The 576,716-nt window shown below is 46.8% G+C and overlaps 6 protein-coding genes across 11 annotated transcripts; 2 read left to right on the top strand and 4 right to left on the bottom strand.

Moving 5' to 3' along the window:
• Positions 1-198,377: 198,377 nt before the first annotated feature.
• On the bottom strand, positions 198,378-367,392 carry LOC126544016 (uncharacterized). 3 transcript variants are annotated; one of them, XM_050191192.3, is made up of 12 exons: positions 367,145-367,392; positions 352,511-352,679; positions 309,666-309,911; positions 299,011-299,256; positions 288,360-288,605; positions 277,715-277,960; positions 267,068-267,313; positions 256,574-256,819; positions 240,632-240,758; positions 211,003-211,147; positions 201,182-201,434; positions 198,497-198,593 (listed from the first exon to the last, which is right to left on the bottom strand). In XM_050191192.3, the coding sequence occupies exons 2-12, from the start codon at positions 352,672-352,674 to the stop codon at positions 198,581-198,583; spliced, it is 2,178 nt and encodes a 725-aa protein (XP_050047149.2). In that variant the 5' UTR covers positions 352,675-352,679; positions 367,145-367,392; the 3' UTR covers positions 198,497-198,580. The 3 variants fall into 3 exon arrangements, with proteins under 3 accessions (XP_054918422.1, XP_050047149.2, XP_054918423.1); XM_055062447.2 differs by lacking the exons at positions 201,182-201,434; positions 240,632-240,758 and having other exon boundaries at positions 198,378-198,593; positions 367,145-367,389; XM_055062448.2 differs by lacking the exons at positions 198,497-198,593; positions 240,632-240,758 and having other exon boundaries at positions 201,285-201,434; positions 367,145-367,389.
• Positions 367,393-388,932: 21,540 nt separating this feature from the next.
• On the bottom strand, positions 388,933-457,527 carry Aplip1 (JNK-interacting protein Aplip1). Of its 4 annotated transcripts, XM_055062445.2 has the most exons (13): positions 457,427-457,516; positions 456,583-456,624; positions 454,689-454,839; positions 449,730-449,808; positions 444,062-444,248; positions 434,335-434,492; positions 432,444-432,626; positions 425,452-425,532; positions 413,683-413,786; positions 413,359-413,463; positions 412,865-412,944; positions 402,683-402,781; positions 401,239-401,458 (listed from the first exon to the last, which is right to left on the bottom strand). In XM_055062445.2, exons 3-13 carry the CDS (start codon positions 454,800-454,802, stop codon positions 401,269-401,271), a joined length of 1,380 nt encoding a protein of 459 aa, XP_054918420.1. In that variant the 5' UTR covers positions 454,803-454,839; positions 456,583-456,624; positions 457,427-457,516; the 3' UTR covers positions 401,239-401,268. The 4 variants fall into 4 exon arrangements, with proteins under 4 accessions (XP_054918419.1, XP_054918420.1, XP_054918417.1 ...); XM_055062444.1 differs by lacking the exons at positions 401,239-401,458; positions 456,583-456,624 and adding an exon at positions 388,933-396,170 and having other exon boundaries at positions 457,427-457,527; XM_055062442.2 differs by lacking the exon at positions 456,583-456,624 and having other exon boundaries at positions 457,427-457,527.
• LOC140213676 (uncharacterized) lies at positions 429,268-431,322 on the top strand. The gene has a single exon (XM_072284927.1). It carries the CDS (start codon positions 429,268-429,270, stop codon positions 431,320-431,322), a length of 2,055 nt encoding a protein of 684 aa, XP_072141028.1.
• Positions 457,528-484,206: 26,679 nt separating the features above from the next.
• On the top strand, positions 484,207-492,406 carry LOC126544013 (uncharacterized). Its single transcript, XM_050191190.2, has 2 exons — positions 484,207-485,271; positions 492,068-492,406. The coding sequence occupies exons 1-2, from the start codon at positions 484,355-484,357 to the stop codon at positions 492,333-492,335; spliced, it is 1,185 nt and encodes a 394-aa protein (XP_050047147.2). The 5' UTR covers positions 484,207-484,354; the 3' UTR covers positions 492,336-492,406.
• A 216-nt stretch (positions 492,407-492,622) lies between these two features.
• LOC140213462 (uncharacterized) lies at positions 492,623-499,789 on the bottom strand. The gene is made up of 3 exons (XM_072284699.1): positions 499,112-499,789; positions 498,668-498,931; positions 492,623-492,640 (listed from the first exon to the last, which is right to left on the bottom strand). Exons 1-3 carry the CDS (start codon positions 499,787-499,789, stop codon positions 492,623-492,625), a joined length of 960 nt encoding a protein of 319 aa, XP_072140800.1.
• A 19,570-nt stretch (positions 499,790-519,359) lies between these two features.
• Positions 519,360-561,311, bottom strand: LOC126543482 (neprilysin-11-like). The gene is made up of 2 exons (XM_050190596.2): positions 559,520-561,311; positions 519,360-519,618 (listed from the first exon to the last, which is right to left on the bottom strand). The coding sequence occupies exons 1-2, from the start codon at positions 561,259-561,261 to the stop codon at positions 519,360-519,362; spliced, it is 2,001 nt and encodes a 666-aa protein (XP_050046553.2). The 5' UTR covers positions 561,262-561,311.
• Between the last annotated feature and the right edge of the window lie 15,405 nt (positions 561,312-576,716).

Here is a 576,716-nt window from a genome sequence, read left to right as displayed (position 1 = left end):
CCGTCAGCACCTACAGAGGTCCGAACTGTTGCAAGTGGTTATGGGATCGGCGCCGTCTTATCGCCACGCCAACATGGACACGGCCGCGTTATAGCCTACGCTAGCCGGCTCCTGACAATTGCAGAGCGAAACTATTCGATTACCGGGCGCGCATGTCTTTCTGTCGTTTGGGCTTCTTCAAGGTTCGGCCCATATTTATATGACAAGCCCTTCTCAGTAATCACAGACCGTCATGGGCTCTTGGCTTTCGTCGCTCAAGGATCATACTGGCCGACTCGGTCGTTGGGCAAGACGACAACACCAGGACGCAGATTGCCTCTCTCGCTACCCAGTCGAAGACGCGACATCTACGTCTGATACTGACACCGACGTCTGTGTTCTCTTTGTTTTTCCACTGCCCCATGTCGCCGACGAGAAGCGCCGTGACCCGTCTTTGCGTTTCATCATTGACCGCCTGGAATCGTCACTTGCTGACAGTTCCCTTCGCTTATTCACGCTTCAAGATGGCGTACTGTACCGCCAGAACTTTCATCCCGACCGCCTTGCATTACTCGTTGTGATCCCTAAATACCTTCAATCGGCTGTTCTCCACGAACTTCACGACGTCGCCACTGCCGGTCACCTCGGTGTGTCACCTACATACGACCGGATCCACTGACGCTTCTTTTGGCCAGGGCTTGCTCAGGTCGTTCGAAGATACGCTGCTGGCGTGAGAAATGCCAGCGACGCAAGACACCATCGCTGCTCCCTGCGGGCTACCTTCAACCAGTCGGCATCCCTGCGGAACCATACTTTCGGGTTGGTCTGGATTTACTTGGCCCTTTTCTCTATCTACCTCTGGGAGCAGGTGGATCGCTCGGGGAACGGATTACGACAAACGCTACGCCATCTACCGAGTACTTTCTACAAGCTGCGCCACAGATGTCATAAATTTTTCTTTTACGCGACGTGATTTTATTACACGGAGCTCCGCGACAACATCTCACACACCGTGGCCGGATATTCCTATCATAAGTTATCGCCGACATCCTGCAGTCCTCTGCCACGAGGCACAAGCTATTCGCGTCATACCATCTGCAAACAAATGGCCTCACCGAGGGCCTCAATCGCGCTTTCACAGACATGCTCACGAAATGTGTCTCTTCAGACCACACTAACTGGAACCTCGCTCTGCTATTTGTAAAATTTGCCTTGTCAAGAGGCGTTATAGTTCAATTGAAAAAATGCTCAGATAACATACCACCGAAGCGGGAGGACTAAGAGCTTCTACAACACAGGCGCAAGGCTTCCAGCCACTCGTTGTCGTCGTCTTTCTCGAAGCAGTGCCTGCTTCTCCTTCTTCTCCAGTATAATTGCCTCCCCGGGGAACGGGAGCCGTCTCGGCGACCTACGGGCAAGATAGCACATGTGGATCACAGTACGGCTTGAGCCGCTTAACGTGCACAATTTCGCGCCCTCGGCGGCGCTTATCGGTAGACGGCTCAAGGGATTCTACCAAATAGTTAACAGAAAACGTTTGACTGACGATACGGTAGAGACCCTGGTACTTGGACACACGCTTGGGTGAAAATTCAGGGCTGGTAGTGGGAACCCGAAGCCAGACTAGTGAGTCAGGTGTACAGGGTGCCGGAAAGAGGGAATATCCCGAAGGTGCTTTTGCCGCTGTTGATCTTCCGAAGTAAATGTGCGGGTGAGCTTTCGGCACTATTCTGCATGTGCAGCAGCCTCGCAGAGGGTAGTAGCCTCCGTTGTGTCAAGGTGATACGGAAGCGTGGTGTCCATTGTGCTGGAAGGCTCGCGTCGGTAAAGAAGAAAGAACGGGCGAAATCCTGCAGTGGTCTGTGTGGTGGTATTGCAAGGGCATGTCACGAAGGGTAGAATTTGGTCCCGATTGGTTTGGTCAGATGCGACGTACATGGCTATGATATCGCTAATAGTGCGGTTAAAGCGCTCAGTCATGCCATTAGTTTGCGGGTCGCATGCAGCAGTGGTACGGTGAGTTACGTTGCATTCCTTGGACATGGCTTTTATTATATCAGACAGAAGCACGCGGCCTCTGTCGCTCAGCAACTCTCTAGGGACTCCATGGCGAAGTATGATGTTACGCAGAAGGAACCAGGTAGCACCCAGCGGAGATGCGTTGGGCAGAGGCAATGTTTCGGCGTAGCGTGTAAGATGTCTTTCGCCACTATCATCCAGCGGTTGCCATCTGAAGTACTCGGAAGGGGCCCATAAAGATCAACTCCGACCCGATCAAAAGCCCATCCTGGACAAGGTAATGGTTGCAGTGGAGCAGCTAAGGCATGAGGGGTATTCTTGCGGCGTTGGCAACCGAGGCAGGAGTGGCCATAGTGGCGGACGAATCGGTACATCCCGCGCCACTAATAACAAGTTCCCAGGCGCGCGTGCATTTTTAGTACTCCTGCATGTGCGCATTTCGGGTCATCGTGAAACGCTGCACATATATCCGAACGAAGATACCCAGGAACCACAAGTAACCACTTGCGCCCCTCCTAGAGGTAGTTACGGCGGTATAGGAGCCCGTCACGAACACCAAAGTGGCGTGCTTGGCGACGCAATGTACGGCCAGTAGACGGCGCTGAAGGGTCTTACAGAAATGCCAGCATAGCAACAATGAATGGATCCTTCTGCTGCTCCCAAAACATATCCGTGGCGGTGAGGGAGGACTCGCATATTCGCACTCTCTGATGATTAGATTGACCTGACACTGGGTAGCGTGACAAGGCATCCGCGTCCGAATGATTACGGCCAAAGCGGTACTGAATTTGAATATCACACTCGTGGAGGAAAAGTGCCCATCCAGCGAGGCGACCTGAAGGATCTTTCAAGAATGACAGCCAGCAGAGTCCGTGGTGGTCCGCGATGACGTCGAACAGGTGGCCTTACAGGTAAGGACGAAATAAGTTATGGCGCGAATGATAGCCAGGCATTCTTTTTCTGTAACGGAATAGTATCTTTCGCTTTCGTGAGTGCGTGACTAGCGAAGGCCACAACGTATTGATCTAAGCCAGTCTTTCGTTGCGCAAGAACAGCGCCAATGCTAACGCCATTGGCATCAGTGTGTATATCTGTCGGTGCGCTTGGGTCAAAATGTCGGAGTATGGGGGGTCCATTGCAAACTGGCGGCCAGGCCAAAAAGTCGTGCTTACTCGCGAGAAGCTCCGTCAAAGGCCCTATCATGGTGGCGAAGTTGCGGACGAAACGACGAAAATAGGGGCATGATCCGATGAAGCTGCGGAGTTATTTTGTGGTCTTTGGTCGTGGGAATTCCGCAACGGCTTGAAGTTTGGTTGGATCTTGGAGCCCACCATATTTCGAAACAACGTGGCCAAAGATGACTAGCTCCCGGGCGGCGAAGCGAAACTTCTTTAAGTTGAGGTGAAGTCCAGCATCGGCAAGGTAAGTGAGCACGCGTTTGAGTCGGAACAGGTTCGACGAAAAGTCCGGGGAGGAGACAACGGCATCGAGATAACAAAGACATGTCTGCCATTTGAGGCCTCGGAGGATGTCATCCATCATTCTTTCAAACGTTGCAGGCGCATTATAGAGGTCAAAGTACATCACGGTAAATTCATATAAGCCGTCAGGCGTAAGAAATGCTGTTTTCGGGAGGTCTGCGTTATCCACCGGGACCTGCCAATAACCGGATCGTAAGTCTAAGGACGAAACGAATTCAGTTCCTTGAAGGCAGTCCAGTGCGTCGTGGATACGGGAAGATGAGAGGCATCTTTCTGGATTTTCGTGCTTAGTCGTCAATAGTCCACGCAAAAACAAATAGTATCATGCTTCTTTTTGACCAGCACTACCAGAGAAGCCCAGGGGCTGTGTGATGGCTCTATCACGCCACGTCGGAGCATGTCTCCTACGTGCTTATCGATGACATGGCGCTATGTCGCGGACACACAGTATGGACGTTGGCATAGAGGCGCGTGGCTGCCGGTGTCGATGTGATGAACGACTGTGGAGGTACGTCCTAAACCTTATTTTTGGATGTCGAAAGAAGTTCGAAATCGGTTAAGGAGGTCGACGATCTGCGTGCGCTGGCTAGGAGTGAGGATAGGATCAAGGAATGGAGCAAACGTTCGGTCACATGCAGGCGCAGGCGCAGAGACAGGGAAAGCAATGGCGTCAACGTTAAAAGGAGTCGAGTCCTCAGGCACATCGTACACAGAGCTCGAGTCGAATTCATCAGCAAAACCGAGGCACTCGCCATGATGTAAGTTGATGGACACGAAAACGTATTCGAAACGTAAAGTGCGCTGGAGCTCTCGTGAAAGTGTAGGAGGGCAAAGGGAAGCAAGAAGGGGTGACGGCGTGCAGCAAGTTGAGATGGCGTGAAAAGTGTGGAATAGGAGAAAGCAGCCAAGGAAACGGGTACAAGGGTGGAAGAGAAAGAAGGGATATCAGTGTCGGTGGCGACGAACACTCGAGGAGAAGGTGGAGGCAAATCTTCAGAAGGACTGCCGCAGAATGGAGTCAGCGCTCCTTCTGCACGGACACAATCAATAACACCGTGATGAGATGAGAGGACGTCCCATCCTAGAATGATGACATGAGAGCAGGCGGGAACAACAATAAACTCAATGTGGTGTAAACTGTATCGTATGGCGACACGGATGGTACATGCTCCTAAGGGCTCAATTGGCTCAGCGCTTGCTGTGCGAAGCGAAATGACAGAAAACGGCGTCGCTACTTTTCGGAGCGTACGGCGAAAATGGTCGGCAGTCACGGACACTGCGGCACCCGTGTCGACGCGCGCGCGAGTGGCGACACCGTCTGCAAAGACTTCATTGACGTCCGTAGGGAATAAACGAGGGCTTCAGCAGTTCGAACAGATCGCAGTTCTTGCCTCTGGAACTGTGCCTTTTAGTTTTCCTCCACAGCTGGAGAGCGGCGGCCGATGGGGGAGAGGGACCATCGACTGGGAGATGGAGATCGACGAGTATTGAAACTTCGGGGAATAGCAGATGAAGGAGCAAAGTGCGGAACTGGTGGCGAATAGCGGGACTGGGAGTCAGGAGCATTACCTTGAAATTTTGCCGTATCGAGAGGATACCAACCCCGCCGGCAGAACCGTGCCACGTGGCCATCAAAGGCACACGCGAAACAGATCGGCCGGTTGTCTTGGGTACGCCACGGATTATTAACTGGGGGCCTTGGTAGCGGTGCGCAGCTCTGAGCTGGCCGTAGGGGATGCGGAGGCGCGCAGAAGCCGCTTCTGGGCAAATAGTTCGCAGCTGCCCAAGGCGAGGCGTAGAAGCCGCTTGTGGGGGTGTAGTGCGCCACTTCAGGCGGTGGTGTTGGCCTGGCGAGGACGGCAGTGTACGTGAGCGGAACCGGCGCTGTAGGTGGCTGATTAGCGAGAGGTAGTGTGTCCCTGACTTGTTCGTGTATGACGCGTCGGAGTTCCGTGGACAAAGAGGACTCAGACAACTGGATAGCAGGCAGCAGTGACAGTTGGCGCGTGACTTCTTCGCGAACGAATTGCTTGATTTGGTCGCGGAAGGAACAGTGGGCGGGAGCAGCACTGGAAATGTCGGTTAAAGCCGAAATCGCGTCGTCGGGCGTGGCAGTTCGGCGCGTTGTAAGGCGTTGATTGCGGAGATCATTCTAACTCTGCCACAGCGTAATGATCTCGTCAATCGATTGAGGATTTTTCGCCAAGAGCATTTCGAAGGTGTCATCCTCTATACCCTTCGTGACATTCTAGATTTTTTCGGTGTAGGGCATGGGGGGATTATAGCGCCGGCAAAGGTCAACTACGTCCTCAATGTAGCTAGTGAAGGTTTCACCCCTTCGGTGAGCGCGACCACGCAAGCGTTGTTCTGCGCGAAGCTTGCGCACAGCAGGGCGACCGAAGACTTCTTTGAAACAATGGGTAAATACTGTCCAGGTGGAAAGGCAGGATTCATAGTTCCGGAACCAGACATTAGCGACTCCAGAATGATAGAAGATGGCGTTAGTCTAGCTTTGTCTTCCCATTTGTTATGCGCACTCACGCGATCGTATGACGAGAGCCAATCCTCCACGTCATGATCGTTGTTGCCGCTGGAGACCGGAGAGTCTCGTCGACGTGGAGCACCGGAGCAGACGACAGGCGATGCCAGGGAAGGATCGGGCTGCGCGGCGTTTTGAGGAATGGGAGAAACGGCAGGGAGCGTATGGCTGCGGAGTTCCAGGTTTGGGAACGGCCCAGCACGTCCACCAAATGTCAAGAGGCGTAATAGTTCAATTGACAAAACGCTCAGATAGTAGAGCGCCGCTGCGAGTGGACAGAGAGCTTCGGCAACACAGGCGCAAGGCTTCCAGCCACTCTTGAAGCAGTGCCTGCTGCGCGTTCTTCTCCAGTACATCTTATAATTCCTCGCGCAAGAACACAGCTCGATATTCGGCATTTTTCTTTCTGTTCGGCCGAGAAACAGCACTGCCCCTTGACGCAACCCCTGTTCCCCCCTGTTCACGCGGCACCCACCAGTGAATATGCACTTGACGCCATCGCCCGCTGTGCCCACGCAAGGGAACTTGCCCGTGACCGCCTTCTGATATCCCAAGAGAGTCAAAGGCGTTTGTACGACCGGGGACACCGACACGTGCACTTCCCGCGTGGTTCTTTGGTGCTTCTATGATCTCCGTCGCGTCAGGGTGGCTTGTCAAAAAAAAAACTACTGTCTCATTACACAGGCCCATACCGAGTGCTTCGTGTAGTGACTCCCGTAACCTACGAAATCACCCCTGATGCCCCATCTGCTTCCCAGTATAGTGATACGTGCACGTCACACGTCTGAAGCAGTATCACTCTCTCACACATTTAGACCCTCCGGGACGTCGCTTCTGCTGCAGGGGGATTATGCTACACGCGTGTGGCATTTGATTGTTTGAACGAGGAGCGTGGGCACCATGACTCGAAAAAAAAAGAAGGAAAAACTAACTGGGCTCACGCGGTGAATCTAACCGGTCAGCGCTGCACCTTCTTATGGTAAACATATCCTGTAAATAGGTGCTCGTCTTACTGACTTGTCCTTCGCTTAACAGTATTTTTACGTAGGAAGACGGAGACGAAAAGGTATATACAAGTATATTTACGAGGAAATACGCCGCACTTGGTCAAAAGGCAACAGCCCGCACTAGCCTCTAATCGTCGTCGTCTTCACACTGCTCGCCGCTTCATCATTGCAAATACTGTTCTGTAACAATACCCTCAGCGGCAAAAGTGCCATCCCGGAGCGACTAAAGGGTGGATTCGGAAGCAGTGGATTGATGACGTGCACGACATCACTAGATGCCAGAGTACAGGACGAGGTTTAACTCACTGGAGCAATTTCGTACGCCACAGGCATCACCTGGCGCAGTACGCAGTAGGGCCCTGTGCATGGCGAAATGAGTTTCTCTGAAAGTCGGACGTGACGAGTGGGCGACCACAGGAGCTCTAGCGCATCAGGCAAAAATGTACGTCACAGTGGCGGGCATTATATTGACGCTGCTGAGTGGTTTGCGAGGCCGTATGTAGAGTACAGACAAGCTGGCGTGCCTTGTCGGCGAGCGCGATGGCCTCGCGCGCGTACTCGTTTGTTGAAATCGCGGCAGGAGGAAATACTATGTCAAGGGGCAAGGTCGGTTCTCGACCGTACAGTAGAAAAAATGGTGAAAATCCGCCGGTGTCTTGCCGGGAAGAATTATACGTAAATGTGACGTAAGGAAGGGCAATGTCCGAGTCGTGGTGGTCCTTGGAAACGTACTTGGACAGCATATCGCTAAGAGTACGGTTTAACCGCTCTGTCAGGCCATTTGTTTGAGGATGGCATGAGGTAGTCAGCTTGTGTTGAGTGGAGCTTGAATGCGCAATGACGGCGCAATCATTTTCTGTAAGTCGGCGATGGCACAAGTTGTCGCGACTGCGATAATAGAGGAGGCTCGGCTGAATTGTGGTCTACTGAAATATATGCTACTTAGTGATCCTCGAATGAGCGAATTGGGGCAGAGACATCCCGCCTGGCCGCACTTGTGCCGTCAAGCCAAACTTGTCCACTGGAAAGCAGACGCAATTCGTCGTAATAGACAAAACTGTATGAGCTACTGTGATCCCGTGTGGAAGGAGGACGTCTTGTATAAGAGCCGCGATGTGTTGACCGTCGGGCCCTTGTGTGGATGACACTAAGTCAACGTAAGTCAGTGCCGAAGGTGGCAAGCGAACGAAGTCAATGTAAGTGAGGCGACTGGGGTGTGGTTGAACGGGATCCAGAACAGGCAGGTCAAGGCCGAGTGTTCTGGCGGAACAATCTATGAGAGCAGAATGTGCAGTGAGAAAGTCTAAGCCGAGGTTGATGTCGTGGGGCCAGTGGGCGATAGTGGAGCGATTGGCGAAGGAGACACGGCCGGCACACAAACCAATTACGGGGGCTGTTCCGCCATCGGCAACACGGACAAGAAGCGTCGTGGCGGGCATAAATATTTTCTTCAGCCGGTTACGGAGGTCAGCACTCATTACCCACAAGTTCGCCCCAGTGTCTATAAGAGCAGACACAGAAACACCGTCGATTTGCACGTCAAGAAGGTTCAGATGAGCTGAGATTACATGGGCAACGTCAGTAGAGGATTTCGCGGCGTAGGGAGCAATGCAGCGTCAGCTCGAGGCGCTGCATCGTCTAGTTTTGCGGCTGGGTGCGGCGTCCAAAGGGAGTCGGCGAATAGGAGTGACCGGGCTGCGGAGAGCGAGATGGTTGTCGTTGAGGCGAAGGCGAACGAGAATGGAGGCGGTTTGGTGCAGGAGAATCAGCGGCGGTGTTATGGAGCCTGCGGCATAGGGACGAGAAGGGCCACCTGGGGGGCGAGAGTAGGCAGTATACGTAGACCGGGTCGGGGAACTCCAGCGACTGCGACAGTGGCGAGAAATGTGCCCGATTTGACGGCAGTGAAAACATATGGGCTTGTCATTAGCAACGCGCCATTCAGATGGGTTGTGGAAACGTGGTGGGTAATGACTGCGGGACGGGGCGGAATCGAAGTAGCTTGGTGGGTGTCAGGGCGGTGGGCCGAGCAGATGGTGTGAGGACCCGTGTTTGCGAACTCCTGGCGGACAACTGCCTGGATCAGGGAAACCGTGACTGATGGTGCGTTGGAGGAGCTGTAGTCGAAGGCAGCCGGATAGGCGGCCTCGATCTAATGCCGGACGATCCTGGTAAAATGGCCAGTGTTGTTGGGGCGAGAAGCGTCGGCACAGGAATATATTGCTGGGGTGTTGGGCAGACGGGCAAGCTGCTGGTCGATACGTCGGCTTTAAGCGAGTTCCAGGCGTCGGTACTCTTTTACATCTGCATCCACCGTCGCCATGTTGTCGAAGACGAGCAAGTTGAAGGTGTCATCGGCAATGCCTTTAAGGATGTGGGAAACCTTGTTTTACTCAGTAATGTGTGTGTCAGCTTTGCTGCACAGAGCCATGACGTCATGAATGTACGGGACGTAGTGCTCTGTTGACGTCGGCTAGCCCACACGCGCTTGTTGCCACGCGATACCGCGCATGTAAGAGCGCCAGAATGCCGAATTAGATCATGGCGCTTTACACACCAAGGGCGCGATTTGATTAAGAGGCAAGCCGTAGTAGGGTCTCCGGAAGTTTGCATAACCTGAGGTTTATTAACGTGCACCTAAATCTATGTACACGGGTGTTTTCGCATTTTGCCCCCCCCCCCCCGCTCCCCCCATCGAAATGCGGTTGCCATGGCCATGATTCAAACCCGCGCCTTTGTGCTTAGCAGCTCAGCACCAAAACCACTAAGCAACCGCGGCGTGTCTTTCTTCTTTTTTTTTATTTACGTGTGAGGGACAGGGGTGGGGTCTACAAATTTGTTAGAAGACATCTCTCGGTGAAGCCCAGTGTGAAGGCACATTACAAATTAAAGCAAAAATAAAGCATCGTTTCCTGTCTTTCTGTGTGCATGTTTCCAGGCATTGCTGCGTGCTTACATGCAGGGTAAGGCCATGGCAAAACACTTTTGCGCTTACCGACGCGTGCTTTGTCCTAAATTGCCAGCAGCTAGCTTTTTATTAAAAGCCCCGTGGAAAGAGCAGGCGCACATTTGTCTGTGCATACACGATACGCGCACGGCAAGAAGTACGTCAGCAATATCCAACGCCTTTTAGCGCGAGCTGCGGCTGACCTGTTAAAAGCCCAGTGCAAGAAGTAGGTGCACGCAAATCTGTGCTCAGAAATACAAGCGCAAGCACGTAGGGAGCCGCGCCAATCTAATGCCAAAGACAAAGAACGAGGTGCAGGGTGCCGACGCCAGTATATATGGGCTTTCGTTTTTTGTTTGTTTTTTGCGTGCTGCTCTCCGTTGCTTGGCTGTTTGGATGCTTGATAGCGTAGTGTGATTGCTTGTTTTTGTGCCTGCATGTAGTACATTGCGTGTGCTTTAAGGGCAAGGTGTTCATTGTCCTGTAAAAATGGCTCATTCGGGCTCCTCGTGGTCCTGGGACATTGAGCATCACTAATCTCATAAGTCTGTAGCAACGAGACCTTGAGATGGCCCTGATACAAGCTGAACGTACATTCAACTACTCAGATACTTTGGAGAAGAGAGGTTAACTAGGCTGCAGCTTGTCATCACGAGGGGAGGAGGAAGTGGTAATAAAGATAAAGCAAAGTCATGAGCAGCGATGTGCGCAGAAAAGCGGTGTAGTTTCCACCATGCTAACACCTCTCGCGCGGCGTGCACGCGGTGCTACCGATCGTTGCCTGTGGCGTTCGCTTTTAATGCGTAAGTATGCTTGCGCTACTTCCCCAGCCCACCTGTTCGTAACTGAAGGCATTTCCAGTAGGAATACTTAAGGATCGATAGGAAATACACAGTAGGCATATTGTGGTACAGAGGGAATAACTCGTGTGCACAACTTACAAATTGCGTCAAGACCCGAACTCTCGATCATCCAAGTACGTAGAGGCCTTCGAAGTATATACAGACTCCGAATCTGAACTTACCGAGCAAGCAGTTTATCGAACCCTCGATTTCCGAATTACCGAGGCACTCGTACCCTGAACCTTTCAAGCATGTTGGGTATCGACCTTTTTATGGTTCCGATGGAATATATGATGGTCCAGTAGAGTAATCCTTGATTGTGGCAGTAAACCGTAAAATATTCATCTTAAAAGAATGCCTGGAAAGCAGCTGCACCACGCAAATTTAGTCTATTGCTTCAAGTGCAAATTGGAAATGTCATGAAGTTACCTTCTCAGGGATTTCACTGATGGCATGAGATTTCAGAGAGACCCTGGTCGGAGTTCGCTTGAAAAAACTAATTGTGATGTTACGAGAGTTCTGAGCAATACATTAGAGTGGTGTCAGTAAGGTAGGAAATCCAAACTAATAATGCTCGGTCAAATTGTGTGTAACACACCTGTTTGGTATACTAGTGCTAGCATCACCAGCTCACTTTGCCCTTTGCCCTTTTTTGCCGTTGTCGCACTTGCCATTGTTTTTTATGTGGGCAAATGCGAATTTCAGGCTGTGCTCTAAACTCCATGACTAAACTATGTGAGGCGATTTTTCCTAGATTGCTCCGCCAACTCATGAGCTTCAAGTAACAGCACCTCATATTTAATTTGCTCCTGTCAAGATCTGCATTTTCCCGGCAAGCAAGCCGAACGGATCACCGTCTCCACATGTGGATTACAATGGTCACTTATTTTTTTCTTTTTGCGTATGGCATTAGGAACATAGAATATATATTTGCGTTTTAGCTAGGACTTGCTATCGTGCAAAACGTTGTGCAGCCAGGAGACAAGGTAGTAAAAGAGCGGCTTTCTGCCCTTCTTTAGCCTCTATTTGCCTCCTAAGCAAGCAAAACCAACATATGTGAATTACTTTAATGCTGTTGTTTAGCCCCAAAGCTGGGACAGGCTTAAACGCATGAGAACTGTTTTCGCACTTCCTACATTGTTCACTTCTAGTCACAAGCGGTACAATTATATGCTCTAGTCATTTGCTTCTCACACTTGAGATGAAGGATGCATAATTTTCTTTTACCTGGCGTATTCATTATATATGAGAATTTCTTAGAAACAGTTTATGCATTTCATTGACCCTCATAGATTGTTCTGTTTCTCAAACAAATTATGTGCACTATTTACCCTTCCAGGCTCAATGCTCAGCATTAACTGTCAGTGTCGCTTCTATAGACACCACAACAGTACTGCAGGAAACACAGTAGCTTGTTCGAGAAGAAGTGACACGTCCATTGTCCATTGTTCCCACCGTCCCATACTCCGCGCAGGCGCTTGCTCCCCGCTACGACAAGCCATAAGGAAGCAAATTGCTGAGGCGCTACCAGCTTCCCACCAGCATGCGCCTGTTTCTGCTCCTCTGTCCTATGATGAAGTCGCACGCAGGCAGTCACCAGCAATGCCGCTCGGCACGAATCCGTGTCGACCTGCAAATGCCTTCTACGCTGGGCGTGCGCCTGCTAAGTCAGAACCCATCACCTTTTCGCCATCAAGCACCGTCCTCCACGGATCCTTGGTGCACCCTAAACAACAGGACTATCTCCTACTTCTGTTGCCTACCTGGCCATGTCACTCGTTTCTTTCGTCGTCGTTACTTCCGTACTAGTGTGGGCGAATAACATGGAGCCTACTGAAGTCCTGAGCCACCGCACCCGATCTCTTCCCACACAGCGATGGACACCTGGTCACTGAATCGACGCGGCTATGGCGAACGTCGGTCGCCCTAACCACGTCTCCATTCACATTTCCCCTATGGTTCGTCGTTCCCTACTAGTTCAAGTGGAAAATTACCCATCGCAGCTACGGAAAAAAGAATTGCGCTGGTGTCCTGTCGGCTTCGTGTGTATAACTATTTGTGGTGCTTTTAATTTTCATGTCACCTTGAAGGTGCCTGCAGGTTTTGCACCTGGGGTGACAACATGCTTTTATTACGGGGGAATGCTGTTGGTTGACTTTTGCGCGCACTAACATGTCGGTAAAGTTCCTGTTTCGGCGATACGTAACCCTAGGTACACCCGGGGAGGCTTTTCTCAGACGCTCGTTACTCCATAATATTGTGTGGTATTTTCGTAGGATGCTGCGTATGTTTGGGAGTGCTTAGAATATTTTGTTGTAAAGGCCGGCGGTCTGTCAGATTCTGGTGTGGGCTGTTTCTTTGCCGATTACGACTGTCTCTCCAATCTTAACGCGGCATCATAAGCTCTATGTAGAGCAACTGGCGGATAGTTTCTTCCCGCTATCATTGTTTTAAGGTCATTTAGGTGGTATATATAATTATGGTCTTCGCTGCACATTCTTACTCGTTTCGCTTTTCGCTTGACTATTTCGAATTCTATTCTATTCACTACCTGCAAACTTTCGGCGCTAGCATGGGTACGCCATTCGCTCCCGCGTGTGCGAATATTTTCATGGGGCAGCGTGATAAAGACCTGTTTAAATCCTACCCTTTAAAACCCCACACCTATCTGCGTTGCATTAACGGCATATTTCTATTATGGGAACATGGCGCAAGCGCTATAACCGACTTAATTAGCCATTTCAATCGCTTTCACCCGCGTAATAAATTTGCGACTCACCACTCTCCTAGTCATATCAACTTCCTCGACACGACGGTCTACATAAAAAACGGAAAACTGAGAACGACACTTTACCGGAAGCCTACGGAAAGCCAGCAATATTTAGACAACAACAGTCATAACCCACGAGAATGCAAACAAGGAATTTTTGTCGGACAAGGGAAACGAATAAGAATCTGCAGCGAAGACCACGATGATTTCCACAACCTAAATGGCCTTAAAACAACGCTAGCAGAAAGGAACTATCCCCAAGTTGCTTTCGATAGAGCTTATGATGCCGCGTCGACTGGAGACAGTCGGAATTGGCGAAGAGACAGCCCACACTAGAATCTGACAGACCGCCGGCCTTTATGACAAAGTAATCTAATGCACTGCCAAACATAAACAACATCCTCAGAAAATACCACCCAATATTATCAAGTAAGGAGCGTCTGCGAAAAGCATTCCTGGATGTACGTAGGTTTACCTATCGCCGCAACAGAAACTTTAAAGACATGTTAGTCCGCCCAAAAGTCAGCCAACAGCGTTCCCCCGTAATAAAAGCATGTTGTCGCCTCAGGCGCAAAACCTGCAGGTACCTTCAAAGTGACATTAAAATTAAAAGCACCACAAATAGTTATACACACGAAGTCAAATCTAGCTTCACTTGTACAAGGTCGGATGTGATTTATATGCTTCAATGTTCCTTCTGTAAGAAACAATATATCGGTGAAGCAGGACAATCAATGAACGTCAGATTGAACGGACATCGCACGGACACAGCTAAAGAGCTTCCCAAAGCCGTCGCCGAGCATTTCAACCAACCAGGTCATAACTTTGATGAAATTAAACTACATCGTACAGTCAAATTTTCGTTCTGAACGAGAAATAAAATACAGAGAATCATACCTTATCCATAAGTTCAAGTCATTGTAACCAATAGGCATAAACGTTTCAAAGGGAGCTTTATAATCTATTCGCTATGCTAAATTTCAAGCTGCAGGCAACAACAAATAGTTTGGTCTCTTGGCGAATATATTTTTTTCCTTTCCTCTTTTTTTCAGCTGGTGTGTCAGACGCCGTTGACATGCCGGCTAACACGCGTGCGTTGACAGGCGAGGGGGGGGGGGGGGTCTGGCCTGGCCTTGCGCACAGCATTCTTTCACTCTCCATGCGACACGCTAACCCACCTTCCCTCGTTGCCGTACCCACCCGCCTTACTCCCTCGCGCCTTTAGAAGAACCCCACCTATATATACTGTGGCGAGGAAAGGATACATCGCCTTGAGGAAGACAAGTCCACTTGTCGCAACGTTGGTTCCTGTTTTCACCTTGTTCTCATTTTGCCCATCGTATGTGCAAAAGTGTTTGCTATGATCTGTGCAAGAATTGCTGTTGCCCGTAGATGCCCAACTTGTCGGGTGCCAAATTGTACAATACCTTGCAAAAGTGATCTGGCAAAAATACCGCTCCTGCTATATTTAGCTTTTGCAAGAAATTTAGCGGCTGCTGGCACCTACCTTTAATGGCTTTATATGGTCTTCGCATGGCCAGGGCCTTCTACCTTCGTGAGTTTGCTTATCTCGAAATTTCCCCCGGTTTTTGTAACTTCAAGTTGACGGGATTTCTAGTCTTCGTTAACCTGTACCCAATGAATCTCACATAGTGGTTTTTATATTTCTCTGCCATCGAAATGTAGCCATTGTGGCCGAGATTCGATCCCATGCCCTCTGCCTGAGCAGCGCAATACCAAAGCAAGTGCACTACAGTATTTACTTTGCTGGCCGAGGGGCTTAGTTTCTGAGTAATTTATTATCTCAACCTGTTGGTTAGAATAGCAGCTTGGGCTTGTTGGTTTTCGATCCTGCTAGTAACAGCGCGAAATGTAGTCAAGAGACGAGACAAGAAGACACCACAAGCGCTGCACCACAAACCTGTTGGTGTTGTTTTGAAAGATATTTCATGCTTGTATCCTGTTGCTTCAATACTAGTAATTATTGTTAACCAAACAATGTGTCCATCGTTTTCCTATAACACTTGTTTCAGTAGCCTGCTATTTATGACAGCTTATTCTCCCATAGTAATGCATGTTCCCTTGAAACATAGGCATTGCTGGAAATCACATATTTTTCAGTAAGAATTGTTCATTATCTCCTATGCCGGAATGCTGAACCTTTATCTGTGCGAACATCGGCAAATTTGCCTATGTGTTGACCTGTTGCATGAGTGAAGATAAATTATTCACTTTACTTTTTCAGGTGCCCTGCTCACTCTCACCCAATCAACATCTTCCAGCGGTCTTCTCTCGGCAGACTGGGTGCATGGAAGTAGCACTAGATGGTCCAATAAACAGTGCTTGTTACATGTATGGCATGCTTTTTCTTAAACCGGAAGACGTCAGGCTTACTGAAAGCCCAAGTGGGTGTACAGAAATACCTACGTAAAGTATACTTCTGTTTTTCACTTACAAGTACATGGCAATACTTTGCCTGACATTCTCTTCCCCCCCCAAAAAAAAAAATTACGCTTTACTGTGGATTTGTGAGCAAACTATTACAGCTAGAAAGCACTGCAGTAAGACCAGCATAAATAATAAAAAAAATACTAAACTTGCAAGAATTGCATTTGCATACTTGTAGTAAATGCAAAAATGAGGTACCGTCATTTTGAGGGTGCATTTTCTTGTAGGTCATATATAGAGAACGTACTAGTGGATCATACAAAACTCGTTCGTGATGTATCACATCGGTGTTGGTAGTGCTAATCAATGTATGCCGAAAGTTGTGTTCATCTTCGTATCAGACAAAGTACCAGGCAAAGCTAAATGTGAAAGTGGCATTCTTGCAGCAAACATAATGCAGACGTACTTGTCTTCAATGCTGATCGAAAATACACAAGTGTACAAAATAGGTTAAAAGAGTAAATTACAGTAAGCGACATCAATTCATTCTGAAAGAACCTGGTATAAATGTAGCGAAAAATAGGTCTGAACAGGGGAAACAAGTCTAGGTTATATAGGGTAGGTTTAAACGGGTCAGGATTAAACAAGACTATGCAGAATTAAACGGGTCAGGATTAAACAGGACTAAGCAGGATATAAAGGGTTCAGGATATCACAGGATTTAAACAGGTCAGGACAGAACAGGAAGAAACGGGGCCCCGTTTCATAACCCTATATGATGAAACGTGTTGGAGGGCATGGCACTTGGCTGACAAGCATGATGCCCAAACGCCCTTACCGCTATTGCAGGTGCTGCCGTGGTTTCTCGCCGGAATGTCGGAGAGGGACGACGGATGCTTCTTTTTCGTCGTCGATGCGCAACTTTGCAGAAATGCAAGCTTGGAGGGCGCATTTTGCGGACTTGCTGCCACGGGTCTGACGTCACTAGCAACCAGTCTACAAAAAGAACAACGCGAGAACATTGGATTCAGAGGGAATGGCCCTTGGCTGACAAGCATGATGCCCAAAACGCCGTTACTCCTACTGCAGGTTAGTTACTGCTGTACGTACGGTAGTGATAATAGATGCTTGTTAGTCATGCTATGCTCTCGTAGATGTTGTGCTATTTCGGTGTATTGCTGGTCAATACTGCTGTTGCTGCTAATGGCCGGGGATGGTGAGGAAAATCCAGGCCCCAAAAATGCTGAAATATTTCAGGAAATTCTTGGAAATCAAAATGCATTGGATCGCAAGATAGATGATATCAGGAATGAAATTGCAGAAGTGAATGCTAAAACTGATACGATGCAGTGTGCTAGTCATGTTCGACGAAATGAAAAATAGAATCGATAAATTGGAGAATACCTTACGAAAACAACCTGAAAAACTAATCGATTATGAAAATAGAAGCATACGAAATAATCCTATGGTATTTGGTCTTACTAAACGCGTGAACGAGTCTGTACAAGCGTTAAAAGAACGCCTTGTAAATGATATTTTTTTCTAAAGTTCTTGGCATAGAACTCACTACAGTGGAAATAATTCACCGGAGTGGCAAAGTAAATCCTGATAGACCAAGACCTGTGATTTTGAAATATTATGGCTACAAAGAAAAGGATACCGTCCTCAAAAGCTGCGCAAAGCTAAAGGGAACTTCAGTCAGGATAAGCAATGACTATGCGAAGGAATCAGTGCACATACGAAAGAAGCTATGGGAAAGGACTGCATAGGACAGGGACGCAGGTGCAAAAGATGCTCTAGTGCAAGATAAACTGCGGATAAACGATCAGTTATACGCATGGGACGACGTCAGAGACAAGCGCTACTTGCACTAGGGCAAACGTGATGCTGATCAAATGAACCGAAGTGAACGCATTGTATCAACTAAGTCAAATGGATCTGATAGCTCATGCAGCTCATTTGGGACACCAAAAAATAGCTAAGATTGCTCTAAATTATTGCGCGCAGTATAGTAAATAAGACTACGCATCTTGAGTATTTTTTGCATGATCCTCGCATAACCACTATAACAAACATGGTTGCATGAAAATGTACCGAATGATTGCAGAGTTCCTCCTAGCTACGACATATTCCCAAAAGACAGACTCACGTGAAGATGGGGTGTGTATAATAGGTAAAAGTTCTTTGAATCCTCCGTCGAATGATTGTGAAGTACTAGAAACTCTCTGGTGTAAAATAACTCGTGAAAGTACTGGTTTCCTTATAGGAGTTGTATATCGGCCACCCTCAAGCTCCCCTGAGTATCTCGAAAACCTGAACAATTTTTATATTCTCATGCAAATCGGAACACTAACCTCGTAATGACTGCAGATTCTAATCTACCACATACAAACTGGAAACTTTTTTCGTATAGTGGTGTGGAATCAGTAAGCTCTGAAAAAATACTAGACATTATGTTTACGTACAATTTGAAACAAATCGTGCTTGAAGATACAAGAATTACACCGACGTCAAGGTAAATACTAGACTTGGTGTTCCTGTCAAATAAATGAAGTGATTACAATGTGAGGGTAGAAGCTGGTACATCGGATCAGAGGATGATCTGTCTCGATGTGCCTATCAAAGCAACTGGGCAAATGAAAAGCTATGTGCCAGTAAAAATTAAGGACTATGCTAGGGCTGATGACACGTCGATTGTTTATTTTTTGGAGATTCAAATTGATACTTCCAAGAGTACTGCTGGTCTAAAAACAGTAGAAGAATTGGGACAGGAATAGAAATGTAATATAAGTCATTGCATAGGCAAATATGTTCCATCACGGGTTAAAAAAACAAAGCAGACAAGTCCTTGCATCACCCGAGCAATTGTTCATATGAAAAGAAAAATTAAGAGATGGCGTAAAAGGAGCAAGTAGCCAGTGGTCTTCGCCAATCTAAAAACTGAACCTAAGCATACTTTGGCTAAATCTAAACAAACATTCCTTGAAAAAAAAAAACGGTGATTTCCTTAGGCCCTCACCTCAAAAATTTTGGCGATATTTTAGCGACAGGAAAAGAAATGATTGACGAAATTCATCATGGAAGCGACATTATAAGAGAAAAGGATGAAATAGCAAATCATCTTAACAATTTTTTCCAATCTGTATTTAATGTCCCAGAAACTACTGTGAGTTTAGAAGAAGCCTCACACATTCCCCCTACTGTTCCAATGTAATCACTTGAAATCACCCAGCAATGGATATTTCAGCAACTACTGAAATTACATACCAAAAGATCGAGTGGACCTGATAATATACCTGCAGTATTCCTCAAACAATACGCAGTGTGGATGCCACATTGTCTAACTGTCATTTTGCGAAAATGTTATACAACTCACTGCCGCAAGACTGGCGCACCGCATTCGTGATACCTGTATTTAGAGGAGGTAATCGAAGACAGGCAACGAATTACCGTCCAGAGTCACAGAATTACCGTCCAGAATCTTGAGTTACTTGCAAAGTCTTGGAAAACATAACAGCAAAACACATACACAGTTTCTACATCATAACGATTTACTATATCCTTATCAACATGGTTTAGGACCGGGACATCAACTGCTACACAGCTAATAGAAACACTTCATGACTTTGCAGGTGCAGTACATGTAAAACATGTAGCTTTTGATAAAGCACCTCATGTCCAATTATTCTTCAAATTATGTTATGCAGGAATAAATCAATTTATAATAAAATGGACTGAAGCATCTTTAACAAACCGTACGCAAGTAGTTAACCTGGATGGTTATGTATCAGATTCATAAGCTGGACTCTCTGGAGTGCCCTAAGGCTCGGTATTGGGACCACTATTGTTTCTCCTTTATATCAATGACATCAGTGGTGTGGCAGAAGAGGGTGTTCAGGTTAAGCTCTCCGCAGGCAACTGCTTATTCTACACCAAAATTACTAAACTACATCACAAGCTTAAAGTTCAGAAATCTTCGCAAAATTTAGACGGTTGGTGTAGAAAATCGAAAATCGAAATAGATTATCCCAAATGTACATATACACACATCAGCGAAAAGAAAACTATCTATTCTTTTTATTACAGCAGTGGAGGACATCTATTGGAGAATGCGCACCAGTTCATGTATCTAGGAGTAACAATAACATGAAACTTGACGTGGAACCAACATATAGATAAAGTCTCCATAACTGCCTTTCAAAAGTTACATTTACTGAAAAAAAAACTCGAACATGCATCGCATAATGTAAAACTTATCGCATACATCTTTATTAGGCCGATACTAGAATATTGAGTCGTTGTTTGGGGTCCCCATCATGTGACGCTTAAGAAAAAGTTGGAAAGGATACAGAGACTGGCGGCGTGTTTTATTTGATCTACGCGCCGAAGGAAGGAATCGGTCACGCTTCTATTACAGCGTTGCGACTTGGATTTTCTTGAGGTACGTAGAAAGAAATATAGGCTGAAGGTGTTTATCAAATATTGCAGGATCAACTTAAAACTGATAAGCTCAAATATCTACACGCTCCAGGCAAAAGAAACCCGCGAACTAACCACGACTACGTCATAAAGCCGTACCGTACCAATAGTAATACATATCGATAGTCATTTTTCCCGGATGCGATAGAAATGTTGAACCAATCGCCAAACGCTATTGTTAGCGTAAAAGATGTCACCGACTTTCAATATGCTGTTGAGGCATATTTACGGGAGCTTTCAATTCAGTTTTGAAGTGCCAAGTGAAATGTGCGAATTGATGTTCATTGTACGTATTTCGATAAATGTCAGAAGTGTGCTGAACATCATTGAAGCACACATCTTATTCACTGTGAATGGACAAGTGTTAAGCTACTTTGCGTACATTGATATTATCCATATTTGATGCATGTAATTGTATTGTCCTCTCCGTTGTGATCATCTATGAGGGTTGTCAGTATTATAAAATAAATTATAAATAAAACAAATAGGATTTTCCAGTAGGGTTCTTACACCTTCGTTGCATTTCAACGCGATTTTCCACCAGCCACCGCAAGTAAAGTAACGAAAAGTGACATAAACGAAGACGCTGGCACGGGCCTCTTCATTCAGTTATCGATTGTCAGTGCACTGGCTCGGCTCTATTGAATCTTTATCCACTAGATCGCACTCTTCGCTTCTTGTAGACCAATTAGAACAAACAAGCCGCTCATTGTAAGTAATGTAATTCCTTTTTAAGGTAAACAAAATTCACTTTTAATAGACCAGGAGAGCTTATGGTTGGTCTGTTTAAACAACCTTTCGCTTCACGACCCGATGCTCGCATCCCCGGTTAACCAAATTTGATATCAGGAGATTGGAATACAAACATATTGGAATAGTTTTACGTCATAGGGCCCCTGGCTCCTTGAACTGACAGCTCACTTCTCAGGGAACGTTTCCTGTAGCGCCTTCCACCACAGGTGCGTATGATCCTGTCCGCGTTTTCATTCTTGACGTTGGAATCACTGGCTCAGTTGGCCGACAAGATTTTGAATGTCGGTTTCTGCTCCGCGGCAAGAGTTCATCACCCTCTTCACCCTCTTTACCATGGCGCCACCACTGGGAACAGCTATGCGTGTCTCCTCGAATCAAAAGAGGACCTCACACGGCTGACAGCCCGACTGACAGCTGAGGCCCCTGCCATCCCCACACGCCGGTCGCCTTCTTTATCCGTGAACCTTCAGCAGGGTCAGCCTGAAGAAAGCGTAACACTAGACTGCTGTGGAGCCCGCAGCTATACCCAAAACCTTTATTATAAGACCATTCGGCCAGTTCAAATATCTGCGCATGCTTTTCGGTCTTCGTAGTGCGGCACAAATCTTTCAGCGTTTCTTGACCAGTGATTACGTGGCTTTAGGTACTGCGTTCCCTCTCTTCACGACATACTCGTCTACATTTCTACCGCCGATGATCACAAGCTCCATCTACGTCAGGTAGCCACAAGACTCGGCATGTTGCTCATAACAGTCGGAAGAGCGTGTTGCGCGTTACCGAGTTTGATTTAGGCGGCCATCGCGTAAACGCACACGGTATTCACCCACTCTAGACCAGCGTCACAGCCATCCATGAGTTTCCTCAGGCATCCATCACCAGGCGAACGCGAGAATTTCTCGGCCTCGCCATTATCGGTGGTTGATTACTCGCTGCTTCAATAGACTACAACCTCTACATAACGTTCTCTAGGGCCTCAGGACACCGAATACACCGTGGCCTGGAAAGACACCACCGCCCGCGCGTTTAGATGCATCAAAGGAGCCATCGCCGGCGCGGTGCTCCTCATCCAACCCCAATCTGTCACGGTTCACCCATCGAACACCGCTGTTGGTGAAGCCTTGTAGCAGTTTGTTGCTGGCTTAGGCAGCCCAAGGCCTTCTTTTCGAAGATGCATGCGCCTCCAGAGCGCCGCTACAGCATGTACGGCCGAGAGCTGATCGTGGTCCATTTTTCTGTGGATCACTTGTATATTTTCTGACGGCACGGTCCTTTTTATGTGTTACCGACCGTAAATCACTCACTTCAGTTCCAGCATCAAGTAGCACCTCCTACGCTCCCCCCGTAATCAGACAACTTGCTTACATTTCTCAATTCACCAGCAACAGTGTTAAGCTATGCTGTTGTATGCTATGTTGTAAACTATACAACGCTGTTGCCGACACACATTCTCACGTTGCCAACCATACAACGGTCTACTGCCGACCTCTCAACTACTTCATGGCCATGGCTACCGCCAAGAGTGCCGACGCCGAGCTCCACCTGCTAAGCCCGAGCGGTACCTCTCTAGTGTTGGCAAGATATGCCGCACGTCACTATGACGTGCCCCTGGTTTGCGATACACCATCCGGACTACCTTGTCCTTACATGCCTCGTTCATACCACGGTGCCGTTTTTGATGCCCTCCATTATTTAGCTCATCCTGGCATTTGCGAAACGCACCGACTTGTACCTTCTCATTATGAGAGGCCCAGTATCAACGCATACGCTTGTAGCTGGTAACGCACGTGCCTCCACTGCCCACAGTATAAAGTGCATCGCCACACTGCGACTCCTCTTGGCGCCTTCTCGTCCCCGGACACCCGCTTCAGTCACCTGCACGTCAATATTCTTGGCGCCCTTCGTCCCTGCGGGAACCATCGCTACCTTTTAACCTCCATGGAGAGGTGCAGCTATTGTCCTGAAGCGATACCGCTGCCGGACATAACGGCGGAGTCGATATATCGAGCAGTCATAACACTCTGGATTAGAAGCTAAGTTGTCCTTTCCACCATTACGATTGACTCTGGTAGCCAACCCGACTTAATACTGTTTGGCAATCTATTTTGGCTTAGCTGGGTCAATCACATCAATACTTTCTCTTACCACTCGATGTCGAATTGAGATACCGAACGTTTTCATCGCCAAATGAAGGCTTAACACATGGCCTCGTCTTTTCCTCCATCATGGATCAGCGCATTCCTTTCGTCCTCCTTGACATAGGCACCGCACTTCGCAGTGACTCTTCCACATGTGCCGCCAAGCTTACGTTCGGCACGACTCCACGAGTCCCTGAGAATTCTTCGGTGACTCATTCATCATACGTGCTGACGTTTCGGATTACCTCTACTGTGTACGCACAGCTAATCCTACTGCTGTCCCTCCCCCCAAACAACGACAGTACTCACGTCGCGAATGCGCCAACCCTGGCCTTGAGAACTGTATGATCGTCTTTGTGTGCCACGACACTCTGAGTCTTGCCTTATGGCCTCCGTATGATGGTTCTTCAATGTACTCAGTCGTGCGCCTCGACGCATTCTATTGCTTATAAACGGCCGGTAAGATAAGGCATCCGTGCGCTGTCTGAAGATTGGCTCATTGGTCACTTCTGCTGTCACCTTCCCACCCTACCAGGTCGGTTGTACTCGCCGCGTGCGTTTCGCACAACTGCCACCAGCGCTGCGTCATTTGTACAGCTCATGGCTTTCTCGCTGGAAGGGGGGCCCTGTAGCCCTGTAGCCCTGTTCCACAATGGTCCTATCACAAAGGCAACGAGGCCACGCCCAGCACCCTGACCGTGTACGAGCAGTTCAATCAGCGGAGTCAGGATTCCGCCTGATTGAGTGGGCTCTCCTAAACATATAATTCGGGGTCACCAGGCACCAGCGTTAGCCCGGTTTCTCTTCAGCCACTGTTTCACGACTAAAACCGCGGAGTTTGATGCGTCCATGGCGAAGTCGGCAATTTGGGCTACTTAGGTCACGTGCAAATTGCTATTTGTCGCCATAACTAAGCGGACGGATGTAGTTATACGATGTAGGAACAATATTCCAATAAAATCTCGAACGAAGGTGCTTGCTTCGTCTCCAAGCAGCTGTAGAAAACGACGCAGGGGCTGCGAATGCTTTCTATCACCGATATCTTTAGGTTGAAGAAACTGCTGTACCGGTGCTGTTCCTGCATTGACGTACGTTTGAAGAGTTCGATCGTTAGGAGGTCTAAAGGGTCTGTATCTGGGGGTTGAAGGATCAGGTCACGAAGCTCGGTGGCAATCTGTTGAATTTTTTAGTCTGCAACGTGACTCGCGCAAAGGAGGAATATATATTAATTAATGTGACCATAATTCATACGCTTCATATTCTCACCTGTACATACTTATCATCACCATTTTGGAGCCTGGCGGCGGGGCTCTCACTCAGAAGAATAAAGAAGAGATCGGCTGATAAACCTTGTCTCACAAGTGGTGTATTGTGCTGTCCTGTTTCTTTGTCCTCTCACTCGCGGTCTCTCTCGAGCTTCACCTACGCTACATCCATGGAGCTCCGCTCGGGATGCCAACTCTACCAATTGCACTCGAGCGTACTCGAAGACCAGCAGACCAATACCGCGAATTCCACCTCGCCTGCTCCCACGGCAACCCCTTCTTGGACGGCACCACCGCTCCGAAGCAGCAACCGGTGTTTGCTGGACTTCCAGGGGACGACGTTGAAGACTGGTTGGAGCTATACGAGCGCGTGAGTGGCTTTAACCGCTGGAACGAATCTGCAAAACTACCTAACCGGCGTCCCAAAAGCTTGGGTTTACAATCATGAGCTCGTTTTTGTCAACTGTAGCACCTTTAAAACCCACCTAAGTCACATTTTCGCGAACTCGTCTGTCCGCTCCCACATCGCCAAGACGAAGCTTGCTGAGCGTGTTCAGCACACGGGCGAGTCATACATTTCGTATATAGAAGACGTCCTCGCCCTCGCCACGTGAAAACCTCGATGGCAGAGAGTGACCGTGTACGCCACCTGCTTAAGGGCATTGGGACTGTGGCATTCGTTGCTCTTCTGGTGCTGAACCCCACTACCGTCGCAGACATAATCAGTACGTGTCAGCGTCTTGGTCAGCTTTATATGCTCCGCTTGCACCCGGACAGATCTGATTTCAAGGCGTCCAACGACGGCGAGCTACGTTCCTGGATTCGTTCCATCGTCCGCAAGGAACTGCATGCCCAAGCTCCGTCAACTCCTCCTGAAGTCCATATGACGCCTCCATGTGGCGGCATACGCCATATCGTGAGAGAATAGCTGCCGTGACCTGCCCCCAAGTTCCGAGCCCGCACCCTATCATACGCCAACTATAGAGGCAACTGCTATCGCTCAGGTTGCTTCTATAGTGCCACCCTCCGAGCAGCCACCACCACCTCAGGCACCTGTAGCGCACACGGCCCTCAATCCTACCACCACAAGACCCCCACCTCTTCCGTCTTCCAACGCATGGAACCCGCCTTGACCGGTTTGCTACTATTACGGCACCCCTGGCCACATTACAATGTTTTGCCGACACCGTCACCAAGATGAAAAATGTGGCGATGGCGAGTTTGAAAGGGACGAGTTTTCTGGCCCTGTACCACAACGTCGGCGTTCTTACTACGAATATTATCAACGACGTTACCGATCTCTACAAGAGTTCAACACTGTCGGTTCATTGCGTTTCCGCGTCGTCGCTCTCCATCATCAATGCGGCGCACCTCTTTCCCTCTACGACCGGCTACTTCGTCCTCCGATAACCACCCAGAAAACTAAACGGAGTGCCTTTAGGAGGGAAAGCTGCATTTTTTGGACAACGTGAAACTCCCCCGGAGAGCCCGTAATGTGTACTTTTGGCGTGTGTTGAAGGTCTCCGAATCGAAGCCTTGGTTGATACAGGCACATCGCTTTCCGTTATCGGTACTGACTTGTGTTCTCGATTGCGAAAAGTGGACTCCATATAATAGACCTCCCCTTGGTTGTGCTAATGCAGTTCTTGTTGCGCCCTACGGTGTTCGCCCTGCGCGTGTTTTCAATGATGGCTTCCTTCACCACGTTCAGTTTATCGTGCTGTCTTCTTGTACCCACGCGATGATTTTTTTAATGGGACTTCCTCACTTCCGCCTAAGATTTGATCCTTTGCCTTCAGCGCACTGTTCATATGACGGACACTGGAGCTTCGTCCGCTGTCGATGCTCACAGCCTACGTTTCATGACATCTACCGACTGTTTCATTCCCGCGGGCAATGGGCATATTCTCACAGTGACCTCGGACACTATTCATATTGGTGACGTGTTCCTTGCGCGGAGCGGTCGCTGCATTTGTGGTTGGCTTAGCCTTACTCCTAACCTGGTGCGGTTTCAGGACGCTAGAACGTTCGCCACTGTTCGTAACCGTACGTCTTCGCCAGTTGTGCTCTCCCAGGGCACTACTGTGACTTGCTTTACTGACACCAAACCTCTTTCGCTGGTACCGCTTCACACCGAATCACCACCTTTGCCAACACAACTGAATATCATACTGCTGCCGCTGCTTTAACGGCCGCGATAAATCCCCATCTGACCGCTGCGCAGAAGGACGACCTTTCGGCACTCCTGCAAAAACAGAACGCCTTAATTGAAGTTCACTCCAAGGTTCTGGGGCGCCTTTCCGTCGAGCGCACATCTCATCGAAACCGAAGGCAGTTTGATTGTACGCTGCCGCCCATATCGCGTGCCTTCCTCAGGAGGGAAAATCATTGCGGATAACGTTGATCACATGCTCAAAAGAGACGTCATTCGGCCATGGTCCAGATATTGGTCGTTTCCTATTGTGCTGGTTCGCAAGAAAGACGGCTGTGTACGATGTTGCGTCGATTATCGAGCCCTTAAGATCACGCGCAAAGCCGTATATCCGATGCCAAAAATCGACGACGCAATTGACTCCCTCCAGGGTGAAGAACATTTCTCTGGTCTAGACCTCCAATCCGGGTGCTGGCAAACCCCCATGCATGACGCAGACAAGGACAAGACAGCCGTTGCAGCACCAGAGGGACTTTACGAGTTCAACGTCATGCCTTTCGGTTTATGTAATGCCCCTGCAACATTTGAACGCATGATGGACACAGTTTTACGTAACCTTATGTGGAAGACCTGTCTCTGCTATTTAGATGACATCGTTATTTTTCTACTTTTCGTCAGCACCTTGAGCGTTTGGACGAACTTTTCACATGCATTTCCACGCTCGGCTCCAACTCAACACAAATAAATATAATTTTGCCTGAGATAACATCAAAGTGTTGGGCCACCTTATCAGTAAAGATGTCGATCGACCAGATCCTGACAACGTAGCTTGCGTGCGTTGCTTCCCTCGCTGTGAACATCAAAAACAATTAAGAAGGTTCTTTGGCCTGGCATCCCATTTCCGCCTTTTCATCAGTCATCTTGCTGCCATGGCATCGCCGCTGCGCAAGTTGCCCAAATCGGGCACCGCTTCTACTTGGACAGACGACTGCGAACTTTCTTTACCAGCCCTCAAGCAAGCGTAAATCGCCAACCCTGTCCTCTCTAATTCGATGAGAACGGACCAACTTTGTTCGCACACCGACGCTAGTGGCCATGTGATCGGTGCGGTCCTTCTGCAGCGTGATAGCGCCCAACGAGAGAGACTTGTTGCCTATGCCAGTGGCGCATGACCGGCAGCCGAAAAGATCTACTTGACCACAGAACAGGAATGCCTCGTAGTAGTTTAGTAGTTCCAGCGATACAAAAATTTTCACATTATCTTTATGGACGCCACTTCATGGTCATAACCGACCACCACACCTTATGCTGGTTGTCGTCAATCAAAAATTTGTCTGGACGCCTTGGTCACTGGGTGGTCCGCTTACAAGTGTACGATATCGACGTTGTCTACAAGCCTGAGAAAAAGCAGCAAGATGACGATGCTGTCTCTCGCTGCCCATTACCGCTATTATTCTCGAGTACATCTCTCCATTGCTGGCCACTTGATAATGAGACTAAGTCTCCACTCCCTTTGTTAGCTCTAGCGGTTACTGGCACGTTATCTTCGAATCGCGTCACTCAGCTCGCATCGTGTTAACTTTCTGATCCCTACTGCAATAGCATTGTCGAACGCCTGTGCGGAACTACTTGTGTACCAAATGCCAGGTTACGTCGAGAACTGCGTCTATTTGAGCTCCACAACAATTTGCAGCACCGCTACATTCACAATTCCGACGGACACCGCTGGGTGCCGGTTCCAGCAGGTTTGCTGCGCACACAAGTCCTTGAAGCCTTTCACGACGACCCATGTGATGGCCATTTGAGTTTCCACAACACATACCACCATATTAGGAGCCGTATCTTTTGGCCAGGCATGTCTACCTTTGCGGCCAAGTCCCCTATTCAAGAAATCTGTGCTCACCAGTTCTGCTCCCACAGATCTGAACTGAAGGTTACCTGTGTGCTCCCTATTCATACGACCGGGCCACGGGAATTAGTCTCTAATTACCATCCTATATCCTTAATAAGCTATGCCTGTAAAGCTCTAGTGCACATCCTATATACGAACATAATTAATCATTTAATTCCTTATTAAATCCAAATCAGCACGTCTTCCGGCAGTGAACATCCTGTGTTACCCAACTAACCAAGTTTGTTCATGAGGTATGCGAAGCTTTGGATCGTTGTAGCATCGTTGAATGCATACTCATTGATTTTCAGAAGGCTTTTCACTTAGTAGATCATGGTCTCACAGGCCACAAGTTGCATTGTTTAAATGTTAATGAGCAGGTTGTTGAATAGATTAGGAAATATTTAAGTTTAGGGCGTCAGTATGTCACAAGAAACGGAGCCAAATGAAATGTAACTTGCGTCATGTCAGGCGTGCCACAATGGTCACCTTTGGGACCGTTGCTTTTTTGTGTTCCTAATGAGACATCAGAGAATATTACTTCCTACTTGTGACTCTTACTGAGGACTGTGTAGTCTACAGAGAAGTGAAAAATTTCCAGGATTCACTTGCTTTGCAGTAAGACCTAAAAACATTGCACCGGTGGTGCGAACAGTGGCACATGAATATAAATTTGCAAAAGAACAGTGCACATGTGTTTCACGAGGACGAAGAATGTACCGAATTACGTCTCTAACATAAACAACCATTTATTTAAACTGTTCTCGAATATAAGTATTCAGGTGTGTACATCATCTCAAAACAATGTTGGCATCAACATGTTGATTATTTTGCTGGGAAAGCTTGCAAAGTGTTGGGTTTTTTGCACCGTAACCCGAGAATGTTTCCGCGGGACCCTAAGGATTTACTATTTAAAGCGTATATTAGGTCCAAGCTGGAAATTGCTTGTACTGTATGGGACCCGCCGACAAAAACCGACAGACAAGAATAAGAAAGAATCCAGAACTTAGCGACCCTCTATGTTTCTGGTAATTATAGTAAATACACTAGTGTGTCTTTTATAAAACAGGAATTATGACGGGAACCCCTTGAAGTGAGAAACAGAACGTAAAATCTTAAATTTCATCATAACGTATATAACAATAGGGTTGCTATTCCTAGGGAGAAGTACATCATAACCATAAAGTGCTTGAATTCAGGTCAAGAACCGATATGTTCATGTCATTTGTCCCACACTTTTCGAGAATGGAATGCTTTATCTTCATTTCTTGTTAATCTTACCGTGAATGAACGTTGTCGTTTTGACTGCCCTTGTAATGTACAGCCAACCCCCCCCCCCCTTTAATGCCGCTGTGGCACTGTGGGTAAATAAATAAATAAATAAAAATGTATGTCGCTTCTTGCGTCCAGTGTCAATGGCGGAAACGAGGGACTTCGCTTCCTGTTCGGCTTTTACAACCCATCCTATGTCCTGAGACACCCTTTGCCATCGTTGGGTAGACCTAGTAGGCCTTCAGCCCATGACGCCGGCTGGTCATCGATGGATCGTGACAGCTGTTGACCAGCTCCACGTTAGCCAGAGAGCGCTGCTCTACGCTCTAGTTCGGCCTCAGACGTTGCTACCTTCCATTTGGATGCCATTGTGCAGCGTCGTGGTGCACCTCGTGTACTGTTAAGTGAACGCGGCAAGACATACATGTGAACAATGATCAAAGAAGTACTCAGAGATTGTGGCGCAGTTTATAAGATGACATCTGCATATCACCGTCAAACAAATGGCTTAACAGAGTGATCTCATCGCATAGTAACAGATATGATATCAATGTATATCGGGCCAAACCACGAAAACTGGGACAAACTTTTACATTTCTAACGTTTACTCACAATACCGGTATCCAACAAACTACGGGGTACTGACCTTTATACCTAGTTTACGGCCGTTCATCAACATTCACCATCGACGGTGTTTTCTTCAATGCCCCAACTAACACCTCGGCCAGTATACCTGAGCAGTTCATGCCGAGACTTCAGGAATGCCGTGAACGTGCTCGCTTCAACACAGAACTCGGTCAGCTAGATCACAAGCAACGTCACGACATCTCTCGTCGAGACGTCTCCTTTCGACCTGCGGAGGAAGTGCTCCTTTGGACGCCCATTCGTACACCCTGTCGTGTGAGAAGTTTGAATGCCGCTTCCTTGGACCCTACATTATTATTGAACAAACATCCCCCGTGAACTATCGCGTTACTTCCTTAGGCGTTTCTTTGGACCATCGTTCTTTTGGTTTCGGGCCTCAAACGCTTCCTTTGTTGTTTACCTCTAGGCAAAGTTGTGGCCTGGTTGGCCGCATGCGCGCGCGGGGAAATTAGTGTGTGTATTATTCATACGCTTCATATTCTCACCTGTACATACTTATCGTCACCGTTTTAGCGGTTGCTGAGGGCCTCTCACGCGAAAGAATAACAAGTTTGGCAGCCTAGGCCTTGTCTTACCATATATATATATATATATATATATATATATATATATATATATATATATATATACATATATATATATATATATATATATATTCGAGTGTGATCGACTCCGACCAAAGGCCGTGAGTACTATCCTAATTACCATGCCCTTCTTAACTTCACCATAATTAACACTCAAAGTAATGGACTCCACACTCGACCTGCACAACAGTTGGGACACAGCTTCGAGATATCGGCGTTCCGTCCATATATTCAAGTTGGATTGATTCCCACCACAAGTCGCGGATACTGCTACCTTAATCAATTCTACATTGATTAACTGTGCCCTAATTATCATGACCTAAATAACACCAGAGGTAGTATAAAGTTTCTAAACAGGGATAAATTGCCTCAGAAAGGCTGGCCAACGTTTGGATAGGAGGACCTATCTTCGTCGAAGGTGGCCTCGTCATTCTCAGCATGTTAGATTTAAAGGGTTAGTGCAGTGACGTCACGTGCGGTTGTTGTCGGTGGCGGTTGGTTATAAAGGGAGAGATTTTCGAGGTAATGAGTAGCCTGACGTCTGTGACTTTCGTTCCCAAGACGAAGGGACAAGAGCGGGAGAGTGGGAAGGCGGGGAGAAAAGAAAAAAAACCGGGTCACACCAAGACGAAACAAAAAAATACTGAACGAATGAAGGGGGCATGGGAGAGCGTTGATGAAGCGAGAGGTTATGAAGCATTCAGCGGTGTCATTGGCGGCATGTTTTGTGGCATTAGAAGTGCCGGTCAGGCGGTCAGTGTGTGAGCAACACAAAAGACCCCAAAAAAGAACATGAGTAGAAAGAGACTTGAGTAGCATAGCAGAAATACATCGAGTAATTTTGAAGTAGTTAAGATGGCGACAAGGAGTCTGTGGTGCAATTTATTTGGCACATGGTTTTCAAGGGGCATTAGACCCAGTCGCTCAACGTAGGTGTCGTTACGGCGGCATCCAGAAATGGCGATACCCTGGGTCGAGGCGCCGAAAAAGAAATATTGGCGGCTGGGACTTCGGAAAGTGTTGGAGAAGGTGTTTCAAAATATGTATAAAAAGGGAAAGAGAGGGGGGAACCGCAACCGGAATAGCAAATAGGAGGGTAACGCGCGCAGAAGCGGGCGGGGGCAAGATTACTTGGGGAAAGAGGGGTCGTACAATTCATATAAACGCAAAAGCCTGAAGGAGTATAGTAAATTGAGTAGTAGGCAGGGAAAAATTTTTGAAATGGAAGAGAAGGTGAGGTTAAAAATTAAGGTTAGCTGTGGCATAATGTGATTTGTGTCTTTGTTGATGATATGAGAATGTGAGATTTAATTTACCGCTTTTAAAGATTCTAAGTTACCACGTGCCAAATTAATTCCCGTCGGGTGTAGGCAAGTAAACTTGTGTGTTAGGTATGATTCCGTATATTTCCTTTCGCGAGGTGAACGAAATCGTTTGTAGCATATAGAGCCTTGCTTTGTCAATTATATGACCATGTTCATTAAAGTGGCTGGCTTCTGTTTTAGGTAACTTTTCTTTTGTGCCCACGTGGTGACCGTTCACTCTTCTATGAATTTGTTGTCGAATCTCACCTATGTATTGTTTGCTACAAGCGGCACATTCTAGACAGTATACCAGGTCGCTTGATGTGCAGGTGAAAGCCGAACTTACCTTGTGTGCGTAATTCGATGCTGCACTTTTTACTGTAGTAGTAGTTTGAATATGTTTGCATGTAGAGCACCAAGGGTGGCCACAGGGACTGGGTCCCAACTTACTCTTTGTCTTTAGTTTGGCATGCACAAGAATATCTTTAAAATTAGTTTTGCGTCTGCAGGCTACTCCGGGCGGGGTGGGCAAAGTCTTAGTAAGCTTCTGGTGTCCGGTGAGAATTGGGTAGTATTTACTTATGATGTTATTCACGTTTGGGAGTGTGTTTGACAAATTATTACTAAGAGCAGGCGTTGTTGTTCTTGTGATCCTCGGGCTGGGCTTGAGGACCTCGGCTCGATCAAGTTTGGTTGCAGCGCTGTAGGCTATTTATTGGTCACTCTTTGGGTGGTACCTGTTTGAAAGGTATTTTTTTTAAGGTGATCGAATCTATCTATGTAGTCTTGGTTTTCAACGCAAATGCGACTTAGTCGTGTGGCTTGGCCTTTAAATATGCCTTGTTTGCAATGTCTGGGATGGTGGCTTATATATTCTAGGTACTGTTTGTCGAAAGGGGCTCCTATACAGTGTTGTCTTTAGTCCCCCATTGTCAATGTATATTGCTGTGTCCGGAAACTTTATGCGCTCAGTTGAGGATTCTGATGTGAATTTTATTGTTGGGTGAAAAAACTGTCTTGATCATGTCCCCATATTATGAGTATGTCGTCTATGTATGGCAGGTATGTGTGGAGCTTGCAGTGCAGCGTGATAGGAAATCTGTTTCTAGAATCCCCATAAATATGTTCCCGTAGGTTAGTGCAAATGGCGTACCTATGCTTGTACCACGTATCTAAATTAAATTATGGGGTTTCACGTGCCAAAACCACTTTCTGATTATGAGGCACGCCGTAGTGGAGGACTCCGGAAATTTTCACCACCTGGGGTTTTCTAACGTGCACCTAAATCTAAGTACACGGGTGTTATCGCATTTCGCCCTCATTAAAATGCGGCCGCCGTGGCCGGGATTCGATCCCGCGATCTCGTGCTCAGCAGCCTAACACCATTGCCATTGAGCAACCGCGGCGGGCAACCATGTATCTGTACGAAGTAGCTCTCCTTAAACTGGAAGTACTTATATGTTACAACTAATTCAAGGAGAGACAAGTAGACTTCAGTAGAGTGTTGGACATTGTGTTAAGACAGCATCTGTTTTATCGAAGATAAACCATCAGGGATTGGAATGTTGGTATACAGGGCCGTGACATCTAGTGTTGCGAGAATTGTGTTGTGGGCTACTGTGCCTTTAGTATTAATGTCCTCTATAATTCTCAGCAGGAGGGGCGTATTTTGTACAAATGACTAAAAAGCTTTTGGCGAGTCACCAAAGTAGTGGTTAAGAATTGTGGAGATGCTCTCTGTCGGCGTGTTGTTTTTTTAATACTATCGGGCAATATGGGATAATAGCGGTGTAGAATTCAGCGGATGGAATTTTATGAACATTTGGAAGGAGGTAAAAATGCCTTGCAGTTTTGTTGCTTGGTTTAAGAAATTTGTATTCTGACGGTGTTATCAATTCATTAGCCAAAAGTTATTTCAGCCTGTTGGCAATTGTCACTGTGTAGGATAATGTCGGATTGTTATATTGCTTACGGTAATTGTCTAGGTTGTTTAGTTGTCTGTAAGCCTCGTGCTTGTATTCTTCTACTGCCCAAATAACTATACTTCCACCATTATCTGCTTCCTTAATAACAATGTCATTCCGGCAACTAAGATTTGACATATGACTCTCCGACGCAGTTATGTGTTTAGGTCGCTTAGATGTGTTGGATGGGCTTCTAATTTCTTTAGTGACAGCGTTAAGGTATATGTCAAGTTCTATGGCTTGTTCTGGTTATGGAGTCCAAGTTGATTGGGCTCTAAATGGTGTCGTCTCGGTGTCTAGTGTGTCTGCGAAAACGTGCCTGATACGCAATCGTCGGGTGAATTCCGAGAACGAGAGCTACGAGAGGTCTTTGTGAAGCTCGAATTCATTTATTGTGTTGTTAGTGGGACAAAAGCTTAGGCCCTTGCTGAGTACTCCTATTTCTTCTTTTCTTAATATTTCTTTATATGTCTACAACATTGGAATGGTTTAATTTTGTGAAAGTTTCCTTCACGTCTGGTACTTCTAAACCCAAGGTCCCTTGTGTCGGCGTGTGGTGACTGTTTGGCTGGAAGGTTGTATGTTTATTAAAGTTTGCTTTTTTCCTTTGTTCTTGAACCAATTTTTTAGACTGTTTTTCGTCGTAATGTTCTAAATCTCTCTTCTCATCTGGTGTCAGAGCTATGTTCCGAAGTCTGTGGCTAATACTTTCGATTTGTTCTTCGCAGTGTTTCTTGAGGATATTCAAAAGTAAAAGTGAGGTATTGTGCAATGTTGCTTGCCAGTTTGCACGATGGTGTGGTGGGAGTGTTCCTAGAGGCGGTACAGCCTTCAGTGTAAGACCTTTAGGGATTATATTTTTCTCTGTGCAGATTGTGTAGGTTTTCAGATGTCAGGTGTAGCTCGCATGTTTTTTGGTAAGTTTTCTAGCCTGTGAAGGCTAGAAAGGCTTCCTGTGAAGGCTTCCGCTGAAGTCTCTCCCTTTATAACCAACCGCCACCAACAGCACCCGCAGGTGGCGTCACTGCACTAACCCTTTCAAACTAACATGCCGAGGATGACGAGGCCGCCTTTGATGAAAATAGGTCCTCCTATCGAAACATTGGCCAGCCTTCCTGAGGCACCTTATCCCTGTTTACAAACTTTATAATACTGCTATTCCATCTATCAGCCCCTTTCTTGATTTTGGACTACCAAAGGTAGCAGTTCGACTTTCGTTCTCGGTGGTGTGAATTGGAATCCAACTTGGGGATATGGCTGCTTCGCCCATATCACCAAGTGGAATCCACTCCCACTAAGGATCGTGGGTAGGAGTGCCTTAAATATTTATATCTAAATAATTGTGTCGTAATGAACTTCACGCTAATTAAAACCACTAGTCGTGGGCTAAAGTGCCACAAGAAGTCGTTGGTTCGAGTGCCTTAATTGTCTGTATCTTAGTTACCTGTGGCTTAAACGAATTTTCCATATTGAACACCAATGGTCGGGGGTTCGTCCCTCAATTTTAGTACCACTGATTTTTGGCGTCATAACGCCAGACGGCCAACTTTTCATTCCTTGAGCCGTGTAAGGCTTTCGATTTAAATTACCGGCAACTCCGTCTCGTCAGTCCGTCGATTTTGAAATGCCTGAGACAAAGGGCTGAGACACTGAGACATTCGGCGTCTGCAGCGGCACCCAGACTCAGTTCGGCGGCGGCGAGACCTGCCGGAATAGCCCCTTCCGCGCCGATCACTCCCGGACCGGTTTTTGTGGCAGCGGCCGCCGGGTTCCCTTACCGCGAACCAATCGGAGTGCGTCTCAGCAATTCAAACGATGGCGGCCAAGCTCGACGCACTCATCATATCGTAGTTTTCGAACGCGTCGCGACATTGGAAATGCTCATCGAATTGGTGCGTAACCACCCCGTCCTTTTTGACAAGTACCACGCGAAGCACCAGGACTAAGCGACCTGACAAGGCGGCGTGACCAAGCTGTGCGCGCTCTTGCAAAGCAGGACGAATGCACTAACGCCGGTGGCGTCGTCTCTTCGGCGAATGTGTCTGCGCGTCACGTATCGCCAAATAGGTGTTTGCCAGCAGGCCTAGCATTGCTGCCTCTTCTTGCTGAGTGTTTATTATTGTCGTTGCAAGCAGTCATGAAGAGGCCAAAATAAAAACACATGAACTGTACCCGAGCAGAAATAACTGCGCAGTTTCTATGGGCTGTACTAGAAAGCGGCAGTGCGTCTACTGCGGGCTCTCCGCTGAGGACTTTTTTATTTAAAAATTAGTGGTGCCACCATCGCCTTCACCTGAATGAGCAGCTCCGCACGCCGGTCGGACGCAGTCGCGTTGGAGACCCTACCTCAGTTGCATGGAGCTTTGACAGGCGCTTCACTCTGCTGAATCTAGTTCTGATACTCGGTGGCAGAAACAGTGATTTTCTTCCCCGCCGATTTGCAGTCAATAAAATAGAGAAAGAGCCACGGAAACAATGCTAACGACACCACAACGATGGTGCGTCGAGCAGACCACAGCCACTCAGCCCATGAGCTCGCCTCAGACAATGGGCGCTGCTGAAACAGGCGAAGCTTCAGAAGAAGGCGATGGCAGTGCTGCCGCGATTGTTTGCAAAACCCTAGGCGCTTGTCTAACCGTCCGCTGGACCCACTCCTCCATTCCAGTACCCTCTAGTTTCATGTTGCGGGAACATCTGGGATATCCCGCGCTTGCTTGGAGGTTAGCGTTATACACGCCAGATGGCTCTGTATCGCGTTCCGGCGGCGCGGTGGGCAAGCAGTGTGCACGACGCGAATTTCGGCGGCAGGAGAATTCCGTTCGCTGTAGACGCCGGATTGCCCAGTGTGAACGCACCATTAATGAGTAATTCTTTGTCATGGGTAAAAAAGCAACGTGAACAAAAATAGCATACAGGTTCCTTAGAAATGCTCCTGCGAGTATAGACACCAGCGATTGAAGTACATGCCTTGTGTATGATGATGTGGGGTGCTTTATGGCGCTAGGCCAGGTGTGGCCAAAGAGGGCCATGACAAATGGTAATGTGTAATGAACGAATAAAGAAAGAAAGAAGAAGAAGAAAGAGCAGAAGATAAGAAGGGGACAAGAAAGGAAGAGGTGTCGGTGGAAAAAAGAGAGAAAGCAGTTAGAATATTAGACCGTTCGAGTAAAATAATACAATATATGAAAGAAAAAGTGCAAAAGTGCACGCGAAGCCAAGTGGCCAAAGGGAAAACGAGACACTTGCCGAGGAGAGCTGCGCAGCTACGCTCGGGAGCGAGGAGGGGCGGACGGAACTCGTGGCCGGATAAGGCGGGTGGAGCGGGGAGACGCCGGCGACCTAGGTGAAGCTGCTCTTCAACTGCTGTGGCGATCTGGTCACCAAATTTTTCATCATAAGATAAATGTTGCGAGGTTTCTGCACGAATAATTAAGTACACAAATTGATGCCATTTAGCATTTAGTGTCCACTCGAAAGCCTGCCACTATATTCTACAAATGCAGAAAAATAAACACAAAAAGTGTTGTAGAGAAAAAAAAAGCTTATGCCCACGTTGATCGCACAGCAATGGAGGACGTGGCTGCTTTTGCGGCCGTAATAAAAACACCCGCAAAAAAGATAAAATGTCACGCAATAAAATAAAGACATACAATGTACAGTACTCCTAAAAGTGACACCTACATGGAAATAAAGTCAATAAATCCGGAACAATTGGTTATCAATGGAAACGAAACAATAGCTGATAGAACACACATCCATAAATGCAAATCAACTCTGCATGCCTTGATGACATAACTGCGTTGCAATTGGTAGCAATATAATAATTGGATGTCCACTTTAACCAAGCAACACACGGTACCTCAAGTTTCGCGACTGGCACAAACCAAGAGAAATGCCTGAAGAAGCGCACCAACATGCACATGATAATGGTAAATCTAGTAAAGTGTACATTGGAACACAGCTGCCTAAAAAAGTAAGCTGAAACGTTTCAGTTTAAAGTTCGTGGAAGCAAAAGCTAACTGCAATTATGAATAACTGCAGTAGCAAACAAATGTGTTTTTCTGATGTGGGACGCCTAGCTCGTACTGATTGCTGTGCTGTTTCACTCAAGTGGGTTTTAGGAGACCTTCAATAGTCTGCAAGCGTCGACAGTGCAAACGAACGCTCATTTGTGACGTTACAACTGGCACGGAGACGAACTGCACTAATTAACACCAGCGAACTAAAAGCCTCTGTCCGTTTTCGAGGTCTGCCTCTGTTTCTGGAAATGCTGCCTCTAGATCAAAGTATTCGCCCCGATTGTGTAATGCTCCTCGCCAATTCTTGAGATGCGGAATAATAAATTTTCAGCTTTAAAGGGGCACTTATGCAAAATATTCAGTCGAGCTAGAATAAAAGAATGCGTTCCTGCAATAACGAATACACCATTCACATTGAGAACAGAGCTTATGTAAGCCAAAAAAATGGTGGAAATGAAAAGTAGGAGTGGCGCCAGCTATTTTCGATAGTATTACAAAATCAGGCAACGTCAGTACTGGTTGATTTAAGAAGATCGGCAAAGAGGAAGGTCACGCGGAGATCATAACTCATTCATTTTGGTATGATACCTGAAGTTGAGAAGCAGCAGGCGGACCTTGGGTGGCCATTCTTTGTGCAATCGTCATATGGTAGCATAAATCAAACAATGATAGACTTCTAGACGAATAATCCACACATTAAATTCAGCTTAGTACTTTTCTGTAGTTTGCATTCAACATCCATAGTATACAGTGGACTATGATCAATAGTATGTAATAGCGGTGGCGGGGTGGACACACTTTTGATCATCATTGTTGAAAACCAGGAAGCAGAGTCAAAGTAGAGAACGTCGTCTTTATTCGACGCTTGCAAAAACAACTAAAAAATGCAGGCGCGCGCTCGGCTCCACGCTTGTTTCTCTCTTCGTCTTCTCTTCTTTTTCAGAGCATAATATTTAACAGCTCCCGGCCGAACAATTTGTGTGTGCTGGTTTCTTTTCAAGGGAAAGTTGGTCCAGAAGATTCTAGGTGGTACAGCATCTGTACTGGTCTCCGCAACGTGTTGGCACAAGAAGTGTGTACTGTGGATGAGCGAACTTTGCTTTCGCAAACGGGAAATTATTCTGTACTTTGTCCCATCTTCCACAATTGTCTTGGCGAGTTTAATTCTAATATCAGTACTGTCTCCAAGCTTAACTGATTCTGAGTGTCAATTTTCAATAATGTGAGCTGAACGAAGTTCTTGGAGGTACTCTCGTCGCCATCGATTCCAGAAATTGTTTAACGCATGTTCTCTGTGTTTCCATCTTCTTGAAGTAATTCGCGTGACGACGGCGTCTTTTTGATGCTGTGCTCGTGGTGGAACCACTTCTGGAAGGTGTCTTCCAACAGTGCCCTTGCACCGGCCCAAACAGCAGTCCTAGCCCTTCAGGGGTTAAAGGTCATGGCTGCTGGGGTGAAGGTAATTCCTTTTCGAGGCCTGGCGCCCTGTTGCGGGCGGCCATGGCTTCAGGCTGTCTTGGAAGTGACATTCGCTCCACCCGGACAATGGGGGCCAGCGTGTGGTTGTTGCGTTTTAGCCTTTCCACCACGCTGCTGTGCCTCCCTGACAGTGAGGACCCAGATGGAGCCTTTGCTGTTGACGACGTCTGCCCGGCAGGCCCGCTCGGGTATCGCGGGGCGGAAGACGATGACGTTGAAGACGACGATGATGACGACGATGACAAGAAGCTGTGACCCGACGAGTTGCCTCCAACCGCCGGGTGGAGCACGGACGTGTCAGCAGTGTGGTCACCCCGACCAAATGTGTCAATGCTCCCATGCCGCTGCTCCAAGTGATTTCGCAGAGCATGTGGTTTTGTGACTTGGTTATATATTTCACACACATCTAAATGGAAATTATCCCACGCTAGCGAAAATCCGAAAAGTTCCATATGCTCTTTTTTTTAATTTCATGGCATTGCTTTCTCTTTTCGTTGTCTGTCTTTTCTCTGTATCGGCTTCTTCCTTTTCTGGACTCCTGAAGCAGATAGTTGCGGCCCAAGAATTCCATGACTGCCCTTCAGTAGCCGACACACTATTAGTAGCCGCCACTCTGTGAAGATCTTTCAATAGTTTGGGAGTAGAAAGTTATTTGTCTTCTACCAGTTGGAAGTGTTGTCGCAGAGTTGTAGCAGGAAGAGAGGGGCTGCTGCAGGCACCAAAAGAAACCCTCGTGATTCGCAGTTCTTCAATATTGGAAGATCCTTCTTCAAACCAGAAGTAATAAAACACGTCTTGGTTTTGTTCAGCCAGCCATATTTGAGGAAACGCTTTTTCGATGTCGGCGAAAATTCCAATCTTGAAGCTTAGAAACTTCAGCAGTAAGTCGAGGATGTTGGGGTTCAAATTCGGCCCTGTCCACAAGACGTCGTTAAGTGAAGGCGACTCAGAAGCATGAGAAGAGGCGTCGAATATCACCCGTACTTTAATCGTAGTTCTGTCGCGTCGCACTACTGCTCTGTGTAGCATATAGCACGTGATATGTTCACTCGTACTGTCCATTGTGACCTTCTCAGCGAAGACATTATAATAGCAGCTCCTAATGGCAGTGTCACATTCCTTTTGAAACTCTGGTTCCTAATGTAGCGTTCTCTGCAAAGACTCCAGCCTCTTCAACGCGACATTCCGGTTATTTTTAAGCTGGGAGCAATTGCTGCGCCACGGCAGTTCAACTTGATAGCGACCATTGTTTCTAACAGTTGTTTCCACGAAGCTCTTCAGGACGTGTTCGTCATCTTTCGAAAGTCCGTCTTCGTTAGTCAGTCCCAGATGTTCTAATTCCCAGAAAGACCTCAGTTGCTGGGAAACGTTGGCTTCCGTTAGGCATATATTGAAGTTCCTTATGATTTCTGGCTTGTAGAACGTAGGTGGACTTCTCGCATCTCCATGAAGTGTGCATCCTATGATTGTTTCGATGGTGGTCAAGGAGTCGTCCAGTCGATCAATTGTTCCCCTGACGAGCTGCCAGTAATAGTCTGGACCTATGAGGATGCTTATTCCAGGCTCAGGCGAGACTTGAACTGCGTTGACGTCCACCAAACATAAGTTCTTGTTTTCAACTTTGCAAGTACATTTGTCTCTGGTAATGCTGACAAGTCATTGCGTATTTTAGGAACTTCTATAGCCTCCACTTCAAGTAGGTTTGAATCGCACTGGCTATGCAGCATGACTCGTACTCTCCCATATTACTTCCGTGGTGCTGAAACATTTCCAAATCCCGAGATGGTGAGCAGCTCTTCAGCTAACACGGTGGCTTTCAGCTACCTAGACAATTCTTCCGTGATGAAGCTGCGTTGACTGCCACAATCAATCAACATTCTTACAAAGCATTTGCTTCCAGTGCCCAGAGCCCAAACTTGGGCGGTCTGCAGAACTGTGTACTTTAGCGAGTCTGTTGACGAACTCGAAACAGCCGTCTGCGTTTCCGTTTTCTTCTGTTTCCACTTTGGGTCACACATCGTGGCGATATGTCACTTCTTGCATTTTCCACAGCTTAGTCTCTTCCAGTTTCGGCATTCCTTAGTAATGTGAAATTGTTTAGCGCAGCGGCAACAGCATCCTAATTTGCGTAGTTTCTCTTTCTTCTCGTCTAATGTTAGTTCCGTTGGGCAGACATCCACCGAGTGATATTCGTCTCCGCATAATATACAACTCTCTGGAGTCAATTTCACGGTTAACATAGATGCAGAACCTTGGAAATGCTCATCGGATTGTCGTTTTGCGGTTGAGGCTTGTTATATCTCGTAAGAAGTCATAATTATATTCTGTTCCCGGCTTCTTACTTCAAGGCTCAAGAAGTCTAAAAGAACAGACGTTTCATTTAGCCTTTCACTAGTAACGCCTCTATTTGTCGAAGACAAGATGCGCTGAGTATAACGGAATACCATTTCCTGCGGAAGATATTGTAATATAGCAGTTCTCTGAAGCAGGCCGTTATTCTTTTTCTTCGACGCCGAGGTTATGCAGGGATCTCAAGCGCGTCTCCACTTCTTCATGCAACCTTTGAAGCCTGTCACGTGGTGGTGACGTAGAAGAACACAGTAGCAATACTGTGAACGAGAAAACTAACTTTTATTGGGCGAACTTGTGCCCACAAAACAGGCTACACTTATAGCACAACGAAAGTGGCGAACACAGTCGGCGATCGTCGGAAATCTGATCAGCGGGTCAAGCGCGTCGGCTTTTATAGAGCAGTCATCGAATGTTCCAGACTAATTGTTGGGACCCGCGTGCCTTCCACATAGTTCTACATCATTCGCGTCAGGCGATGAAATCAGATAACACAAGGTTCGTCGACAACAGACAGCGGATAGAAGCATCGATAACTTTCTAGAAACTTCGGATACATGCAGGTGCGTCCCGCGCTGTGTGATAGCATTTGTTAGGCGGCGAAGCGTGGTCGCCCGATAAAGATAAGTACACGTGTCAATACCCCCCTCTTAAAAAAAAGCATCGACCCGATGCTGCAAACAAACGAAAGTAACACACAAAAGCACTCGAAGCAAAGAAAACAACAAAAATAACGAAGTTCGTCAGCGTCCGTAAAAGGGTTTAAGGCGCACCACGTGGACCACTTCAGATCGTGCGCGGCGCCGCTGTGAATGCGAAATGCCGTCTGGCACGACCTCATAGTCCAGAGCGCCAATACGTCGGATGACCTTGTAGGGTCCGAAATAGCGTCGCAGTAGCTTCTCACTGAGTCCTAGTCGGCGTATCGGGGTCCATACCCAAACACGGTCGCCGGGCTGGTACTCGACGAAGCGTCGTCGGAGGTTGTAGTGTCGGCTGTCGGTCCTCTGTTGGTTCTTGATCCGGAGGCGGGCGAGCTGTCGGGCTTCTTCGGCGCGCTGGAGATAGCTAGCGACGTCAACATTCTCTTCGTCAATGACGTGGGGCAGCATGGCGTCGAGCGTCGTCGTCGGGTTCCTGCCGTAAACCAGCTTAAACGGCGTGATCTGTGTTGTTTCTTGCACCGCCGTGTTGTAAGCGAAGGTTACATACGGCAGGACCGCGTCCCACGTCTTGTGCTCAACGTCGACGTACATCGCTAGCATGTCGGCGAGGGTCTTATTCAGGCGCTCCGTGAGACCATTAGTTTGCGGATGGTAGGCAGTTGTCCTCCTGTGGCTTGTCTGGCTATATTGCAGAATGGCTTGGGTGAGCTCTGCTGTAAAAGCCGTTCCTCTGTCGGTGATGAGGACTTCTGGGGCGCCATGTCGCAGCAGGATGTTCTCGACGAAAAATTTCGCCACCTCGGCTGCGCTGCCTTTCGGTAGAGCTTTTGTTTCAGCGAAGCGGGTGAGATAGTCCGTCGCCACGACGATCCACTTATTCCCGGATGTTGACGTCGGAAACGGCCCCAACAAATCCATCCCAATCTGCTCGAATGGTCGACGAGGAGGTTCGATCGGCTGTAGTAACCCTGCTGGCCTTGTCGGTGGTGTCTTGCGTCGTTGACAGTCTCGGCATGTCTTGACGTAACGGGCGACGTCGGCGGTAAGACGCGGCCAGTAATACCTTTCATGTATCCTCGACAGCGTCCGGGAGAATCCGAGGTGCCCAGCAGTGGGATCGTCGTGTAAGGCGTGCAGTACTTCTGAACGCAGCGCCGACGGAACAACAAGAAGGTAGTTGGCGCGGACTGGTGAAAAGTTTTTCTTCACGAGTAGGTTGTTTTGAAGCGTGAACGAAGATAATCCACGCTTAAATGCCCTAGGGACAACGTCGGTGTGCCCTTCCAAATACTCGACAAGGGCTTTTAGCTCCGGGTCCCCTCGTTGTTGATCAGCGAAGCCTTCCGCGCTTATTATTCCAAGGAAGGCGTCGTCATCCTCGTTATCTTGCGGCGGCGGGTCAATGGGGGCGCGTGATAGGCAATCGGCATCTGAGTGTTTTCGACCGGACTTGTATGTTACAGTGATGTCGTATTCTTGTAGTCTGAGGCTCCACCGTGCCAGCCGTCCTGAAGGGTCCTTTAAGTTAGCTAGCCAGCACAACGCGTGATGGTCGCTGACCACTCTGAATGGCCTGCCATATAGGTAGGGGCGAAATTTCGCTGTAGCCCAAACGATGGCGAGGCATTCCTTTTCCGTTGTGGAATAATTGCCTTCCGCTTTTGACAACGACCGGCTAGCGTAAGCTATCACGTGTTCATGTCCATCTTTTCTCTGGACTAGGACGGCACCGAGGCCTAGGCTACTGGCGTCAGTGTGGATTTCGGTATCGGCGAGCTCGTCGAAGTGCGCAAGTACGGGCGGCGACTGCATGCGTCGTTTGAGTTCTTCAAATGCGCCGGCCTGCTGCGTTTCCCACTTGAACTCGATGTCACATTTAGTTAGCTGTGTCAGCGGCTCAGCGATGCGTGAAAAGTCCTTGACAAATCGCCTGTAGTAGGCACACATGCCAAGAAATCTACGCACTGCCTTCTTGTCGGTGGGCTGCGGAAACTTTGCGATGGCAGCTGTCTTCTGCGGGTCGGGGCGGACTCCAGACTTGCTGATGACGTGGCCTAGGAAGAGAAGCTCATCGTAGGCGAAGCGGCACTTTTCTGGCTTCAGAGTGAGCCCTGATGACTTGATGGCCTCGAGTACTGTTGCGAGCCGCCTAAGGTGATCGTCGAAATTTTCGGCGAAGACAACGACGTCATCCAAGTAAACGAGACAGGTCTGCCACTTCAATCCTGCTAAAACCGTGTCCATCACGCGCTGGAACGTTGCAGGCGCCGAGCACAGTCCAAATGGCATAACCTTGAACTCGTAGAGGCCGTCTGGGGTGATGAAGGCGGTCTTTTCGCGATCTCTTTCGTCGACTTCAATTTGCCAATAGCCAGACTTGAGGTCCATCGACGAGAAGTATTTAGCGTTGCAGAGCCGATCTAATGCGTCGTCTATCCGTGGGAGGGGGTATACATCCTTCTTCGTGATCTTGTTCAGTCGACGATAATCGACACAGAAACGTAGGGTTCCGTCCTTTTTCTTTACCAGGACAACAGGGGATGCCCACGGGCTTTTCGACGGCTGGATGATGTCGTCGCGCAGCATTTCGTCGACTTGTTCTCTTATAGCTTCACGTTCCCGCGTCGAAAGTCGGTAAGGGCTCTGGCGTAGTGGTCGAGCGCATTCTTCGGTTATTATGCGATGCTTTGCGACTGGTGTTTGTCGAATCCTCGATGACGTCGAAAAGCAGCCTTTGTATCGTCGAAGCAGACTTCTGAGCTGTTGCTGCTTAATCACGGGGAGACTTGGACTTATGTCGAAGTCTGGCTCGGGAACTACGGTTGTAGGGGTAGATGCGATAGAATCCGAGAGGACAAAGGCATCGCTGGTTTCCACAATTTCCTCAATGTATGCGATCGTCGTGCCCTTGTTGATGTGCTTGAACTCCTTGCTGAAGTTTGTCAGCAACACCTTCGCGTTTCCTCCGTGCAGTCGAGCGATCCCTCTTGCGACGCAAATTTCACGGTCGAGCAGTAGACGTTGGTCGCCTTCGATGACGCCTTCTACGTCAGCGGGTGTTTCGGTGCCGACCAAAATAATAATGCTGGAGCGAGGCGGGATGCTCACTTGATCTTCAAGCACACTCAAGGCGTGGTGACTACGAGGGCTCTCCGGCGGTATTGCTCTATCTTCCGACAGCGTTATTGACTGTGACTTCAGGTCGATGATTGCGCCGTGTTGGTTCAGGAAGTCCATACCGAGAATGATGTCTCGTGAACACTGTTGGAGGATAACGAAAGTGGCAGGGTAAGTCCGGTCGTGAATGGTTATTCTTGCCGTGCAGATTCCAGTCGGCGTGATGAGGTGTCCTCCTGCGGTGCGAATTTGAGGGCCCTCCCATGCAGTCTTAACCTTCTTCAACTGGGCGGCGATGTGTCCACTCATTACGAAGTAATCGGCCCCTGTGTCGACTAAGGCAGTGACTGCGTGGCCGTCGAGAAGCACGTCGAGGTCGGTGGTTCTTTGTCTGGCGTTGCAGTTGGGTCTTGGCGTCGGATCACGGCTGCGTCGTGTTGATCTGAAGCTGGAACGTCGCGTCGTCAAGTCGTCTTTCGTCGGTGTAGTCTTGGCTTCCCGACTTCTTCGGGACGGCGGCGTGTCGTCATTAAGTCGTCGAGATGGTTTCTTCGTCGTCTTCGTCGGCGGCGGAGGATCTTCGTCAGTTCGACGAACAGCAACCGCACCTCCATCGGTTGCTGCTTTTAGTTTTCCGGATATGGGCTGACGGACCGGCCCAGGGCTGGGCCCGTGTATGGTCGGCGCTGCGGCGACAGGTAGCGGCCTGGTGACGGCGAACGGGAAGCTCGTCGAGGGCTCCACTGAGTGGCGGCGAGGTAGTCGGCGATATCGCGAGGGCGTTCGCCTTCCCGAGGGCGTGGTGCAATCCCAGGTCGCGGTATGGGCATCGGCGGTACACATGTCCGGCTTCGCCGCAGTGGTACCAGAGTGGGCGGTAGTCGGCGGCTCGCCAAATGTCCGTCTTCCACAACGGAATTGCGGCGTTACAGGGCCCTGGCGTACACGGTCGCGGAGGGGGAACTTGACGGCGTGCGACGGCGGCGTAGGTCATCGCTTGCGGCTCAGGCTGGGGCGATACAGGGGCTACTCCGAGTTGTTGTTGGAGCTCTTCACGCACGGCGTCGGCAATCGAAGCCACTTCAGGCTGTGATGGTGGGAACAGCTTTTGTAGCTCCTCCCGCACGACCGCTCGGATAGCCTCGCGCAGGTCGTCGGTGGCCAGTGATTGAACACCGGCGTAGTTCGTCGAGTTTGTGCGGCGGTCGAATTGCCGGTTTCGGATCTCGAGTGTCTTCTCGATGCTGGTGGCCTCGCGAAGAAACTCGTCCACGGTCTTCGGTGGGCTTCGTACCATTCCGGCAAAGAGTTCCTCCTTCACACCACGCATCAGCAGGCGGACTTTCTTCTCCTCGGGCATTTCAGGGTCGGCGTGGCGGAAGAGACGGCTCATTTCTTCCGTATAGATCGCGGTCGTCTCATTAGGCAGCTGCACCCGGGTTTCTAATAGCGCTTGGGCTCGTTCTCGGCGTACGACGCTTGCGAACGTATGCAGGAAGCCGCTTCGGAAAAGTTCCCAGGTCGTTAAGGTGGCTTCTCGGTTCTCGAACCACGTCCTGGCCGCGTCTTCCAAAGCGAAGAAGACATATCGCAGTTTGTCGTCGCTGTTCCAGTTGTTAAAGGTAGCGACTCTCTCGTACGTCTCGAGCCAGCTTTCCGGGTCCTCGAAAGTTGAACCGCGGAACGTCGGAGGCTCCCTGGGCTGCTGCAGCACGACGGTGGACGCTGGGGCTGCCATTGGGGTGGACGTGGTGGCCATCTTCCTAGTCGTCTCAGGCAAAAGTCCGTGCTCCGGGGGCAGTCCTTGCAGCCTGCGGCTACCTCGCTGGTTCTTGGCGACGTTGGTGTCTTCCGAGTGAGGGCTTGGGTCACGGCTTTGTGGGGGCGTCCGGTACATGAACGCAAAGCACCTCCACCAGATGTCACGTGGTGGTGACGTAGAAGAACACAGTAGCAATACTGTGAACGAGAAAACTAACCTTTATTGGGCGAACTTGTGCCCACAAAACAGGCTACACTTATAGCACAACGAAAGCGGCGAACACAGTCGGCGATCGTCGGAAATCTGATCAGCGGGTCAAGCGCGTCGGCTTTTATAGAGCAGTCATCGAATGTTCCAGACTAATTGTTGGGACCCGCGTGCCTTCCACATAGTTCTACATCATTTGCGTCAGGCGATGAAATCAGATAACACAAGGTTCGTCGGCAACAGACAGCGGATAGAAGCATCGATAACTTTCTAGAAACTTCGGATACATGCAGGTGCGTCCCGCGCTGTGTGATAGCATTTGTTAGGCGGCGAAGCGTGGTCGCCCGATAAAGATAAGTACACGTGTCAAGCCCGTCTAAATCTTCGCAAGAACGAACTTCACGTAGGTTAAGAAGACGAGGCATGTGGTCGTTAACAATCAGTGGCTTCTGACCGAATCTTTGAGAACTTCTATAGCTGTGCTATAGCTTTCGTTAGTTGTCGACAGGCCGCTGATGACACCTACCGCTTTACCCATGAAGTAGCTTCGAAGATATTTCAATTTGTCTACATCTGTGATATATCGGTTCTGGTGAACAGTAGACTCAAATTGATCCCAATATTCTGGCCATTTAATGGGGTCACCATGAAACTTCGGCACATCGAGCTTCGGTAGCTTAACATGTGCGCGTGCTTGATGAACGTCATCGTGAAAAGCGTGCGTAGTCGTTGTTTGCTGATCGGATAAAATGCGTTCAGTGCGGGATTTCACGAGGACGATAGATTTTTGATACTGTCCGACTCTTTGAAGCTCATCCTCAAGGTTATCATCGGTAACCTGCTCTTCCACTTGGTTATCAGGGTCCGTAAGCATAGTTTACTTTATCTTCAATAGGTTAAGATGGTCGGTCAGCTCACCAGCTGGTGTTGGTTCTGTCTGCACAAGAGTTGTCATGTCGTTAATGATCCTGGTGACCGCCACTCGAACGGTAGCACGCTTGTGTCGTAGTCTTTCCATGTCGTCACGTCGGGAATCGGAGGCTTCGTGATGACGCGGATCATTCTTCGATTCTGTCGCAGCGTCGTAGCGTTGATCACGTCCATCGGTCGTCCTCTTCAGGTAGCTCGCTTCATCGTCAGGGGTCTTCAACTCTACATCTGATATCCTGATCACGGCATCATATGTTGAAAATCAGGAAGCAGCGCCAAAGTATAGAACGTCGTCTTTATTCGACGCTTGCAAAAACAACTAAAAGAATGCAGGCGCGCGCTCGGCTCCACGCTCGTTTCTCTCTTCGTCTTCTCTTCTTTTTCAGAGCATAATATTTAATCATGAAGTTGATGCAAAAAGAGTGAAAGTGCGTTTTTCTAACTCCAGTTTGCAATGCGGAGAAAAAGGCTGGCACGGACGCAATTCGATCTTGGATTCAGTAATTCTGTGTGTACAACTAGCAAGACCCATAACTACTGAGTTACTGTAACAAATTGGCAACGGGACAAAAACCTGCTTGAGAAATGACGTCGCCAATGTGGTGCCTACGAATGGACGCCGCAAGGGGCCTAATAGAATCACAGCTGGAGAATTATGAAGGAGTGTTGCTAAGTGTGTTGAGAACATCTTCTGTCACGGGTGCTCTTCCAGTGGTCGAGATAATGCACGTCAAGTATTATGAACAGGTGGATGAAAAATTTCGTAAAAACACGACAGCCAAAGTCAAGGAGGCTGAGAATATTGTGCCTCCTTTGCACCTCACTCACTCCAAATACAGAAATAAAAATGGTGCATTCCACCATGACATGCTTCAGAATACAAATAATACTGAACACAGCACAGCAACAATCCTCCCATGTTCTTCCACACTGAGCATTAAGAGCACTCCCATTCTCAATAATGCACGCCCGCTCGCTCTTTCCATGCCAAGAATTGTCAAACACTTCTCATACATGCCAGACATAAATCGCACCTTCTCATTTCAAAACAAGATCAAACTAACAGTCACCGTAAGCAATCAACACTGCCTTCAAAGTTCCCAGGTAGATTTCGATGGACAGCTTATTTGACTCTTGAGCACAGTCAACACTGACTGAACAAAACAATGTGGTCTTTTTGCAGTTTCTTTCTTTCCTCGAGGCACTATTTATTCTCAGAACACACTATGCAACATCCAACTCTATCCGTTTGTAAGGAGGAATAATACTAAACAAATTAAGAAAAGGAAAATACACATTCTTTGACAAATGTAATCATGTGAAGAAAACGAAAGAAAAGGTATACGGAGGCACTAGTTATCCCATGATGTCCGATACAATTACATCACTCTTCGACGTGGACGTGACATTCTGCCCGATGGGTGGTAACGTAAAGCAACGCTTTACGTTACCACCCAATCACTTTAAGCTTTAAGCTGATCACTTTAACCTGATGAAGTATTGTTTGAAAGCTTTACTGTCTCTAAGTTAGTGAAGAAAGCTTGGCTTTTACTGATAAGAACAATAGGTAAAATTTACGTTTTATTTATTTTACGCTAATACCTCCATGTCGCTACATTATTGTGGCAGCACAGATTTATAAAAGCTGTTTGTCACATTTAGGCCACTTTTACTAATGAAAACGTCTCCAGATTTGCTTGTAAATATGGGGCTCTTTTAGAATGCAGATTGGTTTTTCTTTACTGATAACGCATTAACCACACCAAAGATGCCATAATGCAAGACATTATTGCAGTCTGGTGCATGGACCTAAAGGGCGGCATTGCTACAAATCTTTCGTATGTGCATCTTCTCTGACCTAAGGAAGATATACCTTGTCTAAAGGTAGCAATGAATTTTGGGCTGTCGCAGAGTTCATACTTGCTCATACTGCTCTTCAATATATCCCTCGTTAGCATCCCTATTGAAAATAGACTTTTGACGCGCAGTTTCTGTGGCTGTGTTACTAACCAACCCTTGCATGGCACAAATACCAAGAGGTATTTACTTGGGTAACTATAAATAAGAAAAAAACCCAACACAAAGGTTAAAAATTAAGAAAAACGTATGGCTGGAGCACATACGTGGTATATTGACTTCGACCTTGTTCTAGTTTCAGGAACATAAGGGAACAAGTGACCACGTCAGAAAGCAGAGCACTTGAGAAACGAAAGGACATGCGAAAGGGCGCATTATTGAAACCGGAGCAACCATGGCAAAGCGATGGTGGGCTCTCTGAGCATGGGTCATTTCCTCGCTTGTGATACCCACTCATGAATGCCTACATTTCAATAAAACAAGAGGCCGTATTTGGGAAGCATTTCTTTAAAGGTAGCTGCTTTTAACTGGGGCACTAACTACTCGGCAAGCGCAAATGCAAAAAGCAATTTCGCTCAGTTCGAAACGAATTCTGAACAGCCAGATGTTGATTACAAAAGCAGATTCCTTGGTCCTTCAGATGTTATTCGGATGTATACAGTATGGTGTAACTCTTATAAGGAACACTCAGCTTCAACTCATTTACACAATGCTTGGTACAAAAGCCTGCAAACTACTTTTCGCATGTAGATGTTTCAACCGCATTGTATCAGCCACATTTCTTCCCATAAGAAGTGCTGCAGGATTTGTTCATTTATTTATATGTTATGTAACGATGCTGCAACCGAAATGAATACTCAAAGGGAATGTCGCAGATACACTTAGTGCAACATGAGACTCAAATCCTTTTGTACATAAAAATGAAGTACAGTAAATAAAGGTAAGCTCCATCAGGTACTAAAGCTAATAAAAGCAAGCTATAGACACAATAGAAGCACCATTATACTGGCTCTATTATGAGTAAGATGCTGCATTAAAAATCGGACCATACTGCACATCTACCACGCAGCCGAGGGAAAATTAGCACATTTGTTTTACTTGATGTGCCTTTCCTATCGCGTTTTATTTTGAACTTAATACAATGTGGTCTCTTCCTCTATGATTTGATATTCCTTATTTAAATGTTCAAGGCAACAGCGCGGCCATGTACAATACAGAACACCAAACCAGGCGCTGAACACACACTGAAATGTACAAACATTTCACTGCACCTGCACAACTCTGACAAAACTGTGCAGCGAGAAAGTCGGTACCTGTAACACTCTCCAAACAAAAGGGTGGAGGCAATCTTCACCCAAGAGTCATAACGGAAATTGTTTCAATATGAAGGTGCCATGTTACGTTTTGAGTGAAGGTAAGACCAATATATTTGAAGGTATTCACAGAATTTCGGTAGTGCCCATTAGAAATATAACTGAAACTTAAGGGCTGCTTTTTATTAGTCAATGTCATATGTACAGTTTATTGGCAGTTAATACATATTTGCCGCACATTGCTCCCACCACAAAAGGATGAAAATACATTGTAAAGAGCCTCTTGATCTCGTCTGTTAGTTACTCTGTTATAGAGCCCGCAGTCGTCAGTGTACAGAAGCAGTTTCACTGGAGAGTCCCTAATGACCTGTGTGACACCATTAATGTAAATTATGAACAACAGGGGCCCAAAGACCGAGCCCTGTGGACCCCCGAAGTGAATGTGGAAAGCGATGACTGCGCGTGATAAAAAGTAACATACTGAGACCTTTAATATAGCCAATCAGCTATCCATCCGAATATTTTGTCATGGTTAATAATTTTACTAAGCCTAAGAAGAAGTTTCCTGTGGCGCACCATAACAAACGCTTTGCTATAATCTATGAATATGGCATCAACCTCACCTCGATTATTTAGAGCCGAAGCGATACCATGAGTGAATTCAATGACTTGAGTAGTTGTAGAAAAACCAGAGCGGAAACCACGTCGATTCTGTGACAGTATGTTATTAGGAGTGATATACTGACGGACATGTTTGTGAATTACGTGCTCTAAGAATTTACTATAAGTACACGTTAATGAGATATGCCTGTAGCTGGAAATCAGTTGCTCATTACCCGATTTAAACACAAGAATTATATTGGAAATTTTTCAAATGGCCACTACAGTACATCTCTCTAATGATTTACAAAAAATTATGGTTACGTAATGAGCATTCCATTCTGCATAGCGCTTCAACAACGCGTTTAGTATACCATCAGGTTCGGCACCCTTAGTAATGTCGATGTTCAAGAGAAGGTTATAAATACCGCCATAGCTAATTTCAATTCTTGGAAACGGAGCCGTTTCCTGGATAATACCAATGTCATGAGTGGTACCAGTGTCATCTCCACAGATTTGAAATAGCCATTTAACGCCTCCCAGATTGTCGAAGGGTCCGAATAGGACACATCATTACTTACGGAGGATGACGGGCAGGATCTAGCAGGGTTTATAGTTTTCCAAAACTTAAGTGGAATATTTTTCATAAAAGAGGATAAGGTGGTATAAAAGTAGAACTTTCTAGCTTCACTCATCTTGGCTTTTAGTTGAGATTTAAGTAATTTATTTATGAACTAGCCGTCATTATTATGTGCATTCCGTCGTTTTCGCAGTCGCGACATGCGACGATGGAGCTGTATAATTGGTCTGCGATACGATGGTTATGTAGCATGACGTTTTATAATCTTTTGATGAACAAATTGCGATATACACTCATTATCATACTATAAAATTGGTTAGTTAACGTATGAACAATGTAGTGTTCACTACAAGACACAAAATCATCAAAACATGGTGCAAGTTTAGCAAGAATAGTGTCGTCTGCACGCTCAAAATTCAGAGCAGTTTGAAACGTTGGTAGTACTGCCCTTGTCTTTTATTAGAACCGTGTAACCAGGAGGCAATAATTCATAATCAAGGATGGATTCGTTTAGCCAAGTCTCAGTCACACAGATGCGATATGTCATTCAATACGCCAGTTAATGTTTTCAATTTTATTAATGAGGCTACATGCATTTCAATTCAAAAGCGTGAAGCATTGGGCTCGAAACCTTCAATCATTGTCTACAGCATTCGACCGATGGCTTCCTATAAAGAAAGCTTTTTTGTTTTAATCCCAAGAGCCCCGAACGTTGTCCACCAACAGATGATCATTGTGCAGCCGGGCTGTTAGCACATTTTTCCTTATCTCAGCTGAATTCTGCCAGTTCTTTGCGCACCTGCGTCACGCGAACAGAGAAGTCCTCTTTTATAAATAATTTTGTGGCCTTCAAATTTCTTGCAATATTATTATAGCGACCTTAGTTCTAAAATCCAGGTACTTAATATTTACAGGTTTTGGATTATTGCTCTTTCGCATTCCCACCCTACTGAGAGCGCTCGGTGTCGCTGCAGTTAATTTCTAGTTTCGATGTAATAAGTCGAGTTACCACTTCCAGCAACTCATCTGAAGATTCTCGGGAGCTTTCAGCAAGACCGAATATCGGCAAGTTATTTCTGCTCGACCTGTTTTCTTAATTGTCGTTTTTGCGATCCAATTTATTAACGATCACTGGCAGGTCAGTCACAGCCTTTTCAAGCTCAGATACGCGCGTTGCGACATAAGCAATTGGTGCAATTATTTGCTCTATAACAGTCAATCGCTCTTCGAAGCATCGAATTCTAGAGTAAAGACCCGCTAGATCTTGACTAATATTTGTTTGTCCTGAGAGTAATTCGAGCAACATTTTTTTCAATGCCGCGGCCAGGGTTAGTTTCCACATCACCGCACAATAGCAACAGCATCCTTAAGGAATTTGTGAGCGAAAGAAACACATTCGTGAGGACTGAAGGGGGGTACGGCAGCAGCAATGGAAAACGATTGTCACTTCAATAGCTCTTGAAATTGTACTTCAAGCTCACCTGAAAAGCAGAGCATAAGATTTTAAAGCGAGTGCATTTCATGCTGCCACCGGACCCACTGAAGGGCGGCACACGGTGCGATGCTCTTTTAAGCTCCGGTGTGCTCATAGTTGTCGTGGTACCGTGCCACGCGCAGTTCGACCACGCATTGACAGTCCAGCAGATATGGCGGAATTCAGGTTTCTTCGCAGTATCCCTGCAAGCAACTTCGCAGCACGAGGCATTGATAAAGTATCCGCTGACCAGTCCAAGAAAGTAGGCTACTGTGATGGCTTGAATAGCATGGGGCGTCCTGCACGCAGAAGATTCCGGTGCATGCAGCAATCTGCAAAGCAGAGCATAGGATTTTGCAGCGAGTACATTCCATGCTGCCGCCGGACCCACAGTGCTGCCGGAGGACCTTCGAATTATCTTACATTGTTTCTTTACTGATTTCGTTTCTTCCTCTTAACTACAAACTCATGGCAGATTTCTTTTCCTTACCGCCACCCATAAAATTATTTCCGCCTCTCTTACTTGCCGCTTGACGTCATTTGTTGCTGTGTTGTCCACCTCACGGGCCGCATACTTGCTCGTAAGAGTCCTAGTTCTTTTCGTCCACTGTGAATCAACGTTTTTCCTGTACAGATACCTCAAAGCTACCCCAGCCCATTTATTTTCTTCCATATTTCTCAGGCGTTCTTCATAATTTATTTTACCTTGAGCTTCTCTCACTTCAAAACTAGTCCAGCCCACATCACCCTGCACAGCTTCATTTGTAGTCTTCAGTGAGCGCTCAGTTCGAGGCGTCCCAATGACCTTTGGTTCGCATCCAGTCCTGCTTGTACCCCAGATTTCAAGAAAACAACCGCATTTCCAAAAGTTATTCCCGGAACCATTACACCTTTCTACACACCCAGGAGGACCTCGTTCCTATTGTATCCCAGTAGCATACTGTGCTTCGATTATGGCCGCATTTATCTTTCCTTTTACTGTTATTGCTTTTGGATGCGTTTGCATATATCTATTGCCTTCGTTTATCCATTTACCAAGGTATCTATATTATTTTACCCAAGGTATTTCCTGGCCCTCTATTGCCACTGTCTGTTCACTGTTTTCACTGAATAACTTAAATCATTATTTCCTAACACTAAATTTCAAACTTAAATTTTCGCCTTCCTGTCCACATATATTAAGCCAGACGTTGCAAATCACTTTGCTTGTTAACTAGCAACACAATGTCATCCGTATAAAATCAGCCTAGAAGCTGCTGCTCTACTACTGAACCCTCCTGTTTGTATGAGAGATTGAACCCGATATTACTTTCTTCTAGCGCCCTCTCCATCCTCAACCTGTACATCATAAGCAGCAATGGGGATAAAGGGCACCCCTCGCTCAGCCCCTTTTAGATATTGCTATATGGTGTGGCACAGCAAGGGGACTGAAGTCTAGGCATCGCGCGTCGCCGCTTACGTTTTTGTAAAGTGCAAACGCCTAGATCTTCATTCGGCGTGTATACTACGGCAGGGTTTACGCGACAATTTGGTGGAGGTGCTCGGTACACTCAACCGCACTGGGCAGCAAGAACCTCGCCCCAAAATTGGAGTTGACTCCAGTTCGCCGCACAAACCGGCAAATCCAAGGCCTCGCCCCAGAATTCGGAAACCTCCAGTAAAAAGTGATGATTCCGACCACTACGACTTCTACGAAAAGGGTGACACCGACTTACCTAAGGCTACTGAACGCCCAAGTGCCGACGGCTCTTCGTGGCGACACCTTTGAAGACCCGGAAGACTGGCTGGCGGAGTTCGAGCGCGTGGCTGCGTTTAACGAGTGGGACAACAACGCCAAACTCAGAAACGTCTACTTTAACCTCCAGCATGGTGCGCGCACGTGGTTTATTAACCACGAAAGTGCCCTGTCATCCTTGCCTGAGTTCCGCCGCAAGCTACTGGATACTTAATCCAGCCCCGACCACCGGTAAAAAGCGGGGCGAGGGCGTCAGTCCCGCGTTCGAAAGCCCAACGAGATCGTCACTATGTACGTGGAGGACATGATGTGTCTCTTTTGGCGTGCCGATCCGAGCAGGTCGGACGAGAAGGAGGTGCGTCATCTGATGAGGTGCGTAAGGGAACAGCTCTTCAGTGGTCTTGTTCAGAATACGCCCAAGACTGTTGCGGAGTTCCTCTCCGAAGCCACCGTGATGGAGAAGGCGCTTCAGCAATGGTCGAACATGTACAACTGACAAGTAAATGCCACCTGCATTCCGGGTACGCGGGTCGGCTTCGGGTGCGACGTCGCCTTGCTTCGCGGGCTGATTCGCTGTGCTGAGCGACGAGCTGCAGAAGCACCACGGTTTACGTCGCCGCCCCCAGTGAGCTCCATCGCCAGCGTCGTACGCAACGAAGTACAGCAGGCACTGCAGGCATCTCTTTACAGCAGTGAAGCACCACCTCTGCCAAGCGAATCTCGGCGCAAGGCTTATGCAGAAACATTACTGAGCCCCGCCCAAGCTTTCGCAACTACTTATGTTGCGCCGCCAGTCGTGTTGCAATCGGCGCAAGCCGCTCCGACAACTCCGCTACCGTACTTCAACGAACGTGGTGCACCCGCGAGGAAATCTGAGGTTTGACGAGCACCCGTTCGCCGACCGCCGTGCTACCAATGTGGTGAAGTTGGTCATGTGTATCGGAATGCTCCTGCCGACGACTCGGACTTAAGTGTTTTCCTATCCATTCGCCTTGCCCTAGGTTCCGCCAAAGGCCTCCCGACATCGCAGAATTCCTCGAACAGGGCAGGCCGGGCACTATGCAGCGGCAGTGAAGCTCACCCTCACGCTGGCAATATTTCCCTGCTCGCGATACCACCTCAAGGAAGACGCAAGGGAGATCACCATGTCCACACCGGGAGAACTGACGTCAGCTACGTTCCGAGGTGGGGCCGCTGATACTCGACGCGCTGGAGACCTCGTATCGTGCCGACCCCACAGCAGCGAAAACACGATGACGCTGTTACGTTTTGCGCCAGGCGTGTCGAAAGGATCAGACAAGTTCCGGGTGAACGACGTTTATTAATCCATGCTTGTGGGTTGAGGCTCGGCAAGAAAGAGAGCCGCTAGCAAGGGGCAGTCTGCTTTTAACATTTAGTAGCGCATGCGCACTTCGCAGAGTGCTCTTATCAAGATGAGCGCCAGCCGACACAACACCACCTCCCCTTTTAATGGAGCACACAGTCACTCAGAGTCCAGCTTAGAATCTATCCGGTGGGCGACGATTTCGCATGGGGTAGCGTCTTGCCTCGGCGGGTGCTGGTGTTGCCTGTTGCGCAACCGGAGTTACCATGGGCGGTTGTGGACTGAAAGGAACTGGTGCGCCGGCAGTCTCAGGATAAAACAGGAACTCGCTGGTCGTAACTTCGCCAGCTGTTCCATGCCTAGGGGTAACGTCCTCTGCAGGCCTCTGTAGCAGCTGATCCTGGTGACGACGCCAGGTGAAGGTGCCCCTCGGGGTGGTTGCACGTACTTGGAAAGAGACAGGTCCTGCTTGAGCAACAATCGCAGCGGGAGCCCACTTTGGTTTTCCAGAATAATTACGTGCTAACACGCTGTCGCCTACCAAGAAGTGACGTTCGCAACACGGACGACTTAATGCCTGAGTGCACTGTCTGTGTGCTACTCTTTTCCCAACGGAAGGCTTTACGGCATCTAGCCGACTACGTAAGCGTCGTCCTAGGAGCAATGCCGCTGGTGATTCACGAGTCGTCGCATGTGGCGTGTTGCGATACGACAGCAAAATGTATGCAGCTTTACCTGAAATGTTCCTCCTGTGCCGTCTTTGCGCAGCGCATTCTTTAAGGTCTGGATGAAACGCTCTGCCAACCCATTGGAGCTGGGGTGGTAGGGAGCCGTGAGGACGTGGCGCACTCCCATTGCCTGCAAGAAGTGCTTGAACTCCTGCGAAACAAACTGAGGTCCATTATCGGAAACAATTGTTTCAGGGTAACCAAAACGTGCGAAGAGCTCAGTCAAACAACGAATCGTGCTTTCTGTAGTTGTCGATCTCATTTCGAAAACCTGTGGCCATTTAGAATGTGCGTCGACCATCACTAAAAGCATGGTATTCTGAAAAGGTCCCGCAAAGTCTACGTGAACACGCTGCCATGGTGAAGTCAGCCATGACCACGGGTGAAGAGGTGCGTTGATTGGAGCGTTACGTTGCTCTTGACAACTAGCGCAGCTTCTGATACGAAGTTCGAGGTCCGCCTGAAGAGTTGGCCACCACACGTAGCTGCGTGCTAGTTCCTTGCTGCGCACGATGCCGGGATGGCCATCATGGAGTTCGTCCAGAACGAACCCTTGCAGCTTTGCAGGCATGACTACTCTTGCGCCCAGCATGACGCATCCCTGATGCACCGTCAGTTCGTTGCATCTGCGAAAAAAAGGCTTCAACTGTTCATCCTTGATCGACGCGGGCCATCCCACATTTGTGAATTCCTTCACTTGACAAAGAATTCGGTCTTTACATGTGGCAGCCGCGATATCTCGACTAGAAACAGGCAACGAGTTCAATCGCAACGAATGAAATGTTTCTTCTGTTTCTTTGGTTTCCGCTTCAAGATCTGGCAGCGGCAGACGCGAGCAGAAATCGGCTTCCGCGTTCTCGCTCGATTTCTTGAAGATAAGATTGTAAGAGTAGGCTGCCAACGTAACGGCCCAGCGTTGCAAACGAGCAGCTGCGATGGTGGGAATACCGGTTGTCGGGCCCAATATTGTTTGAAGAGGCTTATGGTCTGTGACCAAGGTGAATGAGCGCCCATAAAGATAGAAGTGGAACTTCCTTACACCGAAAATGATGGCTAACGCTTCTTTCTCCAGTTCACTGTATTTCTTTTCCGCTTCAGATAGCGTTCGTGAAGCGTAAGCAATGGGCCGTGCCCTTCCGTCATCGTAGACATGAAATAGGACTGCTCCTACACCATACTGAGACGCGCCGCATGACAGCCTAAGTTGTCTTTCTGGGTCATAGTGTGCGAGCGTAGGTGGTTGTGCCAATAGCGCTTTCACTTGGTTGAACGCTTTTCTAGCATGCTCGTCCCAGTGCCACGCTACCTTTTTTGCAGAAGTCTGAAAAATTGTTGAGCTATCGTTGCTAACTGGGGCACGAACTTGCTGTAATAGTTGACAACGCCCAACAAAGACTGAAGCTGCTTTTTTGATTTCGGCTCTGGAACCTGGAGAAGTGCGTCAACTTTATCTGACAATGGGCAAATGCCTTCAGCGCTGATTTTGTGCCCAAGGTAGTGAAGTTCGCTTTGAAAAAACGAGCACTTCTCTTTCTTTACCCTGACACCTCGGCTTTGACAACGCTCCAGCAGCGCATCGAGATTAGCTAAGTGGTCTTCTAGTGTTTTCCCAGTTACCAAAATATCATCTAGGCAGCAGCAAACACCCTTGAGGTCCTTCAACATCGTGTCCATTATCTTTTGGAATATCCCCGGCGCGGAAGAGATTCCAAAAGGTAATCGGTTGACGACAAACAATCCCTTGTGGGTGTTCAAGGTTAGGTATTGCTTTGAGGCATCAGACATGACCACTTGCTGATAAGCGCGATTCAGGTCGATCTTTGAAAAATGTGTGCCTCCGGACAGAGCCGCGAATAAGTCATCGACTTTGGGCAACGGGTAACGCGTGACGTCAAGGCACGGATTCACTGTCACCTTATAATCGCCACAGAGGCGTATGCCACCGTCTTTCTTGATAACGGGTACCACTGGCGTTGCGTAATCTGATGTGGCAACGGCCGTTATGATGCCCATTTTTTTCATCTTCGAAAGTTCAAGCTCAACCGCCTTTTGCAGTGCGAATGGCACATTTCTTGCTTTGAGAAACTTCGGTGCCTGATTAGGCTTGAAATACAGCTCGGCCCTTTCTTCTGTAATCATGCCCAACTCATCTTTAAATAGAGAGTCGTACTTTACCATCAAGGCGTGCAGCCTTTCCTCTAAACGACAAGAAAAAGGCAGCTCTGACCTTGGCAGATGGTGGACGTTCCAGATTTTGCTCCACTCCAGCCTAATTGCCTGAAGCCATTCCCGACCCAGCAACGGCAGCCCCTCCTGGTCGACGACGTATAGAGGAAGGCTGGCCGTGTTGCTACCGTGCTGCACCTTGACTTGCAGGACGCCTTTTGGGATCACCAGGGCTCCTGTATAGGTGCGGAGCTTCACTTCTGTCGGGTTGAGCCTGGCTGATGAAAGAAATTGGCGATATTGTTTGAAAGGCATGACTGTGACGGCGGCACCTGTATCTAGCTCCATAGGGACTGTCACATCATTTACTTTCATCGGTACCATGATGGGCTCAATACTGGGAGCAGATACGCCCCTTACGGCTACCACTTCCGAGCGGGATACCACCGATAGCGTTTTTACAGTGTCCTTGATGGTGCGTTTCCCACGCGACTGGCCGGAGGTGCTACGGCAAACTCGTTGCAGGTGTCCCCTTTTGTTGCACTTATGGCATTTGTCATTTACGTGGGGACATGCTTTGCCGGAATGTTTCGGCGACCCGGAGCGAAAACATGCGTGCGACTTGACACTGGAAGTCGCCTGTACCTTATGCATGGGGTTGGCTGTAGACACACCTGTACGGGCTTCCGCAGTGCTTTTTGTTGCCGCCTCCAAAGCCACAGCGTGCTCTACCGCTCTCTGAAACGTGAGCTTGCTATCCTCGGTGAACAGCACTCGCTGTATATCCTCTCTTAACAAGCCGCAGACGAAGCGATCCCGGAGGGATTCATCTAACGCGCTTCCAAAATCACAGGTTCGTGCTAGCTTCCGTAGCTCGGCAACGTAATCAGAAATGGACTCGCCTTCGACTTGCTGCCTCCTGTGGAACTTTGCTCGCTCGCCAATGACCGATGGTTTCGGCGACAGATGGTCCCCCAGCGTCTTCGTTAGTACCTCGAAGCTCTTGGCTGAAGGCAGCTCCGGGGCAACCAGTGATTTCAGAAGACTATAGGTACTGGGGCCTATGATGCTCAGGAATGCATGTACTCTGTCACCTTCGGGAACGCGGTTGACGATAAGAAACGACGTCAGCCGTTCTTCGTACGACGCCCAGTAATTCGTGGAAACGTCGAATGGTTCCATCTGGCCCAGTTGAGCGGCAAACTGCGTCGAACATGCACTGGCTTCTTCGTTCATGATATCAGTCAGCGAAGAAAAGAAAAAGCAGCACTCTTCAATCGTCGATACTAAACAGAGGCTGAATGCCGAGAACATTTGCCTTCCTTGACGCTGCGCAACTCCTCAAAGTGCCACCCTCGTCGCCACGTGTTACGTTTTGCGCCAGGCGTGTCGAAAGGATCAGACAAGTTCCGGGTGAACGACGTTTATTAACCCATGCTTGTGGGTTGAGGCTCGGCAAGAAAGAGAGAGCCGCTAGCAAGGGGCACTCTGCTTTTAACATTTAGTGGCGCATGCGCACTTCGAACCAGTTTCCGCGAATTTCACTGAACATACCTGTATTGATACTAGAACTGGTACAGCGACACATACGTACATAGGAAGAATCAAGCCGAGCCGGCTTGTTTCTTCCTATGTATGTTGCGCTGTACCTGTTCTAGAATGCAATACGAACTCGCCCAATCCTCAACTTTAGTGAAATGTATTGATCGACGGCAGAAAAATGAGTGCACTTGGAGACACCGGCGCAGATTACTCCATTCTTAGTGGTAAACTGGCGAGCGTTTTGAAAAAAGTGACGTTGCCCTAGAATGGGGCACCAGTTCGTAAGGCAGGTGGCCATGTCGTCACACCGCTTGGCTTATGCACGGCCACAGTAGAAATTCGTGGTGCTGCTTTTCGCGCCATTATTCTGGTTATACGTGAGCGCTCCCGCGATTTAATTCTTGGGATGTATTTTCTCCGGGAATATGTCGCCATTATTGACCTCTGCGAGCGCTGCATCACTTTCTCGACACAAAGGGCAACAACACAGACCGACGCTATTGGACACAGATCCGCACTTCGCGTTTCGGACGACAGCATCACGATACCACTGCGTGTGAGTGTTATGGTTCCTGTCAAGTCCGACGAGCTACAAGATGGTCAAGCCATTGTAGAAGGCACCATTTTAATGTTGCTGACCCAGGGTATTTGCGTAGCGCGAAGGCTTTTGGAACTTCGTGACAGCCAGACAGCGGTCCTGTATACCAACTTTACCTTTGAACATCGGCCCATTTTTCATGCCACTGCCGTCACCTACGCCGAACCGTCAACGGACATCGTCGAGTGCTTTGCTTATGAAGAGGACACAAACGAGGGTTCGCTCAGAGACATCGATGTAAACTCCGAGCCTACGGAGGACCAAAGGAGCGCACTGCAGGAACTCTTGAACGAATTCTGTGCGTTCTTCACTCGCTCTACTAAAGTGGGCCAAACACCAATCACGAAGCAGCGAATAACGACTTCAGTCGACGCACGCCCCATCAAACAACAGCCTTATCGTGTCGTGTCGAAAGAACATGAGGCAATTCAAGCCAAAGTCAAGCAGATGCTATATGATGGTGTCATTCAACCGTCACACATTTCATGGTCCTGCCCGGTCGTTCTGGTCAAGAAAAAAGACGGAACACTTCGTTTCTGTGTTGATCATCGACGCCTCAACAATATTATCAAGAAGTACGTACACCCACTACCACGTTAGGATGGATAGTTGGGCGTGTTGGTTAAGCATGATTTCTGAAGTGAAGGCGCTAAAAAGACGGAGGACAAAGAAGAAACACACACACACAGGGCGCCCTGTGTGTGTGTGTTTCTTCTTTGTCCTCTGTCTTTTTAGCGCCTTCACTTCAGAAATCCCACTACCACGTATCGATGACTCTTGAGACAAGTTGCTGCGAGCTAAGTATTTTTCGTCTCTCGACCTAAAGAGCTCTTACTGGCCAATTGTGGTAGATGAAGGAGACCGCGAAAAAACTGCTTTCGTCACTCCAGATGGCCTTTACGAATTCCGAGTACTTCCTTTCGGTGTCTGTTCGGGAACAGCAACTTTCCAGCGAATGATGGAAACCGTTCTCGCTGGTCTGAAGTGGCAAAGCTGCCTCGTCTATGTCGAAGACGTGGCTGTTTTTTTGGCTGTATTTGACGACCACCTGAAACGACCGCGGCAAGTTCTCCAAGGCATCCGATTGGCTAACCTCACCCTTAAGCCACAGAAGTGTCATTTCGACTACAAGGTGCTGACGTTTCTGGGACACGTGGTCAGCGCTGAAGGCGTTCGCCCCGTTCCCGCGGAGACTGCCGCTGTATTGTCGTTTCCAACACCGACCGACAAGAAAGATGTCCGACGCTTCCTGGGCCTTTGCGCATACTAGCGGCGTTTCATCGAAAACTTTTTGGAGATGGTGGAACCACCAACTCGCCTCACGAGGGACGATGTGTGGTTCGTCTGGGCCTCAGAACAAGAAACTGCTTTCACCGAGCTCCGAAAGCGTCTAGTCTCAGCACCAGTTTTGGCCCACTTTACGAGGAGGCGGGCACGGGTGTTTATACAGACGCCGGCAACGTTCGTCTTGGTGCGGTGCTTGTACAATGGCAGGAAGGTATTGAAAGAGTGATCGCCTGCTCAAGTCGCACATTATCGCTTACAGAGACCAACTAACTACACCACCACGGAGAAAGAGTGTCCGGCCGTCGTATGGACGCTTGCCAAATTTTGACCTTACCTCTAGGGCCACCCACTCACAGTTTTACCCAATCATCACTCGTTCTGCTGGCTTGCAACCCTGCGGGACCCTTCTGGACGACTGGCACGGTGGAGTCTACATTTGCAGGACTACGACGTAACCAACGTGTATAAGTCGGGCCGCATTCACGAAGATGCTGACGCACTCTAGTGCGCCCCTATCGAAACTACCGACCAAGACATTATCGACGATTGCGCTTTCCTTGGGTCCGTAAGTGCTACTGATTTGTCCACATGGCAGCGTGTAGACGACACACTACGGCCTATATTCGGACAAATGGAAGGACGAAACCCATCAATACCCCGGCATATCGCTCGAGGATTGCCGTCTTTGTGTTTACGACACGGTGTCTTGTATACGAAGGACTTCGCTGCCACCAACAAGACCTGCTTTTTGGTACTTCCAGCAAAACTCCGTGCCGAAGTTTTGTTTGCCTGTCATGATGAGCCCCGGTGTAGCCATTTGGGTCTTACGCGAACTCTTGATAGAGAGCCCAAATCCTACTACTGGCCGAAACTTGCCGAGTGTGTTAAGCAGCATGTCCAAGCCTGCCGCGAATGCCGGCGCCGAAAGTCGACAGCTGTGAAGCCTCCGGTAGCGCTGAATCCGATTGATCCACCTGCTAAACCATTCGACCAGGTCGGCATGGATCTCCTGGGCCCGTTTCTACTGTAATAATCTGGCAACAGGTGGATATTTGTCGCAACAGACTATTTAACACGGTATTCAGAGACAAAGGCTTTGCCTCAGTCTGTGCTGACTTGCGATGGGGCACCATGCCATAAGACGACGCTCTTTATAAAAAACTAGGCAACCTCGGAAGCTGCGTGTCGAGCGAACTCTATCACTATTTCACTCTATCCTTCCTGTCCCTGCTTCCCATCGCCCTTTTCCGCCTGATTGGGGCTTTACAAGGGGTAGTCACCACTGCACTCCTGCTTTTTTCGTATGGCAGCCTCAGGCTAGGTTCCGCTCTTTCCAGCTACCCCCTCACTAGGTTGCACGCCTTCCACATACTTTGCTGGCACTCCCTCTCCTGTCACGTCGCGGAAGTGCACTGATGCCACTGGAGCAGTGCCTTCTCGGGGCCAGCACAAAAAGCAAACATGGTTTCAGTGGACGGGTGGATGGTGAGGGCGTAGCCTGGTATTTGTGTCCTAACATCCGGTCTGTAATTCAACCCATAGTAAAACTGCTGCATTCAACTTCCGGGTTATGTAACAATTATCATATTTCAATTACATTATTTGAATGATTTATGTAACTGCCATTATCAGAGTGTGCTTGTAACAAGGAGTGGCAAAGTTCTCGAAATGTTAAAATGGCAGAACTGAACGTAATTATCAAATGTGTGATGGTTCAGAATAAACACCCTCACATGTTATCTGCGTCTCTGTGTGCGTGTTACTTTGTGGCTGAACGGTTAATCCGATTTAACTGTAAATACAAACTGTTTCATAATTAAGAACATATATATATATATATATATATATATATATATACATATATACTGGGCACGCACATTGCACATATATATATATATATATATATATATATATATATAAGCATTCATAGATTACTAAATGTTATTGGCTTAATAAACAGGGTGGCCTGATCGGAATTGCCTGAAAGGGTGTTTGCAGTTGTAAATGCTGGCAGATGACAGTCTCATCTTCTATTAGGGGCCTAACGCCCGATACGGCGACATCATTGTTGAAGTCTGTGCGATAAATGACATACTGTCAGAGAAAATGTGTCAAGGATTGAGGTGTGTTACATGAACGCACTGCAATTTTGGACATTTGTTATTTAAGAGTTCCTTGATGTCATCAAGATTGTGTTTAAACCTGTAACATTCCAATTTATTATGTGCATAGCCGTATTGGAAATGCTTTGGGCTGTCTTTCAAGAGAGATAAATCATCTCATGAGACCATCCCAGGCCCCGCTCAACGGGATTTCTCATTTTTCTAGGTGCGCTCTAGCTACATAGCCCTGGCCCACAAGTGGAGCAGAAGGGACGCGGCTAGAGTTGAAACAATCATTCGCAAGAGCATGAAAAAGGCACTCGGTCTCCCACAGAGCACCAGTACCGAAAGGCTGTTGGAGCTAGGTGTCCGCAACACCTTTGAAGAGATAGTCGAGGCGCAACAGATGGCACAAGTTGCAAGACTGGCTTCCGCTGAAGCCGGCAGACAGCTACTAGCGCATATCGGTCAAGGTTCGAGCATCACCAAACAGAGGGAGTGCGCGCTCACCGTCAAAGTGAGAGAAATGTATTCAGTATCCCAGATACCTAGAAATATGCACCCTGAGCCCAATTACGGCCGACGTAAAGCGAGGGCCAGGGCCCTTCTTAGCCTGGCGGCTGAGATTGAGGACAACGTCGCCTTTGTCGACGCTGAGCAATACGCTGCTTCCAATCATTTGTTTCGGTGGCTACCTCGCTGCGGGTGGAGCTGCTGACGTCGCTTACACATCAAAATGTGAACGCCTACAAAGCCGAAGAGGTGGCTGTAGCCATCGCCAAGGCCACTACGAACGGTACCGCTATCTTCACAGACTCGCGAGCTGCTGTTAGAGCATTCATGAAAGGCTCGGTATGCAAGGAAGCCGCTCGCGTTCTCTCTGCAGCATCTTGGACAGGCAAAAAGCACTTAATCTGGTTCCGCGGTCACATAGGCGGCGATGCTCATAAAGCCGTCCTCAACGCCAACGAACTTGCTCACTCCCACGCGCGAGATCCCACCCGCCGCGCCGGAAGTGGGCAATCGGAGGCCAGGGGATGGCAATGGCACAGGGAACCTCTTTTTACTTTTAACGAGATCTGCAAGCACTACCAACTAGGGCGTCGGAAGTTTCCACTTCCACACCCGCACCTAAACAGGCCGCAGGCAATCACCCTACGAATGCTACGTCTGCATTTATTTGCTCAAAGCTCCTAGGCGGCATCAACCCGGGCTGTCCGCGCTGTGGACATCCCAGATGCACTTTTAAGCATATGCTCTGGCAGTGCGCCGACTTGTGCGGGGGCTCAGGGTCTCCCTCTTCGGAGGAAGACTGGCTCCGACTCGTCCCCAACTCCGCCAAGGAAGAGCAACTCAGGGCTGTACAGAGAGCCCGCGATATCGCCGAGGCTCTCAACCTACCGGCTCCGCCGTGGGTGCGGCCCGCAGACGCTGCCCCCTAACGGGGACACTCATCGTCTTCTCAGGACCAAAATAAAAGTTCTTTGTCTGTCTGTCTGTCTGTGGATGTACGCCACTCAGTTAGCGTTAGAGACGCCGGAATAGTACTGGTTGCGTCCATCGCAACTTCAGAGGCGCTAGATGACGCCCGCTCGGCGGGCGCTGTCTGGGACTTTCGCGCCTGCCTAAAGGAGCGGTGCCCCGTGGACCAGCGGGACTGGAGGTCCGGTGGCCATTTGTCTCAGGTGACGGAACACCACTGGCTGCTACTGCCAGGGAGCTGATGGCGTGACCGCCCTCACACTTTGTGTGACTTGGGTGGCCGCTAAATGAGGTGGCGCTGCCCACCGGCGCGTCACATCAGAGTAGAACGCATCCGGTGTATTACGGTGGAGAGGAAAACGCTTGCGAACTTCTTGGAAGGAAATGTTTAGTTTCATGCTCAGTTCTATTATTTAGTTTTGTAATTTTCCATGACGGAAACGATCGCGAATGCGCGGGGTGGTCTCCGTCACTGCTGGCCCAGTGCGTTGTAGAAGCGCAGATGTGCGAGTACTCGTCTTTTCATGCACGCTTTGCACAAGTAGCGCGCCCTCGACAGCTGTGAGACCCATGCCCAAAGTGTTGCGCACATAGGGAGTGTACGGTCCTACACGACGCTGCAATTTCCGGTCTCGATGGAATCAGGGAGGGTGCTCATTCCGAAAAGAATTATAATGGACAGAAAGGAGACAGGATTCAGGAAGGGGCAACTAGTTAGCATGGCTGCGGAGAACACAAACTGCACCCTCATAACAGACGAAACAAAACATTTCTCTATCAGGTGATAGAGAAATGTGCGGAATATAACCAACCATTATATATAGCTTTCATTGATTATGAGAAAGCGTTTGATTCAGTCGAAACCTCAGCAGTCATGGAGGCATTGCGGAACCAGGGTGTAGACGAGCCGTGCGTAAAAATACTGAAAAATATCTATAGCGGCTCCACAGCCACTGTAGTCCTCCATAAAGACAGCAACAAAATCCCTATAGAGAAAGGCGTCAGGCAGGGAGATACGATCTCTCCAATGCTATTCACAGCATGTTTACAAGAGGTATTCAGAGACCTGAATTGGGAAGAATTGGGGATAAGAGTAAATGGAGAATACCTTAGTAACTTGCGCTTAGCTGATGATATTGCCTTGCTTAGTAACTCAGGGGACCAACTGCAATGTATGCTGACTGACCTGGAGAGGCAGAGCAGAAGGGTAGGACTAAAGATTAATCTGCAGAAAACGAAAGTAATGTTTGACAGTCTCGGAAGGGAACAGCAGTTTACGATAGGTAGCGAGGCACCGGAAGTGGTAAGGGAATACATCTACTTAGGACAGGTAGTGACTGCTGATCCGGATCATGAGAGTGAAATAATCAGAAGAATAAGAATGGGCTGGGGTGCGTTTGGCAGGCATTCTGAGATCATGAACAGCAGGTTGCCATTATCTCTCAAGAGAAAAGTCTATAACAGCTGTGTCTTACCAGTACTCACGTACGGGGCAGAAATCTGGAGGCTTCCGAAAAGGGTTCTACTTAAATTGAGGACTACGCAACGAGCTATGGAAAGAAGAATGATAGGTGTAACTTTAAGGGATAAGAAAAGAGCAGATTGGGTGAGGGAACAAACGCGCGTTAATGACATCTTAGTTGAAATCAAGAAAAAGAAATGGGCATGGGCAGGACATGTAATGAGGAGGGATGATAACCGATGGTCATTAAGGGTTACGGACTGGATTCCGAGGGAAGGGAAGCGTAGCAGGGGGCGACAGAAAGTTAGGTGGGCAGAGGAGATTAGGAAGTTTGGAGGGTCAACATGGCCACAATTAGTACATGACCGGGGCAGTTGGAGAAGTATGGGAGAGGCCTTTGCCCTGCAGTGGGCGTAACCAGGCTGATGATGATGATGATGAACAGACGAAAATCAGCCAACGCGTCTAGGAACAAACAGCGTTAGCCCAGATACCAGCCCCGACCTAACGCACGTTAGAGGAGCAAAACAGGTCGAATGGGAAAACATGCTGGAGAAGCTAGGCAGCGATCATTACGTACTGAAGATAACTATAGAAGCCGAGAACATCAAGAGGAAGATTGGCACTGCCCATAGAACGGACTGCGACGCCTTTCGGAAGAACAGTAAACACATGAAAGGCGAGATCACTTCAATAGAAGAATGGTGCCAATAGCTACAGCAACTACAAAAACAATACACGCAAGAAATAGACAGAACGGAACAAACACCGGAAGTGGACCCGCGGCTACTCAAGCTGTGGAAGGCGAGACGCGGGCTCACCAAGAGATGGAAAAAACAGAGGCTAAATAAGAAGCTAAAGAAGAAGATTGCTGAAGTCACCCAGAAGGCAGAGGAATACGCAGCGCAATCGACAAGACAAGGCTGGCAGCAGTTTAGCAGCTCACTAAACGGCACGCTCAGCACAGCCAAAACGTGGCGAATACTCAAGGCACTCATGGCCCCAATCAAAACCAAATCTGCGATCAACAAGGCACTTCAAAAGCTCGTTCAACAATATGAGGGACGAGACTAGGAATTAATAAAGGAAGTCCGGATCAAATGTTAGGGCCGGGACAAGCCGCAAGAATACGAAGGGGACTACCAGGGAACAGAGAACCCGGAACTCGACAAGCCAATTCCAAGAGAAGAGGTGCATGCCGCCATCACAGCAGTCACCAAAAACACGGCAGCAGGAGCCGATAAAATTAAGAACTCCTTGATCCGCAACCTCAGCGATGAAGTGTTAGTCCAACTCACGGAATACCTCAATACACATTGGGAAGCGGGCACGGCACCAAAAGAATGGAAGCAGGCGGAAGCCGTCATGATACCCAAACCCCGCAAGAAGCTACAGATAGAAAACTTGCGGCCCATCTCGCTAACCGCGTGTCTCGGCAAGCTTTGCGAAAAAGTGGTCACCAGAAGAATACAGCGACACCTAGAAGACAACGAACTGTACCCCCACAGCATGTTTGGCTTCCGCGCAAACCTGTCAACACAGGATGTGCTGCTACAAATAAAGGAAGAGATCCTTAACAAGATCCCCAAAGCAGGCAAAAACATCATCATGGCCCTAGACCTCAAAGGGGCTTTTGACAATGTCAGCCACGGAGCCATCATGGAAGGGCTAAACAAGACCAGCGGCGGCAAGAGGGTCCACGATTACATGCGGGCATTTTTGTCAAAGCGCACGGCGACAGTAGGACTCGGAGACCTGCGGAGTGATACCTTTGACGCGCCTAACAAGGGTACCCCGCAGGGCTCAGTTATTTTGCCAATTCTCTTTAACATCGCGATGATCGGGCTAGCCCAGAAACTGAACGAGATCGAGGGCATCCAGCACGCCATGTATGCGGATGACATCACGGTCTGGGTAAATCAGGGATCATTGGGCCAAAAAGGAGAAAAGCTTCAGAAGGCGGCAACATGCGTCGAACAATTCGTCAAGGAGAGAGGCCTCGCGTGCTCAAACGAGAAATCAGAAATTCTGAGGATTGAAAGGAACACAACCAAGGAAAAGATTGAAGTGTATCTGGAAGGTCAAGTCATACCAGAGAAGGACATAATACGCATCCTCTGCATGTGGATCCAGAGCAGCAAACGGTGCGGACACACGCTAGGCCTGCTCAAGCAATCGACGGAGCAAGTCAGCAGGATGATCACGAGAGTGTCGCAAAGACGGAGCGGCATGAAGGAAGGGGACACGATCAAGCTGGTCAGGAGCCTGGTGGTCAGCAGGGTCACGTACTCACTCCCGTACCACAACATGACGCAACAAGAGAGAGAACAAGCCGAGACTCTCATAAGGGAAGCATGCAAGACGGCGTTGCATCTGCCCAGAAACACGTCGAACCACAAGCTACTCAAGCTAGGTATCCACAACACATTTGACGAGCTCAAGAAGGCACAACTGGGTGCGCAGCTGCACAGGATCCAGCAGTCAACCACTGGCAGGGCGTTCCTTAAAAGATTAGGCTATAAAAACATAGAAGCAACGAAGGATAGGATTGCTAGCATACCAGACTCTTTTCGCCAGACACTGAAAGCTAGCCCCCTAGCGAGGAATATGGACCCGACTCTGCATGCGGCCAGAAGACAGGCGTGAGCAGAATACCTAGAAAAACATCTGGTCAATAAAAACAATGTGGTATACATGGATGCAGCCCTATACCCGTGGAACCACAACACCAAATACCATAGAGTTGGGGCAGTGACCGTGGATCACATGGGAGAGCTGGTAAGCAGCGCAACCCTAAGGAGCTGCACGGTAACAGAGGGGGAAGAAGCAGCTGTGGCTCTAGCAGCGGCGGGGGATTACCGTAGAAACAGATCCTTGATAATACGCACAGACTCTAAAGAAGCATGCCGAAATTACACAGCAGGTAGAATCAACGAAGGGGCGCTGCGAATCCTCCTCGAGGCAGGGCTTCCGAACGAAAAGATACTGCATATGATTTTCTGGGTGCCGGGTCACACCGGAATAGAGGGTAACCAGAGGGCCGACAGTCTAGCTCGCGAGCTCACATACCGAGTGGGACAGTCAATGGACCCGGATACCACTATGACGGTGGAACCAACTTACGCGGAAATACTAAACCATCAACGAGGCAAAAGGATAATATATCCACCACCCCACCCATCTTTAACACAACACTAAGCAGTCGGCTGGCGAAGGCTGCAGACAGGAACATTCTCCAATCTACACATCCTACATAAAATGTTTCCCAGTCAATACAAGAACACATGCCCATGGTGTGGGGCCAATTGAACACTCTATCACATCACATGGGAGTGCAGAAATAACTTCTCTTTCCACAAAGAAAAAAACCCAGTGCGGAACAGTGAGAGGGCCTGCTCACCAGCGGCGTGCTCACAGTCCAAAAACGATTGGTGCAACACGCTCTCAAAGTGGCCAGGCTCAGCGGTGCTCTGGAATAAGGGCGCCGACCACTCAAGACGACGGAGACTTCAGTAAAACATGAAGACCTCTGTTAGCCGCTGAAAACTGTAAATAGAGCATTAAAGTTTTTCCTTCCTTCCTTGTCAGCACGCATTATCATTATTGTTTGCACATTGACATTGTTCAGGTCTTCCCATCCTTGAAATATTATGCTTTCGCTGACTTGCAAAGGGTAATTTGCCGAGGTTACATCATGCACTATGTTTATAAAGATGTGTAGGCCAACTGAAACGGGGATGTCCTCAAACGCTGTAAATTTCGTGTTTCTCATACTGAATTACGTCGCGAACTTCGAGAAGAAGGTCACCAATTCCCATCTTCGTTTCTTTATTGCGTGGGCCGGTTGTTTCGGTGAGGCACTTTCTTACGAGAAATTGGGAAGTGATTTGCACTGTCTTGTACCGTGCTAACTTTCCATGATGTGGTATTTAAGATAATACTGTTTTGGTTGCATAAAGAAAGTGAACGCTTTATCGGTACGCCACTTCTTCCGGGAGCAGTCAGGTAATAGGGGAACAACACTTTTCATACAAGCTAACGGAAAATTCGGCGCCGATGGTAGACACCCACCGCCGAGGCTAACAAGGGGACGCTTCAAGGTTGGAAGAATACCCGCAGACGCAAGCCATGCATCACCGCCATAACCTAATATAAAATACGTGAGGTTGGATAACTACACCAAGTGAACCATTGCCGCTAAGAAGTTCAGAAGTGACTTGAGTAGAAGACAGGGAGTATGGAAAAGTGGCACAAGGAGGATAAAGATTGAATAAGTGGATAGGTAAAGGGGACTGCCGATTTGCCCCGTGTGGGTCAGCCAAGGGGTGCCGACTACGCAGAGAAATGGACTAGGAGGTGTGTTGCCTCCACCAAGGGCCCAGAAAGGTCGAAACATCCGCCTTCGGCCCAATTTCCAGGATTCAACTTTCCCCCAACGGGCATTTAAATCCGGGAGGGTCCGATCCCGATGCGCTGGGATGGATGGATGGATATATGTTATGAGCGTCCCCTTTGGGACAAGGTGGTGGTTGCGCCACCAAACTCTTGCTATTATACTACCTAATGTCCTGCCTGGGTAGTAAAAGAAAAAGAAAAAAAAACGCACGATGAGTTTCTATAACCAAATTTTCTTACCCCCTATTGTAAACTTTGTACCGGTACGTCTCAGTTTTTGTCCTTTCGCCACTTTTCTTCCACCAATCTTCCCATCGTCTCTTCCTAATTTCTATTGAAGACATGTTTACTTTCCTACTGCTCTCCCTGAACCCAAGGGGTTCAAGGAGGTCAGGAATACCTACATTGAATGCTGCGCAGATATCTTCACCTTCTAATAAAACTTGTTCGATCGATTCCCTAGCTTTGCCGCAGCAAGCACATGCTTCTTATTCCTTCCTATGCACCGTTTTATAGGTGCGTGTTCCAAGGCTCCCTGCTCTCGCTTCGAAATGTAATGAGCTTCCCTTTGAGTTATCATAAGCTCTTTCTTTCCTGACTTCGTTTTTTCCTGTTAAATAGTTACCCGTGGCAGGTTTCTTTTCCATTGCCGCCATCCACGAGATTATTTCCGCCTCCCTGACTTCTCTTTTGACGTTGCTGTGCTGCTGTGTTGCTCACGCTACAAGGCGCATATTTGCTGGTAACCTTCCTAGTTCTTTTCATCCAATGTTAGTCAATGTTTTTTTTTCTGTATAAATAAATACCTCACACTCTACCAGCCTATTTACTTATTTTTCTATATTCCTCAGTCGTTTTTCGTAATCAATTTCACTCTGACCTTCCCTCACTTCAAAACTTGTCCAGCCCATCACACCGTGCACAGCTTCATTTGCACTCTTCCCGTTGGCGCCCTATGCGAGGCGTCCCATTGGGGTCCTGATGTCACCGCACACCAAACGCCTACTGACGAAGACACCAATGCCGGAAGCTCTTGTTCCACAAAAGGAGCGAGGAAGGGAATCTAGAAAGGGATTCGGGGCTTTCGGACGCTAAGAAAACAGCGAAAATAATACCCATTACGTGTACTTTAGGAAAGAAGCTTTCAGAATTTATGTGAGGCGGCACAGCCGCACCGAATGCTTCGATAATAAAGCTAAACATAACTTAAAATTGGAGCCTTAGCCTTAGAAACAGGCCTATCTATCGATATCTAGCTTTTTTACGCTCTTTACTTCAAACAGAAAAGATCGGTAGAACCCCAGCTCACAATGAATCTGAAGTTAATCCAAACACCTTTGAATCATGTTACCACCGCCGAAACGAGTTGCGTTCGAGTCGATGCAGCCAGGCTCCTATTGTGAACTGAGCGCCAGGCTCTTACTTCACGCGCTGTCATCTATTGACGCGTACAACAATTATGGGCATCGCACGTGTGAAATTAGGGCAACATTGACTAAATAATAAATGACATGGGGAAAAGAGTAGAGCCATTGCTGACAAAGTGCTCATATCGGCTCCGTCGTTAATGCCCGCTTTCGCAGTGCTAATTAGTTGGGATCACGAAGATTGTATTGCCACTGTGATCGTGAAGGTATCCGCTATCATCCGAAACCAGTGTTTCCATCAAAGGTGCGTTTTTCATTGATTTATCGGACTTTACCTGGTTCACCGCCAATAGGCATTGCTAGGCCTAAGTGAAGCCAAGGCTTGCTAGGCCTACCCAGCCGTACTATTGCCACGACAACATGGAGGTTTTTCCCGCCGCTTTGACGCACGGTACCCAGGTTTCCCAAATATGCGTGCAAGTAGAGGGAAAAGAAATTATGCCAGAGGAATTTCATCGCACGCCCGAATGGCTGCGCAACGGCGCGCACACGAGCCGAACACGCCTGTAAGCAACGCAGGATGAGTAGAATTGTCGTACCGATACTTCGAGCTCTCAGCAGAAAACTAAATTAAACGAGAACGTTAGGACCACAGTTATTCGCGCGGCTCGCATGCCCACAATGCCTGCTGAAGAAATTAAGATCGTCTTGCGGCCCCACGTAGGGCTCGGTATTTCCAAGGCTGGAGCTGCATGCCTGACTACGGCCATCATGGCGGCAGCGGGAATTGAGAAGGCAGATCGAGCTGAGGATATGGCGTGTCCCAATACCCATCAAAACATTATGGTGCTCAGCACTCCGTGCGAAGAGCCAGCGAAGAAGTATGCTCGAATAAAAGCTATCAACGTCCAAGGCAAAATATACGAAGTGAGCGCTTACGGAACGACCGCCCACGACACAGTCAAGGGCGTGATCAGGGGCATAGCGCTCGAGCGCAGCGAAGCCGAAATAATGCAGCGGATCGTTACAAAGTACAACCCCCTCGCCGTGGGGGCGAAGCGTATCGGGAACACGACGACAACAATCGTAGTGTTCAACGGTATCAAGGTTCCCAAGTATGTGCGTTGTGGATCCACGCTCTATCCGTGCAGTCTCTACAGGAAGCAAATAGAAGTTTGCAAAGTATGCGGCAAGGTCGGCCGCAGGCGCGACGTGTGCCTCACACCGAACGTACGTGTATGTCGTTCAATCGGTGTTTCTGAGCCTAGACAGGGCCACAAGTGTGTGCCCAAGTGCAGGCTCTGTGGCGAAGAACACCCCACTGGGGACCGTCTCTGCAGACCCAAATACAATGTTCCATACGTCGTGCGGTTACGGCGATGGAAACGCCGTAACGCCGAAGAACGGCGAAAGCAAGCACTCGAAGCAAGCGCCTTTCCACGCCTATGACGCTCCCCCGCTCGCGTATTAACGCGACAGCGTTAAGGAGCTCGTGTCGCAGAAAAGCCGGTGTGGTCGGCGTCGGTGTCGGCGTCAGCGGCGTTAGCCATGAGCGATAAATCCCAAAAGCCACTTCATAAATAAAAACCATCTTGCAAGATGGGCTGGTGGGAATCGAACCAGGGACCCCGAAGTCCGAGACGGAGACGGTACCACTCAGCCATGAGCTCGTTCCTTCAAAACGGGACAAATCGCCTCCAGTGAATGCGGTGTTGCCTTAGAAACGTGCCGTAGAATGTTGTACTGCGGTGTATATCGGTAATTATGCCCATGTAACTTACAGAAGTCGCCGTTTCACGAGTAGCGAAGTACTTCCGCTACATTTCTTCTGCGCTCTGCGCAAACGCAGAGCCATCTTGCGGCAAACACAGAAGACCCCCTCCTTGCAATGTACGGCGCTGCCCCGACACGTGGCGCGCCACTCGCCCCATGATCGCGTCTGCGTTCATGGTGCGTCGTGGCCCGGCTATCTGTGCCGATCGCGACGTTTGGCTGGCGTAGCGCGTTTGAGTAGGCGGTGAGCACGGGGTGCGATAATGCTATCGCGTTCCACTCTTGCAGGCTAAACTTAAGCGTCCTCCAATTTTATTTTCAACCACTAGTATCTACAACGGGACGTGGCACTATAAGCCAAAGCAGGCCACGTGACTTGGGCTGCTTTGAAAAATGTCAGCTAAAAGCTAAGTGTACTGTGGCGTATGTATTGTTAAGCAAGATTTCGTAAATCACAAAAATACTGTACGCGACGGCCATTGCTAAAATTAACCCCTGTTGTCATGGCAATGGTTGAGACGCTGCGACCTTGCCTAGAGCAAATGGCGGCGCTTATGCGAACTGACTGAACAGCCCCGCACGCCCGTTGGCCACATTACCGTGCGTCGGACTGCACAGGACGAAATGTAAGTACAATTTTGCATTATACGTGTGCTGTCTTAGCAAGCATGTTGGCAACATGGAACCTATGCTTGGCTCTGCAACGATACACCCAGGTCCTCTTGAGCGTGGGGCTCTTTGCACCACGAAATAACTACGTGCTTCCCGCGAAGTTTAACACTTTGGGGTGCGCCTGACATTGCGCAGCAGCCCGCCTGTGCAAGCTGGTGCAAAGGTGCTTGTGCAAAATAATTTTCGCTGGATACTTCTATGGCACACAGGAGCACCAAAACAGCGCATATTTACATTCGACCTGCCCCTGTACAAGTGCCAGGAATAATTGTCCTTTGCTCTGTTCATGACCACGCGAGCTGCATCGCTGCACGAAGCATTATTGTTGTACATGTTCTTTCTTTCAAAGCTGCGCTGCCATAAGGCAAATCGTATTCATTCAGGCAATAATTTCTGTGATGGGCCGCACGGTGGTATATATATACATATATATATATAATCTTCCTTAGAGATATTTAGAATAAAACTCCTCATATTTGGATTAGTGAGATGTTTAAACTTAGTTACGAGATTGACTGCGAAATGCAGTGAATACACAGCAGCAGCAACTATGTTTCAAACTTAAGTTGCCACATTATCTTTACAAAGACCCCAACATTGTCTGAAATATTCACATTCTTGCAACTGTTTGACAATATGCACTATTTCCAACTTCTAACAATATTGCAAAAACAAGTCTACTTGCTATAGCAGTATTATGCAAAATGTGTTGGTCAGTCCAGTATAATGAACCTGCATAACTGACAATTTGTCTAATTTGTTCAAAACCACATGTGTAAAGAGAGATGTGCCACTAAGGTAGCGACTTTCTGCTGCTTGATGCTGAATTGGTGAACAACTTGAAAGCCAGGAAGACAGACCATGCCTGACCGCATTATTTAGTAGAGTAGAAGAAAACGCAATGCGCTATCTCCGTGGAGATTCATTCAATGCAACTGAGTTCGTTATCTTGACTCTCCAATGAAAAGCCCGACCAGCCAACTTTAGAATGTAAAACATACTACTACTACCGCTAAAGCCAAGAAACACAAAAAGTTTTCAAAAAATACTAGTTCTTTCATTAGTGAAGAGATACAGAGTTTATTCTTTGAGAATTACCTGTAGGGACACTTTTAAAAATGCACCAAAAATTAGCATCAGAAATTCGCATCAAAACATTACTCGCATCATTGAAAAACAGAAATGTTCATATTGCTTATTCATGGAATACTCTTATAATGATAGCGACAATTTCACCTGCCATTTTAGTGGGGCCGCTGGTAGGTCAGAATCAACGATACACGTTTTTCAATGATTCAACTGATCAGGAGCCTACAATACAAGGCCATCAAATACCCCGAGTCGCCAAATACAAATATCTCGGGGTATGGATAAACAAAGGGCAGATGTACAAGAAAAAGCACGAACAGTCTCTCATAGCAAAATGGCGAAGAGATGCCGGAATAATGAAACATAGGGCATTGTGGGGGTGCAACAGGTATGAGGTACTGAGAGGTATTTGGAAGGGAGCAATGGTGACGGGGCGTACTTTCGGGAATGTGGTCCCGTGTTTAAGGGCAGAGGTTCAGTCGAGACCAGAAGTAAATCGGAGAGCTGTAGGAAGATTAGCACTAGGTGCCCACGGGAAAACCACAAACGAAGGAGTAAAGTTGGATATGGGCAGGGCATCGTTCGAAGCACGGGAAGCTCCGAGTAAAATTCTGTACGAAAAACGTCTGAGGAAATTGGACGATAACAGGTGGGCAGCTAAGGTATTTAAATACCTATACAGAAAGAGCGTTGACTCTTAATGGCGGAAAAGAACTAGGAAGCTAACCACTAAGTATGCCAGACACGAGGCCGAAGAAACACAGATCATTAAACGACAGGTAAAAAGGCGGGAGGTAAAAATTAGATAAATTCATTGGAAAATAAGCATAGTGTGGAACTATATCGATACTAGAAACAGCAGATCAGGAAGGAAATAGTTTTATGATAACTCAAGAGACAGCGCCCTACTCTTCAAAGCCAGGTCAGGATGTCTTAGAACGCGGGGCTATAAAAAGAAATTTAACGAAGAAGAAGGCACATGAACTGTGTGTGATAAATTTGTAGAAACAATGGAGCACCTCATACTAAAATGTGATGGTATCAATCCCGATGTCGATGCGGCCATAGTCACGCTTCCTGAGGCCTTAGGGTTCCGAGATAACAATAGTCATATAAATAAATATGCGGTGGAAATTAGCAATAGGCGATTGGAGGATTGGTGGCTCAAAAGCAGAGGTGACGTAAAGTTAAAAGGGTAGGAAGACGTATTTAAACAAAATCACGAATTTTAATAACATACAACACCGGTAAACAAAAATCAAAGGCAAAATAAAAACCTGAGCATGGTGGCAACTGAGATCACCCCGTTTCAAAGGGAACGCTCCTACCTTCCATCCATTCAGAATAGTGTAGTGGGTACAAGTAGTAACTCTCTGAAAAAACATCTTGATGACTATATATTGGCATTCTGCTGAAATCAGTTCAGCCATAAATAGGAAGCAAATGAAAAGTTGTTTACGATTGTCGTATAGACGGCAATAATTTTACATGGCATATGAATCGGACATCATCCCATGATATTGTAACAGTTGGGAGATACACAAAGTCTATCAGGCGGTAATAGTACCAACCGACTTAAAGGCCCTGTGCTGCCTTCAGTTCCCAAGAGAATATATGCTGTTTACATTCTATTTTGATTAGAATTGACTAATCGGTGGTGAAAGTAATTTCCCTCCCTTCCATTTTGCGAAACGTGACAAATGTTCCATTACATGAGTGCCTTGTTCTCTCTAGTCTTAAGCTGGACTAATTCTGCGCTCGTTGCAGATGCCGCTCAAGAATACACATTGACTTCGGAGGTCTTCTTCAGAATATTGGAGTAAAGCCAGATATTTCAATGGAGTCAATCCGTCCATACGACCACTTGGTTCGAGCTTCATTTTTGTGTTACACATTCACTCATTACAATAATTGTAATAAAAGATTTGGGAAATACATTTCTCCAGTCCTCCATTGCCCAAGAAAAGAAGCATGTGACTGCAGGGAATTCAGAAAATAAAGCCTATTTGCACCCTCATAACATGAAACGCAGGTAAAAGCAGGTGTATGCAGCATCTGCAACATGAAACGTGAAATGTGAAATGTGATTAAACCTTGCCACATAATGGCAACTACAGAAATATAGAATGCCAAACAAGTCTAAAGGAAATTTATTTCAGCATAAATATGAAGTTCAAAGGCATAAAGTTTGCTTATTATGTGCTGATGGAGTTCACAAAATGTTTTTTTTTAGCCTGCTTTATATTGTTACGTGTAGAAAGACACAGACAAAAGAGGCTATTCACAAACTATTTACAGTAGACTGGAGCCAGAGCGCCAGGCCGACATTCACTCGCGCCAAGGGCACAGACCCACTTCGTCGTCGTTCTCGCGGCGGTTCGTCTCTCGGGTATCTACCGATAATATCGTAACACTACCCCCAGGCGGCAAAAGCGCCGTCACGGTGCAGTTAAATATCCAAGGCACGTGGAGAGTTGTAGGGCTTGAGTCGGGCGACATGGGCAATGTAACTCGTTGTCACAGCAGAGGACGTAGTGGGCGTGGCGAGAACGATTTCGTAGGTGACATCTATCACTTGGCGAAGCACGCGATATGGGCCCGTGTAGCAGGAAAGCAGTTTTTCACAACGGCCAGCTTTACGCGATGGTGACCAAAGCAACACGAGGGTGCCGGGGACAAAATTGACGTCACGGTGACGGAGGTCGTAGCACTGCTTTTGTTTGTCTTGAGAGACTTCTAGACGAGCGCGCGCAAGTTGGCGAGCATGGTCAGCATGGGCGATAGCATCACGGGCATAAGCGCTGGTTGATGCTGCGGTGGACGGAAGCACAGTGTCCAGTGGTAGAGTTGGTTCACGGCCATACAATAGGTAAAAAGGAGAAAAGCCAGCAGTGTCGAGACGGGAAGAGTTATACGCAAAGGTGATGTAAGGTAGAGCCTGGTCCCAGTCACGGTGGTCGTCTGAAACGTATTTGGATAGCATGTCTGTAAGGGTGCGGTTCAAACGCTCAGTGAGGCCGTTCGTTTGAGGGTGGTAGGAGGTGGTAACCTTATGCTGTATTCAGCAGGCACGCATGATGTCGTCAATGACTTTGGCTAAGAACGTACGGCCATGGTCTGTTAGCAACTGACGCGGAGCACCATGAATCAAAATGATATCATGCAGGAGGAAGTCCGCAACATCAGTTGCGCAGCTGGTAGGAAGAGCGCGGGTTACGGCATAGCGGGTCGCGTAGTCCGCCGCGACTGCAACCCACTTGTTTCCTGATGTAGATTCCGGAAATGGGCCGAGAAGGTCTAAGCCGACACGATGGAAGGGCTCGGCAGGGATGTCGAGCGGCTGCAGGTAACCAGCGGGGAGCTGGGAAGGCTTCTTGGGTCGTTGGCAAAGGTCACAGGCGGCGACGTAACGCCGTACAGAACGGGCAAGGCCCGGCCAGAAAAAACGGCGATGTACACGGTCATAGGTTCGAGATACGCCGAGGTGTCCTGCCGTTGGTGCGTCGTGAAGCTCTTCTAAAACGGTTGAGCGGAGGTGTTTAGGTATGACAAGTAGGAACTCAGAGCCGTCCGGATGAAGGTTACGACGGTACCGAGTACCGTCGCGGAGGACGAAAAGGCGTAGTGTGGCGTCGGCCGGAGAGTGTTCAAAACGGTCGATAAGGGCTCTGATGTAGGCGTCACGACGTTGCTCGTCGGCGAAATGAAGCAGCTGCGACACAGAGAATACGCAAGCAGCACTGGTAATATTGGGGGAGTCAGGGTCGTCAACAGGGTAACGCGACAAGCTCTCAGCGTCTTGGTGCAGGCGGCCAGACTTGTACACCACGGAACATGAAAATTCTTGTAGCCTCAAAGCCCATCGACCAAGGCGGCCTGTAGGATCTCTTAGCGATGAGAGCCAGCAGAGAGCATGATGGTCAGTGACTACAGAAAAAGGGCGACCGTAAAGGTAAGGACGGAACTTCGCTACCGCCCAGACTACAGCAAGGCATTCTCGTTCCGTAATGGAATAGTTGCGCTCCGGTGGTGTGAAGAGGCGGCTCGCATAAGCAATAACGCGATCCTGGCCACACTGACGCTGGGCTAAGACGGCACCTACGCCATGACCGCTGGCATCTGTACGCAATTCTGTAGGGGCATCAGGGTCGAAGTGTGCGAGAATGGGTGGTGAGGAGAGAAGAGTAACGAGACGAGAGAAGGCGGCTGCTTCTGCAGTACCCCACGAGAATTGTACGCCTTTCTTCAAAAGATTAGTGAGGGGTCTAGCAATTGCCGCAAAATCTTGAATAAAACGACGAAAGTACGAGCATAGCCCTACAAAACTTCGAACGTCGGCGGCTGTCTTCGGAACCGGAAAGTCTCGGACAGCGCGAGTTTTGTCAGGATCAGGCTGTACTCCGGAAGCGTCAACGAGGTGGCCCAGAACAGTAATCTGGCGGCGGCCGAATCGACATTTGGACGAGTTAAGTTGGAGCTTCGCCTTTCGAAATACATCAAGTATAGCTGTGAGACGCTCAAGGTGAGTGTCGAACGTGGGTGAGAAGACGATGACGTCGTCGAGGTAGCAGAGACATGTGGACCATTTGAAACCACGGAGCAAGGAGTCCATCATACGCTCAAAGGTGGCAGGGGCGTTGCATAATCAAAACGGCATAACTTTAAATTTGTATAGGCCATCAGGTGTGATGAACGCGGTTTTTTCTCTGTCCATATCGCCAACAGCAATCTGCCAGTATCCAGAACGAAGATCAATAGAAGAGAAATAGCTGGAACCGTGGAGGCAGTCAAGGGCGTCGTCTATACGTGGGAGCGGGTAGACGTCCTTCTTAGTAATGTTGTTCAGATGACGGTAGCCTACACAGAAGCGCCCCGTGCCATCCTTCTTCTTAACCAACGCTACAGGTGACGCCCAGGGACTCGAAGATGGTTCAATGATGTTTTTGTCTAGCATTTTGTTCACTTCGCTTTGAATAACTTGGCGTTCCGACGCAGAAACTCGGTACGGTCGTCGGTGAATAGGAGTAGCATCGCCAGTAAGAATCCGATGCTTGACCGCGAGCGTCTGGCCTAAAGGGCGATCGTCGAAGTCGAAAATATCTCTGTAGGCCGATAATACTCGATAAAGGTCTTCAGCCTGGGCAGAAGACAGGTCCGTCGCAACCATTTTCTGTATCTTGGGATCGGCGGCCGAGGCTGGCACGAGAGGCCTGCTAAGCTCGCAAGAAGGATCGGTTGATAAATTTGCCACGTGATGGTTGCCGAGACAATCAACGTTGGCAAGGCAAATACCTTGTGGTAGAATTTGCTTCGCCAATCCAAAGTTAAAGATAGGCATGAAAGTGCGGTTCGCAGTAATAGTAAGTATACTGTGAGGCACGGTAACGTCATACTGTAGTGGAATGTCGCGCAGAGGAGTAACGAGGTACTCGCCATCAGGGACTGGTGGGGAAGACAAGAGTTCAATATAGGCTATTGATTTTGGCGGCAGGCAAATAAAGCCAGTGGGGCGTAGGCGGCACTGGGGTACGTCAGAAGGTTCTGCGAGAATCGGTAACTCAAGGCGAAGGGTGCTGGCAGAGCGGTCAATAAGAGCAGAATGCGCGGAGAGAAAATCGAGGCCGAGAATGAGGTCGTGGGGGCAATGAGCAATCACGGTGAAGAGGACAGGAGTGTGGCGGCCGGCGATGCTAACACGTGCCGTACACATGCCGATGATAGGCACAGTACCGCCATCCGCAACGCGGACGACGCGTGCCGATGCTGGGGTGAGGAGCTTGTTCAGTCGTCGTCGGAAGGCAGCACTCATAACAGAAAGATGTGCCCCTGTGTCGATGAGTGCCATGACAGGATATCCATCAACGTCAAGGTCAAGAAGGTTTTGGTTCGTGTTTAACGTGAGCAGAGGATTTAAGGGCAGTGTCGACAACGCAGCTTCACCTCCAGAAGCTGCAGTGCCTAGTTTTCCGGCTGGGCCCGGGAGGTGATAGGCGGCGAAGAGAAGCGGCGGCGTTGGGGCGAACGGGACTGACGGCATCGAGGTGAGGGCGAGTGGCTGTAGCGAAGGTTTGGAGCAGGAGCATCAGCGGCAGTGGGTTCACGGCGGGTGGCATAGGGAACAGAAGGTCCAAAGGTGCGGGAGTGGGGTGCGGGAGTGGAGTGGAGTGCGGGTGGCGTATGTCCGAGGAGGCGGAGGCCATCGGTTGCGGCAGTGACGAGCGACGTGGCCGATGCGACAGCAGTGAAAGCAGATTGGTCTGTCATAAGGGGTACGCCAATCGGACGGGTTGCGGCAAAATGTGGCGGAAAAGGACTGTCGGGGACGAGGAGGGCCGGTGGAGAACTGGGGAACGCTGGGTTGAGATGTTCAACACACGGTGTTTAGACCCATGTTCTCAAATTCTTGTCGGAGTACGGCCTGAATCATGGCAATCGTGGTTGCTGTCGGATCGGGAGGCGTCGTGGAGAAAGCTGGCGAACAGGCGGCCTAAAGCTCGCGGCGAACATTACGGGTGACGTCGTCACAGGTAGTGGCCTGACGCGATCGACCCTCACATGTCGACGTAGCAGCGGTGTTGGGTAGCCGCGTGATGTGGTGTGTGATACGATGGCTCTTGGCTTGTTCAAGGCGACGGCATTCTTTAATGATGGCGTCGATTGTCGAGATATTGCCGAAAACAAGCAAATTGAGAGCGTCGTCGGCGATGCCTTTTAGGACATGTGACACTTTATCTGTTCCAGACATAGCATCGTCAGCTTTGCGGCATAGAGCCAAGACGTCGAAGATGTAGGAAACGTACGGCTCTGTAGATGTCTGAACGCGAGACGCAAGAGCCTTTCTCGCGGCAACCTTGCGGCCAATGGGGTCGCCGAACAGTTCCCGTAGCTTTTCTTTGAAAGAGTCCGAACTGCTGATCTCTTCGTCATGCGTCTGGTACCACATGCGTGGCGTGCCGCCAAGATAAAGATGACATTGGCGAGCATAATGGTTGGGTCCCACCTGTTAGCGCTGGCATGTTGATATAGCTTGCGCCATTGGTCAACGTCCTGTCCCTCCAGGCCAGAGAACACACCAGGCTTGCGATGTTCGGCAACCGTGACGACGGGAGCAGTCGGACCAGCCGAAGCCGTTGCAGAGGCGGGCTCGTCAACGGGAGGCATGGTGACAAGCTCGACGTACCGACCACTCCGGAGTTCCGTGGCGAGGACGGGGATCGCTTACCTCCACCAGAATGTTACGTGTAGAAAGACACAGACAAAAGAGGCTATTTACAGACTATTTACAGTAGACTGGAGCCAGAGCGCCAGGCCGACATTCACTCGCGCCAAGGGCACAGACCCACTTCGTCGTCGTTCTCGCGGCGGTTCGTCTCTCGGATATCTACCGATAATATCGTAACAATATCATCCTTGCCACAGGTAACATTTCGACACTCAACTTTCACTTCAGCATTCGTTTTATAGAGCTCGCCGCTCTCTCATACAAGTGACTCGTCAAAACACCTTCGTACCGCAGAGAAACTTCTCCCAAGTACGGTAAGATGAAGTGCTAGTGAAAAAATGCCCTGAAAACAAAAAGAAATGGCAGACATTTTTTGTTACCACAGCAATCAGTCTTCGCTGCCGAGCTTAATTCTACCATCAGATACACAAAAACCTCGCACAGTGCTGTGCTTAGTGATGATCTCAGCACTTCCTATCTCAGTAATATTTGACTTGGTTGTTTCCAGCATACTATTCAATATTACATTGCTTTCTGTCTGGGCAGGAACTACACAGGAAATTTAGGGTTTCGAAATGCACTCAAGTAAACACTGTCTTGCAAATTAAAGTGAAACTCAGAGGAAAATACTATCAGCAGCCCTCCTGATTTCTTGTCCTATGCTGGTAAAGGCAGCAGGAGAAAGAGTGAACAGGGTACGGGTGAGACTTTTGAAGTCATCGTTTAAGGTTTGTGTGGCTCCTAAGGAAATACGGTGAACTACCTAAAATATTCCACACACTTGAGACTTGGCCTACTGACCCAAGTCTAGTAACTAAACAGGACTCTTAATATACTTAACGTCTCGGCTGCATTGATTTTTCTAAATAAAAGTGCTAATGTTTGCCTCCGGGCGTGCTTCTTCTTTGGCATCGTTCTCTTTAGTGTCACTTTACGAAGTGCACCATTAAACTAAATGCTATGCAATCCTTTCCACGAGCAGTCAAGAATTTTACATGGAAACACATGTGCTGGAAAGAATGCGGTTAATTTGCACCACTTGTATCAAAATTTTCATTCTGGCATTTCTTGTGCCAGAACCGTGATTTTATTATGAGGCACATCATAGTGAGAGACTCCAGAATAATTTGGAACATCAAGGGTTCTTTAATGTGCTACCAATGAACGGTATGTGGGCGTTCTTTAATTTCATCCTTATCGAAATGCAGGAAGCGCGGCCGGGATTCAATGAGATGCTGTTTCTGTGGTGGAACGTACAAGCCATGGCTGAATACTTAAGAGTGTTTATTTATTTATTTATTTCAAAGTACCTTACAGGCTCCAAGGGGAGCATTGAGTAAGGGGGGGCGTCATTGAACAAATGACAAGAGAAAACAGATATATGAGCGCTAAAAAATGTGAGCTAGAAATGTTTGTAATGATCACATGCTTCCAAAACACTGTTAAAACGCTAAATCAATACAAAGAATTATCGGGAAAGGAATGAAAAGTACATTTCAACAAAATTGAAACCACAATAACAAGAAAAAGAAAGTCACGTATTATATGACATGACATATGTACAGATGAAGATATTTGTTATGATGAAGACTGTAGGTTCAGTAGTTGTCTAAATTTATCATTGCTCATTTGAGCGACAGTGCTATTAGGAAGCGAATTCCATAACCGAATCGCTCGTGGTAAAGCCGAGAAGTTAAATGCGTTAGTGTTGCCATAAATGCGAGTGAGACTGAAATCATTATAAAGTCGTCGTGATGTGCAAGACGCGCGTTCCAGTGGCAAGTTTGGTGGCTTGATTTGGTGAACATATCTATGGAGCAAGGACAGGAGTGCTAGGTCACGTCGGCTACTCAGTGATTGAAGGGAAAGGGCGAGTTTTATTTGAGTAATGCTTGACTGGTAGCTGTAATTTCGGGAAATAAATCGACTAGCTCGGTTTTGGATGGCTTCTATCATGTGGATTAGGTATTCACGGTAGGGAGACCATATAGGGGACACGAACTCGAGCTGAGGGCGTACAAATGATACGAATGCTAATTTACGGATGTTAGACGGGCTATTACGCAAGTTGCGGCGAATATACGCAAGAGATTTGGAAGCGTTTGCGCATATGGTTGCAATGGGAAAGGCCCAGGAAAGGCTCGGTGTAAGATTTACGCCTAGATATTTATATGCTGATACCTGAGATATTATATTTGAGTTCATATAATAGGAAAACCTGTGAGTTGATGTTTTTCGCGTGAATGTCATTAGTTGGCATTTAGATGAGTTAAGTTTCATTTGCCAGTCTTCACACCATTTGGTAACGAGATGAAGGTCCTCTTGAAGAATGTGATGGTCATCAAGGCTGCGAATTGGTCGATATAATTTACAATCATCGGCGAAAACACGCATGCAGGATGAGATGTTATTGGGCAGATCATTGATGTAAATAAGAAAAAGCAAGGGTCCTAGTACGCTACCCTGCGGTACACCGGAACTGACATATGCAAGGGGTGACGTAAAATTATTAACGACTGTAAATTGCTGACGATTTGTTAGGAAGTTACGAATCCAGGAGAGCATTAAGCAGTCTAATTTGAGAACGGATAACTTGGAAATTAAACGGCAGTGAGCCACACGGTCGAAGGCTTTGGAGAAGTCGAGAAAAAAGCAATCTGTTTGAAGATTATGGTCCATGTTAAAATGCAAGTCTGTAGAGAATTCTAGTAACTGCGTCTCACATGACAAACCTTTCCTAAACCCATGTTGGTTAATAAAGAAAAAATTATTTGATTCCAAATGATGATATATGTTAGATGCAATGATATGTTCAAGCATTTTGCAGCAAATACTTGTCAATGATATCGGCCGATAGTTTTCTGGGGATTTCTTGCTACCATTTTTGTGGACTGGTATCACTTTTGCAATTTTCCAGTCTAAGGGAAGCTGGCCTGATGACAACGACTGGCGGAAAACATTGCATAAAAATTTGCTAGATAACGTGACTGTATTCTTTAAAATTTTTGAGTTAATATTATCGACACCCGAAGAAGTAGTCAACTTAAGGTTATTTATGAGACCTGTGATACCATCCTCTGTTATATCGATGGATTGCATGTACTGGTAATCTAGATCAGTGAGTTCCGGCAGATTAGAATGGTCTTCTACTGTGAATATGGATGAAAAAAATTCATTAAAGACGACTGGGCATTCCTTGTCACTGATTGGAGCTTGATTCCCATCACTTAGCGAAATGTGATGTGAGCCACTATTGGGTGAAGTCACCTGCCAGAATTTTCGGGGGTTGTTTTTAAGTAGTGAAGGCAGATCTTGAGAGAAGTATTTTTCTTTAGCCTCTTTTAAAGATGAACAGTAAACTTTCAAAAATGAGCTATATTTATCCCATACCACGGGTGAGTTTGTACGCTTTGCAGTTGCGTATAGCCTTTTCTTCTTGTTTCTGAGCCGTCGAAGGTGCTTGGTGAACCAAGGGTTCTGTCTTTCGCCTTTTATTCTTATTTGGGGGATATACGTTTCCACTAAAGCGCAGAGCTTTTCTTTAAACAGAAGCCAGTTTTCGTTGACTGACCGAGCAGAAAACGAAGCTAAAAAGGTGCCAGAAAGAAAAGTATCAAGTTCTTTGTTAATATTGCCATAGTCTCCCCTGTTGTAATCACGGATGGTTTTGTTTGAGACGCCTGTATTTTTCACGGGAATGTTAAGAGTAAGTTGTAGTAGCTTGTGATCACTGAAACCGTCTAAGCAAACAACTTCACCAATTGTTTCAGGTGTGTTAGTGAAAACTAAACCTAAAATGTTAGTGCCACGGGTGGGCTGGGTAATTATTTGGAATAAATTGAAATCTAACATTAAAGAAATGAACTCCATTGATGTATGACAAGAGGATGATAGGTTATTCCAGTCGATCAATGGAAAATTAAAGTCGCCAAAAACATAGACAATATCAGCCTGACAGAGCTCAAGGGCTTTAGAAATACTATTGCGCAGTTCGACAAGAAAGTACTGGTTTGCATCGGGAGGACAATAACAACATCCTATCAGTAGCTTGTTTCTGTATGTTTGACATTCAGCCCATACTATCTCAATACTGGAATCTACATTAATAACTTGTGAGGTAACTGTTCTTTTGATACCAAGGAGTACGCCACCACCTCTCTTTTCGGTCCGACCACACCTTAAAATGCTATATGTGCTATCATGTGGAAATATTTCATTATCTGTTATTTCAGAGTGTAGCCATGTTTCAGTAAGAACAAGAATATCTGAACTGCAGTCATCAAGAAATGAGGCAATATCGTCGCGTTTAGGCAACAGACTTTGGATATTTGTGAAAGATATTGATAATGATGGTGCGATGACAGACAGGTGGCTTTGACTTCCTGCAGTTCACATCATGCAGTGTGGTTTGCTGCTATTTAACACAAGGAACAACTGTATTCCGAGTGCTATCAAACATATTAATGGCGTCCCCAATTCGTAGTCGATCGGTTGACAACGTAAATGGCTTTCCTTCAGTTTTCGCAAAATCAATTAGCTGCTTTCTTGCCTGCCGGGTAGCTGGCGAAAAATCCTCGCATATTGAAAAACCAGACCCTTTCAGTTAGCGTGCAGAAGACAAGAAACGGCCTTTGTCTTTGAAAAACGTCATTTTCGCAATAATTGGCCTCACCCTGCCTTCCGCAAACTTCCCTAATCGGTGCACCCTCTCAAACTGCGCAGTCGTGAATTCCGTACCCAATTTTTCGGAGCAAACTTGTATCACTTTTTTTTTCTGAAGCTGCCCAGTTTTCCTTAGCCTCATCTGCTATTCCAAAGAAGAGCAGGTTGGATCGTCGCATACGGTTTTCTGCATTTTCACATCTAGAAGATATTTTATACAGCTGATTGGAAACGTCACGCAATGTTTCCAAACACGTTCCAGAATCCCCAGCTGGTTGAGATGGCACAGATGATTCCAACGCTACTAGCTTCGTATTTAGCACTTTGATTTCGTTTACGGCGGCAGCGCGTTCCTCGTTCGCTCGTATCAAGTCACTGCGTAAAGCCTTCTCATTTTCTGCATGTTTGCGTGCAGTTTCCAAAGCAGCTGCCTGTCCCTTTTGGAAATTTTTACAATCGGCTTGCATAGCAGCCACGGCGTCTTCAAGCCTATTCATTCGTTCCAAGGCAGCAGCGAAGGCGTCTGCCTCAACCATCGACATTGGGCCGGGATTCGGCTCGACGTCACCCGTGAGGACAAGTAACAGCTCAAACAAAGTAAAGTACATTTTTGCAAACAAAGTAACCAACCGCTTAAACACGTCACTCCACTCTGTCGGGCACGACATCGCTATGATACAATAATCGCTAGATTTAACCGAAGCAGCACCCGCCAGGTAACTAACCTGCAACAATGGCATTGGTGAGGAAGGCATACTTGAAGCGATGTCGTGCCCGAAGCGGACGGTGGCTGGCTGGCTTTTAAATCGCCCGTTGGCTGTGACGACTGTAGTATCAGTTCCAGGTTGCCAGACGAGTAGTCGAGCACGATCCATATTAGGCCTTGCGTGCGCAGCCAGATCACAGGTTGGGAGCGGTCCAGTTTCGCCTTGTTGGTTGGCTCCGAAGATGATGTAGCAATAGACCCATGTCGTGGCAATCTGCAACAATGGCATTGGTGAGGAAGGCATACTTGAAGCGATTTCGTGCCCGAAGCGGACGGTGGCTGGCTGGCTTTTAAATCCCCCGTTGGCTGTGACGACTGTAGTATCAGTTCCAGGTTGCCAGACGAGTAGTCGAGCACGATCCATATTAGGCCTTGCGTGCGCAGCCAGATCACAGGTTGGGAGCGGTCCAGTTTCGCCTTGTTGGTTGGCTCCGAAGATGATGTAGCAATAGGCCCATGTCGTGGCAATCTGCAACAATGGCATTGGTGAGGAAGGCATACTTGAAGCGATGTCGTTGTTGCAATACTGGAATTGATGATATCGCTAAAGGGCATCAAAGTATAGTGCTGTTTGAGGTTAGTGATTGCCTGCTCACTTATATGCATGCATTTCTTCTTTACAGAGCAAGCATATAAGTGGGCTGCCAAAGTCTCGAGACACTTATAAGTTGCCACTTCAATTGTACCAGCAACGTTGGCTAGACACTTAGAATAGATATCAGACATCACTTAATCAAAACACTGCAGTGGCGCCTTTGCTAGCACGATAGTGGTGAGCACGCTAAAAAGCCATGTTCTTCACTATGTCACTGAGCCCCCCTACGCCCTAAATATGACATGAACTGTAACTAAAGCGGTGGCATGTCAGTAATCCATACTGAACTGATGTGGCAAACAGAGGATGAGGATGGACAAGGCTGATTTCCAAAAATATTGAAACAAGGTATGAATATATATACAAACCCTTCCAGCTTGTGCATCTGTCCTGGTCAACCATCTCAGAACACATAGCAAATGAAAACATATTCACACCTTATTTCGACAAATTTTTTTGGCGTTGGCACCTAATTTCTCGTCTCTACCACAGTCTTATCTTTGTGTTCTTCTATTCAAAAAGAAGTCCCTGAATTATTTTACTCTGAGGATTGCTTCAATTAGTACCAATGTTTCTGTCAATCACGACAAAGGTTTGTAGAGGCTGACCACAATGCACACATCAGTGTGCTTGTAGTTCGTAGGGATTTCAAATTAATACTTAGACATTAAAAAAAAGAACATTATGGGGTTTTACGTGCCAAAACTACTTTGTGATTATGAGGCACGCCATAGTGGAGGACTCCGGAAATCTCGACCACCTGGGGTTCTTTAACGTGCACTTAAATCTAACCACGCGGGTGTTTTCGCATTTCGCCCCCCACGAAATGTGGCCGCCGAGGCAGGGATACGATTCCGCGACCTCGTGCTCAGCAGTCCAACACCATAGCCACTGAGCAACCACGGCAGGCTCATTTATACATGAATCTCCTACTCAGCCAATGCAGCTCAACACATGTCAAGTTATTTCAGCGTAGCACAACGTCGCAGTGAAAGTTTTCACTGCACTATAACTGTATTTGTCATAATTTTAATTCCATTGCAACAAAGCAGATGAAGTGTGTCCTTGAAGAAAAATAGCATCATAAGTAAAATAAACATCTTGCTCAAAAGCTATTTATAGCAATATGGATAAAAAAACAGGAAGAACATTCTGTCGGCGACACTTGCAGAAGGTCATTTGCTGGCAAAACTTGATGCAGCAGCACCACATGACATGTGGCTGCAAAAAAAGCAATCCATATTCATCTGCATTTCTACCACACAAAGAAACCCACGGCTTTGCTGTTGTGCCAACACATTGTAAAACTCGGCCTATCCATGTTATGCATTACTGGTAAAAGAATAGGGATCCTAAGCATGCTAAGCAAGTATCAGCAATGGTGCAGCGAACTATTTCAAAAACAGAATTAAAGTTTGAGTTATGGAAATAAGTATGCTTTTGAAAAATGTGCTCTTTCTGTAACATAATGTAGAACTTCCTGCGACAGATTCGGAGCAGTAGCGAAACATCGCACCGCGTTGTGCAACCTCTGATGCCCTACCACTTATCTTCAAGCTTTTTATGCACTTGCCACTAAACTGATGGCACATATGGCACATACGTTCACTAAACTCAATTCCATACGTAGCAGTCAACACTGTGGAAGCCAAGCAAGAAGTTCGGTCAAGACAAGTTATAACTACGTGCGTTCCATCTATCCTTCGCTCGCACGAGCATGTACGCGAGGCAGCTCGACCGGTTGAAAATAAAAAATTCGAAAAGAACAAAACAACAACTCAAATTATCTAAAACAACGACTAGCCACGGTATACCACTGTGCGTTTGTTTGTAAGGAATAAAACTTGTTTCATTCAATACTGAGGCTATATATAAAACAGTTGTGCACAATTATGGTCAGAAAGCATCAAACTAGCTTGAAGTGCAAACGAAGCCACTGCAAGCAGTCTCTCTAGCCTCCACAACGTTGACTGCTATGCATCGAACGGAGTATATGCAGCTAAGAAAGCTAACATCATTTCAATATTCTAAAAGTTGAAGATAAAACATTCACAGAGCTGAAAAGAAGAGAAATGTGAGCATGTTCCCGCTCCACTAGGAAGCCAATCCTGGCTATGAAGGGTAGGTACTTGGTCATGTTGGTAGTTCATGTTTAAAGAAAAGAACTGCACGAGAGACAGGCACAAACAGGTTGGAAGTCAGCACTGAGTGTGTCCCTGTTTCTCACGCTGTTATTATTTCGAGCTAATCTACTGGCATCGGTGGCGGTGTATGCCCATCGACACAACTGATGTAGAAGTGTTCAAATCAAAATTTCTTTAATAAGAGTGGAGGAAACTGCTTTCAAAAATGAAATGTTTCTACAGTAGCTACATTTCATTTTTCATTTTCTTCTCCCTTCATTCATTGGCTCAGCCACTGGCACACTACCACTGTTGCTGTTATCAGCTGCCAAATTTAAAAATCATACGGCCAAGTTTAAATTATCTGCTATTGCCCTGGCAGTCAAGAATGATAGCCATGCGCCAGGATGGCACTTCACTGTCAGCAATATAATGATTTGTGACTGGCAGATAACTTCAGAAAATACAAGCTCCACAAATGCCAAAAGGTCCTGAACAAGGGTAAAAAGGCGGAATGACCGGAAATGGAAGCTCATCATTGATCATAAGTTGCAGTGCAATGGGCTGAAGGCAGGGGACTCAACAGTGCAGTTGCATCTGAACACAGGGACATTGGTGAAATCTAAGAATGCTGTGAGTTTTGTCAGTCAGCCAGCATGGTTCATGTCTTCAACATTTACGAGGCACGACTTGGCGATTCAACCTTGCACAATCATGTGCCAAAAGCTACCAGGCAACTGAGCAGCAGCTGGAGTTCTTCAAGGAATAATTTAACAACGAATTGATAATCCAAATTCTCGCCCTAGACACATTATAAAGATGGACAAAGTCCCTTTACAAGACCCTACTTCACTACCATCAATGTCTCTGATGTGGACAGAATGAAGCTGCCACTATGTATAAAAAATGACACTGAAAAGGCAATTGTCTACTGGCGCTCATAGACACCTAAGCCAACTTCACTACTCATACCCTGAACAATAAAGCAAATAATGCCCATTCTGTACCAACGGTACCCCACAACACCTCCTATCCCTCACCAATATCAATGGGATGCTGTGCTGCTCAGCTCCAGACTGAAAAACCAGCGTGAGCTGGTGGCCCGTGCCTGCTTAGTGGCCAAAAGAACCCTTGAATAAGGGCCCCTCCCCTGGTAGAATGTTGGTTCACTAAAGCTTATTCTCTCTCTCTGTCAGTTCTAGAAAATGCCTTCTATTGAGGTACTGTATAAGGGCGCATCACCGCTGCAACTCTGAAATCAAATAAGGCAACAAATTGAACATCCATGGTTATTATCAGTGGAAGTACAAAAATGCTGTAGCCACTTGATACTGCTGCTAGCACACAGCTCTATGTCTGTTTTACAGCGCCAGTGGGATTTACAAATGAAAGATGCTGAGCACAGCTATAGATTCTCTTGGCGCATGAAGCCCACTTCATTTGACAAAGTGGTCAAATTGGTCCACAAAGCCTGGGCCACAGTGCCTATGTATGCCATGACTACAGGCTTCAGGAAAGCTGGCCTAATTGCATGTCCACCTGAGTGTAACAATGAAATGGAACCCAGCCGCAATCCACAGGCCAATGTATGGGACAGTGACAGTGGAAATTTTCGACATTGTATCACAGGAGAAGAACTTTGAATGAAGTGCAATAAAGTTAAGAGTGCTGCTTCTTGGGCAAGTTGGAATTGAATACTGTGGCGAGGTACGTTTTTAACGCAGGGACAGAGTAAGGCACATAGCTAAACATTGTCTGCTCTTGTTTGTTTATCTGTGCCTTACTCTATGCCTGTCCTAAAAGCACACCTCACCACAGTTTGCAATAATGTTGCCTTCCTGTACCCAAGAGGAGCGTTTGTTGAACATTTTTAAAGTTTTCTTGTCCACCATCCTGTGTTCTGGGATTGGTTGATCAGTTTCTGGCTGGGTTCTCCCTGAGTAGACACTTCCTAAAAAAAATTGGAGGCATATCAAGGTTAAGCCCAGTGGATGCGAAGCGCCGCCGCGTCGCGCGCGACGGCGCGAACCGAAGCGTGGAGGCCTCCGCCGGGACACGTCCGACGGCGCGATATGAGGCCCCATCTGCAGCCGGTGTGACGTCATCAAGTGACGTCACATCATGTGATCTCATTTCAGGGTCAATGGTGGCCACCGCCGGGAGGCGACCGACGGCGCGATATGAGGCCCCATCTGCAGCCGGTGTGACGTCATCACGTGACGTCATGTCACGTGACCTACTTGAAGGTCACTTGAAGGTCAATGGTGGCCACCGCCGGGAGGCGACCGACGGCGCGATATGAGGCCCCATCTGCAGCCTGTGTGACGTCATCACGTGACGTCATGTCACGTGACCCCACTTTAGGGTCAATGGTGGCCACCGCCGGGCGTCGCGCGAAGGCCCGAAACCTACGTTAATATGCTTCGCATAAAAGTTAAGCACATCCAAGACACATGCTGTGAAGCTTTGGTGATACCTATCTGATGCTGTACAAGGACTGGTTTGGTTTGATGAGAGCTATATAATACCTCAGTCACACGAGCACGCCAAAGGTCCTTTGAAGTTAAGGAGCATTGAGCTTTCAAAGGCACATTAGTTCAAGGGATATGTCTGGGTGCTACACAGTCTCCAAATGGTCTCTGTTAAAGCTTTTAACAGGAACCGCAACGTATCCTTAGCGCTGCCATCGCCTCGAAAGTAATAAAAAATATGGCCCAAATGGCTCTTATACTAAATTTGTCATATTCTTTTTCAGCAATATGTTTCCTAATACATAGAAACATCAAAACAATATCCACGCGTAGTAAAGGCATTACTTTACCAAATACAGATGTATTTATTACAGTGATGGCCACCTTGTGTACAACTTCGTACACCGCATGTTGGCGTCGATTATTTAGTGTTGTCCTTGCTACAGCCGCTTTGATTCATTCCCTTTGGCTAGGCAGCGGTAGGTACACGTAAACGCGGTAAAATAAACAACTACAAACAAAAAGTGACGAGGGAAGAAGATGCGCAGAAAAAAGCCGAGGACACTTGGATGCCTAGCAACCGCTAACCAAAGAACCAAATCGCACATGGCACTATTAACTCTATGCATGGCACACATGCTGTGTCGATCTTGCTGCTGACGACATGCCGGGATGGCGCTGCTGTACCGGCGCGTTCATGATGATTGCGGGTGTCCCGAAAGCGTTTAGTACTTTAGCAATAGTATTCAGTATTTATAGGCCTGTTCTGTAGAATTAAAAATTGAACTTTGATATTTTAGAGTTTTTTTTTTTCTACTGTTGGAGGCCCTCTAGGCTCGACAGTATTCCCTTGAAGTTTCAAAGGACAAACGCGCACTCCTTTGACCCAAAGCTCCCTTCCAGTAAGGCTCCTTTGCTGTGCCTGTGTGACAGTGCGCATTCTGCCTTAATGTGAAGGATCTTTGGTTCGAAGGACTTTGAAAGTGCCCATATGACTGGGTATAAGCTATGTACAGAAAATCGTCGAAATTAAAAAATCCGTTAAACATACTTAACCATTCCATTAAGGAATCGGGGTTCTTTAGTGATGCCCGTGAGCTGACGTTGTATCTTGAAGCTTTACGCAGGAATTATTTTTGGGTATGCAGACAAATATGGGCATGCTTGGTGAGCATTCAAGCGCTATATAAGCCACTTTGCAGGCACTTCCCGATAACCGTCATACTTAAATTCACAAATATATCCAACGAAGTAACAAACAACCCAACAGCTAGGCAGGCACACCAGACCCAGGAAAGCAGGCAAGGGAAGCATCACTTAAAAAGAAATGCATCTGGCTAATAACTTCAAACAAGTCATAGCCTGATCTTCTACCCAAAAAGCACACATTGCACGCAGTGGAAGGCTCACCTGTAGAGCAATAACTGTATGTGTATGGAAGGGTGGCATCAGCTAGCAATATAATTATTAGCTTACTGATGATGATTATTGCCATCCTCTTTGAAATGCAGCGGTGACAAATAGCCACCTAGCCTGCTTTCATTTAATTAGGTACGCTGTACATATTTTTCTTTCTAGCGTTTTTGCATACATCTCCTGAAGCTTTCTTCTCTTCCTCAAACTACTCTATCTACCTTGTGTGGCTACCTATGCCTGTCACACAGCCGGTTCTATCACTCTCTTGCCTGCTTTTTTTCCACCAATACTATAAATGCCTTGCTAAATTCAAGCGCTACTGGACTATGTACATTACCTACGTGTCCCACAGGGTGAATCCCTCCACATTCCATAAGGATGCGCAAAGTTGTCTACGGATATTTCCTGCAGCGCACACATTCCTCATCCTGCTGAGTATACTTGTTTCGATATGTACAGGGTCCTGAATATTTGGCTGTGTGTTGTCAATAAAAAAAATAGATGTTGCGCTCACCGCTGCATTGTTCTTACTCAAATTTTGCAGAACGATCGCATTTTGGCATCGACTTCATTTAGTATAATACTTGGCAGGATTAGTCGCCTGTTTTTCTTTTTAAGACAAAGATTAGAAACTTCTTTCGTCTATGGGTAAAATGGTGTCTGAAAAGCAGCCCTGGCAGTGTCGCCACCTGCCTTCATCTGCAGAAAGCAGCGTTTCAGGGAAGGCTGCCGTGTGTTGCCCGCTCCTGAAGCCGGACACTGCCCTCCCTGAAACGCTGCTGTCTAGAGATGACGACAGGTGGCGACACAAGTTTATGCTTGCGTCGTCCTGGCAGCAGTTCATATGCCCATAAGCGCAAACAAATTTGCACTTTTTTTCTTGAAAACCAGGCAATTAACTGTGCGAAATAATATACTAAACAATGTCGACTCCAAAATGCAATCCTTCTGCAAAACTTGAACAACAGTGCACAGATGAGAGCGAAATCTTTTTTTGAACACACGCAACCATGTATTCAGGACCCTGTATTTGTACTTGGGCAATCAGCTCGAGCCTCAAATAGGAAGGCACTGCCCTTTGTGTTATCGCACTGACTTTCCCTTCCAATTTCTTTCTTCTCATCTTTGTAAATCTCCATGGTCTTTTTTGTTTCCATTGTTTGCATCCCATTCGCTGTTTCTGTTTCTCTCACTTTCTTTCTGAGGAGTTCTGGTTGTCTATTTACACTTTCAATCACCATGTACTTGGCTGCTTTCTTAACCTCTTCCTCTATTCTGTGTCCACGCTTTTCCGGTACAGGTACTTATGCACATTAGCCGCCCATTCATTTTGATCCATGTTCCTGAGTCTTAATAACTAATTTTGCTCTGCCCTTCTGACTCTAAAATAGGCCCAATCCATGTCACCCTGCACTGCCTCACTTTCAACCCTGACAAGAACAATTGCCTGGGTGGCGTCACCTTGTGGCAGCCGGAAAATAGAAGAATAAAAAGTGCTAGTATACGTGATGGCATCTTGACCCATTCCAAAAGCATACGAAAGGGCAGTGCAAGCTGGCAGTGGAGCTGGGTGGGTTCTGCAACCCCTGGCCTGAGTCACCTGGCACTGGACGAAAAACGATCGCATGAACGAGGTCTAAAACCAACTCAATATCCTTTGTCAAGTGAAGCTTTCAGGTTGATGTTCGGTGAAGGTGATGTGTTTTGTTTCTGCAAGGTCCGCCATTGTATCCGAAGACATGAAATGCATTTATCGCCAAAATCTACTACTCAGTCATTACCAAGATGTGCAGTTAAGCCTTAGCACCATATGCTGATTCTTGCAATGCTTGGGATTCACGTTTTTTTTTTCGCTACCATTTGCAGCTCATAAAATTTTGTTTACTTAACTACAACACACTGAAATAGGAAAATTGTGGTATTTCACGACCACACGAATTGAGTTAAAGTGGGCGTATCTTATCACAGACGAGAAGTATATACCATTTTTTTATTGTACAAATCTACATCACCCACAAAGCATTATTGTTGGAGAGATTTATACAACATTACACTAGCATATCATTAAAATAGCAGTACAAAACTAGAGAAAAGCAGGACGTGCAACTTAATACTGGAAAATCACTGTTCCCTTTCAAATTTAGCATATGTGAGAGCCTCATGTATATAAGTGAGACCGACTCCATGGATGCTAAGATTATTATAAATTACAATAAATGGCGTGCTGGACACGGCTATTATTATTTTCAGTGGAAGCTGAGTTAATTTATTATCTGCTCATGAAAACAAATGGGTTATGAATGAATTCCAGGCTGCATAGCACAGTAAGACATGTGCAGAACTTCCGCCTTTATTGTTCTAGTCTATTGCCACAGAAAGTTGTCCGCAAGCTTTATATCTCTTACTAATACATATTCTGGGACAGAAGCATGCAGATTTATAGTGTGCCAAATTTCATATAGCGCTGTTGCTATATGAAATTGCGATCATGCAAAGTTAGTACTCAGCATACTTGCCACTTTATTTTGATTTCATTTGTATTGAGCCACACATTACTGGAAGACGCGGCCAGGACATGGTTCGAGAACCGAGAAGCCACCTTAACGACCTGGGAACTGTTCCGAAGCGGCTTCCTGCAGACATTCGCAAGCATCGTGCGCCGAGAACGAGGCCAAGCGCTATTAGAAACCCAGGTGCAGCTGCGTAATGAAACCACCGTGGTTTTTACAGAAGAAATGAGCCGCCTATTCGGCCACGCCGACCCGGAAATGTCCGAGGAGAAGAAAGTCCGCCTACTGATGCGTGGTGTAAAGGAGGAACTTTTCGCCGGAATGGTACGAAGCCCACAGAAGGCCGTCGACGAGTTTCTTCGCGAGGCCACTAGCATCGAGAAGGCACTGGACATGTGGAATCGGCAATTCAACCGCTGCACGAACTCGACCAACTACGCCGCAGTTGCGTCACTGGCCACTGACGACCTGCGCGAGACTATCCGAGCGGTCGTGCGGGAGGAGCTACAGAAGCTGTTCGCGTCATCACAGCCTCAAGTGGCTTCGATTGCCGACGCCGTACGTGAGCAGCTCCAACAACAACTCGGAGTAGCCCCTGAATCGCCGAAGCCTCAGCCGCAAGCGATGACCTACGCCACCGTCGCCCGCCCTCAAGGTCCCCCTCCACGACCGCGCCAGGGCCCTGTCAGGCCGCAATTCCGTCGACCACCACCGCCTCCGCCAGCACGCCCACCCGTCGCCCAGCGCGGCTACTCGAGGAAGACAGACGTTCGACGCGCTCTTGACCACCGCCCGCTCTGCTACCACTGCGAAGAAGCGGGTCACGTCTACCGACGATGCCCATACCGGGATATGGCACTGCGAGGTTTCGCTGTCAACGCTCCGCGCCCGCAGCAAGGTGAACGCCCTCGAGATATCGCCGACTACCTCGCCGCTACTCAGTGGAGCTCTCGACGACCGTCGCGTTCGCCATCACCAGGCCGCTAGCTGTCGCCGCAGCGCCGACCATGCACTGGCCCAGCCCGGGGCCGGTCAGCGAGCCCATATCCGGAAAACTAAAAGCAGCAACCGATGGAGGTGCGGTTGCTGTTCGTCGAACTGACGAAAATCCTCCGCCGCCGACGAAGACACCGAAGAAACTACCTCGACGACATAACGACACGCCGCCGTCCCGACGAAGTCTGGAAGCAAAGAATACGACGACGAAAGACGACCTGACGACGCGACCTTCCAGCTTCGGTTCAACACGACGCAGCCGTGATCCGACGCCGAGCCCTAACTGCAACGCCAGACAAAGAACCACCGACCTCGACGTGCTTCTCGATGGCCACGCAGTTACCGCCTTAGTGGATACAGGGGCCGATTACTCCGTAATGAGTGGATACATCGCCGCCCTGTTGAAGAAAGTTAAAACAGCATCTGAAGGCCCTCAAATTCGAACCGCTGAAGGACACCTCATAAAGCCGACTGGAATCTGCACGGCAAGAATTACCGTTCATGACCAGACTTACCCTGCCACCTTCGTTATCCGCCAACAGTGTTGACGAGACGTCATTCTCGGCATGGACTTCCTGAACCAACACGGCGCAATCATAGACCTGAAGTCAAAATCAATAACGCTGTCGGAAGATCAAGCGATACCGCCGGAGAGCACTCGTAGTCCCCACGCCTTGAGTGTGCTCGAAGATCAAGTGAGCATCCCGCCTCGCTCGAGCATTGTTATTTCGGTCGCCACAGAAATACCCGCTGACGTAGATGGCGTCATCGAAGGCGACCAACGTCTACTCCTCGACCATGAAATTTGTGTCGCTAGAGGAATCGCTCGACTGCACCGAGGAAACACGAAAGTGTTGCTGACAAACTTCAGCCAGGAGTTAAAGCACATCAACAAGGGCACGACGATCGCATACATCGAGGAAATTCTGGAAACCAGCAATGCGTTTGTTCTCTCTGATTCTTTCGCATCTACCCCGACGACCGTAGTTCCTGAGCCAGACTTCGACATAAGTCCAAGTCTCCCCGTGATTAAGCAGCAACAGCTCAGATGTGTGCTTCGACGATACAAAGAGTGCTTTTCGACGTCATCAAGGATTCGACAAACGCCAGTCGCAAAGCATCTCATAATAACCGAAGAGTGTGCTCGACCACTCCGCCAGAGCCCTTCTCGAGTTTCTGCACGAGAACGTGAGGCTATAATGCACCAAATCAACAAAATGCTGCGCGACGACATCATGCAGCCGACCAAAAGCCCGTGGGCATCTCCTGTAGTCTTGGTGAAAAAAAAGGACGGAACTTTACGTTTCTGCGTCGATTATCGTCGTCTGAACAAGATCACGAAAAAGGAAGTATACACCCTCCCAAGAATAGACGACGCATTGGATCGGCTTCTGCAACGCCAAATGCTTCTCGTCGATGGACCTCAAGTCTGGCTATTGGCAAATAGAAGTCGACGAAAGAGATCGCGAAAACACGGCATTCATCACCCCAGACGGCCTCTACGAGATCAAGGTTATGCCATTCGGACTGTGCTCGGCACCTGCAACGTTCCAGCGTGTGATGGACACGGTTTTAGCAGGATTGAAGTGGCAGACCTGTCTCGTTTACTTGGATGACGTCGTCGTCTTCGCCGGAAATTTCGACGATCACCTCAGGTGGCTTGCGACAGTAGTAGAGGCCATCAAGTCATCAGGGCTTACTCTGAAGCCGCAAAAATGCCGCTTCGCTTACGATGAGCTTCTGTTCCTAGGCCACGTAATCAGCACATATGGTGTCCGTCGAGACGCGCAAAAGACAGCTGCCATCGCACAGTTCCCGCAACCAATCGACAAGAAGGCAGTGCGTAGATTCCTTGGCACGTGTCCCTACTACAGGCGCTTTGCCAAGGACTTTTCACGCATCGCTGAGCCGTTGACACGTCTAACTAAATGTGATGTTGATTTCAAGTGGGAAACGCCGCAGGACGACGCACTTGAAGAACTGAAATGACGCATGCAGTCACCGCCGGTACTTGCGCACTTCGACGAATACACCGATACAGAAATCCATACTGACGCCAGTAGCCTAGGCCTCGGTGCCGTTCTAGTCCAGAGGAGAAACGGAGTCGAACAGGTGATAGCTTACGCTAGACGGTCGCTGTCAAAAGCGGAAGGCAACTATTCTACGACCAAAAAGGAATGCCTCACCATCGTTTTGGCTACAGCTAAATTTCGCCGTTAACTTTATAGCAGGCCATTCAAAGTCTGCAGCAACAATCACGCGTTGTGTTGGCTAGCGAATATAAAGGATCCTTCAGGACGACTGGCGCGGTGGAGACTCAGACTACAAGAATACGACATCACGGCAACCTACAAGTCCGGACGAAAACACTCCGATAACGATTGCCTATCACGCGCCCCCATTGACCCGCCGCCTCAAGATGACGACAATGATGACGCCTTCCTTGGAATGATAAGCGCGTAAGACTTCGCTGAACAGCAACGGGCAGGCCCGGAGCTAAAAGGCCGCGTCAAATATTTGGAAGGGCACACCGACGTTGTCCCCAGGGCATTTAAGCGCGGATTATCTTCCTCCACGCTTCAAAACAATCTACTCGTGAAGAAGAACATCTCACCAGTCCGCGCCAACGACCTTGTTGCTCCGTCGGCGCTGCGTCCAGAAGTACTGCGCGCCCTATATGACGATCCGACCGCCGAACACCTTGGCTTCTCCCGGACGCTATCGAGGATACAAGAAAGGTATTACTGGCCGCACCCAACCGCCGACGTTGCCCGTTACGTCAAACATGCGGAGACTGTCAGCGACGCAAGACACCACCCACAAGGCCAGCCGCATTACTACAGCCAATCAAGCCTCCTTGCCAACCTTTTCATCAGATCGGGATGGACTTGTTGGGACCGTTTCCGACGTCCACGTCTGGAAATAAGTGAATCATCGTGGCGACGGACAACCTCACCCGCTTCGCTGAAACTAAAGCTCTGCCGAAAGGCAGCGCAGCCGCAGTGACAAAATTTTTCGTCGAAAGCATTCTGCTGCGACATGGCGCCCCAGAAGTCCTGATCACCGACAGAGGAACGGCCTTTATAGCGGAGCTCACGCAAGCCATTCTTCAATACAGTCAGACAAGGCACAGGAGTACAACTGCCTACCATTTGCAAACGAATGGTCTCACAGAGCGCCTGAATAAAACCCTCGCCGACATGCTAGAAATGTACGTCGACGTCGAACACAAGACCTGGGATGTCGTCCTGCCGTACGTAACCTTCGCTTATAACACGGCGGTGCAAGAAACAACACAGATCACGCCGTTTAAGCTGGTTTACGGCAGGAATCCGACGACGACGCTCGACACCATGCTGCCGCACGTCACTGAGGAGCAAAATCTTGACGTCGCTACCTATCTCCAGCGCGCCGAAGAAGCCCGACACTCGCCCGCCTACGGATCAAGAACCAGCAGCGTACCGACTGCCGACACTACAACCTCCGACGACGCTTCGTCGAGTACCAGCCCGGTGACCATGTTTGGGTTTGGACCCCACTACGTCGACGAGAACTCAGTGAGAAACTATTGCAACGTTATTTCGGACCCTACAAGATGATCCGACGTGTTAGCGAACTGGACTATGAGGTCGTGCCAGACAGCATTTCGCACTCACAGCGGCGTCGAGCACGATCTGAAGTGGTCCAAGTAGTGCGTCTGAAGCCCTTTTACGCACGCTGACGAACTTTCTTATTTTTGTTTTCTTTGCTACGAGTGCTTTTCTTTATTACTTTCGTTTGTTTACATCGGGTCGATTCTGTTTAAGAGAGGGGTATTGACACGTGTACTTGTCTTTATCGGGCGACACGTTTCACCGCCTAGCAAATGCTATCGCACAGCGCAGGACGCCCTTGCATGTGTGGCAAGTTTCTGGAATGTTATCGATGGTTCCATCCACTGTGTGACCGAAATTTGTGTAATCTGATTGCATGTGTGCGCGGCGCTAATAATGTAGAACTTTGTGGAAGGCGCGCGGGTCCAGGCGATTGGTCGGGAACATTCGACGATTGATGTATAAAAGCCGACGCGCTTGACCCGTTGATCAGATTTTTTCGACGATCGCCGACTGTGTTCGCCACTCTCGTTGTTCTTTAAGTGTAACCTGTTTTGTGGCCACAGGTTCGCCCACTAAAGGCTAGTTTTCCCTTTCACAGTATTGCTAATGTGTTGTTTGACGTCACGACCACGTGACAATATTGACGCGAAATAAGTTTGCACGTGTTGACACGGGACCCTTAAGGCAAGAACGATGAAGTTCGTGTTTGCGCGCGGGCTCTCCGAGGAGCAGCCATCGCTAAAGGCAGACGTTTTTTCCCAATCTGTCGGTGGTAAACTGTTTTAGTTGCCATAGCTGGGTGACATTTCTGGTGGACGTGCGGGGTACGGTCGATGTTAAGATCTCCGGAATATACCCCAGACCTCAGCCCGCGAGTAGTTCAACCGAGCTTACCCCTGTGCCCGTACGTGCCAGCCAACGCCTCCAGGGACTCCAGCCACAGCACGGTCTGCTACCCGAAGGAACTAGAATGACGACCCAACCACGACCTGCCACTCCTGCAGCATCGCACGTTGTTGTCAATCGCATCCGGACGCCGAATCTGTTCCACGGAAGTGCTTCAGAGGACGCCGATGACTGGCTTGACCATTTTGACCGGGTTGCAAACCTCAACGACTGGAACCACGAGCGTAAGCTACGTTACGTGTACTTCGCTCTTGAGGATTCCGCGAAAACATGGTTTGAGAACCACGAGGCGACACTGACATCATGGGAAGAATTTCGTAGGCAGTTCCTCAATGCCTTCGCCAGGGCGGACAGGAAGGAGAGGGCGGAGTTAGCGTTGGAGGCAAGAATTCAAGGCCCGAATGAGCGAGTGACGGCGTACGTAGAAGACATGAATCGGCTTTTCAGACGTGCGGACCCTTTGATGACTGAAGCAAAGAAGGTGCGCCATCTCATGCGCGGCGTCAAAGAGGAAATCTTTGCTGGCTTCATTCGAAATCCGCCGGCGACACTTGCCGAGTTCCATGACGAAGCCACTACTATGGAAAAGGCCCTTCAACAGCGGGCCAGGCAAAACAACCACGACGCCATGATTTCAAGGGAGCTCTCTGCCGTTACCCTCGGTAACGACGTTGGCGCCCTGCGAGAACTCATCAGGGCTGTCGTCAAGGAGGAACTGCAGAAGCTGCAGACGAACACTGCCCCTGTGAGACAACTTTCCATTGCGGAAATGGTGCGCGCCGAAATACGACAGGCCGTCCATATTCCTGGACAGTACGAGGCACCACAGCAGGGACCGCACGCCGCAATGAGTTACGCTGAAGCAGTACGCCGTCCGTCACCCTCAAGTGCGTGCAGCATGGTACACCCCACTCAACAAATGGACGTAAGCTTCAGGCCGCCTCGCAGCCCACCGCACATCACCGAAGCAAGGACTAGGAAGAGCGACGTCTGGCGCACCACAGACTACAAGCCCCTTTGTTTTCATTGTGGCGAAGCCGGACACATCTACAGAATGTGTCCTTATCGTCAGGTGGGGCTCCGTGGATTCTCGCCGAATGCACCTCGTGCACGACCTGGTGAGCGGCCGCCGGAAATAGAGAGTTTCGTTGCGAATCGTCGCAATGTTGATCAGCGATGGCAGGAGCCCCGTTCATCGTCTCCTGCTCGTTACAAGTCACCATCACCAAGCCAAGCTTTTACTCGCGGTACTCTCAGACGCCGCTCACCTAGCCCGGCGTTTCGGGAAAACTGAGTTCAGCGACCTTCGGAGGTGAGGCCGCTGACGACGACCGTACGCAAGATCCTCCACTACGACGACAACGACGAAAACAGAACGACTCAGACGTACAGACGGAGTCAAACACCTTACGAGAGGTAGTAACGTCGAACATTCCCGTCACCATAGACGACGAAGAAATAACGGCGTTAATCGACACTGGAGCGGACACCTCAGTTATGAGCATGGACTTTGCCTGCAAGCTGAAGAAAGTTTCTACCAAGTGGACTGGGTCGCAGATTCGAACTGCAGGAGGCCATCTGCTAACCCCGGTAGGAAGATGCACAGCGCGCGTGAGCATTCGTGGGTTTACGTACCTCGCAGATTTCGTTATCCTCCAAAGCTGTTCGAGGGACCTAATTCTGGGAATGGACTTTCTGCAGGCTAATGGAGCTGTGATTAACTTACAAAAGTCGCGCGTAACGTTTTCGACGGCGCAGGCCTTAGCAGGGAGCAGCACTGACGACACGTATGTCGACGCCTTGAGGATTGTTGACGAGAACCTCACGGTGCCGCCACGGAGCAGCGTAGTGACCCTCGTCACCTGCGACGCATTGAACGGCTATGAGGGTATTGCCGAGGCAAATATCCCGCTGCTGCTCGAAAGACACATCTGCATCGCCCGGGGCCTTGTTCGAATACAGCATAAGTGCTCGCAAGTTTTGTTGACAAACTTCAGCCATGAGTATCAGCACGTTCCTCAAGGTACAGCTGTGGCATTCCTGAATGACATTGCTGACTTCTCCGACATCGGCACGTTACAAGTGACTTCATCGGATGCAACAACTCACGCCAGCCTGAATACCCGCGTCCACATTAATGCTGACTTAGCAGATGTACAGAAGGATCAGCTGCTGGGCCTACTGACAGAATTCTCCGGCTGTTTCTCCACGGAATCCAAAGTCCAGCGCACTTCCGTTACGCAACACCGGATCGTTACAGAGGAGTCGGCGCGGCCTGTTCGTCAGCATCCGTATCGCGTGTCACCTATGGAGCGGGAGGCGATTAAGCGTCAAGTTCAAGAAATGCTAAATGATGACGTCATCCAGCCGTCGACAAGTCCGTGGGCATCGCCTGTCGTACTAGTAAAAAAGAAAGACAACACACTCCGCTTCTGCGTTGACTACAGACGGCTTAACCGAGTCACCAAACGCGACGTTTATCCCCTGCCACGGATCGATGACGCTTTGGACCGTCTGCATCATGCTCAGTTCTTTACTTCGTTAGACCTAAAGTCAGGCTACTGGCAAATCGAAGTGGACGAGCATGACCGTGAAAAAACCGCCTTCGTGACTCCCGATGGGCTGTACGAATTTAAAGTGCTGCCTTTCGGTCTCTGTTCCGCTCCTGTTACGTTCCAACGAATGATGGACACTGTACTCGTTGGACTAAAGTGGCAGACGTGTCTGGTGTACCTAGACGACGTTGTTGTGTTTTCCAGCACGTTCGATGAACATCTCGCCCGGCTACGAAGTGTTTTTACCGCAATACGCAAGGCCAACCTCACCATCAAGCCTGAAAAATGTTACTTTGGCTTCCAGGAACTCAAGTTTCTAGGCCACGTGGTCAGCTCCCAAGGAGTACGACCAGACCCAGAAAAACTCGCTGCCGTTGCCGAGTTTCCTTGTCCTAAAGACAAAAAGGCTGTTCAGCGGTTCCTGGGCCTCTGCGCTTACTACCGTCGTTTCGTTGAAGGCTTCTCAAGGATTGCTGAACCGCTCACGAGACTGACGCGACAAGATGTGCCCTTTGCGTGGACGGAAGAACAAGAGCAGGCCTTCACCGAATTGCGTAAACGCCTTCAATCCGCTCCAGTGCTGGCGCATTTTGATGACACCGCGGCAACTGAAATACACACCGACGCCAGTAACGTAGGACTCAGGGCCATTCTGGTTCAATGGCAAGATGGCGCAGAACGTGTAATTGCGTACGCGAGTCGTAGTCTGACAAAAGCTGAAGCTAATTATTCAACGACCGAAAAAGAATGCTTAGCAGTCGTGTGGGCCATCAGCAAGTTCCGACCCTACTTATACGGCCGGCCATTTCGAGCGGTCAGTGATCACCACTCGCTCTGCTGGCTTGCCAATCTACGAGACCCATCAGGTCGCCTCGCTCGTTGGAGCCTCCGCCTTCAGGAATACGACATAACGGTTGTGTACAGATCCGGCCATAAGCATAGCGACGCTGACTGCTTGTCCCGTTCTCCTATTCCCTTGACATTCTCCGACTTGGAGCTAGATTTGCCGTTTCTTGGTGTCGTCGACGTGGTGCGCATGGCTGACTATCAACGTGCCGACTCTGAGATGCTTCTAGTCATCAGATATCTCGAGGGAGCTGACGTTGTTGTCCCACGCCCACTTTCACGAGGATTGACGTCGTACTGCCTGCGAAACGATGTCCTGTACAAGAAAAATTTCGAGAATAGCCAGGAAACGTTCCTTCTCGTCGTTCCGACGGCACTGCGCGAGGAAGTTTTACAGGCGTGTCACGACGATCCCTGTGACGGCCACTTAGGCTTCGCGAGGACATTAGCACGCATACGGCAAAAATACTATTGGTCTCACCTATTTTCGTCGGTTCAGCGCTATGTGCGAACGTGCCGTGACTGTCAGAGGCGTAAAGTTCCACCCGTCAAGCCTGCCGGCCTCGTTCAGCCTTTGGATGCCCCTCCGGCGCCGTTCCAGCAAGTGGGAATGGACCTTCTTGGGCCGTTCCCCACGTCCTCCTTGCAAAATAAGTGGATAATCGTGGAAACTGACTATTTCACTCGCTATGCGGAGACGAAAGCTGTGCCGCGGGGAACTGCTGCTGAAGTCGCCAGCTTCTTCGTCCACAACATTGTGCTTCGCCACGGTGCACCCGCTGCACTCATTACTGACCGCAGTGCAGCGTTTACAGCGGAGTTATTGCAACAAGTCGTCACCCTGACGCACACCGACCACCGAAAGACGACGGCCTATCATCCCCAAACTAACGGCTTAACAGAGCGCCTAAACAGAACATTAGCCGACATGCTCTCCATGTACATTGATGTGGAACACAAAACGTGGGAAGAAATTTTGCCATACGTCACGTTTGCTTACAATACCGCTGTGCAGGAGACCACCGAGTTTACACCATTCGAGCTTGTTCACGGACGTCGCTTTACCACCCCCTTAGACGCCATGCTCCCGGTAGACCACGGAACCACAAGGAATGACACCACTGAAGATTTCGTCGAGAAAGCCGAGGAAGCTCGCCAGCTTGCTCGGAATCGCATCCGCACCCAGCGGAATACCGACGCCAACCGTTACAACCGGACCCGACGGAATGTCCAGTATTTACCAGGCGACCGCGTGTGGGTGTGGACACCTATACGACACCGTGGGCTCTCAGAGAAATTGTTGCACCGCTACTTCGGCCCCTACGAAGTTGTACGCCGCCTCAGTGATGTGAACTACGAGGTGGTGCCTCAAAGCTCTGATCCTGGTGCGAACCGATGCCGTCCCCGTGCTGAAGTCGTCCACGTAGTACGGATGAAGCCGTACTACGCACGCCAGGGCTAAGCAACCCTCACAAACCGCTCTAGCATTGTGTACATTCCTGTATGTTTTTTTTTGTCTTTTCATGTTGGCATTCTTGCCCATAGTGCGCGCCCGCTGCCCTTGAAGCGACCGGGCCGGTCGCTTTTGAGAGGGGAGCAATGACGCGAAATAAGTTTGCACGTGTTGACACGGGACCCTTAAGGCGAGACCGATGAAGTTCGTGTTTGCGCGCGGGCTTTCCGAGGACCAGCCATCGCTAAAGGCAGACGTTTTTTCCCAATCTGTCGGTGGTAAACTGTTTTAGTTGCCATAGCTGGGTGACAATATGTCTTACTAATACATAATTTGGGACAGAAGCGTGCAGATTTTTAGTGTTCCAGATTTCATATAGCACTGTTAAAGAAATTCCGAGCATGCAAAGTTAGTACTCAGCATACTTGCCACTTTATTTTGATTTCTTGTATTGAGACACACATTACTGTCCAGAAAGAAGTATGCAGCGTTTTTTCTTTTTAAATCCTGGGTATTCCTCAATGCGGCGCTGTCGGGCAGAGAGCGGTGTCTGCGACATGTAAACACGACAACGAGCGGCGCGGGTGACTGATGTCCACGCTTCTGCGTGGGAATGACCGCAACAGCGCCTCGCTCGGCCACGTGCTATCAACCAGCCGATGCAGTCACACCTGCCGTTCAAAGAACTTTTCTGCACACAGCCGACCTTGAAGGCATACGGAAACGTGTCGAGATGAGCCTGTGCACGTGCCGTGGTCGGTTCACGCCTACCTATCAGTCATGATTAGTTTCGTTTCCTGAGCAACTCCTCCTCTAGCCCAGCCGCCAATAGCGCTGGTACGAAATACGAAGGTGATCTCACCTGTTTGGCGTTTGCGGCCGTATATATGGTCGTCTTGCGTTGGAGTTTGATGTATAGTAGCTGCGCCTGGTGGCGGCGAGAGACGTTATCTGGGTACTACAAGCATGGGTAGTACTGATCACTGACTCTGGCGATTGCACGTTTCTAGCCCAAGTTTTGCGTCGATTCGCGCTTTTTTTCTGCTCTGTTGCGAGTACGAAAAGTCTCGTCACTTCTTACAAACAACGCCGACCACGATGCGAGCTGGCCGCAGCCTATGGTTTAAGGAAAACGGACTCTCCGTGCGCCGTGGGACGTAATGCTGAAAGCAGAAGGAATCGGCGACGCCGATCCGGAGAGACCTAGCTCAGCCTCGAAAAAGCGTCACCGTCATTAGTGCTGTGTCGTGGGCTGCCATGAACAAAGTCTGAATCCCAACGTCAGATTCTACCATTTTCCTTCAAGGCCTCACGAAGCCGAGCGTCGGGTACGCTGGATAACTGCAGTTCGTGGCACTGGGTAAGCGAAACTTCGCGCCATGCTGACTGCTTCGCCTGTCTTGAAGCTTCCTTGATTATCTGCGTTGCTAAAATTCGGTCTTTTACATCTACAGTTCTAATGGCAAACCGTGGGAACCAGCGCCGAACACCAGAACTGAGGAGCGCACGAGCGCACGAGCTCGCGCCGCAGCCCCATTGGCACGTACGTTACTGCGATCTCATATACATTGCATCAGGTATTTATCAGTTGCTAAAGGAACAGATGACCGCTACTACAGCGCAGACATAACTACTTGTCTAGAGGCATGCAGTCAACAAAGATTGCAGGAGGCCCGCCGTTCCGCGGCATGCCGAAAGACCGGCTGCCGTCGCGGTGGATACGATCGTGCGCTCGAGCAGTCCGTACATCGCGGCATGCTGAAAGACCACTGCCGTCGTGGCGCGTACCGTCGTGCGCTCGAGCAGTTCCATACACACGATGTCTGCTGATCGCTGCTGTGAATGCATTTATAGCAAGCATTTCTTCGCGTTTGTGCGCCTGAATCTATCAGTGTGCTAACCTTAACTGAACTTTAACTTCGTACGCGGCTCTCTTCACTTGCGATTGACACCGCGCTAAAACTTCGCCGCCTATTTCTTGAATGGTAGACACGTATTCGGCGTGCATAATTTCTTGCCTGTACGCAGGGTGCGACCCCTGAAAAAATCTTCGGCGCCCGATATTTGCTTGAAGCCGTGGTACAACACAACTGAAAACGGCGGGTCCATATTGTAAACGTGCTTTCCGAAGCAGACGACCGAGCTTGGTACTACCCAGTCCAGGACAGAAGGTGCTTTTGAGCACCGTTTTCGCAGCGCCCCCTGGGTAAACCAGGAGTCCCATCAGCCGTACCTTTGCAACCTGCGCTCGCTACCCACTCCACACGTTTTGCTTTTCATTATAGTAGACGGCACCAATGTGCCGCAATTGATGCAAGCATGGTGCTGTTATAGCTGATAATACCCAAGTTTCTTGCCATCGCAAAAATGTGCGACACCAACGTTCCTGAGTGTGTTGAAGACACTGAATTGTCCACGCTGGAAATGAAGGTGCTCCGCTGAAACTTGAATGATGCAGCAGAACCAGAACAGTGGATGCGCAACTACAGCGCCGAAACCAACACATCGTGGATTGCGGACTTCGTTGCCACAGAATGCACAAGGTAAGCAAGTTTTGTCAAAATAGTGGATATTCAAAATGCATAGTGTAACAATGTCCGCGTCCACCATCTTCTCTGGGGCATAGTTGCGAAGCGCCTGCATGAAGAGCGGATCGGCGATCGCCGCTGTGTGGCAACAGTCACCTTCATAGTCAAGCATTTGATTAGCAATTAACTTCACTGTGCCCCTAACTATCCAATCAAGCCATGGCCGCTGGTTTTTGCACCCTTTATATCCTTACTAACGGTATTCTCAAGAAGCGTACTGCTTTGAAACCGAAACCTTCGCCGAGCTAACATGTCGCGGCGATTGACCCTAGAAACAATTGCTTATACCCTCTCAAATTTTCCCCTGTAGCCTCCAAAACAATCTTGCATTGCATTGTAACCCTACAGATTCGTTGCTTTCGCAAGGAAAGACGTCTCATATGAAAAAAGCTTTGCTGCAAATCGAAGCTGCACGGTACCAGTGTTGTTCGTCGGAGCGGATAAATCTTCATAAACTGTGATTGCTCCGTTTGCGTTGGAACTGAAATTGTGCGAGTCAGATCGCACATGCACGTCCCATGAAAACGGAGGACAAACACGATCTGCGAGTTGGCAGTCGCAATTAACTTTTTCCGTGGCCTGTTTTCTGCCGTTCTCCGCTGCAAGTATCAGATTTTTGCAAGACTGAGCGCTGTGTATGTTCTCTCCGACTCGTGTTCAGCATTGCCTTTGTGCTGCAGGCGTCCGCAAATATTGTGGACTTAGCTATATACAGGAACTCCGGCTTCAAGCAGGTCACGAGCAAGCAATAAATTATACAGCCCGGCAAATGCGTGGTTGGGCGCACTAATAGCGCGGCGTCGCGCTGCCAGAGCCGAAAACGAAAGAAACGCACAGTAACTAAATGCCAAATGGAAATACGAAACTCTAACGCACGTGCCATTACACAGCGCGCTGCGTAGTGAAGCTTTAGGCATGCTGACCTTCTCTATACCATTGATGAACTTCTGCGAAAATGTGTAGGGCGATGTGCAACTCTATCTTACCCACCCTTCCGTTATTTTCTCAAATGGGGAACCTTGCTTTGATGGACTTTTCTGAGCATACCAAATGCGGCCATTACCACTCTTCAATGGCTACCACGCTTTTGATGTGTGGCAGAGCTGTTATGTACAGAAGCCATTCGAATATGATTTACATAAGTGAAACAAATTCATTATCTGTATTCACATTACTTTGTTACAGCATTGTCTTCCACAAGCTGTGGCGGTGTCAACACCACAACTGAAACAATATTACTGCACGGCGCAACGCTGACTGCCCAGCAAAACTCGATATAAAAATTAAGAAAGTGAACCCTAACACCCAAAGAAATGATAAGCATTTGTGCAGAAGTACTTCCCTCCCAGCTGTGATCAAATTGGCTGCAACACATAATGTGCTGACTCACTGAAGTTAGTGCGTGCCAGCCCAGAAAAAGGGGCCGCATTCGATGCATATTTCGAGGCTGGTTTCACGCCTGCAGCTGCCATTCGGCACCACGAGGAGGCACTGGCAATGCAAGACAGCAGCCACATTCTGCTTGCCAACAGTATGGGGAACCCACAACAAAGGAGTGTTTATTACTGGCACCGATAATGGACGCAAGCAAAGTATGCATCCATAGGGAATACTCTTCCAAAACTCCAAGAAAAGTTGGCAGACTATGCAGCACAAGGTAAGATGTCATACCAGCTGTCGAACTGAACGTGAATTGAGAACAGTACCAAACCAATAATTTTGAAGAGCATGTAAATCAAGAACAAAAGCTGAACAAGGAAAAGGAACGACTACTGGTTTGGAACTAAATGGATGAAGCGTTTTCAGTAACATAGGTTAAAGAAACGCATTATGCAAAACAAAACAGCTTTCCTTGCACGATCCATGCAAACCACACAATATCGGAAATTTTTAGTGCCTTTAAAATTGGTCAATCTTCACTGCTTTTCAAATTTCAGCATTTTTTAAAATTTTGTCACGAAATAAATACATAATGCAGTTGCACAGTTTTTGCATTAATTTGCAAGAAACTATTTGAAGATTCGTCCGAAAATCTTTCTGCTTGATCACCTTAGCTACAATGGTCCCAAAAAGCCACCTATCTTGGGGTCACTGATGCGCTTGCTCAAAAGGAAAGTTTGGCAATTTAAAAAAAATGCTCTAGGCGATATAGATCCAAATTCCCTTGGGCCAGTAGTTCTACCATCATAAGACTACCAGAAAATGTTTGGTGGTGTACAATGTTTTAGTTTTGGAGTGACAAGTATTAAAACTTCTAATATGTAAATGGTCTTTTCCACCTTTAGTGAATCAGAATGTTTTTCATGGAAACTTATGCTATGTCTAGCAAAACAAAGGTTGAGTCTTTTCTAGAGAGATGTTTGCCCACCTCATACACAATTTTCTCTGAAAAAAAATTGTTGGTACCTCCCCCCCCCCCCCCTAGTCCTTTCCTGATCATACCCTAGTCCATGATTTTTTGTGCTGAATGTACATGCCCCTCACTTTAACTTTTAATAACTTTTTGTTGCGGTATCTCTAAGAGCTTCTGTAATTTTGTACCGGATTTCAGAGTTTTGCATTTCATTGTACTTTTCTCATGAGGCATAAAAAAGCTGACTATTTAAATTGACTGGTATATGTAGAAAACAGGCAAAGATTAACAAAATGACACTGCCTTCACTGTTCAGGGAGGGCAATTTCAATTTAAGAAAGTCATGTGCTTGTAGTACACTACAACAGCCGGCACACTATAAAAATTTGGTGCAAAATGTAACAAATGTACCGAACTAAATACGTTTCACATAAAATGTGGCATTGTATTTATACAAAAAATGCGTCAACTAATGCAGCAATTATGATGTGCAAGCTGAAACTGTCTTTTTAAATATCAGCGTACTGTTTTTAAATGGTTTACAGTGGTCATCAACACTTGGCTTTGTGCTGTCTTGTTTCTCAGGCTGCTTTTAATTTTCTTGCTGCTAACACCTAAAAAGCTTCTTGGCAGTTTACACGGTGATCCTCTCTTAAAGCCAGAGTGATGTGGACGAAGCATTGACACAAATGAATGTTTCTCCTCAAAGCCAGGCTTACTTAGTCGTAGCTGGGAAGTAAGATTGCATCACTTGGCAAGTAGAATTGAAGCAGCATTGTGTCTGTTTACAAAGTGGTACATGAGTGCACTCGCACAATGTCAGCAAAGAATGCATAGTTTTCTGAGCATGTGAGACATAAGACGACAATTTATTGTGCGTGTATGTGGGTGTGTGTGAATTTCTTAGTGAATGCCTTAGGCTTTACCTATGTAATTGTGCTGCATGCTTTCTTATTTCATTATAAACATTCATATGAACAAGAAGTGAAGCATGCCTTTGTTTTTGCATAAATATTCCACACTGTTTTTCTTACCTATTAACAGCGTGTCTCGCTCAGCACTAAAATAGACGGTGCTACCTTTATGTTTAATTTATCATTTAATTAGGCCCAACACAATGATTTTACATTAGTGACCAACTACTGTGTAGCGAGATAATATGTGACCTCAGTGCATTAAGTTCACGGTGCACCTAGAATGTACCACGGAGAAAAAGACATTCTGCAAAAAAACGGCGTGATATTGACTCATATTGTCTATGTTGGATTTCATGCAATTTTGCATTCCTCTTGAGAACAATACAAACAGTCATGCCTGCATTTTTTTCTTTCTCCGAGTTAAAAAAACTGGAAAGCTGCCCTTGGATCTCCATGTGCACAGTTGTGGGGCCACTATTTTCTTGCGCGCCAAAAGCATTTGGGTCCCCAAATATGAATCGATGATTCGCAGTGGTGAACATTAGCATCTGATGGAGGCCAGTAATTACCAATTTAAATCCCACTATTAACACACTCGATGAAAACCCTAAAGGGCACGTTCCTATCACAAAATTAGTCCATCCAAAGCACAAGGCAACACGTCGTAAAAATTGAGATTAGCACTAGTATTCAGCCATTCAAAATGCATTGGTATTACGCTGTTTTAGCACCTTGTGCACGACTTCACCATTGCCTACATTTTGTTGCTGCAAAGTGTAAAGAATGAATGAAATTACTTTTATCCTCTTTTTGCATTTATATACATCTGTTGAAAACAGTTGAATTTCTTATGTATTCACTTGTGCGTTTAGTCAAGTTTCCTAATATGACGTAGAAGCTGCTCTGAATAATTTAGAGTAAAAATAACAGCTGTTAAAGAAATTTGAGTAAACAGTGCAATAATAGCAATTTAAAAGCTCTTCTGCTAACAATGTATCAAATTTATGTAACATGTCATAGGAGCTTTTCAATTCACTGATTCTTTTGCTTGACATTGTGAAATTCACTTGATGACCATACGCTCGCATTATGTAGGGACGTGCATCTACACAGCTGGCACACCAGACTGCTGGGCGGTGCTTGTGGTCATTCCTATCATGCAGCGAGCTCATATCTGGATGCCGCTCAGGAGATAACATTTGTTGATTCAACCTCCTCATGTGGTGTGACACGAAGCACAGCGACAATCATGCTTACCGCCACAAAAGCAGGTACCGTGCATATTGCTGTGTTGCTGCACAGCTCTCAAACCACGGAGGGCTACAGCCTTGCCTTCCAACTGCTCAAGGATAGCTGCCCATCATGTTTCGGCAGGAGATAGGTACAGGTTCCTGTTAATGAAACATTCAGTCTTGTAGCTATCCACATTAAGTTACAGTAGCTACTAGGAAACATAAATACCCAAGGAAGTGGATGGGGAAACGGGGCCGCTGTAGCTCGATTGGCAGAGCATCGCACGTGAAATGCGAAGGTTGGGGGATCATTCCCCACCTAAGGCAAGTTGTTTTTCATCCACTTTCATTTACATTATTCATCGTTTCTTTATTCCATTTATTTAGCACAACTAATTTCCCCTATGTAATCCTTGGTGTCAATGTTCATTGGCTTCCTAAATATGAGTAGCTATACTTATAATTTATTGAGGCATCCTGAATAAGATTTGTTATAGGTCAATCTTGGCCATGGCAAAAATCATGATCTCAGTGCTCCTTCTGAGCAACAGCGGTGTTTCAAACAGAAGGCTGCTTCTTGCACTCTAAAAGTACTATTCAGTGGGCAAGTAGTGTTTTAGGCTAGCAGGGCAACAACTAGAGACAACTAGAAGATAGGCTCATAGATGTCTCTTTTCCCTGCATAGAATAAAATTATTGACAAGTGTTGTCTACAGGCGAAATATTTGGGGGAAAAAATTTTTGCTTAGTTTCGGTATTGTGCAGAAAGCTTCTGGCTAAATGTGTTTCATCAACACTAGATGACAGGCAGCTATCGTCGTTTGTTCGTTTAGCGCTGGAACACTGGACTATGAGGAATTTTGGCAAGCGACTCGCTTTCTTTTGAAAGCACGGTCAGAGGAGACAGACTGACGCAAGATCTCCGGCTGCAGTATTGTCACGCACATGGCGTAAAGCAAATGGTTCACCCATGGTTCACATATCACAAGCGCTGTCTGTGCATATAAGTGCCTTGGGATGGAGCCCACTTCCAGTTTTCTGCCTCGTGTTTCTCCCCTGATTCTGAAAAAGCTTCTGTGAAATATTTTTCTTGTTGTTCATTACGCTTATTCTCAATGTGTACTGCACACTTAGAAAATAAATATTCTTTTCGGGTATTTATATGCGCTTTTATTAACGGTTTAACAGTGAAATAATGGGCTCTGTAGAATTGTGTGTTCCTAGTATCCATAACATATAAATATGGCAGCTCTAGTAAAAAAATACAAACAATACTACAAGGAAAGTAAGCAAGGTTGAATAGGTAGCTTAGTGGCTATGGCACAGTGCTGCTGAATGCAAGGCTGCGAGTTTGATCCCTACCATGGCAGCGACAAACAAGCCCATATACTGAGATTTAGGCGACCGTTAAAGAATCGCACATGGTCGAAATTATTCCAGCGTCCCCTGCGAAGGGTCTCATAATCACATAGTGGTTTTATCAAGCATACCACCAGAACTCATTTCACTGAAGAAAGCAATGGGTTGACTTTGAATAATTACAACACATACAAATGTTAGCCCAATAACAAAAATACAGTTGTTAATGCTCAAGTATTCACTGTGGCGATGCGTGGCCAAGTCATGGACCTTGCAGAATTTTGAATTAAACTTTTTTTTAGCTCTGGTGCTGCCGCAGACTTGAGAATTTTAGGGACTGCCAGACAATCTAACCAATCAACTGCAAATGAACATAGTTATGTTGGCCAGACTCTAGAAGAAAGCTATGTTGTGACGGCCAAATTTTTGCTTCTGCTGAAGCCTCATAGAGGACCTACTTTCTTAAAAATAATACTGGTTAGGATCACTAGTGCATGCATTACTGTTGTGTAGTATTATGTACAGGCACCTAAATCTGATATCGCACAAGCACCAACTACACTGTGAACGAGCGACTTGTGGTGGTGCGATTTAAGTAAATGAGGATAACTGCATGCATGAAAGTGCACTCTAACTGCCACATTCTCTAACGAGCCTTGAATTAAAGCTGCCCCACTGAACTAGGTTCTTCATGTGAGCTGGTTAGTGCGGTGACATGTTAAGGCAGGTGAAGAACAAATAAAACACGGACCGTGGAAAAAATGAGGACATTGAAGCTGCCCCTCGATTTCGAAGTTGAGCGCGGCGCTTTCCATAAAGCAAACAAAGCACTGCAGTCCAAATAAAGCTCTTCAGGGAGAACAGCAACTGGAAGTTGCTTGAGAAATGCATCATCACTCCATCATATTAAACTACATTCCGAGGGCTCCTGGTTACAAAATTATGCTGTCCTCTACTTTTCTTATTGCATTCCTCATTTTTGTAATGGTTTAAGCTTGTCAAGTTCTATAAATGATAGAAAAAATAAAACTCTCTGGGAATTAGAGCAAGTTTTTTGGTTCTGGGTTTCAATTGTGCGACAAGAAACGATGGGCAAGGCATGAAGCAAGTGGTAACAAGATTGTTCTAACTTTCACCTTAGTGTTGTCAGCAGTTGCTACTGCATATAAGGTTTCAAAAGATTGGTGAAGTTTCTTTTCCCAATATTTGGTTTATTCACCCTTTGAATCGGCAGTTAGCATCAGAAATAGCCACTACAATTATGTTTCGACCATAGTTTTACTGACACATGTCCACTAAGTTCGGTGCCAGCTGCATTGCAGCATTTGGTATGAACAAATCGATTCATAGTGAAGGTAATAGCCTAGCAGGTGGAGCTCTAAGTTGTTTCTACTCTAACTGCAATTGATTTTTGCCATTTGGGTGGCTAAACCATTCAGTCTATGGCAGTGAGTATTCTTGTGATGGTGTTGTATTTACCATACATTAGAGCCCAGACAGCAAACTTGAGGTGTTATAAATGCATTGAAAAAGCACGTTTTCAAAATGTTATAAATTTTGTATAAGCACAAGCACAACACATCCATTAAACATCATTCTTATACGATTCATTCAGTACTTTAGTTTAATGAAATAGAGTTATGGAGGAAAATTAGCAAAGAATAGGCAGCAGAAAGCCTACCTAGATATCTCCATCAAAATGTTAGAATATATTTGCAATCTATGCAATCCTTATTGCAGGCTCCCTTAGTACTGATGTCGGACAATTCCCGTTCCGAAAAGGATGCATTGAAAAAGACATGGCCCGCAGCAGAACAGCTCCTATGCCAGTTTCATGTGCTGCAAGCAGGACGGTGCTGGCTGACTGCAGCGGGTAACAAAGTCCCAAGGAAGACCAACGTCAACTGATGGCTGCCTTCCAAAAGGTACAGAAATGAACACTTAAAAATTACATGATGAGGTGACTGTCGTACATACCTAGAGGTGTTGAGATACGGTAAAGTGCAATGGAAATGAACATTTTCTATGACATCCTAGTGAAAAAAATTATACGCTCCACTACCAAGGGAAGAAGAAGAAGCCGACTAGTGCGGTCGTGCAAACATCGGCTCCCGCTTCGATCAATGTTTTTGCGCCGAATTTCTGTGCCACCCCTGAGAACCTGGTGGCGATCGACGCCTCGTGTCACAAGGATTACGTGGATGCCCATTTTTTGCCGGTGGGTCCATTTTTCGCCTCGTTGAAAACTGTTTTCTGCGTGCCACGTAGAAAAGGTGCCAGCCCCTGACTCGCGCTGTAGGCCTAGGCCTCACGCGCACGACGGAGTGTAGGCATGGCCTCCGGCGTAGCTGTTGAAGGCATGGAGATCACCTCGGAGGAAGATATCGGATGGATGACAGCCATCACTCGCCGAAGGAGACGCGCATTAGCCGCTGGCGGGAAATCCGTGGCTATAAAGGATACCACCAACCATGGCGGGAAAGGTAGTCGCCGCACGACCACCTCGCAGAACGTGCTTAAGCGCGTCGCTACCGCCTCTAGGATCCCGATGCTACCGAGGGATCACATCAAGATAATTGTCCGCCCCCGTGGCGGCCTCGACGTTAAAAAGTTCAGTCTGGTACATCTCTCCAGAGCGCTGGCCATGGCAGCAGCCTTAGCGCCGGAAGACACGACGGAGGACACGTACTGTCCGAACGGCTGTCAAAATATCTTGGTGGTATCGACTCCGCGGGAGGAAAACGCAAGAGCTTACGCCAAGGTACGCAAGATCCATACGAGGGATGGACCCTTCGAAGTGGCGGCCTACACCGCAGCAGGAGAAGATACATGTAAGGGTGTTGTTCGCGGTATCGACCTGGACATTAGCGACGCGGAACTGAAAACCCTTTTCGTCAATCACCGAAATCCGGGCCTCGTCGAGGTACGTCGGATCAAGCAAACTACAACGGTGGTGGTACTTTTTGAAGGACAAAGAGTGCCAAACCACGTTATTTGTGGTAACGTACTCATGCCCTGTTACCTCTACCGACGACAGATAGATGTGTGCTACGGCTGTGGTGAAATCGGACATAGATCCGACGTGTGTCCCAATCCGGCAAGTGTTCGAAAGTGTAGGGGCTGTGGAATCACTTCCCCACCTGAAGATCATCATTGCGATCCCAAGTGCGCTATTTGCGGTGGCGCACACCACACTGGGGACCGAAAATGCAGTCGAAGATTCCAGATGCCTTATATTGTGAGGCAAAGGCGTCGAAGGCGCCAACGACAGCAAGCACGCTGTACACAGGTGGCCGACGACATTGAAGACAGCAACATTCCCCAGCGCAAAGGGGTCATGCAAGAAATTGACCCCAACTTGCGCTCTCGCACGAGAGAACGCTCCAGCTCACGAGGGCGCTCCCGCTCCAGAGGGCGTTCTCGATTCAGAGGACAACCCAACTCTGGCGAATCTTCTAGTGTTGACCAGCAACCCCGAGGACCTGGGGCAAGATCGAGGTCCCGTTCACAGTCGACCCCAAGAGCAACCTGGGCCGATCGAGTCAAGAACGGAGGCCTTGGGAAACCAGGACAACCGACAAGGGCAAGGTCTAGGAGTACTAATGGCAGGGCACAGCCGGAACGTGAGTCAAATCCCCGAATATTGGCATTAGAATCAGAAAATCGGAAATTAAGGCAAGAGCTGTCTGAGCTCAGGGAGGCTTTCAAATCCTTTAAAGAAAGGTCCGAAACACCCCGTAGTCAGATGGAGACAACGGCTCCAAAACCCTTGGCCGGCAAACCTAAACGTAAAGCCCCCCACCCCGTTCCCATTAGCGAAACAGAGGAGGAAGATTTAGAAACCTCTGAGGCAGAGGAGATGGGAGAGAGTGAGGCACCCCCCAAACACAAAAAAGTCAGAATAGCCGCAAGGTTAGCCACAATAGACAGGACTCTGGCGAAAATCATGGAGCTCATCACTAATCTAGATGCTCGAGTGGGTCAACTAGAAAGGCCCAAAGTTAAGGCAAAGGTAAGCGCAGCGGCTGCATCGGCAGTCCACGGAGGCACAAACGGTAGCCCGAGCGCGGACTCTAGGGGTTCGGGTAGTCAACCAGTGGTATCATAATGGCTTCAAATGACAACAATAACATTAAAATATGGCAGTGGAATTGTGCGAGTTTCCGAAGGCGCAAGGCTCCCCTGCAGCAGCTCATTAGATCGGCCAAAGTTAAGCCGCACGTTATTCTCTTACAGGAAACACTAGCTAAGGAGGATATCTCTCTACCGGGTTACAACTCCGAAACCTTGACCATTCCAGGGGGTCGGGGAATAGCGACTTTGGTTCGAAAGGGTACCTCCTATGAAACTCACGAGCTTCCCAAGTACAAGGTTGGTCTAGAAGCACAAATGATCGAACTCATTCTGAAGAACAAAAAAGCAGCTAACGTGTATATAGCTAACGTTTATAGCTCTCCGCAAGATAGGAAAAGGGATTTTAAGACCCTCTTGGGCCGCATTTCCAGTAAGACAGATACAGCCCCACTCGTAGTGGCTGGGGACTTCAACGCTCCCAACAAAGAATGGGGCTATGGTCATCAGAGCGTCAAGGGTACTAATTTAGCAACCACGGCAAGTGAATTAAAATTTGCTCTTATTACAGATGCTAACTTCCCCACGAGAATTGGTACCTCCACTACCAGAGATACAACCCCCGATCTTACATTCCTTCGGGGAATTGAAGGCTCATGGGACAATCTGCAGGAGAATTTAGGAAGTGATCACTACATAATTGAAATCATCTTACAGACCCAACCACCACCACTAAGAAATATGAATACGTGGACTGGGATCTCTTCCGTAAGCTGCGTAAGGAAACCAGCATAGATGACGAATCTTATGAGGAGCTTTTAGATCAGCTAAAGGCAACGGTTAAGAAAGCTACTAAAATAGTCTCAACAGAAATCGAAGTCCCAAAAATGGACTCCAAGCTAGCTCACATGCTGGAAGCGAAAAATGCCCTTCTAACCAGATGGAAGAGTCACAGACTCAATAGAAGACTTAGAGCCAAGGTCGCCCAAGTTAATCGTGATATCGAAACATACGCGGCTCAACTTTCACGTCAACAATGGGACGAAACTTGCTTAGAAACAGACGGCAGATTGCGCAGAGGAGGCAAATGGAACCTATTGAAGAGCCTACTTAATGACAAGCTCTCCAGAGGTACTACAAACCTCGCCATAAACAGGCTCGTCAATAAACAGATAACTATAGGGCGGACAGCAACAGAGGTCGCAAACGACCTCGCACACATGTACCTGCCACTTAAAAATGAATATGAAAACGGAGAAGAAATAAGCGAACCTTACTCCGGAATATCGCAACCGGACTTGGACAGTGACTTCACTGCAGCTGAGATAAGGCATGTACTTTTTAATTTAAATGGGAGATCTGCCCCGGGTCCGGATGGCATCACAAATAAACTTTTGCGAAACCTGGACGATGATGCCATAGACATTATCACGGTCAAAATTAATAGTCACTGGAGATCCGGCACTGTCCCACCGGAATGGAGGGAGGCCAAGGTGACGTTTATACCGAAACCCGGCAAACCACTAACAATGGAGAACCTCAGGCCCATATCACTTACATCCTGTATTGGCAAAGTAGCCGAACATGCTATTCATAATAGGATAATAGAACACATAGAAAACCAGGAGCTTTTCAGACACAATCTCATAGGCTTTCGGAAGGCATTATCCACACAGGACGCCATGCTAATGATCAAACGGGCTATTATTGACGACCCTAGCAGGGACGTAAAGGGCCTCCTAGGTCTGGATCTTAACAAAGCATTTGATACGGTTGCACATAAACATATCCTACATGAAATCTCAACCTTGAACCTGGGAAGCAATTTTTACAATTATGTGAGGTCCTTTCTAGCTAATCGGACAGCTCGGGTCAAACTCGGGATAGTCACAGGCGGTCCATACAATTTAGGCAACAACGGCACACCACAAGGTTCAGTACTGTCTCCACTCCTCTTTAACATTGCCATGCACAGGCTCTCGGAGGAATTGTCCAAAATCCCGAGCTTGGGGCACGTCATATATGCTGACGATATCACAGTGTGGGTCCCTAGGGGGTCACTCGCAGCACTAGAGCAGACACTACAGGCAGCGATAGACACCACAGAATCCTTCCTTAAGGGCACCGGACTCAGGCTATCACCTAGTAAATCTGAGCTGCTGCTCTTCAGACAGGGGAGACAAGGTGTTAGAAACCTTGTGCCTTTAGAAACTCTGCCAATAAAAATCACAGACAACACAGGACGGGTCATACCCAGAGTAGAGCAAATAAAAATTCTGGGTCTTCTCATTGACGCAAGGAGCTGTAACGCTACGGCGCTAAACCGTCTCACAGGTCAGGCCAACAGTACTTTAAGGCTCCTGGGCAGGGTCTCAAACCGAAATACAGGCCTCAAGGAGGACAATCTCATCAGAGCATATCATGCATTTTTCATCAGTCATGTGACGTATATTGCATCATACCTGAACTGGGGGAAGGGAGAGAAGGCTACGCTAAACGCGCTTATACGCTCCGGACTCAAAAGGGCTCTGGGACTCCCGCACGGAACGAGTACCGAACTCCTCAACAAGTTAGGACTTCATAACACTATAGATGAACTCATTGAGGCACATTCGATGTCACAAATTGCAAGACTCTCCAACACTAAGCCAGGGTGTAAAATTCTAGATGAAGTCGGAATACTGCCTCGAGGAGGAGACGTCTCTAAGTTCAAAATACCCAAGGAGGTGGAGACACAATTAGTTGTAGACCCCATACCTAGAAATATTCATCCTGTGTACAACAAGGGCAGAAGGGACGCCAGGGCCAAATGCATTCTGGGTAAACTGCACCAACAACACAGCTCAGCTCTTTTTGTCGATGCAACTAGTTATGGATCGGGCAACCGCTACGCTCTTGCCGTGGTCGATGAGAGCGGTAAATTAATAAACGCGGCGTCACTAAGAACGACCTCCATTCATGCCGCCGAAGAAGCAAGCATAGCACTTGCAATTACAATGAGGAGAGGCTCCACGATTTTCTCTGATTCCCGTACAGCTATTAGGAATTACTCAGCCGGCTTCATCTCAGTGGAAGCACACAAGTTACTTTTACACAGTATTAATACTCATAATTACGACCAACTGGGTAGCTCACACCTAGTCTGGTTTCCGGCTCATCAGGGCCACGCGGTCAGCCCCAGTGGCTGCAATGCTAACGAGCAAGCTCACTCTGCTGTGCGAGATCTCACATGCCGCGCATCAGATCAGGAACTGCTCCAGGATGACTGCGGCTCCTACAAAGACCCACTTACTACTTTTCACGAGATCACCTCACACTATAGGGAAGGCAGGAGGTTTTTTCCTCCCCCCCATCAGAAGCTCAACCGAGCTCAGGCAGTCACATTAAGAATGCTTCAAACTAAATCTTATCCCACACCTTTTGTGCTTAACAAAATTGACCGGGATTTTCCTGCGGAATGTAAAAGTTGTGGACACACTTCGTGCCTATTTGATCATATGTTCTGGCTGTGCCCCAACCAGAGGGCTTCGGATCTCAACAGTGAGGAGGACTGGAGTCGGCGCATATCCAGCGAAGTCCTCCAAGATCAACTCCTGGCCGTCCGGAGAGCTCACGACATCGGGAAAGCCTTTGGCCTACCGGTGCCTACGTGGGCGGAGCCACCGACTTAGCCTGGGGGCTTGTGCCCTCGGACCCTAGTTTCTCTGGACTAAAATAAAGTTCTTGCCATGCCATGTCATGCCTCCACTACCAATAAAAATAAAGCAGTGGCTGCCCTTGAGGTATTCAGGCATACAGGCCTCAAGACTTAAATGCTATCCTGTGCTGACAGTGAGACTGCATGTGTTTTCTATAGAAAAAAAAAACGCTTACATCTTTGGGGCATATGTGTATTTGCAATGGTAGCTGCCACAAGCTTCCTTGCATTTCTGTAAGCTTGATTGTATGTTGAACATGAGAAAATTCATAATGCAACTATTATTCCCGAGCTCAAAAGGAGGGAAAAACAAACTAAAATAAGCCTGCAGCAACAGCACTCACCATGGAAACTTGGTAGAATATGTTCATCTGCTCATACTGATGACTATAATCAGCAGTGCCATTGCAAATATCTCCACTCCAATGGGAGAGTAAGATATCAAATACAAGAGGGAAAAGGAGACCTACTATTTGTGAGAAGTATTGCTTCTTTCTAGAAACAAAAGAAAAGTTGTTTATATATTACTATAAAATTTGGTTTTTGCTTGTTTTCAATGATTCAATACTTCTAAGCCCATCTGCAGACTGCAAAAAATGAAGGGCTGCTGGTTATATTTATCCATTAGTGTAACAAATGAACTCATTGGCTACCTTTGAAACATTTATGTCATTACGTCTGACAGCTTGTTAGACCACAGCTGATCATATCTTCTTTTCTAATTTACTAAGTTAGTTTTCTTGACTATCTTACCTCACAAGGCATGTTTTATTAATATTCTATCTTACCAAGAATAAAGTGATTGTTTTATTTAATATTTGGCCAATCAGATTTCCCTCTCCCTCACTACCGAAAAAGATTTCTATTTGTACTTCTACTCCCAACTGAACAAGCCTTTGGGAAACTTGGTTTCGTCTACCATTTTTGTTTTATTCTTAATTCCCTTTATTTCCTATTTTGCAGGAAGGTAAGCCCACTGTATGATCAGCCCCTGCTAGCATGTTTGAATCTGTTTTTTGTTTTCTTCAGCCCTGCTTACAAATAACAGCAGGGCCCATACATGTCGTTTTTTTATATCAGCTAAACACCATCCCCTTTTCTATTTATCCTCCCTCACCCTTTGTAAGCAATAACTTCCACTAGCTAGGTGCACCTTCTTATTCTCTTCCTCATCCCCACTCAGGTTGGGGTATAACCGTGAATGTCCTGAGTGAGATCCTACTGGACTTGTAATTTGCAGATACTGTATGCAAAGGACAAGAGCCAGCTGGAAGCAACAAAAGAGCACCTCCGCACTGTTGGCCATGAAGGCTATGTCCACCGAGTCGAGGCATTTCTTTGCTGCGAAAAAGAATGGGTACAGATATACCGAACAAATATTGCAACAAGGGGGCACAACACAAATAACTATTCGGACGCCTCAATAAGTATTCTAAAAGATGTTGTCCTTTGCCGTACAAAGGCATACAATGCAGTTGCCTTGGTCGAGATAATAGTCTCGACTTGGGAAAAGTATTTCGAGACAAGGCTTCTGCGGCATGCGCACCACCGAGAGCCTTCACATCGCCTCACGTTTGAACACCTGCTGCAAGACCTTCCAGAGCTGCCCGCAGGGAGTGTTACCAAATCTGGTAAAACGTAATGTGTGCCCAGTTCTTTCAGCAACGCCATATATCAGATACAAGTTAATGTGTGCATTTGCACCTGTTGGGTAGGCAGCCAACGTGCCTTCTGTAAGCACCAGGCTGCAGTGTAGAGGGCCTTCGGAGGGTGCTTCCCTAATAGCCCTAAGCTCACACCAGCAGACTGTAAGCAGCTTGGGCAGCTTGCATTAGGTGAGTGATGCCCCCGCTGGAGTTCTATTTACCGATGAGGCCAGTACAGCAAGGCGATGATGATGATGATGATGTATGGGGTTTTGTGGCGCAAGGGCCAGGTATGACCAAAGAGCGCCATGTCTGTGCTAATGGGTTTGCAGTGTAATTATGATTACTATGAAGTTGGTGTGACATGGCTGTAAAGAGGCCTTAAAATATACGCTCTAAAGTGCGTAAAATCTGTATAATAAAATTATGGCGATGTCGTATGACTTGTACTATGAACATTTAGATGCATATAGAAAGAATGATACGATAGGTAAAATATCTCGGATTATAAGAAATGCTAAAGCACTACTGCCTCCATAAAGCCCTTGAAACACAAGGGCCTGGAGGCATGTGCTATGCAAAACAATTTTCGCAGTGCCATCCTCTCGAGAGAGGAGGCGCTACGAATGCATAGGACTATTAACATGTAAGACTACATCTCTGAGGAAACCTAGGACTGTGTCTGTATTAAAAAGCGGTTCTGGACCAAGAAGCATCCCAGGATGAAGAGGAATGTGCTGTCGGTATGCTAATGAAAAATGTCTCTTTCTTTCAGATTCGGCTTTCCGACACTCCGGGAGGACGTGGAGTACGGTCAGCCTCTCCCCGCATCTACCACAGATTGGAGGCTCACTTCCGGTGAGTAGAAAATTATGGGTGCCAAACGTGTGTCCTATTCTGAGACGACAGAATAAGACATCTGATCGGCGCGATTTTCTTGTAGAGGGCCAGAATCCTAACTGTGGTTTTATCAGGTGGAGCTTATTATCCGTTTCCGCGTCCCACAACGTTGCCAGTGGTCTCGCAATCTCCTTCGCAAGAAAGCCCTCAGATCTGTGGCAGGCACCGCAGCGGTAGGGTTAACAGCTTTCGATGTGATTTACGTGGCCATCTCGTCCGCCAGAACGTTACCTTGGATTCCCCTATGGCCAGGGACCCAGCATATTATGATATTCTGGTTAGGTAAGTACGCTTTACACAAGACCGAATATAGTTCATTAAGTACTGGATTTTTGTGTGTATAGAGTGACATCATGGCCTTCACGACACTTAGGGAGTCTGTATATATCGCTGACTTTTGGAGTTTTGATTTTCTTATATGCTTCACAGCAGACAGCAATGCGTAGGCCTCGGCCGTAAATATACTTGTTTCCGGATGTAGTACATCGGATTCTGAGAAGGATGGGCCGACGGCAGCATACGACACCCCGGCATTAGACTTCGAAGCGTCTGTGTAAAACTCTGCGCAGGAGTGCTTGTACTGGAGTTCTATGAAATGAGTTCGTATTTCGATCTCTGGTGCGTGTTTTGTTACTTTTAAAAAGGATATGTCACATTCTATGACCTGCCACTCCCAAGGCGGTAACAACTTGGTTGGATGCATTAGGCGAAGCTAGAGGAGTGGGACACGCATTTCATCACTAAGCTTCCTCACTCGAAGCGAGAAAGGCTTTCTTACAGAGGGGCGATTATGGAAAAGTGTAGTGCAGGTCATATCGTTAACAGCGTTAAAACATGGATGTTGATGATTGGATTGTATCTTTAGGAAATATGTGAGGCTGATGTAAGTTCTCTGTATATGGAGGGACCATTCATTTGATTCCGCGTATAAGCTTTCAATCGGGCTTGTTCTGAAAGCGCCAGTGGCTAACCGGATACCTAGATGGTGAACAGGATCTAGCATTTTTAGCTCGCTCGGGGTGGCAGAGTTATATACTACAGCACCATAATCCAATCGAGACCGAATTAGGCTCTTGTATAGGTTCATTAAACACTTCCTGTCACTACCCCATGTAGTCTGGGATAGAAGTTTCATTAAGTTCATCGTTTTTAGACATTTTTCTTTCAGATATTTAATGTGTGGAATGAAAGTGAGTCTGTAGTCAAGTATAATACCCAGGAATTTGTGCTCTTTGTTGACAGGTATTTGTTGTCCACACAGTTCTAAGGAAGGATCCGGAAACAGGCCTCTCTTTCTTGTAAAAAGAACACAAGATCTTTGTGGGGGTTGATTTTAAATCCGTTTTGTCTGCCCACTTGGAAATCTTGTTCAGGCCCTGCTGCACCTGTCTCTCGTTATACTGAGAGGTTACAGGATTTGAAGCCGATTTCAATGTAGTCAACGTAGACAGAATAAAGAATGGCAGGTGGTAGCGAAGCACGAAGCGTGTTCATCTTCACGATGAAGAGCGTACAACTCAGCACGCCTCCCTGTGGTACACCTGTTCCTTCTGTGAAAGGTCGCGACAATACGTTGCTGATTTTCACTCGGACGATGCGATTCAACAAATAGCTTTCAATTATTTTCAGCATATTGCCACAGATGGCCATTTCCGACAAGTCTCGCAAGATGCCGTAGCGCCATGTTGTGTCATATGCCTTCTCCATGTCAAGGAATGCTGATAGGAAAAACTGCTTATGTACAAATGCGTCCCGAATATATCCTTCAATGCGTACAGGGTGATCTGTTGTCGACCGGCCTTCTCTGAAGCCACACTGATAGGGATCAAGTATATTGTTGAGTTCAAGGAAATGTATGAGTCTGCGATTAATAATTTTTTTCAAAAACCTTACACAGGCAGCTTGTAAGAGCTATCGGGTGATAGCTTACTGCCATGGATGGGTCTTTCCCCTGCTTCAAAACAGGGACCACAATTGCTTCTTTCCACGCAGTTGGAAAGTATCCTGCAGCCCAGATGGTGTTGAAAATTGTGAGTAGTATAACTTGGGTGTCATTCTGTAGGTTATTGATCATTTCACACATGATTCTGTCAGAACCCGGTGCGGAGCTTTTGCATGATCTCAAGGCAGCTCTGAACTCGGCAATACTAAAAGGACAGTTGTATGGTTCGTTCTGTCGACATCTTATGAGTGGCTTACATTCTTGTATTTGTTTATATTTCAGAAAGGATTGCAAGTAAGTGTTAGCACTTGACACGCTCTCGAAGTGCTCCGCAAGTGAGTCTGCCTGATCTTGCAGTGTATCGCCCTGTGTATTTACCAGAGGGAGTGAGTACGTTGGTTGACCTCTTATTCTAATTACCCGGTTCCAGACTTTGGCCTCATCAGTAAACGAGTTAATACTCGATAAAATGTTCTGCCAGCTTTCTCTTCTGGCCTGCCTGCGGGTTCTCCTGCCTTGAGATTTTACTTTCTTAAAGTTTATAAGATCCTCTGCAGTGGGGGAAGCGCGTAGCAGCCCCCACGCTTTGTTCTGTTTCTTACGAGCGATCCTACATTCGTCGTTCCACCACGGGACACGCCGTCTGCATGCCAAGCCACTTCCTTCAGATATGCATTCAGATGCGGCGTCTATTATGAACGCTGTAAAATATTCCACAGCCGCATCCATTTCCAAAGAAGACATATCAGCCCATGAGATGCTAGATAGAGTTTGAAATTTCTCCCAGTCGGCTGTATCTATCTTCCACCTAGGAGCTTGTGGGGGAAATTCATTTTCTTTAGATGTTCTTAGCAGTACGGGGAAGTGATCGCTCCCGTAAGGATTGCTCGTAACTTCCCATTTCAGTTCGGGTAGTATAGACGCGGAAACTATACTAAGATCTATTGACGAAAAGGTTCTGTTTGCAAAAGAGTAATATGTAGGTTCCTTCTTATTGAGAAGGCACGCTCCAGAAGAAAAAAGGAACTGCTCAACGAAACGACCTCGCGCATCGATGCGAGAGTCTCCCCACAAGCTGCTGTGTGCATTGAAATCGCCAAGAACAGCATAAGGTTCTGGCAATTCATCTATGAAGGACTGAAATTCAGGTTTGTTTAATTTGTAATGTGGGGGTATATAAATCGAACAAATAGTGATGAGTTTGTTTTGCAGGACAACTCGAACCGCCACTGCTTCGAGGGCCGTTCATAGCTGTAAACGTTGACACGCTATGCTTTTTTGAATTACAATGGCAACACCGCCCGATGATGCAACAGCATCATCGCGGTCATTGCGAAAAGTAACGTGCTGTCGAAGAAAGTTTGTGTGTTTTGGTTTTAAGTGTCTTTCCTGTAAACACAGCACTTTGGGATTGTGTTGGTGGATGACTTCTTGTAAATCATCAAGGTTTCTAAGGAGACCTCTGATGCTCCATTGAATGATTTGTGTATCCATATTTAAAATGAATTGGTGCTGTGTTTACGGAAACGGAAGGGATGCCTTAGATTACAGAGCCCTTTCGAGGCCCTGTAATAGGGGTTTTGTTCTTTCTGGAGCCTTCGAGGGAGCCTCGACGCTCCTTAGGCACTTGGTGCGCCTTGAGGATGGGTGTAGTGTCCATTGCCTCTTGCGAGGCGCCGGACACGTACTCTTGCGAGCGGGAAGTTACCAGCGAGGGTCCCACCATGGAGGGCAAGTCCCCTGCACCCACCAGCCCGGAGGTCGATGGGGCTCCCTGGGGGATTTGGCTGCGCCGGCCGTTGCCAGCGCTGGAAGGGACCGGGGAAGTTGAGGCAGCCTCGGCTGCGCCCACCTTCGGGGTCGATGGTCCCCTCTCCTCGGGTGACGGAGCCGCGCTAGCTGCAACCGCCGCGGGGGCAGATGGCGTAACTGCCTACTCACTGTTTGTGGGTCGGACAGCCGCCGGAGGCCGTTGTGACGCTGCCCCCTGACGCGCCACTTCTGCAAAGCTGGCCTTAGGAAGGTATGCAACCCGCCTGCGTGCCTCCTTGAATGAGATATTTTCTTTTACTTTGATCGTTACGATTTCTTTTTCTTTCTTCCAGGATGGGCACGACCGCGAGTACGCGGCGTGCTCCCCATCACAGTTTACGCAGTGGAGAGCGTTCTCACAAGTTTCAGTGGTGTATTCTTTGGCACTGCATTTAGCACAAGTTTGGCGGCCTCGGCAGCTCTGCGAGCTGTGGCCGAAGCGCTGGCATTTGAAACAACGGAGTGGGTTTGGCACGTACGGCCTAACACGGAGCTTGATGTACCTGGCCTCGATTGACTCGGGCAGGACACTTGAACCAAAGGTGATTATTAAGTGCTTCGTCTGAATCTCTTTACCATCTCGCCTCATCTTAATTCTTCTGACATTGATCACATTTTGTTCGCTGAAGCCCTCCAAGAGTTCAGCTTCAGTCAGCTCAAGCAAGTCATCATCCGACACAACACCGCGGGTGGTGTTCATTGTACGGTGCGGGGTTACTGTTATGTGGGTCTCCCCAAATGACACTAGTTTCGGTAGTTTTTGATATTGTTTCAAATCGCGGAGCTCCAAGAGTAGGTCACCGCTTGCCATCCTGGACACCTTGTAACCTGGACCAAAAACATCAGTCAAGGATTTTGACACAAGGAATGGTGAAATATTTCGCACTGCTTTGTTTGGCTTTTCAGAGTGAATAACATGGAACCGGGGAAAATTCTGGATTTGGTGTCCAAAGAACTGAAATACATCTTCGGTGCGCCCTCGTTTCTGAGGGCGATCAGCAAGCTTGGGGAAAGAAGTTTCCATGAAAGCATATAAAAATTCGGCAACAGCGCCGACCGCCCACCACGGAGCCCCACGAGGGGACGCGGCAGAGCTTGCATGCAAGTCTGCACGACGCCAGTCGTACGCCGCCACTATAACCAAATAGGGTGTACCCAAGGTTGGATAACCACACAGCGTTAACCCTTGCCGCCAAGAAGAAGGAAGTAAATAGAAGAGAGAAGGAGACAGGAAAGGTGGAATGTAAGGGAAAGACGAAGGTTGTAGGAAGAGAGAGAGAGGAAAAGGCGACTGCCGATTTCCTCCAAGTGGGTCAGTCTGGAGGTGCCTTCTATGTGAAGCCGAGGCCGAAGAGGTGTGTTGCCTCCGCCGGGGGGCCTTAAAGGTCCAAACACCCAGCATCGGCTCAACCCCCAGGATCCCCTTTTCCCCAGACACGGCTAAGCCGCGCACGGCTACACGCGGGAGGGTCTAACCCTCGTGTGCTCGGGTACGTGGTGTCGCAACACACCAAACGCCTGCTGACACAGACGCCCCTGCGGGGGCAGCAAGGCGATGCCCCCAGTGAGCCAACAGAAGATGAAGCCCTCAACATGGCGGAAAGTGCGTCAGGCGCGCCATCGCAACAACAGCCATGGCAAAGAATTGCTCCCGACTTCTGTCCACAGCCAGGGTCAAGCACCGCTCCTGACTTCTGTTCTCAGCCAGGGCCAAGCACTGCTCCCGCATTCTGTCCTTAGCCAGGGCCAAGCACAGCTCCCGACTTCAGCACAACCAGAGGTATTCTGACTCTTTCCATATGAAGTCATTTCGAGGTGTGAATGATAGTGTGCGGTGCTTTATATCCAAGATTGAGTTGTGCCCCGTGCTTAGAAGAGTAATAATAGTAGTCGAAAATGTACAACTGCAGCTGACATAATTCTGGTTGATTGTGTACAATGGCAGCTGCGAACACAAAAGTTTTCTTCACATATTGCTCCACACATATGTGAAACCGCGTGGGTACTTCAAGGCCACAAAATGTAGATATGTCATCCAAGCTCATTTGAGGGTGACTATTTCTCACAACCTATGCTACTGATCAGACAGCATATGGCTGGCAGTAATGTTCAGTATTAAAAGCACACAACTTAAACAGGCAACCAAAGCATGTGCAGGAACATTGCATAATATGACAATGCCAAATCAGTAAGAATACAGGTTCGTCTGCTCAAAGACAGAACAAGGTTTGCCCATAATGCAAATAGCCTATAGGCATGTGATGTAACTAAAGATTACAGACTTCACAATGGAACTGCTTACAATAGTTAACGTTATGTGTAGCTGCATGTCTGACTCTGCTTGATGTTTGAGCTTTTGTGCTGTTTGCCTGTGTGAACAGAATGGTGCAATATGATGTAGAATTATTGCAGGACACTGAAAAAACCTACACTACATTCGAAAGGGCACTCAGGAGAATGCACAAGCTTGCAGAAGGGAACGCCGCCTACGGAGTGTTGTTGAGGAGCTTTACTGCTGGAATAGGAAGTTTCCAGCAGCAGTGGAGCATACAGCATGCTCCTGAGGCTAAATGCTGGAACTCGAGCGCATAGACACCATGGGGAAAAAATCCGGGTCCAGCCAACAGCTTCGGCAAGGCGCCGAAGCGGAGTCACTAGAAAGTCCGGCCGAATTTCTTCTGATTGGCCAGCCAAAGCTAGCAATACAAGGAAATCAAAACGCGGACACAAATTAAGCGACTCAGTTCAAGCGAATGTGCCGGCACCTAAGAGCCGCTAGAACTGGTGACAGGTAATATGTCAGTTCTATTTTTTAGCTGCCGAAAATTTTTAAAGATTATCTGTGGCAGATTTTAATACTTGAACTTAGTTACTTGATGAGGCAGAGAATAATCCCCCAGAAACGCAAATGTGAAATCTCCTACCAAATTGTCCTAATTAGTTCTTTACCAATTATTTACACCACATGTTGCAACTTACGAATTGAAGCTAGCCAGTATGAAAAACACATCGAATTCGGAACAAATTCTGAGGATGGTATCGGTTTATAGGGCTTGCGCTGTCAAACTAGTAACTAAAATCACCATTTATTTTGTCATAGACTTTGAATATCAAAACCTCTAAAATGGCATCATGAGAATTTGTTCCCAAATGGAAACACCTAGCAAACCCACCAGCTATATCTTGTAAATTTCAATGTGTGCCATGAACTATTGGAGTAAACAATCAGCAATCTTTTAAAAAATATTTATGCATTTCACTTTTTCGCAGCAGTTATGGCCAAATCAACGAGTAATGTAGTTTAAGGGTTTGAATTGTGCTATACGCCAAAGGCGATTTTTAAAAAATAAGCCGCAGCTAAAAAACATGCCGGGTATTTAAGGACGGATGCAACGCTGAAAGGTCAAGTTTTGAACAATATAACCTATTTTAATAAAACTTTGCCTAAATTTCATCAATTTGGCACAAACAGAAAGTAAGTTATGATCATTGTATTGAGCATGAGTGTATCGGCTTACAAAAGCACCATTTAAAAAATAGTGCACATATTCATTATTCTTTGATGCCTTGTAGGTATCCTGTATTGCAGGATAAGGGCAGCCACTTCTTTTTTAGGAAGTGTAAGATCTGTAAATATGCCATCACTTGAGAACTAAATTTATTTTTTGTGTTGTCGCCATACGTACAATACCAGATATTTTCATTCTGTTAGCAGAAATGTAATTTACATAAGTACCTCATTCTGTTTCTGAAAATTTCACTCTAGAAACGACCTTGAAAGCAGAGCAGCTTTTTGCAAAGGAGAATAAATTGAAAAATAGCGGAGCATGCAATTTTTAGGAGGGTAGTGATTACTCAAATGCCCTTGCTCCATAAGTTGTGCCCCGATCAACATGACACTGCTCGGTGGCACTCACACTTCAAGTAGTCTTTTCTCTTTTTTTCAACTTTAAAATTATCAAGCACCCTTGTTTGCGCTTGTGAATTGCTCCCCTTAGTTGCTTGCTGGACGTGCTTCGTCGTATAACTCCTATATCCAGCTCCAGCTCATTGAGCACTCTCATGATGCCGCATGCTGACAGCGAAAAGAAGTGTTGGTTATTTTAAAATGATGACAAAACTGCATTACTCTAACAATTACATGCTGGAAAAACAAGTGTTGGTTTGTTTAAGATGATAACAAAACTGTATTACTTGAATAATCATTCAAGTAATACATGCTAGAATTTTACTTATATAGTTTCTTATTCGGGATGCTCGCTAGATGAGGCCTATGCTGTCTGTGCTTCAGAGCTCTTCTGTTTCTCCCGCTCCGCTCTTCGACAGGTCTGACCCTTCCATTATTGAATGTGCTGCGACCAACTGAGCGTGCGAGATCCGCGGGTTGTCTTTCAAGGATGTTTGTTGGAGGCACATAACAAAGATAGGGAACGGTGTTGGTAGACAGCTGCCTTGTCATATTTTACATGTATTTTACACGGAGTGCCTGTGCTTATACTGGCACACCCTTGTTAAGCTCTAGCACAGACCATGCTCCAATGCTGCTGCAGTGTCTACTGTTCTCAGGAATGCAAGCTCCATCTTTGGGCACCTCATCCACACTAATGCATTCAATGATTGATGTGCATTCTGCATCTGCATTCTCAAACATTGTGCATGGAGATCTAGCTTACTTTGCTGTTTGCATAGATGCACTAGCCTTGTTGCAATGCCTCTACTCAACTTGGGCCTCTGTAATAAGAAGAAATGCCTGACCAACAATGGAATCGAACCTCTGCCTTTGAGCACAGCAGCCAAATGCTCTAATCACTAGGCTATGATCGCACGGAGACTCCTAATGTGCTGAAGCCCACTAGCCCTTTGAGATGTGTGGCGAGTGTGCCATGCGGTAGTTTCTCGGGAGCTCGTGCTTTGAGGCACTGTCTTTGGGATCGGCTCACAGTCGCTTGTACTTTCCTCGTACCAGCTATCGTTATATAGAAACTGTACGACATTGTACCACCTTCCTGATCAACGTTGGTTGACCATGCTGTAACATTTATTTGCTGCAGTACTGATGCCGTCAATATTTTAACATAGACTGCTTTCACATGTCTCTTCATTTCCTTGACAGAGGCCCTTGCTTGAGGCGATCAAAATATATCCCACCTTTATTGAGCAGTCTTCTTTCTATTGTTTTGTTTGATGCACTAGGTTCAGCAGAATCGCAAAAAGAAGAGGGTGCATCTGCCTATACTGAGCTTTTAAAGGTAGCTGTTTTTTTCTGTGAAATGGAGCACTTTTTTTAATGTCAATGGCTTATCACTATTCTTCTGAGCAACATGCACCTTGGTCTCACCGAGAGCCTACCTGCACCAAAAGTTGTGCTCTGAAGAACATCAGAACACAATGCAGATTTCGTTGAGGCAGATTCATTGATTCCTTTGAATCCTTGCTGCCTGCTCGTGATGAATACTGTGTTTCATGAAATCGAAGGACTACATTCGTTTGCAGAACTTGAACACGGCACAATATCAAGCAGTATGTGCCGAGACATGTAACAATGGCTTTTAACCTTCTGATATGCCCACACAGGCGATACATATAAGCCAAAGGGTACATTGTCTGCTATTCAAGCAGGCTTCACAGCTGATGTCGCACATTTAGCTGGCTGTCAGCAAATCTTTTCCGTAGAAGCTTAATTGTGTCTTTAACATCCTTTCATATTACTTGGAACTCTAAAATAGCCAATGCAGCTGATTGAGCAGCAAGTGACCTGAAGTAATTAGATTGGTCACTTTCAGTCAAGTCTTTAATTGGTGTTATTGTGAATGGCATGATCGAAGTTAATTCAGAGTATCTTTATGCAGCAAATAAAGATTCTTGCCTCTGCAACCGACGGTTTCTCGTTTTCGTTTTGAAGTATCCACCGAAGCTGTATTAATCATGGTGCGGATAACACAGAAAGGAGGTAAGAGAAAGCGTCGCCATAATAGTTTTGTTTAAGGTTCATTCAAATAGTTCGTAATGTTCCATGCATGTGTCCCATTATCCGCGTTTTGTCCTCTTTCCACACTCGAAAAGTGCGAACAGAAAAGTGCAAAACTTGCCCAGTATCCTACTTGCACTTTCACACGGTTAAGAAAGAGCGACTATCTAAATAACCAGCTGCATACATTGACTCTGTCCAGTTATTATTGATATTATAAATACCGCATCTTCATTTCCTGGACCTCCCGCGCTCGCAGCGACCAACAATTCCAGCTCGTGTTGAAGCGTGCCTGGCGTCAACACAGCAAATGCTACGAACGCGACATAAGTAACATACCAACAAGCCCACTCATCGCGCTTTCTAGTATCACAGTCAAGCGTACCGATTGAGACAGCGCAGCTAATGATGTAAAAGTTTAGTCACACTTCGCGCTCCACCGACGCTGGGTAGCTGGATCAGCAGTGCTCATCCTAGGGCGTCGCGATTTGCCATGGAGAAATTGCGGTGCCGTAAATGTCGTAGCTTTCCAGCAGGCGTTAATTTCAGCAATGGGCGTCGCGTACAGTATTTTTGTGCTTTACGAAATTTTGTTTAACATTACATACGCCACAGTACACTTAGATTTTAACTCACTTTCTCCAGAGCAGCGGAAGTCACGTGACCTGCTTTGGCCTATAGTTCCACGCCCCCGTTGTACATGCTACCGGTTGAAAATACGCCTCCCGCTCGCGCAGTGCTTCCCGTGGTGGATCCCGCAGAGCGTCGAGCCATGCCTCACGCCACGCATCACGTTGCGCTTCCCGTCATGCCTCGCGCAGCCCATCCCGCGGCCGTGACTCGTCGGACAGGAACAGCTGTGGCGCAAAGCGATCGCGCTCCCGTGACTAAGTCAGCTGGGCCGACGTAGCCAAGGACGAAGTTAAAGGCAGCAGCGCCAGCTCCAACAGCGCCCCTAGTGGCCGAAGCAATCCGAGCAGCTGGCAAGCCCTACTACATTGCCAGCCCTTACTACAAGATACTCGAACAACTCCGCGCAACCAATGCGACGCTGGTAGACACCACGCGCCGGCTTGCCGAAGAGCTAGCCGAGGTCAAGAAAGAACTTCAAGCACTGCAAGCCCATTTAAGGACAGACCCAGCTCAGTCACCCGAGGCACCTACACCCGCCACCGACACGCCATCACACCAAGGCATAAAATCAATGGGCACAACCCAAGACGAGCCCCAGGAGGAAAAGACCACTGATCCAGCCCCCAAGAAACGAGCACGCACCGAACCTACACCCACCATTGTCGCCGAGCAGTACACCGACACGCTATCGCACCAACGCACAGAATCAATAACAAAACCCAAGACGCGCCCCAGGAAAAGAACACCACTGACCCAACCACCAAGAAACGAACACGCATTTCATCACGACATTGCAAGGACCTGACCCAATTGGAAACTCAGCTCGAAGTCAAATGGAAGCGCTCGCCAATACCTACGCCAGCACGGCCGCTGTGGCCAACCAACGACTGGCGCGGCTGGAGGAACTCATCATCATGTCCTTCCGCACCATACAAAAGCGTTTTGAATTCATTGAACACACCCTCAAGGGCATAGTGCGCAGCCCCATCTTTTCAGGTGAATTCGCCAACCACCCATACCTCCAAGAAGAGACGCAAGCCCCACCCTCGCCACAACTATGTCCCAACCCCAATCCACAATAGGATCGCTACCGGGCCTTACGGTCTGGCAGTGGAACTGCCACAGTTACAACAACAAGAAAGGAGTGTTGCAGCAACATATTAGAACAGTAAACAAGAAACCCGACATTATCCTGCTGCAAGAAACGGCGATGGTGAGCCTCACCCTTCCTGGGTATCGCGCTCACGTTCGCCAAGCGGAGGGACGGGGCGTCTGCACGTTCGTCCGCAAAGGGCTCACGTTCATCGAGCACCAACTGAAACACAGCCGCAGCAGGGTGGAGTACGCCTTCACCGAAATCATCCCAAGCAAACAAAGGAAAGGTAGCCTATTCATCGCCATCATCTGCAGTATCCCCAAGCACCAAACACAGAAATTCAAGACCCTACTACACACGGCCAGCACCCAAGCCACAGGCAACACGTTGCTGATCGGAGGGGATTTCAATCCAGCCCATCGAGCGTGGGGTTACGTGAAGGACACGGCCAAGGGACGGCGCTTATTACAGGATACCCTGAATCACAACTGTGTCCTAATCACGGACCTCATGCATCCTAGCCGCATCGGCAACTCCGTAGCACGAGACACCGCACCAGACCTTACATTCATCAAAAATGACCGCACGGGCAAAGTAGCATTGCACAACACGGGCGTCGACCTGGGTAGTGACCACTACATTCTCGAAATTACGATACCAAACCAGTTACGGAGCAGTACCATTATACACAAGTGGACGGACTGGGACGGATTCCGTAAGGAGCGCCTCACCACTGCACAAGGCATCACAGAGATCGAAACCTGGACGGCGGGGCTCCGTGATGCAGTGCGCTCAGCCACAAAGACCATAGAAACAGATGAGGACGTCATCATCATGGACAGCCGCCTGGCCCATCTGATAGAGGACAAAGGTTCGATACAGGCAAGTTGGAAGCAGCACCGGTTGAATCGCAAACTGAGGAAGAAGGTGGCTGACTTAAACAAGGCCATTGAACACCATTGCATGCTCCTGTGCCGTCAGCAGTGGAACGAAATCTGCAACCGAGCTGACAGGGAGCTGCATCGCACTGGCACATGGAATATATTTCGGCACCTCCTAGACGAAACAAAGACCAAGTCATACCAGCGCGACCGCCTGGCTCGCCTTGTGCACACCGTCACACCAGGAAAATACGCTGTTATCAGGAGCCTGGAAGCCAAGTATCTGCCAGACACGCCAACGGAAACCCACCCGTCGTACGGAGGGCTGCCCAGCGTGTGGCTCGATCGAGACCTTGCCATATCAGAGGTACGGGTAGCGCTACACGAGCTCAACACCCGCTCAGCAGCTGTCCCCGATCTCGTTACCAATAAGATGCTACGCAACCTGGACGATGCTTCGATAGAGGCCCTAACACATTACTTCAATGAACGCTGGCATTCGGGCAAGCTCCCTCGACAGTGGAAAACGGCAAGGACGATCCTGATTCCGAAACCGGGCAAACCACTGGACATCGGCAACCTGCGTCCCATCTCGCTGACGTCCTGCGTGGACAAGGTGCTGGAGCACGTGGTCGCCAACCGGTGGCAGGAATACCTAGAGAAGGAAGGCCTCTATCCTGACACGATGATCGGCTTCCGGCGCAGACTCAGTACGCAAGATGCCATGTTACAACTCAAACAAGAAATCATCGACAGCAAGACACAAGACAGCAAAGTAATTCTGGGTCTCGATTTACAAAGTGCATTGGACAAAGTCAAACACTCAGCCATATTATCACAAGTATCAAGACTCAATGGGGTAACGAGGTACAATTATATTCAAGACTTCTTGACCAACCGCATGGTGGAACTGCACGCCGGAGACCTAAAGCTTCCCGAACACAAGCTTCGCAGTACGGGTACTCTGCAGGGTTCAGTCATCTCACTTTTGCTCTTTAACTTCGTCATAACCTTCGTAACCACCAAGGCAATGGACGCCATCCGGCTCATACACCGGGTCTCTACACGACGGGCGGGCATGCATGAAGACAGTCTCGTGAGCCTTGTCCAGTCGTTCGTGATCAGTCACATCGCCTACGTTGCGGCCTACCTCAACTGGCACGTCACTGACAGGACCATGATCAACACGCTGATCAGACGGGCTTACAGGACGGCGCTGGGTTTAATGGAGACCAGGAGTATGGATCGGCTCCTGCAGCTCGGCGTCCATAACACCCTAGAAGAAAAAGCCGAGGTGCAGCTCGCCACGCAATTCGAGCGCCTCTCTACCACCAAGACAGGCCGCAGTATACAGACGTCCCTGGATTCCAACCGCCAAGCTCCCAGCCGGCAACCATGCCAGATCACAGATGAGGCGCGCGCCCACATTTACGTGGACCCCATCTCGAAGAACATGCGCCCAGAGTACAACCAAGAACGGCGGCAGGTGCGGGCCAAGGCTCTCACCGAATAACACGCCCAAGACCCGCACGCCCGGTACGTGGACACGGCGGAATACAAGCGGGAAGGCTTCGCGGCAGTGGAAGTTGCGGCGGCTACCCGCACCAGGACAATGGCAGCGAGCGTGCGGTGCAATAACGCCACAGACGCTGAGGAGGTTGTCATCGCTCTGGCGATCACCGAGGCCGAGTGTCGTACCGTGCTCAGGGACTCGAGTAATGCCGTACGCAAGTTTGCCAGGGAGCGAATATGCGCGCCGGCGGCCGCTATCATCGGCAAGCTCCACCTTCAAGACCGCGGCAGCACCGTCCGTATCAAGTGGTTCCCGGCGCACGCCGGCGAGTGTGCATCCTCACTGAACCAGAAGGAGACGGCCCATTCGGCGGCACGAGCGCTTACCTTCCGCGCCCCCGAAAGTGACCAATCCGTGTGGTGGTTCGAAACCAAGGACAGATTGGCCAGTTATGCCGAAATAACCAAGAGTTACTGCTTAGCTCGACGAACAATGCCACCTCCCCACCCTGCACTCAGTCGGGAGGAGGCCGTAATCCTAAGGCAAATGCGTCACTCCTCGCCCCCGCAATGCTGCACGTGCTTCAACCAGAGCTCTAGCCGAGTGGGCTGTGCGGTGTTTGCGCAGCGGGTCCGGTGGACCAATGGCACATCATGTTGGATTGTGCCAGGTTCCCGACGGCAGCTACCTCCAGGACTTACCCGCCCGAACTTCAAGGTCCACTGCAGTCTGCAGACAAGGACTCACAACTATGCGCCGTCCAGCAGGCCCGGAGTGCGCTCGAAAACCACAAGCCTCATGACCCACAACAAAGGGGCCCAACTGAGGTAGTGCTGAGTAGGGTATAACCCTGGGTCGACGGTTTAACTTGTCACGACGCGTTAAACGGTCGTTTGCCGGCACTTTATTAATGTTATCCCTATCCTATCCTAAATGACATGGGCTCGATTGCGCGCAGCACTACAGACATTTTATACACTTTGATGCGCATACCCTTGACACAAGTTGGCGCTAAGAAACTCCGTCTGCTGTACACGCCTGACACATCACGCCAACGCTGACATACGGCTTCTCACTAAATTGATTCAGTGCCACTCGCATTACCATTTGAAATCATGAGAAGGGTTCTGCAGAAATAGTTTCGTAAAATTTACGAATTTGGGTTTCTTGTATGAGTTTACGAATGTTCTTTGAATTTTTACAATAGCTAAGTTCTTTTCACTACAACCATTTAAATCACTTCGAAGAGAAGGATTTGCGCCAAAACAACAAAACGCATGCAAAAAAATAGTGATGCTTCTTGTACCGCCTTCCTACAGCAGGCCATGTATCTAGCTGATCAGAGTACATGCTTCGAGCACATTTATACCGAAAAGTTTGGCTAACAGGTAGAAAGACGACATTTCACTTCGTTTCATTTACTTACCTTAAAGACCCCACTAGGAGGTATTACATAAGGGGTGGGTGTACATAAAGAATAAATAAAACACTCAAATTTGCGACAACAGGTACTCAGTCACATAGAGAGAAAAAGATGATGGACAGGTGAGAACGACGATTTGCGAGGAAGGCTGTTCCAGTCTTTGGCTGCACGAGGAAAAAAAGATGCTGAAAAATTAACAGTTCTAAAACGTGTATGGGAAACTTACAGTTGGTGACCAGTGCGAGGAGATATGTATGCGAGCGGTGTGATGTAAGGAGCACTGTTAAGTGATGAATAGTAAAGCTTATGGAATAGACAAAGTGTTCCTATGCGTCGGCGGAGGGATAAAGCTTGCAGCCCAGATTCCGCTTTGAGGGCTGTAACAATGACTTCGTGAGAACAAGATGAGCGAACGAATCTGGCGGCACAATTTTGTACAGCTTCAAGGTCATCTACGAGGCATGCTTAATGCGAGGACCATATGGCTGACGCATACTCTAGTTTTGAACCGATAAGTGATTTATAGGCTAGTAATTTAACGTGTTGAGGCGCGTTACGAAAGGGACGTTTCAGAAAACCGAGAGTTCTGTTTGCCGACGATATGACATTTGCAGCATGTGCATGGCATGAGAGATCATTGGGCAAAGTAACGCCTAAGCATTTGAACTATGTTACTGCTTGTATAGGTTCCTTAGCAATTATGTACGGAAATGTAACGGGTAGCTTATGGCGAGCAATGGAAAGAAGTTTACATTTAGTCGGGTTAAGGGTCATTAGCCACCAGTCGCACCATTCCTGGACATGGTCTAGATCATGCTAAGTTTTGCTGCGTCGCAATGGTTAGAAACTGATCGGTAAACTACAAAGTCGTCAGCGAGCATTCGGATTTGGCAAGATAAGTGTTGAGGCAAGTCGTTAATATATATTAGAAATAGGAGAGGACCGAGAACAGAACCTTGGGGTACACCAGATGTTATGGGAACAGGGTCAGAGGTATGATTATTAACAAGGACGTGTTGGGATTGGTTCGACAAGAATTCCTTGACACGAATCAGAACGTTGTGGTCCAGGTCTAACTGATTCACTTTTAATAGTAATCGTTGATGCCGCACTTTCTCTAACGCTTTTGCGTAATCTAAGAAAATGGCATCAGTTTGTATGTTGGTGTCGAGGTTCACATTGCAAGTCATGAATGAAAATGGCCAGTTGGGTCTCGCATGAGAAGCCCTTTCGAAAGCCATGCTTAGATGAATGAAAAAAGTTATTTTTATCGAGAAATGACACGATATGAGAATAAATGACATGCTCCATGATTTTGCACGGGACACTTGTTAATGATATAGGGTGGCAATTTAGTCGGGAATCTTTTTTACCTGATTTGTAGACAGGAACAACCTTCCGCACTTTCCAAACATTTGACATGTGACCTACAGAGAGTGAATGAGAAAACAAAATTCATAGATACGCAGTAATGGTATGTCTGATGTTCTTTAACAGCTTGGAATTGATTTCGTCGACGCCTGTCGATGAAGAAAGTTTAATGTTATCTAACAAAGATAAAATTCCATCGTGAGTTATTGTGATAGCAGGCATAGTAGACAGAGTCCTAAACAGTTTCGTAGGCAAAGATGTGCTGGGTTCTTTTGTGAACACTGTGCTAAAAGCAATGGTAAAGGTGTTTAGCGCATTCGATGTCGCCGACGGTTTCTCCCAATTCGTTGGTCAGAGTGAAAGCGCGTGATTCGACAGGGTTGATGGCCTTCAAAAATTTTCTCTGTTTATCATTTAACAATTTTGTCAAGTCGCATTTGTCAAGTAGCATTTCGCAAAGCAATCAGGTAGGCATTCTCGGCAGCATAGTACCGCTGCCACGCATTAGACGAGGCTCCCACCTTAGCAGCGCGAAAAAAGCGTTTTCTTTTTCTGCCTTCTAATATTTTAGTGTCTTAGTGAACCATAGCTGTTGGTGTTTTTCACGGAAAGTAATTTTAGGAATGAATTTCTTGCCAAGTCCTGCGTTTTGCATTTGAATACCTCCTAGCTATCCTGGAGAGGCATGTTGTAAAACTGGGCTTCAAATAAAGGGAAAAAAGTTCTAAGCTCTTCCTTAATTGCGTCATAGTTACCTTTTTCCTGTAGAAGGATTATTTTCTTATGTTTTTGCGCCGTTCAAGCATGAACGAAAACTCGGCGTGGATAACTTTGTGATCACGAATTTCTTGAAGTTATATGTGATAAGCTCTCAGGATTCGTAATTAGTATAAGAGTCAAGCTATTAGCACTGACGCCAGCAACACGCGTTGGTTGCCTTACTGAGTTAGGCTGGTATTCAAACATACTTCTATAAAATCTTTTAATTCTCTCTGGTTCGCGCCTTACGGAGCTAGTTTCTGCCAGTCGATACCGGGATAATTAAAATCTCCGAATATAAATATATGTGAATTTATATGTGCAGTACCGAGATCACTCAGAATATTGTTCAGCTGTTCTGAAAAGCTACGTGAAGTATGCGGAGCCCTGTAGCAAACACCAAGGAAAACGGATTGCGCCGATGAGCGAAAAATTAGCCATAACATTTCTAGATCAGACAAGATGTCTAATGGTGTGCACGATAAATCAGGGCCCACAGCAATCAAGACACCGCCCCCTCGAGTGCATCTGCGATCATTTCAGAACACTTGGAAACCTGCCAAGTCAGCAAGTACTTCTGTGTCAGTGATATCAGGGGTAGGTCACGTTTCGGTTAGTATTAGGGTGCTGATGTTTGAAGAAATCATGATCATAGACACGAGTTCACGCTTAGCTAGGAAACGGCGAATGTTTGTGAATATGACAGATAATGAAAGAATATTTCTTGTCATGGTTTGGGGGCGGGTAATCACATTTTTCCGGGCGGACGATTGCTATAGCACTTCTCTTACAATTTCAGATACGCTATCAAACATGTAGCGCTTCGGTCCGATATGCGGGGTTTTGTAGCGCAGGTTAAATGGGGCAGATTGCTTTCTGGCAAATGCAACGACGTGTCTGCGAGCTATTCGAACTACACAAGAAAAATCTTCGCCAATACTATGATTGGCACCTTTTAGTTTCCCGGTGCTCGACAGGACAGTTTCTTTTGTTTTTAAAAATGTGAATTTTGTTCTTATTGGACGGAGTTTGTCATTCGAATCACGTCCGAGACGACAGGTGCGCTCTATCTCTTTTATGTCGATGTGTATATCAAAATGCTCGCGACAATGACTGATTATAAGTTGTTCTCATTGTGCGTGTGATTCAGGCGTAGTTTCAGAAAGTCTGTAGAATACGAAGTTGTTGCGTGGCGTTCGGTTTTCAGCATCATCAAAACGTGCCTCTAGTTTTGAAATTAAGCGACTAGCTTTAGTTGCGTCGTCGCGGAGAACTTCTGTATATGTTTTAAGTGTTACAAGGCTTTCGTAACGGCTCTCAAGTTCGGCGATACGTTTGCCGAGGTCAGATAGATTTCTCTCTGTCGCTAATAACAGAGATTTTAGAACCTGAACTTCAGAAGTAAGCTTGGACTGGCCAGTAGATACCTTGTTTAGCTCAGCGAGGATAGCTGCGGTATCCGGACCGGGGTTAGCTTCTATATCACCGGAAAGTAGGAGTACCAGCAAAAAAAAACGACATGAAAACAATTAGCTACAACAGCGTTAAGGCAATGTGGGCTTGGCAGCTGTACTAAGAAGTAATTATTAGACTTTTCGGCAAAGATGCTGAAACGTTCAACAACCTGCATTACGAAGACGAAAGGATTAGTGGCCTGCGCAGTGGCAAAGCTGCCGAGCCCACAAAGTGCCACTGGTGGCTGCTCCTGTTTTATAGCTGGCCTTAGTAGTGATGTCGGATGCGATGGCGCTTCCCGTTCTGCTGCGACGGGCGGGTAATCCAAGGACGAGTGTGTCGTTTCAAAGATGGGTGAAGCGTTGGTAGGGGCTCGTTAACGGGCGCCGGATACATCCTCGTTGAGATGGGTTGGCAAACATGAAGGTGCGGTCAGTGGCGTAGTCGCCAGTCCAGGAAGGAAAAGACACGCGATGAGTGGTCCGAGCACCTGCATTACGAAGACGAAAGGATTAGTGGTCTGCGCAGTGGCAAAGCCGCCATGCCCACAAAGAGCCACTGGTGGCTGCTCCTGTTTTATAGCTGGCTCTAGTAGCGATGTCGGCTGTGGTGACGCTTCCCATTCTGCTGCGAGGGGCGGGTAATCCAAGGACGAGTGTGTCGCTTCAAAAATGGCTGAAGCGTTGGCAGTGGCTCGTTGACGGCCGCCTGACACATCCACGTTGAGATGGGTTGGCAAACATGAAGGTGCGGTTGGTGGCGTAGTCGCCAGTCTAGGAAGGAAAAGAGATGCGATGAGTTATCCGAGCACCAGCATTACGAAGACGAAAGGATTAGTCGCCTGCGCAGTGCCTTTGTAGCTCAGTGGCTAAAAAAAAAAGATATCGCAGTCAATCATATTGTCACTATTATCTGAAAACACCGTCTCAGTCTCTCCTGTAGCAAGTACGCTGCTGCTTGAGTGCCGCATCTAAAGATGCGGGTTATGCTCTCCACTCTGCACTCACACAGTTTTTCTTTTAAGTTTTCATTTTCACAGATTGGAAGGTTTGCAAGCGTTAAACAATATTTCAATCATATATTGTCTGAAAGGTAAATCACAAGAGGAACAAGGAATGTTATTCTAAGGAATGTTATTCTTCTTGAATGGCCTAAAATCAGAAAAGGCTGTTCCAAATAAAAAACGGACAAAATGTACTATTGACAAGGCCAACTTTATGAGGCGCGGCATTAGGCTTGACAGGCTCTTTATACGTACGCATCATGTTCAGCCATCAAGTGTGATTCACTCGCATCAGAAACAGTCGTAGTAAAAAAGTGAAATCTCAACAGTTGCTAAGACCTATTTCAATCGCAAATATTTTTCCGCTGTATACCTACCGAAGGCACAGGCACTTCCTGTAGACTATAGACAGAACAGGCGTTAGTTTCCGGTAGCCTGTGGCACGGGTAGCTAACATGATATTGCTACGGCACCTGTTCTGGATCCTGCTGAACCACACCCCAGTCGCCTCAGTTCCGCCGACTTCGTTCGCTTGCCACCTTCGGCACTGACCTACGTTGACCTAGTGTCATCCCCACCAGTCCCCGACGGTCACTACATCGCGGCTCCTATGCAAGACGTCCTCCTTACACATGGGATCACAGTACCCCATACAGTTTTATCTATTACGGCGAATTGCGTCTGCCTGCCAGTGGTCAACTTTGGCTTGACGACACAAGTGCTGCCACGTGGGATGTCTTTGGCCCAGCTTTGTTCATTCGAGGATCACTCAGTAGCATCCATTGCAGTAGACGACACTTCATCTGATACTCCTCTACCATCGCAGTCGGCAAATTGTACCATCGCTGACTTACGGAAAATGATTGCCCCCTACTTGCCCTCCGAGCACGCTCGTGAACTCTACCGCGTTCTGTTTTCCTACCACGATATTTTTGACTTTAACGATCGTCCTTTAGCCCAAACTACAGCTGTCAAACATCGCATTAATACCGGCGATGCCCCTCCTATTCATCGCCGCCCGTATCGAGTGTCACCAGCTGAGCGTCAAGTTATTCACGCAGAAGTTCGCAAAATGCTTGCCAAGAACATTATTGAACCATCATATAGTCCATGGGCGTCACCTGTAGTACTGGTCAAAAAGAAGGATGGCTCATGGCGCTTTTGCGTGGATTATCGGCACCTTAACAGGGTTACCAAAAAGGACGTGTATCCCCTACCTCGGATTGATGACGCCCTTGACTGCCTCCACGGTGCTCGCTATTTCTCTTCTATTGACCTTCGCTCCGGCTACTGGCAGATTGCCGTGGACGATCTCGACCGCGAGAAGACTGCTTTTGTCACACCCGACGGTCTTTATCAATTCAAAGTGATGCCGTTCGGTCTATGTAACGCCCCTGCCACTTTTGAACGCATGATGGACTCCCTTCTTCACGGTTTCAAGTGGTCCACGTGCCTGTGCTACTTGGACGACGTTATCGTATTCTCCCCAACGTTCGCTACGCACCTCGAGCGCCTCTCAGCAGTCCTGGACGTTTTTCGGCGAGCCGGTCTGCAACTCAACGCATCGAAGTGCCAATTCGGCCGTCGCCAGATTACCGTCCTTGGACATCTCGTTGACGCGAACGGAGTGCAACCGGACCCAGGCAAGATCCATGCTGTTACGCACTTCCCTGTTCCGAAGTGTGTCAAGGATGTGCGCAGCTTCATCGGCCTTTGTTCGTACTTCCGCCGTTTCGTGAGAAATTTCGCCGCCATAGCACGACCACTAACCGACCTTTTGAAAAAAGACGCTCCTTTCCAGTGGGGCGATAACGAGGCCTCTGCATTCTCTCATCTAATCGACATTCTCACAACGCCTCCCGTTTTGGCCCATTTCGATCCTTCTGCGCCTACCGAAGTCCGTACTGATGCCAGCGGTCACGGAATTGGAGCAGTACTGGCACAACGCCAGCGTGGCCACGACCGTGTTATCGCTTACGCCAGCAGGCTCCTCTCACCCGCGGAGCGCAACTATTCCATCACTGAGCGTGAGTGTCTGGCCCTAGTTTGGGCGGTTGCGAAATTCCGCCCATACTTATATGGCCGATCCTTTTCCGTTGTCACAGACCATCACGCGCTTTGCTGGTTATGCTCACTGAAAGATCCTACAGGAAGACTTGGTCGCTGGGCCTTACGCCTCCAAGAATATTCGTATACTGTCACCTATAAATCTGGCCGACTACACAAGGACGCTGACTGCCTGTCTCGCTACCCGGTCGACGAGCCTGACGACGCCGACAGTAGTAGCGCCAACGGCATTTTCTCTGTCTCTGCCTTCGGTAACATCGCCGATGAGCAGTACCGAGACCTATCGCTGCGAGCACTTATCGAGCGTCTGCGCTCTACACCTACCGACGCATCCGTTCGCCGATATGTCCTCCAGGGTGGCATTCTGTATCGAAGGAACTTCCTCCCTGACGGCTCTGACCTTCTTCTTGTCGTGCCAAAACAGCTACGACAGACTGTGCTCTTTGAGATGCATGACGCACCCACTTCAGGACATCTTGGGGTAACCCGCACGTACGACCGCGTCCGCCGCCGCTTCTATTGGCCTGGTCTCGCTCGCTCCGTTCGACGCTATGTTGCTGCCTGTGATCCCTGCCAGCGTCGGAAGACACCTCAGGTGCTACCTGCCGGTCATCTCCAGCCGATCACCGTCCCTGTGGAACCGTTCTTTCGTGTTGGATTAGACCTGCTCGGTCCCTTTCCCACGTCATCTTCTGGGAACAAATGGGTAGCCGTCGCGACTGATTACGCCACCCGATACGCTATCACTCGGCCTCTCCCTACCAGCTGCGCCACTGACGTCGCGGACTTTCTCTTGCGTGACATTATCTTGCTTCATGGCGCCCCGCGACAGCTGCTTACTGACCGTGGTCGAAACTTCCTCTCGAAAGTTATCGCTGACATTGTGCGTTCCTGCTCCATTCAACACAAACTGACTACTTCATACCATCCTCAAACCAATGGCCTGACAGAGCGGTTAAACCGTACTCTTACCGATATGCTGGCCAAGTACGTTTCCAAGGACCACCACGACTGGGACATTGCCCTTCCTTACGTAACATTTGCGTACAATTCTTCCCGGCACGACACCGCCGGATTTTCTCCCTTTTATCTACTGTACGGTCGCGAACCTACCTTGCCCCTAGACACGGCACTTCCTCCTGCTGCGGTCTCAACAAGCGAGTATGCGCGCGACGCCATCGCCCTCGCTGACCATGCACGCCAGCTTGCCCGTGCTCGACTGACGGCCTCACAGACCACTCAGCAGTGTCAGTACAACGCCCGCCATCGTGACGTACAGTTTTCACCTGGTGCGCTCGTGCTCCTGTGGTCGCCCTCTCGTCACGTCGGACTTTCAGAGAAGCTCCTTTCGCGATACACAGGGCCCTACCGCGTGCTGCGCCAGGTGACGCCTGTGACTTACGAAATTGCTCCTGTGGCCTCAACCTCGTCCTCTCCTGTGGCATCTAGTGATGTCGTACACGTCAGTAGGCTCAAGGCCTACTACACTGCTTCCGAGTCCGATCTTTAGTCGCTCCGGGACGGCGCTTTTGCAGCCGGGGGTAGTGCTACGGCACAATATGCGCGATCACGAAAGGCCAGCAGTGTGAAGACGACGACGACGATGAGAAGCTAGCGCGGGCTGTTGCCTCTTGGCCAAGCGCAGCGTATTTTCCTTGTAAATATATTTGTACATAGCTTTTCGTCTGCGTCTTCCTACGTAACAATATGAAGAAATAGCGTAAGAAGCAACTTGACAAAAATGGCAGACTCCTCAACTGCCTTTAAGGGCTGCTGATTCACCTGCCGGAGAATATAAACTTACAAATCGAGCGGAAAGCGTAGATTGCTGTTAACGTTACAACCAAATCTTGCAGTCATGCGCGACGAATGTGTAAGGAAGTTACTCTTTCTTTGTGAAGACACTTTTAGTAAATATAGGCCTTCTCACAAACCGCTTGTAAGCTGCCTTCGACTGCGACATGCCGTCGTATAGCAGATTTCCATAGACGGCTGCCATATAAAGGCCCATATCTAACGTCAATCAAGGAGGTTGTTTGGATCAATGGCCTTCCTCGTGGTCTTTAGGAGCAAAATAATTTACGCAGGTAAATCAGCAGGCTCAACTAAGCGAAAATTCAGTGCCCTTCAACTCTGTGAAGAATGATGACAAGCGAAGCTGTGAGGGTGGGAGCCTTAATAGAACTGCACCTCCGTCATGGGTCGGCCCGGTATTGCATTATCTTCGGGATCGTTCCACGTATGGGGAGCGCTTAACGCCTGCTTCACCTCCATCGCGGGTTAGCCCGGCATCGCGCTATCGTCGAGATTGGCCCACTATAATAGGGCTTTGAGCTGTCGCCGGGCACGGGTGGAGCTCAAGCCTAAGCAGCTCCGCTGTTAAAATCTGCGTCTCGAGTTATGATAACAATTATGCACTCTCGCAAGAAGCAGACTATCGTCAGTTCGCACAAGCCTGCGCCCACTCGCGCAGGATTGCACCGTTGGTCAGACTGTTTATCAGTGACGTATTCGCCGGGTGTGACTAACATCTACTGCTTTTGAACAGTCAACTTGCGTCGACCGACATGAAACTGCACCCCGGCCATACGTGCACTACGCTTGCCGAGCTTTCCGAGGCATGGTGGTTAGCTCGCACTCACTGCCGCCTGATATTGTTTCCGCCTGCTCTTGGCTAGACCCCATGGCTGAAATCGCTTTGCATTAAGCTTCTGCGAATCGTTCAAAACATGCAATTTTGATTAGTTTGCTGCCCCTGCGGACGAAAGCCCATCCGCACCACGTAGCACGGCCACACTCGAGCGCAAGAGCGCGTACTCCTGTTGGGCATATTGCCGCGACAACTTGGTCGCATTCAAGTTGCGCGCCCTTCGTATTGGACACTGTACACGCAGCACCGTGGTGTTGTTCAGCAACAGGCAGCGATCTTCGTGGCAATGGTAGCCGGTTGGACCCGCCTCACATGCGCCACGCGCACGAGGTGTCACACGATGAGAAAGACGAAGATGGTTCGAGGTCAGTTTGAGAATACGACTGCCGGAGATTTCTCCACAACCGCAGTGACATTTACTTGTGCGCACAAGTTCGACCTTAATAAATATTGTTGTTTTATTAACACCGTTATATTTCTGGTGGAGGTGCGGGGTATGAGTCGAAGCCCCACGAACGGAAGTCAGCGTAGCCCCGACCACCAGCGAGTCCATCCCGTGGAACTGACACCTGTACACTAGCAGACCAACGCCGTCTTCGAGGTCACTCACCCGAATTCGGCCCTCTTCTCTTCATGCCAAAGGAAACTCAGACAACGGACGCCGCCACAATGACTAGCCAAGTAATACCGGTCAAGCTGGTCGTAAGACAACCTCGCAAGCCGCCAACATTTCATGGAGACTAGTTCGAAAACCTGAAAGACTGGTTGGAACTGTTCGAGTGTGTGACGAGCTTTAATGAATGGGATGACAGACAGAAGCTGCGTAACTCATATTTCGCTTTGGAGGACTTCTCAAAAACGTGGTATGAAAACCACCAACCTTGTTTGTCCTCTTGGGAGCAATTTCGACGCGAACTGCTAGCAACATACGCCAGCATGGATCGTAAAGAAAAGGCGGGAATTGCGCTTCCAGTTAGTAACCAGCTCACAAATGAGAACGTGGCAATGTACATTGAGGACACGTCCCACCTGTTCAGGTGTGCTGATCCAAACATGAGTGAAGATAAGGAGCTGCACCATCTCCTGCGTGGAGTAAAGCAAGATTTCTTCTCAGTTCTCGTCCGCAACCCACCGCGCACGGTCACGGAGTTCAGACACGAAGCAACAACTATTCAAAAGACTCTGGAACAGCGGGCTCGGCAATACAACCGTGAGGCAAGCTGTACAAATGTTCATGCCTTCTATGGAGGCGTGCCGAGCGACCTTGAAGCCCTGCGCTAGTTCATCCTATCAGTGATCAGAGAAGAGCTCAACAAGTTGCAGACACCTCAGACTCCAACTGTAGTATCTATCATCGACGTTGTCCGGGACGAACTGACGCAATTCATACGGGATCCAGAGCGTGAGCCACAGCCGAACCAGCGCACCCCAATGTACGCCGAGGTGCTCAGGCAACCCGCGGTATACAGTAGTGGAGCAGCTCCGACGACCGTTCCCTACCCGCCGACAGCTCGCAGTGCACCTCGTCGCTGGAACCACCGGCTGCCTATCCGCCTTCAGCACGTTGTGCACCTCGTTTTATGGAACAAAGGCCCCGGAAAAGTGATGTCTGGCGTGACCCCGAGCGCAGTCCTCTGTGTTTTCACTGCGGAGAAGCGGGTGACCTGTATAGGTTCTGCCCGCAGCGTCAAGCTGGATTAAGGGGTTTTCACTTTAGAGCACCATGCCCCCGAAACGGTGAACGGCCAGCAGAGGTCGAAGAAGACATGTCCACGATCCAAAGCCCCATTACTCATCGCCAACATCAACCACGGCCACCGTCGACCATGCGCTTCCGATCGCCTAACCCACGCGCGTCTCCAAGATTGGCTAGGCATCGTTCACCAAGTCCACACCAGGAAAACTGAAACGAGCTACCTGTGGACGTGAGGCCGCAGATAACCATAGTTTCGAAGATCCTCCAACACGGTTCCAATGTGATGGCGAGATAATTGCAGTAAACAGGTGTAGGAACGAAACGATTACATCACATTCGCAGTTGACAATAGATGGATGCGAGCTGAATGCCTTAGTCGACACCGGCGCTGATTATTCGGTAATAAGCTTCAAGATGGCGAAGCACCTGAAGAAAGTTGTGAGGCAATGGACTGCTCTACGGATACGCGCGTCAGGTGGTCATCTTATTACGCCCCTTCGCCGCTGAACTGCAAGACTCACGATAGAAGACTTCACTTACGTTTCTGACCTTATTGTACTGCCAGAATATTCACGGAATTCATTGGGAATGAATTTTCTGCAAGCTAGCGGCGCCATAATTAACGTACGTCGGTACAGTGTCTCTTTCTCGACAAAACATGCTATGGAATCGGAGAAGCGACGTCTTGCTGCAGTGCACGTCTTTGATGATGATGTAACTGTGGCCTCACGCTGCAGTATAATGGCTTTTGTGGAGAATGAAACGTTTTACGACCGCATAGGCATAGCGGATGGAAATATAGAGATCCTTTTCGAAAAAAGTATTTGCTTGACTGAAGCGATGGCTGTGAAAATGTCGCACTGACGAATTTTTTAAATGTATTCCAACACATCGCACAAGGAACAGCTCCTGCTTATTTCCGCGAGTTTTGTGTAGCGACCGAAGCCACCAAAGCCTAACGACAACGTCAACTGCCATGCCAGGAACCTACAGTGTCGACATATCAAATACCGTCTATTCGAGATTCTCGGAAGCCAAAGAGAAACAGATATATGCCCTGATAAAGGATTTTTCAGAAAGCTTTTTCACTTCCTCGAAGGTATACGCACACCTGTTGCAAGGCACAGAATCATAACAGAGGACGCCACAGGACCGGTATTCCAGCACCCGTATCAAGTTTCACCAAAAGAAAGGGAGGTCATGAAGAAGCAAGTAGGGGAGATGCTTTCAGGTGACGTTATTAAGCCTTCCAGCAGCCCATGGGTGTCTGTCGTAGGGCTCGTTAAGAAAAAAGATGCACTTCGATTCTGCGTCACCTACCATAAACTGAACAGCGTAACTAAACGTGATGTATATCCCCTTCCGCGTATCGGCAATACGTTATATCGGCTCCGATGTGCAAAGTTTTTCACCTCCCTGGATCTCAAGAGTGGATATGGCAAGTAGAGGTGGATGAGCGAGACCGTGACAAGACAGCATTCGTAATCCGTGATGACCTCTGCGAATTTAAAGCGCTTCCATTCAGCCTCTGTGCCGCGCCTGCAACGTTCCAGCGAATGATGGACACTGTGCTCGCATGACTGAACTGGCAATCGTGCTTAGTGTATTCGGATGATGTGGTCGCATTTTCCACCAATTTTGACCAACATCCACAGCGCTTGCGACTAATACTAGAAGCTATTCGCGCAGCAGGCTTGACAATTAAGCCGGAAAAAATGTAAATTCGGCTTCGATCAACTTCGTTTTCTCGGCCACGTCCTCACTGCTGAAGGCGTTCGGCCAGATACCGAAAAGATAGCAGCTGTTGCGAGGTTCTCGACACCCACAGACAAAAAGTTTTTGGGTTTATGCGCACACCACCGAAAGATTTCTAAGAGTCTCAGTAGTCTTTGAAAAGTTTTCCACAAATCAACAAGAAAAGATGAACCTTTCATGTGGAAAAGCGAACAACAAGACGCACTTGACGAGTTATGGAAACGCCTGCAAGATTCGACGATCCTTGCCCATTTCGATGAGACAGCCGACACTGAAGTTCATACCGATGCGAGTAACGTCGGCCTTGGTATCATACTAGTGCAGTGGAAGAACGGCCAGGGGAAAGTAATAGCTTATGCCAGCCGTAAGCTCTCGAAAGCAGAGGCAAACTACTCAGCAACCGAGAAACAGTGTCTTGCAGTCATTTGGGCAATATGTAAATTTCGGCCCTACCTCTATGATAGACCATTCAGAGCAGTCAGTGATCACCATTCGCTTTTCTGGCTGACGAATCTCAAGGATCCATCCGGACGACTAGCTAGATGAAGCCTTAGGCTCCAAGAGTATGATATTACTGTCGTATACCGATCCGGGAGGAAACACACCGATGCCGACTGCTTGTCATGTGCACCAATCGAGACAGCTGTGTCCGAAGAAGAGGATTTTCCGTTCCTTGCCATTGTTGACACGTCACAAATCGCTCAACAACGACGAGATGACCCGGAATTGATTTCGCTTACACAGCACCTGGAGGTACTCGACGTTCAACTCCCGCGTATTTTCTGTAGAGGGCTAACCTCATTCTGTCTGCGAGGAAGTGTCCTCTAGAAGAGAAACTTCGAGAGTAGTGAGACACAGTTTTTAGTGGTCGTATCCGCAGCTATGCGAGAAGAGATTTTGCAGGCATGTCACGATGAACCGACATCTGGACACATGGGCGTGAGCTGTACGTACACCAGGATTTTTCTGAAATACTACTGGCCTAAGTTATTAGCATCAGTGCAGCACTATGTCGAGACTTGTCGCGAGTGTCAAAGGCGCAAGAGTTCATCCGTAATACCGGCAGGCTTCCTCCAGCCAAAAGATGCACCATAAGCCCCATTTCAACAAGTCGGTATGGATCTCCTTGGACCCTTCCCAACATCATCTTTATGCAAAACGTGGATAGTTGTGCCCAAGGACTAGCTGACCCATTACGCAGAGACTGATTCCCAGTACAGTGCAACGGCTGTCGAAGTTGCGAAATGCTTTGTCAACAATATCGTGCTCAGGCATGGCGCTCCCACAGTTATTACCGATCGTGGAACAGCCTTTACTGCGGACATGATGAAATGCTTGTTGCAAAAGACACATACTGATCATAGGAGAACTACAGCGTACCACCCTCACACACATGGTTTAACTGAACGCCTCAGCAGAACTGACTGACTGACATGCATTGGATGTATGTCGACGTTGAACATAGGCTTTGGGACGAAATTCCGCCGTACATCACCTTCCCATATAATACGGCCGTTCAAGAAACAACACGAGTCGCTCCGTTGGAACTTCTATTCAGCCGAGCAGCAACCACAACTTTAGATGCTATGTTGCCATTAGATGAAGAAAACAATAACTCATCTCACCTCGATATTTCTTGTAAAGACCCGAGGAGGCACGACAGATGGCAAGGTACCGAATCCGCGGCCAACAACGCATTGATTCTTGCCGGTACAACTAGCGCCGTAGTGAAGCTCATTATCAGGCCGGTGACAAGGTGTGGTTATGGACCCAAGTGCGACGCCGTGGACTGTCTGAAAAGCTTCTGTGCCGATACTTCGGCCCTTCGAAATACTTCGTCGTATAAGCGACGTCACTTACGAAGTGAAATCCGCTGGACTCGAGAGCTCAAGAAGGCGCAACTCCACGGAAGTTGGACATGTTGTCTGCATGAAACCCTACCAGGAAAAGTCTTGCACAAAAAAGTCAGAGCTACCCCTACTTCCTCTCACGCATCGTACCGATGCGGTAAAGAGGGGGTAATACCGCGACAACTTCGTCACATTCAAGTTGCGCGCCCTTCGTATTGGACACTGTGCACGCAGTACCGTGGTGTTCAGCGACAGACAGCGATCGTCGTGGCACGGGTAGCCGGTTGGACCCGACTCGCATAGGCCACGCACACTAGGTGTCACGCGAGACGAAACAGGAAGACGGTTCGAGGCCAGTTTGAGAACGCGGCTGCCGGGGATTTCTCCTCCAGCGCAGCGACTTCTACTTCTGGGCACAAGTTCGCCCTTAATAAATGTCGTTGTTTTATTAACACCGTTACAATATAGTAAACGCACTGCATCTAATGCCTAGCATTCGTACCACGGCCGCTGCGGATGGGCGCCACTAGCCCTCTCGAATTCGAGGCATGTTCCTTTTTGGTCAACTGCGCAGACGCGCGGGAATTTTGCTGCATTTTCCTGATTGGCACGCGAGTATCTGAGTTGCCAGACAAAAAATCTGGGGTATGCGCCTAGGTACCACGGACGCGGGGCCGTTGTCGCCCTTTTGTCCATAGCCGCCATGCACTACGCGCCCGCGGATAAATACTTGAAATAAGATGTCACTGCGTTCCTTTTTCGTGCCCCTGTGGTCACAACCCGCTGTACTCGTTGCTAAGTGCATCGTTTTACATGCTTGTTTCAACGTCGTCTTCTTGTTTTTTTCTTTTTTGTATCTATATTATTACATTAGATCCCCCTTTTGCTTCTACTGTATCTGTTCTTTGTTTCCTATATTTCACCACTGCGGCTAACACGGAAGTTACCTGCCAAGGGGAGCGAGTGACCTTGCATGAAGCACGGAGTTGGGGGCTTAGATTTCCTTGGTATACTTGACTGTGGGGCGAAATACATTTCTTGAGAAAGGAAAAAACACTGGAGGCTTATCAAGGTTAAGCCCAGTGGATGCGAAGCATGTTAAGCAGCTGCCCTCGGAGGGTTGTCGTCGAGCCGCATATTGAGCGCGCCGCTTGGCTAGGCGTTCTTCGCGTTCTTCATCGGTTTCCGTAGCACGCGGCAGCCTTCGTTTTGCATTCCTATTATTAACGTCCTTAGCGTTTGGAGGCATGTTGACCGCATACAGGCCCGGCGCAAAGACGCTGGCGCGGTTGCGGGCACAGAGACTGACGCGACGGCGGGCGCGCGCCGCTTCATCCCTCGCGTGACGTCACATATCACGTGATGCAGCGATGGTGGCGCCGCCGCCGCGTCGCGCGCGACGGCGCCAACCGACGCGTGGAGGCCTCCGCCGGGCGACGTCCGACGGCGCGATATGAGGCCCCATCTGCAGCCGGTGTGACGTCATCACGTGACGTCACATATTGTGATCTTACTTCAGGGTCAATGGTGGCCACCGCCGGGAGGCGACCGACGGCGCGATATGAGGCCCCATCTGCAGCCGGTGTGACGTCATCACGTGACGTCATGTCACGTGACCCCACTTCAGGGTCAATGGTGGCCACCACCGGGCGTAGCGCGAAGGCCCGAAACCTACGTTAATATGCTTAGCATAAAAGAACGCCACTCGGGCAACATCGGTCAGCAGCCAGTTGGTCGCAATCCCTCCACTGGTGTGACAAGTTTGTTTTGCAGTGTCGAAAGTCAGACGTCGCAACTTACGAATTCTGTGCAAATTTTCTTTTTGCGAACGCAAGGGGATGGCGGAAATACGATGAGAGTTCGATTCCACAGTAAAAACAGCATGAGGACCACGTTATATAGTTATGACACTTCTATTAGCTTCCTGAACATTATTGTTTTTCGTGACATTGAAGTCCGCCTATTCCGTAAATTTACTTCAGCAGGCCGATTTGACCCTATGAGGTCGACAATCTAAGCAGTAAAAAAATAATATACTTGGTGCCTTACGACTTCATTATTTTTGTGTATCGTAAAGAAGTCTGAAATATCGCTTGTAGCAGGTAGTACGATTGTACTCCTTCAGGTACGTTACTGCAATAGTGGACATTAGTGAGTTTTGGGTTCTCCGGAAAGTTTTTACTGCTTGCGGCTTTCCAGGTTCCCAGAGCCGTGAACGACAGAGGACGGTCATGATGTTTATTGGCATCCCATCTTTAAAACGGACTGATGAAAAGTGGTCCCCTAGACGGTTTTCTTTATTCAGGTTTTATTACATTTACTGTCACCTAGCCATTGGCCTATCTTATTTCAATATCAATTTTTCGTTTTTAGAACTTCTTTTATTATGTACGTTACACCATTACCTGCGCCAATTGCCATAATTCCGGTTCTATCAATCTTTTCCCTGCTATTTCCCACCGTTACTCCAATAGTCTCTTATTTATCTCGACTTCTGACGAGTTAATCCTTCCATCTTCTTTCAATCCCAATGCTTCTGGAAGGTGGACACTCCCTGGCATTTCATTTGGCATTTTGCCATTTCATTGCGATGGGCGGATTCCATTCGTAGCTTTTGTCACGGCGCACATGCCTCTTCATGCGCCGCATATTTTCTCCCGTGTGTTTTACGCGCCAACGTAACTGACCAGGGCTGGCATAGCGTCAAGCTATAACAATCTGGTTTTTTTTATTCCAAATCGGCCATTAGCCCTCCGTCAAAGGTCAAAATGGCCAGGGCTCTCCCCATATGGGTGTGACGCCCGTCCATACGACCCGAACCATTCTGACCTATCAGGAATGGCTGATGGCCGATTTCGAATAAAAAAAGCCGGCAGATCCCACGCCCTGTGGGAATCGATGTTATATGCGAAGCAGTAGGCGGGGAACCTACGGAGTTAACGAAACGACCATGACAGAACCAAGACGTGGGTGGCTGTTTCATGACTTACATGACACGCGTGTCGTGGTATTCATGTGATGACGTGTCATTTATGTTCCTTATTCACTCTTACCATACTATGCCAATTTCGGTACATACCAAGACGTAGGCCGCTGTTTGATGTCCTAGATGACACGCATCTCATGGCATTCATGTCATGACCTGTCATTTATTTTCGTCGTACACTCTTTTCACACACTCAAAGAAAAATCCCGGGGAAAACGGGAGTAACTGGGAAGTTAGCCCTAAAAATGACCCTCTCTTCCCTCAAGGGTCTAACTGCGTAATTGTGCGTGCCGTGTGCAAATTTCGGAGAGTAAGTGTTGAGTCCCTGATCGGAAAGAGCGCAACGGGAAGACGAACGGCAACACCTACTCCCCATGCACTCTGCTGTTTTCGTCCGTGTCGTGGAGTGATGTGGCGAACACGGTATTGTCTATAAATCGTGAATAGTTCGAGGTTCGTGCACTGTATATTGAACTACATACAAAGCAGCACTTTGCCTCTTCGTGTGAAAATTGCGTGAAATTTAAAAGCTTGAATGTGAAGAGCCATGCCCTTCGTGCCCATACCATAAGTGAGCGATACACATTAAACGCGCAAGTCATTGATAGACTGTTAGAATTTCTTGGTCAATAGTACCTATGTTCCTTCCGTTCCAATGAGATTACGAACTTAACTCAAGCGATGTATAGCTCAAACAGAAGGTGCTGAGCGACAGAAAAATTGGCCTTCTCTGTCGTCTTGGGTGCCCCGTTTGAGCTCGCTACACGTATGCATTGCGTAGTGCCTCAGTTTCATCATCATCATCATCATCATCAGCCTGGTTACGCCCCCTGCAGGGCAAAGGCCTCTTCCCTACTTCTCCAACAATCCCGGTCATGTACTAATTGTGGCCATGTCGTCCCTGCAAACTTCTTAATCTGATCCGCCCAACTAACTTTCTGCCGCCCCTTACTACGCTTCCCTTCCCTTGGAATCGAGTCCGTAACCCTTAATGACCATCGGTTATCTTCCCTCCTGATTACATGTCCTGCCCATGCACATTTCTTTTTTTGATTTCAGCTATGATGTCATTAACTCGCGTTTGTTTCCTCACCCAATCTGCTCTTTTCTTATCCCTTAACGTTACACCCGTCATTCTTCTTTCCATAGCTCGATGCGTCATCCTCAATTTAAGTAGAACCCGTTTCGTAAGCCTCCAGGTTTCTGCCCCGTAGGTGAGTACTGGTAAGACACAGCTATTATACACTTTTCTCTTAAGGGAGAATGGCAACCTGCTGTTCATGATCTGCGAATGCCTGCCAAACGCACCCCAGCCCATTCTTATTCTTCTGATTATTTCAATCTCATGATCCACGGTCACTACCTGCCCTAGGTAGACTTATTCCGTTAGCACATCCAGTGCTTCGCTACCTATCGTAAACTGCTGTTCTCTTCTGAGACTGTTAAACGTTAGTTTTCTGCAGAATAGTTTTTAGACCCACTCTTCTGCTTTACCTCCAGGTCAATGAGTATGCATTGCAATTGGTCCGCTGAGTTACTAAGCAAGGCAATATCATCAGCGAATCGTAAGTTACTAAGGTATTCTCCATTAACTTTTATATCCCCAATTTTTCCCAATCCAGGTCTCTTAATACCCTAAATCACCCTAAGAATACTCGGGCGGATTTCATTTCGCAGTCGCTTATGGTTGCAAGTACGCTCAACGTTAGACTATCCCCGCATAGCATACACACAAAATGCCGAGTCGCTTTTATATTACTGCACCTGCGTCCCAATGCTTAACCGTGTCTCAATATCCTGTCATGTCAACCAACCTGCCGTGGGGAAGTGGTTTTTGTATATGCAAAGCCTCACAAAGGTGCTTAGAGTACCTGACTTGTGAGCGCGAGGACGCGATTTCGAATCCTACTTTCGGCCACTTTTTTTTCAGCTCAGTAATTTTTTATCGCGGTATAAATGCCTAACTTCATGAATTCCACCTTTGGGGAGCATCGGAAGGAATTACCGTTAGGCCCTTGAGCAGCATCGGAAAAGGGCAGCTGTTAGTCCTCGAAGGAGTAAGCGCATGGGGAGTAACTGCTCACCCCTCGCACTTACTCCCTATGGGGAGGAATCGTTGTGGCAGATCAGTTCCTCCCCTAAAGGAATAACCTCAGTACCACATTTCCTCCTTTTCTTCTTAGAGTGTACTATCCCAATTTTGGTACCTACCAAGTTGTCGAAATGGCCATGTGAGCTCCAAGACGTAGGCGGCTATTCATGACCTACATGGCCCGCATGTCATGACCAATCATTTATGTTCGTCATACACTCTTCTCATGCTATACCAGATTTGATGCCTGCCAAGTTAACGAAACAACCATAAAAGCACCAAAACGTAGGCGGCTATATATCTATATATATACATATATATATATATATATATATATATATATATATATATATATATATATATATATATATATATATATATATATATATATATATATATTGTAAGGAAGATAACGAACGTGCGCACACAGTCAGCAGCATCGGCAGCATCAAGCGCGCAGCAGAGGCTTGAGCTCACGCACTGCACGGTGCAACCTAGAACCGGCGGTCGCTACGAACCTCAATAAATCGTCTTTACAATATATATATATATATATATATATATATATATATATATACTGTCAAAATGGCAAATAAATGTTTGCCAAAGAATTATTCGCATTTAAAACAGATATCGTTTATAAAACCGTGCTCCAAAAATAACAGTGCACTTATTGGCAGCTTTTCCAATCGGCGGCCTTGGAACGGCTGTCGCTCATACTTTGTCTTATATTCTTTGCAAAGTTATTCCTCGGAATTTTGAGAAGGACAGCCCGCAAATAATTGCCATGAAACAAAACACCAACAGCGCATGCCTTTTATGTTAAATCTTCTCACAGTGAAGTCTTAACAGTGCGAAACAGGAAGAAATCGGTCCACACAGGATGCCGCGTTTCTACCAGAAAGCTCGCCTTCGTGCATAGCGCTTCGCTCAGACGCCGCGGTGCTTGCTGTGCATGTTCGCGGCGTCTCTTCTTTGCATGTGTAACAATGGCGCCTTCCCTGTGGCACGTCAGGTGTTGCACCGTCGAGATCTATGTAGGGACCGCGTTCGTGCCCTTTCCATTCGTGCTTCGACGCTGTGGTGCTTCACAATCACACACACTCTCTCTCTCGGACTGCAGGCGCTTCGCTGCCACCGTTGCCGCGTTTGGCATGGATCCACCACCCTCGACAGCTATGGCTGCATCGCAGCCCGCGCAATCCACCACGCTGTACCCGCAGGGCGTGGACTTTGGTGACGCTTCGCAGGGAGCATTTACGTGCGTGACCCCTTAAGCACCACGACAGGACCAGGCCACCACCATAGTCTTGAAGTTGACCGATGGCTTCAACCTCTCCTCAGTAAGACCAATCGAGTTGAGCCTGCAAATTCGTCGGGCGACCCACCCTGCCAAGTTCGAGAGACAGGACACAGTCGTCAAAATTCGAGACGCACAAAACTTCATCGCCGTCGGCACGTACCGCGCATAGGCCCCCACTAAATTACTCGCTTTACAGTCCATGGATGTCTGCGGAAAATCGCACCCTTTGAGTGCGTACTGCGCCAACGACCGACAAAACGCCCGCGCACGCCGCCCTCCTTTTCTGAAGATGCCATACGGAAGAACTCCTTATACCGGACCGAATAATCCTGTCTTTTCGGTGACTTGGTATGACGGCGTCTCTGATCATAATGGTGGAGGGCCCTAATATACCAAAGAGCGCTATCTTGTTTTCAGCGGTGTACCGACTGTACCCACCCAAGCCGAAATGCATTCAGTGCTAGCACTGTTACAGCCTGAAACACCGATATGATGTCTGCCCCAACGCCTCGACATATTCGTGCTGCAGATCTTGTCGGCAACATTTCCCCCCTGGAACTGATAGATCAACAACTCCTCACGAGTGCGATATGCGCTGCTGCAACTGCGGGGGTGACCACCCGGTTACGGACGCAAACTACCCACACTGCCGCGCTGCAGAGGAGGCACTTCGTCGACGCAAACCACCGACACGCATCAATCCGAATCACCAAGCAACCCACCGTCTCTCACTACCACCTACTCGAGAAGACTCCGGCGTGCCAACGAGCAACCGGTATTTGGCTCTCGACGCCGACTGCAGCCGTAGCCGTAGCTGCAGTCGCAATCGGAGCCGAAGTCGCACCCGTAAGCCCAGTCAAAATCGCCCAACACAGTAACCGAAGCCCGCCCAAAAGCAGTAGGTAGACTTCAGACACAGTCAGACAGATAAATCGCAATTTCATCAACATGATCCACGACGTTCTTCGTGGAAACAACTACCTAAACCCAAGCCTGCTGCTTACGAGCCGAACTGGCCTGCGCTAGCTAACCAGCGACAGACGCAGTCTACGCCTTTAACGGTGAGTGATACAGCTCTCCCGGAAACTGTCCACACTCCGCAGTTATCCCCATTGAGCTCAGACCTTCTGTCAGAGGAGGTAGATGCACGTATTCGTCGCATCGTGCAACAAGCGATCGAATCCACTATCGCAACTGTAATTACTGAACAGACATAGCGCGCCATTCTAACCGCTCTAACCCCCTTATCAAACCAATTTGCGCAAATTTCCCCCGCCTCCAACATATAGAGGACACTATGCACCTACACAAACGCCCCATACCCCATAGCACTTCTGAATTACAATATGGCCACTAACTCTAGGCAAACACCTCTGATCCCAACCTTACCATCCCATTTCTCACGATATGGCAATGGAACTGTCGTGGTTTCAGACGCAATAAACAAAAGATCCTGCAACATATGATATTCATGAAAACAGAACCGGATATTCTGGTGCTGCAGGAAACTCACGGTGTCTTACCCCTCGCTGGCCATGAACATTTTGTTGCCCCTAGTATTACATACAAACAACGGGGCACGTCAGGCCCACTTATTCCCACAGTGACGGTTCCTTACGTGAAGAGCTCCTTGACCACAATACAACTCGACACCATGCATGCGAATACACCGACTACAGAGCACCTGAACACGAGGTCAGACGTTCATGGTCAGAGTCTAGATATTCCAAACTGTTATTGGACGCCAAACCGAAATCTCTGGTCGTTATCAAGGTACGACCCCTCCTAGCAAAGCTTAACACCTCACCATACTGTCCTAATCCTCGGAGACTTCAACTGTCGATGCCCTTCTTGGGGATATGACAAAACATTAGCGCTCGGCCGCAAGTTGGACACCTTCATGTCAAAGTACAAAGTCCCTCTCTAAACGACGTTACCACTTTTACTAGATTGGGGAACTCACGTGAGCAGGACAAGAACCCTGGTCTCACTTGGTCAATCAGCCACTACAACATTCAATGGGAGAATACTCAAGACACTCTGGGGAGCGATCAGTCTATTATTGAGATCCGGCTTCTCTTGGGTACACAAAGGCTAAGTCGGACACCCCGCCACAAAACCATCTGTCTCGATGACTGGAACAAAGCGCGTCCACGACTCGAACCGGATGACATTGATGAGAACACTAACGCCACAGACTGGATAAACAATTTGCTGCAGGATGTGTCCCAACATACTTCTCGCATTGCCGCCACAGAAGATCAACCCCAGGTTGACACTCACCTCTTATCCCTCTGAGAACGACGCCGCAGACTGGTGAGCTGGTGGTGCTGTGCAAAGAATAATAGGACGCTCCACCAACGTATACACATCATACCTCAGCAGAGCCAGGAATACGCTGACCAGCTGGCATCTCAACGGTGGTGGCAAGCATGTGAAGACCTCAATGTCCAGCTTCACACACCTAGAGTATGGCAAATCTTTCGCACTCTCATGGGCCAAGCGAAACGTCGCTACGCGCTCCAACGATATCATATCCAGACCGGGCGCTCCACTGAAAAAATTAGCCAAGAACTGCGAGAGAAATGGTGTCCGTAGTTCAATCCACCACCTCTTGCACCTTTTGCGCAATCACCAACCAAGCAAGAAGGAATTGACTTTGCATTTACACTCCAGGCGCTGCGGTCAGCACTCATGCAGCTACGACGCAATACAACTCCGGCTCCCGATCAGATAACATATACCATGCTCCGCATGTTGCCCGAAAACCACCAGAAGCACCTTCTACATTTCATTAACAATGCGTGGGAGACGGAGAACATTCCACAGTCATGGAAGGAAGCTTTAGTTATTTTCGCATCCAACACCTTGGATGCGAAGGTCCAAGCCGATCGAGAGTCTCAGCATCTCCCTCTGAGCGCCTCGTCCCAGGGACGCACCATCCTGTGAATCTTGGGACACGACACTTCACCACGGCCACCTCTTTCCATCGACCCTCCACCATGGATAACTCCCTCGAATCGAAGTTCGACCGATACCTCGGAATATGTACCTCGAACGCAACGCAGGCAGATGACAGGCGCGGACGACCCATCTAACTGGCCCAGCGCGTGACACCTAATATGTTGACGCCACCTTCTCGCCGACCGCATCCAAGACGGCAGTCATCGGCCCTCAGGGTGACATCACTCGTTGGCATGGTGGAGTACCGTCTCCGACCGACGCCGAGATCCTTGCCATATCGGAAGCCATTACTATTCCCTCTCACTCCACACCAACCATTACCGTTCGCTTAGACAGCCAGGAAGCCCTGCGTTCTTTCACAAACAACCTACTTACCTGTCATATTAGGGCATACCTCGCGCTACACATGCAACATCATCCCTCACTTCATGTGCTCTTGGAGTGAGCCGGGCCATCAGAAGATACAGGGAAATGAGTGTGCTCACTCCCTCGCTCGACAGCCTAAAATACGCAGCGCTCCTATTCCATGGCCTCTTACCTATTGCGCCAGAATGCACCGCGCTGAACACCGCAAGCAAAGGCGCGCTAGGCTCCATGAACTGCGCTCATCTGCATGTACCCTTCCGGCCTCCGATCCCTCCTTCACCCGCCATGATGGCTCCTTATTTCGTGAGGCTCAAGCGCTAACACTGGCGAATGACGCCATGCAGCACATTATTGAACAAATCCGCGGCCACCCGGCCTGCCCGGTGTGCGGCGGCTATACCGACGTTCGCCACACATACTGGACCTGCCCCCGTGCACAGTCCTCGCCTTACTATCTCCCCTCATCTTCCCTGACCCCATCTATTCCTTCCTGTTGGGAGAGCTGGACCACTTCGCCTGAATACAGCTTTTTGCCCAGGTACCCCTACCAGAAATGTCTTTTTTTTTTCTGGAAAATAAAAACTGAAATTAAATGAAACCCCACCCAGCCGCTTTTTGGTCGCTCCTTGTGCACCACATAAGGCACGTCCAGGGCGCCACCACACCCACAGCTCCCGTTGCTATTATAAAATCACACGGCACCGAAGTGGCGGACGGCATGGACGAAGAACCGTTTCAAATAAAGTTTTATTCATACAATCATATTCTCTCTCGCTGCGCATGTTCACGGGTCTCTTTGCCATGTCTAGCATTTGCCTATTTTACTCTGCCTGCGGAATGGCTCACGTTCCCAGCCGAACGGGCCTGCCCTCAATTGTGAACAAGAGTCGCGAGGTGGCGTTCGCGACCGACACTGTCATGACCTCCTTGAAGCCCTTGAGTTCAGCGAGAGCAGTGGAAAAGTAGGCATGTCTGCAATAGGCATTAGTAAGAGGCGATCGAAAGATTGGTGGAAGAAAAGTAGGGAAACGAGAAAAAATGGAAACGTACAAAAGCACAGTTCGCAATAGGGGATCAGAAAATTTGGTTGTGGGAGTAAATAGTGTGTTCTTATCTTTTTTTATTGTTTAACCTAGGTAGTACATAAGGCAGTATATCAACAAGAGCTTGGTGGTGCAACCCACCGCTCCGTTCCAAAGGGGACGCTCATGACATCCATCCATCCATCTGTCATCACGGACGGCGAGTGGTGGCAACGGCTGGTGTTCCAGCACACGGTATTTACGTGGTCGGTACCGCGGTGTAACTATGATCGGCACAATACTTTCGGTGTGAATTTTAAAGGTTGGCTGTCTGGTACAAGTATAGCTGTCGCCTGCGAAGCCTGCAAACATACGCTGAGCGATGATGAAGGTTAATGGCCTTCGAGATCGGCGCGCACGCTTGAGGAAGATTTCGGAAGCCGCGCAAGTTAGTGTCCAGTGGTTCCGCCAGAGACATTGGAGCTCGCGACCGACACTAGTGGAGAGGATAAAAACGACCTGGTTTGGCAGCTGGTTTTCCACTCATTCGTCAGGCATCTAGTAAATGAGGCGATGGTCTAGTACTTGCGCTTTCCCTGTGGCACAGCAGGTGTGGCACCATCGAGATCAAAGTAGCGTATGCGATCACGTTCGCGCTCTTTCAGTTTGTGTTTCGACGCCATGGTGCTCGCTGTGCATGTTCTCGACGTCCATACGCTTGCGCGTTAGTCGCGTTCACGAAGTGAAACGTCACGGTAACTTCTTCTGTCTTCACGCAGTCAAATCGAACTTGAACGAAATCGTTCCCGATTTCGTTGATGCCTTTTCACGCGACGCTTGTATTTGCTGAGAAGTCGCGTTGTACTGGTCACGCAAAAAAAAAATGTTGTTCCCCGAACAAAGCAGCTGCGAGAAGCGGCGTTTTTATTAGTTGACAGACGCGCCGGCGCCGGAGCGGGAGTCATTAGCACGTATTCCGCTACCTATCAAAGCGGTCTCGCTTCCGCCGGAGAGGGAAAGGGCAGGAAAGGGTGTCGCGCGCGCTGCGCCGGCTTCGTTCCCGTTCTGTTCATTCTCGGAAAACGCATGGGACGGTCACGCGTTTTCCGCTCCCCCGAGGAACTGGCAGCGTTCGACGAGCGGCGGCGAGGACTCGCCCGTGAACCAGCCGCTCTGGCCTAAATATAGCCCAACGTAGTGTGACGCGCCCACATATTACGTAACGTTGGCGAGAACAACATCATCTATAGTTTGACTGATGGTTCGACGCACTGGCGCCGCCAACGTAAGCGGAGGCGGCCAACGCGTTACGACACGCCCGGCATCTAACGACACTCGCCAGCGCGCCGATAACGTTGGACTATAAACGCGCCTTCAGAGCCACCCGATTCCAGGCAATCAGACAGCAACGACAAGACCTCGATGCGAGGGAACGGGAGGCCGAAGCAATCCGCACCGTTTTCTGTGGGTTACGTAACCGTGAGGAAGGCCAGGGGCACGCAGGAGAAGCTCCGCTTACCGCCATTTCACGGTAGGGGAGGTTTTCGGAGGTTTTTTGTATACCTCTGAGGTCTCCTTTTTGTTTCCATCCTTTGCATCAAATTTGCCGTCTATGTTTCTCTTATTTTCCTTTTCATACCTCCTGGTTGACTATTTAAACTTTCAATTTTCCTGTACTTGGTTGCCAACATTCTCAACCTCTTTCTCGATTTCGTGCCAACGCTTTTGGAGTAGCTGTATTTGTGCACTGAAGCTGGTCATATTTTTTGTCCATATTCCTTAGTCTTTCTTCAAAACTAAGTAAGCTGCGCACTTACTTAGTTGCTTACTTACTTAAGCACCTTTGGCGCTATAACGTAAAACTATTCCAAACTTTTCTATTCCAATTCTGCAATCAGCCCATCGCGATTGGTCAAAAACTTTTTTGGACCACCCCCCCTTCACCTGTCTGTCGCACCACGTCACGAAAACCTCGATAGCTCCCCATCTGATATGACGTGCACACACTGATGATGCATAATTTGACCGAACAAAACGAAAATAGTTATTTCTGATTCGACGCCTTTTCGCCATTAGCCCTCGGCTATTGGACAAAAATTTTCGGGCTGCACCCAGTTCACCTGCCTCTCACGCGACATCACAAAACCACAAAATCTTACCGCGTCAAAATGACGTGAACGCGTTAAAGATGCATTAATATACCCAACAAAAGCGACTTTCCTTCTGAATAGCTGCAGGCTACCACGTTCCGAAAGGAATAAAAGATGGCTGCCGCCGATCGCTACGGCACTGGCTATAGCTTATCCATGCCGGAGCTAGAGCATGGGTTTATTTGCGTGTAATAAAACTTTTTGCGTGGCCGTGTAACGTTTTCGAGAACTTTCGGCAGGTTTACGACCTCGTTCTATCAACTCTTCTTTGCTGAAGATCCGTTTTAGCGTCGTTCTTAAGCTTCTGTTGCATGCTGCCGTGATTGTCGACGAGCCACCGCAAGCGAAGTAAGAGAAAGGGGAACAATCGCAGACGCCGGCACCGCTCTCTTCATCATATTATCAATCTTCAGTGCAGTGGCTCGGCCTCATCGAATCCCTCTGCCCTTGAGCATGCTCCTCACCTCTTGTAAGCCAATTAGATAAGACAAGCCGCTCAGTTCAGGCAATGTTATTTAATTGTTCTTCAAGCAAACAAAATTGACCTTCTATAAAAGGGGAGAATTTGATTGGTTTGTTCAGACAGCTTTGCGGGCTACCCTCCGATTCTTGCGTCGGCGGTTCCGCAAATTTGACGTCAGGAGATTGGAATAAAAACATATTGGAATAGTTTTACGTTATAGGACCCCTTATTTCATTTCTCTTTTGTGGGTTTACGCGTTTTTATGTCGAACGGTAGACGTTATTCGCATTTGTACTAGTAAAGTACGCCCCCCCCCCCTCATTTGCATAGAAGTTACCTTGGGTTGGCACGCCCCCCCCCCCCCCCCCCCAAAAAAAAAAAGATCCTGCGTACGTGCCTGGTCTGGGGACCTTCTCTTGCCCCATTGGTCCATTACGCATGTAAGATAAATCGAACCCTAACTGACTGTTTTCCAGTCGTCTTTGTATGCGCTCAAAGGGGGCATGACACTTAGAACCGGTGCAACACATGATCCATTGCAAACACCCGGTTTTAAGCGATTTGTTTTTAGCTCATTGTGGCAAGGCTCTTTTTGGACGGCTAGATGATCTTAGGGTTCAAAAAATATTTCGGTATGTTGATGTCTTTTACATTGTTCTATATGGACTGGTTTTTTCAAACCCTGTTGTCGCTCGTACTTTAGGCTCTTTTATCGCATTACGGTGTTCATTGCACCGAACTTCCTGTGTGAAATTGGCCGCTTCGAGGCCGTGCCGACCACTCGTCAGTATTTCACGCGGTTAAGTGAAGGAAGTTTGATTCATCCGTCACACAGCATATTTAAAGTGATGTGTACAGCGCAGACATATGGGTATAGTTGTCCTTCTTTCATTTCCATAGAGCTACAGCAGCGTCCCAAGTATCAGCGTCATTCGGCTAAAACTGTGCCTGTAGCGGCAGTCGCATTGCAGCGATGATGATATGCCGGGTAACGGTGGTCGCAACATTTGAGCTGACTCGATCATGTGCTCAAATACTCCAGAGGTAGCCAGGCCACTCGAGCGTGCTAGATGACCGTATGGGATGGCTACACCAGTACGCAAGATATCGCAGCATGTCAGGCTTCTTGAACTGCTTCCTTCTTGTTGGAGTAGTTTGCTATGATGTAATTCAGAGGGATGTAAGACTTTCCAAATATTGTAGCTCCTGCAGTGCGGCTCCCCGTCGACGACGCCGATCTGGTGCAAGTGCTGGAGCGTGCCAATATATTCCACCTATCCCGTTACGGGGAACTAATCTATGTGTTCGTAGGACCATCTTATGCGGCCATCTATGTGTTTTGTCTGCTTGTGAGAACACCGCAGCAAACTCATAGACCTGAAAGAGAGTGCGTGCTGCCCGCACACTTTCTACACCCTCCCTGCGCTCGCCCGCACGTCGATCCTTCAGGATCGTGGCGGAAACCCGATGTTAGCACAGGGTTGACGGCTATATGCAAAACATCTATAGATTTAGGCATTTTTACATGTCGTTATTTCATGCCTTGAGTAATCTGCCTTACGCAGTTGAATTGTAATTTCTACCATAGCAATTATCTTGTTGGGAATAATTCAGAAAGAGATTTCTTAGATTTAGTGTAGTTCTGACACAAAATGGCAGGAGTGCTTTTCCTTTACAACGTACTTGTGGCTGATCTCCGCCTGTAAAAGTGCACTGGCATAGTACTTTTTGAAGCTTTAGCTGTAACTGTAGCTTTGTGCGTTTTTGAAGCTGCAAGTAATCGTCTTATCCCAGACTTTTATCTGTGACTCTTCATTGACAAACACTACAATATGTGCACTTTATTATATAAATAAATAAATAAATAAATAAATAAGCACGTACATATTTTCATGTGTGAAGACAGCACGTAGTTTCACTACAACGTCATATGTTGCCAGCTCCGCTTATACATAGAAGTTGAGATGCAGCGCTTTAAACTACACAGGTGTTACCGGGAGATACTTGAGAGGCGGCTAACTACCAAGACGATCATTACGCCTTAGACGTGTTGTGTTGTTGCTGGAGCGAGTTGGACGCAGAACCAGCCTAACCGAGAGCAGAAGCGGAACTGTTTTTATTGGGCTGTACACACTCAGGATTCGTTACATAGGCTGCGGGAACTGTCGCCTAACTTGAAAGACGTCCCGTAGATGTCAGGAAAGTTTATGCTTATTTATTTAGTTCATTTATAAATACTGCAATCTCGGTTCGGGATATCGGCAGGGTGGGAAATGAGCGAACATGATTAGGGTTACAACAAAAATTGGCGCGCAAAAGAAGGAAAGAAATAATGTATGCTATGCAATACATATACTCACATAGGTTACATAAATACATACGCATACACACACACACGTATATAAACATATGCATATATACACACAGATTAACGCATCCATAATCGTACATGCACATATATGCATACGTATTTGCACCCGGATTCATAGAAAGCATTATATATACAGAGAAGGTTTGCATAGCTCTAAAACAAAATATATATAAAGAACGGGATTTATGTGCACAAACATAGAAACTTTGCCTTAGAGGGCTGCAACACTTGGTTAATAATAAATTGCAGTCAGAGATAGTTCTAGCAAAAAAAGTAGATTTAAAATAATTATTACGTGCTTAATATGCGGCGTTAATGTTCGGTCATGTCATTTATTGTCTTGCGTTATAACCAGAGGAGAAAGAACTAACTGAACATAGACCTTAATGTGGCTTAGTATTTGATACATAAATTTTTAACGTGTATGACGGATTTCTAGTGTATAAAGGTTTCAGGTTAGCTCCGCTTAACAAGTCTGTTAAAGATGTGCGATCATAATGATTGTATGTAAAGCGAACTGCTCTTTTCTTAATCATTTCCATCTTTTCAGTATTCGTTTTCGGGAATACATCCCAAATAATAGCGGCGTAATCTAACCTATGTAGAATGACAGATTTATGCGCAGCAAGATGGATTGAGGAGCGGGATAGTTTCAGAACCCTGCAAAGGAAATATAGTTTGTTTTGTGTGTCAGCTGTGACCTAGCCGTGTTTATTCCACGCAAGATCATTTGTTATGAGGAGACTTGAGCATTTATACTCTGTTACTTTGGTAAGAAAATTGTTGATGCCGAATTGATAAATGAGGGGTGTATTCTTATGAGTAATTTTCATTGCTACTGTTTTTTTAAGATTGATGGACATCTGCCAGTTTTTACACCATGACGCGACCTTTTGAAGCGCTTTATTTAAGAGCGGCTGGTCAGTGTGCTTTCAACATCAGAATACAAAACACAATAATCTGAACATAGGAAGCGATGCACACATATAACACACTATTCCATTTAATCAAAATTGTGTTTCTAGCTAATAAATGGGTTGATACATAAAACCGATTCTAATGTGATCGCCAGGTAAGAAAATTTTCCAGCGATGTCTACCCGTACAAAAAAAATTTTTGAGAAGCCATGGAAATATCGTTGGTGAATGTTGAGTTTTTTATTGATGAATTATTGATAGTTTGTTGGAGAATTGTTTGGTTGAGTGTTGAGGACACTTGAATATTGGCCACTGAAATTTAGCTGAAACATCATTCGGTACCTTAATGTTGAATAATTGTCAAGTTACCATTGAAAGTCAATTGTGCTTAGACAGCCCATTGATTTTGTTTTGTTGAATGGCTGTTGAGTTACCATTGATTCTGCGTTTAACTCACGTTATGGCAGTTCTGTTGACCTGTTGTTGAGTTATTATTCCCACAGCACTAAAAAGCACATTGTGGCGCAGTTGAAATCGCATTGAGATTTCAGAAGTCGCCATTGAAATATGATTAACGTTTTGTTGGGCTAGTGGATTTTTATTCATATATTGAAATTGCTTTGCTATTCACACTTGCATGCCCCGGTGCCTGCTCAAACTTTCCCAAACACAAACAAAATCAAAGGAGAGGCTGATCAACTTGAAGTACCTTTATTTACACTAAAGATGCGTGCACGTGAAACATTATTACAGTACATAAGGCACCACTACATCGAACCTGGAGACATAGGCTAGTACCTACAGCACTCTAGCATTGTAAATACATCTGAAAAAACCTATACATACGAATTCAATCAAAACGATCATTGCGGTCTTCGCTTTCGACTTAAGTGTATGACTAGAAGGCAAAGCAACTTAAAAGGCAGGGCTTAAGCATACCCTTGTAACAACCAACTTTGAACACATGAACACTTGAAGATGCTTGCGTGTGAATACACAAAAGACATCTGAATATGTTACATTAAACTGTTTCGCACGCTAACACATCACAGGAAGAGCTACGGCTGACTGTGAGAAGGCAAAATAACAGACTTGAAACAAATGGCTTCACGTAAATATATGAAAGCTTTAGCACACGTCTCTCACCGCGATTAAAATTTAATGAAGTACCAAAGTAGATTTGCCTGAGCACTGTCTTCGAGATATGTATATTTTTCTGTTGCCCAATTATTTTATAAAATAACATCACTCAACATCTATTAATTGACGAGACATCATTTAGAAAGTTGTCAGGCATGGTGAACACCTGAATCATGTTTCTCACGAGCCAGGTTTGCTTTCTTCAGAAACAAACTTGCAAAGCTTTTGTGTAATGAATGCAGCTTATCTCCCTGGCACAAGTCAAGAACAAACAGTACACCATTTGATTATGTTAATTTGTGGTACCGAAGAGTTTGTTGGTGGCATTTCCTCAATATAGTGAGCTCCTTTTCAGGTAATTTTTCTGGACTTGCACAAAGCTAAGTAAAGCACTTTTTGGGGCCTTTTTCCCTATACCCAGCAACTAAGTGGTACCTCAGTCAATAAAGAGATACGGCAAGGCTAATACCTTGAACCATAAGAGAGAAAAATAAATATTTAGCATAGAAAATTGGTAGTAACACACGGCTAACACAATTCCAAACAGCCAAATAAATGGTCACCTGCACTTTCAGTATCAAGTACCCCAGAAATAGTCATAAAGGATGAGAAAAGGTTCCAATGATTCGACAGCCACATTGGTGAGACAGTGAAAAACACAAATAAATGCATATACGAAACTCCAATTACCTCAATTTCGCAGGTAAAATGTTATTAAAATAGTACCAGAATTTTGCTGCATAAGATACATAAAGGTTGCATAAAAATTGGGACAAAGCAGTAACTGAAAGACGGAGGGAGCTACAGTACCCTTGTTGAGAAAAATTACAAGGAAAGTGATATATATGCATATTTAAGCTCATAATTTTCGCTCCAACATATAGAAAAAGAACTCATGCCCTTAGAGCATAAAAAAAGTTCATGTGCCTGGAGAATGCAACACTGTACAAAGAAGCGTCATGAGAACTGAAAAGTAGAACTTACTTGAATGGATGAAATTTATAAATCTTACACACAAAGGAAGTTACCATCACTCTTATTGGCTTCCTCAGGGGACCCCTTGAAGTTGAACTAGAAAAATGTACTCAGTGTTAAAAACAAACAGAAGATAAGACCCTATAGCGTTCTTCATGGAATACACAGCGCAAATAACTTCATGTATCAATTCTATGGACACTTCGCCCATTCGGCGTACATTTATATTTGACAAGCACCCAAACAGAGAGGAGATGGATGAATTAAGTAGGAACACACATGAACGCTTACTCAACTAGAAGTTTATTCGTGAAGACAATGTAGATTTTAATCACACTGGCCAACTTCACAAAGAGAAAGCCATGGATGCGCAGTAGAAACAGCCCGACACAAAAAAAAATAAAAAACAACCGAAATACGTCCTGTAGAATAAACATGTGCGTCAAAAACTAACAATAACATGAAAACTGAGAGGTTTGTCCTGTAAGTGATATTAACGAGAAGTACTGCAGCAACTCTTTCCCACTATGTGTCACAGAAATCTTGCTTATGAATATTTCTTCGTGATCAATAAATAATGCTTCCATTAGTCCTCTTGTGTTCTGGTCTTTGTGATGAAACAATCGTTCTTTCTGCTCTATACCGCAACACCAGAGGAGTTCCAGAAGCAATATTTATTGATCACAAACGAAAAAAATGCATAACCAAGTTATTTGTTGCCCTTAGTGGGAATAAGTTGCAGTTCTCAAAAGAGTATTTCTCATTGGGTAGTATCACTTATAGGACAAATCTTTCGCTTTTTCGAAGCATTTGTCCGATAGTTCACGTTTTTCACGCACGTTTATTTTACATGAGATGACTTTTTCGCATTTTTTTCTTGTCGCGCCAGGCTGTTTCTGCCACGCATGCACGGCTTTTTACCTTTGCCAAGTTGACCAGTGTCTTTAATACCTCTGTCATCAAAAGTAAACTTTTAGTTGAGCTTGCGCTCGTGTGTGCTCCTATTTCGTCGTCCGCCTCTGTTTGTGCTGCTGTTTACAGTACGCACGTATCACTTGGTTAGGCTGGTAAACATTCTCACATACAAAAGTAAATGCCTCCCCTCAAAAGGTAGCCCATCCCTGACTACTAAACGCCAGAGCAAACCGAAAGTAAGCCTTCACAGCGTCCATGTGGCAGCTAGTACACCGGAGAGCAGCACAAAAAGCTGAAAATCCCACTTGATGGAGAGTGGCCACAGAGATGCGAGCTTGCTCGTGAATCAGCCACATTCAGCCACATATCAACGGGTGTCTCTTGCACGACGCCAAGGTGCTTTTAGCGTAGAACACTTTAGCACCTGGGAATTTGCTGCACGCGTAACCTGTGAGAAGGGAATGTGGACAGAAAATGAGATTACGCGGATTAAGAATCCGCCACGCACTGCACATAACTACGCACGAAAAAGAAGTTCACACTATACTGGCAAGCAAAAATTTGCGACTCTACGAGTGCCGTCGAGAAAACGAAGAAATGGGCTGCTACGGTAAATGTTAGCTAAAACACGCACAGCGATGTTTCACAGCGGGGAAAAATATTCCCGGCTCTCTCGCAGAACCAAAGACCACGCGACAGTGCATAGCCGATACCAAGCAGATATCGAATCTTTGGGTAGAAGTCCAGCAGAAGGAATGACCTAATGGTACGCCGAGAGTGTGCCTGTACGCGTGAGAACATGTACCGCTTCTTTGAAGCTATCCGCTCCGGCGTGGCTCCGATACACGCGATTTGTGTGCAGAACGTCACGTACACACCATTGCGCGTTTTGCGCGGTAGCGTCTGCGCAGTGAGCTGGTTCATGCACGCGTCATCGCCGCACAAATGGTGCTCGAGTGCGACGCTTAGCTCGAGGCGACAACGCACCGATTGGCGCTCCTTTCGCTTCTGGAAGCAACGCACATTCGGATCGGTCCAACTCAAAGAGGCAGCAGAGAACGGTGGCATGTTTCGGTTATCGCCTATTAAAATTGTACAGTACGCCTTCAACGGCAACCCGCCGCGCTAGATGAAGATGCTTACTGCGGTAGTTTTGGCGGTGATAGGCAATAAGGCGAGCCCGTCGGCGGCTGTGTTCTTTGCCGACGTTGTCACCACATCTCTGTTCATTTGCGCTGTGTATCCGTGTACAGTCACTGCGCGGAAGCTGTGACTAATCAGTTGGCCGCTCTCCGCAAATCCCAAAGAGGCGAAATATATTTCGCGGTGCCCCGCATCATTAGCCGCAACCTAAATCGAGGCGCGCTTAACTGCTACGGCACAAACGCTGATCACACTAACCATCTGGTATACGATGAGTCACTACGCAAAAAAATAATACTGATGTTCCACGTGCCAAACCAACAATCTGATTATGAGGCACTTCGCAGTTCGGTTCTCCGTATTAATGTTGACTTCCTTAAAATTTTTATGTGCATACAATGCACAATGGACGAACGTTTTTGCATTCCACTCCTTTGGAATGTAGCCGTTGCAGGGATCGTATCCACGACCTCGAGCCCCAAATTGCCACGGCGGCCGCCAAAGTTACGAAATGCGTAAGCGTCAAGTGCAACACGGCCTTCCGGTACGAGTGTGGTAGAAGCGTAGCACAGCTGCGCACCTGCTGCACAATTATTTGTCGTGGTTCTCCTAAGCTCGTAGTGCCTGCCTAAATACCTTGAAAGACAGCGCGCCTCTCACATATCGGAACGCGATAACAAGCGCTTAGACGGCCCACGTGAGCCCCCATGAAAGATGACGTGGCCAATGTACAAAATTATCACTGCGCAGAGAAGCGGATCCTTATGTTCCAATTGTGTTGTCTCACAGAAATTAAGGAAACGTTATTAGACAGGAGCAAATGAAGCAATGCAATTTCACGCACATGGGGCGCCGCCGCCTCTTCGCCTACCATTGTTTCAAACGAAGTGACGGCGGCAGCGAGAGTTAGTACCGCGCGCATTTGCTCCGGGGTATGCGGTTTGCTTGAAGAAATTGAACGGTGTGCTTAACATCTCACGCTCGTCAATGTCAAAATAGAAAAAAAGGCTACGTGCCCAAGAAAACGAGATTATATACCTATCTTCAGAAGTGCGGCTGCGACTGTTTAGAGGTGCCTTCTCTCTAACAGTCATCATGACCTCTGCCGCGCAAATCATCAAAACAGCCTGGCTCGCACATCACTAGAAGACTAGTAGCTGGGTGAGCCAACCACTTCAACGGATAAACGTCCCACTTATCGTCGTTAAAGCATTTCACTAAAATGTGCGTCATGATATCCGAAAAGAAAAAAGAATACTTTCATCAAAAATCACGAGGTGTGAACCACCGCACAACTGCAACCGAATAACTGAGTCCGAAAGCCGTTCACAGCTTCACTATCGTATCCAGTTATAAAAACCTTTCAAACACAAAATAACGGCACTTGAAAACCGCTAATTAATTAGCAATAATTTTTCACCTACGAACCTTCATAAATAATTAAGCACAACCTAATTTGAAGCGTAAACAATAAATGCTACTACGAAACTAGCGGTAACCATGTGCACTGTTGCAAAAGTGTGCGCAAAACGAAGCTCGGTTCGCCTAGCATTTCAGAGCTTACTGGCTTTCGAATGAGAGCAGCATGCGCGCGCTGGTGGTCTATTGGTTAGAGTACCGGGCTCGACGGCCGACGTTCGATTCCACCCCATCGGTCACGCATTATTTTCTTTTGATGAAAGCGAGGCGAAAGAAGAACCTACCGGCCGCAAAGTGACAGGAATGAGGTTGGAACGCATCGCAATAAATGTTTGGAATGTCTTAATATGCGAGGCCTAATTATTGTATACTGGACTCAACTGCTACACAAAAAAATACTAGAAAAATCAAGACAAATCACCCAACAAATTGTTTATTGAGTCCGTTGTTTCAACAATTGCCCAACAATATACCAATGGTTAATCAACAGTCATTTTTGCACGGGTACAGTTACGTGAAGTCGCTTCTCAAGCTGAGGTATCATGAAGGAGGCTTGATCCGTCTTCCAGAGGGAGTAGTTTCAGGAGGAAGTTACCGAGGTTGAATATGGGAGCTCAAACTGGTCGATACCCTTGGCTGTACGCTGATGTGCTTGGCTCGGCGATGTCGTTGTCCGCTGATGAAGCTTCGGTAACAGTCCGTTCCACAGCTCTTGATCATAGATAGACGCGGTTTTTGAAGAAGATGCCTTCGGTGTCTGTCTTTACGGCGTATCCACGAAGTGCTGGACCGGCGTTGACCACTTTAGCTTTTCCCCAGTTTTGATTGCGGCGAAGCAACACAGGCGAGCATGAGAGTAGTGGCAGGTGATTTCTTTTGTGGCAGTCACCATGTTTGAGCTGTTCTTTTTGCCTTTGCTGGAGTTGCGTATAGGTGAGGTGCGGCTGGAAAGCTTGGTTTCAGGACGGTTGGCAGGGTAGGTACGAACGTACCCAGCTTTCTACTCATTAGGAGCTGAGCTTGGGACTGTCCTCCTGCAATTGGAGTTGAGCGATAGGACCGCGAGGTCCTTCATTTCACTGCTGCCTTTTTCTTCTTTGAGTCGCCTCCTTGGATGTTCCTTTCTAATTGACCATTCTCGCTCGACAGAAGTGGTGTGGTTTCAGGGGTCTTTTCTTTTCCTGTTTCTGGAGCGATCTTTATAACTGTGAGTTGCTGACCCGGGTACGTAATTGCTGTCAAACTTAGCTGGAGTTCGTTCTTCCTGAAGTTGAGGTTTCTGGCGCCTGCTACTGTGAACACCTTAAGGAGACCTGCCGCCTGTTTTTCAATGTTTTGGGATGCCACTAGAACTCGTTGAAGAACTCGTGAGTAGAGCTTGATCGTGAGTTGCCATTGATTGATTGATTGATTGATTGATTGATTGATTGATTGATTGATTGATTGATTGATTGATTGATTCTTTATTGGTTTATCACATATACATGTGATGGGAGGCGAAGGGAAAAGCCATTCAAGGATGGCTTGAGGGAGTCCTTCGCCCCCACGCTGGCAAAGACACTGGCTTTGCCCCTCACTGGCTTTGCGGGAGAGATCAAAAGACAGTCGGAAGCTGTCGTCTTATCTGTTGAGGACGACAATCGGATGGACCCAGTTGGAAGACTCTGTGATTTCCGTGATGATTTCATTCTGTTCCGTTCGTTGCAGTTTGGCTCGATTTTGTGCTCTAATGGGCTTGCCATACGGCGTGGAGCTGACATGGTGGAAGTGACTTCTTCCTTCAACTCTATTGCATATACCCCAAGCAGTTTTTCGGTGCCTTCAAATACAGAACGAAAATCTTCGAGCATGTTTTATAACAACATAACAACAAGCAGCTGTCTGGTTATCCAATGTCGAGCTTTAGAAAAATTCGTGGATGTCTTTCGGTGTATATTTGTTTTGAATGTGCGGCAACGTCAGATGGTTGAGAAGTGGTTATCATCAGCAGAAAATGTGACGTGCCTACAGAAACATCCCACTTGAGCGTTTTTGTAATGATTCCGTCACTTCATTAACAACTTCGCTCACCGCAACAAGGATCATAAAAAAATCGCAAAAAAGCACGAGAATAAGTGGAAGCATGTAAAATGTCAGAAGAAATAGGAATAATTCTGCAGGAAAACGGACACATTTGTGCGTTAATATCAGTTTTCATTTCCCTCTGAATAATATTTATAAAAAATTACTCCGCGATGCTTCTTTTAACGGTGCTTTTAGCGGCGCTAAAGAAAGCACTCGTGATATGTTTAACATGCCACTGAATTCTAGGTCATTATCAAAATGAACACCTATAACGTTAGATAGAACACTTAGAATTTTTTCATTGTCTCAGCGAAAGTTACATTTATATTATAGTGACACAATCTCTATATTAGCCGTAATGCACAAACATAAAGCCTCCTACACGGTGTGTAACATGGCAGAAACAAGAGTTTTGAACAGGCGTTTGAACACATTGATAAATTTCGGTTGATTACATTGCTGCATAACGATTTCAGTGTAGCCCCACCGAATGGAATGCTTTGAAATTTGTGTCACTAGCGTTGACTCATGTTTGCAAAGAGACGGCCGAGGAAAACTTCACCACTGCCGCTGGCAAGTAAGTCTCAATTTCTATTGTAACATCCCCATTCAATTTGCTGCAAGGTGTGGAACGGGCTCCATCGTTCTTTTTTTTTTTTCGTACGTTGTCTGTACATGACAGCATATGACAGTGCCCACTTAAAGCATACTTTGTGGGTTCCTTATGCCCAGTACTATTCAGCTATGGCTCTACCTTCTGCAGCCTTGCACTTGGCTAGGGATGTGCGAATATTTGAAACCTTCGATTAACCATTAAAATGTTCTACTCTTCGAATCGTTTCCCCGTGGGAGACTCGTGCGAGACCTAAGCCCAGGTTGCGTTAAACCTTGCCGAACGTACAATAAAGTTGTATCCATCCATTCGAATCGGTACTCGAATCCCGTAGTTAGTATTAAAAATGGAAATATTTCTTGGATACTTTCCGAATACTACATAGTGGCAGCTGTGCACGATAAAAAACAACAAACTAAAGCAAAAATATAGCAAATTTTGGCACTGCCAAAGCAGGCATAAAGAAGAAGAAGAACAACTTTATTGAAGAATAAAACGCTCAATGGGTAGAGCCCCTAGACAAGGGCCCCACTGGCTTCCGCGTGCCGTCTTGCTTGTCAGATGATGGCCCTTTGGACCTCTTCATGTGAACTGGACAGCGCTGCCTCCCATTGTGTATGCTCCATAAGTTATGTGTTTGTCTTTTGTGTATATGCCGTGCCTGCCCATGAGATCTGGTCTAAGGTTGGCGTGGATCCATACCATGGGCATGTGTCCGTATATCTTTCGAGATGAAGAACAGAAAGTTACGTAGACCACTTTTTAATGGACAGTGGACAAGGCCTTTTCAGTAAACCGCCAATCGTACGCACCCAAATTTTGCTCAGATATAAAATTTGGCAATCAGTATTTTCGGTACAATTTATCGATACTGCAACTTTGTGTTCTCTTGGTATTAACTCTGAATATGATTAGTTGCAGCAGTGTCCAACAGTCAAACCCTCTGCGACGCCTATCTCCGCTAGAAAAGAAGTTTTCCATCTCCTATATCGCTGCAGTCAACACACATTTCAACTTAATTTCGCAGATATACACCGGTTCTAACAAACCTGCAAGGCTACTTTTTAATAATCATTCTGCTAATGAATTACCCCACGTGCTCCAAAGGATCATAGTGCAATGATAAACTTCTTAACATAGTTATAGTTGGGAAGTCCTTATTCTTTGATAATGATGGAGAAAGAGGCTTATCAGTGTTCGAAAACTACTAAAAAAGTATTCTACGTTTCGTTTACCTCGATTAACTTTTACAACTATACCATTTGTATTCAATTTGGCCTGTAAAATTACTATTTGTCCCTACCTTCCATTCCTGTACATGACCCTTACGTATTAAGTAAGCATAGACTGAAACAAATGAAGTGCGACTCATTAGACATCGATAAAATGATAACAACAAAAAAGGTAGGTAGTTATCTGTAAATACTGGCGCATGTCTACAAAACGGCACCACCCTGTAGGCGCAGCATCACGGCGGAGACCGGATATGTTTTGTTAGTGCATAGTTGGCAATGAGATTTGCGACGGAGTGCTTCTCCCCACCCGCGCAATTTGTCTGGGAAGAACGACCGCCGGCAGGTGGCGTGATCGCCGCAAATCACGCCTATTTGGAGGGTGACCTCCAAACTATTGCGCTCAGGCAAAGGCGTCCCCGGCGAAGAATTTCCGATCTTCGCCGAACTGTAGCCGGAAGTCTGGAGGGTGACTCACGCGCAGGGAGCGTCGGCGGCAAGGGTATTGCAAAACGGGTCGGGAATGGGCCTCCCAGCCTCTGCACGCCCCCCTACCCTCTTCGTAGCACTGCACCTGGCATGTTTCTTTTACGCATTTGCACTGCAGTAGCACTGCTGTAGGTCTTTTTCAGAGACGGCGAACGAGTGCGCATTGCTGTTTCGAGAGGAGACCATAGCAGTTGAATCAGTCTCTCACTCTGCTGAACTGGTTGTCAAAGACATGGAGAGGCTAGAAAGGGTGTTTCAGTGCGGTATGGCTGTGGCAAGTGCTTTCTTGCATTGCTTTTGACACTATGTATTTCATGTGAAGCATCGTGACATAGGTACTACTCTTATTTATTCAGGAAAAAAGCCGTAACTATACACTAACCAATGGCTAAAGTAATCTATATTCCTATTTTTACTAAACAGCGTTTATTTGAACGAGTACGGCTGTGGTTCCATGCTACAAATATGACTGTATTCCGTTTGTACAAAAAGACAGACTTTCTCGTGATTTTAACAGAATTTGTGCGAATAGGGTATTGTAGGGTCCTTCGCTTTTTTGTTTCGTAATTTTTTAATATTCGGGGGTAGAAATTGGGCGTTACTATAAAAATGAAAAACAGGGCAGGAATCGGGGATTATGTTGTCTGGTAAGTCAAAGTTGGGGATTTTTAAGGCAACTTTTGCAAGCGTCAAACACATGTAGTGGTTCCTGTTTGGACAAAAGCGTTGTACTTAAGCGAGTGAAATCAGCAACAGCAAAACGTCATGGAAAAGAGAGCCGCTTGCAAATTGTGGGATGAAGGGATGTACACAAACCCTTGTTGTGACATATTAATACCACATTTAGAACAAACCAAGTTAACAAGAGGAACAAGTACTATAGACAAAGGTTTGACGGTCCCTTCATTACTTTGTTCTCTGCACTTTGCAAACAAAACAATAAGTAAAACCTTTATATTAGTAAAGGGGATGGCTCTCGACCGCTTTTGAGGATTAGGTGAAGAAAGCAATCTAGCTTCGCGGATTGCTCTGCCGAGGCGCATTTTCATTTGTCTTTGGTCTTCCGGTTTATGTAGCACTTTTACGGGCATATTCAGTTCCGTCGCTCCCGCATGGACTGGTCGACCTCTCCTACACCGAATTAAGGTCGCCTCGAACAAAGGAATAAAGTACCAGAAAAGTAGCGTACACCGGCGCGCTTCGCAGCAGCTGCGTGGTTTGTGATTAAATTACAGTGCCTTGCTGACATATAATATATCATGTGCATTTTGAGCATTTCTCTGCCTGTTTTAGACCTGTCGGGTCTTTTGTTCTGCTGATTTCCACTATATGATTTTGCAAAAAATTTAATGAAGTACCAACTAGACGAATCAGCACCCCTTCTTAGAAGGTAGAGTTAAACATCTCCTCAACCTCACAACTAGCGTTCGCTGTACAGAGCAACGTAAACGATGCGTTGATTCGCTTCCAAGCCCATTAGTGCAGTTTACATGCACGCGACATGAGGGAAATGCGATGCAATATGCCAGTGTCATCGCTTTCGCATTCATGTAAACGCGGGTACTGAAAAAGCAACAAGATTTCGTTCAGTAAACATCAGCAGAGCCGGAATACAGTATATTTTTTATGCATGTCGCTCTTTGCTGAAGTATTACGTGAAAAGAAAGCATTTACCAAATTCATTTAGTAATACTACTAACCATAACATTAATATACCTTGACCACTTGATCACCAAAAGTGGCCGGCTTGCATAAGTTTGTGCCAGCTGCATTTATTATTATCCTTTAAGAAAGGGCGAACTTCGGGGAGAAATCGGGTTTAATGCGAGTTTCATAAAGTTGATTCGGGGTGCAAAATTGACGATTTGTCGGGCTTTGAGGGATAACGAAGGACGCTATGTATGCCATAAATAATGCAAGCGAAATGAAATTTGTTCATTTCACGGCTATCCTCAATGAATGTCTGTATACAGCTTCCCCATGGACGTAGGTGTAGGTTACGCAGGCATATCTCATATGCAGGATCCAGTTGGTCCTAAATTCTAAAAAAAGGAGAAATTACGGCTATTCACAGCGCCAGTCAAGCCAGGCGTGCCTGTGATAGAGTTGATTGGTAGTTGCGTAGCACGTTCCCGAGTCTCGGGACGCTCTTATGGATTATGTTGTATGTTGAGTGGTTAAATGTAGTTGTATGATCTACAATCTCATCCTAAGATTTTACTTTTGTGTATTCTCTGAAAGCTACAAGTCATTGGAGGAGTAAAAGTGGCTCTCAGAATTAAGTGAATCAGGCCGAAATTTGAGTCTATAAAATGAGGCAAATAGCCGTCGACTGAAAAAATTATGAAACTACAAAACAAAAAGTAAATAGACATAAGCAGAAAAAAATGTTTACCACTAAAAATGCCTACTTTTCTTCAGATTTTCTATTTCGCAAAATATTTATGCTTTGCATTATTTCTGAACAAAAAAATTTGTGCAAGAAGATTTTGATAGTTTTCATAACACCAAATGTTGAATTCTGTGGTGTTTAACGTAACAAATTGAAAAGCTGAACACTTTAAATGAAAGCAAAGCTGACTTTTTCACCAATAACCGCGAAAAGAAAAGCACACGATCATTACTTTCAGCGAGCACCAACCGATGGTGTGGAAACACGAAGCGTAATAAAGAGGCTTGAGTACAAGCAGATACGGACTTCCTAGTGACGGAAAGAAATGTTTAGCGGCGTTTTTATCTTTTAGAGATGATTGACGGCGGTAATGCTAGTAGCAATATATCTTATGGCTGGTGGGTATTTGTTGATAACTTTTATGTATTGGTTAGTATAGAAGGTGGGACATAACCAGTGACACGTACCCAGTGACCCAAGTTGTCATCAAAGAGGTTGCTTGAAGGGCGGCAACGTAGCCAGTGGAAAACCCCCTGATATCCAAGTTGGCATAAAATAGGTTCATTGAAGGGCGCCCCACACAAGGTACCACATACTGAAGTGACCGCCGTTGCCGTCAAGGAGGTTCATTGAAGAGCACCATGCATATACCGAAAGTTATGTACCGAGCGACTGAAGTTGGTGTGATGGCTGCTATTGAACCCAGTTTCCCCAGTACCGCAATCCGGCTCGCTTCCCGTTTTACCATGCACTACCTATAGTGACTCAACGTGGCGGGAAAGAGGTTAGGCGTAGTCGAAGAGGCATATCACAAAGGTGATGAAGTTCTTAATTCTTTGAGACCGAGAGATGACAGTGTGGATTAGAGAGAAAATGGGTGGTTTATATTAAGACGAAGAAATGGAGTTGGGTAGGCGTAAGGCAAATAACCGGTGGGCTTTTTCCTAAAAGAATGGATACCTAGAGAAGGGAAGTGCATTCGAGGACTTCAGAGAACGGGATAGTGTGGAGAAATTAGGAAATTTGAAGGCATGGAACGGAGTGAGCTAATGACAGATGTGACACACAGATATCTTTGGCAGAAGGCTTCGTCCTGTGCAACAAACGGTGTGATTATGATGACTAAGATTATGAAAGTGAGATTGCCAAACTTTATTTCCTCGCGCAAATGATTTGCGTTGGAAGAAAATTTTGAAAGATAAGCAACTGCCGCAAATGAATTGGCTGAGGAAGGGCAGCCGCTTCGCTGGCTGACAGGAATGTTAAGTAGAGGTGTCACAACACTCACAGGGTTTCGTGTTCCTTAGGAAGCAGGAAGCAAGACATCCAATTAAGTTACGTTATACCAAAATTTTAGTGCAATCGCGCTACAAATTGCGTTTTATACGAGCTATTGAGCTTCACGGGGAATTGCAACCAGCGTCCACCAGGTTTGTGAGTATACTAGAAGGCCCACCAAAACACCTCCCTCGTCAACCAACCATCTGCCACCTTAAAGAGGCCGTGCAGAACTGTTTGATGCCACAAACGGAGACTCTACATCTTTACTTAGCATGTCAAATGACTGAGAGCAAAGGAAATTAGAATAATTAACGCACACAAGCCCAAGTTATCGGCCGCAGAAACTTCAAAATACAAGCAAAGTTAAATTAACATTAGACTCAAATTTTTCCATCTCTCTATGTCACATTTCCCTCTCCCATGTGTGGGTCCTATAGCCACAAAGCATCAAGGTTACGTAAACGAAGTTCGCGTACTATCGTTTCCAAACTACTACCGTCAACAAGCCACTTGGCTTGTTGACGGAGCCACCACGAGCTCTTCAGGCGGGTGACCCGCAGTATGACCTCGGAGGCAATGGCGTCTCTCCCATTATTACTACCGACTCTACGAAGCGGCCGTTGGTGCTCAAAGTGCTGAGCATGCTGAGACGTCATTGCCACGGCTGCAGCCGCTTGCTCGTACCTGTGTGTTAATTGGGCAATACTTGAAGTGGTTGTAAAACCTAAAGTCGTATTTTCTATACAGTATTCGCAATATAATGTGAACGTAGATTGAACACGACTTTTTTCACGAATCACCATAGAGCCACAAATCAACGCAATAGACAGACCTGAACGGTGCTTCAAAAGCAATGCAAGCCGGACGCAGTAAGGATTTAGGCATTATTGATTCGCTCCCTAATTCAGCATCTCGCTAAAGTACAAGCTGTGAAATTGCACAATGTTTTGCCAAATGCCAAAACTCAGTAATTGGCCTAAGTTACACAACATGCGGATCAGCTAGAACTGCTACAATAAATTAAACCCATTGTATTCGCCTTCAGTTGCAGTAATTTATCACTAGTAGAGAACGACCCAAAGCATATGAGAGCCGTTTTTAGTGAGACAATCAGAATTTTCCGTAGACCTAGCTGTGTTTCTTGTTGCATGCACCGTTGTCTTGGAGCAAATATTTGTGATGCAGCTATCAGCGAATATGACCTTTTCCAAATAAAGGAATTTTCAAATAACACTAGGTATTGTTAAAAAGTTATAACTAAATGTTAAAACCTGTCGCGATACACATGGGGTGCATAGGAGACATGGACAACATGAGCTGCTAATTGTGACATTTTTCTCACGGATTTTGACCAGGAACTCTCGAACTTTTCAACAGAGGTTCATGCATTGTTTACATATGCAGATCACTCATGTTTTATTCCGTCTGCCAACTGGTGAGCATGTGGCAGGCGCTTCTAGCCGCATCCTAGATCAGTTTCACGCATGTTCCAGTGCGGTCAGTTGATTCACTCCATAATATATTTGTGCGGCTTAAGAGGTTTCAGAAGTAGCTAAGTGCACTCTGTGAAGTAATGTGCATAACGAATTAAACAAGTAGAAACAAAATTGCGTAGATGAGTAGTATGCACACCACAGTTATTCAAACGTGCACCCGCATTCAGGATTCTGTGTTGAAATCTAGCTTAAACTATTTGGTTAATATGCGATTTGGGGTCTTCTTAATACTATCTTTAGAAAATTGTTTTTCAATGGTTTTCACACATCCGGCCATGGCGGCCGCATTTCGACGGGGGCGAAATGCGAAAGCACTGCTGTACTTAGATTTAGGTGCACATTAAAGAATCCCAGATGGTCAAAATTAATCCGCAGTGTCACACTACCTCATGCCTCATAATCAGGTCGTAGTTTTGGCATGTCAAACCCCACAATTTTTTTTATTCACACGTCTGTTGGGTAGAGTCTGAAATATTTTTGACCATGTTAGAAATAGTAAGCCAATCTTGCCACATTTTCTGAGTGGGCCTTGTGGAAAATTACTTTGCTGAAAAGATGAACTGAAGTAGCGCTTACTATATAGCAGGTGAATCATAGCGCATTAGACAAGGAATAACTGCATAAACCATACACACAGTGCACCGACTTCAAATTTATTTATTGATACGAACACACGTCTTCATAGGCACATTTGTATACTGTGGAGAACAGAATTCGCTGATAATACAAGCATAAAGACTTTATTCAAGCCTTTAAGGTTGTATTTTTTCGTGATTTCTGGTTTCCATCACCTACAGCACAAGCAAATAATTCGATTGGAAGTCAGCGCTTTGTATGTCTTGTTTCTGAAATCGTTTCTTTTATTTATTAAGGATGCTTCAAGGACCCTGTACCCACAGGTTTACACGAGGGATGGGCGCAGTAGATGTTTGCAAAGTTAGTTCATGTTTACAAAGAGAGACTCAACGGCGGCTTTCAACTGAACAGGATTGACGTGAAGGACGATGTTTGAGGGAAGATTGTTCCAGTCGATGGCTGTCTTCACAATGAACGCCTGAAGGTGCGTAACGGTGCCGCCACGCGGGGGGTATACAACTTTAACTTGGCTGTTGCGTCGAGAGATGTGCCCAGCTGGATTGGTGGGAGAACACTGAGGCAAGACATAAAAAAATTTTTTTTTGAAGCAATGATCAAAAGCCTTGCGATTTTGCGGTAAACTTCAAGACAAGGTAGACATGCTTGTTTTCTTTTTTTCTTAGGTTACTTACGCTGGTAGTGTAGGAATAATCAGAATATACACATTTAATGGCGTCGTGGTTTTGCATAGATTCGATGAGACCGGTTAGATCGCCTTCGGGAGGATCTCAACAGAGAGAGCATATTCTAATTTGGGTAGGATTAGTGTTTTGTAAGCTAGTAGTTTTACAGAAGGAGAAGCATCTGTTAGATTCCGCTTGAGGTAAGCTGAGGTGTGGTTAACATCGTTCGTAATCTTGGTTATACGCGTTGTCCAAGTTAGGGCGTTGGACAGAGTAATGCCTAGGTAATTTGCATGAGATTATGGAGAGATGTTGCCGTTGAGAAATTATTTAAATACTAGGTACTCATGACGCCTATAAAAGAAAACCAAAGACGTTTTCCTAGTATTCACATGCATTAACCAGTCACTGCACCATTTAACTAATTTTAGTAAGTCCCTTTGGAGTGCTTCGTTATCGGTCATGTCAAGGATAGGGTGATAAACGACGCAGTCATCTGCAAAGAGGCGTATATCTCAAGAAATGTTGCTGGGCAAGTCGTTAATGTATAGCAGGAAAAGTAGTGGACCCAAAACAGTGCCTTGTGCCACGCCAGATACAACACGAGACAAATTTGATGTGTTATTTGCATGCACGAATTATTGTCACTTACGAAGAAAATCTTTCGTCCAGTCTAGGACAAGGGGATGTACATTGGTTAAGTCGCGAGAGTTTTTATAGCAAAGGCCTATGTGGGACCTTGTGAAATGTCGTTTAGAAATCGATGAAGAGGGCGCCAGCGGGTGTGTTTTGATCATTGTCAATATTAATGTCGTGAAGAAAAAGTGTCAGTTGAGTTTCAGACGAAATATATTGTAATTCACGTAATACGCAAAACCTAATAGTTCAAATTTATGTTTTGGTGAATTGCTATATAGCTTGTAGCCACCTAAAGATGCCTCGTATTTATGAGAAGCCTACTTGAGGGCATCATTTTTTTCGCAGGAAAGTGTATTGCCTTGGTGTTCCAAAAAATGTTGACATCATAAATGCGGTGTGATGCCGTACAGTGATTACGTAATTTACGTAATTGATGTTCTTATCTCAGTCGTGCGGAGATATCCTTATTAAGTTTTTTTGTAACCAGCCAAGCATTATGACACAATCTATCATCATGCACTTATCTGCAGTCTGCAAGTACAAAGGAATACAGTGGCCTATGCAACACTGTGTAAGTCAAAGAGAATTTGCACAGGTGCGCTAGCCAATAATGGTCGCTAATTTTCATGACGTCAAGCGCTTTCATTTTCCTTTGTGGTTAAGGTGGCTAATTTCACCATTTAGATCTACCTTTGTGTCACTGGTTTCAAAATGAAACTTGAATGCCTTGGATAGGTGTATTATTATACGAGTACTCGGAAACAACGAGCTTCAATTCTCTTAGCAATAGCCTAGCAACAGCTCTAGAGCTGTGAGTAGATCCCAGCTGGCGGGCCTCTCTTTCAGACGCGAAGTCGGGTGTAGCGTTGGCGTCACCTCTCTTGAGCTCTATGATTCAAAGAGTCGAAGAACAGAGGGGAAATGCACTGTGGTTTTGTGGGTCAAGATTCTATTGAACTAGTAGACTGTCACTGAGTATACGGTCGCATGTAATTTCTTTGTAATCATTGTGACAATCTGTTTCTATCTTACGCAGCCGCACATATTACAGTACATTTCCCAGTAGACGAATTGGCGTTAACTTTTCTCCTTGTTCACAGACCTCACTCCCGCCCTTCTAAGTTAAAAAAAGTTCAAGTATTCGAGTGACTGTTCCGTATCAAATGGAAGTGCCTTACACAGTGAGTTTGAATTCATTCGAAGGGGGCCAATTTTACTGACTTCCATATTTTTTGTTAGTTTCATTTTGATTTCAGCGGCCAAAAATGTGCGGTGATTTCCAATTACTTCTTTTTCATTATTTTGGAATACGCAAGAACATTCCTTAGGTTAATCTTTGCAATTAGCGTTCGTGTGTGCGCTCAGAACGCACGCGTACGCGTATTAGCTGCAAGTATATGCTGCAAGTGCGTGCGGGAGAAAAAATAATCTGAGAAGTTTTTTATATCTTTCCTTTCTTAACAAGCCTGAAGTCGTTATGCTGTGCATTTAAATTAAGATTTTAGTTTCTGTCTTGATGACTATGATGTCGTTGCAAAACGCCACCAGCATTGGTGAAGAAAAAAAATGGCGGTTGTTTACGTTCATTTTAATATAAGATAAGTAGTCTCGAGCTCATGTTACGCGGCAAATTGCAGGTTCAATCTGCTTTATTTTTTTGTAAGTGGTTAAACACGCCTAATGTGCACACGCCGCGGTGAAGATTACGTATTTGACTCTCCCCTACACGTAAAAGTGTGTAAATTGAACGCTGGGTTTTTCGCTTCTTTCTTGAAAAGGTAACGCTTTGAACTAACGATACGATCTTTGAGACCGTTTTTGAGAACTGGTCGGCAAATAAATGGTATTCGAAGGCATGTGCAGTAGTTGAACTGTCCCGCTAATAAATTTTGATAGGGCCAGCTGTTTTGGCCAGTTCAATTGGTTCGCTACGAAGATTTATTTAGCCCCGGGAGCGTTGACAACGATTTAGCGAACGCGCCATCAAAAGAGATGTGCGAATGCACTTCTCTTTGTGCAAATGCCCGGCGGTACAAGTTCAAGCGTTGGAGTTTCGCAGCACAGTAGTGATTGAGGACTGCGCATTTGATTTCGCAGTCATTTGATGTTTTCTTCCGTCCTCAAACATAGATTACATATGGGTACTCTGTGCACTGGATATCTAAATCAACATAATACCCTTGCTCTATCTTGCAATAAATCTTCGTGTTCTTAAGAATGACTGTTAGCTTTCTGTGACGATTTGTGGAGCTAGTTTTAGCACTTACATATCGATGTTTATTGCTACCTCAGTCATGCCAACAAACATTAGGATATGTATAAGAATTACGAATAATATTATCATTCAGGTGCAATTCACGTGCAGCCACATATGTTGTCTAGGGAGCACGCTGTACTTGGCTAAATGAATGCATCCATTGCGTTTATAGCATGCCCACTTATTACCTACGCTAGTACCAGGTTTAATATGCCTGCCCGAAAAATACACACCAAAAAGCATTGCAGTCACGCGTGTGAGCTTACTTGTGACAAGTTGCAAGGAACTACGTGTGCATCAAATACCCGCGCACGCTCAAGCCATTCCGAAAATAGCACATTGTGTCGTCAAACAGGGTAGTGCAAGGGACAAAGGACGACACCCCAAACATTATATACCTTATGGCAAGCATAATCGAGCGAGGTTCCTTACTTTCATACATGTCAAACGTCACAGCTTTCACTTCCACTTTGAAGTTATGTCCACCCTCGTGGTGTTGCCGCAAGTCGAGAAGTGTTGCAAAAAACTTCGGGCGAAAATCCCATGCGAAAGTCCGTTTCTTACTGGGCACATATGCTTCCCCTTGTACAAAATTCTGCAAAGCTGCTTCTCCGTGAACATTTTTTATGTGCTTTTTAAAATTCATACGATTAGAAAACGCCTTTTCGCAAAATTTGGAATGATGCGTCCCGACGCGCGAAGTAGAGAAAGCGGTACTAGGCGCAGCGCTTTTACAGATTTCCATCTTACTGCGCAAGGCAAGAGTGAATCAGTGGCACACCTGGGTGACAGCATGCGAAGCTCTAGGTACATCGTTCCCTATAGGGCGACACTATTTTCCCTATTCGTTGAAGCGTAGAATTCCCTTGAAGATAGCGTTTCGAGGAAGCTTTCAACCGACCAACGAAAACAAGCATCAGTCTCCTGTATATACCACCTGCGCTTAAAAAAAAGTAATGGGTTCATCATCAGCCTGGTTACGCCCACTGCAGGGCAAAGGCCTCTCCCATACTTCTCCAACAACCCCGGTCATGTACTAATTGCGGCCATGCCGTCCCTGCAAACTTCTTAATTTCATCCGCCCACCTAACTTTCTGCCGCCCCCTGCTACGCTTCCCTTCAGTTGGGATCCAGTCCGTAACCCTTAATGACCATCGGTTATCTTCCCTCCTCATTACATGTCCTGCCCATGCCCATTTCTTTTTCTTGATTTAAACTAAGATGTCATTAACTCGATGGGTTAAGATAGGTTACGATGGGTTACTAAGATGGGTTACACGCGACAAAATTCCAACTTGATTATGAAGCACGCCGTAGTGGATGACTCCGGTAATTTGTACTACTGGGGTTCTTTAATGTGCGCCTAAATATAAGTACACGGGTGTTTTCACATTTCGCCCCCATCGAAATGTGGCACCATGGCCGGGATTCAATCCAGCGACCTCGAGCTTAGCAGCCCAACAGCATAGCCACTAATCAACCATGGCCGGGTTCGCTATCTGCATGACATGGCTGGAGTGCGCGCTCACACTCATGTTTTCCAGTATGGCCGTGCTACATGGTGCGGACGAGCTTCGTGCTGAATAATTTTGGCCGACGGATAGCATACCCATTCCGCTCCTTGTGCGCGTCCAGCCAGGAGCGGCTAGGAGTGAGGCCGTGCTATCACGCGCAAGTGTGTCCTGGCCTTCAATTTCGCCTAGTTCGATGGTGGTTGAGTATTCAAAGTCAATCGAAATTGGCGACTCTCGACGGCTAGGAGGCTCATAAGCAGGGCGGCCGAGTTTGATACCTACGCGGGCGGGCGCGGCCGAGCGTTGGCAGTACAAGCGCTGGCGATAGTACGATAGTCGTACTTCTGGAAGTACGTAATTGTTATGGAAATTCGAATCACATATTTTCTGTTCCTTTAGTGCATTTATGAAACTGCGTCCGTAAATATACGCAGTAACAGTAAGAAGAAGAGCACTGATTCAAACACCCTTTTCGATTGATGTCGGTTACTGGCTGCAACTGCATATGGGAATCTAGCGTGTGACAAACTAATGCAGTTTGGAATAGTGACGAGGAAGCTTCCGTTCACAGATAGCGTTTGAGAGAAAGGCGACCGCACTACGCCTGCGATCTCGTCGCGTCGCGCGCGACTGCGGAATTCGGCTGAGATGTTCACACGAGCGTTTGTTATACGCGGACAGTGTTTGTTCACCGAGCTCGAGGGCCGGTTCCGGACCCTTTTAAGGAGACTAAGGAAGCGCACGAGTCAAGCAGCTGTGACGCTGGCACTCATCTCCAAAGGGACGACTTCTCGACAAAGCGGAAAAGACACATCTACACTCGGTTCCATAGATAGCAGTCACCGCTGTGGAAGCTACGCAAGTAGTTCGGTCACAAAAAGAGATCACTCCGCGCGTTCCGCCCACGCTTCGCTGCACGCCAACAGGTACGGGAGGCTCCTCGCTGCGGGTTGCAAATAAAGAACACAAAAAAATCAACAAAAATAAATATTATCTAAAACAACGCATTAGCAGCCGTATACCACAGTGTGTGTGTTTCTAAGGATTAAAACCTGTTTCATTCAACATTGAGCCTACATTAAAAACAGTCGCGCACAATCGCGGTCAAGATGCATCGAACTTTATCCAAGTGAGAACGAAGCCACTTAAACAAGCCTTTATAGCCTCCACAGCGTTGAGTGCTCTGTATGAAACGCAGTATAGAGATCGATGTTTGAGGTGCAGCATTGGAAAGGGAGCCGACGTCTTGCCCGTCATATGGGGACGAACCGCCTTTATCCATCGCCAACGCAAGATTATAAGCAGTCTGCCCGGCGCCCTCCGTCCCGCAAGTTTCCAGCAATCGAAAAGGTCAAGATGGTAGCTCCCGTACAGAAAGGGCATCACGGCCCGTCGTGGAACCTTTCTGCGAAACGTGGTTGTCCGTGCAGGCTTAGCTTCTCCTGTGAAAGCTCCCATTCGCTCTCATATCTCCCCAGAGCGTCACCGCCAATAGAGGCAAGTTATACTCGTTTACTACAAATAAAACTTGTGCAACAATCCGGGATAGTGGGCCAAGAAAAGCACATATCCAAAATAGTATGTTCTTTCTGTTGCACCTGCTTATGCTTATGATATTAAAAGCCTACACCCAGCTATGAAGCACTTCTTTATTTCAGTGGTCGTATACAGGTATCTGACTAAAGATGATGGCTTGATGGCTACCAATTTTAAACGCTTAAGACTGCACAGGTAACATGTCTGCCCTACGGCAGGGCGCATCCATTCTTGTTAAAGAGGGTAGAATTTCAGATAAGAGACGTCGTTTGATCTTCCCGAACCCACTCCTTGGAATGGCGTCAATGAAGAAAATACCACCATCCATGTCAGGAGCATCAGGCAGGCATTCTGAAAGATTCAGAATTACATTAGTGTCCCGTAAAATTCTACAAAGCCAGGCAAATTTCAGTCAAGGAATCACTAGCGGTCATTTACAGCTGCATTACCTGTGCTCTGAAATAAACAAATATAAGCGTCAAATTTCAACGACTTCCTATAGTGATACCGTACCCCGTAAACGAAATAGAATTCGAAGCCCAGAGAATCGCTCTATGCCATAAATGGTGAAGGAGGTGTCCACGTTCGGTATATGGATTCGGATCATCGCATTGTTTGCTGATATTACTAAAAAACACGCTCATACAAAGCAGCGTTCTCTTCTAAATGACGCGAATATTCATTGAGCTGGCGAGGTACAGTGATAGCGGATGACATAAGCATAGCTTGGTTTCCTGCGGATGTTAGCTGTCTGCGTCACGAGGAAAGAGGTGATGTATGACACTTGTCGTGGAAAGAATGTCGGTGAGAGTGTAAGCACACAGAGTTACTCACACATACTTGAATACATTTAAGGATTCGCACCTCTTGGGTCACAGTGGCACCTCCATTCTGCAGCATTGGCGAAGAATGGGGACATTAATACTAATCTCTGCTTCTACTTCAACTGCGGTGGCTGAGCACGCTGCCCGCGTCCCATCTAGGAGCCAATCTGCGCTGGGTTCCAAGGCTAGCCGACCTCAGATAGCTGATGGCTTCGTGTGCGTTGTGTTCTCGCGAATCTAGTTCGCGTCGAAACTAGAGGCAGCACGAAGGGGGAATTCGCTCGCCGCTGCTGCACCTCTTGATCACGCCAGTGGTCCGACAGTGAGTGTCTGCGGTCATCGAGTGAGATGTGTTCGTGCTTGTCTGTTAATTAGTAAGCAAATGCTTACAGAATTTTATGACCTAATAGTTCTGCGGGAACCAGCAAGGTAATATAACCTAAGAGAAGAAATTAATAAACGGAAAATGTGACGTTCACCCAAACGTAGATAATTGCTACAAAGGAAACCCATACGGGTTCCTCGAAAGAAAAGCCTTGTAGTTGAACGAAAATTCCTCCTGGCCCGGGACAACTATCATTTTCCATTTTTTTAACAGCATTATAGGCTACCGAAACGACTAACCTTACCTCCTATAGCAGTCTAATAATTTTCCATCACAATCAATTCTTCGCCTGAAAGGCAATACTGACTTTGAAATTTTCAGAGCGTAGAGCGCATTTAATTTTTATTTTATTTAACTCAAATGAGCAGTTACTGTATTACTGAAGTTATTTTGCGATTAATAAATCAGCCAATAACTGTTGTGGATCCCACTGATTGCCATGACGCTGCATGACGCCATGCCGAAAGAGAAAGCAAGCGATTTTTCACTGCATTTGACAGCAGATAGTTAATTTTCTGCTCCATGCAGTGCAATAGTATTTGGCTCACATGCTCGCAGGAGTCTCGCTAACAGATCGGCAACGTTTTTTCACTAAGTTTAGGGCCCCAATAAGGGTTGGTCATTAGCCATGTGACGAATTGAGTACCTCTATGGGCGTAAACATTTTTACAGCGTGTTGGCGTGGCAAGTCGTAGCAATGTCACGCTACTTGAACGATGCGGCGGCAACTTTTTTTTTTGCTGCAAGCATAGTATGGCATCCTGTGGCATGGCTCGCACAGACAGCAAGTTGCAATCTTTGCGTCATCCTAGAAGCGGGGACCCTGACGCCGACGGCATGCAAACAGCCGACTATCACTTTTTGTTAGCAGATGGCTTAACGCAATTTCTTTCATTTTCTTTACACTTCCTGGAAAATATATAATCTATAAAAACAAAGTATACTAGGCACAAGCGATTGCTTTACGCAAGATGACAACACCCACACCTCTCACGGCACTACGAATAATGCCGTTCTTCGAGTGCTGTGACTTGCGCGGACAAGCCAGTCAGTGAATAAAGCGGCTTTGGCTTTCCGTGACCTTACCTCGACTGCAGGTGTGAGTAAGAAAGCATCGCTTATTCATATTGGATGCGTGCATTCAACGCTATAAGGGCTTGGACTGACTCTTGGGCAAGTGAAAACATTTAATGCTGAAGCTGATTCGGCACAAATAGCGGGAATCAATTATTATTATGTATGGTGTCGCTTGTTTGGTTTGATAACTTTGTATGATATAATAATATTTCAAGTAGGAGCTGTTACCCTGTTTCCTCAATGCACACATTGCTTTTTATCTGTAAACCACCTACAGAACAATAACGCAGAAAATCTGGTCAACCATTTTTTATACACGCACGTACGTTGCTCACTGATGGTACAAATGGTTGCCTATTTCAATTAGACCAGACTTTGATTTATTTTCCTGTTCTAGAGCTGCTGTTATGTCCGATTGCATTCAGGACAAAAAAAACGAATCCTGAGCCGACGCAAAAAAAAAAGAACATAGAGAGTTTCAGGAATAGCGTATCCATGTAGCTTAGCGCATGCGAAATTCCTCACACCATTGTAGGCTCTTTGCATTTTTTTTAACTCTCTTGGCGTTGTTTTTTTAACGCCGGTAGGCTGCGTGTTCTAATTTGGGTCCTCGGCTTCTAAAGCCCCCTAATGTCTGAAATGTCATGCCGCACCTCTGACGAAGTTCTTGATCTCCTCTGCAAGATCTCGACTTTCCTCGTCTTTCGGTGACAACGACGGCTGCAGGCAATCCTTTAGCGTAGGAGCCCGAAACCGGTACGACGGCGGCCTCGGCAACGCTGGGATCAAATGCAAGGCACTCCTCGATTTCAGGAAGTCCAGTACATATGTTGGTCGGTATTATGGTGGCCTTTAGGCGGCCTTGTATGAACAGCCTTCCGTCTTCGTTGTAGTAACCGAAGTCACCTGATAGGACGGAAGGAATTTCGCAGTGACATTGCAAAACCGAGAAAGCGTCTGTTATGCTATGTACCACGAACATCGGTGAATGCAACTGAAGCACGTGAAACCGGACTAAGAAGCAACCGATTCTTAAAGGTGGAAAAATTCAGCAAAAACACCCTGGACAACCCACAGAGGAGACGAGACAAGCACTGGCGCTAACTGCTTTATGTTATTTATGACAACGCACATATTGTCACGTGGTAGTGACGGTGAAGAAAGAAGCAGTACGGTGGAATACAAAACTAGCTTTTATTGGGCGAACTGTGCCCACAAAACAGGCTACACTTTTAGCACAACGATAGCGGCGAACACGGTCGGCGATCGTCGGAAATCTGATCAGCGGGTCAAGCGCGTCGGCTTTTATAGAGCAGTCGTCGAATGTTCCAGACTAATCGTTCGGACCCGCGTGCCTTCCACAAAGTTCTACACCATTCGCGTTACGCGATGAAATCAGATAACACACGGTTCGGCGAAACAGACAGCCGGGTAGAAGCATCGATAACTTTCCAGAAACGTCTGAACATGCAGGCGCGTCCCTCGCTGTGCGATTACATTTGTTAAGTGGCGAAACGTGGTCGCCCGATAAAGATAAGTACATGTGTCAATACCCCCCTCTTAAAAAGCATCGACCCGATGCTCCAAACAAACGAAGGTAATAAACAAAAGCACTCGTAGCAAAGAAAAGAACAAAAATGGCGAAGTTTGTCAGCGTCCGTAAATGGGTTTAAGGCGCACCACGTGGACCACTTCAGATCGAGCGCGGCGCCGCTGTGAATGCGATATGCCGTCTGGTACGACCTCATAGTCCAGAGCGCCAATACGTCGGATGACCTTGTAGGGTCCGAAATAGCGTCGGAGTAGTTTCTCACTGAGTCCTCGTCGGCGTATCGGGGTCCAGACCCAAACATGGTCACCCGGTTGGTACTCGACGAAGCGTCGTCGGAGGTTGTAGTGTCGGCTGTCGGTCCTCTGCTGGCTCTTGATTCGCAGGCGGGTGAGCTGTCGGGCTTCTTCGGCGCGCTTGAGATAGCTAGCGACGTCAACATTCTCTTCGTCAGTGACGTGGGGCAGCATGGCGTCGAGCGTCGTCGTCGGGTTCCTGCCGTAAACCAGCCTAAACGGCGTAATCTGTGTTGTTTCTTGCACCGCCGTGTTGTACGCAAAGGTTACGTACGGCAGGACCGCGTCCCACGTCTTGTGTTCGACGTCGACGTACATTGCTAGCATGTCGGCGAGGGTCTTGTTCAGGCGCTCCGTGAGACCATTCGTCTGCGGATGGTAGGCAGTTGTCCTCCTGTGGCTACTCTGGCTGTACTGCAGAATGGCTTGGGTGAGTTCTGCTGTAAAAGCCGTTCCTCTGTCGGTGATGAGGACTTCTGGGGCACCATGTCGCAGCAGGATGTTCTCCACGAAAAATTTCGCCACTTCGGCTGCGCTGCCTTTTGGTAGAGCTTTAGTTTCAGCAAAACGGGTGAGATAGTCCGTCGCCACGACGATCCACTTATTCCCGGATGTTGATATCGGAAACGGCCCCAACAAATCCATCCCAATCTGCTGGAATGGTCGGCGAGGAGGTTCGATCGGCTGTAGTAATCCTGCTGGCCTTATCGGTGGTGTCTTGCGTCGTTGACAGTCTCGGCATGTCTTGACGTAACGGGCGACGTCGGCGGTCAGACGCGGCCAGTAATACCTTTCCTGTATTCTCGACAGCGTCCGGGAGAATCCGAGGTGCCCAGCGGTTGGATCGTCGTGTAGGGCGTGCAGTATTTCTGGACGCAGCGCTGACGGTACAACAAGAAGGTAGCTGGCGCGGACTGGTGAGAAGTTCTTCTTCACGAGCAGGTTGTTTTCTAGCGTGAACGACGACAACCCGCGCTTAAATGCCCTAGGGACAACGTCGGTGTTCCCTTCCAAATACTCGACGAGGCCTTTTAGCTCCGGGTCGGCTCGTTGCTGTTTAGTGAAGTCTTCCGCGCTTATTATCCCAAGGAAGGCGTCGTCGTCCTCGTCGTCTTGCGGCGGGGAATCGATGGGGGCGCGCGATAAGCAGTCGGCGTCGGAGTGTTTTCTTCCGGACTTGTATATTACCGTGACGTCATATTCTTGTAGTCTGAGGCTCCACCGCGCCAGCCGTCCTGAAGGGTCCTTTAAGTTAGCTAGCCAACACAATGCGTGATGGTCACTGACGACTTTGAATGGCCTGCCATAGAGGTAAGGGCGGAATTTAGCTGTAGCCCAAATGATGGCGAGGCATTCCTTTTCAGTCGTAGAATAGTTGCTTTCCGCTTTTGACAGCGACCGGCTAGCATACGATATCACCCTTTCAAGTCCTTCTTTCCTCTGGACTAGGACGGCACCAAGGCCTAGGCTACTGGCGTCAGTGTGGATTTCGGTATCGGCGTCCTCGTCGAAGTGTGCAAGTACCGGCGGCGACTGCATGCGTCGGTTGAGTTCTTGAAATGCCTTGGCCTGAGGTGTTTCCCACTTGAACGCGACATCACATTTGGTTAGATGTGTTAGCGGCTCCGCGATGCGTGAAAAGTCCTTGACAAAGCGCCTATAGTAGGCACACATGCCAAGGAATCTGCGCACTGCCTTCTTGTCGGTTGGCTGCGGGAATTTTGCGATGGCAGCTGTCTTCTGTGGGTCGGGGCGTACTCCTGATTTGCTGATCACGTGGCCTAGGAACAAAAGCTCATCGTAAGCGAAACGGCACTTTTCCGGCTTCAGAGTGAGCCCTGATGACTTGATGGCTTCTAACACTGTCGCAAGCCGCCTAAGGTGATCGACGAAATTTCCGGCGAAGACCACGACGTCATCCAGGTAAACAAGGCACGTCTGCCACTTTAGTCCGGCTAACACCGCGTCCATGACGCGCTGAAACGTTGCAGGCGCCGAGCACAGTCCGAATGGCATGACCTTGAACTCGTAGAGGCCGTCTGGCGTGATGAAGGCAGTCTTTTCGCGATCTCTCTCGTCGACTTCTATTTGCCAGTAGCCAGACTTGAGGTCCATCGACGAGAAGTATTTAGCGTTGCAGAGCCGATCCAATGCGTCGTCTATCGGTGGAAGGGGGTACACATCCTTCTTCGTGATCTTGTTCAGTCGACGATAATCGACGCAGAAGCGTAGGGTTCCGTCCTTTTTCTTTACCAGGACTACTGGAGAGGCCCATGGGCTTTTCGACGGCTCGATGATGTCGTCGCGCAGCATTTCGTCGACTTGTTGCCTATTAGCTTCACGTTCTCGCGTCGAAACTCGGTAAGGGCTCTGGCGGATTGGTCGAGCGCTCTCTTCGGTTATTATGCGATGCTTTGCAACTGGTGTTTGTCGAATCCTCGATGACGTCGAAAACAGTCTTTGTATCGTCGGAGAAGACTTCTGATCTGTTGCTGCTTACTCATAAGAAGACTTGGATTCACGTCGAAGTCTGGTTCGGGGATAATGCTCATCGAGGTAGATGCGGCTGAATCCGAGAGGACAAAGGCATTGCTGGTTTCCACAATTTCCTCCATGTATGCGATTGTCGTGCCCTTTGTTGATGTGCTTGAACTCTTGGCTGAAGTTGGTTAGCATAACTTCCACTTGCCCTCCGTGGAGTCGAGCGATCCCTCTTGCGACGCAGATTTCACGGTCGAGCAGTAGATGTTGGTCGCCCTCGATGACGCCTTCTACGTCAGCGGGTGTTTCAGTGCCGACGAAAATAATAATGCTGGAACGCGGCAGGATGCTCACTTGATCTTCGAGCACACTCAAGGCGTGGTGACTACGACAACTCTCCGGCGGTATCGCTTGATCTTGTGACAGCGTTATCGATTTCGACTTCAGGCCGATGATTGCGCCATGTTGATTCAGGAAGTCCATGCCGAGAATGACGTCTCGTGAACACTGTTGGAGAATAACGAAGGTGGCAGGGTAAGTCCGGTCATGAATGGTTATTCTTGCCGTGCATATTCCAGTCGGCGTAATGAGGTGTCCTCCAGCGGTCCGAATTTGGGGGCCCTCCCGTGCAGTTTTAACCTTCTTCAACTGGGCGGCGATGTGTCCACTCATTACGGAGTAATCGGCCCCTGTGTCGACTAAGGCAGTGACTGCGTGGCCGTCGAGAAGCATGTCGAGGGCGGTGGTTCTTTGTCTGGCGTTGCAGTTAGGTCGTGGCGTCGGATCACGGCTGCGTCGTGTTGAACTGAAGTTGGAACGTCGCGTCGTCAAGTCGTCGTTCGTCGGTGTAGTCTTGCCTTCCTGACTTCGTCGGGACGGCGGCGTGTCGTTGTTATGTCGTCGAGATCGTTTATTCGTCGTCTTCGTCGGCGGCAGAGGATCTTCGTCAGTTCGACGAACAGCAACCGCACCTCCATCGGTTGCTGCTTTTAGTTTTCCGGATATGGGCTCGCTGACCGGCCCCGGGCTGGGCCAGTGTATGGCCGGCGCTGCGGCGACAGGTAGCGGCCTGGTGATGGCGAACGCGATGGTCGTCGAGGGCTCCACTGAGTAGCGGCGACGTAGTCGGTGATGTCACGAGGTCGTTCACCTTCCCTCGGGCGCTGTGCGTTTACGGCGAAGCCTCGCAATCCCAGGTCGCGGTATGGGCATCAGCGGTACACATGGCCGGCTTCGCCGCAGTGGTAGCAGAGCGGGCGGTGGTCGGGGGCGCGCCAAATGTCCGTCTTCCTCGCGTAGGTGCGCTGGGCGACGGGTGGGCGTGCTGGCGGCGGCGGCGGTGGACGACGGAATTGCGTCGTTGCAGGGCCCTGGCGTGGTCGCGGAGGGGGACCTGGAAGGCGTGCGACGGCGGCGTATGTCATCGCTTTTGGCTGGGGCTGCGGTAATTGTGGTTGCAGCTCAGGAACTCCTAGCGATCGGTGCACCTCTTCTTTCACGATGTCGGCGATCGAGGCCACTTGAGGCTACGACGATGGCAAGACCTTGCGCAGTTCTTCGCGCACAATGGCCCTGATGGTCTCGCATAGATCGTCCGTGGCCAGTGATTGAATTCCGGAGTAGCTTGTTGGCTTGGTGCGTCGGTCGAATTGGCGGTTCCGCAATTCGAGTGTCTTCTCGATGCTCGTCGCCTCACGAAGAAACTCGTCGACGGTCTTCGGTGGGCTTCTTACCATACCGGCGAAAAGTTCCTCTTTTACACCACACATCAGTAGACGTACTTTCTTCTCCTCGGACATTTCGGGGTCGGCGTGGCGGAACAGACGGCTCATTTCCTCAGTGAAGATCGCGATCGTCTCATTCGGCAGCTGCGCTCTTGTCTCCAGTAGAGCTTGGGCTCGCTCTTTTCGCACGACGCTTTGAAATGTTTGCAGGAAGCCGCTTCGGAAGAGGTCCCACGTCGTCAAGGTGGCTTCTCCATTCTCGAACCACGTCTTGGCGGCGTCCTCCAATGCGAAATAGACATGTCGTAGCTTGTCGTCGCTTGCCCAGTTGTTAAACGTAGCGACCCTCTCATACGTTTCCAGCCAGGTTTCCGGGTCCTCAAATGTGGAACCGCGGAACGTCGGTGGTTCCCTGGGCTGCTGCAGCACGATGGGGGACGCTGGGGCTGCCATCGGGGTTGCCTTGGCCACAATCTTCTTGGTCTTCTCAGGTAGAAGTCGGTGCTCCGGGGGCAGCTGTTGAAGACGGCGGCTTGCTCGATGGTCCGGGACTACGTTGGTGTTCTCTTTGCGGTCTGGGCTGGGATCACGGCTTGTCGGGGGCGTCCCGTACATGAACGAAAAGCACCTCCACCAGATGTCGCGTGGTAGTGACGGTGAAGAAAGAAGCAGTACGGTGGAATACAAAACTAGCTTTTATTGGGCGAACCTGTGCCCACAAAACAGGCTACACTTATAGCACAACGATAGCGGCGAACACGGTCGGCGATCGTCGGAAATCTGATCAGCGGGTCAAGCGCGTCGGCTTTTATAGAGCAGTCGTCGAATGTTCCAGACTAATCGTTCGGACGCGCGTGCCTTCCACAAGGTTCTACACCATTCGCGTTACGCGATGAAATCAGATAACACACGGTTCGGCGAAACAGACAGCCGGGTAGAAGCATCGATAACTTTCCAGAAACGTCTGATCATGCAGGCGCGTCCCTCGCTGTGCGATTACATTTGTTAAGCGGCGAAACGTGGTCGCCCGATAAAGATAAGTACATGTGTCAATATATATATATCCCTAACAATTTAACTACACGACTGCGCACGCAACACAAAACAGAAATAAGCATGTCACACCAGAGCCAGTTACCGAAGACGTGCGCACAAGAAATTATATTTCGCTGAATACAGTATACATATTTTTTTTCTTTTTGTGGGAAGCCCTTCAAGGCCAACCACAAGCGTTCACTTATGCTTTTGGCGAGAATCGACGTGTCACCAGTTTGATTAAGCTTCCGGACAAAGATTTTCCCGCTTGCTTGTGTCATTGGTTATTGCATGGTTATAATGAATGGCGCATCGGGCGGAAACCAGTCGTAGAACCAACTTGGATCACCGGCCATGTAGCATTGGTTATGCGCCGCTCTTCAATGAGCCTCTTTGACGCTGTGAATAAAACCGCTACAGACACAGCATGGAGGGAGACTACAACGCAGGGTGGTTGTCCCCCCTTCCTGTGTCTGTTGTGGTTTTATTCGCAACGTCTCACCAATTGGTCTACAACTTTACCTTGCTCTTTGACGCCCACTTGGGTTACTGGGTATGCGCCGCCAGATATGTGTCACTCTGCAATCAACCTATCTGACGCCAACAGCTTGCGTAAAAGGGTTTATGTCACTGCGTACGTCCAATTCATGAATAATAATAATGACAAAAAAAAATTACCGACGATTACGTTACTTCCTAATGCGAAATTTGAGCGCAGCAAATAAGCTGTTTCACCTTTTCGATAGATTGAGGCAAAGAAATCGAGCAACACATGTATGCGCTATCACAGAATTTTTTTTTTTATTTTTCACACGTATTCCTTTAACAAAGACTCCACTAACAGTTCTTGACAGTCATGAAGGAAGCTTTGTGGTCGGAGAAATAGACTGATATATGTTCGACTTGGTACACCAATGCTTGATTCTCAAAGACGAGATCTATACAAGTGCCTCGCGAGGTTGTCACAGCCGTGGGACGCGTTACGAGCGAGAGGAACGGGATGTTCTCCCGCATAAGTGTTAGGAAATTGCTGTTTGTCTTTATGTCAACATTAAAGTCCCCCACTACTAACAACGGTGTGGATCGATGGACGGTTAATGCGAGTTGCAGGAAGTGCACGACGTCTTTCGTGAGTGCGGTAGGGGCGAAGTAGGCAGCTACTACCAGCAAGATAATTTCGCAGTGGCGAACGGCAGCGGCAATTTCGGCTCGGGCGGTGCACATATACAGATCCGCCGCCACCGATCTGGCTCTCTGATTGCCACTGCACAGGGTGAACGGCAGCGGCAATTTCGGCTCGGGCGGTGCACATATACACATCCGCCGCCACCGATCTGGCTCTCTGATTGCCACCGCACAGGGGTTGCATTGGAGGAGGAGCGAAGAAAGGAATTAAGTTCGAGCCGGCGCTTTGACAACCGGAGACTCGCAGGAAGAGGGGGGAGGGGGGCGGCGTGTACACCCAGCGGCAAACGATGGGGGCAGAAGCGCGCGCAGCAAGCGGACAACACGATAAAGGGAGGAGGGAAGAGATAGCAGCGACTGACTGATGCCGCTGACGCCGATAGTGAGTCAACCCCAGCTGCGGAGTTGGTTTCAGGGACAACGCCGCCGATGCCGACACAAACAATATGATACCCTCGCTTCCGCAGCGCTAAGAACCAGGTCTAGCCGTGGGAAGGTGGTCACGTATTCGTCGACGTGCCGGGGCCTACGTGAAATAACCGGCGCGTCGGCAACTGAAGAGCACCCTATCCGCCACACAAGAACAGGGGGGGGGGGGGGGGGGGGACCCTTTCCTCCTCTTTCTGCATGGCGGCGACGGTGTTCTATGCAGTCACGTTATCTTGACTCTCTAGCGGCGTCAGCGGCATCCAGCGGTATCAGTCGGTCGCTGCTAGCGCTGGGGGGATGAAAGGGGGGCGGAGCTGGTTACGAGGCCGACGACAACGCCGACGACGACGCGAAACCCAGGAACGGACGCCAAAGAGCTGCGCTCTAAGAACTTTGAAATTCCTCTGCTGCCCGGTGGAAATTAACTCTCGTCACCCGTGGACTTCGCGGCTCTGCAGATAGATGCCGCCGCCAAGCCCTCTGGCGCTAGACGGAGCCAAATCGGCAGTGGGAAGCGTGAAATAAGAGCCCGGCGGCAGGCAGCTTGTATACCAGCCCTAGAGGAAAAGCTTGGCAAAAAAAATTGCCAACCAGGGAGGCGCCGCCATGTTGCTAGCTCTTAGTTCTTTAGTGCGAAAATGATTCAATATATGACGCAAGAACAAGTATTTACACGTCGCACTTGTGTATGGACATTGTATAAAATGAATGCCGTGTATTTTTCAGAAATCTGCGAAGGCAATTTTGTGAAATTTCGACGTAGCCCTAGATTTTACGGTGCGTGAAAGAATTGGGTTCTAGGCGCTTGAAGTATATGGAGCCACAATGGCGAGGGAGGCTACGGATCACGTTGATAGCGCGTCTCGTCTTAAACGCATCTCGTCACTTGCGCCTGCGCGCCTGCACAGACTAGCAACATAGCGGCGCCGTTGTGGCTGCCGATTGTAATGCATGGGTGCTATGGGGAGCATTTAACCCAGAGTAGGTTACTATAACGCTAGGGCTCGACACCGTGCACGTTTCGGCGTTGGCATTCCTAGTCATGTCGCTACGCGGCTGTTGGTGTCGCTACATTGCTTCATTGCTAATCTCATTAACGTCGACATTCATAATGAGATACATTCTGACGAATTTCTTTCGCCATATTATGCGGGGGCTTGCTTTGAATCTCAGGAAAAAAAATATCTCCAAGCCTTTTCGGTGCTCAGTGATTGATAGGAGACACTTGGAGTGCGTAGTTACCGAGGCACCTTTTGCGCCTCTGGAGGGCACCGAGAACACTGAGTAGATGCGTTTTTGTATCATATGAAGGCCACAGCCTTTGTGATGCACTGTGACTGTAGTTGGCTCGTCAGCGGACACCCAGCGCTCACCGGTGGAGCAAAAAGCGCCGACGGTCACGCGGTCCGGTTATGGAGTTTCAATCCACTGTACACTGTACAACCACTGTACAACCACTGTACACTGACTCAGGAAACTCGTTCGGTTGTCTACAAAGTAACGAAAGGCACTTGACCCTAAAGTGAATATCAATTTTCCAGGTTCTTGGGGAGTTTGACTACTACAAGCGCTTCGGTTAAATTGCTCTGTTTTCCTTCTAAACGCGTTTTATTACTGCCCGTGTTGTATTACTAGGCAACTAATTTTAGCAGGTACCACGTTAAATCTGAGAAACGTTCCGAGTATGTCGAGAAGAACCGATCCCTTGAAATTCACTGTCGTTCTGAAACACTGCAGTCTTATACTCACAAGGCCTATCGGGATACCTGTCTTACCTGTGCGTATCCAACCGTCATTAGTGGTGAAGCTTGCGGTTGCTTCCGGATTTTTGTCGTAGCCGACCATAACGTGAGGTGTGTGAAAGAGCACTTCCCCTTGCTGGTTTGGCCCCAGCATGGCTCCAGAGTTCGGATCCACAACCTGGCAACGTAGACAATGCCGCTCGTGTAAGCGCTATGCCGCAATGTTTTCGACATGTGGTGTTCCTCGGAGCACACTTTAATACCAGCAGCGTAGAAGCCCACTCTTCCAAATTATGCGATCGTGAAATTTGGATCAAATTGCGTGCCCAACTCATTACCTATGCTTAACGACGAGGGAATATAAAGGGCAATATTCGGGCTGGTTATTTTTAGGTTTTAAGGAATCTTTAGGAACCGCCTATAGCCGATAGCACAATTATTGTCCATGAGCTGGATTGTTGGTAGAGGCGGGCATTACTAGCAGAATAATTCGAAACAGAATGTGAACTTATTAACGAAAATGCACAAATAACCTTTTAATTAATAACTTTAGAGCACATATTGCAAATTTTAAATTGTAGCCGATGAGCTTGCAAGACACCCACTTGAAATGAATTTCCATTATAACACCAGTTTCAAAATATTGTCACGTCCGAGAAAGATAGACGACCTTTAGTTAAAGGGTGGCGAGTTAAAGCCAGTTAAAGTGGACCAAAACATGACTGGGCGAAGTAGTAAGGGTGACAGGGCGATGATGACAAAGCAAATTAACAGAAATAAAAGTAAATTAGGAGTAATCAAAGCAAATTAAGAAGACTCAAAGCGAATTAGGAAGGAGGACAAAGCGATGTAAGAGGAATCGCACTGAATTAAGATGACTCAATGGGATTGAAGAGCAGTGAAAGTGAATTAAAAGGAATCAAACTGAATTAGGAGCAATCAAAGCAAATTGAGGTGGATTACTAAGTGAATTAAGAAGATGACTAAGCAAATTAAACGGAATCAAAGTGAACTAAGGAGAACGAAGCAAATAAAGGTTAGAGGTCCAGACCAGAATCTCCTTGTTCGTATTCTACTCGTCGACGGCGTAGGTTGTTGTGCCGTTTGCCGATTCACTCTTGCTTCCTTATGTTCGCGCGAGCCAGTTGGCGTGCTTCTTCGGCGAGCTGCACGAAGAGTTCAGCGGCTTGATGAAGGTGATCTAAGTTGTCGCATGGGAGCGTCGCTTCCACTATTGTACAAACTTCACGACTGTAAACAAGCTATAATGGCGTGAAACGTGTGGTCTCTAGCGTAGCGGTGTTGTGCGCAGACGTTACGTACGGAAGCCCCTCATCCTACGTTTTGAGCTCTACGTCTGCCTGCATAGACAGCATGTCAGTCATAATTTTGTTGAGCCATTCGGTGAGGCCATTTGTCTGCGGGTGATAGACAGTGATCTTTTGATGCATTGTGTAACTCAGATGGAAAACCTTTTCAATGAGTCTTACCGTAAATGCCGTTCTTCAATGTCTAATGACGCACGATGGGGCGCCAAGATTATGTGCATGTTGTGTACGAAAAATTGCGCAACCTCGGAAGCGTGCCTCAAGGAAGAGCCTTTGCTTCAGCGTAGCGCGTTAAATAACCTGTGGCAGTAATTGCACATTGTTTGCCAAAGATGACAAGAAACGGGCCCAAGTGGTCCATGCCGATTTGGTCAAAAGGTTTTCGAGGTGTGTCAGTGGGTTTCAGTAATTGCGCAGGCTTCACAGCTGGCCACTTCGGCGCTGGCACTCCCGAAAGGCTTGGTCATATCGTTTAACAGAAGTGACGAGTTTCCCCCAATAGTACAATTTCTTCACTCTTGCAAGGGTTCTCACGTAGTCTAGGTGGCCAGACGGAGGCTCGTCGTGGCAGGCGAACAGAATTTGGTCACCAAGCCCTGCTGGCACGGCCTTATACAATATCCCCTGTCGTAAAGAAAAGGATGAGAGTCCACGAGATATTTGCCGGGATGGAGGTGTGTTGAGGCTTTGAACTTTGAACTTTATTTTGTATCTATACAACGTACAGGTGACAGGGGCACAGACAAAAAGACGTAAAGTCGGCTTGACTAGGTCTGTGTTCCTTTAAATATATATGTACGATTATTTCATTTCATTTTATTACCTTAAAGAGCCACGAGGGGTATTACATAAGGGGTGGGTACATATATTTTGGCGAGCAAGTGTTAACACAACGAAACATGACTGGTAACATTATTGGCAAAGTTGGATGAGCACGTGATGGCTGCGATGTCGTTGGGTAGGGCGTTCCAGACTGGTAGTCCCAGTCTATTATAGGTAGTAATTCCTAGTATGCGCTTATGTGAGCAAATCTTTCACGCTTACAGCTCCAATGAAAGCGCGATCGTCTTCAATGTCTCAATCAGCAGGTTCGACAGGCGCGTGCGACAACGTGTCGGCGTCTTCGTGTGTGCACTCGGGCTTGTATGCAATGATTACGTCGTATTCCTGCAGGCGTAGGGTCCACCGTACCAGTCGTCCAGAAGGTCTCCTTAAGTTTGCGAGCCAGCACAATGACTGGTGATCTGTTACGACATTGAATGGGCGGCCGTAACGATAAGGTCGAACCTTCGCAAGGACCCATACGACGTCAAGGCACTCCTTCTCCCTCGTAGTGTAGTTTGACCCTGGGTGACAAAGTGCGACTAGCGAAAGCGATGACTCTTTCAACGCCCTCCTGCCATTGCACGAGTACCGAGCCCATAAGAATTTAACTGGGGTCTGCGTGAATTTCAGTGTCGGCGTCTTCGTCAGAGTGTCCGAGGACTGGTGGAGACGCCAGGCAGTGTGGGAGCACAGTGAAAGCTGTTTCTTGTTCAGTGCTCCAGATTAACGACACATCGTCTCTTGTGAGAGCAGTAAGTCGTTAAGTGGTAGGTGGTACGCGTACACGAGAAGGAAGGGTCGAACACTTCTCTTATCGGTAGGGGTCGGAAAAGTGGCCACAGAGGCAGTTTACTCGGGATCAAGACGGACGTCATCCGCGCTCACGACATGACCGAGGAACTTCAGCATTTGGTAGTCGAAGTGTCACTTTTGTGGGTTTAGTTCAATGTTAGAGGATGGTATTACCTCAAGTACTTGCCGTAGTCGCAGCGGATGCTCGCAAAAGCTAACTGAAAAAATGGCTGCCTCACCTAGGCAGATGAGGCAGCTCTGCCAGTTCAAGTAGGCCGGTACAATGTACACCATCCTTTGGAAAGTTGCTAGAGCAGAGCAGATACCAAATTGAGGCAGCCGCAACTCGCAAAGGCCACCCGGAGTGACGAAGGCAGTTTCTTCACGGTCCCGCTCATCGGCCTCAATCTGCCAACAGGCGTGTTTTATGTCAAGGGAGGAAAAATACTTAGCTCACCATAGCTGGTTGTGAGAGTCATCAATGCGCGACAATGAGTAAACATCTTTTTTTTATGGCACAGAAGCGAAGTGTGCCATCTTCTTAACGAGTACAGCCAGTGATGACCACAGACTGCTTGAAGGCTGAATAACGCCATTGTCAATAATTTCCTTTAATTTTGTTTTAATTGCTTCGCCTTCTTTCGGCGAGGCACGATAAGGATACTGGTGGATAGGAAGTGCATCACCGTAGGTGATTATTCTGTGTGGCGTCTTACTAACTCTAAAGGAACCAGCAAAGCACACCTTGAATTGAAATTATAGTTGACGTAGGGCCTTCTTTCTTCCTCCAGCAGCTCTTTGCTTATGTCAATGCCTACAAGCGATGCTTCATTTATGGCAGATCCTTCCGACGCAAAAGACTCAATAACGTCCCCCAAGGCTTCAGCGTAGGCGATGGCAGTGCAGCGAAAAAGGTATCGATGCTCATTGGTAAATTTTTTAAACAATAGCTCAGTGTGGCCATCCCGAAGTGAAACGAAGCCTCGTGCCACACAAATTCCTAGGTTCCGCAAAAGGGAAATGTTGCCTTTTGCTAGGACTTCACCCTTGCATGTTCCTTCAAATATCACCTGAACCATAGCACTGGAACGGCTTGGTATCGTGATGCTGTCCTTGGAAACACGAAGACCGGCTCTATGGCGGCAGGTATCATCTTGTGTCGTAGCTTTTCTGGAAGAGAAAGTGACGCCACGCTTCCTGACGTTGATGATTGCCCCATATTCTCGGAGCAAATCAATTACAAGTATCAAATCACGGGAACATTCATGCACAAAAATGCAGCTAGCGAGAAACGTCGGATTTGGAATTCGTATTCTAGCCATACTCCCGCCAAGCAATGTGACAACGTGTCCTCTAGCTTAGCGAACTTGCGTGCCAGTCTAAGGCATAATGACTTTCTTGAGAACGCTCGCCAGTTTCCTGCTAATAATCGAGTAACCAGCACCAGTGTCTAATAGGGCATTGACATTTCGACCGTCGATGAGCACAGGTATCATCATACCTTGCTGGTGAAGCAGCGCACTGACACGGACATAGTGAAGACACACAAGAAAAGACGACACTCGCTGCACTCGCAGCTATTTTATTTCAGAACAAATACTTCATATTTATATACCTGCGCACCTACAGGCGTCAAAGAGAATCAAGGCAAGGTTACGACCATTTAAATGGTCGTAAGTGCACGGTCAAGCATAAAGAAAGACTTGTCGAGTGCAGGTCGTCCGTTGTCTACTGTTTGGCCATATCGTGTGGAAAAGTATACATCGGCCAAATGGGTCGGTGTGTAAACACAAGACTTTTGGAATACAAAAGATCACTGGGGAGGGGGGGGGGGACATTCATTCCCACATTAAGGGGCACTGCTCACAACATGGGTGCTGGCCGCTTTAAAATGATACCACAGTTTTATAGCAGCATAAGGATCAGTTAACCAGGGAAATAATCGAAGCCTTTCATATTCACAAGAGGGGAGAGGGTTGTATCAGTCAGCCATCCGTAAATCCAAGCCGTGGTGAGGTTGCCTTTCTGGAAGTACACTAAATAAAAAAAATTGTAATAAGATTGGTTGTCAGGGGTGCAACAAATACGATAGGATTGCACACCATGATAGATAGGTGTCATATCTGTGACGCCCGAGTAGGCGCGGGCAAATGATTTTTAAAAAAATGCCTTTAATCATGCCTTGATTCTCTTTGACGCCTGAAGGTGCGCAGGTATATAAATATGAAGTATGTGTTCTGAAATAAAATAGTTGCAAGTGCAACAAGTGTCGCCTTTTCTTGTGTGTCTTCACTGTGTTCGTGTCAGTGAGCTGCTTCACCAGCAAGGTATGATGATTACTCACCAACTAGCCCAACTTTTCACTTTACAGCACAGGTATGTGCATTGAGAACTTGTGTCCCGACTGGGGTACAAACATCGTCGAATCTCCGTCGGGCCGGGGTCGCGTTGATTGGAGGTCTTCAAGAGTCGACGACGTAACTAACGGCATGACGTCGGGACTTCTTCGCCATTCTGGAACCAGGTGCGAGCGCTATCCTCGATACTTAAATACACGTTCCTTAGTCCCGCTTTGTCGTCCCGCTTGGCGGAAGCTGCTACTTGCTCAGAGTCGTCCAGCCAGTCTTCCATGTCTTCAAAAAGACCGCCGTGGAAAGAACTTGGCCCCCGTGGGAGCTGCAGCGTGCAGTGAGTTGGTACTGTGGCCTCTGTACCTTCCACCGTGGCCATTGTCTTCTCAGATGATGATATACTTTTTCCCGAAAAGTGGAGAGCAATACATGGGCCTTCCTGTCACTTTTGTGCTTCCATGAACAAACAAGCGTTTTGCTGAAAAGACGTGCAAAGACAGTGCATCTTTACGGCAAGTGAATACGCCTTGCAAGCTCACCGGCTGCAATTCGTAAATTACTTTGTGCGCCGTAAAGTAATTAATGTAGAAGTTCTTGTTCATTATTTGGCTATGTAGTTTGATTTCATGTGCAACTCATGTCCGGCGCTCTGAATAAAACAGCTCAAGGACTAGAATTATGTTATCTGATCTGCAATAGGAGATTTTTAAAAATTCCGCCAAAATGTGAAAATGATCACCCCGTATACACTGCCCGGTTGTCAAAACCTCACTACCGCCACTTGTACGAGCGTTTCTTGCCATTAAATCACTTATATGTAATGTTTGGAATGTTTTATGACCATGTTCGGGAAAACGCTATGTATGACTAAAGGTTCCAGAATTGGGGGATGAGCTCTTTAAAAGAAAATATCAACATCGATACTAAATCATCTATTACAGCCACCTTAGAGGCCGAAGTTCATTCATGTAGCATTTTGATCGAAAATGTTTTCTTGTGTTTTGGTGCTAAGGGAAATGAATTCGGCAGACTCAAAAGGTGTTGACCTACCAAAGATATGGAGAAATACCGACGCACTATGCAGTAACGTATGCGACGCCTTGTTCCCCTTAAACTATGCCACAACGGTAACATTTGCGGAGAGAAGAACCAAGACTTCGTCACGGACCCGATAAAACGTCGATGACACTGTTTATGGGTCGCATTTGTGATTGGTGGTCGCTAGGTGCGCTTGGTGTCTGCACTTTCTGCCCATTCTACCCTCATCGACTGCTCGTCGAGCCTTTTACAGTTAGAACTCCCTTCTGTGCGCGATTTCACCACCGAGTCATTATTGCGTTTATGTGTCGCCGAGTTTGTTCGCCTCCGACCAGCTACCGCTACGCATCTTGACCTCAGATCCTCCAGTTTGTGATCCTGACTACAGGATCGCTTCTTCATTTGACGCTTTTTTGACAGGGCGCGTAGCTCTCCCTCACTCAGCTGTGACTGTTTCTATGAACCGGACATGTATCTCTATTCTGAGCTTTGGACCATAACCACAGTTGCTCCCAGAAGGTATCAAGCTGGGCAGCATAGCGCCTTTAGATTCAGACGACCCTCTGGCCCTTACTCCGCATTCTTCTGGAGGCCCTAACACCAGCACTTCATTTGACGTGCATTCTGATAGAACGATTGCCCCAGACCTTTCCGCTCCTTAGCCTGTCACTTCTTAGCCGCTTGCAGCGACCTTTTCGAGTTTCCTCCGTCCCATCTCAGCCCTACAAAAGTTGTGACTCATCGCAATGACCCCGGGAATGCCACTCCCGTCGATAGGCTTCCTTACCGAGTGTCTGCGACGGAACGTCACGTAATCCAAACGGAAGTCGAGAAAATTCCCACTGAGGACATCATGGAACCATCTACGAGTCCTTCGACATTCCCTGTGGTGCATGTCGGAAAAAAGACAACTGGGCGTTCTGCGTCGACTATTGTTCTCTAAACAAGATTACTAAGAAGTACGTCGACCCTTTGCCGCGAGCTGACGAAGCCCTCGGCTTTATGCATGCCGCATAGTACTCTTCTTCTACAGACCTTCAGTCCGGCTATTGGCAAATCACCGTTGACGAAAACGACAGAGAAAAGACCACCTTCATATAAACCCGACGTGCTCCACCAGATAAAAGTTTTGTCGTTTGGCTTGTTCAATGCTCCAGCAACTTTATATCAAACGATAGCCTCCCTTCGTCACGGTTTCATGTGGTTTACTTCCCTGTGCTATCTCGATGGCATGTCATCTTCTCACCTACGTTCTCCAGTCATGTACACAGACTCTTGGCGTCTGCGCGGCTTTCGAAGTGAAGGTCTTCACCTTAACTCGGCAAAATGCCGCTTCGGCCGCCAAGAGACCACTGTGCTTGGCCATCTTGTCAATGCTATAGGTATACGGCAAGTTAGCGCCTGCCAAAATTAGCACAGTTACAAAATTTCCGACACCTCGTTCTGCTCAGGACGCTTATTCTTTTTGGACCTTTCTTATTATTTTTAACGATTCATGAAAGAGCTTGCAAAGATAGCACGGTCCATAACCTGCCTTCTTCAGAAAGGTGTGACTTTTTCCTGGGTTCCTGAACAAGCGTCCTCCTTCTCACATCTCATTGGTCTATTGACACCACCACCAGCGTTCACTCACTTTGACGAATCTGCGGCCACGGAAATCCGTACCAACGCCAGTTTCCAAGGAATTAGCGCAGCTAAAGCCCAACGACCGCATGGTGAGAACAGCATTATTGCTTATGCAAGCCGCTTTTTTTCCTTTACTGAGCGAAACTATTAGGTCACAGAAAGCGAGAGTGTCTCGTTGTTGTTTGGGCCATCACCACATTTCGCCGTTACCTCACGGCCGACCCTTCACCATCATTACTGACCACCATGTTCTCTGCTGGCTGTCTTCCCTCAAAGATTCCACTGGTCGCCTTAGTCGTTGGGCATTGCGACTTTAAGGATGCTCATATAGAGTTGTTTACAAGTCTGGCCACTTGCACCAGGACGCAGACTACTTCTATAGCTACCCCACGGATCCACCGGACACTGCCCTGACCGACTGGAGCTCTTGTGTTCTTTCCATCTCTCAACTCTTCAAGCTCGCTGCCGAACAACGCCTATGCGCGTCTCTATGCAATATATTCGAAAATGTTTACTCCTACGCTCCTGATATTTCCCTCTGCTTTCTTGCAGTCCAAAATGACACGTCATATCGTCGCAGTTTACGGCCTGACGATCCTGACCTGTTGCTTGTCATCTCGGCTCAGCTCCGTTCCACTGTCCTGGCGCAAGTACACGAACGACCAACGGCGGCGCACCTCGTTGTGTCCCGCGCATACGACTGTACAAGCCGCTGTTCCTATTGGCCTGGGATGTCCCGCTCAGTGCACCGGGACGTGGGCTAGTGCGATCTTTATCAGCGCCGGAAAAAGTCCGCATTTCTACCTGCAGGCCCTCTTTAACCTCTGGACCAACAATACGAGCGATTTCACGGCGTCGGCCTTGATTTACTTGGTTCATTTCCTTTATCCGACTCTGGAAGCAAGTGGGTCGCCGTTGCCACAGATGATGCGACGTTGTTTGCCATTGCGCAAGCCCTCCCCACTAGCTGCGCAACTAACGTTGCAGACTTCTTGCTGCATAAAGTCATACTCCAGCATGGGGCTCCTCGGCAGCACCTAACTGACCAAGGCAGACAGTTAATGTCGAGGGTAATTCTCGACATTCTGAAATCCTGCTCGACCCAACAGAAGTACCCTACGGCCTACCACCTCCAGCCGAATGGCTTGACAGAACGTCTGAACCGGAGACAAACCGACGTGTTGGCCATGTATGTGTCTGATTACCACCAGGATTGGGACGCTGCCTAGCCATTTGTGACATTCGCGTACAACACTCCAGGCATGAAACCGCTGGTTATTCCCCGTTTTTTTCTTTTATACGGTTACAACCTTACATTACTGATGGACAACCTGGTGCCCTCTTATGGGTGTCCACACACTGACTACGCTTGAGATGCTATTGCTCTTGCCGACCATGCACGTCAAAGTGCTCGCACTCGATTTTCTTGCAACTCGATCGCAACTCAATCGCAACTCGACCGAGTGCGAGTTGCTCACACTCTATCTTTGTTGTTACTGTCCCACTTTTAGCCTCCTTGTACATAGTATAAATAAATCCCCTTTTCTGTAGATCATTCCGTAACAATATTAATAAGCAAGCTTGAGCTACATAACTTAAGATCGCATTTAAAATTGAGTTTCGTCACGGAGATTTGCCACCAATGGGACCGGAATGATTTTTTATGGCATTCGAGCACTGAGTGTGCTGGCGCAGTTGATAACATCTGCTTTTTCGCGCTTGGCTGGTGTTTTTTCTTCCACTCTTGTCCCCTTCCTCTCCCCAACCCATGCCCACCTTAATCGCATGTGTATTGTATACACATGCCAAGCCACACATGTTCTTGGTTATGTACATTACAACTTTCCTTGCCAAGATGTCAGTGGAGCCCGTGGTGTACCTCATTAAGTGAAATAATTTGAATTTCTTTAATTTTGTTATAACTTTTTCAGGTATTTAAGTAAGAGCGTGTTGTTTCATCGTTACTTGATTTAGCAAGGGTTGACATACGTTCATATCACACGCCGCACCACATGTCTTCCGCACGCGTGTGGTCTTACGGAAAAACTGCGATATCGAGGACAGATGTAAAAATTTTCATCTGTACTGCTTGTGCGGATCCATTGTAAAGTTAAATTTGTGCAGCTGTTTGCGACACGTGAAATTTTTCGCACGACCGCACGCGTACGGTGGACTTGGGGTGCCACGTGCGGCTTGAGCGCTAAGTAGGCCCTAAGCTACGAGAGATGTCATAATGGCAGCCGTCTGTTTTAAACCTATTCCAATGTTCGCTAATGAATATGTGGTAAAAACCTCACAACAGCCCCTCTAGTTCTACTGAAGAATTAAAACTGTGTCTTCACTGCCAATGCCTGCAAGCTCTCACCCAGCATCTTGGCAAGTACTGGTAAGATTCTGCTGGGGGTCGCAGCGCAAGAAACATTTAACATTTACCGAAAACTCTCCAAACGAAAAAGTGGTGTTTTCAAAAATTTCTCGTTTTGTATGCTTTATATGTTGTTAGGTGTCTTATTTTTAAGTTGCATGTTTAAGGAAATGCTGTGTTAACAAATTAACGGTCGGCATGTGAAAAATGAAAACGACCTCTGATTTCGTAAAACGGTAGCAGATCACTAAATTGGGCCTTGACTAGAAAAACAGCTTCCATTCACAAAGATTGTTCACTTATAGGGCTTTCGGTGTGTCTTTAAATGTAGCGACAAATGGAGACGCATATCTTCCTCGTTGGGAGAAATTAGGGGTGAGGGGCACATAGCGGGAGCAAAGTCAACAGCCATCAACGTCACCAATGCTCCAAAAGGGAGGAGCTATCGTGACGTCATTATACTGACTAAATTTACCGACATCGTCGCAACATTACCGACACTGATTTTGACACGTACACGCAGCGCCTTTATCGGAGGGAGCACACGAGCGCGTGGCCTGCGATCCACAGCGGGTGCCTATGGTGGCGCCGCTAGGGTTTGAGTTCTCTTCACTGCTCTTTAATTGTGGCTTGACGTTAGTATTTCTCCCGGCCGCCGAGAGGTGTCTGTAGTAGCTTTGGAGAATTTCCTGGCAGCCTAGCAGCAGACACGAAGCTCAAACCAGGCGTTCGCGCGTTGTCCTTCATTAAGGCTCTGTGCGTCGACTGCGGGGCGTAATAGTTCACTGCAACCAAACATATATATATATTCACATTTTTGGAAGAGCAGCATTTATACGCAACACAAGCAAAGGAGTGATCTTCATTACACCACCCTTCCCTTAAGCGTTGGTCTCCTAAAAATCTGTAGGAAGTTAACGCTGCACTACTTCGCTTATTTTTAAGTTAAAGAAAAATGTTTGTTGTTCGCGGTGCTCCAGCAAAAGGCGATGAAAAACGTTTTCTTGCAGGTGACCGTCGTGCACGGAACGCCAACGAAACTTCTTGAAATTGTTCAGGAAGCTAAGAGAGCTGGGCAGTCGTTTCCGCTGGTGAAGAAATTCACCAGCCTGGGAACACCTAGCAGGGAAAGAACAAAGTTGGCGATCTTGTCAGCGTGGTCAGCTTCCGAGCTGCGAAGCTGCTACGGAATGACTGAAGTGAGCGGTTACCTTGCAACGCCGCCTAGCGGAGAGATCACAGCAGGTGACGTGGGCTTCCCAGTCTCTGCAGCACGAATGAAGGTTAGCCACTTGCTGCAGCAGAGACTGGGAAGCCCACGTCACCAGCTGTGATCTCTCCGCTAGGCGGCGTTGCAAGGTAACCGCTCACTTCAGTCATTCCGTAGCAGCTTCGCAGCTCGGAAGCTGACCACGCTGACAAGATCGCCAACTTTGTTCTTTCCCTGCTAGGTGTTCCCAGGCTGGTGAATTTCTTCACCAGCGGAAACGACTGCCCAGCTCTCTTAGCTTCATGAACAATTTCAAGAAGTTTCGTTGGCGTTCCGTGCACGACGGTCACCTGCAAGAAAACGTTTTTCATCGCCTTTTGCTGGAGCACCGCGAACAACAAACATTTTTCTTTAACTTAAAAATAAGCGACGTAGTGCAGCGTTAACTTCCTACAGATTTTTAGGAGACCAACGCTTAAGGGAAGGGTGGTGTAATGAAGATCACTCCTTTGCTTGTGTTGCGTATAAATGCTGCTCTTCCAAAAATGTGAATTCTGCTCCATTAACCATCCCGAGTGTCTAGTTCACTGTACTCACTCCCTTTACGCCAACAGCTTGGGTGGTAACATAGATTACGACGCCGTTTGCAGCACGCACAAAAAAAAATTGGTTTTCTGCTTTCTACGCATCCCAGTGAGACAGTGTTGCCAAATGGAGGAAGCTCCTTAATTAGACGTGAACTGCGAAAGCTCGTGCAATGCTTCTTCTATTTCTTTGCAATAGTTTGTCGCACTGTACTTATAGTCGGCGTGAATGGATAAAACAAGCTCACAGCATATTCTACTGTATCTTTTGTTTTACTCTACCCTTAACTGCACGCTTTTCAGTGTATGCAGCCTATATTTCCTTTGCTACGTGGCAAGACGTAGTTCGTTAAAATTTCTACCGTGCCTTCTTGCGCACGTTCGTTACTCTATGTAGAGCTCGTATTTAGCTATTCTTTGATAAACATTCGTATAAAAACGGAGAAATCGCAAACGATTGAAGAAATAGCAAAGCGAAAGATAACGGCTTTAAATTACCTAGAAAACTTTAAAGTGCATTTTCAAAGCTTGGATGCATGATGAACAACTTCGTGCAGCTTTAGTTTTCGTGGACAGGATTGCTACACTATAGGAATTATGAGCAACTACACGAGACGGAAATATCGAGGACTGTTTTGCTATTAGGAAAAGGGCGAGGTGCCACATCAGAGAGAGGCATAATTCGACGTGCCTGACGACATGCCATATGATTCTACAAAATCGCATGATCGCTATGACAAGCAAGTAAGCAACTAAAGCGGATGCACCCAGAAGAGTTTCGATCTCTATTTCAACCGTCTGGTGTACAATTATATCGGGGAGAAGGAACGCAACAGCTTGCTATGGGAGAGAGAGAGAGAGTAAACGTTTATTGTAATAGAGGTTGTTTGTGTTATGGTGGGTGGAGCCCCTCCTCCAGGGCCCCACTGGTTACAGCGGCTCGCCGGGCCTGGTCAAGGGTCGCCAGTTGGCTTCGCAATTCCACTTCCGCGAGTCGCGCTTCCCACGACCAGTTATGTAGAGTGTTGTGTAGCAGCGGCGAGGTGGCAGCCGCCGGACGAAACGCACACTGGAATGTTATCGTGTTCCAATGTCGGTGTTCCTTCGCATCACGGGCATGTGTTGCTGTATTTGTCTGGGTACATTTTGTGTAGCCTGTATAAATGTGGGAAAGTGTTTGTTTGCAGGCGGCGCCAGTCCCGTGCTTGCCTCCTGTCTAGGTCTGGGTGAGGAAGAGCTTTGGTTCGCCTACTTAGTCGTTGTAATTCGAGGATTTCTCTTGGTGCACCGGGTGTCGAGGTGTTCTCTCGGGCGGTGTGGCCCGTGGCTCGGCCTGTCATGCCTCGAGCCAAGCGGTCCACCCGTTCGTTCCCCGCTATCCCTGTGTGCGCCGGGCACCAGGTCACGCAATGATCCAGGGTGAGTTCCGTTCCTAGGATGCGGAAGACGCAGCCCGGTAAAGCCCCCCCAAGGAAGAGGCGGCAGGCGTCCTGCGAGTCTGTCAGCACGTAGGCCGATTGGTCCTTAGCTTCCGCGGCGCGTATGGCCAGGGCTATGGCCCCAGCTTCGGCCGTTGCAACCGATTTCGTGTGTATGGATGCTGCTACGGTTGTTCGTCCTTGGCTAGTCACGACTGCTGCAAATGTATTGAGGGTGGCTGTATTCTTGTGATACGAACTCGCGTCTGTAAAGTGAGTATCCGGATCGCTTCGCCGCCTTAGTAAGGTGGCTGCCCGCGCGCGTCTGCGTGCCGCATGATGAACTGGGTGCATGTGACGGGGGATTGGCGCCACGTGGATTCGCTCTCGGATTTCAGATGGCAGTAGTATTGTTTCGTCGCCGCAATATTGTGGTGTCAGCGGATAGTGAAGTCTTTGTAAAACTGAGCGTCCCTGAGGTGTCGTGTTTAGCCATTCACGCTGCGCCAGTAGGGTGGCCGCTGCATATTCCTCGAAAGTGTTCATCATTCCTAATTCGTTCAGTCGGATCGTACTTGTGCTTTCAGGCAGGCTGAGTGCTGCTTTACAGGCCATTCTTATGAGCTTATCCGCAAGTTCGATGTCGTTACGCCGCGTGGTTTGGAAAGGCAGAGCGTACGTTAGACGACTAATGACGAAGGCGTTTACTAGTTGCATGGTGTCTGCTTCGGCCATGCCTTCTCGGCTGCGTGCAACTCTGCTAATAAGCCCAGTTACGCTCCGAACAGTGCGTCTGAGATTGGAGGGCGCTATGCTAACGCTGCCCGTTTCTTGAATGCACATTCCCAGTACGCGCAGGTGGGATGCCCTCTTGATGGGCTCTGCCTCCAAGGTGAGTTGCAGATCCGGAGCCCTGGTCGCTAGGGTATGTCTAGGTCTAATATGAATATTGTCACGTGGTAGTGACGGCGAAGAAAGAAGCAGTACGGTGGAATACAAAACTAGCCTTTTATTGGGCGAACCTGTGCCCACAAAACAGGCTACACTTATAGCACAACGAAAGCGGCAAACACAGTCGGCGATCGTCGAAAATCTGATCAGCGGGCCAAGCGCGTCGGCTTTTATACAGCAATCATCGAATGTTCCAGATTAAACGCTGGGACCCGCATGCCTTCCAAAATGTTCTACACCATTCGTGTCAGGCGATGAAATCAGATAACACAGCGTTCGGCGACAACAGACAGCGGCTAGAAGCATCGATAACTTTCCAGAAACTTCGGATACATAAAGGCGCGCCCCGCGCTGCGCGATAACACTTGTTCGGCGGCAAAACCTGTCGCCCGATAGAGACAAGTACACGTGTCAATACCCCCCTCTTAAAAAGCATCGACCCGATGCTGCAAACAAATCAAAGTAATAAGTAAGCACTCATAGCAAAGAATAAAGCAAAATAAGGAAAGTTCGTTAGCGTCCGTAAAATGGTTTCAGACGCACCACGTGGACCACTTCAGGTCGTGCGCGACGTCGCTGTGAATGCGAAATGCCGTCTGGCACGACCTCATAGTCCAGTGCGCCAATACGTCGGATGACCTTGTAGGGTCCGAAATAGCGTCGCAATAGTTTCTCACTCAGTCCCCGTCGGCGTATCGGGGTCCATACCCAAACACGGTCGCCGGGCTGGTACTCGACGAAGCGTCGTCGAAGATTGTAGTGTCGGCTGTCGGTCCTCTGCTGGTTCTTGATTCGCAGGCGGGCGAGCTGTCGGGCTTCTTCGGCGCGCTGGAGATAGGCAGCGACGTCAAGATTCTCTTCGTCCGTTACGTGCGGCAGCATGGCGTCGAGCGTCGTCGTCGGGTCCCTGCCGTAAACCAACTTGAACGGCGTGATCTGCGTTGTTTCTTGCACCGCCGTGTTATAAGCGAATGTTACGTACGGCAGGACGGCATCCCAGGTCTCGTGTTCGACGTCGACGTACATCGCTAGCATGTCGGCGAGGGTCTTATTCAGCCGCTCCGTAAGACCATTCGTCTGCGGGTGGTAAGCCGTTGTCCTCCTGTGCCTTGTCTGACTGTATTTCAGAATGGCTTGGGTGAGCTCCGCTGTAAAGGCCGTTCCTCGGTCGGTGATGAGGACTTCTGGGGCGCCATGTCGCAGCAGGATGTTCTCGACAAAGAATTTCGCCACTTCGGCTGCGCTACCTTTCGGCAGTGCTTTTGTTTCAGCGAAGCGGGTGAGGTAGTCCGTCGCCACGACGATCCACTTATTTCCGGTTATTGACGTCGGAAAGGGTCCCAGCAAGTCCATCCCGATCTGCTGGAATGGTCGGCAAGGAGGCTCGATTGGCTGTAGTAATCCGGCTGGCCTTGTCGGCGGTGTCTTGCGTCGCTGACAGTCTCGGCATGTTCTGACATAACGGGTGACGTCGGCGGTCAGGCGCGGCCAATAATACTTTTCTTGTATCCTCGATAGTGTCCGGGAAAATCCGAGGTGTCCAGCGGTCGGATCGTCATGTAGGGCATGCAATACTTCTGGACGAAGTCCTGACGGGACAACAAGAAGGTAATTGGCGCGGACTGGCGAGAAGTTCTTCTTCACGAGTAGACTGTCTTGAAGCGTGAAGGAAGATAATCCGCGCTTAAATGCCCTGGGGACAACGTCGGTGTGCCCTTCCAAATAATCGACGAGGCCTTTAAGTTCCGGGTCCGCTCGTTGTTGTTCAGCGAAGTCTTCCGCGCTTATTATTCCAAGGAAGGCGTCGTCATCCTCGTTATCTTGCGGCGGCGGGTAAATGGGGGCGCGTGATAGGCAATCGGCGTCTGAGTGTTTTCGTCCGGACTTGTATGTTACAGTGATGTCGTATTCTTGTAGTCTGAGGCTCCACCGTGCCAGCCGTCCTGAGGGATCCTTTAAATTCGCTAGCCAACACAAGGCGTGATGGTCGCTGACGACTTTGAATGGCCTGCCATATAGGTAAGGGCGAAATTTCGCTGTAGCCCAAACGATGGCGAGGCATTCCTTTTCGGTTGTAGAATAATTGCCTTCCGCTTTTGACAACGACCGGCTAGCGTAAGCTATCACGTGTTCATGTCCATCTTTTCTCTGGACCAGGACGGCGCCGAGGCCTAGGCTACTGGCGTCAGTGTGGATTTCGGTATCGGCGTGCTCGTCGAAGTGCGCAAGTACAGGTGGCGACTGCATGCGTCGTTTGAGTTCTTGAAATGCCTCGGCCTGCGGCGTTTCCCACTTGAACTCAACATCACATTTAGTTAGACGTGTCAACGTCTCGGCGATGCGTGAAAAGTCCTTGACAAAGCGCCTGTAGTAGGCACACATGCCAAGGAATCTACGCACTGCCTTCTTGTCGGTGGGCTGCGGGAACTTTGCGATGGCAGCTGTTTTCTGGGGGTCGGGGCGTACTCCGGATTTACTGATGACGTGGCCTAGGAACAAAAGCTCGTCGTAAGCGAAGCGGCATTTTTCTGGCTTCAGAGTGAGCCCTGATGACTTGATGGCCTCTAGTACTGTGGCAAGCCGCCTAAGGTGATCGTCGAAATTTCCGGCGAATACAACGACGTCATCCAAGTATACGAGACAGGTCTGCCACTTCAATCCTGCTAAAACCGTGTCCATCACGCGCTGGAACGTTGCAGGCGCCGAGCACAGTCCGAATGGCATAACCTTGAACTCGTAGAGGCCGTCTGGGGTGATGAAGGCGGTCTTTTCGCGATCTCTTTCGTCGACTTCTATTTGCCAATAGCCAGACTTTAGGTCCATGGACGAGAAGTATTTAGCGTTGCAGAGCCGATCCAATGCGTCGTCTATCCGTGGGAGGGGGTATACGTCCTTCTTCGTGATCTTGTTCAGGCGACGATAATCGACGCAGAAACGTAGGGTTCCGTCCTTTTTCTTTACCAGAACAACAGGGGATGCCCACGGGCTTTTCGACGGCTGGATGATGTCGTCGCGCAGCATTTCGTCGACTTGTTCTCTTATAGCTTCACGTTCTCGCGCCGAAACTCGGTAAGGGCTCTGACGGAGTGGGCGAGCGCATTCCTCGGTGATTATGCGATGCTTGGCGACTGGTGTTTGTCGAAGCCTCGATGACGTCGAAAAGCAGCTTTTGTATCGTCGGAGCAGACTTCTGAGCTGCTGTTGCTTAATCATAGGGAGATTTGGATTAATGTCGTAGTCTGGTTCGGGAACCATGGTCGTCGGGGTAGATGCGGCGGAATCCGAGAGGACAAACGCATTACTTGTTTCCGGAATTTCCTCGATGTACGCGATCGTCGTGCCCTTGTTGATGTGCTTGAACTCCTGGCTGAAGTTTGTCAGCAACACTTCAGTTTTCCCTCCATGCAGTCGAGCGATCCCTCTTGCGACGCAAATTTCATGGTCTAGCAGTAGACGTTGGTCGCCTTCGATGACGCCTTCTACGTCAGCGGGTGTTTCGGTGCTGACCGAAATAACGATGCTGCAGCGAGGCGGGACGCTCACTTGATCTTCGAGCACACTCAAGGCGTGGTGACTACGAGGGTTCTCCGGCGGCATTCCTTTATCTTCCGACAGCGTTACTGACTTCGACTTCAGGTTGATGATTGCGCCGTGTTGGTCCAGGAAGTCCATACCGAGAATGACGTCTCGTGAACACTGTTGGAGGATAACGAAGGTGGCAGGGTAAGTCCGGTCTTGAATGGTTATTCTTGCCGTGCAGATCCCAGTCGGCGTGATGAGGTGTCCTCCAGCGGTGCGAATCTGAGGGCCTTCCCATGCGGTCTTAACTTTCTTCAACTGGGCGGCGATGTGTCCACTCATTACGGAGTAATCGGCCCCTGTGTCGACTAAGGCAGTGACTGCGTGGCCGTCGAGAAGCACGTCGAGGTCGGTGGTTCTTTGTCTGGCGTTGCAGTTGGGTCTTGGCGTCGGATCACGGCTGCGTCGTGTTGAACTGAAGCGGGAACGTCGCGTCGTCAAGTCGTCTTTCGTCGGTGTAGTCTTGGCTTCCCGACTTCTTCGGGACGGCGGCGTGTCGTCTTTAGGTCGTCGAGATGGTTTCTTCGTCGTCTTCGTCGGCGGCGGAGGATCTTCGTCAGTTCGACGAACAGCAACCGCACCTCCATCGGTTGCTGCTTTTAGTTTTCCGGGTATGGGCTCGCAGAGCGGCCCCGGGCTGGGCTAGTGTATGGGCGGCGCTGTGGCGACAGGTAGCGGCCTGGTGACGGCGAACGGGACGGTCGTCGAGAGTTCCACTGAGTGGCGGCTAGGTAATCGGCAATGTCACGTGGGCGCTCCCCAAGCTGTGGACGCGGCGCGTTGACGGCGAACCCTCTCAGTCCCATGTCGCGGTATGGGCATCGGCGGTACACATGGCCGGCTTCTCCGCAGTGATAGCAGAGCGGGCGGTGGTCGGGGGCTCGCCAAATGTCCGTCTTCCTCGCATAGGTGCGCTGGGCGACGGGTGGACGCGCTGGCGGCGGCGGCGGTGGACGACGGAATTGCGGTGTTGCAGGACCTTGGCGCGGTCGCGCAGGGGGGCCTTGACGGCGGGCGACGGCGGCGGCGTAGGTCATTGCTTCCGGCTGCGGTGGTTCTGGTTGCACCTCAGGAACTCCAAGGGATCGGTGCACCTCATCCTTCACGATGTCGGCGATAGAGGCCACTTGAGGCTGCGACGAAGGCAAGACCTTGCGCAGTTCTTCGCGTACAATGGCCCTGATGGTCTCGCGCAGATCGTCCGTGGCCAGTGATTGAATTCCTGCGTAGTGGGTAGAGCTTGTGCGGCGGTTGAATTGCCGGTTCCGCATTTCGAGTGTCTTCTCAATGCTGGTGGCCTCGCGAAGGAACTCTGCTACGGTCGTCGGTGGGCTTCGTACCATTGCGCCGAAAAGTTCTTCCTTCACACCACGCATGAGTAGGCGTACTTTCTTTTCCTCGGCCATATCCGGGTCGGCGTGGCGGAACAGACGGCTCATTTCTTCCGTAAAGATGGCAACGTTCTCATTTGGTAGCTGCACTCGGGCGTCCAGCATAGCTTCGGCCCTTTCCTTGCGCACGACACTTGTAAAGGTGCGCAGGAAGCCGCTACGGAACAGGTCCCACGTTGTCAATGTCGACTCCCTGTTCTCAAACCAAGTTCTGGCGGCGTCTTCTAAGGCGAAGTAGACATGCCGCAGCTTGTCGTCGGAGTCCCAGTTGTTGAATGTCGCGATCCGTTCGTAGGTTTCCAGCCATGATTCCGGGTCTTCGAATGTTGAACCGCGGAACGTTGGAGGCTCCCTGGGCTGCTGCAGCACGATGGGGGACGCTGGGGCTGCCATTGGGGTTTCCGTGGCCACAATCTTCTTGGTCTTCTCAGGTAGAAGTCCGTGCTCCGGGGGCAGCTGTTGAATACGGCGGCTTGCTCGATGTTCCGGCACGGCGCTGGTGTTGTCTTTGCGGTCCGGGCTTGTATTACGGCTTGTCGGGGGCGTCCGGTACATGGACGTAAAGCACCTCCACCAGATGTCACGTGGTAGTGACGGCGAAGAAAGAAGCAGTACGGTGGAATACAAAACTAGCCTTTTATTGGGCGAACCTGTGCCCACAAAACAGGCTACACTTATAGCACAACGAAAGCGGCAAACACAGTCGGCGATCGTCGAAAATCTGATCAGCGGGCCAAGCGCGTCGGCTTTTATACAGCAATCATCGAATGTTCCAGATTAAACGCTGGGACCCGCATGCCTTCCAAAATGTTCTACACCATTCGTGTCAGGCGATGAAATCAGATAACACAACGTTCGGCGACAACAGACAGCGGCTAGAAGCATCGATAACTTTCCAGAAACTTCGGATACATAAAGGCGCGCCCCGCGCTGCGCGATAACACTTGTTCGGCGGCAAAACCTGTCGCCCGATAGAGACAAGTACACGTGTCAATATACTCCGATTTCTCTGGAGCGCACCTCATGCCTGCTCGCCTCATATAGCTTTCAATGGTGTTGATGGCCTGTTGAAGCGTGTCCTGTCGGTTTCCGTGGGACCCTTTGCAGGCCCAGAGTGTAATGTCATCTGCATATATGGCGCAGCCAAGGCCCCGGTTCTTCTGTAAGTCCAGGGCCATTCTACGTAAGCCGATGTTAAAAAGAAGTGGTGACAATATGGATCCTTGAGGAGTGCCCTTATCTGGTAGGCGATACAGGGCAGAACGTGCTGAACCCAGTCCTATTTTCGCGGAGCGGCTGCTCAGGAAGTCTTGAACGTAATGAAATACTCTTTCACCTCACCCGACATCTCGTAGTCCGTCTGGTATTGTAGTGTGTGAGATGTTATCAAATGCCTTATGAACGTCGAGTGCTAGCAGGATTCTGTCCATACTGCCCGGAGGAGGATCGAGCACCTCATCTCTTAATAGAAGAAAGACGTCCTGTGCACAGATTCTCCTGCGGAAACCAAACATGGATTCAGGGAAGAGTGAGTTTCCTTCGATGTGGGCTTCGAGTCGGGTTAGAATTACTCGTTCCAAGAGCTTGCCCATGCAAGACGTGAGCGATATGGGCCTGAGATGGTTCAGCTCGCGCGGCTTGCCCGGTTTTGGTATAAGCACGATGTCTGCCTCCTTCCATTCTCGCGGTAGTCTTCCGTCCGGTCGCCAGACCTGTTCATTGAAGAAGTCGACTAAGTGCTGTAGGGCTACATCACTAAGGTTGCGCAGCATTGCGTTGGTGATTTGGTCGGGTCCAGGAGCCGTATTCTTCTTGAAGGTTTGTGCCGCTGCGTAGAGCTCTGAGAAGGTGATGGGGGCGTCCAAGCTCGAGTTATCCTGTCCTTGGTATTCTCTCATAACGTGTGAAGATGTCTGGGCAGCGCCGGTGTAGGTGCGTTTTAGGTGCTCGAGTAGTTCTTGTTCTGAGCCCTTGTATTCTCCTAAGAGCCGTCGCATGACGTTAGACGTCTCGGTGCGCGTGCTAGTTTGGTCTAACATGCACAAAAAATGGCCCAGGTCTTCTTGGTGCTGAGGGTGCCTCTGAGAGAGTCGCAGAAGCTGTGCCAATTTTGATTATTCAGCTCCTTTGCATAGGTGTTAGCTTCGTTTGCCAGCAGGGCTATCCGGCGCCTAAGTTTGCGATTACACCGCTGCCGCTTCCAGCGTTTGGTGAGGCTTCTGTGGGCCTCCCAGAGGTGGGCGAGATGGCTGTCTACTGCTGGTGCTTCCGTTGTGGTCTTGATCTCTCTGGTGGTGGCAGCATGGGCCTCCTTGAGGAAAGTTATCCAACCTACGGCAGTGGCTGGAAATGAGGAAGCAGCCTGCTGTTGTTCTCTATACCTCATCCAATCAGTGAGCCTGGCCACCCCTAGGGGCTGTCGAACTTTAGCTGTGTTAACATTGACACACAATACATAGTGATCACTGCCTAGCGTTTCATCTAGGTTACACCAGGTGACCCCAGTCTCATTGTTGACAAACGTAAGGTCCGGCGTGGTGTCCCGGGCAACGCTGTTTCCTATCCTTGTAGCACCTGGCTGCGTAATCAGTACAAGTTCGTGGGACTGAGTTTCTCGTAGTAGATTGAAGCCCTTGGCGGTGTCCCGTTGATAACCCCATGCGGAGTGCCAAGCGTTAAAGTCTCCGAGAAAGATTAGTCGGTCTTTCGTTGAGAGCAAGGTAGATACGTGACTTAAAATTAATGAAAAATCGTCCCTCTTATCCCTAGGGGGGCTTATACGTTGGTTATCAGGCACTTGGGACGACCCTTCTTAACTGGCCAAATGGTGAGTATTTGGTGGTGGATTTCTACGCCAGGTGCTATGGCGACAGTGATTGTCAGGTCCTTGCGGGCCAATGCTGCCACTTCAGGGTAGTTCTAATCGCTGTAAAAACGGTAGCCCCCAATAGGTATCCGCATTTTCCCCACTTCCTGAAGACAAATAATGTCAGGTGGGACGAGCGCCGCCTTGATATATTGTGTAAGGGCAGCATGTTTCTTACGTAGTGATCGGCAGTTCCACTGCCAAATTACGAGATTCTCTTGGTGGATAGGTGTGTAGTTAGCCAGAGTATGGGCTCTCGAAATGTTCTGTGTCTGTGGTTACGGTGACCTTTGTATCTCGGTTCTCCGGGCTAGGGCTGCTACGACGTTTTCACGTTTTTTTTACTCCTTTGAGCGAGTCGTCGACGTGCCGCTTAAGATTGTGAAGCTCTGCAAGAAATAATTGCATTTGTGCGCACATATTGTCTACTTTCCCTTCGAGATGAGGGATGCGTGTAGGCATCTGTGCTATAGGCTGCGTTTGTGATAGTGGTTTGGTCTGTGTTGTGTTCGTCTGTGTGTTGGACAGTTGTGCGGGTGCGTTTGTTTTATGGTTTCCTCCGTGCGTCATCATGCTTGCCATTTGTCGCTTAAGTGTTTCGAGCTCATTTTTCATGCTGTCCAAGCTTGCCTTAAGTTGTCTGTTTTCGGAAGCTATTTTCTTGTATTCCTCGTTTTGTGTGATAGGTGTGGTTGTGGAGGACGCGACCGCTGCCCAGCTTACCTGTGGATTTGTCAGAACGGAGGCCGCCTTTGGCGCTTCTCTGGATGATCGTTGCGTCTGTCTTGCTTCTCCTCCCTGGACGCGCTCTCGTGCTGGAGAGCGGGATCTGCTCTGGTGAGGTGACGCTGATGTGGACCGAGCGTTCAGTCGGTGTGGAGATGGCGATCTCGTCCTTCTCTGTCGGTCGCGTTGGTCGCTCCTATGGCCGATTGTGTAGTCCGATTCCTCATCCTCTGAGGCGAACCAGCGAGGTTTTTCGTGCCCTTCATTGCGCTTGTCAGTGCTCTTTCTGACTTCATGTTTTTTCGGTTGCTTGAGGCGTCGTTGGCAACGGCGGTCCCCGGTGACGTGGGCCCCCTCACACGAGGCACACTTTGGCTCACACGGGTGTCCGTCCACTGGGTTTCTGAGTCCACAAATTCGGCACACTCGCAGGTCGGGCTGTGGACAGACGTCTGTCCGATGCCCTTTTCCATGGCATGTTTTGCACACCTGAACAGTAGCACGGTAAGGATGACACAGAAGTTCGCCTCCGTTGTAGTACACCACCCGAGGTAGTGACGGGCCGCAGAAAGTAAGGGCGGCACTCTTTGTTTCTCCGATCATTCTTGCTTGGATAAGTTCGACGCCTTGAGTCCGTATACGTATGTTTGCTATGATGGTCTCCGGTGGCATTCGGGGTGGAAGTCCGTGTATAACTCCTCGGATAGCTTCCTCTCCGGTGGTAGCGTATACGTTAACGTCATGTGAACGTCAGTTGATAGTGGGAGTAGACTCGGCGTGCCTGCTCTGCGACTTCCTGACTCGATATCGAAAGTATGGCGATATTGGAGCCGGGCTTTATGCGGAGCAAAAATTGCTCACCTCTTATTTGGTAGTCGCAGGCCGTGACGATCGCTTCGCCGAGGGCCGGCGTGCTGATAGTTTTCAGAGGCAGTCCCTGGTGTGGTCCGATAACTATCTTGAAGTCATCCTTAGAAAGAGGAGGAAGTTTGGGTATGCCTCTTCGTCGTTTCCTTAGTTTCGCCGGGTTAGTGCTGCTCGTTGAGTCCGTTTCTCGCTTGCGCTCTCGAGCCTGCTGCTTCTTTTGCCGTAGTGTCAGGACTGTCTGCCAGTCGTCGTCCGTCCGCTGGCGTCCCCCGGCGTTGTGGCCAACGGAGCCTGTTATTCCGTCTTCTGTTCTGTCTAAATTTGTTAGATCCATGTTCTCTACTGGTGTGGTCTCACATTGCATTGTCGTCATCGTCTGAAGGTCGCTAAGGGTTCCCGTAGCCATGCCCAGGCAGAACGGTTGCTGTCGTTCGCGTTTCTCACGCGTCGGAGCAGCACCGGCTGCTGCGCCGAGCTGGCGTCGGGGTTATCGACGCTGCCCCGTAGTCCGGGTTTGTAGGATCGCTGGGCTTCACGAGCTTCACCAAGGGCCACGTAGGTAGGACACCCGTGGGTGGAAGCACTACTCTACCAAAAAAACACATCGAAACGCAGAGCGCGATGCAAGCAGTACTGCGCTGCTCGGCGCCCCCTTGCGGCTCTTGCTATGGGAGACTCGCCGCTGTTGTGAGAGCACAGTTTCGGGGTTCTGGATGGTCGCTGATCCCAGTGGCAAATTTTGCCGGCGTTTGCAGGACAAGCGGCCACTGCCAAAAAAAAAAAACCTAGAACACTCCAGGGCCTAAAGAGAGACACAGTATTACCTCTCTTAGCGAATAATTATCCAGACTATTTAAAGAAAGCCGTGCTTTCCCTGAGACGGGACTTGGTGAGCCTGGAGAAAGGAAACTCCAGAGCAAAAGAAGGATGGCCTCGCCGCCTTAACGTTTTCGAACGAGCTAGATGTGGTGTCATAAATTTTGAAGTGATCTTTATTGATCTAATGTAATAGCGGTCCGTCAGAGATTGCTTATATTCTAATTTGAAGAAGCTAGACATTGAATTTAGAGAGCTTCAAGAACCTTCACATAGGCACAACTACCCCAGCGCTCGAGTAATACGGTGAAATTCATGACGTCATGGCTTTCAAAATAAAACGTTGCTATTCATTTTTGATCGCAAAGGCCCCAGTGTGGGGTATTACATGAGGGATGGGTGACCACTTTAGTGGAATATGGACTCAATGGCAGCCTTTAAATGATGTGGATTGGAGTGGTGCACGGCCTCGGCGGAAAGGTCATTCCAGTGCCGGGCAGTCTTCACAAAGAAGGAATGTAGGTGCGCAGTGGTCCGGGCAGGCGGAGGATACACAAATTTTTCATGACATAATCGGCAATACTGGCGGTGTGCTGGAATGATGGCTGAAGTACCAGGAGCAGAATGATAAAATTTGTGATAAAGATACAGTCTGAAAACATGACGCTTTATATCTAGATTGGAAATTCCTGCTTTAAATTTTAGCTGAGAGACACTAGTGTCGTAAGAATAATCAGAATAAATACAGCGAGCTGCACGATTCTGAACTGCTTCTAGAGTGTTAGAAAGGGTGGTTTGGTGTGGGTCCCAAACAGAGCATGCGTATTCTAGCTTAGGTCTGACAAAAGTTAGATAAGTTAGTATCTTTAAGGATGGGGGTACGAAGCGCTAGTTGCGGCGGAAGTAAGCAAGGGTGCGATTGGCTTCGTTAGTGATGTTCGTAATATGAGAGGACCAAGAAAGGTTATTTGAGAGTGTAAGGCCAAGGTACTTGCATGACTCCACTGATGATATTTCCGAGTTGCAGAGAACGTACTTAGGAGTATGGTGAAGCTTCCGACGATGAAAAGGTATTAGTGAAGTCTTTGTAGTGTTCAGTGACATTAGCCACATGCTGCACCAAAAGGTAACTTTGTCTAGATCATCTTGCAATGCCTGGTTGTCGGTATCAGCTAGGATTGGGCGATAAATGACACAATCGTCAGCAAAAAGGTGAATGTTAGATGAAAGATTAGCTGGTAAATTATTAATATATATAAGGAATAGGAGGGGCCCGAGAACTGTGCCTTGGGGTACACCGGAGAGAACAGGGCTTTTAGAGGAGGAGTGGTTGTTAGCATATACAAACTGTTGCCTGTTAGTTAAGAAATTTCGTATCCAGTTCAAAACAAGGGGATTAAGGTGCAAGCGAGAAAGTTTTAGGAGTAGTCGTTGATGCGGAACTTTGTCAAATGCCTTTTCGAAATTTAAAAAGATGGCATCAACTGGGATGTTTTGATCAAGGTTAGAGCTTATGTCATATATAAAGAGTGCTAATTGGCTATCACAAGATAAACCTTTACGGAAGCCAAACTAGTTAGGGTGGAAGAAACTCACAGATGTTAGGAATGTAGCAATGTGGGAGTAAAGCACATGTTCCATTAATTTCGAACAGACGCTAGTTAGAGAAATTGGGCGGTAGCTACTACATGATGATGAAGGACCTTTCTTTGGGACTGGAATAATCTTACCCACTTTCCAGTCATCCGGCACCACTCCTGATGATAAAGATTGCTGAAAAATGTGACATAATATCTCGCTTGTAACATATTTAGTATTTTTTAAGACTTTAGAATTAATACCATCGATGCCAGGTGAAGACGACAGCTTTAAGGAATCAATGCATTTCCTGATTCCATCAGAACTGAAGGTGATTGCGGGCATTGTATGGCAACTGAAAAGTGGGAATTCAGGAAGTTGCACCTTTAGGCTCATTCGTAAACAAAGAAGAGAATGCATGATTAAGCGCTTCGGTGATTTCGTGATCAGGAATAGGCTTATTTTTCTCGTCGCACAGAGAAAGTGGTTGCGAACGCTTTGGATTTATAATATTCCAGAATTTTTTGGAGTTATTGCGCTGGATGTTTGGTAGGGTAGTCGAAGAAAAGGAGCGTTTTGCTTGACTAGCAAGGGATAGGTGGTGTAGTGGTGTAGTTTTTCAGTGGTGTAGTATTTCTGCCATGCGCACTCAGAGTTGGAATGCCTAGCAGCGCGGAAAGCCTTTTCTTTTTATTGTTGAGACGCTTTAGTGTCGTATTGAACCAGGGTGATGAGTGCTTTTCAGTTACAGTGATAGTAGGTATGTAAGTTTTTATCAGCTCACGCATTTTATTTTTGAAAAAAGCCAGTTAATTTCAACAGAACGTTCTAAGAAACCGGTAATGAACGAGCTGGCAAATTCCGCTAGTTTAATATTCATATTAGTATAGTTGCCTTTGTCATAAAGCATAATAGTTTTTCTAGCTTTAGTGAAGGCAGGGATGTCACTTTAGAACGAGGTATGTAGCACTGAATGACCGCTAAGGCCAGGTAAGTGCGTCAGTGGTGAAACATTATCGGAATGAGAAGTGAGGATAAGGTCTAATATGTTAGAAGACTTATCATTGTGCCGCGTGGGGTTACTGACGATTTGTGTTAAGCCAAGCGTAAGGCGCGTATTAAGAAAATCACTTTCGACATTGTTTTTTGACGTTGTTTCAGCTATATTGTGTCAATTGATGGCAGGAAAGTTGAAATCGCCGAAAAACATGATGGCTGATTGGGGATAAAGTATTGTTACGGTGTGAAGTACCTCATGGAAGTCAGGTAGGAAAGAGCTGCTTGCGTCGGGTGGACGATAGCATGTACCGATAACAACGGCTGGGCGGGAAGCGTTGCTTATCGCAAGGACAATTTCTAAGGACATTGTTACAGTTCTTTCAGCACACTGAAGGCTTTCGTGTGCGCATATCAGTTCGCCGCCCCCCCCCCCTTTTGTGGGATCTGTCGCGTCGGAATATAGAAAAATTTGGAAAGTGTGAAAGAATTTCTGCATTATTAATAGACGGATTAAGCCAAGTTTCAGTAAGAAGGACTATGTTCAATGCAGTTGTACTGAGCAGGCTTTGGAGGGCATCAAGTTTGGGAAGAATACTGCGAATATTGGTGTAAAGAAATGAAAGGGAGTTATAGGGATGGTTATTGGGATGGTTGTTGCGACGGTCGGATGCTAGGAACCCCGTGATCGAGCGACTACCTTATCGGAACTATGGTCGTATGTGTAAGTTGTATTTCCCATTAGTAATTTGTCGTGGCGTAGTTTGAAGGGTCTATTTTGCGCTTTGGCAAACTGAACTAGGTGTGTAGCAGTTAGCGTGTTAGAAGAGTAGTCTTCCGAGATCCGATATTCAGCTCCATTTAGTTTTTTAGCGCATGACAGCACGCGTTCTTTTACTTTAAAATGCGCGAATTTGACAATTATAGGCCTATTTCTGTTACTGTTAAAGAGACCTAATCTGTGTGCTCTTTCTATGTCTAAATGTTCAACGGTGGTGTTAAGTTGTGTACTGCAGTGTCGAATCACTAGGGCTTCGGACGCAGCCCATCTTTCATTTTCAGTGTCTTTCAAACCAAAAAATACTAGATTTGATCTTCGCGCTCTATCTTCCGAGTCATTAAGTTTAGCCTGAATAGACGCAATTTGATTTGCACTCTGTTCGGTGAGCGTCCTGAGCTCGTCGACCTCTTTCTTCACCGCTATAAGAGTTGAGCAGTCTTCTTCTATTTTAGTCGTTTTTTTTATCTCATCAAAAGATTTGTCGCTCTGGGACAACTTTTGCTTGATCGACTTCATATCATTTAATAATTAAATTTGGCCAGTACGGATTTCGATAAGTGCTTCCAACATATCACTAGGTTCTTCATTGCCGCGGGTGGTAGGTAAGGGGTTAAGCTCAATGTCACAGGATAAAATTAGCAGTTGCCGAAGAACAAGAAAACAATCGAAAAGAATAGCAGAACAACAACTTCTGTTTGGTAGCACCAATAAAGCAGCATAGCGAGTACGTCGAGACGCGAATAAGGAATAGTGATAGTTTACCTGGGTGACAAATAAATGTCGAAGCTTAGCGTTCATCGCCATGGCTGGTGTGCTGCCAAACCCATGAAAGGCCGCGCGGGTTCCTAAAAACAGCTTTATATGGGAGAGGGTGGCATGGCCAGCCGGCAAAGAGTACTTCGGCGGTGGGGTTCCAGGATGTGGATCGCAGGTCGGCAAAGACTGAATTTGTCTGGCGCTTTTTTCGGATGTTTACAACATTCACAACGTTGTGGTGGTGGTGAAGTTTGGCATGGGTGGTCTGGTCAGGATGTTGTGGTAGGTGAGCTGATGGTCGCTCGTTAAGCGTAGTCTCAGGCTTCACAAGGTCATCGCTTCAGCCTTTTTCGCGGTCGGGAAGGCTCATGCTTGGAGCGTTGTTGCTTTGGCAGTTCTTTTTTGGCAACTTTTGTCAGTAAACTCTCATACGAAAAACAACTATTTGCAAGGTATTTAAGGCTGGCCGTTGCGTCCTTGTTATGTATTAGGACGACCTCGACCTCGTCTGCAAAGCGCACGTGGTGCACATCAGAAGAAAAATCTACATCACTGGTCATCAGGATTACTTTCGCTTGAGTGCGGCGAAAGGCCTGGCTGAATCGCCTCATACACATTCTTAGAGTCGTGTCAGCCGCATTCTTCCTTCTCCCGTCTACGTGCAGCACCAGCACTTGAGCCCCCGTTAACTCGTCTGCTACAGTTTGGCGCGTCCGGTTCACGTCTAGTCCCACAATGAACTCAAATTCGGAGTAGGATTCAAAAAAATGGGTTCTTATATGTCTTACTATGGTGGATGCGTCATAGTCTTTGCTAACCGGTAGGTTTTCGATGTCCCAGTAGCAAGACACCATATTTCGATGAACAAACATTGGCCACAATACTTCGTGTATCGCAAATTTCCTGGTGCTGTCATTGTCCTCATAATCTGCATATCTTTTGCACCTGTAATCGAAACGGAAAATGAAGCTAATTACACAGTAGACATGGGCCCTTTTTAAAGGACCACTGCAAATATTCATTTTCATATTTTTGCTTTACGAGTACACCTGTGTCTGATGATAACGAAATGAGACCGTAAATTATGCAAGGTGACGAATAAATACTGATACCATACGTAATTATGATCAATTAAACATTATTTCAAAACGCGCGCAATGCTCGCATTTGACTGGAGACAGTGTCCCTGTATATTTTCCAGAAGCGACAAGAGTTGCGCGTATTTTCGAAATTTTGTTCCAACGCTGTGCGGTTAAGCTACTCTTCACGCCTGCAAAAACGGAACATACATCCGCATGTAAACGCTGTGGCGCAATAAACAGGAGCAGCGATAAACATTTCAGGTGAACTTTAGGCACGTTGAGCATCTATCTATCTATCTATCTATCTATCTATCTATCTATCTATCTATCTATCTATCTATCTATCTATCTATCTATCTATCTATCTATCTATCTATCTATCTATCTATCTATCTATCTATCTATCTATCTATCTATCTATCTATCTATCTATCTATCTATCTATCTATCTATCTATCTATCTATCTATCTATCTATCTATCTATCTATCTATCTATCTATCTATCTATCTATCTATCTATCTATCTATCTATCTATCTATCTATCTATCTATCTATCTATCTAATAACCGTCGTAGTGCTGTAGTGGTCGGGGCTTTAAATAGACCGTCTTCATCTGGATTTAATCACGATATGCATGCCATGACTGGACTTCAAGGCATGATACTATATTCATGTCATTATTAGCGAGAATTTCATGATCTTATCTCCTACGCCGTCGTAATGCCATGGTGCTCATTTCTTTAATTGTATTATAACAGGATATGCATGACTTGCATGCAGACATGCATGCGACAACAATAAGGGCATGTATGACATGAGACGACAAGAATGACATACATTCATGACATGAATTACGTGTTATAATATGCATGCAAGAAATGCCATGTATATTGTAGGAATGGCACGGTACATTATAACAAGTATATTATCACATGAACGACAATAAGCGCGTGTATGACATGAGACAACAAGAATGACATGCATTCATGACATGAATTACGTGCTATGATATGCATGCAAGAAATGTCATGTATATTATTGTAGGAATGGCACGGTACGTTATAACAAGTGTATTATCAAATCAACAACAATGTCACAGGCAGGTCATGACATGACATGCATTTCTTTTATGTTATTTATATCTCGTCATTCATATGGTGTCATGTTTTGCAAGTTTTGGCCAGTTGGTTCATAAAAAATTAAATTATGGGGTTTTACATGCCAAAACCACTTTCTGTTTATGAGGCACGCCGTAGTGGGGGACTCAGAAATTTTGGACCACCTGCGGTTCCTTAACGTGTGCATAAATCTAAGTACACGAGTGTTTTCGCATTTCGCCCCCATCGAAATGCGGCCGCCGTGGGCGGGATTCGATCCCACGACCTCGTGCTTAGCAGCCCAACACCATAGACACTAAGCAACCACGGCGGGTACTAGGTTTGTACTAGTGGTCGTGAATGTTGCACATCTTGCGTATTTTATGACCTGCGTGCATGTCATTGGTGTCCGGCATGCCATGCCATTCATGTCCCGCATGCATAATATTCATTGTGATAAGCATGTCATAAGTAGCCAACAAACACTGACAACAAGGACAACATAGGGGAAATTACTTCTGTTTAATAAATGAAAGAAAGATACGATAAGTTAATGAAAACAAAGTGCATGAAAAAACAACTTGCCGCAGGTGGGAACCGAACCCACAACCTTTACATTTCGCATGCGATGCTCTACCAAATGAGCTAAGGCGGCGGCGTTTCCCCATCCACTTTCTTGGGTATTTATGTGTTATAGTAGAACCCTGGGAATATTAGCCCGCGCCACCACTCACAGATCTAGGCGGCGGCCGTGGAACGAGCCGCGGAACGAGCGGCGGACGTGGACGTTCCACGTCCGCCGCCAAGGTCTGTGAGTGGCGAGTGGTGGGCTAACACTGTCTGACGTCATCGTTAAGTATCGTGGCCAGTATCATTGTTAAGCGGCCGCATTGGAGTATCAAATTGTTATGCATGGTCCTCGGGCATGGAGGCGCTACTAGCGCTACTTGTGTTTGTGATAACGTTCGCCACGCCTGACTACCAGGCGCCCTGTGTCACGGTTGTGTTATATCAAATCCACGCCAGAGCGGCCACTCTTCCCAGGTCACAAACCGTTTACTAAGTAACCTTTATTTCAGAAGACACAATTAAACTGTTGTTCTTTCTGTGCGGCGCGTTCCTGGAGATGTTACAGCGCATCTATTAGGCGCTCGTTCCTGCGGCGAGCGTCGGTCTCGACGTCGGCGTAATCGAGTGGACAAGAACAGCAGCGAAAGATGAAAAGTGAACGCGGACCGGTAGATGGAAGACGCGAGCGGTGAACGGTGGAGACTCACAAGAACGGCCCCTTCAGGGACATGCGCGTGGAAAATTTGTGTCATGCGAATTCGCCCGACTGGTGGTCTCAGCCGAACCGTTCGTTTCCTACTCTTCTCTGCGGTCGACTCTCCGTCTTCTTTGTTTAGTTTACTTGGTTTCCTCACGTTCGCGCTTGTTTCGATTTTCATGGTCTCAAATTGGTTCCGCAATCATGAATCTAAACCGACACGTCCTGATGGAAAAGTTTTTGAAGACAAAGCGCCATACGACATTAATACAATTAATACAATAATACAATTAATACAATAATACAAGGACGTGGAGATGACATCCAGTACCTTATTCTCATTTACTTTGTAATGCTGTGACGGCATGCAGGTTGCGGCCGCCACAGAAGAGAGCACACTAACGTGATTAAGATCACTGGTAACGACGCCGCCACCTTGGCAAGACATGAGTCGCCTTAAGAACGAATCATGAAGAACGTAAGGACAATGCTGACCTGTCAGCAGACGATGGAAGAAGCACACGACATGTCACACCTACAAAGAGGAGGCGATATTTTCACGCTGCCACGTGACTGCCGCAGTGACTTGCCGCCAGTTGGTGTGGCCGCTCTGCTGCTTCTGTGTTTATGCCGCCGTTGGGCCGGGCGCGTTTTACCAGCAGTGTGTTTGGCGCTTCCTATGGCGACAATTGCTCCCAGATAGCGCCAGGGTTGCGCACCTCCTCTTTTCACCGATGGCGCCATCGATAAGACATGCAGCGAGTGCGTCAAAACAAAGCGCTGCGTTAGTGGAGGTCTGGCTGCGGCGACTGTTCTGAATCAGCGCACACGCGTCATCCGCGCGCTCCCTCTCGCGATCTCCCAATCTCCCAACGTTCCCCACGAGTTAGATTGTCTGCACCAGTCAACATATAGCGAAATAAAACAAGTATAGAGCTGCGCTCAAATTTCGCATAAGGAAATATCGTATTCTTCGTTGACTTTTGCAATGGCGTCTGCGTTCATTATGTTCATTTGTTTCCTTAACCAGAAGACAGAAAAAGAAAAAAGAGAACAGAAATAATAAAATTTCACTTGTTCTTGATTTCGGGACCGATTTGGGAACGTTCCATTTCAATTTCCATGTGGTTTTCTACTATGCTTGTGTCCGCGCTGCATCCGAGCCAATGACGACGGGTGAATTAACGGAAAATTAAAGATAACTAAGAATATAGTACCACAATACAATCTCAGACACGAAACAGTGGAGCTGTCGCTCCATCGCAGCGTTGTTTTGTCTTCAATATTAGTGCTCTAGTCGGGGTCGTCATCATCGCTACCATGTTCATCGGGCCAACGGCTGCAGGCCTGACGGTCCGACAATAAAATCGGTGGCAAATTAACATATTACTCAGAGTGACCCTGCATCTTTTTCTTGTTGGAAATGGTGCGTCACATAAATGTATGGGTTTCGGTATTACAATTTCTCGTTCAACTGCTCATAAGAAGCATTTACCCTTTTGTTATTAAAATGAAATTTTATGTCAAACACTCTCAATTCAACCTCGTAATTTTTTGTAACAATCTTGGAAAAACAAATTTGTAGACTGTTTCAGGAAGTTGATTTTCTCCGTAGGCAGTGCTGTGCAGCTGTACATCTGGAGGGTTCCCGTTAAGTCTTTGACAATCCCCCTGGCCCCTGTGACAAGTCATAGGTTAGATACATAATATCTCGGCAGGACTATCTTCCTTTCTGCTAATTACCCCTTTTTCTCCCTCTCAATAGCTCCAACATGTGCTGTTCATGTGACTCAAGCAGTGTCAAGTTGACCTGGCAACAATCGCTGGCCAGGCTTCCTTCAATTCTTTAATATTAACTTAAAGCATTGGGCAGCTCATACACCCGATGGCACTGGAAAAAAGCGTCGCGCAGTTTATTGGTACAAAAACTGTCATCACCAGCAATATTTCACACGTCTTTAAGCAAGCAAAAATACAATGACTCATCCCTGTCGTAAAGCAGGAGCTAGAAGCACTACGCAAATTGAAGCGAACAGTGCATACATTCACTGCAACAGCGCGTGCAACGTACAGAAACTCGGTGTCTAGTCAAGTGATGCAAAAAAAAAAAACACGTAAAGTTCTCACTGCCTAATACCCCCGTAAGCATGCAAAACGTGCAGTGGCACATAACCCCGTAATGCTGATGCTGCAAGCGCCAAGCAGTAAAGCGAACACTGCATACTTTCATGGAAATCACCCATACAACACAAAGAAAAGCATGCGTTTGAATCCCCTGTTGAGGATGCAACCTAAAGCCGAAGAGAAACTTCGTTGGCGAGAGTTTACAGACAATTACAACAGTGATCGAAAAGGCGATGGAGAAAAACATTAGAAAAAATCTACTAAATCTATCGGCTCTGTGATTAAATACCAACGCATTTCTCTCGTCTGTCTAACACAACATTACGATTCTCGCACGAGAAGAAAGAATCAGCGCTTCCATGGTGCGCATGCCTAATGGAAACACATTGAGAAAACCGTTTCAACTGTTGTACAACATGGAATACATGGACGAATGACCTGAAGCTCATTCTGGGGGGAGTACGAAGAAACTGCCAACATTAGCCTCATTCTTCTGGCCGACAGGCAACCCTGTGCTCCTCCGAACTCGCTCGGCAACAGGCATCACTACGCAAGTGGAGTTTAGCTTTTTTGTTCACTTGAAACGAACAGTCGATTCTGTTTTGACCGGCCATAATTTCCTCACTTGTTTCCAGGTCCACCCAACTTCGCGTCAGTGACCCGGCATGTGGTTCAGTGTGATGCTCGGTGACGATAACACCATCGCCACGTGCCGTACGCTGTGTGTCCGAGTGAAAGCCCGTGAAGGGGTCCGACGATAGCGGCTAAATGTGCTGCCTAAGGCAGGAAAGAAGGGTGAAGACGCGACTTTTTCAGTTGCGAGAAAAGCCCTCGTGGGAAAGGGGCGCACCGTTGTACTCCGTCAGCAACTGCTTTTGCACTACCGTGCGCAATGGGAGCCGACGATTACGGCTCAATTCTGCGCGCACAAGAAAGGAAAGCGGAGGGGCAGCGTGCGAGGAAGAGGAAGAAATGTACTCCGACGGCAAATGCGTAGTTTGCGCTGCCACGCGCGGTTACGCGCGCCCTATCTTGCCAGCTTTTTGGACGCGACTCACGTCTTTGTGCGTGCAGTTTTCTTGCTCTTCAGTTTGCGTTGAAGCGATAGACAGCATGAAAGTCATTTTGCTCGCAGGGGCTGGGGCGGCGCTTCCCTGCACCAGCGGCGAGTGTACGCTGTCATCGAGTGCGATGTGTCCGTGTTTGCCTCTGCGCTGACACCATGCTTGTTAATTCAGTTACTGAGCGAATGTTTCAAATTTCATACGGCCAATAAAACTAGTAGCCGCACTTCACATAGCTGTCTACTAGATTGGCTTTCCCACCGACGCTTCACGTTAAGGGCAGAAGTGCAAACTCTTATCGGCGTGTCTACGGTATGATAACAGGATACGCTATCTTTCTGGCTCCGATGGCACGCAAAACACCAGGCGAGTTACCGTATGGCTCACCAGCTTCTGTGCGGAGCTTGAGGCCGCTGCCTTCAGGCGTGTGCTGGTCCCCGTCGATGCGACGAGGTCCCACAGCACCGCTGCCTCAAAACTAGGAGGCAGAACCAACACAGGTGATGTCGTCAGTTATCATCAGCTACCCGCCCCTATGGCATCGCCAGGTACCATGTGTGATAATAATTTTCGTGGTCGAGTAGACAATGTTACTAGGTTGGCTTTAGTCCATAAAGGTAGTGCCTCCGTTATTAGTCTGAAGTTCGAAACCCGGCTAGGCCGAAAACTGATGCTTCGCTGCTATAGAGCTCATGCATTTTGTGTTGCGAGCGCAGAGTTGCTCCGACATAAAGGAGTGTGCACCGCGAACGTCTATTTCTCCCATGACATATATCGAGCCGAACATGCAATTCTCGCTAAATTCTCTCACAATCTATTTCTTTGCTTCGATTTCCTAAAACAGTGAGGTGTAACTGTTGACTGCGCTACCGCCGAGTGCTTCGTTTCTCCTCTTGCTGGCCGACCTCCTGCTGAATCGCACGATCATCGATCAGAAGGTCGACAACATGCAAGTGAAAGACGTCTTTCAAGATTCCTGTAGCCCTTGGGTTGCGTCAATCGTCTTCGCTAAGATGAACCTAGAGGTTCTGAGTCGACTACCGGCGTCTCCGTTGTCTGACGAAAAAGACGATGATGAATAAAGTGTATTGCGGCGCAATGGCCAACTACGACCAAAGAGCGCCAGGCCAGTGATAATGAGTACAAAGTGAAGCGATAAACTATGAGCAATGAATGTGACTGGGTTGTAAAGAGCCCTAAAATATGGTGACTGTAAAATGCGGAATAGCTACACGTAATAAAACTATGACGATGACTAGGAAGCGTGCCAAGGACACGAAATGTACACTGAGAAAAAATTACAATTCGTTAAAATAGGTCCTAGGATAAAATTTTGAAAAAGAACTAATGCCGTAACAGAGCCCTTGAAACACAAGGACCTGGAATCATGCGCTATTGCAAAACAATTATCGCAGTGGGATCCTCTGGAACGAGGATGTTCTACGAATATATGGGACTTATAATATGTAAGATATCATCACTTAAACCGAGGACCGCCTTGCTGTTAAAAAGCGGTTTCTTACCAAGAAACAACCGGGTGATGAGGGATGTAAACCAGTATGCAATAGGAAAATGTTTCTGTCTCTCAGCTTCGGCTTCCCGACAGTCTAGGAGCATATGGAGGACGCTCAGCCTTTCATCACATCAAACACAGGTTGGAGGTTCATTTCCAGTAAATAGAAAATAACGGGTTCCAAAGTGTGCCCTATTCCGAGACGACAGATTAGGACATCTGTTCGCAGTGATTTTGTTGCGGAGGTAAAAAACCTAACTGTGGCTTAATCACATGAAGTTTGTTATTTATTTCTGCGTCCCACATGCGTTTCCAGTGGTTTCGCAGTTTCTTTCGTTTGAGAGGTTTCAGATCTGAGGAAATGACAACAGAAGTAGGATTAACAGCATGTGATGCAATTGATGTGGCCATCTGGTCCGCTAGAACGTTAGCCTCGATGCACCTATGGCCAGGCACCCAGCTTATAATCACATCATAGTTATATGTATACGGAAAAAAGTTGATTCTTTACTGGATTTTTGTGCTTACAGAATGAAATCAAGGCCTTCACAACCCATAGGGTATCGGTATATATCACCAATTTTTAGAGTTTTTATTTCCTTATATGCTTCACAGCCGACAATAGTGCGTAGCCTTCAGCCGTAAAGATATTTGTTTTCGGATGCAGTACAACAGATCCCGAGAAGGATGGTCCGACAGTTACATAGGACGCCCCGTCATGTGACTTCGATGCATATGTGTAGAACTCCGTGTAGGAGTGCTTGTACAGGATTTCTAGGAAATGCATCTGGATTTTACTATCTCTCGCATGCTTTGTAACTTGCAGTAAAGATATATCACATTGTATCAGCTGCCACTCCCAAGTAGGTAGCAGCCTAGCTGGAGGCATTGGGCAATGTTTGAGGAGTGGGACATCCATTTCATCCCTGAGCTCCCTCACACGCAGTGAAAAGGGTTGTCTTACAGGGGGACCATTACGATAGAGTTTAGCATATGTCATATCGTTAACGGTATTAAAACACGCATGTTGATGATTAGAGTCAACTTTCAGAAAATATGGTTGGCTGATGCACGTTCTCTGCAGATGTAGTGATCATTCATTTAATTCTGCATATAGACTCTCAATGGGACTTGTTATGAAAGGGCCAGTGGCCAGTCGGAAGCCTAGTTGGTGGACCGGATCTAGCATTTTAGCGTACTCGGGGCGGCAGAATGGGAGATCACAGCACCACAGTCCAATCGTGATCGAATCAGGATCTTGTAAATGTTCATTGAGCACTTCCTATCGCTGCCCCATGTTGTGTGGGATAAAACTTTCAGTAAGTTCATTGTGTTTAAGCACTTCAGCTCGAGATAGCTTATGGGTGCACTAAAAGTTAGTTTAGAGTCAACTAAAATGCCTAAGAACTTGTGATCTTTGTTCACAGGTATTTGCTGACCATACATTTCTATATTGGGATCTGCAATGAGCCCTTTGTTTTTAGTGAAAAGCACACAAGGACTTTTGTTGGGGTTCACTTTAAATCCGTTTTCGTCTGCCCATTCGGACACTTTGTTCAAACCTGGTTGTACTTGCCTCACAGACTGCAAGGTTGCAGAATTTGAAACGTACTTGTATGTCATGTGCGTAAACAGAAAAAAGAAATGGCTGGCGGTAATTATGCACGTAGCGTGCGCATCACAATAAACACCGCGCTGCCAAGCACCCCTACTTGGTGTACACCAATTTCTTGTATAAAAGGTTGCGAGAATACATTGCCGATTTTCACGCGGAAAGTGTGTTTGGACAAACAGCTTTCTTGTATGTTCAACATATTTCCACGAATACCCATTCCCGACAAGTCTCGCAAGATCCGGTATTCGCAAGTCATGTCATACGCCTTCTCCATATCGAGGAATATCAATAAGATGAACTGTTTATGTGCAAACGCATCTGGGATATTTCCTTCAGCGCGCAAAAAATATTCAGTCGTGGACCACCTGTCTCTGAAGCCACATTAATGGGAATCAATCATGTTGTTCGGTTCAAGGAATTGTATTAGTCTACAATTAATCATCTTTTGAAACAACTAACACAGACAACTCGTACGAGCTAGCGAGCGATAACTGGCCGCCAAGGAATGGTATTTACCCAGCTTCAAGACGGGAATAACAATAGCGTTGTTCCACGAGGATGGCAAGTATCCGGCAACCCAAGTGTAGTTTCAAATTGCCAGCAATGTCATGTGTGTCTCCTTGCGAATGTTTTCGAATCATGTCATGCATCATTATATCAGCTGCCGGTGCAGAGCTGCTACATGTGCTCAATGCAGCTTTAAGCTCGGCAATATTAAAGTTAGGGTTGTATGGTTCATCCGGACGCCATCTATGACCCAGTGCTTTAAGTTCAGCTAATTGTTTCTACTTGAGGAATGACATTGTGTAATGCGTGCAGCTTGATACAGCTCGAAGTGTTCGCCCAGAGCGTTGTGCTATTCTTCCAAGGTAGTCCCTTGGTCGTGCACTAAGGGCAAAGGGTGGATTTGTTGCCTCTTTAGCTTTCATACGCCATTCCATGCTTTGAACTCCTGGGTGTAGGAAGTGATGCCCGAGAGAAACCTCTCCCAAATAGCCCTTCTTGCAAACCCCACGCTTTTTTTTTTGTTTCTTTCGTGCCAGTCTCCCATGTTCATTCCAACAAGGACCCGTGTTTTGCATGAGAGTCACTGTGTTTGTGGAATAAATTTTTGTGCTGCGCCGAGTACAAAATGAGTAAAATACGCTACTGCTTCATCTATGCTAAAATCGGTGATAACGTGTCGTTATAAGTAAGTCGATTCCTCAACATTACTCCATTCGGCGGAGGCTAGTTTCCACCGGAGATTATGTGGGGGGGGGGCATTCGTGTTGGTGTACGGTATTTAACCTTACAGGGAAGGGCTCACTTCCATAAGGATTGTTGATTGCATATCATTGCAAGTCCGACAAAATTGAAGCTGAGCTAATCGCCAGGCTAATCATGAATATGAATTATGATGAATATTTAATGTGTTGGCTCCTTGCTGAAGAGCCGCGCACCAGAGTTCACAAGAAAATTTTCAATGAAACGTCCTCTCGCGTCACATCGCGAGTCTGCCCACATGGTGTTGTTTGAAGCTTGAAGTTTATTTTTTTCTTCATTACAGAAAGAGGCAACAAGAACTAAAGGCCACGTGGCCTGACAAGGGGCTCTTGCTCCTCAGCACGTTCGGCTTACATGATTATTCATTGTACACTATAACATTCACTGTACAAACATTCAATGTACAAATAAGATAACATTAAATGTACAAATATAACCAGAACGAGTAATTACGATGTAGAAAAATACAAATAAAGAAGATAATTTGTAAATTATTCAATGATTATGTCAAAAGACATTTATGCTTCAATTTTTGTTTGTACATTCGCATCAATGCGCAGATTAAAGCATACGTATATAGTGCATCAGATAATTTTAGTGAAATAGCATGTTATCTATAAGTAATTTGATTATGTATGACACGGTTTTTTATACATTGCTGAAAATGAGGTGCACAAAAATCAGTTTTTTGCTAAATGATGTTTAGTAGCCTTTGTATTTGAAAGTTTATATCCTGACGTCCGTAGCTAGTATACGTAAATGGTATTTATCTGATTTGTTTACGTAATGGGTATCGAAGTGAATTGGGTGTGCGGACAACACCGAGCCTGTGTTATATTATAGGTAAGAGTAATTTATAATAAAAACTTGACTTGCTCGGATCAGCAAGGGTTTGTGAAAGATATCGTGTGTGGGTAAGTGACGCGGCCTGCCATAGTTTTCAAAAATGCGCACTCGTTTTAGCAAGCTTATAACTTCTCATGGTTTTTTGCTGTAGTTGTTCCCCAATCAAGACACAATAAGTTTGCTTCGAGTAAAAAAGGGCGTAGTATATTGCTTTGTTTAGCCTTAATGGTATTAGATCACCTATTTTATACATACAGCCCACTACTCTGCTAAGATCATTGCTCACTTATTGGCATGATTGTCCGAGGAGAAGTTCTCTTGAAACCATAGCCCCGAAAACTTTTGAGTTTTTTCTTCTTCTAGCCTCTTTGCTGCAAAGAGAACAGTTATAGTAACAGACAATGGCTAATTTATTGGTTTAAATATTATATATTTGGTTTTGTTGACATTCAATTTTAGTTTGTTGATGAACAGCCATTCAGATAATAAATTTAAATAATTATTTATTTATTTTCCTAAGCATTGCAAGAAAGACGTAACAAATAAAATATTAGTATCATCTGCGTACATGATGATATTAGGTGAGGAAGAAACGTTAGGAAGGTCATTAATATAAAGTATAAATATAACAGGACAAAGTATGGATGCCTGTGGAATGCCAGTCTGTATTTTGAGAAGAGAGGGAGTCGCCTGATTATATGAAACAAACTGGTAACCATTCGTTAAGTAACTCCTAATTAAATCTTATGCTGCACCACTTATACCGTAGTCATAAAGTTTGCACACAAGTATATCATGATTTATACTGTCCAACGCCTTACGCAGGTCCAGAAATATGCCTACTGTGTATAAACGGTTTTCCACATTTTGCAGTATTTGATGTTTTATATTTAGGAGCACATCCTCACATGATTTATTTAAAATCTATATTGTGCCGTAATAATAATACCATATTTCCTTAAGAAACCCTCTAGTCAAGCGTTTAGAACAGTTTCAAAATGTTTTGATAAAAGAGGTAGTAATGCTGTAGGTGAGAAATTGTTCACACTATGGTCAGCACCACCTTTATGAACCGGACAAACTCTGCCTATTTTCCGTTTGCTAGGAAAAATTCCGGACTCAAACATTTTACTAATAATATGAGCCAACACATTAGAGATGATGAAAGACAAATTTGATAGGGGATGCCATGATACCGTCGAAGGAAGTCCCATTACAGTGTTTGACCTGGGGACCCCCTCCTGTATATTATTGCCTTGTAATATATCTTGTCTATTAATAATAAAACCTTATTCAGACCTGCAGCACTGTTTGACTAAAGTTGTTTATCACGCTGTCTATTTCGCTTCGTGGTGCCGGAAATAGCATTAAAGAATTTTGCACTGTCAGTTTCACAACAGTTGCCCTATCTCTTCTGGATCTGCTGCAGAAATGTTGCTCCAACATTGAACAAAGTCAGTGTTTATCATAGAGACGGCTTCTTCACCGGCAAGAGTACCGCTAACCGAAACTATTCGTTGGTCTTGAGGGCTAGCCTTTCCTCCAGATATCTTCCTAATTTCCTGTCAAACTTCTCTTGGATTCGTATATATGCGCGAGAGCACGTTCTCATAATATTTTTCTTTTGCTTTTAATTCTGAATTTACTTGGTTTCGATGCTCCTTGAATTTGGTGCATTGATTCATGTCTGGTGTTTTAAGAAATGTATGGTACATTTTGTTTTGATTTTTGATTTTTGTAAGAAACACTAAATCTATCCAAAGCTTTCTAATTTTCTTGGGTCGCTTTGTAGCACTATGTTGTGGGAAGGCTACGTCGCAGCAAGCGATTATTTTATCGAAAAATGAGTTGTATGCCTTATTTGGGTCTCTTTCAATTAGTTCAGAATTTCAATTATTTTTACGAATAAGAGAGCGAAAATAGGCTAGCGTCGTTGTATCGGCGAGGTGGTAAGAATATGCAGGCGCATTTTGCTTCTATTTCTGCGAGCAAGGCAGAGAACAGAAGATTGGAAGATGATCACTTTTATCAGAGGACATGACACCAGCAGTCACAGACGAAACATCTACATTAGCGATACAGACACCTAATAAGGTTTGGCTGTGTGCTGTTGCACGTGTTGGTAAAGTTATAATATTCGAGCTTGCGTAAGAGTATAGCAGATGATTCTATTCTCGTGTTATTGTACGTTCAGCCATCATATCTATGTTCAAATCTCCTAGTATGGCAAACATTTTGCCGGTGCCACTGAGATAAGCTAGCAGCTTATCCTTAAAGGAAAAGAATTCTTTTTTGTTGCCACAGGGCGGTCTGTACATACTGAAAACGGTCCAGCTTGAAGGCGAATAGGGAAGCATTCAAAGTTGTGATTAATTCGGGAGAAATCTGCAATTTTTCCGAGTTTAGATCATTTTGTACACATGCTGCTAGGCCGCCGCCTCTTGCGTAGGTACGGTTTAGTACGTGGTGCCTGTAATTTTTTAGCCGTATGTGGTAGTCCTTATCAGATAACCATGTCTCAGTAAAAAGAAGGGCATCCGGGTTAGCGTTGGTATGTTTGAGCAATTCAATTTTATCTTGCCTAAATTTCATGCTTCGGGTGTTTAAATGAAAGATTAAAACGTTTTTTTAAACCCGCACATATCTTTGAAAATGAAACGTAATCATGATAAAGATTTATCGACCAAAGCCATATCTGGACTTAAACCCAATAAAAGTTATTCTCACGAAATAAAGCTAAATATTAGCTTATATTTCGCTGATATCACCAGTGCTGAAAATATCCCGAATAGGAAATGTTTCATTGCGACTTGCCATTACTTTCCCTCCAGTGGTCCAGGCATATTTCCAACCACGCTCATTCTTTCTTTGTATCGCAGCACTTGGTAACCTTGCCTTGTCAAATGCTAAATAAAGAATATAGCACTATTCCCATCAAAGCCAAGCATTCTGGTATTTTTTTTTCCTTTTGTGATTTAGGAAGAAACCTTCCTTTTGATGCGACGCACAAATCGAATATGTTTTTTTCGTTATGTTTCGCTGTCGGTACTGTATGGCATGCGTCAATATCAGAATCTTACACTTCCTCCGCTACAAGTTCCCCAATCTTCTTTATAATCGTTTTGGCTCAGCATCAAGAGGAACACCCTTGATTTCTAACTTGTTGGAAGGCTGGTATGTTTTAAGCTCCTCTAGTTATCGCGTCAGCTAAGTATTTTGCACTTTAAGTACCTTGTTTTCTCTTCCGATCGCCTGGATTACTTCTTTCAATGCTCCAAAGTCCTTAATTTCCCGTCTCAGTTCTTTTAGCTCTTCTGGACTTTTTTTTATCTCTCCAAGTTCATCAATTATTCCAACACGCAATTCGTCCACAGCTTCTTTGACATGAGGTTTCTGGACTATGGCACAATTTCACGCTTGTAAAGTCTAGACTGTTTCAGTTGCAGCTTCGTGTAGTGCGGAAGCAGTGCATAAATTTGAGCGGAAGGAAATCGAAAATGTGTGCGCTCACTTGTAAAGCAGATGGATATTTAGTCGAGTGCTCCAGATTCACTGCTGCCGAACTGCAAGCCTGGTCGTCGATCCGCCGCTCTTTAAGCCAGCCGTGCTGTACTGCTACCCCCTTGTGGTAGAGAAGGCGCCAAAGGAACCACGTAGGTGCCGCATAAGCGATACAACGCCAAGGCGATGTAGCTCTGCAATCTTGTAGGCGTCACACCACTGTTCCACGTGCGGCAAATCGAGCGACGAAAGCGATCAGCTGCAAAGCAGAAAGATAATTCGTGGTGTGCTCCAGATACAGTGCTGCCAAACTGCAAGCCTGGTCGTCGATCCGCCGCTCTTTAAGCCAGCCGTGCTGTCCTGCTGCCCTCTTGTGGTAGAAAAGGCGCCAAGGGAACCACGTAGGTGTCGCATAAGCGATACAAGGCCAGAGCGCTGTATCTCCGCAATCTTGTAGGCGTCACACCGCTGTTCCACGGGCGGCAAATCCTGCGACAAAAGTGACGAGCTGCAAAGCAGATATATATTTAGTTGTGTGCTCAAGATGCAGTGCTGCCAAACTGCAAGCCAGGTCGTCGATCCGCCGCTCTTTAAGCCAGCCGTGCTGTCCTGCTGCCCTGTTGTGGTAGAGAAGGCGCCAAGGGAACCACGTAGGTGTCGCATAAGCGATACAAGGTCAGGGCGATGTATCTCCGCAATCTTGTAGGCGTCACACCGCTGTTCCACGGGCGGCAAATCCAGCGACAAAAGTGATCAACTGCAAAGCAGATAGATATTTATTTGTGTGGTCAAGATGCACTGCTGCCGAATTGCAACTAATGTAGGCATTAAAATCGCCCACCAGTATGTAGGAATCTGGAAGCTCGTAGGTAATAGGTTATAGAATCAGATTATAAAAATCGCTTTTTCCGAGCTGATAATTAGGGGTATGTATATATATGCAGCACTGTATGTTGCACATATTATATATATATATATATATATATATATATATATATATATATATATATATATGCAATATACAGTGATCAAGTTACTTTGAAGAATTGCCCTAATTAACCCTGCCTGAAGGGGCGCCTGAAAGGCGATATGATGATGAGCTACGGATATGTCCACAACTATCGCTGCACCGCCAGAGGAGGTATTCGCCTCGTTGCGGTCTTTACGGTAGATGGTGTACTGATGGAGAAAGTTTGTTTGCGTACATTTAAGGCGAGTCTCCTGAACACACAGGAGCTTTGGGTTATATTTGTGTAAGTGTTCTTTGATGTCATTAAGGTTGTCGATAAGACCTCTAACGTTCCAGCGTATTATTTGTGTAGCCATATTGTTGGTGTTTTTATGCTGTGTCACAAGAGGATTCAAGTTGAAGAAATTACTTACTGACTCTTCTCTGGCCCCTTGGTATCGTATTCGTCCTTTGAAACGTTCAGGTATTCTCGTGGGTAGGTTGGTTCTGCATGCACTATTTTCTTTCGGTTTGTAGCGTCGGGACTCGCGCTTCTTTCAGGTTGGGCTTTCCTGGTACGCTCAGCTTCATTGTCCAGCATGACCTTGGAGGCCGCCCAGCCAGGAGTCTCCGCGCCGTCCATCAGGGAATGGACATAACGGCTCAATGGTACCGTCCGCCTGAAATGGGAGATCCGTTTTTGATACCTTGACGACGTCGTCATCTTTGGCCGCACATTTCAGGAGCACAAACATTGACTTGGTGTTCTTTTGGCGTGCGTACAACACGCTGACCTTATACTGATCCCAGAAAACATCACTTTGCCCAAAGAAAGGCGCTAGTTTTTTTGACGTACAGTGAAAAAGCACGATGGGTGACTACATCCCCAAAAGGTCACTGCAGTTAGCGATTTTAATAGCCGCCCTCACATCGCGAGCTGAGAAGTTTCTCGCGTCTTTGCTCTTCCGACGTTTGGTGCACAAATCTGCCGATGCTGCATACCCTCTGCGTTTATTGCTGCGCAACGATAAGCCTTTCACTTGGACAGTGTAGTGGTATAGCTCGTTTTGACGACTGTTCCAGACCCATATTTCATCATTGGGACCGTATTGGGACCGTATTTCATCATTGGAGTTACCGTGTGGCTCACCAGCTTCTGTGCGGAGCTTGAGGCCGCTGCCTTCAGGCGTGTGCTGGTCCCCGTCGGCGCGACGAGGTCCCACACCACCGCTGCCTCAAAACTAGGAGGCAGAACCAATACACGTGATCTCGTCAGTTATCTTCAGCTACCCGCCCCTATGGCATCGCCAGGTACCATGTGTGATTATAATTTTCGTGGTCGAGTGGACAGTGTTACTAGGTTGGCTTTAGTCGATAAAGGTAGTGCCTCCGTTATTAGTCTGAAGTTCGAAACCCGGCTAGGCCGAAAACTGATGCTTCGCTGCTATAGAGCTCATGCATTTTGTGTTGCGAGCGCAGAGTTGCTCCGACATAAAGGAGTGTGCACCGCGAACGTCTATTTCTCCCATGACATATATCGAGCCGAACATGAAATTCTCGCTAAATTCTCTCACAATCTATTTATTTGCTTCGATTTCCTCAAACAGTGAGGTGTAACTGTTGACTGCGCAACCGCCGAGCGCTTCGTTTCTCCTCTTGCTGGCCGACATCCTGCTGAATCGCACGATCATCGATCAGAAGGTCGACAGCATGCAAGTGAAAGACGTCTTTCAAGATTCCTGTAGCCCTTGGGTTGCGTAAATCGTCCTCGCTAAGATGAGCCTAGAGGTTCTGAGTCGACTACCGGCGTCTCCGTTGTCTGACGAAAAAGACGATTATGCATAAAGTGTATTGCGGCGCAATGGCCAAGTACGACCAAAGAGCGCCAGGCCAGTGATAATGAGCACAAAGTGAAGCGATAAACTATGAGCAATGAATGTGACTGGGTTGTAAAGAGCCCTAAAAGATGGTGACTGTAAAATGCGTAATAGCTACACGTAATAAAACTATGACGATGACTAGGAAGCGTGCCAAGGACACGAAATGTACATTGAGAAAAAATTACAATTCGTTAAAATAGGTCCTAGGATAAAATTTTGAAAAAGAACTAATGCCGTAACAGAGCCCTTGAAACACAAGGACCTGGAATCAAGCGCTATTGCAAAACAATTATCGCAGTGGGATCCTCTGGAACGAGGATGCTCTACGAATTTATGGGACTTATAACATGTAAGATATCACCACTTAAACCGAGGACCGCCTTGCTGTTAAAAAGCGGTTTCTTACCAAGAAACAACCGGGTGATGAGGGATGTAAACCAGTATGCAATAGGAAAATGTTTCTCTCTCTCAGCTTCGGCTTCCCGACAGTCTAGGAGCATATGGAGGACGCTCAGCCTTTCATCACATCAAACAAAGGTTGGAGGTTCATTTCCAGTAAATAGAAAATAATGGGTTCCAAAGTGTGCCCTATTCCGAGACGACAGAATAGGACATCTGTTCGCAGTGATTTTGTTGCGGAGGGCAAAAACCTAACTGTGGCTTAATCACATGCAGTTTGTTATTTCTTTCTGCGTCCCACATGCGTTGCCAGTGGTTTCGCAGTTTCTTTCGTTTGAAAGGTTTCAGATCTGTGGAAATGACAACAGAAGTAGGATTAACAGCATGTGATGCAATTGATGTGGCCATCTGGTCCGCTAGAACGTTAGCCTCGATGCACCTATGGCCAGGCACCCAGCTTATAATCACATCTTAGTTAGATGTATACGGAATAAAGTTGATTCTTTACTGGATTTTTGTGCTTACAGAATGACATCAATGCCTTCACAACCCATAGGGTATCCGTATATATCACCGATTTTTAGAGTTTTTATTTCCTTATATGCTTCACAGCCGACAATAGTGCGTAGCCTTCAGCCGTAAAGATATTTGTTTTCGGATGCAGTACAACAGATCCCGAGAAGGATGGTCCGACAGTTACATAGGACGCCCCGTCATGTGACTTCGATGCATATGTGTAGAACTCCGTGTAGGAGTGCTTGTACAGGATTTCTACGAAATGCATCTGGATTTTACTATCTCTCGCATGCTTTGTAACTTGCAGTAAAGATATATCACATTGTATCAGCTGCCACTCCCAAGTAGGTAGCAGCCTAGCTGGAGGCATTGGGCAATGTTTGAGGAGTGGGACATCCATTTCATCCCTGAGCTCCCTCACACGCAGTGAAAAGGGTTGTCTTACAGGGGGACCATTACGATAGAGTTTAGCATATGTCATATCGTTAACAGTATTAAAACACGCATGTTGATGATTAGAGTCAACTTTCAGAAAATATGGTTGGCTGATGCACGTTCTCTGCAGATGTAGTGATCATTCATTTAATTCTGCATATAGACTCTCAATGGGACTTGTTATGAAAGGGCCAGTGGCCAGTCGGAAGCTTAGTTGGTGGACCGGATCTAGCATTTTAGCGTACTCGGGGCGGCAGAATGGGAGATCACAGCACCACAGTCCAATCGTGATCGAATCAGGATCTTGTAAATGTTCATTGAGCACTTCCTATCGCTGCCCCATGTTGTGTGGGATAAAACTTTCAGTAAGTTCATTGTTTTTAAGCACTTCAGCTCGAGATAGCTTATGGGTGCACTAAAAGTTAGTTTAGAGTCAACTAAAATGCCTAAGAACTTGTGATCTTTGTTCACAGGTATTTGCTCACCATACATTTCTATATTGGGATCTGCAATGAGCCCTTTGTTTCTAGTGAAAAGCACACAAGGACTTTTGTTGGGGTTCACTTTAAATCCGTTTTCGTCTGCCCATTCGGACACTTTGTTCAAACCTGGTTGTACTTGCCTCACAGACTGCAAGGTTGCAGAATTTGAAACGTACTTGTATGTCATGTGCGTAAACAGAAAAAAAAATGGCTGGCGGTAATTATGCACGTAGCGTGCGCATCACAATAAACACCGCGCAGCCAAGCACCCCTACTTGGTGTACACCAATTTCTTGTATAAAAGGTTGCGACAATACATTGCCGATTTTCACGCGGAAAGTGTGTTTGGACAAACAGCTTTCTTGTATGTTCAACATATTTCCACGAATACCCATTCCCGACAAGTCTCGCAAGATCCGGTATTCGCAAGTCATGTCATACGCCTTCTCCATATCGAGGAATATCAATAAGATGAACTGTTTATGTGCAAAGGCATCTGGGATATTTCCTTCAGCGCGCAAAAAATAATCAGTCGTGGACCACCTGTCTCTGAAGCCACATTAATGGGAATCAATCATGTTGTTCGGTTCAAGGAATTGTATTAGTCTACAATTAATCATCTTTTGAAACAACTAACACAGACAACTCGTACGAGCTAGCGAGCGATAACTGGCCGCCAAGGAATGGTATTTACCCAGCTTCAAGACGGGAATAACAATAGCGTTGTTCCACGAGGATGGCAAGTATCCGGCAACCCAAGTGTAGTTTCAAATTGCCAGCAATGTCATGTGTGTCTCCTTGCGAATGTTTTCGAATCATGTCATGCATCATTATATCAGCTGCCGGTGCAGAGCTGCTACATGTGCTCAATGCAGCTTTAAGCTCGGCAATATTAAAATTAGGGTTGTATGGTTCATCCGGACGCCATCTATGACCCAGTGCTTTAAGTTCAGCTAATTGTTTCTACTTGAGGAATGACATTGTGTAATGCGTGCAGCTTGATACAGCTCGAAGTGTTCGCCCAGAGCGTTGTGCTATTCTTCCAAGGTAGTCCCTTGGTCGTGCACTAAGGGCAAAGGGTGGATTTGTTGCCTCTTTAGCTTTCATACGCCATTCCATGCTTTGAACTCTTGGGTGTAGGAAGTGATGCCCGAGAGAAACCTCTCCCAAATAGCCCTTCTTGCAAACCCCACGCTTTTTTTTTTGTTTCTTTCGTGCCAGTCTCCCATGTTCATTCCAACAAGGACCCGTGTTTTGCATGAGAGTCACTGTGTTTGTGGAATAAATTTTTGTGCTGCGCCGAGTACAAAATGAGTAAAATACGCTACTGCTTCATCTATGCTAAAATCGGTGATAACGTGTCGTTATAAGTAAGTCGATTCCTCAACATTACTCCATTCGGCGGAGGCTAGTTTCCACCGGAGATTATGTGGGGGGGGGGGGGGGGGCATTCGTGTTGGCGTACGGTATTTAACCTTACAGGGAAGGGCTCACTTCCATAAGGATTGTTGATTGCATATCATTGCAAACCCGACAAAATTGAAGCTGAGCTAATCGCCAGGCTAATCATGAATATGAATTATGATGAATATTTAATGTGTTGGCTCCTTGCTGAAGAGCCGCGCACCAGAGTTCACAAGAAAATTTTCAATGAAACGTCCTCTCGCGTCACATCGCGAGTCTGCCCACATGGTGTTGTTTGAAGCTTGAAGTTTATTTTCTTCTTCATTACAGAAAGAGGCAACAAGAACTAAAGGCCACGTGGCCTGACAAGGGGCTCTTGCTCCTCAGCACGTTCGGCTTACATGATTATTCATTGTACACTATAACATTCACTGTACAAACATTCAATGTACAAATAAGATAACATTAAATGTACAAATATAACAAGAACGAGTAATTACGATGTAGAAAAATACAAATAAAGAAGATAATTTGTAAATTATTCAATGATTATGTCAAAAGACATTTATGCTTCAATTTTTGTTTGTACATTCGCATCAATGCGCAGATTAAAGCATACGTATATAGTGCATCAGATAATTTTAGTGAAATAGCATGTTATCTATAAGTAATTTGATTATGTATGACACGGTTTTTTATACATTGCTGAAAATGAGGTGCACAATAATCAGTTTTTTGCTAAACGATGTTTAGTAGCCTTTGCATTTGAAAGTTTATATCCTGACGTCCGTAGCTAGTATACGTAAATGGTATTTATCTGATTTCATTACGTAATTGGTATCGAAGTGAATTGGGTGTGCGGACAACACCGAGCCTGTGTTATATTATAGGTAAGAGTAATTTATAATAAAAACTTGATTTGCTCGGATCAGCAAGGGTTTGTGAAAGATATCGTGTGTGGGTAAGTGACGCGGCCTGCCATAGTTTTCAAAAATGCGTACTCGTTTTAGCAAGCTTATAACTTCTCATGGTTTTTTGCTGTAGTTGTTCCCCAATCAAGACACAATAAGTTTGCTTCGAGTAAAAAAGGGCGTAGTATATTGCTTTGTTTAGCCTTAATGGTATTAGATCACCTATATTATACATACAGCCCACTACTCTGCTAAGATCATTGCTCACTTATTGGCATGATTGTCCGAGGAGAAGTTCTCTTGAAACCATAGCCCCGAAAACTTTTGAGTTTTTTCTTCTTCTAGCCTCTCTGCTGCAAAGAGAACAGTTATAGTAACAGACAATGGCTAATTTATTGGTTTAAATATTATATATTTGGTTTTGTTGACATTCAATTTTAGTTTGTTGATGAACAGCCATTCAGATAATAAATTTAAATAATTATTTATTTATTTTCCTAAGCATTGCAAGAAAGATGTAACAAGTAAAATATTAGTATCATCTGCGTACATGATGATATTAGGTGAGGAAGAAACGTTAGGAAGGTCATTAATATAAAGTGTAAATATAACAGGACAAAGTATGGATGCCTGTGGAATGCCAGTCTGTATTTTGAGAAGAGAGGGAGTTGCCTGATTATATGAAACAAACTGGTAACCATTCGTTAAGTAACTCCTAATTAAATCTTATGCTGCACCACTTATACCGTAGTCATAAAGTTTGCACACAAGTATATCATGATTTATACTGTCCAACGCCTTACGCAGGTCCAGAAATAGGCCTACTGTGTATAAACGGTTTTCCACATTTTGCAGTATTTGATGTTTTATATTTAGGAGCACATCCTCACATGATTTATTTAAAATCTATATTGTGCCATAATAATAATACCATATTTCCTTAAGAAACCCTCTAGTCAAGCGTTTAGAACAGTTTCAAAAAGTTCTGATAAAAGAGGTAGTAATGCTGTAGGTGGGAAATTGTTCACACTATGGTCAGCACCACCTTTATGAACCGGACAAACTCTGCCTAATTTCCGTTTGCTAGGAGAAATTCCGGACTCAAACATTTTACTAATAATATGAGCCAACACATTAGAGATGATGAAAGACAAATTTGATAGGGGATGCCATGATACCGTCGAAGGAAGTCCCATTACAGTGTTTGACCTGGGGACCCCCTCCTGTATATTATTGCCTTGTAATATATCTTGTCTATTAATAATAAAACCTTATTCAGACCTGCCGCACTGTTTGACTAAAGTTGTTTATCACGCTGTCTATTTCGCTTCGTGGTGCCGGAAATAGCATTAAAGAATTTTGCACTGTCAGTTTCACAACAGTTGCCCTATCTCTTCTGGATCTGCTGCAGAAATGTTGCTCCAACATTGAACAAAGTGAGTGTTTATCATAGAGACGGCTTCTTCACCGGCAAGAGTACCGCTAACCGAAACTATTCGTTGGTCTTGAGGGCTAGCCTTTCCTCCAGATATCTTCCTAATTTCCTGTCAAACTTTTCTTGGATTCGTATATATGCGCGAGAGCACGTTCTCATAATATTTTTCTTTTGCTTTTAATTCTGAATTTCCTTGGTTTCGATGCTCCTTGAATTTGCGCATTGATTCATGTCTGGTGTTTTAAGAAATGTATGGTACATTTTGTTTTGATTTTTGATCTTTGTAAGAAACACTAAATCTATCCAAAGCTTTCTAATTTTCTTGGGTCGCTTTGTAGCACTATGTTGTGGGAAGGCTACGTCGCAGCAAGCGATTATTTTATCGAAAAATGAGTTGTATGCCTTATTTGGGTCTCTTTCAATTAGTTCAGAATTTCAATTATTTTTACGAATAAGAGAGCGAAAATAGGCTAGCGTCGTTGTATCGGCGAGGTGGTAAGAATATGCAGGCGCATTTTGCTTCTATTTCTGCGAGCAAGGCAGAGAACAGAAGATTGGAAGATGATCACCTATATCAGAGGACATGACACCAGCAGCCACAGACGAAACATCTACATTAGCGATACAGACACCTAATAAGGTTTGGCTGTGTGCTGTTGCACGTGTTGGTAAAGTTATAATATTCGAGCTTGCGTAAGAGTATAGCAGATGATTATATTCTCGTGTTATTGTACGTTCAGCCATCATATCTATGTTCAAATCTCCTAGTATGGCAAACATTTTGCCGGTGCCACTGAGATAAGCTAGCAGCTTATCCTTAAAGGAAAAGAATTCTTTTTTGTTGCCACAGGGCGGTCTGTACATACTGAAAACGGTCCAGCTTGAAGGCGAATAGGGAAGCATTCAAAGTTGTGATTAATTCGGGAGAAATCTGCAATTTTTCCGAGTTTAGATCATTTTGTACACATGCTGCTAGGCCGCCGCCTCTTGCGTAGGTACGGTTTAGTACGTGGTGCCTGTAATTTTTTAGCCGTATGTGGTAGTCCTTATCAGATAACCATGTCTCAGTAAAAAGAAGGGCATCCGGGTTAGCGTTGGTATGTTTGAGCAATTCAATTTTATCTTGCCTAATTTTTATGCTTCGGGTGTTTAAATGAAAGATTAAAATGTTTTTTTAAACCCGCACATATATTTGAAAATGAAACGTAATCATGATAAAGATTTATCGACCAAAGCCATATCTGGACTTAAACCCAATAAAAGTTATTCTCACGAAATAAAGCTAAATATTAGGTTATATTTCGCTGATATCACCTGTGCTGAAAATATCCCGAATAGGAAATGTTTCATTGCGACTTGCCATTACTTTCCCTCCAGTGGTCCAGGCATATTTCCAACCACGCTCATTCTTTCTTTGTTTCGCAGCACTTGGTAACCTTGTCTTGTCAAATGCTAAATAAAGAATATAGCACTATTCCCATCAAAGCCAAGCATTCTGGTATTTTTTTTTCCTTTTGTGATTTAGGAAGAAACCCGTTCCTTTTGATGCGACGCACAAATCGAATATGTTTTTTTCGTTATGTTTCGCTGTCGGTACTGTATGGCATGCGTCAATATCAGAATCTTGCACTTCCTCCGCTACAAGTTCGCCAATCTTCTTTATAATCGTTTTGGCTCAGCATCAAGAGGAACACCCTTGATTTCTAAGTTGGTGGAAGGCTGGTATGTTTTAAGCTCCTCTAGTTTTCGCGTCAGCTAAGTATTTTGCATTATAAGTACCTTGTTTTCTCTTCCGATCGCCTGGATTACTTCTTTCAATGCTCTAAAGTCCTTAATTTCCTGTCTCAGTTCTTTTAGCTCTTCTGGACTTTTTTTTATCTCTCCAAGTTCATCAATTATTCCAACACGCAATTCGTCCACAGCTTCTTCGACATGAGGTTTCTGGACTATGGCACAATTTCACGCTTGTAAAATCTAGACTGTTTCAGTTGCAGTTTCGTGTAGTGCGGAAGCAGTGCATAAATTTGAGCGGAAGGAAATCGAAAATGTGTGCGCTCACTTGTAAAGCAGATATTTAGTCGAGTGCTCCAGATTCACTGCTGCCGAACTGCAAGCCTGGTCGTCGATCCGCCGCTCTTTAAGCCAGCCGTGCTGTACTGCTGCCCCCTTGTGGTAGAGAAGGCGCCAAAGGAACCGCGTAGGTGCCGCATAAGCGATACAACGCCAAGGCGATGTAGCTCTGCAATCTTGTAGGCATCATACCACTGTTCCACGTGCGGCAAATCGAGCGACGAAAGCGATCAGCTGCAAAGCAGAAAGATAATTAGTTGTGTGCTCCAGATTCACTGCTGCCGAACTGCAAGCCTGGTCGTCGATCCGCCGCTCTTTAAGCCAGCCGTGCTGTCCTGCTGCCCTCTTGTGGTAGAAAAGGCGCCAAGGGAGCCACGTAGGTGTCGCATAAGCGATACAAGGCCAGAGCGCTGTATCTCCGCAATCATGTAGGCGTCACACCGCTGTTCCACGGGCGGCAAATCCTGCGACAAAAGTGACGAGCTGCAAAGCAGATATATATTTAGTTGTGTGCTCAAGATGCAGTGCTGCCAAACTGCAAGCCAGGTCGTCGATCCGCCGCTCTTTAAGCCAGCCGTGCTGTCCTGCTGCCCTGTTGTGGTAGAGAAGGCGCCAAGGAAACCACGTAGGTGTCGCATAAGCGATACAAGGTCAGGGCGATGTATCTCCGCAATCTTGTAGGCGTCACACCGCTGTTCCACGGGCGGCAAATCCAGCGACAAAAGTGATCAACTGCAAAGCAGATAGATATTTATTTGTGTGGTCAAGATGCACTGCTGCCGAATTGCAACTAATGTAGGCATTAAAATCGCCCACCAGTATGTAGGAATCTGGAAGCTCGTAGGTTATAGGTTATAGAATCAGATTATAAAAATCGCTTTTGCCGAGCTGATAATTAGGGGTATGTATATATATGCAACACTGTATGTTGCACATATTATAAATATATATATATATATATATATATATATATATATATATATACATATATATATATATATATATATATATATATATATATATATATGCAATATACAGTGATCAAGTTACTTTGAAGAATTGCCCTAATTAACCCTGCCTGAAGGGGCGCCTGAAAGGCGATATGATGATGAGCTACGGATATGTCCACAACTATCGCTGCACCGCCAGAGGAGGTATTCGCCTCGTTGCGGTCTTTACGGTAGATGGTGTACTGATGGAGAAAGTTTGTTTGCGTACATTTAAGGCGAGTCTCCTGAACACACAGGAGCTTTGGGTTATATTTGTGTAAGTGTTCTTTGATGTCATTAAGGTTGTCGATAAGACCTCTAACGTTCCAGCGTATTATTTGTGTAGCCATATTGTTGGTGTTTTTATGCTGTGTCACAAGAGGATTCAAGTTGAAGAAATTACTTACTGACTCTTCTCTTGCCCCTTGGTATCGTATTCGTCCTTTGAAACGTTCAGGTATTCTCGTGGGTAGGTTGGTTCTGCATGCACTCTTTTCTTTCGGTTTGTAGCGTCGGGACTCGCGCTTCTTTCAGGTTGGGCTTTCCTGGTACGCTCAGCTTCATTGTCCAGCATGACCTTGGAGGCCGCCCAGCCAGGAGTCTCCGCGCCGTCCATCAGGGAATGGACATAACGGCTCAATGGTACCGTCCGCCTGAAATGGGAGATCCGTTTTTGATACCTTGACGACGTCGTCATCTTTGGCCGCACATTTCAGGAGCACAAACATTGACTTGGTGTTCTTTTGGCGTGCGTACAACACGCTGACCTTATACTGATCCCAGAAAACATCACTTTGCCCAAAGAAAGGCGCTAGTTTTTTTGACGTACAGTGAAAAAGCACGATGGGTGACTACATCCCCAAAAGGTCACTGCAGTTAGCGATTTTAATAGCCGCCCTCACATCGCGAGCTGAGAAGTTTCTCGCGTCTTTGCTCTTCCGACGTTTGGTGCACAAATCTGCCGATGCTGCATACCCTCTGCGTTTATTGCTGCGCAACGATAAGCCTTTCACTTGGACAGTGTAGTGGTATAGCTCGTTTTGACGACTGTTCCAGACCCATATTTCATCATTGGGACCGTATTGGGACCGTATTTCATCATTGGAGTTACCGTGTGGCTCACCAGCTTCTGTGCGGAGCTTGAGGCCGCTGCCTTCAGGCGTGTGCTGGTCCCCGTCGGCGCGACGAGGTCCCACACCACCGCTGCCTCAAAACTAGGAGGCAGAACCAATACACGTGATCTCGTCAGTTATCTTCAGCTACCCGCCCCTATGGCATCGCCAAGTACCATGTGTGATTATAATTTTCGTGGTCGAGTGGACAGTGTTACTAGGTTGGCTTTAGTCGATAGAGGTAGTGCCTCCGTTATTAGTCTGAAGTTCGAAACCCGGCTAGGCCGAAAACTGATGCTTCGCTGCTATAGAGCTCATGCATTTTGTGTTGCGAGCGCAGAGTTGCTCCGACATAAAGGAGTGTGCACCGCGAACGTCTATTTCTCCCATGACATATATCGAGCCGAACATGCAATTCTCGCTAAATTCTCTCACAATCTATTTCTTTGCTTCGATTTCCTCAAACAGTGAGGTGTAACTGTTGACTGCGCTACCGCCGAGCGCTTCGTTTCTCCTCTTGCTGGCCGACCTCCTGCTGAATCGCACGATCATCGATCAGAAGGTCGACAGCATGCAAGTGAAAGACGTCTTTCAAGATTCCTGTAGCCCTTGGGTTGCGTAAATCGTCCTCGCTAAGATGAGCCTAGGGGTTCTGAGTCGACTACCGGCGTCTCCGTTGTCTGACGAAAAAGACGATTATGCATAAAGTGTATTGCGGCGCAATGGCCAAGTACGACCAAAGAGCGCCAGGCCAGTCATAATGAGCACAAAGTGAAGCGATAAACTATGAGCAATGAATGTGACTGGGTTGTAAAGAGCCCTAAAAGATGGTGACTGTAAAATGCGTAATAGCTACACGTAATAAAACTATGACGATGACTAGGAAGCGTGCCAAGGACACGAAATGTACATTGAGAAAAAATTACAATTCGTTAAAATAGGTCCTAGGTTAAATTTTGAAAAAGAACTAATGCCGTAACAGAGCCCTTGAAACACAAGGACCTGGAATCAAGCGCTATTGCAAAACAATTATCGCAGTGGGATCCTCTGGAACGAGGATGCTCTACGAATTTATGGGACTTATAACATGTAAGATATCACCACTTAAACCGAGGACCGCCTTGCTGTTAAAATCGGTTTCTTACCAAGAAACAACCGGGTGATGAGGGATGTAAACCAGTATGCAATAGGAAAATGTTTCTCTCTCTCAGCTTCGGCTTCCCGACAGTCTAGGAGCATATGGAGGACGCTCAGCCTTTCACCACATCAAACAAAGGTTGGAGGTTCATTTCCAGTAAATAGAAAATAATGGGTTCCAAAGTGTGCCCTATTCCGAGACGACAGAATAGGACATCTGTTCGCAGTGATTTTGTTGCGGAGGGCAAAAACCTAACTGTGGCTTAATCACATGCAGTTTGTTATTTCTTTCTGCGTCCCACATGCGTTGCCATTGGTTTCGCAGTTTCTTTCGTTCGAAAGGTTTCAGATCTGTGGAAATGACAACAGAAGTAGGATTAACAGCATGTGATGCAATTGATGTGGCCATCTGGTCCGCTAGAACGTTAGCCTCGATGCACCTATGGGCAGGCACCCAGCTTATAATCACATCTTAGTTAGATGTATACGGAATAAAGTTGATTCTTTACTGGATTTTTGTGCTTACAGAATGACATCAATGCCTTCACAACCCATAGGGTATCCGTATATATCACCGATTTTTAGAGTTTTTATTTCCTTATATGCTTCACAGCCGACAATAGTGCGTAGCCTTCAGCCGTAAAGATATTTGTTTTCGGATGCAGTACAACAGATTCCGAGAAGGATGGTCCGACAGTTACATAGGACGCCCCGTCATGTGACTTCGATGCATATGTGTAGAACTCCGTGTAGGAGTGCTTGTACAGGATTTCTAGGAAATGCATCTGGATTTTACTATCTCTCGCATGCTTTGTAACTTGCAGTAAAGATATATCACATTGTATCAGCTGCCACTCCCAAGTAGGTAGCAACCTAGCTGGAGGCATTGGGCAATGTTTGAGGAGTGGGACATCCATTTCATCCCTGAGCTCCCTCACACGCAGTGAAAAGGGTTGTCTTACAGGGGGACCATTACGATAGAGTTTAGCATATGTCATATCGTTAACGGTATTAAAACACGCATGTTGATGATTAGAGTCAACCTTCAGAAAATATGGTTGGCTGATGCACGTTCTCTGCAGATGTAGTGATCATTTAATTCTGCATATAGACTCTCAATGGGACTTGTTATGAAAGGGCCAGTGGCCAGTCGGAAGCTTAGTTGGTGGACCGGATCTAGCATTTTAGCGTACTCGGGGCGGCAGAATGGGAGATCACAGCACCACAGTCCAATCGTGATCGAATCAGGATCTTGTAAATGTTCATTGAGCACTTCTTATCGCTGCCCCATGTTGTGTGGGATAAAACTTTCAGTAAGTTCATTGTGTTTAAGCACTTCAGCTCGAGATAGCTTATGGGTGCACTAAAAGTTAGTTTAGAGTCAACTAAAATGCCTAAGAACTTGTGATCTTTGTTCACAGGTATTTGCTGACCATACATTTCTATATTGGGATCTGCAATGAGCCCTTTGTTTCTAGTGAAAAGCACACAAGGACTTTTGTTGGGGTTCACTTTAAATCCGTTTTCGTCTGCCCATTCGGACACTTTGTTCAAACCTGGTTGTACTTGCCTCACAGACTGCAAGGTTGCAGAATTTGAAACGTACTTGTATGTCATGTGCGTAAACAGAAAAAAAAATGGCTGGCGGTAATTATGCACGTAGCGTGCGCATCACAATAAACACCGCGCAGCCAAGCACCCCTACTTGGTGTACACCAATTTCTTGTATAAAAGGTTGCGACAATACATTGCCGATTTTCACGCGGAAAGTGTGTTTGGTCAAAGAGCTTTCTTGTATGTTCAACATATTTCCACGAATACCCATTCCCGACAAGTCTCGCAAGATCCGGTATTCGCAAGTCATGTCATACGCCTTCTCCATATCGAGGAATATCAATAAGATGAACTGTTTATGTGCAAAGGCATCTGGGATATTTCCTTCAGCGCGCAAAAAATAATCAGTCGTGGACCACCTGTCTCTGAAGCCACATTAATGGGAATCAATCATGTTGTTCGGTTCAAGGAATTGTATTAGTCTACAATTAATCATCTTTTGAAACAACTAACACAGACAACTCGTACGAGCTAGCGAGCGATAACTGGCCGCCAAGGAATGGTATTTACCCAGCTTCAAGACGGGAATAACAATAGCGTTGTTCCACGAGGATGGCAAGTATCCGGCAACCCAAGTGTAGTTTCAAATTGCCAGCAATGTCATGTGTGTCTCCTTGCGAATGTTTTCGAATCATGTCATGCATCATTATATCAGCTGCCGGTGCAGAGCTGCTACATGTGCTCAATGCAGCTTTAAGCTCGGCAATATTAAAATTAGGGTTGTATGGTTCATCCGGACGCCATCTATGACCCAGTGCTTTAAGTTCAGCTAATTGTTTCTACTTGAGGAATGACATTGTGTAATGCGTGCAGCTTGATACAGCTCGAAGTGTTCGCCCAGAGCGTTGTGCTATTCTTCCAAGGTAGTCCCTTGGTCGTGCACTAAGGGCAAAGGGTGGATTTGTTGCCTCTTTAGCTTTCATACGCCATTCCATGCTTTGAACTCTTGGGTGTAGGAAGTGATGCCCGAGAGAAACCTCTCCCAAATAGCCCTTCTTGCAAACCCCACGCTTTTTTTTTTTTGTTTCTTTCGTGCCAGTCTCCCATGTTCATTCCAACAAGGACCCGTGTTTTGCATGAGAGTCACTGTGTTTGTGGAATAAATTTTTGTGCTGCGCCGAGTACAAAATGAGTAAAATACGCTACTGCTTCATCTATGCTAAAATCGGTGATAACGTGTCGTTATAAGTAAGTCGATTCCTCAACATTACTCCATTCGGCGGAGGCTAGTTTCCACCGGAGATTATGTGGGGGGGGGGGGGGGGGGCATTCGTGTTGGCGTACGGTATTTAACCTTACAGGGAAGGGCTCACTTCCATAAGGATTGTTGATTGCATATCATTGCAAGTCCGACAAAATTGAAGCTGAGCTAATCGCCAGGCTAGTCATGAATATGAATTATGATGAATATTTAATGTGTTGGCTCCTTGCTGAAGAGCCGCGCACCAGAGTTCACAAGAAAATTTTCAATTAAACGTCCTCTCGCGTCACATCGCGAGTCTGCCCACATGGTGTTGTTTGAAGCTTGAAGTTTATTTTTTTCTTCATTACAGAAAGAGGCAACAAGAACTAAAGGCCACGTGGCCTGACAAGGGGCTCTTGCTCCTCAGCACGTTCGGCTTACATGATTATTCATTGTACACTATAACATTCACTGTACAAACATTCAATGTACAAATAAGATAACATTAAATGTACAAATATAACAAGAACGAGTAATTACGATGTAGAAAAATACAAATAAAGAAGATAATTTGTAAATTATTCAATGATTATGTCAAAAGACATTTATGCTTCAATTTTTGTTTGTACATTCGCATCAATGCGCAGATTAAAGCATACGTATATAGTGCATCAGATAATTTTAGTGAAATAGCATGTTATCTATAAGTAATTTGATTATGTATGACACGGTTTTTTATACATTGCTGAAAATGAGGTGCACAATAATCAGTTTTTTGCTAAACGATGTTTAGTAGCCTTTGCATTTGAAAGTTTATATCCTGACGTCCGTAGCTAGTATACGTAAATGGTATTTATCTGATTTGATTACGTAATGGGTATCGAAGTGAATTGGGTGTGCGGACAACACCGAGCCTGTGTTATATTAAAGGTAAGAGTAATTTATAATAAAAACTTGATTTGCTCGGATCAGCAAGGGTTTGTGAAAGATATCGTGTGTGGGTAAGTGACGCGGCCTGCCATAGTTTTCAAAAATGCGTACTCGTTTTAGCAAGCTTATAACTTCTCATGGTTTTTTGCTGTAGTTGTTCCCCAATCAAGACACAATAAGTTTGCTTCGAGTAAAAAAGGGCGTAGTATATTGCTTTGTTTAGCCTTAATGGTATTAGATCACCTATATTATACATACAGCCCACTACTCTGCTAAGATCATTGCTCACTTATTGGCATGATTGTCCGAGGAGAAGTTCTCTTGAAACCATAGCCCCGAAAACTTTTGAGTTTTTTCTTCTTCTAGCCTCTCTGCTGCAAAGAGAACAGTTATAGTAACAGACAATGGCTAATTTATTGGTTTAAATATTATATATTTGGTTTTGTTGACATTCAATTTTAGTTTGTTGATGAACAGCCATTCAGATAATAAATTTAAATAATTATTTATTTATTTTCCTAAGCATTGCAAGAAAGATGTAACAAATAAAATATTAGTATCATCTGCGTACATGATGATATTAGGTGAGGAAGAAACGTTAGGAAGGTCATTAATATAAAGTATAAATATAACAGGACAAAGTATGGATGCCTGTGGAATGCCAGTCTGTATCTTGAGAAGAGAGGGAGTCGCCTGATTATATGAAACAAACTGGTAACCATTCGTTAAGTAACTCCTAATTAAATCTTATGCTGCACCACTTATACCGTAGTCATAAAGTTTGCACACAAGTATATCATGATTTATACTGTCCAACGCCTTACGCAGGTCCAGAAATAGGCCTACTGTGTATAAACGGTTTTCCACATTTTGCAGTATTTGATGTTTTATATTTAGGAGCACATCCTCACATGATTTATTTAAAATCTATATTGTGCCGTAATAATAGTACCATATTTCCTTAAGAAACCCTCTAGTCAAGCGTTTAGAACAGTTTCAAAAAGTTTTGATAAAAGAGGTAGTAATGCTGTAGGTGGGAAATTGTTCACACTATGGTCAGCACCACCTTTATGAACCGGACAAACTCTGCCTATTTTCCGTTTGCTAGGAGAAATTCCGGACTCAAACATTTTACTAATAATATGAGCCAACACATTAGAGATGATGAAAGACAAATTTGATAGGGGATGCCATGATACCGTCGAAGGAAGTCCCATTACAGTGTTTGACCTGGGGACCCCCTCCTGTATATTATTGCCTTGTAATATATCTTGTCTATTAATAATAAAACCTTATTCAGACCTGCAGCACTGTTTGACTAAAGTTGTTTATCACGCTGTCTATTTCGCTTCGTGGTGCCGGAAATAGCATTAAAGAATTTTGCACTGTCAGTTTCACAACAGTTGCCCTATCTCTTCTGGATCTGCTGCAGAAATGTTATCCAACATTGAACAAAGTCAGTGTTTATCATAGAGACGGCTTCTTCACCGGCAAGAGTACCGCTAACCGAAACTATTCGTTGGTCTTGAGGGCTAGCCTTTCCTCCAGATATCTTCCTAATTTCCTGTCAAACTTTTCGTGGATTCGTATATATGCGCGAGAGCACGTTCTCATAATATTTTTCTTTTGCTTTTAATTCTGAATTTACTTGGTTTCGATGCTCCTTGAATTTGGTGCATTGATTCATGTCTGGTGTTTTAGGAAATGTATGGTACATTTTGTTTTGATTTTTGATTTTTGTAAGAAACACTAAATCTATCCAAAGCTTTCTAATTTTCTTGGGTCGCTTTGTAGCACTATGTTGTGGGAAGGCTACGTCGCAGCAAGCGATTATTTTATCGAAAAATGAGTTGTATGCCTTATTTGGGTCTCTTTCAATTAGTTCAGAATTTCAATTATTTTTACGAATAAGAGAGCGAAAATAGGCTAGCGTCGTTGTATCGGCGAGGTGGTAAGAATATGCAGGCGCATTTTGCTTCTATTTCTGCGAGCAAGGCAGAGAACAGAAGATTGGAAGATGATCACTTTTATCAGAGGACATGACACCAGCAGTCACAGACGAAACATCTACATTAGCGATACAGACACCTAATAAGGTTTGGCTGTGTGCTGTTGCACGTGTTGGTAAAGTTATAATATTCGAGCTTGCGTAAGAGTATAGCAGATGATTCTATTCTCGTGTTATTGTACGTTCAGCCATCATATCTATGTTCAAATCTCCTAGTATGGCAAACATTTTGCCGGTGCCACTGAGATAAGCTAGCAGCTTATCCTTAAAGGAAAAGAATTCTTTTTTGTTGCCACAGGGCGGTCTGTACATACTGAAAACGGTCCAGCTTGAAGGCGAATAGGGAAGCATTCAAAGTTGTGATTAATTCGGGAGAAATCTGCAATTTTTCCGAGTTTAGATCATTTTGTACACATGCTGCTAGGCCGCCGCCTCTTGCGTAGGTACGGTTTAGTACGTGGTGCCTGTAATTTTTTAGCCGTATGTGGTAGTCCTTATCAGATAACCATGTCTCAGTAAAAAGAAGGGCATCCGGGTTAGCGTTGGTATGTTTGAGCAATTCAATTTTATCTTGCCTAATTTTTATGCTTCGGGTGTTTAAATGAAAGATTAAAATGTTTTTTTAAACCCGCACATATATTTGAAAATGAAACGTAATCATGATAAAGATTTATCGACCAAAGCCATATCTGGACTTAAACCCAATAAAAGTTATTCTCACGAAATAAAGCTAAATATTAGGTTATATTTCGCTGATATCACCAGTGCTGAAAATATCCCGAATAGGAAATGTTTCATTGCGACTTGCCATTACTTTCCCTCCAGTGGTCCAGGCATATTTCCAACCACGCTCATTCTTTCTTTGTTTCGCAGCACTTGGTAACCTTGTCTTGTTAAATGCTAAATAAAGAATATAGCACTATTCCCATCAAAGCCAAGCATTCTGGTATTTTTTTTTCCTTTTGTGATTTAGGAAGAAACCCGTTCCTTTTGATGCGACGCACAAATCGAATATGTTTTTTTCGTTATGTTTCGCTGTCGGTACTGTATGGCATGCGTCAATATCAGAATCTTGCACTTCCTCCGCTACAAAATCGCCAATCTTCTTTATAATCGTTTTGGCTCAGCATCAAGAGGAACACCCTTGATTTCTAAGTTGTTGGAAGGCTGGTATGTTTTAAGCTCCTCTAGTTTTCGCGTCAGCTAAGTATTTTGCACTTTATGTACCTTGTTTTCTCTTCCGATCGCCTGGATTACTTCTTTCAATGCTCCAAAGTCCTTAATTTCCTGTCTCAGTTCTTTTAGCTCTTCTGGACTTTTTTTTATCTCTCCAAGTTAATCAATTATTCCAACACGCAATTCGTCCACAGCTTCTTTGACATGAGGTTTCTGGACTATGGCACAATTTCACGCTTGTAAAGTCTAGACTGATGAAGAAATTGCGGCCACTGACCAAGTCAAGGTGAAAAAACACACAGAGACGTTTCGGGACCCGTACGGGTTCCTTGGTCACACTTGGACCCGTACGGGTCCCGAAACGTCTCTGTGTGTTTTTTCACCTTGACTTGGTCAGTGGCCGCAATTTCTTCATCATCATGTTACCTGACCAGACGAACTTTCGTCGAACTCTTGACTAAAGTCTAGACTGTTTCAGTTGCAGTTTCGTGTAGTGCGGAAGCAGTGCATAAATTTGAGCGGAAGGAAATCGAAAATGCGTGCGCTCACTTCTAAAGCAGATAGATATTTAGTCGAGTGCTCCAGATTCACTGCTGCCGAACTGCAAGCCTGGTCGTCGATCCGCCGCTCTTTAAGCCAGCCGTGCTGTACTGCTACCCCCTTGTGGTAGAGAAGGCGCCAAAGGAACCACGTAGGTGCCGCATAAGCGATACAACGCCAAGGCGATGTAGCTCTGCAATCTTGTAGGCGTCACACCACTGTGCCACGTGCGGCAAATCGAGCGACGAAAGCGATCAGCTGCAAAGCAGAAAGATAATTAGTTGTGTGCTCCAGATACAGTGCTGCCAAACTGCAAGCCTGGTCGTCGATCCGCCGCTCTTTAAGCCAGCCGTGCTGTCCTGCCGCCCTCTTGTGGTAGAAAAGGCGCCAAGGGAACCACGTAGGTGTCGCATAAGCGATACAAGGCCTGAGCGCTGTATCTCCGCAATCTTGTAGGCGTCACACCGCTGTTCCACGGGCGGCAAATCCTGCGACAAAAGTGACGAGCTGCAAAGCAGATATATATTTAGTTGTGTGCTCAAGATGCAGTGCTGCCAAACTGCAAGCCAGGTCGTCGATCCGCCGCTCTTTAAGCCAGCCGTGCTGTCCTGCTGCCCTGTTGTGGTAGAGAAGGCGCCAAGGGAACCACGTAGGTGTCGCATAAGCGATACAAGGTCAGGGCGATGTATCTCCGCAATCTTGTAGGCGTCACACCGCTGTTCCACGGGCGGCAAATCCAGCGACAAAAGTGATCAACTGCAAAGCAGATAGATATTTATTTGTGTGGTCAAGATGCACTGCTGCCGAATTGCAACTAATGTAGGCATTAAAATCGCCCACCAGTATGTAGGAATCTGGAAGCTCGTAGGTTATACGTTATAGAATCAGATTATAAAAATCGCTTTTTCCGAGCTGATAATTAGGGGTATGTATATATATGCAACACTGTATGTTGCACATATTATATATATATATATATATATATGCAATATACAGTGATCAATTTACTTAGAATAATTGCCCGAATTAACCCTGCCTGAAGGGGCGCCTGAAAGGCGATATGATGATGAGCTACGGATATGTCCACAACTATCGCTGCACCGCCAGAGGAGGTATTCGCCTCGTTGCGGTCTTTACGGTAGATGGTGTACTGATGGAGAAAGTTTGTTTGCGTACATTTAAGGCGAGTCTCCTGAACACACAGGAGCTTTGGGTTATATTTGTGTAAGTGTTCTTTGATGTCATTAAGGTTGTCGATAAGACCTCTAACGTTCCAGCGTATTATTTGTGTAGCCATATTGTTGGTGTTTTTATGCTGTGTCACAAGAGGATTCAAGTTGAAGAAATTACTTACTGACTCTTCTCTTGCCCCTTGGTATCGTATTCGTCCTTTGAAACGTTCAGGTATTCTCGTGGGTAGGTTGGTTCTGCATGCACTCTTTTCTTTCGGTTTGTAGCGTCGGGACTCGCGCTTCTTTCAGGTTGGGCTTTCCTGGTACGCTCAGCTTCATTGTCCAGCATGACCTTGGAGGCCGCCCAGCCAGGAGTCTCCGCGCCGTCCATCAGGGAATGGACATAACGGCTCAATGGTACCGTCCGCCTGAAATGGGAGATCCGTTTTTGATACCTTGACGACGTCGTCATCTTTGGCCGCACATTTCAGGAGCACAAACATTGACTTGGTGTTCTTTTGGCGTGCGTACAACACGCTGACCTTATACTGATCCCAGAAAACATCACTTTGCCCAAAGAAAGGCGCTAGTTTTTTTGACGTACAGTGAAAAAGCACGATGGGTGACTACATCCCCAAAAGGTCACTGCAGTTAGCGATTTTAATAGCCGCCCTCACATCGCGAGCTGAGAAGTTTCTCGCGTCTTTGCTCTTCCGACGTTTGGTGCACAAATCTGCCAATGCTACATACCCTCTGCGTTTATTGCTGCGCAACGATAAGCCTTTCACTTGGACAGTGTAGTGGTATAGCTCGTTTTGACGACTGTTCCAGACCCATATTTCATCATTGGGACCGTATTGGGACCGTATTTCATCATTGGAGTTACCGTGTGGCTCACCAGCTTCTGTGCGGAGCTTGAGGCCGCTGCCTTCAGGCGTGTGCTGGTCCCCGTCGGCGCGACGAGGTCCCACACCACCGCTGCCTCAAAACTAGGAGGCAGAACCAATACACGTGATCTCGTCAGTTATCTTCAGCTACCCGCCCCTATGGCATCGCCAGGTACCATGTGTGATTATAATTTTCGTGGTCGAGTGGACAGTGTTACTAGGTTGGCTTTAGTCGATAGAGGTAGTGCCTCCGTTATTAGTCTGAAGTTCGAAACCCGGCTAGGCCGAAAACTGATGCTTCGCTGCTATAGAGCTCATGCATTTTGTGTTGCGAGCGCAGAGTTGCTCCGACATAAAGGAGTGTGCACCGCGAACGTCTATTTCTCCCATGACATATATCGAGCCGAACATGCAATTCTCGCTAAATTCTCTCACAATCTATTTCTTTGCTTCGATTTCCTCAAACAGTGAGGTGTAACTGTTGACTGCGCTACCGCCGAGCGCTTCGTTTCTCCTCTTGCTGGCCGACCTCCTGCTGAATCGCACGATCATCGATCAGAAGGTCGACAGCATGCAAGTGAAAGACGTCTTTCAAGATTCCTGTAGCCCTTGGGTTGCGTAAATCGTCCTCGCTAAGATGAGCCTAGGGGTTCTGAGTCGACTACCGGCGTCTCCGTTGTCTGACGAAAAAGACGATTATGCATAAAGTGTATTGCGGCGCAATGGCCAAGTACGACCAAAGAGCGCCAGGCCAGTCATAATGAGCACAAAGTGAAGCGATAAACTATGAGCAATGAATGTGACTGGGTTGTAAAGAGCCCTAAAAGATGGTGACTGTAAAATGCGTAATAGCTACACGTAATAAAACTATGACGATGACTAGGAAGCGTGCCAAGGACACGAAATGTACATTGAGAAAAAATTACAATTCGTTAAAATAGGTCCTAGGATAAAATTTTGAAAAAGAACTAATGCCGTAACAGAGCCCTTGAAACACAAGGACCTGGAATCAAGCGCTATTGCAAAACAATTATCGCAGTGGGATCCTCTGGAACGAGGATGCTCTACGAATTTATGGGACTTATAACATGTAAGATATCACCACTTAAACCGAGGACCGCCTTGCTGTTAAAATCGGTTTCTTACCAAGAAACAACCGGGTGATGAGGGATGTAAACCAGTATGCAATAGGAAAATGTTTCTCTCTCTCAGCTTCGGCTTCCCGACAGTCTAGGAGCATATGGAGGACGCTCAGCCTTTCACCACATCAAACAAAGGTTGGAGGTTCATTTCCAGTAAATAGAAAATAATGGGTTCCAAAGTGTGCCCTATTCCGAGACGACAGAATAGGACATCTGTTCGCAGTGATTTTGTTGCGGAGGGCAAAAACCTAACTGTGGCTTAATCACATGCAGTTTGTTATTTCTTTCTGCGTCCCACATGCGTTGCCAGTGGTTTCGCAGTTTCTTTCGTTCGAAAGGTTTCAGATCTGTGGAAATGACAACAGAAGTAGGATTAACAGCATGTGATGCAATTGATGTGGCCATCTGGTCCGCTAGAACGTTAGCCTCGATGCACCTATGGGCAGGCACCCAGCTTATAATCACATCTTAGTTAGATGTATACGGAATAAAGTTGATTCTTTACTGGATTTTTGTGCTTACAGAATGACATCAATGCCTTCACAACCCATAGGGTATCCGTATATATCACCGATTTTTAGAGTTTTTATTTCCTTATATGCTTCACAGCCGACAATAGTGCGTAGCCTTCAGCCGTAAAGATATTTGTTTTCGGATGCAGTACAACAGATTCCGAGAAGGATGGTCCGACAGTTACATAGGACGCCCCGTCATGTGACTTCGATGCATATGTGTAGAACTCCGTGTAGGAGTGCTTGTACAGGATTTCTAGGAAATGCATCTGGATTTTACTATCTCTCGCATGCTTTGTAACTTGCAGTAAAGATATATCACATTGTATCAGCTGCCACTCCCAAGTAGGTAGCAACCTAGCTGGAGGCATTGGGCAATGTTTGAGGAGTGGGACATCCATTTCATCCCTGAGCTCCCTCACACGCAGTGAAAAGGGTTGTCTTACAGGGGGACCATTACGATAGAGTTTAGCATATGTCATATCGTTAACGGTATTAAAACACGCATGTTGATGATTAGAGTCAACCTTCAGAAAATATGGTTGGCTGATGCACGTTCTCTGCAGATGTAGTGATCATTTAATTCTGCATATAGACTCTCAATGGGACTTGTTATGAAAGGGCCAGTGGCCAGTCGGAAGCTTAGTTGGTGGACCGGATCTAGCATTTTAGCGTACTCGGGGCGGCAGAATGGGAGATCACAGCACCACAGTCCAATCGTGATCGAATCAGGATCTTGTAAATGTTCATTGAGCACTTCTTATCGCTGCCCCATGTTGTGTGGGATAAAACTTTCAGTAAGTTCATTGTGTTTAAGCACTTCAGCTCGAGATAGCTTATGGGTGCACTAAAAGTTAGTTTAGAGTCAACTAAAATGCCTAAGAACTTGTGATCTTTGTTCACAGGTATTTGCTGACCATACATTTCTATATTGGGATCTGCAATGAGCCCTTTGTTTCTAGTGAAAAGCACACAAGGACTTTTGTTGGGGTTCACTTTAAATCCGTTTTCGTCTGCCCATTCGGACACTTTGTTCAAACCTGGTTGTACTTGCCTCACAGACTGCAAGGTTGCAGAATTTGAAACGTACTTGTATGTCATGTGCGTAAACAGAAAAAAAAAATGGCTGGCGGTAATTATGCACGTAGCGTGCGCATCACAATAAACACCGCGCAGCCAAGCACCCCTACTTGGTGTACACCAATTTCTTGTATAAAAGGTTGCGACAATACATTGCCGATTTTCACGCGGAAAGTGTGTTTGGTCAAAGAGCTTTCTTGTATGTTCAACATATTTCCACGAATACCCATTCCCGACAAGTCTCGCAAGATCCGGTATTCGCAAGTCATGTCATACGCCTTCTCCATATCGAGGAATATCAATAAGATGAACTGTTTATGTGCAAAAGCATCTGGGATATTTCCTTCAGCGCGCAAAAAATAATCAGTCGTGGACCACCTGTCTCTGAAGCCACATTAATGGCAATCAATCATGTTGTTCGGTTCAAGGAATTGTATTAGTCTACAATTAATCATCTTTTGAAACAACTAACACAGACAACTCGTACGAGCTAGCGAGCGATAATTGGCCGCCAAGGAATGGTATTTACCCAGCTTCAAGACGGGAATAACAATAGCGTTGTTCCACGAGGATGGCAAGTATCCGGCAACCCAAGTGTAGTTTCAAATTGCCAGCAATGTCATGTGTGTCTCCTTGCGAATGTTTTCGAATCATGTCATGCATCATTATATCAGCTACCGGTGCAGAGCTGATACATGTGCTCAATGCAGCTTTAAGCTCGGCAATATTAAAATTAGGGTTGTATGGTTCATCCGGACGCCATCTATGACCCAGTGCTTTAAGTTCAGCTAATTGTTTCTACTTGAGGAATGACATTGTGTAATGCGTGCAGCTTGATACAGCTCGAAGTGTTCGCCCAGAGCGTTGTGCTATTCTTCCAAGGTAGTCCCTTGGTCGTGCACTAAGGGCAAAGGGTGGATTTGTTGCCTCTTTAGCTTTCATACGCCATTCCATGCTTTGAACTCTTGGGTGTAGGAAGTGATGCCCGAGAGAAACCTCTCCCAAATAGCCCTTCTTGCAAACCCCACGCTTTTTTTTTGTTTCTTTCGTGCCAGTCTCCCATGTTCATTCCAACAAGGACCCGTGTTTTGCATGAGAGTCACTGTGTTTGTGGAATAAATTTTTGTGCTGCGCCGAGTACAAAATGAGTAAAATACGCTACTGCTTCATCTATGCTAAAATCGGTGATAACGTGTCGTTATAAGTAAGTCGATTCCTCAACATTACTCCATTCGGCGGAGGCTAGTTTCCACCGGAGATTATGTGGGGGGGGGGGGGGGGCATTCGTGTTGGCGTACGGTATTTAACCTTACAGGGAAGGGCTCACTTCCATAAGGATTGTTGGTTGCATATCATTGCAAGTCCGACAAAATTGAAGCTGAGCTAATCGCCAGGCTAGTCATGAATATGAATTATGATGAATATTTAATGTGTTGGCTCCTTGCTGAAGAGCCGCGCACCAGAGTTCACAAGAAAATTTTCAATTAAACGTCCTCTCGCGTCACATCGCGAGTCTGCCCACATGGTGTTGTTTGAAGCTTGAAGTTTATTTTTTTCTTCATTACAGAAAGAGGCAACAAGAACTAAAGGCCACGTGGCCTGACAAGGGGCTCTTGCTCCTCAGCACGTTCGGCTTACATGATTATTCATTGTACACTATAACATTCACTGTACAAACATTCAATGTACAAATAAGATAACATTAAATGTACAAATATAACAAGAACGAGTAATTACGATGTAGAAAAATACAAATAAAGAAGATAATTTGTAAATTATTCAATGATTATGTCAAAAGACATTTATGCTTCAATTTTTGTTTGTACATTCGCATCAATGCGCAGATTAAAGCATACGTATATAGTGCATCAGATAATTTTAGTGAAATAGCATGTTATCTATAAGTAATTTGATTATGTATGACACGGTTTTTTATACATTGCTGAAAATGAGGTGCACAATAATCAGTTTTTTGCTAAACGATGTTTAGTAGCCTTTGCATTTGAAAGTTTATATCCTGACGTCCGTAGCTAGTATACGTAAATGGTATTTATCTGATTTGATTACGTAATGGGTATCGAAGTGAATTGGGTGTGCGGACAACACCGAGCCTGTGTTATATTAAAGGTAAGAGTAATTTATAATAAAAACTTGATTTGCTCGGATCAGCAAGGGTTTGTGAAAGATATCGTGTGTGGGTAAGTGACGCGGCCTGCCATAGTTTTCAAAAATGCGTACTCGTTTTAGCAAGCTTATAACTTCTCATGGTTTTTTGCTGTAGTTGTTCCCCAATCAAGACACAATAAGTTTGCTTCGAGTAAAAAAGGGCGTAGTATATTGCTTTGTTTAGCCTTAATGGTATTAGATCACCTATATTATACATACAGCCCACTACTCTGCTAAGATCATTGCTCACTTATTGGCATGATTGTCCGAGGAGAAGTTCTCTTGAAACCATAGCCCCGAAAACTTTTGAGTTTTTTCTTCTTCTAGCCTCTCTGCTGCAAAGAGAACAGTTATAGTAACAGACAATGGCTAATTTATTGGTTTAAATATTATATATTTGGTTTTGTTGACATTCAATTTTAGTTTGTTGATGAACAGCCATTCAGATAATAAATTTAAATAATTATTTATTTATTTTCCTAAGCATTGCAAGAAAGATGTAACAAATAAAATATTAGTATCATCTGTGTACATGATGATATTAGGTGAGGAAGAAACGTTAGGAAGGTCATTAATATAAAGTATAAATATAACAGGACAAAGTATGGATGCCTGTGGAATGCCAGTCTGTATCTTGAGAAGAGAGGGAGTCGCCTGATTATATGAAACAAACTGGTAACCATTCGTTAAGTAACTCCTAATTAAATCTTATGCTGCACCACTTATACCGTAGTCATAAAGTTTGCACACAAGTATATCATGATTTATACTGTCCAACGCCTTACGCAGGTCCAGAAATAGGCCTACTGTGTATAAACGGTTTTCCACATTTTGCAGTATTTGATGTTTTATATTTAGGAGCACATCCTCACATGATTTATTTAAAATCTATATTGTGCCGTAATAATAGTACCATATTTCCTTAAGAAACCCTCTAGTCAAGCGTTTAGAACAGTTTCAAAAAGTTTTGATAAAAGAGGTAGTAATGCTGTAGGTGGGAAATTGTTCACACTATGGTCAGCACCACCTTTATGAACCGGACAAACTCTGCCTATTTTCCGTTTGCTAGGAGAAATTCCGGACTCAAACATTTTACTAATAATATGAGCCAACACATTAGAGATGATGAAAGACAAATTTGATAGGGGATGCCATGATACCGTCGAAGGAAGTCCCATTACAGTGTTTGACCTGGGGACCCCCTCCTGTATATTATTGCCTTGTAATATATCTTGTCTATTAATAATAAAACCTTATTCAGACCTGCAGCACTGTTTGACTAAAGTTGTTTATCACGCTGTCTATTTCGCTTCGTGGTGCCGGAAATAGCATTAAAGAATTTTGCACTGTCAGTTTCACAACAGTTGCCCTATCTCTTCTGGATCTGCTGCAGAAATGTTGCTCCAACATTGAACAAAGTCAGTGTTTATCATAGAGACGGCTTCTTCACCGGCAAGAGTACCGCTAACCGAAACTATTCGTTGGTCTTGAGGGCTAGCCTTTCCTCCAGATATCTTCCTAATTTCCTGTCAAACTTTTCGTGGATTCGTATATATGCGCGAGAGCACGTTCTCATAATATTTTTCTTTTGCTTTTAATTCTGAATTTACTTGGTTTCGATGCTCCTTGAATTTGGTGCATTGATTCATGTCTGGTGTTTTAGGAAATGTATGGTACATTTTGTTTTGATTTTTGATTTTTGTAAGAAACACTAAATCTATCCAAAGCTTTCTAATTTTCTTGGGTCGCTTTGTAGCACTATGTTGTGGGAAGGCTACGTCGCAGCAAGCGATTATTTTATCGAAAAATGAGTTGTATGCCTTATTTGGGTCTCTTTCAATTAGTTCAGAATTTCAATTATTTTTACGAATAAGAGAGCGAAAATAGGCTAGCGTCGTTGTATCGGCGAGGTGGTAAGAATATGCAGGCGCATTTTGCTTCTATTTCTGCGAGCAAGGCAGAGAACAGAAGATTGGAAGATGATCACTTTTATCAGAGGACATGACACCAGCAGTCACAGACGAAACATCTACATTAGCGATACAGACACCTAATAAGGTTTGGCTGTGTGCTGTTGCACGTGTTGGTAAAGTTATAATATTCGAGCTTGCGTAAGAGTATAGCAGATGATTCTATTCTCGTGTTATTGTACGTTCAGCCATCATATCTATGTTCAAATCTCCTAGTATGGCAAACATTTTGCCGGTGCCACTGAGATAAGCTAGCAGCTTATCCTTAAAGGAAAAGAATTCTTCTTTGTTGCCACAGGGCGGTCTGTACATACTGAAAACGGTCCAGCTTGAAGGCGAATAGGGAAGCATTCAAAGTTGTGATTAATTCGGGAGAAATCTGCAATTTTTCCGAGTTTAGATCATTTTGTACACATGCTGCTAGGCCGCCGCCTCTTGCGTAGGTACGGTTTAGTACGTGGTGCCTGTAATTTTTTAGCCGTATGTGGTAGTCCTTATCAGATAACCATGTCTCAGTAAAAAGAAGGGCATCCGGGTTAGCGTTGGTATGTTTGAGCAATTCAATTTTATCTTGCCTAATTTTTATGCTTCGGGTGTTTAAATGAAAGATTAAAATGTTTTTTTAAACCCGCACATATATTTGAAAATGAAACGTAATCATGATAAAGATTTATCGACCAAAGCCATATCTGGACTTAAACCCAATAAAAGTTATTCTCACGAAATAAAGCTAAATATTAGGTTATATTTCGCTGATATCACCAGTGCTGAAAATATCCCGAATAGGAAATGTTTCATTGCGACTTGCCATTACTTTCCCTCCAGTGGTCCAGGCATATTTCCAACCACGCTCATTCTTTCTTTGTTTCGCAGCACTTGGTAACCTTGTCTTGTTAAATGCTAAATAAAGAATATAGCACTATTCCCATCAAAGCCAAGCATTCTGGTATTTTTTTTTCCTTTTGTGATTTAGGAAGAAACCCGTTCCTTTTGATGCGACGCACAAATCGAATATGTTTTTTTCGTTATGTTTCGCTGTCGGTACTGTATGGCATGCGTCAATATCAGAATCTTGCACTTCCTCCGCTACAAAATCGCCAATCTTCTTTATAATCGTTTTGGCTCAGCATCAAGAGGAACACCCTTGATTTCTAAGTTGTTGGAAGGCTGGTATGTTTTAAGCTCCTCTAGTTTTCGCGTCAGCTAAGTATTTTGCACTTTATGTACCTTGTTTTCTCTTCCGATCGCCTGGATTACTTCTTTCAATGCTCCAAAGTCCTTAATTTCCTGTCTCAGTTCTTTTAGCTCTTCTGGACTTTTTTTTATCTCTCCAAGTTCATCAATTATTCCAACACGCAATTCGTCCACAGCTTCTTTGACATGAGGTTTCTGGACTATGGCACAATTTCACGCTTGTAAAGTCTAGACTGATGAAGAAATTGCGGCCACTGACCAAGTCAAGGTGAAAAAACACACAGAGACGTTTCGGGACCCGTACGGGTTCCTTGGTCACACTTGGACCCGTACGGGTCCCGAAACGTCTCTGTGTGTTTTTTCACCTTGACTTGGTCAGTGGCCGCAATTTCTTCATCATCATGTTACCTGACCAGACGAACTTTCGTCGAACTCTTCACTAAAGTCTAGACTGTTTCAGTTGCAGTTTCGTGTAGTGCGGAAGCAGTGCATAAATTTGAGCGGAAGGAAATCGAAAATGTGTGCGCTCACTTCTAAAGCAGATAGATATTTAGTCGAGTGCTCCAGATTCACTGCTGCCGAACTGCAAGCCTGGTCGTCGATCCGCCGCTCTTTAAGCCAGCCGTGCTGTACTGCTACCCCCTTGTGGTAGAGAAGGCGCCAAAGGAACCACGTAGGTGCCGCATAAGCGATACAACGCCAAGGCGATGTAGCTCTGCAATCTTGTAGGCGTCACACCACTGTTCCACGTGCGGCAAATCGAGCGACGAAAGCGATCAGCGGCAAAGCAGAAAGATAATTAGTTGTGTGCTCCAGATACAGTGCTGCCAAACTGCAAGCCTGGTCGTCGATCCGCCGCTCTTTAAGCCAGCCGTGCTGTCCTGCCGCCCTCTTGTGGTAGAAAAGGCGCCAAGGGAACCACGTAGGTGTCGCATAAGCGATACAAGGCCTGAGCGCTGTATCTCCGCAATCTTGTAGGCGTCACACCGCTGTTCCACGGGCGGCAAATCCTGCGACAAAAGTGACGAGCTGCAAAGCAGATATATATTTAGTTGTGTGCTCAAGATGCAGTGCTGCCAAACTGCAAGCCAGGTCGTCGATCCGCCGCTCTTTAAGCCAGCCGTGCTGTCCTGCTGCCCTGTTGTGGTAGAGAAGGCGCCAAGGGAACCACGTAGGTGTCGCATAAGCGATACAAGGTCAGGGCGATGTATCTCCGCAATCTTGTAGGCGTCACACCGCTGTTCCACGGGCGGCAAATCCAGCGACAAAAGTGATCAACTGCAAAGCCGATAGATATTTATTTGTGTGGTCAAGATGCACTGCTGCCGAATTGCAACTAATGTAGGCATTAAAATCGCCCACCAGTATGTAGGAATCTGGAAGCTCGTAGGTTATAGGTTATAGAATCAGATTATAAAAATCGCTTTTTCCGAGCTGATAATTAGGGGTATGTATATATATGCAACACTGTATGTTGCACATATTATATATATATATATATATATATGCAATATACAGTGATCAAGTTACTTTGAAGAATTGCCCTAATTAACCCTGCCTGAAGGGGCGCCTGAAAGGCGATATGATGATGAGCTACGGATATGTCCACAACTATCGCTGCACCGCCAGAGGAGGTATTCGCCTCGTTGCGGTCTTTACGGTAGATGGTGTACTGATGGAGAAAGTTTGTTTGCGTACATTTAAGGCGAGTCTCCTGAACACACAGGAGCTTTGGGTTATATTTGTGTAAGTGTTCTTTGATGTCATTAAGGTTGTCGATAAGACCTCTAACGTTCCAGCGTATTATTTGTGTAGCCATATTGTTGGTGTTTTTATGCTGTGTCACAAGAGGATTCAAGTTGAAGAAATTACTTACTGACTCTTCTCTTGCCCCTTGGTATCGTATTCGTCCTTTGAAACGTTCAGGTATTCTCGTGGGTAGGTTGGTTCTGCATGCACTCTTTTCTTTCGGTTTGTAGCGTCGGGACTCGCGCTTCTTTCAGGTTGGGCTTTCCTGGTACGCTCAGCTTCATTGTCCAGCATGACCTTGGAGGCCGCCCAGCCAGGAGTCTCCGCGCCGTCCATCAGGGAATGGACATAACGGCTCAATGGTACCGTCCGCCTGAAATGGGAGATCCGTTTTTGATACCTTGACGACGTCGTCATCTTTGGCCGCACATTTCAGGAGCACAAACATTGACTTGGTGTTCTTTTGGCGTGCGTACAACACGCTGACCTTATACTGATCCCAGAAAACATCACTTTGCCCAAAGAAAGGCGCTAGTTTTTTTGACGTACAGTGAAAAAGCACGATGGGTGACTACATCCCCAAAAGGTCACTGCAGTTAGCGATTTTAATAGCCGCCCTCACATCGCGAGCTGAGAAGTTTCTCGCGTCTTTGCTCTTCCGACGTTTGGTGCACAAATCTGCCGATGCTGCATACCCTCTGCGTTTATTGCTGCGCAACGATAAGCCTTTCACTTGGACAGTGTAGTGGTATAGCTCGTTTTGACGACTGTTCCAGACCCATATTTCATCATTGGGACCGTATTGGGACCGTATTTCATCATTGGAGTTACCGTGTGGCTCACCAGCTTCTGTGCGGAGCTTGAGGCCGCTGCCTTCAGGCGTGTGCTGGTCCCCATCGGCGCGACGAGGTCCCACACCACCGCTGCCTCAAAACTAGGAGGCAGAACCAATACACGTGATCTCGTCAGTTATCTTCAGCTACCCGCCCCTATGGCATCGCCAGGTACCATGTGTGATTATAATTTTCGTGGTCGAGTGGACAGTGTTACTAGGTTGGCTTTAGTCGATAGAGGTAGTGCCTCCGTTATTAGTCTGAAGTTCGAAACCCGGCTAGGCCGAAAACTGATGCTTCGCTGCTATAGAGCTCATGCATTTTGTGTTGCGAGCGCAGAGTTGCTCCGACATAAAGGAGTGTGCACCGCGAACGTCTATTTCTCCCATGACATATATCGAGCCGAACATGCAATTCTCGCTAAATTCTCTCACAATCTATTTCTTTGCTTCGATTTCCTCAAACAGTGAGGTGTAACTGTTGACTGCGCTACCGCCGAGCGCTTCGTTTCTCCTCTTGCTGGCCGACCTCCTGCTGAATCGCACGATCATCGATCAGAAGGTCGACAGCATGCAAGTGAAAGACGTCTTTCAAGATTCCTGTAGCCCTTGGGTTGCGTAAATCGTCCTCGCTAAGATGAGCCTAGGGGTTCTGAGTCGACTACCGGCGTCTCCGTTGTCTGACGAAAAAGACGATTATGCATAAAGTGTATTGCGGCGCAATGGCCAAGTACGACCAAAGAGCGCCAGGCCAGTCATAATGAGCACAAAGTGAAGCGATAAACTATGAGCAATGAATGTGACTGGGTTGTAAAGAGCCCTAAAAGATGGTGACTGTAAAATGCGTAATAGCTACACGTAATAAAACTATGACGATGACTAGGAAGCGTGCCAAGGACACGAAATGTACATTGAGAAAAAATTACAATTCGTTAAAATAGGTCCTAGGATAAAATTTTGAAAAAGAACTAATGCCGTAACAGAGCCCTTGAAACACAAGGACCTGGAATCAAGCGCTATTGCAAAACAATTATCGCAGTGGGATCCTCTGGAACGAGGATGCTCTACGAATTTATGGGACTTATAACATGTAAGATATCACCACTTAAACCGAGGACCGCCTTGCTGTTAAAATCGGTTTCTTACCAAGAAACAACCGGGTGATGAGGGATGTAAACCAGTATGCAATAGGAAAATGTTTCTCACTCTCAGCTTCGGCTTCCCGACAGTCTAGGAGCATGCATATGGAGGACGCTCAGCCTTTCACCACATCAAACAAAGGTTGGAGGTTCATTTCCAGTAAATAGAAAATAATGGGTTCCAAAGTGTGCCCTATTCCGAGACGACAGAATAGGACATCTGTTCGCAGTGATTTTGTTGCGGAGGGCAAAAACCTAACTGTGGCTTAATCACATGCAGTTTTTTATTTCTTTCTGCGTCCCACATGCGTTGCCAGTGGTTTCGCAGTTTCTTTCGTTCGAAAGGTTTCAGATCTGTGGAAATGACAACAGAAGTAGGATTAACAGCATGTGATGCAATTGATGTGGCCATCTGGTCCGCTAGAACGTTAGCCTCGATGCACCTATGGCCAGGCACCCAGCTTATAATCACATCTTAGTTAGATGTATACGGAATAAAGTTGATTCTTTACTGGATTTTTGTGCTTACAGAATGACATCAATGCCTTCACAACCCATAGGGTATCCGTATATATCACCGATTTTTAGAGTTTTTATTTCCTTATATGCTTCACAGCCGACAATAGTGCGTAGCCTTCAGCCGTAAAGATATTTGTTTTCGGATGCAGTACAACAGATTCCGAGAAGGATGGTCCGACAGTTACATAGGACGCCCCGTCATGTGACTTCGATGCATATGTGTAGAACTCCGTGTAGGAGTGCTTGTACAGGATTTCTAGGAAATGCATCTGGATTTTACTATCTCTCGCATGCTTTGTAACTTGCAGTAAAGATATATCACATTGTATCAGCTGCCACTCCCAAGTAGGTAGCAACCTAGCTGGAGGCATTGGGCAATGTTTGAGGAGTGGGACATCCATTTCATCCCTGAGCTCCCTCACACGCAGTGAAAAGGGTTGTCTTACAGGGGGACCATTACGATAGAGTTTAGCATATGTCATATCGTTAACGGTATTAAAACACGCATGTTGATGATTAGAGTCAACTTTCAGAAAATATGGTTGGCTGATGCACGTTCTCTGCAGATGTAGTGATCATTTAATTCTGCATTAGACTCTCAATGGGACTTGTTATGAAAGGGCCAGTGGCCAGTCGGAAGCTTAGTTGGTGGACCGGATCTAGCATTTTAGCGTACTCGGGGCGGCAGAATGGGAGATCACAGCACCACAGTCCAATCGTGATCGAATCAGGATCTTGTAAATGTTCATTGAGCACTTCTTATCGCTGCCCCATGTTGTGTGGGATAAAACTTTCAGTAAGTTCATTGTGTTTAAGCACTTCAGCTCGAGATAGCTTATGGGTGCACTAAAAGTTAGTTTAGAGTCAACTAAAATGCCTAAGAACTTGTGATCTTTGTTCACAGGTATTTGCTGACCATACATTTCTATATTGGGATCTGCAATGAGCCCTTTGTTTCTAGTGAAAAGCACACACGGACTTTTGTTGGGGTTCACTTTAAATCCGTTTTCGTCTGCCCATTCGGACACTTTGTTCAAACCTGGTTGTACTTGCCTCACAGACTGCAAGGTTGCAGAATTTGAAATGTACTTGTATGTCATGTGCGTAAACAGAAAAAAAAAATGGCTGGCGGTAATTATGCACGTAGCGTGCGCATCACAATAAACACCGCACAGCCAAGCACCCCTACTTGGTGTACACCAATTTCTTGTATAAAAGGTTGCGACAATACATTGCCGATTTTCACGCGGAAAGTGTGTTTGGTCAAAGAGCTTTCTTGTATGTTCAACATATTTCCACGAATACCCATTCCCGACAAGTCTCGCAAGATCCGGTATTCGCAAGTCATGTCATACGCCTTCTCCATATCGAGGAATATCAATAAGATGAACTGTTTATGTGCAAAGGCATCTGGGATATTTCCTTCAGCGCGCAAAAAATAATCAGTCGTGGACCACCTGTCTCTGAAGCCACATTAATGGCAATCAATCATGTTGTTCGGTTCAAGGAATTGTATTAGTCTACAATTAATCATCTTTTGAAACAACTAACACAGACAACTCGTACGAGCTAGCGAGCGATAACTGGCCGCCAAGGAATGGTATTTACCCAGCTTCAAGACGGGAATAACAATAGCGTTGTTCCACGAGGATGGCAAGTATCCGGCAACCCAAGTGTAGTTTCAAATTGCCAGCAATGTCATGTGTGTCTCCTTGCGAATGTTTTCGAATCATGTCATGCATCATTATATCAGCTGCCGGTGCAGAGCTGCTACATGTGCTCAATGCAGCTTTAAGCTCGGCAATATTAAAATTAGGGTTGTATGGTTCATCCGGACGCCATCTATGACCCAGTGCTTTAAGTTCAGCTAATTGTTTCTACTTGAGGAATGACATTGTGTAATGCGTGCAGCTTGATACAGCTCAAAGTGTTCGCCCAGAGCGTTGTGCTATTCTTCCAAGGTAGTCCCTTGGTCGTGCACTAAGGGCAAAGGGTGGATTTGTTGCCTCTTTAGCTTTCATACGCCATTCCATGCTTTGAACTCTTGGGTGTAGGAAGTGATGCCCGAGAGAAACCTCTCCCAAATAGCCCTTCTTGCAAACCCCACGCTTTTTTTTTTGTTTCTTTCGTGCCAGTCTCCCATGTTCATTCCAACAAGGACCCGTGTTTTGCATGAGAGTCACTGTGTTTGTGGAATAAATTTTTGTGCTGCGCCGAGTACAAAATGAGTAAAATACGCTACTGCTTCATCTATGCTAAAATCGGTGATAACGTGTCGTTATAAGTAAGTCGATTCCTCAACATTACTCCATTCGGCGGAGGCTAGTTTCCACCGGAGATTATGTGGGGGGGGGGGGGGGAGGGGGCATTCGTGTTGGCGTACGGTATTTAACCTTACAGGGAAGGGCTCACTTCCATAAGGATTGTTGATTGCATATCATTGCAAGTCCGACAAAATTGAAGCTGAGCTAATCGCCAGGCTAATCATGAATATGAATTATGATGAATATTTAATGTGTTGACTCCTTGCTGAAGAGCCGCGCACCAGAGTTCACAAGAAAATTTTCAATTAAACGTCCTCTCGCGTCACATCGCGAGTCTGCCCACATGGTGTTGTTTGAAGCTTGAAGTTTATTTCTTTCTTCATTACAGAAAGAGGCAACAAGAACTAAAGGCCACGTGGCCTGACAGGAGCTCTTGCTCCTCAGCACGTTCGGCTTACATGATTATTCATTGTACACTATAACATTCACTGTACAAACATTCAATGTACAAATAAGATAACATTAAATGTACAAATATAACAAGAACGAGTAATTACGATGTAGAAAAATACAAATAAAGAAGATAATTTGTAAATTATTCAATGATTATGTCAAAAGACATTTATGCTTCAATTTTTGTTTGTACATTCGCATCAATGCGCAGATTAAAGCATACGTATATAGTGCATCAGATAATTTTAGTGAAATAGCATGTTATCTATAAGTAATTTGATTGTGTATGACACGGTTTTTTATACATTGCTGAAAATGAGGTGCACAATAATCAGTTTTTTGCTAAACGATGTTTAGTAGCCTTTGCATTTGAAAGTTTATATCCTGACGTCCGTAGCTAGTATACGTAAATGGTATTTATCTGATTTGATTACGTAATGGGTATCGAAGTGAATTGGGTGTGCGGACAACACCGAGCCTGTGTTATATTATAGGTAAGAGTAATTTATAATAAAAACTTGATTTGCTCGGATCAGCAAGGGTTTGTGAAAGATATCGTGTGTGGGTAAGTGACGCGGCCTGCCATAGTTTTCAAAAATGCGTACTCGTTTTAGCAAGCTTATAACTTCTCATGGTTTTTTGCTGTAGTTGTTCCCCAATCAAGACACAATAAGTTTGCTTCGAGTAAAAAAGGGCGTAGTATATTGCTTTGTTTAGCCTTAATGGTATTAGATCACCTATATTATACATACAGCCCACTACTCTGCTAAGATCATTGCTCACTTATTGGCATGATTGTCCGAGGAGAAGTTCTCTTGAAACCATAGCCCCGAAAACTTTTGAGTTTTTTCTTCTTCTAGCCTCTCTGCTGCAAAGAGAACAGTTATAGTAACAGACAATGGCTAATTTATTGGTTTAAATATTATATATTTGGTTTTGTTGACATTCAATTTTAGTTTGTTGATGAACAGCCATTCAGATAATAAATTTAAATAATTATTTATTTATTTTCCTAAGCATTGCAAGAAAGATGTAACAAATAAAATATTAGTAACATCTGCGTACATGATGATATTAGGTGAGGAAGAAACGTTAGGAAGGTCATTAATATAAAGTATAAATATAACAGGACAAAGTATGGATGCCTGTGGAATGCCAGTCTGTATTTTGAGAAGAGAGGGAGTCGCCTGATTATATGAAACAAACTGGTAACCATTCGTTAAGTAACTCCTAATTAAATCTTATGCTGCACCACTTATACCGTAGTCATAAAGTTTGCACACAAGTATATCATGATTTATACTGTCCAACGCCTTACGCAGGTCCAGAAATAGGCCTACTGTGTATAAACGGTTTTCCACATTTTGCAGTATTTGATGTTTTATATTTAGGAGCACATCCTCACATGATTTATTTAAAATCTATATTGTGCCGTAATAATAGTACCATATTTCCTTAAGAAACCCTCTAGTCAAGCGTTTAGAACAGTTTCAAAAAGTTTTGATAAAAGAGGTAGTAATGCTGTAGGTGGGAAATTGTTCACACTATGGTCAGCACCACCTTTATGAACCGGACAAACTCTGCCTATTTTCCGTTTGCTAGGAGAAATTCCGGACTCAAACATTTTACTAATAATATGAGCCAACACATTAGAGATGATGAAAGACAAATTTGATAGGGGATGCCATGATACCGTCGAAGGAAGTCCCATTACAGTGTTTGACCTGGGGACCCCCTCCTGTATATTATTGCCTTGTAATATATCTTGTCTATTAATAATAAAACCTTATTCAGACCTGCAGCACTGTTTGACTAAAGTTGTTTATCACGCTGTCTATTTCGCTTCGTGGTGCCGGAAATAGCATTAAAGAATTTTGCACTGTCAGTTTCACAACAGTTGCCCTATCTCTTCTGGATCTGCTGCAGAAATGTTGCTCCAACATTGAACAAAGTCAGTGTTTATCATAGAGACGGCTTCTTCACCGGCAAGAGTACCGCTAACCGAAACTATTCGTTGGTCTTGAGGGCTAGCCTTTCCTCCAGATATCTTCCTAATTTCCTGTCAAACTTTTCGTGGATTCGTATATATGCGCGAGAGCACGTTCTCATAATATTTTTCTTTTGCTTTTAATTCTGAATTTACTTGGTTTCGATGCTCCTTGAATTTGGTGCATTGATTCATGTTTGGTGTTTTATTAAATGTATGGTACATTTTGTTTTGATTTTTGATTTTTGTAAGAAACACTAAATCTATCCAAAGCTTTCTAATTTTCTTGGGTCGCTTTGTAGCACTATGTTGTGGGAAGGCTACGTCGCAGCAAGCGATTATTTTATCGAAAAATGAGTTGTATGCCTTATTTGGGTCTCTTTCAATTAGTTCAGAATTTCAATTATTTTTACGAATAAGAGAGCGAAAATAGGCTAGCGTCGTTGTATCGGCGAGGTGGTAAGAATATGCAGGCGCATTTTGCTTCTATTTCTGCGAGCAAGGCAGAGAACAGAAGATTGGAAGATGATCACTTTTATCAGAGGACATGACACCAGCAGTCACAGACGAAACATCTACATTAGCGATACAGACACCTAATAAGGTTTGGCTGTGTGCTGTTGCACGTGTTGGTAAAGTTATAATATTCGAGCTTGCGTAAGAGTATAGCAGATGATTCTATTCTCGTGTTATTGTACGTTCAGCCATCATATCTATGTTCAAATCTCCTAGTATGGCAAACATTTTGCCGGTGCCACTGAGATAAGCTAGCAGCTTATCCTTAAAGGAAAAGAATTCTTTTTTGTTGCCACAGGGCGGTCTGTACATACTGAAAACGGTCCAGCTTGAAGGCGAATAGGGAAGCATTCAAAGTTGTGATTAATTCGGGAGAAATCTGCAATTTTTCCGAGTTTAGATCATTTTGTACACATGCTGCTAGGCCGCCGCCTCTTGCGTAGGTACGGTTTAGTACGTGGTGCCTGTAATTTTTTAGCCGTATGTGGTAGTCCTTATCAGATAACCATGTCTCAGTAAAAAGAAGGGCATCCGGGTTAGCGTTGGTATGTTTGAGCAATTCAATTTTATCTTGCCTAATTTTTATGCTTCGGGTGTTTAAATGAAAGATTAAAATGTTTTTTTAAACCCGCACATATATTTGAAAATGAAACGTAATCATGATAAAGATTTATCGACCAAAGCCATATCTGGACTTAAACCCAATAAAAGTTATTCTCACGAAATAAAGCTAAATATTAGGTTATATTTCGCTGATATCACCAGTGCTGAAAATATCCCGAATAGGAAATGTTTCATTGCGACTTGCCATTACTTTCCCTCCAGTGGTCCAGGCATATTTCCAACCACGCTCATTCTTTCTTTGTTTCGCAGCACTTGGTAACCTTGTCTTGTTAAATGCTAAATAAAGAATATAGCACTATTCCCATCAAAGCCAAGCATTCTGGTATTTTTTTTTCCTTTTGTGATTTAGGAAGAAACCCGTTCCTTTTGATGCGACGCACAAATCGAATATGTTTTTTTCGTTATGTTTCGCTGTCGGTACTGTATGGCATGCGTCAATATCAGAATCTTGCACTTCCTCCGCTACAAAATCGCCAATCTTCTTTATAATCGTTTTGGCTCAGCATCAAGAGGAACACCCTTGATTTCTAAGTTGTTGGAAGGCTGGTATGTTTTAAGCTCCTCTAGTTTTCGCGTCAGCTAAGTATTTTGCACTTTATGTACCTTGTTTTCTCTTCCGATCGCCTGGATTACTTCTTTCAATGCTCCAAAGTCCTTAATTTCCTGTCTCAGTTCTTTTAGCTCTTCTGGACTTTTTTTTATCTCTCCAAGTTCATCAATTATTCCAACACGCAATTCGTCCACAGCTTCTTTGACATGAGGTTTCTGGACTATGGCACAATTTCACGCTTGTAAAGTCTAGACTGATGAAGAAATTGCGGCCACTGACCAAGTCAAGGTGAAAAAACACACAGAGACGTTTCGGGACCCGTACGGGTTCCTTGGTCACACTTGGACCCGTACGGGTCCCGAAACGTCTCTGTGTGTTTTTTCACCTTGACTTGGTCAGTGGCCGCAATTTCTTCATCATCATGTTACCTGACCAGACGAACTTTCGTCGAACTCTTGACTAAAGTCTAGACTGTTTCAGTTGCAGTTTCGTGTAGTGCGGAAGCAGTGCATAAATTTGAGCGGAAGGAAATCGAAAATGTGTGCGCTCACTTCTAAAGCAGATAGATATTTAGTCGAGTGCTCCAGATTCACTGCTGCCGAACTGCAAGCCTGGTCGTCGATCCGCCGCTCTTTAAGCCAGCCGTGCTGTACTGCTACCCCCTTGTGGTAGAGAAGGCGCCAAAGGAACCACGTAGGTGCCGCATAAGCGATACAACGCCAAGGCGATGTAGCTCTGCAATCTTGTAGGCGTCACACCACTGTTCCACGTGCGGCAAATCGAGCGACGAAAGCGATCAGCTGCAAAGCAGAAAGACAATTAGTTGTGTGCTCCAGATACAGTGCTGCCAAACTGCAAGCCTGGTCGTCGATCCGCCGCTCTTTAAGCCAGCCGTGCTGTCCTGCCGCCCTCTTGTGGTAGAAAAGGCGCCAAGGGAACCACGTAGGTGTCGCATAAGCGATACAAGGCCTGAGCGCTGTATCTCCGCAATCTTGTAGGCGTCACACCGCTGTTCCACGGGCGGCAAATCCTGCGACAAAAGTGACGAGCTGCAAAGCAGATATATATTTAGTTGTGTGCTCAAGATGCAGTGCTGCCAAACTGCAAGCCAGGTCGTCGATCCGCCGCTCTTTAAGCCAGCCGTGCTGTCCTGCTGCCCTGTTGTGGTAGAGAAGGCGCCAAGGGAACCACGTAGGTGTCGCATAAGCGATACAAGGTCAGGGCGATGTATCTCCGCAATCTTGTAGGCGTCACACCGCTGTTCCACGGGCGGCAAATCCAGCGACAAAAGTGATCAACTGCAAAGCAGATAGATATTTATTTGTGTGGTCAAGATGCACTGCTGCCGAATTGCAACTAATGTAGGCATTAAAATCGCCCACCAGTATGTAGGAATCTGGAAGCTCGTAGGTTATAGGTTATAGAATCAGATTATAAAAATCGCTTTTTCCGAGCTGATAATTAGGGGTATGTATATATATGCAACACTGTATGTTGCACATATTATATATATATATATATATATGCAATATACAGTGATCAATTTACTTAGAATAATTGCCCGAATTAACCCTGCCTGAAGGGGCGCCTGAAAGGCGATATGATGATGAGCTACGGATATGTCCACAACTATCGCTGCACCGCCAGAGGAGGTATTCGCCTCGTTGCGGTCTTTACGGTAGATGGTGTACTGATGGAGAAAGTTTGTTTGCGTACATTTAAGGCGAGTCTCCTGAACACACAGGAGCTTTGGGTTATATTTGTGTAAGTGTTCTTTGATGTCATTAAGGTTGTCGATAAGACCTCTAACGTTCCAGCGTATTATTTGTGTAGCCATATTGTTGGTGTTTTTATGCTGTGTCACAAGAGGATTCAAGTTGAAGAAATTACTTACTGACTCTTCTCTTGCCCCTTGGTATCGTATTCGTCCTTTGAAACGTTCAGGTATTCTCGTGGGTAGGTTGGTTCTGCATGCACTCTTTTCTTTCGGTTTGTAGCGTCGGGACTCGCGCTTCTTTCAGGTTGGGCTTTCCTGGTACGCTCAGCTTCATTGTCCAGCATGACCTTGGAGGCCGCCCAGCCAGGAGTCTCCGCGCCGTCCATCAGGGAATGGACATAACGGCTCAATGGTACCGTCCGCCTGAAATGGGAGATCCGTTTTTGATACCTTGACGACGTCGTCATCTTTGGCCGCACATTTCAGGAGCACAAACATTGACTTGGTGTTCTTTTGGCGTGCGTACAACACGCTGACCTTATACTGATCCCAGAAAACATCACTTTGCCCAAAGAAAGGCGCTAGTTTTTTTGACGTACAGTGAAAAAGCACGATGGGTGACTACATCCCCAAAAGGTCACTGCAGTTAGCGATTTTAATAGCCGCCCTCACATCGCGAGCTGAGAAGTTTCTCGCGTCTTTGCTCTTCCGACGTTTGGTGCACAAATCTGCCGATGCTGCATACCCTCTGCGTTTATTGCTGCGCAACGATAAGCCTTTCACTTGGACAGTGTAGTGGTATAGCTCGTTTTGACGACTGTTCCAGACCCATATTTCATCATTGGGACCGTATTGGGACCGTATTTCATCATTGGAGTTACCGTGTGGCTCACCAGCTTCTGTGCGGAGCTTGAGGCCGCTGCCTTCAGGCGTGTGCTGGTCCCCGTCGGCGCGACGAGGTCCCACACCACCGCTGCCTCAAAACTAGGAGGCAGAACCAATACACGTGATCTCGTCAGTTATCTTCAGCTACCCGCCCCTATGGCATCGCCAGGTACCATGTGTGATTATAATTTTCGTGGTCGAGTGGACAGTGTTACTAGGTTGGCTTTAGTCGATAGAGGTAGTGCCTCCGTTATTAGTCTGAAGTTCGAAACCCGGCTAGGCCGAAAACTGATGCTTCGCTGCTATAGAGCTCATGCATTTTGTGTTGCGAGCGCAGAGTTGCTCCGACATAAAGGAGTGTGCACCGCGAACGTCTATTTCTCCCATGACATATATCGAGCCGAACATGCAATTCTCGCTAAATTCTCTCACAATCTATTTCTTTGCTTCGATTTCCTCAAACAGTGAGGTGTAACTGTTGACTGCGCTACCGCCGAGCGCTTCGTTTCTCCTCTTGCTGGCCGACCTCCTGCTGAATCGCACGATCATCGATCAGAAGGTCGACAGCATGCAAGTGAAAGACGTCTTTCAAGATTCCTGTAGCCCTTGGGTTGCGTAAATCGTCCTCGCTAAGATGAGCCTAGGGGTTCTGAGTCGACTACCGGCGTCTCCGTTGTCTGACGAAAAAGACGATTATGCATAAAGTGTATTGCGGCGCAATGGCCAAGTACGACCAAAGAGCGCCAGGCCAGTCATAATGAGCACAAAGTGAAGCGATAAACTATGAGCAATGAATGTGACTGGGTTGTAAAGAGCCCTAAAAGATGGTGACTGTAAAATGCGTAATAGCTACACGTAATAAAACTATGACGATGACTAGGAAGCGTGCCAAGGACACGAAATGTACATTGAGAAAAAATTACAATTCGTTAAAATAGGTCCTAGGATAAAATTTTGAAAAAGAACTAATGCCGTAACAGAGCCCTTGAAACACAAGGACCTGGAATCAAGCGCTATTGCAAAACAATTATCGCAGTGGGATCCTCTGGAACGAGGATGCTCTACGAATTTATGGGACTTATAACATGTAAGATATCACCACTTAAACCGAGGACCGCCTTGCTGTTAAAATCGGTTTCTTACCAAGAAACAACCGGGTGATGAGGGATGTAAACCAGTATGCAATAGGAAAATGTTTCTCTCTCTCAGCTTCGGCTTCCCGACAGTCTAGGAGCATGCATATGGAGGACGCTCAGCCTTTCACCACATCAAACAAAGGTTGGAGGTTCATTTCCAGTAAATAGAAAATAATGGGTTCCAAAGTGTGCCCTATTCCGAGACGACAGAATAGGACATCTGTTCGCAGTGATTTTGTTGCGGAGGGCAAAAACCTAACTGTGGCTTAATCACATGCAGTTTGTTATTTCTTTCTGCGTCCCACATGCGTTGCCAGTGGTTTCGCAGTTTCTTTCGTTCGAAAGGTTTCAGATCTGTGGAAATGACAACAGAAGTAGGATTAACAGCATGTGATGCAATTGATGTGGCCATCTGGTCCGCTAGAACGTTAGCCTCGATGCACCTATGGCCAGGCACCCAGCTTATAATCACATCTTAGTTAGATGTATACGGAATAAAGTTGATTCTTTACTGGATTTTTGTGCTTACAGAATGACATCAATGCCTTCACAACCCATAGGGTATCCGTATATATCACCGATTTTTAGAGTTTTTATTTCCTTATATGCTTCACAGCCGACAATAGTGCGTAGCCTTCAGCCGTAAAGATATTTGTTTTCGGATGCAGTACAACAGATTCCGAGAAGGATGGTCCGACAGTTACATAGGACGCCCCGTCATGTGACTTCGATGCATATGTGTAGAACTCCGTGTAGGAGTGCTTGTACAGGATTTCTAGGAAATGCATCTGGATTTTACTATCTCTCGCATGCTTTGTAACTTGCAGTAAAGATATATCACATTGTATCAGCTGCCACTCCCAAGTAGGTAGCAACCTAGCTGGAGGCATTGGGCAATGTTTGAGGAGTGGGACATCCATTTCATCCCTGAGCTCCCTCACACGCAGTGAAAAGGCTTGTCTTACAGGGGGACCATTACGATAGAGTTTAGCATATGTCATATCGTTAACGGTATTAAAACACGCATGTTGATGATTAGAGTCAACCTTCAGAAAATATGGTTGGCTGATGCACGTTCTCTGCAGATGTAGTGATCATTTAATTCTGCATATAGACTCTCAATGGGACTTGTTATGAAAGGGCCAGTGGCCAGTCGGAAGCTTAGTTGGTGGACCGGATCTAGCATTTTAGCGTACTCGGGGCGGCAGAATGGGAGATCACAGCACCACAGTCCAATCGTGATCGAATCAGGATCTTGTAAATGTTCATTGAGCACTTCTTATCGCTGCCCCATGTTGTGTGGGATAAAACTTTCAGTAAGTTCATTGTGTTTAAGCACTTCAGCTCGAGATAGTTTATGGGTGCACTAAAAGTTAGTTTAGAGTCAACTAAAATGCCTAAGAACTTGTGATCTTTGTTCACAGGTATTTGCTGACCATACATTTCTATATTGGGATCTGCAATGAGCCCTTTGTTTCTAGTGAAAAGCACACAAGGACTTTTGTTGGGGTTCACTTTAAATCCGTTTTCGTCTGCCCATTCGGACACTTTGTTCAAACCTGGTTGTACTTGCCTCACAGACTGCAAGGTTGCAGAATTTGAAACGTACTTGTATGTCATGTGCGTAAACAAAAAAAAATGGCTGGCGGTAATTATGCACGTAGCGTGCGCATCACAATAAACACCGCGCAGCCAAGCACCCCTACTTGGTGTACACCAATTTCTTGTATAAAAGGTTGCGACAATACATTGCCGATTTTCACGCGGAAAGTGTGTTTGGTCAAAGAGCTTTCTTGTATGTTCAACATATTTCCACGAATACCCATTCCCGACAAGTCTCGCAAGATCCGGTATTCGCAAGTCATGTCATACGCCTTCTCCATATCGAGGAATATCAATAAGATGAACTGTTTATGTGCAAAGGCATCTGGGATATTTCCTTCAGCGCGCAAAAAATAATCAGTCGTGGACCACCTGTCTCTGAAGCCACATTAATGGCAATCAATCATGTTGTTCGGTTCAAGGAATTGTATTAGTCTACAATTAATCATCTTTTGAAACAACTAACACAGACAACTCGTACGAGCTAGCGAGCGATAACTGGCCGCCAAGGAATGGTATTTACCCAGCTTCAAGACGGGAATAACAATAGCGTTGTTCCACGAGGATGGCAAGTATCCGGCAACCCAAGTGTAGTTTCAAATTGCCAGCAATGTCATGTGTGTCTCCTTGCGAATGTTTTCGAATCATGTCATGCATCATTATATCAGCTGCCGGTGCAGAGCTGCTACATGTGCTCAATGCAGCTTTAAGCTCGGCAATATTAAAATTAGGGTTGTATGGTTCATCCGGACGCCATCTATGACCCAGTGCTTTAAGTTCAGCTAATTGTTTCTACTTGAGGAATGACATTGTGTAATGCGTGCAGCTTGATACAGCTCGAAGTGTTCGCCCAGAGCGTTGTGCTATTCTTCCAAGGTAGTCCCTTGGTCGTGCACTAAGGGCAAAGGGTGGATTTGTTGCCTCTTTAGCTTTCATACGCCATTCCATGCTTTGAACTCTTGGGTGTAGGAAGTGATGCCCGAGAGAAACCTCTCCCAAATAGCCCTTCTTGCAAACCCCACGCTTTTTTTTTTGTTTCTTTCGTGCCAGTCTCCCATGTTCATTCCAACAAGGACCCGTGTTTTGCATGAGAGTCACTGTGTTTGTGGAATAAATTTTTGTGCTGCGCCGAGTACAAAATGAGTAAAATACGCTACTGCTTCATCTATGCTAAAATCGGTGATAACGTGTCGTTATAAGTAAGTCGATTCCTCAACATTACTCCATTCGGCGGAGGCTAGTTTCCACCGGAGATTATGTGGGGGGGGGGGGGGGGGGGGGCATTCGTGTTGGCGTACGGTATTTAACCTTACAGGGAAGGGCTCACTTCCATAAGGATTGTTGATTGCATATCATTGCAAGTCCGACAAAATTGAAGCTGAGCTAATCGCCAGGCTAGTCATGAATATGAATTATGATGAATATTTAATGTGTTGGCTCCTTGCTGAAGAGCCGCGCACCAGAGTTCACAAGAAAATTTTCAATTAAACGTCCTCTCGCGTCACATCGCGAGTCTGCCCACATGGTGTTGTTTGAAGCTTGAAGTTTATTTTTTTCTTCATTACAGAAAGAGGCAACAAGAACTAAAGGCCACGTGGCCTGACAAGGGGCTCTTGCTCCTCAGCACGTTCGGCTTACATGATTATTCATTGTACACTATAACATTCACTGTACAAACATTCAATGTACAAATAAGATAACATTAAATGTACAAATATAACAAGAACGAGTAATTACGATGTAGAAAAATACAAATAAAGAAGATAATTTGTAAATTATTCAATGATTATGTCAAAAGACATTTATGCTTCAATTTTTGTTTGTACATTCGCATCAATGCGCAGATTAAAGCATACGTATATAGTGCATCAGATAATTTTAGTGAAATAGCATGTTATCTATAAGTAATTTGATTATGTATGACACGGTTTTTTATACATTGCTGAAAATGAGGTGCACAATAATCAGTTTTTTGCTAAACGATGTTTAGTAGCCTTTGCATTTGAAAGTTTATATCCTGACGTCCGTAGCTAGTATACGTAAATGGTATTTATCTGATTTGATTACGTAATGGGTATCGAAGTGAATTGGGTGTGCGGACAACACCGAGCCTGTGTTATATTAAAGGTAAGAGTAATTTATAATAAAAGCTTGATTTGCTCGGATCAGCAAGGGTTTGTGAAAGATATCGTGTGTGGGTAAGTGACGCGGCCTGCCATAGTTTTCAAAAATGCGTACTCGTTTTAGCAAGCTTATAACTTCTCATGGTTTTTTGCTGTAGTTGTTCCCCAATCAAGACACAATAAGTTTGCTTCGAGTAAAAAAGGGCGTAGTATATTGCTTTGTTTAGCCTTAATGGTATTAGATCACCTATATTATACATACAGCCCACTACTCTGCTAAGATCATTGCTCACTTATTGGCATGATTGTCCGAGGAGAAGTTCTCTTGAAACCATAGCCCCGAAAACTTTTGAGTTTTTTCTTCTTCTAGCCTCTCTGCTGCAAAGAGAACAGTTATAGTAACAGACAATGGCTAATTTATTGGTTTAAATATTATATATTTGGTTTTGTTGACATTCAATTTTAGTTTGTTGATGAACAGCCATTCAGATAATAAATTTAAATAATTATTTATTTATTTTCCTAAGCATTGCAAGAAAGATGTAACAAATAAAATATTAGTATCATCTGCGTACATGATGATATTAGGTGAGGAAGAAACGTTAGGAAGGTCATTAATATAAAGTATAAATATAACAGGACAAAGTATGGATGCCTGTGGAATGCCAGTCTGTATTTTGAGAAGAGAGGGAGTCGCCTGATTATATGAAACAAACTGGTAACCATTCGTTAAGTAACTCCTAATTAAATCTTATGCTGCACCACTTATACCGTAGTCATAAAGTTTGCACACAAGTATATCATGATTTATACTGTCCAACGCCTTACGCAGGTCCAGAAATAGGCCTACTGTGTATAAACGGTTTTCCACATTTTGCAGTATTTGATGTTTTATATTTAGGAGCACATCCTCACATGATTTATTTAAAATCTATATTGTGCCGTAATAATAGTACCATATTTCCTTAAGAAACCCTCTAGTCAAGCGTTTAGAACAGTTTCAAAAAGTTTTGATAAAAGAGGTAGTAATGCTGTAGGTGGGAAATTGTTCACACTATGGTCAGCACCACCTTTATGAACCGGACAAACTCTGCCTATTTTCCGTTTGCTAGGAGAAATTCCGGACTCAAACATTTTACTAATAATATGAGCCAACACATTAGAGATGATGAAAGACAAATTTGATAGGGGATGCCATGATACCGTCGAAGGAAGTCCCATTACAGTGTTTGACCTGGGGACCCCCTCCTGTATATTATTGCCTTGTAATATATCTTGTCTATTAATAATAAAACCTTATTCAGGCCTGCAGCACTGTTTGACTAAAGTTGTTTATCACGCTGTCTATTTCGCTTCGTGGTGCCGGAAATAGCATTAAAGAATTTTGCACTGTCAGTTTCACAACAGTTGCCCTATCTCTTCTGGATCTGCTGCAGAAATGTTGCTCCAACATTGAACAAAGTCAGTGTTTATCATAGAGACGGCTTCTTCACCGGCAAGAGTACCGCTAACCGAAACTATTCGTTGGTCTTGAGGGCTAGCCTTTCCTCCAGATATCTTCCTAATTTCCTGTCAAACTTTTCGTGGATTCGTATATATGCGCGAGAGCACGTTCTCATAATATTTTTCTTTTGCTTTTAATTCTGAATTTACTTGGTTTCGATGCTCCTTGAATTTGGTGCATTGATTCATGTCTGGTGTTTTAGGAAATGTATGGTACATTTTGTTTTGATTTTTGATTTTTGTAAGAAACACTAAATCTATCCAAAGCTTTCTAATTTTCTTGGGTCGCTTTGTAGCACTATGTTGTGGGAAGGCTACGTCGCAGCAAGCGATTATTTTATCGAAAAATGAGTTGTATGCCTTATTTGGGTCTCTTTCAATTAGTTCAGAATTTCAATTATTTTTACGAATAAGAGAGCGAAAATAGGCTAGCGTCGTTGTATCGGCGAGGTGGTAAGAATATGCAGGCGCATTTTGCTTCTATTTCTGCGAGCAAGGCAGAGAACAGAAGATTGGAAGATGATCACTTTTATCAGAGGACATGACACCAGCAGTCACAGACGAAACATCTACATTAGCGATACAGACACCTAATAAGGTTTGGCTGTGTGCTGTTGCACGTGTTGGTAAAGTTATAATATTCGAGCTTGCGTAAGAGTATAGCAGATGATTCTATTCTCGTGTTATTGTACGTTCAGCCATCATATCTATGTTCAAATCTCCTAGTATGGCAAACATTTTGCCGGTGCCACTGAGATAAGCTAGCAGCTTATCCTTAAAGGAAAAGAATTCTTTTTTGTTGCCACAGGGCGGTCTGTACATACTGAAAACGGTCCAGCTTGAAGGCGAATAGGGAAGCATTCAAAGTTGTGATTAATTCGGGAGAAATCTGCAATTTTTCCGAGTTTAGATCATTTTGTACACATGCTGCTAGGCCGCCGCCTCTTGCGTAGGTACGGTTTAGTACGTGGTGCCTGTAATTTTTTAGCCGTATGTGGTAGTCCTTATCAGATAACCATGTCTCAGTAAAAAGAAGGGCATCCGGGTTAGCGTTGGTATGTTTGAGCAATTCAATTTTATCTTGCCTAATTTTTATGCTTCGGGTGTTTAAATGAAAGATTAAAATGTTTTTTTAAACCCGCACATATATTTGAAAATGAAACGTAATCATGATAAAGATTTATCGACCAAAGCCATATCTGGACTTAAACCCAATAAAAGTTATTCTCACGAAATAAAGCTAAATATTAGGTTATATTTCGCTGATATCACCAGTGCTGAAAATATCCCGAATAGGAAATGTTTCATTGCGACTTGCCATTACTTTCCCTCCAGTGGTCCAGGCATATTTCCAACCACGCTCATTCTTTCTTTGTTTCGCAGCACTTGGTAACCTTGTCTTGTTAAATGCTAAATAAAGAATATAGCACTATTCCCATCAAAGCCAAGCATTCTGGTATTTTTTTTTTCCTTTTGTGATTTAGGAAGAAACCCGTTCCTTTTGATGCGACGCACAAATCGAATATGTTTTTTTCGTTATGTTTCGCTGTCGGTACTGTATGGCATGCGTCAATATCAGAATCTTGCACTTCCTCCGCTACAAAATCGCCAATCTTCTTTATAATCGTTTTGGCTCAGCATCAAGAGGAACACCCTTGATTTCTAAGTTGTTGGAAGGCTGGTATGTTTTAAGCTCCTCTAGTTTTCGCGTCAGCTAAGTATTTTGCACTTTATGTACCTTGTTTTCTCTTCCGATCGCCTGGATTACTTCTTTCAATGCTCCAAAGTCCTTAATTTCCTGTCTCAGTTCTTTTAGCTCTTCTGGACTTTTTTTTATCTCTCCAAGTTCATCAATTATTCCAACACGCAATTCGTCCACAGCTTCTTTGACATGAGGTTTCTGGACTATGGCACAATTTCACGCTTGTAAAGTCTAGACTGATGAAGAAATTGCGGCCACTGACCAAGTCAAGGTGAAAAAACACACAGAGACGTTTCGGGACCCGTACGGGTTCCTTGGTCACACTTGGACCCATACGGGTCCCGAAACGTCTCTGTGTGTTTTTTCACCTTGACTTGGTCAGTGGCCGCAATTTCTTCATCATCATGTTACCTGACCAGACGAACTTTCGTCGAACTCTTGACTAAAGTCTAGACTGTTTCAGTTGCAGTTTCGTGTAGTGCGGAAGCAGTGCATAAATTTGAGCGGAAGGAAATCGAAAATGTGTGCGCTCACTTCTAAAGCAGATAGATATTTAGTCGAGTGCTCCAGATTCACTGCTGCCGAACTGCAAGCCTGGTCGTCGATCCGCCGCTCTTTAAGCCAGCCGTGCTGTACTGCTACCCCCTTGTGGTAGAGAAGGCGCCAAAGGAACCACGTAGGTGCCGCATAAGCGATACAACGCCAAGGCGATGTAGCTCTGCAATCTTGTAGGCGTCACACCACTGTTCCACGTGCGGCAAATCGAGCGACGAAAGCGATCAGCTGCAAAGCAGAAAGACAATTAGTTGTGTGCTCCAGATACAGTGCTGCCAAACTGCAAGCCTGGTCGTCGATCCGCCGCTCTTTAAGCCAGCCGTGCTGTCCTGCCGCCCTCTTGTGGTAGAAAAGGCGCCAAGGGAACCACGTAGGTGTCGCATAAGCGATACAAGGCCTGAGCGCTGTATCTCCGCAATCTTGTAGGCGTCACACCGCTGTTCCACGGGCGGCAAATCCTGCGACAAAAGTGACGAGCTGCAAAGCAGATATATATTTAGTTGTGTGCTCAAGATGCAGTGCTGCCAAACTGCAAGCCAGGTCGTCGATCCGCCGCTCTTTAAGCCAGCCGTGCTGTCCTGCTGCCCTGTTGTGGTAGAGAAGGCGCCAAGGGAACCACGTAGGTGTCGCATAAGCGATACAAGGTCAGGGCGATGTATCTCCGCAATCTTGTAGGCGTCACACCGCTGTTCCACGGGCGGCAAATCCAGCGACAAAAGTGATCAACTGCAAAGCAGATAGATATTTATTTGTGTGGTCAAGATGCACTGCTGCCGAATTGCAACTAATGTAGGCATTAAAATCGCCCACCAGTATGTAGGAATCTGGAAGCTCGTAGGTTATAGGTTATAGAATCAGATTATAAAAATCGCTTTTTCCGAGCTGATAATTAGGGGTATGTATATATATGCAACACTGTATGTTGCACATATTATATATATATATATATATATATATGCAATATACAGTGATCAATTTACTTAGAATAATTGCCCGAATTAACCCTGCCTGAAGGGGCGCCTGAAAGGCGATATGATGATGAGCTACGGATATGTCCACAACTATCGCTGCACCGCCAGAGGAGGTATTCGCCTCGTTGCGGTCTTTACGGTAGATGGTGTACTAATGGAGAAAGTTTGTTTGCGTACATTTAAGGCGAGTCTCCTGAACACACAGGAGCTTTGGGTTATATTTGTGTAAGTGTTCTTTGATGTCATTAAGGTTGTCGATAAGACCTCTAACGTTCCAGCGTATTATTTGTGTAGCCATATTGTTGGTGTTTTTATGCTGTGTCACAAGAGGATTCAAGTTGAAGAAATTACTTACTGACTCTTCTCTTGCCCCTTGGTATCGTATTCATCCTTTGAAACGTTCAGGTATTCTCGTGGGTAGGTTGGTTCTGCATGCACTCTTTTCTTTCGGTTTGTAGCGTCGGGACTCGCGCTTCTTTCAGGTTGGGCTTTCCTGGTACGCTCAGCTTCATTGTCCAGCATGACCTTGGAGGCCGCCCAGCCAGGAGTCTCCGCGCCGTCCATCAGGGAATGGACATAACGGCTCAATGGTACCGTCCGCCTGAAATGGGAGATCCGTTTTTGATACCTTGACGACGTCGTCATCTTTGGCCGCACATTTCAGGAGCACAAACATTGACTTGGTGTTCTTTTGGCGTGCGTACAACACGCTGACCTTATACTGATCCCAGAAAACATCACTTTGCCCAAAGAAAGGCGCTAGTTTTTTTGACGTACAGTGAAAAAGCACGATGGGTGACTACATCCCCAAAAGGTCACTGCAGTTAGCGATTTTAATAGCCGCCCTCACATCGCGAGCTGAGAAGTTTCTCGCGTCTTTGCTCTTCCGACGTTTGGTGCACAAATCTGCCGATGCTGCATACCCTCTGCGTTTATTGCTGCGCAACGATAAGCCTTTCACTTGGACAGTGTAGTGGTATAGCTCGTTTTGACGACTGTTCCAGACCCATATTTCATCATTGGGACCGTATTGGGACCGTATTTCATCATTGGAGTTACCGTGTGGCTCACCAGCTTCTGTGCGGAGCTTGAGGCCGCTGCCTTCAGGCGTGTGCTGGTCCCCGTCGGCGCGACGAGGTCCCAGACCACCGCTGCCTCAAAACTAGGAGGCAGAACCAATACACGTGATCTCGTCAGTTATCTTCAGCTACCCGCCCCTATGGCATCGCCAGGTACCATGTGTGATTATAATTTTCGTGGTCGAGTGGACAGTGTTACTAGGTTGGCTTTAGTCGATAAAGGTAGTGCCTCCGTTATTAGTCTGAAGTTCGAAACCCGGCTAGGCCGAAAACTGATGCTTCGCTGCTATAGAGCTCATGCATTTTGTGTTGCGAGCGCAGAGTTGCTCCGACATAAAGGAGTGTGCACCGCGAACGTCTATTTCTCCCATGACATATATCGAGCCGAACATGCAATTCTCGCTAAATTCTCTCACAATCTATTTCTTTGCTTCGATTTCCTCAAACAGTGAGGTGTAACTGTTGACTGCGCTACCGCCGAGCGCTTCGTTTCTCCTCTTGCTGGCCGACCTCCTGCTGAATCGCACGATCATCGATCAGAAGGTCGACAGCATGCAAGTGAAAGACGTCTTTCAAGATTCCTGTAGCCCTTGGGTTGCGTAAATCGTCCTCGCTAAGATGAGCCTAGAGGTTCTGAGTCGACTACCGGCGTCTCCGTTGTCTGACGAAAAAGACGATTATGCATAAAGTGTATTGCGGCGCAATGGCCAAGTACGACCAAAGAGCGCCAGGCCAGTGATAATGAGCACAAAGTGAAGCGATAAACTATGAGCAATGAATGTGACTGGGTTGTAAAGAGCCCTAAAAGATGGTGACTGTAAAATGCGTAATAGCTACACGTAATAAAACTATGACGATGACTAGGAAGCGTGCCAAGGACACGAAATGTACATTGAGAAAAAATTACAATTCGTTAAAATAGGTCCTAGGATAAAATTTTGAAAAAGAACTAATGCCGTAACAGAGCCCTTGAAACACAAGGACCTGGAATCATGCGCTATTGCAAAACAATTATCGCAGTGGGATCCTCTGGAACGAGGATGCTCTACGAATTTATGGGACTTATAACATGTAAGATATCACCACTTAAACCGAGGACCGCCTTGCTGTTAAAAAGCGGTTTCTTACCAAGAAACAACCGGGTGATGAGGGATGTAAACCAGTATGCAATAGGAAAAGGTTTCTCTCTCTCAGCTTCGGCTTCCCGACAGTCTAGGAGCATATGGAGGACGCTCAGCCTTTCATCACATCAAACAAAGGTTGGAGGTTCATTTCCAGTAAATAGAAAATAATGGGTTCCAAAGTGTGCCCTATTCCGAGACGACAGAATAGGACATCTGTTCGCAGTGATTTTGTTGCGGAGGGCAAAAACCTAACTGTGGCTTAATCACATGCAGTTTGTTATTTATTTCTGCGTCCCACATGCGTTGCCAGTGGTTTCGCAGTTTCTTTCGTTTGAAAGGTTTCAGATCTGTAGAAATGACAACAGAAGTAGGATTAACAGCATGTGATGCAATTGATGTGGCCATCTCGTCCGCTAGAACGTTAGCCTCGATGCACCTATGGCCAGGCACCCAGCTTATAATCACATCTTAGTTAGATGTATACGGAATAGAGTTGATTCTTTACTGGATTTTTGTGCTTACAGAATGACATCAAGGCCTTCACAACCCATAGGGTATCCGTATATATAACCGATTTTTAGAGTTTTTATTTCCTTATATGCTTCACAGCCGACAATTCAACATCCGCCGCAGTGGAATACGTCACACGGCAAAACCTCCGGTTTGACCATGACGTCCGCCTACTGCAAGGTCACGGCATCGCCTAGAATTTGAACAGTTGAACGGCACACATGGCCAAGACAAGGTGGGCTCATTTCAAATTTCATCGTGCAGCTTAGCAGGCTTCACGACATGCGTCCGCTTTGGGTGAGATACGTTGTGAAGCACGCACGCCAAAATGGATCAGGACAAGCTGACGCCTGAAACGTCTCAAATTATGACAGCACAGCATGAAGCTTGCACGGCAAAAATGCGATCACAATGAGCAAATACGTTTTACATGAAAGCTAAAGAAACGTATCAAACAAGCCGTGATGAGCAGTGCCGGAGAATAGACGCTCCCTTGAAGAACGTGGACACAGCTATTACCAAAGTGGCCTGTACAAAAGAGGACGATAATAACAGAGCCGCAACGCAGCTTCGTGCACGTGACCGCCAGATACGCTACCTTCCTCGCCAAAACGAGCAGATCTGAAACCGAGCAGGAATTAGAGCTTCGGAAAGCAATCGACGCAAATCTTGATATGACTGTAAGCGACAAGTTACGTGAAGCTACAGAACGAGAACGCGACCGCTGACAAGAGATAACCTCGCTGCACTCTATATCGACCCACTCAAGCCTTTATTCGAGGTCAAGAGGATCGACCTCGTCAACAATGAGCCTAGCCACCATACAGGTACGCGCGCAAGCTGAAGCCGTCCGGGCCAGAGCAGAGTTTTGTCGCAGAAAGGCCGCGATGCGCATTGAGAATGCAAAATTGAGGCTGAATCGGATGTTTTCCAGCATGAAAAAGAAGCGGCAGCTGCAAACGCACAGGCGAATTCGCTCGAGGCAGCCGTAGAGCAGGATGGCGGGGAGCGCATGCGCACGCTCCCTTCTGTGGACCGAACGCAGCAGACTAGGAGCTATATAGATGAACAGGAAGCCCTACGTAACTCTGCGCTCGTGTTTCCTGAGGAGGCTGTTTGCAAATCTAGCGGCGAGGTAAACAATGCTCACACGTCGCCGGGGCAACTTCATTATCAGCATCAACATCATCAGCCTGGTTACGCCCACTGCAGGGCAAAGGCCTCACCCAAACTTCACCAACTACCCCGGTCATGTACTAATTGTGTCCATGTTGTCCCTGCAAACTTCTTAATTGAATCCGCCCACCTCACTTTCTGCCGCCCCTTGTTACGCTTCCCTTCCCTTGGAATCGAGTCCGTAACCCTTAATGACCATCGGTTATCTCCCCTCCTCGTTACATGTCCTGCCCATGCCAATTTCTTTTTCTTGATTTCCACTAAGATGTCTTTAACTCGCGTTTGTTCCCACACCCAATCAGCTCTTGTCTTATCCCTTAACGTTACACCCATCATTATTGTTTCCATAGCTTGTTGCCTCTTCCCCAATTTAAGTAGAACCATTTTTGTAAGCCTCCAGGTTTCTGCCCCGTACGTGAGTACTGGTAAGACACAGCTGTTATACACTTTTCTCTTGAGGGATAATGGCAACCTCCTGTTCATGATCTGAGAATGCCTGCCAAACGCACCCGAGCCATTCTTATTCTTCTGATTATTTCCGTCTCATGATCCGGATCCGCGGTCACTACCTGCCCTAAGTACATGCATTCCCTTACCACTTCCAGTGCCTCGCTGCCTATCGCAAACTGCTGTTCTCTTCGGAGACTGCTAAACATTACTTTAGTTTTCTGCAGATTAATTTTTAGACCTACCCTTCTGCTTTGTCTCTCCGGGTCAGTGAGCATGCATCGCGATTGGTCCCCTGAGTTTACTAAACAAGGCAATATCAATAACGAATCGCAAGTTACTAAGGTGTTCTCCATTAACACTTATCCCCAATTCTTCCCGATCCAGGTCTCTGAATACCTCCTGTAAACACGCTGTGGATAGCATTGAAGAGATCGTATTTCCCTGCCTGACGCCCTTCTTTATTGGGATTTTCTTACTTTCTTTGTGGAGGACTACGGTGGCTGTGGAGCTGCTATAGATATCTTTCAGTATTTTTACATACGGCTCGTCTACACCCTGATTCCGTAATACCTCCATGACTGCTGATGTTTCGACTGAATCAAACGCTTTCTCGTAATCAGTGAATGCTATATTTAAGGGTTGGTTATATTCCGCACATTTCTCTATCACCTGATAGAGACTGGCCAACGCAGCTGCGAATAATTCGATGTGACTGAGCTGATGAACGGCCATCTGGCTACCATGCTGCCCATAACAACCCAAGTTATAGGCATGCTGGAGCTGCGAGTTGTCCTAGGGACATACGAGTTGATTCGCAGCCGCTTGTGTACGCCCCGGCACGCAACAGTTCAAGCTGACAGCTAGCCGGTGTCCTTAAATTCCTGTGTCGCAAGGACCTTGTTTCAAGTGGTCTTGACAAGTTTGATGATCGACCTGAGAACCTTCGCGCTTGGAAGTCATCGCTCAAAGGTGTAGTTGGAGATGTACGTCTTTCTGCCCAGGAAGAGCTCGATCTTCTGATCAAATGGCTTGGCCCTGAATCGTTACATGAGGATCGTAGGTTGAAATTGGTGCACATCGATGACTTTTCAACAGGCTTGAACGTCGTGTGGAAACAGCTAGACGATGTCTTCGGGCGACCTGAGGCAATTGAGGATACATTACTGAAACAGAACGGCTGGGCGACTTCCCGAAGATATCTTACCGGGAAAATACCAGACTCCAAGAACTTGGCGACCTCCTGCTAGAACTCGAGGCTGCGAAATCTGACCCGTATCCTGTCGGTCTTGGCTATTTGGATATAGTAAGAGGGGTGAACAAAATCGACTCGAAGTTGCCATCTGGACTTTTAGAAAATTGGATGTCGAAGGGGTCAAAATACAAGAAATATTACAACACTGTATTTCCTCAGTTATCATTCTTCTGCAAATTTTTAGAGGTCAGGCCAGCATGAGGAACGACCCCATTTTCATGTTGCAGCTACAAAATGCCTCGTCTGAATTCGATCACAGGAAGGCAGCCAATGCCACCAAGACCCCCGTCAAAAATCCTCGGTGTCAGCGAGAAAAACAGAAGTGGATCCTGCTTCTACCAAGCTTAATCAAGATGCCAGTCTTAACGAACAGCAGCCAGAATGGAAGGACTTCGAGAGGTGGTGCCCACATCACAAAAACCTCACCCTTTGGCAAGATGTCGCGCCTTCTGTGAAAAAAACCTTGGAAGAGCGGCTATCTTTCCTAAAGAAGCAAGTGACCTACCTACGATGCTGCTCATCTAGGAACCACATGCAGTGGCAATGCCAGGCAGTTGTAATACGCCTCATATGCACCGACCATGACACAGCGCTTGACCCAGCATCGCCAACCCAATAGTCGTAGAGGGCTAGTGGGCCTGATGATAGTACCACAGATAACTCAGAAAAGAGAGTCACATCTAGGCGTACTGAAGTGGCAAATGCTGGCAGTCGTGTGCTAAAATCTGCCTCGTAGCATGAAACGCAGCCTGAGAAGACAGAGCGTACGCTATTCTTGACGACCAGAGTAATTGCTCGTTGGTTAGGCCAGAACTTCTCAACAATTTCAAAGTGAAGGGGACGCCTACACAATACACACTCCGCACTTGATCCGGCCGTACTGAAGTGGTTGGAAGAGTTGCTCATGGCTTCTTCGTGCAGAGCGTGTCAGGCGAAGTTCCCTCATCCGCCCCTCATTGAGGCAAAGCAATTCCCGACCTTACGCCGCACGGCCCTACACGCACTTGAAGGCTGTAGCAAATCACATTCCACCTCGTGAGGAGGCTGGAATACTGCTTCTCCTTGGCCGAGACATCCTAAGAGCTCACAAGGTTCGTCAGACAATCAGCGGACCCCACCATAGCCCTTATGCTCTGACGCTCCACCTCGGATGGATCATTGTCGGCAACATTTGCGTTGGTCGTACGTGATAAATGGGCAACGCCAATCTGTTCAAGACCCACGTGCTGGACAGGGGGCGACCATCTCTTTTCCTGCCATGCTCGAGCCATTTCTCTATAAGTGAGATGCCGATTCTCTACGCTGCGGATAAGGTCCCAAAAGATTTACAATTGGCTGCAGCACTGAATGGCACCCTGGCCCCGAATCTTTTCGAAACATAACTTGACCACGAGCTGCTCTCTCCATGGGAGACAAGACATTCCTCAGCATAATGGATAGTGAATTCACCCAAGACAAATTAAACAATTCGGTCACCCCTCTCCCTTTTCGTGGACCGAGAAGTTGGCTTCCGAACAACAGAAAACAAGCTCTGTCTTGTCTGCTCTCGCTACGGCGCACCGAGCGAAAGAATCCAGAGACAAAGGAACGTTTCGTGACCTTCATGAACGAGCTCTTCATCAAGGGTCAAGTAGAGGAAGCTCCACCAATTCACGTGGACGAAAAACGCTGGTATCTGCCCATATTCGGCGATCACCACCCCCAAGAAGCCTGGCCAAATCCGAGTCGTGTTCGACTCCAGCACTCAGCCCGAACCGGTATCTCTGAACAACGTTCTCCTGACTGGCCCTTACCTGACGAACAACCTTGTGGGGATTTTGGTAAGCTTCCGGCAAGAACCAGTGGCGATTACAGCAGACGTCCAGCAATTGTTGTACAATTTCATGGTTCGGGAGGGCCATCAGAGCTACCTGAGGCTCCTCTGGTTTAGGGGCAATGATATCTCAAGAGAAATCGTAGAGTGCCGAATGAATGTTGACGTTATCGGTAATAGCCCATCTCCAGCTGTTTCAGCATATGACCTTCGATGGACTGCCCAACAAGCTACCCCACGGTTTGGTGAAGATGCCAGGAAGTTAACAGAAAAAGAATTCTACCTCGATGATACGCTGAAACCTCTTCCGGGCGAAGAAGACGCCATTAGTCTGCTGCAAAGAACGCAGAAAATACTTGCAACAGCTAAAATAAAGCTGCACAAGACAGCTTCCAATAGGCAGAATGTGCTGAATGCATTTTCTCCAGAGGACCGCGCCCGCGGACTGATCTCGACGTTGGCACAGACGCGTCGCTTACGCGAAGCCTCAGTCTACTGTGGGACATAGGCAACGACAGCTTCGTCTTCAGGGCTCCTATTCAGGACAGGCATATACGCGGCGAAGGGTGCTGTCGACCGTCAGCAGCCTTTACGCCCCACTAGGCCCACAAACGACAGCGACTCGGAGCCGAACGCTTTCAAGGTTCTCGAACTGGAAACCTCTCACTCGTGCTGTGGCAAGTGTGATCCAGGTTGGCCTTCGCGGAAGGAACGCATCAGAAGAAGAGGTAGCTTGCGTTGACGCACTCTCCAAAGCCAGGCTCATCATCATTCGCACAGTACAGTAGGAAGCATTTTTTGAGGAGACATGCTGTATCCAGAGAGGAGAGCAGGTTCACAAGAGAAGCTTGCTTTGAAGGCTTGACCCATTCTTAGACGCCAACGGCTTGATCTGCGTCGGCAGCTGCTTGAACAGACTAAACCTTCCGGACGATAACAAACACTCTCCTAATGCCGGCTCGGCAGCATGTGGCGAAGCTTCTCCTGCGCCACCACTATGAATTCGTGCAACACCAGGGCTGGCACTTCAGAGAAGGAGACGTACGATCTGCTGGGTATTGGATCATCGGAGGTAAAAGGTGCATCTCATCCGTGCTTCAAGCATGCATTTCATGCGAAAAGCAGGGAGGGCTCTTTCATGACCAGAAGATGGCTGACCTTCAGGCAGACCGAATCAGCACAGATTCTCCTTTCACGAATGTTGGAATTGATGTTTTAGGTCCCTGGATGATTGCCTCTTGCCGAACGGGAGGTTGTGTTGCAAACAGCAAGCACTCGGCAGCCATATCCACTTGCTTAAGCATTCGGGCAGTGCACATTGAGCTGATCGAATGAATGAACACGTCGAGTTTCATTATTGCCTTCCTAAAGATTCTAGCAGTGCGAGAGGCCATCAAGCTAATTCACCCTGACTGCGGGACCAATTTTATCGGAGCGTGCAGAGAACTTGCAATAAGCGCAAAGGGCATACATCGCTCACAAATAGGCAAGTTGCTCAGTGGGCACAGCTGCAAATAGATATTGAATTCACCGCACGCATCCCATATGGGCTGTGCGTGGGAGCAGATGATCGGCATTTCACGCCGCATTTTGACTCAATGCTCATGCAGTAACGTTATCAACGGCTCACGCATAACATTCTTGCAACCTTTTTGGCAGAAGTTGCGGCCGTCAATAAAGCCAGGCCCATAACTCCCACTTCATCTGACCCCGAAGATCCCACAATAATAACTCCGGCGACACTTTTAACCCCAAAACAGGTTAGCGCATATATAGCAACTGTGAAATTAGGCACAAGCAACCTCTACAAAAGACATTGGCGTCTCGTGCAAAATCTGGCTAACGAATTCTGGAAACGCTGGCGCATAACATATGTCCCTACTTTGCAGCAACGCAGAAAATTGCAAGCAGCAAAACCAGACCATAAAGAAGGCGACGTCGTTCTACTCAGGGATAAAGAAGCAACCAGCAACGACTGGGTCGTCGGAGTGATTACACCAAGACTGGGCAGCACGGATGCAAAGGTGCGCAAGGTCGAGCTGAAGACAGCCAAAGGCGGGATGGTGAAAACATTCTTCCGACCAACAATAGAAGTTGTACATTTGCTGTCACCGTCATATAGTGCTGGTGTCTAACAACGAAAGACACCAGACCGGGATTGTTCTGTGCGCATCGCGAACGCACGGCCGAACTTTACTTTCAAGAGGGAAGCAAGCCGTCCTTAGTTTTACTGCTTTGTGTTTTACTGACCCTCCCGCGGACTCGAGCTGTGCGCGAGAGAAATGATCCGCTCTGTACGCTCGGTTCCTCGAAGTGACCCAGTGACGACGATTCGAAGTGTTGGGTGATGTTTCCCGGGCACGGAGATGGGGATGGAAACTGGGGTTAGAAAAATGCGGGACGGGCAGACTGGCCCCACCTACCCTAGAGACAGTACCACTTTTTTACGGGCTGAAAAACTGAACGTTTTCTGTATATTTAACTTGCTTTTTGACCTTCTTAGTGTAAGTAAAGTTTGTTTTAAATGTTCAACTGCGTTCCAGCCGTTATCTAGCTGGACAACGGACGCTTTGGTCCCGTCAAGTGCGATGCGCGAGGCCAGTATAGAGGTGGTACATTAATTTGCATGAACAAGCTGAGCCACTTCAATACTTATCTCCTTTCTGTTCATGTGTCCTCTTATAGAGCTTTGTTTAGCATTTTGCCACTACATTCAAAGTTATAAAAAGTCTTGATAATTCAAATTTATTTGTGCACTTCGACAATGTGCATTAATCGAAGTTGTATAGCGAAAGTGCAGCGCCCACAACGTTAAAGCTCTTTTAAATGGATTTCCTCAAGAAGAATAAACTATATTGTACGCCCAATATGTACCCTCTTTGCTTCCACTAAATTACATATTGTAAGTCCTACGTGTTAACGGACCAACGAGGCTTCATCATAGTTACAGGGTCTGCATGGCGTACAGCCATTTCGGCTGCATTTTTGAAGCTTCTAAATAATAAATTGTTTTCTAGGAAATCACTTTCCACGCAACTTTCTTAACATTGAAGTCGCTGAAATTCCGCCAATCGTTCAGTCACGATCTAAAAACGTCGTAGGTCGATAAAGAAATTGGCCCTATAGAGACCAAAAGGTTGGTAAATTTAGTGACAAAATCGCTTAAAGGACAACATTGGCCGTCATTCTCGGCAGCTTTGGCCAAAGCTAGGCATTCCCACAGCTAGCGAATTTCCTCCTCACATTCTAGTTTATTGCTTTCTAGATGACGGCTACAAAACTAACCCTTACATTAAGAGCACGATCGAGAGTCGTGTAACGGGTCATGACGCTTTCCGGGGGGCCAAGTAATAAAAGAATACACGGACACCTAAGCACGTGTCATGAATTGTGCATACGAAAGCAAAACTCGCTTAGTAAAGCGACCCTTCGAGTTTTGCCCAGCCACAATGTTCCACAGCGGTCCGTGCTACCTCGAGCTAGCAAGGAGCAGTAGCTGGTGGGCCAGCACGGCATGACTCCGACGACTTGCGCAACGAGAGATCGAAGGAGCACTAGTGATCGCCAAGGCCGGCAAGCGCGCAGCAGCAAAGGCGAGCGGGAGTGAGAGGCAAAGATACGGAAAGCGCGACGGCTTCCAAGAGCTTGATGGTGTAACTTGCACTCGCCCATCATGTGACTGCCTCGCTGACGACAAAGAGCTCGCCAAGCGGCGTCATGGCACCGTAACTGCTGCTTCGAGGAGCGCTAGTGACGCGGAGTTTACGGCGATGCCCTCTCCCTTTATGCAACACCTGGCGCGCTAAGGTCCAGCGGGTGTGCTGTTTCCCCACTCTACTCCGTAGAGGCGCGCTCAGTACGTGGCTTCGCAGTCCATGGAAATTAACGTGCCGGTTCGCTTCTACACACACCAGCTTTTTTGCTCAATGGGCCATTTGATGCTTTCGCATGAAAACTGGTCGACATCTACGTTGGCAAGCGCAAAAAGTCTCGTGCGTAGGTATCGGTTATAATGCATCGGGCACTCTCTTTTTGAGGGCTGGTCAAACCACGGCTCATATATCTGTAATAATGGGAAGTGGTAAAAAAATGTCCCCGACGATTACTGTACATCATCATCATCATCAGCCTGGTTACGCCCACTGCAGGGCAAAGGCCTCTCCCATACTTCTCCAACTACCCCAGTCATTACTGTACTGCCTAATACAAAATGAGCCTCGCTTTATGCGTGTTTTCATTTCACCCTATAGTGAGGCTTCATACCAATCACGGCCACGACTGGCGGAGCTGTGACATGCGGCGCTATATATAGAGCATCCACACAGTTACTGCTTCCAGGCAACTGCTGCTCATGTATACGCAATATTTACCGCCTAACGCTGGTGGGAATAATATGGGCGAAGGCGTGCTTTCTGGTTCTTTTTTTCTTTGCCCGCACAGCCAGGCGACGCCGCTGCCGTAGACGTGAGCGCCATGTGGTGGTGCTGAATGTGGCTTGCTCCGATGTCCTCCTCATGGCTCCGCGGCACCCCCCTCCTCTGCTTTCCTACTCTTGCTCTCTTCATTACTGCCAGATTTCGTTTCTCGTTGCGCTCCGCGTTCGCTTTCATCTTTCGCTGTGCTCGTTTGCTCGGTTACGAGGCACAACACCGGCGCCCACACTTGTACCCGAGACGGATGCCTCAGAGGGGCGCTTTAGTATGCTGGCAACAGTGTTGCTACATTTACAAGCGCGTAAAGTAATTGTATAGCTGCTGAAATGAAAATGGCCAAATATCGAATGCATGCTGCCTCTTCTCTGCATACGGTCGCCTCTAAGCTCTAGCTCTGGAAATTAACACTCGTCTCGCCTCTCTGTTGTATTCTCCCCCGCGTCCACGTTCTGGCGGCCCTTGCTGGTCGTAGCTTCACCAGCTGAGCTTTTGTAGCCACTGTCTTCAGCCTCTGGTGCACCCCTGTCACATCGTTGTTTACCTTCCATTGCCTAAGATATGTAATGAAAATATTTTAGCATCTATTAGTGGCTTGCAAAGTTATCGTTCAAAGGTTTCTTGCTCATAATGCCCGCCTAGCCAAGATAGTCAATAAAAAAAAATAACGGCAGGAGCCTAGATATGCCAGTTGTTTTTAAAAGTGTTCCACGTAAAACGCGACAGTTGGTTTATAAGTGGATCTTCCATGCTTCCCCGATGTTCCGGGTAAGATTATTTTTCGAGTGATGAACTGAGAATTCTTGTATGCAGGGGACGAAGGTTCAGTTGTTTGTAAATAAAAAAAAATGAAAGCTTCAATGCAGTCGCCCATATTTGATAATATATAGTGGCTCTTGACGTCGCAAATCAGTAGAAACAAAGGAAACGCTGCACGAGGCACCTGAGTGCGAAGGCAAATGTGATAGATTATTTTCACGTGGGCTTGTGATACAGAAGATAAAGACCCGTGTTCAATGCTGATGGCATGGTTGCATTGCACAGCGTCCGCGCAATGAAGCGATCCTCTGTCATCGCACAGTTGCATAGAAGTAACTGCTGCTCGTTGATCGCGAGGTGTCTTTTCTCGTTTTTTTTTTTCTTTTCGATGGGTGCGCCTAGGACCTTTATCCTCGTAGTTGGCAACAATTTCTGGAAAGGCTGCAGAGGAGGCAAATGTACTTAGTGGTTCGTGAGGTAGGGGTGACCTTCGGGATAATAAATGCAGCAGCCACCCTTTCCTAGCAAGTCGCCACGTGTGCAAATGCATAAAGGCTGCCGACAGTGTACATGTAGAGATAAAGGCGGACTAACGACGCCATCTACTAGTATGTGTTGTTTAGCTACATAGAATAATTTAAAAAATAAGTTATGGGGTTTTACGCGCCAAAATCCTTTTCTGATTATGGGGCACGCCATAGTGGACGACTCGGAAAATTTTGGCCACCTGGGGTTCCTTAATGTGCAGGTCATTCTGAGTACACGGGTGCTTTCGCTTCTATCGAAATGCGCCCGCCGTGGTCGGGATTCAATTCCGCGACCTCGTGCTCAGCAGCCCAACGCCATAGCCACTGAGCAACCAAGGCGGCTACATAGAATAATGATCGTAAATGTGATTATATATTCGTCCAGTCTGCAATGCGGGAAAAAGAGGACACTAATGGTGGTCTTGGAGAGGACGAAGAAAAGTTTAGGTTTTTTGGCTGCTCTACGCATGTTGGCTCCGCCATTAAAAGCCATCTGTAAATAGATGTACGATTCTTCCGTTGCTTAACGCAACATTATTGGTGGAGCTGCGGGGTAATCACGTGCGCAATACAGAGAACCGCAGCGGACGTTACCTGGGATAATCTTCAACCACAGCCCCATCGTCACCATCGATGCTCATCTGACCCAGCCTCGCAGCGCTGGCATATTTTACGAGATTGACAACGTTGACGTCGATGTCTGGTTGCAGAATTACGAACTGGTCAGCGCACACAACAGGTGGGATAACATGCTTAGGCTGGCTAATATAATATTCTACATAAAGAAAACATCACGGGTCTAGTTTGAGACACATGCAGAAGAGACTACAAGTTGGGACCAGTGCAAACAGACGCTTAGAGATTTGTTCGGCAAGCCCATGGGCCGCAAACGTGCTGCTAAGGACTTTAAGATCGTGCACAGACGTCTACTGAATCTTACGGGGCGTACATCCAGGACGTGCTCGCTCTTCGCAGCAAGGTGGATAATATGGCAGAGGCAGACACACCCCTACCCCTTTCTGTTGACCTTCCTGTGCAACCAACTCAACTTTGTTCTGCAGATTTTATTCGCCTCCCATCTCCAGCAGCAACCTGTATCACTGTTTTAGCCTACCCACCTGTACCTGACGGAGACTATGTCCTAACTCCCGCGACTTCATTGCTGCTTTCCCACAATGTCTCCTACCCACACATCATCGTTTCTTTACCGAAAAATCATACATGCCTTGCCAGCCTAAATTTTGGACAGGGCCTTCAAGTACATCATCAAGGCGTGTTTCTTGCAACGTTGTCACCCTCCCACGAGTTCCACATACCCGCTCTGTCTGTAGCGCCGTGTTCGGCCAGTTTTCATTCAGCGCCTATTGCATCTGCCCCACTTGTCGAATTTACAAAGACGATTGTACAGGATCACTCAACCCAAGAAGCAGCAGAGCTCCGTGGCGTACTCAAGTCGTACTCTGTCATTTTCGACTTCCCCGACGATCACCCTTTGATTCAAACTACAGTCGTGAAGCATCGTAAAAATACCGACGATGCAGTACTCGTTCGTCGACGCCCATACCGGGTGTCACCGTCTGAGCGACAAGTTATCCAGAGCGAGGTTGACAAAATGCTTGCCAAAGGGATTTTTGTACACTCTTCCACCCTTCCATGGTTGTTCGTCTCAAAAAGAAGGATAACATATGGCGGTTCTGCGTTGACTATCGTCATCTAAACACGATCACCAAGAAGGATGTATATCCACTTCCCCGCGTAGACAATGCCCTGGATTGTCTCCACAGTGCAACTTATTTTAGTTCGATAGACCTTCCCTCTGGATATTGACAAATTGCTGTGATGAAATTGACCATGATAAGATCTCATTCGTCACACCAGACAGCCTATATCCGTTTAGAGTAATGCCTTTTGGCTTGTGCAATGCCCCGGTGATCTTTGCACAGATGATGAACATGCTCTTGCGTGGCTTGAAATAGTGCATCAGTTTGTGCTACATCGATCACGTCGTCGTTTTCTCTTCAACTTTTTCGATCCATGTTTAAAACGTTTCACCTGTTCTTACTATTTTTTGTACCACTGGCTCGTAGGTCAACTCATCCAAGTGCCACTTCGGCCATCGCCAAATAATCATGCTGGGACATCTCGTCTATTCGTCAGGCATTGGCTTCGTCGACGCTAAGTTTTGTGCTGTGCATACACCCCCTTACCAACCTGTACCAAAGATGTTCGAAGCTTTATTAGCCTTTGCTCTCACTTCCGCAGGTTTGTGGAAAATTTCGCCCATGTTGCCTGTCTCCTAACTGACCTCGTCAAGAAAGACGTTCCTTTCTGCTGGGGCTCTGAACAAGCCTGTGCTTTCGCGCGGCTCATCCCGCTACTCATCACGCCTCCTGTTCACCACCGCGTTATTGCCGACACCAGCCGCCTCCTCACTCCAGCCAAGCGCAATTGCTCGATTACCGAACGCGAGTGTATCGCCCTCGTTAGGGCAGTCGACAAGTTCCGATCCTACTTATATGGTCGACCATTTTCAGCTACAACCAATCACGACGCCTTGTATGGATTTCTTCCCTCAAGGATCCCACCGGACGCCTCGGTCGCTGGGCCCTAAGGCTGCGGGAATACACATACACTGTGGTTTACAAGTCGGGCCGTCTACATAAGGACGCCGACTGCCTGTCTCGTCATCCCGTCCACGCGCCGGATGGTTTAGTGGATGTGGCACCGATCTGCATTCTTTCGCTCTCCGCCTTGAAAGACATTGTGCAGAACAACAACGCGATAAATCGTTGCGACAGCTTATCGAACACCTACTCTCATCCGTCTGACCCATTCCTTCGCATGGTCGTGCTGCATAAGGACACCCTCTATCCCCACAACATGCGCCCCGACAAGCCCGAGCTCCTAAACGTCATTGCGTCTCACCTTCGACAGACTGTATGTACTACAGCAACGGCACGACGTTCCCGCCGTTGGACATCTGGCGTCTCTCGAACCTATGACCAAATTTCGCATCCGTTTCTGTGGCCCCGTCTCAAACGCTCCATCCGGCGCTATGTTACCGCGTGCAAGTCGTATAAACGCCGGAAAACACCAGCTTTGCGTACTGCTCTTCTGCTGCAGCCTTTTTTTCGCGTTGGCCTTGATCTTCTCCGCCCATTCACTATATCAAACGACGGAAATAGGTGGATTGCCGTGGCTACGGACTGTACAGCCCGCTTTGTCATTACTAGAGCCCTACCGACAAGTTGCGTTACAGACATCGCTCACTTCTTGCTTCACGATGTTACCTTACACCACGGTGCACCTATTCAACTTCTCACCGGTCGAAGAAGATGCGTTTAAAGTCATCGACGACTTACTTCGATCATGTGCTACTAAACACAAGCTTAATACCGCTTACCATCCTCAAGCTAACGGCCTTACCAAATGCCTGAACCAGACATTAACGTATGCTTTCACCGGCCATCGCGACTGTAAATTTGCTCTGCCATTTGTCACATTCGCTTAAAATTCCTCGCACCACGACACAGCTGGCTAGTCACCCTTCTATCTCCGATTCGATCGTGAGCCGACTTTGCCTTTCGATACCCTCTTTTCGACCACACTCGACTCGCCGACAGAGTACACTCGGGATGTCACAGCCACCGCAACAAAAGCACAAGATTGCCCGGATTCGTCTTTCTTCTTCACAGACACGCCAGAAGTGCCGCTACGACCAGCACCATCACGACGTGGAATACCGGCGAATCTTCAGCCATGGTGCTAGCTATGAAAGCTAAGGAGGCTCTAGGGAAATCGTCTATAATTCTTGCACATTCCCAAGTCGCATGTAAACTCTTCCTCACCGGTAGGCTACCACGCAGCACCACTCGCCTATTAGGATCCAACCTAACGCTGAACCATATCATCTGGTGCCTGTGACAGGCACGACTCGAGGGCAACGAGAGAGCGGACGCCGCACCTCGTGATTGTCGGCCGAGCAGCCGACCACTCTGACGAACCAGCTGTGCGAGCGGTGAAAGTACAGTCTACCACAGCCTGATCTATACGGACTTGACTTAAGACTGGCACCGAATATAAACGCACACATATCCAAACCTTTATTTGAAATGTGTCATTGTGAATCATGTAACATGTCATATGTTTTCATTTTGACTCTTTATTTAGCCTTTCGCATATGGAGGATAGTATATCTTTGGGAGTACGGAGAAGTACTTTTACATGTTCTAGCGTCCAAATTCGTGTTCGCAATGTTATCTGAACTGTACTATGAACTGTTACCAACCTCGCTTTCACCATGAGATACGGAAGGTTCAGTGTCGTAAGGACGGCGGGGAAGCCCCTGCCGATAGCACTTTGTCTATGTTCTTTTCATTAACTGTAATCCCAGAAGCAACAAGCAATACTTGTTCGTCCAGTAACCTGGAAAAGTTGCCACACCTGAGCAGTGAAAATGAGCCCAATTGTCTCTGAAATGTTCGAAAAAGATTGCCAAGGGCTTTTGTCGTAGCTTTCTCCAAGGCAGCAGATCAACAAGAGATGCACCACTGTTTATTCATAAGCAGCAGCTTCCGCGTAAATACATTATTTTATTGCGAAAGCAGTACTGCTCGAGGTTTGCGCTCTTGGCCGTCGTCCCGGAGAATCCACCATTGACCTTTAGCGTGACCTATGTGTGACGTCATACCAGCTGTGGAAAAGCGGGGCCCCAACTCGGCTCGTCGCGATCGTCCCAGCGAATTCTCCATGCTTCAGCTGCGCGCCGCTCGCAAGAGGCGCTCGCTGTACGTGACGTCATGCCAGCTGTAGAAAAGCAGCCCCCCCCCCCCCCCCCCAACTCGGCTCATCGCGATCGTCCCAGCGAATCCTCCACGCGCCGCTGCCGTGGGGAAGGCGCTCGCTCTACGTGACGCCATGCCAACTGTGGATAAGCGGCCCGCCAACTCGGCTCGTCGCAGTCGTCCCAGCGAATCCTCCACGGTATGTCGGATGATGTGTATAAGGTGAAGCTGCAACGATGTGCTGCAGCTAAGAAGAGGCGGCGTGCGGAAGAAACGGATGAAGAGCGGGAACAACGTTTAGCTAAACGGCGTGCATATTATGCAGCCAGGCGAATGCGTTCAACATCTCTTGATCTGGGCGCATCTACAAGTATCATGCGTGCTCTCAATGCTGACGCAACTTTGGCGACACCTGATCGTTCGACAGCAAGCCTTATGGATGCTTTAAATGACGACGAGACTTCATCTACACGTTCGATGAGCAGTATGGAACTCTACAACCTGAACAGAAGAATGCTTTCGCAATCCACTAGGCTTAGCCAAGCTAAGCCTCTGCCAATTTCTTTCTAATACAATAGTCCGAGCCTCACGGCTGGTTGTCACTTCCATTATAATTTGTAGAATTTGAAGCGGCTGGCCTCTTGCAAGGCATGTTATACTATCAGCAGGGTGGGAACCTTTACACATACTGACATTATCGCTCGCTCTGAGGGGGACCTATATTTGTATTGTGACCATCTACGTAAATGTGCCACCTAAGATCTGTTCTACATCCACTAATACTGTGGCCATATCGCCAGCACTAAATGGATTGCAGTGGGCGGGGAGAAAGTACTTCAAACCGGTATATTGCTACGGAATAGTATTTCCAATGACGAAGAGGGGAGCAGTAAGAAGAACACGACGACGATTAGAGGCTAGCGCGGGCTGTTGCCTCTTGGCCTAGTGCGGCGTATTACGTTGTCAATATACTTGTATATAGCTTTTCATCTGCGTCTTCTTACGTAACATATCTGGTGGAGGTGGACGTTCCCTGTGCCTCGTCACGGAGCTTCGCACGTGGAGCCTTCCTTCTTGGCTCCCGGCGACGACAACTCGACTCCGCCGGCTCCGACAGCTGCTGCCACTTCGACGACCTACATCACTCTCCCCAGCTCCCCGTGATCCTGGCATATCCTCGAGCAAATATGGGGAAGACGTCGATGACTGGATCAGCCTCTACGAAGACGTCAGCCGCAATAACCGGTGGGACCCTACTATTATGCTTGCCAACGTAGTCTTTTCCCTCGGTGGCCCACCCCGAGTTTGGTTTCGGACGCACGAAGATGAGCTCACCAGTTGGGATTCGCTCAAGCAAAAGCTCCAACACTTGTTCGGCAACCTCTACGGTCACCATCTTGCCGCGCAGAAGGCGCTTTCCGGCCGTGTGCAGACGTCAACAGAGCCCTATGCCACGTACATGCAGGACGTCTTGGCTCTGTGCCGCAAAGTTGACGCACACATTACTGAGACCGACAAGATATCCCACATCCTCAAAGGCATTGCCGATGACGCCTTCAACTTGCTCGTATACAACATCTTCGCGACGGTGGATGCAGTTATAGAAGAGTGCTGCCGCCTGGAACTCGCTAAAAGCCGACGTATCGACCAGCAGTTTGCCCGTTTGCCCAACACCCCAGCGACATCTACCTGTGCCGACGCTCCTCGTCCCAACAACACTGGCGATATTACCAGGATCGTCCGGCGTGAGATTGAGGCCGCCTACCCAGCTGCCTTCGACTCCAGCCCCACCAACGCACCTGTAGTCACAGTTTCCCTGATCCAGGCAGTTGTCCGCCAGGAGTGCGAAAACATGGGTCCTCACACCCTCCGCTCGGCCCATCGCCCTGATACCCACCCAGCTTCTTCAAGTCCGCCCCGTCCCGCATCTTCTTACCGATCACGTTAACGCAACCCATCTGAATGGCGCACTGCTGACGACAAGCCCATCTGTTTTCATTGTTGTCGAATCAAGCACATTTCTCGGCAATGTCGCAGTCGCTGGACTTCCCCGACTCGGTCTGCTTATACTGCCTACTCTCGCCCCTCAGGTGGCCCTTCTCGTCCCTATGCCGCACGCTCCGATAATGCCGCCACTGATTCTCCTGCGCCGAACCGCCCCTGTTCTCGTTCACCTTCGCCCCAACGACGACAATCTCGCTCTCCCCAGCCCCGTCGCTCCTTTTCGCTGACTCCCTTCGGACGCCGCTCCCAGTCGGAAAACTAGATGTAGCGCCTCGAGGTGACGCTGCATTCATCCCTACGCCGCCAAATCCTCTACTGACGTTGCCCACTCATCTGAACCTTCTTGACGTGCAAGTCGGCGGTGTTTCTGTATCTGCTCTTATCTGCTCTTACTGGGGCGCATTTGTTGGTAATGAGCGCTGACCTTCGTAACCGGCTCAAGAAAATAATCCCGCCCGCCACGACGCCTGTTGTCCGTTTCGCTGATGGCAGAACAGCCCCCGTAATTGGTATGTGTGCCGCCCGTCTCTTCTTCGCCGATCGCTCCACAATCGTGCTATTCACAGTCATCGCCCACTGTCCCCAAGACATCATCCTCGGCTTAGACTTCCTCTCCGCACATTCTGTTCTCATCGATTGTTCCGCCAGTACTCTCCGCCTTGACCTGCCTGTTCTGGATCCCGCTGAACCACACCCTAGTCGCCTCAGTTCCGTCGACTTCGTTCGCTTGCCACCTTCGGCACTGACCTACGCCGACTTCGCGTCATCCCCACCAGTGCCCGATGGTCACTACATCGCGGCTCCTATGCAAGACGTAATACTTACACACGGCATCACAGTACCTCATACCGTTTTATCTATTACGGCGAATTGCGTCTGCCTGCCAGTGGTCAATTTTGCCTTGACGACACAAGTGCTGCCACGCGGGATGTCTCTGGCCCAGCTTTGCTCCATCGAGGATCACTCAATAGCATCTATTGCAGTAGACGACAATTCAGCCGATCCTCCTCTACCATCGCAGTCGGCAATTAGTAAAATCGCCGACTTACAGAAACTGAGTGCACCCGACATGCCGTCCGAGCACGCTCGTGAGCTCTACCGCGCTGTGTTTTCTTACGACGATATTTTCGACTTTAACGATCGTTCTTTGGCCCAAACTGCAGCTGTTAAACATCGCAATACCGGCAATGCCCCTCCTATTCATCGCCGCCCGTATCGAGTGTCACCGGCTGAGCGTCAAGTTATTCACGCAGAAGTTCGCAAAATGCTTGCCAAGAACATCATAGAACCGTCATGTAGTCCATGGGCGTCACCTGTTGTACTGGTAAAAAATAAGGATGGCTCATGGCGCTTTTGCATGGATTATCGGCACCTTAACAGGGTTACCAGAAAGGATGTCTATCCCCTACCTCGGATTGATGACGCCTTTGACTGCCTCTACGGTGCTCGCTACTTCTCCTCTATTGACCTTCGCTCCGGCTACTGGCAGATTGCCGTGGACGATCTCGACCGCGAGAAGACTGCTTTTGTAACACCCGACGGTCTTTATCAATTCAAAGTGATGCCGTTCGGTCTATGTAACGTTCCTGCCACTTTTGAACGCATCATGGACTCCCTTCTTCACGGTTTCAAATGGTCCACGTGCCTGTGCTACTTGGACGACATTATAGTATTCTCCCCAACTTTTGCTACGCACCTCGAGCGCCTCTCGGCAGTCCTGGACGTTTTTCGTCGAGCCGGTTTGCAACTGAACGCATCGAAGTGCCAATTCGGCCGTCGCCAGATTACCGTCTTTGGGCATCTCGTTGACGCGAACGGAGATCAACCGGACCCAGGCAAGATCCATGCTGTTAAGCACTTCCCTGTTCCGAAGTGTGTCAAGGATGTGCGCAGCTTCATCGGCCTTTGTTCGTACTTCCGCCGTTGCGTGAAAAATTTCGGGGCCACAGCACGACCACTAACCGAGCTTTTGAAGAAAGACGCCCCTTTCCAGTGGGGCGATAACGAGGCCTCTGCATTCTCGCATCTAATCGACCCTCTCACAACGCCTACCGTTCTGGCCCATTTACAGTAGTACAGTATTACCGCCAACGGTATTTTCTCTGTGTCTGCCTTCGCTAACATCGCCGATGAGCAGTACCGAGATCTATCGCTGCGAGCACTCATCGACCGTCTGAGCTCTACCCCTACCGACGCATCTGTTCGCCGTTATGTCCTCCAGGGCGGCATTCTGTACCGAAGGAACTTCCTCCCTGACGGCTCTGATCCTCTTCTGGTCGTGCCAAAACATCTGCGACAGACTGCGCTCTTTGATATGCATGACGCACCCCCTGCAGGACACCTTGGGGTAACCCGCACGTACGACCGCGCTTCTATTGGCCTCGTCTCGCTAGCTCCGTCCGACGCTATGTTGCTGCCTGTGATACGCCAGCGTCGGAAAACACCTCAGGTGCTACCTGCCGGTCATCTCCAGCCGTTCACCGTCCGTGTGGAACCGTTCTTTCGTGTTGGATTAGACCTCCTTGGTCCCTTTCCCACGTCATCCTCTGGGAACAAATGGGTAGCCGTCGCAATTGATTGCACCACCCGATACGCTATCAAATCAAATCAAATCAAATCAAATCAAACATGTTTATTTTGCAGGACTGTTTATTTTGCAGGCAAAGACTAAAGGCGAGAAAGCCTGATGAGGTCTTGGCCCCCTGATTAACAAGACAGTCTACAGCAGTTGACACGACTCAATATACGCTTCATTAAGTACAATACACCTGCTTCCCTACATCGGATCACATACGTATTTGTTTATACGTGTATATACAACACGCTCTACACTACATTATACATTTAAGAAAGATGCATTGAAATGGAATCTAACAATTTATTTAATTTTCTCAATTTTCAGCAAAAAAAAATTCATCTCAAAATATACAAAACATAATTTGACAACATTTATGGATCGACTATGAGGTTAGTAGTCAAAAGGAATGATTTATAATTGCACTTGAGCTTCTTGGCTTGTAATGTAAGGCGAATATTCGATTCATGGAGGTTTAATAATCGCTCTGCTTTATATTCAATGGCCTGTTTGCCATAGTTCGTGCGTATTTTTTTAGTTTTTCGGCTAGAGCTTCTGAACCCATATATCGTGGATACAGTGCTTGGGAAGGCATCCTGTAATTTGTGTTTATGTATGTGTTGCATCAACTTTAGATTATATACTTTTTTGCGGATAGGATTTCATGTTTGAGAAAAAGTGGTACAGTGGCTAGGTCCTTGGCATGACCTTTATATTTTTCCAGGATACGAAGCACGCGCTTCTGCAGGATTATTACCCTTTCATAATTTGTTGTAGTTGTTCCCCACACCACCATTCAGTATAGGAGTTTCGAGGAAAATAACGTATAGTAGAGTGATTTAGCTAACCACGAAGGGAGAAGGGAAGCGATTCTACTGAGACATCCTACAGAGCGAGCCAGATCAGTTAAGAGGTGTTTCAGTGTAATGTCCATGGCAGGTGTTCATGGAACTAGACTCCTAGGAATTTCTGTGTGTTTACTTGTTCGATGCGTTGGTCATTACAATAAATTATTACATTACCGCGGATGTGCTTGCTAATAGGCCTGAACATGACAAATTTAGTTTTTTGTTTGCTTAGTGTTAGTTTATTTTTTGTTAGCCAACCTGAAAGTTTGGAGAGGTATAGATTTGCTGAAGCTTCTACTTCATGAATAGTAGATCCTGTGAAAAACAGGCTAGTGTCGTCAGCAAATATTGTAATTTCAGGTGTATATTGAACATCCGTAATATCATTGATATATAGAAGGAAAAGCACGGGACCTAATATGGATCCCTGTGGAACTCCTTTTATTACGCTTAAGTACCGGGACTCTACATTGTCTATGCCAACAAATTGATATCTTGATCATAAATAGCTTTTAAATAAGTCCAGGACAACACCACCAATTCCATAGCGGCTTAATTTCAGCAATAGGATATGATGGTCAACTGAATCGAAAGCTTTACGCAAATCAAGGAAGACACCCTAAGTGAATATCTTATTTTCAATATTTTCTGTTATGTGGTTTTTTACCCTTATTAGGGCCTCTTCCGTCGTTTTGTTTTTTCGAAAACCATGTTGATATAGCGATAATAGAATGTGTTTGTCGAGATATTCCTTAAGACGGTTGTTTACGCATTTTTCATATATTTTCGAGAAGAGAGGTAGCACGGATATCGGTGGATAATTTGTTAATTCAGAAGTAATGCCGCCTTTATGCATAGGAGTAACTTTCGCCACATTAAGTTTTGTTGGGAAAGTTCCCTGCAGAAACGAAAAATTTATAAGATATGCTAATACCGGGCTAAGTATAGATGCAACAGCCTTAACTGGAGCCACTCTTACGTCATCGTAACCACTTGAAATGTTGCTCTTTTGTTCTGCTATGTATCTGCGGACTTCTTCTGGTGATACTTCGTTCAACACGACAGAATTCACCTGGTTACCTAGTTCAATTTCATATTGCATTGATCCTCATCGCTAACAGCCACATTCACGAAGTAATGATTAATTGCATTCGCAAGCTCCCTGCCTTCTAAAATGATATCATTAACTTTTATTTCCTTGGGTGTATTGAATGACACTGTTCTTCCAGTTAAAGAATTAGCTTGCTTCCATATTTTTGCAGGATCTGACCTTATGCGCGTTTTTAACCACGACACTTGAGTCAAGCTCATCGGGTGCACCTTTTATATCAGGATTGTTACTTCTTTGATATTGCTCAAGTTCTTCAATTTTCTTTTCAAGCCGTTGGTTCTCGGTCTTTAGTTTTTCGTTCTGGGAAACTAGTGTTTTTATTTCGGCTCTGAGTGCCTTAATATCGGTTCCTATTTCTTTCACATCATCACATGTATCGCTGCAGAATTTTAAGCTTTCTTTCAGCGACCTTATCTCAGCACGTATTTCCCGTTGAAAATCAGATATTAGTGTCGAAACATCTTTCTTGTCACCCTTACTCATGGCAAGAAACTTCAGGCAACAAGTTTTAAAGTAAAGTCAAGTCAGTTGTCCGGCAGCAGTGCAAGAAAGCAAGGAAAGTAGCACGGGGATATGTTTTGCTTACTTGCAAAGGATAGCAGATGTACTTTTAGTCGTCTACTCGCTCCGTACACTGCTGCCGGACTGCACAGGAGACCAGAATTCCAGCGCTTATAAAGCCAGCCGTGGATCAGCAGCTAGCCTTCTGCGCCGACTGCGGTATATCTCGTTCCGGCGATCAATCGAGCTGTGATGAGGCGCCAGTTACCGGTGCACTGCAGGCCATGCGTCGACGAAGAGCGGTTTCGCTGTAGATTCCCACCAAGGGGTACTTGTTCAATTTCCTCGTGCTTATCTTATGACCTCGGTCCTCTGGCTAGGCCATCGTAAAGCCGCTTCGCCCCAGGCGCTCATGTATGGCCTTTTGAAGTCGCTAAACCCCGGCAGAAGCGGATCAGTCGATAGGTCAAAGCTGTTCAGTGGCCGAGGCAGAATCGACGCTGACTGGAGGTCCACACTGGGCATAATGTGCGCTCCTATGGTTGTGATGGCTGTAAAAGGTTGCAGAGCCACGTTAGATTGCCGTCTGTATTCCGCTGCCACTGCTGCCAAAATCACGCAGGCTCTCCCTACCAGTTGCGCCACTGACGTCGCGGACTCTCTCTTGCGTGACATTATCTTACTTCATGGCGCTCCGCGACAGCTGCTTACTGACCGTGGTCGTAACTTCCTCTCGAAAGTTATCGCCGACATTGTGCGTTCCTGCTCCACTCAACTCAAGCTGACTACCTCATACCATCCTCAAATCAATGGCCTGACAGAACGGTTAAACCGTATACGCTCACAGATATGCTGTCCAAGTACGTTTCCAAGGACCACCACGACTGGGACATTGCCCTTCCTAACGTCACCTTTGCGTACAATTCTTCCTGGCACAACACCACCAGATTTTCTCCATTTTATCTACTGTACGGTCGCGAACCGACCTTGCCCCTTGACACGGCACTTCCTCTTCCTCCTGCTGCGATCTCAACAAGCGAGTATGCGCGCGACGCCATCGCCCTCGCCGACCATGCACGCCAGCTTGCCCGTGTTCGACTGACGGACTCGCAAACCACTCAGCAGCGTCAGTACAACGCCCGCCACCGTGACGTACAGTTTTCGCCTGGTGCGCTCGTGCTCCTGTGGTCGCCCTACCGCCACGTCGAACTTTCAGAAAAGCTCTTTTCGCGATACACAGGGCCCTACCACGTGCTGCGCCAGGTGACGCTTTTGACGTCCGAAATTGCTCCTGTGAGCTCAACCTCCTCATCTACTCTGGCATCTAGTGATGTCGTGCACGTCACTCGGCTCAAGGCCTGCTACACTGCTTGCGAATCCGGCCTTTAGTCGCTCCGGGACGGCGCTTTTGCCGCCGGGGGTAGTGCTACGGAATAGTATTTCCAATGACGAAGAGGCGAGCAGTAAGAAGAAGACGACGACGATTAGAGGCTAGCGCGGGCTGTTGCCTCTTGGCCTAGTGCGGCGTATTACGTTGTAAATATACCTCTATATAGCTTTTCATCTCCATCTTCTTACGTAACAATATTGAGGGCCACGCCTTGAGCTCTCACGGCATATTTATGCCTGCAAAAGTGACGACGACTGACTCTATAAGGACCCTGATTCTCAGAAACAACTGAACTTCTGTAGATGGAGATGCACTTGCCGCGGGAAACGTCTGCAGAACGTCGGAAGCACACAGACTTGCGTCGACTCGATAAAATACCCGCTTAATGGAAGCTAAATGAGCAAGATTTATTGGGCTAGCAAACAATGAATTAGCAAGAATTTGACACTTTAGAAGGTTAGTCTGTTCCGGCGAAATGCGCAGAATGCTCCTTCTGCCAAACTGTCATACATCAGTTAACCTCTGGAAGTGTGGGGTATCTTTCCACAGCTATTCTTGAAATGCTTTTGGGTTCTTCACGCGGATGAATCCTCCATCGGTCTGCACTAGGGCAGCTGGAGCACTATGAGTGCCACAGCCCAAGCGACCTTCTAAAGGAATATCATTACTGGAAGCCGCTTAGAGGAAATACCTCTGCAGGGAGAAGAAAAAGACTGAGGAAATCACCATAAGATCAACTAGACAATAAGAGTACAACACTAAACGAAACTAATAAAAAATAAACCACCCGATACTTCACCAATGCCCTGCAACACGAGGCCTGGGGAGAAGAGGGGCGGGCGAAAACGTGAGAGAAAAATTAAGATCAATATAGCTGCTAGCGAAGCTTCCATACAAACCAGTATGTTCAAAACGTGGTGGCTCATCTTATGTGTGTAGCGAGGAAACACTTCAGGCGGAAGAAAATATAATGTGACGCAATATTTGCTAAAAAGGAACATGACATCATTTTGTTTTCAAAGGCGCGGAATTTCTTTCGGTGGCATGGCAATAGAGCTATATATTGAAACGCCTCGCTATTTGACTTGATGGGCGTTTTGAGCGTTCATCGGGGAAAGTGTTGCAGCCACAGGTCACACGTACGGCTGTAGAAATCGCACCCCTGCACAGAACAATACTTTCTTTGGAGGCTGACGAAAGCTATGGATGTAGATGGCTGGTCCCATCGTTGGCCGGCAAGCCCGTTGGCCAGCACAGCCGCACGAGAACAGCTAAACAATTACCTACTAGTAGTAGCACACTGCTTCTGACTGAACAGGTTAACTAAATCTGGTAACAAAATCTCGGTTAACAACTAACGCCCTATATCTCTAACAAGTGTCTCTCGAAAACTTATTGAACACATAATTGTATCTAATGGTGCACAACACTTAGAAAGAAAGGGTTCCTTCTTTCCTTAGCAGCATAGATTTGCAAAAGGTGTTTCCTATGAAGCACAATTACTTCACTTTACTAATGAACTTCAAGCAAGCATGGATGATAATTTCCGGACTGACTGTATTCATAGCTTTCTCTAAGGTACCTTTGACATCGTAGTGCACGGACATTTGTTTGCAAAGTACCATCCCTCAACCTCGACTCCCTGACTATCTCAAAGGTTTGAAAGTTCTTGTGGTTCTGTAAGCAGTTCACAGTCACTGGCAACTACTCTTCTGATAAGTCTAATGTTACATCAGGTGTGCTGAGTCCGCTTTTATTCTTCATTTTCATAAATGACCTTGCCTTAGGTATTTCATCGACAATTCGGTTGTATTCGCCATGACCGCATCGTATAGCAAAAAAAATTCAACCGCATCATGACCACATCGCTCTTCAACAAGACCTTGATCGAATCTCCCTTTGGTGTTCCTCGTGGCAAATGCTAATAAATACAGATAAATGCAAGATGATTACCTTTAGTCGTGGACCTACCAGTTCTTCATTTAATTACAACCTTTCGTTTTCCAGCACATCCTCCTGTAAGTATCTAGGCATCCATCTTACACCAACTGTTTCACGGTCAGCTTATGTCAGCTCAATTACAACAATAGCATCACGTACACTTGGTTATCTGAAGCGTAATCTTTACGGTGTTCCTCAAACTACTCGCAAGCTAGCATATGAAACAGGGCATGGCCCTCAACTAGAGCATGTGTTGGTGGGCTAGTTGGTTAAGCATGATTACAAAGACGGCGCCGAATAAAACAACACACGAAGAAGGGTGACACGAGAAAGCACCTACGCGCACTAACAACTGAGTGTTTTATTTATTGACATAGTAATATATAGCTGCTGTCAAGGATCAAAACAACAAGAATAAACAGGGCAGTCATCTGCATCGCACAAGGAAGCCAAGGTACAGAATAACTTCTAAGTGTCGCTCTCAAGATACGCCAGTTCCTTTGTCGAAAGAGAAACTGAGGCCCGGATTCTGAAACACTCCTTTCCTTACTAAGGATGCCTCACAAGCTGTAAGGTGACCTCGCATCAATTCTGGAACGTACCTTAGTAAGGAGCACTAAGTTAGGGCCTCCTTGGTGCTTCCCCGCGCTTAGGGAGCCGGAATGCTACCTTCATGCTTCCTAACCGTGCTCCTCTAACTGAACGCAAGCTTCTCCGCACTTCTTTGTACGCGATACGCACGGATAGAATAGGTGCTGGGCGCAGCCAAAGCCGCGGTAGCCAGCCGCCGTTTTATTGACGTGGTTCCGCGGACGGCGTTTTGTGCCATAACTTTTTACTTTGATTTTGTGAAAAGCGAGCGGCAAGAATGACGGCCTTGCGATATTTATCCGAAGACGATTGCTTCGAAAGCTATGCACGGTTTCTTCAACGAGCAAATGAACTTCTTTACGGGACTGTGTACAAGGGCCTCCGCCTTTGACTCTAGCCCGACGTCTGATTGACAGGCAGAATCCACTGGAATACTACGACGAAGTGGATTTTCTAGCCCGGTAACGTTTTTCCAAGCGATCTGTTACAGCCATATTGGCAGATCTGCAACTGCATTGTAACACTGACAACAGAGTAGAGCCGCTGCCTGCTCTGTTGAAGGTCCTCATCGCACTGCGTTTTTACGGAACGGATACCATGCATACTGTTGTAGGCGACCTTGTGTGTGTATCGCAGCCCTCTGTGTACCGATGTATTTGGGAGGTGACACAGCTGATATGCCTACACATGTATACCAAGTATGTTCGGCTGCCAAACGCCAGTGAAGCGAGTGCAGTCATGACCAGGTTCTATTCAATCGGAGGATTCGCATCGATTGTACTCATATAACCTTCAAAAGTCCCAGTGGAGACGACGCAGAAGTCTCCCGAAACAGGAAAGGGGTACTCTCGGCGAATACACACACACGAAACAAAGCGCACGCAAAAAAAAAACAAAAGCGATGCCTGACCAACCGAGCTCAGATGCTGCCATAGTTGCTAGATTGAGTTCTTTTTTTCCTGCCATATGCATCATTTTTGAAGTATTTTTACGTTATTAACCAAATAAATGGAATCTATGCCCTGGTATCGAAGTAGAAATGCAATTTTAACAGTCCCGGCACATTACCTTGGAAATCGATTTCAAATATTTTGCATTTTTTTGTAAGCAATCTCGAAACTAGGAGCCTCTAACGTTACACTTCCTTTGGTGAAGCGCTCCTTCCGCAGGGAAGGCAAAAGGAAGCTTTTAGAATTCGCGGTGGCCTTCCGAGGGCGCCTAACGTTTAGGTAGCATGGAGGACTCCTTGCGGAAGGCAGGGAAACGGTCTGAGGTTAGGAGCATTTCAGAATCCGGCCCTTCACTGATGCAATCAACACCACGCTTTTTGATCTCAAGCGCTTCCAATATCTCCCTTGTCGGTTGATAATCAGCTCTGTTCAGAACACTGGTTCTATCAAAATCTGGGATGCACTTGTGAGCCTTACAATGCGCACTTATATGACCGGAGAGCTGGTTTTCCATCTTATATCTATGCTCATGCAATCTGTCATTCCGACATCTGCCCGTTTGGCCTACATATGCTGAGCCACACGACAAGGGAACCGAATAAACTACTTTCTTTACACATCCGACATGTTTCTGCCCATGTTTTTTTTACGCACACCTGTTTGTTTTCCCGATTTCCTGCGTTCACTTTGCCACACATCAAACCAAGACGTTTCGGAGCGGAAAATATCACACGAACACCAGCTCGTATACCTACTTTTTTGAGATTGTGAGATATGCCGTCATTCAATCATGTTTAACCAACGCACTTAACAAGTCCTGCGTGCATAGGCTGCAAAGCAGTTTTCATTGTCAGGCCAGCCGCCTCAATGGAGCAAGTCATCCTCACCATGTGATCGTATCTGTTGCGGAAAAAATGCTCAAACATCTCAAGCAACCTAGCGTTGTAAACCAGGGTCGAGCAGGCCCTTCTGAAACCAGGTGTGCTATTATTTCATATGTTCACAGCAGTTGGCACGGAAGCAGCATTTGGAGCACCATGGCTCATACAGCGCACCTTTCCACTTCGCAGGCGATCTTCGCGTTCTTGCTGCTGCTGTGTCCGTGCACAGCGTATTCGGAGTATGACCCTTCGCAACCACTACTACTATCAAGCAAGGCCACAATCTACCAGCGTACCGGCAACTATCTCCACATCGACCCACTACAACTACTGCGCCCAGCCTTCTGCGCACCATCATCGTCAACTGTGTCGTCACATCGCAGTGGCAACTTAAGCGGCTGTCCGAGCGTCAGTCCGTTTAGTTGGCACGGAAGCAGCATTTGGAGCACCGTGGCTCATACAGCGCACCTTTCCACTTCGCAGGTCTGTAAAAACTTTCCGCTTTATGCTAAGTGACGACCCATTTTTGCTATTGCTTCCGTGCCAATAAGTGCTCTGTGAAATTGTCGCAGATTGTTTCTCTATGGCGTTGCTGTTAATGCGCTCAGGTGACGTGGAAACTAATCCCGGTCCTACTACGCGTACTGAGGCATTACTCGAGCTACAGAATTTGCCATCAAATCCTTCTGAGCAGACGGAAGTTCTTTTCCGGCTGTTAAAAGACCTTCAGGCTCGTTCTGTACAATCTGCTAAGGGTCAGGCCGAGTTGGTTAACGACGTCAAGGCTATTAAGGTTGGTCAAAAGAACATCGAGGCCAAAATGGAATGTATCCAGAAAAGATTAGACAACCTTGAAGAAAAAACAAATGTTTTAGACCATCTCTATGATGAAATGACTGGCATTTAGGCGTCGGCTCAAGCTCAAACTCGGCTTGACTCTACTAATGCGCGTTGACGAACCTGAGGACAGATCGAGACGCAACAACCTCATATTTCATGGCATCCGTGACTCTCGGGAATCGTGGGAACAGTCCGAATCACGCATACGAGAAGCACTAACCGATGTAATCGACAGCCTGCTTGACACGGCAATCGAACGTGCTCATCGCATTAGTCACTATACGCCTAATAAGTGTCGCCCAATTGTAGGTAAATTCACCAACACGAAAATAAAAGACAAAGTACTTTCTAAGGGCGCACAGCTGAAAGAAAATGCTATTTCTATCTCCGAAGATTTTTCGCCCGCCACCCGTGACAACCGTAAAAAACTAATTGAGCACGGTAAAAGCCAGCCCCAACCATGCCCTTTCCAGTTAAGGTACACCAAACTAATAATGAATAAAAAAAACAGTTCGTCTATGACCCGCAACAGACACCGTCAACGAGCATGCGCCATATGAACCACGTGATAACGGTGGGCATGCAAATTTTCAGCACGTGCCCAGTCAGGAAAACGTGAGGGGATGTGGACGAGAATCATGCATCGTATCTGTGTTCTTTACAAATATTCGAAGCGTCATGATTAAGCGCACTTGCTTAGCGTCTGCCTTGGAGACTTGCAACGCCGACATTTTTGTGCTTACCGAAACGTGGCTACATTCACAGATTCAAGATAACGAAATTCTTCAAACCGCACACCATTTTTCACTGTATCGCTATGACCGTACAATGCGTCAGGGAGGCGGCGTGCTCTTAGCCATTTCTAAAGATTTCCCATCTCAGTGTATTCATGTCAATACTGACCTCGAAACGGTTTGGGCCATCATTGAAATAAATCACCAGAGTATAATCATTGGTGTTTGTTACCGCACCCCAACTTATTCATCTAATTTCGTAAGTGAGATGCATGATATCATTACTATTGTTACATCTCGTCATCCTACATTACCTTTGTTTTTGCTTGGCGATTTTAATCTACCGAACATAATATGGAATACTGAACCTCCAGCTTTACACCCTTTTTCTTCATTAGCCAATAAGTTCTTAGACATGTGCTCTGTCTTTTCACTTCCACAACTTGTTACTCCACACACACGCACTACCGAATCCGTTGAGGACACACTTGACCTTGTATTAACATCGCGGCCTGACCTAGTTTCCGACATCACCTATTTACCCGGCTTGAGCGACCATTCACCACTTTCGTTTGACATAAATATTTTGCGGCCAAAAACCGGTAAAAAATTCAAATTTTTTCGAGACTACGCGAAAGGAAATTTTGAAGCCATCAACGCCGAATTATGTGCTTTTTTAGACGCATTTATAAACAACTTCGACAGCCGTATCGTTCAGACCAACTGGAATATGTTTGCTGCAAAAATTGCTGAACTAACAAACAAATACATCCCACTGCGCACCATTGCAAGTAATCTACACGCCCCGGGGTACAACATCCGTCTCAAGCACCTGTCTAATAAAAAGAAACGCCAGCACAAATTAGCCAAACGTTCACCTAGTGTAAACCGCTGGACCAAATACAAACTGGCAGCAGATGAGTATGTAGCCGCACTTAAACAAGCCAAAGATCACTTTCCTGGCAATACCTTGCCATTATTGCTTAAAACCGACACCAAGAAATTCTGGCGCGTCATTAACCCCAAGGCGGAAGAAATAATAACCTTAATCGACAGCTCTGGAAATGTTATTCCAACTAATCAATGTGCGTCCGCGCTTAATGATGTTTTCATGCACAACATTTCATCAACTACACACATTACTCTTCCATCTACGCACGACTACGATTACCAAGCAGTGTTTCCCATAATCATTGAACCAGCAGGCATCGTACCAATTATCTCATCTTTAAAACTATCTTCGGCTCAAGGACACGATTTAATAAACGCGAAATTTTTGAAAAGCACTAGTTGTTACTCTTCAATTTTCCTAGCAATGATATTCCAACAGTCGCTAGATAGGGGTTCTTTGCCTGATGAATGGAAGATTGGGAAGGTGATCCCACTCCATAAGTCAGGTGACAAGCATTCTCCATATAACTACCGCCCTATCTCGCTCACTTCCATTCCATGTAAGATGTTAGACGATATACTTGCCTCTGATCTCGCTAGCTTTCTTGAAACTAACTCATTTTTTCCACCATCGCAACATGGCTTCGGCAAGACATATTCATGTGAAACACAACTACAGGTTTTCCCGCTCAATTTAATCCGAGCGCCAGTCAATTTAATCCGAGCGCCAGTCAATTTAATCCGAGCGCCAGTCAATTTAATCCGAGCGCCAGTCAATTTAATCCGAGCGCCAGTCAATTTAATCCGAGCGCCAGTCAATTTAATCCGAGCGCCAGTCAATTTAATCCGAGCGCCAGTCAATTTAATCCGAGCGCCAGTCAATTTATTCCGAGCGCCAGTCAATTTATTCCGAGCGCCAGTCAATTTATTCCGAGCGCCAGTCAATTTATTCCGAGCGCCAGTCAATTTAATCTAAGCGCCAGTCAATTTAATCCAAACGCCAGCCGAAATAATCCAAACGCCAGTGAATTTAATCCAGGCACAACGGAATTCAAGAACCTCTGGATTTCAAAACTTCTGAAAATTTGCGAACATATTGTGAGTTAACACCTTGAACATGAAAGAGCGGGGAGGTCGACCAGTAGCTATCCTGCCACGGGACTAACGACAACTTTTGGAGGTTTTGAAGCGAAAAGCTTCACTACGCTAGTCAACACCGTGCATCGCGCGAGCCGGCGTATGTCGGAATTGGCTCCGTGAGCGTGTTCGTAGTCGAATTGGCTCCGTGAGCGTGTTCGTAGTCGAATTGGCTCCGTGAGCGTGTTCGTAGTCGAATTGGCTCCGTGAGCGTGTTCGTAGTCGAATTGGCTCCGTGAGCGTGTTCGTAGTCGAATTGGCTCCGTGAGCGTGTTCGGAGTCGAATTGGCTCCGTGAGTGTGTTCGGAGTCGAATTGGCTCCGTGAGCGTGTTCGGAGTCGGCGCAGGGGGCCACTGCCGCGCGCTATGCGTCATCGTTTCACGTTCGCCGCAAGCGCGTGTTTATCACAGAGGCCGACCATATAACCGCTTGCCAGAGAATAGGCGTGCGCATTTAACATGGAAGGAGAAGAGTGATACTACCGATACAGAGATCTGTGTTTATGGCTGTACAGAAATCGCAAGACACTGTGCCCAACAATGATGAATAAAGAAGTTTAATAATCCTGCATAACTTATGGTATATATCATTGATAAGCAATTTGCATAACTACACATAGCACACGTGTAGCATAACCATAAGCTAACCAAAGCATATCCATAAGTGAAACCGTAAGCATACCCATAGGCTAAATCATAAAGCATAATCATAAGCTAAACCGTAAGCATATTCATAACTTAAACCATAAGCATATCCATAAGTGAAACCGTAAGCATAACCATAGGCTAAATCATAAAGCATAATCATAAGCTAAACCGTAAGCATATTCATAACTTAAACCATAAGCATATCCATAAGTAAAACCGTAAGCATATCCATAGGCTAAATCATAAAGCATAACCATAAGCTAAACCGTAAGCATAACCATAGGCTAAATCTTAAAGCATAACCATAAGCTAAACCATAAGCATCACCGAACCTTTTCGATTCGAGATATCCAGGCTTCATCTTAGCTAAGCCCCAGCCAATTTTCTTATTTTCTACTTCGTCATGAGAACGACACAGAAGATGAACATGCTCCAAATTAATTGAGAGGAAACGTCAGCATGAGTACGTCGAGTTAATGGTACGCATGCGATTTGGTCATGGCTATCATACGAAACAATAAAGGTTGATTCGATGATAATCACTGGGCCCTCGCCGGGAGGCTTCGGTCGCTTGCGAATACTATTCACTATTCTACTGCGATATCCGCAACCTCCAATCAAATGCCTTCTCATCGGTACCGCTAAAACAGTCACTAGTGATCACAAGTGAAATACAATGCGCAGTTCGGGGTTCTTGGTGTTTTGCGCAACATAACGTCATATACATCCAATGAAATACGATGAAACGAGTGGCCCACTATGCCTACTATATACTGGTATACTTAAGTCACTGGCGAATATTATTCACCTATTTTACTATCCCTGAGGCAGCTTTCCCTCGTGAGTGCCGTCAGTAATATCAATGAAGCTGTAGCACGATGAGCACTTTTGCGTTACCACTGCCAACTGATACAGCCGCGTTTTTAGTCATCAATAGTGATACGCTCACTGCGATCTTCTCGAATTTTCATGCAGAATAGCGTCATAGATATGAAGTGAAATGTAATTCAGACGGCTATTCACTAACTATAATTTAATAACAGTAGGAAATACCCAGATTGATTCACTCTAGTGATGAAGAATCACTTTGTGTAGTTTGATGGTCACAGCCATTATTCATGCACGCCGTCAATGGTACAAATGAAAGTGTCACGAAATGAGAGTTTTAATCAGTCAACATTACTAATTGCCATCGCAGAGCCATTAATGATCACTAGCGACAAGCTCTGTTCGGTGTTCTTGCACTTTTATTCTGCATAGCGTCATGCATGTCAAATGGTAATTCAAACGATGATTCAAGATTAATAACCTGGAGATGATAAGAATTAGCCACTAGTAATCACGAATCACTTTGTTATGACAGCGTTAGCCACCATTAGTTCATTTTGCCACAGGTGTTGAATGTGTTTCTCTAATTACTTTCCTCTGAGATTGCTGATGTGATCGAATTACTGGGGGTCATTGGTGACTACGTTCACTTTAATTTTCTCGACTACTCACAAATCACAGCTTCATGGACATAAAATGAAAAGATGTTCAAAAGGTGATTAAGTTATGACAATTATGAAATGAGAAGTTTGAGCCAGTAGTAAATGTCAGTTATTTTTTACCATTACAGCGTCTGCTTGTACGCGCTGCAATTGAGTAAAGTTTCAATAAACCAGCAATATATTGAAGAATAGAAAGAACATCAGCGAGTCATTAGCAACAAATAGTGATTTTGCACACTTCTGTTTGGCGGGTATATACAATTCTTCACTGTAACGGCATCTCTTCAAAAGTCGTTAGCAACGTAATTAGATTATGCTGTGTAGGATCTCATATGGTTCAGTCCCTGGAGATGACAAATCACATCACATTTCCTGTACGTCGCATATATGTAAACTTCGGCAATACGCTATGAGGTGAAGAGGGCGTTCACGGTGCTTTACAATGCGTATGGTAGCTGTGATGCGTACAGAACGTTTTCGCAGGTCTGATACGTTCAGAGAAAGGCGGCCCATTTGACGGTTTGCTGTTCTAACAAATTTCTTGAAAAGGCGAGTGATGTGAATGAATAAAGAGGGCGGCAACAAACGACGAAACGCCCAAAAAGACTGGATTGGACACATAATTGCTCAAAATGCAATCGGCAAGAACGGCTTTACAATAATTTTAAAAAAAAGCATCACGCCTCTTGAGAAGCAAGCGTACCTGCGTGCACTACAATTTGTGTTTTGTTTTCCTTCACTTAAAGAGGGCCGTACTAATAACAGGGTAAATGATAAATGCCGAGAACGGTTGCATTTGTTTTGCTTTGACGTGCTTCTGCGTACATTATTCCTTTCAGGGAGAGCTTAATTTGTATATATGACCTTGCTTATCGTCATCTCTCTCAGCCATTGCTTGTGGACATTAGTCCGGTCCATCGTATGGGATGCTCTCTTCTTGCCAATATTCCTGTATAATTCTGTTCACTGTGTGTGTCCGCTGGATGCGCGCTTGTGAAGCAAAGGCCAGGCGTTGCTGAGCTTCATCGATGGCTGACAAAAGTGGCGAATCTTGAACTGCGGGAAAGCTTACTCTCGCGACCGCCATAAGCCTGCCACTTTCGTGTTTCGACTTTAAGAAGCCCTTCGAATGGCCACAATGAATTTTCCCGTTTGAGTATCACAGTTTCGCTCACGGTCTTTGCCATATGCCACTGGCTAGGCAAAGGTAAGACCATCCGTATATACTATGGGCTCGCAAGAAGCTAGGTGGGTTTTGGAAAAGCTAGACTTCAGAGCATCAAAGTGCTTTGATGTCGTAGAGAAAAAGTTAAGAGTAATTTTTCTTCATCAGCCTAATAATTTGTGCAAACGCGTCAAGTGATTATCATCGAATCAACCTTTATTGTTTCGTTTGATAGTCATGACCAAATCGCATGCGTACCATTAACTCGACGTACTCATGCTGACGTTTCCTCTCAATTAATTTGGAGCATGTTCAACTTCTGTGTCGTTCTCATAACGAAGTAGAAAACAAGAAAATTGGCTGGGGCTTAGCTAAGGTTAAGCCTGGATATCTCGAATCGAAAAGGTTCGGTGATGCTTATGGTTTAGCTTATGGTTGTGCTTTAAGATTTAGCCTATGGTTATGCTTACGGTTTAGTTTATGGTTATGCTTTATGATTTAGCCTATGGATATGCCTACGGTTTTACTTATGGATATGCTTATGGCTTAAGTTATGAATATGCTTACGGTTTAGCTTATGATTATGCTTTATGATTTAGCCTATGGTTATGCTTACGGTTTCACTTATGGATATGCTTTGGTTAGCTTATGGTTATGCTACACGTGTGCTATGTGTAGTTATGCAAATTGCTTATCAATGATATATACCATAAGTTATGCAGGATTATTAAACTTCTTTACTCATCATTGTTGGGCACAGTGTCTTGCGATTTCTGTACAGCCATAAACACAGATCTCTGTATCGGTAGTATCACTCTCTTCTCCTTCCATGTTGAATGCGCACGCCTATTCTCTGGCAAGCGGTTATATAGTCGGCCTCTGTGATAAACACGCGCTTGCGATGAACGTGAAACGATGATGCATAGCGCGCGGCAGTGGCCACCTGCGCCGACTCCGAACACGCTCACGGAGCCAATTCGACTCCGAACACGCTCACGGAGCCAATTCGACTCCGAACACGCTCACGGAGCCAATTCGACTCCGAACACGCTCACGGAGCCAATTCGACTCCGAACACGCTCACGGAGCCAATTCGACTACGAACACGCTCACGGAGCCAATTCGACTACGAACACGCTCACGGAGCCAATTCGACTACGAACACGCTCACGGAGCCAATTCGACTACGAACATGCCTACGGAGCCAATTCGACTACGAACATGCCTACGGAGCCAATTCGACTACGAACATGCCTACGGAGCCAATTCGACTACGAACATGCCTACGGAGCCAATTCCGACATGCGCCGGCTCGCGCGATGCACGGTGTTGACTAGCGTAGTGAAACTTTTCGCTTCAAAACCTCCAAAAGTGGTCGTTAGTCCCGTGGCAGGATAGCTACTGGTCTACCTCCCCGCTCTTTCATGTTCAAGGTGTTAACTCACAATATGTTCGCAAATTTTCAGAAGTTTTGAAATCCAGAGGTTCTTGAATTCCGTTGTGCCTGGATTAAATTCACTGGCGTTTGGATTATTTCGGCTGGCGTTTGGATTAAATTGAGTGGCGTTTGGATTGAATTGAGTGGCGCTCGGATTAAAATCACTGGCACTTGCGCTAAATTGACTGGCGCTCGGATTAAATTGACTGGTGCTTGGATTAAATTGAGCGGGAAAACCTGTAGTTTTATTTACGCATACGCTAAACGTCATTCTTGACCGCTGTTCAACTGCCGACTGTATATTTTTAGACTTTTCGAAAGCGTTTGACAAAGTGTGCCATAACCTTCTATTGTTTAAGCTGCATCGAATTAACATTGATCCCAGACTGCTTGCATGGCTTGAGTGCTTTCTTTCTAACCGTTCAGTTTGTCTTTGCTGATGACTCAAACTCTCAACCGAGCAGAGTGCAGTCCGGCGTACCTCAAGGGTCGGTACTTGGTCCCCTCCTTTTTTTAACTTACACAAATGATCTACCCTCTTGTGTTTCCTCTAACATTCACTTATTCGCCGATGATTGCGTAATCTTCAGGGAAATAATATATGACACTGATATATCTTCTCTTCAATCCGACCTTAACGCTATTCCTACTTGGTGCCAATCATGGTCAATGGAATTAAATATTAAAAAATGTAAATTTATGAGCGTGTCCAGAACTTCTAACCAGCTTCCTTCGTACTGCGTTAATAATCTCCCCTTAGACCCTATTTCCTCCTACAAATATCTTGGTGTCCATATTACTAGAAACCTCTCGTGGTCCATGCACGCTTCTTACGTAATTAAAAATGCTAACCGCATGCTGGGATACCTAAAACGCAATTTCACTAAGGCACCGTCTTCCCTAAAATTAATGTTATACAAGTCGCTAGTCCGCTCAAAACTTGAGTACGCCGGAGCAGTTTGGGATCCCTTTCAGAAAAACATAATTCACTCTTTAGAAATGGTACAAAATAACTTTGCCCGTTTCGTTTTTTCTAATTATAACCGAACTGCCAGCACTTCTGTAATGAAATTAAACCTTGATTTGCCATCTTTAGCCTCTCGCCGTAAAGGCCTTAGGCTTTCACTTTTTCATATTTCATCATCCTTCACTTCGCGATGAACTTATCTCCCCTCCTGAATACATTTCATCAAGGTTAGATCACAATAACAAAGTTGGAATTTCATTATGCCAAACCAATGTCATGTCTCATTCATTCCTTCCGCGTACATCTGCCGAGTAGAATCGCCTACCAGCCTCAACCGCTACTATTGTTGACCATCAGCACTTCATGGCAGTATTAGATAACATTGTATAAACAGGAGCATTTCATTCGTGTTTTTGTACTACCAATTGTATCACTGTTCCTGTATTACCGGAACACTGTATTACTGAACTGCATGCACCGTAATTAATTTTATTGACCAGCACTCCAGGAACACTCAGATAACATTGTATAACCGAGAACCATCTATTTCTGTACTGTTCACCGTTTCGCTGCATTGTACTTTTATTTTCTGTATTTGATGTAACTACTCCCCTCTTTAATGCCTCTGGCCCTGAGGGTACACGAAATAAATAATGAGTTCAGAAATTGCCACGTGAGGGCGGAGAATCCAAAATAGTGCATCTTATTACTCCCTTTTGGAAAAAAATTATAGCGTTTTTATCATAACTTCTCTTCGCTAATGACATTGTCCTTTTAATCATAGAAACAACATACTTATAAACACTCTAATAAATAGTTCGCCGATTGAAGCTAAGTTTCTTCCATAAAGCTTCTCGGCGTCAATAGTCTCGTGCGCAATCACTATTCCGCCATGGACAGTCAGTACGCATTACCACGTAAACCCTGATTTTTATGAGTATATTTCATTATTTCACATAGGATCATCCCTTTATTATTTCTTTCCATACCTCTCACAGAAGACAATGTTGACTATATTATTTTAAAAATTCCAATAGCCCACAAATTTGTGCACACGCCTGTTTAAACAAATCCGAGGGGGGGGGGGGGGGGCGTGTTGGTAATAACTGTGACAATCAGGCGGTGGTGACTACTAGTGGCGGCATCGACCACAGCCCACGAAAATGTGCAAGCGCTTGAGCTAGCATGCGTCAAATCGCAGGTCACGACTGAGAAAGCACGGAAGTGGCTACTTTAGTAATAAAACACGTAAAATTGTTAAGATTATTCTGATCCCATAAACGCCTCCCGATAGGTCAGTGCGCAAGCCCCATGACAGAACATATAAGTTGAAGTAACCCGCAAACAATATGCTCTTTTTGCAATAGGCCACTGTGACGCCAAGTGATCGTACTTCTTGCACCCAAGCGGAAAAGAATATAGAGTGCGGGGAGCAAACTGCAATAGTTATTTCTAATATTATTGTTTCACGTTGGGACGATAGAGTATGATGTGAAGTTCCTGCTTCATAACAGAACTCAGAAGAAATGGAAGAAGCTTATGCACCACATGGGAGAGGTCTATCCAATCGATAACATCTGTAGTACGTTCTTTATATGAAAGTCGTGATCAGGGGATGAACGAGTTTCTTTTTAATACATAACGCCTGGAGATTGTTGAGAGATTAAATGGATGAAATTGGAAGGTGTAGAAAGTATTTAACAGCAGTTCCACTGGCGTAAACTTCGGCAGCCTTCATGGACGGTGGATAATCAGCCGCAACTACTTGGTCCAGAATGCTGTCTTTCAGAAAGTCAGTCCTCGTAACAGGTTCTTTCCCGCACTTTTATTTGTTTCCGAGTTCGGAGTATTCGGCAGTTTGCTCTTAAGCTATCGTGCCCGTTTAACAACTCGAGTGTCCATATACGCATCTAGATTGCCTAGACAGTCTTTATCAGAATAGTATTCATGATGAGCGTGATGTGAAGACCACGATATTGTAAAATTCACAATAATAGAGGGAAGATCTGTCTGACACTCAGGTGACTTGGTAAATAAAGCGGGCAAATTTCGCACACTGTTCATTATTGTCTGAGACATACCACACAGTTGCCTGGATTTTACTTTAGCGAAAGAGCCAGATAGGTTTAGTTGAATCTTTTCTAATGCTCTTTCATCGCTTACTCTATAACTGTTACAATTGTCTGGGAACTTCATTGAATGGCGAGTGACTGACGCGCTTTTACAACAGCATATCTCTGCATCTTGTTCTGAACTTCTGCGTGAGCTTTTCGACAAGAGAAAAGCCTCCTTTCAATCATTTCGATCCCCTGAATCTCTTTTGATCTCTCAGGGCAGTTGGAGTTGTCGGCAGCCTGATTTGCATTGCACAAACACCTCGACTGAGCCTTACACGTACAATCGTTGGCAATGTGGCCTTCCCTGCATAAACGGCATCGAGCACTTGACCAACAGCCATTAGCGCTGTCCTTACCGCCAGCACTTGAGCCATTGTAATGGTCCTTGAGCTAATGCTTCAACTCCACAGATTAATCGCCAAACCATCATCTCTTATCGACAAGCCGTCCCTGCAAGTGCTGATACGACTGTTCCTGTAGGGAACCTCCTATTGTCTATAATCTGGGTATGGCAGTGTACAAAAGCCACACTTGCCGCAGAAAATATCTCAAGGCATTCTGGTAGACTTGAGCTTCTGTCAACACCCTTGACTACGCCTTTGCAGCAAGCTAGGCGAGGAAGGATAAAGGCGCAGTCTGCAGCGTGGCAAAATTAGTGCATTCCAGTAGACACACAGGCCTGGTTTTGTTAACAGCACAGGATCCTCCACGTCCAAACTGATGGACCTTGGTTATTTGCAGGAAGTCGGATGAGATGCCTGAAATTCTTATTGGATAGCCTTGGGGTTCTTCATACGAATAACTCCTTCGTTGGTAGGTACCAAGGCCATATGAACACTACTGGTTCTACAGCGAAGGAACAATTACACCCGTGGATGCTACGGGCAATGGGGCCGCACCAGAGGGTAGCCCTCTGGCCCGCAGACGATACGGTCATCCTCTTATACATTACCATCACTTGCAATCAAAGGAGAAGAACGGAACAACAAAGAAAGGAAATGTCCCCGCCGCCTGCTTGTCAGTGACGCCACATGAGCTCCCCACCAGCGCACACGAAGCGTTCAGCCTTGTACTAACCTTAGGCCCGCCGGAGCCCTAACAACAAGGCGCGCCGGCTTGAGGTCCACGGCGTCCGGGAGGCCCGGTTGATGTCGGAGCCGGCGCCGCGGCCCCCGAGGAACCCTGCCTTCTGGATACTCCACCAGGATGTCACTCGCCTCGTCTGCCGAACACAGGCTCATACCCACTACGAGATATTGAACAGGAAGCCGGTGGTTAATGTTTAAAGCAAAGGGGGAGAGGGACAAACCTAAAGTAAAAAGTAAGGCGAGGTAAGTTATAACGTTCACGATGATTACGATTGGCTAGATGCCGAAATCACGGCCACGCGTTTCTCAACTTTACTTGTCCAGCTCTCGTGTAATGATGATGATGACCCCATAACATGGAGTTTGAAGTTTATTTCCTTTCTTCACTACAGAAAGAGGAAGCAAGAGCTAAAGACCATTTGGCCTGACAGGGGCTCTTGCTCCTAAGTGCGTTCGGCTTACATGATGATTCCATCTACTAAAAAAGCAAATATAACAAGAAACAAGCAAGTATGATGTAGAAAATACAAATAAACAAGATAATGTGTACATTATACAATGACTATGTGAAAAAGACATTTATGCTTCAATTTTTGTTTGTGCAATCACATTACCGCGCAGATTAAGGAATACATATATAGTGCATAAAAAACAATTTAGTGCGAGAGCAATTTATGTGTAAATAATTTGATAGTGTATGAGTAGGTTTTTTATACATTGCTTAAAATTTGGCGCACAGAAATCAATTTTTTGCTCAACAATGTTTAGTAGCCTTGGTATTTGATAGTTTATATCCTGACGTCCGTAGTTAATACGCGTGAATGGTATTTTCTTGATTTGATAACGTAATGGGTATCGAAGAAAAGTGGGTATGCTGACAACATGGAGCCTGTGTTTTTTTATATGTAAGAGTAATCTATAGTAAGACACTCGATTTGCTCGGATCAATAAATGTTTGACGAAGAGATTGTGTGTGGGTAAGTCACGCGGCCTACCATGGTAGTTTTCAAAAATTCGGACTACTCGTTTTTGCAAGCTTAATAACTTATCATAGTTTTTTGTTGTAGTTGTTCCCCAGATCAAGACACAATAAGTTAGCTTCGAGTAAAAAAGGGCGTAGTATATTGCTTTCTTTAGCCATAAAGGTATTAGATCACCTATTTTATATATACAGCCTACTACTTTGCTAAGATCATTGGAAAGCTTATTGACATGAATGTCCCAGGAGAGGTTTTCTTGGAACCATACCCCCAAAAACTTTTGCGTTGTTACTTGTTCTAGCCTCCTTGCTTGAAATAAAACAGTTATATTAACAGGCAATGGCTTGTTTATTGGTCTAAATATTATATATTTGGTTTTGTTGACATTCAATAGTAGTTTGTTGATGTACAGCCATTCAGATAATAAATTTAAATAATCATTTATTTCTTTTTGTATGCATTGCAAGGAAGAATTTGCAAAGAAAAGATTAGTATCGTCTGCGTACATGATGATATTAGGTGAGGAAGAAATGTTAGGAAGGTCATTGATATATAGATTAAATAATATAGGACCAAGGATGGATCCCTGTGGCACGCCAGTCTGTATTTTGAGAAGTGAGGAAGTGGCCTGATTATATGAAACAAACTGGTAACGATCCGTTAAGTAACTTTTCATTAACTCTAATGCTGTACCACGTATACCGTAGTCATAAAGTTTGCACAGAAGTATACCATGATTTACGCTGTCAAAAGACTTACGCAGGTCCAGAAATAAGCCTACCGTGTATAAACGGTTTTCCATATTTTGCAGTATTTGATGTTTTATATTTAGGAGCGCATCCTCACATGATTTATTTTTTTGGAATCCGTACTGCGCCGTACTAATAATAGAATATTTCCTTAAGAAACCTTCTAGTCGAGTGTTGAGAACAGTTTCAAAAAGTTTTGAAAAAAGAGGTAGTATAGATATGGGTCGGAAGTTGTTTACACTATGATCAGCACCGCCTTTATGAACCGGGCAGACTCTGGCTATTTTAAGTTTGCTAGGAAAAATTCCGGACTCAAACATTTTATTAATAATATGAGCTAAAACATTAGAGATGATGTCAGACACATATATTATAGGAGATGCCATGATACCGTCGAAACCTGCAGCACTGTGTGACTTAAAGTTTTTGATCACGCTTTCTACCTGAGTTGGTGTCACCGGAAATAGCATTAAAGAATTTTGCAGAGACGGTTTCATAGTATGCCCTATCTCTTCTGGATCTGCTGCAGAAATGTTGCTGCAGCATTGAACGGATAGAGACGGCTTCTTCACCTGAAAGAGTGCCGTTAACCGAAGCTATTTGTAGCTCTTGAGGGCTAGCCTTTCTTCCAGATATTTTCTTAATTTCCAGCCAAACTTTTCTTGGATTCGTATATATGCGCGAGAACACCTTCTCATAATATGTTTCTTTTGCCTTTTTTAATTCTGAATTTACTTGGTTACGGTACTCCTTAAATTTGGCTAATTCATTCATGTCTCTAGTTCTAAGGAATGTATGGTACATTTTATTTTTGTTTTTGATTTTTGTAAAAAAAGCTCTACATCTATCCACGGCTTTCTAATTTTTTTGGGTCGTTTTGTAGCACTATGTTGTGGGAAGGCTATGTCGTAGCAAGTGATTAGTTTATCGAAAAATGAATTGTATGCCTTATTTGGGTCACTTTCAATTAGTTCAGATTCCCAGTTTTTTTCCCGAATAAGAGAGCGAAAATAGGCTAGCGTCGTTGTATCTATGAGACGGTAGGAATATACAGGCGCATTATGCTTGCATTTCTGCGAACAAGGCAGAAAGCAAAAAATTGGAAGATGATCGCTTATATCAGAGGACATGACACCAGCAGTCACAGTGGAATCATGTACATTAGTGATACAGACATCTAATAAGGTTTGGCTATGTGCTGTAACTCGTGTTGGCAAGGTTATAATATTCGAGCATGCGTAAGAGTAAAGCAGGTGATTATATTCTCGTGTTATTGTATTTTGAGCCATCATATCTATGTTCGTATCACCTAGTATGGCAAACATTTTGCCGGTGCTGCTGAGATAAGCTAGCAGTTTATTCACAAAGGAAAAGAAATCTTTTTTGTTCCCACAGGGTGGTCTGTAGACTACTGAAAATGTTGCTGCTTGAAGACGAATAGTGAGGCATTCAACGTTGAGATTAATTAGGGAGAAATCTGCAATTTTCTCAGAGTTTAGATCATTTCGTACATATGCTGCTAGACCACCATCTCTTGCGTAGGTACGGTTTAGTATGTGATGCCTGTAGTTTTCGAACTGTATCGGGCAGTCCTTATCAGATATCCACGTTTCAGTAAAAAGAAGAACATCGGGATTAGTCTTGGTGTGTTGAAACAATTCTTCAATTCTATCTTGTTTATTTTTTATGCTTTGGACGTTTAAATGAAAGATTGAAATATGTTTTTGCAAACCCGCAGATATATTTGCAAATGAAATGTAATCATGATATAAAGATTTATCGACTGAAGCCATATCTGGACTTAAACCAACAAGAATTATTCTGACGAAATAAAGCTAAATATTAGGTTATCATCTTGCTGATATCTTCAGTGCTGAAAATATGCAGAATAGGAGATGTTTCATTGCGCCTCGCCATTACTTTCCCCCCAGTGGTCCAGACATATTTCCAACCAACCTCATTCTTCCTTTGTTTCGCAGCACTTAGTAATTGTTTACCTTGTCTCATCAAATGCTCATTAATGAATATAGGACGATTCTCACCAAAGCCAAGCATTCTGGCATTAAATTTTCCTTTCGCGATTTAGCAAGAAAACTGTTCCTTTTGAAACGGCGCACAAATCGAACAATTATGTTTTGTTCATTGTGTTTCGCTGTCGGTACTTTATGGCATGCATCAATATCGGAATCTTGCACTTCCTCTGCAACAAGTTCGCCAATCTTCTTTATAATAGCTATTGGCTCAGCATCAACAGGAACACCCTTGATTTCCAAGTTGTTGGAACGCTGGTACGTTTCAAGCTCCTCTAGTTTTCGCGTCAGCTTAGCATTTTGCACTTTAAGTACCTTGTTTTCTGTTACAATGGCATCGATTACTTTTTTCAATGCTCCTAAGTCCTTAATTTCCTGTTTCAGTTCTTTTAGATCCTCTAGACTTTTTTTTATCTCTCTGAGTTCATCAATTATCTCAGCGCGCAATTCGTCCACAGCTTTTTTTGACATGAGGCTTCTGGACTATGACACTTTTTCACGCTTGTAGAGTCTAGAATGTTTAAGATGCAGTTCGGCAGCAGTGCATAAATTTGAGCGGGAGGAAATCGAAAATGTATAGCGCTCACCTGCAAAGCAGATAGATTTTAGTTGTGTGCTCAAGATGCACTGCTGCCGAACTGCAAGCTTTGTCGTCGATCCGCCGCTTTTTAAACCAGCCGTGCTGTCCTGCTGCCCTCTTGTGGTAGAGAAGGCGCCCAGGGAACCACGTGGGTGTCAGATAGGCGATACAAGGCCAGGGCGATGAAGCTCCCCAATCTTGTAGGCGTCACCCCACTGTTCCACGTGCGGCAAATCCAGCGACGAAAGCGATCAGCCGCAAAGCAGATAGATTTTAGTTGTATGCTCAAGATGCACTGCTGCCGAACTGCCAAACTTATACACACCCTGAGAGATTAACCAAGGAATGTGCACTTGAACTTCTGGCCACTTCGTCGCTGTGGTCGTCGTCCTACCGACAGTAGCAGCCCCTTCACTGTCTCGTGGTAGTCTATATATATATATATATATATATATATATATATATATATATATATATATATATATATATATATATATATATATGTGTGTGTGTGTGTGTATGTATCTATATATACATGTATACATGTATATGTACGTGTATGTATGTATATATGTGTGTGTGTGTGTGTATGTCTATATATATATATATGTGTGTGTGTATGTATATATATATATATGTGTGTGTGTATGTATATATATACATATGTGTGTGTGTATGTATATATATACATATGTGTGTGTGTATGTATATATATACATATGTGTGTGTGTATGTATATATATACATATGTGTGTGTGTATGTATATATATACATATGTGTGTGTGTATGTATATATATACATATGTGTGTGTGTATGTATATATATACATATGTGTGTGTGTATGTATATATATACATATGTGTGTGTGTATGTATATATATACATATGTGTGTGTGTATGTATGTATATATATACATATGTGTGTGTATGTACGTATATATATATGTGTGTGTATGTGTATATATATGTGTGTATATATATATGTACATATACATACGGTGTGTATGTATATGTGTATGTATATATATGTATGTTTATAGTGTAAGACGAAGCCCGGTAGTACCGCAGAGCCCTTGTATTTCAAGCAACTACTCGAGCCAGTGAGCCAGTAGCAAACAGACAAAACGATGATGATGACTGTGAGGATGGGTATATCTATTATGGACTAAACAGTTTTTACACACTAACTTACCGTCTTCACGGAAGCGGTCGGCACAGCAGCAAGTCAAAGACGGTAGCAACGCCGATAAACGGCTTCAGGCTTGAGACGAGAACGCTTTTGACGCTGCGGCAACGGCGGCGCGCAGCCGAGCTCACAGGAGCAACGCGCCAGTTTACAGCAGATGCTCTTTCAAGCATCGTGTGCGAGCGGAGATATCATTGAAGGGAATTTTTCACGTAGCCCCGGTACTCAAACGTGTGTCCACAGGAGGAATTTCTCGCCTGGGCGGAACGAAATGACATGACACGTCGCATCACAACGGAGTTTCCCCTTGTCCCGAATGGTCGCAGTGATGGCGAGTGCAGTTTTATGACAGTGGGCGAAGCGGGCGGCGAACTCTTCGGCAAGGGATGTGGATGGAACAGGAGGCATAGGGACAAAGGTGGTGTCCAAAACAAAAGACGGTGCACGGCCATACACGAGCAAAAAGGAGCTATAGTTTCTTGTTAGATGAACAGCAGAATTATAAGCAAACGTCCCGAAAGGAAGTATAGTGTCCCAGATTTTGTGGTCAGGTTTAACATACATGGAGATCATGTCGGACAAAGTTCGATGGAAACGCTCGGCAAGACGAATTTTTTTCAGGATGATACGCTGATGTAGTCTTATGGATGGTGTTAGAGGCCTGTAGGACTTCAGCAGGTACATAAAAAGAGTTGCCTTGCCACGGTCACTCAGAAGACCACGAGGCGCACGGTGGCGCAAGATAATGGCGTGCAGAAGAAACTCGGTGAATTCAGAGGCAGCGCCAGAAGGAAAAGCTGCCGTCTCTGCGTAGCAAGCCACATTTTCCACGGCGGAGACAATCCAGCCGTGACCCGCGCGTGTAAGCGGAAGGGGTTTGTACTGTAAGGGGTCCCACCAATTCGAAGGGCACGAACGGGCACGACAATGGTTCTAAAGGGCCGGTGGGAAGAGATGTGGAACGTGTTCACCTTTCGCATGACGTACAGGAACCGACGTACTTGGCTACACTAGTGTACAGGCCAGGCCAGAAACAGCGAGTGTTAAAGCGATCGTACGTTTTGTGAAAACTTAAGTGGCCAGCCGTGGCGTCGTCGCGAAATGCTTGCAAAACTTGTACTCGAAGTTACCGGCTTGGTGGTGAACTTAACGAAGTAATTTAAAACGTGCGAATTGTTCTCTTAAAGGGCTGTTGGGAGGGCGGGATAGGCCAGTGCGCCGGTCGATAATGGTGGGCCTGTATGTATCTGCCCTGCACATTGGAGGGAGCCGATGTCCCTTTAGGAAAGAATGCCTACCGAGGTAACGAACATTATCGGACTAATAGTCATTCTCTTGGTCGGTTGACTTTGCAGTGTCGAACAGATGGAAGGTGAAACACGGGCACTTGGCGACAGCGGCCAGTGAGAAAAAGCGTCAGCGTCTTTGTCGCTGCCTGCCAGATTTATATGTGACAGTGTAGTAGAACTCTTGTAGACGCAGCACCCAACGGCCGAGGCCTCAAGACGAATTTTTCAGGGAGGATAACCAACACAGAGCATGATGTTCAGTCACAATTGTGAAATAGTGGGCATATAAATAGGGGCGAAACTTTTGTACGGACCATACGATGGCGAAGCATTCCTGTTCAGTGACGATATAATATCGCTCAGCAGCAGAAACATTGCGGCTCGCGTGGGCCACGACTTGCTCTTCAGACGCGTGGTACAGTTTCAGGAGTGCGGGGGCCGAAACAGGTGAAGCAGTGACAACATATGATGGCTCGGCGTCGATAAAGATGGCCACAGTGGACTCCTCCGGTAGTACAAGTGGCTCTGGCGTTATGTATTAAGCAGTCAGACTGGCGCAGCCGCGTGAACCACACACTAGACAAAAAGCAATGGCGATTCCCTGAAAAATACCGCGTTGATAAGGGGAAATGACTGCGTCGCCGTCTATATTGTCTCTTGATCTAAGGGTAAGAGTACGTGCATGGCCGGGTGAAAGGACAAAATCTGCCGCTGTGAAAAGGTGGGGTGGCGAGGAATCAGCAGCATCAAGGAGCTCGGTGTCCGTAATATGTTGAAGCAGTTGTCCGCTCGAAATGACAGCAGGCGCAGCAGAGAATAAATCCAAACCTAAAATGATCGAATGAGCGCGCGACGAAAGCACAGTAAGGGGGAGTTGCTGGCGAATTCAGTCAATAGGGACACGAGCGGTACACTGTACAGTCGGATAAATCGGCTATCACTCTCGCGACATAAGACGGGGCCAACATAAGGTGTTTGCACTTTTCGGAGACGGAACCATAGTTCGCAACCAATAACAGAGGTGGCGGTACCGGTGTTTATAAGCACGTCGACGGAAACGCTTTCCACATAAACTAAGCAAAGTGGCCGGTCGAGCAGGAGGAATCGTGACAACTCGCGAACAAGCAGTTTTTCCTCCAAAAACTGCAGCCTCTATAGTTTTCCGAATGGTTGGTGAGAGAATAGGAGGCAGGACGCAGGGGAGACGAAGTACGGCAAAACGGTGACGGAGAACGACGACGGGGTGAGCGAGAAGACCTAGACATGCCTTGAGACAGCGGAGGTGAGGGCGAGCGAGGTAACGAGGCTATATAGGGCTCCGGAACGTAGGCGTCGCATTTGGGAACATAGTCTGGGAACATTTGGGAACATAGTATCGAGGCCAGCTGGACGCAGACAACGTCAGCAGGTGCAGATGGTGCTGGTACCGGAGACCGCCTAACAACCTCTGCATAAGAAGACACACAAACAGGCGCAGAAGACTGGGCACATGGGCACACTTGTAATGGACGTCATTTCTTCTTTAATGATCTCGCGGAAATTTGTTGGTGTCATGACTGCTGATGGCGAGCACGACCGGCGACCAGAGCGGAGCCCCAGTGGTGATCGGTAGAGCAAGAGGACGAAAGAGTAACGGACGCTCCACTACTTCTAAGACGCCGCCCGGTACGAAATCAAAGCCCTTGCATTTGAAAGCAACCGCGCGAGCCAGTCAGCCGGTACCAACCAGAGAAAACGATGATGATCATAGACGCGACAGCGCGGGGGAGACTTTGGGGCCCGAGCCCATTCCGGAGTTTTTTGGAGGGGGGGTACGGGGACAGAGCCCTTCTCCGGCGATGCCGAGCAACTCGAGAAAAGAAACACATTTCTAATTATTTACAGCAGTTATTAGGAATGGAAACATCGTCGCTGGCATGCAGAGGTGATAAATATATACAGGATGTCCCAATTAAGTATCATGCACCAATATTATAAAAACAGCAACGCGTTACTCGAAGAAAACCTAGTGCATATTGTTTCCAGTACAGTGGAGTAGCTGCCGCTAATTTCATCGTTATTGAGATTTAATTAGGGAATTGCAATTAATTATGTCAACTCGACATGTACCTCCGAATTATCAAAGTGCAAATGAGGCATTTGTAGGCACAGCCAAGGGACATCTAACTGCGGTATCTTTGGCGGCGTGCTAATTGCGTACAATTTTTTTCCGACTGGCGAATAAACGCGAAATAAGTAGAATACCACGTGGCTGTGCTTCCACCCGCATCATAAAGCAGCGCCTTCGAACAGGCTCCGTCTGAGTTAGGCACAACGAAATAAAGGAAATAAAGCAAAAAGCTTCGCGCGCCATTCTGCGTTGTAGCGTTGTAGCTCACAAAATGTATCCTCTCTCTATCTCTCTCTATTCTCTCGCTAACATTTTTCCCACATCCTCCCTCTACTGTCGTTGCTGTTGCAGGTTTGCACGGAGACAAGCGCTGCAGCTTCCACACTGCGTTTGTGGGGAGTCACGCCTAGTTTGATGATGAACATGATGACCAGGAAGTCGAAAGCTTCTATGAAGACGTGGAATCGGCGATGGGTAAAGCCAAACAAAATACACTATACTGATGGGCGACTTCAATGCGAAGGTAGGCAAGAAGCAGGCTGGAGACAAGGCAGTGGGGGAATATGGCATAGGCACTAGGAATAGCAGGGGAGAGTTATTAGTAGAGCTTGCGGAACAGAATAATATGCGGATAATGAATACCTTCTTCCGCAAGCGGGATAGCCGAAAGTGGACGTGGAGGAGCCCGAACCGCGAGACTAGAAATGAAATAAACTTCATACTCCGCGCTAACCCTGGCATCATACAAGACTTGGACGTGCTCAGCAAGGTGCGCTGCAGTGACCATAGGATGGTAAGAACTCGAATTCGCCTAGACCTGAGGAGGGAACGGAAGAAACTGGTACATAAGAAGCCGATCAATGAGTTAGCGGTAAGATGGAAAATAGAGGAATTCCAGATCAAGCTACAGAACAGGTATTCGGCTTTAACTAAGGAAGAGGACCTTAGTGTTGAAGCAATGAACGACAATCTTGTGGGCATCATTAAGGAGTGTGCAATAGAAGTCGGTGGTAACTCCGTTAGACAAGGTACCAGTAAGCTATCGCAGGAGACGAAAGATCTGATCAAGAAACGCCAATGTATGAAAGCCTCTAACCCTACAGCTAGAATAAAACTGACAGAACTTTCAAAGTTAATCAACAAGCGTAAGACAGCTGACGTAAGGAACTATAATATGGATAGAATTGAACATCCTCTGAGGAACGGAGGAAGCCTAAAAGCGCTGAAGAAGAAACTAGGAATTGGCAAGAATCAGATGTATGCGTTAAGAGACAAAGCCGGCAATATCATTACTAATATGGATGAGATAGTTCAAGTGGCTGAGGAGTTCTATAGAGATTTATACAGTACCAGTGGCGCCCACGATGATAATCGAAGAGAAAGTAGTCTAGAGGAATTCGAAATCCCACAGGTAACGCCGGAAGAAGTAAAGAAAGCGTTGGGAGCTATGCAAAGGGGGAAGGTAGCTGGGGAGGATCAGGTAACAGCAGCTTGGTTGAAGGATGGTGGGCAGATTGTTCTAGAGAAACTGGCCACCCTGTATACGCAATGCCTCATGACTTCAAGCGTACCGGAATCTTGGAAAAACGCTATAATCCTAATCCATAAGAAAGGGGACTGCCAAGACTTGAAAAATTATAGACCGATCAGCTTACTGTTCGTTGCCTACAAAGTATTAACTAAGGTAATTGCAAATAGAATCAGGAACACCTTAAGCTTCCGTCAACCAAAAGACCAGGCAGGATTCCGTAAAGGCTACTCAACAATAGACCATATTCACACTATCAATCAGGTGATAGAAAAATGTGCGGAATATAACCAACCTTTATATATAGCTTTCATTGATTACGGGAAAGCGTTTGATTCAGTCGAAACCTCAGCAGTCATGGAGGCATTGTGGAATCAAGGTGTAGACGAGCCGTATGTAAATATATTGAAATATATCTATAGCGGCTCCACAGCCACCGTAGTCCTCCATAAGCAACAAAATCCCAATAAAGAAAGGCGTCAGGCAGGGAGATACCATCTGTCCAATGCTATTCACAGCGTGTTTACAGGGGGTATTCAGGGACCTGGATTGGGAAGAATTGGCGATAAAAGTTAATGGAGAATACCTTAGTAACTTGCGATTCGCTGATGATATTGCCTTGCTTAGTAACTCAGGGGACCAAATGCAATGCATGCTCACTGACCTGGAGAGGCAAAGCCGAAGGGTGGGTCTAAAAATTAATCTGCAGAAAACTAAAGTAATGTTTAACAGTCTTGGAAGAGAACAGCAGTTTACGATAGGTAGTTGGGCACTGGACGTGGTGAGGGAATACATCTACTTAGGACAGGTAGTGACTGCGGATCCGGATCATGAGACTGTAATAATCAGAAGAATAAGAATGGGCTGGGGTCGTTTGGCAGGCATTCTCAGATCATGAACAGTAGGTTGCCATTATCCCTCAAAAGAAAAGTTTATAACAGCTGTGTCTTACCAGTACTCACGTACGGGGCAGAAACCTGGAGGCTTACGAAAAGGGTTCTACTTAAATTGAGGACGACCCAACGAGCTATGGAAAGAAGAATGATAGGTGTAACGTTAAGGGATAAGAAAAGAACAGTTCTTAGTTGAAATCAAGAAAAAGAAATGGGCATGGGCAGGACACGTAATGAGGACGCAAGATAACCGATGGTCATTAAGAGTTACAGAGTGGATTCCAAGGGAAGGGAAGCGTAGCAGAGGGCGGCAGAAAGTTAGGTGGGCGGATGAGATTAAGAAGATTGCAGGGACAACATGGCCACAATTAGTACATGACCGGGGTAGTTGGAGAATTATGGAAGAGGCCTTTGCCCTGCAGTGGGCGTAGCCAGGCTGATGATGACGCCTAGTTACGGCTTCCAGAGGGCGTTGTGCACATGCGACGGGGCGCAAATGTTGACACGAGCTTTTTCCATCGTCTTTGTGCCACATTTCTGTCATGTACTAATCCGATAGCGCTAAGGGCCCCGTGTCGCAGAAAATCCGGTGTTGACGCCGCGGGCGTCGCTTGAATAATCATTCTGAACCACAACCGCGCAGGCGTTCCACGTGGCGTATACCTTCTCTTGCATTACGATGTTATTCCTCAGAATTTTTAGAAGGACAGCTCATAAACAAATGGCACGAAACAAAACAAAGACAGCGCATGCCTTTTATGTTTTCGTGACATGGCCACGTCTCAACCACTCCCAGACGCGGCCGGCTAGTTGCGTGCGTCACAACTACGTCCCGACGTGGAAGGCGCTAGTGGCATGCAATACCACAGCAACAGCATCAGTAGAAGCATCGGGAAAGTCGAAGAAAGAGGCAAAGAAAGCTTCATTTTAAAACTAGTAATAGACTGTGTTGCAGTGTTTTATCCATGTCCGACGAAGGCAAGGACATTGTCCGAGTTAAGGGGATTAGATGTTATGAAGACGGTGAGCATGTCCCCGAGAGTGCGACTGAAACGCTCTGTAAGGCCGTTAGTTTCGGGATGGTACGCTGTGTTAGCGCGGGGAACCATGTGGCATTCAGCAAGAACTTGCATGACGTCAGACAGAAATATGTGCAGCCTCTGCCGCGGAAAACTTCTCTGGGGGCGCCATGGCGCAGAATAAAGTTTCGAACAAGGAAGAAGGCAATATCGTGCGAAGTGCCGGCTGGTAGATGGGGCTGTTTCGGGATATCTCGTCAAGTCATTCACCGCGACAACCCAACGGTTGCAAGCTACAGTTAGTGGTAGGGGACCGTAGAGGACCAACGCGGTCAAATGGGCGAGCGGGACAGAAGAGAGGTTGCACGAAACGAGCTGAACGATGAAGTAGTAGTTTGCGCCGCTGACCATCCGTGCATGAGCGAGCAAACTTGCGAACGAAGTTAAGCGCGCAACGCTATTAATACCGCTGGCGTGGGCGCTGGTAAACTTCAAGAACACCAGTACGTGCGCACTGTGATAATGATGTGGGAGGAGACGCAGAGTTCTAAGTGCAAGATTGGTGCAGTGAAGAGAACTCATTTACGACTATCTGCCGTGTAAGTGCCTTTGTAAGGGAGCTGACTACGTACGGAGAAATGAGAACCTTGATGGCCAGGGGAGTGACGTATCTAAAGACTGCACGTCCAGGAGATGAAATATGAAATTCGGGCTATCGAGGAGTCGCGTCGCTGCTCAGAATCGTTGGTGTCGATATTGCTCGAGGACAGCGTACGGCCAGAGGTGGAAAAGCAGTTATTGGGGGTCACATGGCAGCTGGACAGAGCGTATGCATCGCAGTGCTTGCAGCCGGATTAGAAAACCGTACTTGCGTCATACACCTCAATACGAAGCGCCTTGTGAACCACACTGCCGGACGGGTCTTTCTAGGAGGAAAGCCAACATAGACAGTCTTGGTCTATAACCACTTCCAAACGGAGGCCGTAGACATAAGGTCAGAACTTGCCGAGTTCCGGCACAATAGCAAGGCACTCACTTTCTGTGACGCTGTAATTGGATTCGGCTGTTGTCAGTTTGCGGCTGGCACTTGCGACGACGTATTCGGCGCGTCCAGCTTTACGTTGTGCATGAACAGCGCCGAAGACAATAATGCTAGCGCCTGTATGAACTTCGGTAGGTGCGTGAGCGTCGAAGCGACGTAAGACAAGGATGCATGTTTAAAAACGATGAAGGTTGGGAAAATCAGCGCCAGATTCTGGGGACCACGGCGACAGGTCACGGGACCTCAGCCCAAGGAGTTAGTTCACCGAGGGCAGATATGACTGCTGAGAAGTTGCGAACAAATTGTCGGAAATAGGAACAGAATCCTGCAAAACTTCGAAGTTCCCGCGTGCAGTGGTGGAACGAGCCATTTCAACTCTCAGCGCAGGTCATGGCGCAGGCAAAATACCGATTTGGCGCAGCACGATACGCTTGTAGCGCAGGGTCCAACGCACGTGTGGTTACGATATACCGTGCAAATTTTAAATGATATGGTAGGTATGGTTGCCAAGTAGTCAGCGTACACAGAGAAGGAATTGCCCAATGTACGAGAAATGTTGGTTTTCCATAATTGATCGCTGAGTTACTACTTCAATTATGGAAAACCAACTAGCCCAACAATCAACTCTTCTAGATATGTCATGAAGACGGGTTTGCGCGAGGCTTACCCTGCAATCGCGATCGGGAAAGGACGCGACGCTCCTCCACAACGCGACGCAAAGCACGCTACGGCCGCTTTCATTGATACGGCGCAGAGAAGGCACCAGAAATGGCATACAAACGGGTGTTTGTTAAACCAGCACGCAACACAGTGCAACAGTCACGGCTTCTGTGCAAAGGCTCACCGCTTGATCAATCGAGTAAGCGCGCCTGCACTGAACACGACATCACGCAATACACTCATGTCATGCACATTAGTGAGTCGTCGAATAGGGGCCGCAAAAAAAATATATTAAAGCGTCAGCGCCACTGCACATGCGCGAGACGCGAATAGCGTTTTTAGCTATTTTGTCGAAATAGCTCCGCGACCCAAGCTCGACACAAAAGCTTTCCGTCAACGAACCTGGCGGCACTTATCGAAGTGCCGGCTCTCGCGGTGTGCCACGTTCGATCCCATTCGCTAATACCATTCTTAACGATACACCACGTGCTATTCTGACCGCAGCGGCTCTTTTGCAAAGCCGCGCTACCGCCAATAAACGTCCAAAAAGCTTACCTTCACTCCTAAAATACGACACTCCTCTTCGGCAAGCTGCGCGGTACCTCGGGCGCGGGTTCGATGAAGACCGAAATAAGGCGCCAGCAAGACGGTACAACGGCACTACAGTTCATGTCCGATAGAGAAGAAAAGTTGCCGACGATTACGTTACTTCGCAATGCGAAATTTGAGCGCAGCTCTTCTATATTGACACGTGTACTTATCTGTATCGGGTAACCACGTTTCGCCGCCTAACAAATGTTATCGCACAGCGCGGGACGCGCCTGCATGTATCCGAAGTTTCTGGAAAGTTATCGATGCTTCTATCCGCTGTCTGTTGTCGCCGAACCTTGTATTATCTGAGTTCATCGCGTCACGCGAATGGTGTAGAACTTTGTGGAAGGCACGCGGGTCCGAACGATTACTCTGGAACATTCGACGACTGCTCTATAAAAGCCGACGCGCTTGACCCGCTGATCAGATTTGCGACGATCGCCGACTGTGTTCGCCGCTTTCGTTGTGCTATAAGTGTAGCCTGTTTTGTGGGCACAAGTTCGCCCAATACAAGTCCGGACGAAAACACTCAGATGCCGATTGCCTATCACGCGCCCCCATTGACCCGCCGCCGCAAGATAACGAGGATGACGACGCCTTCCTTGGAATGATAAGCGCGGAAGACTTCGCCGATCAACAACGACGGGACCCGGAGCTAAAAGCCCTTGTCGAGTATTTGGAAGGGCACACCGACGTTGTCCCTAGGGCATTTAAGCGTGGATTATCTTCGTTCACGCTTCAAAACAACCTACTCGTGAAGAAAAACTTCTCACCAGAACTACCTTGTTGTTCCGTCGGCGCTGCGTCCAGAAGTACTGCACGCCTTACACGACGATCCAACTGCTGGGCACCTCGGATTCTCCCGGACGCTGTCGAGGATACATGAAAGGTATTACTGGCCGCGTCTGACCGCCGACGTCGCCCGTTACGTCAAGACATGCCGAGACTGTCAACGACGCAAGACACCACCGACAAGGCCAGCAGGGTTACTACAGCCGATCGAACCTCCTCGTCGACCATTCGAGCAGATTGGGATGGATTTGGTGGGGCCGTTTCCGACGTCAACATCCGGGAATAAGTGGATCGTCGTGGCGACGGACTATCTCACCCGCTTCGCTGAAACAAAAGCTCTACCGAAAGGCAGCGCAGCCGAGGTGGCGAAATTTTTCGTCGAGAACATCCTGCTGCGACATGGCGCCCCAGAAGTCCTCATCACCGACAGAGGAACGGCTTTTACAGCAGAGCTCACCCAAGCCATTCTGCAATATAGCCAGACAAGCCACAGGAGGACAACTGCCTACCATCCGCAAACGAATGGTCTCACGGAGCGCCTGAATAAGACCCTCGCCGACATGCTAGCGATGTACGTCGACGTTGAGCACAAGACGTGGGACGCGGTCCTGCCGTATGTAACATTCGCTTACAACACGGCGGTGCAAGAAACAACACAGATCACGCCGTTTAAGCTGGTTTACGGCAGGAACCCGACGACGACGCTCGACGCCATGCTGCCCCATGTCACTGACGAAGAGAGTGTTGACGTCGCTAGCTATCTCCAGCGCGCCGAAGAAGCCCGACAGCTCGCCCGCCTGCGGATCAAGAACCAGCAGAACCACTACAACCTCCGACGACGCTTCGTCGAGTACCAGCCCGGTGACCGTGTTTGGGTTTCGACCCCTATACGCCGACGAGGACTGAGCGAGAAGCTTTTGCGTCGCTATTTCGGACCGTACAAGATTATCCGACGTATTGGCGCACTGGACTATGAGGTCGTGCCAGACGGCATTTCGCTATCACAGCGGCGCCGCTCAATAGTCCACGTTGTGCGACTCAAGCCGTACTACCAGCGTTAATGAACTTTGGGGCTTCGCGTCACTGACCTTTGGACTTTGTTTCCTTTCGTTGTTTGTTACTTATGTTTAATAAGTGTCCTTTTGTGTTTCGCTCTTATATTTGTAGCATCGGGACGATGCTTTGTAAGAGGGGGGTATTGACACGTGTACTTATCTGTATCGGGTAACCACGTTTCGCCGCCTAACAAATGTTATCGCACAGCGCGGGACGCGCCTGCATGTATCCGAAGTTTCTGGAAAGTTATCGATGCTTCTATCCGCTGTCTGTTGTCGCCGAACCTTGTATTATCTGAGTTCATCGCGTGACGCGAATGGTGTAGAACTTTGTGGAAGGCACGCGGGTCCGAACGATTAGTCTGGAACATTCGACGACTGCTCTATAAAAGCCGACGCGCTTGACCCACTGATCAGATTTCCGACGATCGCCGACTGTTTTCGCCGCTTTCGTTGTGCTATAAGTGTAGCCTGTTTTGTGGGCACAAGTTCGCCCAATAAAAGTTAGTTTTCTCGTTCTTAGTATTGCTACTGTGTTCTTCTACGTCACCACCACGTGACAATATAAACCTTACCGTTTTAAATTTCAGGGCAATCTATACTCTTCGAAGGGCAGAAGACGCCACGAGCACACGCAATGGCTACTAGTTGCAACGATTGAGCTTGTCGAGGTGGCCAAATCGAAACGCGCCAAGCGTCTCAATGCGTCTCATGCCCGGGACGAATTCATCAGGGCGTTCCACATCGCTTGGCGATGCATGCGTCCGTGGCTTAATGGTCTCGATATCCGGCTTCTGTGCTAGAGAGGTCCTGTGTTCAAGTACTGCCGTCGGACAATTCTGATAATATTTGTTTAATTACTTGTTACACAGAACTATCGCGAGCAATAGAGCGAGAACACGCGAACGCGTGGCAAATTGCCTCGAAACCGAGTTAGAGAGATATGAGGATGGTGCTGCTGAGGGGAAGGGGAGGAGCTCTTCCGGTAACTGTCGGCACTCCCACCGCGCCTTCGTTTGTCGAAAACTGCAGCTTGTTGTGCCATTACCACCAGCCCGGATTCCGAATCTGCAAGATGCAAAAGTATCTTTCGAGCGCCCAAATTCTCCCTTGAAAAGTCAAGATGCTGAGCCGTCAGGCAGCGGTGTCCTGCGGGAGAAGCATCGGCGAGCAACTTGTTCGGACGTGTCGCCAAGTGCCAGACAGCCCGACGCCGTAGACACCCACTAGGTGACCTCCGGCCCTTGCCTGAAGGTCACCGCGCCCGCCACAATTGAACCAGGTGGCCAGCGCGGTCGCTGGTTGGACCTCCCGGACGACCGTCGAGTGCTCGCTTTGTATTGGGCCGTTTGGGTGACAATGGTTTTGGGGGCTTATAAGCGGAGGCGCGCCGCCTGAAAAACCGGATCCGCCGACCCACCGGGAGCCAGTGCCGCTCTCGACTGGAGCGAGATGTCACGCGTTTCGCCGGACGTTGCCGTGCGGGAACAGTCGCGTTTGCTGTGAGCTCTCGGCCCCAGTGCCGATCCCTTCATGTCCTGTATAATGACCTGTATATAGTGTATAAAGTCCCTTTTGTTATTCTCATCGACGCCTCGCTCGGAGTCTTCGCTACCAACGCTCTGTCACGAAACGAGTGACGAGCGCTACGGGACCACAAAGTCGTAATAGTGGTGCAGCGGTGCAAAGTCGTAACAGTGGATGGCAGCTACGGGATTGACCGGCATCAGCTACCTCGGCGGGGTGAGTGCCTGAAGTTTACCTCAAACACCAGACTTTCTCTGACACAGGTTATAGTAGCTCAGGGAAGGATTTGGTGTTGCATTGTGTTAACCTTGTGTGTTTCAAGCCTAGTTAGAGTGTTTTGAAAACCAGGGGACGCTGAGGGGGTAAACAGGGCAGTGTGTGAAATACTTGCATATGTCTTACTAGTAGCATTATAGTAGCGTACGGCAGGTATATTCAAAAAGGGTAAACAGCAGGAGGACAGTGTGAACGATGGAGAAGTACAAGGTCAAGGAACTTCTCCAAATTTGTGAGGAGTTGGGCATTGAGTTGGGCTCAACCAAAAGAAAGAATGCGATCCTTGAGGTCATGAGGACTGGGGACGTAACGGCTGAGGAAGCCGAAGAGGCCTGGGCGGATATCAATGAACGTCGGGAAAGGGAGGAGAAGGAACGTTGCGAGGAGGAAAGGAAAGAAAAGGAACGTCGCGAGGAGGAAAAGAGGGAGAAGGAACGTTGCGAGGAGGAAAGGAAAGAAAAGGAACGTCGGGAGTGGCAGGCAGAAAAGGAACGTCGGCAGTGGCAGGCAGAGAGGGAACGTCGCGAGCACGAGCTTAAAATGAAAGAGTTGGAGACCCGAAATAGCTCGCCGGCGCCTAGTCTAACTTCTAACGTTCCAAGAATACGCGATCAACTTCCACCCTTTGTCGTCGGAGAGGATATGGCCAAATACCTCGTGAAATTTGAGCACGTGTGCGAACGGAATAGCATTGAGCGATCCCTCTGGGCACAGAATCTGTTAGCCTTGCTCCCTGGGGAGGCATCAGACGTAATAACTTGCTTATCGAAAGAGGCGTTTGAAAGCTACAGTGATGTGAAGGAAGCGCTACTTCGGAAGTACAAATTGTCGCCCGAAGCTTTCCGGCAGAGGTTCCGGTATGCAAAAAAGGGCAAGGAGTCGAATGTTGACTTCGCGTTTCGTCTAAAAGCCGACCTGGTGGAATGGCTGAAGGGCGAAGAGGTTTACGACGACCGCTACAAAATCGTCGAATGCATCGCGTTGGAGCAGTTCTACCGTTGCATTGATGAGGATGTCAGGCTCTGGCTGCAAGATAGGCTAAAGGAGGTTAAGCTAAACAAGGCAGCAGAGTTAGCGGAAGAGTATTACACCCGCCGCAGCTTGCACAGCAAGGCAGTGCGCGCAGAAAAAGCAGATAGGAGAGATGGGTTTTCCGGGAAGCCCGACGAACGGAAGCAAATCACGCGTCGCGAGTTTCGGAAAGACGAGTCCCTTACCAAAGAAACTGTAAGGGAAGGACAGAATACATCTCAGAATGCTAACGATGGTCCCAAGCAGCGAAACGATACGACGCGTTCTTTTGAAAAACGGAAGCCGTTAACTTGCTACAATTGCAAAAAACAAGGGCACATCGCTGCGAGCTGCCCAGAGAAAATTGCTTTTGCAACAATACGGGAAACTAACAAAAACATACGAATCTTGGAGCCATATATGCGGGAAATTAAGGTAAACGGCAAGAAGTGCCGAGCACTTCGGGACTCTGCAGCAACTATGGACGTCGTCCACCCGTCTTTCGTCTCCTCGAATGATTTTACGGGAGAGTGCGCTTGGATACGGCAAGTGGCCGAGGAGGAGAGTGTCTGTTTACCGATCGCAACGGTTATCATTGAAGGAGAGTTTGGGAAACTTAACACAGAAGCCGCTGTGTCTGCCGCCCTACCGGAGCACTTTCCCTACCTCTTCTCAAATAGCACGGAACAGCTGCTGAAGGATCAGGGCAAATCATTCTTTGCCGACGTGGCATACATGGCCCTCACGCGATCCAAAGCGCGCCAGCTGTCGAGGGAACTTGACTTTGAGTCGGTGAGCGAACAGAGGTGCGGCACACGGACTGATCAAGGTAACTTGAGTGGCGAGCAGGCACGGGAGACGCAGAGCGCTGAGGCTAGCCTGGTCGAGCGTGTCCTGGAAGTGACTGGGAGTGACGCGTCCCGTGCTAGCCGCGATATGGACACGACGCCGCAGTTAGGCGACGCAGGCTCCATATACTCGCTCCGGTTGCCGCCAGCTTACAGGAGCTAGCTGCAGTTGAAAGAGAAACTCTGATTCGCGAGAAAAAGGAAGACTGTTCAATAGCCGATCTGATGAAGAGCGTCAAACTGGGAGTGAAAAAAAAGAGGGTTTCATTTTACGAGGAATCTGGCTTATTGTACCGCCGCTACACGGATAAGCAGGGTCGCAAATATGAACAGCTTCTGATTCCTCGGAAATATCGCCGACAGTTACTGGAACTCGCGCACGAAAACGCGTGGGCAGGGCATCTTGGCTTGAAAAAGACCAAGGCTAGAATGGCTCAGGAGTTTTATTGGCCGTATTGTTGGAAGGATGTCGAACAATTCGTGCGCTCTTGCGACACCTGCCAGAGAATCGGCAAATCTACTGACAAGTGGAAGGCACCGATGGCGTTGGTGCCAGTCATATCCGAACCTTTTCGGCGACTAGTAATCGATATTGTAGGCCCTCTGCCAGAATCAACGAACGGTTGTAGATATGTTCTGACCACCCTGTGTGTCGCGACCAAGTTCCCCGAGGCAGTACCTCTTAAGGAGCTAAATTCCTCCCAGGTCGTGGACGCTCTGCTCTCAATATTCGCACGCGTCGGGTTCCCTTGCGAGATTCAGTGCGACAATGGCAGCGTCTTCACCAGCTGCCTAACTTCTACTTTTTTGGAAAGATGCGGCATTAAGGTAGTGCACAGTTCCATCCATCACCCGCAATCTAACCCAGTAGAGCGTATGCACTCGGTGCTGAAGCGAATATTGAGAGCCCTGTGCTTTGAGCGCCACTGTGACTGGGAAGCCTGCATTCCCGCCGCTATGTTCGCCTTGAGATCGGCTCCCCATGAGAGCACCGGCTTTAGCCCTGCGGAGCTTGTATATGGCCGGAGCCTAAGAACTCCGTTGCGCATGCTGCGAGAGTCTTGGGAAGGCAGTGACGACGACCCAAATGTAGTCTCGTACGTCCTCGACCTCCTCCAGAGGCTCGGGAAAACCAAAGATATTGTAGAGAGCCACATGAAGGCGGCGAAAACCTTGTCAAAGGAATACTACGACAAGTCAGCAAAAAAACGCACCTTCGAAGAAGGTAGCCAAGTGATGTTGCTGCGACCGTCGAAAAAAAACAAGCTCGAGGTTCATTGGGAGGGGCCCGCAAAGGTTGTAACTAAGCTTTCCGATACCAACTACGAAGTTAAATTAGGGAAACGGCCCAACAAAATTTACCACAGTAACTTGATGAAACCCTACATTCAGCGTCGCGCGATTATAAGCATGACGATAAATGCTGACGATGAGGAAGGGGCCGAAATCCTGACGACGGCTCATATGAAGGTATGTGGTTTAGAGCTAATGGTGGAACAGCTGACGTTGGGAGCGCGCCTAAGTGCCGCCCAAAAGGAGGATTTAAAGGGAATCGTTTCAGAGTTTAGGGAGGTTTTTTCGAACCGTCCCGGAAGAACAACGGTCCTAGAGCATGACATCGAGTCATGCTCCGCATGACTCGATGAACCGATCCGCAGTAAACCGTACCGTTGTTCGCCCGTGCAGAAAAAAATCATGGCTGAGGAGATTCAGCGCATGCGTGACTTGGGGGTTATAGTACCAAGTGAGAGCGACTACACGTCGACCTTGATATTAGTCCAGGCTCCAGGAAAAGATCCGAGGCCATGTGTCGATTATCGGCGTCTGAACGCGATAACCCGAGATCAGACATATCCGATACCGAACTTGGAAGAAAGGGTAGAGACAGTGTCGAAGGCAAATTATATATCTACCCTGGATCTCGTGCGAGGCTATTGGCAAGTACCCCTTACGGAACGAGCTAGCCGCTATGCCGCCTTCGTTTCCCCGCTTGGAACATTCCAGCCACTCATGTTGAGCTTCGGCCTCAAAAACGCGCCGTATTGTTTCTCTAGCCTGATGGACAGAGTGCTTCATGGTTTAGGCGAGTTCGCATTGCCGTACCTCGATGATGTTGCCATATTTTCGGACACTTGGGAATCACATCTGGAGCACTTGCGAGTCGTGTTGAGCCGGTTGAAAGAGACAGGTCTTACTGTGAAACCAGCTAAATGTCACCTAGGTTGCGGTGAAGTGACTTATTTGGGCCATGTGGTGGGGCGCGGCCGGCGTAGACCGTCCGACATCAAGGTAGCTGCTATTTTGAACTATCCCCGGCCAACCACGAAGACGGATATACGGGCCTTTCTAGGTTTAGCTGGATATTACCAACACTATGTGAGGGACTACTCTGACCTTGCCAGCCCGCTAACCGACGCACTTCGGAAGTCGGAGGCCGTTAAGGTGACGTGGGACTCAAAGAAAGAAAATGCGTTCCAAATGCTGAAGCGAGCATTAAGCCATAAGCCGGTTCTGACGGCGCCAGACTTTTCCAAAGGTTTCATCATTCAATGCGACGCGAGTGATCGCGGCATGGGAGCGGTACTATGCCAAGAAGATGCTAGTGGTCATGAACGACCAATTTTGTATTTAAGTCGCAAATTAAGTTGTAGAGAAGAGGCATACAGTACCTCTGAGAAAGAGTGCGCCTGCGTTGTGTGGGCCGTTCAGAAGCTGGCTTGTTATGTCTCCGGTTCTAAGTTTGTTGTGGAAACAGACCATTGCCCTCTAACTTGGTTAAGTAGCATGTCCTCTAAAAGCGGCCGTTTGCTGAGATGGAGCATGACCCTCCAGCAGCACAGCCTCGTTGTCCGTTATAAGAAGGGAAGGTTGAACGCGAACGCTGATGCTCTAAGTCGTGCATTCTAGGCCTCGCTTCTTTCAGTGGTCTACTCGTTCCTACTCGTTACTTACCTTCTCTTGCTTCGACGACCTGTCCTGTTCACAGGGAGATCGGGGGAAAATTGAATGACCTCATTTGCTTCCTCAGTAGTATGTTTTCGGTCCAAGTGATTTCAAGGGGACCGTTCTATTTGTCATTATTATCGCTGATTATTAATTGTTCCTGATATTTTTGTGTGTTGTTAATTTGAAAACTTGTTGTTTGAGCCTTGTGTACTAGATCGTACACCTGCCTCTTGTTGCAGCGGGAGCAAAAAGGGGGATAGCAATTCAGTTAGGTTGATTTGGATTATAGCCTTGTCTGGTGTTTGACGGGAGACAGAGGGCACTTGTTCGTGTTGGGTGTTGCCTTTTGCCGGTCGGTTTTGCAAGCTGCAGAACGACCAACCGGGACCAGTGGCGAGAAGCAAGGGCTTAGGAACGACCCGAGCGGAGCTGGTCGAGGTGCCTTGGCGACAACGCGGTGAGCAGAGCTCCTGTCCTGGCAAGTCGGACCTGGGCACGTGAAGTTACCTGGCGTCCCGACACTGGACGTGAACTTGGACGAGCCTGACGAACGTGCGCGCCTGGCATCCGAGCCACGTGGAGGCAGCTCGTCTTCCCGGCGCCTTATCTGAGGGCGGGGATGCTGTTGTGCCATTACCACCAGCCCGGATTCCGAATCTGCAAGATGCAAAAGTATCCTTCGAGCGCCCAAATTCTCCCTTGAAAAGTCAAGATGCTGAGCCGTCAGGCAGCGGTGTCCTGCGGGAGAAGCATCGGCGAGCAACTTGTTCGGACGTGTCGCCAAGTGCCAGACAGCCCGGCGCCGTAGACACCCACTAGGTGACCTCCGGCCCTTGCCTGAAGGTCACCGCGCCCGCCACAATTGAACCAGGTGGCCAGCGCGGTCGCTGGTTGGACCTCTCGGACGACCGTCGAGTGCTCGCTTTGTATTGGGCCGTTTGGGTGACAATGGTTTTGGGGGCTTATAAGCGGAGGCGCGCCGCCTGAAAAACCGGATCCGCCGACCCACCGGGAGCCAGTGCCGCTCTCGACTGGAGCGAGATGTGTCACGCGTTTCGCCGGACGTTGCCGTGCGGGAACAGTCGCGTTTGCTGTGAGCTCTCGGCCCCAGTGCCGATCCCTTCATGTCCTGTATAATGACCTGTATATAGTGTATAAAGTCCCTTTTGTTATTCTCATCGACGCCTCGCTCGGAGTCTTCGCTACCAACGCTCTGTCACGAAACGGGTGACGAGCGCTACGCGACCACAAAGTCGTAATAGTGGTGCAGCGGTGCAAAGTCGTAACAAGCTTACGGCATTTCGCTGGCCGCCGATAAGACGGCGACGGGCACAGCGAGTAACTTATTTTTCAGTCATGCTTTCATTTTTCTCTTTCTTTCTATGGCGCAACTCTTTGGCGCCCTTCCCTGCGTTTAGCGTAAGGTATTTTCATATATATAACCCCATGAAACTTTATGTATATCTGATGGAGCGCATCGTCTCACGCATTTCAGGCAGACGGACAGATTTCCCAGGTAAGTAGCTCTCGAATGTTTACGCTTCAAAACAGTGCTGCTATTGGCCGCGCTTCGGTGCACAAAGTTATCAGTAACTGCAACATCAAACAACTTTACAAATGTGCGCCCGCGATGCAAAGTTCCGCACTTTGTATAAAGAGGTGCATGGTTGTAGTGCCAACAGTTATTAGAACAGCGTCCTCCTTTCCACTTTGTTTCCGATGGCGGCCGCCGCATATCGCCCATAGCAGGGTTCGAGGCTATCTGACAGGCGCTCCTGTGTTCCCACTCATATTGCCCGCGATAGTACATAGTTGAAAATGACGAGCTTACAAAGTCACAAATCCGTTTGAAGCCAGAAGGACGATATTTAGGCAAATCCATGTATTTGTCATTATTCCCATGCTCGTACAACCGCTCCCATTGCAGCTCCCGTATATACTAGTACTGGAGTTCCCTCTAGTAATTATTGTACGAAACTCTATGACAAGGGGAGAGCAACACTCGTGCCGCACGCGGGAGCGATGGCAGCCGGAGCCCCCTGTTACGTATTCGATGGCTAGACGCCGAGGGCGGCAGGACGACCGGCCCAGGGAACAGACGACCAACGCAGCGCCAGGAAGACAATCACGTTTATTCAGTCGGCGACGCGCTTTTTGAGCGCTAAGCAGCCAATCAGGGAGTGGCAAAAGAAAAGAAGATATCGTGGCAAGCGGGGCAATCTGATCTGTAGATTGCAACGGAGAATGCGACCAGCACCGCAAATGTTACACCGCGCAGCTAGAGGAACGCTCGGATGATAACCATTGATAACCTTGGTTACGGCGAAGCCGACGGCGACGCGAAGAAACGCGGGAACGGGCGTTCAAGAGCTGTGCTCCGAAACACCACGCGGGAGCCCTCTTGGAGATTTCTGTAAGCACTCCCCAAACGACGGAAGCTTCCTACTGTCAGACTAATAATCTTGGGCGAACAGAAGGCGCATAATGGCTGACAGGCGCTATCTCCTTGCCCAACACGTACAGTCAACGCCCGCTGCGTGCGGTCGACGCGATGGCGAACCCCGATCCGGCTTCTTGCGTGAAAGGTGGGCAATCGCTGAGAGCAAACTATGCGAACTATGCTCTTCTACAGGCTGTCACCCGCCGTCGTTGCTCAGTGGCTATGGTGTTGGGCTGCTGAGCACGAGGTCGCGGGATCGAATCCCGGCCACGGCGGCCGCATTCGATGGGGGCGAAAACACCCGTGTACTTAGATTTAGGTGCACGTTAAAGAACCCCAGGTGGTCGAAATTTCCGGAGTCCTCCACTACGGCGTGCCTCATAATCAGAAAGTGGTTTTGGCACGTAAAACCCCATAATTTATTTTACCTTGAACGGCGTGATCTGTGTTGTTTCTTGCACAGCCATGTTGTAAGCGAACGTTAAAGGGACACTAAAAGAAAAATGATTTCTTCTGCATCAGTAAAAAAATTATCTTTCTACAACACCAAAAACGCCACTCTTACCACCATAAGACGTTTGGTAAGCCAGAAAAAGCACAAGAACGAAAGACGGGTGGCGACGGCTCCTTGAAGTTCCCGCACCTGGTCGCTGTGACGTCTCATGAATTTTGATGGCACCTTCTAGGGCCTACTTAATTATATAGCGGTACAGATTGACTACATTGTATTTCTAAAGGAACCAAATATTAAACACGGCAAGTTTCGGGAACCTTTTTACTGAGCCAACGCGGCCCAAATGCGAAAATATACTTTGCAATCTCTGACGTCACACTGACGTACCGGCATTGGGCTCTCGGCGCGAAATTCAAATCTTGATACTTCGACCTTCATTTTCTCATCTAATAATCAAAATATTATTATGAAATGACTGCCTGCTTTATTGTTTCGCTTTAGTGTCCCTTTAAATAGGTACGGCAGGACGGCGTCCCAGGTCTTGTGTTCGACGTCGCCGTACACTGCTACACTCTAAAAAAGTTTGCACCCTTTGCAGTGTATATCTGCCACATAACAATAATCGTCATCTGCCTTGATGCGTTTCCTTTCTTTAACGCTGCGAGCCCGACACTTTCCAGGAACGGACGACATGCGCGTTATCAGCATGATATAGTATTCCCGACAGGAAAGTAGCAGGTGCGGCGTTTTCCAGAAACGAAACGCATCAAGGCAGATGACGATTATTGTTGTGTGGCAGATACACATCCCAAAGGGTGCAAACTTTTTTTAAAGTGTAGCATATCGGCAAGGGTCTTATTCACGTGCTCCGTAAGACCATCAACCTGCAGGTGGTCGGCGGTTGTCCTCCTGTGGCTTGTCTGACTGCATTGCAGAATGGCTTGGGTGAGCTCCACTGTAAAGGTCGTTCCTCTTTCGGTGATGAAGACTTCTGGGGCGCCATGTCGCAGCAGGATGTTATCGACAAAGAGTTTTGCCACATCGGCTGCGCTACCTTTCGGCAGAGCTTTCGTTTCAGCGAAGCGGGTAAGGTAGTCCGTCGCCCCGCCGACCCACTTATTTCCAGATGTTGACGTCGGAAAGGGTCCCAACAAATTCATCCCGATCCGCTGAAATTATCGACAAGGAGGCTCGATCGGCTGTAGTAATCCCGCTTGCCTTGTCGGTGGTGTCTTGCGTCTCCGACACCCTCGGCATGTCTTGACGTAAAGGACGACGTCAGCGCTCAGGCGCGCCCAGTCATACATTTCCAGTATTCTCCATAGCGTCCGGGAGAATCCGAGATGTCCAGCGTTCGGATCGTCACCTAGGTCGTGATGTACTTGTGGACGCAAGGCTGAGGGAACAAGAAGGTACTTAGCGCAGACTGGCGAGTTCTTTACGAGAAGTTTGTTTTGAGAACGAAGACAATCCTCGCTTAAATGTCCTAGAAACAACGTCGGTGTTCCCCATTAAATACTCAACGAGGCTTTTTAGCTCTGGGTCTGCTCGTTGCTGATCAGCGAAGTGTTCCCTGCTTATTATTCCTAGGAAGGCGTCGTCATCTTGCGGGCGCGGTTCAATGGCGGCACGTGGTATGCAATCGGCATCTGAGTGTTTTCGTCCGGACTTGTACATTACAGCGATGTCATATTCTTGCAGCCTGAGGCTCCACCGCGCCAGGTGTAATGAAGGGTCTTCTAAATTTGCTAGCCAACACAACGCGTGATGGTCGCTGACAACTTTGAACGGCCTGTCATATAGGTAAAGGCGGAATTTCGCTGTAGCCCAAATAATGGCGAGGCATTCCTTTTCGAGCATAGAATAATTGCCTTCCACTTTTGACAGCGACCGGCTAGCGTAAGCTATATCACCCGTTCAAGGTCGCCTTTCCTCTGGGCTATAGGACGGCACCGAGGCCTAGGCTACTGGCGTCAGTGTGGATTTCTGTATCGGCGTCCTCATCGAAGTGCGATAGTACCGGCGGCGACTGCCTGCGTCGTTTGAGTTCTTGAACTGCGTCGTCCTGCGGCGTTTACCACTTGAACTCGACAACACATTTAGTTCAATGTGTCAGCGGCTCAGGGATGCGTGAAAAGTCCTTGACAAAGTGCCTGTAGTAGGCACACATGCCAAGGAATCTAGTCACTACCTTCTTGTCGATGGGCTGCTGGGATTTTGCGATGGCAGCTGACTTCTGCGGGTCGGGGCGGACTCCAGATTTGCTGATGATGTGGCCCAGGAACAGAAGCTCATCGTAAGCGACGCGGCAGTTTTCCGGCTTCAGAGTGAGCCCTGATTACTTGATAGCTTCTGGTACTGTCGCAAGCAACCTAAGGTGACCATCGAAATTTGCGGCGAAGATGACGATGTCGTCCAAGTAAACAAGACAGGTCTGCCACTTCAATCCTGCTAAAACCGTGTCCATCACCCGCTGGAACGTTGCAGGCGCCGAGCACAGTCCAAATGGCATGACCTTGAACTCATAGAGGCCGTCTGGCGCTATCTTTGTCGTCGAGTTCTATTTGTCAGTAGCCAGACTTGAGATCTATTGTCGAGAAATATTTAGCGTTGCAGAGCCAATCCGATGCGTCGTCTATCAGTGGGAGGGGGTAGACGTCCTTCTTAGTGATCTTGTTCAGCCGACGATAACAGACTCAGAAACATAGGGTTCCCTCCTCTTTCTTCACCAAGACTACAGAAGATACCCACGGGCTCTTCGAGGGCTGGATGATGTCGACGCGCAGCACTTCGTTGACTAGTTGTGTTAGAGCTTCACGTTCTCGCTTCGAAACTCGATAAGGGCTCTGGCGGAGTGATCAAGCGCACTCTTCGGTTATCAGGCGATGCTTTGCGAATTCTGTCTGTCGAATCCTCGATCACGTCGAAAAGCAGTCTGTATCGTCGAAGAAGACTTCTAAGCTGTTGCTGCTTACTCATGGGGATACTCGAGTTTATGCCGAAGTACGGTTCGGGAACTATGGTCGTCGGGGGTAGATACGACAGAATCCGAGAGGACAAACGCATTGGCGGTTTCCTCAATTTCCTGGATGTACGCAATTCTCATGCCCTTGTCCATGTGCTTGAACAAGGGCTTGAACAAGGGCTGAAGTAGGTTAACATCACTTCCGCTTTCCCTCCGTGCAGGTGAGCAAGCCCTTTTGCGAGGCAAATTTTACGGTCGAGCAGAAGACGTTGGTCGCTTTCGATGACGCCTTCTACGTCTGCAGGTGTTTCGGCGCCGACGGAAATAACAATGCTGGAGCGAGGCGGGATGCTTACTTGACATTCGAGCACACTCAAGGCGTGGCGACTACGCGCGCTCTGCGGCGGTATCGCTTGACCTTACGACAGCATTATCGAGTTCGGTTTCAGTTCGATGATTGCTTAGTGTTGGTTGAAGTCCATGCCGAGAATTTCGTCTCCTAAACACTGCTAGATGATAAGGAAGGTGGCAGGGTAGGTGCGTTCATGAACGGTAATATTGCCGTACAGATTCCAGTCGACGTTTTGAGGTCTCTTGCAGCGGTCCGAATTCGTGGGCCTTCCCATGCAGTCTTTCTTCAACTGGGCGGCGATGGGTCCACTCATGACGCAGTAATCGGTTCCTGTGTCCACTAAGGCGGTGACTGCGTGGCCGTCGAGAATCATGTCGAGGTCGGTGGTTCTTTGTCTTGCGCTGCAGTTAGGTCTTGGCGTCGGATCACGGCTACGTCGCGTTGACCTGTCGCTGGTATGTGGCGTCGTCCGGTCATCTTTTGTCGGCGTATTCTTTACTTCCAGACTTCGTCGGGATGGCGGCGTCATGTGTCGTTGAGACTGGATTTTCGGCGTCTTCGTCGGCAGCGGAGGATCTTGGTCAGCTCGACGAACAGCAAACGCACCTCCATCGGTTGCTGCTTTTAGTTTTCCGTATATGGGCTCACAGACCAGCCGCCGGCTGGGCCAGTGTATGGCGTTGCGGCGACAGGTAGCGGCCTGGTGATGGCGAAGGGGACGGTCGTCGAGAACTCCACTGAGTGGCGGCGAGGTAGTAGGCGATGTCACGTGGGCGCTCCCCAAGCTCTGGACGCAGCGCTTTCACGGCGAACCCTCTCGGTCCGAAGTCTCCGTATGGGCATCGGCGGTACACATGGCCGGCTTCTCCGTAGTGATAGCAGAGCGGCCGCTGGTCGGGGGCTCGCAAAATGTCTTTCTCGCGTAGCTGTGCTGGGCGACGGGTGGACGTACTCGCGGTGGCGGCGGTGGACGACGGAATTTTGGCGTTACATGGCGGTCGCGGAGGGGGACGTTGACGGCGGGCGACGGCGGCGTAGGTCATCGCTTCTGACTGGGCTCCGGTGATTGTGGTTGCCTCTAAGGAACTCCAAGTGATCGGTGAACCTCTTCATTGACGGTGTCGGCGATTAAGGACACTTGAGGCTGCAACCTTGGAAAGAGCTTCTGCAGTTCCTCGCAAACGAACGCACTGATGGTCTCTCGCAGGTCTTCGCTGCTGAGTGCTTGAATGTCGGTGTAGTTTGCGTTCAGCGGTTATATTGCCTTGTCCGCATATCGAGCGTCATCTCAATAGTTGTGGCCTCGGAAATAAATTCGGCAACGGCCTTAGATGGGTTGCGTATCAATCCAGCGAGAAGCTCTTGCTTCAAACCGCGCATCAGGAAGCAAACTTTTTTTTCATCCAACATGTCTGGGTCGGCGTGTCGGAAGAGACCAGTTATCTCCTCCGAAAAGGTCGCAGTATTCTCGTTCGGCAGCCGTATGCGGGTTTCCAGTAGAGCTTGGGCTCGCTCTTTGCGCAGGACGCTCGTGAATGTCTGTAGGAAGCCGTTGCGGGAGAGGTCCCATGTAATCAAGGTTTATTCTCTGTTCCCAAGCCACGTCCTGGCGGCGTCTTCTAAGGCGAAGTACACAAGCAGGAGCTTGTCGTCAGAGTTCCAGTTGTTGAATGCAGCGAACCCTTCACATGTGTCCAGGCAGTTATGCGGATCTTCAAATGATGATCCACGGAAGGCCGGTGGCTTCCTGGGCTGTTGCAGCACGATGAGGGACGCTGGGGCTGCCATTGGGCTTGATTGGGAGACGATCTTCCTGGTCGTCTTAGGCAAAAGTACGTGCTCCGGGTACCTCGCAGCCTGCGGCTACTTCGCTGGTTCTTGGCGACGTTGGTGTTGTCTTCCGCGTTCAGGCTTGGGTCACGGCTTTGTGGGGGCGTCCGGTACATACATGTACGCAAAGCACCTCCACCAGCTGTCGCGTAGTAGTGACGGCAAAGAACACAATAGCAATACTGTGACTGACAAAACTAACATTTACTGGGCGAGCAAGTGCCTAAAGAACAGGCTACACTTAAAGCGCAACGATAGCGGCGAACACAGTCGGCGATCGTCGCTATCTGATCTGCCCGTCAAGCGCATCTGGTTGCACACACGAGCCATCGAACGTTCCAGAGTAATCTCTGGTGCCCGCATGTCTTCCAGAAAGTTCTACACCATTGGCGTTGCGCATGCATGCAATCAGATTACACAAGGTTTGGTGACAAGAGCGGATAGAACCATCCAAAACATTCCAGAAACTTTCGATAGATACACGCAGGCACGTCCCGCGCTCAGCAATAACATTTCTTAGATAGTGAAAAGCGCTCACCCAAAATGATAAACAAGCCCACATGTCAATATGAGCCTTTACCAGTACACACACAACAGTTGTGTCGTGGACGCTATCAGAGCTGTTCAAAAATCTCAGTGCCTTTCCACTCTATGAAGAAGGATGACGAGCCAAGCTGTGTATGTGGGCCCATTAATGGCAAATTGCACCTCCGCCGCGGGTCAGCCCGGCATTGCACTATCTTCGGGATCGGCCCACGTATGGGTAGTACTTAACGCCTACTTCACCTCCACCGCGAGTCGGGCCGGTATTTCACTATCTTCGGGATCGGTCCATGTATGGGCAGTTTTTTGCTTACCACAACGGCACGAAAATTTCCTTGGAGGGTAGAGGTATACAGCTTCGCTGCCAATTCCGTTATAACTAGGGACTCCGACGCCTACGGCGACTTGTGGTGTGTCGTCGCGACGATTCGATCATTTTACAGCGAAGCTGTTAAGGGCTACTTTCCTCACTATCGTGTACGCGTGCAGAAAAAATCCCGAAGATAATGCAATGCCGGGCCGACCCGCTGCGGAGGTGACGCAGGCGTTAAGCACTTCCCATACCTGGGCCGATGTCGCAGATAGTACAATAACGGGCCGACCCGCGCCGGAGGTGCACTTCGCCATTACCGGGCCCACATACACAGCTTCGCTGGTCATCTTCACGGAGTGGAATTGCACCGAGTGTTTTTTAACGATAGCGTTAAGGAGCCCGTGTCGCACAAAATCCGGCGTGGGAGGTCGTTTCGACAAAAAGATTTTCCAGCTACGCATACCCCAGCCCTCCATGTGACGCAAGGAATAGACTGAATTTAATTTCTCAATCTAAAATACGTAGGAAAGTCGTAAACTACGGCTTACACACAACCTACAGCCATGATAGCTCTCCGATTGTAATGTAAATATATGAGAAAACATTTCTATTACGCGAACGAAAACAAAACCCTTTTGCAGCGTTTCTACAATGCATAGGCCGGCGACAGCGTCCGCCATTTGCGCACGTCGACGCGTAAATATCTCGGAGTCCACGAAGCGGCGCGCCCGCTTCCTTGAAAGACTTCCTGGTGGCGCTCGCCTCCGCTGCATCGCCGCCCATGAGAGGCCGGTTTCTACCAGAAAGCCCGCCTTCGTGCTTAGCGTTCGCCGCGAGCGTTTCACGGTAAACATTACGGTTACATACGCTGCAGTTGCCGGGAAGCGCGAGAAGCAGTCAGGGGTATTTGAATGATATCAGGGGCGTTCCACTCTTAAAGGCGAAGATAAAGGTCCTCTAAATTTTTTTTTTCATTTCTCCTAAATTCTTGGACGTTTCAATATTATTTAAGTTGCATCGCAGTGTGTGTTTATCGGTATTCTTAGCGGCCGATTTCCCCCTACTTTCTTTCTTAACCAGTATGCATTCATTGTTCAGTGCCAACACAAACACGAGCATATGTCGCATTCTATTAATGTGTTTCTTACCATTCCCTTTCCATTCCAGTGAACTTGATAGTATCAAGCATCAACAAGTTCATAGTTCAAAGCTTCATGACATTAGCCGGGCAACGCTCGGGGCGAGTGTGTCAGTGTGTGCTTTGCTACTCCCTGAACCTCGCAGCCTGGATGCCGTAGCAGAAATCTCCCTCGCCGAAGTGCTTGCTGCACACCCGAGTTTTAGCTAATGGCTGCTTGCCGATTGTAAGTTTCGCGATCCAAGCTTGAAGCAGTTTCTTGTCCCGCGTGTGTGTTAAGGCTAACATGGGGCTCCGTTGCGTACGTCCGCGGCACTGCGGCACCGAGCAGTAGTCTACCGTATTGTACGCTTTCAAAGGCAGCCCCTACCTGTTATAGTGCTTTCAAGTGTTGTCAAGTAGACACCTGAAGTGGGAAAACCTCCCCACTTAATCAGAACCGAAGCGCAGGTGGGACTTTAAACTTTTGTTTCCAGCTCGCTTTGGCACTTCCGAAGCAGCCGACGCGGGCGCTATAACCAAGTGATCCCTCACACCACATCAAGCCAACGGCAGCGCGTTTTTCCAGCGGTGCAGCTCGCCCCCAATATAGTCAGAAACTCTGTGGACAGGCCTTTGCTTTTTTTTTTTTCTACGATGAGGATGAGAACATTGGTTTTGATTTCAGTTTTGCTACTTGCGAAGCATCAATGGGAGGGTTTCGCTCTTAAACATGCTTTGGCACAGGCTAGGCGCAATTCTGCCGTTTTGGCGCAGCGTGGCGCTAAGGCCCGCTCTCGATGCAGCTGTTCCCCCACTGCGCACGTTTGTTGGCTTAGCATACCGTTGACTGCACGAAGCTTCGCAGTACCACAGAGGATTCCATCCTTCGATATCGCGAGTCCTATAAAGGCAGTTCCAGTGCCGCGAAGTGGCACTTTTTAAGGCTGAGTTGTAGATCTGCGTCCGTCAGGCATGTGAGCACGTGTTTTAGGTGAAGGAGGGGCATCGTAAAGTCAGGAGAGAAGATAACGATGAGCCAAGGAGCCAGTTCGGCCGGAGAGATGACGTCACACGCGCGGTGCATACATGTCCCACGCATGCCACCTGCGCTGCACGAATAGCCAGCAGCCGCGGGGACACCGATTCTAGAGCGCGCAGGACCGGCTCTCGAAAATGTGCCGCGCACAAGGGCGTGGGAATATTTGAATCTTTGGAATAACCACTCGTTTATCGTCCGATTCAATTCGGCCTTCGAATCAAATATTCACTATTTGTAAATAAAAATATCTTTCGAACAGTTTTTTGAACATTTTAGTGTCGTAAACCGCGCTTCATAAAATGAAAAACTGGAGCAAGAGTACAAGTTTTATCTCCGCGGCCACAGCAGGCATAAAACACGAGAATTCACATGGCGGAGCAGGTAACGTCGGAACCAGAGTTTGCCGGCTGAACGTCGATCATTTATATTCTAGCAAAAGTCCCAGATTTGCAAGCAAACTACACATTTATTCCTGCTCCATTTCTGCATTTATGAAGCATAGCTTCATAATGCACAATGTAATGACAGGAACTTGGTCACAAAGATTTAGAATAGGGGCCATAAACGTTCGGGGCCGCAAAGAAATAGCGTCGAACCCACTGCGCATGAGCGACGCAAACTTTTGGGTTTTGCGTCGAGCCCCCTATTTCACTGATTTAGCGGGAGCCCCAAAAGCTGCCCCGAAAGCTTAGCGTCAACAAACATGGCGGCACCCATCGATGCGACCGCTCTAACCTAGCAGCAAACTGGGCTCGATTTGCGGTAATGCGTGAAGTCCGCTCGCTAAAGTGACTGCGGTTATCGCTTTCTCTCAACTAGCGTGCGTTATGAAGATCGATTCATTAGACGCCACTGATTCCTACTTCAATACTTGATTTCATGGCTCGCAGGCATAACTTGGCTGGTGAAGGCACGTAAAGTTGGTTACTAAGGGAAACTAATTGCTTACTGCCAATAGAATAACCTCTAAATTGTAATTAAACGTGGAAACAGGAACGTCCAAATGACTGTTATCATAAAGTGGTATATTTTATTCAATTATTTATAACAGCTTTTCTTTGCTGCCGTGGTGGCGCTGCAAGCACAAGACGATATCCGCAAATGCAAAGCACTATTCTAAAGCTCTTCACTCCTGCGTGCCCACAACCTCAACACTCTTTGGGGCCTCTGTTCTAAAACTCTGTATGTTAATACTAGAATATGAACGTTGAAACGAGATGTTGATTGTTCGAAAAGTATTCAATTCGCTGCTGGCTCTCTTCAAATAATATTAATTTCGGCATCTCAATTATTATTTGCACATCCCTAGCCGCACAGCAACAAAAGGGGGGCTACAGAGGAGGTGGGCCCTCGGCTCTGATATTGCAGGAGGGCAATGTGGCTTGTGGGCAATATTTGAAGCAAATAGAGCAGATGTCTGCCCAGGGATGGTGCTTACATTCCTGCACCAGTGCTTTAACTAGCAAACGTTTTTAAAAGTTCTTGGGGTATAACACTCACTGGATGGCCCTTTGCTACTACTAGTGTATTACTGATAATTTCCGATGGGGAGATGGGGCTTTTAAAAGGAGTAAGGACATGATGTTTCCGACATTTCCCACTGTTAATTTTATGCAGTACTGAAGTCATCGACCTCCAAAACCTAGAAAAAACACTGCCAAACTTCAGACGGCAATGTTGGTATGTCGGGCCACATAATGAATAGCAGCACAGCAGATGACCGAGCAAGCCTGAGCGAATGCCAAATGTCACAATGTTCTGTGCGAACGTGACCACCTGCTGAATCATCCCACACACATCTCCCGAGAAATAACACTGAAAGGGGTTCATAGAAAAGCTATTAGATTAAATTACTTAGGGCGTTCTTGAGCCTTCAAAGTATTTTTAGGGTTTCGAGGCCAAGTACCTCCATTTAACTAAATAAGATGTCATGTCAGTACTTTTCCTAAGAATTACCACATAATGAAATAACACTTTTCGGGTTAAGGCATTAAAACATAGGTGTCTTAAGATATTGCCTCAAGCTCCATCCTGCCATGACAGTTGTCACAACTAAGCACAAATCATGCTACAAGTCTTTCAGGCATGGTGCCCTTTATAAGCCCGGAATCTGTGGGCTGCGTCCATCAGGAATCTCGAAAACTGTATATTTATCTAGGAAAGCTGCATGTCATTGCTTCCTTGCATTCAATTCAGACTGCAGATTCACACTGGCCGACACACAAATGACACAAGTGAACATTTCGCACCAGGCATCATTCATTTCATTCAAATAAGCTCTACATGGCATTTTTGTAAATACATGTAGATATACATGAACACATTTGTCTTTCCATATAGCGATCAGGAGAAAAGAAAGGAGTGGGGGGAGCACAGAGGTTTCTGAGCAAATCCTCGCATAGCTGAGTAACACACTCAGCTGTCAATAAAATATTGTGGGTGCAATAAACCAAATCTGTCACTAAAAAAACAATAAAACAAAAGCAGCTGTGAATAGAAGCTTCAATACAATAAAAGAACATGCTTACTAAATTTACAAAAGTGTTACACTGTGCAACATATCTGTACAAATTTGTGGCACAAGTTGAGTACACACTGAGCATTCAAAGTGCTGGCAAAGCAGCAATCATCAAACAAGGAATATGTTCTCAAAAACATCATACAACAGCATATTTCCCGTTTCTTTTTTTCATTCGATACAGAAAAACAAATTGAGAGCTTTGGCAAAACATGAAATCAGAAGCACAATAGCTTCCACGTTCAAATGACAAAAAAATTAGTTTTTTTTTTTACAATCATACTTTCAACACTCACCATCTATTATCTGAGGTCACCTAGTTTATCAAGTCACCTACAAGGCATACGTGCTATGGCTAACAGCTTTACAGATAGTGCTTTGTACAAGACATTTGTCAGAAAGGCTGTAGCCAAACAGAAGAAAAAAACATTTTGGTGGCTGCATGTAGTCACAAAAACAGAAACTATTTTCAAAGCAACATGCACAGTACAATGAACATGGCCTGCACTAAATATACGGTGGGTTAGGAAACAGGAAAGCAGACTATGAGAATGCTGCTTTCTTGAATTGTATTTACAGGTTGTAAAAACAGCACGCCACTTGCATAAAGTGGCAACAAAAACATCATTAAGTAAAACTTGCAAAGACAAACACAATCGCATGCATATGACAATGCCAAACAGCACAGCTTCTGCAGCAGCAAAAATGAGCAAGGGGGTTGAAAATGCACAAGACAATAAAATAAAACATTTCCATAGCCTACACACTATGCTCCTTTGCACAATGTGTATCTTTTAAAATCCACTCTACAAAAAATGCAACATGATGGGGAGTGCTCATTAAAAAAAGCGCTATTCCATTCCTGTAAGTAGCCAAAAAAGTTTCGTATGATGAGCTAAAAAAGTGAACAAGCGGAACAACTAGACTAGTTTCACAAAATGGGCGCAAATATACAAAACTTTCTCATCTAAAAAGCGCTCTCAACAACATTCAAGTCCCGCTTGCCCAAGGCAATAAGAAAGCGCAGCGCATTTGGCGGTAACACAACGTCCATACACCGTGCACTCGAGGTGGGTGCAGGCTGACTGTGATAGTCCTCATACTGGATGGAAATTCTGCTTGCATGTCCACCACGCAGACTGCCTCTATGGCTGTCATGTTTACTGTGGGTCACAGCAATAGAGTATCAGTTAGCATGTGCTGAACAAGCCTAAAGCAAGCACTGATTGCGGCTCTTGTGAAGGCAAAGGTACCACTGAATATCCAGAGAGAGTAAACCGCACACGCATACAAATCTTCATGACCAAAACCTAATTAATTAGTTCCATTAGTGTTCATTTTGTCCTAGTTAGTGCGTATGTAGTGCAATAAGAATGTAGAACTAGCCCAATTCATCACTGTCGAGATGCATGTGTGTTCTAGAACAATCCATGTCCTAAAATTACTCTTGCCCCATACTTTAAACATCATGATTCATCTGAACCGTTCATGTTAGCCAAGACATCGGGTCGCAGAAACAGACATTTAGTAGGCTTCGTAATGAGTCGCCACTGTGCCTTCTCTGGATTCAGTCTGCCTTCTTCACTAGTGTCACCTCAATGTTTCTTCATGCCTTGATTACATTTTATACAAGAGGTTCTGCTGCGGAGATGCTAAATATCTGCCCCATCCCCCACAAACCAAACGTCCACAAATCTGCAGCATGCAGTGGTATTGAGAGACTAATTAAGTGCTGGCCCGATGTCACAGAATCAGGCGTGCACTTCTGTGACTCTGGTACTAGTCCTATTACTCAGTGAAACTTATGCCACAAAGCACTGGTACCTGCTGTCATGTACAAGTACCATGCAACACCCTGTGGGTGTCACTCAATCAGGCCTGCCATTCCACAGTACTGGTACCGGTTAAAGCACATGGCGACACTTAACCCAGAAGGCCAGTACCAGCCACTGTGTACTGGTACCAGCACCACATAAGAGCAAGCATGACACAAACGCACATGCCGGTGATGCTTGTCGACCTTCCATACAACACCAACTCAGCTACTGTGCTGTAAGCACACAATATAAACGTACCACAGACTACCGAACAGAGTTCGATATGGTTTCAATTGTTCGTGTATGAAACAGTTCAAAATGAAGCTGTTTTAAACTAAAGGCTCATTTTTACTCTGGATGCTCGGTAGCCTCACTGTAAAAGGCCAAAACCGGGGAAGGAGCACCAATAGAACCAGAATTAGGTGTTATGGCAATGCAATGACGTTTGTGCCCTAGCATATCCACTGCTATCAGGTATTGTCCACCTTGCGGAGAAAGAACCGAGGAGAAGCCACGACAATCCGATGTGCACTATGAAAATCTGCTCGATGCAACCCCATTAACTAGGCTGGGTTGAAATACAAATTTCACACTGCCTCTGGAGTAGCCAGAGTACATTTCTGTGTTTGCTGCAGCAGCACATTTGTAAGGAATACATTTCTGTGGCCTGCAGCAGGATATCATGGCCACTGAGGCACTGTGGCGAGACACACCATGTTCCATTTTAACACGAAAGCAAAAGAAGTTTGGTCAATATTGTTGATTTTCAAAGAAAAGGAGAATGCCTCTTCCCACTGCTTCATCAGAACTTTTAAAAGGGAATGTGGCGACACCTCTGCATGGTCCACTGGCTGAAAGCAGGCATAGGCATGCAGCACAGCATGATCTCTGAAATGACCAGTGTAATAGTGCTTTTACTAAAGATGGCTTAAACTTTAAGAAATTGCACAGCTCCTTAAGGCATGACTTTCTCAGCAACAAGGTGATCTAGTCATCAACAAAGTTGTCATAAGATAAATGTTCCGACGTTTCTGGACGAATAACTAAGTGCACAAATTGATGCTATTTTGCCTTAAGTGTCCATTCAAGAGCCTGCCGCTAAATACAAATGTAGCAAAATAAATAAAGTGTAGTGAAAAAAGCTAATGCCCATGTGGATTGCACAGCAATTGAGGATGTAGCTGCCTTTGTGACCGTACTAAAAAACACCCGCAGAACAAGATAAAATGCCACGCAAAAAAAGACATACAATGTACAGTACTCTTAAAGGGGACACCTAGATGGTAATAGTCAATAAATCCATAACACTTGTTAATCAAATCGAAAAATACAATGGCTGATAGGACACATAGGCGTAAATGCAATAAGAGGCCTGCATGAATTCATGACTTAACTGCGCTGTAATTGGTACCAACATAATAATTGGGCATCCACTTTACCAAGCACCACACAGTACCTCATGTTTCACCACAGGCAACAACCAAGAGAAATGCCTCAACAAGTGCACGAAGATGCACATGATAAAGATACAGCTAGTAAAGAAGAGTGGGAAACACAGCTGCCAATTAAACTAAGCTAATGCGCTTCAGTTTACAGTTCACGGCAGCAAAAGCTATCTGCAATTCTGAATAACTGCAGAGGCAAACAAAGGTGTTTCTCTGATGTGGCACGCAGAGAGAACCAAATGCACAAAACGTTGGATAAAAATTTTCCCTAGCTCGATTGCTGTGCCGTTTCCCTCAAGTAGGTTAGCAGGAGACCTCCAATAGTCTGCAAAGGTGGCAAACTGCACTGAGTAACACCTATGCACTAAAGGCATCAGTCCGTTTTCGAGTACTGGCCCTCTTTCTGGAAGTGCTGTCTCTAGGTCAAAGTAGTCGCTGCACTTGTGTAATGCTCCTCCTGATCCTGGACATGTGGAATGATAATAAGTTATCAGCTTTAAAGGGCACTAAAGCAAAATATTAAGTCGAGCTAGATTAAATGATTAGGTTCTGCAATAACGAGTTCGTCATTCATAGTAACAACAGAGCTTATGTCAGCGAAAAAACAATGATGGAAACGAAAAGTAGGAGTGGCGCCAACTATTGTGGATTATGGTACCAATCGTGCAACTTCAGCACTGGTTGATTCACGAAGGTTGGCAAAGAGGAAGGTCACGTGGGGATTACGTTAACTGATTCATTTTGGTATGAGCAACTGAAGTTGAGTTGCAGCAGCGGGACCTTGGGTGGCAATTTTTTCTGCAACAGTCATATGATGGCACGCAGAAAACAATGACAGACTTCTGGACGAATAATCTACAGATAAAATTCATCTCAGTATTTTCCTTCAATTTCCCTTTAACATCCCAAGCATACAGTGGACTATGATCAATATTGTGTAATAGCAGGGACAGGGCGGGCACACACCTTTGATCATCATGAAGCAGATGCAAAAAGTGTGTCTTTTAACTCCAGCCTGCAACGTGAAGAAGAATGCTGGCATGGCCGAAATTCAATCTTGGACTCTGTAATTTTGTGCGTACAACTAGCAAGACCCCATAACTACCAAGTCCCTGCAACAAATCGGCAACGGGTCAACAAACGGCTTGAGTATTGACCTCACCAATGAGGTGCCTATAAATGGACGCCATAAGTGCCTAACGGAATCACAGCTCGGTAATTATTAAGTAGTGTTGCTGAAGTACGCTGACTATATTCAGTCATGGGTACTGTTCCAGTGGTCAAGATAACACGTCAAGTATGAATATGTGGACGAAAAATTTCATAAAGACACGAAAGCAAAAGTCAAGGGGGCTGAGAACATTGTGCCCCCTTGGCATCTCGCTCACTCCAAACAAACACAGAAATAAAAATGGAGGATTCCACCATGGCATGCTACAGAATACAATGAATACTGAACACAGTGCACCAACAATCCTCCTATGACGTCCCACACTGGGCATCAACAGCACTTCCATGCCCAAAAGACGCACCCCCGCTCACTCATTCCGTGCCAACAATTGTGAAGCACTTCTCATACATGTCAGACATAAATCGAACCTGCCCATTTCAAAACAAAATTGAAATGACAGTCACCGTAGGAAAACCAACACTGCATTCAACGTTTCCAGGTAAAGTTTGATGGACAGCTTATTTGACTCTTGAGCACAGTCAACATTGACTGAAGAAAACAATGTGGTCTTTTTCAGTTTCTTTCTTTCTTCGAGGCTCAATTTTCTCAGAACACACTATGCAACAGCCAACTCTATCCACTTGTAAGGGGAAAAGAAAAGGAAAAGAATACCGAGGTGCTAGTTATCCCATGGCACCCAATACAATTACATCACTCTTCGACGTGCATCCAAAATTCTAACGGATTTTGTGGTAACGTTAAGGAATGCTACAGAGCAACTCAATATGACTTTAAACTGCTGAAGTATTCTTTGAAAGCTCTACTGTCTTTAAGTTGGTCAAGAAAGCTTGGTTGTTACTAATAAGAACAATAGCTAAATTTAAAATTTCTTTTTAATTTCACGCTAATACCTCCACGTCGGTACATTAATGTGGCAGCACAGATTTATAAAAGCGTTTTATCATATCGAAGCCACTTTCACGAATGGAAACGTCTCCAGACTTGCTAGTAAATCTGTGGTTCTTTCAGAATGCACAGTTCATTTTTACTGATAACAAATTAACCACACCAAAGAAGATGTCATACTGCATGACATCATTCAAGCTGGTACGGGGACATAAAAGGGTGGCATTGCTACCCATCTTTCGTGTGTGCATCTTTTCTGGCCTAAAGGAAATATACCTTGTCTAAAGATAACAATGACTGCTGTGCTATCGCAGAGTTGGGTATTTACTGATACAGCTTTTCAATCTAGCCTTTCGTAGCATCCCTTTTGAAAATGGCCTTTTGACATGCAGTTTCTGCGGCTGTGTTACTAACCAACACTTGTTTTGCACAAATACCAAGAGTTTTCTTGGGTAACTATAAATAAGTAAAAACAACAGAAAGGTTAAAAATTTAAAAAAAAGAACGTGGTATAGTATATGCATCCGAAAATGCATCCTTTTGGATGCATTTTTGAAAATGGAGCAGCCGGGGCAAAGCAATGGCGAGCTCTCTGAGCATGTGCCATTTCCTTTCTTTTGATACCCACCCCTGAATGCCTACATTTCAATAAAACAGGAGGCCATATTTCGAACGCATCTCTTCAAAAAATGCTGCTTTCAACTGGGGCACTAACTAGAGCGGCAGGTGCGAGCATAAAAAACAAGTTCGCTCAATTGGAAACGACTTCTCAACAACCAGCTGTTGATTAAAGAACAGATTCCATGTTCATTCCAAAGTTATTCAGAAGTATACAGTACGGTCAACTCTTAAAGGGAACACCCAGCCTGAAATCGATTATGCAAGTCATGGCACAAAGGCCTGCAAATAACTTTCTGCATGTAGATGTCTCCAACCGCATTGTATCAGCCACCTTTCCTCCTTAAAGAAGTGCTGCAGCTATTTGTTCATTTATTTATATATTATGTGACGATGCTGCAGCCCAAATGACTATGGAAGGGGCATTTTGCAGGTACACTGAGAGCAACATGGGACTCGAATGCTTTAGTACATAAAATTAACGCAGAGAAAGTAAAGGTAAGCTCCATCATGTACTAAAGCTTATGACAGCAAGCCATAGACACAATAACCGCATCATCACAATGGCTCCATTACGAGCCAGGTGTTCCATTAAAAAGTGGACCATACTGCACATCTAGCACGCAGCCGAATGAAAGTTAGCACGTGTTTTCCTTGCTGTGCCTTTGCATTGCATTTTGCACTTAATGTAAGGTGGTCTATACCTCTGCGATTTGATATTCCTTCTTTAAGCGATCAAGGCAACAGCGTCGCCGTGTAAATAAAGAACAGCAAACCAGGTGCTGAACACAAAAAGAAATGCACAAACATTTCACTGCACCTGCACATCACACACAAAAATGTGCAGCCGAAAGTCGGTGCGTGTAACACTCTCCAAACGGAAGGGTGGAGGCAATCCCATGACTGCTGGCTCTCTCTCGCCACTCCACATTCATTCTATGTAAATATCTTCAACAGGGTAGGCCATCTCGATGAACTTTTGGTAGAATTTTCGAAACGCTCGCCTGCATCCAAAAAGGCAGAAAGTGTAAATATCAGACAACCATTTAGTCCCATTAGGCTATACATGGTTACACATGTAGCCTGTTAGGTGCACAGAAAGAAAGGAATAGTCACGAAAATCTTGTGTCTCACTTCCTTATTCCCGCTGTTATACACTGCTGTCGTCTGCATAATTAGTTTGAAACCTCGGTTCCTTGAGACAGCAGCTTCTGACACATCATTTAACAGACCAGTTCAAAATGTGCTCATTGCAGCATGGCTTTCAGCGTGTCTACCAAGTTGACATTTTCAAGTTCCCAGAGTTTTCCAGGTTTTCCCTGAGTGGCTTCACAAGATTCCCTGAGTGACAAAGACCTTATTTCAAGACGGGCTGACACTATGTCACCCGATGCTGTCACTCTCTAGTATCTTAAAAACAAAGAAGAACTACTTAATCCAGTTTTAATAGTAAGGAGTAGTGTAAAGAAAACAGAAGGGAGGGGTTAGTGAAATGCATAGCAAATAAAACATCTTCGAAAAAAAAAGTAAAATCTGTTGCCTGAACATTCTAAAATACGAATAAAAAGGAGAGGAGATGCATGTAAAAGAAAATATTTTCTATATGAGCTATTTCTATCAATTGATAGGAAGCTCATTCGTATGAGGCCAGAAGTTTCTCGCAAGTAATATTCTCTCTCACAACAGCCTTTAAGTAAACCTAAACTGTTCTCACATACTCTCAGCCAGCTCACAACGCCTCAGTGTTGCGTTTCATTGCTTTAAAGAGTTTATTTTGTTTGCACAAGGGGCACCTTGCATCTCGGCATCATCCAACACTATTTTTTTCGTGTGAGCTCAGGCTCCTTCAAAGAAGCAGCGGCGCGCTTCCATTCCCGTTAATTCTTCAATGCGTAGGTCCTTTCTGTTCTCGTTTTCCCTCTGCCACGCATTCGCCCCGCAGACTATTTGAAGCATCCCCTTGGTCAGTTGTAAAGTCAACATTCAATTTCTCCAACTCCCTAGGGGCCGCGGAAATGTCAGAAAAATAGGGCAGTTCGAAAAAATGAATGCATGTATTTTGTGCCCTTAAAAGGCCCCTCACCAGGCCCCATAACAAATTACGGATATGCTTGAAGTTGTTATATGTCCTCTAGGGAGCGTTCTGCCGCAAAAAAAAAAAAATTCAGATCGGCTCATAAATAGCCGAGATAGAAATATTTTAGTGCCGCCAACCCATGATTTCAGGAGGTGAGCTCCACGGCCAAGCAAGACACTCTCCCCACTCGCCCCATCTAGCCTCCGCAAGCGAAATAGCTTTCCTGAGTTCTCCCACACCGCACCTTGAGGATTGCGTAACACTTACAACAAGGGCCCCGCTTTCATTGTTTTTCTCCTTGGTGTTTTTTTTCTTTTTCTTTTTTGTGATGCTGCGCACTTGTGTCGCACGCGAGCTGTTGTGGTTGTCTCGTTTCGCGCCACGCACGATTTAGCGCACTGTGTCCGAGGACACATGACTGGCTGTGCAAGTCAGTGCTACATGAATACTGAGGCAGACACACAAGCGGATCACAGAGCATAATCCCGCGCTTTCGGTGTCTGTGCGGGCGATTGCACGAAGTGGGAACAAGCAGATGAAATGGAAGTGCACCTCTCTTACTGCGGTGAGAAGTAAAACAAAAACATGCAGGCATTCGGTTTGTGTGTTTTATTATTTCTCTAAGCTTTAATTCGTCTATTCAAGCAACACACCACATAACCGCCCCACATAAGAAGGGCCGGGGGTCAGCTAATGGCACTAACAGGAACATGCACCGCCCGAATTCACATCGGTGATTCCAACTCCGTTGCAACTTTCGTCATTCTCCTTGACTGCTGCAAAGACCTCATCTTGGGAATGGATTTTCTGCGAGATCACAGCGCAGTCATAAACATTCCAGAACGTGTGGTGACATTTTCTGTCAGACCACGTGGCAACACGATGAATGATGGGGAACATGAGCGTTTGTGAATCGCCGGTGATGTGACCGTTTAGTGGCGATCCTGCCGTCTTGTGTCTGTATCCTGCAAGAAGCCCTACCACGGGGATGTAATCGTAGAGTAAATTGTTGCACTCTTGCTCATGCAAGGTGTTTCCATTGCTAGAGGCGTACTCGACATGACTCATGGGCGTGTGGAAGTCCTTCTCATGAACTTCAGCAACGAACGGCGTCACATTAAGAAGGGTACCGCAAATGCGTACTGCGACGACATCACCTAAGTAAAAGATTGTTTCGCTCTACAAGAAACGACCGTGCCCCCCCTCGCCACCTTTGTCTGTCGACGTCAGCTCCACCCTGTCGCCTTCGGAGCGGCAGCACCTGTTTCAGCTGATATACCTGTTCAAAACATTGTTTTTCGACTACGTCAAAGGTCAAACAAACACCACTGACCAGGCACCGCATCATCACAGATGACACTACATGGCCGATTCGACAAAATCCCTACCGTGTAGCTCCAAAGGAACGTGAAGAGATTAAAAAACAAGTTAAGAAGATGCTCGAGGATGGTGTGATACAGGCTTCGAAAAGTCCTTGGGCATCACATGTGGAATTAGTCCAAAAGAAAGAGGGTACTTTGCCATTTTGCATGAATTACTGCAAATTAAACCAGGTCAAGAAGAAAGACGTCTACCCGCTGCCACACATCGACGATTTGCAGGGTAGGCTGTGGCATGCGCATTTTTTTTTCTTCAATAGACCTACGAAGCGGGTATTGGCAGATCGAGGTTGACGAGAGAGATCGTGAGAAAACTGCCTTCGTGACCCCCAACGATCTTTACAAATTTAAAGTCCTTCCTTTCGGTTTGTGCTCAGCACCTGCCACTTTTCAGCATCTAATGGACACCATAATGTCAGGTCTGAAGTGGCAAACATGCTTAGTCTATCTAGACGACGTCATAGTGTTCTCAGCTACATTTGAGGAGCACCTAAACCGATCACTCACTGTTCTCCCAAGGTATATGCTAGGCTGGCCTGACGTTAAAACCCGAGAAATGTCATTTTGGTTTCAGTGAACTGTGCTTCCTCGGCCACGTCGTCAGCCACGAGGGTGTACGACCTGATTCAGACAAACTAGACACTGTGGCAAATTTCTCCACACTGTCGGATAAGAAGGCAGTGAGGCGCCTCTTGGGGCTGTGCGCCTATTGCCAACGCTTTATTGCGAACTTTTCATGTATTGCTGCGCTGTTAACACGTCTGACACGAGCCGATGTTCCCTTTTTGTGGGGAGAAAATGAGCAAGTAGCATTTAGCGAACTACGCCAACGCCTGCAAACGGCTCCTGTTCTTGCACGCTTCGACCAGCATGCTCCTACAGCACTTCATACTGATGCGAGCAATGTCGGTCTGGGTGCCGTACTGGTGCAGTGGTAAGATGGCTCTGAAAAAGAAATTGCCTGGGCTAGCTGAACTCTCTCTCATACAGAGGAAAACTACTCAACTACTGAGAAGGAATGCCTTGTCGTGGTGTGGGAGGTTATCAAATTTCGCCCTTATTTGTACGGCCGTTCATTTAAGGTTGTCAGCGATCATCATTCTCTTTGTTGGCTGACTAACCTGAAAGATCCATTTGGCCGTCTGGCGCGCTGGAGTCTTAGGCTACAGGAGTTTGACATGACCATAATTTACAAATCATGGAAGAGGCACACCGATGCAGACTGCCTCTTGCAGTCACCCGTCGAGTCCGCAGGTACCGATGACGTGGACGCTGAATTTTTGGGCGTCATCAACGCCGTAACCTTTTCACAAGAGCAGCACCACGACCCAGAGTTGCTCCCACTAATTAATTTCTTGGAAGGCCAAAGTAAAGACATTCTGCAACCTTATACCAGGGAACTGCTGTCATTTTGTCTTCGGAACGATGTTCTCTCTAAGAACTTTTCTGCGAATGGCAGCACATACCTGCTTGTCGTACCGGCATCACTTCGCACAGAAATACTAAAAGCATGCCACAATGAAATCACCGCAGGTCATCGGCTACACGAGAACATTGTCCCAACTCTGACACAAGTACTACTGGCCAAAGTTATCCACTGCTGTAAGACATCACAGGCAAACATATGCCGCCTCCCAAAGACACAAAGCACCTCCCCGTAAGCCTGCAGGTCTCTTACATCCGGTCGAGGTACCAGGCCAGCCATTCGCCCAAGTTGGAATGGATTTGCTGGGCCCATTTCCAACTTTTACAGCTGGCAACAGATCGATCATTGTTGCCACCAATTACCTGAAGCATTACGCGGGGATGAAAGCTACCCAGCGGGGCACAGCAGCCGAAGCAGCTCATTTTTTCATCGAACACACTGTCCTTAGGCACGGCACCCCAAAAGTCGTCATCACAGACAGGGGAACTGCCTTCACTGCCAAACTCCTTGACTCGGTTCACAAACTCAGTGGTACAAGCCACCGAGAAAACAACCGCATATCATTCCCAGACGAACAGACTAACCGAGCATCTTAATAAGACCCTCGCAGACATGCTTTGCATGTATGTCAACATAGAGCATAAGAACTGGGATCAGATTTTGCGTTACGTTACCTTCGCCTACAATACCGCTCAACAAGAAACTGGAACGACACTGTTCAGCTTGGTCCACGGTCTCGAAGCCACGACAATGATGGATGCCATGCTGCTGCACAAGTTTGACGACATACCTACCGACGTTGACGAATTTACCCAGCACCTCCACCAGTCTCGAACGGCAATCGAACGGCAAAGTGTTTTTGTGTCCGAAATTTCAGACGTTCTTATACACTGACTTTATGAGGTACCATGGCGGTGCCACGAGGGCGTGTGAATTATCGGAATGTCTGAAAAGTTGAGCAACCGGAAAATCGGTCATTGGCTGCAGTTGCATAACCCTACTGAATGCATTGCAATGCCGCGAAAACAAAAATACCGCACTTTTGTGCAGTATGTGCAAATGGCGCTTCAGTGGGCTCAGCCAGGAGCAGGAAAGTCGAATTGTAGCAAAATGGCACAATTGGACCACCACTGCTTTAAGGCACTATCATGAAGTGCCTGGGCATGGGTCAGTAGTACGCATGGTGTGAGTGCTATGGCTTCCGTTTATTGTGATAATGATTATATGGAGACTCCAGCCACACTACCAATGTTGGCGTCATGTCCCGGATGTGTAGCATATAGTACGCAGGTCGTCTCGGTCACTTGTAGCCTGCTCTTCCTCCTGGCACCACACACAGCATCCCTCCATAGAATATAATGTGCTGTCCTGGTGCAGTGACACGTCAACACAATATCCAGAAAAGGCACCCTGCAGTACAGGCAACTCTTTGCAACATGTTAGCCACAGCCCACTTATTGGTGCAACAACGGGTGCAGGGAAAACTGAATACATCAGCACATCTCTCGCCTCGCAACATGGCGAGGTTGAAGACTACCTGCCAAATGCTGTCCTGATATGTGTGCATCACAGCACTCACATTCACCAACAGAGCTAACCATTCATTATTAGCACTGACCAACATATCATTACAAATACAGCTAACCAATAAGGATCCCAGCAGCTCTACTGGGAAGCTACTACTTGATTTTGAGAATTGCCTCCCAATGGCTACTACTCAAATTCTTTTTTCAGTAGAATGCACAACTGGTTCATACTCTAGGCACATTTTTTGTGTGACCTACACAGTCTACAGATTCATGTTCAAAGACCAGTGGCTGTATTTGAAGCAGGTTCCAGACATGCCACGTTAAAAGCTGACCCAATCAACTAATATGTTGCGCTCTCAAAAAATTGAGACATCACAACTACTGAGAGGACCAGCTATATATAAACTTAGAAAAAACACCAAATAATGATACAAAGAAGGGACATAATCGGCAGTGCCACTTTGAAAATATGGTACCAGCTCCTGTAACCTAACACATATTATTTTTGATTGATAAAATGTAATCAACTAAATGATCAATCATGTTCGAAATTTGACTGAAGTGCACATAAGACGGGGAGACAAATAGAAAGGTAGACAGGACGGCACTTTCGAACACAAACGTGAAAATTTCCAACATGAATGTCAACCAACTAACCCAGCTCGCCATCTTATTGTGAACGATCATTAGAAAAAAAAGATGCTTCTTTTTTAACACAAAAAAAAAATTCCCACCACTTAGTTATTTATCTACAGGGCTTTCCTCCAAATTCCCTTGTTATGCCTTTTAACACTTCTCTCAGCTCTATTTGCCAGAGTATGGCACTCTTACTGGTTGTCACAGCTCACATAGCAGAGCAATAAACAGTGAACAGCGAATCATTCTATGCAGATGAATACAACATTATGTTGACAGCAACCACCAGCAGAAACCATTGGAGAAACCTTTGCTATTCTTGTGTTCACAAAAAAAAAGTAATTAGTATTTACTATTTGACAAGCTACTTTTTATTGAAATACATAGCCAAAGCGTCAATACATGACAAACCTCTAGTACAAGGCCTTTGTAGACAAGCTGAAAAGAAAGTAGTCTCTAGAGCACTCACCCGACAGCCTCAGCCACTTCCCGTGTAGAGCCCTCAGCCTGAAACACGTGGCAGGCGAAGCGTTCTCGTAGTGGGTGCTTTGTGATGAATCCGAAATACCTGAAAGTCAGAAGAAGTGTCACACTCTGTTGGACAGCTCAAGTGGTGCCGTGGAGGTTGTGGGTTCGATCCCAGCCACTGCAGCCACATTTCAATGGGGGCAAAATGCAAAAAAAAGATTAGCTGCTCATTAAAGAACTGATGTACAGATTACACTTGCTCAACAGCACCTCATTCGTACATCTTGGAAAAATAAAAGGTGAGAAAAAAACATACTAACCGGGGACACGTACAACCTGAAGCCACTAAAATATTTGGCAGACTCAACTGTAGTTGACATCTGTGCAACATCAAGCTTTGTGCGAATTGTTGCAGCAAAAGATGTAGATGCACACTGCGCTGGTTGGGTCTGAGCAGCCTGAGATGCATGTTCTCATTTCTGGATCTTCGCCAATTGCATTTGCACTTCTCAAATTCAGGCCGAGTCAGCACTTCCAGAGACGAGATATTCTGGGGGAAGTTGTGACGCGGCCACAGGGCAAGAATCGTTGCAGCAAGAAATGCCCACGAATTTTGTTGTTTTCCCTATTGCATAGGGTTTTAACACGGCAACAGGAAGTCAAAACAAAATTGAGCTGCTGAACGATGCCGGAATACAGTGCTGCCTGAGGGAAACATGATGCTTACTTGGTGCTGCCTACAGCATTGAGCAGTGGCATGTTTAGCTTATCGCCTACTACAAGTGTGCAGTAAGCCTCCAATGGCACTATGTCCCATGTGCTATGAAACAGGTAGGTGAAGATGCTTACTGCTATAGGGATGGTGGCTATAGCTATGAATGAGAGATGTGCAACAACGCACGATGAGATCTGCCTGTACCGAAATAGGAAGGTGAATGCGCACCGGCATTTTCATGTGACACGGGAAGGCAAGTACTGCGGGGAAGCTGCTGCACCAGGTGGCTACTGCTCTCAATCATGTGTGTATTGCACCTTTTCTTGTTCACATAGGATCCAGCGGCCGGAAAACCTTTCACACGAGAGTAGTTTGGTGACGTACTCAATATTGGTGCCAAAAGGTAGTGTTTTTGGGGAACGTATCAACCAGAAAAAAAAGAAGCGCAACAGTATTGGTCCATTCTTCCTCTCTCGTGAACGTTGATGCCGAGAACTAGTAGGACATGGGATTATATCAATTAGGTTCAAAAAAGTATGTAAATGCATAAGGTACACCAGGTATAGAGCTTAAATATTATGACTGAAGCAAACACAAACATTTTGGTGATAGCAAAATTTGTTCTATATAAGGGCACCATAAGTTTTCCATAGGTCTAGTATGATATGGAACATATACAGACATCTGATTTTTTGGAGACCCTAGAAGCCACAATAACGTCCGAAAATTCAGGCAGTCTGAAAAAATTAATGCATGCCCCTTTACTGCTCTCAAGGCCTCAAATTGCCAAAGGCACTTCTGAAATAGCTCTAGAGGATTGCCCCAATGTTCATTAGGCATATCAGTGCTCATAATGTAACAGGAGATGGCAAATGCAAGCATGTATATTAAGAACCACATACTGTGTCCAGCAATGACGGCCCCTTTCAACTCTTGGTATGCTTCCATGCAATACATGGTGTATGCTTCACAGCGTAACACTTCCGTACTGCGGCAAAGCTAAATTCCCACGACAGTGTCCCTTTCAAGCAGTATGCTTCACTGCAAGATAGTGCATATGCTTCCAAGCGTAACACTCCTGTATTGTGGCGAAGCTGACTTTTGGGAACTGTCAGACAGTCGCTGGCTATTGGTGGCGAGGAGTTACGGAGTCGCCATCTATCGGAAGTGCCTCGCTGGCGTAGTATGAGAGATCACGCGGCGCGCTCCTCATAGGTTTTGCTGTCAGCGCTCACTGAAAACACCACGCGCGAGTTCTCCCGGACATTTCTGTAAGTACTTTCGAAACGAGAGAAGTTTTTTACTGTCTAAATAATAATCTTGGGCAAACTGAAAGCACAGAATCGTTTACAGATGCTACCTCTTTACCGGATACGTACAGTGAACGCCACTGCACGCGGTCGCCGCGATGTAGTCTCCCGAACCGGCTTCTTGAAACGCTGAGAGCAAACTATGTGAAATATGCTCTTAATAGTGTTGGTATAACTAAATGGAGCGTAACAGAATGAAGCCTCAATGCAACAATCGCACAGATTCGCAGCAACTGACTGCGCGTCTGCAAGCTTGTCCGCGCACTGTTTCGCTTTCGCCGCGTGCGCGTTTTCGCACCGTGCCATGAGCTTTAGGCTGCAGAATATGAGCATTTGACAGTATACAAGCAACCAATGTTGCGTGGGCGCTATCAGAGCTGTTAAAAAATTATTTCATTGTACAGACTTCGACGCTTACAGGGACTGTGATGTGCCATCGCGATGACTCAATCTTTTTTTTTCTTCTAAATTCTTGGACGTTTCAATATTATTTCTCGAGTTGTGTCCCACTGTATGTTTATCGGTGTTCTCAGCATGCGATTTCCCGCTGCTTCTTTTTTGTAATCCAGTGTAATAATTCATAACACAAACATGACCATATGCCATGCTTTTCTTTTAATGTGCTTCTTACCACTCCCTTTCCACTACAGTGAACTTGCCAGTATCTATAGCATCGACAAGTTCATAGACCAAACTGTCATGACATTAGTCGGGCAGAGGACTCGGGCGAGTGTCTCAGTGCGCATTTTCTGAACATCGCAGACCCGGCGCCGTAGCAGAAATCTTCCTCGCGTCTGTGCTTGCTGCATACCTGAGTTGTAGCCGATGACTGTTTGCCGGTTTTATGTTTCGCAAGCCAAACTTCACGCATCTTCTTGTCCTGCGGCTACGTATGAATAAGGCTGACACCGGGCTCCGTTGAGTACGTCCGGCACTGCGGCACCGAGCAGTAGCCTACCATGTTGCGCGCCTTCAAAGGCAGCCACTACCTATTGTAGTGCTTTCAAGCGTTGTAAAGGAGACACTCGAAGCGGGAAAATCTCGCCACTAAATGAAGACTGTAGCGTACAAAGGAATTTAAACTCATTTTCAGCTCGCTTCGGCGCCCCCAAAGAAGCCGACGCGGCCGCTATGTCCACGTGATCCCTAATAGCACGTCACGGCGACGGTGACGCCAGCTTTTCCAGTGGTGGAGCTCGAGGCCAATACCGTCTAGGAAAGGGGGTAAACGGAAGAGATTAGATAGATAGATAGACAGACAGATAAATTTATTTTTGGACAGACGCTCGTCATCTGATGACGAAGAATGATCTCCTTTAATGTTCCATGATAAAAATATATATACAGCTAGAATGGTCACATGATGTGTGACAACTGGTTAAAGGAAATGAAAGCATAGTGCTTATCTCAGCACGTGTCTGTGGCACAGGCACACACCGTGCGTATCAGGATGACGTCACAGGAACCGGCGCTGCGCAATGCTTGACCTTTGTTGTGTTTTACGCGCTTTAAAGCCATCAGCTAGGATGACAAAGGCGAAGTCGGTGCCATTGCTGACAGTAGCAAATTCCTTCAATAGAATATACGATACCAAACAGTAGGAAGCTTGGCAGCAAACGTCAAACAGGGTGTCTACTAGGTTGACATTTCCAAATTCCTTGAGTTTTCCAGGTTTTCCGAGTGCCTTTGCAATATTTCCTGAGTGACCCAGAACTTTGTTTTATGTCAAGACGGACTCCCTACATCATGTCGCCCAATGGTGTCACTCTCTAGTAAGCATGTTAAAAAAAAAAAAAAAACTTAATCCAGTTTGAATAGTAAGGGGTAGTGTTTATTTTACTCAAAAAGAAAACAGAAGGGAGAGGTTAGTAAAATGCACAGCAAATAAAATATCTTCGAAAGGAAATAGTAAAACCCATTGCAAACTGAGTCGAACATTCTCAACTACGAATAAAAAAAAAAGATGCATACAGAATATTTTCGTATATGAGCTATTTCTATCAATCAATTAATAGCAAGCTAATTGGTATGAGGCCCGAAATTTATCAGAAGTGAGATCCTCTCGCAACAGGTGGTAAGTCAACCTCAACTGTCCTGAGATACTCAGCCCACGCACAATGGCTCAATGTTGCGTTTCACTGCTTTAAAGATTTTCTTTTACTTGGATGAAGGACACCTGCATCTGCGTGTCAGCCGACACTGCTTTTAGAGTGCAAGCTCCCTCAAAAAATCGGCGGCGTGCTTCCTTCCCCGTTCATTTCTCAATGCGTATGTCCTTTTTCTTCTTGTTCTCCTTAGGCTGCGCATTAGCCAAACGAACTATTTGAAGCATCCTCTTGGACAATTGTGCAGTCAGCGTCCGACTTTTCGGACTCCCTAGGGGCCGACAAAACGTTAAAAAAAATGAATGCATGTCTTTTACAGCCCTTAAGGGTTCAAATCGCCACAGGGATGCCCGAAAAAGTTCTGGAGGCCTGCACTCATTAGGCATATTGGTGCACATACTGTGACAGAAGATGGCTGGTGTACACGTGTATAATTAAGGAATACATACTGTGTCCCGTGACAGTTGCCCCTTCCCACACTTATGCTTCACAGTGTGACACTTCTGTAATGCGGTGAAGCTAACTTTAGAAAACCGGCATTATGCAACACGCGTGTGCTTTCCGAATTTCGAAGCCAGTCGCGATGACCACAAAGGTGGTGCGGTGTCGGTGCCACTGCTGACAGCGGCGAATTCTTTCAATGAAAAACACGGTATAGAACGGCAAGAAGCTTAAGCTAGGCCTAGCACTGCCGCGGTGGTGGCTACGGCAGCCAGCGGATCTGCGTGCGATTGTGCCAGTTCGAGGCGGCGAAGTTATCTAAATGACGGCGGTTGTGGCTTTTATTAATGCCGTTTCTGACCTGCGGTCACGGCAAAAAGTCCGGAAAATCGGACGCCGAAGGGTTCCTGCATCCGAAATTTCAGCGTTTTTATACATTGACCCTATGGGGCACGTACTGGAGCCGCGAAGCCGTTCGGATTATCTGGCGTCCCGAAAGTCGCTCGTTGACTGTACTTTGGCAACTCCTCCAGCAGACGACGCGGTGTAAAAGGCCATTCGTTACGATTCCTCTCTGCTACTTGGGTCAGCATTACCGTGACTTTGGGTTCCCTTTCAATAAATTTACAGCCAATTCTCCCTGATAGAAGCAAATTCCCTGAGTTTTCCCCGAGTTTTTCCAGACTACTCAAAATCCCTGATAATTCCCGGTTTTTCCGGTTAGTAGACACCCTGGTCGAAGCAGCTAGGCCTAGCATTGCCACAGTGGTGGCTATGGCTACCAGAGGATCAGCATGCGGGAGCATTGGTTCGACACTTCTCCATACAGATGGTCAACCAGCAAAGCTGAAACGTGCAGCCTCGGTGTTTATCATTGGGTTAATCCTGACAGTTCATTAAACGACGGCTTGGTAGGCTGCCAGATCCTCAGTATGCCGTTGCTGCTTCTGCTAGGTTGCATGAGCCTGTTCTCATGCCAGAGCTGCAGCATTACCACAGCGTAGAGGAGCTTGTTCCCTGTTCTGCTTGTGGCATTGCTGATAGAAAGCTGCCTGCTCTTCGGGAGTAGGTACGACACGTGGCCAACCCATTTCAGAGCTGGAGAGCAACGTCACTACTGGCGCAGCCAATCACGCAATTATCTCTTTTTTTCTTGCACGTGCATGGGGTTGTGCCAGAGGAGTTTTGAGCGTACAGGCGGCAGATGGACAAATGGACAGACGAATTGGCTAGCCATATACAGCTTCGCTGTAAAAACAGCAGTGGTGGTTGTGGCTTCAATTAATGCTGTTTTGAATCTGCGGTCATGGCAAAAAGTCCGGAATATCAGATGGCAAATAGTTTCAGCGTCTGAAATTTCAAGCGTTCTTATTGGCATTATGGGGTATGTTACGGTGCTATAAAGGCGTCCAGAAAATCGGTCTTTGCTTGTATTGGGCATACTTCAGCGGTGGAACAGCCATTTGACATTTTGGCACATATTTTGGCGAAAGCAAAAGGCTGACTTCGCGCTGCGACAAGCACTTTGATGCAGTGTCCAACATACACCGAACAAAAAGATACAATAGTTTGCATTTCAGGTGCTCTGTGCTAAAGTTCTCAGAAAGTTTGTGCCGTACTATGCCAGACCGGTAGCCTAGTGCAAGGTCCTCTTGAACATGCACTGGGATGTTATGTTATTCACACCGCATAGCCCACCCTTAGTGCACACAACTGGCGTATTCCAAGAATCCATCACAAGAACTTGCATGCATAAACCTGTATGTGTAAATGCATGTGCACTGGTGAGATAAATTTCTATAAATGTAGACGCTAGCCAGTAAAATGCCTGGCATGCTATTGCAGGTTTAGTATATCACCAAAGATCAAACGAGAAAAGGAACAAAAATGTACACATCCAGAGGTACACAAATGTGGAAATGTAGGCAACAGTGAGCACCATGAAATGAACAAATTGCCGCATTTGTAAAGAACATTGGACTCATAATTCATGGATAATTCAAAGGTATCAAGGATTCTGAAGGCCAAAATTCAAGAAAGAAGGAAAAAAATATGGGGTTTCACGTGCCAAAACTACAATCTGATTATGGGGCACGCCGTAGTAGGGGACTCTGAATGATTTGGACCATATGGGGTTCTCAACGTGTACCTCAATCAAAGTACTCGGGTGTCTTCACATTTCGCCCCCATCGAAAGGTGGCCACCGTGCCAAGATTCGATCTCGTGACCTCGTGCTTAATCGCAACACCATAAACACTAAGCAACCAGAGCGGGTTCAAGAAAGGATAAGCAAGCCTTATTCACACATATACACCGAAAAATAGCGAGATCCCATACTTGGCTGCAATTTCTTGCACCTTATGCAGCTGCTGCATTGGACACACGCTTCAAGCTTTTCAGGCCATTTTCCTAAGCTGACCTGTGTAATATAATCAAGTTAATCGCCTTGTGGCACACCTAGGGTTGCCGCCTATTCGGGGGTGGGGGGATGTGGGGGGAGTGAGAGGTAATGCATGAAAAAATACAAACAAAACGAAAACAAAAAGTGGCAACATGCCAAGCACAAGTTTTGCATGATTATAATTTTTTTAAGGAATTTCATTGATATAAAATTTGGTACATGTTTAAAATGTTTGTGCTGTAGTTTCCAGCGTGTCTACCAAGTTGACATTTCCAAATTCCCTGAGTTTTCCAGATTTTGCGAGTGCCTTTGCAATATTTCCTGAGTGACAGAAATATTGTTATATGTCAAGATGGGCTGACACCATGTCACTCGATGCTGTCACTCTCAAGTAAGCATGTCAAAGAAAAAACGACGTAATCCAGTTTGAACAGTAAGGAGTAGCGCGTATTTTGTTCAGGAAGAAAACAGAAGGGAGGGGTTAATAGAACACACAGCGAATAAAATATCCTCGAAAAACATGGTAATACCTATCCCAAATCAAATCGAACATTTTCAACCACAAATAAAAAGGAGATGCATACAGAAACAAATATATTCCAATACGAGCTATTTCTATCAACTGATAGCGAACTTAATGGTATGAGGCCTGAACTTTGCCATGAGTGAGATTCTCTCTCAGAAGCTCGTAAGCCAACCTCAACTATCCTGACATAGTCTCAGCCTGCGCACACCACCTCAGTGTTACGCGTCACAGCTTTAAAGAGTTTAGTTTGGTTTGAATGAGGGACACCTGTATCTCAGTGTCAGTCAACACTGTGTCTTGAGCTCAAGCTCCTTCAAACAAGTGGCAGCACACTTCCTTTCCCGTTCATTCGTCGGTCAATGTGTCATTCCTTTCTGTTCTTGACCTCTTTCCACCACGTGTTTACCCCACAGACCATTTGAAGCATCCTCTTGGTCAGTAGTACAGTCAAAGTCCAATTTTTTTAGCTTCCTAGTGGCCATGAAAACAACCGAAAAATTGGGCAGTCCAAAAAAAATGAATGCACGTCTGTTATTGTCCTTAAGGGCTCAAATCGACACAGGCACGCCCGAAAAAGCTCTGAAGGCATGCCAGTACACTTATTAGGCATATCGGTGCTTGTACCATGACAGGAGACGCTGGGTGTACTCGTGTATAATTAAGAAATACATACTGGGTCCCATGACAATTGCCCCTTCCCACACTAAAGCTTCACCGCAATGCTTTGCATACGCTTCACAGCGTAACATTGCTGTATTGAGGCGAAGCTTACTTTCAGAAACTGGCATAATGCAACGCGCTGCACGTTCTGAGCTTCGAAGCCATTGGCGAGGACTACAAAGTCTGCGCCATTTCTAACAGTGGCGAATTGCTAACAGTAGTGAACGTCAAAGTAGCGAGGCCTAGCGTTGCCGCAGTGGTGGCTACGGCTGCCAGCAGATCTGCATGCGAGAGCGCCGGTTCGAGGCGGCGAGATAATAGAAATTAGATAATAAAAACCTTGGCTGCCGATGTGGAACATCCTTTCTGCCGCAGGCGTTTTGTGAGCGGTGGTCCTGGCTAACACTTCTAAGGTTAGTTCTAGTAGTAACACATAAATACCAAAGAAAGTGGATGAGGAAACCGCGCCGCAGTAGCTCAACTGGTTAGAGCATCGCACGTGCATGCGAAGACGTGGGACTGTTCCACATCTGCAGCAAGTTTTTTCATCCACTTTCATTGCCATTAACTTATGTTCTTTAATTGAATTAGTGAGTACAAGTAATTTCCCCTGTTTTCTTTGGTGTTTTTGTTGGCTTCTCATGATTTGATTTACCAAAAAAAGTCTCACCAGTCACCATCAGCAAGGAATACATTCATATCATGTTCAGAAATGATACATTTTACCGAGTGACCTACTTGTGATGTAATTTATTAATAGCAGGTGTTCCTTCGAAGACTTCAATTTTTTAACATTTTTTCGTTCTCAGGATGCTGCAAGTTTCAACATATTCATTCCTCATGTTCTCAACAAACCACATTAGTGTTTTAGTTATTTTTGTGTTTCAATGCATAGCATATTGTGCTTAAAGTATTAGTGGAACAAAAGCACATTTTTAGTGCAAGCTTTATCGCGCATATCTCGAGACTGGCGTCATCCTCCGACTTCGTTTCAAATGGATAGGCCTTGCGATCTCACCAGCTATTACAACTATTACAGTAAGTTTCCTTCTATTACGAGAACCTTTTGAATGCAATGTATTCCCCACTCCTGCCTAAGGTCTCTGCTGAGAGTTGGAGGAGAGTAAATAAATAAATAAAGTGTCATTGATATACTATCCTGTTATGTACAATTCCCCGGTGCCAATATTCACATCAAGGACACAGAAAATGACCCAACACACTCCTGCTTCCTCTTTATCAGTTCATACATTTCTGGAAAGCACGGCACCAACTTTCAGTACATCGCCAAACAGCGACCATATGATACGTTTTCAGCCGCTGGATCCCATGTAAACAAGTAAAGGTACCAGGTACGTGTGCTATCAAGAACAGTAGCTGCCTGTTTCAGTAGCTTTCCTGCAATACTCGCCTGCCTGTCTCGCGTGAAGGTGCCAACGTGTACTCAGTTTCCTATTCAAGTACCGGCAAATCTCCTCTCTGGTCGTCACACGCTGCGTTCACAACTATTGCGGCGAAACTGTATTGGGATAAGCATCGCTATCTGTTTCACATGTGGAGTATAGTGGTGTTGGAGGTCTACTGCATGCTTTTAATAGGAAATAACCGAAACGCACTTATGTTCCATGCTGCAGGTGGCGCGATGGGAGCATCGGCATCTCGTGCTGCAAGGATTTATGCAACGCTTCGCATTAGATATGCATCGACAGCCGAGTCTGCCAAATTTTTTCTGACGTCGAATCGTACGTTTTCTCAGTTGTTTTTTTTTCTTGCATTCGTTTACAAAATGTACGGATGAGGCTCTACTGCATTTGTAAATTGCAATATAGCTCAGATGGTAGAGTGAACACCCAGGAAAGTGTTGGTCCCACATTCAGTCCCTGGACCAGAACACATTTTTCTTCAAATGCGAAGTTTGCGCTCTGAGAAAGCTGTATAGGTTTCCTATATAGATTCCTGCCACCTAAAGAAAAGGACAATTTTGCCTTCCTCACAGTAAATGTGAGAACACAATGAATGACTCACTTGTGATCCTTTGGGTGGTATCCACAGAAGGTGACATTCTTGAGGTTGAAAAAGTAGTCATGGGTTGGCACATGGTTTGGCTGTTTGGAAGAAAAGGGCATCTTATTGCAGTTCAATGCAGTTATGAGCAATTTCCCTTTCATCTATCTACAAAGAGTTACATACGACCTTCATTGAGCAACAGCAGTACGTACAGTCATAACAAAAGGTATCAAGGAGGAGAGGGAAGAGCCATAAGAAGCATGACACTCCAACCTAAAAACGAATGTGTCCACTCAATAAATAAACTACAACCTGTACACTCCTTCTTGCGGCGTTTCTTGCACTATTTTTCAGTAGATCAACATGTGCCAACAACCTTAAGTTCAGACGGTACTGTATCAAAGTCAAGTTACAAAGCAGATTCCAGTGGAGAGAGATTGAGAGGGACAAGTTCGCAACCACGTTTAAAGCCCTTTTATGCTGGAATGGAGAAGCATGAGTGGGTGGCTTACAGCTGGTCGCCCACGGTCCACCATCCGAAGGCCGAGATCGGTGACTTCGAGGACACACGGATGTGAACCGTGCACGCCGACTTCGGAAGCACTGGCCTTGGCAACCTGTTTTTGAGACACACCGTAAATGCTAGCTACTGGTGCCGAACAAATTGTCTGATTTCATTTCAAGAATTTCTTTGGGGGATGGACATTTAAATCAAATGGTGCCTACAAAGCCCATGCGGACGCACTTATGGCAAATCAAGATCAACCGAAGGCACAAGGCAAACGTCAGAACTCAAATGAAGTTGCATTTATGAAAAAACTCCCTGCCCTGCTCACCTTTCGAATCGCCTGGCAGAAGACTTCACTGCCCTTGTGGCAGGACACTTCGACTGAGCCCAGGAAGTCCAGCAGGTAGCGCTCCTTCCTGATCTGCTGACCCTCTGCAAGGCGAAAGTGTTGAAATGAGCATCACTACAGTTGATCCCCAAGGAGTGTCGCTAGAGAATCAGAGCGTCATGAGTGTAGAGCACAACATCACTAAATGTCACTAATGGCTTCTCAGATGTCCCTCGTATGTGGCTACACAAGTCGCTGCATGATGTGCGAACGACCTAGCTAGTTTTTGGATTCACTCATTCCCGGTCAAAACTCTTCGGCACTGAAAATTTTATGCAGTGGAACAAAGCCTGCTTTAGTGATGCATTTAAGCACTTGAACAAGGTGCCCAACTCTGACACGGGCACACGAAAACCATGGCCTCCAAGATCGGTTCTTTCAAAGGCCCTGCAAGAACCTTAGCACTTGCTCCCTGCAGCACTGCAGCACTCTGACTGTATGCTATGAAAACAGAGTAGAATATGTTGTTGGGCTAGCTGGTTCAAGTCTTGGAGGTGCATATCAGTGCGACATGGAAATAAAGAGTAGATAGGAGGGAGTAAGAAAACAAAAATTGCTCTTGGCAAAACACAAACACTTCCTCAGTACTTCATAATACGTTGCAGAAACACAAGCATGCCAAGACACAGCCCACTGCCACCCCTACATTTGTTTTTTTGCTGTTTTCATTCGACATGCCACAGGGTCAGGTTGCTTGTTGCAGCTGAAAGTTTCTCAGGGCTGTTAGACAAGACCTATAAGCTGCTGCTACACCCAGCAGCTTAGTAGATGCTAGGTGTATTTGAAGCCATCACCACGCCTATTTTGATCATTGTGCCACCTCGAGATGGCACTCTCGCACGCAGATCCGCTGGCAGCCGTAGCCACACCGCAGCAACGCTAGGCCTAGCCACTTCAACATTCACTACCAAGCTTCTCGCTGTTTGATGCCCTGTTTTTCATTTAAATAATTCGCCGCTGTTAGTAATGGCGCCGACTCCGCTATTGTAATCCTCGCCAATGGCTTCGAAGTGCGGAAAGCATGGCGCGTTGCATAATGCTGGTTCTCAAAAGTCAACTTCGCCCCTATACAGCAGTTTTACGCAGTGAAGCATACCAAAAGTTCGAAGGGCAAACTGTCACAGGACTGTTTTATTTATTTTTTTATTTGTAAAACACCTTACAAGGCCCCTACATGGGGCATTAAGTAAGGGGGGCATAGAATCAATAAGCACATGCAATCTCGTAACAACATGAAGGCAGAGAAAACACAACACCAGCCAATTGCACAGCCCAAGAATTAGAGCAACATTAGCTACATACAGCTGTGTATGAGTGCAATAAAAAGGAACTCGATAAGTTTATAACAAAGATATTACAGTGCAAGGAAAAAGTAGGAAAAATAAAACCAAACAGTGAGTATGATAGCAATGGTTAACAAGGGTTAAGCGAGTTGAGTGAGTGCCTGAATTTTTTCACGGTCAGTTTCCGCAACTACTTATCGGGGAGTCTGTTCCAGAGATGAATGGCACTTGGAATTGCAGAGGAGTTAAAGGCTTCAGTTTTACCATAGATGCGTATGAAGCTAAGATGATTGTGTAAACTTCGGCATGCACAATGACATTTCTAGACGTAGGGAGCGTTTGTTAGTGTGGTAGGCGTACTTACGAAACAATGACAAGAGGGCTATTTCGCGACAATTACTGTACTTACTTGCATAATGATCGCGCTTCTCTTGTAAGGTGCCAGCGCGCACCAACCATCACTAAGGGCTCAGTACTAAAGTTGTTTCTCTCTCTCTCTTGCAAAAAAATTGATGCAAATTCAGGGGTGCGATCATTACACGTGTGAAATTTTCCGGAAAAAAAATTTTGAGCACCGAAGACACAAAAGGGCAAGTTTCGTGTCAGAATTCTTACGATGGCTATAGTAAACATAGCCAAACCTAAACGTTGAGTAAGGCTCACCTTTGTAAAAACGCACACATTACGTAGGCACTACATGAACTGCACAATGCCCTTTTATTTTTATAATCGAATATAGGGCGCCTCACTTTATTCGGAGTCTGAAGCTTCACAGCCGTCGCCGTAAGCTTCAATGCCAGAACCGGCAGTGTCGTCGCTGGGGGCATCTTCGCAGTCCCACAGAAAGTCGTCTTCTGTCCTATCCAGCGCATTGGATATGCCGGTCTTCTTAAAACTCTTCGCCACTACCTCGCAAGAGATACCACTCCACGCTTCGACGATCCAGGAGCAAAGCATCTCCACGGACGGTCTTCTGATTTTGCCGCTCGGCATCAAGTCATGTTTGCCTACCGCCATCCACTCTACGTACAGTCTTCAAACAATGACCTTGAACGATTTGTTCAGTGACACGTCAAGAGGATGCAGCAGTGACGTCAGACCCCCAGGGATGACTGCAATGTCCGTGCATAGCTCCTTAAGCTCAGCTTGAACGCTATCCACAAGATGGCCCGAGAAACTGTCCAACACAAGAAGCGAAGGAAGCAGAAGCGCTCCTGGTCTTCGTCCCCAAACAGTCTTAATCCAATGGACCAGGAGTTCTGCTGTCATCCACCCTATAACTTGAGCGTGGATGAGGATGCCACGGGGAAAGTTTCCCTTCTGAATAGTCTTCCATTTCAGGATGACATATGGTGGAAGCCTCCGCCCGTCTGCCGTCACTACAAGCATTACAGTGCATCGCAGCTTCTCAGCACCAGATGTCTTCACGAGGAGACTCCAAGCACCCATCTCGTTGACTGTCGTATTTTAGGGCATGTTGAAGGTCAACGGAGTTTGGTCGGCATTCCCTATTTGCGACAAGAGGAAGCCATTCTTCTCGCGGATCCTCATGACGAAGTGATGAAAGTCTACCGCCTTTTCTTCATACGCGGATGGGAGCCGCTGGCACAACGACGTCCGCTGCCTAAGTGAAAGTCCATTTCGTCGCATGAAGCAAGTCATCCAACTGGAGCTAGGGCGAAAGTCCTTTGAAATGATTCCCAGCTTCCTGGCAACTGCACGCGCCTGTATCTGTATCATTTCCAATGATAATGCACAACCATCGTTGCGTAGATCCTTCACATACTTAAGGACCGCCTCCTCAACGTGAAGGAACTTGCCGGTTTTGAGTCCGCAGAAAACCCAGCGTGTCCTATCTGTAGCCATCAGCTGTTCATGCCGTTTTTTCCCAGCAGCGTATTCTGATTTCATCGACGCCGAAATGCCTGCCGGCAGCACAGTTGCCATCCTCCAGCCCATAGTCAACAGACTTACACTTCAACATCAAAAAAACACTGTCGTAAAACTCGTATACCGTCCCATAGTGAAATGGCACCAACATAGACAAACAATAAATAAATAAATAAATAAATAAATAAATAAATAAATAAATAAATCAAAGCAACTTTATTTCGCAACTTTACAAGGCAAAAAAGGTGGCCGAAGAAAGAGCTGCTACACTGCAGCTTGACTGGGCTCCAGCCACCCATTAGCAATAGAGACGAAAGACATTTAGCATTACTAAACGTTCACAAAAGCACTGTACCAGACATACAATGAATCCATGATTACATTACAATGCCTCTCTAAGGAAATGTAGGAAGAATGAAATAGAAAGGCTAAGTACTCATAACATACATACATAATACAATGGCTAGACACAACAAAACAAAAGTATATATATATTTTTATTGCGTGAATAAACTTCTCAGTCTTTCTTCGCTAACATTGTGGTGTCAGTATATAGTGTCATAGTGATATAATGTCGTTGGCAATGTATGCCGAATTCTCCGTCGGCCGTAGGGTGTGCGCGAAAAATGAGCGTGCCATGGTGGTTGATACCGAAAAGGATATGTTGTCGGGGTGTGCTCAAGGGCAAGTTCGGGTGCGATCACAAAGCACATGGCCACCTAGAAAGACGTAGAAAACGCTGTCTCCGTGGAAACGTGTCCGAATATGTTTGCTGCGGGATGACAACCCGTCAACCAACAGGCGGCTGCCGCTGTAACAGTTCGGGACATCAAAACAAGAATGCCGACTGACGGAGCAAGCCGAACGCGATTTTTTTTTTGTCCCGTGAGTACATTACATGCATTGGAACAGATTCTTCCGCATCAGTAATGAGTAAGATCGTTAAATTGGCAACCATTATAAAGTAAAAAAATAATAAAGCCAAGGCAAACTTGGTTGTAGATCTTCTTTTTTTTATTCTTGAAGTGCAGAAAGTGATGAAGGGAATGAAATGGGGCATCTGCTTAAGGGGGGAAGCGGGGATCAGATCGCGATTTTCGCGAAAAAAATCGATTTTTGAAAAGTACGCTTTTCAGAATCTACAGCATCATTTCTATCTTGTACTGAAATATTTCACCGAAAAACAAACTCTAAGCACTTAAAATAAATATATTTGTCGGTGCCGGCGTCCACAAATCCGCCCGAAATCGCGAAAAAGCCGCGAAGTTCAACGCGCGACTGCTCGGCTTTCCCGCCACGGAGCGCCGCCATTTTGGTATCGTTGGAAAGCCCGACTCTTTGACTCTTTGTCCCAGCCCTTCCCTTCCTTCCCTGCCAGCCAGCAAGCGCACAAAAAAAGAAAAACAGGAGAGTGGCAGCACGAAGCAGCCAATGGCTGCCGCGCCCCGATTGGCTCTGCGCCGCGGCTCGTTGTAAGGCGCCTCCTCATTGGTCGACGCCGCGCCATAATGGCGGCCGAGGCAAGGAGCGCAAGGAGCGTCTGCTTTTGTCCGCTGCTGGGAAGCCTTTCTGGACTTTCCTTCTCTTGTGTTTCGAGGACGTCGGCCACGTGCAATGGATCCGCGCACGTTCGAAAAGAAGTACCGGACGAAGCATGCCTACGGGAAGCGGAAACGCAAGCCCGTCACAGCAAGGAAGAAGCGGCGATTGTCAGCAGGTGGTTCGGCCGAGCCGAGCGTCCGTTCAGAATCGGCGGAGTACGCGCCCAACGTGCTGTGCGATCTCTCGCCCAACGTGCTGCGGGATCTTGCGCCGAGTCGAGCACCAGCCAGCGATAGTGAGACGAACCATGATCTTTTGCCGTCGAAGCGCGGGCGCAGTGTTATTTCACCGGTGACGATCGACATGCCAGTGAGTCTCGCCGTACGCGAGCGTCCCGTCGCAAGTTCGTCCAGCACAGATTACGGAGTGAGCTTGCAGCGGTCATCGCCGCCCGACTGCAGAGCATCGGAGACGCGCTTCCGCGGTGTGTCGTTCAACGCCGAGATGTCTCCGCAGCCAACAACCGCCAGTGAAGGCAGTCCCATGCCATCGACGAGTTCCGGCGCTTCGACGGAGCTGCAACGCGGGCGCACGCTCGCTGCCGCGGATGCGCCGGCGGCCGACCTTGCCGCTCATCGCAGTGTTGACTGTTCGCCCAGTGAACGTCGCACTATTCAAGCTCACCTGGAAACACGATTTGTGTCCGCGGAAACTGCAGAACTGCAAGCGTCGAGAGTTCGCGAATCGCTTCGCGCGGTTTCAGCAACGGAGCGCAAGTTCGGGCTGACTGGCTCACAGGAAAATGCCATTCCCGCACCTCCAGAAGAGGAGTTTATGCTTGTTCAAGTTGCTGCTTTGAACTCGCTGATTGGTTCCCCGCTTTGCCCAACTTGTCAGCAGCCCGGCCTAGCAGTGCACCGCGAGACTGAACTGGGACTAGCTGTGAAGATGGTACTTTCATGCATTTCCTGTGGTAGTACCCTATAGTCTGAGTGGTCCTCACAAAGGAAGAGCGGCTCTAGAGCTTTCGAGGTCAACATCAGAGCTATGCAAGCAATAAAGAGCATTGGGAAAGGACCAACTGCTCTTAATGACTTCTGGGCCACCATGAATGTCTCGCATCGTGGGTTACACCACAAAACATATGATGGGCACCTCAAAAAGACTTTCAAGCCTGCCGCAGCGGCAGCTGCACACAACATCTTCACAGATGCTGTAGAGGCAGTGAAAAAGGTGTACACTGAAATGGAGACAACATTTTCAAAGAACATTACAGTAGTGTATGATGGCACATGGTTGACACGCGGCCACAGCTCCCATACCGGCGTAGGCTGTATAATTGATTTCCATACAGGGCTTGTGTTGGACTGCATAGTTCTGTCCAACTTCTGCCTTGGGTGCAGCCGACAGCCAGCAGAAAGTGACCCCAACTGTGCTGAATGGAAGCAGCAACACCAGTGCCAGAAAAACACTGATGTGAATTCTGGAAGAATGGAGGTTGAGGCTGCACTACAGCTCTTCAGGCGCTCCTTGAGCAGAAATGATCTACGTTACACAAACATAGTTTGTGACGGGGACAGCCGCATGTTTCGCACTCTATGTGATGAAGAAGTTTATGGTTTTGTGCAGCTATCTAAAGAGGACTGCATAAATCATGTTAAAAAACGAATGGGGGCTGCACTTCGCTCTTTGGTGGCCAAGGCAAAGAAAGGAGAGCCACTAGGTGGAAAGGGGGGCCTGACACAGCAGCTCATCAAAAAACTGACAAACTACTATGGCCTTGCTCTGCGGAACCACTCGGAAGTCGAGGAAATGCAAAGGGCAGTAATGGCAACGTACTACCACATCACATCAACAGATGATGAGCCCCATCATGAGCTGTGTCCCCCTGGCCCCCTTAGCTGGTGCAACCACCGGTCAGCTGAGGCAGAAGGGCAGCCAGCACCAGCTCACAAGTACAAGCTTTCAGCTAAAGTTGCTGAAGCACTCCTGCCTGTGTACCAGCGCCTCTCAGACCCTCAGTTGCTGGCCCGGTGCAGAGGAGGCAAAACTCAAAACGCGGCTGAGAGTCTCCATTCAGTGATATGGTCACTAGTATCAAAAGACCAGCATGCCTCACTGTTTGCTGTGGAAACAGCAGTGCACGAGGCAATTTCAAAGTACAACTCGGGCAGTCTGAAAGCTTATTCAGACCTGTGCACAACATTGGGCCTGCGCCCTGGTGCCCTCTCTCTTCAGCGGGCTGTCGAGAAAGACTCCCAGCGAATGAAGAAGGCACACAAAGTCCATCTCCTGAAAGGACAGAGGGCTAAGAAGTCACCTGCTGCCAAGGACACCAAATTCTACAATGCAGGAGCATTCTAGACAGTGTGTGCCAGTATGGAACTTTGAGGCTTGTTTTCTCAAAAGTTTGTTTTGAGCTTATCACCTCGCTCGTGGAAAGCATAGCACGGCAATGGGAGCACGGATTTTAATCCTGTTTGTTTTGCTGCAATTGGTGAAGTGTGCCTTATGTCAAGACAGTCTCAGATTTACCATTTAGGCTCACCATTTTTTTATTACACAATAATTGGAGCATGATACATTCTAAACATAAAGAGAAGGTGCATACTATATCGTTTAGAAGAAGAGCAGAGAAATTTAAAAAGAAATTAAGAGAATCTTGACTTAGACTATACTTCTTAGTAACTATTAAAAACATTTACAGACCCATAACCCATTTTGCTGTCACGCTAGGCTTTCCACGAGCAAGCAACATGTGAGCAATATATAAATAATGATAAAATAAAAACTACTGAAGATATGATTGTGAAACTTTGCAGCTGTCTGTTTGATGCTATTTCGAACCTGTATGCCAAATTTCATCACTCTAAGATAAAAAATGAAAAAGTTAGTTCCGATCCCCTCATCCCCCCTTAAGGGGGGACGCGGGCATCAGATCGCGAAAATCGCAAAAAGATCGATTTTTGGCAACCACGCGTTTCGGTATCTGCAATGCCTAATCTACATTGTATCAAAATGGTTTGACTGAAAACGCGCTAAAAGTGCCCGAAAAAAATTAATTTATCAGTGCGTAGGGCGAGAAAACAGCTTTAAATCGCGTAAAATCACCGCAGTTCGCGGAGCCCTAACTCGTCTTTCCCGCCACCGAACGCCGCCATCTTGGTATCGTTCGAAAGCTCGAAGTTTCGCCATTCCGTTTCTGAATTCTTCGGTCGTCGCCATCTTGTAACAAACACACAAACACAAAAGAAGCGCGGGTCTGCAAGAGGCGGTCACACGGGCCCTGCGATGAAAGCGGGCCTCCGATTGGTTGCCGTACTGAAAGGCGTCTCGCCATTGGTTGCTGCTGCAGCAGCGGGCAAGCTGGCAACCACAGCGGACCGCAGTTGTCTGCTTTGAAAACCACGCCGGCGTCGTTCTTCGTTTGACACTCGCAGAATTCGGATTTATGAAAGCTCCCAGGTCAGTGATGGATCGTCGCTCATTCGAAAAGAACTTTTACATGAAGCATGCCTTCGGAAAACGGAAGCGCAAGCCTCCTATGGCGAGAAAAAGACGGCGGCCAGCGGGGGAAGCGGAGAACCCGACTGAACACGCGGATAACGTGCCGCGTTATCTTGCACCGTGCGATTCCAGCAGCGATGCCGACAATCGCCCTGTGACATCGACACTGATAACCAAGACACCGGAAGACGTGCCAACGAAGGCTCTCGCACCTGTGCGTACGGCCGCGCGAGTCGGCAACTGTTGGAGGCGATGCGGGTCGAAGGTCTCCATCGCCGGCAGAGACGGTGTGCGTTTCCGATGCATCGTGCGACAGGGACACGCAGCCTGCGAGTAAGCTTCAACCGTCGACGAGCTACATACTGTATGGTGACTCAAGGCTCACCAGACGAATCGTCGCACGATTCAGACGCGCCTCGAGTCGCGTTTTGTGTCAGCGGTGACTGCAGAAGCACAGGCATGCAGTGTTCGCGACTCCCTTCGCGCAGTGTCCGCGACTGAGCGGAAGCAGCAATGCCAAGAACAAATTTCGGCCCCTTGTGACTGAATTCATTATTATGCCTGCTTCCGCGATGGACTCTTTGATCGCTAAAACTCTGTGCCCAAGATGCCAACAGCGTTCTGTGGGTGTGCAGTGCGATACCAGGCTCGGTCTGGCAGTGAAAATGGTGGTCATGCACTACTCCAGACGGCGCAAGAAAAGGATAAAGAACGCCTGAAGAAGGCATCCAAAGCCCACCAAACAATGAGGCAAAGGTGTAAGAAGATGCCTGACAGCAATGATTCAAAATATTACAGCCCTGGTGCTTTTTAATAAATTTGCAGTGCTTTTAAAACTTTGCAGCCAGTTTTCTCAGTTGCATTTTTTTGTCAATCACCTCGCTCGTGGAAAGCGTAGCACAACAATGGCTGGACCGATTTTGGCCCAGTTTGTTTTGCTGTGATCCACAAGCTGTGCTGCACTTAAAGACAGTCCTGAAATGTTTCTTTATCTTTCCATTATTTAATTATTTCACAATTACTACATGGCTCTATGCAGTGAAGCACAGTCATGTGCATGTTATGTTGAGCAAAAAATTATTAGTGCACTAAAAAAAAAATCGAACACTGTCTTGATGTAGATTAGACATCTGGGCAAACATGCAAAGTATTCCCAGCTCCCTATCATGTTTCGTTACTGTGCCAGGCTTTCCACAAGCAAGGAACTTATAAATTCTTAAGGCGGGAGGAGGGGATCAGAATTAACTTTTTTGTTTCTTGACAGAAAGGGCTGAAATTTTGCACACACACTGCACATTGCAATAAAGAGACAAATCTAAAATTTCATTAGGATATCTTAATTAGTTTTTGTTTTATAAGAATTTATAAGTTCCTTGCTTGTGGAAAACCTGGCAGAGTAACGAAACGTGATAGGGAGCTGGGAATACTTTGCATGTTTGCTCAGATGTCTAATCTACATCAAGACAGTGTTCGATTTTTTTTTTAGTGCACTAATAATTTTTTGCTCAACATAACATGCACATGACTGTGCTTCACTGCATGGAGCCATGTAGTAATTGTGAAATAATTAAATAATGGAAAGATAAAGAAACATTTCAAGACTGTCTTGACGTACAGCACAGCTTTGGATCACAGCAAAACAAACTGGGCCAAAATCGGTCCAGCCATTGTTATGCTACGCTTTCCACGAGCGAGGTGATTGACAAAAAAAATGCAATTGAGAAAACTGGCTGCAAAGTTTTAAAAGCACTGCAAATTTATTAAAAAGCACCAGGGCTGTAATATTTTTAATCATTGCTGTCAGGCATCTTCTTACACCTTTTCCTCATTGTTTGGTGGGCTTTGGATGCCTTCTTCAGGCATTCTTTATCCTTTTCTTGCGCCATCTGGAGTAGTGCATGACCACCATTTTCACTGCCAGACCGAGCCTGGTATCGCAGTGTAGACCCACAGAACGCTGTTGGCATCTTGGGCACAGAGTTTTAGCGATCAAAGAGTTCATCGCGGAAACAGACATAATAATGAACTCACAGTCACAAGGGGCCGAAATTTGTTCTTGGCATTGCTGCTTCCGCTCAGTCGCGGACACTGCGCGAAGGGAGTCACGAACGCTGCATGCCTGCGCTTCCGCAGTCACCGCTGACACAAAACGCGGCTCGAGGCGCGTCTGAATCGTGCGACGATTCGTCTTGTGAGCCTTGAGTCACCATACAGTATGTAGCTCGTCGACGCTTGGGGCTCACTCGCAGGCTGCGTGTACCTGTCGCACGATGCATCGGAAACGCACACCGTCTCTGCCGGCGACGGAGACCTTCGACCCGCATCGCCTCCAACAACGCGATCTCGGTTGCCGACTCGCGCGGCCGTACGCACAGGTGCGAGAGCCTCCGTTGGCACGACTTCCGGTGGCTTGGTTATCAGTGTCGATGTCACAGGGCGATTGTCGGCTTCGCTGCTGGAATCGCACGGTGCAAGATAACGCGGCACGTTATCCGCGTGTTCAGTCAGGTTCTCCGCTTCTCCCGCTGGCCGCCGTCTTTTTCTCGCTGTAGGAGGCTTGCGCTTCCGTTTTCCGAAGGCATGCTTCATTTAAAAGTTCTTTTCGAACGAGCGACGGTCCATCACTGACCTGGGAGCTTTCATAAATCCGAATTCTGCGAGTGTCAAACGAAGAAAGACGCCGGCATGGTTTTCAAAGCAGACAACTGCGGTCCGCTGTGGTTGCCAGCTTGCCCGCTGCTGCAGCAGCAACCAATGGCGAGACGCCTTTCAGTACGGCAACCAATAGGAGGCCCACTTTCATCGCAGGGCCCGTGTGACCGCCTCTAGCAGACCCGCGCGTCTTTTGTGTTTGTGTGTTTGTTGCAAGATGGCGACGACCGAAGAATTCAGAAACGGAATGGCGAAACTTCGAGCTTTCAAACGATACCAAGATGGCGGCGTTCGGTGGCGGGGAAGACGAGTTACGGCTCCGCGAACTGCGGTGATTTTACGCGATTTAAAGCTGTTTTCTCGCCCTACGCACTGATAAATTAATTTTTTTCGGGCACTTCTGGTGCGTTTTCAGTCAAACCATTTTGATACCATGTAGATTAGGCATTGCAGATACCGAAACGCGTCGTTGCCAAAAATCGATCTTTTTTGCGATTTTCGCGATCTGATCCCCGCGTCCCCCCTTAAGAATCTGTTTGGTGCATGCAGTCCGCCCAAGTCCGCTAGACTTGGCAAACAACATATCGCTGCGGCAAGTTCGGGTGCGATCATTACGAGGGAAATAAAAAAAAAACGAATACATAAGTGACGCTGAAAGGGTTAAATACATTGAAAATATATTGAGCCAACCAGAAATTCATGTTTTGTTTGGAGTGACCAAAAGTAGGAAACATACGAGTTTTAATTATTTCGAGTCTATAATATGAAGTTTGCTCTCAGCATCGTCATCCCCCCTACCAGCCTTTCCGACAACAGAGCAAGCAGATTTGCATACCTGAGCCAAAGTCTGAGTAGTCAGCATCAATTACATAGGCACTTGGGAAGATCCCTGTGGCTCCGGTCCTCAGGTTGACACCTGCAGAAATGTGAAAACATTGCATTTGTGCACATACTCCTATTGTTCAGTCATGCACAATAGGGTCAACAGTAAAAGCTCACGACCGCTATTAAAATTAAAAACACTGACTTTGGCACCGTAAGTGTGGCAGCATCGCGTCATATTAACAGTGATTGCATTCAAGATACTTTGCTACCACCAATGACAAGTCAAGAAACACTGAAGGGGATCTCCTTGAAAAAGCGTGATGCATTTAGGGTGGCATTTTCGAGCAATCTTTTTTTGGGGGATATGGTCACTTATGCGAGATTTCAACTGACTCGTACGTACATATGCCAGTTGGCACATTTTTTTCTCACATTTTTTCTTCGTAAGTATGAATGAGGTTTATGTACTCTGTAGAAACACTCAGCAGAAAATTAAAAATCAAAAGCGAAAGCAAGATGCAACCAAACAGTGGACACTCAATGATGTGCATCCTTTTGTACTCTCTCTGAGGCATGCAATGCAACAGATGGTTTAGCAACACACATTTCACCCAAATTCTTTATAAAAAAAACACTTCTTTAATCTGAGGTGCCATCTTATCTTTGTAGCTAGCCAGCAATCTGGTATCGGAAGGCACTGGGGAGCAGCCATATTCTTTATGTTGCAAAGATAACTTAGGAAACGGTTAGCCTTTGAGAGATGCTTTGTAGTCCATCAACCTATTATTCTAACCGTGCCCGGTCTGCCCAATGTAGCATTGACCACACTTCGCATAACCCATATGCCACAAAGACGGGATGATAGCCATTCTGTATTTTAGAGGAAAATTGGAAAGCAAAACTTTGTAAGCAAGATTATCACAAAACACAGGTCGACTATTAAAATGAGAGATTCATTGGGATTCAGCTTCAGAGAGAAAATAGCACTTGATTGTATCTTACATTTTTATTGATAAAAAAAAATATTTTCCAGACCTCCATATAATAAGTAAAAGCTCATTAATTCGAATTTCGCGGGGATGCTGCGCAAATTTGAATAATACAAAATTTGAACTAATGAAAATCGCAGGAGAAATTCACCAATGATTCCGATACTTTGATAATTACCGATATTCACCGGTAATTACGTTTTTTGATACTCTGAGCGCTGATAAACATCACGGGCACCACGTAACGTGAAAAAAAAAAAAACACGCAGTGCCACATCTGCGTTTTCATTTTGGAGGTCTTGAGAGAGGGAGAGAACCGACCTGCAACAAAGGCATTGGCCATGCCTGGCCAGGCGCGAACATGTCTCTCTCCAGTCGGTCCTAAACAAACAGCCGCAGGTGCAAAGAGTAAAGCTGGGCGGCCCGCATGGCGATGCTAGCGTCGCCAACGTGCTCTCGCGCACTAGCACTCTCCCCAACCACAATGCCGCAGCGTTCAAATTATCAGTGGCAGTGCGGATTTCAGTGTGAATTAGCAGGATGCATTACATATTGCTTTCAATACATGTTGGACGGACAGCAGCAACTACTTCGAATTACAGTAAAACCTCGTTAAACCGTACCCGCTTAAACAGTAGTTTCAGTTTAAAAGTAGTAAAGTCAATTCGCCGACTCAGCGGCCATTGAACATAATGTATTTTGTATCCGCATAAACCGTACGCATCGGTTAAAACGTAGCGTTACCACTTTTCGTCGCGCAAACATGGCAGTGCGTCGTCTCCATCTGGCGACCCAGCAGAACAACGAGCCTCAGAGATCGGTACAACGGCCTCCAAGCGCCCTGTGCGTTTGCACGCGAAGCCACAATAACATCAACATCATTTCGACGCCATGCCCATGCCGTGCCAGAGAGCGTTGCGGCGTCGTGAAAGCGAGGACTGGCGTCATGCCGAAGCTCGGATAAAAAAGACGCGGGGTGCTCAGCATAGAAGAAAAATTAGATATCGTCCGTGCTATCAAACATGACACGAAGAAGTCGGCGCTGGCCCGCGACATGGATCTGCTGTTGACTACAGTGTGTGGCATTTGGAATGCGAAGTTGCTCGGCAGCGCTGCTGCGACCGCGAAGAGATGTCGGCTACGAGGTTCGACTTTTCGCCATCGTTGCCTCTGTTGTTGCCGAAGTGTCGACTAGCGACAGTGATGAGGACAGCACGGAAAGCGACAGCACGGGCTATTCAGGCCCGACAGTGGCATAAGCTGCGTGCTACGGCAGCCTCATGAATGCAATCATCGCAACGAGAACAGGGGCGCGATAACGTAACTATTCCAAACCAAAAGTTTTCCGAACTCCGGCACCCGGCAATGAAAAAAGCGCCCCGGGACTTATGCAGCGCTACTGAATGGGTTGGGGTGCGTTTGGCAGGCATTCTCAAATCATGAACAGTAGGTTGCCACTATCCCTCAAAAGGAAAGTGTACAACAGCTGTGTGTTACCAGTACTCACATATGGGGCAGAAACCTGGAGGCTTACGAAAAGGGTTCTGCTGAAATTGAGGACGACGCAACGAGCTATGGAAAGAAGAATGATGGGTGTAACGTTAAGGGATAAGAAAAGAGCAGATTGGGTGAGGCAACAAACGCGGGTAAACGACATCTTAGTTGAAATCAAGAAAAAGAAATGGGCATGGGCCGGACATGTAATGAGGAGGGAAGATAACCGATGGTCACTAAGAGCTACGGACTGGATTCCAAGGGAAGGGAAGCGTAGCAGGGGGCGGCAGAAAGTTAGGTGGGCAGATGACATTAAGACGTTTGCAGGGACAACATGGCCACAATTAGTACATGACCGGGGTAGTTGGAGAAGTATGGGAGAGGCCTTTGCCCTGCAGTGGGCGGAACTAGGTTGATGATGATGATGATGATGATGATGACTGCGCACGTGCACGGAGAATGCGTAACGCCAACGAGGAATCTGCCGTGCGAGTGTTTGCCGAGAGGAGGCTGCTGGCTGAAAAACTGGCACGCAGCTTCAGTAAGTTTGAGGCCGCTGTCGTCGACGGTCGTGCTAGGCCGCTGCGGCATCAAACGAAAATAACACTTATGTCGCACGAAGTGAATAAATACTGCATGTTTGTTCCCCTTTCATCGCACTCTCTCTGAGTTCCGTTTTCGACAGGTAAGTGGGCGATCTCATGCTATTTCGGTTAAACAGTACTACCGTTTAGTACATACTTTTTCCGAGCTCCGGCCGACTACGGTTTAAGGGGGGACGCGGGGATCAACTTGGGAAAAACGACCAAAAAATCACTTTTTAGAAAGTTGCAGATTTCGAATCTTTGACCCCTTTTCTATAATATTTTCAAGTATTTCCGCTGAAAACGACTGCTAAGTACCATAAATAAATATATACATAAGGCAATACAGCGAAAATTTCGAGAGAATCGGTGGAAAAGTCGCGGTTTTCGAGCGTCCCTAGCTCCGGAACGGCAGTACGCAGCGCGGCCATGCTGGTACCGTTGAAGAGCGTGCTTCTTCGCCTTTTGACTCCTCCCCTTTCATTTCCTGATAGAGAGAAGAGCAAGCATAAAAAAACAAAAAGTCTGAAGGTCGCGGAGCAGCTTGTCACGGCCGCCGATTGGCTTGCTTCGTCACGTGCGTTCTATGAGGCGCCCCATTGGCCGAGTCTGGAAGCGAGCTGCTGCGGCGTCTGCTTCTCCCGTTTCTTCGCGCGCTGGCCGCTGCCTCTTTGTATACGCGTTGGATACTCGAGGTACGCCGCCGCTTCATCGCTTTATTCGGATTTGAGTTTTTTATTTCATTTTCTGACTTCGAGCATGACTGGGCGGACGTGGACGACGAAATTCGCTACCAAGCACCGCTTCGGCAGCCGCAAGCGCAAGCCACCGAACATCCGAACGATAAGTAGGCCTAGCGGAGATGTGTCCGCGCACGAGCTTGCAAGAGAGACTGTTGACGCATTGCCGGGCAGTTCGCGAGCTGTTACAGCCTTGTGTTCCAGTGGTGACAATACCGAACTGATAACGACCTTTCCTGATGCTTTCGGGCCTTCGACGTCCTGTGAACGCTCTGCGACGTACCCCGATTGTGCCACCGCCGTCACCGAGATGGACGACGAAAGTGCGGTCCAAGCGCGTGCGTCTGCCGGCCGTGAAGACGAACCGTGCATCAGCAACGGCCGCACCATACAGTCACATCTTGAGCCACAATTCATCTTGTTGGAGGAGTTGAATATGACCGCTGCCACTGTCCGCGCGTCACTTGGTTCTGTGCCGGCAACCGAACGGAAGATGGGGTTGACGGCTGGAGGAGCATGCTCGGTGGCGACGGACTCAAGCGAGTTTTTGCTTGTGCAAGTTGCCGCTGTGAATTCGCTTCTTAGCAAAACACCGTGCCATCAGTGCTTCCAGCCGGGGATAGCGGTAGTGCCGGAAACCAGGCTTGGCCTTGCCGTGAAGATGGTTTTATGTTGCTCAGCATGCGGTGCTTCGGAAACACAGTGGTCGTCACCAAGAGAAGAAGGAAGCCGGGCCTTTGAGGTGAACCTGAGGTCCATGCAAGCAATCAAGAGCATAGGGAAAGGTGCCACTGCCCTTACAGACTTTTGGTCTGTGATGAATGTTTCGTACAGGGGGCTTCATCAGAAGACATTTCAGGGGCACCTGAAAGCTAAATTCAGGCCTGCTGCAAGCAAAAGTGCAACAAACGTGTGCACTGATGCTGTTGCAGCTGTCAAAAGAGTCTACAACGAAATGGACCCAACATTCCATAAGAACATCACAGTCATATATGATGGCACGTGGATGACCCGGGGTCATAGTAGCCACATTGGTGTAGGGGCTGTGATTGAATTTTACAGTGGCTTAGTGCTGGACTTTGTAGTCCTCTCGAACTACTGTCATGGGTGCATGTTGGGGCCAAAGCCAGGTGACAGTGACTATGATGCGTGGAGGCAGGCGCATCAATGTCAGAAGAACACGGACGTGAAATCCGGCAGGATGGAGGTGGAGGCGGCACTTGAGCTCTTTCGTCGCTCCTTGACAAAGAATGATCTGCGTTACACCAATATAGCGTGCGATGGGGACAGCCGGACGTACTTGGCGCTTTGTGAGGACCAAACCTACGGGTTTATCCAGTTCTCCAAAGAGGACTGTGTAAATCACGTTGAAAAAAGGATGGGGACAAACTTGCGCACTTTGGTCACTAAGAGCAGTAGAGACCAACCACTTGGTGGCCGAGGGGGCCTGACACAAGACCTCATAAAGAGGCTGACAAGCTACTACGGAATGGCCTTGAGAGGGAGCGAGGATGTGAAGGACATGGAGAGAGCAGTCATGGCAACGTTTCATCACGTCACCTCTACAGATGAAGAACCGCACCACGAGCTCTGTCCTGCGGGCCCGACAAGTTGGTGTAGGCATCGAGCAGCAGAAGCAAAAGAGGAACCGCAGCCTGCTCACAAGTACAGGTTGAAACCGCATGTAGCTGAGGCCATGTTGCCAGTTTTCCAGCGTCTCTCTGAGCCTCAGTTGCTGGAACGTTGCAAAGGAAAAAAAACTCAAAACGCAGCAGAAAGCCTGCACTCCGTGATTTGGTCAATCATGCCAAAGGATAAAAATGCTTCCCTGATTGCTGTAGAGACAGCCGTAAGTGAGGCAGTGTGTCGCTTCAACAGTGGCACCCTTCGAGCTTATACGGAGTTTTGCACCTCGCTTGGCGTCAAACCTGCAGGACATGGACTCCGTCGAGCGGCCGAGAAAGATGCCTTGCGCAGGAAGAGGGCACAAAAAGCCCATGAAGGAAAGCATAGAAGATTCAAGAAGCGAAGAGATGCACCTGACACCTGCAACTACAAGGCCAGTGGTTTCTAGTCGAATAAACATGGCCCAAAACTTCAAACGCCTTTTTCTCAAAACTTTTTTCTACCACCAAGGTCAACTTGCAAAGCCAATATCTCAGCCACCATTATGAATATTTTTACACCGTTTGTTTTGTTACGCTCATTGTGCATCACTGCACACAGTGACATGTTTTGTTTTCAAAATAGTTGCTTCAATAATTTGTTATCTTTTGTTTTCACAGTCGAGATTTTCATGAAGCTGGAGTAGCTGCCAAAGAATAAGAATATAAAAACATTCTGTTAGGTTAAAAAAATTACAGGAATGTCACTGTGTGGAGAATACATGTAGGAGTGCTATCAATGTTTGCTTGAACTCCTAGCATCAATATACAGGTGTGCAGGCATTTTGCAAAAATGAAAGCAGAAAAATATTGTAAACAAAAAAGTACTTGAGATATTGCAGCCATATTTTCACAGTTTTGTTTATGTGATATTATTAACACCTGTGCAAAATTTCATCAGAATCGGCTGGTAAATAAAAAAGTTAGTTTTGATCCCCATATCCCCCCATAATGAGGTTTCACTGTATTCAAAATTTGGAATTAACAAGCTTTTACTGTACTATACAAATGAGTTGTAATTATTGCCGGAATACTAATTTGGAGTTCTGTTTGATAAACGAAGACCACACTCTATATTTTTGTTACCTATGTACCTAGGTTGGTAACAGTTTACAACGTTATGCAATGTTAGGATACTCCCGAGCATGCCTAGCACCGTGTTTTCTTGCCCAGGATTTGCAAACATTAAACTTCGGGACAAATTTTCTGATATTCGATTTGAAATACATTATTCACTATTTTAAATGCACACCCCTATATGATATGTATTACGAAGATTTTTTGCACTGATAATATTTCTTTATTCAGGCCGGTTAGTTTACAATAATGGTTCACAAAAAATGGACCAATGAGGGTTGGGTTTGTCAGCCTTTGGTTACGATGTCCATTGAAACTGAAGGTGTTAACATAATGTAACGAGACTTTCAAAACAAACTGTGGCGTCAGAAACCTGGAGAGCCCATAAGCAACTGCTTTTCGGATGAGGTAGTTAAACACTGCCTAGACCCGTTGCCGAGAAGGGTGGACCCACCTTCACACCACGCGTCATCTGCCTCCTTGCTGACGTAGACGGGGTCCCCGATGTCGATGCCCACCTCATCCGCGTGCCTCGGCACGAACCGGTAGAGACCCCGGTGCGTGGCATCTTGCAGCTGCAGCAGGCCGGCCCCCGAAGTTGTCGTTGAGCTGGGACTGCTTGCCGACAGGGGGCTCCCTAATGGAACAAGTAGAAGACAGAAGCATTCTTATGCTCGCACCACGTAAAAGAGACTGATCTCACCAAATTCTCGCACACTCATGCCACCGCCAGGTATGGCGTGCAACTAGCGATGGTGGTAGCTCCACATTCTTCCACTACTACATTTGCAGCAGTGTCGCTTTTCCTTAGGCAATCTCCCATCACTCGTCTTCTTTTCATTTCTTCCTACATGTTTGTCTGACACTTATGACACTTTTCCTACCTCTTGGATTGTGAGAGAAAATATATGGACACTCAAAGCGTATTTTTGCCAGCATGCTGTCCTGCTTCCAATGGTGCAAGAATGGCTGGCCTGCACAGGGAGGATTAAAAGCACTCGCAAGTTCTCTCGGAGAAGGCATGCAGAGCTAAAGTAAGTGTAACACATTATTTTTTTCCCGACGGGTCTGGTTGCTTATTTTAAGGTATACGGGGATTCTATGCAAGCCATTCAGGCTTTGCATTGCGAGTAAGAATAATTCATGAGAGGGCACAGGTTCGCCGTAAGACGGGCCGTAATGGGGGGCTCTGGAGATATTTCAACCAGCTGCTTTTCTTTTTGCGCTGTGCCCGTTTGAACAGGGCGACACCAGTTCTGAATCAAACCTGTGACCTCGTCGTGCTCAGCAGAACGACCATAACCATCAAACCACTACAGCAATTAGCACAAAATTACTGAAAGCCTCCTTTTGATAAACAAAATGTTTAGGCCAGTTTGCAAACATGTATTCAAGACAAAGCATAATGGCACGCTGAATGAGACCGAAATATGCAGACACTTTCAAGTGTAGCAGGAATACCTGGTAGTTGTGAAACCTGTATGCACTTGTGATGTCCAGGGCACTGGTTAGGAGACTATTAGAGGCCGCAGCTAGGATGCATATTTTTTCGGTGAAGCTGTATATGGCTAGGGTTCCATGCATTTTTGTTCTTTGTCAATGAAAACTGTCATCGTCAATGGTTCATACTCCCGTAAGCAAGCAAAAATTGCTATGGCTCACAGCCCCATAAGGCAGAGGCTACAAGCACTCAGCAAAGTGAACAGTGCTTAGATTCTTTCTAATCACACATACAACATACAGAACAGCATGTCGAAAACTGTAATCATCGACGGCTCATAACCCCGTAAGCAAGCAAAAAACGGAATGGCTCACAGACCTGTAAGGTTCGTGGCTACTCCCTTTGCGTGGTTTAGTTGCGGTGACACTACCTTTGTGGTCGTTGTCAGTGATATCAACATGGATGAGTGGGTACCAAAAATGGAGCGGTTTATGCGTTCTGTGTTACAGACATATCGATTGCGATGCCACACCGATCCGGCCCATTTGACAACCCAGCGACGTGCATTGATTGACATTATCAAAGAATGTGATTGCAGTTGTGAGTATGCCAATCAGTGTATGTGATAGCGAGCACAAAGCCACTGTGACCGTCGTTATTAAGTGACAATGACTGATGCAATAAAGTTTTTACTACAACTTCCCTCACCACAATGTTTACAGGTTCGCTGGTCATTCCCTTTTACAGAGCAGAATGGCTCGTGATTTTTCAGATGCCATTTTTCAAACACACGACAACTTGTCCCCCCGTAACATTCTGCATGACAATTCAATATGGTCCGTATTGACCCAACGTTACAGCAAAGCTATCGATAGTCGACCAAGGAATGCGTACAGAAACTCACCATTGCATGCGGGCGATATGGACTTGGCACCATCCGGCGAGTGAGCTGTAGAGTTACCGCTGTCGACACCCGTGTCTAGACTCAATCTTGACCTCAGGTCATCTGGACTCAGGCTTCCACTGTTTGTGGCCCCACTCAGCAGAGATTTGTCATACAACCTGGCGATAAACAGGAAATGACGTTCAAGAGGACTACATGGCAGAGACTGCGCACAGGTTGCACGGGGTATTTGAGAACATCAGCTTCCAGACAGCCACATAAATTAACATTCTCATTATCTTTGTCTAGGTGGTTAACTCTGGTTTCAGTACAAAACTTTATTGTCACTGATCCCGATAAGTTTTGCAATCTGTTGCCTGCCTTTACTGCTTAACATGATGCATATATTATGTCATGTTTGAACTGTTTCTTTTTACTTTGTATTTCTTATAACATAGATCTTGTTGTTTCATCTCGTTTTATGCTGTTTGGAAGATGTACAATTGGTATAACTTTTTTACTACTGCCTTGTTCATGTTATTGCTTCGTTTTTCCTTTGTGCTTGTTGGATTTAACAGTATTTGGTACTCACATTTTAATTTCACATGAAGTGTGCAAAAAAAGTTTTTTTTTCTATGAATTAGTGCCGTACGGTATTTTTTATCAATTGCCTGTTCCACCCCCCCCCCTATGTAGTACCCTCAGCCGTGAGGGCCTTTAGGGGTATTTTGTATAAATAAGATAAGATAAACCACTGTGGCTCGTCTAGAATGTTTATTCCAGTGTAGGTGCTTCCATCTGACACAGGATATGAAAAACGCACACACTATTAGTTGCCCTGGTGACTCAGAAATCACATCTTGTTTTCGGGGTGACAAACAAACTAGAGTAATACTTTGTTAATTCGGCCCTCATTAATTCAGAAAAATGGCTAATTCGGAATCGTCTTGTGGTCCCGCCAGGCATGTGCATTATTTAATGCAATCAAACGCTCATTAATTCAGATGTATTTGGCTGCACATTGGTTAATTTGGACACTTCTTGGAGCTCAGCAAGTGCGGAGCATCAGAAATGTACAACACAAATTACCAAAAACAGCGCTAGCATCCAACCAAAACGAAGCAGTGGAGTACGCGTCGCCATAGTCATCAGTGGAAGCTATACGTGAACGACAGCAATGCCGGAACACTCTGTACCTATATGTCTTTAAAGTCTTTATTCTTGTGTTTACGTCGCTCATAAGACCGCGTAAGCTGCATGCCTTCAGAACTGTAAGGTCGCTGTCCAAGATCACGTCGGTAGCGGCCGTGGTTTCCTCCACAGCATTTGCGACAAACAGTAGTTTCATTTTGACTCAGTACAAACTTGTCGAGGAAGAAGAGTGCCAGCTACATTGTGATGGACGGACGATCTGTTGGCGACCAGCTCACTGGCACAACTTGTTATATGAGCGCGGTAGTGAAAAAGCATTGCATGCAGATGCTATTACTGCGACAGCACTGCAAAGGAAGTCAGGAGGCCTATGCCGCTGCAAGCGTTAACCAGTCCTGAGATGATGAGAATCACCTCTTCTGCACTGATTTTTAACAAAATAGAAACAGGATTTGCTGGTTCAGTCAGTAAATAAAAGCGTGATGACCTAGTGTGCATTCGTTTATTGTATTCTTGATACCCTTGATAATTCGACATTCGGTTAATTAGTCCCATGAAATCCGAATTAACGAGATTTTACGGCAATAGCTTTGAACAGCCAACTGTGATCTGTGACAGCGAGAAAGAAGTGTTGCAAGCGGTCACGAGGCAATTAGGCAGTGGAGTTTCTGGATCCACTATGTGGAGGCAATTGAGTAGGTACTCTGAAATGCCAATGATGGCCTTTCCTAGCCACTTCAGGTGGCAAACTCAAGACCTGGGCTTTCTGTGCAAAAGTACATTAACATCAGTCCCGAGTGATTGGTATCCTTCCTCCCACATGACCTGTGTAGCCGAAGAATGGATGGATGGATGTGAACATCTGTGGCCACGACATCCTTAAAATGGAATCTTGTTCCTAGTGTTTAGACTTGTTGCACTGGTACACTCAACTTCCATTAATTCAACTATGATAGGAGCAACGATATCAGTCAAACGATCCGGCAGGCCGAATTAAACAAGAGGAAGAAAAAAAATGTCACCAAACACTGCGGATTTATCGGCATTATTTGCCCTAATTCTAAGATGCCCCCAAATTGAATGCACATCCATTTTTATAGGTTCAAAGTAGATAAGTAATGTACAAGTGACATTACAGCTCCTAAACAAATCAGAATTAAAACACCCACCCGATATTTCCAGCAAGAAAAGCATAGTGTGCCTCTAATTCTGGCAATAAGAAAATAGACAAAACCAGTGACCTTCAACTTCACAGAATGGAAACTTGCAACAGAACTGCTGGTTGGCCTAGTTGGTGCTTGCTAAAAGACATGTTTTTTGCCGCAATTGAACACTCACAAAAGAAAAAACAAAAAACAAAAAAAAACAAGAACAAAAGGGAAAAAAACATGTCTTTTAGAATGGAAACTTATCAGTCTCCCTCCAAGTTCTTTTACATGTACATCAGACGGATCCAACAGTGTTTTTATGGGAGTACGTTCGATGTTTCTCGTTGCTTTTTCTGTTTTATGTCAGGCAAGAGCACGCCGAACAGATAAATGCATGCTTCCCTGATGTCAACGCTTATTCTGTGTGTGTTGTAGCGTAGCCCGCCTGTTTCTGCGATGATCGGCATGCGCAAGGTAACCATAACGACCACATCTGCTTCCATAGGCACTGATGCGTGCTTTTACAGTAAGACAAATGCATCCTGTTCAGTGCCCCTTTATGCAATACTATGAGAACATGTGCTTATAGCAAATAGAGCAATGCTGTAATTACGCTTCATGACCGATCCACTATGCAAATTGTGGAAATCCGTTCGTGTAGCAGCATTTCACAATTACGAAGATGTCGAAGTTGAAATTGCCATCCGCATATTAACAGAATCATTAACTAACCAAAAGCAGAGAAGCACAACTCTTCTGAATACAGTTCCCACAAACCGCTCTTGAAATTGCATTCAGCTTTAATTAGCGAACAGGTGCGCGTGGACACTGTCTTACAGTTTGCTTTCTTGATTAAAGCAGTTCTTTCTTGACACTTATTCAAGAAAGTGCTTTAATCATGCTGCAAGCCACGCCGCTAATAAGAGAATGTTAACATTGGTAGAGCAAGTTACGACTATGTATAAGACGTGATTGTGCATAAGTTTAAAGCACTCTTATACTTTAATGGTGTTTCCTCTACTTAAAACAGTGGATGCTGTAGAAATGGGGTTCTGTGAAGCGTGGGGGGGAGGAAGTGGGGGAGGAGGTAGGGAGAGGCAAACGTGGCTGAGGGCTCGTTTGCTAATGAAACATGCAGAAGCTGTTTTTGTTCAATACGTCATAGATAACGCAAGTAAACCGCACAAGAATTGGTACCGCTAAACCTCCACTTAATGAATTTCAATATAACAAACTTCTCAATATAACGAAGTATTTAACTTTTCATAGCCTCTTGTCCATAGAACACCATGTATTTAGAACCTAAATAGCTAAGCGTATTTGTATGCGATTTCAATATAACGAAATTTCATTGCCTCCACCAAGGAGTGCTGAGACAATAAATGGCAACTTCTGTGTGCGCAGATGGTCAAATGATTGAATTAGGAGCGGCTGCTTGGACGCACCCCAATCGCACCCCACGCAACAAGAGTGACCACTGAAGTGAAGCCGCATCATGTTCCATATAAAGTCCAAGTGCGATAAGATCCCATGCACTGTGTGCTTTAGGTGCGAGTGAAAGTGCACGAGGGTGAGACAAGAAAGAGGATGGCTTCACGAGGGATGCCTTCCCTCTCAAGCAAAGGAAAAGAGGGAAGGGAAGTGAGCTCGTGGTAACACAATCAAGCACGCCAGAGGGGGTGAGAGGGGCGAAGCGGGGGGGGGGGGGGGTTAAGTTGGCGCACGTCTAGATTTCTGGAGCATGCCTCTGCCGCGGCTGTGCCTGGCTGCAAGCGCAGCTGCGCACATTAGTTTAGAGATAATCTGCTCTTTGTGCAAGGAATGGGTGCGCCAAGACGAGATGCTGTGACACCATTTAAGCTGTCTTACCGTGCGTTTAGTATTGGAGGTTGCGTAATCGCAAGTTTCGGTGAACCGTTGCAGCTAGAGGCAGACAAAGCATTTGCTCCCCGCTGCCAGCGCTCTTCCTGACAGCGTTGTCCCAGTGCGGGTAACGCTATCAGGCGTTTGGGCGGATTGCACATGAAAGCGTGGCTGGTTTCGCTAATTTCGCACCGCGGAGAAGATATTGTCAATGTGTGTGGTATGAAACCGTTTCATCAGTCACCAACTCTCAAATTTATCAAAATGAATTGTTTTCTCATTCAAACTTGCTGTTTTCGTTTGCCCGATAGTTCGGAATATCCTGCGACCCCTTTCCATGCAAGAAAAATCGATCGGTGACTGTGCTTACTCGGATAAAAGGTTGAATTTCAATACAATGAAATTTTGATCTAACGAAGCAAATTGCGGTTGCACCAATTTAATTATATTGACGTATAACTGTACAGTCGAACCCACTTCGCAGCTTGAGCACGTGAGCAGCAGCCTCACCGCTAGGCCGTACCGTCTCTCATTGCACTTTGTGAGCTCAGTAGTAGCTACCCACACTTGCTGCACGTTGTGGGCACAAAAAGCGTCTGCGAAACTTTCATGTCCATGATGACGTACTCCGTGCCATGATTGTCATCGTCACTCATCGCGCTAACGCCTAAAATCTCAAACTTCCGCGAAGTCTCACACTTTTTTGTCAAGGGAGACTTTGTGTTGTTTGCGCGTTCTTTGCGCTCCGCACACTCCGCCTCCGTGTAAAACGGCATGTCGATGCAATGTGCACACGAACTCGGTCCAGTTGCACCCACTGGCAATGCTGAAGCGGACAGACTCGAGGAGCTTGAAGTAGCCATGTTGACCCAGGCACCATCGCTTGCGGCAACACCGAAGCTTTCGAGGAGCTTGGAACAGCCGCATCGATTCATGGTATGATAGCTTGTGGCAACACCAAACTTGACGATCTCTATGAGTTTGGCACAGCCGTGGCGACCTGCGGTATTGTGGCTTGTGACAACACTGACATGGACATTCACCGATGAGCACGGTGCAGCCGCGTCGATAGGTGGTACTGTGGCTTTCGATGACAGTGAAGCTGTCGCAAGTTGTTTTCGACGATGCACTGATTTTGTTCCAAGCAAATCTCCTTTTGCCGACCACTTTCCGCAAGCTTGCTTTCAAATGTGAGTCCCCCGCCATCAAACTACACGGCCCAAAAACATGCATGCATGTACACATGGCATGCCAGCTTGGCAAATAAACATAGGAACGAAAATGCACGCTAAAGGGAGCGAATTAACAATGAAAATATTTACATGAACGATGCGAAAAGAGGCTGTGGGGAGTGAAACGCAACACAACAAAGAGAAGCCTCGGGCGCATGCAGATGACATGAAGGCACCATGCCGTCAGCACACGGCCGCGCCAGTTCAGCAAGGAGAGGAGGCACACGCCAGGGCCAATCGGAGGGCTGCACCTCGGAGAAGCGCGCACTTCCCCCAATAAGCGTCGCTCTTGTGGAATTGGCACCTCTCGAAAACAGCGCCGATGCCATTGCTCCCAGAATGCCTTCGTCTTGTTCAAAGGCACCAAAATGAAGCACGGGAAACCGGCTTTCAAACGAGACCAAGATGGCAGCGATCGCCATTATGGTCTCAAGCTAAGATGCTGCCGTAGCAACCTTCCACATTTTTTGAAAGGCGCTTTTTGGGGTCGCTAAAGTGACGCCTCAGCAGAGCTTGCATGTCACTTGCTGTCCATGTCTCCTCCTTGCAGTTGCTGTCACACTGCCATTCTCGAATGCCGACAGCCGCAGCTTGATCAGAGCGCGCAGGAAGCAGAGTTAAACAGTTGAACAAGTCCACATAATCAGGAGCCTGACGGGAGAAAGCAGTGTGGAGAAATGGCCTCCCAGCCATTATATTTGTCTCGGAACAGCTCTGCCATCTCCCATGTTGATTTCCTTTTTTTCTTTTTTCATGCAACCCAATTATAACACTTATCGGTTATAACAACGGGATTTTCGTGGCGCTTGAATGTAAGTCAGAGACACTGCTGAAAAAAGAAACAGAGTGAGAAAAGAAAAAAAAAAAGGAACGAAGAAAGAATTACGTTGCAACAGGGAATCAAATGTGGGAGAAGAGTGTGGCAAGCGGGCACGTAACCTCTTCGCCACCGCTGAGACAGGCTAAGTGGCTTTTACAGTTGTTACTGTCATCACTACCGCAAATTTGTTACAGTCTTCGCTGCATCATTCTTGTTGATTTCGGCGTTCCGACGGCCAATTCTTGTGAGCTTTACATGCATTCCACTCTAACCTCTCAACATATAATGTAGTTAATGCCTAGAGCTGCTTCTAAATGCCTTTTTTGTTAAAATAGCGAGCCCTCCACCGTGCTAGCATGGACTGCTGTTGAACTGTGCCCTGCACACACTCCTCTCTCGTCTGTGCAAGATGCTAGCTAGCACATATTCTGAAGGGAATGCGCGCATATATAAGCAGCTCTGTAGCAGTGTTTAAACACTGTATTCTGAAGGTAGTGCAAAGCTTCGCGGAAAGTGGTGGCGGAAGAGTCTTCTCCGGACTAATCCACCATTCCACCGTTTCTTGGGTGGCAAACTAGATTGCGCATACGTCTAATGTAGCTTTTAGACTCTGCAAATTTATTTACCTGATGTCCATCGTCATCACTTTATCGCTGTCTATTAACCCTTTAGCTGCCAATGACAAGTTAATGTTATGTTCTCGGTTTCAGTTTCAGATTGCTCTGACCACTAGCGCCACGCCGCACTCAACTTTGTAAGTGCAGTATGCCGCGTTCCCCTCTCCATCTTTTGAAATAACATCAGTCTAAGTTTGGTCCCTGTCCAAGGAAGTTTTCTTTTTCTGCGGCGCTCCGCACCCTCGGTCGTTGGCCTAGTCCAAGGCCCCGCATTCCAGCCACCCCGTCAAGGCAACTACAACTCATGGAAATACAACAGTTATACTAAGCATGACAGAGGTTGTACTAACTTGTAATTTAGAGACATCAATAAATACATATGTTTTGTCATTTTCTTTTCTGACCGGAGCAGTATAAGCACAATAGGCATTCCTGGTATCAATTTATAGAAAAGACACTGCAATATAAATGCAGGTTTAAAAGAAAATCTGCACATCTCATGAATGTTTTTTAAATTTGTCTTGGCAGGAGCGACGATACACTTCAAATAACTTCATTATTTTTGTTTAATGTTGATGAAATTTGCACAGTAATGTATTTTGCCAGTTGATTAAAAAAAATTGTATTATTTCTAGCACTTTTATTTTTTATGATGTCCAAGACAGGATGTTTGTTTAGGCCTAATTAGATGTTTAGGCCTAACTTGCACAGTCATACATCACAGGGAATCAATTCTGAATGTTTATAGTGTGTCGTAAGTGACAAGTAATTATGTTAGGCTATTTTGAAGTGAAGTTATAGGTAGTCAGTCATGGTCATAAAAATTGTCCACCTTAGTAGCAGAAAAAGAAAGGGCAATTTGGAAAATTCCTCGAACATGTGTTACAACAAAACTTACTTCATGACACACTTATTCATCTTCACAGGAAAAAAATTATAATGATAGTCCACAAGTAGAACAAAAGATATTACTCCTCCACAATAGAAAGGATATCGAAACAGTTTCGAGAAATCAAAGAAAGACATTACAAGAATCTTTAGTGGGACAAAACTTATAAAATCATAGTACTTCGAAGTGGGTAAATGAGAAAACAGAAAAGGCAAGTTTTGGAGCAATTTCTGGCCTTCAAGTGGAGCATTCCCCCTTAAAAGGAGTTAAAAGCACACTAATGGCAAGTATTATTTTAACGTGAACTGTTAGAATATCATTCCAGAAACCCTGCAGCGCATGTCTTGTGGCAAGAAAACGTTTCGTTTCAGTGAAAGAAGCGCGTGAGGGGTCTGCATTCCTCTAGCGCAATTCAAATTGCTCACGATGAACAAGGTGTGAAATTGCATATGCCATCATCGTCCTTTACCCCCCTCCGTGAGCAAAATGGCGGCCAACAGCTGTCACTATGGATTTTTGCATAAAACGCGACAGCACGGCCAGAAACCATATCACAACCGAGTGCACCCAAAGACACCACATGGAGGCAGAATAATCTGCTGCTTGCAGAAATCTCGCTTGCCGCCCGGATGTCGCTCGGCGACCCGCCTGTTACCTAACAACATGACAGCAACAATTGTGCCCACTTGTATTTGAATTCGCTCTTAGCTAGTCGCTCAGCTCCGCGACAGCAAGAAATAGAAGGCAAAATAAGCCTTTGCTCATCTCATCTCACACTACAAAGCAGTAGAAAGCCTTCAGAGAATGCACATGTAATCTCAGAGGTCCTGGTGTCCCGAAAGTGTTTTGATTGCCAGCTATAATTTGGCTCCACAGCACTTCACGCTGGTGGCAAGGAATGCGTTTTTACTGGTGATGATGGCGCATGAAAACTACGTCGATACCCTCTGGTTAAAATGTTGGCCTCACCCTGAATAAAACTAAACCTACCAAAGCTAAAGAAACTAAAGCCCCTTGAGTAAAGCTAAAAGTAGTGACATTTGTTTATCTTGCAACCTGAACAAGAGAGCAAGGGCAGGCAAGGAGGTCTGAAGCTTATCCGTATCTCCCTCTTGGTGGAGCGGAGTAGCGTGGTTGCGTCACCACCATTTCCACAAAGACAAGCGCATGAGCGTCTGCACGCTGCAGGTGGACGCTCGTTACTTGACTTACGCCGGCGCCATCACAGTAGTTCTTGATTGTAGTGTGCGATCATGGTTATCGTGGATCCAACGAATGCAATAACCAAAAAGAACAACCTGAGAGGGCGAGTGGTGAGGAAAAGGCACGTGCGGTGAAAAGGAGAGGCCAGGAGAGGAGGGGCATTGCTAGCTTTAGTTTATTCAAGGGACTTAAGCACGAGAAGCGCCGAGCATCGCCCTAAGTGTGCAACACACAAGAATGCAGCGTAGAGCAATAAGGCACACAGGCAGCGCAATGGCACAGCTGGTGACGGTGAGGATCACTCGCTCGCCCGGCGCAAAATGCTTCATTTTCAGCAAGTGTCCTTACTAAGTCGCAATCTCGCTGAAATGCTTTGGACTTGCACGCTGACTTCCTTTAGGTGCAGCGCATGGCCTGGTCACGCCTGCTCAAAAGTCTTGATCGTATTACTCAAGGTCACGATTAATACACTGTGACCACACAGATACGTCACTGAAAGCCTGCCAAATGAGGGAAAAAAGAAAAGGCTTAGACTTCCAGCACGATCACTCGCTGCCACTGAGTGGAAAGCGAGTGCAAGCAACGCTGCTGGCACTGCCACGTTGCCTTTTCCCCGGTATTTAGAAGGTCGAGATTTCGAAATAGGTGGAGTCTGGCGCAAAATCTTCTCGAGACAAGGGGCGAAAAACACGTGGGTTTGACACTGTGGCAGGAAAAATGTTCAACTTGACCAATATTTTGAGATGTAAGAGTTGGAGTTAACGAGGGTTTGCTATAAATTAACAGTGAAATGCCCAGCGCTGATCAGTGGCAGATCACACTACCTGAGGCAGGACTTTGGCTGTGCGCCGGAGGTGTCGATCTCGAGGTATAGCCGATCCGAGACTTGCCGGATCAGCTTGGTGGGGCCGGACTCGGGCGGCAGAGAGGACTGCTGCGGCCCATCGCGATCCGCGCCCCGAAGCTCATCGGCCAACGAGCTCGGCTGCTGCTGCGTCAGCTTTGCCAGCGCTGCAGGTGTCAGGGAAGAGCAGGAAGAGGCTCGACAACTCCAAACTCTAGGGACATTAGAGAGCTTTAGTTTGTCTGCAAACTCCTTAGCATTTCTGGATTACCGGTTAACAAAGGCTTAAGCGTCAGCGGCCGCCGCGTCAGTGGCACGACCTTGTGGCGCAGGGCTCAACCAAACAAACACAGAGCTATCACAGTCGAACCCAGCTATATCGAACTCGCAAAAAAAAAATGCCTATCAGTTTGATATAGAGCATAATTCGATATAAGCCTGCTAAATAATTGGATGTCATAAAAGCATATACCATTTATAAAATCACTTTTTTGATGAAACTAGCTTAGTTTCGCATGAAACTGTCCTGCATTTTTTTTCTGTTTGGGCAATTTCGCTGACTGCGACGCACGCATTTCACATTGTCTAAGGAGTCGGAGCAGGTGAGGCCGCAACCTTCCCCATTCGCGCAGAGGCACCAGACTAGTGCACCAATCACTTCGGAAGATGTGGGCAAAGGACCGTCATTGCTTTCCTCATTGTGCCCACTTTCACTTACGATGTCGGCAATGTAGTCTTCGTTTTCGGGCTCTCCCGTGGTCGTGACACTATCATTTGCACTCAGATACAAGTCCACTGTTGATTCGTCAACAGCTTCCAGAAATTCTGACAGCTCGCTCCAAACTTCGGCGACACGGGCAACGGCTTCGTCGCATTCATTAGAATTTACAGTCATCACCAAGCACGCGGAAGCCAGCACAGCTGAAGCAATTTCGGATGAGCCACTTGTACACGGCCGGGCGCCACGGGCACCAGGTCGGCGAGTTTGGCCGCTTTAGCCCTAATCTCCCCCTTATTCTTCAAGATCATGATGAGAGTGCTCCTCTGAATCTTGCACGCTGCGGGGACATCAGACTTCTCACCGCATTTGACGCGATTTATGATTTGGAGCCTCACGATGAAATGTGAATTCTGCTGCTTCATCACGGCGACACTGCAGCAGAAGGCCCACAAGGCACACACAAAATGAACCAGAATAGCAGCGAGACAACTTGCACTTACGCCACCTTACACGACGAAGGCTCAAAAGCTTCTAATTGATTGGCTGTCTGAGCAAGCGCTGCGGGCGGGCCAGGATCGTTTTTTGCAAGGGGGTGTGGACGGATCGTCTGATCCAGCGCAGTCACGGTAGGGAGAGCTGTCGGACGTAGCTGCGCCGCCGGGTTTCCCTACCACCGCGAGGGAAAGCCAACTTCCGGGGGCACTTTTCCGCCGCTTGACTTTCTATATATCGGGAGTTGAGGCTATTTTGGTTCGACGTAAGCATAATTTTTGCTATATATACTCATTGCAACTATACCGTGTGCAGAAATTTTTTTATATATAGAGTAATTCGATGTAAACGGGTTCGATATAGTCGGGTTCGACTGTATTGCAGTGACTAAGTGTACTACACTTCACTGCTGGTGCAAATTTTCAGCAGTCACATAATCACAAGCACACACCCTTTCTTAAATGTGTTTTTTCAACAAGAACACTCATGGATGTAAGGCATTGTGGTTAGAAGACGCTACTAGCATTGCTGCTGACGTACAGCTCTTTGGTAACCCGGAAAGTCCTAAACAGTAAGAAGTTTGTGGACAAGCTTGAACTCTCTATGGAAAAACAGTTTCATGTGAGGGGAAAGCAGCATCTCCCTGAAACTAATGTGAAGCTAAACAAGAGTGGATTCCTCAGGAAAAAGAAGCTCTGCAGTTAAAAAGTCTCTCGGGACACTTTTTATCGATTTAGTTTGATCATGCTGCCTGGATGCCAATTCTTAAGATAGTGGGGGCGTGTGGCTTTGTGCACGGCACTGACGAACGACAAAGTTAATGGAAAGTAAACAGAATTACATTAACATGTAGGAAAACCTCTCGTGTATGCCTGTATCACAAAGTATTCCACCATCCTACTCCAATTTTGCAACAAGCCAGCAGCACCTCAGGTTACAGTCAGCCCCTCAAAGTTAACATCCCACCAAACAATCCAAAAGCTCGTGCAAATTCATTTTTCACCGCAATAAGCAATGAATGGAATAGCCTGCCTTTTTTCTGTATCGGTACTTCTCTTGTATTGTATATTCTGTATGAATCTTTTAGAAAATTCAGTCAGCTGCTCTGCCGACCCTTTATGTTTATGTTGCAACATTATTTTTATTTTTCAGTGAAATGCCTCGTGAAGGAATCACGTTCGTTTCTTGTTGTATTTTCAGTGCTTTTACTTTAAATATGTGTAATTTATTGCATTGCCACTCACCTCTGAAATGTACACATACATCTGGAGAGTAAGAATAAAAATAATCATTACACAATAGGGCTGGCTTCTGGTCCAGAGATCAAACGCAGCCTCCCTGCCATTCCAGGGCAGTTGCTGTAGCAACACGGAAAGCCAGGTAGCCAACCAGAAGCAAAGGAATATTGAATGCATTCACACGTTTTTGTGTTGTCAGTTCATGCATTCTTGTCCTGCTATCTGTTGGCCTCTTGGCTTGATCAGTCGGTACAGCAACTGCCCTGGAAAGGCAGTGTTGCCAGATTCCATCACAAGAATCGATTCTCTTTTTTCGTGAAGCTTGCCATGGGGCACAGATTACTTGATTATTAAATTAGAAGTGTGGTGCTGCTCCGTAAGTAGAAATGGCAGCAATGGCTCAGCATACTTATCATTTATGAGTGGAGGTGGAAGCAAACAAGCTCGTGTGGACATGCACTCCGTCGCCATCAGTACACTTGTGCTGCGAATCGCATGTGAATGTACCCAGGTGTGTGCTCTTTACAATAAACCATTTTAACGACCGGCTGTCATATGTGGGGCCACAAGGCAACTAGGCAGTTGAGTCAGGTTTCACTTTCCAAACCACGATTCTGTTAGAATCGGTCATCATCAATGCTCGCCTCTTGCATGCCACTCAGCTTTGCACTCCCTTCGTTCTCGGCCCTTCCACTGCGGCCGCTACATCGGTAACTGCCGACGCTACAGAAATGCAGTTAAGATTGGAAAGTGGCTTTCAGCTTTGAGAACATCCGAGCCCATTCCTACTCACGTACACGTAACACTGCAAGCACGAATTAAATGCATTCGGCTAGTTCAATGGAGACAATGTGGACCTGCAAATCGCACAGGGATGAGCCTCGCACGCCGCTGCCACGATGGTCTTTCCACGAAGTGCAGGTGTCATATGCAGTGTTTTTGTTAAATCCTAACTGTAATGCAACCTTCTGTCCAAGTGAGGGTTGGAATCAGATTCGTTTTAGCCGCTCGCGGAACCCTAAAATGCCGCTATGGAAACCCCTGGTCTACAAGACAAGCAATCACGCCAGTGCAGACGTCCCCAGTTCAGCATCCCATGCGCAAAGCGAAGACATTCAGTGAAGAGTGTCATCCATGCTTTCTTCTGGAACACGTGTCGGACCGGGGGAGGCCTTTGGCATTCTTCAAGGAGCGTCGTTATCTGCCCTTGCCAATAACGAGCAAATGCAGTTTGTGAGAGGCCATTCACATGCACAGCGAACATGAGACGCGCACCCTGCTCATTGGCATATGTACTACCCCCCAGATTCAACGTCTTGCTTGACAAAATCTGCAAGAACAGTGGCAGGTTGAATAGTATTTCCAATGGTGGGAGAAGTGACCACCTGCTCATTACGAGAAGGGCACCAGCAGGAGTGTGGTGTAGCACAGCGTTGGATAGATCAAATGCGGCAGTGAGAAGGAGAGCTACACACGCATGCTACGGCGCTGTGTTTATCAATGAGATTCTGAGAGGATGTTACAACTGTTCGATATCAACAATAATTAGATACAGTAGAACACTGTTCATATGTTTAGGGATAAGGTGCGAGAAAAAGAACACACTAAGTGGGAAAACGTTCGATACGAAGTAACTAACAAATGTGGCAGGCTTAACTGTAGTTGAGATTTACGCAATGCAGAGCGTTGCACAAATCGTTGCTTTACGAGGCACGAGATGCTGATGCGCATCGAAGTGGTGGGGCTCTGGCGGCCTAGAAGTGTGCCGCCAACCGTTCAATGGCCCGTGTTCTGTCAAACGGGTAGGTGAAGAAGCTTCTCACGATAGGGTTGGCGGCGATAGCAGTGAATGTGGCGGGCGACGACTCCTGAGGTGATTTGCTGGTAACGAAATAAGGAACCCAGCGTACACCGGCATTTTCACGTGACAGGAGGACGAGTATTGCGTTGAAGCTGCTACCGTGGGAAGCTACTGTTCTCGATCGCGCATGCTTCACACAATTTCTTGTTTACACGGGATCTAGAAGCCAGAACTGTATCATAATACTGCAGTTTGGTGATTTACTGAATGTTGGTGCCAAAAGATCATTTTTGGCAGTAACATATGAACCGGTACAAAGAAGCGTAAGTGTATTGGGTCATTTCTTGTGTTCTCTATCACAAACTTTGGCACCAAGAAATCTTACGTAATGGGATCATATCAACAAGGTTCTACTGTATATCCGAGTTTGATATATCTAGAATCGCCTGAAGTACATGGCATCTTGGGGCCTAATGCTATTCCATAAATGCTTTCCTATGTGGCCAAATCAGCTGCTGCAGCTGTTGCATGTGCAGCTTTGTTGCCCAGTAGTGCATTTTGCTGCGTTTAACCCGCCACCACTATAACCCGCACACACCATCACAACAGCCCGGAAACAAAATATCTGTGCATATAATCCACGGAAATAACTGCATAGTACAACGCTCAGACATTCGCAACAACAATTTCCATTTGGGAATGCTCAACTCGTCTATGTCGTACCTTCGACCAGTGGCACTGTTCACACCCCCCCACCCCTTTTCGGCAATCTGACAAAGCTGGATTCATACAACAGATGTGGTCGTGGACGAATCAGTCACGTGACATGTGACGTGAACCAGATCACTTCGCAGCTAGCATTCACACGACAGGGGATAACAGCACACACGGAGCCACCCTCGCATGGGCAATGGAGCACGACCGAGCCGAATATCCCAACGGTGATTTGGGCTCTCTGCTGTATGTCAAAGCACTTTCGTGCGCACCAAGCGAGTGCCGCGGGAATGGCGCTTGCCGGCGCCACTTGCGCTGTTCGCCAGCTGCTAAATGCAAAATCGTGACTCGTAAAGAGGAGGAGACGGGGGTAACCACGAAGAAGGGGAGAAGGAAGCTTCAACACATTGGGGTGGGAAGAGGGTGGGGTTCTCTTGGAGATAAGTGAACTTAGAATGGCAAAGAACCTTGCCTCAAAATGTGGCGTCACAGCATTTCGCTGCCGTGAAGCCACACCTCAAGGCAAAATTCGCACATAACAGGCACCCCGACTTTAACATTGTTTTTTTTTTTGTTTTACTCTTTCGGTGCAGCTCCATATTGCTAGTTTTTCGTAAGAGAGCTACAGCCAAAAGGCATGCATGCAAACTTTGTGTGCGCCACTTTGAGACATGCCACTCACGTTTTCGGTTGGCTGGGATGGCTGGCAGTCTTCTCCGCCGGCGCTCCGTGTGCCCGCCGGCTGACAGCTCGTTCATCATCTGGCACCCCGGTCGGTAAAAGCAGAGGGAGCAAGAAGAGGAAATAGAAAAAAAAAGAAATACCAAGAAAGAACATCAACGCTCCATGGTGGGGCAAATGTCCTGCATAAGTTATGAGCACAGACGCTCGCAATTCTAACGCCTCCTTACGAGACAGACGTAAAAGAACAAATGAACCTTGCAAATACTTTTAAAAGAGCAGTGGCATAAGATTTCCTATTTATTGAAATATTTTTTTTTAACTTTATGCATCTTCACAAGCACAAAAGGTGCAGAGTAGACAAACGAATTGTGTATTTTGAATTCTTCAATGGGTTTTGCAAAGTTCGCAGTTTGTGAGCTCCATGCAAGAAGTCTCTACAGGAACATCAAAAAAGAGAACATCTACTATTTCACCTCAGCATACTTGGAAAAGTATGACTGTGTATGCGGAAGAAGAATGAAAGAAATGAATCCACTACATCACGGCATGCTGACGCCGTGAGCAAACGTGCAGCCATCAACCTTCCAACGCAGTTCGCTAAAGCACTTTACTCGTGTTAATCAAATTTGCAGCACACGTCAAATCAGAAGTGTTTCCAGATGTGGGTAATAAGTTCTAGGCACAATTACTTCTATCAGTAGTTTAGCTTGTGATGCACTACACTGATATGAATGATTGCACACAGTTCACCTCGAGGGGATATTTTTGTAGTTGTAGAAACTCTGCCACACACTTACTGCATGTAAAAGTGTGACATTTAGCAATTATAATGTTTGGGGAGTGCTTGTCAGAATATGCTAATTTGATACCAAAACTGGTCTCGAAACAGCGGACCTGTCAACATTATCATGACACAAACTGTAACAGAGTAGATGCTCAGGCTGATTGGTCAAACACTCTTTAATCCAGAGAAAAAAAGAAGCCTTCTTTTGCACAGAATTCGGAATGACAAAACGTGCGCTGCACTGCCGCCTTTTTTCCTTCCTCTTGAATTGTGTGCAAGATAAGGCTTTTTCATTATCATCATCTCACGATGCCACACGAAGTTTGCTGATGTAGCAATAAGGCTAGGTATAGTCACGCTGCCAGCGAAAAAAAAAAAACAAAACAAGAGTGCTCTGCAAGTTTCTCACTGCAGAAACATGTGGTGACCGCAGCACTGTATCATGTGACATCGTGATGCACCTATCTCCCGAGTACCGTAACGGAGATTGATTCAAAGCAACAAGTATTGTAACAAATTATTTAGGGAGCGCTGGCGCTTTTGACTGTGTTGGTTAGAGCTTAGGGGATATGGGTCTTCATTCGGTACAAAAAACTGACAAGTTAAAAACCTCACTTCGGTACTCCTCTGAAAAAGGTTTGGAATGCGACCCCATTAAAGACGTTACCACACCAAATATATTCAATAAAAAGAGATCCTTAATGCACATGCGGTAAACAGAATTAATGGCAGACCAATGCTGTCTCTGTCAGGTCTTCACAGTCCTCCCATAGTTTTTTTTGTCGTTCCGACAGTGCTCAAAGCTACAATGCAGTGCTGACGCGAAACGACTGTCGCAGTGTTCTACCAATCATACACAACAGGAAAGTACACACTGAAAGCAACAGCGGATTGTTAGTCTCTCTATATTTATCAAAACGTTGCCTTAGCTCTGTGCTTCACAGAAATTTCAAGTACTTTTAAGAGGTTGGTTATTTGTTAAGCACTTCCTTTAGTGTTGGCGTTGCACATGCTTGGCAGATATGTGCTCACTTCCACTCATATATGAAAGCAAGGTCCGCACTCAACACTTCAGACCTCCTTTTGTGTATAATTCATGCATATATAATATAATGTGTTACCTTAAAACACTACGTGTTATCTGCATTACACCGTACATCAACTGTACTTTATTTTAATTTTAAATTTCAAGTTTACATATTTTTTTAATCAACCATATCTTTAATTTTCCATATTTACTTGCATAACGATCGCACTCGCGTAATGATCACACCCCTGAATTTTGTCGTCAAAATTCGAGTTTTTTTCTTTCCTGTGTAATGATCGCACCCCAAACTTGCCGCAGTGATATGTCGTGTGCCAAGTCTAGCTAAAGATATTTGCGCTTACCATCTGTCGAATGCGACGCGAACAATTCTTCAAGACATACCAAGCGGTCTGCATGCACCAAACATTCTTAAGCAGATGCCCCATTTCATTCCTTTCATTACTTTCCACACTTCCATGAAAAAAAAAAGCTACGAGAAAGCTTGTCTTGGCTTTATTATTTGTAGGCTTTATAATGGTTGCGGTCAACAACAAAAAAAGGCGCCTTTCGACTCCTCTCGTCTGCACTCATGGGCATGCAACAAATCGTGAGCCGCAACGATAGTAGCCACGTTTACACTGATACGTTAGAAGTGTACCCTATTCATGAGCCGGCGCTTGTAACACAGCTAAGATATTCACCCACCCTTAGCGGAAATGTGCCGTACTAGGATAGTGGTGAAGACAAATGCCGCAGTTTCCACAGCATGCCCGCCATGTGTTCCTATGTCACTGGCAGCTAAGCGTGCCCATCTCTTTCTGTCCCCTCAAAGTGGACATGGCTACGTTATTGCTGCAAACTTGCCGATATTAACGACATTATTCATTACTGATATGGAAGAAGCTGTTTCAATGCATATAATGTACTCATGAGAAGAAAACAATCGCGTTCGGCATGTTCAGCTTGCTCCGCTGGCCACCATTTTTGTTTTAATGTCTCGTACTGTTACAACAGCAGCCACCTGTTTGATGACTTGTCATTCCGTAGCAAATGCAGGATGAAAAAGAAAATTTCTTTTCACGGAAAATTTCCCCTGCGTAATGATTGCACCCCTGCATTTGCGTCAATCTTTTTGACAAAGAAGTGTAATCATTATGCGAGTAAATACAGTATTTGTATAAATCTGCTAGCCTATTTCAGGCTATACGCAGGGGAGGGCACACAAATGAACACTTCATAGGAAAGAATTAAGAGCATTAAAAATCGCAGAACTGCACAAATAATTAGGAATTGAGAAGAAAAATACAGAAGTTTCGGCTAGAGGAAATGAAAAAGGAATGGCAACTACTAGCAAATGATATCCGAACAGTGAGCACATAAATAATTTAATACTTGGATAATGCAGTTTCATAACTACAATTTTAGGCAATCTGTGAAGGAGATCTGACATTGGGCCTTCCACAAGACTGGCTAGAAGTCTATACCATTCTCGGACCGTCTTTGGAAAAACAAATCTCTTGAATGCCTCAGTTTGGCAGGAAAAATCGCGAAATTTTTAAAGCTGATGCAATTGTGTAGATCGTCTGTTGACTAGCTCTATGTAACCGTTATTTATTTACACCTAGTTTATCGTGAAACAATGAATATTCTTCTGTTCTATCCAGAATGACAGCTACACTCATATGCACTCTAATCCACAGTGTCACCTTCCTGCCTCTTTAACATCTGATTCATGATTTCTGTTTCACTGCTCACTGCAATGCATATCATTTTACATTATACAGTCACACTTTGTTACAATGAAACAGGATATAACGAAGTACTTTTCGTGCCCTCTCGAACTTCATTAGAACAAAGTTTTAATGCATACGCAGAAAGTGCTGCAAAGCATCTTCAAAAAGGTCAAAGAGAGATATCTCTTACAGTATCTGAAATGCTTAAACAGAACACAGGGGTCCGCATGTCTGACCCCAAATTTGGAACTTGTGCTACAGACTGGACATGGTCAATTTTAATTCCCGACTTAGTCTACTTGTGGCATCGGGTACAGCCTCAAGCATTCCGGTGATTAACCTTCTTGTTCGTCGATACTTATCCTTTTCAGCCATCATTTCTGACCTAAACATAAAAATATGTTCTGTAGAAAGATGTCTACTCAGGTGTGAGAAAAAGAAACTGAAATTTAATGACATAGCAACAAACTTTGTTTCAATCATCATCATCATCAGCCTATATTATGTCCTCTGCAGGACGACGGCCTCGCCCTGCGATATCTAGTTAGCCCCGTCCCGTAGATGCAGACAACTCTACACTTAGCAGGGCAATGGCTGTAAGTTTACTTATCGTCTGCAAGCTAGCAGTTGTGATCACAAGACTAGGTGGTGCGACGAAATTAGGAAATTTGCTGATGCTAGTTGGAATAAGTTGGCGCAGGAGAGGGGTAATGGAGATCGCAAAGAGAGGCTTTCGTCTTGCAGTGGACATAAACAGGCTGATGATGATGATGATGATCACATGTTCCGGTGATGAAATGAGCAAATATGTGTTCATCAAGCCTGACCTATGCAGAAGAACCATAGTGAAGAAATTCAAAACAGTCACACTTGCTTTGGCTGTCTGCGTGTCGACAGCTAACTGTCATTTTCAGTCAGACACGAAAGCTTGTACGCTCATAGGGGTTGCTACGCAAAGGTTCCCAAACTACATAAACATCCCCAACTATGTAAAGATGCAAAGATGATTTATTGGTCACTGTACACAATTATGTACAAACTCCCTTGACCCCTTCTGAGCCACTCTAATATCCTGAATTCTGATTGAAATGGCCAAGTTCTCTTACTACAAAATACAAAAAAATGATGTAGACGATATATTAAGCATTTAGTTGCACAAATATCAGCGAGTTATTTTGCAAAACTGAAGCTTAGGCGCACTATGCAACCAAATTTGATGTACAGTCAATGAGAATACGAAAAGTCTTGTGAATGACTTGAGCTCGTTATTGGCCCTTTCTATCAGAACCATGTGGCTGAACCCAGTTCGTCCATGGATCAGACTAGCAAGGCATGTGAATGTCTCCACAGCACTCCCGATGAACAACCGAATACAGCTTGTTTGTAACTGTAGGATCGCTGCGTGACACTCACCGTACATGCGTGATTAACGGCGTCAACCAAGTCCCTGTCTGCGCCATCTGCCACAGGTGATGGCAGGCGGCGCTCCTGTTCGGGAGGCGAACAAGCCGCCTGCGTCTTGTTCATCTCGTCCGTTTGGGCAAAGTCCACATCATGGGCTATCCTGAGTGGCGACGGCCAGCAAGGAAAATACGTCAACTTTCCGGATTTCTCGACACGAAAAAAAAAAAAAGGGTCCAAGATGGGATGTGCCCATTCCTTATCACCAGCGCACACAGCGAGTGCTTCAGTGGTGACTTTTGAAGGAACACCAAAGTCAAACCACTAAGTCAGTTTAGACTCTATTTTCATTAATTTAGTAGTAAGAGGTTCATTACCAGAGGAGCAAAGGAAGCTGAAATTTTTCATTTTTGAATTTCGCACCGAAACTTCCAGCACTGGCACATCAATGTGATGTCACAGATTTCAAAGCATTTTCTCGTAGTTGGGCCACTGTGATGCGGTAACCTTTCTCTAAACTTGCCAAGTCCAGTATTGGTCGCTTTAGAGCACCATGTAGTCATCTTCGCAGACAAAGTTTTAACTGCGGTATTCATTTGAACATAGAGGTCAACCCTTTATCTTCTAAAATGTGGCTCAAAATAAGCTATTGACATATTTTTGTGACCAAAGAATCTGCCGATATGTATGAACAAAGCTAGCAAAGTAGCGAGCTCAACGAGCTCTCCTGTTGTGCCCCCTAACTTCACAACACCAAAAACTGCAACGCCAAGGAGAACATATTGAAAATTTACTGCTCTTTTTAACTGAACTGTGTATATGAGAGAGAAAAGGGAAATGAAAGTGGCTGAAAAGACAAGTTGCCAAAGGTGTAAGCCAAACTCACATCTTCTAAATTACTCCTGCAATGCTGGACCATTCAGCTACTGCGGCAGCCATCCACCCGTCTGCTATCTTGGGTGTTTGTTTATGTTTATTAATACAGTCCTGGAAGTTTTAGCCAGAGGCCTTCCCTGTCCTTTTGTTTGACCTGGTCGCACCTAACTAAGCACCGAACGACCTCAGTGTCTCTTATTTTGTCCCTCATTAAGTCTCTTTAAAGTTATAATCCACACTGCATCAAAGATAAAGAGAGATAACTCTGTACTCTGGGTTCCTCAAATGCCTGCAGTACTTTAAAATAAAACATGCATGTGGTATGTCTGTAACATGCAGGAACCAAAAAAATGAAAAATCAATGTTTGACGTGTGAAGGCAAGTATGCCACACTTTACTTGTATCCCTGTGCCCACCTCTGACAAGTGTGAAGGCAGGCGAGAAGAACCTCTGGTGGGTGTGTATTTGCCACACAGGTAGACAAATGTCACTGACGACAACATTGGTGGCTGTCTACAATGAGCCAAATCATGCGCTCTAGCGGCCAACAACACTGGTCTCATTTGGTTTCATGCCCCACACAATACTGAGGCTATGGGTGGAGGGCTCTCAATTTACTTCACCCACATGGGATCGTTCAATGTGCTTCAAAAAGCTCAGTAGGTGGGCATTTTTTACGTCTCCTCCCAAGTGGAATACCTAAGCCAGTGACAGAAAGAAAGTCAAGCCCGCGACTTCGTGCTCGGCTGCATAAGCAGCTATTTGTAAGTTTTTTTATTTATTTATCTAATATTCAGTAAATGGTGGGATGCCAAAATCACTCTAGCTCTCCGTGGATGACCACTGGCGTCTTACTCTATTTCGCTTAAACATTTTCTCATAGCATTAGCTAGCCCTCGTATGCAGCTGTGTTTATTTTTTTTTTTCTCGAGAATCCTTCGCGAGGTATTGGACGTGTAAAGCAAAACAAGATGTGCGCAGAAACTCAAGGTTAAAGTAAGAAAAAGAAACAAAAGAACGCAACCCTTACCATTACCAAGCAGCCGACTGTATCATCACCAGCAAAACGAAACTAAAACAAGAAAGAGAAAAACGAACGCAAAGAAAGCGGCGTTTCATTCGCGCTGCAAGCGTAAACACCGTGTAAGCAAAGCGAAACAAAACTGAGACCAAAAAACTTAGTACTCTGCCAAGAAAACGTAATAAATGCCAGTACTAAACAAACACAGCACAATTAAATGAAGGTTCGTGATTTGACGGCAGCAACAAAACGTTTACCACAGAAATAAAGCAATGTAAATGAGTAACGTCCGAAATTAACGCCGCCTGAAGTTGTTACTGCACCGGACGTGACCGAGACGGACAACAAAACCACTAAACCGTGAATGCCATCTGAAAAGCGCGAAACTAACACACACGGCTGTGGCTTCATAAGATTAACAATCAACTCGGCTTTCTTTGAGAACATTCCGGACGCATCTACCCTTTTTTGAGTCCCGTACAACGCCCAGGAGTACGGTTTCTCCGCATCATTGAAACGTAGAGGTGTCTTTTAGTAACGGTACCGAAAGGAACGATTCGCAATACATAGCGCCGTTTAGCGTATATCGCCCGTTCGCAACCGCTAGACAAAATGAAGGATATCATAGCAGTCAACGCATTCGAAATCAGCGAAAGCGCCCCGTTCCCTCCTAAAAAGCGGCTAACGTTCTCGACGTGTGATCCACGCCCGGTATTAGTTTACAAAGTCGCGGCCTTCAAAGGAGCTGATGCGAAAGCGGGCACCCTACCAAGGAAGCGGGCTGCGCAGGCATTGCGGAGAAGCACGGTAGGCTCCGCTTCAAGCCCTGAATGAGGTAAAGTCATTCACTCACCTGTAGCAATTAACGGGGGCCTTAATATGTTGAGGCATCTGGTCGAAAAATATCTTGAACGGCTCGAACTGTGGGTCAGCCATATTGCCCCTGACCACACAGAGAGAGACATCGGCGTTGGCAACAACGACGCCTCGATGGTCGCGGCTTCTGGTGATAAAACATGAGCCACTTTCGGTTTCGGTTTTTTAGACTAAAGCGCCAAATTTAACTTTCATGAATGTTGAGCGTCGCGAGTGCTTTCCAGAAGCTCAGAAAGAACCGAAATAACCCCTTTCGATGGCCTTTGCGAATACGGTAACTAAACGTGCTTTATACATTTATAGAGGCTCCTGTCTGGCTCTCTCACCTATGAATTCCTAATGAATTCGGCGTAAGCACAAAACATTTCTCTTGTCACACTTGCTGTGAAATCGAAAGTATGTAAGGTACACTCCTTAATTCGGAACTGCAAGTAGTACGGTGAGTTCATATACATTCAAAAGTTATAATTTTACAAGTTGGTCGTTATATAGTGCTCATTCCATTCAAAGAGAATAGACTGGACGGACCAGTCTTCAAACCTACATTTTACATCAGTGCTTACCTGGTTAGGGTTGCTTTAACTCTAGCAATACCAACCTAGTTCTTTTGACCAAAAGCTTAACTTCCCTCATTACAGCGTCAGGGGCCGTGTGAATTAATGGAGGCCGAATCGAACAGGCCGCCATTGGAATTTGAACCTTCCAACGTTTAACGTTAGAACGTCATCTAGTGAGGCAAGTCTAGCAGTGTTATCGGAGGAATTAGAGGGTAGTAAATGGGATATAATAGGGCTCAGTGAGGGTAGGAGAAGAAAAGAAGCATATACAGTGCTAAAAAGCGGACACGTCCTGTGCTACCCGAGCTTACCGGGGAGACGAGAACTAGGAGTCGGATTCCTGATTAATAAGGATATAGCTGGTAACATACAGGAATTCTATAGCATTAACGAGAGGGTGGCAGGTCTTGTTGTGAAAATTAATAAGAGGTACAAATTGAAGGTAGTACAGGTCTACGCCCTTACATCCAGTCATGATGACCAGGAAGTCGAAAGCTTTTATGAAGACGTGGAATCGGTGATGGGTAAAGTCAAAACAAAATACACAGTACTGATGGGCGACTTCAATGCCAAGGTAGGCAAGAAGCAGGCTGGAGACAAGTCAGTGGGGGAATGTGGCATATGCTCTAGGAATAACAGGGGAGAGTTATTAGTAGAATTTGCAGAACAGAATAATATGCGGATAATGAATACCTTCTTCCGAAAGCGGGTTAGCCGAAAGTGGACGTGGAGGAGCCCGAACGGCGAGACTAGAAATGAAATAGACTTCATACTCTGCGCTAACCATGGCATCATACAAGATGTGGACGTGCTCGGCAAGGTGCGCTGCAGTGACCATAGGATGGTAAGAACTCGAACTAGCCTAGACTTGAGGAGGGAACGCCAATGTATGAAAGCCTCTAACCCTACAGCTGGAATAGAACTGGCAGAACTTTCTAAGTTAACCAGCAAGCGTAAGACAGCTGACATAAGGAACTATAATATGGAGAGAATTGAACATGCTCTCAGGAACGGAGGAAGCCTAAAAGCAGTGAAGAAGAAACTAGGAATAGGCAAAAATCAGATGTATGCGTTAAGAGACAAAGCCGGCAATATCGTTAGTAATATGGATAAGATAGTTCATGTGGCTGAGGAGTTCTATAGTGAGTTATACAGTACCAGTAGCGCCCACGACGATAATGTGAGAGAGAATAGTCTAGAGGAATTTGAAATCCCACAAGTAACGCCGGAAGAAGTAAAGAACGCCTTGGGAGCTATGCAAAGTGGGAAGGCAGCTGGGGAGGATCAGGTAACAGCAGATTTGTTGAAGGATGGTGGGAACATTGTTCTAGAAAGACTGGCCACCCACATACACAATGCCCCATAACCTCGAGCGTGCCGGAATTTTGGAAGAACGCTAACATAATAATAATCCATAAGAAAGGGGACGCCAAAGACTTGAAAAATTATAGACCGATCAGCTTACTGTCCGTTGCCTACAAAGTACTTACTAAGGTAATCGCAAATAGAATCAGGAACACCTTAGACTTCTGTCAACCAAAGGACCAGGCAGGATTCCGTAAATGCTACTCAATAATAGACCATATTCACACTATCAATCAGGTGATAGAGAAATGTGCGCAATATAACAACCCTTTTATATATAGCTTTCATTGATTACGAAAAAGCGTTTGATTCAGTCGAAACCTCAGCAGTCATGGATGCGTTACGAAATCAGGATCTAGATGAGCCATATGTAAAAATACCGAAAGATATTTATAGCGACTCCACAACCACCGTGGTCCTCCATAAAGAAAGCAACAATATCCCCATAGAGAAAGGCGTCAGACAGGGAGATACGATCTCTCCAATGCTATTCACAGCGTGTTTACAGGTACTCGATACTTGGAGTGGGAAGAATTGGGGATAAAAGTTGATGGAGAATAAATACCTTAGCAACTTGAGATTCGCTGATGATATTGCCTTGCTTAGTAACTCAGGAGACCAATTGCAATGCATGCTGACGGACCTGGAGAGGCAAAGCAGAAGGGTGGGTCTGAAAATTAATCTGCAGAAAACTAAAGTAGTGTTTAACAGCCTCGGAAGAGAACAGCAGTTTACGATAGGTAGCGAGGCACTGGAACTGGTAAGGGAATACATCTACTTAGGGCAGGTAGTAACCTCGGATCCGGATCATGAGACTGAAATAACCAGAAGAATAAGAATGGGCTGGGGCGTGTTTGGCAGGCATTCTCAGATCATGAACAGCAGGTTGCCACTATCCCTCAAGAGAAAAGTGTATAACAGCTGTGTCCTATCAGTACTCACGTATGGGGCAGAAACCTGGAGGCTGATGAAAAGAGTTCTGCTTAAATTGAGGACGACGCAACGAGCTATGGAAAGAAGAATGATGGGTGTGACGTTAAGGGATGAGAAAAGAGCAGATTGGGTGAGGGAACAAACGCGGGTTAATGACATCTTAGTTGAAATCAAGAAAAAGAAATGGTCATGGGCAGGACATGTAATGAGGAGGGAAGATAACCGATGGTCACTAAGGGTTACGGACTTGATTCCAAGGGAAGGGAAGCGTAGCAGGGGGCGGCAGAAAGTTAGGTGGGCGGATGAGATTAAGAAGTTTGCAGGGACAACATGGCGACAATTAGTACATGACCGGGGTAGTTAGAGAAGTATGGGAGAGGCCTTTGCCCAGCAGTGGGCGTAACCAGGCTGATGATGCTGCTGCTGATGATGATGATGAATTGGTAGCTGGTCATAATCCAACTCCAAAACACACGTAAATATTTCTCACCATCATTCAAAGGAAAATCTGGACGAATTCACTCAGGAAGACGGTGCAAAAAAAAAAAGAAACAAGACAAATTGACAAAACCCATACCTCACGATGCCTGTCGAAGGTAATGCGTTCAGCATTGAATCAATATAGGGAGAGAATGTATTGCCACCGACGAAACAAGTTACGCATGAGGCGACTCCTCTTTTGCACTTCCCTAAGAACACTCGGCGTCATCAGCACCGTCGACATGAAGCTTGTCCGTGGCCTCCGAAATGGACGGCGAGCCAGTGCGTGCGAGCGCTGAGAAATGCGTCATGGGAGCTGGGCTCCTCCATGGCCTCCGAGATTTACCGCCGCGCGCGTAGAAACGCGGGCCGCGGTGGATCTTGGAGGCCATGGCTCCTCGCTCCTGCTTATGCCTAAACACGCTGCGGTGTAGTGGCGCTGCCGGAGAAGCCTGCGCGTGGCCTCCGAGACGAGAAACATGGCGCACCGGTGCGTGCGATCGCTGGGTTCCCGCGCTTTCCGCACAACCCGTGGCACATGAGTGAGTGAGTGAATAAACTGTATTGTAGGTCCGGCGAGGACGGGAACTCGTCGCGCACCCGGCTAGTCCCACGTCGGGACCGGTAGGTCTAGCCCACCGCGGGCACGCCGGACGGCCAGGATTTGCTTTTCTAGAGCGGGGCTACGCAGAAGCGAGTCCCACTCCTCCTTGATGAAGTTGGGGTAAGTCGACCCGCACTCCTAGAGCATGTGAGGTAGAGTGGAGGTCTGGCCGAAGGACGGGCAGGCGTCGTCGCGATACACGTCGGGGTAAGCCTCGTGGAGGGCGGACAGACATGGATATGTGCTGGTCTGTAGAAGCCTAAGCGAAACGGCTTGCGCCCTATTCAACTTGGGGTGAGGGGGTGGAAAGACCCTTCTGGACATGTAGAAATATTTAATAATCTCGTTGTGAGTAGCGGGAGCGTCCCTGTGACCGTAGAGAGGAGGGGAGTCAGTGCTCCTTATAGAGGAAGCGCGGTCGGTGAGGTCACGCGCAGCCTCGTGGGCACATGCATAGTCACCCAAGTTGACGAGAGGTTCTTTGGAGATCGACACATACCCAGTGCATTCGTGGCGCAGCTCGCTAAAGCGTTGGCGTGAAAGACGCTGATTGTAAAGTGGCTCACGCTCAGCGAATAGTGGCGCAGCCTGCTGAAGCGTCAATGTTGCTGTCCATGAGGCACCCGCACGTGGGTTCGCGCAATATAACAGACGCTGTCATATGCTCATTGACTCAAGATGATCTGATGGTTGGTTCCAAACCCTGTTCGCTAAGCACAGCACCCCGATGCTCTCACCTTTCGACCATGGATTACCCAGTGACATAGCTTGACGGCGGAAAACAGTTACATACAATCATAGATAGATAGATGGCCCCCAATACTACATGAAATACCCTAAGGAGGCCCTAACGTCTCTCGTTATCTCTCGGTGCCTACAACGTACACTCTTGCCCCTAACGTCTTTTATCAATGTCCTGGTATAAAAATTCCAACCGCTCGGAGTTCGCTATTTGCTAGGTTCATTCTTCAACGCTCTCAATTTCATGATTGAATCCTCGTTCTTTGTCTCTTCTCTTGCGAAGTGTGTAGTAGGCTTCCCCGGTGTCCACGGTTAACAAAACAAGGCAGCTTAATTACCTTTGTTTAACTGTTGCGGCACGTTACTGACAATATGTAGGTGAAGTTCAAGGTGCACATGTGTGGACTAATTAAGGCCTCTGCAGTAATTAAATAATGCATGGAAGCAATCTGTAAACTCGTAAGTTCGTTTTACGAGCAACACAGAATTTATGCGGCTGCCTTGGGAGAAACATGAATGCAACCGATATCAAATTTAGCGAGAAAGAGAGAAGGGTGGGAGAGAGACTTTGTGGTTGATGTTCTGGTGAATAAAAATTTGTGGGGATGAATTCTTGTACTTGTAAATATTCCTTAAGGTGGGCTCGACTGCGTTAAATGCGGGTAATGCTGCAAACAGCCAGTTATGCACGGGTCAATATTTTAAAGTATGTGGTTTTAATTTGAAGCAGCTACAATTACTACAGCTGCTCGAAATAAACGTAATCGCTGGAAAAGGGGCTGTGATTCTTCAAGGTCACAAAAGTGTGCTGGCAATTTTAATAGTATTATCTACTAAAAATGTACATAAATATTTTATATACGTTATACTGGCCGATTTCTGTAGCGGACGTGTGTCATGTCTTTGGCTCAAGAAGAAGAAGTTGCACCTCGTCATTGGCTGTAAGGAAGAAAAAGTAGGTTGGCCTGCCGAGCGTTTCCTTAATATTTGCGCTGCAAGTCTGCCCACCGAAATGGCCTGCACAGATCGTAAGCATTTTTTTTTCATCTTTTTCGAAAAAGCCTCATTCAACATCACCAAGCGGTATCGCTCACGACGATCCTAATGTGCAGCTTGAAATGCCTTCAGCCAGTCCTAGTGATCGGTCTCTCAAGAAGCCTTTCGGTCACCGCCCACTAATGCTAGCCGCGCTTTTAATGAAAGGTAGCCGTTTTCTCCCGCCAGCGAAACGGCGACTGTTCCTAAATCTCTCACAAAAATAGGTTTCATGAAATTTATTGTCCTCACACGTGGTCGAATGTCGCTTTCGTTAGTCATTGTAACATAGCGCTTAAAAATGGAACTGCTTGTTGTCCTAGTTGGTGCTTGAATCCTAGCTGTCGTAACGGCGCGGCCGCCATGAAGCGCTGGGCACGGTGGCCGGAGGGAAGAACGGAGACGAAGACTGGTGCCGAGGCGACGACGAACACTTTTATTAGGCGAGCACTGCAGTCGCTTAAATAGGCACATCTACCTGCAGCAGTGCCCCCAGAGGGCGAGTGACCTTGGTTCGGAAACCGAAATCGCTATATAACACGATCCTCCTCTTTTTGCAAAAGGCCAGGGGAAACGAAATATCCTTATACATTTTTTAGTCAGTTGTTAACTGCGTTGGAGAAGAAATACCACATTTATATAATTTTACAGCTCACACAAGACCCTGATTTTATCTACTGACATTATTCACCACTTAATGGGTTATTACATATGGTGAAAAGAAACGCCCATTCCCATACATTTCTACGGGTTTGTTTACAATACATAAACAAAAAAAATTTTTTGACATCATACAGTCCTAAGAAACAACTGCATAGACTCTCTCCCGCTTTTAAACATGGAAAATACTTGTGAAGTGGGGATATATTGCATTTAACCAAGACATGAAAAATTTCTTCACCACTCGGTATTCTTTTTCCTCATACACACACACAAAAGAACACTGTCACTGCACGCATGTTTCAATATACAAAAGAATGGACAAAGTATGTTGCCTATATACCATGCATATATATACAACAGTGCACTGCACAACGGAAACTATCGACACATGTTCAGATTCTCATATTCAGAAAGGTGCAAAGTACTAAATATAAAACAGATTTTAAACATGAGCCTAAAATGCATTATAATTGCGTGTGTACTTGTTTATCATTCTCGGCTGACCGTGTTTCACCATCTAACAACAATCACTCATGGCGGGACGCGCCTGCATGTGTCGGAAGTTTCTTGAAAGTTATCGATCCGTTGCCTGTTGTCACCGAAGCTTGTGTAATCTGATTGTACGCGTGACGAGAATTTTGTAGTACTTTCTGTAAGGCACGCGGGTACCAGCGATTACTCCAGAACCTTCGATGACTCATGTATAAAAGCCGACGCACTTGATCCGCAGGTCAAATTTTCAATGGTCGCCGACTATGTTCGCCACTATTGTTGGGCCTTGAGTGTAGCCTGTCTAGGCGCAGGTTCGTCCAATAAAGTGCCACTTTTCGCCATTCAAAGTTTTGATACTGTGTTCTTGACCGTCACTACCACGTGACAATATAGATTAAGGATCAAAACCGTTTAGGTGAAGGGGTTTCTTCCGCTGCCTTTTTGACCGCCGAGGCAATTGCGGTATACGAGGTTCGGAATCAATGCCCTCGATATGAGCTAATGGTGGCTACGATGTTGCCGCTGAGCTTTCATGTTCGGTGATGCCCACCATACAAAGCTGGGGGCGGAAACAAGGACTTCATGTTTGAGTTTCCGCGCTCACTTCAGCGTGCGCCAGGCGAACCTGGCGGCGAAGAACAATATTCAAAGGAGTCTGAAGACTCACTGACAGTCCCCCTCAGCAACAGCTGGAAGGGAACACTCATCAGTAATAGCATGGGAGCACTGGGGCTCAGAAACATGTCTATTATGGGTATAAGAAAACAAAGCGTTGGGACTGAGCGCAGCCGTCTTTTGTTGAGAAATTGCCTGTGTTGAACCGATTGGTTCAGTTACAGGCACCTCGGTCGAAGAAAAGGATTGATTTTGGCTGGGCACCACAGCCGGACGTTCCCTCTGTACCTGAACAGAACCTTCCAATTCTGTCAACTCAGCAATGCACGCTGGGAGCGGTGAATTTCGACTGGACACATCAGTCTGCATAAGCAATCGCGCCGGACTCGCTTGTCTTACGGCGGAACATGAAATACTCATTCGAGCTACTTTAGGAAGCGCATAGAAAAAAGACTCGCGAACGAGAAAAACTGCATTGCAATGGGGGATTCACTGAAGGAAAAGCTGCAGTAACTGCAGCTGACTGCTGTACAACAAGATTATTTGACGAGTTAAATGCTTTAGCACAAGTAAGGTTGTAGAAAAATCTAGTTTGCATGCGCTTGACACGTATACCTCGACACACGGGTCACAGTTCAACTGGATTTTCCGTGGAGCTTGCCGTCGCGACACTTGAACTTGGGTGACGATCGCTGGCGTGTTAGTAGGGCGGAGTTGGAAAGGCGATGTACTTCCAATGTCCGTTGCACTGTATAGGCTCACTAGAGTTGGGTGATATTCAATCTTCCGGGAAACAATGTTGGAGTCCAGTCAGGATGATGAGACCCGGACACAGGACAAAGTCCCTCCGTTGATGACTATTTTCCTAGCTTTGATGGCATTGAGGCCCAGAAGCGACGATCACCTTTTGGTGACATAGTTCACGGACGCCAACTTGTCTTATAAATGAACTGCCGTGTTAAAAAATCTGAAGTTTCTGAAAATTTGCTCGGAATAGTTTTGGGTCATCAGGTGGGACTGCAGGAGGCGGATGAGCGAAAAACGTTCCTATAGTCCTGGACATTCATCAGGGACACAACCCCTTCGGTGTTAGTCGTCAACTGGATCTTCACGTTAACTGAAATTGCAGGTGCACAAGCGACAGGGCATTGCCGCCGTCTTCGACGTTGAGGATGGTCGCTGTATTTGTAACAGTGCCGTCGTGAATCTTGAGCACGTTGACGTTTTGAGATGCATCTTCCGGGGTATGGCACATTTGGTAAAAATGCCCTTTCTTGCCACATGTCTGGCAATATTTGCTGCGGGCAGGACATCCATGAAAATTCATCCAATGATGCGGCGAATCGCAGCGGAAGCGGTGGGAGAGGAGACGCCCGGTTGCCTTCTTCCCTGACGGCGAGGCTCACGTCTACCTTGCCCTCGCTGGCTGCCATCTTGACCTTGGCCAACAGCTGCTAGACAGGATCGTGCTGCTTTGGTCCGGTCGGAGAAGAAGGATGGTCTGTTGTCCGCCATCTTGTCCTTGACCTAGTCGGGGTGGCCACCCACCATCTTGCGCGTCTCCGAGGACGGCGCTCATCGCGTCGACCATGTTGTGGCTCTCCACACTGTGTTACGGCAGCTACCAGCAGGATGCTAAGTTGCTGCATGAGTTTGTTCGTCCATTCCTCTTCTTTGGCAACTTCCACGACGCCTTTCTTTTGCACTGTGAAGTCGGTGCCAATTTCAATGAAACAGCGGCGTAGTTGCGACAGCAAGCCACAGATGATTTGGTCCTTCAGCATCGGGTTCATCGCTGCCTCGAAGCTGCATGAGTTCACCAACTCTTTAATGGCTTGCAGAAAGTCCACAGTACATCCATCGGGAGTTTGAAGCCTTCGGTTGAATAGCAGGCGAGCGTAGGTTTCATCTTCTTCGATCGAAAAACATTTGCCCAAAACCGCCAGTACCTCCTTGTATGCGTTAAATTGTTAACTCCTCGTATGCCTCGGCGTCGCCGATTCCTCCATCAATGTCAACCTGCGTCTGGTCTTCAAGTGCATCAAGATAGATACCGACGCCCTCCACACCCAAAGTGTTCAGAGCAACGCTTTTTTATACTGGAGGGGGGGGGGGGGGGGTATCTGTAAGAGTCCACCTAGTGGACTGTCCATTTCCGCCAATGCTGATTGGCTAGGGCCGCTCGTCTCCTCCTCGCTCGTACAGCTGCATCCAATCAGCAGCGGCCGAAATGGACAGTCCACTAAGTGGACTCCTACAGAATACGCGTCAATGTATACCTGCAAGACGCGTCGCCATTTAGTCCATGGAATATATCGCCGGCATGCCGGTGCATTGCAAGAAAAGGGGGGGGGGGAGAGTATGGCCGCATTCATTTGGAGAACGAGGAGGGAGGAGTTGGAGTAAGTGTGGCGCCGTAATAGCGTGGAAGCAAAGAACCTCAGTAGGATGGATTTCAGGGAAGAAAAGAAATAAAGGTGGAAGACAATGGATAGTAGGAAGTAGTCTCAGCAGAGGGTAGTGCTGTGATGCATCACTTACATCTGGCTGCGATGCGGGCCGATTTCCTCGTCGCCAGTTTGTCGTCTCAGAATGGCGACGGAAAGCACTGCTCAGCTGGACGTGACGCAGGCGCCAACGCTAGTAGCGTCTGGGCAAGATCCGGCGTCGGCGGCAGCAACATAGTTTATCGGGAAATCTTGAAGGCATCATTGAAGCCTTCTACGATGTGTAGCACATGTACAGTTGCTGAAACATATCCATCTCCTGAATTATTACCTTACTTCAAAGTTAGGAATTAGCTTTCTTATGTATAAAGGCTAACCTTTCGCAATGAACACGTTGCCATCTCCGAGTTCCTGAGAGGCAAATTCGTACAACTTGAACATGAAAATCATCCAGGAATAGTTCGAAGACAACAACAGCTTAGAGAAAGGTATGGATGGCCTTGTTTGGACAAACAGGCTGAAAATGCAGTACGCAATTGTTACATTGGTCAGGCCGCAGGTAAGCCTGCAAAAGCAGTGTTTGTTCCCTTGAAACAAGCTCCTTTTCCAGAAAAGGCATGGGGAAAAGTTAGCTATGGACATAGTCGGTCCTTTGCATCATGCTACATCTGGAAGAAGGTTTGAAATAACATTGGTCGATTGTTATTCAATATGGCCTGAAGTCTGCTTTGTACGTGAGATCACGTCTGACGCTGTCATGACCTTCTTGACCACAGTTTTCAGAAGAGAGGGATTTCTTGAATCCAACAGACAGTGGTCCACAGTTCCAATCTCAGCTGTTTGAGACGTTTCTTACAGAGCGAGGGATTAGGCATCTGTGCTCCTTCAACTACTATTCAAACACGAACAGGTAGAGTGATTGAATAAGCTGTTGAAGGACCAGGTTCAGCTGGCGCAGCTTGAACGATGCCTGTTGAAAAACAACATAATCACTGATTACTTAGGCGCTTACCGGCTCACATACTTAGCCACTTACAGGCTGTTGCATAACCGTGAACCTCGTTCATTCATTGACATGTCACATCTTCAACTGGCTTCTCCCAACTCATCTCCCGACTCTCAAGTTGTAAGGAGTAAGGTATTCCGTAAACCACGGTACGTAAAACAGCGTGTGGATAAAATGAGGCGAGCGAATTCTCCTAATATCAAAGTTAGAAACAGGGCAATGGTACGCATGCCAGGAAAACCTAATAGTACCAAGGTCCTTTTATAGTGCAGTCTAAGGCTGGGGCTAATGTATTCATGTTGAGTGGTGGTAACATTTGAAATTCTTCCAAATTTTTTGTTGTTCTTGCTGGAGAAAACTGGTAATGGAAATCGGAATATACATTCGCCTGTAAATGCTCTTGTAGTGCACTACTACGTGCCAGAATGGTCCGGTCACAAAAGACGACGAGGACATGCCCAGCAAGCTGACGGTGTATGAGCATTGGAATCGGCGGAGTCAGGCTTCCGCCTGATTGAGCGGACTAGGCTAAAAATATAATTTGTGGACACCAGGCACCAACGCCTGTCTGGTTTATCGTCACCCACAAATCGATGAATCCGGACTTCGTGTCACCGCTCTCAGATCGGGGTGCCTCAGCCTCTTCGCTGGCCTTACGGCCGCCAGGAGGTCGAGCCCCGCTGCTTTCGTAGTCTTCCTCCTATCCAGTCAGTCATGGCCTCTGATTCTCCTGATCAAGCATGGCCGTCAACGCCACTACCTCGCGATTCCCAGGTCTCCGCTTTCTAGCTCCCGGATTTCTGGACATCGGACTCGGAACTGGTTCCTTACCATCGAATCCTTGTTCCGTCGCCGCCGCCTCACTTCGCAGTTGACGATGTTCGACCACATCATTTGAGTGCTTCTACTTACTACTGCTGTGATTGTTCGCGATGTTCAACGCTTCCCGCCTATTGACCGCTCTTATGACTGCCATAAGGTGACGCTCATCCCTCGCACCTGTAAAAGGTAGCGGCATCGATTACAGTCACTTCTTAAATTGGAGGAGCTCGGCCACCGCAACAGCGCACTTCTACAGGAACTTTTCCTGCAGCGCCTTCCACCGTAGGTGCACACGGTCTTGACCGCGTGTTCATCCTCGACGCTGGAATCTATGCCTCAGTTGGCCGACAAGATTGTGGATGTCGGTTTTCCCTCAGTGGCCACAGTTCATCGCCCTCCTGGCCCTCCGTGCAAGGGTGCAGGTGCTGGCGACAGCTATGCGCGTCTCCTCGAAGCTAATGAGCTTGCACTGTAAGTAGCGTGACTGACAGTTGAGGTCACTGCCATCCGAACACGCCGGCCGCGTTCTTCGTCACGACCTCGCCGCCCGAGCCCCAGCCGCTCTGGAAGCCGAGATTTGTGTCCTTCCTCCTACGTGCTGCGCGCCGCCATCCTTCCGACTCGCTTCCTCTCACCATCGGGCCTACGGGCAAAAGTCGGTTACTCTTGACATCGGCCTGAGACGTACCTTTCGCTGGATTTTTGTCCTTTGTAATTTTTGTAATTGGCGAGGCCAAATTATTGGCCTCGCCAATTATTTCCACCGCTTCATTCCACGCTGCGCCAATATAATGTAGCCTCTTTACGACCTTCTCGCGGAACTCGAGACACTATATACTCCCGTGGCCTGGAACACCACTGAACATGCGTTTAGAGGCATCAAAGAAGCCATTGCCAGCGCAACGCTACTCATCCACCCCAAATGCGTCGCCCCAACATCTGTCATGGTTGACGCAACGCACACTGCTGTCGGCGCAGTCTTGCAGAAGTTTGTTGCCTGTAGTTGGTCGCCCATTGCCTTCTTTTCCAAGAAGCTTGCGCCCCCTGAGCGCCGCTACAGAACACTCGGCCGAGAGCTGCTCGCCATCTATTTGGCTGTGAAGCACTTTCGACTTTTTCTTGAGGAACGCTCCTTCCATTTCTTTACCAACCATACATCGCTGACTTCTGCCCTAGCGTCCAGCAGCACCACCTACGCGCCCATAGAAGTCGCACAGCTCGCCTACATTTCAGAATACAGCAGTGACATTCATCACGTCTGCGGAAAATACAACGCCTTTGCCGACGCACTTCCTCGCGCCACAATCCATGCAACAGACCACGGTCGACCGGTCATCGATTTCATGGCCATGGCTACCACGCAGAGCGTTGAAACAGAGCTCCAGCTGCTTCGCACGAGCGGTACATCTCTGGTGTTTGAAGATATCTTGATTCCTCATTGCGACGTGCCCCTCGTTTGTGATGCGTCGACCGGATGTCTTCGTCCTCCCGTGCCTCGCCCATACCGCCGGGCCGTCTTTGATGTCTCCAATCTTTGGCTCATCCTGGAATTCGCGCAACACAGAGACTCGTCACTTCTCGTTATGTGTGGCCCAGTATTAACGTAGACGTTCCTCGCTGGTCACGCGCGTTCAACTGCCAAGAATCTAAATTGCATCGCCACACTGCGACTCCTCTTGGTACATTCCCGTCCTCGGACGCTCGCCTCCGCCATGTGCACGTAGATATTGTTGGTCCCCTTCGTCCTTGCGGGAACGATCACTACTTTCTAAACTGCATTGACAGGTTCACCGGAAGGCCTGAAGCGATGCCCCTCCTGGACATAACAGTGGAGCCGAGCTCGAGCACTCATCACACGCTGGATTAGCCGCTACGTTGTCCTTCCCTCCATTACGACTAACCGTGGTCGCCAATTCGACTCAACATTGTTCGTCAATCTACCTCGGCTACTCGGCGTCAATCACATCACGACTACCTCTTACCACCCGATATCCAATGGGATCATAGAGAGTTTTCATCGCCAACTGAAGGCTTGACTCACGGTTTCGTCTTTTCCTTCATCATGGATCGTGCGCCTTCCTTCCGTTATGCCTGGCGTCAGCACCGCTCTTCGCTGCGACTCTTCCGCCAGCGCCGCCTAGCTTACGTTTGGCACCACTCTACAAGTCCCTGGGGAATTCTTCGCCCACTCGGCCACCATACCTGCTGACGTTTCCGACTAGGTCTGGTACCTACGCAGCGCAATGCGTACTGCCGTTCCCACCCAACGACGGCGTTCTTCCCGACATGTATACGTAAACCCTGGCCTTGGGAACTACACGCACGTCCTTGTACTCCACGACGCTGTGCATTCTCCCTTACGGCCCCGGTATGATGGCTCGTTCCATGTACTCAGGCGTGCCCTTAAACACTTTCTATTGCTAATCAATGGCCAGGAAGATACGGTCTCCATCGACCATCTGAAGCCTGCCTGCTTGGACTCTGACACTGTAGCCACTTCTGCTGTCACGTTCCCGCCCGACCAGGCCAGTCCTACTCGCCGCGTGCGGTTCGCACTACCGCCATCCGCACTTCGCCATTCGTCCAACTCACGGCTTCCTCGCTAGAAGAGGGGCTTGTAGCACGCTATTACGCGCCACACTGGTGCGGTCACAAAACACTACGAGGATCCGTCCAGCACGCTGTCGGCGCGTGAGCAGTGGAATTGGCAGAATCAGGCTTCCGCCTGATTCAGCTGGCTCAGCTAAAAATGCAATTTGTGTACGCACGGCCCCAGGGTCTGTCTGGTTTTTCTTTACCCGCAATGGTGCCGGGGCATGAGTGTGGCCCCGCGAACGAGCACGTTAATGCGCATGTCCGAGGTCTTTCCCTCCGGACCCTGGACGACCACTCACCCAACCCCATGGAAAAACCAGGTGAGGAACTCTCCAATTACCACCAGATTACCACGTATTACAATAAGCTAGACGAGATTTACCTCCCCCTCACCATTCCCTTACCGCCCAACAGAGTTCAATCTGGCGCCAGATCCAGGCCAAAGCATTCATTGCTCCCTATCTGGCACACTTATTTTACCCTGGTCGCCATAATTGACATTGTACCACCTGCCGAGCGCCCCGGGCAGATCTTTTCCACTGTTCGTAGAGCTGCTCCAAGCCCATGGCGGTAGAGCCTATTCCCAGCCCTTCCTTTTCCTCGTGGGAGGCCGCTCTTCGGGCCACTTGCTCGGATGACCAGCTGTGACTGGTGGTCCGTGCTTGGTTAGAGATGTCGGCCAGGGGGCTCCCGGACGCCTAGAGGCCCAACCACATTTAAATATATACAATGAAGCTTCATCCATCCATCCATCCATCCATCCATCCATCCATCCATCCATCCATCCATCCATCCATCCATCCATCCATCCATCCATCCATCCATCCATCCATCCATCCATCCATCCATCCATCCATCCATCCATCCATCCATCCATCCATCCATCCATCCATCCATCCATCCATTTTTTCAGCACAATTCTCAGTCCTTTTCATTTGAAATTCCTAATTTGTTAGCTTTTCCCATTCCAGCAGCAATACCATTGTTAGGCGAAAGGCAAGGCGATCAAGTAAGTTCTCAAAGCCCGAGCGACGAGCCCAGTTTAAATGCGCCGTTCGCAACATCGACTGCTGAGCGCTTCAAGGAATCGGAAGGTTCCGTCCAGGCACCGATACAACAACCGGCTGTGGCGCCCAGCCAAAATAAAATTTATTTTTCGTCCGATACGCGTTTAAGACAGCCAAATGGTTCAACACAAGCACACAAATGACTGACGGGCCCAATTCTCATGCAGTGTTTTCTTATTACAATAACGGTCATGTCTCCGAGCCATCGTGTTCCCGTTGAGTAAGGGAAGGGTTTTCGGTTCCAGCTATTGCTGAGGAGCGTGTCAGTGAGTCTTCAGACTCTTTTGAACCTTGTCGTTCGCCCCCACTTTCGTCTGACGGGCGCTTCAGTGAGCGTGGAAGCTCAAGCATACAGTCCTCTCCACCGCCCCCAGCTTTGTCTGGTGAGTGTTTCACTGAGCATAAAAGCTCGAAGGGAACATCAGAGCCATCATTGGCTCCTACCGAGAGAATTAAGCCCGAACATCATACGCACAAATGGCCTCGGCGTTCAAAAAGGCAGCGGAAGAAACCGCACCACTTTAAAGATTGTGTGCCTCAATAGATACACTGTATTTTATCTCCGCGTTTTATATACTTCTGTCTATAATTCCTTACATTGCAATTTTGTGAATATGTAAATTTAAACTGGCATTCACATGTTTTCTGTTGTACACGGCATTTTTGTACGTATGCATGATACCCGTAACATGTCTTGTCCATTCTTCCATGTCGTTCAAAACATGAGTCCTGTGTTGTGTTTATTGTGTTGGGGAAAAAAATATCAAGCGCCGAACAAGTTCAATGATGTGGTTGAATGCCGTTCATTTTCGTTTATTTGGCTATGGTGCCGAACTGCTAAGCACGAGATCGCGGGATCGAATCCCGGCACACGGCGGTGTTACGTTTCGCCTACAACGCGCGGTAATGCCGGCGCGGATGCAACGGACGCCGGGGCTTCGTTCAAAGCGGCGGACATTTTGGCCCGTTCGACGCCGCCGCCACGCCTCCCCGCCAAGCGTGTCCAGGCGTGTTTCAGTGCCACGTGTCTTCGTATGTGCGTGTGTGTGTGTGTGCCCACGCTTGTCAAAGCGCGGCAGCCGGGGAGCGGAGCTCCCCAAGTGAGGAGCCAGCAGGTCTGTCCGTCGGCGGGTTGGCGATGCGTCACTACACTCGGCTCACCATGTCTCTCGGCTCGACCGTGCGCGCCGTCGTGGGCTCATGCTCCGCCGTCGCGTGGGCTCATCCCGTGACCTTCCTTCTGGCCCGCGACGCCGAGAGTATAAAAGCAGCTGCCCCCTGACGCCAAGGGAGAGGCTCCGATTTGTACTGTTGAGTTACGTGCTCTCCCGTCTCTCCACTTCGGTCGACCTGACCGGCCGCTCTTTTGCTATGTTAGAATAAACAAGTTGTTCTGTTACCAGTCTTCTCATGCTTTGCCGGGACCTTCGGATGCTTCCAGTGCCCCAGGCCGCCAGGCCAACGCTACCCTTGGGGCTTGCGACCCATTGGCAATAACGGGCGTCAGCACCGAGACCCCAACAACTGGTTGCCAGCGGTGAGATCGCGACAACGGAGGCCAGCAGCGAAGAGATGCGGTTGAATGTATGCTGAGCAGCACAACGACCATCCGGGAGCAGTGCAACGAGCCCTGTGTGATGACTGGTTGCCTGCAGCGGAACGACTGCGCTGAATTCTTGGCTGCGAGGTTTGGTGAGTGCGGGACTTTCTTCTTCTGAGTTTTGCCAGGCTTTTGTTAGTGTCAGAAACAGAGCTGGTAATTGTGGTTGTCGTTGCTGCCGGGTTAGTTTGCGGCAAGACAATAGTAGGCAGTAGAGAAAGCAGCATTCAGAGCAGCCATGGATTTGAAGTCGTTGCGCAAACCGAAATTGCTGGAGCTTGCAAGAGAGTTGGGTCTGGATGTCTCAGACAAACTCAGAAAACCAGAACTGCTAAGGGCTATTCTTGAGTTAGAAGCTGAGGATGACGAGCTGTCGGAATGCCTTGAGACCATTGAGGAGAGGGAGACGGCAAAAAGACAGGAGCGCGAACGAAAAGAACAAAAAGAGAAAGAAAAAGAAGAGCGCGACCGTCAACACGCTTTGGAAATGAAGCGTCTCGAGTTAGAGATGGAACGCGCTCGTAATGGAAGTCAGGCACACGGTGCAGGAGAACGAGTATTGTTCAAAATGACTGACCTGATGCGGCCGTTTAAGCTTGGAGAGGACATTGGTTTGTTCCTGGTTAACTTTGAGCGAACGTGCGAGAAGCAGGGGTTCTCTCGGGAAACGTGGCCACAGCGCTTGCTCACTTTGCTACCCGGCGAGGCGGCCGACGTAGTCGCTCGCTTGAATAGAGAGGAGGCAGAGGATTTCGACAAAGTGAAATCGAGTCTGCTAAAAAAGTACCGGCTGTCAGCGGAGGCGTTCCGTCGGAAGTTTCGGGAAAATGAGAAAGGCAAGAGTGAGTCATATACAGAGTTTGCCTACAGGCTTATGTCAAACATGCAGGAGTGGCTCAAAGAAGAGAAAGCGTTTGGTGACCACGAGAAAGTTCTGCAGTGTTTCGGGCTAGAACAGTTTTATAGTCGGTTACCTGAGAACGTGCGGTACTGGGTCTTGGATAGGCCAGACGTTAGTACGGTGGCTCGAGCCGCTGAGCTAGCCGAGGAGTTTGTGACGCGTCGGGCTCGAAGAGCTAAGGACGGTCAAAAGGGTGAATTTGGCTCCAAGTATGAGAGGCCGAAGTTCACGCCCATGAGAAAGCGGTTCGAGACGAGGCAAGCGCGCGTGTGTTATACGTGCCAGAAGCCGGGTCACTTTTCGGCGCAGTGTCCGACCGAACGTGAGGAGACGGCGGCAGCCGAAGCCGAACGCAGAAAGCGGTTCGAGATGAGGCAAGTGCGCGTGTGTTATACGTGTCAGAAGCCGGGTCACTTTTCGGCGCAGTGTCCAGAAACAAAACCAAAAGTCGTGTTTTTGTCATTATGCAGCACTGACGAGAACATCAAGCTTCTCGAGCCTTACATGCGAGACCTCCTCGTGAACGGGAAAGAGTGCCGAGTGCTTCGCGATACCGCAGCTACGATGGATGTCGTTCACCCCTCTTACGTAGAACCCGATATGTTCACGGGCGAGTGCGCATGGATCAAGCAAGCAGTGGAAGCCAATAGCGTGTGTCTGCCGGTAGCAAAAGTGCTTATTGAAGGACCTTTCGGAGCACTTGAGACGGAGGCCGCAGTGTCATCTATGCTGCCCCCCCAGTACCCGTACTTATTTTCGAACAGGTCCGATCACCTCCTGCGCGAGAAGGGGCTTTTGTTTGGTGAGGCTAGCGTTCAGGCCTTAACCAGATCGAAGGTTCGGGAGCTCGCTGCAAAGGCGGTAGTTGCGGGGCCGACGTTGTTGAACGATGAGAAAGGGTCAGAGGCGCAGCAAGCTGGTATTCAGAGCACGCCCGAACTGAATAAAATTGAGCCTGTAGCGTTAAAGGCACCAGATACTGGAGAGGAAAATCCCGACACGGGAAAGTTAGAAGAGCTGTCTCCAGATTTGCTCATCGCGCCTACGTCAGACGGACTTAACAGGTTGCTAAAAGTCAGCCGGTCGGCTTTGATAGCCGAGCAAAGGAAGGATGGCAGCCTAGAAAACATACGCTGCATTGTCAAGGAAGGTATCGCCAAGAAAAATGCTCGCTTTGTGGAAAGAGGTGGGGTCCTGTACCGGAAGTATCTAGACCGCAGGGGAGTGGAGTTCGATCAGCTGATCGTGCCTCAATGCTATCGTCAGGATCTGTTGCGCTTGTCGCATGGGGGTTCGTGGTCCGGACACCTAGGAGTTAAGAAAACTAAGGACCGTCTCTGGCAAGAGTACTATTGGCCAGGGTGTTTTCGGGACGCAGACCACTTTGTGAAGACATGCGACACCTGTCAGCGGGTGGGCAAGCCAGGGGACAAATCGAGGGCGCCGTTGAAGTTGGTACCTATCATTACGGAGCCTTTTAGACGGCTCGTTATTGATACAGTGGGACCTCTGCCGGTAACAGCCACGGGATACCGACACATTTTGACTGTGATCTGCCCAGCGACAAAGTTCCCTGAAGCAGTGCCGCTTAAAGAACTCAGCTCAGTTGAGATAGTCAATGCACTACTGTCCATATTTGCGCGAGTTGGTTTTCCTGCAGAAATCCAGTCAGATCAGGGTACAGTGTTTACTAGCGCTTTGACGACAGCCTTTCTCGAAAGGTGCGGGGTAAAGCTGTTACACAGCTCAGTGCACCACCCCCAGTCGAATTCCGTTGAGAAGCTCCACTCCGTCATGAAGCGCGTGTTGAGAGCATTGTGTTTTGAACATCAAACTGACTGGGAGCTGTGTCTGCCTGGAGTGATGTTTGCATTAAGGACCGCGCCGCATGCGGCTACGGGGTTTTCGCCAGCTGAGCTGGTGTACGGTCGCTCGCTGCGATCTCCGCTTCGCATGCTTCGAGAATCATGGGAAGGCAGGGGCGACGACCCAGTCGTGGTAGAGTACGTGCTTAAGCTCCTCGAACGCTTAAGAAGGGCACAGGAGTTGTCAGGTGAAGCAATGGCAAAGGCCCAGCAGAGGGCCAAGGTTTATTATGATCGGACAGCCAGGACCCGTCGTTTTGAGGTGGGCGATGAGGTCATGATATTGCGCACATCGCTAAAGAACAAACTCGACGTGCAGTGGGAGGGCCCAGCACGGATTGTTCAAAAACTGTCGGACGTTAACTACGTAGTGAGTCTGCCAGGAAAACGGAAAGCACAGCAAGTTTACCACTGTAATCTGCTCAAACCCTACAAGCAACGGGAAGCAGTGGTGTGCATGATGGTAAACGTTCCCGAAGAGCTTCCGGTCGAGCTTCCGGGACTAGGCTCAGTGACGAACAGGAAAGACACCGATCAAGTCATTAGTGACTTAATAAGTAAAGCATCGCTGTCGCCTGAGCAGAAAACCGAACTACACCAGCTCTTACAAGAGTTTCAAGGTCTGTTCTCTGAGAGGCCTGGTAGGACTTCTGTCCTTACTCATGACATAGAACTTACCTCCCCAGAGCCAGTACGATCCAAGGCGTACCGGGTGTCACCCCGCCAGAGCGATATTATGGAGGCTGAGGTAAAGAAAATGCTACAGCTCGGTGTTATTGAGGCGGGTGAGAGTGATTATACCTCCCCTTTGATTTTAGTTGAGGTACCGGGCAAGGAACCTCGTCCTTGCGTCGACTACCGCAGGCTTAATTCCATCACTAAGGATCAAATTTATCCGATCCCTAACATCGAGGAGCGCCTTGAGAGAGTGAGTAGCGCTCAGTTTATTTCCACCCTAGATCTTGTCAGGGGTTATTGGCAGGTTCCACTTACAGAAGAGGCTAGTACCGTATTTTCCGGTGTATAAGACGCACCCTTGTATAGGACGCACTCGCCATATATGAAGGCTCTCATTGAAAAAAGTTGGTATATAAGACGCGCCCGTGTATAAGACGCACCCCAATTTACCCACTTGGGCTAGTCAGGGTTAATTAAACACGCTGGATCGACCATCACCACTGAGCCGCCGCGGCGGCCTGCGAGAAGTTCTCAAGCAGCGCTAAGTGATCGCAAAAGGCAACACTCACGCCATACCCGCCCACGTTTTGGCAAAAAAGAAAGAACTCTCCCATATGTCCATAACAACATTTTATTTTTACTTAAAACCATCGAAGTCTTCATCTTCGGATGCGCTCTCAAAAAGCTCGCCCATTTCTGGAGGCAACGCGGCTGAAGCATTCTCTTCATACTCAGAACCGCTGGTCTGATTGTCGTCGTGCTCGGTTGGCGATGAAGCTAGCAGGCCAGCCTTCCGGAACCCTGCAGTTATGGTTGCCACTCTAACAGCACTCCAGGCCTCATGGACCCACTTCGCAACTTCGCTGTAAGAAGCGCGCCTCATGCGTCCAGTTGCGGTGTAGCTGTGCTCGCCTTCCGTCATCCACGCCTCCCAAATACGTCGCAAAATAGCTTTAAAGCTGCGGTTGACGGAAATATCCAAAGGCTGTAGAACCTTCGTCAAACCACCGGGTATAATTGTAGGGGTACAGTTCTTCGCCTTGATTTGCCTCAGTGTCAAGTCAGTTATGTGCGCCCGCATGCTATCCATAACCAGAAGGCCTTTCCGGGAGTGAAAAAATCCATCCGGGCGCTTCGAAAAGCACTTTTCGAGCCAAACTCCCATCATTTGCTCATCCATCCAGCCCTTCTGGTTAGTTGTGACAATAACACCAGGCGGAAAGCTTTCTTTTGGCATCGTTTTCCTTTTAAAAATTATCATCGGCGGCAGCTTTGTTCCGTCAGCACAGCACGCAAGTACGACAGTGAAGTGAGACTTTTCGTGCCCAGTTGTTCGTACTGTGACAGTCTTATCACCTTTCTGAGCGACACTTTTTGACATAGCGATGTCAAATGTTAGAGGCACTTCGTCCATGTTTACGATGTGGCTGTCGATGATGTTATTCTTTTCGACTTCCTTGTTCACAAATTCATGGAACTTCTCCACTTTCTCTCCGAAATCGTCTGGTAGTTGTTGAGACATTGTCGTTCGCGCTCTTATTGACAAGGCTTTGCGCTGCATAAATCTATAGCACCATGACGGCCCACCAACAAAATCAGCGGCACCGATTTCACTCGCCAAAGTGCGTGCTTTCAAGCGCAACTGCACGGTTGACAGAGCCCTACCTTGAGCCCGTTGTTCAAGAGCCCACTTGAGGAGCCGGTCTTCAAGTTCAGGCCACCGCGCCTTCTTCCCGCGGTCAGCCTTCTTTCCGCTCTTCATCGCCTGCAGTTTGGCGGACGACTGTCGCCACGTGCGAATCATCTTCTCGGTGACGTCGAAATGGCGGCCCGCAGCCCGATTTCCGTTTTCGGTAGCATACTCGACCGCAGATAATTTGAACTTTGCGGTGTAGCTGTTGCGCAACTTCGGTGGCATACTGTAGTAAGACCGAGCCCGACAGGTGTAGGTAGTGGAAAACACACGCCGAAGTCACCAACACAGACGTAATACGTACACGGTTGCGAAGTTGCAAAGAATGACTAAAAAAGAACGCCGGCTTGGCTTGTCTTGACAATGTCGAGAAGCGCGACTGTCGCCATCTTTGGGAATTTCACATTACTTTTGCTTGCGCCTCCGAAACGACCGCGTGTTTGCGATTCTGGAAGTCGTCATCCCCGTCGTTTCATGATAAAGTTCACCTAAAAAAAGTTGCGCACGGCGGTCCCCGTATTGAAGCATTAACCGTGCCACTACCGCATCATTGGTAGTGACATTCTTTCGGTGAAAAAAGCTTGAGCATGAACCTGAGTAATTTCTGAACCCGCAAAAAAAAAAACGAAAAATTCGCATATAAGACGCACCCTTGTATAGGACGCACCAGCAAGATTTTTGGAAAAAAACCGCGTCTTATACACCGGAAAATACGGTAGGTATGCGGCGTTCATTTCACCAATGGGGACATTCCGTCCTAAAGTTTTGAGTTTTGGTTTGAAGAACGCGCCATACTGCTTTTCAAGCCTCATGGATAAAGTGTTGCGGGGACAGCAAGAATTCGCTTTACCGTATCTAGACGACGTAGCGATATTCTCCGCATCCTGGCCTGAGCATATGGCGCACTTGCGGGCAGTGCTAACCCGCCTGCGCGATGCGGGCTTGACAGTCAAGGCTCCCAAGTGCCAGTTAGCACAGGCCGAGGTTGTCTACCTCGGACACGTGATTGGTCGGGGTCGTCGCCGCCCCTCTGAAATAAAGGTGGCCGCTGTGCGAGACTTCCCGCAACCGCGCACGAAGACCGATATTCGGTCGTTCTTAGGTGTCGCCGGCTACTATCAGAGGTACATCCCCAGGTACTCTGATATCGCGGCTCCCCTAACGGATGCTCTAAGAAAGACAGAGCCGCAAACAGTCGTCTGGGACGAGACAAAGGAAAGAGCTTTTAGCGCCCTAAAGAGCGCCCTAACAAGCCAGCCTGTGCTACGATCGCCCGACTACACAAAAGGGTTCGTTGTTCAGTGTGATGCTAGTGAGCGAGGCATGGGCGTTGTACTGTGCCAACGGGAAAATGGAGAAGTAGAACACCCCGTCCTGTATGCTAGTCGTAAGCTGACGAGTCGTGAGCAGGCGTATAGCGCCACCGAGAAAGAGTGTGCGTGTATCGTGTGGGCCGTTCAGAAATTGTCATGTTACCTAGCCGGCTCGAGGTTTATCATTGAAACGGATCACTGCCCTCTCCAATGGCTGCAGACCATCTCTCCCAAAAATGGCCGCCTCCTGCGCTGGAGCCTCGCTTTGCAACAATATTCCTTTGAGGTGCGTTACAAAAAGGGGAGTCTCAACGGTAACGCCGATGGCTTAAGTCGAAGCCCCTAACGTGGGAATCAGCCTCAAAATTGCTTGTTACTGATGTTTTTCTTCCTGAGGCAGGATTTTTAACCTATTGCTTTCGTGTAGTGTTTCAAAGTGATGATGTGCTTTCTAGTGCAATTTTCCGATTTGTGGACGCGTTCTGAGTGCTGCTAAACTACTGTAAGGAACTAGGCAGCAGTATAAAAGGGGAAAGAGCCTGGCAGGGCTTAGTGAGGGTTGTGCCGTGCTTGCTGACTGAGCGGTTGACTTTCGGCGTAGTTCTAACGCTTGCCGGAAACGAGAACAAAAATGTCAACTCTCCCGAAGTCACTTTGCAGTGTCCTGTGTGAACCTGAACGTGAGAACGAGGCCTTCTCTGTGCGCTGCGCTCAAGAAACGCCAAAGGACGCCCGACTTCGGTTATGAGCATCATCGAGCGACATCCCTCCGGACAGCGGATGCAGTCCCCTGACCATCGGGATCTCCTTCCCCCGGCGGGGCGGTCTGTTACGTTTCGCCTACAACGCGCGGTAATGCCGGCGCGGATGCAACGGACGCCGGGGCTTCGTTCAAAGCGGCGGACATTTTGGCCCGTTCGACGCCGCCGCAACGCCTCCCCGCCAAGCGTGTCCAGGCGTGTTTCAGTGCCACGTGTCTTCGTATGTGCGTGTGTGTGTGTGTGCCCACGCTTGTCAAAGCGCGGCAGCCGGGGAGCGGAGCTCCCCAAGTGAGGAGCCAGCAGGTCTGTCCGTCGGCGGGTTGGCGATGCGTCACTACACTCGGCTCACCATGTCTCTCGGCTCGACCGTGCGCGCCGTCGTGGGCTCATGCTCCGCCGTCGCGTGGGCTCATCCCGTGACCTTCCTTCTGGCCCGCGACGCCGAGAGTATAAAAGCAGCTGCCCCCGGACGCCAAGGGAGAGGCTCCGATTTGTACTGTTGAGTTACGTGCTCTCCCGTCTCTCCACTTCGGTCGACCTGACCGGCCGCTCTTTTGCTATGTTAGAATAAACAAGTTGTTCTGTTACCAGTCTTCTCATGCTTTGCCGGGACCTTCGGATGCTTCCAGTGCCCCAGGCCGCCAGGCCAACGCTACCCTTGGGGCTTGCGACCCATTGGCAATAACGGGCGTCAGCACCGAGACCCCAACAGCGGGCGCATTTCGATGGGAACGAAATGCGAAGACATCCGTTTATTTAGGTTTAAGTGCACGTTAAAGAACCCCAGGTAGTCCAAATTTCCGGAGTCCCCCCCTACGGCGTGCCTCACAATCAAATAGTGGTTCTGGCAGGTAAAACCCAATATTTAAAAAAAGATTCTTATTAGGGGGAGGTAGTCTATGGATTACTCTCTTTGAATTTCAATATGTAAAATGGTTATCGTTTTTTATTGTAAATGAAGAAGGTACACAGCACAGGAAAGTACGCAGTAAGGTCACGTAACGAAGAAATGAACCACCGTGGTTGCATTGTGGCTACGGTGTTGGGTTGCTAAGCACGAGTTCGGGAGGTCGCATCCCGACCACGGCGGACGCATTCCGATGTAGGCGAAATGCGAAAACACGCGTCTACTTAGATTTAGGTGCACGTTAAAGAACCCCACATGGTCGAAATTCTTCCGTAGTCGCCCACTACGGCGTGCCTTAAGATCACATCGTGATTTTGGCACTTAAAACCTCATAATTTACAACGAAGAAATGTAAAACAATGGGTACTGTTTTCAATATCTGTAACAACACATTTGGAAGTATATAATGTACATAGATAACATTCTTTGTCTTGTATAAGCTGTAAAATGTGTAGGAACGGTGTTTCTTCCCCAACACAGGTAAGAACTCATCATGAAATGTATAAGGCTGTTTTCTTTCCCCAGGCGTTTGATAAAAAAAGGGGGGGATGGTATTGTGTAGCGGTTTCCATACGAGAAACCACGGTCACTCGCCCTATGCATGGCCGCAGCTGGCCATGCATATATAAGCATGCGTACGATATGTCCCTTGGGCCAGTGTTCGTTATTTTTTCTATACTATATAAATTGCGCTGTTTCCTCCAGTCTGTTTTGAACAAATTCATCTAAAAGATTTTTCTGTGAAGCCTTTTCGGGGTCAGTACTGAAGTATGGTGAGGAGGACTAAAGATTGCTGACACTCAAGCACGCAAAACTGAGACAACAATAATTTTAAATTAGTGCTAAAGATGTTATTCACGGGCATTTGTACGCCTTTTTTATAGATCGCACAAGCATTACAGAACGGAAACCACCTTTGGGCGACATCTTTTCTCAGAACATGCTGGCACTGGTGACGTTGGCGACTCTAGCGAGCACGGTGGTCGTCGTTTACGCGCCAATGTACATTGAGCGACACTTCCAAGCTTGCCACAGCCCCAAATGCATGAACCTGAACACGGACCTGCGGCTTATGATGGACAGCGAAGCCGATCCCTGCCAAGACTTTTTCCACTTCGTATGCGCGAACTTCAAATCCATCTACCCGAAGTCCACGAGCTACATGGAGGCCTTCACGAAGCGCGTCAAGCGCTCATTTCGCGAAATGATAAACCAATTCGTCATCGAGTCTCCAGTTGCCATACAACACTATCCGCTGGAGTCCTATCGCAAGTGCATCGATGATTATGTCAGTGAGTCATACAACCTAGGTACGATAGTTAATAACGATAATGAGCTGGCGCAATTGTGGTTTTCTATAGGAGACCGAAATATTATGGACGGGATGTTGGAATTTCTGATGGGGCTCTCGCTCGACCGCGGAACGCCCGTCTTCATCGGCACCGGCGTAGTGCGCAATTCGTACACGAAACATCGAAACTTGCTTCATATAAAATTAGAGAGGGTGAAGCCGCCACCGAAGAGGAGAATCGTGCAGGATATCATCCAGTACTTCTCCCGCACATCCTCGTGGGATAAGGCCCTGAAGCTGTCGAAGGCCATTGTTGCCACCATGGAGGGGGTGGCAAAAGCACTCCGACATCCTAGCCTCCACGAAAAATTGCCGCAGGTTTTGAGCTACTATGAAGGAAGCCAGATTCTTCACGTTCGATATTACCGCTTCGCAGAAATCTTGAAAAGGTTTCCTCGTGATGAAAATGAATGGATGCGTTATTTGTTTACAACAGATGCATTGGCTCTCCGGTCACTGACAAGGTACCTCTACAATGTGGATCCGGACACGTTCTCTTATACCGTGCGCTTCATCATTGCCGAAAGCCTGCTGACCACCGCATCGTACGCCTTCGTCGATATCTACGACATGCCTCCGGCAGCAGCGTCCCGGTCTCGCATGGTAGGGTGCGCCAACCTGTCCTTGATGCTGCTTCCCACCATGACCGAGTACCATTTCTTCCAGGAGTGGCTCGGACAAGAAAAATCCACTCCTCCACCGAGCCTCTTCGACCTGCTACCGGAGAAGTTAAGTCTTGTCGACCCTTTTTCCAGAATGCGAGAACGAACAAAAGCAAACCTTGTGGGAACACTCCGCAACATCACCGTCGTCCCGGGCCACGATGCTGGCTATAATTCAATGGAGGACATACGTAATATCACCGCATTCAAAGGTCTCGGCATCGACTTCACCAGCTGGGTGCTAAACGCGTTCAAGTCGAAGGCACAGTTCCGAGCCAACCTGCTGATCGGCGCGCAGGAGAAGCTTCCCGCCAACGATCACATCTTGGACCTCAACCCCGGCGCAACCTACGACGCTTCCGAAGACGTGCTGCGCGTGCTTCCCAGCCTCCTGCTTCCGCCATTCGACGTACCAGCCAAGCCTTCCGCCTTCACTTTCGGCCACCTGGGCTCGTACGTGGCCGAAGCGTTCGCGCAGGCCGCGCTGCCCGAGAGCCTATCGGGCCATCTGTCTAGAATAGACTACTCTACTCAGGCCGACCGTGATGCATTCCTCGAGGAGCTGGACTGCATTCGCGGCGAGGGAACTAGTACAGATAAGGTCCTGCTCGACTTTGAAACATCGCTGAACCTTCTGACCAGCGTTATTGGCGTCAAGGTCGCCCACAAGTGAGTCTCTCCCGTTCCATACTAAGAAATTTTGGGCACTGCCCCTGCAGCCAAATGTGGAATTTAACCGCAATGCACCAGCGTTACTCAATGAGCAGCATTGCTAAAATTGACATTTCGAAAGGCTATCAGAATTTCAACAACTTTCAATTAAGAACGTTGAGAGCCGGGCTTCTTCTAATAACACGCTTCTTTAGGCACATTACAAAGTAAAGCTATGAAGAAATGCCTAGATATGCATGTTATTAGCCCCCTTTCTGCTAATAACATGCGTATTTAGGCACTTGTTCGTAAGTTTGCTGCTGCGTTAAAGCCGTGTTTGAATCGTGACCAAATTTCTGCTGTAACGCTGAAAAGAAGGTACATCCGCATATTATTAAAACGGTGCACCCTCTCGAGGTTGCTCAGTGAAGGTTTTTGGAATTAGGGCTGCATCCTGAGGAAAAGTGAATTTTTGATAGCGTGTCCCGCTCGGTTACGCTGTCGTCCTCCATCAATTTCGAATGACAGCCGAAAGGGCAATATCCAAAATTTGCGAACATATCTAACAAGCAACACCCCTCAAAGAGACTGTCTGTGCATGCCGCCAAGTAGACATCAGAACAAAAAAGAACAATTGTGGCAGAACCCATTTAGTGATGACTGTATAAGGTAATGCATTAGCTTTAATCAATATAGTGACATAACATATTGCCACCGCCGAAAGAATGTGTGTATGACGAATGTACTGAAGGCGGGGCTCCTCTCCCGCGCTTCCCTAAGAACACTCGGCGCCAACTGGCGCCGCCGCTCTGAAGTCTGCACGGGCCCTCTGAAATCCGTGGCGCGACGGTGCATGCGAACGCTGAGAAACGCGCCATGCTGCAACGTGGCTTCTCTCTTGCGCGTTGTTTATAAGGTGCCTCGACACCACGCTTCGCTGTACAGGGTGGCGACATGTCAGCTTGCGCCGCCATATTGTGTCAGAACACGTGACGGCGCGATATGACAGCAAGCGGGAATTTAGATCCTTTGCTGCCTGACAGAGCAAAAATTTGTATTTCTTTTCGCAGTTTGAACGCTTGCGTGCATTACAATATCTAGATGTCACGTTAAAAACAGTTGTGTAACGCCTACAGTAAGACACCGGAAGGTTTCGAACCGAGCATATAACCAGCCATTTTTGCCGCGCTTTCGCTTACACTCACATATCTGTTTCAAAAATAGCGTTGGCGCATGTGGCGTATACTTAAACGTTGTCCTTGAATAGGACTGACGCAAATTTCGCTAAAACTATACTTCAGGGATGCCATGAAAGAAGCAAACGACAAAACTAGGTGGATAAATAGGACAGTGTTGCCAATAACTGAAAGTACCGTGATTATCGAGGTACAAACATGAGTGTGGAAGCTAATAATAATAATGAGCACGTGGTCGAAAACAGTCTTACATTAGCAAAGTGTCAAAAACAAAGCTCGAGGTCGCGGTTTTCATCAGGGCCGTGGCTGCCGAAATTTAATGAGGGCAAAATGTAAAAACGCTCGTGTACGTAGATTTAGGTGCGCGTTAAGAACCCCAGCTGATCAAAATTATTTCGATGGCCCCGACAACGTTCAATAATAAGATCGTGGATTTGGCTCGTAAATACAAAAAATTAATAGCTTTTCTAAGTGAAAAGCAAAGTCAAGGCACGCTATCTAATTCGTACGACCTTTACAAACACTGATAAATGAATGCCGTCGTTGCAGACAACTAGCCTAACGCATAAGTTTGGCTTGTGAATATTTCTTGCTTATGGTATAAGTACATCTGTCTTACGTGCTGTTGTGCAGCAACCCATAGATGAGTACAGCAATGTGAGAAAGAGCAGCGTATAGTGACATATCTTGCCAAACGAAAAGAAATATTTACTGCCAAAAGATATAGCTGTCACTCGAGTAACACCTGAGGAAGACAGCGTCGAAATAAGTGAGATGTAGTTGAAGGCAGCTCACCAACACATTCAGTTGCCTGAAACCACAGGAGGCCACGCACATAAATTTGAGATCATTGACAAGGCAAAATAATGTTGTGTGTCTCTTGGAAACGCGAAAACCGATCAACCGAAGATTACGCCTGCGGCGGTTTTACTTTCATATTCCATCCCCCTCGTTACACCTGACTGGTGCAATCAGTGCAAGTGTAAATGGTTACGCGCAACACGACAAAACTTCCCAACATTTTCGTAACATTTAGATGATCAGTGCAAGCGATTGTTGGAAATTAAACATATGGTTCCGGCAGATCTCTAATTGCCTTCAATAAATGACTACGACGGCAAACACCGAGTGCTTCGGAGAATTTCCTGAAGACCGTTTCACACGAAGACGCCGATTTAGGCATAATAGCTTAGTAGGACATGGTTCTTGCACAATTTTGTGCTGCGTTCTTGGTCGCGGTGAAATTAAGTGATAGGTGTCCTTTTATGCCGTTTACCTGGTACACGAAGGTGTGCCGCAAACGGGCATGACGGAGTGCCTTCTGCTACAAAAGCGTCACGCACTTTTCATCTTGCGTCGCAAGCCCGGAACGTAAACTTGGCGAACACGTCCGCGGCACCATGTAAATTACAAACACCAGGCAAGACGACAGCGGCGCTATGACTAATGCAGGCATATGTACGGCCGCTTCAACAGTTTCTATATAGCGGTAGTGCGGCGCGCGCCTGCTCAAAGGGCGTCACCACCCTGCACGGCGGCAGGGGGCGCTGAGCTCGAGGTACCCAGTGGTCGACATTGGAATCGCTGGCCTCCTTGAAACCCTTTTGTTCGGTGAGAGCAGGGGAAAATAAACATGTCCGCAGGAGAGATTAGTAGGAGGCGAGTGGAAGATTGGTGGACGAAAAGTAAGTAAACGACCAACAATGGAGGCGTTCAGAAACAGAGTTCACAATAGGGCTTAAGAAACTTTGTCTATGGGAAATAATAGTGCTTGATTTGTTTTTTAACATAGGTAGGACATTAGGCCATAAAATAACAAGAGCTTGATGGGGCAACCCACTGACCCATTTCAAAGGGGACGCTCATAACATCCATCCATCCATCCATCCATCCATCCATCCTATCCTTCCTGGACACGCTGCGCTTTCTAGTATCGGGCACAGCTTAATAAATCGTGAGATACCCCGCCTAGATGACCGAACTGTGGCAGCCGATTGCCTCCGCGTTTAAAGAAAGTCGCGCTCAAACGTCTCGACCACCACGAAGAACGGGTGGCCATGTTCTTTGTCGACGGGGTCACCGGCTGTCCGGCTCATCATGTCAGTCTAGAGTGCGCACCCATTAGTGGAGGCTCGTGGGCATCCGCCTTTGAGGTGCAAATGCCACTGCCTTTTTCAGTTGTACCCGACTGTAGTTGCAATGCCGCAAAATCTGCGTGTGGCATCCCAAACAAGAAGCGGGGCGCTGTTGCCTGGGAATGCTGACAATGCTCCCTCGCTTGCCGCAAGCTTAGTGGCACACACTCAGCAACCCAAGTTGGTGATAGGTACATTGAAGAGTGGCCTGTACCTAGTGCATTTATGGCACAGCTCGCTAAAGCGTTGACGTGAAAGACCTTCTTTGATTAGCGACACATAACCAGTGCATTTGTGGCGCGTTCTGCTCTAATGCCGGGTTGCTGTCCTTGAGGAACCCTTGTGACGTGGCATCCGTCCCGCTCAGGATCGGAGAAATTTAGGCACCTTTTTGTCATGTTAGAGCGGCAAATTCCCACTGGCACATGCGTAGTTACTCAAGGCGTTCAGTGAAGAGCGGCACGCACAAACTGGCACATACACAGTAATGCAAGTTGGCATCAGAGAGCTTCATTGGAGACGAACAGACCGAGTGGCACATACCCAGTAACCCCAGTCGTCGTCAAAGTGTTCGTTCGAACAGCGAACCCAGGGCCAAATCTACAGTGGACCATGTCGGATTGAAAGAGGTCCGTTGAAGATTGGCACGTATGCACGCACTGCCGCATACACAGCAACCCAAGTTGTTCCCATGGTTGGTTTCGGACTCGATTACTTCAGCACAGCAGCCCAATGCGCTACTCATTCATCCACTGACTACCCAAACAAAGGTGAGATCAAGAACGGTTACATATAAACGTACATAAATAGGTACATAGACACACATACATACATACATACATACATACATACATACATACATACATACATACATACATACATACATACATACATACATACATACATACATACACACATACATACATACATAGCCTCCGGAAAGGGTGCGAAGTTCATGCACGAACTCCTCTGGTTGGAGGTTGGACGCCTAAGTATGTGTAAGTATTGTGACACTTGCTGATCTCCACGCAGCCCGGTGTCATTATAGATGTTATGAAGCGTGATCCGACCAGTATAAACCCTTATCAGACCTCGCCGATTGTTCGCTTATGTTCGATAGCGAACATGATAAGGAAGATTTAGTTAAGATGGAGTTCATTACGATACTAGAATTCACGACCATTGGCTTTAACGATGGTGAATTAAGAATAATTTAGCGAAGCTGTTGCAAAACCGCCACTACATTTTCTGAGGGGGTATGTAATGTTTTTTGATGATTCGGATGCTTGTTTTGGACTTGTTCTTTATTGAAGCGTACACTGTTCTGTGCATATTGCGGGTGATTTCACTCAATGCAGGCACTGTTCGCTTCACTTTGCTGAGCGCTTGTAGCCTTTGCTTTACTTGGGTATGAGGTATTGCATGTTTTTGGTTGATTACGGGGGTATCAACAATTCATTTTGCAGTATCAGCAAATTTCTCGTTGGGTAGGAATAGAATTACGCACGCGTGCACACAGGCTTCGCACTCCTATGGCGGCGTCATCGCCAGTGCGGCCAGGTCGAGGGTACTCCCTTAGTTCCTTTTCCGGTGCGTTGGCCGAAGTTGTGCGCGGTGGCTGTCGCCGTGTGATTATGGCATCGCGAAAGGTGGAGCAGTGCACCTCCCATAGTTTCTCTGTGCTGAGAGCGGCATTTGCGAGAGAGATTTTGGGTACGCTTCGTGGTTACTAAAACATATGAAAACGTACGTGCCTGTCGAATGCGTTACGTGCCGCAAATTGTGCAGTCGAGCAGGTAGACGACACCACCAAGCTATTGCAGCGGAAGGGAGACTCCCTGCATTTTGTGGTTGCGGTGGTGTTCATCTGCGGAGAGACTTTGTGTCGATATTTGTTGCAGGCTGCATAGCAGCCACTGAAGGATGCGCGCTCTATTTCAGAAGGATCGGATTATTACGTCTTTAATGTTTGGTGCCCGCCTAGGAAGAACACAATCGAGGTTCGAGACAATTTTGTGTTAATAAGGTATGGTGCTTCCGGAGAATCGCGTTTCCGTTGGGTTTGGAAGAAAAAAATTCCAAAACGAGGTTAGTCTGTGCATCTGGGTCAGAAGTTCTTTTTTTTTTTTATACGTGTGCTGTGCTATGTTCTTTTTTTTTTTTACTGGAGTTCATTATCGCATCTTCCAAGACAGATGGCGGGTCATTCTGATGAGCTAAGCCTAATTTACACCTGATTATACACTGAATTACTAATAATAATTCACCCGCCGCGGTTGCTCAGTGGCTATGGTGTTAGGCTGCTGAGCACAAGGTCGCGGGATCGAATCCCGGCCACGGCGGCCGCATTTCGATGGGGGCGAAATGCGAAAACACCCGTGTACTTAGATTTAGGTGCACGTTAAAGAACCCCAGGTGGTCGAAATTTCCGGAGTCCTCCACTACGGCGTGCCTCATAATCAGAAAGTGGTTTTGGCACGTAAAACCCCATAATTAAATTAATTAATAATAATTCAACATGTAAAAGGTATAATGAGCTCAAGTACAACTGAAAATATTGTAGACTACCCTGTGAAATTTTCGTTCCAGCTTTCTGTAGCTCAATGTGTTCTATACAAATGTTTTTTCCAAGCCTTAAAGCATGCAGGTGAAACACGAAAAAGGGCACGTTTTCTTTTTATGCACCTCTCACGAAGAAAGTTGTTATCGCACACCATTCTGCGGTAGGTCACGTTAGGCTCGCCAGTCCTCAAGGCCCGATATACCATAGTGCTCATGGCAACCTGCCAAGAGCTTGCTGACTGAGCAACTGCAGGTAGTGGGGTGCTTACAAGCCAGCGTTCTATGACAGGTGGTATGAACATAAGAAGAATCGCAGCGCCAAGGCGTCGATAGCTGTTCTTGCAGCTATAAAAACGTCTTTTGTTTTTGCTTGCAGGTCATAAGAAAAATGATTTTCCTCTTACCAATTGATCCTTAATTCTGGCTAACATCTCGCAGCAAGATCGCATTTCATGTTGGGGATCGTTCAGTGCAACACATGGCACTATTACTTCATGCTTTGCAAACAAGGAAAATTTTCTTTCGCCTGCGTCCTCACAACGAGTAGCGGCAACCGATCTCCTAGTCGCGCAGCAAACGACGGATCCGACCGTGTAATGTTTTAGCTGCCATATTTGGGCCCCACTAAAGGCGAGAAGTCTAGGCGAAGGGGAACCTTGCATTTTTTACTTCTCATGAGCCCAAGCAACAGTACCAATATATTGAACGGTACATACCATAAGATGCGATCTTGCTGCAGAACTTGGGCAAGGAGCGGCAAGCAGCCTTCTTTTATGATGTGCCACGAAAAAAACGCAGATCTCTGGACCCAGCCTATCTGAAGAAGCCCACACGCGTTGTTTTGCGTACGGCGCATCCTTGACGTTACGTGCGAGATGATATTTGCCCACTAAAAAGCCTGTATTTTCTGTCACTCTACAGGGCTTGGGAAGACTGGAAGGATCGAGGCACCGCGGACTTCGTGCCCTATGTGAAGACCGACGAGCAGGCATTCTTCATCGGCTTCTGCTTACGACACTGCGGCGTCGCCAACGACAGCCAGTACAGCGACCTCGATAGTCCCCGCGAAAATTCCAGCCTGCCGCGCTCGGAGTTGTGCAACTTACCGCTACGGCACACTTTAGAGTTTGCCAATGCTTTCTCATGCAACGTGAATAGCAGCATGGCGCCAGAAGATAAATGTGCTTGATGCAACCGCATGTACCCGTGCATTTCTGCTTTGCAATTTTATTGCTAAGATTTCTTATTTATTTTCTTTACTCACCTGGTTTGCGACGCGTTATAATGTGTGAACGAATTTGAATGTAACCGTGGAGGGCCGCTTCATGTAGATACTGCAACTACGATAGTTAAATTCATTGTCCTTGAGTCATTGCTTATATTAGCGAAGTTGGTCGGTTCGTAGCTTTCCATCTTTAAGTGAATTTTAGAGGGAGGCTGTTAGCCTCTAGTTGGTTGCGATTTTTCGTGGCATGCTCACCCAGAAACCAGCGGCTGAAAAAGGGGCATGTGAAAAAGGGCATGGGCAACAGAATTGCGTTTTCTCGTACATTCAAATTACAATCCGATGCTATCGGGTTTGTAGACTGTGTGTAAGTCGTGCATTGCGAATTTTCTGTCATATTCTACTTGGCGAAATGCAATTAGTTCAATAACTCGCTTGCGCCAGGCGGAGGGCCAACAAGAATAAGAAGAATTGAGGGTGGATGAGTGGAAAGGGTGCCTTCGTATTACAGTCCGAAGTTACCGTGTCTGCAGCTTGTGTGTATGTCGTATGTCATGCATTTTCGGACGCAGTTTACTTTTAAACGTTAGTCCAATAAAGCACTTGTGCTTGGCGAACGGCCTAGAAGAATGAGGATGTATGCCACATTTCCTACCATGTGAGCGCGTGAGCGTGACGTATAACATTTGTGGTGATGAACGAGAAGAAAGGGGGTTAACCGAGGGGCTCGATTTTTATTAGTCATATCATAAGAAGCCAAGACTGACACCAAGGAGAACATAGGGAAAATTACTTGTGCTTAATAAATGAAATAAAGAAACGATAAATTAATAGAAATGAAAGTGGATGAAAAAACAACTTACCGCAGGTGGGGAACGATCCCCCAACCTTCGCATTTTGCGTACGATGCTCTACCAATTGAGCTACCGCGACGCCCTTTCTCCTCCACTTTCTTGGGTATTTATGTTTCCCTGTATAACCCTGCGAGTGTTAGCCAGCGCCACCACTCACAGACCTTGGCGGCGGACGTGGAACATCCTTTCTGCGGCAGGGGTCACGAGAACGTGATCTTTTTGGGTGAGGGCAACTGGTTAATAAACCTACACATGCTACCTGAAGGCATCAATGTTGTCGAATTCGAGACCCTCGTTATGTAATAAACGAAAAGAAAGGGGGTTAACGGAGGGACCCGATTTTTCGGGCCCCTCGGCGAAGTTTGTGGGGTCACCCGCCGTGGTTGCTCAGTGGCTATGGTGTTGGGCTGCTGAGCACGAAGTCGCGGGATCGAATGCTGGCCACGGCGGCCGCATTTCGATGGGGGCGAAATGCGAAAACACCCGTGTACTTAGATTTAGGTGCATGTTAAAGAACCCAGGTGGTCGAAATTTCCGGAGTCCTCCATACGTGCCTCATAATCAGAAAGTAGTTTTGGCACGTAAAACCCCATAATTTAAGGTTGTGGGGTCGTTCCCCATCTGCGGCAAGTTGTTTTTTCATCCTCTTTCATTTCCATTAATTTATTGTTTCTTTATTTCATTTATTAAGCACAAGTAATTTCCCCTATGTTGTCCTTGGTGTCAGCGTTTGTTGGATTCTTATGACTAATAAAAATCGGGCCCCTCGGTTAACCCCCTTTCTTCTTGTTTATTACATAACCTTATATTACCTTATCTTAAGTCACACAGGGAAATTTTGTTTGACTTCATCGAGAAAAAAGCATACCTAGGTCGTCTAAAAGGAATGGTAAGATCAACGCAGTTAGCCTTATTTGTGCTAAACTGAACTAATAGGGAGTAATCAGACGTCAGAAAGTAAGTAACGTGATGTTAACACAGATAAGTAAATGTCTTAATAACATCACCAACCCCATAATTATAGAAATAAACCTAATTAGTATAAGTTACCCCCTAGCTTTCTAATTACCATGCATGATATCATACATTAAATAAGCTATTATGTAGGATCTATTCAATATACGCGTAAGCATAGATGTATTGATGCAACCTAAACCAGCCTAGTTATATTTGGTGGCTTTACGACCAACGTCTTGAGGCGGTATTGTCCTTAGTAATTGTGAGGTCACAGCTTAACCTACATTTCCAAACAATTAGTAGAGTGTGAGTGGCTAAATAACCAAAACCGTAATGTCACGACGTAACAACTTCCATGACGTCATGCACGCAACTAGTTTGTTTACGAGGCTAATTGTATTTTCCATCAATACCAATCTAATTACCCAACGTACAAGTCTAAAACAACCTGAATTACATATTTGACGACGTTCCGACCAACCTACTGCGGTTCTATCGGTCTTTATAATAATTGGGACGAAGCTATCACAACATATTATTCATAATTAGGTTATTCAAAACTATGCTAACATAAGATAGATCAACCTCAAAACAAGCTATTTGGTCATAATTTATTCAGTAGGTCACGAATGGCCTAATTAGCACACTTAACGACATCACGTGCTTACGAGTAGCATAAAAGCTGCATAATTATAAGCTAACCCATCGTAATTAAACCCGCACATTTATCACAAATCATGACAACACAAGCTAACTAGCATTGTGTCATCATTTCGGGAAGTTATCTTAAGTCACAAGCGAATTCTTATAAAAATCTAGCCTAATCTAAACTTAAAACTAACCTAGGCAATGTGAACCATGACATCATGAGTAGTCTGTCGTAATGTCGGGAAAATTATTTGCACAAATTTTGCTGTGCAATCCTATCATCATAGTCTAACTCAAACTGACTTGAAAATATAAACCATGAATGCGGACACTTCTTATCATGAATTCTCCTGCCTAATTTGCGTAGTTTTCAATGTTACAAACCAATCAAACCAATTAGCATAAAGAATTGCATTCTGATCTACTTAGGATATCACCAATCTGCAAAATCAGCAGCTGCATGGTTAGCATACCCTTAGTGACATCAACTCTATTAGCATAACCAATTGTGACACCAAAGCTCGGTGTCAATCTAATCATGACTGAGGAAAATCTGTTACCGCAGTAAGATAATTATAATTAACATAACCTAGACTAACCTAGTTTACATGTATAATTATGACTTTAATCATGACATAATTATAGTTTACTCATAATTACGTCATAGCACGCGTTACCATAGTATGAGTTTCTCACTATATCTTTATATAAGTTTTTCAATGTAATTTGAATAACCGAAGTATAATAACATAAACCGAATCAATAACATATTCGTGGACGTCACAACCAACTTATTGAAACGTCATGCAATTATCATACCTTAAGACTCCAAAAGAACTAATTCGCATCACATAAAAAAGCTATCTTAGCCAAAGCCAGGTAACCTACACCTAATAAATGGTATTTTTAGATGTGAGCCGAATGGGCATGTTTATGATGTCGCAATAATCTAGCAATAGAGTTCACATAATTATCATACACTAACCTAATCTCACCTAAAAGAATCTGATTCAATGAAACCATGACGTCATTACCTAGATTGAGAAAAATATTGTCTTTGGTCGTCAGGCACCTCGGAAATGCATTTAAGCACAATTATTTAGACAACGAAGTAATCACAAGAGAAAGGAAGACTCTGAGCAGGAAACCGAAGTTCTTATTCGTGCAAACATGAGTTACAGCGGTAGCAGCAGGCACTGCCAAGACAATATCCTGCCTAACAATATCCTTGATGAGTGCGCTATCAGAGCTGTAAGTTGTGAGACTCGGGGTAGCGTTTAGGCAAGGTATCCTTCGTGCCACTTGGATGAGTGCGTCCAGCAGTAGGAGTGAAATGAAGTGGGGTTTATTTTACATTATTGACATATTGAAACAATTCGTCAGGTTCTAGTCAGATTGGATTGGAAAAACGTTAATAAAAGTCCTGCAGGACGCACTTCAGCGCGTAGTGGGCGTCTCCCACGCAGGGACCGACAGAGAGTACCTGGCGGCCGCTGCGCGAGCCTGCTGGACGGCCCATTGCTGGTCTTGTAGGAGCGGGCTTCGTAGGGTCTTCACCCACTTGTCCGAGGTTGAGTCGGGCTGAGCGTTTCTGCACTTTCAGAGCACGTGTGCGAGCGTCTCCGTGACCCCGCACGAGGGGCACGCATCGTTGGGGTAGACGTCCGGGTAGATGATGTGTAACGTGGCGGGGTTTGGATAGGTATTTGTCTGTAAAAAGCGTAGCGTTAGCGTCTGCGGCCTGTTTAGTCTGGGGTGTGGGGGCGGAAAGAGATGTCGTCACAAGTAAATGTGTTTGGTGATTTCATTGTACGTTACTGGGGCGTCCCTGTTCACCTCCAACTCATCGAGACGCGTTTGCCCGGGGTGACGGCGCCGTCGGTAAGCGCGCGCAGCGTCGTGGACTGTCTCGTGGGCGGTGGGCGGGAAACGAGATGATGGTGAGGTGTTTGAGGGTGCTTGACAGCGCCACGGACGACGCGTAACGCCTGGTCGGAGACGGCTCCTCTCTAAACGCTTTGATGGCCGGTCTCGAGTCACTGAGTAGTAGTAGTAGTAGTAGTAGTAGAAAACTTTTAATGAGATCGTTTAAGAGATTCGCGGATTCGAAGCCTCCGTCGTCTTCTTGGCGCCGGCGACTTGAGGCTTCTCTTCAGCAAGGTTGGGCCCCTAGTCCAGGGCTCCACTGAGTCGCGCTGCATCAGCAGCGTGCCGCACTAAGGCCCTTTGGGCCGCGAGCTCGCTGCTGGTGAGCCGGCTCTCCCATTGCTCCGCACTCGGGAATTCGTGTTGGTGGAATGCTTTATTTCGTTCGCACTCCCATGTGATGTGGTATAGTGTGGGTGTGTTGCCGCACCAGGGGCAGTTTGCTCTGTATTGTGTTGGTGACATCTTGTTAGAGATGTACAAGTTGGGGAAGGAGTTTGTTTGTAGCCTACGCCACCCGACTGCTTCCTCCCTAGTGAGGGCTTTGTGTGGTGGTGGGTACTTGAATCTAGTCCCCCTGTATAGTTGTAATGTCTCTGTGTATCCCCCCTCGCATGCTAGGAGCTGAAGCTCCAGAACATCTGACATGCCTGCTCGGTATGTAAGCCCTCGAGCTAGGCTGTCTGCTCTTTCGTTCCCCGCTACTCCTGCGTGGCCTGGGACCCAGATTATGTGTTGTATGGGTGTCTGCTCAGCAGAGGCTGCTGCCCCACTGATTATCCTGAGGGCCATGCCGCTAATTCTGCCCTTCGTATAGTTTTTACACGTGTCTTTCGAGTCTGTTAAGATGTTTAGGGATCGGCCTTTCCTATAGCCTTCTGCTACCGCCAGCGCGACGGCAATTTCCTCGGCCTCCGTTATGCCCACGACCTCCACTGAGGCGCATGTGGCCATGTCGCCTGTGCTATTAACTACCACCGTAGCGGCTAAGCGCTTCCCTGCATGTACGTACATGGAGGCGTCCGTATAGACTGTGTTCTCTGACCGGCCTAGCCTCCTTTCTAGCTGCTCGGCCCTTGCTGTTCGTCTGTCCTCGTGTAGGTTAGGATCCATGTTTTTAGGCAGGGGTCCTACATTAAAGGTCTTTCTAAGGTCGTCCGGTACGTCCGCGTATCTGTCTACCAGTCCGCACGTGTTCCGACCCAACCTTCTCAGGAGCGCCCTTCCCGTAGAGGAGCCTCTGAGTCTGATGAGTTGTGCCCCCAATTGAGCCTCGGCAAGCTCATCGAAGGTATTGCTGATTCCGAGTTGGAGTAGCTTCTCGTTTGATGCGTTTCTGGGCAGGTGTAGAGCAATCTTGTATGCCTTCCTGAGAATACAGTCGGCTTGCTCTCGCTCCGCCTTTGTTGTTGCGTGGTAGGGCAAGGAGTACATAACTCTGCTAACGATTAGGCTGTTGACGAGTTTGAGGGTATCTTCTTCTTTCATCCCGTACCTTCTCTGGGAGACTCTACTGATCATTCTGCCAACCTGCTCCGCGGCTCTTCTCAGCAGGCTGATGGTATGGCTGCATTTTCGGCTGCTCTGCAGCCACATGCCTAGGATTCGTACCATGTTCTGCTCTGGGATCAATTGCCCCTCTAGAACTACTTCCAGCGAGGCTTTGGTAGGATTTCTTCCGATCCTGATGATTTCCGACTTCTCCGTCGAACATCTGAGGCCTCTCTCCCTGACGTAGGTCTCTACGCAGGTCGCAGCTTCTTGTAGTCTGTCCTGCTTCTCCCCTAACGATCCTTGGGTGACCCACACCGTGATGTCGTCGGCGTACATCGCGTGTTGGATCCCCGGGATTTCCTTGAGGCGTCTTGCTAGCCCGATCATCGCCATATTGAACAGGACGGGCGATATCACGGAGCCTTGGGGTGTTCCTTTGCAAGGCGTGGTGAAGACGTCGCTTCTCAGCTCGCCTAGTCCCACGGTCGCTGTTCTGTCGCTCAGGAAGGCCCTGATGTAGTCGTGGGTTCTTCCCCCGCAGTTGGTGTTGTTGATGCCTTCCATGATGGCGGCGTGGCTCACGTTGTCGAAGGCTCCCTTTATGTCGAGGGCCATGACAACGTTTTCGCCACTTCTCGGCATTTTCTCGAGTACTTCCTCCTTGAGTTGGAGTAGTACGTCCTGCGTAGACAGGTGGGCTCGGAACCCGTACATGCTGTCTGGGTACAGTTGGTTCCTCTCTAGGTGCGACTGGATCCTTCTTGTGATTACTTTCTCGTACATCTTGCCCAGGCACGACGTGAGGGAGATCGGCCTGAGGTTCTCGACCTGGAGTTTCTTGCCTGGCTTCGGGATCATTACCACTACCGCGTGTTTCCACTCGGCCGGCACTTTTCCTTCGTGCCAGAGCTTGTTGAAGTAGGCTGTGAGCTGATCTATGGCGCCATCGCTGAGGTTTCTTATGAGCGAGTTCTTGATTCTGTCCGCCCCCGCTGCTGTGTTTTTTGTTGCCGACCTGATCGCCTCGACGACTTCCTCTCTCGTTATGGGCCGATCCATGGTGGGATTCTCTTCGCCCTGGTACTCTTCTTGGTAGCTTTCGACCTGGTCTCTGCCGTAGCATTTGACCCGGACTTCCTCGAGTAGCTGTTCGTCCGTGCCCGTGTACTGGTGCACCAGCCTCTGAATCGATTTGCCGCTTTCTGATTTGTTCTTGCTCGGGTCCATGAGGGACTTGAGGATCTGCCACGTCCTGGCCGTGCTGAGGGTGCCGTTCAGCGCGTTGCTGAATTGCTGCCATCCTTGCCTAGCCAGCTGCGTTGCATACTCCTCCGCTTGTTTAGTTATTTCGGCTATTTTAATCTTTAGCTTCCTATTGAACTTCTGTCTTTTCCAATGCTTGGTGAGGCCGCGTCTCGCCTCCCATAGCTTGAGGAGCCGCTTGTCCACCTCCGGAGTTTGTTCGGTTCTATCCACCTCTTTAGTATAGAGTTCCGTAGTGAGGGCGAGACCGCTACCACGGCGAAGGCTCGGTTGCATCGGTAGGCGGCGGCGTCCACGAAAGCGACGTCGTCCGCTTTCTTGTTTATGCGTTTGAGCAATGCGGTGGCCCGGGCTAGGCGGCTGCCTCGATTGTGTTCCGGATGTACGTTTCGCGGAATGGGTGCGATTGCGATCAGGTCGCGGAGCTCGCGGGGAACCGGCGTAAACTCCGATGAATCCTGGGTGTTCGCTGGGAAGTAGCCGAGCTCGTGCAAGATGTGACGGCCGGTCTTGGTCATCGTCAGTCGTATCATCTGCGCTCTCTCCTGAGCCTCAGCGATCTCTTCGAGCGTATTGTGCACCCCGAGCTGGCGGAGTTGATACGTCGGCGTGGTGATCGGGAGCCCAAGGGTCCGTTTCACTACCTTTCGGATGAGTGTATTGAGCTTGTCACGCTCTGATTGTTTGCACTTGTGCAGTACTGCGACGTAGGTAAAGTGACATAGGACGAACTTCCCATGACATAGCACTTTCCCAGGACTCGGATGGAGTCGACCCTGGGGATTGGGCGACCGTCTCTTGTGCGGACGGACGGTGATGTTGCGCTCAGTCGGTGGTTTCCATCCTTTAGGTATTTTGCCTTGTCATTTTGGGCAGCACAACAACAGCTCCGATTTGGCGGAGGAGCACTTGAGGCCCGTGTGGTCGAGGTCGGACTCGGCGGTAGGACTCAGTGGCTTTGCCTCCTGCAAAGCGGATTCGATAAAGTCATCCGACCCCACTCAGCACGATATGGTGATGTCGTCCGCGTGTACCGTATTGTTGAGGACTTGTATCTCCCAGAGGCGTTCGGAGAGCCCATTCATCACCAGGTTGAACAGCGTCGTCGAGAGTACGGAGCATAGGGGTGTGCCACGCTGTCCGAGCTCGACTACTTCCGACGTGAGGTCTCCGGCACGAAGCACGGCCTTGCGACGGGTTAGGAAGGAGCGGACGAACTCGTAAAATCGGCGTCCGAGCCCTAGGTCTGCGATCGCCATAAGTATTGGCGAGTGCTCGATGTTGTCGAACGCCTTCTCCAGCTCCAGGCCGAGTATGTCGCGGGTGCTCCAAGTGGCCCCGGCGTCTATGATCTGGTGCTTCAGGAGAAGCATCGTATCCTGCGTCGAGAGCCCAGGTCGGAAGCCGATCATATGGTGTGTGAAACAGTCCCGGTATTCGAGATACCGGCCGACTCTGTTGAGTACGACATGCTCGGCCACCTTACCCACGCACGACGTGAGCGAGATTGGGCGAAGGTTATCGACACCAGGCGCCTTGCCCGGTTTTGGAATGAGGATCATCTGGGCGAGTTTCCAGGCGTCAAGTAACTCTGCCCGCCCCCACACGTCATTGATGGCGCCCGTGAGGTACGCGACCAAGGGACGTCTAAGTTTCACAGGAGCTTATTGGTTATGACATCGGGGTCCGGGACGGAACGGCCGTTTAGTTCGTGGAGAGCCCTGCGTACCTCTTCGACGGAAAATCGAGGAGGGTGTTGTCGGCACCTGTGTAATCTGGATGTAGGGTCGGCGGGCCTATGGGTATCGGCAGGGCTCATACACGTCTGTAGACGTCAGGAAACTTCAGCACTCGGTGCTCTAAAGGTTCGTTTTTAAATCGTTGTTCGTCTTTAGTTTTCTACACAAGGGACTTCGATGACCTTGTTGCGGTCAATAACCTCCCATAACCTCCCATGACCAAACCTTCCACGATACCTTCCACGAAACAGTTCAAGCTTGCTACCGCCTCAAAGGAGGGCCGGCGGACGCGGTCGCTTCTAAGAGCCTCTTATTTGACCGTCACAGTCGGTGTCGGGCGTTCCTCTCGGCGTCTGTTACCTGGTGAAGGCGACTGCTTCGGGGGAAGCACCAAAAGCGCGCACGGCTGATTTGGGGCGCAACAAAGCGATTTATTAACGCTTAGTACAGATTGCTATATTGTAACTGTGTGTTGATCGTTCTAGTTTTCCTCCATTTAAACATAATTATTTGGTTTGGCTATGTATATTCAGCTCTAAGCGAATAAATGTGTACTGGCTTTGAAACGTCTCTTATCCTGTCATTCGTCCCCATTGTTGAGTACTTCAGGGTAGCGTATCGTACTGCTGCCGAGTTGTAGCGACGCCTGCCTATCGAAGCTCGACCGACGTTACTGTTGGGTAGCGTGGTGTTGTAGGCGGGTTGCAGGCATACGGTAGACCATGGCGACCGGGCAAGGACGAGACGATTTCTAGTGCGAAACTTGCACTGTTTATTCAAAGGTATATGAAAGATGAAGAGAAGAGAATGAAATGATCTAAAAAGTAGATTTTGGAGCCCCTTAAATAGGCTCTCTACAATCGTGGGAGGGATCTTACTTCCGTCGACGTCACGTGACCGGCACAGAGTCTGATTCGCGGAAAGAGGGCCCCACCTCCTCCGGTTATACCGAGCCTCTGGTTATACCGAGTCTGCTGCAAGGAGGAGGGCGTCCCACCTCCGGTTATACCAAGCCTCAGGTCCGGGAATCGCAGACGCTTGTCCTTCTCTGTTGGGCATTGCTGGTTCACGGAAGTTCCTGTAAAGTCGCTCGCGCACGCACGCACGCACGCACGCACGCACGCACGCACGCACGCACGCACGCACACACACACACACACACACACACACACACACACACACACACACACACACACACACGCACACACACACGCACGTACGCACACACACGCGCACGCACGCACGCACACACACACACACACACACACACACACAAAAGCATTACGAAATCCAAGAAAAAACTGCGCAAAAAAAGGGACAAGACACAGAAAGAACCACACGACACGGGCGCAGACTAACAACTGGTTTAATGCACCATCGCCTCTTTCCCACCAACAACAGAACGCATGCGCACCGGCCACAAAGACAAAAGCAGCTGTCAGGTGGTCAAGGTGGTCAGTTTTTTCTTGGATTTCGTAATGCTATACCAACTAGCCCCTCACCGTACGCTTCTAGACACAAAAGCAGCCTGAAAACACTGCGGGGCTTCCGCCAGACCGGCAAATACTCGAGATGACCATGGCGAACTAGGAAGCCACGCTTCATTTCGACGAGGCATGGTGGGTGAAAGTCAATTCTACACGAGGTACTAACCGTAACAGGAGAAGTCACGCTTCATTTTGACGCGGCATGGTGGGTGAAAGTCCTTTCTGCACAAGGTGCTAGACGCCAGCCGTAACAGCATCTCCGGCGAGAGGAAGATCCCGACGCGAAGGGGCCAGCAGCCGCTGTGCGACGGATCGGCGTTTCAGTAGCAGAATTCCCTCAGAGGTGACGAACCCTTAGTTAGTAGCCGGTAGATTCCTGGGAGTTGTCATCATTCCTCGTGGCGCTCTTGTGACGTTTCTCCCTGGTCCGATCCGGTGAAATTGGTCTCGCAAACAGGTCTCGCAACTTTTCGACTCATGCGTGGGCAAGCAATTGCCCCAGAACAGTGCCGGACCCACAACCACAAAGCAGCGAGCACAAGGCCCCCCTCCCCCAAGATGGCAAAGTGGCGAGCTGTGCACCGAAGCGAGCGGTTGGTGGTGCGCGGCTTTCGCGACTGCTATGGCTGTATATATTTGTGTGTTCGTTTGCAGATGTGTGTCACTCCCCACGAAGAGTGACGCAACTTCGACGTGTTGTCTGTGTGCCAAGAAATTACGTTTAGGAGAAACTAGGGGGAAAACCAGGCAAGAAACTAGGCGAAGGGTTGGCATTTTTTTTATTTCCTTTTTTTGCGCAACGTCTGGCACAGCGAATTCGTCCAGCTTTTCCTTCGAATAACATGACAAACTTACGGGCGCTCTGGTGTTGTGGTGGTAGTGGCAAACTTTATTGAAAGGGGAAGGGAAAAGGGGAGGTGGCTGAGGGATTGAGCCTCAAGTAAGGCCCTGGGCCCTGCTTGGCGTTCTCCGCCCTGTCCACAAGTTCAAGCTGTCGGTCGACGTCCCCAGACCTGAGCCAGGCTGTCCAGTCAGTTTCGCTGCTGACGGTGGAATGAGAAAACGGGAGCGAGGTGCATTCCCACATTATATGTGTGAGTGTTCCTGTTTGTGAACAGAGCCTACATAGGTCGCTTTCCTTGCGTCCTGTGATATTGGTAATGTACTTTGGGCGTGGGTATGCGTTTGTCTGAAGTCGCCTAAACATGACCGCTTGTGTATTATCGAGTTGCTTGGCCGGTGGTGGAAGCGCGCGACACCTCAAGCCATGCCTAGGGGCTATTTAATAATGATGATGATAATAATAATAATAGTAATAATAATTTTACTTCTGCCTCAAGAAATACAGACAGGGGGAGCGGCAGAAAAAGCTGTCATAAACAGCTTGACTCGGCCGCAGCCCCGAAATACAAAGCAGTGCCGATGATAAATCTCGCAGGGTTCCTCGTGTCTCTACTCCTCGTTCACGCCGTCCGCATCCGCGGACGAGGCTCGGCGAACGAGATCTCGAGCCAGAGTGTGAGCCGACGCGTTGCCGGGCACAGCCGCCTGAGAGGGGGTCCACGCGAGGGGCTTTCCAACCGTTCTGGTGTTCGATTTTTACCAGCTATGAATTAGGCAAATCGGTTCTGCAAAATACCGCAAGGTGGAGGAAGTATCGTCAAAGTGAAAAATTGGCATGGACCCGAGTGTAGCACGAAGCTAAAAAGGCAACTTGTACGGGTTTCTCAAAAATAATGCTTTGCAGTTGAAAAATTCGTGCTCCTCCGGAATCCGACCCCAGCAGCAACGCGTTCCCGAGGCGGTCGCGCTACCACCTATGCTAAATAGGAAGCTGCGATTTCCTTCCCAGCTTCATACTATGTTCGGGTAGATGCCAATTTTTTCCTTTCAGCTGAATTTGACCTCCCTTAGCATGGCCGCTTTTTGATGTCTGAGGTGTACCCTGACGGTGCCTTCGCTCTGATCCTGCAATGTAGGTAGTTAAGCAAGTAGGTTAAGCTAAGGTAGTTAAGCAGCAATACCAGGTTAGGGTTGCTAGAGTTCTAGCAATCCTAACTATGGGCGCACGATGTAAAATGTTCTTTTCTAGACTAGGCCGTGCAATCCAATCTCTTTTAAGGGAACGAGTCCTACATAACGAGCAACTTGTACGTTTTTAATGTGTGTGAACTCGTCGTACACCTTGCAGTTGCTAATCGAGTATTGTACCTGACATAATCTCGATTTCACAGCACTGCAAGCAGACATATGTTATCTGCTTACGCCGAGTTCATTAGGGATTCACAAGCGAGCGCCATTCAGGCGTCTCTACAAATGTACGAAGTCCGTGTAGTTAATTACCGCTTTCGGGAAAGGAAATAAAAATCTGTTATTTTAGTTCGTTACGCGCTTGTGGTAAGCACTAGGGAAGCTCAACATTCTTGAAAGTTGAACTTGGGGCGCTAGTGTCAAAAACGGAATTCTTCAGGGAATAGGTGCCACGGCACCTAGAACAATGAAAAAAACACTCAAGACACAAAAAGCACAATGCGTATATTCAAATGATTCTCATAGAGATTCTTTCTTTGCTGAAGTAGAGCAGTAATTAGCGCTCCCCAGCATCTGCTCCTTGGTCTCCTCGAGCAGAGACATCTCCTTCTTGGGAACGTTGATGACGATGGACACCTCCGGCGTGTCACTGCTCTTTCTAGGGGACAGTGCCGCGGCCCTTTGCGCTTTCATGAGGAGAGACCTCTTTCCTACCCACGTTGAGTGAAATGGCTTAACGGCTTCTTTGTCCACGAGCTCTTTCCCGGTGCCTTTTGTCGGCCTAGTCGTTGCACCTCGCGCCTTGGTGAAAACTTGGAACTTTTCGGATTCCATTGGTGTGGGGAAGCTGGGTCTCCTTTCAACGCCCTTTTTCCCCATGATCGCAGTCGCGATATGGCCACGTGCAGCACTGGTTACCTCTGAGGCATCCTTGTATGGAGATGAGGGCACCTCCGACTGCTGCTTTGTGGCAATGAGTGCTTCACAGCCCAGGGCAGGACCCGTTTGGCCAGTGGGAATCCTTATTAATCGCGGTCCCCTTGAATTGAGCACTGCCAAAGGTCGACATTCTGGTGTTTGCGGGGTTGTAGAGCTGCCGGCCGGAAGAGTACCAGCGCCTCTCTGTAGCATGGATTTCTGATGCAGGAACTTTCTTGCGGGTTCTGGACTGCCTAATAAGCTGCCAGTCACGGACTTTGGCAATACAGAGTCCCTTCGAGAGGGCGTCGTGGCAGATTCAAAAATACTCGAGGCAGTTTCGTCATCACAATCTCCCAGTTCCAGAACTTTCACTGTTGAAGTGTGCTCCATACCGTCATCTAGCTTTGCCCGCTTGAGTTCATCGGCTCCAGAGCCCGGTGCTAGCGTTTGGGAAGCGCGCCTCGCGGACTGTGGTGCGACCGTGTTGATTTCGCGGATGAACAGGTCGACTTTCGAGATCCTCCTTTGCAAACCACCGCTGACACCCGGAAAAGGTTTCCAGAGCTGCTCGTCGTGGGATCGCGCGGCTTTCGGCGGCAACGAGGTGGCGCTATTGTCCGCCGGCTTGGGTTTCGGCTTCACGGACGTCCCAGCGGCGCCGGCGGTGCTGGGCGTAGTGCAACCACTATCAAACGCGGAGTGGAACATGGCGCTGGCGAACGGGGGCAGCGACTGATTCGCCGGGGCGTCAACTTCGGCGGCCGCGTTGAGCCTCCGTGGCTCGCTGGCCGTGGCGCGCGGCTGGGTCATGGTCGCCGTCATCGCCGTCGTCGGGAAGGTGGCCGAGAGCAGCGAGCTCTTGGCTGCCCGTGCCGACGAGTCCATGGTGTCGGTGACCATGGCCACCGACTTGACGCCCTGGATGCTCTTGTCGGCTGTGCCGAAGCGGCTGCGCACGCACCAGCAGCACCATGAGACGCCGAGGGCAACTATCGCGAAGCTTGAAACAACCACAACCAGGGCCAGAACCTTGCCGGCGGACATGGCGAAACACTGTCACCGTCGCTGCCGGTCTGGAAAGGCCGGCTGCTGCGTGAAATTCGAGGAATTAAGTCGTCTTCATAACGCGCAGACTATTTCTCTCACAAAAAGCAAGGTATGTGCCTAAAGCTTTTTTGGGAGAATCATGCAATAACTTGAAGGCTGCGCGTCTCCTCGCCGTTAACGCTACCTGCAGTTAATGCGGGCCTTGTTGCATGCTTTGGCAGCGAGAACAGGGGCGCCTCACTTACCTTTTACAATGCTTAGCTTTCCGAACTCCGCCCTAGGACCGTTCCTCGCTGTCCGACTGCTTGTCTTCTTCTTCATCTCTATGAGTTGGTGATGATCCCCGACATCGGCACTTGCCGGAATAAAAGGATTGGCGCAGAAGCGGTCAGTTGCTTGGTTTCGTCTAAATGTGGCTCATACCCGCTATGTTAAAATGGCCTAGAAGAGAAACGGATTGGAAAGGTAACTAGTAAAACAAAGGTAACATACTCATAAAAATTTTCAAATCAAACTTAATATAAAATATGGTTCTGAGAATCCGGCAAGGACATTTCTTGAATAAAATTCAAATTTCTGAATGGCATCGTAGATAGCCCTATGGTAATATTCCATAGAGGAGGCTCTGAAATATACAGGTTTCATTTAAAAGCACAAAATATTAGGAACGGAAAGATTAGTTGGCTTCGGCAAAACAATTCTTCCCAAATAAATTTACTTGATAAGATAACGTAATGGTAAGAAGTGATCTGTCGTATCATCACCACCACCTAATGGGAGCCCCTTGAGGGAGTGTGCAGACTAGCTTCAGTCCTTCGACTATGGCAAAATTTTCAATCGTACGAGTATAGCAATTGAAGTTGTCGGCACTTAGATAAATTTGGTGATGTTCCAAGAGTGGTAACCCGTGAGACGCTTCTTCCTCAATCCTATCAAAAGTATAAATATAGTTATTGTACAATACGTTTTTTTTTAAATTTTAAATAATTTGAATGTTCGCAGCAAATATTCAGAAATACTAAATTGCTGAATGAACAAGAAGACAATGAAGCCATACGAACTATTACGAATATTGCCTTTCGAAGCCTCCTCTCCAGGGCGTTGTCATACATAAGGGGATCTGTGCCGCTGGCGAATAGTTTCTGACTGAATCAGGGTGATTTGCTTGCTAAATCCCTAAAGTTTTGTATTATTTTACTTTTCTTCTCACCCGCCATGGTGGCATAGTGTCTTTGGCGTTGCCCTGCCAAGCCCGAAGATGCATGCTGAATTCCCGACCGCCGCGGCTGCATTTCAATGGGGGCATAACGCAAAAAAGCCCGTGTACCACGCATTGGGTGCAGGTTAAAGAACCACAGGTGGCCATAATCAATCTCGACTCGCTCAATACCGCGGGCCTCGTAATCATATCGTGGTTGTGGCATTGTCCAGAATACAACTACTTTTCCCTTTAATCTCAACAATTCTTTAATTAGTGTTTATCTTCAAATTTCACTAATTATCTTAATAACTCCCCCGATTCTTCGCCAATCCCCCTGAGCGTGTATGAGTAATTCATTACCAATAAACCTTGCGGTGACAGACGGACATATTGTGAGGTGAAAAGCAAAGAATACGAGAATAGACAAATATTACGTTCTGCAAAGCCTCTCCTACTGCCATTACATTTGCAATACGGCACCGTTTCCGCCAGTTGATCCATACTGCGGAGGGTTGAGTAGCGCTAAAGGACGGGAGTCGAGAGCAAGGAATTAGCACACAACTGGCAACTGGCTCACGTGTAAGAATTCATATTGTCACGTTGTAGTGACGGTGAAGAACGAAACGATGTCAAAACTGTGAGTTATAAAATTTAACTGATTGTGACCAGTAAAACAAGCAACGCTCAATCACAACGGTATTGGCGAGCACAGTAAGCTAATGCCGAAAAATCTGATCTGCGGGGCAAGCGCGTCAGCGTTTTTACATGAGTCACCGGAGGTTCTAGAATAATCGCTGGCGCCCGGGTGCATTCCAGAGACTACTACATAACTCGCATAACGCATAAAATCAGATTACGCAAGGTACGACGATAACAGGCAACGGACATAACCATCGATAGCATTACCCGTGCCGATAGAACCTACCGGGCGTTTTTTTCTTGGGTCACTAAAATTTGAAAATTAGAGCATTATAAATCATGGTGTCGTTGTCCTCACCGTTCGAGCGTCAACATTGGAAGCTCCTAGTTAATGACCAGCCGGCGCAGGTATATATACGTAATTAACTTTGTAATTCAGGTTCTGAATACACATCCTGTGGCTACCATCATGGTGGAAGAAAACCACTTAGCGCATTTTAAAAAGTAGGTGCACGCTTATCTGCTCCTGCTTCGGTCGTAAGATGTAGTGATATGAGAAATGTTCTTCCGGGTTGCTTACATCGGTGTGATGCGCGACGTCGCGCAAAAGTGTAACAATACTTTCAAGGATCCGGCGTGCGGGGCACAATAGGATCTTATCGCACTTGGACTTCATTCTGAACCTTACGCCGACGGCGAAAATGTTTTTGGTGTGTCCATATACTTCCTTTGGGAACGGAGCGAAGCATCGCGCGACTGCCTCGCTAATTGTGACGCGTGGGTGCAATTCACAGCAGCCGCCGCAGACAGACCTTCCCTCATGCAGCCCTTTGATTCCGTACAGACGACGCGCCTACTCTGCCACCAGCTCGTAGCCATCGTCGCCGCACAGCGCGTCTGGAGCGGCACTACGCATTTCTTCTCACGCTTTCGTTATGCCCTCTTCCTCCGCTTACCTCCTCGTGCTCTCTTCGCTATCGCCGTCTTTCCTCACCTTCTGCGTTCCGCATTCGCTTTTACCCTTCACTGTGCTCGTTCGTTCGGTGACGAGGGACAACGCCTATGCTCGCCGCAGGAATGGGCGCCTAAGTACTGCGCTCTAAAATTAAGAATGTATGATGCCAATGGAACGACGAAGGCCGTATGACGACAACGACATGGCGACATTAGAATGAAGTTTCGGAAGGGATTACGATCGTAAAACAACAGCTTGGCGATGACGGCGTGAGGACGGCGATATGATGATTACAGTGGGACAATGATGGCACGAAAGAATCGGATGATGAAGCTGGAGGTAAGATAATGGAACGACCAAGATGACATAACGATAACGGTATGCCAACGAATGCATGATCACTGTATGGCGACGAGACGATCACATCTACGAGCGCATACCTAGTAGTCCAAGCTATTAGAAACATTGGGTCACCGGGTTGGCGTAAAAGGTGTGACAACAGTGACATGATCAGAGTCCTTCACGCTGGCGTGTCCCTAGCCCGACCAAAGCGAGGTTCACCCGTCGACGTCGTTGCCTTTTCTCGCCGCTCATCGCAGCAGTTTTAACTCGATAGCGTTAAGGATACCGTGTCGCCAAAAAAACCGACGTCGTCGCTTGACGAAAAATTCCGAACCACAACCACGCAGGCTCTCCCCGTGGCGCAGAAGCGTTGCTGAACTAATTGAATTTTTCAAAGTATCATACGTCGGGAAAATCGTAAAGTACGCCCTAAACACAACCTACAGACACGACACCGTCAGAGTTTAGTTTGAATCTGCCAGAAAACATAATTCTGTTACGCGGAAACTCAGACACAAACCCCTTTTCGGAGCGACGCAGCCCGCTCGGTTCCTTGCAACGCCACCATAGCGCTCGGCCCCCTACATCCGCAAGAAAGCTACGGTTTTTGGGAAGCATGACAAACAGTCAAGGATCTTTGAAATCTATCGCGCTCCACTCCTAAAGGTGTAGTTTAAGCGTCCTTCAAATTTTTCTTAGCAGACGCCATCGCGATCCAAGCAGTAGGTGATGTCTAAGCACTACTGATGCATGTTGAAACTGTATTCCGTAGGTGACGAGGCGTCACAGGCTAATCCTACGCCAAAGACAAACCACGGGTGGAAACTGCGCCGTCGCTTCATCGGAAGTGCTACACCACCTACACCAGGCTACACCACGTTAGAGCCTCAGCGCTGTGACTATACAAAGCGGCCACTGCTGGCGCTCGTTATATTCATGATGCAGTAGTTCACTTCATCGCTCCTAGATGGCGGCGCCGTCACCGTCAAGATGAACTAGGACCAGAAAGGAAGGACGATCTGGTGAAAGCTGTGGAAAAAACTTTAAAAGATAGACGAATGCCAGACAGTTGGCAACAAAGCCGAATGAATTTTATTTATAAAAGTGAGGGGGAGACAGGTAGAATTCACTCGTATAGACCGTTGACTATTGCATATATAATGTACAGGCTAGCAATGCAGGCAATCAAATCAAAGCTGCAAACATGGGCAGAGAATAATGGGATATTGGAAGAACTTCAGAATGGCTTCAGAATAGGTAGACGTTTGGATGATAACCTATTTGTGCTGATTAAGTGTATTGAAATTTCAAAAGTAGAAAGCAGACCGTTATATGTGGCTTTCTTAGACATTACAGGAGCCTACGACAACGTAGACCGCAACATTTTGTGGCAGACTCTGGAAGGGGAAGGCTTAGGTGACGATTGTCTACAGCTTTTGAGAGATATTTACCTAGAAAATACCGTTTGCGTTGAAATGAAAGGGACGAGGAGCGAGGAGAATGTTTGTATCAACGAGGGACTGAGGCAGGGGTGCCCTTTATCCCCATTGCTGTTTATGATGTACGTGGTGAAGATGGAGAGGGCGCTAGAAGGAAGCAATATCGGGTTTAATCTCTCATACAAGCAGGCGGGTACAGTAGTAGAGCCGCAGCTTCCAGGTTTATTTTATGCGGACGACATTTTGTTGCTAGCTAACAAGCAAAGTGATTTGCAACGTCTCGCTAATGTCTGTGGACAGGAAGGCAACAATTTAGGTTAGAAATTTAGTGCTACAAAATCAGGTGTTATGGTATTGAATGAAAACAGTGAACAGACAGTGGCAATACAGGCCCAGGAAATACCTCGGGTAAGAGAATACAAATACCTGGGTTTATGGATAAACGAATGCAATAGATATATGGAAACACAGGAAAAAGCAATAACAGTGAAGGGGAAGCGAAATGCAGCCATAACGAAGCACGGAGCGCTATGGGGATACAATAGGTACGAGGTGCTCCGGGGTATGTGGGAAGGTGTAGTGGTTCCAGGACTTACTTTTGGAAATGCGGTTGTTTGCTTTAAATCAGGGGTACAATCAGGACTCGATCGGAAGCAAAGGTCACTGGGACACCTCCAATTGGGCGCTCACGGGAAGACTACAAATGAAGCTGTGCAGGGTGATATGGGCTGGACTAGTTTTGAAGGGAGGGAAGCTCCCAGTAAAATTGATTATGAAGAAGGACTAAGGAACATGAAACAAAGTAAATCGGCTGGGAGAGTGTTCAGGTATCTGTACAGGAAAAACATTGATTCTGTGTGGAGGAAAAGAACTATAGGAAGCTTACCAGCAAATATGCCGCCTGTAGGGTGGACAACACAGCAACAAAGAACGTCAAGCGGAAAGTCAGAGAGGCTGAAATAGTCTCATAGGTGACGGCAATGGAAAAGAAACGTGCAATGAGTAACTACCTAAGAGAAAAAAACGAAATCAGGAAAGAAACATTTTATGATAACTCAAAGGGAAGCTCATTACTTTTCGAAGCGAGATCGGGATGCCTTAGAACACGCACATATAAAGCGAGACACAAGAAGGAAGAAGAAGCATGTGCTTGGCTGCGGCAAAGCTAGGGAAACGACGGGGCATGTTTTATCAAAATGTCAAGACGTCTGCCCAGCAGTCGATTTAGGCACCACTGGCATCCTTCAAGCCCTTGCGTTCAGGGAGAGCAGTGGAAAAGTAAACATGTCCGCAATAGGGATTACTAAGGTGCGATAGGAAAATTGGTGAAAGACAAGTAGGGAAATGACAAAAACGGAGACGTACAATAGCAAAGTTCGCAATAGGGAATCAGAAAATTTGGTGGTGGTAGTTCACAGGTTCTTCTCTTTTTTTTTCTTATTTAACTTAGGTATGACATTAGGCAGTATAATCGCAAGAGCTTGGTGGCGCAACCCACCTCCCCGTTTCTAAAGGGGACGTTCACAACCGACCGACCGACCGACCGACCGACCGACCGACCGACCGACCGACCGACCGACCGACCGACCGACCGACCGACCCGACCCGACCGACCGACCGACCGACCGACCGACCGACCGACCGACCGACCGACCGGCCGACCGACCGACCGACCGACCGACCGACCGACCGACCGACCATCCATCCATCCATCCATCCATCCATCCATCCAGAATGTCCAAAGGGAGCATATTTTAGGCGTTCGCGCCGACGTCACATCCGTCACAGGAAGTTTATGCTGGACCCCGGTATAAAGCATTTTCGTGTTAACATTTCAGGGTACAGAATAATGTATCGAAGCAAATTAGCTCCCTGCGTTGGTCTTGTAGCAACGTGACAGTACAAAGATTGGCTCACATTGCTTCACCGTTAAGCGACGGCACATGTCATCTGTGTATTAATTTCACCGCTACACTAAAGATATAATTCCTAGTTATGGGATAGAAGCAGCCTGGTTTCCGTCAATGTGACACATGATCTTCTAATTCACTCTACAATCCGAAGAGTGCTCCCAATGGTAGACAATTCGTTTGAGCTTATGAAGGGAAGAGGATGGCGATGCATGGCAGTATAAGAGAGGTTTCAAAGCCAGTGCACATTTATTCGCTTAGGCCTCAATATACATAGTCGAACCAAATATTTATGTTTAAATGGATGAAAGCTAGAACGATCAACACACCGTAACAATATAGCAATTTATACTAAGCATTAATAAAGCATTTTGTTGCGTCCCAAATCAGCCGCGCGCATTCTTTTGGTGCTTCTCCCACCCGAAACAGCCGTTTTCACCAGCTCCCAGATGGCGCCGGGAGTGCCCGACACCGACTGTGACGGTCAAACAAGCGGCTCTCTTAGAAGTGACCGCGTCCGCCGGCCCTCCTTTGAGGCAGTAGCAAGCGTAAACTGTTTCGTGGAAGGTTTCATGGAATGTTTGGTTATGGGAGGCGGAGTTCCGTGAACAATACGCCACCTCTGATTAGTCGCAACAAGGTCATCGAAGTCCCTTGTGTAGGAAACCAAGGAAGAAGAACGTTTTAAAAGCAGACCTTTGGTGCAGAGAGTGCTGAGGTGTCCCGACGTCTGCAGATGTGTGTGAGCTCTGACTAGAACCTGACGACTTGTTTCAATATGTCAATAATGTAAAATAAACCCCACTTTCTTTCACTCCTACTGCTGGACGTACTCATCCAAGTGGCACGAAGGATCCCTTGCCTAAACGCTACTCCAAGCCTCAACAACTTACCGTTATGATAGTGCACTTGTCAAGGATACTGTTAGGCGGCCGGTCTTGGCAGTGTCTGCTGCTACCGCTGGAAGTCATGTTTCAGAATCAAAATCTCCTTCTTCAGCTCAGAGTCATCCTTTCTCCTGTGATTACATCGTTGTCTAAATAATTGTACTTAAATGCATGTCTGAGCTGCCTGACGACCAAAGACAATATTTTTCTCAGTCTCAGTCAAGACGTCATGCTTTCATGGAATCAGATTCTTCTGGGTTAGCTTATGTTAGTATATGATAATTAGGTGAACTCTATCACTAGATTATTGCGACATCATAAATGTGCTCATTCGGCTCGCATCCAAAAATACAATTTATTAGGCATAGGTTAGCTGGCTTTGGCTAAGATAGCATTTTTATGCAATGCTAATTAGTTCTTTCGGCATCTTAAGGTATGATAATTACATGGTTGGTGTTTCAATAATTTGGTCGTGACGTCCACGAATAGGTTATTGATTCGATTTATGTTATTATCCGTCGGTTATACAAATTATATGGAAAAAGTTATACAAAAATATAGCTGTGAGAAAATCATACTATGTTAACGCATGCTATGAAGCAATCGTGAGTAAAATATAATTATGCCATCAGTAATGTTGTAACTATACATGTAAATTAGGTTCGTATAGCTTATGTTAATTATAATGATCTTACTGTGCTAATTCATTTTCCTCAGTCATAATTAGATTGACACCGAGATTTGATGTCACAATTGATTATGCTAATAGAGTTGATGTCACCAAAGGTATGCTAACCATGCAGCTGCCGATTGCGCAGATTGGTGATATGCAATGTAGATCAAAATGCAATTCCTTGTGGTAATTATATCGGTTGGTTTGTAACATTGTAAACTACGCATATTAGGCAGAAGAATTTATGATAAAGTGTGTCCGGATTCATGGTTTATATATTGATGATGATGATGATGAAAAACTTTATTTATCCCTCTTTAAAGGGAAGGGGGCAATGGAATAGAGGGTGGGGGGAGGAACTACTTGAAGTAGGCCTCCTTTATCCTCTCAGCCCACTCCAGGATGGCCTCCTGAAGTTCGGGCCTGGAGCTGCGCAAGGCAGCCTCCCACTGCTCCTCACTAGATATTAGTTGCTTGAGGAAAGGGGGAAGGGGGTGCTTAGGGCACCCCCACATGATGTGGTTTAAGTCTGCTCTGGGAGAGACACAGAATTTACAAGAGGGAGAAAGGTAAATGGCGGGATGAATGCGGTGGAGGAGGTAAGGAGACGGAAAGGTGCGAGTCTGCAGCTGTCGCCACAGAACTTCACACCTACGCGGGGATTTCCCCATGAGTGGCGGAAAGGTTAAGCGGTCTAATCGGTAGTGTGTGCAGATTTCGTGGTAAGTAATAAGTCGATCCCGCGCATTGAAGTAAGTTTCAGTTAGACTGTGCTGATTAGGATTGTATCGCAACATTTATGCCAGTAATATTCCAGATATTACGATACACTGCACATGTCATGATTCACGCTGCCTAAGTTAGCTTTAATTTAGATTAGACTCGATTTTTATAAGAACTCGCTTGTGACTTAAGACAACTCCCCAAAATGATGACACAATGCTAGTTAGCTTGTGTGTTCGTGGTTTGAGATAAACGGGCCTGTTTAATTACGATGGGTTAGCTTACAATTATGCAGTTTTTATGGTGCTCGTAAGCACGTGATGCCGTCAAGTGGGCTAATTAGGGCAATCATGACCTACTGAATAAATTGTGACCAAGTAGCTTGTTTTTAGGGTGATTCATCTTACGTTTGCAGTTTTGAATAACCTAATTATGATTAGTATATTGTGATATCTTCGTCCAAATCATTATAATGTAGGTTGGTCGGAACGTCGTTCAATATGTCATTCAGGTTTTTTTGGCTTTGTACGTTGGGTAATTAGATTGGTATTCATGTAAAATACAATTAGCCTCATGAATATACTAGTTGGGTGCATGACGTCCCGGAAGTTGGGTCGTGACATTATGGTTTTGGTTATTTAGCCGGTTACACTATACTAATTGTCTGGAAATGTAGGTTAAGCTGTGACCTCACAATTATTACTATGGAGAACACCGCCGCAACACGTTGGTCGTAAAGCCACCGAATATAACTAAGCTGGCTAGATAGCATCAGTATAACTATGCTTACGCGTATATTAAATAGGATTCTACATCACAGCTCATTTTATGCATGATACCATGCATCGTAATTAGGAATCTATGGGGTAACTTATGCTAATTAGGCTTATTTCTATAATTATGAGGTTGTCATGTTATTCAGAGATTTATCTGTGTTAGCACCACGCTACTTACTTTCTAACGTCTGATTACTCCTTATTTAGTTTAGCACACATTAGGCTAACTGCGTTGAGACGACCTAGGAATGTTTTTTAGTCGATGAAGTCATACGTAATTTGCCTATGTGACTTAAGGCTTAGGTTGTTCGAGGTCAGCCTTGCTTATTTTTGCCTAAACGCAATTTCCTCGTACAGTAAATACAGGTCAAGTTTGTGCCACTCTTCGTGGGGAGTGACACACACGTGCAAACACTGAGTTATGTGCACACATGGTGGCCCCGAAAGCATTAATGCGACGCAAACGAAGATGTACTCCACTCCCGGCAGCGGATTCCCGCCCTCTACTTTGGACATGCCCTTGTGCAAAGACAGCCTCAAAACAAATTTGGAGGACGCTTAAGCTCTGTCTTCAAGAGTGGAACGCGATAGCATTCAAAGATTCCTGACTGCATCGCACGCTTCCCAGCAACTGCAGCTTATGTAACCGTAATGTGGTTTGCTGGGCCAGCTGGTGTTCACCGTAACATTATAGGGGGTTCCAGCAAGAACAGACGCGAGCACAAGTAAAAGCACAGCGCTGTCCTGTCCATTCCTTTTAGTTGTGCCCGCGCCTGTACTTGCTGGAACCCCTATAATGTAACCATAACGTTTACCGGGAAAGGCTGGCGGCGAACGCTAATCATGAAGGCGAGCTTTCTGGTACAAACGCGGCCTGTTGCGTGGGCCGATCACGGTGGTAGTACACAAACGCGCCAAAAAACCAAAAGAAAACTACATCAATTTCAGCTTTCTGCTATCGTTTCGCACTTTTAGTATTTCAGTCTGATAAGATATAACATAAAAGGCATGAGCTGTCGGTGTTTTCTTTCATGGCATTTGTTTGTGGGCTGTCAGTTTCAAAATTCCGAGGAATAACTTCGTCAGGAATGTAAGGCAAGTTACGAGCAACTTTAGTGAGAAAATGGCGTGGCAATATGGGGCCCTTGAAGGTAAAACTATTCCAATAAGTTTTTATTGCAATCTCCTGAGGTCAAATTTGCGTAACCGACGACGCAAGCACCGGGCGGTCACTCGCAAGGTTGTCTGAACAGACCAATCAAGCGCTTTCCTCGTTCATAGGAGGTCACTTTTGCTTGCTTGAAGAACAAATGACATTGCCTACACTGAGCGGCTTGTCTTATCTAATTGGCTCACAAGAGGCGAGAAGCACGCTCAAGTGGAGAAGGATTCGATGGGACCGAGCCGCAGCACTGAAAATCGATAACCGGATGAAGAAGGTGGTGCCGGCGTCTGTGGTTGGTCCGCTTTCCCTTACTTAGCTTACGGTGGCTCGTCGACAATCGCGGCGGCATGCAACGGAAGCTTAAAAATGAAGCTAAAACCTCTCCTCAGCAAAGAAGAGTTGGCAAAACGAGGTCGTAAACGTGCCGAAAGTGCTCGAAAACATTACACAGCCACGCAAAAAACCCATGCTATCCGGCAGCTGCAAGTAGCCAGTGCCTGAGCGATCGGTGGCAGCCATCTTTTATTCCTTTCGGAACGGTGCAGCCTGCGGCTATTCAGAAGAAAATGCAGTTTTGTTCCCCATATTAATGTATCTTTAACGCGTACACGTCACTTTGACGCGATGAGTTTTTGCGGTTTTGTGACGTCGCGTGACAGGCAGGTGAAGTGGGTGCAGCCCGAAAACTTTTGACCAATAGCCGAGGGCTAATGGCGAAAAGGCGTCGAATCAGAAATAACTGTTTTTATGTTGTTCGGTCAAATCATGCATAATCAGCGTGTACACGTCATATCAGATGGGGGGCTATCGCGGATTTCTAAGGTCGCGTGACAGACAGTCGAAGTGGGGGTGGTCCAAGAATGTTTTTCACCAATCGCGGAGGGCTGATTGCAGAATTGGAATAGAAAAGTTTGGAATAGTTTTACGTTATAGCGCCTGCGTGTTACAGCGACTGAGTATACCACATGCCATAAAGCAAGGCATGGCATGTACATATACCTAAATGTATGCGAAAATTTTCGCTGACGGGGACGCCGGACGCCGACACCGGATTTTCTGCGACGGGGGGCCATTAACGCTACCGCGTTAAAAGCCAGCCTCCATTTCACCCGATGAAAGTGAATGCACAGCGAAGCTGGCGCGGGCATTAGACAAGTACCATCACCACCACCACCACAATTGTTATACGTCATGCTCGCGCGCCCACGTGGTCCGAAATGCAGCGTACATCCTCATTCTGCTAGGCCGTTCGCCAAACACAAGTGCCTTATTGGACTAACGTACACAGTGTCGGAAAATGCATGAAGTAGACGTACACACAAGCTGCAGACGCGGTAACTTTGCACTGCAATACGAATATACCAGAAAACATAACCTGGACCCGGAATGCGCTCCACCCTCATTACTACTTATTCTTGTGTTGGCCCTCCACCTGGCGCAAGTGAATTATTGAACTAATTGAATTTCGCCGAGTAAGATCTGACAGGAAATTCGTAAAGTACCACTTAGACACAATACACACCGATAGCATCGTATTGTACGTAATTCGAATGTACGAGAAAACATAACTCCGTTGCGCGGAAAGTCAAACACACACCCCTGTTCCAGCTGCCGCTTTTTGCGTGAGCATGCCACAAAAAATCGCAACCGACTAGAGGCTAACAGCCTCCCTGTAAAATTCACTTAAAAATGGAAAGCTACGAACCGACCAACTTCGCAAATATGAGCAATGACTCATGGACGATGCATTTAAATATCATTGTCGCAATATCTACATGAAGCCGACCTCCATGGTTACACACAAATTCGTTCACACATTATAACGCGTCGCAAACGAGGTGAATAAAGAAAATAAAGAAAATCCTACGAATAAAATTGCAAGGAAGAAATGCACGGATACGTGTGATTGTATCAAGCACATTTATTTTCTGGCGCCATGCTGCTATTAATGTTGCATGAGAAAGCATTGGCAAACTCTAAGGTGTGCCGTAGCGGTAAGTTGCACAACTCCGAGCGCGGCAGGCTAGAATTTTCGTGGGGACTCTCGAGGTCGCTGTCGTTGGCGACGCCGCAGTGTCGTAAGCAGAAGCCGATGAAGAATGCCTGCTCGTCGGTCTTCACATAGGGCACGAACTCCGCGGTGCCTCGATCCTTCCAGTCTTCCCAAGCCCTGTAGAGTGACAGAAAATACAGGCTTTTTGTGGGCAACTATCATCTCGCACGTAAAGCCAAAGATTTCGTATACAAAACAAAGCGTGTGGGCTTCTTCAGATAGGCTGAGTCCACACACCTGCGTTTTTTCGCAGCACATCATAAAAGAAGGCTGCTTGCCTTCCTTGCCCAAGTTCTGCAGCAAGATCGCATTTTATGATGTACCGTTCAATATATTGGTACTGTTGCTTGGGTTCATGACAAGTAAAAAATGCAAGGTTCCCCTTCGCCTAGACTTCTCGCCTTTAGTGGTGCCCAAACATGGCAGTTAAAACATTAGGCGGTCGCATCCGTCGTTTACTGTGCGACTAGGAGCTCAGTTACTGCTACTCGTTGTGAGGACGCAGGCGAAAGAAAAATCAGACTTTCCTTGTTTGCAAAGCATGAAAGTAATAGTGCCATGTGTTACACTGAACGATCCCCAACGTGAAATGCGATCTTGCTGCGAAATCTTAGCCAGAATTAAGGATTGGTAAGAGGAAAATCATTTTTGTTATGACGTGCAAGGAAAAACAAAAGACGTTTTTATAGCTGCAACAACAGCTATCGATGCCCTTGCGTTGCGATTATTCTTATGTTCATACCACCTGTCAGAGAATGCTGGTTTGTAACAGCGTCAACCTGAGCATGCTTCGCAGCACCCCATACCTGCAGTTGCTCATACAGCAAGCTCTTGGCAGGTTGCCATGAGCACTACGGTATATCGGGCTTTGACGACTGGCGAGCCTAACGTGACCTACCGCAGAATGGTGTGCGATAACAACTTTCTTCGTGAGAGGTGCATAAAAGGAAAACGTGCCCTTTTTCGTGTTTCACCGATGTGTATGTTTTAAGGCTTGGAACAAAACATTTGTATAGAACACATTGAGCTACAGAAAGCTGGAACGAAAATTTCTCAGGGTAGTCTACAATATCTTCAGTTGTACTTTAGCTCTGGATATCTTTTACATGTGGAATAATTATGATCAATTAAGCATATAATTAGGTGAAATACCAAAAAATTGTTTGACTTGATTGCTAAAATTTTGGCAGGAGTTACATGGCACACGTGCTATATATATATATATATAAGGCGGCATCGTTCGCCGTAGAAACGAAATATTATTTAATAATTCAGCCTGTAATATCACAGCAACTGCGTAATATTAGAAGTGAATCGACTGAAAGTATTTAAACAAACTTCGGCAATCATACTAAAATCACTGCACAGTTAGGCTTGGCCCTGGCAGGGCGCGCAGCTTGCGCCATGCTGGCCTGAAGCAGACACGCACTGGCTTGTAAGTTCCACTGGCTTGTCAAGCCTAGGCCAAGCATGCTCGAATGTCCGCAAAGCCCCACGTGACGAAATTGCCACCGTCAAAGTTGTAGTTGTAGCACCATGCAGTGGCGGTCGTGTGTCGTCTGCTGTGGCGTGCAATCGATATGATCTCAAGAATCTCCGCATTATATATATTGTCACGACGTAAAAAAAGAATAGTATGCAGAACCCGTATGCGAAAAACAAAAACCAGCTCTTTATTCACATACTACAAGAGCCGACGCGCCAGCTTCGTCTTCTTTCAAAGGGAGCGCGGTCGCTGCTCGTGTCCCTCAATTCGTTGTCGTCTGTTCTCTTGGCAGCCTTTAGTCGTGATATTAGCCCCTCTTCCTAGAAAGCATCGTCCCGATGCTTTATCGTCAGGGCAACAGGACCAGGACACGCTTGCGGTGCAGTGAATTCACTCGGAAAAATGAGGTTTCATACAGACCACGTGCACAACCTCCGGTAGATGCCGTGGACGCCTTGAGGAATGGGGACTGTCGGGAGCAACCACATAGTTGATGTCAGTGAGTCGCCGAAGTACTTTATACGACCCGAAGTAGTGCCTTAACTGTTTCTCCGAAAGGCAGCGACGGCGAAGGCGAGTCCGAACCCAGACTCCCTCTCCAGGATCGTAGGAGGCTGGTCGGTGATGAAGATTATATCGTCTCGAGTCCTAATCGTGCTGCCTATTAATACGTATGCGAGCAAGTTGTCGGGCTTCTTCAGAACGCTGAGTGAAGTCTTCAGCATCCGTTTCGATGTCATCGCATTCATGTGGCACTGTCGCATCTGGCATAGTTGTAACTTCACGACCATTCGTTTTGTCTCTTGCTGAGCCGTGTTGTATGCGAAGGTGACGTACGGCAAGATTTCATCCCAGTTCTTGTGATTCACATCCACGTACATGGAGAGCATATCCGCGAGCGTCTTATTCAAGCGTTCGGTCAGTCTGGTCGATTACTGATGGTACACCATTGTTCGCCGGTGAGGTGTTTCACCAAGTCTTAATACTGCGTCCAATAGCTCGGCTGTAAATACAGTTCCCCTGTCAGTTAATACTACTGCTGGAGCGCCGTGCCTCAGTACAACATTCTCTATAAAAAATCGGGCTGCTTCACTTCCTGTGCTCAGCTCCAGAGCCTTGGTTTCGGCTTAGCGAGTTAGGTAGTCTGTGGCTACAATAATTCATCTGTGACCGGCAGTAGAAGTTGGGAATGGGCCTAGAAGATCCATTACGATTGGGCAAATGGAGTTTCTGGCACTTCAACAGGCTGGAGGAAGTCTACTGGTTTGACTGCTGCGACTTTTCGCCGCTGACATTCAAAGCATATTCGGACGTATTGTTGAACTGTCGCCGTGAGTCTTGGCCAATAGTATTTTCGCAACACTGCATAGCGTTCTTGAGTAGCCCAAATAACTGGATGTTGCTTCATCATGGCTTGCCTATAATAATTCACTCCTGAGAGGTGTTGGGATTACGAGTGTTTCCGTTCGGAGAAAAGTTCGCCTTGCACAGGACACCGTTACGCAGGCAAAATGAAGATAGTCCTCTAGCAAGAAACCTTGGCACAACAAAAGTGAGACCCTCCAAGAAACTACTGGTTGCAATTCCGGGTCATCGTGTTGCTGCTCTGCGATTGTAGCTGTGTTTATACTTCCGACAAAGGTTGCATCGTCGTCATCTTCAAGCCATCTGCATTAGAATCTGCTAATGCATATTTTAATGCGGCGCGAGAAAGGCAATCAGCATCCGTATGCCGCTTTCCCGATTTATAGACAATAACCATATCGAATTCTTGAAGCTTAAGACCCTAGCGCGCCAATCATTCTCATGGATCATTTAAGTTCATCAGCCAACAAAAGGAGTGGTGGTCACTTACAACATTAAAGGAGTGGCTGTGCAAATACGGTCGAAATTTTATAACGGCCCACACCTTTGCAAGGCACTCCTTTTCCATGGTGAAATAATTCGCTTCCATACGGGAAACGGTTCTGCTTACATAAGCTATTACTCGTTTAACGCCATCTTGTCGCTGCACGAGTACTACTCCTAAGCCGATATTGCTGGCGTCGGTGTGAACTGCTGTCAGGACGTCTTCGTCAAAGTGTCCGAGGACTGGGGGCTTTTGGGGGCGTTGTCGCAGCTCATTGAACGCTTGTTGCTGTTCTTCACCCCAAACGGATGCGACGTCTTCCCTGGTGAGGCGTGTCAATGGTGACGGAATACGTGAAAAGTTCCGAATGAAGCGTCTATATTAGCCGCACAGTCCTAATAATCGTCTAACTGCCTTTTTGACAAATGGCGCCGAAAAAATTCCTACAGCAGCTTTTTTGTAGGGATCAGGCCGTATACCTTCGTTCCTGACCACATGACCGTGGAAGAGAAGCTCTTCAAAAGCAAAGCGGCATTTTTTCAGCTTCAGCGTAAGAATGGCAGATCGGAGGGCTTGAAAAACTGCATGTAGTCGCTTGAGGTGCTCGTCAAAAGTCGCAAAATATACAATCTCATCGTCCAGGTATACTAAACACGTTTGCCACTTGAGGCGTAAGAGTACTGTGTCCATTAGCCACTGAAATGTTGCCGGCGCGGAGTACAAGCTAAAGGGAAGTACCTTAATTTCAAAGAGGCCGTCAGGTGTCACGAATGCAGCTTTTTCTCAGTCTCTCTCGTCAACTTCAATTAAATCCATCGACGAGAAATAACGTGCATGTCGCAGTTTATCGAGGGAATCGCCTATACAAGGTAGCCGGTAAATGCCTTTCTTGGTGATCTGATTGAGCTTGCGGTAATCAACGCCGAAACGTAAGCCGTCATCCTTCTTTGTTTTACTAACACCAATGGCGACTCCCAAGGACTCTTCGGCGGCTGAGTAACCTCATCTTCAAGCATTCTTTTTACTTGATTTTCTATGGCTTCGCGTTCCCGTGGGGCCACCCGATACGGTTTCTGCCGTATGGGCCTGGCTATATCAGTGATAATTCGATGTTTGGTCAACGGCGTTTTAGCAACTCTCGACGTCGAAGAGAAGCACTCCTGAAACTGATGTACAAGCTCCATGAGGTTTTGTTTCTGCGCAGGCAGCAAGCTTGGGCGATCATCGATGGATAGATCTCAAGGCACCGGAGGCAGGTTGGTGGAACCACCGTGCTCTACGGTGAAGCAGTCTGTGACCTGAGTGAACTCTTCGACGTACGCGACTGTCATACCTCTTATAAGATGCCGGTGCTCATGGTTATGAGAACTTCTGTGTGTGTGTGTGTGTTATTTTTGACGACGCCTTTTGCGATGGTATGCCGTGGCTGAATAGTAGCGCCGGAATTTGTTCGGCGACAGTATCATAATTGCTCGGTATGTCGCATCTCACCGAGAGAAGCGAGCATGAGCGCGGTGGGACGGTGACGTCATCATCGACTGACGCGTAAAGGTCTACGTCGACGCTCAGTAGAGAGTAAAACTGACCCTGGGCCCATGCTAAACGTTCCCGACCTGTCGGGAATGTTTAAACGGCGTCGTATTCACGCGTACAATCCATTCCCAAGATCAGGTCTGCCGCACTCCGGCAAAACGACAAAAGTAGCAATGAAGGCCAAGGCGACGATATTAATTCTAGCAGTAACTTTGCCTATAGGCGTCATCAACTGGCTTCCCGCAGTTCTTATGTGGCAACCCTTCCATGAAGTCTTGAGCTTCTTAAAGGTATACTAAAGGCAACTATTAAGTGAAGCCAAAGTGATCAGTTAGTGCTCAAGAATCTCTAAGACGTCAATATTATCTCGAACAGAGCCTTAATCGAGAAATCCCGGTAAATGCCGGACATGATTAGAGACTCCCCCGGGTCATTCAAGTACTTCCCCATGACGAAAGCTCTCCTCAGTTAAACTCTGTCCCTAGTACTCAACCACTAGTTGCACAAAACATCCATGTATTGTACTATATGACGAAATAAACTGCTACTTGTCCAGTTCTATTTCTCCTTTAGAAAAAAGAGCTCACTGAAATTACGCTTGACAAGGACCCGGGAGGTCGAAAGGTTTTGTTTTCGGTCGACTCCGCACCGCCCACGCTTTCGCATTTTAGTAGTTACCGCGTAGTGCTGCGCTGGTTTTGCTGGCTCACGAAACTCGCCCAAACTGCAAGTAGCAGAGAATTCAACTTCCATGTGATGTCGCAGGATGCCCGATGAGTCTACACCACTTGAACAAACAGCTGCAGCGGCGATTCAGTCGGCGAATCCGCCGCTCTGGATGGATGTTATGAGCGTCGCTTTTGGAACGGGGTGGTGGGTTGCGCCACCATGCTATTGCTATTATAATGCCTTATGTCCTACCTAGGTTAAAGAATGAAACAGGAAAAAAAAAAAACACTATGAACTACCGCACCCAAATTTTCTGATCCCCTATTGCGAACTGTGCTTTTGTACGTCTCCGTTTTTGGTCGTTTACCTACTCTTCTTCCACCAATCCTCCAATCGCCTCTGACTTGGCTCGGTACCGCCATCTGTCGGGCGCCGTTTTAATAAACGACGCCAGCAAAGGGTGGTGATGGCGTACGCAAAGTCACCACTCCGGTTAGGTGGCGGGAGATTTGAATTTCGAAAAAGGTATTCAGATGCAATTTCCCCGTAAAGTAAGTCTTCTTCTTGCCACGAAACAAGCGTTGCAAGGTTTCTAAAATGGTATGTAAACAGTCCACGTCGACTTTGTGTTTTCCTTTGGTGTCCCTTTAAGGCAACCGGTGAGTTTTCCGTTTATTAGAGAAAAGTCCGCAGCAGTATCCACTTGCGCGGTCACTGGGCGTCTGCCTATGTAAACGGCGAGGTCGGCGCTAACAATTTTGCTTGTAGTCGGCGATGTCGCACCGTCGGGTCGTAGTGATGGCGTTGGGGGTGGTGTAGCATTTCGACGGGGGGCAACCTCCCCCTCCCCCCAGAGGTCGCTGCTTTTAGTTTCCCCGACGAGGTCCAGGGGACCTCCCCTGGACTACATCGGCGTAACTGCGACGGTGCGGGGAAGTGCTCGGTGCAGGTGATGGAGAGCGGGGTCGACAATACGGGGGAGCGAATGGCTGCGCTGGCGTGGATACGCTGATGTCGAGTCGGTTGTCTCAACGGGCGCGATGGAAGATGGTGGCAAAGGCCTAGTATCCAGAGGGACGATACGGGCAAAAACGGTAAATATGGCCGTATATACATAGGGCCTTATATACATATATACGGCCCTTATCAAGAATGGTTGAACCTGCGTAAACAAACGCTAGTCTTGGTGCAACATTGTGCAATTCCTCGTTTGTAAGAAAACGATTTGGGTGCGCGGTAAAATATAGAAGTAACAGTCCATATAAATCGTGAAGATACGCACTACAGGCGCGGGGCGCACGCTAAGGCGTGTGCGAAGCATAGTAATACAATCGCCGACGTACAAGCTTTTGAGTCTGTCCGCCGATGAACTCCACCGCAACCACTTTCAAAACCAAGGGGGAGCAATTATTGACATGAAAACTACGAATGAAATGAAGGAGGCACTACACACATTTTAATCATCAATCATGCTACAAATCACTACCCGCAGACTCAACGCCGCAGTAGGAAATGCTAGTCCGTGAGAACCTCGTTGATTTAACCTGAAACAAACACAAATGCATTCGTTCATTTAGCCCGATGGCAAGAAGATTCTGTTTCTTGCTAAAATTTCTGAAAGCGAGCTGTCCTGGCCTGCCTGCAATTTCAGGAGTTGCTACTGTAACCGAGAAAACTTCTTGGTACGTCGACAATTCATTCAGGAAATTTCCACCGTCCTTCGCTCCATATAATAAAGAGATTACACATTTTCTCTCTGAAATAGTGGGTGTTGTGGTCCCCGACGGCAGCCTTTTGGTATTCTTAGACTTCTCTGTAGACTAACACACCTCACACATACGCCATACGGTCAGTTACTCATCCATTCTGAATCACACATAACTTCAGATAACTTCAAATTTGACTGCAATTGCTTCGTGCAAGTTTGCGGACCGTAATGGGGACCATAATCGACCGAAACTATGGAAACACATTTGCGAGCGTTCTAGATTCGCGAGTTTCTCCAAAGTTTCGAGGCAAAACCCCTGTTTTACAAAAGGTTTATCGATTATATATTCTTGATGTGGTGTCGCGGTGAACAGGAAGTTTTAACATTCATTTCCAGCTTTAATAAGGCAAACAGCAATATTTATTTCGTGCAGCGATAATCGGCCTAAATAATAAACCTTTTAGACCGCAGTATAATAGCTGAGGGTGAAAATCTTGTCACATTGGTATAGAGGAAACTGACAGATCAGCTCGAGCACCTAAACTTTAACCATAACCACGTAAGACAATGCAAAACGTGAATTCCTTATAATAAAGCTCTTCGATTGTGGTGAATATCAACAAAGAATAAAGATTTTGCATCATGCTGCGAACGTCTGTGCACCGGCTTAGCTCATCAGAATTACTCGCGATCGGTATTGGAAGATGCAATAATGAACGCCAGTCAAAAAGAACATAGCACAGCCACACCTATAAAAAAACGAACTTCTCACCCAGATGTACAGACTAACCTCGTTTTGGCAATTTCATCTTCTAAACCCAACGTAAACGCGATTCTCCGAAAACGCCACACTTTATTAGCACAAAGGAAATAAATCCAGAAATTTGTTCCGAACCTCGATTGGGTTGTTAACAGGCGGGGACCAAACATTAGAGACGTAATAACCCCATGCTTCTTAAATAGTGCGCGCAACCTTCAGAGGCTGCTAAGCAGCCTCCGATAAATGTCGACGCACAGACTCTCCGCAAATGAACACCACCGCAACCACAAAATGCAGGGAGCCTCCATTCCACTACAATAGCGCCATGATGTCGTCTACCTGCTCGACTGCACAATTTGCGGCATGTAATGCATTTGACAGGCACATACTTTTTTCGGACTATGCTTTAATAACCACAGAGCGTACGTAAAATCTGTCCCGCAAATGCACCTCTTAACACAGAGAAACTATAGCAGGTGCGCTGTTCCACGTTTTGCGATGCCATAATCACACGGCGACAGCCACCGCACACAACTTCGGCCAACGCGCCGGAAAAGAAACTCGGGGAGTACAGTCGACCTCGCCGCACTGGCAATGATGCCACCATAGGAGTGCAAACCTATGTGCATGCGTGAGTATTTCTATGCCTACCCAACGAGAAATTTGTCCGCCACGTAAGACAATGAATTGCGGATATCCCCGTAATCAAGCAAAAAAAATGCGATACCTCATACCCAAGTAAAGCAGAGGCTACAAGCACTCAGCAATGTGAAGCGAATAGTGCATACACTGATTGAAATCACCCATACAATAGACAGAACAGCATACGCTTCAATAAAAGACAAGCCCATAACAAGCATCCAAATCATCAAAAAGCATTACATACCCCCTCAGCAAATGTAGTGACGGTTTTGCAACATCTTCGCTAAATTATTCTTAATTTAAACGAACTTAACTTAAACTAACTTAACTTAAACGACAGGACCGGCGCCGGTCCTGTCGTTTGTGTTCTTCTTCTCGAGTCCTGGTCTTCTGCGCCTTGCCTTTACTACTTCAAGCATGAACCAACTAGCCCAAGCAAGAGTTTTACTTGAACAACGAACGTATTGGAACTATTCATGTATGGCGCAAACAGTCCTCTTTTAAGATGGCATCTTTCGCGCATTCGCTTTGGCGAAATCAGATATAGTTTGTTCGAAGGATAAATCGCGGAGGAGGTCACTTTCAATGGACATGATAGCAAGCGAGTTCACCTTGTCGTCAAGGAGGCTCTAACGAAGGTGATTTTTTATCAGCGACAACTTGGACAACGATTGTTCGGTCTCACAGTTTGCCACGGGTATGCTTAAGTACATTCGCAAAGCAATAGAAAGGTTCCAAAACACATCAATAAGCTTTCTTTCATGCAGAAACTTCATTATTCCCAGGGGACTCGTGTCCTGGCACACAGAGTTTTGCAGAAAGTTCGTAAACTGAACGATTTCAGCGGAAAATGCTGGCGCCAAATCATTTTTGTAGGTTTTCACCAACTTCTCTGCCTGCTGTGCCAGAGAGGCCTCGCTCCCAACTTCTGTCAGCAATTTTAGGAATCCGAACCTTTCGCAGAGTTCAATGTAGGCAGCCTTTCGCACTCGCAAAGCAGAGCCTAGACTGTAAAGTACAACCCATTGTAGGTATTTACAATAAACTTTTTTCTACCTTGTAGCGCACTATCGCTTTTTCTGTCCGGGTGCTTACTCAAAATGATGTGTTTGTCTTCATCCTGATAACATTTATTGGTACTTAGCGTGCGTGCTCTCTCTTCGAAGGTATCAAAGAGAGGGCGCAAAGAATTAACAAAGCCTTCTAGAGAGCTCAGCAGGTTTACAGCAGTTGAAATGTCTAGGCCGGGTTTCTGAAGTGCTACGCTCGTTTTGTCAAAGCACTCCTAGATTTCACTCCAGAAAATCGCCATCAATGCAGTCTCTAGTTTTGTCATTTTCTTGAAGAGAGAGTGCGCTTCGTTCCTATAGTGTCATCGTTTTCTTCCTCATTCTTTGATATAGCTTCAAGGCAACACAAGACTGCATTGACATTTTTCAGGATGGCCTTACATGATTCAGCGTTTCTTGACCACCTGGTCGCAGAGAGACTTTTCAAAACAAGTTGCTGGCCAGTTGCGCCCATGCTGTCTAAAAGATACCTCCGTCGTTTAGGTGAGGCAGCAAAGAACACATACAGTCTCTGAATTACAGTGAAGAATTTGACTGCCTCAAGGCAACTGTCAACGCTACACGCGCCAACTAAGTTCAGTGAATGACCAGCAACAGGACGTAGACTACTAATTCGTTCAGGTGCATGATTTGAGCTTTTAGTCCTTTGTATTTTCCTGACATATTACTCGCATTATCATAAGCTTGGCCTCTACAATCATCTACTTAGATGCCATTGGTCGTCAAGAGGGACATCACGGTATCGAAAAGACACAATCCGGTATGCGATTCAATTGGAACAAATCCAAGAAAGCGTTCGTACACTTTCCCATTTAAATAGTATAGTAAAACAACAGACAGCTGATCAACGTGAGTAAAGTCTGGAGTCGAATCAACAATTAAAGAGAAATATTTTGCGCGTTTCACTGCGTCAACGAGACGTTCCTTGACAGCCTTTGCCATATACTCGATAAATTTATCACAAAATGTTTTTGACAAATACGATGGGTGACCTTTTCCTTTGTTCCCGTAGCGTTTGATGCACTCCTCTAGAAAGAAATCAAACTTGGCAATGGCTTCAAGCCATTTCTCGGTGAACCATTTTAATTGACATTTCTCGGTGAACCAATAATCTCCGCACTGCCCCTAAACGCTAGGCTGCGCTCAGCTAGAAGCTTAACTACAATGACTACGCACTTCAGCACCGCTGTCCAGTAAGCGGTCTCAGTGACAAGGTGGTTAACGAGCTCCTTGTCAATTGTGCTGTTCGAGTTAGAGCGGGCGAGCCATGCTGCCCCGTAGTTCCGGTGCTCGACGCTATTTGAATGTGCGCAAAACCTTTTCTTCTGCTCTTTTTCAATCGGAAAAGCTGTGCGGGGTGAAAGCACTGGGGTTGCTTGAAAAGGAAAATAGTTTGCACATGAAACAGTAAACAGAACCTTTGAACTTCGAGTACATTAACCAGTGTCGCTCGTACGTCTCCCCATTTACAGCCTTTCGCACGAAAAGATGAGGTGACATATAGCATTTCTGAGTTTTGTATTGCCTGTCGGAAAACGGAAAATTTTCTGCCTGATTTTGAAAATACAATGGCCCTTTCTCAAGGCATACAGTTCGAAAGCTGTCAGTAATAACGTTCCGCAATTTAGCAGGTCACATTGGAGAATCTCGCAACGTACCTCTTGCTTCAAGGGTGTCTGTACTTTTCTGTTGCCGCAACGAGAAGCCGGTTCATTCGTCCTCTGGAGGCACACTTCGTGGGTGGGAGCATGATTATTTAAAGCCAAACTAAAAGGAAACAAGTGAGTCGGTTCTTGCAGTGTTGTTTCCTGGAGCTCGTCAATAGAAGGAGGCTCATCGGGGAGGTTTGGCAGCAGTAGTAGAAATCGGCGTGGCGGACTGGACACCTGGAGCTCTGTGGCAGGGGCCCGGCCGAGTAGCATAGACGTTGCTGACTCAGGAACAGGACAGGGCTCGGTTAGCGTCGGTTGCTCAGAAATGTGGAGGACCGAGGTTGGCACCGTTTTCACAGGATCCATACAACCAAGATGAGTCAAACCTTGCTTCTTGCCAGGAAACCGTGGTGATGGAGCTGGCAAGTCCTCCTCAGAAGCACAGTCGGTACTATTGGGAGTTTGACACGGACTCTGGGTAGAGCGATGATACTGCTTCGCGGGAGCTGCATTCAGTAAGTTCTTTGTCATCTTTGGTAACTTGTTTTCACGCTCTTCTCTTTCTAACTTCGCCTTTCATTTACGCGCACCACTTTGATGCTTCCGACCGAGCATTTTCGCATGAATGCAGGCTAGTTGTTCACCGGGCACTTCGTCAGTCCGACGCGACCGCAGGTGTCCCACGGTGACCGTCCCGATGACTGGCGCACGCTGCCTGGATGGTCCGTGGCTGGCCGACAGTAGTGCGTCCCCCGGGAGCTCCTCAGCGGGCGGGCTTATGCAAGTTTAACCGGCGGCTCGGGGCTGAATCGCAGCCCGCGATCAACTTCCTTTTACAGACACGCGCCGCGTCTATCTGTTACTAGCGCGAAAGCAGGCGTTCACATACGCATAGAGTTCCTTGTACAAATTCCCTCCTTCTCCGTACAAACTCACTCCTCCCGTTCCGGTCTCGTCTTCCTATTGGCTAGGAGCAATCGTCTGTTCTTTAAGGTTCTCGATTTTTCTTTCCCCCCGTCGACGCCGAGCACGAAAACGAAGGGGAGAGGGCGACTCCTAACGCAGTCGAAGTTACGCGCCCTCCGTCGCCTGTGAGTCATGTTTTTGTACATTTTTCTGGAAAGTTTGGCGGCCAGTTTGACCTACTTTTTCCGTCGAGCGCGCTCGAGTGTGCGCAGCCACTAGGCAGGAATGGGCCCTGCAGATAGGCCTTTGTGTCCAGCTCTCCAACTTCCCCCTTCACTCGTCCACAACCCTAACCCGAACAGTGAACGTTTCATGCCACACGGCACGCCGACAAAAGCACGTGTGACGCCTTCTTTCCTTTCCTGCCTAGACGGTAAAGAAAAGTCGAATGGGAGGCACTGTTGGGTACTACAGCACATCCAGCGGCGACAGCGGCGAAACTGTTTAATAGGTGGAGGGTGGCGTGGGGGTGACGAAGGGCAAGGGAGATTAAGGTCCTCATCCCATATTACATGTTTTAAGTGTTTCCCCTTTGCCCCTCCTCTCCAGACAGCACTGGACAGATAGACTGACAAGAAACCACGAAAACTCTTCCAAGCAAACGCACCTCGCTTCGTAAGAAAGAGGGCCCCGCCGCGGTGACGCGGTATTCCCGTTTTTGCAGCTCGACAAGCCCTTCCCAAATGATCAGGCTAAACGCATGTTGTTACATTAGGCGGCGGGCCCCGTCTGTCGTTCTGGTTTTCTCGCTCCATACATGTCGCTCGAAGTTCCGATGCCCATGGTTCCATATACTAAGCAAGTTAGATTAAATGAGCCCCCTTCTCCTACTGTCCGAAGTGAGGCCCTAGGGAGCAGTCCCTTTAGCCGCCTCCCCCATTATTCCAGCGCTGCTCTCACTCAACCCAAGGGTTTCAACGAGGTCAGTGATTTCAATATCGACCACTGGATGGATGGATGGATGGATGAATGTTATGAGCGTCCCCTTTGGAACGGGGCAGTGGATTGCGCCACGAAGCTCTGGCTATTATACTGCCTAATGTCCTACCTAGGTTAAAAGAAGAAAAAAAAAAGAACCTGTGATCTACCACAACCAAATTTTCTGATTCCCTATTGCGAACTTTGCTTTTGTACGTCTCCGTTTTTGTCGTTTCCCTACTTGTCTTCCACCAATTTTCCAATCGCATCTTAGTAATCCCTACTGCTGACATGTTTACTTTTCCACTGTTCTCCCTGAACCCAAGGGCTTCAAGGATGCCAGTGGTGCCTAAATCGACCGCTGGATAGACGTCTTCACATTCTAATAAAACTTGCTCCGTCGTTTTTCTAGCTTTGCCGCAGCCAAGCAGATGCTTGGCTGCGGCAAAGTAATGAGCTTAACTTTGAGTTATAGTAAATTGTTTCTTTCCTGATTTTGTTTTTTCCTCTTAAGTAATTACTCATGGCAGGTTTCTTTTCCATTGCCGCCCCCCATGCGATTATTTCAGCCTCTCTGACTTTGCGCTTGACCTTCTTTGTTGCTGTGTTGCCCACCCTACAGGCCGCATACTTGTTGGTAAGCTTCCCAGTTTTTTTCCTCCACTGTGAATCAATGTTTTTCCTGTACAGATACCTGAACACTCTCCCAGCCAATTCATTTTCTTCCATATTCCTCAGCCGTTCTTCATACTCAATTTTACTGCGAGCTTCCCTCACTTCAAAACTAGTCCAGCCCATATCACCTTGCACAGATTCATCTGTAGTCTTCCCGCGAGCGCCCAATTCGAGATGTCCCCCTGACCTTTGGTTCCGATCGAGTCCTGATTGTACCCCTGATTTAAAGCAAACAACCGCATTTCCAAAAGTAAGTCCTGGAACCACTGCCGCTTTCCACATACCCCGGAGCACCTCGCACCTATTGTATCCCCATAGCGCTCTGTGCTTCGTTATGGCTGCATTTCTCTTTCCCTTCAGTGTTATTGTTTTTTCCTGCGTTTCCATATATCCATTGCCTTTGTTTATCCATATACCAAAGTATTTATATTCTGTTACCCGAGGTATTTCTTGGCCCTGTATCTCCGCTGCCTGTTCACTGTTTTTATTGAATACCATAACACCTGAGTTTCTAACACTAAATTTCAAACTTAAATTGTTGCCTTCCTGCTCACAAACATTAGCGAGACGTTGTAAATCACTTTGCTTGTTAGACAGCAACACAATATGGTCCGCATAAAATAAACCTGGGAGCTGTTGTTCTATTTCTTTACCCGCCTGTTTGTATGAGAGATTAAACTTGATATTACTTCCTTCTAGCGCCCTCTCCATCCTCACCATCTGCATCATAAACAGTACTGGTGATCAAGGGCACCCCTGCCTCAGTCCCTTGTTGATATGAACTTTCACCTCACTCCTCATCCCTTCCCATTCAACACAAACGGTATTTTCTAGGTAAGTGTCTCTCAAAGGCTGTAGACAATCGTCAGCTAAGCCTTCCCCTTCCAGAATATCCCACAATATGTTGCGGTCTACGTTGTCGCAGGCTCCTGTAATGCCTAAAAAGGCCACATACAACGGTCTGCTTTCTGCTTTTGATATTTCAATACACTGAGTAAGAACAAATAAGTTATCATCCAAACGCCTACCTGCTCTGTAGCCATGCTGAAGCTCTCTCAAAATACCATTATTCTCTGCCCAAGCTTGAAGCTTTAATTTGATTGCCTGCATTGCTAGCCTGTATATTACAGATGCAATGGTCAACAGTGTATACTAGTCAATTCTGTCTTTCTCCTTCTTACCTTTATAAATCAAATTCATTCTACTTTGTCGCCAACTGTCTCGTATTCACCTATCTTTTAAAGTTTTTTCCACTGCTTTCAACAGAGCTTGCTTACTTCTTGGTCCAAGTTCATTTATCAACCTAACGGGAACCTCGTCTAGCTCTATGGCTGTGCGCTTAGGAATTTTCTCTTCCGCTTTCTTCCAGTTTAAATTTGTCAGCGCCCGCTCCTTTTCCACTTGGGTCTCTTTCATGGTCTTTTTTTCTTCACATACAACCTCGTCATTGCCTTGGAAAGATACGGCAGTTACATTTTGGGTGTAATTTATTGCCGCTTCTCCTTCCAGTCTGTTTTCATCTTAGTCTAGGATATGTTGTTGTGTTGTTGTTGACTTCCTGCCTAATTATTTTATGTGATTCCAAAATATTCTTTGGTACGGCCTTCTTTTTCTCACGTATTTCTGACAACCACCGTTCACTTTCACCTTTTAATTTTGCTTGAACCAATATTTGAACCATAGCCTTTTTCTCCCGGTATATTTCCCATTTACTGGTTACTTTATCCTGTGGCAACTGCGCCTTCTTTGCCTGCCTGTGCTCTCGAGATGCTTTCTTCCTTCGGCGATCGCTTCTCGTATCTCCTTGTTCCACCAGCTTTTCGGTTTCTTTTTTCCTTTCAAACAAACATGCTGTTTCTCTTTCCGTATTTCTGTCGTTATTACACTTAAAAGCTCACCATATTCCCACTTTTTACTTGGCCATCTGCCATGTTCTTCCTCAACTCTAGTGACTATATTTGCTATTTGTTCAGCGTTCAAATTTGGACGGGCCCATTTTGCTCTCCTTGCTCTCTTTCCCAACTACATATCCCATTTTCAAAATGATACGTTTATGGTCACTCCCTATGCTGCTAAACCCTTTCTCATCGATGACCATTTCTCTCAAGTTATCATGAATTCCTTCTGTCATCAGACAGTAATCAGTGGTTGATTGCCGGTTTCCCACTTCCCACGTGATCTGTCCTTCACACTTAGGCGCTGTATTTACGATCACGAGGTTTTGTTGCTCACAAAGGTCTAGCATTGACTTTTCGGTATAGCCATCAAAATCATGTATGTGGGCATTCATGTCACTTAATAGGACAATTTCAGCACCGTTCCCGAAATTCTTAATATCAGCGCTTATGCATTCCACTAACTCTTTATTCTTCTATTCTTCTCTGTGCAATTTTTTCTAGTCCACAAATGCGTAACGCCCAGCCAAGTTTCTTTCCCACTCATTGTACCCGATAACCAAAGATACTCTTGACATTGCGAATTTACTGTTTTCCATTTGGCTCCCTGATGGATGAGCATTCCGACTCCCTCACCCTTTCTTTCCGACTTAGTTCTGTTGCACCCTTCCCAAACATAATTCTCAATAACGGGCGGCTTTTCTGAGTCTCTAAGGCGCGTTTCTGTAACCACATACACCCCTATTTGTTCTCTATGTAACTTCTCAATCTCTGCCCACTTTTTCTCTCTTCTGCTGCCCTGCATGTTTGTGTAGCCTATTGCATGGCGTCCTTTTTCTTGCTTTCCTCATTTATCTGTTATCGACGGCGATGCTCTTCTGATGTTCCCCTATGGGTCCTTTTTCATTACTATCTACTCTGACCTCCTGAGCGCTCGCGGGCTCCCTAAACAAGCTACAGCGCGACCACCAAGTCGCCAGCCCAGTTCTCGTGCTAGCCTGTAATTGAAGTGGATCCCGTTTTGTTTAAAACCACCACAACTTCTCACTTCCCTGTTTACTTCGACAACCTCGAAGCCTTTCTCTCGGCTCATTTTCCATATTGCCTCATTAGCAGCCACTGCGGCTCTTTGTACGTGACTGTCTCGTACAGGCACCTCCGGCACCGTGCACACCACGATATGCACCTGAGGGGATAGCTCGCGCAAGTCGTCCACCTCTTTGCCAAGCGCTGTGCTAGTCCTGGCCCTTTCCTGTTTAGGACGTCATTTAGCCCACCTGCTACTATGACAAGGTTGCGCACGTGCGCATTTTCCGAGAGCTTTTCTTTTGCTCGCTCCATGACATAACCATGACATAGTGGGCATGGACGCACGACAGGAATGATGGCCTCACGCATCTTTTTGTTCATTCCACAGTTATTCGGTGCCCTGGTCCTTGGCTGGGAATGTTATGCTGTCTCTCGTCACGGTGGAGCGCTCTACAACGGTTCGTTAACCACGGAAGCAAAGTTTCAAGACATCTGTGCCTCACTTGCCTCATCTTATCCTGGCGACTGCTGCTTGCCACCAAATGAGATGCTCCCTGTCGACCAGTGCCTCACCGGCAACGGTACAGTTGGTGACCCTTACGACGAAGCTGCGATGGCGGGTGCTTTCCCAGCTTCCATGTCTCCGTACGCTGCCGCCCTCCTCTGGCAGGGTGGTTACGTCACTGGTCACTTGTCACCTGATGTGCACTGCGCATCTTCAGCGTCTTTGGCTGCGCCGACAGCGAGTCAGCTTAAAGCCAGCGCTCCGAACGAAATCTTCAGTGGGCATGGACGCACGACAGGAATGATGGCCTCACGCATCTTTTTGTTCATTCCACAGGTCAGTTGCCTTTCCATATCAAGACTAAAATCCGACGATCCATTTATAATCGTGCTTCCATGCCCAGAAGCAGTGCTTGGTCCTTTTTGTTCTTTGTTATTGCTTTTGTGCGGTGACGTTGAGAGTAATCCTGGTCCTCCGAGGGAACAACCATCAGATACATTATCCGAAGTTCTGAAAACCTTACGCGATTTGAATCAAAGGTCTAAAAGAATGGAGGATAACCAAAAAGCAATGCTGGACACTATTACAGAGTTAAAAACGCATCAGGAAACGGTGGCGGAAGCGACATCAGAAATTAAAGAAAGGCTTGCGACGGTAGAAAATCAGAGCGGTAGTTTTGAAAAATGGCAGCATGAACTCGGTGACGTGCGTGAAGCGGTGGGGAATATAGCAAAGGACGCTGCATTCCTACGCTCCCGACTGGATGATGCGGAAGACCGCTCTCGTAGAAATAATCTACTTTTTTATGGTTTAACGGACATCGCTACCGAATCCGCTGTTCAGTCGGAGGAGAAGATACTGGACATTCTAACAAACACTCTAAGCCTCAGAATAACTAGTGACAGCATATCGCGCGCACATCGTATTGGTAGATTCAGTCCAGGGAAGTCTCGTCCGTTGATAGTAAATTTTGCTGCCTATAAAACGAAGGAAGAAATATTATCGAACCGCCCCTTGCTAAAAGAAATGAGTATCTCTGTTAGTGAAGATTTCAGTCCCGCTACACGTTACGCCAGAAGAGCTCTTATCGAATACGGAAAAAGTCAGAATGTACCATTTAAATTAAGATATAACAAGCTACTTGGGGATGTCTTGGGGATGTCTCGTGCTGAAGATGCCCTCTCGGTGAGCGCATATTTCACCCCTCATCTTTTAAGAGGTTCAATACATACAAGCATTTGCCTAGCAAACCAGATTTTTTTTTTTTCAAGGGAATTTTCCACGTCTCAGTAATTTCTCTCGTCGTATTCGAGTGCTGATTGCCGTGTTATAGTTTGTTAACGAAGCTTTCCCTCAAGTCTAAATATTTTAAGGCAGTTTTCCTAGCCTATAAAGCCGCTCGAGTTCGCTCTTCTCCTTGAGCGGCCATTTTTCCTAGAAAGTATGCCTTCCAACTACTCCGCCCTTAAACTGGCTCTCTCAACTACTACACGCAGAGACAAAGCAACAGCGCGCGCATTAGATCCCATAGATGAGATGAATATTTACAATTAGTATTAGGGTTATAATTATATTCGAGTGCTGATTGCCGTGCTATCGTTTGCTAACGAAGCTTTCCCTCAAGTCTAAATATTTTAAGGCAGTTTGTCATGCGCGTATCATGGCTACGCACGCTTATATCGCATTCCGTTTCTCTACCACGGGTGCGCTTTAAAACCACGGCGCTGCAGTTTTTGCTTTTCTCTTCTTTCTTCTTCTCCGCCCTTAAACTGGCTCTCTTCACTGTACTACACCCAGAGACAAAGAAACAGCGCGCGCATGCGATCCCATAGATGAGATGAATATATATATATATATATATATATATATATATAGAGAGAGAAAACTATCAGTCATAGCTCTCGTAGTATAGCCCTCTGGGCCGTTTCCTTTTTTTTCGAAAGTAGTCCTATTAGGGTTATTATAATTACACGAAGGTATTTCGCCCTCATCAGCAGCAGTCCTTGGTATAGTTATTCTGGCGGCTAGCTTCCCACGCTATGCGTGCTGCCATCGCACCTGGTTAAGCTTTTCCTAGACGCTAGAGTTAGGCTTTGTCCGCGCAACCTTGAGCGATCGGAAAGCGCGTTTCCCCCTCTTGGCCGGCGGAGAAGGGAAGCTTCGTTCCGGCCGCGAAGCTCTCCACATCTCTGTAAGGTGCCTTGGGGATGTCTCGTGCTGAAGATGCCCTCTCGGTGAGCGCATATTTCACCCCTCATCTTTTAAGAGGTTCAATACATACAAGCATTTGCCTAGCAAACCAGATTTTTTTTTTCAAGGGAATTTTCCACGTCTCAGTAATTTCTCTCGTCGTATTCGAGTGCTGATTGCCGTGTTATAGTTTGTTAACGAAGCTTTCCCTCAAGTCTAAATATTTTAAGGCAGTTTTCCTAGCCTATAAAGCCGCTCGAGTTCGCTCTTCTCCTTGAGCGGCCATTTTTCCTAGAAAGTATGCCTTCCAACTACTCCGCCCTTAAACTGGCTCTCTCAACTACTACACGCAGAGACAAAGCAACAGTGCGCGCATTAGATCCCATAGATGAGATGAATATTTACAATTAGTATTAGGGTTATAATTATATTCGAGTGCTGATTGCCGTGCTATCGTTTGCTAACGAAGCTTTCCCTCAAGTCTAAATATTTTAAGGCAGTTTGTCGTGTGCGTATCATGGCTACGCACGCTTATATCGCATTCCGTTTCTCTACCACGGGTGCGCTTTAAAACCACGGCGCTGCAGTTTTTGCTTTTCTCTTCTTTCTTCTTCTCCGCCCTTAAACTGGCTCTCTTAACTGTACTACACGCAGAGACAAAGAAACAGCGCGCGCATTAGATCCCATAGATGAGATGAATATTTACAATTATTATTAGAGTTATAATTATATTCGAGTGCTGATTGCCGTGCTATCGTTTGCTAACGAAGCTTTCCCTCAAGTCTAAATATTTTAAGGCAGTTTGTCATGTGCGTATCATGGCTACGCACGCTTATATCGCATTCCGTTTCTCTACCACGGGTGCGCTTTAAAACCACGGCGCTGCAGTTTTTGCTTTTCTCTTCTTTCTTCTTCTCCGCCCTTAAACTGGCTCTCTTCACTGTACTACACGCAGAGACAAAGAAACAGCGCGCGCATGCGATCCCATAGATGAGATGAATATATATATATATATATAGAGAGAGAGAGAGAAAACTATCAGTCATAGCTCTCGTAGTATAGCCCTCTGGGCCGTTTCCTTTTTTTTCGAAAGTAGTCCTATTAGGGTTATTATAATTACACGAAGGTATTTCGCCCTCATCAGCAGCAGTCCTTGGTATAGTTATTCTGGCGGCTAGCTTCCCACGCTATGCGTGCTGCCATCGCACCTGGTTAAGCTTTTCCTAGACGCTAGAGTTAGGCTTTGTCCGCGCAACCTTGAGCGATCGGAAAGCGCGTTTCCCCCTCTTGGCTGGCGGAGAAGGGAAGCTTCGTTCCGGCCGCGAAGCTCTCCACATCTCTGTAAGGTGCCTTGGGGATGTCTCGTGCTGAAGATGCCCTCTCGGTGAGCGCATATTTCACCCCTCATCTTTTAAGAGGTTCAATACATACAAGCATTTGCCTAGCAAACCAGTTTTTTTTTTTCAAGGGAATTTTCCACGTCTGAGTAATTTCTCTCGTCGTATTCGAGTGCTGATTGCCGTGTTATAGTTTGTTAACGAAGCTTTCCCTCAAGTCTAAATATTTTAAGGCAGTTTTCCTAGCCTATAAAGCCGCTCGAGTTCGCTCTTCTCCTTGAGCGGCCATTTTTCCTAGAAAGTATGCCTTCCAACTACTCCGCCCTTAAACTGGCTCTCTCAACTACTACACGCAGAGACAAAGCAACAGCGCGCGCATTAGATCCCATAGATGAGATGAATATTTACAATTAGTATTAGGGTTATAATTATATTCGAGTGCTGATTGCCGTGCTATCGTTTGCTAACGAAGCTTTCCCTCAAGTCTAAATATTTTAAGGCAGTTTGTCGTGTGCGTATCATGGCTACGCACGCTTATATCGCATTCCGTTTCTCTACCACGGGTGCGCTTTAAAACCACGGCGCTGCAGTTTTTGCTTTTCTCTTCTTTCTTCTTCTCCGCCCTTAAACTGGCTCTCTTAACTGTACTACACGCAGAGACAAAGAAACAGCGCGCGCATTAGATCCCATAGATGAGATGAATATTTACAATTATTATTAGAGTTATAATTATATTCGAGTGCTGATTGCCGTGCTATCGTTTGCTAACGAAGCTTTCCCTCAAGTCTAAATATTTTAAGGCAGTTTGTCATGTGCGTATCATGGCTACGCACGCTTATATCGCATTCCGTTTCTCTACCACGGGTGCGCTTTAAAACCACGGCGCTGCAGTTTTTGCTTTTCTCTTCTTTCTTCTTCTCCGCCCTTAAACTGGCTCTCTTCACTGTACTACACGCAGAGACAAAGAAACAGCGCGCGCATGCGATCCCATAGATGAGATGAATATATATATATATATATATAGAGAGAGAGAGAAAACTATCAGTCATAGCTCTCGTAGTATAGCCCTCTGGGCCGTTTCCTTTTTTTTCGAAAGTAGTCCTATGAGGGTTATTATAATTACACGAAGGTATTTCGCCCTCATCAGCAGCAGTCCTTGGTATAGTTATTCTTTCGGCTAGCTTCCCACGCTATGCGTGCTGCCATCGCACCTGGTTAAGCTTTTCCTAGACGCTAGAGTTAGGCTTTGTCCGCGCAACCTTGAGCGATCGGAAAGCGCGTTTCCCCCTCTTGGCCGGCGGAGAAGGGAAGCTTCGTTCCGGCCGCGAAGCTCTCCACATCTCTGTAAGGTGCCTTGGGGATGTCTCGTGCTGAAGATGCCCTCTCGGTGAGCGCATATTTCACCCCTCATCTTTTAAGAGGTTCAATACATACAAGCATTTGCCTAGCAAACCAGTTTTTTTTTTTCAAGGGAATTTTCCACGCCTGAGTAATTTCTCTCGTCGTATTCGAGTGCTGATTGCCGTGTTATAGTTTGTTAACGAAGCTTTCCCTCAAGTCTAAATATTTTAAGGCAGTTTTCCTAGCCTATAAAGCCGCTCGAGTTCGCTCTTCTCCTTGAGCGGCCATTTTTCCTAGAAAGTATGCCTTCCAACTACTCCGCCCTTAAACTGGCTCTCTCAACTACTACACGCAGAGACAAAGCAACAGCGCGCGCATTAGATCCCATAGATGAGATGAATATTTACAATTAGTATTAGGGTTATAATTATATTCGAGTGCTGATTGCCGTGCTATCGTTTGCTAACGAAGCTTTCCCTCAAGTCTAAATATTTTAAGGCAGTTTGTCGTCTGCGTATCATGGCTACGCACGCTTATATCGCATTCCGTTTCTCTACCACGGGTGCGCTTTAAAACCACGGCGCTGCAGTTTTTGCTTTTCTCTTCTTTCTTCTTCTCCGCCCTTAAACTGGCTCTCTTAACTGTACTACACGCAGAGACAAAGAAACAGCGCGCGCATTAGATCCCATAGATGAGATGAATATTTACAATTATTATTAGAGTTATAATTATATTCGAGTGCTGATTGCCGTGCTATCGTTTGCTAACGAAGCTTTCCCTCAAGTCTAAATATTTTAAGGCAGTTTGTCATGTGCGTATCATGGCTACGCACGCTTATATCGCATTCCGTTTCTCTACCACGGGTGCGCTTTAAAACCACGGCGCTGCAGTTTTTGCTTTTCTCTTCTTTCTTCTTCTCCGCCCTTAAACTGGCTCTCTTCACTGTACTACACGCAGAGACAAAGAAACAGCGCGCGCATGCGATCCCATAGATGAGATGAATATATATATATATATATAGAGAGAGAGAGAGAAAACTATCAGTCATAGCTCTCGTAGTATAGCCCTCTGGGCCGTTTCCTTTTTTTTCGAAAGTAGTCCTATTAGGGTTATTATAATTACACGAAGGTATTTCGCCCTCATCAGCAGCAGTCCTTGGTATAGTTATTCTGGCGGCTAGCTTCCCACGCTATGCGTGCTGCCATCGCACCTGGTTAAGCTTTTCCTAGACGCTAGAGTTAGGCTTTGTCCGCGCAACCTTGAGCGATCGGAAAGCGCGTTTCCCCCTCTTGGCCGGCGGAGAAGGGAAGCTTCGTTCCGGCCGCGAAGCTCTCCACATCTCTGTAAGGTGCCTTGGGGATGTCTCGTGCTGAAGATGCCCTCTCGGTGAGCGCATATTTCACCCCTCATCTTTTAAGAGGTTCAACACATACAAGCATTTGCCTAGCAAACCAGATTTTTTTTTTCAAGGGAATTTTCCACGTCTCAGTAATTTCTCTCGTCGTATTCGAGTGCTGATTGCCGTGTTATAGTTTGTTAACGAAGCTTTCCCTCAAGTCTAAATATTTTAAGGCAGTTTTCCTAGCCTATAAAGCCGCTCGAGTTCGCTCTTCTCCTTGAGCGGCCATTTTTCCTAGAAAGTATGCCTTCCAACTACTCCGCCCTTAAACTGGCTCTCTCAACTACTACACGCAGAGACAAAGCAACAGCGCGCGCATTAGATCCCATAGATGAGATGAATATTTACAATTAGTATTAGGGTTATAATTATATTCGAGTGCTGATTGCCGTGCTATCGTTTGCTAACGAAGCTTTCCCTCAAGTCTAAATATTTTAAGGCAGTTTGTCGTGTGCGTATCATGGCTACGCACGCTTATATCGCATTCCGTTTCTCTACCACGGGTGCGCTTTAAAACCACGGCGCTGCAGTTTTTGCTTTTCTCTTCTTTCTTCTTCTCCGCCCTTAAACTGGCTCTCTTAACTGTACTACACGCAGAGACAAAGAAACAGCGCGCGCATTAGATCCCATAGATGAGATGAATATTTACAATTATTATTAGAGTTATAATTATATTCGAGTGCTGATTGCCGTGCTATCGTTTGCTAACGAAGCTTTCCCTCAAGTCTAAATATTTTAAGGCAGTTTGTCATGTGCGTATCATGGCTACGCACGCTTATATCGCATTCCGTTTCTCTACCACGGGTGCGCTTTAAAACCACGGCGCTGCAGTTTTTGCTTTTCTCTTCTTTCTTCTTCTCCGCCCTTAAACTGGCTCTCTTCACTGTACTACACGCAGAGACAAAGAAACAGCGCGCGCATGCGATCCCATAGATGAGATGAATATATATATATATATATAGAGAGAGAGAGAGAAAACTATCAGTCATAGCTCTCGTAGTATAGCCCTCTGGGCCGTTTCCTTTTTTTTCGAAAGTAGTCCTATTAGGGTTATTATAATTACACGAAGGTATTTCGCCCTCATCAGCAGCAGTCCTTGGTATAGTTATTCTGGCGGCTAGCTTCCCACGCTATGCGTGCTGCCATCGCACCTGGTTAAGCTTTTCCTAGACGCTAGAGTTAGGCTTTGTCCGCGCAACCTTGAGCGATCGGAAAGCGCGTTTCCCCCTCTTGGCCGGCGGAGAAGGGAAGCTTCGTTCCGGCCGCGAAGCTCTCCACATCTCTGTAAGGTGCCTTGGGGATGTCTCGTGCTGAAGATGCCCTCTCGGTGAGCGCATATTTCACCCCTCATCTTTTAAGAGGTTCAATACATACAAGCATTTGCCTAGCAAACCAGATTTTTTTTTTCAAGGGAATTTTCCACGTCTCAGTAATTTCTCTCGTCGTATTCGAGTGCTGATTGCCGTGTTATAGTTTGTTAACGAAGCTTTCCCTCAAGTCTAAATATTTTAAGGCAGTTTTCCTAGCCTATAAAGCCGCTCGAGTTCGCTCTTCTCCTTGAGCGGCCATTTTTCCTAGAAAGTATGCCTTCCAACTACTCCGCCCTTAAACTGGCTCTCTCAACTACTACACGCAGAGACAAAGCAACAGCGCGCGCATTAGATCCCATAGATGAGATGAATATTTACAATTAGTATTAGGGTTATAATTATATTCGAGTGCTGATTGCCGTGCTATCGTTTGCTAACGAAGCTTTCCCTCAAGTCTAAATATTTTAAGGCAGTTTGTCGTGTGCGTATCATGGCTACGCACGCTTATATCGCATTCCGTTTCTCTACCACGGGTGCGCTTTAAAACCATGGCGCTGCAGTTTTTGCTTTTCTCTTCTTTCTTCTTCTCCGCCCTTAAACTGGCTCTCTTAACTGTACTACACGCAGAGACAAAGAAACAGCGCGCGCATTAGATCCCATAGATGAGATGAATATTTACAATTATTATTAGAGTTATAATTATATTCGAGTGCTGATTGCCGTGCTATCGTTTGCTAACGAAGCTTTCCCTCAAGTCTAAATATTTTAAGGCAGTTTGTCATGTGCGTATCATGGCTACGCACGCTTATATCGCATTCCGTTTCTCTACCACGGGTGCGCTTTAAAACCACGGCGCTGCAGTTTTTGCTTTTCTCTTCTTTCTTCTTCTCCGCCCTTAAACTGGCTCTCTTCACTGTACTACACGCAGAGACAAAGAAACAGCGCGCGCATGCGATCCCATAGATGAGATGAATATATATATATATATATATATATATATATATATATAGAGAAAACTATCAGTCATAGCTCTCGTAGTATAGCCCTCTGGGCCGTTTCCTTTTTTTTCGAAAGTAGTCCTATTAGGGTTATTATAATTACACGAAGGTATTTCGCCCTCATCAGCAGCAGTCCTTGGTATAGTTATTCTGGCGGCTAGCTTCCCACGCTATGCGTGCTGCCATCGCACCTGGTTAAGCTTTTCCTAGACGCTAGAGTTAGGCTTTGTCCGCGCAACCTTGAGCGATCGGAAAGCGCGTTTCCCCCTCTTGGCCGGCGGAGAAGGGAAGCTTCGTTCCGGCCGCGAAGCTCTCCACATCTCTGTAAGGTGCCTTGGGGATGTCTCGTGCTGAAGATGCCCTCTCGGTGAGCGCATATTTCACCCCTCATCTTTTAAGAGGTTCAATACATACAAGCATTTGCCTAGCAAACCAGATTTTTTTTTTTCAAGGGAATTTTCCACGTCTCAGTAATTTCTCTCGTCGTATTCGAGTGCTGATTGCCGTGTTATAGTTTGTTAACGAAGCTTTCCCTCAAGTCTAAATATTTTAAGGCAGTTTTCCTAGCCTATAAAGCCGCTCGAGTTCGCTCTTCTCCTTGAGCGGCCATTTTTCCTAGAAAGTATGCCTTCCAACTACTCCGCCCTTAAACTGGCTCTCTCAACTACTACACGCAGAGACAAAGCAACAGCGCGCGCATTAGATCCCATAGATGAGATGAATATTTACAATTAGTATTAGGGTTATAATTATATTCGAGTGCTGATTGCCGTGCTATCGTTTGCTAACGAAGCTTTCCCTCAAGTCTAAATATTTTAAGGCAGTTTGTCGTGTGCGTATCATGGCTACGCACGCTTATATCGCATTCCGTTTCTCTACCACGGGTGCGCTTTAAAACCACGGCGCTGCAGTTTTTGCTTTTCTCTTCTTTCTTCTTCTCCGCCCTTAAACTGGCTCTCTTAACTGTACTACACGCAGAGACAAAGAAACAGCGCGCGCATTAGATCCCATAGATGAGATGAATATTTACAATTATTATTAGAGTTATAATTATATTCGAGTGCTGATTGCCGTGCTATCGTTTGCTAACGAAGCTTTCCCTCAAGTCTAAATATTTTAAGGCAGTTTGTCATGTGCGTATCATGGCTACGCACGCTTATATCGCATTCCGTTTCTCTACCACGGGTGCGCTTTAAAACCACGGCGCTGCAGTTTTTGCTTTTCTCTTCTTTCTTCTTCTCCGCCCTTAAACTGGCTCTCTTCACTGTACTACACGCAGAGACAAAGAAACAGCGCGCGCATGCGATCCCATAGATGAGATGAATATATATATATATATATATATATATATAGAGAGAAAACTATCAGTCATAGCTCTCGTAGTATAGCCCTCTGGGCCGTTTCCTTTTTTTTCGAAAGTAGTCCTATTAGGGTTATTATAATTACACGAAGGTATTTCGCCCTCATCAGCAGCAGTCCTTGGTATAGTTATTCTGGCGGCTAGCTTCCCACGCTATGCGTGCTGCCATCGCACCTGGTTAAGCTTTTCCTAGACGCTAGAGTTAGGCTTTGTCCGCGCAACCTTGAGCGATCGGAAAGCGCGTTTCCCCCTCTTGGCCGGCGGAGAAGGGAAGCTTCGTTCCGGCCGCGAAGCTCTCCACATCTCTGTAAGGTGCCTTGGGGATGTCTCGTGCTGAAGATGCCCTCTCGGTGAGCGCATATTTCACCCCTCATCTTTTAAGAGGTTCAATACATACAAGCATTTGCCTAGCAAACCAGATTTTTTTTTTCAAGGGAATTTTCCACGTCTCAGTAATTTCTCTCGTCGTATTCGAGTGCTGATTGCCGTGTTATAGTTTGTTAACGAAGCTTTCCCTCAAGTCTAAATATTTTAAGGCAGTTTTCCTAGCCTATAAAGCCGCTCGAGTTCGCTCTTCTCCTTGAGCGGCCATTTTTCCTAGAAAGTATGCCTTCCAACTACTCCGCCCTTAAACTGGCTCTCTCAACTACTACACGCAGAGACAAAGCAACAGCGCGCGCATTAGATCCCATAGATGAGATGAATATTTACAATTATTATTAGAGTTATAATTATATTCGAGTGCTGATTGCCGTGCTATCGTTTGCTAACGAAGCTTTCCCTCAAATCTAAATATTTTAAGGCAGTTTGTCATGTGCGTATCATGGCTACGCACGCTTATATCGCATTCCGTTTCTCTACCACGGGTGCGCTTTAAAACCACGGCGCTGCAGTTTTTGCTTTTCTCTTCTTTCTTCTTCTCCGCCCTTAAACTGGCTCTCTTCACTGTACTACACGCAGAGACAAAGAAACAGCGCGCGCATGCGATCCCATAGATGAGATGAATATATATATATATATATAGAGAGAGAGAGAGAAAACTATCAGTCATAGCTCTCGTAGTATAGCCCTCTGGGCCGTTTCCTTTTTTTTCGAAAGTAGTCCTATTAGGGTTATTATAATTACACGAAGGTATTTCGCCCTCATCAGCAGCAGTCCTTGGTATAGTTATTCTGGCGGCTAGCTTCCCACGCTATGCGTGCTGCCATCGCACCTGGTTAAGCTTTTCCTAGACGCTAGAGTTAGGCTTTGTCCGCGCAACCTTGAGCGATCGGAAAGCGCGTTTCCCCCTCTTGGCCGGCGGAGAAGGGAAGCTTCGTTCCGGCCGCGAAGCTCTCCACATCTCTGTAAGGTGCCTTGGGGATGTCTCGTGCTGAAGATGCCCTCTCGGTGAGCGCATATTTCACCCCTCATCTTTTAAGAGGTTCAATACATACAAGCATTTGCCTAGCAAACCAGATTTTTTTTTTTCAAGGGAATTTTCCACGTCTCAGTAATTTCTCTCGTCGTATTCGAGTGCTGATTGCCGTGTTATAGTTTGTTAACGAAGCTTTCCCTCAAGTCTAAATATTTTAAGGCAGTTTTCCTAGCCTATAAAGCCGCTCGAGTTCGCTCTTCTCCTTGAGCGGCCATTTTTCCTAGAAAGTATGCCTTCCAACTATCGCGGACAACATGAGTCTCTTTCCACGTAAGTGTGAGGCTCGGAGCAGGAGCTGTGGCGCTTGAAAGTAGCCTGGGGCCCGACGAACCAACCGACTGAGCTAACTTTCCGGGCAACATCGAAGGGTCACGAGTTCAAATCACCTGTTATGTTCCTTTTTTTTTTCTGCCCCTTTTTCTTTCTTTTTTTCTTTCTTTTAATGTCTTTTCCTTTATTTTATCACTGTACGGGAACCCTCCTAAAAAAAAAAATATATATATATATTTATATAGATCTTCAAATATGTATGGCCTCACACTCACATGTGCAGGTCATAAATACCAGGTTCTCTAGCCGAGTGCCATCCATGCGGTATAACCGAGCTCAGATTTGTCCACCTTGACTGACCAAGTAGGGCACCACTGTAGGTTAAATGAGGCGTACAACTCCTGCGGGACCCGCCGTGGTTGCTCAGTGGTTATGGTGTTAGACTGCTGAGCACGAGGTCGCGGGATCGGACCCCGACCACGGCGGCCGCATTTCGATGGGGGCGAAATGCGAAAACACCCGTGTACTTAGAATTAGGTGCACGTTAAAGAACCCCAGGTGGTCGAAATTTTCGGCGTCCTCCACTACGGCGTGCATAATCAGAAAGTGGTTTTGTCACGTAAAACCCCATAAATTAATTTTTAATTTAACTCCTACGGGGACGGTAGAGTATCCGTCTCCAGTGCAAGAGGACCGTGATTCAAAATCCCGGTGCCGCGCTATTCTCCACCGGAAAATACAAAAAAAAAAAAAAAAACGTGTGTTGAGAAAATTGCACAAACAGGCCTGGAGTGCGGCCTGATCCCGGTGACCAGAACCGGTAACGCACTCTCTCACCAGAGCAGGATTGGCCACCCTGGTGCAGTACTTGGCCACAACCTCCTATATGAATACAACAATCAAACCCCGGCCCTCAGTCCCCAGCAGCCGCGAAGCAACTGACCACGGCGGCGGTCAGATCTGTGACGCTGCAGAGGGTGCTAAGAATACCTGGCTCCGGACAGGCCGCCATTGGAATCTGAACCTGGCAACGTTTAACGTTAGAACGCTATCTAGTGAGGCGAGTCTAGCAGTGTTATTGGAGGAATTAGAGGGTAGTAAATGGGATATAATAGGGCTCAGTGAGGTTAGGAGGACAAAAGAAGCATATACAGTGCTAAAAAGCGGGCATGTACTGTGCTACCGGGGCTTAGCGGAGAGACGAGAACTAGGAGTCGGATTCCTGATTAATAAGGAAATAGCTGGTAACATACAGGAATTCTATAGCATTAACGAGAGGGTGGCATGTCTTGTTGTGAAACTTAATAAGAGGTACAAAATGAAGGTTGTTCAGGTCTACGCTCCTACATCTAGTCATGATGACCAGGAAGTCGAAAGCTTTTATGAAGACGTAGAATCGGCGATGGGTAAAGTCAAAACAAAATACACTATACTGATGGGCGAATTCAATGCCAGGGTAGGCAAGAAGCAGGCTGGAGACAAGTCAGTGGGGGAATATGGCATAGGCTCTAGGAATAGCAGAGGAGAATTATTAGTAGAGTTTGCAGAACAGAATAATATGCGTATAATGAATACCTTTTTCCGCAAGCGGGTTAGCCGAAAGTGGACGTGGAGGAGCCCGAATGGTGAGACTAGAAATGAAATCGACTTCATACTCTGCGCGAACCCTGGCATCATTCAAGATGTAGACGTGCTCGGCAAGGTACGCTGCAGTGACCACAGGATGGTAAGAACTCGAATTAGCCTAGACTTGAGGAGGGAACGAAAGAAACTGGTACACAAGAAGCCAATCAATGAGTTAGCGGTAAGAGGGAAACTAGAGGAATTCCGGATCAAACTACAGAACAGGTATTCGGCTTTAACTCAGGAAGAGGACCTTAGTGTTGAAGCAATGAACGACAATCTCATGGGCATCATTAAGGAGTGCGCAATAGAAGTCGGTGGTAACGCCGTTAGACAGGAAACCAGTAAGCTATCGCAGGAGACGAAAGATCTGATCAAGAAACGCCAATGTATGAAAGCCTCTAATCCTACAGCTAGAATAGAACTGGCAGAACTTTCTAAGTTAATCAACAAGCGTAAGACAGCGGACATCAGGAACTATAATATGGATAGAATTGAACAGGCTCTCAGGAACGGAGGAAGCCTAAAAACAGTGAAGAAGAAACTAGGAATAGGCAAGAATCAGATATGTGCGTTAAGAGACAAAGCCGGCAATATCGTTACTAATATGGACGAGATAGTTCAAGTGGCTGAGGAGTTCTATAGAGATTTATACAGTACCAGTGGCACCCACGACGATAGTGGAAGAGAGAATAGCCTAGAGGAATCCGAAATCCCACAGGTAACGCCAGAAGAAGTAAAGAAAGCCTTAGGAGCTATGCAAAGGGGGAAGGCAGCCGGGGAGGATCAGGTAACAGCAGATTTGTTGAAGGATGGTGGTCAGATTGTTCTAGAGAAACTGGCCACCCTGTATACGCAATGCCTCATAACCTCGAGCGTACCGGAATCTTGGAAGAACGCTAACATAATCCTAATCCATAAGAAAGGGAACGCCAAAGACTTGAAAAATTATAGACCGATCAGCTTACTGTCCGTTGCCTACAAAGTATTTACTAAGGTAATCGCAAATAGAATCAGGAACACCTTAGACTTCTGTCAGCCAAAGGACCAGGCAGGATTCCGTAAAGGCTACTCAACAATAGACCATATTCACACTATCAATCAAGTGATAGAGAAATGTGCAGAATATAACCAACCCTTATATATAGCTTTCATTGATTACGAGAAAGCGTTTGATTCAGTCGAAACCTCAGCAGTCATGGAGGCATTACGGAATCAGGGTGTAGATGAGCCATATGTAAAAATACTGGAAGATATCTATAGCGGCTCCACAGCCACCGTAGTCCTCCACAAAGAAAGCAACAAAATCCCTATAAAGAAAGGCGTCAGACAGGGAGATACGATATCTCCAATGCTATTCACAGCATGTTTACAGGAGGTATTCAGAGGCCTGGAGTGGGAAGAATTGGGGATAAAAGTCGATGGAGAATACCTTAGCAACTTGCGATTCGCTGATGATATTGCCTTGCTTAGTAACTCAGGAGACCAATTGCAATGCATGCTCACTGACCTGGAGAGGCAAAGCAGAAGGGTGGGTCTGAAAATTAATCTGCAGAAAACTAAAGTACTGTTTAACAGTCTCGGAAGAGAACAGCAGTTTACGATAGGTAGCGAAACACTGGAAGTGGTAAGGGAATACATCTACTTAGGGCAGGTAGTGACCACGGATCCGGATCATGAGACTGAAATAACCAGAAGAATAAGAATGGGTTGGGGTGCGTTTGGCAGGCATTCTCAAATCATGAACAGTAGGTTGCCACTATCCCTCAAAAGGAAAGTGTACAACAGCTGTGTGTTACCAGTACTCACATATGGGGCAGAAACCTGGAGGCTTACGAAAAGGGTTCTGCTGAAATTGAGAACGACGCAACGAGCTATGGAAAGAAGAATGATGGGTGTAACGTTAAGGGATAAGAAAAGAGCAGATTGGGTGAGGCAACAAACGCGGGTAAACGACATCTTAGTTGAAATCAAGAAAAAGAAATGGGCATGGGCCGGACATGTAATGAGGAGGGAAGATAACCGATGGTCACTAAGAGCTACGGACTGGATTCCAAGAGAAGGGAAGCGTAGCAGGGGGCGGCAGAGAGTTAGGTGGGCAGATGACATTAAGACGTTTGCAGGGACAACATGGCCACAATTAGTACATGACCGGGGTAGTTGGAGAAGTATGGGAGAGGCCTTTGCCCTGCAGTGGGCGTAACTAGGCTGATGATGAAGCTACTAATTGGTAAGAAATGCTATGTATACGACGCCACTGAGCAAAAGGTCTGTGAATTGAAGCCGTTAAGTAGCACCTCAGATGATGCCATGGCGTCTGTTCTATCCTTAAGATCAGACCGCAATGTTCTAACGGCGCGCCCATAGGATAACACGAGGGGTAGGGACCTCGATCCTATAATATCAAAACTACCGGTTCTTTTTACTAATATTCGTAGCTTCTTACCTAAAAAAGATTATCTCTGTAGCCTAATAAATGATTGTGATGCAGGCATAATTGCATTAACCGAAACGGGGTTGACGAGTAAAGTAACAAACTCTGAGTTATTCTACTGTAATAAAAAGTATAATATTTACCGTACTGATCGCGCTAACACACTAGGCGGTGGTGTCTTAATTGCTGTTAATGAATGCTTTGACTGTTTCCCTGTAGCCATATCATGTAACATTGAATGTGTATGGTGCTGCATTTCTGTAAATTTCAAAAAAGGTGTGATCGGTGTTTGTTACCGACCACCATCATCAGCCCCTACTTTTTGCGATAGCATGTACGATTGCTTGTGCCAGATTAGTGTTCGCTTCCCCGGAACGGCAATATTACTCATGGGCGATTTTAACTTCCCGAATATTTCCTGGTCAAGCACGTGTCCTTTACTAAATACAACTTCCGTTGAATCAAAGCATTTTGTAGAGATATGTGCTGATTTCAACCTGGTTCAGGTAGTTACTTCCCCTACACGTGTAACGAACACCACATCATCTCTTTTAGATCTTGCTTTAACATCATCAACAGATATCATATATAACGTTACACACTCACCCGGCTTGAGTGATCACGACGTCTTGCATTTTTTCATGAGCTTGGCAATCCTACCGTCCCAAAACAGTATTAAAACCATTCGTGATTATAAAAACGGCAACTTCACCGCTATCAACAACGAACTTGCTCTTTTCCTTGATAATTACCTGCCTAAAGTTTCTGAGCGCTCACTGGATACTAACTGGAATATATTCAAAGAAAAAATTCACGATCTTGTTAACAAGTTTATTCCGAAGAGGCGCGTTTTTTCGAATAACAATGCTTCATGGTATACTAAATCTTTGAAACGCCTATCTAACAGAAAAAAACGTCTTTTTCGCACCGCTACGCGGACGGAAAGCCAGGCTAAATGGTCTGCTTACAAAGAAGCTGCCTCAGCCTACTCATCTGCGATAAAGAACACAAAATTTTCTTTTTTCAATAATACCCTTCCGAACATGCTCATCAATAATCCAAGGAGCTTCTGGAATGTAGTAAGGCCTAGTGCATCGAAAATCATATCACTTAGCACGTCTTCCGGTGAGCCTATACCTCGGCAGCACTGCGCTACGATTTTAAATAATGTATTTATAAAAGCTTTCACTCCTTCAGCACATGATAACGACCTTCCTAGGCTACCATGCTGCAATTTTTTTCCTATGGATCCTGTAATTTTTAACTCTACTGGCATAAAAAAAAATAATAGACACTCTTAAACTTACGTCTTCTTGTGGAATAGACGAAATCACGACGAAATTTCTAAAAAAATACTAGTGAGTATTCCTCTATCATCTTAGAGAGCATTTTTTCACAATCGTACCTGTCCTCATCCTTGCCTCATGACTGGAAAACAGCAAAGATTATTCCTATCCACAAATCTGGCGAAACTCAAGATCCTTTTAACTACAGGCCCATATCGATTACCTCAGTACCATGCAAAATTATGGAGCATATCATATTTTCTAACCTCGTCAACTTTCTTGAAGAAAATAATTTTTTCTCTAACAGTCAACATGGCTTTCGCAAATTTTTTTCTTGTGAGACCCAGCTGGTAACTTTCACTGATGACTTACATGTATATCTTGATAGCGGTTTTTTGACTGATTGCATATTTTTGGATTTTTCTAAAGCTTTTGACAAAGTGAAACATGTACTGCTACTACACAAACTAAGCGCACTCAACATTGAGCCGGGAGTACTAAGCTGGATCCAATCGTTCCTTTCTTCTCGTTCCCAATTTGTTGTAACTAATGACTCCACATCTCACGCGGCTCCAGTTGAATCAGGTGTTCCACAAGGGTCTGTTCTTGGTCCTCTTTTATTTTTAATATATATTAACGATTTACCTGATAACATTTCCTCACAAATTTGTTTATTAGCTGACGACTGCGTTATATATCGTAAAGTGACTAATGCATCTGATATAGCTACCCTTCAATCCGATTTAAATAACATATCTAACTGGTGCCTCACTTGGTGCATGGAACTCAACATTAATAAATGCAAATCTATGCGGATTTCTCGTTCTAACACAACTTGCCCTACCTACGCCCTTAATGACTGCCCCCTTCAATCCGTTACATGCTACCGTTATCTTGGCATTCATATAACTAGCGATCTTTCTTGGAAGCAGCATGTACAGTATGTAATATCTAAAACTAACCGCTCCTTAGGATATTTGAAGAGAAATTTTTCGCTTGCGCCAGTTTCATTAAAACGGCTTTTGTACACGACATACGTCCGCCCCCAATTAGAATATGCCTCATCCGTTTGGGATCCTCATCAGATCACACTAATTAACGAAATTAAATCGGTGCAAAATCACTCGGTTCGTTTCATCTTAGCTAACTACCATCGCACTGCTAGTGTTACATTAATGAAGAGAACCCTTCAAATTCCATTATTATCTCTTCGCAGAAAAGAATCACGCATTTCCCTTTTTCATAATATCTACTACCACAACGCATCTCTTCGCCCTCTTTGGATCCAACCTGCGCCTTATTATTCGGCTCGTCGTGACCACTTACATAAAGTTAACGTACCCCGTCATAACACCGTCGCGTGCTCACAATCATTCCTTCCTAGGACTTCAGTCGACTGGAATAATCTACCAACATCATTAGTAAGCATCAGTGACCCCACTCGTTTTAAGAATGCACTAATCAACATAAAATAATGTATGGTAGCAAATGGCATCATTATGTGCTTATTCGTGAACATTGTCTGCTTGCTAAAGTGTATTATTTGTGTATTATCATGTTATGTAAGCCTCTGATATTTGTTATGAATGTATTACTACTTTTTTTCATATTGCTTTTGTTCGTTGGAAATTCCTTGAACTAATCCTGCATTTTTCCCTCTTCGAATGTATTCTCGCCCCTCCCCTCTGCAATGTACAATTATGTACCTTGAGGGTATCACAAATAAATAAATAAATAAACCCAATGTCCGCCCTGGAAATCTCACTACAACCCCTCTTTTGTCGCCTTTCACCCTCTCCACGATTGCTTTTGAGCACCCAGCCAAGTTTGAGTCGCCAGCGATTATCACCCTTTCACTCTCTCCTACCTCTCCCTGCTTCCCTTTGTCCTTTACCTTGTGATTCGGACTCGACAAGGGGCATTGTCCCCTGGGCTCATGCTTATTCCGCGTGGCGGCCTGAAGGTAGGTGCCGCTCTTTCCAGCTAACCCTTCATCACCCTGCATGCGTTCCACGTACTTCGCTCACACTCCCTCGCCTGTCACGTCAGGGGTCTGCGTTCCATTGTCACGCACATTCTCGGTCACAATGGCGGCCCTGTTCAGGTTTTCCTCGGCTGCTTCAAGTCTCTTTTCGACTACCTTCCGTGCATCACGCTCCCTGTTTAGCTCATTTTTAAGCTCTTGCACCTGTTTGAGAAGCTCTTCCTGGAAAGCCTCCATTTTCTGCAGCCTAGTATCGACATGACATTGTGGGCCGGTTCATTCAACGCCCTCACCATTCTCATCAGTCTCCTCATCTTCCTTGAGGGACCCCCCGCGTACTGCCTGGTTTACCGGCTTTCTCGCCTTGTATTGCACGGCTTTTTACAAATACTATAATACTGTAATAATGCTACTAATGATGCAAATACAATAATACTATATCAATGCAGAGCACGTGCCTTTTAGCAAATACTGATACGCACAGGATCCAAGTCCTCAAAATGCCGCAAAGCAACTCTCACCACTGTTTCAAAAACAATCAATGCCGCGGAGGCCGAAGGTATGACACGCTCTCTAACGCGCTGAACCACGTGGCCCGACTCTCACTTTTCTACCAAAACACGCACAGTAAAACCACTAATAGCTATTTGTCTTGCCACTTCCAAGCTACCATTTAAAGACTGCAAACAGTCAACGTCCCACCCGGCTGCACGTGTTGGAGCACGTGGCACGAAAGGACGCTCTAACCATCCTGCAAAACAAATGTACACGAAGCACACCCGCGCACTCGAAATACGAGACAAAAAAGGAAAGAAAAAGAAAACCACCCAAATACTATTTCAAGGCATAAAACCAGCAAATAAAAAACAGAAGCAAGCTCAAAGCATGCACAAAAACTTATGATTTCGTCTCCCCACGGAGCCCCGAAAAGCACGTCCATTCGCCACAAAATCCAAACAAGAAGCTGGGTAACTCGAGCTTAGCGCCCCCGGCCGCCGTGCAGGGTGGTGACGGCTTTTGAGCAGGCGCGCGCCGCACTACCGCTATGTAGAAGCTGCTGAGGCGGCCGTACATGTGCCTGCATTAGTCATTGCGCCGCTGTCGTCTTGCGTGGTGTTTGTAATCTACACGGTGCCGCGGACGTGTTTGCCAAGTTTGCGTTCCGGGCTCGCGACGCAAGATGTAAAATGTGCGACGGTTTGGTAGCAGAAGGCACTCCGTCATGCCAGTTTGCGGCACACCTTCGTGGACCAGGTAAACGGCAAAAAAAGTACACCTATCACTTAATTTCGCCGCAACCAAGAGCGCAGCAAAAATTCTGCAAGAACCATGTTCTACTAAGCAATTATGCCTATATTGGTGTCTTCGTGGGAAACGGTCTTCAGGATTTTCTCCGAAGCACTCTGCGTTTGCCGTCATAGTCATTTATCGAAGGCAATTAGAGATCTGCTCGAACCCAATGTGTAATTTCCAACAGTCGCTTGCACTGATCGTCCAAATGTTACGAAAATGTTGATGATGAGTTTTGTCCGGATGCGCGTAAACATTTACACTTGCACTGATTGTACCAATGAGGTGTAACGAGGGAAGTGGAATATGGAAGTTAAACCGCCGCAGGCGTAATCTTTGGTCGCACGGTTTTGACGTTTCCAAGAGACACACAACATTACCTTGCTTTGTCAATGATATCAAATTTATGTGCGTGGCTTCGTGTGGTTTCAGTCAGGCAGCTGAATGTGTTGGTGAGCTGCCTTGAACCACATCTCAGTTATTTCGGCGCTGTCAACCTGGTGTGTTACTCGAGTGACCACAATATCTTTTGGCAGTAAATCTTTCTTTTCGTATGGTAAGATATGTCACTATATGCTCCTCTTTCTCACATTGCTGTACTCACCTATAGGTTGTGGCATAAAAGAACGTAAGACAGATGTACTTATACCACAGGCGAGAAATATTCACAAGCCAAACTTATGCTTAGGCTAGTTGTCTGCATCGACGGTATTCATTCATTCATTGTAAAGGTCGTACGACTGAGATAGCGTCCCTTTACTTTGCTTTTCACTTAGAAAAACTATTAATTCTTTGTATTTACGAGCCAAATCCACGATCTGATTATTGAACGCTGTCGGGTACTTCAAAATTATTTTGATCAGCTGGGCTTCTTAACGTGCACCTAAATCTACGCACATGAGCGTTTTTACAACTTGCCCTCATTAAATTTCGGCAGCCGCGGCCCTGTTCAAAACCGCGTCCTCGAGCTTTGTTTTGGACACTTTGCTAATGTAAGACTTTTTCGACCACATGCTCATTATTATCATCAGCTTTCACACTCATGTTTGTACCTCGATAACCACAGTACTTTCAGTTATTGGCAACACTGTCCTATTTATCCATCTAGTTTTGTCGTTTACTTATTTCATGGCTTCCCTCCAGTATAGTTGTAGCCAAATTTGCGTCAGTCATATTCAAGGACAACGTTAAGTGTACGCCACATGCGCCCACGCTATTTTTGAAACAGATATGTGAGCGTAAGCGAAAGCGCGGCAAAAATGACTAGTTATATGCTCGGTTCTAAACCTCCCAGCATTTTACTGTAGGCGTTACGCATCACTTTTTAACGTGACATCGAAATATTGTAATGCACGCAAGCGTTCGAACTGCAAAAAAGTAGAAATTTCTTGCTCTGTCAGGCAGCGAAGAATATAAATTCCCGCTTGCAGTCATATCGCGCTTTTACGTGTTCTGACACGCTATGGTGACGCAAGTTCACGTGCCGCCACCCTGTACAGAGAAGCTTGGTATCGAGGCACCCTATAAGAGAAGCACAAGAGAGGAGCCACGTTGCAGCATGGCGCGTTTCTCAGCGTTCGCATGCACCGTCGCGCCATGCATTTCGGAGGGTCCGTGCAGGCTTCAGAGCGGCGGCACCAGATGGCGCCGAGTGTTCTTAGCGAAGCGCGAGAGAGGAGCCTCGCTTCAGCACATTCCTCATACATACATACTTTCGGCGGTGGCAATATGTTATGTCACTATATTGATTAAATCTCTTGTATTGCCGTATAGTCATTACGAAATGGGTTCTGTCACAATTTCTCTGTTTTGTTCTGATGTCTACTTGGCAGCATGAACAGACAGCCTCTTTGACAGGTTTTGATTGTTAGATCAAAACCTGTCATTGATCAAAACATTGCCTTTGGTTGTCATTCCAACTTCATGGAGGGCAACAGTGTAATTGAGTGGGCAACGCTTTCTAAAATTTGTGCTCCCTAGATGCAGCCCTAATTCCAACAACCTTCACTGAGCAACATCGAGAGGGTGCACCGTTTTATTAATATGCGGATCTACCTTCTTTTCAGCATTACAGCAGAAATTTGGTCATTATTCAAACACGGCTACAATGCAGCAGCAAACGTATAATCAAGTGCCTAAATACGCATGTTATTAACATGAAGGGTACGTCCGCCTAATGACATGTATATTTAGGCATTTGTTCATAACTTTACTTTGTACAGTGCTTAAGCAGCTGTGTTATTAGAAGGAGCTAGGCTCTCGACGTTGTTAATTGAAAGTTCTTGAAATTCAAATGACATTTCGAAATGTCAATTTTAGCAATGCTGCTTATTGAGTAACGCTGGTGCATTGCGGTTGAATTCGACATTTAGCTGCAGGGGCAGTGTCCAAAATTTCTTAGTATGAAACGGGAGAGACTCACTTGTGGGCGACCTTGACGCCAATAACGCTGGTCAGAAGGCTCAGCGATGTTTCAAAGTTGAGCAGGACCTTATCTGTACGAGTTCGCTCGCCGCCAATGCAGTCCAGTTCCTCGAGAAATGCATCGCGGTCGGCCTGAGTAGGGTATTCCATTCTAGACAGACGGCCCGATAGGCTCTCGGGCAGCGCGGCCTGCGCAAGCGCTTCGGCCACGTACGAGCCCAGGTGACCGAAAGTGAAGGCGGAAGGCTTGGCTGGTACGTCGAATGGCGGAAGCAGGAGGCTGGGAAGCACGCGCAGCACGTCTTCGGAAGCGTCGTAGGTTGCGCCGGGGTTGAGGTCCAAGATGTGGTCGTTGGCCGGAAGCTTCTCCTGCGCGCTGATCAGTAGGTTGGCTCGGAACTGTGCCTTCGACTTGAGCGCGTGAAGCACCCAGCTGGTGAAGTCGATGCCAAGGCCCTTGAATGCGGTGATGTTACTTATGTCCTCCATTGAATTATAGCCAACATCGTGGCCCGGGACGACGGTGACGTTGCGGAGTGTGCCCACAAGGTTTTCTTTTGTTCGTTCTCGCATTGTGGAAAAGGGGTCGACAAGAATAAACTTCTCCGGTAGCAGGTCGAACAATTTTGGTGGAGGAGTGGGTTTGTCTTGTCCCAGCCACTCCTGGAAGAAATGGTACTCTGTCATGGTGGGAAGCAGCATCAAGGAGAGGTTGGCGCACCCTACCATGCGAGACCGGGACGCTGGTACAGGAGGCATGTCGTAGATATCGACGAAGGCGTACGATGCCGTGGTCAGCAGGCTTTCCGCAATGATGAAGCGCACGGTATAAGAGAACGTGTCCGGATCCACATCGCGGAGGTACCTTGTCAGTTCCCGGAGAGCCAGTGCATCTGTTGTGAAGAAATAACGCATCCATTCATTCTCATCACGAGGAAACCTTTTCATGATTTCTGCGAAGCGGTAATATCGAACGTGAAGAATCTGGCTTCCTTCGTAGTAGTCCAAAACCTGCGGCAATTTTTCGTGGAGACTAGGATGTCGGAGTGCTTTCGCCACCCCCTCCATGGTGGCAACAATGGCCTTCGACAGCTTCAGGGCCTTATCCCACGAGGATGTGCGGGACAAGCGCTGGATGATATCCTGCACGATTCTCCTTGTTGGTGGCGGCTTCACCCTCTCCAATTTTATACGAAGCAAGTTTCGATGTTTCGTGTATGAATTGCGCACTACGCCGGTGCCGATGAAGACGGGCGTTCCGCGGTCAAGCGAGAGCCCCATCAGAAATTCCAACATCCCGTCCATAATGTTTCGGTCTCCTATAGAAAACCACATTTTCGCAAGCTCATTATCGTTATTAACTATAGTACCTAGGTAGTATGACTCACTAACATAATCATCGATGCACTTGCGATAGGACTCCAGCGGATAGTGTTGTATGGCAACTGGAGACTCGATGACGAATTGGTTTATCATTTCGCGAAATGAGCGCTTGACGCGCTTCGTGAAGGCCTCCATGTAGCTCGTGGACTTCGGGTAGATGGATTTGAAGTTCGCGCATGCGTAGTGGAAAAAGTCTTGGCAGGGATCGGCTTCGCTGTCCATCATGAGCCGCAGGTCCGTGTTCAGGTTCATGCATTTGGGGCTGTGGCAAGCTTCGAAGTGTCGCTCAATGTACATTGGCGCGTAAACGACGACCACCGTGCTCGCTAGAGTCGCCAACGTCACCAGTGCCAGCATGTTCTGAGAAAAGATGTCGCCCAAGGGTGGTTTCCGCTCTGTAATGCTTGTGCGATCTATAAAGAAGGAGTGCGAATGCCCGTGAATAACATCTTTAGCACTAATGTAAAGTTATTGTTCTCTCACTTCTGCGTGCTTGAGCTTCAGCAATCTTTAGTCGTCCTCACTATACTACAGTACTGACCGCAAAAAAGCGTCGCAGAAAAATCTCTTAGATGAATTTGTTCAAAACTGACTGGAGAAAACAAACAGCGCAATTTAATTTATATAGTATAGAAAAAGAACGAACACTGGCCCAAGGAACATATCGTACGCATGCTTATATATGGATGGCCAGCTGCGGCCGTGCTATAGGGCGAGTGACCGTGGTTTCGAAATGGAAACCGCCACACAAACCTCCCCCCCCCCCACCTTTTTTTTTAAACAAACGCCTGGGGAAAGAAAACAGCCTTATACATTTCATAATGAGTTCTTACCTGTGTTGGGGAATAAACACCGTTCCTACACAATTTTACAGCTTAGACAAGACAAAGAATGTTATCTATGTACATTATATACTTCCACATGTGCTGTTACAGATATTGAAAAATTAAACCCATTGTTTTACATTTTTCCGTCGTGAATTATGTGGTTTTACGTGCCAAAACTACGATGCGATTATGAGGCACACCGTAGTGTGGGACTCCGGAATAATTTTGACCACGTGAGGTTCTTTAACGTGCGCCTAACTCTAAGTACACGCGTGTTTTCGTATTTAGCCCCCATCGAAATGCAGCCGCCGTGGGCCGGGATGATATCCCCCAACCTCGTGCTTAGCAGGTCAACACCATAGCCACTAGGCAACCATGGTGGGTCATTTATTCGTTACGTTACTTTACTGCATATTTTCCTGTAGTGTGTACCTTTTTCATTTATAATACATTCCCATAACCATTTCACATTTTGCAATACAAAGGGAAATTATTAACAAAAAATTATTAGGTTTTACATGCCAAAACCACTATCTGAATACGAGGCGCGCCGTATGGAGGGAATCCAGAAACATGAACTACGTGGGGTTCTTTAACGTGCACCTAAACCTAAGTACACGGTTTTTTCACATTTCGCCCCCATTGATATGCGACCGCCGTGGGCCTGGATTCGATCCCACGACCTCGTGCTTAGCAGCCCAACACCATAGCCAAATAAAAAAAATGAATGGCATTCAACCACATCATTGAACTTGTTTGGCGTTCGATATGTTTTTCCAAGACAATAAACACAACACAGCCCTCGTGTATTGCATGACATGGAAGAATGAACATGTTGCAGGTATCATGCATACGTACAAAAATGCCCCGTACATCAGAAAACATGTGAATACCTGTTTAAATGTACATATTCACAAAATTGCAATGTAATAAATAATAGAAGTACGTAACACACGGACATGAAATACACTCTGTCCATTAAGGCACACAATATTTTAAGTAGTGTGGATTCTTCCGGTGCCTTTTTGAAACCTGATGCAATTTGTGCATTCGATGTTCGGGCTCAATTCCCTCGGTAGGAGCCAATGATGGCTCTGATGTTACCGTTGAGCTTTTGTGCCCAGTGAAACACCCACAAGACAAAGCTGGGGGCCGTGGCAAGGACTGTGTGTTGGAGCTTCTACGCTCACTGAAGCGCCCGCCAGACGAAAGTGGGGACGAACGACAAGGTTCGAAAGAGTCTGAAGACTCACTGACACGCTCCTCAGCAACAGCTGGAACCGAACACTCTTCCCTAACTCAACGGCAACACAAAGACTCGGAGACATGATCTAAAACTGGTACAGAGCAACATACAAAGCAAAAAACAAACCGAGCCAGCCAGATAAAGGAACAGAGCACTGCTCAGCGCTCTGTTCCTTTATCTGGCCGGCTTAGCTTGGTTCTTCCTTTGTATGTTGCGCTGTGCCAGTTTTAGAATGCAATACCAACTCGCCCACTCATCAGCCCTAGTGGAGACATGACGGTAATTCTAATAAGAAAACCCTGGAAGATGATTGGGCCCATCAGTCATTTGTTGTGAACAATATGGCTCTCTTAAATTATTATTGTTGACTTAATTATTTAATTCCGTAGATCGGAATCAGAGGAACCACATTGCGCGCAGCCATCGTTATGTTTGAGTGTTGTTTTCTTTTCCAGTGCAAGCTCATCTTATAATGAGTAATATTCGTGACTGACTCTTTTGGAAGTGTTTTGCTCTTGACATTACAACGTGAGAGTATAGAGGTGCTCCATCTTCATCGAGTGAATACTGGGAAACGGACAAGGCCTTTTCTTCCGTCTGCGTTTACACATTTACTGCACCAATTTATTTTTCACAACTTACTTTTTAATTTAGGGGGCTGTAAAGCACAGCAACCTTTTATTACCAGGATGTTTTAATAACACGGAAAATATAAATGCTTATTGTCGGCTTTCACCTCATGGTAAGGAATTTCAATAACGATATACTTATGATAATTAAAAGCCTATCCGTTTGACAACGTTTCATCTGAGTTGCCCTTTGCAAGGTGATACAGACTTGCAGGCGGTTCGTATCGGGGAGCCTCGACATATGTCCAACCGCCAAACAAAGGGTTATTCCAAATGTTTCATTTCAGGACGGCGTGTTACCCTCCTGTCTTTCATTCCCGTGTGTGTGCGTGTGTGTGTGTGTGTGTGTGTGTGTGTGTGTGTGTGTGTGTGTGTGTGCGTGTGTGTGTGTGTGTGAAGAAAAAAGAATACCTAGCGCTGAAAAAATTTGTTTTCATGTCTTGGCTGCATGCAAAATATCCACACTTCACAAGTAGTTTCTATGTTAAAAAGGGGAAGAGAGTGTATGCAATTGTATCTTAGAACTGTATGATGCCAAAAGAAATGTTTATGTTATGTACTGTAAACAAACCCGTACAAATGCATGGGAATGGGTGTTTCTTTTCAGCACATGTAATAACACATTAAGTGGTGAATAATGTCAGTAGATAAATTCAGTGCCTTGTCTGAGCTGTAAAATTGTATAAAAGTGGTATTTCTTCTCTAACGCAGTTAACAACTGATTAAGAAACGCATAAGGATATTTCATTTCCCCTGGTCTTTTGTAAAAAGAGCAGGATCATGTTATATAGCGCTTTCGGTTTCCGAACCAAGGTCACTCGCCGTCAATGTGCACTGCCGCAGCTGGCGGTGCCCATAGAGTTTCATACAATAATTATTGTATGGAACTCTATGGATGTGCCTATTTAAGCGACTGAAGTACTCGCCTAATCAAGTATTCCTCGCCTCGGCACCAGTCTGCGTCTCCGTTCTTCCCTCCGGCCGCCGTCCCGGCGTGGCCCTGCGTTCTTCCCGTGCCCAGCGCTCCATGGCTTCAAGGCGGCCGCGCCGATACGACAACTAGGATTCATTTTTAAACGCTATGTTACAATGGCTAGCGAACGCGACTCTCGACCACGTGTGAGAACAATAAATTTCATGGAACCTATTTTGTGAGAGATTTAGGAACAGTCGCTGTTTACCTGGCGAGAGTAAACTGCTACCTTTCATGACAAGGACGGCTAGCATTAGTGGGCGGTGACAGAAAGGCTTCTTGAGAGCAGATCACTGTGCCTGACTGAAGGCGTTTCAAGCTGTACATTAAGATCGTCGTGGGCGATACCCCTCGGTGACCTTAAACAAGGCTTTTCGAAGTGATGAAAGAAATGCTTACGAGTTGTGACGTCCATTTCGGTGGGCAGACTGGCAGCGCAGAATTGAAGAAATGCTCGGCAGGCCAACCTACTTCTTCTTCCTTACAACCTACGACGAGGTGGAACTTCTTCTTGAGCCAGAAACATGACACACCCTATCCAGCTTTAGTGGACACGTGCCAACTAGCGCCCCAAACGCCCCCGGAACGAAGCTAGCGCGTTTTCAATGGAACGAGCGGTTTTTCGCGAATAACAAAAGCATTAAATAGAAATTCCGCTTCCAACAGTCACTAGAATTTACATTTCTCTCCCGAATTCAGCAAATTTCATTAAAATTGGCCCAGTGGTTTTTTCAGAAAAGAGTTTCGGCGTTTTAAATCTATATGAATAGGCCGCGTCGGAGTAGGGCCCGAGTTAAAGCTTACTCTTAACGAGTTCGTTGTAAAAAAAGGAATAAAAGAATAAAAGAAAAAAAAACGCCTCAGCCTTCAATATCGCCGCCTGAGATTTCGTCATGATGGCACCACCACCATCGGCACGGCTCCGTGAGCAGCTATCAAGCTGGTAACTTTCGTTATCTTCCTTCCCTCGGCTGCAGCGTATTGTCTTGATGCCAGCGACGCGCTAAATCTGCACCATCATTCCGTCATGCATCGCTTCTGCGACCAAGCAAGCTTTGGGCGTCACACGTTCACTGCCGTATTGACACTGAAACTTTAAAATGCTTGCCTTCGAGATTTAACGCGACTATTTCGCCATGGGGAACATGTTCACGGGCCCTTACCATTGATGACAGCATCACAAAAGGCTAGATGTGGTCAGGTTGACTTTACAGGTTTGGAAGGAATGACTCACGGGATAGTTGCTTCATATCACATAAAGAACAGCGCTTAAAGTTAGTGCAGTTTGTGTGTGGTTCCTCCTTTGTGTCCCGTCGTGAAGTGCTGTTCTTTCTGTGACTTTACAGATGTTATTTTTCTGCGTCAGTTACGTATTCCAAGAGTGCTTACTTGGAAAATTTTTGTTCGCATGGCTCTTACAGAAGCATGTTTAGTCGAAATTTTTTCGCTTGGCTGCATAATCTCGAGGAGGGGCTCCAAACTGCTCATTTTCTTTAGCCACGTAAGAACCATTACTGAAAATTTAATTAACGTAGCTTCGTTAATTACGCAAACAACTTTTCAACTTACTCCGCATCTAGAGGTTACCAGTCTGAACACTCGAATGATAAAATGATGTTAACATTGTTTGTATCGTTTCAGTAGTTTTGTTTCGTGCAGTTAAAAGCAGCCGGCATATTGATGGTGCTGTTGACTTTTTATAAAGTAAGTGTGAAAGCTTGGTCAGGTTATCTTGGCACAAATCAACTTCATGAGCTTAAGCACATGGCCCAACCTTGCATGTCTGTCTTTACAACCGATTTTCATACATTATAAAGAAGCACCTCGGCGCTACGGTACATCCCACAAGGTGTGCGAGAACATTGTGCGCGCTCCCGATTAGGTTTCTGAGCGTTGGTGGCATCAGGCTCGGTTTCCTGGCATTATAAGGAATACAAACAGCTTCCTGGAGGAAAGCATCGGGCACATTTTCAGTACTTTGTAACATATGGATCAGCACGGATATGTACGTTAGGAGGAGGAGGAATAAACCTTTATTTTGGAAACAATGTTCCGGAGTAAGCCCCGGTTCTACTCTCGGTGGGAGGTCTCCTCATTCCAGGAACCCTCTGGCCTTCGCTGCCTCCTTGGCCCTGGTGACGAGGCGTCGTTGTTGTTCCAGGTCCTCGGAGACGAGCTTGTCCTCCCACGTTTCTATGAGGTCTTCGCTTTGTCTGGCGTTGTAACAGTCTCTCGGTGAAGGCAATGCGTCTTTGTCTAGATGCCATGGACATTCGATGATCAGGTGCGCTAAGGTGTCCGGTACGCCGCACATTGGACAGTGATATCCTTGTAGCGTTGGGTACAGTCTATGCATGATGATTCCGTGGATGTATTACTTTGCAGTCTTCTGAGTATAGTGCTTTCTTCTTTGTTGAGCTTTGGGTGAGGTGGTGGGTACACCCTGCGTTCCAGCCTGTGATGTTGAAGGATCCCTGAGTACGTGATGGGTACGGTCTCTGCCTCCGCTGACTCAGACCGGGCGTCTCGAGAGTAGGAAGGGTTGGCCCAGCAGGTGTGGCCTCGGGCCGCGGCATGTGCCGCTTCGTTCCCCTCCAGCCCCTCGTGCCCAGGAACCCATGTCACGCAGGTGTAGGGGATCGGCGTACTGCGGTGCTTCAAGATCTTCAGTGCTTCTGTCGACACGCGACCCTTAGCGTAGTTCCTGACGGCTGCTTGAGAATCGGAGAAGATGACAGCTGCGTCCATGCACGTGGTAGTTGCTAGGGCGATCGCCGTCTCTTCTGCAGTCTCGGGGTTTTGAGCACGGACTGTGGCAGACGCTAGCTCTCTGCCCTGAGAATCTACGACGCTCAGGGCGTAAGCGTTTCTTTGCGGGTATTTGGCTGCGTCGGTGTATCTGGCGTCCGGATCTTGCCTGTGTCTTCGCCGTAGAGCATCCACTCGGGCTTGTCTTCTTTCCTTGTGGTACGTGGGGTGCATGTTGCGTGGAATTGGGGCTATGGACAGGGATTCGCGGAGGTTTGAAGGAATTCTTTCTTTTCGGTCTGTGGTGGCTATAAAGGTTTCACCGTAGCTCAGCCGTTGCAGCACTGATCTTCCGGTGGGCGTGAGCTTCAGTCGTTCTAATTGACTGGCTTTGTGAGCTTCAGCTAGTTCTTGCCAGGTGTTGTGTACGCCCATCTTGAGCAGTCTTGTAGTCGAAGCCGTTAATGGTAGGCCCAGGGCGATTTTGATGGCTTTCCGTATTTGAATGTTAATTTTTTCTACCTCTACATTCTTCAGCGCGAGGTAGGGCGTGCCGTATGTTATTCGACTGGTGAGGAGTGCTTGCATCACGCGTAGCGTGTCTTGTTCTTTAAGTCCGCTTCTATGGCTTGCAACTCTCCTGACGAGATGCGTGAGCTGTGATAGCGTTCGCTGTAGTCGCGGGAGGGTGGCCGCCCCGGACCCGTCTTTGTGTATGTGTAGCCCTAGAACTCTAAGGGTTTCCACTTTTGGAATGGGCGTTCCATTGAGGGTGACGTTAGGATCGGGTTCATCGTACCCGGGTGGTCTGCCTCTCGTTCTTGACTTGAGGACGAGGTGTTCGGACTTCTCGGGAGCACAGCGGAGGCCGCATTTGTGCAAGTAGCTCTCGATGGTATCTACTGCTTCCTGTAGGCGTGTTTCTTGTGTTCCAGTGTTTGAAGCCCTTGTCCATAACGTGATATCGTCTGCATAGAAAGCGTGTCTTACGTCTGGTATCACGTCGAGGAGGCTGGGTAGTTTGATCATTGCGACGTTGAACAGCAACGGCGACATGACCGAACCCTGCGGGGTGCCTTTGCTCGGTAGTTGGAAGCTGTCGCTGCGCAGGTTGTATATTCCAACTGTGGCCGTGCGGCCCGTGAGGAAATTCCTGACATAGTCGTATGTCCGACAACCGCAGCCCAGGTCTTCGAGGTTGCAGAGGATAGCTTCGTGACTGACGTTGTCAAAAGCTCCCTTTACGTCGATGGCTAAAATCGATGATTTGCTTCTGGTACTCAGGTGGTCAATGAGTTCTTCCTTGAGTAGAAGGAAGACATCTTGCGTTGACAGGTTCTGCCTGAAACCGAACATAGTGTTTGGAAAATATCCGTTGTCTTCGAGGTACGAGGTTAGCCGGTTGTGAATCATGTGCTCGAAAAGTTTCCCTACGCAAGAGGTAAGGGAAATTGGGCGCAAATTCTCGATGCTGAGCTGTTTATTTGGTTTGGGGATCATGCTAATCTCCGAGTGCTTCCAGGCAGCCGGTAGCTCTCCTTTCTCCCAGCATGCATTGAAGTACTGGAGCAGGGCTGCGGTAGCCTGCTGCGGAAGGTTCCGAAGATGCTTGTTCATGATCCGATCTTTGCCCGGGCTGGTGTTTCTGGTGAGCGTCGATAGTGCTGCAGAAAGTTCAGCATGCGTGAAGGGTTGGTCAAGGTCGGGGTTTGGTTTCCCACCGTAAGCTTTGTCATGTGCCGTCGTATTAACGGGTGGGTCGCTGCACAGCTTCTTCTGAATTTCTCGGAGGAGGTTCTCTTCCGATCCGGCGTGGTTGTGCACGAGCCTACAGAGGTTCTGTCGCTGCTGCGTCTTCGTAGGGCCGTTGTCGAGAAGGGCGCGCAGGAGATGCCACGTCCTCTTTGTGCTCAGGGTTCCCTGGAGTTTGTCGCCAAATGCGTGCCAGTTCTGTCTTCCTAATCTCTCCGCGTATGCCTGTGCTTGCTCGGTGAGGAGGGCAATTCGCTTCTTTAATTTCTTGTTTAACTTCTGTCTCTTCCACCTCTTGAGGAGAGCTCTTCTGGCTTCCCAGAGGTGGAGGAGGTGCGTGTCGACGGCTGGCACTACTTCATTCAGCTGTATTGTTTTCGTGTGGCGTTCTGCTGTGTCGAGGACTTTCTTCAGCCAGTCATCTATGTTCGCGATGGTGGTCTCGACATTTAGCACATCTCTGAATGACTTCCACTTCGTTACCCGGGCCGTTCCAAGCCTAGCGGGCTTGCGAGTGTGAGCCACGGTTAGTTGGAGGATGTGGTGATCGCTGCCCAGGGTTTCTGGGAGTCGACTCCATTCTGCCAAGGGCATGTTTAGCGTGAAAGTGAGATCCGGGTTTGTGTCTCTGGAGACACTATTACCTATCCTCGTTGTTTGGAGTGGGTCATTCCATATGGTGAGTCTGTGCTGTTGTGCAGTGTCGTGCACTCGGGCTCCTTTCTTCGTGGTGGTCTGGTATCCCCAGGCCATGTGTGGGGCGTTCAAGTCCCCTACTATAACGACTTGATGACCATCGGTGCGCTTCTTAATTTCTCGGACGAGGTGGTCGAAGTCTGAAAGGGGGTCTCTGGGAGGGCTGTACACATTGACTACAAATACGCTCTTGAGCGATTTCCTCTCCGGTATGATTTCGATGAAGGTGTGTTCGATCGGTGTATTGACGGGTTCCAATTCCTGTACAGTGAGATTCTTCTTGGTGAGAATTGCCGTGCGTTTTGTTTGTACGTGGGCGTTGTAACCTTGTAGCCGGACGTTTTGTGTATTTGTTTCTTGCAGCGCTATGAGGTCGGGTGGGTCATGCTTGACAAATTCTTGTAAGGTAGCATGCCGTGGTCGATAGGAACGACAGTTCCATTGCCATATGCGGAGAGTCGAGAGCACATTTGTAGTCCTGCGATTAGGGACCGCCATCTTCGGTTATTTCTGTTCCCTGCCGGCGCTCGCGGGTAGGTGAAACTGAACGAGAGGCACTTCGGTCATTTGCTCGCGGCCGCTTTCTGTCGGGCTGAATGTCATTTAGTGACGTGTTGAGGTGCTGTTTTGTTACGTACGTCTTCTTGATGTAAAGTACTGAAATATTAAGGTGAGGGTTTCGCTGGATGTTTTTTAGCTGTCTAATAATAAGATCTAAAGAAAAAAAAATACTGTGATTTTGTGACAATTAATGCTGACATGAAATATGAGCTCCGACACAGTACCCGTGGTAGAACTTGCCCCTGAACTACAGGGCTACATCGAACCACGATATGCTGGTTTGATAAATACCAGTAATTGGAAAGTGGTTCGCTCTTGAATTTCCTGTATGTCGGCGCCGCTGTGCAGTGTTGGGGGCCCTTTTTAAACCACAAGCACTATGTTTTAGCTAATATTAAAAGCAAATGTACTCTTTCTTTTGGGGGGAGGGGGTGGTGGCTTTTTGTAGCGTCTAACCACAGTTCCAAAGTTATCAGTTAGCTCAAAATGCGCCTGCATGTGTTTCTAATATCCAGTATGTTGTCACGGATTCAATAGCGAAAGAGCGTTATCTTATCAGATTGCGCGCGTGAAGCGAATATTGACGTACATTCTCCATCACATTTGACGACCCGAGATTGCGCTGCAATGTACGAGCATTCAAATCTGACGAACCGACGCCTTGATCCGTAGATCGGAATCAGAGGAACCACTTTGCGCGCAGCCATCGTTATGTTTTAGTGTTATTTTCTTTTCCAGTGCAAGCTCATCTTATAATGAGTAATATTCGTGACTGACTCTTTTGGAAGTGTTTTGCTCTTGACATTACTACAACGTGAGAGTATAGAGGTGCTCCATCTTCATCGAGTGAATACTGGGAAACGGACAAGGCCTTTTCTTCCGTCTGCGTTTACACATTTACTGCACCAATTTATTTTTCACAACTTACTTTTTAATTTAGGGGGCTGTAAAGCACAGCAACCTTTTATTACCAGGATGTTTTAATAACACGGAAAACTTAAATGCTTATTTGTCGGCTTTCACCTCATGGTAAGGCATTTCAATAAAGATATACTTATGATAATTAAAAGCCTATCCGTTTGACAACGTTTCATCTGAGTTGCCCTTTGCAAGGTGATACAGACTTGCAGGTGGTTCGTATCGGGGACCCTCGACATATGTCAAACCGCCAAACAAAGGGTTATTTCAAATGTTTCATTTCAGGAAGGCGTGTTACCCTCCTGTCTTTCATTCCCGTTCGCAAACACGCATAAGACGAAAGTGCTGCGTGAAGAGCGTCGTTAGTCCAAGCCAACGAGCTACCGTAACTCACCTCGCCTATATCGCTGTCATTTAGGCTTAGATAATGAATATATACATATATATATATAATAAATCGACGCATCACGAATCCAAAAAGAGCTGCCCGCGACCTGCCCAGCTAGGATCCTTTAATTTCGTACTTCATCGTAGCGGCTAAGAGTAGCTCACCAGGCAGAGCACTGAGTGTGGATATGGCAAAGAAGGTTTTCTATATACTGTCACGTCACCCACCGTAAATTGCCTGCCGTGCTACTGGCCATTCCTAGAAAATTGTATATGTAGCGCCCAGCCATTTGCAGCACAGCAACTTTGTTTTGCGATGGGAGAGTCCATGGTGAGGGACAGGGTGGTTATGGAGATAAAGACACGCTATTTTCTGCAGTAACTAAGGAATGCATGACTGAATGCCTTCATTCATTGAGAAAAAGGAGGAGCAAGCATCAGTGGAAGCACGTCTCAGCAGATTAGGAAAGAAGCGGGGGACAAAGAGGAAAAGCTGGGGCCCGGGTGGCAGGCGAAGTCGCAGCTTAGGGGCGAGAGAATATAAGCAAGAGTTGGCGAAACCAGTTGAATTCCAGTGTAGATGTATGATGTGCTGAGTAAATGACTGGAGTCACCGCCCAGCATCCGTCCTTTACGGCAGTATAAGCTCCCGCCGTTCTTGGTAACAAACCTTTACTGAAAACCAATCTTCGCAATTACTTATTCATCAGCCATGCCTTGCCACGTATTCCTTAGTGGCAGGGTCTGTGGATTACAACTATGATGTCCCGACAAGTTACGACCATAACGTGACGCTTGCGGTTACGGATGCCATACTCGTGACTCTTACTATACTACTACTATACTGCGCGAATACTAAAACACGGGTTTACTGCACAAGTTAGTGAACAGACATTTTAGAACCGCGTTTTTTTGCCATACATACGCTCAACGCAAGCACCATTGCAGCATGTTACGATGCGCGTCCCTTCAAGACAGAGACGCGAACGCAAACATAAGAACGCGTTGGAATACAGGGTCTTGGGCCTCGTGCCAAACATATCCAAGCCAACAATATGTTAACAATCATGCCGTCGTTTCTATGTAAAGAGGTTTTGTATTTAAACTTCTGGAGTGACAGTCCAATCCGCCACCTACGGGAGCACGTGAAGCCGCCGGGGGCCACATTGTTAGAGGAAAACGAGCGCGGCCGCAGTACGTGGCTGCGATATACGCGCGACGCAACCTGTGCTTGCGGTTCTGCGATGAAAAAATTAAATGAAAGCCTTTTAGGAAGTATATCAGTCCGCCACTGTGTGTCGCTGTTGTCAAAAATAAGATGTCATTGTGGTGGGTGGCTTGTGTTCTATGTACAATATGTTGCGAGAACTGAAAAACGCTCGTTTCCTGTTTTCTTTATTTAGTAACCTGCCGCGTGCATCGAGACTCTGATGCCCTTTCGTCGATACGTGGTGCCGGCCCGCATTGACAAAACGACATGGCCTCGAAATATAGTAACCTTATACCATTTATTTAAAAAATCACTATTTGTGTAAATGAGCGTTTTTGGTTTAAACCTAGAAAACAAGATAAAAAATATTGAACGGTAGGTCTCATTTTTGTCGGGCATTTCAGTTCTAGCTGAAAAGAGTCGGTGAAAGCAAATTTACAATAAAGCTAAGGCGACCCACAATCTGCACGCAGCCGCAAGCCTACATGCGCTCCAATGAGAATAACCTGCCAAAGTTAAGGTCATGTGTCAGCTGGCGGCTCAACAATCCTTACTTCTTTTTCGTTTCTGCATCCGTTCTGTCTGCGTCTGCGGCAAAAACGTGAAGTGGGAAGTCAGATAAACAGAAATTGGTGGAAGAAGGTGGTAGCGTAATGGTTAGCGTGCCCATCTCCCAAATGCAAGATGGTGCATTTGGGAGATGGGCTCGAATCCCGGTGCTTTGTTTGTGAAGACAGCTTTCTGTGGTCTCTGGTGACTGCGAAGCTCAGAATGAGGCGGCATCCTGACGACAACGGTCGCCGTCAACGTAACAGAATAAGCGGGCGTGTAAGGTCACCCCTAAAGCCGAAAGCACATTCAGAGGAAATACATTATGCTCTTGTCAACAACAACGACAAAAAAAAAAAAAAACGTGATGTGTAACGAGCGGTGTTGTTGAGCGAGGCTGTAGACGGATAATGTCACCATAGACAAGACCACGGTCCAATCCCGGTGCTCAGCGGAAATATACATCGACAGCGTGTCAACTAGCGTGTAATTGATACTTCATTAAGGTCGTTGCGTGTTTGTGTTGTGTCTAGCAAGAACGAGTAGTGGTAAGAGAAGACACTGGAGAGAAGGCGGTGAGAGAAGTCCGCGAAAAGTAATTGAGAATAGCCGTATTGAACGTCGACGCCATGTTGAAGAAAGCCTGCGACTTCAGTTGCTCAGCCGCCAGAAAAACTTGAGTGGTAGCATACCGCTGGGCGTATTTGGTAACCACAACGATAAACACACACTTTGCGGAAGTAAACAGAGGAGAGGGACGTAGTGAGTTGGCCACCCTTTTCGAGCTCTGGCATAGTTTGAAAAATTAATGTGGTGAAGTGTGACGCACAAAATAGTATATGTCAACCCAAATGAATCAGCGTGGTCATACTTGCGCGACACGCCATGGTGGCCTGCCACCAGGGCACCATGAAGTTGCAGCGATGAGAGTTTTCATTGGGTACTTCAGAATAAAAACGAGCACATCAGGGACGTCCGAGGGACATTACTAGTGTTCAAAAGCATATCGCCCCCCCCCCCCCCAAAAAAAGAAAAAAAAGATCACCAATATAAGCTTACGAATAGGGAGATCATAAGATCGAGCACGAGGGCGTTTGTTGATCTTGTTTAGGATGACGTCAGCATTTCATTCTGCGTTTATTTCTGAGAAAATGAGTTGAAGTTCCGTTTATTTGCATCACAATGGCAGGCGTAATCAGGCAAACATTGACAGCATTTCATTAGAGGTGCCTGTCTACTCTGTGGAGATTACGTATGACAATGACAACAAACACAGAAAGCTTTGCTTACATCGATTCGCACATACATGGGACCCGCATAATTTTTTTTGCTGTCAATTTAAATTCTTAAGGATGGCGCTCATTAACGCAATATTTCCATTCATAGTGAGCAAAAGCGGCTGTCGTATCCACAGTAGAATTGATTTAAATGGCTTGAATCTCATGGACATTATATCGTTGCCAACTTCCGTGGGATTGGAGTCGTCAAAATGGGATACAGTTGACAGGGAAATAAGGAGGTTGATGAATGGCAAGAAGGCGGACGCTTGCACAAGACCTCAGGGATATAAAATGACTTCTTGAGCAGCTTGGTCAGGGGGCCACGCAATGGTTTGCACATCTATTAAAAATCCTCCAAAATATAAACAGAGGCCGACAAAAATGCGGGCATTTTGAGAAAGGTTAAACCGCTGGAAATTTCAGGACAGCATTAGCCTAAATATAAAAGATGAGTTAAAAATAAGAAACCATAACGTTGACAGGATGGCCAAATTCTGGCAGAAATAAATCGGCTGTTGAAGCAGTTCAGCTGAAACGCAATGGTGCGAAATAAGGCGAGAATGTCGGCAAGTGTTGAACAAAGGTCAAGTAGGTCCTGTGGCCGACACCAGCGCTCGGCAGCTGTCAAGTGACTGCACGTATTAGCGAGATGCCTGGTCGTCAGTAGTTACAGTATGATTCGGGTCTGAAATATTGGACGCGGACTACATCGCGTTGAATACAGTGCATTCTACGGTGTCATTCTTGGACAGATAGTACCCATTCTCGCGCAATGAGGATGGGAACAAATTGTCTCACGTGCCGGCTGTCACCTTTTTCCTACTGCCAACATTCCTTCCCCTCCGTAGTTGCTTAGCTTTTATTGGGTTCGGCTGCTAATCACGAGGTCTCGGGATCGAATCCCAACCACGGCAGCCGCATTTCAATGGGTGTGAAATGCGAAAACCCGCGTACTTAGGGTTAGGCGCACGTTATAAATCGCAAGTGGTCTAAATTATTCCCGAATCCTCCACTACGGCGTGCCTCATAATGAAATCGTGGTTTTGTCAAGTAAAGCCTCATAATGTGTTATGTAACATTCGTTAAGGATATCCTGGGCAGTCGCACAACTCTTGAATACAATTAAGTGTCAGGAGTTGCGCGTGAGGTCTTTGAATATGTCATCATCATCATCATCATCATCATCATCATCATCAGCCTGGTTACGCCCACTGCCGGGCAAAGGCCTCTCCCATACTCCTCCAACAACCCCGGTCATCTACTAATTGTGGCCATGTCGTCCCTGCAAACTTCTTAATCTCATCCGCCCACCTAACTATCCGCCGCCCCCTGCTACGCTTTCCTTCCCTTGGAATCCAGTCCGTTTATAATAGCTGAGTCTCACAAGTACCCACCTACGGGGCAGAAACTTGGCGGCTTACGAAAAAGATTCTACTTAAATTGAGGAGGACGCAACGAGCTATTGAAAGAAGAATGATGGGTGTAACGTTAAGGGATAAGAAAAGAGCAGATTGGGTGATGGAACAAACGCGAGCTAATGACATCTTAGTTGAAATCAAGAAAACGAAATGGGCATGGGCAGGACATGTAATGAGGAGGGAAGATAACCGATGGTCATTAAGGGTTGAATATGTGGATAGCCTTTATGGCGTTCGATAGCTGCTAGTCTACATTGCGGCTATATAATAAAGGCGGAACGGCAACATGGTAGAGAATGGGGAGAACATACAAATCCCGCATATATTACTGCACAATAATTTTAAATAGCGTTCTTGCTTCACGCACGTGGATAACCGCCATAGAAGATTACTTTGGAAACTAACTGCAAGTACTATATATGTCGTACCCAAGGGTGTACCTGGCCTGGTGGCCAGTAAATGTGACCTAATATTGCGAGCAGCTTCGGCCATAGCATGCTAACAGATAACGACACAGACTGAAGTGACTAGAGCAAGAGTGGACAGGGGACACTAAAGACGCTACAGGGACAAGCGCCCAGTTGGAAGTTCGCGCTTATCCTTGTCGCCTCTTTAGTG

This window comes from Dermacentor andersoni, chromosome 10, assembly GCF_023375885.2.
Source record: "Dermacentor andersoni chromosome 10, qqDerAnde1_hic_scaffold, whole genome shotgun sequence".
Taxonomy (NCBI): domain Eukaryota; kingdom Metazoa; phylum Arthropoda; class Arachnida; order Ixodida; family Ixodidae; genus Dermacentor; species Dermacentor andersoni.
This window is presented reverse-complemented; position numbering and strand designations above follow the sequence as displayed.

Bases quoted from the DNA above. Each gene is read 5' to 3' on its own strand.
- LOC126544016 (XM_050191192.3), bottom strand. From the start codon at position 352,674: ATGAGCCTGTGTTCGGCAGACGAGGCGAGTGACATCCTGGTGGAGTAT. The intron at 288,606-299,010 runs GTAAGTAATTTC...CTCCCATTTCAG, and splicing joins AAGGGGCAAGAGAAGAGTCA to GCGGACGGTACCATTGAGCC. The intron at 277,961-288,359 runs GTAAGTAATTTC...CTCCCATTTCAG, and splicing joins AAGGGGCAAGAGAAGAGTCA to GCGGACGGTACCATTGAGCC.
- LOC140213676 (XM_072284927.1), top strand. From the start codon at position 429,268: ATGACTGGGCGGACGTGGACGACGAAATTCGCTACCAAGCACCGCTTC.
- Aplip1 (XM_055062442.2), bottom strand. From the start codon at position 457,509: ATGGCTGACCCACAGTTCGAGCCGTTCAAGATATTTTTCGACCAGATG. The intron at 413,787-425,451 runs GTATGCAAATCT...TTCGCCTTGCAG, and splicing joins CTACTCAGACTTTGGCTCAG to AGGGTCAGCAGATCAGGAAG. The intron at 413,464-413,682 runs GTGAGCAGGGCA...TCTCAAAAACAG, and splicing joins TCTGCCAGGCGATTCGAAAG to GTTGCCAAGGCCAGTGCTTC.
- LOC126544013 (XM_050191190.2), top strand. From the start codon at position 484,355: ATGCGTTATTTGTTTACAACAGATGCATTGGCTCTCCGGTCACTGACA. The intron at 485,272-492,067 runs GTGAGTCTCTCC...GTCACTCTACAG, and splicing joins GGCGTCAAGGTCGCCCACAA to GGCTTGGGAAGACTGGAAGG.
- LOC140213462 (XM_072284699.1), bottom strand. From the start codon at position 499,789: ATGCAACCGAGCCTTCGCCGTGGTAGCGGTCTCGCCCTCACTACGGAA. The intron at 498,932-499,111 runs GTAATGATCCCG...CTGTCTACGCAG, and splicing joins AGTGGAAACACGCGGTAGTG to GACGTACTACTCCAACTCAA.
- LOC126543482 (XM_050190596.2), bottom strand. From the start codon at position 561,261: ATGCTGGCACTGGTGACGTTGGCGACTCTAGCGAGCACGGTGGTCGTC. The intron at 519,619-559,519 runs GTGAGTCTCTCC...GTCACTCTACAG, and splicing joins GGCGTCAAGGTCGCCCACAA to GGCTTGGGAAGACTGGAAGG.